Below are 516,160 nucleotides of genomic sequence, written 5' to 3' on the forward strand. Positions count from 1 at the left end.
CTTCTTACGTATTTATGGAAGCCTTTCTTGTTGCTCTTGACATCCCTTGCCAGACTCAACTCAGGGTGGCTTTGGCTTTCCTAACCATTTCTGTATGCTCAGACAGTGTCTCTATATTTCTCACAGGTTACCTTACCTTGACATCACTTTCTGTATACTTCATTTTTATGTCTGAGTTTTGCCAAGAACGTCTTGTTAATCTACACAGATCTCCTGGTGTTTTTGCTTGACTTCCTGTTGTTTGAGATGGGCTGTTCTTGAGCACAGAGAAGGTGATAACTGAATATCAACCAGCTTTCTTGGATGACTCTTCCCTTTAGGGTCCTATCCCATGGGACTCTTTCAAGCAGAAGAGGCCAAAGTCTGCTGTCCTAAAGTCCAGGATTGTGATCTTCCTTTTTGCCATGCTCCCTTATCTCAGGATCCTGAACTCCACCATCTCCTGGTCACTGCATCTGAGGCAGCCTTTGACTTTCAAACCCAATGAGTCTTTCCTTCTTTTTAAGTGTGAGGTCCAGCAGAGCATCTCTCCTTGCTGGCTCCTTTATCACTTGGGTTGCGAAGTTGTCATCAGTGCTCTCCAGGAACCTCCAAGGCTGCCTATTCCCATCTGTGTTCTCCCTCCAGCAGGTACCAGTGTGGTTAAAGTTTGCCGTGAGGACCAGGGCCAGGGAATATGAGACTACTCCTATCTGTCTGTAGAAGGCTTCATCTACTTGTTCTTCCTGATCAGGCAGGTTAGAGCAGACATCCTCTACGTCAGGCACCTCCTTTTCCATGGAGATTCCTGGTGCCCTGGGCTGGGGCTGCCCCAGCTGTCCTTCCCCCCCACCTGCCCTGGTCCGTGCCTGGGAGAGGTGGGACGTGGCCTGGATGGGGAGCACCTGCAGTGCCAGTTCATTTGATGACAATGTAAGTCAAGGTTTGTGGATAGAGGCCCTGTGTTTTATTGGTCTAGCTAATAAAGTTAGAAGAAAAAAACTGACAGGCTTTCATCTGAAAGCTCTTTTTCACATCTGAAATTGATGCCATGAAGTTCAAAGCAATTGCTCCAAGTTCAATTAGGTATGTAGGAGCTGCAATACCTAGAGGAAGAAAGTGGCTACGTCCTTATGGGTTAAAGGAGAGAAATGGTAAGAACATTTCTTGCAGAGGACAGAGAGAGACAAGCAATTTATAGGCTGTGTGGAAAGTGGAGAGGTTAGTGGTGAAGCAGTTGCATGCACTGAAATTCAAAATTGAGCCAGGAAGGAAAAATTACCTGAAAGTCCATTTCAATCAAGCTGAACTTCAAAAGGGACCTTTCTCCAAATGTGGGCACCATTTTTTTTTTTTTAAGTAGAAGCTACGAGATTGAAAATGCTGGTAAGCCACGAAGAGAGGTTTTGAGTACCATATTAAACTGAGAACTTTCTACTATATTGCTGAAAAGCCTCTTAGAAAGAAAACAACCAAACAAACAAAAAAACAAGCAACCAAACAAACAAAACCCCAAAAACCAAAACAAAATCCCCAACAAATACACAAAAAAATCCAGCCCAATTGAAAAGGACAGTGAGCTACTAGAACTTCACAGAAATTATGTCCAAATGAGAAAACCAGAAAATTCTAGCAAGTGAAAAGTACATCTACAGTGAGATGGATCAAATACCAATTTGAAATTCAAGTTGCTAATGAAAAATCACTTTCAGTTGCTAATGAAAAATCACATCCAAACCACGATGTCTTTTGGAAATTCAGTGCAGCTTCAAGTGAGACAGTCAAAAGGCAGAAAGATTACTCAGCAAAGATAAAGCTCTAAGAAAAACCTTGCATGAATACAGCTCATTAAGAACAAGAACAATCTCAAACTGAAGAGGTTTCGAAACAAATCAATACATGGACAGGTGAGACAAAGGCAGGATGGCAATTGTCAAATGAGTCTGGAATAACTCAGCATGAAATTGCTAATTTGCTAGCTGCACTGCATCTGGTGTCAGCGGAGTAGTCAATGGCCAGAATAACTTCAGAATCTAAAAAAGGCTCCAAGGTGATGCTGAAATCTATAGAGCAATTAATCTAATATTTTTAGATGGCAAAATCAGGAGGAACTGTAAGAACAGCTGTGCTGGGTAGGATTCCACATGCATTTTTTCCTGAGGAAGTCATACTTCATGAATCTGGTACAAATGTCTATGGGATTCTGCAAGCTTTGTGGGTAAGGTGGTGCAAATGGAAGATTTTGTCAAAAGCTTTTGCAAAACTATCACTACCAATTCCTTAGAAATACAAAGGGCAGGTTGTCCCTATTTTAAGCTAGAAAGTAGGAAATGACAGAAATAATGGAGGGGCTTAACTGCAGAAAGAAGCTGCCACTGGGCTGCAACAAGTATTTGCACACTGGACTTCACTGTTCAAGATGCTCCTTGGTGAGCTAGCAAAGGATGAGTAGTAGGCTGACAAAAGTTTACAGTTAGTGAAAAACTATTAAGGGCAGTCAGTATTAACACTGAGCTCAAAGTTACAGAAGGATATCACAGTCCTGGATGACTGGGAGATCAACTTCAGATGAAAATTTATTGTCAATGACAGCAAAATAGGGAGAAAAAGTAACTCATAGCTATTAGTCTTTAGGAAACATATTTTTTAGTCACTGTGGATAACTTTCTGAAAACATCCCCCAGTACTGAGCAGTGATCAAAAAAGTAGATGTGATATTTTTACTTACTTCGAAGGTAGCTGAGCAGAAAAGCAGAGTTCCCATTATGTCACTCTGTGTTGGTCCTATGCCTGTGGCTTGAAGACTACATGTTGTCTTGGTTTTTTTAAATAGATTGTAGCAGAACTAAAATGAGGCAAAGAGTAATGACGATTATTAGGGTTACAGGATGGCTTCTGGACACTATAAATATGAGAAACATGCACAGGTGCTTGATAGGAGGTACTAGAGAAGTCTGTCAAATGAGGGGTGACATGGAGGGGTTGAACGCAGAATGGCTATTTACCATATTTCATAACACAAGAACTACTGGAAAGTCAACAAAATGATCAGACAGTGAGGATAAAATAACCAAAATAAATTGTTTTCCCTGGTTCTCTGTCAAAATATGAAACACAGGCTGCTAGAAGCAAAAAACATAGAAGGGTTCAAATCAGGTCAGACAAGTTCATCAATGATCTGGATAAAGCTACTGGACCAAAAAGCCCTTGAATTTCTGGGTGCCTGAAAACGAAGGCGATTCCAGGGACTGGAGCCCCATTTCTTACGCCCTTTTCCCCAGGACTTTAGGAGACTGAGTCGATCTCTGCTCTGACCCAGCATGACTCTTCATGTGTTGTTGTAAATCTTTGGCGTTACCCTCCCATCTGGCAGGTCACCACTTTCTATGAATTCTTTTCGTGACCAGTTGGTATAACTCGATATAATGAAGCTCAGCTTTCTTGGGGAGGTGATCCTTTCCCTCCTCTCAGCCTTGGTGAGACCCCTCTGCAGTGCTGTGCCCAGTTCTGGGATCTCCAGTACAACAAAGAGGTGGACATACTTGAACCAGTCCAGCCAAGGGCCACAAAGACAAGGCAGGGGCACTTGGAACATCTGACATATGAGAGAGCTGGAACTCTTCAGCTTGGAGTAGAGAAGTCTCAGTATATAAGCATCTGATATAGGGAATACAGAAGACAGAGCCAGGCCCTTCTCAGTGCTATCCAGTAAATGCACTAGGGGCAATGGACACAAACTGAAATACAAGAAAATCTGTTTAAATATAAGAAAAAACTCTTCCACTTTGAGAGTGACTGAACATCACCACGGATTTGGCCAGGTTAGAAGCATAACCTACCAACACAAGAATTCACCACTTCAGACCCCTCCTACTTTGCTGACCAATATTTTTAGCTTAAAGCAGCAGGGAAAGTGCTTTGTGCTGTGTTTGTCAGGGGTGGCACAGGGATGTGCTGCCCAGCCGCCCAGCTGCAGGGCACTGAGGTCTGATGGGGAAAGCTGGGGCCAGCAAACCCACTGTGCACTCCAGCAAGCATCACCAAAGGACTGTGGGAGAAGAAAGTGTGTTTGCGATTCCTACCGTCAATTTGCAAAATAAGCTTTAAGAATATGACTGTATTAATTTAAAGTAGGTGAGATCCAAGGTATTTTTACAGTATTTAGGTACTAGCTAGGCTGGAAACCTGGTCTGAATGTGGAGCACACAGCCAGCAAAACCACCCTGTATTATTCACCTTGCCATGCATAGTAAAGCTGGTTATGTAAAATGGCAGAGCTTTTCTACAATGTGCATTTCTTGGACATCCATGAAGGCTGTAGAGTGTTTATGCAATGAGATCAGGGCTTAAAATCCTGCTCCAAATTTGGTAGAGGATGGGTTTTGATCCTAGGTCCTTCTCAGCCTTCATACACAGCCTCCACCCAGCTGCCAGGTACAGAGTCACACACCCTCCCGAACCTCTGCTAACTTCTTGTGCTGGGTCTAGCTGGGATGGAGGTAACTTTCTTCATAGCAGCCCCTGTGGTGCTGTGTTTTGAATTTGTGGCTAAAGCAGTGTTGGTGACACATGGATGTTTTGGCTGTTCCTGAACAGTGTCAAGGCTTTTGGTTTTGGTTTTGTTTTCTTTTGTTTTGTTGTTTTGTTACGTTTTTTCTGCTTTGCCACCTCAGTGAGTAGGCTGGGATGGGAAAGATCTTGGGAGGGGGCATGGGACAGCTGATGAATTGGCCAAAGGAATGTTCCATACCATACAACATCATACCAAATCAGCTCAATCATCACCAATAAAGACTGAGGTAAAGGAAGAAGAAAGGGTTTTGGCTTCCAAGGTGGCCTTTTTTTTGGAGACCAGCTGAGCATCTGTTTGCCTGTTGGGGGGTGTGTGTGATTGCCTTTGTTTTTCTTGGGGTTTCCCCCCCGCTCTTTTCTTCAGCTATTAAGCTGTCTTTATCTCCACCCACAAATTTTGTCACTTTTGTTTTTCCTGTTTTCTCCCCCCATCCCGCTGGGGATGATGAGGGTGAGCAAGCAGCTGTGTGGGTCCTTGGCTGCTGGCTGGGTTCAACCCACTACCTTTCTCCATCCTAAACATGTTTTATTTGCTGCCTGCCAAGTCTGATGCATCTTCCTGGACTTCAGAATCACAGCCAATAGCAGAAAATAAACGCAGAGCGATTATTGGAGAAAGCTGCAGTTCGTGTAACCCACCACAGGGAGACAGCTGATATACGTCTCTGAAAAATAAACGGGCGGAAAAAGTCAGGCTGAGGAGTTTGTACGGAAACTATCACACACCACTGTGCAGAGGTTTGGCTGCTGTGGACTTGCCCGTTTCTGAAGCAATGAGTTTGGTCGCTGCAGACTGAAGCCCATAAGCAGCTTTTACCTCTGGGTAGTTCCTGGGCCTGGGAAATGACCTTGGACTGAGTTGTGAGGGAGCCTGTTAGCAAGAGCATCACTGCCCTGATTGCACAAGAAGGGAACTGTGGGATGAAGGATGCAATATGCTGTAGAGAGGGAAGGCTCCTACAGTTGAGGTCGCTCTACACCATGTTGAAGATGTGGATTTTTTTCAAGCTTGTGCTGTAGCTTTCCTGGCCAAGGCTGGGAATTTCAATTGAATCATGCTTTGCATTGGTACCCCTGAATATGTGAGCTTCATTTTGTGGGAACTTGATCCAAGATCCGCACTGGGAAAGTACCTGGGCCCAAAATCAGTAAGTGCCTTAAAAGCACACGGTGCTAACCGACCTCACAGCAGAGCCCTGAGCTTCGCTTCCACTTCTGAGCTGCTTGCTGTGCTCCCTGGCCCCACGTGTAAAACAGGGCTGGTAACACCCCACTTCTTGCAAGGATATTGTGAATAACCTTGAAGAAGTGCAGATAGCATTCTAGAGGAAATTAAAAAAAAAAATCACAAAATTTAAAACAGACAAATAAGGTGAGGGAACACACACACGGGAGATCTGAAAATGCTCCAGCAGTGAGTGGTAGTTCCTGAAGTGCTGTCAGGTAGATTCACTGAATAAGACAAGGTCCACGAACTGGCAGCTGACATCTGTAGTACTATGCATGAGCACAAAGGGATTAAATGAACAGTGAAGATGTAATTTTCTTTTTGGCACTTCCTAATTGTGCATGCAGGACTGCACTCAAGCAAATGCCTGTTTGAGCAGTTTATTGTATTCAAATAACTTAAAATTTTTCCACAATATCCAGGCTTCCCTCCCCCTGTGGAAGGATTTGCAATTAAAATCACCAATCTTTACCTGTCATTAAAGCACCAGTGAGATTCTCCGTCCAGACACTCAGCTACTCAACCTCTCCAAGTGTGAGAATTTACAATCCCCAGGCACGTCCCCTTCCACCAGCCAGCACAGGCAAGGCCTGTCTGGGAGCAGGACCCTGCCAGCATCAGCTCTGCCCCAGCAGGATGAGATCTCCACACAGCACGCACCCTTGGTGACTGCCACCAAGAGGTGGCACTGAGCACCCTGCCTGGCCTGGTGAGATCTGGCCAAGAGCCCATTTTGGAGGTTTCACACAGGGCTAGGATGAGCAGTTTCCTCTAAGGCTTCTGAAGGTCTCGGTTCCTTGGATGCTTTTGTGGCTTTGCATGAGCTGCCCAGACACCTGAGTTCTTTAAACCTCACATTTCAGCCAAGCTTTCAGGACCCCAGAGCAGTCCTGCAGCTCTTTCCCTTAGCTTTTTCTTCCATGCATTTAAAAAAAATACAGGTGTTCCCACTGAGTACAGTGAAACCAGCAAGGTCATTTACAGACATAACAGCTGCAAAGAGCTGTCACAGGGAGGGGAAGTGAGAAGGCAAGGGCCTTTGGTTAGGCCAGGACTGTAAGCACTCTTTGTGAGGCAAAAAGTATGCTCGTTACTGAAATATTAGATACATAGATAGATGAAGAACGAAATGAAAAAGATAAGGAGAAAGGAAAGGAGGAAAAAGAGAAAAAAGAGGGAGAGGAGAGGAGAGGAGAGGAGAGGAGAGGAGAGGAGAGGAGAGGAGAGGAGAGGAGAGGAGAGGAGAGGAGAGGAGAGGAGAGGAGAGGAGAGGAGAGGAGAGGAGAGGAGAGGAGAGGAGAGGAGAGGAGAGGAGAGGAGAGGAGAGGAGAGGAGAGGAGAGGAGAGGAGAGGAGAGGAGAGGAGAGGAGAGGAGAGGAGAGGAGAGGAGGAGAGGAGAGGAGAGAGAGGAGAGGAGAGGAGAGGAGAGGAGAGGAGAGGAGAGGAGAGGAGAGGAGAGGAGAGGAGAGGAGAGGAGAGGAGAGGAGAGGAGAGGAGAGGAGAGGAGAGGAGAGGAGAGGAGAGGAGAGGAGAGGAGAGGAGAGGAGAGGAGAGGAGAGGAGAGGGGAGGGGAGGGGAGGGGAGGGGAGGGGAGGGGAGGGGAGGGGAGGGGAGGGGAGGGGAGGGGAGGGGAGGGGAGGGGAGGGGAGGGGAGGGGAGGGGAGGGGAGGGGAGGGGAGGGGAGGGGAGGGGAGGGGAGGGGAGGGGAGGGGAGGGGAGGGGAGGGGAGGGGAGGGGAGGGGAGGGGAGGGGAGGATGAAGATGAGGGAGTGAAGAAAGATAGTGAAGGGATGGGAAGGTAAATTTTCTGTATGCTAAAGCAGACAGACTAAATGGTAGATGAAATGCGTTAATTACATGTTCCCAGAGTCTTGGAATATGAAGTGTCTGTTAAGAGTTTCCATATTTTTCAGGATTATTAAAAATATATAAATATATATATAAAAAGGAAAGCAAGCTGGCTACATAAAAGAAAATCAACTAAACATGAGGGCTTTTAATTATCTAGAAGATTAATATTATTTACTGTGAGTACAGCCCACACATTTGGAGGTAATAACTGCGTAAGAGATTTCATGATGCGACAGATGTGAGTTAGGCAAAACCAGTTCTGCCTGGGTTACCTGGAACAGACCCAGTGTCAGAAGGTCTTCTTAGCAATCAACATTTATTTAAAAAAAAAAATAGAAGTGTTTACTGTATCAGTAACCTCTGTTACTCACCATACAAGGACCTGGTGACTGCCATGGGCACCAGTCACTCAGCAAGTGAGGGAATCCATGGTGCTGGTTGGAGGGCAGGACAAGTGCCTGGGTGCCGGTGGGGGCTGCCCGCTCACTGCAGCTGCTGCCTGCTGTTCTTAGGATGTGAAATATAGTTCTGAGGTCAGCTGCTGGCTCAGCACTAAGCAGCTTTCAGTGATTAAATATGAGTGTAAGTCTGGTGCACCGAGACCAAACACTGAGAAATTTATGCAGTCACCATTGCTCTCCTCCCCACCAGGAGGGTCTTGTGCACTCACACAGCACCAGCTTCGGAGGTTTCCTGCAATCTTCCTGTCCCCTTGGCAACTAGGGTTTATTTTTATTTTTATTTATTTATTTTTCTGTTCATTCCCAGGATTGAAAGCTCTGCCACATGCTTCTCTGTGCTTTGAGTAACCCTGAACACAAAAGAGCCAGGAATAGCTCCTTTGCTGCACTGTCAGTGCTTGATACAGTCACTCTTTTCATCTGCTGGGTGCAGCAATCAGAGGTGACAGAAAGCAATGAGCCAGGTGGCTGGTGGCAGAGGGAGAGGTGACATCTGAAAGACTATCACAGTGCAGGTAACCTCCAGCAGTCAACGTGCATTTCAGACCCCCTGTGCTGGGGGTCTCTGCCCAGAGCCATCCATGGTCCCCACCATACCCCCGTGGAACTGGCTCTCCCTGTCCACACGCTGCCAGATGCCACTGCCCAGGGCTCAGACACTGCTTCAGCTGCGAGAAATGACATTAAGCATTGGCCCAGCACTTTCAGTGCCCAGAACCAGAAAAAATACTTCAGTATTCTGCCAGAGGCAGGACATCAGGACCTTATCCCCACTCTTATCGTGAAAGGTTGCAGACACCTGCACCTATTAAGTGTTCAAAATTAGCTATTGCATACACCCAGAGCTGTCACTGTCATGGAAAGCATCTCTCATGCAAGATTATTTGTGCCTTTTTTATCTTTCTGGATGTTGATAGGTAGTAGAAAACCTGGTGTCTATAACTTCTGCAGCATGGAAGAGGCTGGGTTAACTCTCTCACTTTTTAATCAGGCTATCCTACTCACCAGACCATGGATCAGGTTGAATCTGTCCTGCTCTGCAGCAAGCAGTGCCTGAGGCATGGGACCAGGCAATCTCCTCTGGGTCACTTCTGGCTCTTTTGCATGGAAGAGTCACCAGAGGAAACATAGGACCAGCTGCAGGACTTTTTTCACAAGTGAGCACCTAAGGCACCAGGCTGGAGAGGCACATACCTCAGCCTAATGGACGTGTACGTTCTGCTGAACATGAGCCCAAGTGCAGCCTTATGGGGAATACAAAACTCCCCTCTGGCCTGTCAGGAAGTGGAAGTGAGAGGCTGAAGTCCTCAGTGAACACTTACTATAGAAAAGCAGGGTAGAACAGCATTGCCATGGCTTGTTTGAAAAATTAGGTGCTTTTCTGCTGCGAAGAGCAGCTGCAGCACTTCCCCCTGGGAGGTTCAAAGTAAACTGCCATCACGCTTTGGCCCTTACCTCCAGGTTGGGGGGGAACTGTGTGTCCAAGCTGCAAAGGGTATCAGCACACCTCAGGCACTGCCCACCTCCCACTTCAGCATCCCGGCTGCAGATCTAACCTGGTGCTGCAGGCAATCGAATGACAAAGGCAGGCTCCTGCTGCCCCCTGGCTCCAGAGCCTGCACTGCATCTGGTTAGTCACACACTGGAGCCAAGGGGAGAACTGATGGGAATTAAAAATGTAGGTTGTTTCTCATCCCTATCAGATGGGGATAACAGCAAGTTAACTATAAGGAAAAAAAAAAACACACTTTTCTAACAGATCAGTTCTCAAGTGCTTCCGAGAGTGCACATGGAACTACCACCATTACTTCAAATCTGCTCTGAATGCAATTCTACTTGTTGAACCACTCCGGTTTGCATTTACTCATCTGAATAAAAGCTTACAGGAATCATGCTTTATGGAAGGAGTGATGCAGAGGAGCTGCTTTTGCAGGACAAGAGCTGTGCTGAGGTTGTGGCTGGGTTTTAATTCGATAAGCATCTTGCTCTTGCCAAAGAAAATTCCTGTTGTAAGTGTTTGCAGAAGACTTCAACCTCTCACTTCTGCCTCCCAGAAGACCATGGTGGGCCAGAACCCAAGCATTTTCTCTTCCCCCTTCTGCTGCACTTTGGCTGATGTTCAGCTGAGAATACTGAATATTGTGGGTCCCTTTTTTTTAAAGGGGTTCAAATGCTGGAACCAAGTTACCAGCTGGGCAAGTTTTTTTTTTATGCATTCCCTTTAGACACCACTCCTAACCCCCACTCCAGATGAAGCTTTCATTTAGCTTCTGCATTATAGACAAGCCCTTGGGAACCAGTCTTTCCTGGAAAATGAAGTCAATGCATCATGTCAGCTGTTAACTTTGCAAAGGTGCTGCCTCAGATAAGGGCTTGCATGAACTAGTTCACAGTACTTAACTGTTTCATAGAGTCAAGTTTTAAGGTATTTTGGGCATTCTTAGCAACAGAGTTAACTAGTATATGGAAGCAAGATTAATTTTTATTAGCTTGAAGTATCTTTTATTTGAGTGATAAGAAATATCATAATACATTATGCATCTGCCAGTTATAGTCCATTTTAGTTGGTTCCAAAACCTAAGCAGTAAATAAGACAGTTTATCTAGTTAAACTGAAAAAAAAACAACATTCTACACACCAGTACTGGAGATGTCAACCGTATAGAAATTCCAGCATTATGTTGTTATGGCTTTCCAGAAAGTCATGAAGTTAAGAAATTAGAACACATCAAGAGCCATTTTCCAAAGATTTATTGAAGTAGCGACAGGTTGCTCATACTGTGCTGGAAAAAGCAGTTTTATTGAATTCAGATACTTAAAAACAGTATTGCAGCACAAGATATTGCTATTTGTAAACTAGACTCCATTGTAAACTCTAATCCTTCAGGGAGAGTCAGTTTGCAAGATCTAAGACCTATTTCCTAGCATAATAATCTTGCGCTCATGGAAAAACTGCAGAAAGGCACTTGAAAGCTGTTTCTTCCTTTAAGACATGGACTTTTTAAATCTTGCTGGTAAGAATTTCTCCTGCATTAATAAGTATGCATCTTCACTTCAGCTTTACTCCAAGTCATCATGATGCTGGGAAGTTTCATTAATAACCTGTTGAAAAACAGAGACACTTGCATTAAGTTTTAGTATAAGATTGGTGTTATTTTTCTTTTCTTTTTAGAGTTAGAATTGGAACATCCAGTACTACAGAAATGTGAACAAATAGGTATCAACTCTCACAAATGAGAAGTTCTAGTTGGTAAATAGCAACTGGAAACCATTTAATCTTTAGTTATTTTAACATTTAAGCTGAAAACAGTACCTTGTCCCAAACAAGACCCTCTGTTTACTGCCACATGTTTTTCTCAGGTGATGTGAGAAATCTTTCGAGAACTTGCTAATTCAGCTGAACTTAAATACTCAGGACACAGGTAACTGTCAGCCACTTAGGGTTTTGCTATCAGATGGATTTTGTGATAATTTCCACAGAAGCCTGTTTGTTACATCTGTATGTTCAGCCATGCAGCTTGGACTGCCAAATGCTGTTCTACTCAATACTTACTATCATATACAGGCTGCACTGACCAGTAGACAAACTTAAGAGTATTTTAAGGTAACCAGCTGTGACAGAAATAAAATCAAATTTATCACCAACCTGTCCATCTCTAGTTTCGACGGTCTTAATTAGAAGTGTCCTCTTTGAGTGAGTGTCAACCATTGGCTGAGACTCAATGTTGGTTTCTGCAGGAGAAAATGTATTATTACCGATAGTAGAGATGAAGTGCCTCCTCAGAGAAATGAAGTCCAAGATTTTAGTGTCTACTTTCAAAATCCAAATTTAGTATCTGAAGAAGTTTCCTGCTCTGAATGCTAAGTTAATCTCTGTTTTCTCTCTGTTCCCCTTAAAGCACCTTCAGTAGAGACCTAAACCACTCACTATGTACTGATATTTAAGAACATCTCTGCCCAGGAACAAAGTAGCTCCTCCCATCCAAGGTTAAATAATTGAAAATATTGTATCTATATCTAAGAAAAACATCCACACGCAAGATCATTTATACAAGCTCAAATACTAGAGTAAAAGGAACTACCCAGGACCCTTTTGCTAATGACAGAACAGCTGTCTAAACTGCAGTAGCAGAAACAGCTTACCTCTCAGGTTCAAAGAAGCAAAGGTTGGAATAGGCATGTTAATCCTGAAGGAAAAAAAAAGAAATTAAGTCAAACACAGGTTTAGAGTATCTTCTAGTAATTGCTGTTTAGACAAGTGTCTGCATGTGATTTTTACCTGCTCTCTTCACCCTCCAGCAGTTTTCTGTAGGTGGCAATCTCAATATCAAGAGCCATCTTTACATTCAGCAGGTCCTGGTACTCGCGGAGATGGCGAGCCATTTCTTCCTTCATGTTCTGGATCTCATCCTGCAGACGGCCGATAGTGTCTTGGTAGTTAGCAGCTTCAACAGCAAAATTCTCCTCCATTTCATGCATCTGGCGCTCCAGGGATTCATTCTGGAAGAGAATAATGAAGTCAAGCAGTGCTGCAGTTCAGCCACTCTTCCCCACCCTCAAGAGCCTTCAATTTTTAAAAAAAGAGAAGCTGAGTTACAATATTATCCTCTCTGAAAATATGCACACATGCCACAAATTTGTCATCTCCATATTTTCCCCTTGCAAAGTCAGGATGAGTCACTCCGCTACCTGATCTGAGGTGTACCATGTCCTACCAGGTGGCAAAGCAATCTCTTACAGTAAAGCCACCACAAGCAGTACAAGTCAGCATGCAGGAATCCCCAGTGAGGGGATTTGCAGGTGTGCTGTACACTGCTAAATCCATTTGAAGCCAGCCTTTCAGGCAGTCACGTAATAGCAAGACTTCCACCTCCTTTCCAACTGCTTCTCCAGCTTCTTTGTAACTTCAACTGTACCTGACAGACAAGCCACAAACAATTCCAGAAAGCGTTACGTAAACAGTGAATATTATAGCAGGACAATGAACTTATTGTTTATACCTTAAGACAGACTAGATGTATCAAGTCAGTATATCAATCAGTGCACTGTAGCACAGGCAGGCAAACCCACAGCTTCCTTTTAAAAAAATACTAATATGCTGCTGTATTGCAAGGGAGAGCATCTGCATTTACATCTATATCAACAATTAAACTGCAGTGCAGAGCTAAAATCTGCAAAGGGAGGAATGCCCCAACAGCTGCTGTCTTCTACTTACGCTTCCCTTAAGAGCATCAACTTCGCAGGTGAGAGACTGAATCTGCCTGCGGTATTCATTGGCTTCTTGTTTGGCCTGGCGCAGGGCGTCGTTGTTCCTATTAGCAGCTTCGGAGAGATCTGCAAACTGTGGAAATCCCCAGTTTGGTTAGCATAACACTTCAACAGAAATGGTGTATGAGACTTTTTTTAAACACAGCGTTTGAGGGCAACTGAAGCCATAACAAGCCCCAACACCTGAAACATTTAATGTTAGCATTACTCTTAAAATGTCTTTCTATTTCTAATTGTTAAATTGGAATCCACAGTCAAACCTTTCATATTTGCCTCCCCACCCTCTATGTTTCCACCTTTTCACCCATTCATTCACTCCATTCTTCAGTATTTCATCCAACATCTGTTTCCAGCTACAAGCATAGGGACAATTCCCAAGTATGAGCCCATTACTTTGATGCGGCACTTACAGCACAAAGTAATGTTTTCAGCTGTACTCTCCCCAGACAAGGAGTTTAAAGGAGACCCTGTGCCATGGTTTTGTTCATGTCCCGTAGAGAGACAGAGACTAATTGCTACAGCAAAGCTGTTATGTACAGTTAGTTTGAGTACCTGATGCATCTGGACAGATTTTACTCACTTTGGACTTGTACCACTCTTCAGCTTCCTGAAGGTTCTTAGCAGCAACGCTTTCGTACTGTTGGCGAACGTCACGCAGGGCAGCAGTAAGATCAGGCTTGGAAACATCCATATCAATTTGGATGTGCTGTTCCTGGAGTTGGGCCTGGAGTTCTCGGATTTCCTTAGAGAAGCAGACACTTGGTGTTATTACACAACAACATATAAAACACAGACAGGTGGGGACTCTGGGCCACAACCAGTGAAGAGCTTACTCAGTGAACAGACTGTCAGCATCTAATCACAGACCTCACGATTCAGCTTACCTCATCATGAAGCTTCTTCAAGAAGACAATCTCCTCTTGCAGAGACTCAACTTTGCGCTCCAGATCAAGACGTGCCAGAGAGGCATTGTCAACATCCTGATCAGAGAGAAGAATGATTAGCAATCTTACAAAATAGTGATGTAGAGAAGCCTTTTGAAGTCTTTTACAGCAAGTCCAGTAGTGTACAGAGAGATGCCACACCTGATCTTCTTAGCAAGAAAACACAAAATCAAGACCTAGGAAAAACATCTATCTTTTTGCCACCTCCTACTCTAGCCTCAGACCACTATGTGCACCTTTATACGCACTATATGCGCCTTTATTGTGATTTGGGGAACTATACAGCATACATAGATTACTTCACCTTTGCCAATGAATTGCTAAGCATGATCAAGAGCACCCAGATCATAGTGGGTGTAAATCCGGCTTGTAGATGAAGCAGATACTTGGGTCACAAGCCAGCAATAAGCTCTTTTAGCTTGGCTACGCTGAAAAAGAGTCTTGCTATTTGCAAACTTCTATTTTGTTTTCTAGTGGAGCTTAGCAGTACCTACATTCCTATCACTGGGCTTAATTTCTTATTTATTTTTTACGGGCTCTTTGGTGACCAACCACAGAGCCTGTTGGGTCCACAGACCACAGCTTGCACAAATACTTGTAAAGGTAGTGAGGTATGCATAGGAACTGCAAGCATTTACTTCTCCAAGTTGTTTGACAGAAATGCCTTGAAAAAAAGGTATGAGCATAAAAGCAAATTTAGTTAGTCACCGTTGCCTACACCCTCACATTAGCTGGCAAAGACTCCACCTTTTGCTGGATGGAGATAGTCTTAATCAACAGCAAAAATTCATTTAAGGGACAAGAGAAGATACGCCATGAATGTTACATAGGAGCAACCTGAATTAGTTCAAAAACACAACTTAGAAATAAACATTGATTGGTAACTTCTTACATTTTAAATGTGCAACCAAGACAATTCATTTGCAAAGGGAACGATTGCTCCTGTCATACTGGCTACAGACAGCTGGATGCTTATGTTCACATGGTATTCACTTACCTGTTTTTCACAGCTTACTCTACAGCTATTTTGGATTTGCCCAAAGTATAAGCATTCCCAATTAATCAGCAGTTCTCACTACTATGGCACCTTTGAAACAGGGAGTGTTTTGTTTAGACTCTTAGAAAGCCATTCCTCTGATCACTCCTACTGTGGGGTAAGGTTCTCGCTCCAGATTAATTTTGTTTTCTTTACCCAGCAAAAGTTATTCCATGACTTCCCTATCAACTTCAGTTTTACGCCCACAGTTCATAACAGCTCTGTTTTTCAATTCAGAGAAAGAATTCCTTAATTCATTTTTTCTCATCTCAAAAAAAATATATATTCTGGAAGGAAATTACAAGGCTATGACCTAACATGTTTACACAATTAGACAGACATCCACAGAGTTCCCAGTGGATTTTACAGAAATCTGCATCCTGAAGACCATTATATTTTTCAGGACAACTGAACAGCTAGAAAATTTTTAGCAGCTTATAATAAACTAAAAGCATCTTAAACTGAAGAAAACTTGCATGTATGGTATGTATTTTACTGTATACATTATCATTACTTTAGGGAGTAAAGAATCGGTGCATCTGTATTTCCTAAACGTATGGAGAGCCACACAAATGAATAAGCTACTTGCAGCCTGAGCAAACGAAGCGCAAGGCATACATGCATGCAATTGGATTGCACATTGATTTTCTCCTAGGAGACTGCTTAATGCCAGTCACACAATATGCAGGGTTGAGCATCCATGTTTCCTTCAGACAAACCTCACATCAGCCAGTAGCTGACCTGTTAGTCTTGTCATAGGTTCAGAATCTACTCCTTGATGCCACAGTAGTTGGCAAAAGCTGCAGCAAATAACTTTCTCATTAATTGTGATGCCTGTTTTGTCCCAAAGGAAAGAACTCACTGAACCCTTAGGTTTATGTAGTGTTATGTAGTTATGTTATGTGAGTAAAATCACATGTCTTTGTTCAGGAGAAAAATTAAGCTAACATTCAGCACATCTGAGTTAAACAGTTTCTAAAGCAGGCAGTTTTTGGAAATACAGTTCAAATATTTGCTCATTTTATTTTAAAATACTTAAGTATACAAGTGCTCCATCAAGTAAAAAATAAATTTGATGCTACCTCAGAACAGTAAAGTATTTGCTAAGTGTTCCAAATCTATGTATACATCTTTCCAGCGCAAGAATAATGGTTTGTTAAAAAGCTGTGCCTTTTTACAATGGAAAGCACAACAGGATGTTTCAACTTCAGTGTTCTATGAATTTAATTTAACTTGCAGGAGAACAATACTTATAATGAAACATTTCGATTTCAAAATCTGCATGTTAAGCCTACACTTCCACAGTAAGGAAAAAGTAGCTGTCACTCTTGTTCAAATAAAACACACTAACATGCACCGGTTAAGTCTTAAGTGGATTTAGTGTATTGTTTCCACAGACAATGATTTACAGTTCTTATGCAGAAACTACACCTTAAGAGGTTAAATGGACACAGTTCTGCCTGTACTGCACACACAGACCTGCTAAGAGCCCGAGCTCCTGAAAAACCCCTTTCCACAGTGCAGGGAACAGCTGGACAATGAATGTGGGATGTCCACAAAACCAAGTTCACTTAAAAGCCTAGAGCCTTTGGAAAGTTTAATTGGTTTGAAATCAAGGCAGACATGCCTCAAAGTACACCAATTCAGCATGAAAGATCATTTAAACCAGCCTTAAGTCAAAGGATCCTTCACCTGAATTCAGCAATGAATCGTTAGGTTCTCTAAAACTTAAGTTTAAATGCTTCTGCATGGAACTTCACAGTGCATTAAACTGGTTTAACATGCAAAATAAGAAGCTGAAGTGAAGGCAGTGTCTTGAGCTGTTCTGTTACAAACTTCTGTCTCCAGAACACCAGCAGACTCTGAATTCCCAGACTCCAAAGGGAGTTGATACCTCTGTTTCCACACGTTATCTCATGAAGACACCTGCTTTCCTTTAGAGACTATAAATATACTGTAGTCAAAAGCCTTGCCCAGGGAAACACTGACAATGAAGTGATGATTTCCTGAATGGTGACATCTACTAACATCTACGAAGAGGTTTGGAGTGAAGTCAGCCAATGCCCAGCTGTCTGGAGATAAGGGCAGTCGCTTCCAGCTGGGAGGAACACAGGCAATGCCGTTTCCCACCAGCCATTTTAGAGAGAGACCTTGTTTTGAGAAGGCACATTCCTAAATATCTCCTAGTCCAAACAAGGCTTAATCCAAGTTGAAAGCTGGTTTTACACAAGTGAATACCTGAGCTTAACACTTTTTGAACACTGTTTGCACAGTTGGTTCTGGCTGTCATGTAAGTTTAGGTTATCTGCATAACATTGTAGCATCCTACAGAGACTAAACTCTAACACAACTCATTTCCTATGTTAACATCTTAGTTTACAGAGGATTAAATTGTATGTTCTTAAGGGACATCCAGAGGAAGCAGACTTGACTGCTGTGACCTCACCCCAAGAAACAAATTGTCTACTTCTTGGCAGCAGACAACACCCATATGAAAATTTTTAAATTTGAAACTATTGTCCAGTAATGCACTGACCAAAAGTGGTTCGAAAAAAGGAGCTCTGTTTTGTGCAAAAACTGGACCATATACAAGATTGACACTTTTTGCGAGAAATATACCAGCACCATTACACATTTAGTAAGAATGCAGCCCACTGCGCCCCCCCCTCTGACACAAAGGGATCTATTATTTCAATCTGCTGCCACCACACTTGCCATAATGCCTGTATCTGCATTCCACAGTGAATCCCATAGAAACCATTAATACCCTTCAGCCGAGCGAGCAGATGGCCCTCTTTCACTTTTATTGGATCGGAAAGTGATTCCACGTCCGACTGCTTTTTGTAAAACAGGCTAGACTTGGATAAAGCAAGACAATAGTCTCCCCCTCTCCCTTCAGACCGCAGCATCCCCCTAAAGAAAACAAGGAGGGTTTGCGTGAGAACTGCCAGAATTCCTTTGTGCGAGGAAAGCAAACTCCTGCAACCCCATCCTCCCGGCCCCGGCCCCACCACCGCCTCCCGCTCCCCTCTCCCGCAGCTCCCTCCCTCCAGCCCCCCGCAAACCTGTCGGAAGGACTGCAGGGTGTTCTCGGCCTCCTCCCGCTGCAGCATCTCCTCTTGCAGCCTGGAAGGGGTGAGGCAGTGGTGAGGAGGGAGCAGGGGGGGCCCTCCCAAATCGCCCACCCCAGCCCCCGCCGGCCTCAGCCCAGCCCGGGATGCTCCGAGCCCGCCCTCCCCTCGCACACTCACTTCTCCCTCAGCCGCATGATGTCCTCGGCGAGGTTGTCCCGCTCCACTTCCACGCGTGCCTTGTCGTTGGTGAGCTGGTCCACTTGCCGGCGCAGCTCCCGCATCTCCTCCTCGTAGAGGTCGCCCAGGCGAGACGTGCCCTTGCCCTTGAGCTGTTCCAGCTCGGCCACCAGGATCTTGTTCTGCTGTTCCAGAAACCGCACCTTGTCGATGTAGTTGGCGAAGCGGTCGTTGAGCTCCTGCAGCTCCACCTTCTCGTTGGTACGGTTTGCCTTGAACTCCGTGTTGATGGCATCGGCCAGGGAGAAGTCCACGGAGTCGTGGAGCCGCATGGGCGGCATGCTGCTCCGCAGCCGCACCGACGTCGTCTTGGTGGCGTACATGCCGCCGGGCGAGGCGGACACGTACCGGGCGGTGCTGGGCCGCAGGGAGCTGCCCAGCGAGTAGCGGCTGCTGGAGGTGATGTAGCGGGTGCCGGTGCTAGGGCGGCTGCCCCCGCCGAACATGCGGCGGTACGAGGAGTTCTTGGTGCTGAAGCTCATGGCGGCGGCGGTGCGGGCTTTGTAATCCGGGAGCGGAGCGGGGCTGCTCAAGTGCGCGGCGGACGAAGAAGGGCGGTGGCCCTGACCCGGGCTCCTTCTTATGGGGCGCCGCCGCCCGCCGCGGGGCCCGCCCCGCCAACCGCCGCCAGCCGCCAATCGCCGCCCCGCCCGCTGCCCGCCGCCAATCGCCGCGCCGCCCGCCGCCGCGCCTCGCCCCGCGGGGAGGGGGCGGTGGCCGCGGGGGTGCGCAGGGTGCGGGGCTGGCGGCCGTGGCTGCGGACACAAAGGCGGGCGTGGGGGGCGGCTTGGAGTGGGTGGGGGGGCAGTGCCTCCGACCTTCCCGGCGCTGCCCGGAGTGAGGGGCGGCGCGGCCGAGCCCCGACGGCGGGCAGCTTTCTCCGCGGGGCTGCGGGAGAGCAGCCGCCCGGGCAGGGGAGGTGGCAGGGAGGGTGCGGCGGGGCGGTGGCTGCAGATGGGGACGTGGGGGGAACCCCGGCGCGGCCGAGGACCACGGGGATGACAGCAGCGGCATCTTTGGCTTCGCGGAAGCGGGCGCTGGGCTTTCCCTGGACTTTTGTACCCCCCTCTGAGAGCTGGCGCCGTGACTGCGAGGGAGGGTGGCAGGTTTAATGCTGTGCCACAGACAGGCACGATACCCCAAATAACCCAGGATGGGTACATTAAAAAACCTTCTGTAGGCTATGATGTATATATATATACATACATATCTTTTTGAGAACCTGTTTCTTTACTTTTTTAGTTTTCTGTAAGAGAGTAAGATCAGGAAGAGTGGCGCTAACTAGTCACAAAGGGCTGCCGAATGTCCAAAATAAACAGGCAGAAAAATGATACATCTGTGTCTTCTTTAGCTGTCTCCCATGACAGCAATATCTCACCTCCTGGTTCTGTGCTGAAGACACATTATTTACAGGCTAAATGTGTTTTTCCTGTAGCTGGGTGAGTATTTACACAGTTAAGGCTTAATTCTGTCACTGTAACAACGATCTCAGTAGTAACTTTTTTTAATGCGGACAGTACATTATTGAAATAGCTGCAGTCAGGATCTTGCTCCTGGATGCAATCCTTCTAATAACTAGCACAGTGGTAGGCAAGATTTTAACAAAGGTTTGTTTCTGTGCTGTTCTACTCAACAGACTTTTGCTATTTATTTCAACAGGCCCACAATCAGAGTCTAAGGAAAGTACCTGGCAAAATTATAATGATTCATTAGACACCATCTGCAAATATCCTATGTGTGTAGCATCAAAGGCCAGCCAAAATCCCAGTGTTTCAAGAGCATTTTTACTGTCAAAATGGGGCTACCAGCAGTAGAGATGAATGACGTGAGTAGGTAGTACAGGGCAATAGCCATGGCATAAAATTTAACAGAAAACCTTTGAATAGCAGCAGACTGTTGTCAGTGTGGATGCAGAAGTTATTCAAGGCGGATGACAGAATCTGTGTTATTTAGATAATTTAAAACTTGAGTGGCCAAAGCACAGCTCATTCTCTGGGGAACAATCCTGCACTGACACATCAGGTAAGCAACATCTTATTCCTCTTTGCTGTGGGAGGTGAGTGATACAATGTAGAGGTCTAATCTGTAATGTATTACTTCAGCACTGGTTGGATGCAAAACGGCCACTTATTTTTAATTCTTTTTAACTTGCAGTCCTGCAGAAGCAAGTATCTTCACTGGCAATTCTGATAAACCTGAACGCAAACAACAGGCAGAGAGGAAAGTAATCTTCCCGCCCCAATTCACAGTGAAGTCAGCTGTTATGCTTCAGATATTGTACTTCAGGAGCAAGAATCACAGCCCATAAATTTTATTAAGGATTTTTTAATTTTCTTTTTTTGTAAATGAAGCTGTGCTTTAGTTTCATTCTGATGTCAACCAGAAGTGCAGGAATGCAGTTTGTATCTAAATGTAGGTCCTTGAGGTTTTAATTTCCTTTATTCACAGAAGCTTAGCCAAGCAAGCAAAGCTGGCAATGTTGAGCTGCTGAAGTGCTTGCAGCGTGAGTCCTGGGCTGCAGCTCATTCCATTCACCCACTGAATGGGAGGCAGAGGTCGTCCAGCATTCCTGGGGCCGAGGGACCCACAGCCCAGCCTGGGCGCTGCTGCTGTCCCACCTCTTTAGTTAGGCCATCAAGTTTGAGCTGTAAAGCCTTTGTGAGCCCTGGCACAAAAGTACACACTCTGTCTACGAGCAGGCAAAAAAGTAAACCAGCACATAACCGACAGACTCGCAGATTAAAGATGCTTTACTCAGAAGTACTGATAGTTTTAGCAGATTTGGGGGTTTTTTAAAGGTGCACTGTGCCCAATCTGGTTTTCCTAACAGAGCACAACTTCGGAAAACCTTCAACGGCGCGCACACACACGCAACAGTCATCCTTCGTTCAGAAACTGCTTTGCCCCTAAAATCCAAGGAGGTGTTTGTTTTAGTAAATAAATATGACACCCCACCCCCCCATGTTTCAAGTGTAATTTCCATATGTTTATGTCACTGCTGCCATATGTACTCTTGGCCACCTGCCTCATTGCTGTTTTTCACTATGAAATTTTCCTAAAAGTGTTCAGATATTGTCAGTTGTTGGGACTACAATAAAAGCTGAAGTGCCTTTTGCTGGTTGGCATGTACACAGATGGATAAATGGAAGAACCTATAACTTTCTTCTAAGGCGGTGATAGGTTTCATGCACGTCTGCATCCCAAACTCCAAAGGGGAACACAAACTGGTCTCTTGAAATGCAAGAAGCTCTCCACAATACTTGTCAGGAAAGACGATATCTCAGCGTTGATATAAAAGTAATGGAGAATGTATTTCTTTGAATTGAAATGAAACCACAATAATCAGCCTAATTCTAAGGAAGTTGTTACGGGACTCTCAGAGACCATGGTTGGTCAGGGCCTTGGCCACGTCTGACATGAAGGACAGACAGCTAATAGCATCACTAAACACCATGTTGGGGATTATTCATAAACTGTTAGTTGTCATCTGTGCTGTTTCTTGTGATGCCTTCATTTGCAACTCCAGTACGCAGTTAGGCAGCTGCCTGGCCAGTGTGCACTTACCCCTGCAGAGGCAGATCAGGCAGATCACAGGTAAGCCAAAGGCACTCTTAAAAAGAAAAAAAAAAAAAGGAATAGGTATTTTTATCATGAGCCTTTCAGTTCACAATGCACAATTTATTTTGGCTTTTTTTTTGGCTTTTTGCCAGAGAATTGATGTGTTGGTTCACTGCCAAGAATGAAATACAGAATCAAGCCCTAGAAGTGTAGCAAAAAAGATTGGGTTGTGGTGTAACTTTCATTAACAGGGAAAATGGGTGTGCAAAGGGAGAGGGTACAGATGCCTGAACGAATTTATACTGGAAGTCTGTTATGCTAAAAATGAAAAAGTCCTCATAACAGTCAGAATTCCTCTGATTTTCTTGCACAAATATCTGTTGGTCTGAAAACATCACTGAAAAGAATGGCAATCACATTTTTTGCCATTTCATTTAAAAAATAACAAAGTAGAGAAATTTAGTTCAAGCACTGAATGTGTTTTCCAGTCATGACAGACCTTGACTAAACAGATGTGAGTGCTTTCATTAATCAGATATATACACTTTTAGTAAAGTTTCTGCTTCCAGGAGGTATAAAATATTAAATACCCAGGAAAAAGATACTGCTATACAAATGCAATCAGTTTTGTTGTCAGTACCATATAGCAACCTGAAGCCCTGGCATGCATGGGGCAGTAGAGTCACCTTCACAGTTGCCCTGCTCCATGAATACTGAAGAAGCTCAAGTGAAAAAGGGATATGAAAGACTCTTAACGTCCCACAGCAAACCGAACAGGGACACTCCGAAACGCTTAGCTGCAGCAAGTGCCTATTGCTTGAGTGAGTGCTGTAACTTTTAGTCTGAAAGACCATTTCCTCCTTCAGCTGTGGTCTGAAAAGAGTAAGACTTCTATGGTTTTGAAAACTGAGAGGTTCCTGTTTCCAAAAAATGGATTCTGCCTGTAAATCTTCAGCTGGGGCAGGTCCCTCCCTCTGGCTGGGAGCTGAATGTGAGGAGGAGCCCCCAGGAGAGGCCGGTGCAGCCAGGGAAGGGCAGATTTTCCTGAACCCAGAGAATCCGTCTCCCTGCACGCTGCCTGGGAGAAGCTGGTTTGGGTTTTTGAACACCACTGGGCTGCAGAACACCTAAAGATCCAAGCATTGAAATCTCCCCTTGTGAGTAACTTCCTTGACTAATTATGGTCTTAAGAAAGAAATTGGCAAATTCTTTTATGAAATTTATTTTTAAAATGTTGTTGCCTACTGTTGCTGCCAGTGTTGCGAAGCACATCACCCTGGTGTGACTAGCTGCTGATTTTTTCAAGGAAATGACTGGGCTCTTTACTCAAAACTAACCCAGTCTCTCTGCAATATTATATTTTAATGTAAAATGAACTATGTGAAACTGGCAGGGGTTTCATCACTAGGGAAGTGTTTTGAACATGACTCATGCCACCCAGTTGCATGATTAATATTTCCAAAAACTATTACTGTCGTGCACAAAGTTCCCCTCTACTATGGTTTCTAGTGGCCAGAATAGGACATTTTCTATATCAAGATAGGACATTTCTATACCAAATCAAGTACTCATTTTCAAAGGCAGTACAGCTTTCTGCCCCGAGTCCCATGGTTGTCTCAAATGCCATGCACAGTTCTAGCAACACAGAGAAGAGAAAGAGAAGTTTTTCAGCTCTGGCATAGGTATAGCAATTTATCTAATTCATCCTTAAACAACAACAAAGATGACAACCTGTACACTCCATCTGTCTCACTTCACTTAATAGCAATAGCACTGACTGCTGAATGTCAGCAATACGTTTAGCAACGCCCGGGACATAAATGGCAAGGTTTTCCAAACTGACAAGAAGCGTGGCATGGTTTGAGGCTTGATACTCAACCTGAAACACCATGTCCCTTGGTCCTGATTTGGGTGCCCAAAAAGAGATAGTCCAAAATTTTAGGCATCTGCTGTCCTTGTTTCATTAAGTTTGTATTTTGCCAAAGACAAATCTGGCAAAAGTCTCAATCAGAGGGCAAAAGAACAGGAGAGATGCATGAGGATTTAAACAGTAAATGAGCGGTGATACTGTTAATTTGACCCAATTAAATTTTTTAGGCTTAAAAAATCACTGTTATTTAGAGAAACCATTTCTTTTTTAGAAGAGATGTATTGGGGTAGAAATAAGAAGATGAGTATTTGGGTGGCCTTGTAGATGCATGCACAGAAGAAAACATAGCACAGAATGGAGAAATGATGGCAACAAAAAGGGGTGACAGAAACGGTAGACTTGAGGAAGACATCAGAGTAAATGAGCAGGGGTCATGTCTTTGGATTTTTGAGAGGGAAAAAGAGATACCAAATTCAGTAGCAGAAAGATGTAAATACTGGAATCACATTGAGTGGAAAAATAAGGAATGTAATGATGAGCTTGAGGAAACATTATGCCATCCAGGAGAAAATACAGAAAAGACTGAGATTATTGTTATTCTTACTCCACAGTTCAGTCTTGAGTAAAACTAGAGGAGCTACAGATTGCTTACAAGAAAAGCAATATTTTGATGGTGGTCCACTCTGTCAGCTTCACCCTGTGCTTACTGTCTTCTAGCCTCAAATTCTTTGTTTTGGTGGTACTAACAGACACTAACTACTCTCCTGTGGTGCAAAGCTTGCCTAGCTTATCAGAAATGACCTAAGGAAGGAATGGAGAGAAATTCTTTCAGCACTGTTGACTTCTCCCAACAATACTTAATGTTGGAACTTGATTTTAACTGTCCATTTTATGTTGAATAGGTCTCACACACTGGATAGATGACCATTGCAAATATTTTCATGAAGACTATTTTTCTGGAAAACCTTATTTTTCTTTCCGTATCAAAGCAAGCAATTTTAAAGTGCATTTTGATGATAACATAGGTATTCCTTTCCATGGAACTATTCAAGGATTGTGATAGGCACTTCATAAAGACCTTTCAACTTAAAAATCAGAAAAAGGATTTTAATTGAAAGTCAGTTTAAGATATCAGTGGGATCTTTGCAAAATGTTGTATAATGTGTGGGGCTTCTTTCTGTCCTTTGCCACATTGCTGACTTTGCTATCTTGACCTCACTGTCCCTGCAGTAAGCTGTTGGCACAGGTAGAAGTCAACAGCATGGATGAACATTCATTTGTCAAATTATAAGGGGAAGCCATAAATATTAATCTGTCTGGGATCACTCCTTTAAGTTTTGAGATTGCAAACCTTTTCAAGGATGAGTCATCCATCCTTTCTCTCTTTTAGAAAAAGCTAAAAGAAGTGATTCTAGTATGCCATTAATGAAGCCCGTCAGTTAGACATTTACTACTTCTTTTTGGCCAAGCTCTTTCAAAGCAAACTGCTTAAAGAGCTCCTCTAGCCAAAAAACAATTGAATCTGAGGAGTGATTTTATTCTTCTCTCTCCCCCAGTTCCATCACCTACACAAAGCATAAATAGCATAATGTTTTCTTGCCATGATATACCAGGAAATGATGTTCTTTCTGAGGAATAGGCAGGACACAGCAATGGAACCGTTAATTGCAAGAAACAATTGTTCCATTCTTCCTTTGAGATGCCCAGGACAAGCAGAACAGTACTAGCTCCTCGAGGGCCAAGTTTTTAGAGGATTCCCCAGTCCAAGTTCTTGTGCCAAATCCTTGGTTCCAATGAGACTCATAAACTGAATGTACATTGTGTTAGCCATTCTGGGATTAGTTGGCTCCTTACAAGGGGAAGAGGCGGTGGTGCACACACCCCAGAGCTGAGGAGACTGAGCTCCTAAGAAGACAAAGAGTTATTACATGTCTGTTCTATGTCTAATTTTAAAGCATAAATATACTCTGTCCAGTTGGGATTTAGGTGGGAAGGTGATCCAGATTTAAGTTGATAGTATGCATAAAATATAGTGGGCTACAGGGAATGGAATGGAAAATTTATTAAGTACGTGTAGAGTAGATGGTGCATATGGCTGGAAAAGGAAGAGAGCAAATATTTGGAAGAGTGGAGGAGTCCAGATTTTTTCAGGTGGAAAGGTATCCTGCTTCTTATTACAAAGACAAATTCACTAGCTACCCAAAATTTTTCTTGAGAATTTGCTCTTGCATACGGTCATTGAGTGGTAGAGAGCCTGTGTAAGACGACAGGAGGAAGGACCTAACAATTATTTGATAGCTTTGTAGATGCTTTAGTTTTGCTGACTCTTACACTTTTGCCAACGTTTGTGGCTGTTTGTTTGACATGGATTGGGCATTCACCATAAACTCCATGAGATGGAAGTTACCAAGTGTACTGTGGAAGTCCAAAGCACGCCAGCCTGAAACCACATGCAGGTTAGGAATGGCTTGCCCTGAATATGGTATAATAATAATGCCACTGTCCTGCAGTTGTATTCAGAATATAATCAACTTCTGGGGTAACAAGACGAATCTTGAGATAAATCAAGATGAAAGACATCATACTATTGTACTACAATATACATGGTGGCTGGACTGGTAAGGATAATGGGAATTAGGGATAGTGTAAGTTAATTAGTTACTTGAGTTTAATTCTGTTAGTTTTTGAACAACTGTGTCCTATACCATAGGAAATGAGCGCTACATTTGACTTGGCACTGTTACTGCAATGAAGTCATCCTCAGGGACTTCATCTGACATGCAGGGCTCCTGATAGACAATTCCAACAATTTCCCATTGTATTTCTCTTATGAATTATGTGAAACATATTTGCTGGAGTCTTAAATCAGCTGACAGCTGAATATTGACACTGCTAGTCCATACTGGCATATGTATTGTGCAAGATTTCTCTCTTCAGAAAGAACTATTTTAGGCTTTCTTGACCCATTTAGGTTGGGCTTATTTGGGCTTCTCTCTCCAGACCTTCTCAGCAATAATAACATTTTAAATTCATAGCACTTTTTCTAAAAAAGGTTTGTTTCAACTTCAGGAAAACCTAAAACTTTTTGTTCTTAATTGAGGTGCTACTTAATTGGGGAAGTGATTCCAGAAGACCAAGCAGCCAAAAATGGCACTTTTATATTTTAGCTGGAATATTTTAGCAGAATAACTTTTCAATTTATGCTTAATTTGAGTTTATCCTTACAAAATCTCATGACTTCTTTAAATCTGTGCTTTTCTAGAGACTATTTTCCAATAGACTTTCTGGTAGAAAAGAGCTGTGTCCCAGCCACTAAGCTTTAGTATATTGGTATGCTTGACAGACGTTTGTAGACACATCCGAAGTGAGAAGGTGAATATTTACAGTGCAATCACTTCTGTAATTGCCATTCCTAAGTGATATAAACTAGTTTTAAATTAGCTTTAAAGTAACTCACTTGCAAAGTACCAGCAATATAGGCAGGGTGGAAGACATCTCCGTGCTGCCTAGGCACCAAGTACTCAGCTTCTTGGGCAGATTTCGCAGTATTCACTGTGTGCAATTGAGGTTTATCTAATTCCGAGATAGCTCAGCAAGTCCACAGTTACAGCTCTGCTGCAGCTGCATTAAAGATTTTCTCTCTCTCTGGAGGAAACACCCTGCTACCGAAATCTTACCACCATGGTGACCAGCAGAAGAGATCTCATTTCCTGTGCTAACTACACTCTTGCTGGTCTTTTTTTATACCTTTTTTTTTTTTTTTCCAAGCACTGGAATGTGTAAGTACAACAAAAAAGTCAATAACATTATGTAAACATATGGTCTCATCCAGCCAGGGTGACCACTGCAGGCCAAACATAACAAACAGGCCTGATTTATTTAGATTTAAATTTATTTAAAGCAGAAAAGTAAAGATTTAGAAAAGCAATGTCTTTTTATTCAGTATTCCCTACAGAGTATATGGATAGCTTCAGAACCTGAAGATAAAATCCTAAAATTGAGAGATTAATACATTTGAAAAGAAAAATGTTAAAAAAGTTTGTGTCTGATCACTCTTCCAAATAATTTCATCTACATAAATTTCCCCTGTATAGAGTTCTTAGAAACGCATTGGGAGAGGCTAACAAACCTGGTTTGATGTAGGTTTCATTTCTAGTCTTGCCGATGCGTGGCATTTTAAATTAAAGTTGTAGGCTTCATTAGCCATACTGGCAGGGCCCAGCAGGCTTCCCAGAAATGCCACGTCTGTGGCTCAGAGTTACCTTTACTGAGCATCACTTCAGCAGAAACCACGTCTGATAAATTCCCTCCCGAAACATTACACCCAGTCCAGATCAGTTTTGGTAAGCTGCAAAAGGTTTTCAGTTTTATTAGAAACCTACTGGGCCAATGGTTATGGAAACAATAATTTATGCTAGACACTTTCAGTGATTTTTTTTTTCTAATTCAGTGATTGCATTGCAAGGGTATGACATGCCTCACATTCTTTCCTAGCCACAGTGATTTCTGACCCAGAACATGAGCTTCCCTTCTAGACAGCTGAAATGTCTGTATACCCTTCCCTATCCTCATGTAGGTATTTTGTAGGTTATACTGGACATTCGGACGAAAGCAGCATTAATATTTGCCTGTATCAAAGTGTTGTCTGATCATATGAATGCATTTTTAAACATCTGGTCTATCAGAAAGAGATTTTTCTTGCTGTCTTTCCATTTTTTGAATACAGAGGAAATGCTCAAAACCAGGTCACAGCTACAGGTCTGCTAGCTTCCATTACCCGGCCTTATGTTGAACGGTTACATTCAAAGCAAACTCGAAGCAATTTCCACTGCTGCAATGCTGTGGCGTCCCCGAAGCCCCGTGACACGCGCTGCAGAGGGGCAGCTGCCTGCTGACAGCTGGGAGCAGGCGGGGGCCTCGCCGGCCGGGTGGTCTCTGCTCAGCTGCAGGTGGGAGGCCAGGGCAGGGAGTCACCTCTAACTGCAGGTGGCTTGAGATGCCTATAAAATGTTTTGTGCATGCTTGTTGCGTGCACTTGTTGCTGGTGTGAAATACAGAAACACAACAGTGAAAATCTTTTCTTCTCACTTTGAGAGCAAGAGTACAGGGTCCGGTCGCAGTTTGTTATTTTACATTTCAGTTGCCATGTACAATGGAGAATCTTAAAGCAGTGGTTTTTGCATGTTTCTGTGATGTTTAGCAGCACTAATAATTGTAACATTTTTAACAGATCTAAAGCATTGTAAGAAGAGAAAAAATTGCAGTGGTTTGGTTTGCGTGTTCCTCTCACCACTTGTAGCTGTTTCACGAGATGTGTTTACTGGTTGCCAGGGCAGCAGCTTCAGATCTAGTGTGATTACCTGTATCACAGCCCTGATCAGAGATGTGGGCAAACTTTGGAAACTTCTGCATTGAGGAAATGCTGCTAGTTGCTTGGAGGCAGAAGTTTTCAAAAGCTGTCTCAATGAAAATGCTGATATCACATGCTTATGTCAACAGCTTTAAAAATATCATTAAGTGACCAGTTTGCTTAAAATGTATTTTACTATAAATACACTGGAGTCAAGAAAACAGCTGCCTCCACAAGGTACTAACATAGTTCTATAAATGTGCTCATTTAGAATAAACTAACATAATTTTAGAAAGGCCTAATTGTTATTTAAAGCCAGCTATATTGTAGAGCCGTAACTGATATATGTAACAGCCCATACCTGTGTCCTAAAAATGCAGAGTCCAGAGCTGGACACTGGATGTCAACTCTGTTATTAATCTCCTCTGTTAATCAAGATTTACAGAAATCATATTCATCCTATATGCATGGGGTGGAGAAAGGAGCTGTCACAATATCCAAATTTCAGTAAGTGAGAGAGATCCAGTTGGGAAACTTTGCAGACATGTGGCTGCTTCGGGGTCACAAGACCAAGAGTGAGCAATGGTTTAGCCTGCCTCATGGCAGTGGAACCATGTGTTAGAGAGATTTTCCAAGTGAAGCATGAACAATCGCTTTCACAGGGCTCATCCTCTCTGGGCAATCATTCAGCTTTTCTGTAACAAGAGATGAGTGGCTATGGATCTCAGCACTTGTCGGCCATTGACCCAGTCTCTGAAATGAGCAGCATACCTTAAATACTATTATGCAAGGCCTGATCCCAAAAGTACAGTTATTATTATGCTGAATTTACATCTGTAAAGGGAAGAGTACAAAAGGTAACTGTTTCCAGGTTCCCTGTTTTCATTTTGGTCGTCTTTGCAGCTGTCAGTTAATAATGGGAACCAGGTTAGAGCAAACACAGTTATACAGAATTATAAAACTGACTACTGGCAGTTTAAAAATGAGCACTAGGGAAAGTTTGCTTTGCAAGAAGCAGCCAATAAAATCCCAGCGTAGTTTATGAATTTCTTCATTGCCAGAGCGGAGGCGTGTTGATGAGATTCCACTGTTTACTACAGAGAAGATGCCTGATGGAGGAGGTAGGTGGAAGATTTCCCCTGAGCAGGGAATGTTCTACTGCCACCATTATAGCAGAGACAGCTCTGCTGCTTTCTCCACCAGACTCCACCTTTCCCATGTGTGAATGGCAAGAATGCCTTGGAGTTAGGGAAAGGAGAAGGAAAAACAAGGGTCAGTTATGTCTCCCTGATACAAGGAAATATTGCTCCTCTGTAGCTTTAATTGCTCCAAGTACTGGGCAGCTCCAAATAATGAACTGCTCCTGGCTGCCTAAAACTCTCAACTCATCACAGTATCTAGCACTGCTGTGATGTACATTTGCTGAAATTGTAACACAAACGAGCTCAAACTCATTTTCAGTAGTCTAAAAGCTGCCTTTTCTTTACCTTTACTTTGCATCTGTATTTTGAAGAGGTCCTACTGAAGCATATCTTCTTAGCTGATAAAAACCTTCCTCTTTGTAGCCACCTTCATCATCCTGACCACTCTTCTTTAGACTCTTCACCATCTTTGTCCCATGACTGTTTTCCAGCCGGCACATTCCTGGTTTTGTTATGCCAGGCGATTCAGACACCCTTCTCAGTTCTCAGTCAGCCATCCGTGCCATCAACCTGCCTCACTGCTGGTCGCAACGCGTGCTGCTCTCCCCTGGTGTCTCAGCTGCTGTGCTTCCTTTCAGAAGTTCTACAAGTTTACCGTGGACTTCTTGTGTTAGTCACCTGCTTGCTTTCCTGGCAGACAAATAAAGCAGTAGCCCCAGGCTCTGATATGAAGATCCACAGGTGAATGACAGAATTGGTTTGAAAAAGTTGTCAAGGACCAATATTCTTACTTTGAAATTTTGTTTCTAATTCCAATATTTTCTGCAGCTGATGATGCGTCTCATATTCTGGAGACGCGCACTGAAAGGCAGCAGATTTCTCTCTTTTTAGCCCTCCAGTTTAATTTAAAAATTCTTCCTCTGTTGAAAGACAAGAGCTACTGTAACGCTGTATGAGGCACCTTCTCAGGAAAAATAAACATTCCTCAAATCCACCTTGTTTTTGGCAGGTTTCTAAGAGGCTCCACAAACATATGATTAACTCAATAAATGATTAGAGAAACAAGTTCAGGGTTTTTTTGTTTCTTGATTAGGTTTTTATTTGTTTGGTTGGTTGGGGTTTTTTTTAAGGTTCCACCTTCACTTCAGAATGCAAATGTGCAAACTGAGGCACAGTTTAGTGTCTACTCATGTGGGGGCATAACCCACATAATAGTGTGCAGGGTATTTACTCTGGTTGTTTTATATATATGTAAATGCACATCTAATACTTGTTTCAAAAACAAACTACTTTTCATAGGCAACAGTGTCTTTGAGTTGCCTCTTCCTTTCCAATTTAGCAAAAGCAATTTCATAGTGTTAGGGCAAATTAGAACAGTTTCATCAGTTATTTCCTTCCTTCCTGTTCTACCAGCAGCGCAGGCTTTGAAATGACTTCTCAAAAACATCATCACCCGCTGAAATCACAAACGCTGAGGCCCCTAACTTCAGAGCGCCATTCACACCAGCTGCCCAGCCGAGCAGCATACTCACCCTGCATGGGGACAGGCCCTTTTCGCTGCCACACGTCCCCCTTCTCTGTGACCTGCCTGGGCACAAGCCACCGAAATTCATGTCAGTCTCCTGCCTGCCCTTCGCTGCGGCGTCGGGCCTCATGGCCGGGCTGGGCCTCCAGTCCCCGCTGGACACCCTGAAGCGGCCCAGGGCCTGAGGCGGGGCAACAGGGTTGGAGATTTCATTGCTGCCCCTGTGAGGAGCCCTCCCCAAAGGGATCCATGGTGGGGAGCAGGTCCTTCTCCTGATGCCTCACTCCCAGGAGGGTGCACAGGGCTGCTGGTCACCATCAGCCCCACGGCGCCTCGGGGGCAGCAGGACCAACTAGGCCAGCGAGTGGCTTCGTCCTCCGAGCTGAAGCCCCCTTTGGGGTTTAAGGAGCAATCAACAGCAATGCCAAATTCAGCCGCAGCTCCGGGACTGCGCAGCGGCCGGGGCCTGGCAGAGCCGCTGGCCCGGAGGAGGGAGGGCAGGTGGGAACGAAATAGCGGCGGAACGGGGCGGGCGGAGCTCGGGGAGGCCGGCGGGAGGGCAGGGCCGGGCGCCGGCTGCCGGGGAATGGCGCCGCTGCGGGTGCTGGAGCTGTACAGCGGCATCGGGGGGATGCACCAGGCCCTGAAAGGTACCGGCGAGCGGCCACCGCCAGCGCGACCCTCGGTGCTCGCTGCCGCCGCAGCCCCGCCGTGCGCCCCCACCGTCCGCCTGCTCGCCCGCCCCCTCCGCCGACCACGCCATCTCCTCGATGGCACCCCGACCCCTGAGGGGAGGCTGTGGAGGGCGCCATCTTTTCTGGATGGGGGGCAGGCTAAGATGGTCCCACTTCTCCTGTCGCCTTCCCCGCCGTCTTGCACAAGCACCGTGTGGCAGGAAGCTGTGGGACGGGGCGCGGCCTCGTCCCAAGGCCTGGGACGCAACCTCCCCTTGGCAGGGGCCGGCCAGCGGCCTCATGGCGGCGGCTGGTGCTGTCTCACACGTCTGCTGTCAGGGCTGCCTGGGGGCGGCCTGTGAGGGGGCTTGGTCACTGGGTTTTGCCTAATGATGTGTTTGTGTTAGAGGCCTATGGCTGTAACCTGAGCGGTGCTGGAAAGCATCTGTGACTGCTGGGTGGCACCAGGTACCCAGGGGCACGTTGGGGTGGACATTAGGGATCCATGTTGCTTCTTCAGCCCGGGCAGCTGCTACTGGGAATGCCGTGATTTTGTATTCATTAGTACAGGTTCTGTCTTCTACTGGTGCACCCTGCTGGGAATGGGATCAGAATCGTGGAGACACAGAGGATGATAATCAAATTAGCCAGGGTATCCCATAGGCATGCACATAGACTGGGTTTTTATGGTGCATACTTAGGTGAATAGCTGTTACATGATCCAGTATGAGTCTGACCATATGAGATTGGTATAACATGTTATAAATTTGAAAACTGAATGTGGAACTTGAACTGGTGTAGAGAGTTCATGCTAAACCCTGTGCTCAGGTGAGTTTTTCATCTGGTACAAGGAACCCTAGAGCTCAATTTGCTGAATTGCTAAAGCATGGCCTGGGTGACCTTCCTGTAGACTCTGTGACTTGGCTTCCTCAAGTGAAAAATTGAGCCAGGGCTATTGATTTCCTTTGTAAAACACCCTGGGCCTTGTCGCTTTGAAGTCCCGGTTTAAACACACATTTGTATAATTTACGAGTATTGCTATAATAATTTTAATTGTAACTACAATCCTTCAAATACTTCAGCCTTCAAAAGCATTAGGAGCCCCTGTGCTACACTTGACAACAGAGAGCATCGTCAAAAATGCATCTGGTGAAAATTCACCTTATCTTGTTAATTTTCCAGGGAGCTATGTAATATTAAAAGGTTATGCTTATAAAGTAGAATCTGTTTAGCATCATTTATGTCCTTAAAACATACTCAGAATTGGCAGTGTGGCATTTTTTCTACTATGTTTGCTTGAGTGTGTATATATATTTTGTATTTTTATAATATATAAAAATACACAATGTACCAAATAGGTACCTACATTTATAAGTAATCCTAACCACCTGTTGTGAAGATGCATTTTCCTTATTTCTAGAGCCATTCTTAGAGTATTAAGAGCAAAATAAATCTTTGTATGGAACTGCAGATTTTGGAGATTTTGTGGAATGCTATAAGGGTGTTATACATTGCGTATATTATATATAGCTGTAATGATAGCTGTAATGGTAATGCTTTGCTTTTCCAGTAGTCTTGTTTCTGAAGTGACGAAGAACGATATGTTTTATAGACATATTTCTGTAGAAAGTGGACTGGTTCCTGAAACTTAGCCTATGCCATGGTCCTTCACTCAGCTGTTTGTCATGTGTTGGTGTGTGTATGTACGTAACAGATCTTCACTGAATATCATCTAGCTACATTCTTAACATAGTAATAGATGTCTTGTGGAGGTCCAGTAATGTGCTGCAATAGTTAATTAGCTGTAATGCCAGATGTGATACCCTGTGGATGGCCACCTAAGAAAGCATCATTTACAACACAACTAATATTTAAAAGGATGGGAATATTGAGAAGATTATCAGAAACTGTAAACTTGTATCTGAAAGTTATACTGATGGAGTGATGCCCCAGTGGATGGATACTGTGCATATGAAGGCTTGAGATCATCTATCACTTTTATATATTGTGTAGTTTGGAGAGTGAAGGAATTAACTGGAGTGCTTGTATTATTTTGTGAAAGGGTAAAATTGTTTCTAAGCTTACTGTTTCTGAATCTGCTGAATGCAGCTGCATCAGTGTCAGTCCATCTTGTAATTTCTGTTCTTCTGTGCTTACATTTGACTGAAGAAATTACAATTAGTGTGAATAGTGAGACTGAGATGCTTTTGTAGCGGTACCAGCCAGAGCAGATGGACTGTGGTAAGAGGAGACTTAAGTTATTATTTGTGTAAGTGACCATAGACAGTTCTAAATGGTTAAATGTCAATTGAAATTTGCAAAACAGATAGATATGGTGACATTTACATTACAGTTGGTATAACTTTTTTTTAGATCTGGGTGCTTATTTTTCTGAGAAGCATATGAGAACTCAGCCCATAGGCGTTGTGTTGTCTTGGAAGAAGTCTGAACTGTACACTTCTAGATGAAGATCTTGTTTTGAGGGTTGTTAAAACTAATAATCAGGCAATTTGAATGAAAGAATTTCTATGCAATTTGCACTGAAGTATTTGATGACAGATCGTTACATAAAACTGGTTTTGATGAATTGCACTGCATTCAGTAATACTTACATAGGCATTTTGATCCTTTCTGCTGTTTTCTCTTTTTAAATCTCTTAGACATATGGATTTAGTTTTCTTATACAGTTTATAAAGGAACAAAGTAAAGTTAAGGGATTTAAGTGTTTGCTTTTATGTGGAAATCAAACAGAAAAAAGTGATAATAATAGGGTTTAATAATAGGGTTTCTTATATGTTTTAGATCTATATGTGTACATGAAACCATGCTATTTCAAAATGTCTCTGAGACAGTTTCTTGAAATCATTTAGCAAATGGCACGTTGTTTGGCATCTTCCATTTAAATCAAGTACAGAAATATTAGAAGTTTTATATTTTTTTCTGCATGAAAACTTGAAAAGAAAGCCCTCTGTTCTGCCAGTGCTTTCATAAACCTTATGCATGAGAGATGTAGATTGTGTATAATACTTTTTTTCTTTTTATGGTTTCTACTGAATGTATACAGCCAAGGAAAATAATAGGAATATGTGGAAAAGAGAGAGCATGGAATCCTTCAGTGGCAGCACCCCAGGAAAGCAACTTGTTCTGCAGAAGAGATTCTGCAGCTGTGGCGAGTTCTGCCTCAGTGGTGGTTCCTGGCTGTGTCACGTAGCCAGTTTTGTGGCCCGTTTTGTTTAGCAGAGCTGGTCCAACTTTCTATTTCTCTGTGAAATTGCCAGTGTTTTCATTTGGCAAATAGGTATTTCCCAGGAAATCTGACACTGCCTTTTATACCTTGAAGTGCTTTTTGGCTGTGATCTTTCATAAACTGAGTTTTAGAATAGCATATACTTGAGCTTGCAGGATGAGGATGTTCATTGTTTTGGCAGCTGTCATTAAATTAGAATACAGTTGGCACCAGGTAGTATGCAATTTGTTTTGAGATTGTCCTTGCCTACAGTAAAAAATAATTGAATTTTAATAAATTCACAGAAGTTTATACTCTCTTGTGAGTGTTTCTCTTAACAGTTCGTAGAAGATATTAGTGCATAGTTACATAGTTGACTCAGGTTCTTTTTCACAGTGAAAATAATTCTGTTCCTGAATTTAAATTTCAGTCCAAAATTGAAAAAGAAAATCTTGGGGACTGTCTAGCTCTGTGTTGATACTTTAGCTGTAGATAATTTAGCATATCAGAATTTCTAGTTTTAGGTTTCGCATGCTTTAAAATAGTGTTTTAAGTTTAACAGCAAAGGCAGGCAAAAAGATATAATTTGGAAAGCTGAGCTTGATTAAGGTCAGAAGTCAGCAAGTCTTCATATTTACACTCTTGAAAGACTGAGACAGCTAAGAAATGGGAGTGCACTTCTTCATGCCCTGTGCTACACACTTTGTAAGATTTATAAAGGTTGATGTTTAGATCATAAATGTCTAAACCTACAATATTTTACATATGTATGTGTGTGTGTGAATGTTTTCTTTATATATGAAGTGCAGATTTTCTGCAGTGAAAAATACGGTGGTTTATTTTTAGAAAATCCATAGCTACAAATTCATTTCCTTAGCAACTTTCCATCAAACAAAAAGCCTGCCCTTCCTCATTCCCAATCAAAACAAACTTAAACTGGCTTATTAGTTTAGGCAGTTTTCCCATGAAAAATGGGTTCCAGGTCTTTGCCACAAGCGATTGTAATCTGACAGGTCACTGAAAAAAGTCTCTATGCATAACACATGAAAGGACACCTTTAAAAAACAAAATGTTAATTTTTGCAGTGATAAAGTTGATGATGTCATTCCTCTTCAATTGTTATATTTCAGTTTTACTGAGTAAGAATTTGAGTCTCTTGTACTCTCTCATCTCTATTTATTCATTTTTATTATCTCTGTGAATTGCACAGCATGATAAACTGGTGTGTGTAATTACACTGAGCATATAGCTGTCTCAGGAGGAGAGGCAAAGGAGACAAAACCAGCAAGCAGCTTTAGGATTCAGCGCAATGCAAAACAAAAATATAGCCGCTTTGAGCAAGTTTTTACACTGAAATTCATTTTGATGTGATGCTTCTCTAAAATATAGCCCTTTGTAGCACAGGATAGTGTCAGTTGTGCTACAGTGTAAATTTACATAGTTTATGTGGCTGAGCGTGAACAAATCCTGCTGGCGTAGTGATAAAGTTGCTAAATATCCTACAGGAAGCAAGTATCAAGTTTACTGATAGTCATGTTGACTGTGCCCATGGGGAGTTCAGCCTAATCATCTCAGCCAAGAGCTGACAGAAATGAATCTTTGCTCTCTGTTTTAAAAGGAAACAGGACTGACAAAACATGTGACTAATCTTCCTTTTTCCATCTGTTTCCATATACCTGTTAGACTAGATAATTGTTCTGGCTCTGATTTTTCCAACACGCTGAGATCCGCCAGGCTCTGCCCTTGGTGTAACACCATGTATTTCATGTGCTTTGCTGACATTGATGATTCTATTACAAAAGTACAGTAGTGAATATAAACAGATCTATGTTAATTTTAGGGTCTGCTAGAAACACGTGACAAAGGAATTGATTCTGAAGTGGAAAAGGACATCTGTTGTAATGTCAGAAATTTTGTTTTCAGGGTTTGAGCATGACACCCTTTGTGTTTGTTTTTTTTTTTTCCAAATCAGAAGCTAATGCATGTATTTTGTCTTCCTTTGTTTCAAATGCTTCACCTTCCAGTCATTACAGCAGCGTCCCTCTCACAGTGACTATAACCAGTGCAATGGCTTATAAGCCATAACACAAGCAGACCCCAGGTTTGTTTGGTGCCTCTTTAGGCAATTTAAATAATAAGGAGTTTCTGCAATGTGGATCCTGGTGTTTTTAAGACTCAGGTGCAAAATCAGTACTTTCCTAGTAGGATGATATGAACGTGAGTTTACCTGCTTACAGCCAAGAGAGAGTGTTAGAATCTAGTCTGCCTAAGAATAAGCCATAACACCTCCCTCAGTAACTTCCCCACCATGTCTGTGGCTTCCTTTTGAGTGACAACATTTCTTTCAGAAAGGCAAAGTCTTGGTTCAAAAACTGTGGTGTTGAGGAATATTGCAAATCAAGTAGTCCAGCAGCTACTTAATTTCACTTAGAAAATGTGTATTATTTTTGCTTTAGTCTTTGTAAAATTAAATTGTTTTCTGCATAGTTTTAATTCTCTTAACTGGCTATATTTTGAAAATTGGATGTACTTGTTTGGAAAAAAATTCTCCAGAGCTGTGTCTGGTTTTGTGTTGAAGGCCTGCTAGATGATTTGGGGAGTTGATTTAACATCTTACTAAGTCAACAGTTCAGGGGCATTTTCATATTCCTGAGTTGCTTTTGTGCCTTTTGTCAGTGGCAATAGTTAAACACAGTCTTGCTTCTGCTTTTTTGTGTTTTTATTTTATTTTTTTTATTCTGCTTTCAGTCTTTTTTATGATACATTACTACAGTCATTTTCAAGCAATAAAGATAAATGCTATAGCAAAACAGAGTATTACAGTTTGACATCAAAGCTATTTAAATTTGAGGAGTTCTTTAAAAATGTTTCATTTTTGCATTGTTTGAAATTTACACAAGCTTTTCTTTGTTAGATTGGATGTGTGAGATCTGCTTCTCTGCTCGAGCTCCTTCATGCATTTCCAGGGTATTTCCACACAAATACGCTTAATCAGCTTTTAGAGGGAGTCTGTTCTGTAACAGGAACTCCCAAGTGAGCCACAGCTTGGGAGTGAAAGGAGGAGAAGCTTTGAAAAAAACAACAGGCCTTTGAACTGGGAAGAGAGGAAGAATAATTCAGGAGAAGTTCCTGTCCCTTTTCCATGTGGGTTAACATCTCTGGTGTAGACTGAACATTTTATTGCAAGGGGATTCAATAAATGACTGTGCTTTCTTTCAGTATTTCCAGGCATTTGGGTATGTGAAGTCCCTCGATGTGAATCCCCAGTACTTCTTTTTTCTTGTGTGTGTGCCGGGAGAGATTGGATTGATGTTAGTAAAAAGGATGAGTGTCTGAACCATCACTTGCCTGCTTTTCTAATTGTCATTTTTAAACACTATGTTAATTTAGATAGTAATTTGTAATAATTCGAGGTTCTTTTTTGTTTGTTTGTTTGTTTGTTTCTTCTGGAGTGCCTGGAACACACAGTAAGGAGCAGCTTGTCAGGACAAGTTGCTTTAAGAACTGAAAGAACAAAGGAGAAAATCAGTCTTTTAAACAGTACTTGAAGTTTTTTTGCACGACTTAGGTGGTACAGCTTTGTTGTAGGAAAATGAAAATCTTGGTTCTTGAATATGCTTGTAAATTGAGCCAGTCATCCTGCTATGGCGACATTCTTTTCACGCTAGATGTCAGTGTTAACGTACCTGTTCTGTAATCTCAGGTGTAGTCATGCTGTTGTCCTCGTGGGTACACCTGTATTTAATGCTTATGGTCAAAATGTCAAGACAGAAACTGCAAATAATGATTTGTATGTTAACCCTTAACAGGCATCCGTCTGCAAATCTTTTTCTCGTGAAACTCCTTTTTTGCCCTCTGTTGCACCAAATAAACCCAGGAGAACCAGGCTGGTCTTTGTTAAAATGTCTGCTACAATATTTCCAATATCTGGATTTCTCCTTTGTCTTAGTTTTAAACAGTGTGGCCTTAAAAACCTGGAAGATAGTAGATGGGTGATAACTGCATCACTCAAAATTAAATCCAATGGGGAGATCATAATTGTTTTTTCATCTTCTCAAACTGTAAATAATTAGCTGACTAGCAGTAATTCATAAGATGTCTCATAAAGTCATGTGTTAATGTGTTTGTAGGACATGTTGTGAGACTACTCAAAGACATGCGGCTATTTGCCTTGTTTGTTTTGGCTTACAAAAATGGTTTTTTTAGTCGTCTGTGTTTCATCTGAGGCTCTCTAGTGATGACCATAATGTAGATTTCCTGGTGATCAAAACTGGTCCTGTATATCAGGAAGTATGGTCACTGTTTTCTGCCTGTGGCTGTAGCCGTGACCACAGCCTGTCTTCCTGCATAAAAAGCCTCAGTGAAGGTATTGTGGTTAGTAATAATAGTGTGACATGATGAGCAGCGGGTTAAACACCCTTCTTTTAATGTCTTTAGCTTCCATAGAACCTATTATTCTGTTACCCTGTAAATCAACTGTTGCTTATTTACATTCTTTTTAGTGTGTTTTTTCTCAGGATTTTAGCTGTCCAGAGATTTGTTAAACTGTGCTCTCTTTTTTTCCGTAACACCTCTGAGTGTCCAGAAATACTTCCCTTGATACCGAGAGAAACTGCCAAATGTTGTCCTTCAAAGTGTTTGACGTTTTGGAGACCTTGAACCCAAAAGAGGCAGAAATTGGTTTATTGGAATATAAACACAAGTGTTTTTCAGGCAACTTCTTAAAGTTTTATTGCAGGAGTAGATGTACCTCAAACATAATTATTGGTGTCATTTTTTAACAAGAAGTAGTATACTTCTAGAATAACACGTGTAAATCCTGGAAGTTGTCAGTGGCTGGAAAGTCTCAGGCCCTGGCAGGGGGGCTTGGCCGGTTGACTCAGGCTGCGTTCCTATAGCAAAGGAATTCGGTGACCACAGAGACAGTCTGCAGGTGGGAATGCTGTAGAGATGAGCCCTGTTTGGAGTTTATGTGTGACGGTATCTACAAATTAAGAAGTGCACAGTTACCTTCTATTTTTGGATATGTAAGGAAGGGAAGTATTTGCCATACAAGTAGAAACATGGTACATTTTTCATATGAAGTTTGAATGGCAACACAGCGGAGTTTGCTCATGTAATTTCGCTTTTATTTTTGAGCATAGCTGTAGCACAACTTAACAAAAACATTTTTCCAAGAGTAGCAAAGAGAAGCTATAGTTTTAAAATTATTTTTTTAATTTTAGAAAGCTGCCCATCTGCAGAAGTTGTTGCTGCTGTTGATGTGAACACTCTTGCCAATGAAGTTTATAAGCACAACTTTCCCAGCACACCGTTATGGGCAAAGACAATTGAGGTGAGTAATGACTGTCTTTTTTTGCTCTAGTCTGGCACTTGTAGGTGTAAGTTGTGTTCACTATCCTTGTTACTAATAAGAGAAATGAAAATATTTATGTTATGATAGATACAGCAGTTTTTTTTACAATAACTTCAGTTTCTTGTGGTTGCTTGTTGAAGTTAGAGGGATACTCGCACTGCAGTCTTTTCCTGGGAGTCTTGACTGTTGCATCAAGAAGGGTTACCTGAATGTCAAGAGGAATGCTTACCAGCAGGAAAGGAATGACAAAAATCATATTTCTAGATTAAAAAAAAATATTTTCATGTATTTTAAAAGAATTTGATTAAGTTACTTAGAGGCATGCCTTTGTTTTGTAGTTATAGTTGAGCTTAGTAAAGCACAAGAAAATATACTAGAACAGTCTTGTGTTTTTTTGTGGGCTAAATAGATCAAATGTTTTAGGAATTCTGTCACTTTTACAAATTATTTGAAGAACTGGGTAACATTGGCTTCTGTTTTCATAATTGGGGAGCAAACTAGGCATGTGTTTTTTCCTGGATTTAGTTAGAAATTACTGTATACTTTTTAATCTTCTTTTACAGTTTTATATGACAGTAAAATATACTGAATTTCTTTTAAGACACCAGCTTAGTAATACTTAAATAGGTGACTAAAGGTCAGCTGCTTATTCAGCACTCAATCATAACAGGGCAAATGATAGTTTTAAGTTTTATATGGGAAAATATAAATACGCAGATTACAGTCAGTAAGACCTTCTTTAAATTTATTGGAAAAATAGCAGCTTTTGTCTAGTTTCTGTGGGCTGTTATGTTACATTTACTATACAGATATCTCTCAAAATATGTGAGGTGGCGATTTTTTTGTCTAGCCTGTAGTTACTTGATCATTATCCTTGTCCTCTGGTCTTGGCCCCTTAGTATGTTGTCCTTCTCATGCTGCTTAAAGTTAGTATAGAGGAACTTCTACCTGTGTAATTACTTTATGCCATAGACCTAATTCTTTCTTCTCTGAACAGAAATATTTTTGCAGAGTAGAACTTTCAGCCATATAATGTCTTTGAGGGAATTTTTACTTGGCAAAAGCTAAAATGAACTAAACTTAACAGCGTGCAGTGGCAGTGGGCTCCTGAGAGTTAAAACTCATAGTTTGGATCTGTAAAAATTACCATGTTACCACTTGAGCTACTTTTTTTCTGTTCAGATATTTTGTCTTTGGAGAAGTTCTAATATTTTTGCACCTGTTTTGGATATGTTAATATTTTTTTTGATGTACAAAGACTTCATATCTGAATAATGATACTGTGTTTTGAGAAAATAACCAGTTGGCATTTTAATGTGATCTACTGAAAGAACAACTACACCTCTTTTGAAAGAATGATTTGACTAAAACCTCAAGATTATATGTAGATGCTGACATCATTAGCGCTTTTGATTTGTATTCAAAGCAACCAAGTGTATACTTGCATTGTATGATTTGCTAAGGTAAAAAAGAATGAAGTTATAGGTCAAATGGGAGATTAGGTAGTTTTTTGCTAGATGAAGCATATAATGAAAGTAAGAGGAATAGTTTGGTCTGAAAGATGACTTGAGAGTTTCATACAGTTACGCAGTTTACGACACTCAAAATTCTTCTATTTTTTTTTTTTTTTTTCCTTATTCAGGGCATAACACTGAAAGAATTTGACAGATTATCTTTTGATATGATTTTGATGAGCCCTCCCTGTCAGCCATTTACAAGGTAGATATAGCACACTTCAGAGAAAAGTGCCGTTGTTACAGAATGTGCTGTTAAAGGAGAAATGTTCTCGGGAGTGACACGATGTGTGGTTTACCTGTGCATCTTTCTTGTTCTAAGCAGCAGCATGGCAGCCCTACTCACCATGAGATTTACTGAAGTGGAAGCAGGTTGAATATTAATTCTTGGTCATGTTTCTTGTATATTTTAATTCAGCTGAAATTAAGTATGCTTCTTACAATACTTATTTTACATGCTATATTGTTCCTCCAACAATGAAATTCAAAGATTTTGCTGTTTGGCAGTGCTTCCTTTCCCTTTAGATATCAATCTAATCTTTCCCTGAGGCAACTCCAAGAAGGAGGATTGAAATTTCTCACTTCTGCCTGAGACTAAGAGTGTGATCTGTTTTTATTTGTACTTTGCAAATTGCAGGTGCATACAAGTAGTTTATTCTGAGGAATATTTTTATTTTAGCCAAGACTAGGAGGATAATGACTTTGAAATTATTTTGTGGATGGTATAGAGAAATATCTTGCTAATCAAGAACTGAGCTTACTGAGATGTTATTTGTCAGATTAGTTTCAAATTCATATTGTTTGACAGCAGTGACCAGTAGAGGTAAGATTCTAGTAACCGTACTCATGCAAAGGAGTACCTTACTGAAAAATCATGTTGATGGTGATAAAACTACTTGTGTAAGAAAATGTATCTCAATGAATGCTCTAAGGTGAAAAAGAAATCCCTCCAACATGTTGCTGATCTATAAAAATGTATTTGTGCTAATCTGTGATGTATACGGGAATCATTTCTGCAATTTTTTTCTTTTATAATACTCTGAATAAAAATCTTTTAATGACGAATTAATTTAGAGACATGCTAAAGCTCTTGTACTAAGGTTTTTTTCTTTTTAAGAGCTAATGCAATTAGGAGTTAAAGTAACACAGGCCTGGGATCCTAATGCAGGAACTGTCCAGTTTAATATTACAAAATTGGTTACAAAGTTATTCATATGGGGCTCAACTCTGTGAAATGGTGAGCACTAAGGCTTTAATTCATAGAAATAATGTGATATATTTGATGTAAATGTATTCCCAGGAACTTCAGTGGGTTTTTTTTTTGTTCTTTCAGCGCCAAGCATGTTCCAGGGGTTTGCTGGACAAGACCGGAATGCTAAACACTTTGCAGACTGGGGAGTGGGTTTCATTACTGAATGCTTTGATTTTAACCTCCCTGTGAGCTGATGAATTCCAGGGCAGACTTTCATTCCTTAGAGCATTTCTTAGGACACTGCCTCTGTGAGCAGGTCCTCGTGTCTGTACAAAATGCTTTTGCAGAATCCCTTTTTGAAACTTAAACCAAAACATGTCAGCTTTCTGTAGAAAAAATTGTAAGTAAAAAGCAGTTTGCTGTGAGTGATATACAAGTGTTTCTTTATTCTTTCTTAGAATTGGCCTGCAAGGTGATGTATCCGATCCACGGACAAAGAGCTTTCTCTACATCCTTGACATTCTCCCAAGGTATAAATGAACTTCTACCTCAGTTCTTAAGCCTTTGGTGTAACTAAGTAGGTGTTTTATATTGCAGTGAGACAAGCCAACTATAATGTTTTACAGGGATACTACTAGTATGGTGTTGTATTACTTGTTTGTTTTAATGTGTTCATATGTAACTTAAACACTTGTATTTTACTGATGCCATTATAATCTCATAGTTACTGTGTATGCTTTCATTGTTTGGTTTTCTTTTTATTGTGTGTCTATTTAAAGCATGGCTGTATCATAAATGAAACAAATGGACTTATTTAGTTTCTGTTCAACATCAAACTTGCATTGACTTTATTTAGTAGCAGGTGTTGGCAGTATAATAGTTTGCTAATAGGCATCATGGAAATGTTTGAAATACCAGGTTGGAAAAGCTTTGATTCTGATGCAACATTTAGTCACGTTTTAATAGGTAATATTTTAATGAGTTTATTTAAATATGTTATTGACGGCACAATACAATACATCCTCTGTCCCCTTCCATTTTTTCTTAAAGTATCTTTTCTGTCTTTTTGGTCCTGCCTCTAGATATCTTGGGGCAGCTCATATAGTTTTGTTTGTAGTATGGTCTCTTGTTTCAAGTAGTAATACTAAAATTTTGAATATCACTACTGTCTGAACAGTGCCCTTGTCTTTGTGTTCATCTGTCATTTTTGCCTGGGCCAGACCCCAGTTCCTAATAAAATAGCTGTAATTGTTTGTGTTATTTATATATTAACTTTTGAAACAGTAAATCCAAACAGAGATGGCTTAAATTGTTCTTATTGAGAGTGTTAAAATCAGTTCCAAGTAATGCTGGTAGTTGTTTTTGGGAAGAGGTGCACAGCACTGTAAGAGCCACTCCTGGGGAAGTGAAGCAAGCAGTTCTCAGGGAGATTATCCAGCAGAAATCTCGGCTTCCGGACTGAGATGTCCATTGGGCGCCACTTGGCATGAGCTTGAGAATTTGCATCAGTTGCAGCCCAGCAGACACTTGCCTGGCAGTCCTGCTTCTACTGGGGGCTGGGACAGCTGCGTTCCCTGTGTTCCTCCGCTGGTTAATCTTGCTCTCAGGATTGGAGGAAGACAAAGGTCTGGCTGGCTTTTGGTTTTTTTTTTGCTTTTTCTTTTTTTTAATGAATGCTGCCTGTGCAGGAAGGAAACGGGTACCAGAAACAGGTTTTCTTTCAAGCTACCATTACCACTGGGAGAAGAGGGTCTTCATCCTTCTTCCATTAACAACTTTTTTTGCAGCCAGCAACATTAAGTGGGACCACATATTTGCCTTTGTCATCAGCAGATAGAGAACACGGATACAGAAGGGTTGAGTGGCTTGGCTGGGACCACCTAAGAAGTCTGTGACAGAGAACACGAAACAGAACATGATGCAGATTCTGTAGCCTAGAAAGTTATACAATGAATAGGTAAAAAGGAAGGTTATTATTACTCCCCTACCTCTAGTAGAGGCACAAAAATAGGGAGATAATGTGGGTTTCCGAAGTTGCAAATGATCTTTTTTTTTGGAACAAGGAATGTAACTCAGTTCTCTCGACTGACCTTTCAAAATGATAAATTAAAACCAACAGATAATATGTAAGCTAATAAATAGTCAGAATGATAGTACCTTCCTGAAGGGAATCCTGACCTCAGTATTCCTTTTCGTTAAGCTGGGACACAGAGAAAAAGCTGGCTGCCTTTGGGACACTGTTGTGCATGAATATGGAAATGGTGCTTCCTGGTTGCTGTGGGCTTAGCTGGCTAAAGGGCAGAAGTTTTTCCTTCTTGAAACCAAAGCTTTAGACATTGCAGGACATACATTTTTCGTCATGACGATGCAAACGAGCTGGGCTTGGCCGTGGTGCTTTATCTCCACACCCCACAAGATGACGTCCCTTATCTCCCTTGGGCAGGTTGTTTCTCCAGGCAGTCCTCACTGTAAGCAGTCTGTAATATGTTGAAGGTGATGGCTCTAGCAGAATTTCTGAGTTCCAATACATTTATGTTTTACAAAGATAGTGTTTATGTATTTTCTGGATATGGCATGTTTGCCAGACATTGAGCATGGAGTATTTCAGCCCAAAAAAGGGAAATTCTTAATATAGGAATTATCACTTTGCATTCTAAATTGGTACAGCATGCATGCTGTTTATGGAAACTATAAAATAATTTCTCATCCCTTGGCTGTTCCTACCTGACGTTCAGCCTTTCGTAATTAAATGTTGGTGAAATAAGGCTCAAAGATAGCCTGGAAAGACAAATTCAGTATCTGGAAAGACCTGAGAAATCCTTGGAGCACCCAGGGGGCAAACAACGTCTGACCTAAATGGTCCAGACACTGTCTGTTTATCGTTTCCAAGTCATAACTCAGGGAAATCTAATGCTAAGATGTCAAAGTTCTACTTTCACAGACACATTCGTAATGTTAATACCTGCCAAGTACTTAACACATACTCTTTGTATAGTGATTACTTGTCTTGTGATCTGTTGATCCTGTATGAGCTCTTGCATTTCAGGCTGTGCTCTGGATTCATTACTTTAAAAATAAGTTTCATAGTAGGTGATGATGATGATGTTGAGTGTGGGTAAACATACCAACAGATATATTATCCATTCCTCTGGAGGGAATTTGGCTGCTGCCTTTTTCAGTGCAGTGTTATTTTTTTCAGTATTATTTTTAGTATTATAAAATTTGACATAGTATCTTGTACATTTTCCAGTTTATTGTGAAATGTTTTAGTTCTTTAGTTCTTCATGTGTGTGTCTTTAATTGATGGTAGTTAAGAATGTGCTAAAAAAATTGTGTTGTGATTTGTACCAGTGGAAGTCCAAGGTCACTTACTGACTTAAATAAGTATGGAGCTGCTGTCTGGTGGCATTAGTATTCTGTTTCTATATGCTGTTCTGAGATCTCAGTGTGTGGCAAGCATACTATATCTACATTAGCTTTACTAGAGAATTAATCAGTGCCAAGAAACGTTCCCAGAGACTTGAATCTGAATCATCTATGCTTCTAAATTGTTAGCATGGTCCCTGGCACAGTTTGGGCTTGTTCCTTTCTCCAGAGATTTAACAGGCTGTTTTTGGAATAAGCCTATTCCAGATCTCTGCACTGATCTTGCTAAACCTCAGGCTCCTCCTTCCCTTCCCCCGCAATCAAAATGAAAGAAAAAAGTATAGAAAACTGAGAATATCTGCAGTTTGAGCTCTAAACATGCCGTGTTTCTTAAAGCAGTTAGATGATGTAGGTTCTGGTGTGTTATCACTAAAGTTGATGTGAGATTTTGACATTGATTTTGGGTTTAAGCACTTTAAAACGAAAGTTTTCTGTTCCATGGCTAAATAGTGATATTCTTTTCCCTGAACAATTATCTTCCCCATTACCAATTCAGTCTGTTTAATAATAATATTATGCTTTAAGAAATGAACAGTGGCATGCAATTCTGAAAATGTTTCCCCCCACTGTTCATTTCTTAAAGCATAATATTATTACGTGTTTTTTGTTGTTTTTTGTAATTGCCAGCAGTCTGCTTTTTTAATTCAGTTGCCAATGATTTGATCTAGGCAACCATGAAAGTTCAGGTACATTTTTTTAAGAATGGTAAACTTTAACAGCTAGCATGGTGTGGCAAGTATTTTGAGCTAAACAAATCTGTCGATGAATATAATGTAGTTTACATCTTGTTACTCTGATTGTTGATCTTTTTTTTTCCCTTTGTAGGCTCCAGAAGCTTCCAAAATACCTACTTTTAGAAAATGTTAAAGGATTTGAATGCTCTTCTGCGAGGTAAAGTCTAATTTATGCAGGTTTTAGTTTTTAATAAAGGACATTGTCTCCAGAAGGGGAAGGCAGGATTTTTATTTCCCAGAATTTAAGTTAACAAAATAGAGTGAGATGGGACAGCTAGCAGCTGTGGGGTGAACATACTATTTTAATTTGAAAGTATTAGGTTGTGAAAGGAACTTGCTAAATAACTGTTTCTTTCTCTGAGCAGATAAAATATGTTGTAACAAGTTGTTTCCATTGATTTGATTTGATTATGTTGTGTCCTTTTAGAAAGGCTCAGTGTTCATTTTTGAAGAACAATAACAGCAGGTGTAGCACTCAGATATTTTGGGGTTTTATCTGTTGCAGGAGCTCATGGTATCTCCTGATAAGATCACAGTACAGTATAGGGCCTTTCTTCAGTACTTTTGTTGATAGTAGATTCACACTGGTTCAGGGTTGCCATCAAATGGTCCAGAGATATAGTATGAAAACTGTATATAATCTTTCTCTGTAATGTGGAAGAGGAAAGTTGTTACCTAATGACAGCAGGAACATTCTGCTCTCCTGTGGGTCAAGTAGGAGACAGGGGTTTATAGTCTTCCTTCTCATTTCTTGCTGAAGTAAAGTAGGATCTTTCCATCACGTTCCTTAAAGCACCAGGAGAGCAGCCACCCTGCGTGTCACGCTCCCTGATGAACACAGCTGGCAGCTGGGACATGTGTTCGGCTCTCTGAGTGGTTCAGAGCGCAGCCATCCTCTGTGGGTGCTGGAACGCTTTGTTGGAGGTGCCGGCTGCTGCTGTATGGCCTGTGATTCCCTAGGCTGTGCCCTGCTGGCCAGCACTGGAACAAGTTGCAGTTCAGAAAACACCCCAGAGGGAATGGTTGTTGTCTTTTATGACACTTGGGATGCAGTGTCACATACAGTGGCAGGTAGAGGTCACAGCTCCTGCTTTTTCTATAGTTCCAGACTAGGGCAGTCTGCATGGAATAGAATAGAAAAGACAAGTCTTTTTAAGAAGAATTCAATTTCAGTGATTTTTCCATCATACATAAAGTACAGTCCTACCTCACTGTTATTATCAAAGCCACCAATTTTCATCATCCTTTGAGTTAACCCTTCTGTTAGGCTTAGTTGATGGTATGTCTGTGAACAGAGGGAAGTAGTGAGCTATTTGTAGTGGTTTTATTCTCCTGTTTTATAATTCACCAGAAAGGGAATGTCTTGTCTTCTGATTATTTTCCTTGTTGACACACTAGAAGTACTCTCCTAGAGATGGGATATTTTTTGAACGGGTGGTTGCACCGAAGTAGGTGTGAGATACCTGTGAAGTTGTAGCAGTAAGTTTTTGCTACAGTAACACTGGACTTTGTATATTGTCTCCTCAAGTTCAGAAGTGGATGACTTCATATCTGGAATTATTTGTCCTGTTCTTTCACTGAATGTGCTGAATGTCTTGGTACTTAAGGTGTTGCATTTAATGTATTTTTATTTATTTAGGATAAAAAAGGACCTAAAGGTTGTATGAAGGGAGTAATTGCTTTTTGATTATTTCCACTGCCAGAAATGAATTTTTGCGGACACTAGAAACATGTGGATTTAAATATCAAGAATTTCTCTTGTCTCCAACCTGTGTGAGTACTAAAATTATTCTAATATTATTTAACTGTTCAAACTGCACTGAGCCAAAGAATATTAAAGAATGATCTATTGTTTTAGAAAAGAGAGTCATGTCCAGAGCTGAAGATAATCTTCTGAATGAGAAAGCCGTCTGGCATGACTTCTGATTTCTTATCAGTATACTGGCATAATTGTGCTGCTGTTATTGTTCAGATCCTAATCCCATATTGCTTTGCTAACATTTGATGTGTTTTAATAGCACCATGGCCAGGAAGGTGGTTTTCCCTGCAGGAGCCTCATTGCTTCAGAAGTGCTGATGCCTGTGGATTTCCCAGCGCAGAAGATGTGACCCTGTCATTGTGGGAGAAGGGGCTTTGTTTGCATGTTTCCCCGGCAACTGAAAAAAAAGAGTTGAGAGAAATTTCAGCTTGTGCAAGGCTAAATAGAATCAGTGAAGTACTGTATATATCTGAGAGAAGCTGATAGAGGGTAGCTTGAAGACCAGTTGTAGTGCATTTGCTTCATTGATAGATGTCTTATAATTCCTTGTTCAAAAATACAAGGAGGTACCTTTTTTGCTTTTTTATAGAAAAGAGATACTGTCTGTCCCAAGAAATCATGATGCATGTAATTTTTCTTCTCACCTCACATAAAAGTTTGTTTATATTCCTGTTCATTTACAAAGAAAGTCAAAACCATGAGGTACAAAGAGTAATTTCCTGATTCTTTGAAAGTACTTAGGTATGGAAGTTGGAAGTGTTTAGGTATTATGAATTAATACTAAAGTCACAAAATATATTAATGTGTCATAGTTCTATTACTGTATATAATGGCAGATAACTTGTATGATGCTATACACCATTTTTTCCTGTTTATCACATGGACTAAGGGCTTGTGGATTTTTGCTTACAGCTTGGCATTCCCAATTCTAGGCTGCGATATTTTCTAATAGCAAAGCTTCACCAAGAACCATTTCCCTTTCAAGCTCCTGGTCAGGTGAGTGCATGAGTGTTACCTGTATTTGCTTTGTTTCATGAAGATTGACGGTTAATTTTCGGTTTAGTGGTATGTGTTGATGAATGGAGAGAGGGGTAAGTGATATGAACAGAAAAGTTACGTTCTTTTTCTCTTTTATTCAGCCTGGATACTGACTTTTCTAAGGACTGAAATGCTTGCCGGTGGCTTAGCTGGCTTTAAAGAGTTGGGGGATGGTGGCTGATAGTGGACTAGAAAATAATGCATTCTGCTGCCTTTTTCACCCCCTTGAAAAGGTATTTTTGCAAAGGCAATTATTTGCAGTTGCTCCTGACATCATTGCTGATAGGTCAGCAAATCTTGATGCTAACATTTTTTTGAAATCTTCATGAAAATAACATCAAACAGTTACTTGCTTTATTCAGAGCATCTCTGAAGGAATTCTTACTGCAGAGCTGGCTGTCATGTTGTTTATCAAATGCAGTTCTTTATTTTTTTTCTCACAATTTGTTCTTAGATATTGCCAAGATTTCCAGATCAGGATCTAGAAGACTTATTTGAGAACAAAGCTGCTGGCAAAGATAGTTCTTCCTTGTCTTCTGAAGAGAAGAATCTCGATCCAAACATTGGTCCTGATTGCAGCAGCAAGAAGAGTTTACCAAAAGGGACCTTCCTTTTTAAGCTTGAAACAGTAGAAGAAATGGAAAGAAAACACACTCAGGACAATGATTCCTTTATTCAAATGCTTAAAGATTTCTTGGAAGAGGAAAATGAAGAAATGAGTCAGTATTTCTTACCACCAAAGTCCTTATTGCGCTATGCTTTCTTGTTAGACATCGTTAAGCCCACCTGCCGCAGATCCACATGCTTTACAAAAGGGTAAGTGGCAAAGAAGGTGTCTTGCTGAATCACTTCTTGAAATTTCAGTATGTTTTTGCCTGTGTACTGTAAAAACAAGGAGAGTCATTTTGTCAAAAAACTCAGGCTTCTCAAAAATAATCTCCTTATGTAGTGTGCTTTGTGGTCCAGTGGCATGCCAGCATGAGAATCTGGCAGAACATCATGTGCCCACTCGAAAAGGCATTCACAAAAGACAGTGCCATTTGCTGTTGACCTTCACAGACACTTAATTACCCCTGCGGAAATATGGTTCCAGTAGACTGGTATAGTACTGATTCATTAGTGAATTTCTTTATATTGCTCAATGAAGTTACAAAGTGTCATGCATGACAGATCCATTCCTCATTAAAACTGTCTCCACTGTACATTCTATTGATTTCTTGGATTTTTCAGCTGTGTAGGTCAGAATAGCTGTGGATTGGCCATATGTCATAAAACCAGTTAGGCTGCTGCATTACAAATCCTGTTTGATGGAGCAGAACATCAGAGCTTTTCTGTCTAGTAGTTTTCTGATTTGTAACTTGCAATTTCGAGTTTGACTGATGGATGTTCGTGAGTGTTCTGAAACGCCACAGACAATCGGTCAGGGGCTTTTCCACTGAATGCCTTTGTATTGGAAAATGCCAGATGGAGCCTGGAGGTTTGTGGGAAATGTTAATATTGGTGAATATTTCAAGTTAGAATATTTTTTTTTGAATGCTCAGAATGTTTCAGCAAAATGACTGGGTTGATGAGTTAAAGCTAATAATAACGTTTTCTTAATTACTAGAAATTAGACTGTCAGATTGACAGAGTTCCTGCAGATTTTGTGGTTTTAACTTTTTGACAATAAAAAAAGCTGAGAAGAGAACGAATTTCAAATGTTCAAAATTTGTGCAACAGGAAAGCCCTTCCCCCAGCTCTCACAGACATACACCTGTTCTGTCCTCACTCTTCAAATTGGGGGCGGGAATCAACATCTCGTGGGATCTGTTTCTTAATTAGAATAGTCAAACAAAAGCTTTTGGCCAGAATGATCTCTTACATATCTCATGTATGCCTTAAGTGTCATCAAAAATAAATTGGCCACTTGTGGTTTTGCTAGAATACGTCATGGTACTTTGTGGTCAAGTTTATCAAAATCACACTGAAGGAGACTCCTGAGTAGTTAGTATGAAGTCTTTATACATAGTGGTGGGAAATCTGACACAGAATGTGTCTGTTGTCCTTCTGCTGATGTGGAAGGAGCCAGGCCAGATAGTTGTGGCAGTTTTTCTTGGCTCAAAACATAGGAATCTGATTTACTGTCTTTGTTGCCTTTTTCTATCAGCCGCTGGGAAGGAAGGTTTCCAGCATGGTTCTTAATGTGGTCTTATCATTTACAGCTCTGCAGTAAGAGAAGGATTATAATTGCATCTCAGGCTTCATCTGGGTGACTTTCTGAGGCCAAGAATAAATTGTTTCTATATGTGTTCTTAGAGTTCTGGGTGTGCGTTTCTCCGATGCATCAGATTTAGGAAAGAGGACCCTGGATGGAGCAGAGCAACACTCTAAGTAGTACAGAGAATCCCACTGCTGAGATGCCACTCTGGTGTCTTTCATATAAGTCATGCTGATCATCAGCTTTGAGACTGGGAGAAAAATTTCTCTCAGTTCTGGTTGGTCTTCAGGTATTTCCAGCATGGTTCATGTGATGAGGATAATCTGGGTATGCCTTCTCCAGGTCTTGCTAGTTCAGGGACCTCGAAGATGGATACTTCGTCATATAGTGGCCTGTGATGTGTGAGAGATTGAGCAGATGATCCTGTTTTCTCTTCCAACCTTGGACTCCTAGGCAATTGGAAGATCATTGCTGAGTTCCTCGAGACTACAAACACCATGGTTTCTCTTCTGAGTATGTTTGTGGTGACTGAATTTGTGAGATGAAGTTGTCTGTTTCAAAGGATAAAGCAAATGAAAACAACTTCTTTAGATATAATCATTCTGATTCTTGATATGCTATTAACAGAGAAGCAATACTTTCTAAAATAGTGTAATATTAGTTACAGAAACTCTCTGTAGCATTGTGGAAATTACCTTTTTGTTACTCATAATGTGGGGCACAATATACTCAGAAATAATATATGTATGAAACTAAGAGCTTTTTTGAAAGCTTATAGAAATAAAGAGGGGGGGAATTTCAACTCAGATGAAAATTGAAGACTGTAATTTTGTAAGCCAACTTCTTTCATTATAACTGGTAATGAAATGTCAGAAAATCAATGCATCATTTTTTACTGTGGCAAAAATTCCCATCTTTAATTATGTTCTGAGTCTGAGGTAGGAATGTTAATTTTTCCGTAGTCAGCAGCTGGAATAATAATTAATAATAATCCCTAACATTGGTCATCTGCCCACATTTGTGTTAAAAAACCAACGTACCCCCTTGGCCCCAAATAACTTTTACTACCAACTGGATTATTTTATTTTTTTTGGTGAGGAGTTCTGTACTCTAATGCCAATTATTTAGACTGGGGTATTTTATATAACATGTAGCCTATTGAAAGATTCTTTACTCTCAGTAAAACTCTAAAATACTACTTTGAAATTTATTCTTACTTATTTAGGCTCAGATATGTTCATCTGAAATAAACTCAGATGCTGCATAAGATGATCAGAACTCCTCAGCGCTATGTGTGTTATATTATTATACTTGATATTAGTGTACTTTCAGAATGCAACTAACCAATTAAAGGTGGTGTATTTACAACACAGTTTGGCTCCATGAGTTTTTAATCTGTGTCAGTGTTTAGGGCCTTTGTTCTAATTCTAAGGAAGATTTGCAAGCATTTTATTTTGGAACAAGTGTTGCTCTCAGTGACATTAGCAGAACTACTCATGAGCTTTTCTAACTAAAGAAGAAATTCTCAAAATGGAGTTATACTGGGTCATTGTGTCTTTACTGAAGGGACAGTATTCCTTTATTCATCATGGAATTAGAAAGGCTTGAAACAAAAATTGTTCCAGTGCCTTGATTTAGATTGGACCCAAAATGGAGCAAAAGACCTTTTTACTGATGCACAGATAGAACTACAGAATTCTGTCTCTTAATGGCTGATGCAGACCACATTGCTCTAAGGTGGGGGATCTCTTGAAGTTCTTCCACTGTGCAAAAGTCATCTGTTGACTTGACTCAGTCTCTTTCTCTTCAGGACATTCAAACACTATCATAGTTAGACCAGCAGAGCATGTTTCTGAAAGCCCATAATTATATTTAAATGATAGCCTGGAAGAGACTACAGTGTAAACATGTTGTTTGGCAGTCAACCACGAAACATCCAAGAAATCCATCCTTCCTGCCTTCCTCCCTTCCCCCCTTCTTCCCTCCCTCCCAAGATGCCTGGCTGTCCCCCATCCCTTCCCTCTGTGGAAAATCCACAAGCAACCAAAAGTTACACCTGACTGAACCACTTTGTGGATTGATAGAGAAGCTGGAGGCTCACACTGATGATCCTGCTTTGAAAGCAGAGAACTTATTTGAACCTCTGGGACCATTTGGCCTTCACCACATTTTGCCTTAATGTAAAATTGGTTTGTGCAGTGTAGCTGGCCTTTTCTGATGTTATGCTCATATTCCTTGGCCTTGTTCAGTTGCCTGGTTGCTTATATAAGGCATTAGTGTGGATAAACCCTTGTGCACTGACTGCAGACTCATCCCCAGAGGGCATCTTCAGAGGCTGTTGCACTCCAGGGCTTAACTTTGTTAATAACAAGGCCTTTTGCTGTATCTGTGCAGGAGGCGATTTGTTAATCAAAGCGAAGGAACCTGAGTAACCTCCCTATACCTTTGCAGTTGTCAGTACTATGAGGTCCAATGAAAATACTAATTTAAGGTTGTTGTTGTTGTTGTTAAGGTATGGACACTATGTAGAAGGAACAGGCTCAGTTCTGCAGACAGCAGTAGATGTTCAGGTAAGAATGTGTAGACTAATGTGAAGATGACTTGTTTCAAAACTTTTTTTCTGTCTTCTGCTTTATAATTCTGAATATTATAACAAAAAAGCTTTTAAAACTACATTTTATGGCAACAGAATTTCCAATTGATCAAGATTATACGTGTGCCTCTCCCTGTGGAGAATACGAGTAGCTATTATTTTATTATCTGTAGCGCCATACAGAGGTTTCACGGGGGTGTGTGAAAATGTTAAAAATTACTAATTATATGGGTAAACTACAGTACAGTGTTGTGAATCTAAGGCCATTTTCTGTACACAGATGATCCAGTAAATATTGTCTAATGTTTCACATGTTTGAATTTCAAAAGAATTATTTATCTGGGAAGACATAGTATTTTGAAGAGTGCTACTGTTGATACTAAGTTCACCACAAAGTGGTATTTTGGCATTGGGGAAGGTAAAAATAAATGTATTGGTGAATCATCATTCAAAGATACTTTTCACAAAGCCTGTTTTGTACCCAAGCACGTCCTCCTGCACTTCTGTGCTGTTCACTAATATTATATGGCATTTCTAAGCATAAGAAAAATGCAGCTTTGGAACTCAGGATCATCTCAAAGCAAATGTATTAAAACAGCTGCATCCATACAGCTTAATTTGTGTGTATGGTCTGCTCTTGGGTTATACTGAGCCACTGTCCTGTCGCTTGCAAATAGTTATAGTCCTTGGATTATGTTGCTCAGTATTGGAACTGAAGGAAGACACGATGAATGTCCGTGTGGCAACATCGATTTCTTTCTTGCAAGTCCATGTGTAGAGATACTGGCTGCAAAAATACACCACCAATCATATTTCCAAGCAAAACATGCTATTGTCGTTGACGCTGTGATAAAGAAATATTCTTTTAAGATACAAGTGTTTAATTTTACATATTTGGCCTGCATTGGTGATGTTGGTTGTTTTGGATATTCTTCATAGCTTGAATCAGTATTTAAATGCATCGAGGAGTTACCAGAAGAAGAGAAGCTTATGAAATTGTCAACACTAAAACTGAGGTACTTTACCCCAAGAGAAATAGCAAATCTTCATGGATTCCCTCTGGAATTTGGTATGTGCTGCAAAGTACCCATTTTTACATAATTCTTCAGAAATACCAATGTAGTTTTTTTACTGGGGACTAATCTAGGCTTTTTATTTTGCATTTTTTTTGACCGCTCAATTCTTATGATTGATTCTTGTTATTTGGCTAACTCTGTATTTCTCTGAATTTCCACTAGTTTTTTATATGTTATAAGAGCCAGCCTCTGTGATTAGGTTTGTCTTCGTAAACTAAGAAAAAGGTTTTGGCACGAGAAACGCTCTATTACTGAATGGCAATGAAGGAATACCTTTGTTTAAAGTTGAAACTATTTACTCAGCAGCCAACATTACTCACAACTGTGGCAAGTCAACATATGCTGCCAGTTTAGAGGACTGTTAGTGGTTCTCTGTGTTTGAGGCGCTTGCTTTTTCCCTTGCACGCATTTACAGCTGCTGACAGAAAGGGAATTTCAGAAGATACAAATACTTCTTTCTTCTGGAGTAACCAAACTCTTCAGCTAATGATCTTTTAAGTCATCTCTATTTTCTAGAAGAGGCAGTCCTAGCCCTTGGTATTTTCTAAATGTTTTTGTGGAGAAGTGGGAGTCAAGGAACAAGACTCAGCAATACCAGTATGTTGGACACAGGTCAACCAGAATTAAGCCTGAAATAAACTCACCAGAATTCCCCTTGTAAAGAAAGGCAAACAAGAAAGTTATTATTGGCGAAGGAGCTTGGCCTGCTGCTGTCACATCAGATCAATTCATTGTCTCTCAGCAACATAAGCATCCATAGAATAAGACACCACTGACCTTGAGTAATTTTTTATATTTTATTTTGACTTCCTCAGTGACTAAAAGTTTCGAGGAGTGCTAATACTTTTTACATATTTATTTCTTTTTTAGTTTTAGTTTGTTTTCTCGTTTATTACTTACAGTTATATTCAAAACTACTGCATTCAAACAAAAAATATCAGGATTTGCAAGTTAAACATTAGAGTTGCCAGCACTAAGCTTACTTATTTAAAAATATTTGCAGGAGCGTGCTGTGTTATGCGCCAACATGCAGGATTTTTTCATAGCCTCTCTTCTTTAACAGATTTGTTCTTTTTGCAGGCAGCATTTTACTTACATAGCTCTGTTCCATATTGATATTGGCTGTTGGAAAGAAACTTGAGCTAAACACAGCTGGATTTGGCTTATATAGGTTTATCATGCTGTTGAGTATCTCTTTGGAGCACAGAATTGCCCACTTTCTCTTTGTTTTTAAATACAGCTTGTGTTTTCCAAGAGCTGAATCAATCTTTGCAACATGACTGAGAGGTGTAGTAGGGTTAATACTGCTTGTATTTGACAGAGGGAGAACCGTGACAATGGAGAAACTTATATTTGGAAGACTCCATTAATGTGGAGTGAACTGTTCGCAAAACCTGACATTTACTGTTTCAGAATGCTGGAATGATACCATGCTTGTCTGGTCAGAGCTCATCTTCAGGGACAGCTGTGACCTTCAATATTTTTGCAAGCCAGAACTGAACTGTCAAGACAAGTCAAGCTTCTAAATTAGATGAACATCCAGATCACCACCATCTAAGAAGTGCTCATTTAGCAAACTTGCCTTTTGTCATCTGGGAACTGCAGAGAGAGGGACAGATTCTACCTCTCAGAGGGCTGTACCCTTCTGCCTTAGTCATGGGACCTTCTTCACAGTTCTTGCAGTTCCCTGCCTCGCTATACTACTTTTCCGATTTCCGCAGCGCATAAAACAAGCCTCTCATCCAGTGGTTTCCTCTCACATATACTCCTGATTCAGAGGCAGAACAACCTTTTCCCAGTGTGCTGAGTCACAAGCCTGACATTTCTTTCCTTTGTGTGTCATCTAAGGCATTCCCCACTTTGTACTTAAAACAAGTGTTACTCAACTCTAGGCTGATTGAAATTTTTGGTGGATTTAGGTACTAAAATCTAAGTTTCTCTTGAAGATTTGCAAGCTGTGTTTTTTTTTGAAAGTTGTTATATTTATGGCTACAGCAAAGGTGTTTCCCTGACAGCATTTCTCCCATGTTAAGTTTCAAGTAATTATTGTGAAGTGTGGGGTTTTCAGAGAGAAATGTGCTATAATTTCTCTGCTCCTGTGTTCTGTAGTGACAGCAACATTTTCAACAACAGAAAGCTTGGAAGTGTACCCACTGTGAAGATGTTGTTGGTCCAAGAAGCTAAAGAATGAGAAAACTATAAGCTAAAAATGAAGAGAATGTTAGGAAGCTTTGTAACAGATGCTGTTACTGGCTGCAGCTACAGCATTATCAGAAGAAACATGAGTATGTCGAAATGGTTCTGTGTTTTAACAAATGGACGGCCTTTTTCAATAGGTGATGTCCAGAGTTAAAATAATTGTTCATTCTTAACGTAACAGATTTATTTGTGCTTTTAACATCTAAAAGTATAAATAGTAATTGCACTATAGGCCAATGAAATACTGCAGTCGTTTGTCTTAGCTGCTACTGTGGGTCCCACAGGAATATCATTAAAAGTGATCAGAGCATTCTTGCACCTGCGACCTGCTTTCATGAGGGTGATGTCAGGATGCCTTTTCCATTTTCCTGCTAGTGATATATGTAAGCTGTTAGAAAATAAATGGCAGCCCAGTGGAAAGCCAGCACAGTGTGGTAGCGCCTGTTGCCAAGACTGCAACATCTGCAAGTAGCGTGCATGATCCAAGTGATACAGTGAGAGCTGTGCAGCAAGTGCCAGTGTACTGTGAGTTCTTGAATCTGCCCTTCTGATATAGCCCACTCTTGAGCCAAGAAGATAGAAGGTGCAAGAAAATGTCAACAGGCAGATGGAGGAGGCTTGGGATAAAGGAAACACTGAGCCCTGAAAATTAATTCAGGCTTTGAGTTGCCAAGAGGTGGAAGGAGAAACTCGGCAATTTTCAGAGTTCAGATAAGCTTCTGAGGCTATAAGTGCACGTGCTTCTGTGTGTGTGTGCATAAATACACATGTATTTTTATATACTCTTCTAAAATGTGTAGATTCTGTACCCTATTCAGTGATTTAATATGAAAACTCCATCTAAGGAAGTGTGTGTGGGAGTGCAAGTGGTTGTTCCAAAGACAGAAAACGGTTGCCCAAATGTGAGTGCCAGAAGCCGGGCAGAGAGGATGAAGCTGGCAGAAGATGTGTTTACCAAAGCAGTGCATGTTCAAGGCATTAATAACTGGCAGAGGGGGATGGAACAACTCCTCCCAGACACCTACTCCTCAGCTTTCCACCCTTGGCTCAGCAACTGTCCAGCCATGTTCTCTCCTGAACAGTCCCTGCAACAGGATTTTTCTGAAGTGCTATGAAAACTTCAGAACATATATATTATATGTATATATATGTCTCACTACTTGCACACACAGTGTCTTTATACATCAAAGCTAATCTGGCTGGCGATGACCTTGTGCTCAAAGTTAGGGTTTTTTCTTAGGGAATGATCAAATAATTGAATGTGACCAAATATTGGCAGCGTAGCAAATGACCCTCGCAGCTGAATTACCACTGCTGTTCACTCAGGTTGAAGCTAATGCGCTTTAGCTCGGAGCTGGAGTGAGCTAAGGGTGCAAGCAAGGTAGGTAGAGCAGATCAGCTGGCTGTTGGTGACTTCTTCATTCTCAGAAGCTTGGTCACTTTTGTGTGCTCAATACACAGCACAGCCCTTTCACAGTACCTGGACCAGTTCAGTTTTTTCTGGGCCTCCCTTCTTTCTGCCAGTCCACACACTTACCATGTGAAGGACATTTCAGACGCCGTCTGTATTTCTGAGTGCATTTTACAGCATTGAATTACATGGGGAATTGTTTAGCTGCTTGATCACTCACTGCATAAGCCCTGCTGATAGCTTAGTCTGTACTGCTGCTGTATTGCACCGCAAACTCATTTGATTCTCCTCACCTGGTTAGAGGAGCTCAGATTGGAAGCACAATATAAAGCTTATTGAGAAATGCAGTTTAGTCCATTTGCAGAATTACCGCCTTTTCTTTCTGCTGTGTCCATGTTCCTCTCTGGATGTTCTCTAGAGTAGTGGTTGTGCAGTGATTTAGGTGCTGCTCCCACTCCCTGAGGGTGCTGGATGCTGTGTGAAGAGAAGGCGGGTGGGCATTAGTTACACAATAGAGCAATGTTTTGAGTCTTCTCGTTAAACCTTGAGGATGGCAGTACTGCTGATTGAAGAGCTGATCCAAATCCAGTGAACTGGTTAGGAATTAATTTTGTAATTTTGTGAATTTTAGGGGGGGTGAGGTGAGCCGTGCTGCAGTCTATGATAACTGCATGAACTATTTCCTGAAAAGTAGTCTAAAAGCTAGAAACAAAACCAGACTAATGATGTTGTACTGTATGTTTCTGTTTTAGGTTTTCCTGACAAAGTAACAATAAAGCAATGCTACCGTCTTCTGGGAAACAGCCTCAATGTACATGTGGTGGCAAAACTGATCTCCATTCTACTTGGATAACGTAGAACCTGAACCTCATGAGTATGGACTGGAGAAGAGAAAGCTGATGGCAGCTGAACAAAAGTCAGCTTACCAAAATATCTGTCCAGACACTTCGCTGCACAATTCTGATATATTTTTAATACCTTGCTGTTATGATGGATTTGCACTTTAGAGGTGTTTTGTTTAAATGGAAGTTTCCAGGACTTGATGTCTGTATGTAAATGTCCTTTTTAGTTTGAAAAATGAAAAAGAGCAGCATTTACATATACATCAATGGAAATGGATAAGGCTATTTTATCTTCAAACCGTCTTCTCAGTACAGTATAAAAAGGCTGTAAATGTCAAAGCTGTTTTAATTAAGTGCAGAGACCAAGTTCTGCATGTAAAATGTCTTCATCTGTAAATATCAGTGATCCATTCTTAAAAGATTTATTGTATATATGATCTGAAATTTTGATGTGTTTTTTTGTAGCTGGTGAAACTGTTAGATTCAGTATTTTGTGTACAATTTTTAAGAAGACACAGTGTCATCTGTAGTTTATGGGTGTCTCATCTTCTCTAAACACTTGCAGGTTTCTGGAACCCAACTCTGTCTGTCTGGTATGATTTGTTTTAAGTGCAGCTAAATAAAAATATTTCAAGATTGTCACAACCTGGATAATAACTTGCCTGTTCCTGTTCTCACTTGTATTATTTAGGATAAGATCATTGCTCTTTACCAAAGACCTACACATAAGATATAAAATGTAAAAGCTCCATGTCTAGGTTCTTATGGCACAGGAACTAGAGAAAAGCTATATGGCCTTCTCAGGAAGATTTATTCACAAAACTTGACAGTAGTGCTAGGGTTAGGAGTGTATGTTGGGATGAAACCACTGAATGTGGCCATCCAGAGTGCCACAGGTGTACATCATCTCATAGAGCTGGGCTGAAGCATTTTTTTAATCCTCAAGTTATGTGAGTTTAATCTCTCTGAAACAACAGAGAAAATTATGGGTAATCTGAAAGCTGCCTAAAGAAACACATGTTCTGCTTGTTACTTTTCCTTACACGTAATAGTATGTTAGTATTATATTTGGAGAAAAAAAAGCTTGAGGGACATGAGAACAGTCATGCTGTATTGCTTTTAGGCTTGGTAATGCAGGAGAAGCTAAAGACTGTAGTGAACAGAACTGATGAAGAGATACTGCAGCTGTTCTCGTCTGCTGTAGTCCTCCTGAAAAAGAAAACGGACTCGGTATTGTTATTTTGTGCCAGACTTTGTCTTATGCTGAGTCCTTGTGCATTTCTTCTTCAGTCTGGATTTGCATGCTGCTTCTGGATTGTTAAACCAGGAAAAGCTTGGGTTGATCTACTTTAGCCTGTCTTATTCCCTAAGAGCATTTGGGCCCCTTGGGCGGTTCCATCCATAAAAGAGAAATGGAAATGGATTCTCCTAAAAGAGCTCTGGACTGGGCTGTGGAGAAGGATGCGGTTGGCCTCTGTCTTGTCTTGGTCCCTTGTAGTACTGTAATGGCAAAAGTGTACTAGACTAATATTAGGCTGTGCCTGCTACCAAACTGCAAAGAGCAAGTGTGTTTTTGACAGTGTTATGAACTGTAATTATCTGTTTATATGGTGGTTATTATATAGAATTATCAGCCAGATCAATAACTAGTAGCTACACGATCTTGTTCTTGGGAGAAAAGTGGTAATATGAAGATCTGTTGCTATCTAACATGGTCCAGCCATTGAAATGAAAACAGAGGACATCAATTCCGTGTACAGATTGGGATTTCTTTTTCCTAAATCATGTAAATAGTTGTTCATTTTGCTTCACTATAATAATATTTGGCAAAATACTACTATTAACAATTAATATTTGATTTCTTAATATGCAAAATATGTTTGATTTATATGCCACGCATAAGCAAGTAATATTTAAGTGTAAGTTTAAAGTTATCTATCTGCATCTAAAACTGATATAGCAATACAGCCTGTTACATGTTGACAGTGAATTTTAGTTCAGTGTGATTGTGAAGACTGAAATCTGTTTGCTACTCAGCTGTTTCTGAAGGAGATATTTTAAAAGAACAGACTTCAGAGTTGTAAGTATATATTTATACATTTATATATTTTACCCCTGCTCACTCTGTAATACCAGGGCAACTAAATTGAGTGGCTGCTTCTTATCCTGTCTGTTCATCATTAATAGACTCGTTTACTGAGCTCTGCTGGGTTGCACCTGCTGGACCTCACTTGATGATGACGTGGCTTCCTTTTCTGGGCAGTCTTCTCATCACAAGTGCCTTGCAGCCTACATCAGCGCTGTGCAACTGCAGCCTAAGCATTTTCACAGCAATGAAATGTGATTACAAAAGCAGATGAAAGGTAAATAAGTGGAACCTGGAAGACCGCTCTGGAAACAGAGATTCCCAGAATCTGATTTTTGGTTTTGTAGCTCACGTACTCTGCACATCTGAAATACGTTTAATTATCTGTGCAAGATGATGTGGTTGCATTCTCTCAAACTTGAGAAGCTCCACTGAGGAAAAGAATGTCATATTTGGTAATGTCATGTTTATGCAGTCATTTTTGAGGTCTGCTGGTTGCCTTACAGAATGTCTTACCTACCTAAGTCTGTTTTTATCTGAGACAATCTGGGAATACCATTTGTTTAACACAGTGGGTTTGGATATTTTTTGATACATGAACTCAAAATTTTCCAGTGGAGGCGCATCCTTTCATGCAGTGAATGGGAGGCTCCTGCCCACAGGCTTTTTAGTCTCACCTTTTGCTGACTGTCTTACCAGGCCTGTAAGGATCATCAGGAATCTGTGTATTACAGGCTGGAAAAACATTGATCTGTGATAACACTGTCGTATGTCTCAAACTTAGTCATGGGTAAGCCCATTTTGTTTTCTAAAGAGACATCTCATAGAAATCTGAGCAGCTCCAATGCTTTGATAACTGTACAAATCTGTTTTAGCAGTTGTCACACCTTTCTAAAATAAACAGAAAATTTAGCAAATATTTGTTGTATCTCAAGGGTAAACTATTAATTCTCAGCTCACCCTTTGATTTCTTGGTTATATTTGCTTGGTATTCATACTGCAGTTTAACACTCTGGCTTATTTCATAAATACTAAATTGTATTTCTTTTCCTTAGCAGTTTAATATGTTTTGCCTCTTAGATATTTCAAACCACTTATCTGTTCTGTGTATTTTTTTTTCTGCATGGTATTTAAAGAATATGGTATATTAGTAAGGATTTGGAAGAGACAAATAATTGGCTAAGAACACTGGGCAATTCTTGGTATTCTTATATAAATAGTGTGTGAAGTAGAAAAGGTTGAAGAAATATCTGTGGAAAAATAATGTGAAAGTGTAAGAAACTAGGCGTAGAGTCCAATATGAATTCCAGTAACCATTTTCCTTTTGCCTGTGCAAACATGCATATTCTAGTGTTATAACCTCATTAGGGGAAGTTTATTCTTGTTTAGTAACAACTTGTTTGAGCAGATAACTGATACCCAAGACATCAGGGAAAATGAAGTATTGAATAGCGACAGTATGTCAATTTAAATGTTATTGTGACAAGCATGTAGAGATTTGTGTTCTTTTAATCTTTAGTTGATTACAAAGGTTTGGGGAATTTTTATAGCTGTTGAAGGGTAGAAATATGTGGCCTTAGGTGACCCGGCAGCCATCTGTGAAGGCAAGACAACTGCGTTGTTCTCTTTGACTTTACTCCATCTGGTCCTTTTGGGAGTGGAAGCATAAACATGGGATCTTTTGGTGAGATCTCTTATGAAGCAAGAAGCAGAGTTGGAGGGGCTAAAATGGAGTGGGGTACGCCACTTGTAGTGTAAGTGGATTGTTGGAGAGAGTTTCACATAGAATGCCACCAAGAAGTCCCTAAAATTTCCTCTAGTGGGAAGCCTGTCTGATTTTGAACACAGGAATACATTCTGAAATCCCAGCTTTGTTGAAAGTGTGTTTGTCTTGTGCTTTTGTGTATGCACTGGGCTGTTGTAACTCGAACATGTTAAAATTACAACCTTGCATGTGGAAGGAAAGCACATTGATGATACTAATATATTTTCTCATACCTAGACAGCAATAGTTTTGATTAGTTCAAATGTTTGCCCTGTATGCATTTTAAAAAAGAAATTAATACCATTCTGTTCATAAATATTACACTTAAAAATGGGATTCTACTCAGAATTAATATTTCTGAATGGCATTTTGACTGGGTATTGATGTTGCTTACCATGTGGCATTACTCATTCATTGTACATGTGTTGTAAGGTGAAGCATGGGGAAGAGTTCAGGAGAAGGCTAGACAAGTTCATGGACGAAAAGTCCTTTGAGAGTACTGAGTAGGTGGACTTCTGGCTGAGGAAGTTCCCAAGCTGCAAACAGATGGAGGCCAGGGAGTACCTAGCAGAGATGTATGTGCTCGCCCTTTTGCGTACCCTTCATTTCCTACCTGTCTGCTCTTCCCCACTGTTGGAGACAGGGTGCTCACCTAGATGGATCTGTTTCTAACCCAATATGACCACTCTCGCTTCCTTATGTTTGTAGGGTGACAGACTGTCAATATTTGTGATCACAGCATCAATACACAGCAAATGATTGATGGATTTAGCTCAGATCTAAGCCGCTTGATAAAGCCAACAGTACAGAATAGGATGAGTCTAAGGGAGGTTGTGCAGCCAGATCCATTCATGGCTTTAGGGTTATTAGTGGAGAAGGGTGACTATGCAAATGGAAGTCCCTAAAAATAACTCCAGTGTATGTTAAAGCAATTGGAATGTGCTAAAAGGGCTGGAATAATCAATAGAAAAGAACAAAGTCAATGTAACTGGCTGGAAACTCTTCATGAACCCAGTTTAAAAAAGAATGAAACAAAATAGGAAGCATCAAAGTGGTTGGTGGTTTGTAGAAGCAACGTGTAGGAAGAAAAATCAGAAAGACAGAGGAACCAAAATATGAATCTTTTAATGAAACAAAAAAGCTGACTTTTTTAAATGCCTTTGTTGTGATAAAGGAACCCAGAGAGAAAAAGGAAAGTAGATCAGATCCAGCTGATATCACTAACTAAAGCAAATTTCATCTCTTTGTTAATTGCTATTAAAAACTGAAAACCTAGGTTTCCTGGCCATTTAAACTTCATCAGCAGGTAACTTATTAACTTCATCTACTGTGTTGGGGAGCAAAATCTTGAGCAGGTGTCAGAGGGCAATATGCTGAGAAGTAAAGGAATTCCATGAGGAGTGGTGTGGGAAACGGAGCTTTGCAGCTGCTGCAGCCCCCGGGGTGGTGCTGCGGCCGTGAAACTCTGCAGAAACACGTAAAGAGAAGGAAGGAAGCAGTGACGGGTGGTTTTAGGTGTGGGACGGAAAGGGGAATGTTGTTTTTCAGTCACTCAAGTTTGAAGTAAACCTATGATTGTTGATTCTCCACATAGGTAGGGACTCATACCAGCTTAGTGCTTGGTTGTCTCAGAGCTGTAGGGACACCTCAAAAGTGCTGAGTTCCATATGATGCACTGTTTATACCAGCACTTTGCATGTTTGTACCAGGTAGGCAACTGTGTGGTTTCATGTGTTGCATGTCACGTTTGAACACTGGAATATTATTAGAAAGATGGAAGAGAATCCAGGGAAGTGAAGATGGAAGTGCTGGGAGACATGACCACAGTTGAGGAGAAACTCAGGTAAGTGTTCAATACTTGAGATTAAGACAGCAATGCAGCTGGATTTATAATTATTTGCAATATTGGAATCCTAACACTGAATAACAGATCTTTTTTGCATCTATAGAACAAAATCACAGAATCACAGAATGGCTGGGGTTGGAAGGGACCTCTCGAGATCATCTAGTCCAACCCATCTGCTAAAGCAGGTTCACCAGAGCAGATCGCACAGGAGTGTGTCCAGGCGGATTTTGAATGTCTGTAGTGAAGGAGGCTGCACAACCTCTCTGGGCAGCCTGTTCCAGTGCTCTGGCACCCTTGAAGTAACAAAGTAATAAAAATAAAGCATTATTTGTTAGTCTTCCACTAAAAAATTAGCCAGGTTCGATTCATACCAGTAGTTGTGTTTCCCCCATACAAAAAGGAGCATTGTCACGGACTCATGTCATGTCTCTGCATCTGAGTTGACTTCACAGGTGCAATTAGAAGCATATTAAATTTTTGTCCACAATCTGAGTCAACTCTTGGCTTCTACAGCAGTGTCTTTGCGTTGCAGGCACATGCTCCTGGAGAAGTAGCAGGATACCACCATTTCATTTCACACAGCTACACAAGATGGTCATAAATAGTATTCCAGAATTAGAGACAAATACTGAATTACTTCCTGCCAAATCCATGCACAACCAATACTCTTCAGAGGTGTTTCCTCAGCCATAATGTCAGTGAGGTAATGAACGATCTGTCCCAGGAGAAGGGGTTTGTGCCAGTTCTCCTTGTTAGGAAGAACCACCCCTATTCTTATGTCATATATTTGCAGGGTTTCCATTATGTTCCTCCAAAAATGATGTCTCAATCCAATGTATTTCAGTAAAATTAAAAGGTGTGGACCTATTTTTCTCCATAAATGGTTTGTAGATTTCCCAACTTGGCTAGCCTAAGGTGCATCCATTAGGAATACAGGGTAAACTAACTAAAATCTGGAAGGTCTAATGAAATGGAAAATAGTGTGTCATGCATGGTTTAGATAGATGTCCAGAGCTCTCCTTCCATCCTATAACTGGTGCACAGTCAAAGTCATCTGGTTTTCAGGCCAGCCATTTTCTAAGCTATAAAGCCTTCATGAAGAGAAGGTGAAAAGAGTTATTTCTTCTTCTTCCTTGCATTAGTAGCTTTCTCTGCATCCTCTATGGTTTATTACTCATTGGTCATTTGGTATATTGGAGTTAATTAGTTGGAAAGGGCAGCTTGAATCGATTATTGACAGGCAGCAGAGAGGGGCAATGCATACTCAGTATGCAAAAGGAATGAATAGAGAAAAGGAAGGATTTTGTCGGTCACAGCTGAAGTCCAGGCTGAAAACTGTCGGCTTACAACGGGCTTTGTGAAAGAAAGTCCTTGAAGTACGTATATGTTTAACTAGCCTGCTAGGAAGTACAGGTTCATTTGGCTTATAGTCTCTTCAAGTTGACACCCAACTGACAGTTATAAAAACTCAGTAAACTATTAAAACACACACACACAAAGGGAAAAATAAAGCCTCAGACAGACATCAGGACTGACATGAAGACTATTAGAGAGCACTAGTTTAATGGACAGCAGCAGGATACCCAGAGGCAGGAGGTGTCCTGGTGACTAGACAGAGATATTGACAATTCATCTCTGCTCTCCTGTTCCAGAACAGAGGTTTCAGAGCAAAGAGCAGAATAGGAAATTAAAAAAATGTGTGGGGACAGATCCTCATTTGGTGTAAATATCATTGCTTGTTTGACTTGAATGGAGCAGCGATAGCCTCCAATGACTGAGGACACAATTCTGTATTTTTGTGTGAACGCCATCTGCTACGATGGTGAAGGACAACACATGGGGATTCCTCCTCATGTCCCTCTGTTCTGTCAGCAGCAGCTGGTGACTCGGTCTCCTGGAGGCCCCGGGCTGCTGCGGGGCAGGTGAACACCCAGCGCCGAGCAGGCCTGCGGGGTGGGCTGCTCCCCCGCTCAGGAGGAGCTTCGCCTCTGCCCGTCCAGACCTCCAGGCAGCAGTAACTGCTGGGTTACCTGCGCCACAGCCTGTGAAAGATGGTCAGCAGGCTCACGCTGTTCTGAGTTCTGAGGTAAGTTTCTAAAAATACAGATCAGAAAATGAAGAAAAATTTGATTTTTATGCAAACAAAATAGTGGAGCCGGTCGGATGCAGCTGATACAACCTCAGACATTATAGTTATTCACGGTAAGGGTTGAGTTATCTAAGACAGCACCACAAACATTAGCTCTCCTGGATTCACACTCATTTTCACAGTCCACCTCTATACCTTTTTGAGGTGACAATATTTTTCATCTCCACATCCAGTCTTTTCCCAGCGTGCTTTGGCCTCGTAACATTTCTGTCCGTGAAAGCTGTAGAGTTCATTCAATCCCTCAGCGCCAGGGCATGTCCCACATGTCTGTGGGACATCTGTAGGTGACAAGTACCAACTGGAGCAGAAAGGAAGGCTGTGCAGCATTAGGAAGTACAGGACCTCCGTGGCCTCCATGAAAGTCTGGGGCCTAAAGGCTCAGTGAAAAGTGGCTACCACTATCTTTGAGCGAGAGTGGCTACAGCTCTTGCTGCTCTTCTTGATAGAGTTTGAAATGTGAGCAACCTGAATGAGTTGAGTGTCTACGAAGCAAAAACGAAAATCAAAAAGAATGGTGGTGGGCCTGGAGGTTCAGTTAACTCCTAGGATGAGGAAGGAAAATATACACAAAGCTCCCCTAAGCAGATAGAGGAAAGCACAGCAAGGTGCTGGGAAAGGGGAAAATGGAGACTTTGGCAAAAGCAAAAGGGAGGTGGCACATGGACTCTGTCATGGCTTCCAGCAGCAACAGCCTGGGCCTCAGGGACAAGCACCCGTGGGTGTCTGAGTGGGACACTTCTTTTGAGAAGTCTGTGAGGTGCTGCTGAAGGGTAGTGGGAATTTTGGCTCTCAAACATATTAATTTGCATTTTTTTATTACTTTTGAGCCTCCTTTGAATTCTTCCTTGGTCTTCTGCATTGTCTATGGCTGGCCCTGAATTTGGGAGCCCTAGTGTGCACAATGAAGACAGGCTACACAAGCCAAACACAATACAGTCCACTTGGTATGTGATCGCCTCCCTGGCATCTGGGGACTGCGTCATTCTTGAGTCAGAACAACCATATTTGGTTAAAATTGTATTTTTCTGTTGTGGCCCATGGGATGCTATTTGGTACTTCTAACTTGTTTGTGTCATCTGCCCCATAAATTACTGTCTGGAAGCTTCTCTTTCAATACAAACATTTCTTGCCAGTCACTGTGGGTTTTACATGTGGTGTTTGTTTTATATTTTGGTAACAATCTAGGTCTTTTAGTGCTGTCAAATAATCTTTCCCTCACCCGTGTGGTGCAGCATGTGGAGAGAGTGAGACATTGCTGCAGTGGCCAGCTGCAGATTACAGGGTGCTCTGAGACACAGGGGTCCTCAGCTGTGCGAAAGTCAAAGACATGATTACGAAATACAGGCAGATTTCAATTAATGATCTTTTAAAGCTCCTGAATCAAAAAGACAAAGACAGCAATATGCATGTAATGTCTAGAGAGTTTGCACCCTGTCAATCTTTAATTAAGATACCTGAGATAAAGTTTACCCTTGCAAGACAAGAAAGCAGCATGGGCACGCCGTGAATCAAGAGCTGTGTGAGAACAAAGGGCACCTGGGCTTGCAGAAGTGCAATTCAGCACTGGAGATTTTGCTTCAGATGCAGGACAGCTGGAGGAGAGCAATGCTTTGGGCTGCTCCTGCTCCTGGGCTTTTACTTGCGTTATTGCTATTTACTGGATTGAGCTGTGATTCAAACCACTATGAAACAAAGAGGCAGAAAAGAGCCATTTATGATGACCAGTAAGTACCATTGCTTGCATTTGTTCTTATGATGGCTTTCAAGTGCCAGTAATGGGAACAGAATGGCTTTATTGCAGCTCTTTTTTACATAGTCTTTGGTGGACATGTGTAACTAAATGATCTCTTTGTAATTTTTTCTGCAATACAACAGGCCTCGTTTGTTCTCAGACCAGGGTAATTTAGTGTTCCACGCTGGCTCCAGCAAAAATATTGAATTTAGAACTGGACCACTGGGGAAAGTAAAAATTAATGAAGAGGACCTCGCAGAACTTTTTAGTCAGGTGATATAGTTACTTTTCCTGAATATGCTTTTGTTTTTGGTTTTGCACATTAATAGTTTGTCTTCAGAATTTGTCTTAGCAAATGTTTGATGTGTTTTGTATGATTGTTATTTTATACTGTGTCAGCACTCTAATATGAATGTGAGCTATTGCAGAGTCATAAAGTAATTATGCCATTACAGAAAATAATTAAAAGATTATATCGTGTATACAACAGAGCTTTCCGCATTTAAGTGTGCTTTATAATAGTGAAGTTAAGCAAGAATAAAACTCTCCTAAGCTTTTGAAAAAGCAAAGCTTTTTTACATTTGTAAGCTTTTGAAAAAGCCAGGCTTGGTTCACATTATCTCTGTTTTTTAAATTTAGGTGAGAGAAAGTAATGCAGAGATTCAAGAACTTAAAAAAGCCCAGGGTGCCTCTCAGAACGTGTCCCAGCAGGTCACTCTGCTGACCTCCAAGGTGAGCTGTATCCTTGTGGTGTCCTCTTCCAGCGTTCCCCATTTCCCATTCCTCAGATTAACTTGGTTGTCTTCTTCATTTTAGTATTGCTGGACTCCAATTTAGGGAACTGGAGCAGAACCCGTATTTAACATCAGCTCAGACTCTATGTTTAATGCTGAGATATTTATTCAGTAACTCTGGAGACAATGGAAATATTCCTTTAAATCCCATAATTTCAAGTTACCAGGATTCTTCTTTTGTTCCCTGCCAACATCTCTATGGACTATATCATGTAATATTTATGGAAGTGAAATCCCACTTAATTCAGGAAATGGACCATATTCTTATAGGTGTTAGACATTCAGTTCCATAGGTGAAATGGGCTATAGGGGTGTGCAATGGAAAGAAAATACCTATGCAGTAATTTAATCCCTTCCCTGCTAGTAAGGTTTTTCTTCAACAGAAGATTTTGAAACCTTTGTCTTTACAAATGCCTTGGTTTAAGCATCTTCTGTTAGAGTGTTGCCACAAGTTCCTTGTATGAAAATGTTTTATAGCCTGAGAGACCTAACTTCAGGGAAATTGTGCTAATACGTACCTATCATATTCCCTGATTCAGTTTCAGCTTGTTGCTTATGGTTATAACCCACTGAGACATGGTGAACCTTTCCTTGGCTTTCAGTGTACTCTCTTAGATCTCTGTCCTTTGCATGTACACGAGCACCTAAACAGTCCCACTGGAAAATTCACATTCTCAGTGTTGAGCACCTGGATTCATCTTCACAAGACTGAGTCTTGCTTTTTTTTGAGCCGAGCTGGGACATATTTAAGCTGCCATTTCTGAACAGCCTAAAACATGGAAATCACAGTGAATGGGGCCTGATTTGTACTTGATTGTTGCCTGGTTTCACGTACCACCTATTCTCTCTTCTCAAAAGTATTTTGTTAGCCTACTAGCATTGAGCATGTACCTCTGTGGTCACTCTCATACCAAGCACAATGTAATCTGAATTTCTCTTGCAGGTCATGAGTCTCGACAACAAACTTCAAAGCTTAGAGCAGGTGAGTAAATGAAAGCAAACTAGAGATCTAAAAAGAAAAGCCCAGACCCAAGTAAATGAAGTGAGGTTACAACGAGGTTACTATTTAAGCTAAATGATTTCTTTCCTCTCATGCATTACTTGGGAAAACTTTTTTGCTAACAGGCGGCAAAAAAAAGCACCAAGATTTGTTGAGGAGGTGAAATGCCTTCTTACAAAATATAAACAGTGTATCCTTAAAGGAAGAACAGTTATAGAGTCAAGAACAACAACCAGATACCAAGGAGAAGTAAACTCTTCCTTCACTAATCAGTCAAGATGAAGACTGGAGAATTCAAAGTGGATTTTATAATGTACTAGAAATAGCTAATTTTCAACTGTCATCTGCTTTTTCGCTGACCCTGTGACAAGCCACAGCTACAACTGCCAGTAGAAGCAGTTGTCACACAACTCAGCAAAGGAATGGAGAAGACAAGGTAACTCCTCATCTAGACTCACAGTCTGCTGATGAAGAACAGCGTCTATTAAAATTTACTTCATACAGAGCTTTCCTCATCCTAGTGCTAGCAGCTGGCCACCCAGTGTAAGACCAACAGTATTAGTCTTTCTGTTGTACAGATATGAGTAAAACAGCTCAAAACCTTTACAAAACAACCTTGATGAAAAAATGGGGGGGGCGGAAGGGGAGGAGGATAGGGGCACAAGAAAGAATGAAAAAAGAATTATAAAAATTTTGTCTTGAAAGTAAATGCTAATGAAACACTGAATAAGATGGAAGTCAATTTTCTGCACTTTTCCTGGGTTTCAGGCTATCCAGATGAGAGCCTGCAGCAGTAACCCCTGTGAAAACTCAGGGACCTGTGTGAACTCACTGGATGGTTTCTTCTGCCTCTGTCCCAGCAACTGGCAGGTGAGTTTGTATCCTCCTTGAATGCAGAATGTGTATCTTAACTGTAAGGACACACCTGGCTTAGTGTAATTGTGACAAAGTATAACATTTTTAAGGTTGATCAGAACAGTGTGAGAAATACTGAACAGCTAAGCAGCAGTAACACACTCATCGTTTGGTTGAAGGGCAACACATTTTCATCTCAACAACATTAATACATACCAAAAAAGTGAAGCCCAAACCACTGGGTCATACCCTGCACTGTTATACAGGGGCGATGGCCCATGAAGTCAGGGATGCTTGGCAGTTCCCACAGCAGAGAATTAGGCTTTGGTTTTTGCTGAGCAATGAACTGAACTGCATGCCTTGCTGTTTATCTTATGCAAGGATAAAGAGAGAATGGGGGAAGGGGATGATGTTTATTCAAGCTCGAGGAAATAAAAAAAAATGGGGGTGTAAGTAATCAGTCCAGGCTGAGTTTTTGAAATCCAAAGACTTTACTGGCAAATGCTTTAATGGTGCTGTTACCTGCACTGGAAATGGAAAAGTTACATCTTCTTCTCAAAGGCTTTCAACTTGAAATTTGTGCCAGAAAGATTTGGGACAAAATTGCTGTGCTTTCAGTCTTAATAAAACAGCATCCCCTGACAGAAACAGTTTGAAAGAAAGTTTTCTGAGTCTTTTGCTATGAAGTTGGAAGGTAGGGGGTATGACAGCACTATGCTGTCCATATGCTTTGTACAAACATCTGAAATATTTTATCCCCCATCTGGCTGATAACCAGGGTCACAGAAATGTGACTGAAAAATAGAGTTTTGTTATAACGTTTCATAAGAGAAGCTGTGTTGATAGCAGCCCATGGTTTGTATATCTTTGGAAACTATATTAAACATTGGCTCCATGGTTTCCTTAATTTCTAAGTTATTTGGAAAATAAACTGGTTTCCCATTTCATCTTAGGGCCTCCTGTGTTCCGTGGATGTTAATGAATGCCAGATTTATGCTGGAACAGCATTAGGTTGCCAGAATGGAGCCACTTGTGTGAACACACCAGGCAGCTACAGGTAACTTTTCAAAACTACACACAAAAATCCTACCTAAAATACTCAGCTATTTTTGTACCCCCATATCACAGCTGCAGCACATGTTTTAGGAATAATCTGTTCAGAATCTATGCACTATAATCCCTTGCAGTCTGAGAGAATATAAAGTCCTCAATATACTGTACACCTGAGCCCACTGCAGACCCAGAAGGCCCTCCGAAGCCTTTGCCTGCTTTAACACAGGAAGAGCAGCAAGAATCAGATTTATCACACAGCCACGCTGGGGAAGAAGGCTGCAAATTGGAGCCTGCCTCCAGTGCCCAGACTTTCTGTTGTAGGTGCAGATGCTTTAATAGAAATTTACTGCAGCATGGTGTGCAGACGGGACTGTGAGATGCAACATGCTGGTCTGTAACCAGCACTTGCCAACATGCCTGTCATCCCTCCTTTATCACCTGCCCCTTCAGACTGAAGGGAGTGCGGAAATGCAGGAGGTGAACAGAGCTTTGGCCCAGCAAAGGTTTTGAGTTGTTGGAAACCTCCTGAACATAAGGGCACCCCTGATCACTGGCATTCTCAGTACACCGCCCAACTCTGAGCAATGCCTTCACCCTCCCCAGAAACACAGGTGCTGCTGAGGCTGCAGCAGAGCAGGCAAAGCACGGTGCCGTGGGCAGAAAGGGAGGAGGAATGCTCTTATAGCTGGCTGGCCTGAACGGACCATGGGCTGCCTGTTTGTGGGCCCCTGCAGACATGAGGTCCCTGGAGCACATCCCTGGGATGCATCCTTCTCTGGCTGTGCCCAGCTCCTTAGGAAACACTCTTTTGTTTACAGGCCAAGCCAGCCTGAACATTCTGCATCTTATTTTCCAAAATGTCAAATAATCTGGTAAATAAATAACTACTCAGATATAACACAAAGCTCTCCCTGTGCAATGGGAACAAGCAGGCTGGAGAGCATGCCACAGCATTCTGCAAAGCATTTTGCCTCCTGCTTCATCATGAACATGTTAGCCCCCACAAATATTTGCTTGGCATAACGCTTGTTCTTAGTGCTTGGTCAGTTCTTGGAAGACCCTCACATAAGGGAAGCTCTCCTGCAGTGCTCCTTACACTTCAGCATTAACCCAGAGCCTGCTGAGGTGTCTCTGGTGCATGGTGCTTCCTGTCAGCTTTTCTGTGATTTTAAAGGATGTTTCTAGCTTGCTTGCAGCTGTCCCCAACACAGACATTTGTCGAGGAAATTACAAACAAAGCAGCCTGCCTTTACTTGTTTCCTGCTGTGCTCAGTGATGTGGGATGCAGGTGTGTGACTAAATCAAGGTTTGAGGGGACAAACCCTCTGCTTTTCTTGCAAGTGTTGTCATTGTGTCAGTACAGTCGTGATTCCTGTAAGTTTTTTCCCCAATGTAATTCTCGTCCTCCTTGGTACCTGCTGAATCAGTGCTTCCTGAAATGAACTAAGACTTCCTCATAAGTCATGCGAATCTTAATGTTACTGTTTTTGCATGTGCCCTCAGGATTATTGAGGGATTATTGAATCCTTTCCCCAGACCCATTGTACTGCCTTTAGTCTCCCATCACAGACTGTCTGTCTTCTGAGTACTCCCCAGGTGCTAAATCCATCCCCAGGTAGAGCATGACACTGCTCTTTTTTAACAGCCGTGGGAACACTGCTGCTATTTTTTCCAAGACCCAGCAATCTAGGTTACCCCCCTCCTGCTCTGGTGTAGTTATATGCACCAGCGTGGGCTGTGGGTAAAGAAAATGGTGATATTTAACTTTCCACAGCCCCCAGTGATAACACCATGTGAAGGGCAGTACTGGATGAGGTACTGTGAAATGGAGCGTGACACAGTCTTCACTTCCTGTTCAGTTTCTTCACCTGCAGGCTTCAAGCTGTAGTTCAGGAAAGCGCTAAACAATGAGTAAAAAGAGCAGATATTCAGGAAATGCCTTTCTGAATTGCAATGTTAATAAGACATTGCATTAGTTGGATGAAAGGCTGTGCCAAAACCAAAATAACAAGGGCCTCATCGCAAAGTGCTGTCAGCAATGGGAGAGAACCAGGGCTGTGCCAAGCAGTGGAGCATTGCAATTTGGCTGAAGCTCCTTGCAACATGATCTCCTTCTTGAAGCTATTCTCTGAGCAACTTCAGATGGGTAGCAGATTAATCTTTGCCAGACCAGGCAGTAGACAGTGCCATTGTCATCCTTGGAAGCCAGTCAGATTGCCTTGCTGTGTCCTTTGGAGTTGAACATGAAGCTCTGAATGTACTTTGAACATACAAAGGTGATCGCGTTCCCTGATCTGTTGCCTCTATGCTTGCCCGGGTTGAGCTACTGCACTAGCAAGACAGTGTTGCTCTGTTTGCCCTCTCTTACAATAATGAACATGCTGTATTGCAGTATTGCAGACTGCAGTTAAGCATTAAGCTCTCGTGGGTTTTTGAAGCCCAAGTTCACCTAGGCTGCTTGTCCTGGGTGCAGGGTTTAGTTACCTGCAATTGGCTTATCAAACTGCTGTTTCAGCTGAATGTATGTCACTGTGACAGGTATAGTAGCAGCTGCTTATAAATTGCTCCAAGGTCCAGCTGCACTGGTATACACTGATTCAAATTCTGCAGATAAATGCTTTTACAGACTACTTTTCATTAGCCATCTTAAAAGTAATTCAACAGGGGTATGTACCTGCCATATGTCTCTGTGAAGAGCGGATATCAGCAGACATTGCAGTACATAACTTGAGTCCAAATATGTGGTTCACTGTCGTTTTCATAAAAAGCTAGTAAACTGATTGGAGGTTTTCTGCAGGTTTTGGTTCCTTTCAGTTGTATTTCAGAGCCTCAGATTTGGTCCATGTGGAAACAAATGGCCAGAGAAAAGGTAAACATTAGCTGATGGCTTAGAAGATCCCAATTTCAGTTCCCCCAAATCTGTACAGTGCTGTGACCAAGGTGTGCCCTATAAATGACAATATGATGCAGCTGGCAGGCTGCAAACCTGTTTCCCCCTGCAGGATGCATCCCTGCAGCCCACTACTTTGTTCTTCCCACCCCATCAGCCCCAATTGCCTCCTCCTGCCCATCACTGTTACCTGAGAGCTGGGCTGCTGCCAGGAGAACAGCCACCAGGTGTTCAGGTGTGTGCGTGAGTCCTGCTCCCTGTGACGGGCCAGACACGGCATTTCTGCGTATTACTGGAGGTAGGGTTTTAAGCATTTGGCATCATATGAGGCTCATGAATGGAATCACAAGGTCTGGGTGTGCTCTGACCGAAGTGGGGATTTCCAAGCTCATACTCGGCTGAAGTCTAATGTTAGACATTTCTTTTTTCTGGATTTGCACTTATGAATGTAACAGAAAGCTGTGGATTCTCCCGTAGGCTCAGACAGCCATGGATATACACAAGTCCCACTTGAATTTTGAGTCTCTGGTGAGCAGGATCCTTGCCTCTCTTCATGATTATTAATAGAACTGACAGTATAGCTGAACAGTTAAGGAACACCATATAATTAAAAGAGTGAGAAACAGTCTCTCACTATGGCAATATATGAGCTTTAAGTCCTATATTAAGACAACTTTTTAATTTTTCTGTCTGCCTTCACCATTAGCTGCACCTGTACTCCGGAAACCTATGGGCCTCACTGTGCCTTGAAGTTTGATGACTGCCAGGGAGGATCTGAGACACTCTGTGGACATGGCATCTGCGTAGATGGTGACAGGGATCAGCCCAACAGGGTAAGGAACAATGTCTAAGTCTCATTATATAGCACAGCATGAATGAGGAACAAATAATGCTGAGCAGCACAAAACTGTTTAGCACAAACTTCTGCTGAAATACAGCAAGAAACACCACTCTGTCTTCTCTGTTGTCCAAATGACAGCAGAAAGAATTGAAAATGCCTTGTGTCTTATTAAAGGTACTTATCACAGTATCAGATCTACTACTACATTCTTAGGGAGCTTGAGAATATTCTTTAAATAAGTCTTATTTGAAGAATAACATTCATACTGTTCATTATCTGGGGAGTTCTAAGTTGCTAGAAAATTTTATTACTTAAATGATTAAGGAGGACAACCATCACAAATCTTATTTTTCCTGAGAAAAGTCATACCTGTGTACCATTATTGTTGGTGGCCTGGGAGCCATCAGGGCTGCACACTGGTTGGGTGGCTGCTGCTTATCGTTGGTGCTCCTCACTGTCAGCTGGACTCAGGCTCTGGCTCCAGGCACAAGGTATCCAACTGTTTGCCCTGGGTGGATGCTAATAAACACTTGAATGGTCTTCTGGAGCAAGCCAGCTCATTCTTTTGGGGATAGAATCTGGGTACAGTGTGTTCACTCCAAAGGGACATATGGTATATGCCAGCTTTGGCTCTTTCTGCTCAGAGCAGCTCTCCAAAACTACCCTGCCAAGCCTGCGCTCCTTAACGCTCCCATACATCTGTGCACCATTCCACACACACCACAAATTCTTGGTGCTATGCTATAAAATAATTTATTTTCTCAATTTGTAAAAGCTTTCACAATTCATCACTTGTTTTCTGCCCATTTTTTGTGGAGAAAGCTTTTCAAAATGGTTCAGTGTTGGCTTAACAGTGTCTGCTCCTGTGACAGTCAACAATAAAGCTCCCATTAGCTTTAATTGGACCAAAGCAAGATAAATGCTGAATTCGGGCCATTAGTTAAATTTACAAGAGATAAAACTGTTTTCCTCAAAGAAGATATATATTTGCAATTTAATGCCAGTGCTACACATTGCAGATTACTGACTAGTTTGCTTAAAAGAAAACAGCCAAGCTGATTTCAGGTTTCTTATGCGATCTGTTTACCCTGGTTACAAAGCAAGTTGATGACTTTTAATTATGTTTATGTACAGCTTGTAATTTCTGTTCATGTTCTCTGGCAGCTTTGGAGTAAATTACAGGTTTCTTTTATGAACATAATGAATGAGCCTGTTGTTGCTTCCATAATCTAAATAGGTAAATACACAGGAAGAAATAGACTGAGAAAACTACCATCACACCTTATATAATAAAACAGAATGTGCAAATCATGTAATGCTCTGAAAACTTTCTCGCTGTAGTTTAAAAGACACTTTATAAAATGAACTCCTCCTGCCCTTTTCTTTGACTGTTTTAACTGTCTTAAATATGTGATGTGATGATTGCTGTTGCAGCCCAAGTACCGCTGTATCTGTGATGCTGGCTGGATGTCCCCTCCGGGCAGCCCTGCCTGCAGTGCTGATGTAGATGAATGCAGCCTCCCTGACCGTCCGTGTTCACAGAATCCACCCGTGCAGTGCTACAACACTCCAGGATCCTACTCGTGTGGTCCCTGTCCCACAGGTATCGTGTCCTTTCCCGTTCGCTGGTGGGAGCGGGTGGCAGTGGGTAGTACTGCCTGTATGTCATAAGCACAGACACAGGATCCCGATGACAGTTACTTCATGAAATGTTTTCATCTGTATTCTAGAGAACAAATGCCTGTAGGTTATGACACATCTAGGTAACGTAGGCAGTGGAGTCTTAACACATGATTTATCCACCCTGAACTGAGCATCTCTATAGATTTGAGGTACCCTCGTGTCCATAGGTACTTTCATGTTCTTCATGTCGTATTACCTTCATGTAACAGGTCCAAGGTCCTTTCATGTCCATGTGCCCACTGTCCTAAGGCAATATAAAAATCTAATTGTCCCCTCAAGCCATATAACCTGTGATTCCTCTTCCTGAGTTGCATAGGTGGCGTATATAGGAGGAGTATTTGGAGTATTTAACCAGATTTATGATAAAGCTTTGCTGCAAATTGTACACATGGGCACTAGACCAGAACTGCCTCCTCTTCAGGTTAAAGTCTGTTTGATTCTGGAATATCCAGAATACAGTTTAAATAAAACATTATTGCACACATGTCTCTACCCTGTCATATTTGTAACTTATTTTGCAGACCAGTATTAATTTTTATCAGTTATGAGTGGGACAGGTCTTCTCTTGTGTTAATCAAATTCAAAAGGAATATTTTTCTTCTCTATGAAAAGAGCTGGTCAAGGCACCAAATGAAAAAGCAAGGCATTTTCTGTTTTAATGTCTCTCCTGTGCTGCTTCTTAGGCTGGCAAGGAAATGGCTACAGTTGCCAAGACATTGATGAATGTGCAAGTAATAATGGAGGCTGCTCAACAGCACCGATGGTTCAATGTATCAACACAATGGGATCCTTCCACTGTGGGCTCTGTCCACCAGGTAAAACAGATTTTTTTGTTGTTTATAAAACTATGGAAAGGCTTAAAAGATGAAGATTCAACTCTTTTGAGCGTGTTTCATCATAGATATGAAAAGCGGAAGTTTGTTCTTATATAGAGAAATTTCACATGCACAAAGCAATATCGTAACATAGAATGCAGAGTCCAAGTATATTAAAACTGTTAAAGGACGTTTCGTAGATTACCTCTCTGGTGGTCATCCTCTGAAATATGTTTCTTTTGTACTAGGTAGCCCTTTTCAGTGTTAGGGCCTTGATTTGATAAAGTACTTCCTTCATAAGATCATGAATGGGAAACAAGGCTTGCATAATTATGACATAACTTCATTGTCTGTATTAATTGAAAGAGTATCCTGTGTGCCATAAATCAGCTGTATTGTCTGTCTTGAAAAAAAGCCTTGATAATTGTCATGTTCTGTATGTTCTCTAAGAAGGCAGAGTTTCCATTGCAGTACAGGTCAAGCAGTGGAAGTCATAACTTACATCTTTATCCCTTGTGTTTTATGATTTAAAAGGCTTTATGTAATGCATGCTATCAATACTAGAAATAATACCAGGAAAAAGTGTTTCTAATTGACCTTTCTATTGCTTGGCAATAGACTGCCAGTAACGAAGGCCCTCAGTTACTGAGCACTGAGGAGCTATCACCATGCTGGAAATGTGGCCTCAGACAAGTTTTGATGTGGTGCAGTGGACCTCAGCTCTGGCCACGCAGTCACGGTGCAGCGCTTTGGTCCTGCTGAGCCCCCTGAGAGGAGCCGGGTGTTGTGTTTGAGACCCAAGGACAGCTCTGGCCGCGGAGGGAAGCCCAGAGGTGGTCGGGGCCAGCTGGGTGCAGAAGCATAGGGAGGGCAGCACATAGTGGCTGAGAAAGCTGAGTTCTTATGGCCTCACCTATATTTGGATAATACCGATCTACTTTTTTTCTAAAATCATGGGAGGATTTATTTAAAATCTCAATCCATCCCTGTGGTGTAGAAACCAGAGTAAGTATGCCAGGATATACTCCAGTGGCAACCTCAACTTTTCCATTTTAACTGTAGAAGACTATTATTTTACACATTTTTTTTTTCTCACCAAATTATTATTTTGCTGTCAATACTCAGACAACATAGTTTGTTGTAGACTAACTGAGATTTATGTCTGAACAGGTTATGAGGGAGATGGACAAACATGTACTCAGGTTGATATCTGCTCAATAAATAATGGAGGGTGCCATCCTTCGGCTACTTGTACCTCATCTCTAGGTATGGTGCTCTTTTAAGGGTTGTAAGTAAGTAATACTAGTGTGAATCTTGAAGAAGGTTTGGTTAGGCTGAATCCACTTTGTAGCAACATATTTACATTTCAGCCCCTTTTCCACGGTCAGTTTTCCCTCACCCAAAGGAGTTTACAAGCAGGCTAGCTAAAACCAGAAGGCTTTTCCACAAACATTGACAGAAATAGATCTAGGCTCCAGCAAAGAGCAGATTTCACCATAAAAACGGGAAGATAATCACCATTTATCTTTGATGTCATTATCCGATTTTAGCTTCTTTTACTGTTCTACTCCCACCACTTCCCATGAAGGTGACCTTGGACTCTCAGATACCCATAGCATCGCAACACCAGGGATCTTTCCATGGTCAATCTGGGCACTGACCAGGGAAGCTATCAAATATATTAGAATTATATAAAAGCTCTGCTTCAAAATGTCAAGGACCTTTACTGTCATTGGTATTGTCATCGTAACAAGGACCGAATGACTTTCTGTACCTTGTCTCACCTCCCAAGGGCTGATGCCATTTTGTTCCTGCCCATCTGGGTACACTGGAAGTGGATATGGGCCCAGTGGGTGCTCTGCTCTCAGTGATACCTGCCAGCTGCAAAACCCTTGTGCAAATGGACAGTGCTTGGTAAGTGCTGGACTCCTTGCAGTTAGTGATAATGCTTTGTGTCATTACAACACGGACACTGGTGAGACTGTGCGCTGAGTACACACAGACTAAAGATAATGAGGCAAGGTCAGTGGGGCTTGGAACGTCAACAGATATATCTGGGGAAAACAAAGTGAATTTTAGGACACACAAGCCATTTTTTTGTGTGTTTGATGTAGAGGTGGATTTTTTCCTTTTCTCATTTCCTTTTCTCATTTTCTGTGACAGGACATGATCTCCTCACCTCCACTCCACCCCTTACCAGCATTCCTTGCTCTTCTGTAGATACCTATTGTCTTTTCACTCAGATATTTAAAGGTCCTTTTGTGCCCTATTTAGAAACTATTTATTTTAGTCAGTCTATTAAAAGATATGACATCTTCCCCTAAATCCTAACATACAACTGCAGGCAATCATGGCTACAAACTACTACTTAAAGATAATAACACAGTCAGATCACTTCAGTGATGTGACTACAGAAGTATCTAATAAAATACAGAAATAACAGAGCTATATTTGGCCAGCATAATGACAGATGAAATGCAATGTTAATTAAATGCAGATCAGAAAACATCTTTTTGTCTTCTAAAGCAGCATTCTGAGCCCTAAATACACATCAAAATCCTCTTTCACCATACTGAAAATCTCTGTTTAGGACACAGAGGACATGAACAGAGAATGAAAAAGGAAATAGAGAATATAGCACATTGATTGTATGGCATCAAAGATGGGATTGTAAGAATGTACCTTGGAACACCATATTCTGCTTTACCTGTAAAAGGTGTGCCTATAAAGCAAGAAATATAAGGAAAAAGGACATAAGAAATTAAAGCAGTTTAAGATATGGAAAGACTTGATTATAAGGAGAAATAGTAGAGGTTTGGACAAAACAAATGTAAAAGAGATACAGAATAAGGAACAATGCAGAGAATGCAATGCAACTACTCCCATTTGACATCCCTCAGGGTGAAAACGCAAGTTGACAGCCCATGTAACTCCAGTGCAGGCTTCCAGAGAATTAGCCTGAGAGAAATTATTTGTAAACCACTGTTATCTTGACTTGCTGTTTATAATAATATATAATATGATTGACTTGTTTCTAGGGTGATCATTTCAAAGCCAAGCAAACAGTTTTCTGAATGGCTAAATGAATACAGATTTTGACTTCTTAGAAAGTAATTGGAAAGAGACCTGCAAAGAAATAACTTAATAAAAAAACCAAAGAGCTAGATAATCTGATTAGGCTTTGAGTTTATTTTGGTATTCACCAGTCACCATCAATGTAATTGCATTCTAAATGTTTTATTTCTCTGCTCTGATATCTCCACATAAAATAAGTGTAAATATCAGTCTTTCTGCTGACTGCATTGATTCCTTTAGATGATCCATGCTCAGTAATTTTTTTTTGCATTTGTTTGTACCTGTAGGCAACAATCTCTGGATATTTCTGCCTGTGTAATGCGGGCTGGACAGGCCCTAATTGTACAGACAATATTGATGAATGCATTAGCAACCCCTGCCAGAATGGGGGAAGCTGCGTGGATGGGGTCAATGGCTACTCCTGCGAGTGCACCAGCTCGTGGACAGGACCTCAGTGCCAGACTGCCCAGCAAGGTATGGCCAGGACCTCCTGCTCTGGAGAAATGGGCCACCAGCCTACAGCAAGTAGATGCTTGCTGTATATTATTAATATGTGAATAAGAACCAACTTCTGATGGAAAAAAAACAACCACCTTCTTGAAGGATTACAGGTCCTGTCCCAAAGTCCCCTGGGGGCAGAGTTTTCCATGAGTTGTGTTTATAGCTGCTTAGTTTAGCAACAGCAGCATAACAGTGAAGTTGACCTGAAGGCCCAGTGGCCTTGACTAGATGCCAGGCATCCTAAAATCATGTATTTGTTCCTGAGAAAGTGGTCTGGTGAGCTGGTTGGGAAAGAAGATCTGATATAAAGACAACAGATTTGCAAGATAATACATTAATGTTTCTCTTATGTGCACAGTATTTCATTTGTTGTGAAGCTGAGAGGTCCTGATGTTTTTAGTCAAGATGAAAAGTCAGAAATGTTTTCAAACAGAAATTTAAAGAAAGAAATGTTATAAATGAAAATGGGGGACTTTGAGTTTTATAGACTGTAATGTCCTGCCTTTAACATTTCTTCTTAATATCACTTTTTCTGTTTGTCTAGGATTTTTTTTTCCATTAATTTTTAATTTTTAAAAGTCAGGATAGCATTCCAGTGAGCATCCCTGTGGCAACCATCTGTTAGATGGCTCATATTTATTACACTTTGCTGTGAAGAAAGCAGATTAACTTTTCACAATATACAGAGGGTAAAACTTTCACAGAGCCACTGTGAAATCTGGTCTGTTTTAGAGCTCCTTCAAGTTCTTTTCTGTCTTCCTTAAATATCTAACCAGTAATTTTTATTATTATGCACATACCTGTAGAAAAGTAGAAAAATTATATTTTAACCATTCATAGTAGAAGGGATAGAAAACCAGTTTTTGTCCAGTGAGAAATTATAATGTAGTAACTTCTGCTGTAGTTCCTAATCAAGGGAAACACCATACATTTTATGACATGATAATTCTGAATCTGGTTGAGAAATGGTGAGATGGTTTAGCTGGACACTTTAAACAAAATTATATTATTTTTACCATTCTCTGAGGCAAAATACTTCATTTCAGTTTGCTGAAAATTAAGTATTTCTTTGGCATCAGTTGAGTGTTGCACTACAGCTGCTTGTGGTATGCTGCAGTTTTATGTGTGTTGTATTTTGGGTGCTTTATTTTTTCGTATTTATTTGGGATTCCCATTTCACAGCTCCCATATATTGAATGGCTCATCGAGAGAAAAGACCATGGTATATCATGAGAGGTGTTATCTGGCCCAGAAATCTGACCAAAAAGAATAAATGGGACAATAAAACAGCTGAAGGATAACTTCTATGATGCACCACTACTGAGAAAGACAATTTTATATCACATTAGCTTCAAAATGGTGAATAATTTAAAAACTCTATCTGGAGGCAGCCCTCTTGAAACAAACTAGTTTATGGGCATTTTCCTGAGATGAAATCAATATATTTTGGCAGAAGCCACATATTCCAGCTGAAAATCTTTATTCTTTTTTTCCAGGAACTACTTTCCTCTCAGGGAGTAATTTTGCTTATTTTTTGTGATGTCATTCCAAATTAGAGGAACAGTTCTTTATAGAAGTATCTTTTATCATGGTTTTGAATGTTCAGGAAGCCAAAGCTATGCTAGAAAGTTAGGTTTTGTTTAAGTCTGTACAGCAATAGCACAAATTAATCAATTTATTCAATTTTCTCTCTCTTTCTGCAGTTTGTGGAGGATATCTCCCAGGCTCCAGGGGGACTTTCAGTTACCCTAACAACCCAAACAGCCAGCGGTACACCAGTGGGGTCAGCTGCGCTTGGGTTATACAAACTAATCCCAACAAGGTAAAATAGAGTTCAGGTTAAAGAACCCCTCACTCTGCAGGACCCCTTAGCTCATCAGACCAAACACAACCATCTTCATGCCACATATTCCAGCACTGTGATCCAACCCCCTCAGAAGCCTTTTTCAAAGCGAATAAGTTGTAGACCCTTCCAAGCCTTCAGTCTCCTTACCCTAAGCATTAGCCCTGCCTATGTTTGCAAGGTTTGCTATGAAGCTGAGGGTTAGAATTTACTCATTCCTATAATCATTGCATTTAAAAATGAAACCTTAATAAAACACACCAGGCAACTGGAGATTTGTAATAAGTTTGTGAGGGCTGACATCACCTACCACCATGTAGAGAAGTTGCCTATTTTATGTTTCTTTAGACTGAGATCTGTGAATAGCTGCATGAGAAAAGCTCTGCTCTGAGAGGATCCACAGGTGGTTCATGAGCTAAGTGGCCCCAGAACAATTTCATATTTCTGATTTCTGAGCCTCAGAAATGTGGAATGCTGAATTCATATTGTCAATGGCTTTGTGTAATAACAGCGTTTGGATTTCTAAGGATTAATTTTAAAATGTTGCACTCCAATATGTATTCTGATTCTACTCTGCAATTAGCAATTCCACTTGTGTTCTAAGTAACGACTACAAAAGACGTTACTTCACACTTCAGCATGAAACTTCTTACTTGGAATATAAATATTTGATCTTTTATGATATTTCATGGAATGATTTAAGCAGTTTTATAAACCAGTGGTTGCTAGTGGTTTATGCAGCACTATATGTATGAGACATATCCTCAGCTTTAGGCTTGAGAGTCACTGCTATCTTCAGCAGAGCTGCATTAAAGCACATCAGTGACGAATCTGGACATACATAAAGCTGTGTATGTCACTAAGTAGCTAGAGTGGGCTTATGAGACACCAATTTGATATGTACAAAAAAAGATAATTTCATTTTCTTAACTCCCATGACAATATTTTCAACCATAGCAAGGATAAGAAATGTTAATTACCTGATGAGAAAACTGCCATGGGAGATATGGAATAAAGTATTTTATGCTGTATTTCAAGTCTTTTGCATGGCTTGAAATATATACATATATATATATATATATATATAAATATAAATATATATATTTTACAGATACAACAAACACAGGCAAATGGTCTCAATTATTAGTTTACAGAAATAATGTTATTTCCAGACAACTTCCCTGTCCAAATTCTTTCCTATCTTCTCTTCTTTTCTTTTGACCCTTAAGATTCTGTAATGTCTTCTTTTGTCCTGAAAGTTTTTAGGAAGTGGCATAATGGCTCCAAAGCTCATAGATTCTTTCAGTTATATGAACACATATAAACACATATACACAGTCTGTTTACATAGTGTCTCAGCAGATGAAAAAAAAAAAAAAAGATATTTATTCTTTTGTTACTTTCTGTTAGATTCTGCGTATTACTTTCCCATTCTTCCAACTGGAGGCAAGTAATGAGTGTAACTCTGCCTTCCTTCAAATCCACGATGGACCTTCAGCATCAATGCACATGCTGGGGAAATACTGTGGCTCCTCAACTCCTGCAGAGCTTTTCAGTTCCCACAGCTCCCTGTATTTTTGGTTCTACTCATACTACCCCATTACAGCTGGAGGTTTTACTGTTCATTGGGAATCTCGGGATCCTGGTAAGTTTGATGAAATGTCCAATAATTTAGCATCTTCATGGCTTTGAAACAAAAAGAATGACCATTTCCTTTGATTAGCTATCATGAGGAGCAGTAGGACAATGTTTTACTAGGGAGTGAGGCTGAAATGTAGATGTATATATCACTTGAAAATATTTAGACTCCAACTCTCAGCCTCTGTGTGCATAACTTTCTCCTGTTTTCATGGCCGTTTTATATCTGCTGTGAAGAATCCCCCAAGAGCATGTGTTCCTGGAGATGCTGTTCTTCTGTTCAGTTCTCTTTTCTCTCAGAAGTATCTAGTGCTTTGAGCAAGCAAGTTGCCTTTTTTTGCCACTGACAATATGCAAGAGGCTAGAGGTTTTGAACCATGCTTTCCAAACATGAGAGATTTTAAATTATGTGTGAGCTTTATGGTATGATTTGCTGTATGTGATTCTTCCAGGAGGCCTGGCAGTACATTTCTAGAAATAAACTCCAAATCATCTTGTACAACATCAAACCCACTTCAATGTTCTGTGTATTGTCTAGAAACAGAACTGTGCATTGGGTTATGACTTGAAAGAACTATGGGGTAAAAAAAGTATAGAAAATTCAGGGTGTGCATGGTTTCTTTATTTCCAGAAACATTTATTGAAATGCTGTTAATGTTTTTTGGGGAGCTTTTTTTTTTTTGGGGGGGGGGGGGGGGGGGGCGTGTACGTGTGTATGCGCGTGTGGTTTGATTTAATTTGGTTTTTTTCCTTCCAATTGACATCATTAGGTAGATAATTACTAGTTGATAAATATGGATACTGAAAAGTGAAAATATGTTTTGGGTATTAAAAAAAAAAAACAAAAACAAAAAGGGAGAGAGGTATAGATATGACTAAATGAGCTATTTCTTAGATATAACACACAAGTTACCCATACCATTCCCAACTGTTACACTGAGATGGATATATTTTTTATTACAGGTATACGAAACAGCCTTCCCTGTAATTAACACTTTTAAAAAGTGAAAACAGCCTTGTGCTAGGATAAAATATGGAGACTATTTACGAAGTACAGAAATTCAGATTAATTTTGCAAATGAAATCCAAAACACACTGCTTTTGATCATTCTCCTAATAATAGTTCCATCATAACTGGGAAAGAATCTTTCTTTCACTGTGCAAATCAGGAAATATTTGAACTTCTGCTTTTACAATCAAATTGCAGAATCAATTGTCAAATTTAAAGAAAGAAGTAAATTGTTGGTTTGTTTGGCTTGGTCTTTTTTTTTTAAATTTATTCTGAATCCCAAAGTGGTATATAGTATTGGCACTGCAGGAGAACTACAGGAGAATTCATCTTCTGACATGTGGTGTTGAAGGATGTGTTATTTCTTGTTTCTTTTCTGTCAGAATGTGGTGGTGAGCTGACAGGTACTTATGGCTCGATAAGCTCTCCAGGATACCCTGGTAACTATCCTGTAAACAGAGACTGTTTCTGGACCATCTCAACCAGCCCTGGCCTGCTCATCACTTTTGCTTTTGGCACACTAAGCCTAGAACACCATGAAAACTGCAGTTATGACCATTTAGAGGTAAAGTTTAATTGTGGATTATGACAACATTTTATGGCTATGTTATTGCAAAACAAGATATTTCAAAACCTTTTCGACGTACAGAAGAGGACTGTTCAAAAATTAAATTCTGGGTTGAAATACTCATTTTTACTTATTCCACCCACCAACGCACACTCAGATATATAGGCAGCACAGCAGAATGAAGATGATATCACAGTCCACTGAAGTCAGTAGAAGTTTTGCAACTAAAGAGGAATAGGATTCAGGCCAAATACCTGGTGGGAATCTTTCACTTTCTTACAAAGTTCAATCTCCAAACTCCTTGTCGAATGTCAACCCACAGAGAATTAATCTGCTTAAGGAAACCTATTAGGGAACAGGATTAATAGATTCATATTGCAGTACAGTCTGTGACTTGATGTGTGAGTTTAGGCCTTTTTACTAAGGTGAAAAGTGATTGTTACAGAATTCGCCAATGCCGAATCGTGGAAATGAGAAGCTGTTTTGGAATAGCATGTTTGCCAAAATTGTGCAATGCTGAGCATGATTTCAAGAAAACAACTGAACAGTAGATCTCCTGATACTTTCATTCCCATTCGCAAAACCCTTGATGGCTCTCTGAGGACCTTCATCAGAGCTCTGCTGGTGTGTCCGTTTCTCAGTTCCTGTGTGTTTAGAGGAAACTTCCCATGAGCTTTCCCTCTACCCACCATCTGCAATATCTCATGTGGCCCCTGAGATAACTTTAAGATTCTTGGTATTGTTCACAGTTGGCACACATCTAATAATCCTAATCTCTGATTTATTTTTCTGTCTAGATTCGAGATGGTCTTCTTCCACAAGACCCTGTGCTTGGTAAATACTGTAGCACTGGATCTCCACCCCCACTCCAAACCACTGGTCCGTATGCATGGATCCACTTTCACTCTGATGACTTAGTAACAGATAAAGGCTTCCACATCATCTATACAACATCACCTGGTAAGTAAAATTCACCATTAAAATTTGGTCTGTAACATTCCCAGATATATATACATCCCACAGATAGAGCCAACAGCACATGAACGGGTGTAATAAACACTTGCTATTGAGTAACACGGAAATCCACTTTGATTTCCAGCCATCGTGCAGAAGCAGCCTAAACTGAGTTTCAATGCTTGTGACTATCTCAACTAACGGATTTTTTTTCTAATATATAATAGCAGATCCAAGTTGTGGAGGAAATTACACGGATAGCGAAGGGGTTATCACATCCCCTTTCTACCCTAACCCTTATATCAACAACCGACAATGTATCTACATTATCAGACAGCCAGAGGATGAAAAAATATACCTCAATTTCACCCATATGGAGCTGGAGAGTCACACCGGTTGTTCATCAAATTATATCGAGGTGACTTCTCTTAATCAGTTGATATGAACGGGTGATTACATGTATGTACAAAATTGTGCAGCAAAATTTCTGTCCCAAGGGCCACTGCAGAAATAAGTATTTATCAAAGGACTAAGTATACTGATTTATTAGGGTTCAAAACTCACAGAGTCTAAAAGAGCAGGACTGTAGATTTAGAATGAAAGAAACATAAGGGAATAAGAAAATCTCTTTAGCTTAACACTAATTTTTAATCGGCTGTACATGATTATGGTGGACTTTAGACCTTCGATAAGTATATGCCAAATGCAAGAAAAACAGAAGTAATGCCACAGCCACTCTGCAGCATTTTCTGGAGTCATGGTGTTATACTCAGAATCTTTTTCTGGGTCAAAAACGAAGCACACCATATAAATGTTTATATATACATACATATGTACATATATACATATATAAAATCAGGAATTTATTGTTACTATAGCTGAAATCTTACTAATCTAATTCAGTAATTGTATTAGTCTAAATCTAATTATTATAGAAAAATATGGAAAATATAATAATAATACGATACTAGCGTTGATGCTGTCTAGGATACACTTGAGGTTGATTATTACATTTACTTTTATGCCTAGCTCTTTCTTCATTGGTCTGCTTCTTCATGTTACATCCAAATTTACTACTATAGGGTGCCTTTTAAGTGCACTAGATATCATTTCTTAATTTTCGTTGTTATCCCTAAACCGAGTTCTGTCCAGCTCCAGGTCTGCATTTCTCTGACGAACTGCAGGTGAGGTTTCACCTGGTGCTGTGCAGCTCAGGACTCCTGGGGGCCATAGGGGGTCCCCAAGGGACATATTAAGGCTTGTTCCACCACCCTGGCCAGGGAGCAGTGCAGCCCTGGGCATTGGGCAACTCCCTGGGGACAGGGATGGACCAAGGCCAGGCTGGGATAAGGGTGTGTGGGTGGTCTTGGCTCAGCAAAGCCCATGGCCAGGCAGGGCAGGGCTATGTGGGGCTGGAGACCAGTTCTGCTGCGATGTCGCTGGGGCAGGGACTCATGGCCCTGGAGGCTGACACGGAGTCCTGGGCTGTGGGCAGGGTGTGGGGGACCTGAGGGACTCCTGGCTATATCGCATCCGGCCTGTATTTCTCCAGACAGCCATGAATACTTCATCCTGCATGGAATGGAATGACTTCTGGGTACTGTTCTTGGTATAAAACTGTGGCTGTACCGCACAGAGGTAAACAGATATAAACCAAACCGGGCACAGGCACCTGACTGATGAGCGCAGGTGCAGCGACAACTGCAGCACTGGGACCAGAGCTGGGACCCCGCTGCAGGCTGTGTGGGTAACTGGCACTGCAGGTTGGGTTTTGTGCTTAGTCTCTTGACCAAGAGAGGAATAGGCCTCTGTCAACTCCGTGTAGTTAATCTGTTTTTAAAATATGTTATTGTGCTGACACCATTCGCTTCCCTCCTCCTCTAATTCAGAGACTTTTGTTGGAATGAAGAGTAATTAATTTCTGAAATGAGAGGGGAAGTGTGTTTAATGAAAACAGACAGCTTTTGTTTGTTTGGCCTGGTACTCCTCTTGCCTAATTGCTGGCAGAACAGCAGCTAAATTCACAGCAGCCAGAGAAACAAAACCATTTCTGTTGAACACAATCAGTTTGTATTAGTTCATCAAGGCGTTTACCTCACTGCTCACTGAGCGGGCACAGCCCGTTCGTGTCCCTGTGCTGCTGCCTTCCCCTTGTCCTGCGTGCTCACTGGGGCTCAGCCCAGAGCAGATACAGCACCGATGTTTTCTGAGCAGGACAGCTGGTATAACCAAAGCACTGTGCTCTTTAGCAAGTCCTGATTTTGCACATTTTTCTAAAACATTGTCTCACTGGCTTTTATAATTAAGTTCAACTAGGGAGATAGCTTTTGGGTGTTCATGTTACTCTAAAAGTCAGTCTCTGACAATTGTTTTGTCAATTTGAAAATATGCAGATTATTCCCACCCCTGGTGACACCAGGAAACCTGCAGAGTTTCCACAGGGGCCATATACAGCTCACAGGCACCGGCTCAGGTAGGGTTTTTTAATCTTTTACTAAGGAAGGAACTGCCTGTGATAAGGGATCTACAATAAGAAACTAGACACAATAAAAGTTCTTATTTGAGAAAACCTGTGACACAGTGCTGCAGAGGTAAGATGTTAGCCAAGCCAACTCCTTCTCCATACCACCCTCCCAACTGGCAATGGGAGACATTGTTCATGTAGTTTAGAGAACCTGTTATTTGTATCACTATTCACAGGGCTACACCAAATATGTAGGAGAATCAGGTCAAGAAAAAATGTAAACTCATCCCATCCTTCCACTGAGCTCTTCTAAATCATGTGCTTGTGACAATTACTTTGATGGCTCTTTGTCCCTTTATAAATAAGTAAAACAGTTACTCTTTTTTTTTTTTTTTTTTTTTTTTTAATTTAGCAGTTTCTGTGAGATTATAATTTGCTCAGGATATCAGATCCCAACACTTTCATGATCTCACATATTTCTTTTTTTCTTTTTGATGACTAGGTTCGAGATGGTGACAGTGAGGTGTCTTCTCTTATTAGAAAGTTCTGTGATAGTACACTTATGTCTCCAATCATTTCTACCAGCAACAGCCTCTGGATCAAGTTCAAGTCCGATGCATCTGTGCAAAGGGCTAGCTTCAGAGCCATTTATCAAGTTGGTAAGAGGAACTGGTGACTTGCTCAGTCAACTGATCTATAATTTGGACACTTTCAGTCATTTCAGTGTCGTATTATCCGTATTATGGGCCTAAGACAAACATCAAAAGAAAGGAAATTAAAAGTAATAGAGCCAGCTTATCTATTTGTTGCTGCCTTTAGAAGTGCTAAGATGCTGTCTGCAGTAGGTCTGTTTTCTGACACTCCTACCATTCTTGGAAATGCACCCCCCATTGCTTCTATTAATGATAAATCACTTACCACTAACATAACAAAGATGCTATAGCTATAATTCTACCTAAATATTTTTATTTTCATTATCACTACCTTTTACTCTTTAATCATCAAGTCTGTCTGTTTGTGTGAAACAAATGAGTCAAATTCCTAAGTTTTCATGAGCACTGTTAGATTGGTCTTCTGTGTATACATTTACGCTATAATTGTAGCAATACGTTCTTTTAAATATGTTCTTAATGACACTTGGATGATCTGTAGTAGAGCTGTAAGAAGGTTTTTAGGGCTGATTTTCTTCTAATTCCATAGTGATGTTTGATAGACATCCCATTATACATTCCTTGAAACCATTTATCACAAGTGCTGATTCTTGGTGTCTCTTGGCAGCCTGTGGAGGCTCCTTGTCTGGAGCAGGCACTATCCGTTCACCTTACTACCCCAGGATGTCCCCTCACCCAAAGACCTGTGAGTGGATCATCACCCAGCTGCCTGGTAAAGTGGTGGTACTTAACTTTGTCGACTTTGATGTTCGAAATGCAACCACTTGTGACTCGGACTACATTGAGGTAAAGAATAGTACACATATACTATGAAAAGCAGATAGATCCTTATCTGTATGTTCCTTTTCATACTCATCTCCACCAAAGCAGAACTGTTTGACAGACAAGCACTTCTACAGTAGTTATAAAAACTTTTCCAGGTTCATAATGGGACCCCAAATCTTTTCTTTGTTCTCCAAAGTTGGCATGCCCATTTTGATAATCAGAGATGAGTATCAGATGTCTTTAATTATTAAAGACAGACCTGGGTTTGGATGTTTGTGTGCTACTTACTGTTGAGGGCATAAGATCTCAGCTTTTCTCCATCTGACACCTTTTGGGTGGTACAGTCCTTCTCTGGCAGTCATAAGGTTGCATTGTATGTGCCTGTAGTAGGGTAGGGTTGGACTTAGTAAAATCTCTTCTATATGGTTCTTATTAATTCATTTATGTTTGCAACTTCAATATAGTAGAAATTTGTATGGGATATTTTGAATACACTGTTCTTCAGGTCAAAGATGGCAACAACACAGACTCTCCTCTTTTGTATAAATACTGTGGTACAACTGGACCATCTAGAGTGCAGTCTACACAGAACAATCTCTATATCAAATTCAGAGCTTCCTCTCTTACCAGCCTTGGTTTCAGAGCTGAGTATTGGCCATTAGATACAGGTAAAGATTTTTTGTTGTTTTCTTTGTAGAGTGTTGGGACTTTCCATATTTTCCTGTACACTGAAAACATTTGTGTAGTATGCATTGAGGAATAAAAGACTATGAAATTTCAGAAAGAAGAATATCCAGTTTTATAAGTGCCTAAATTTTTAATAAGTATATTGTTTAACCTGATGTTTTAAATCTCTACAGTATGTGGAGAGACTTTCACTGGGCCAGAAGGAACCATTACAAGTCCAGGTCATCCAGATGTCTACCCACATGGTATTAACTGTACCTGGATTATCTCCATTCAACCTGGCTACCTTATCCGTCTGACATTCACTTCATTTAACTTGGAATTTGAAGACAGTTGCAGAAAGGATTATCTTGAAATATATGACAACAGCACTGTGCAAAAATTGGGAAGGTGAATATGTCTATTAGCCTACAGAGCTGAATTACTGAAGAGTGAGTACTGTCCTGTAGATCTCGACATCCAATTTGTTTCCTTAAATTTTGTGGAGAGATTAACTTCTCTGCATTACAGAAACAATACCAGTAATTTCTCTGCCTAAGGCAGTAGAGGCAGCTTGCTTTCTTTGACCATAGGATGAGAAGCATATTTCATAAATATCGTACTGGGAGAAACTAGATTGTGTCATGAGGACAGTTTTTTTAAGGACAGGTTTCAGTAGCTGGCATTGTCCAGCTCCATTAACATTTTGATTTGTGGGAAATAAATTCAAAAGCATCTGTGCAAGGAAAAGATGTGATTTGAAGCATTTTCAGAAGTGAAATATTACTTTAAAAATTGTGCATTTGGATCTCAGCAAAAACTAAACTGAAGTCTGCATTTTATAGGATTTTGTTTTCACTTTCTCCTGATATGTGATTTTATCTTAAGGAAGAATCTTTGCTTTTTTTCTCCCTTCACCAGCTGCAGTATACACAGGGTTTTCTTGCCACCCTAGAATTCAAAACATCTGAACTACTTGGGAACAGTATCCAGCTGCAGCTACAGTCTGTAAAGTAGTTGGCTGACATGGCAGTATTTTGGAAAATAAGAAGCAAATGACTCTCATATTATAATGGAGAGCGTTTTGCAATCTTAGCCTTTGGCCAGCCACTCTGACTCCTACAAAAGAACAGAATACATTGTAGGTATGGAATAGAATAATTTCAATAATAATTCGACAACTTGATGAACAGTTTCTCCATCAACTTTGCCATGCAAGATTGGACATGTAGTGTGCTATTTAGTCCCATGACACAGGGTCCATGGGGTCTGTATCATCCAAAGGAGACATTTGTGTACGTGTAGCTGCTCAAACTTCTCAGGAAAGCTGAATCCTCTTCCAGGAATATAGATGCCCCATAAAGTGCTGCCATTCAATTTGAGGCATCTTTTTGCTGCAGGTACTGTGGAAGATCGATTCCACCTTCTCTCACTAGTGGTGGCAACATGATGATGTTGTACTTCGTGGCCGATTTCAGCATTGTATCTGAGGGCTTCTCAGCTAATTATATCTCCCTGGATGCAACAAAAGGTAATATCTCAGTCTGTTCATTATGCAAATTAAATGTTTTCAGCTGTCACTATATAACCACTACTAGAAACAGAAACATTCTGTTAACAGAAGACTGCCTGGTGCCTCTTCAACCCCTTCTTATCTGTCCTGCTTTATTCACAAGCCTTTTCCTCCCTAGGAAAGCAGAAAGCAATTCCTGTAAGCAGCACTGCTGTTTTCTTTAAAAAGCCGGTAAGAGCTGACATGGCAGAACTGCATGAATTATTTAGGAAAATTATTTTCTGAATTTGCTTTATGCATTCTCAGCTAAGTATGTGTGATCTGAGAAGCTTAGCAAACATGGACAACTCATTTGAATCAGAGACTCCCGGGTGCCATGAAAATTAATTTAGTCCCAATTAAGATGCAATATTGATAGTAGGCAGAGAGAGGTCATATAGGATGAAATTTGATAAAGCAGCAAAATAACCTGAAAGCACAAGCTGTTTTTTTTCATCACAATGGAGTGCAACATTTCTGTCTCCAGAAGAGTACAAGGCTCCTGTTATGTCTTAAATCTGTGTCTCCTTTTAAGGGTCCCAAGACATACATCACTAGGGAAAAGACTACCGAAGAATGACTGTCCTTTCCCTTAGCCCTCTAAAGCAGAGAAAAACTAACAAATTGCTCAGAATTCTAATTGGTTTGAGGATTTTCCAGGGTGGGGACACGTCTGTGTTTTCAAACAATGCTGAGCCCACCATACCTGGTCCAACATCTCTCCAGCACTGAAACTGTTGTAGCAGTGATTGAGCTGTGCTCTCGAAAGAGCAGCCTCCTGGTGAAAGACTGTAACTGCTGCTTCCATAGACCCAACGGACTTGTGTCTGCTATTGATCTTGTCACTGCTAAACGCAGACTTATGTGGGTAGGAGGACAGGTTCTGCCTAGCAGAATTAAACCACAGAAGAGGTAGAGTGGGACAATGAAAACCAGTAAAAATGAGAATAGATTTGTAGCTGGGTTATTTGTGTATCCATCACTAACCAGTTTCTAGCTGGTTTATATGTGTGTGCACAGGATATAAGGGTTTTATTAGATGAATAGCAGACATTCATAGTACTCATCCAGGCAGACATAAACTACCAATGGCTTCTTACTGTTTGCTATTATTTGCTTTAATCCTTTTATTTTTTCCTACATTCTGGGTTTCTTCAACCTGCTTAAAACCAGAAAAATTTCCAATTTCTACCTTGTAAAAAATAACTCCTTTATTGGTGACAGCTTGGAAAATTTGGCTATTATTTCATCTCTCAAGCATGTGTGTAGGCGAGCCCATTACAGATTTTGCCACTGTTTTTGTTCACTACCAGATAACTTATAAATCCAAATAATCCATTTTCTCAGCTGCCTTCTTTCATACTTGATTTATTTGGCATGGTAACAAAAAAGCCAGTAAAAACTATTAAGATTTAATGAGAACTATTCCAAGAAAGAAATTTCTATTCTTTAGAAAATAATAGGCCAAAAAGCAAGTTCTACTTTTAAAAGTCTTTCCAAGAAAGAGTCTGTAGTTTGAAAACTGAATTCTTACTAGTGAGAAACTGTGAAATTATCAGCTTCATAAAGGAAGTGTTTTGTGAGCCTGTTTTTGCAGCTGTAACTGTAACTTCTGTGTATATGGTTTTTGCTTGTTAATGTGATTTTTACTTTACCTCCTATTAATATTTCATGGGCATATTTGATTCCTTCCTAACTCTTCTCATAGCATCTCTTCTCATAGTTCATCAAGATTAAAATATTCTGCACTCAACATTAATCCATATTTCTGTCTCACTCAGACCTACAACTATGATCTCTAGAATAAATGTTTTTTTCACTTCAACCACTATAGTTTGCAGAATTATGGCGAAGTAGCAGGTAACTACTGAAAGGGAGAGTAATAAACTTACAGTAACTACAATATTTTCTTTACAGAGATTCATTTCTTTTGATCCCAGTACAAGCATAGCAGTACTTTAAAATAGCCATAAATACTGGACAGCTAACATTCATTTTTGATTAAGAATAAAGGGTTTTGAAGTCACTGTGGCCTGAGAGAAGGCAAATGTGTGTATGTACACTTTGCTACAAGAAGCAGCTCCCCATTTCCCTGAAATCATGTCGTTTAGTTTTCCTACTGTGAGACATTTAGGGCTGATATTCATCTTATGTATATCCAGTTACACTAAGGTATCAAACTGCTGAACATAATTATATACGAAATATTTACCAAAGCTATGATTTTTTTTTTCTTTACATCTGCTGCCTAGTTTGACTTTTTCTGCTAAGGAAAATATGGTTCTAATAATGTTTCTTGTGCAATAGAAATCCCTCATGTTTCTGAGCTGTTTTCTTAGCCAGCTACAGTGTAACCAATATCAGAACTGGTCAAAGATGTTCTGGCTCATATTAGATGTTTCAATAGGCTTTTGCCTCAAGTTATTTTACAGAGAATGAGCTATTGAAAAGAGGGATAAGATTATCCAAAAAAAGGAGTAAAAAAAAGATAAATATAAGTGGGGAAAAAAAAAGGTCTTTTTGTAAAACAAAACTATTTTTCTTCTCTATGCATCTTAGAAAAAAAAAGTTTTTGTTAGCGTGATTTATATGTGATGTATTAATTAGTTGAAAAGTAGCCTGAAAATAATGACAAAGTTGTATTTCCTGCTCAAAAAATGTGAATGCCATGAGATACAGCCGTGGCTGTGGTCCATGAAGTGCAAACAATTGTTTTAGCAGTCTGCCAGCTGGTAGCTGTGAATAGCTCATATAGCAGGAATACAAATGGAAATCCATCAGTCAGATATACCCATATGACACACAGCTGTTTAAAATGTATATTGCCCACTTAATCTATCTGTACATTGGGTGCTCAGTTCTTGGCCATCTTTCTGTCTTCTAAAAGGAAAGTCACATGGAAAGCATGGTAATATTTAGATTTTTTCCTAGAGTACATGTCTCAAATACCAGATAGACAAATGTCACTACAACCATGTAAGTGTTATGACAGACTTTAAGGGTTTTCTTTTGCCCATCTTGGGCAAAATCTTTGAAAGGGCTCAGTCTTTCCTGGAAGTGTTGATCAGGGTCTTGAAAAATCCAGACCACAATTTTTCAATAGGAATAACACAGTGTATGTATTTTATTGTCCTCAACTTCTTCACAAGTGGTAATTTGTTTTACTTTGAAATGGGGTATTGTGCAGTATTTTAAAAAATTTTATTTCGAGCAAAGACAGGAATGGAAAGTAATGATTGAACGAGGCTGAGCAAAGACATCAAAAAAAGCTGAAGTTCTACATGCACCTTGGGCATCTGCTCAGCTTATACTGAGTGTCCAGAAAAAGGCTCAATCAGCTGGTGACTGGCAACTTGTTAGACCACTGTAACTTGGTTATGTTCGATCAGGGTATTAGTCTGCCTATATATGCCTATAGATGTGTACACACCTCTATAGTGTGTGTGAATTAGCAGAAGACAGCTGGAGATTCTTCTTGAACAGCTGTACCCCGTGCTCCTAAGGGATTTGGGTCTGAAACGGCACAAAGGGCCTTTTTGTGCCTTCTTGTTGAAAATTAAGCCTGTGAGCATCTGCCAGCACCAGTAACAGAAGGCCCTGAAGTGCAGATGAGCTTTTCCATTGCCTGTGGAGAGGAATATACTTCATGTGATAGTTTCTTCCTTTTTATTGTTTGTTTTTTGTTTTTTTTTTTCCTAAACATGCATAGTGTTACATAAAGGTCTAATTGTTAGGGATCCCAGTTTTCCTTTGGCAGACCAAGACAGAAAGAAAACTGCCATTTTACATATGACACTATAGTTTTATTTTTTATTAATTAGAATGGTGGCAAATGATATGTATCTCATTATGGGAGAAAACAGGAATATAATTTTCTGCAGTATGCATGATTGCATGAGTGAGTGGTACTGAAGCTGGCATTTTTCTCTACTGTTGGCTATTACAATGGGTTACTGCCATTTATGGCATTATTTTTCAGAAGAGCAAACACACGCAGTACCAAAATCAGAAAGCAGATTGAATAGTTTTCAAAACCTCACACGCTGGCAAGGCAAGATGCGCGATTGTCCTTGACAATTGCCACCGCCTTCTGTTTTTCATAAGCTGCAGTAAGTGTCTTCAAACTAAACTGAATTCATATTTTTTCCAGGCATATAACAATTACATTACAGAGTTAGACTGCATTCTGAACTTTGGCAAAGAAGTCAAAGTCCTGTTTTTCTGCTAACTTTGCTAATAGCTAATAGCTTTCCTGCCCAAGCACCCCCCCAAATGCCATGTTAGTGAGGTGAGTGCAGAAGGGGAGTGCCAGCACTCCTGCTGAAAACAGAACACAACGAATGAATCCAGCTACCAGAAGAGCATTGGCTGACACAAAATGTGGGTTCATTTATGCTTTTCCTAATCATCATAGCAGCATCTAACTTGGATTTATTTCACTGTAGCCAGAAGTCTGACGTTTCTAAGGCAATCACTGTTCCACCTTTTGTATTTATCCCCCTTAGCTCATAAGACAGAAATGTGAAGTGTAGAGCAGTATAGAGGATCCAGTTTAAAACAGCACACTTGGGATATGAGTTTCTGTATGGATTACTCCTAAAAAAAGAAATTTTGGTGAGGGAGGCAACCAGGACAACTCTGTGGGATTTCTTCTTAAAAGGGCTGATAAAAATATTTTGGCTTCTGTGTTGCTGTTTTTACCCTAAGGGCCCTTATCTAGTACCACCATCAATTTTAATATTCTCCAGGCTGAAAGCTAGCATTCATGCTCCCAGCCTCTGAGTGGATAAGGAATGGCAGCATTGCAACATCTCTAACCATTAAACATGCATAAGTCAGGCACCTACCAACCTGCCATTCCCAAATCAGAAGGAAATAATTAGTTTAAAATAAGTAACCTAATAAATATGTGTACATTTTCATTTTAATTTTTATTGCTTTTTGTGTAATGAGCCATTAGGAAAAACTTGGGTCACATTTCTTTTTGACTTGTCAATACCAAAGTACAGTCCAATGACAGAAAATGATTGGCCTGTTTCTGTGTCATGTTTCTTTGTTCTCGTAATGGTGAAGTAGGAACATGAGTCTGGTAGCTAGCTTTGGGGCTATTTATCTCACAGAAAACATTTTCAACAGAGGTCTTCCAAGTGACCAGGTATGTAAAAAAACCCACAACATTAAATATATACCATTAAAAGCAAAAACATTTTAGTAGTTAGAATGGATATGGAGCAGACATAGAAATGACAGAGCTTAGACATGGAGGACCCGAGCTGTAATTTCATAACTTGCCCTTAAATTATTATGCAGTATATCATCTCCTCATAGTTAGAAACTGTATTCAGTTTCCACCACCACTTCTTTTCAGAAATTCAGGAATTCTGCCTTTTGTGTTGATCAAGACATCCCTTTCAGTTTTCCTTCTCTGCTTACTTGGGTTTTAGGTCAAAGCCAACTTAGGCAGCTGGAACTACTCTTGCATAGCCTGTTTATTACAGACACAGTGTTATGGTAAAAGCTGAACAAATTAACTCAAAAATAAGATTTTCCATGAAAAAGCTGGGTCCTGGTTTTAGTTTATAGTGATGACATTTAGCACTAAGGTGTGTCGAGGAAGAGTTATAATGCACAGGAGCACAGGATGTTTGCTCCTTTACTGGAAGCAGAAATTTCCTGTTAATTTTGCTTACACATTTAATTGATTCATATATGTCTCTTTTCTTTTTAAAGTGTGCTCACATGACTACAGTACTGAAACTGGTGTGCTAACATCTCCAAACTATCCCAATAACTACCCTGTCCGGATGGAGTGTATATACACCATCACAGTGGGAATAAACAGACAGATTGTACTGAGCTTCACCAACTTCAGCTTGCACGGGAATAAACGCTGTACTGAGGATTATGTAGAAATCAGGCAAGTCTGATTATTTCTCTTGTTCTTATTACTGTTAACAATGGAAGTTGTCCAAATCCAGTTAGGTATGTTCAAAAGCCATAGTTTTAACTATACACCTGTGCTGCCAATGTGGGACTTTGAAGGCCACCGTTTCCTCCTCCCACCCTGCTCTGTTGTCGGCTTTCCCACCTGGTAAATTCCAGTTCTCAGAGACAGTGAAGTGTGTAGACTGGTTCCCATGCACTGCATTCTGGTTGTTTTCCTCAGTGCAGAAACAAGAATTTTATTACCTGTTTTATGGCATATTCTCCATGATATTTGAAAAGTCATGGCAGTCAGGTGAAGTCTCTAGTGACTTGAAAATGGGGAACATTGCACCCATTTTTTAAAAGGGTAGAAAGGAGGACCCCCGGACATGTGCCCGGGAAGATCATGGAGCAGATTCTCCTAGAAGCTATGCTAAGACACATGTAGGACAGGGAGGTGATTTGAGACAGCCAGCATGGCTTCACCAAGGACACATCCTGTTTGACCAAACTAGTGGACTTCTGTGATGGAGTAACTACATGATCTGGACTTCTGTAAGGCCTTTGACACACTTTCCCACAATATACTTCTCTCTTAATTAGAGAGATATGGATTTGATGGGTGGACTGTTCGGTAGATGAGAAACTGGCTGGATGGATGCATCCAGAGAGTAGTGGTCAATGGCTCAATGTCCAGATGGAGATCAGTGACAAGTTATGTTCCTCAAGGATCCATATTGGGACCAGTACTGTTTATAATATCTTGATCAGTGATGTAAATAGTGGGATCAAGTGCCCCTGCAGCAAGTTTGCACATAACACCAAGCTCAGGGGTCCAGCTGATAACCCTGAGAGGTGGGATGCCATCCAGAGGGACCTGGACAAGCTCAAAAAATGGACTCCTGTGAACCTCATGAGGTTCAACAAAGCCAAGTGCAAGGTCCTGCACCTGGATTGGAGCAACCAAGTACACGTCCTTTCTGCTGTGTTGCTGTACAGGATTTGAACTTTGCAGTATCAGTGCACCCATTTTTGTCCTCATGAGTCAGCTCCCTAGATGAACCATGTCCGCAGAACACTAGTGTATTTTTTCACTCTGAGCATGCCATGTATTTCCATAACCTCAAGGAGAACCATGATAAAACTTATTCTGAACATTATACCAGATATTCTATATGGGTTATTATGCTGTAAGTAGTGTCTTATTTTTTAGAACCAAACAAAAAGCTGCCTGCTGAACTTGCAGTATTGAGATTTTAAATTCCTGTTGAGTTAGCTGTTTTTTCAGCTGTACATACAAACTGGAGAAAGTTATGAAAAACTGAAAGGCTTTTTCAATATTTTCTAAGTGTTTCATTTTTTCATTTTAAAACAACAATCTGAGATTAAATTTAATCTAACTTTATTTTAATGGTTAACACCTCAATTTGGGGTAGACCTGAATGATAACAGTGTTTTTTTTTCACTTTTTCACCTTGGGAACTGAAAACAGTGATTTATTGCATAAATCTATCTCTGTTGTCACTATGAAGAGCTCAGCAGCATTAAACAGGTTTTAAGATATGACCAGAACATTACTAAATGCAACCCAGCACATTTCTGCTGCCATAACTGGATTTCCAGAATGCCTCATCAAACCTGATACCTACAGTTAAATGGGGTAGCTAGATAAGTCTTAGGTGAGATGCCACTCTGGTTTCTTGTCCTGAGGTGTCCTCTGACAAGCTGCATTCAGTCAACTAAGAAAACTGTTCATCTGACCACAGCTGCAGAGCCCAAGATGCAAGTGAGGGGAGGTTCTGGCACAGTTCTTGAACTGCCAGTAACCTGAGACAGCAGCAAGCAGCTTAAGCTGGGACAGTAAGAAGACAGAGTAGCAAGTAGGAATTTCTCCAAAAGCAGGTATAAACCTGTGAAAGCATAATTGAAAGTATTACTGTCCACTTAAAAAGCGTAATATCAAGATTATGCTGATATTTAGAAACAAATGTATTTATTATTGTCCTAATGACCTCTAGGGTATTTGTAACATTAAAGTGTTTAAAGATAAGGTTAGAAAGCAATTGATAAGCAGGTTGTTGCTGCCTTTTTTACTCCCATGAAACATGCGCAGGTAGCAAACCAGAATATTAGATGTGCATCCTGATTCCAGTATTAGAAAATATTACTAGAAATATTACTTCATTTAAAAATAAGAAGTGTTTGTAGGAACAATTCTGAAAGATAAGAAAATACTTCAAAACATGCACCCAGAAATGGGTTCCCATTTGTGTGATGGCAAATACACCTATTTTTTCTTCTTTTCTTTTTTTTTTTTTTTTTAAATAGGTCAGCTCATCTGGTTTTATGTCAGGCTAAACAGTGAGAAGTGACCAAACTGTTATTTGTTCAAATTAGATTACCTTTGGTTACATCAATGATTTGGCACATGTATGATACAGAGATGCTACCTCTGCAGCATCCAGTCTACTTGAGAAACTTCTTGAGTCTGTCATTGTATTGACAGACTCTGGACATGCTGCTGAGATGAGAGACCAGACATAACCAGCAAGCAGGTGCTTGTGGTAGGACTTCTTACTGTCAAGTAGCAGGACTCTTCCACTATTTGGCAGCTGTATTGCTGGGGAAGGTGAAGAGCTAGGATTAGTCTTTCCCAGGCCTGAAAGAATTCCAAGACTTTTCATTTGTCAACATTCCTCATGGTTTTCCTGTTTGACCCAAAATTCTTCTCTATCATTCCAGAGATGGAGGCTATGAAACTTCTCCTTCTCTTGGAAAATACTGTGGTACAGACCTGCCTCCTGTTATAATCTCTCATGGTAACAAGCTGTGGATAAAATTTGTAAGTGACCAATATGGCACAAGAGAGGGATTTTCAGCAGAGTGGGATGGTACATCAGCAGGTAAAGTGACTGCATCAAGTATAAAGCCATTTTACACACCTCATTTTTTAACCGTCATTTGTATTCAATGTGTCACCTTTTCCCCCACATCATTTCTGCTTCCCATGTTCCACAATCTCTCTACTAATTATATAGCAACATATAGTCATGGTGTGAAGATTAAGGATACAACTTTCTTGATCCTTGGGCTTTCTTTTACTCCACAGGGAGTGATTACTATTCCCTTGATATAATGTAGCATCAACTTTCTCATATGTTTAGGAAAGCAGTAACCAATAATTTAATGGGCAGTTTTCTATCTGAAGATCAGCTATCTATCAGGAACACTCTTCAGGTTAAATATTTTTAGGAGCTATGGGCTCTCTTTTGCTTACAACACTGTTGGCTAAATTCAGATTTTTGGGTCATCACTGAAGATATTCTTGGCATGTGAAGGAGGTCAGTAGCATGAATCTCACACATCATGTTTAATTCTCTGCTCTTCGAGGTGTTAAATGTTACTTTGGTTTCTTTGCCATTTTCAGGTTGCGGTGGGACTTTGACAACAGCTTCTGGTATCTTCATGTCTCCCAACTACCCTATGCCATATTACCACAATTCGGAGTGCTACTGGCTGCTCAGAGGAAACAGAGGAACCCCATTTGAAATCCAGTTTGAACAGTTCCATCTAGATTATCACCCAAAGTGCAACTTCGATTATGTTGCGGTATGTACCCTGTGACGCTTTGCTACGTAGGAGTCAGCTGAGTATGATGAGTACACAGGCAAGGAAAAACACATGGCCCCGGCCTTCAGATGTTTGTAAGTAAATAGATCCAGAATAGAAAAGCTCCATGCTGACACGCTACCTTCATATATACAGAGCTGTGAGAGGTAAAGCAGCAGTGCCTGTGCAGCTTCTGGTAAGAAAAGCATTTGTGTCTAGATAGAAAGGCCACTGAAAGGAGGGCCACTCTCTATAGCTTTTAAATTTGGTGTGTTTTGGACCAAGGCCTTAATATGCTCTCTGAGTAAATTACAAGGAAAAAGGCACAACAGTATCAATAACACTATCGTTAATCCCAAATTTCATATTTGAATTGTTGCAGAAATTATTTGAATATTTTTAATAGAGTCAAAATGGAGCGCAGATTTCTCCTCTGGGTGAGTAAGCCCCTCAAAACCCATCAGTATTTGGTTACTGGCTTCCTACTTTTCCACTGATTTGCTTGTTTCTGAAATACCTGTCAGGCTTCCTCTCAGCAGGAACAGAATTTAACCTCTTATATACCCAGGAACAATTTCCTAAGCAGACATTTGTGAGGGGGAAATTGCTTTGATTTGTAATGTCATCGGATTTATTCATTTTTTTTGTTGTTTGATTTTTGTTTGAAGGTATATGATGGCAACAGCAGTAATGCTAAACAGCTAGGTAAATTTTGTGGGGATCAGATACCACAAATCATCCATTCCAGTGGAGACACCGTGTATGTAAAACTAAGGACTGATAGCAGTCTGCAAGGTGGAGGCTTTTTAGCCAAATACAAACAGGGTAAGTAAGAAAAAGATGAGAAGAACACGTTTCTACAGTTCAGCTTGTTCGTGAAACTGCTTCTTGCAGTACTTGATCTTACCTATTCAGTAGCAGAGGACAATGTATATTATTGACGCAGATTCTCTAGTCTGCTACAGTCACAAAACACAGAGAGCTAAAATTATCAGCCCATCTATGCATGGTGGAGATTATCTCCTTCCTAGAAGAAAGCTGATGAGTTGGCTCTGCTTCTGTCACTTGCACCAGTGGCACTTGCCACTCCAGATTTACTCAGAATAACAAGAGCTGGAAGTTTATAACAGGGCATATTGAACTATTTTTGCTTTTCTGCTCAGCTGACTTTTTAACAGAGAAGGGAGATGATAGAAAAAGCTTCTCTGCTCTTCTAGCAGCTTGCAAGGCAGAATGGCAAAGGACAAGTGAGTTACTCTCAGTCATCCTGGATCACTGTGAGTGCTTAGGATCATTTAGCCTTCCTGGAACAGTTCAGAATGTTTCATTACTTTATATCGTATAGTAAGGGTCACATCTTTCTTGCAAACATTCTTTTTGTAAAATAGTTCTACCCCAGAAATATCAGAATAATATTTGGAGAAAAATCCAAGAAGATACATGACAAATTAGAGTTCTTTTGTTCTCAGTCATAACCTTGAATATTGTCCAGTGTTCACTTTTCTTTTTATACACTCTAGCACGTGTGGTTAAATACATATTGGAAGATGCAGGATTTCACTACATACAAAATGATTTGCAAGCATTTTTGTGTACTCTAAATATGACATGCCCAAGTAACAGAGATTGCTGTAAGTTTATAGACATTAAGTTGTCCAATGTTTGGTAAATGGATTTCGAAAACAACAAAGCTATTCACCCACATATGGCGCATGTAATAATTCGAAGAGTGAGGGAGCCTTGACTCCCTCATTCCTTAAAGACATCACAGATTCATCTACCATGCACTTTTCAGACTGCAAAGTCAAGACAATGTATTAGAAAAAAGGTTCCCCCCCTTTCATTAATTAAACAGAAAGAGCACTTTCAAAGCACTCAGATGTAGAACCTGAGCTATCAGATAATGTGATCTACACTTCACATTCATATTTAATTCCTGAAGATGCATCAGAGAAAGCTTTCAATGTCTTGCCCAAAAGCTAAAATTATGTTGGAAGTAGTGCTATAAAATAAGGAACCTTAGATGCCCGATGCATTTATGTGTACATGAAAGCAATGTAACGATGAACTGGAAAACATTGCAAAGGAAAACATGGTATCAAGTTAACATTCAAAGGCACCTTTGTGTCTGATATGTTTCTAATAAAATCCTGATGGTAGGGGGTAGCAGCTTTTACCCATCTTGCATTCTTCAAAATCCATTTTGTGCTCTTCATCCTGTCCTTTCAAACAGTTCTGTGCTTCAGCGTAGCTTTGCAGACAAGCTCCACTCCACCTGACCCTGACCTTCAGCTGTATTCTGAGCATTTTGAAGTCCTAAAACCACAGACCTTGCTGCTTTGCAAATCATTTTGAAAGAATAAAAAAATTTGCAGGAGGTAGGTGTATCATCCCTAGTTACAGACAACAGAACAGTTGTGCAAGTGAATCTCAGCTATTTCTGCTGTTCCAACACTGCAGATTTGCTGTACAAAGCCAAGAGCCTGCCCAGCTCCATGCCTCCTGCCCACTTTGCTGTGCATTACCCTGGTCTGCTCCCGATACACATCGTCTGCTGTCTCCAGACAAGGGATTGCACACATAGATATTTTCTGTCTTTAGCAAAAGTTCCATACAAGAAAATGAGATTTGCTGACCTAATGCCATAATTGTTATTTCATTCTTTATCTAGTTTAGTTTCTTTTCCATTTTCTCTGTACTTCAAGGAAAATTCTTATTATTCCAGGTGAGCATCCAGTTCTTACTCTAGGATGTTATTGGATGACTCACAAGGAAAATCATAGCTTCTTTTTAAATAATTTCATGATCACTTCAAGTTCGCGGAGCTTAGAAAATCAAATACAAGTAGTGTACTTTCCTTGTTGTTTCAGCCAGGGATTATTTTTTTTTCCAGTTTGCTGAAATAAACCACTTTGATCCATTTATCGAGCACCCTCTCTGAATTGTTTGAAATCACAGGGCAAATATCTAGTAGTTAAAAAACAATAAACAGAAGAAAACATGTTTCAGGAATAACCACGTATTTAAAACTAAAGAAAACTGCCAAAAATTATGTATATTACATACACTGATGACTATGCAAGTGTCAGAAAAGAAGGACATAGTAGAGCTGAAGGACTCAAGTTTGGAAAGTCTGGATTTTGTTTGCAACATATGCAATGTATTCTTCAATAGGTCACAATCATCTTTCTGTATGATTTCTCTTCTCTATTCTGTGAATAAAATATTTCTCACCTTGTAATGCTACCTGTAACTTCAATTAGTATTTTTTTTAGATATTGGGTTAATAAGCACTGCACAAGCATAAGTTTTTTTAACTTCTTTTTTTTTCAGTTTGTCATGATGTACTGACTGTTAACCGTAGCCATGGCATACTGGAAAGTTTAAATTATCCAAATAATTACCCATTACATGAGCATTGCAACTGGACTATCCAAGCTACAAAGGGGAACACACTCAACTACAGTTTCACAGCCTTTGATTTAGAAGATGGATCTGACTGTGACCTTGACTTCTTAAAGGTATGTACCCAGATTCTAGAAACAAGAGAAATCAGGTCTTCTCCAATACGGAAAAACAATAAGGATGCAGAAGATGAAGAGGAAATTTACCTTATCTACGCCTAGCCATTAAAAGTCAAGGGTTAAGTCCAAACAATTTGTCCCTATTTTGCCCATGATCAGTAAGGAGGGAAGTGGTGCCAGAGAGCATTTCATCCAGCCTGAACACCGGTGTCTGCAATAGGGAGGATGAATCACTTTGTGAGTGCTTAGATTTGCTACAAAGCCTCCAGCTACCACCTCAGATTAGATGCACTGGCTTTTGTGAGTGAAGTGAGATGTCATGATTCCAGGTTCACAGAAAGAAGAAATCCTGAGATTAGTAAATCGATTACAAAAGGGCAATGAGACCAATTATTTTCCTCTTGTCTTCATCTGAGAAGAAGTGAGCAATGTTCAAAAACCTTAAAATGTGTGATTTCTACATTTTTAAAGGGAGGGTTGCTTTGTCTCCTGTTTTATATCTTCCTTTTCATAATTAATCTGCTTCTTTAAAGGGACTGAAAGAAACTGAATTCACCCACAAACAAAATGAGAAATTTTTAGCCAAATAAAACCACCAGTTTAGCTAAAGCCAAGTGCTCTTTATTTTCATTTCCTCAAAAATTTTATTTATAGGACAACCAAAAAGATATTTTCTCTCAGTTTTTTACTTCATACAGTGGGAAATACTGTGTAGTGGGGATTATTGCTATACTGAGGATTATAATCTCCTGTCTACAATTTTGCTGTTTCGCTGAACTAATCCATCCTTCAGATAATTACCTTTATACAGGATGACAGCGTGTAGTCCCTGTGCTCTACTTACATTTTGCACAAGAGGAATTGAAATTTAGAGAAGTGTTAGAGAAGGCTACTTACAGCCAAGGACGGGCTAAGGAACAGTCCCCTCACTGGTGGGGATACTTACTTACACTGGGGTCTTGCAGAAAGTCCAGCCACAGGCCTGATGATGGGCTAATCTGTTCCCTCTAGATGTTCTCCCTTTCTCCCTCTACCTCCTCACTGTGCCAGCTTTCACAGCTCAAAATTGGTAATAGACTGGCAAAAGTGATGTTCTTCCAGCTTTCTTCTCTTGGTGGCCAGGAATGGAAAGAAAGAATAGACATGTGAAAAAAACAAGGGAGCACTGTATTGAGAACTAACTATTAATCCCTGGTTCATTTTTTGTGAGGAGACTGAAAAAGAAACATCGAAGCCAAGCGGCTAGGTCAGTGCTAGTCTCAAGATGCTGAAGCCCTTGATCCATGAAAAGCAGGAGCCCTGCACACAGTAACCAGCCAGTGGAGGCACAAGAGACTTCCCAGAGGACACTATTCTAGATGTAAGCCAAGGCCAGAGGAATAGTGCCAGATGCAAGGACCTGATCCAAAGCAGTTAAAAGAACAGAAATAAAACATATTAGAAGGAGTGAAGAGACAGGGAGAAGAAAAGTACTTGCCCTCTTTGTTTTAACAATTTTTCAGTGCTTCCAATCAAAGAAAATACAGACTGAAAGAAGTATAAAGAGGAAAATGCAAGGGAAAAACAGGATCATAGAAGTGTGTTAAGGAGGCTTATTTGTAATTCATGTGACAGTACTTACAAATCTTTATCCAAATGCCATTAAGAAATACCACTTGGAAAAGATGTTCTCACTTGGTTGTTGCATGCTGCACAAATATGTGCCATAGTGTAAAAAAAGAGAACAAGGTTGGACCAGCCAGGGAACTGAATAGTGTTTGCTCCCACCCTGTGTCTTGCGAAAGGGGAACATGTTGGCAAGGCCGTGAGTGCTCTGTGGTGTAGGGAAAAGGCAGAATAATCTGGAACAAGTGTGTAGTCAACTTTCTAAACTGATTGTAGCTATTTGGGACTTTTCTGTCTGAAATCTATGTGGAGTCTGATGCCACTGCAAATTTGGTAAAAGGTTAATAAAAAAAGTAAAAAGACTCATAGCTGTTCACCTAAGATAAGTTCTTTTCCGTCACGTGCTAGTTTTGAGATTGTTTTATTGCAAAGAGGCCTGAAAGGGGAGAGCTCTGATGCCCTGGCTAAGTATAACACTGGGAAAACAGAGGTATAATCCTGTTTGCTGTAGTCCAAGAGGGTGGTATGTGGACCACGTCCCAGAACCCTTCGCTGTTTTCTTGGAGGAAATGAGAGGCTGCTGCTCAGACAGTTTCCAGGTAGTTGCACACACAAGCTGGAGTGGCCACTGGTGCTGACCAGGTGCTCTTTTTCCTCAGGTGCTGTTAGGTGCCCTTTTTCCCACCTTATTTTGGGTTTGGTGGCAGCAGGTCTCCCACCTCAGCCCACTACAGCAGGCAGCAATACATCTTCTTAGCTCTGTGGCAGCCCAGACAGTAGCAGCCTGGTGCTCTGTGGCAGAGAGTTGGTGACAATATTTGCTGCTACTTGCTGGGAGGCTGGGAATGGGAAGGGCAAGAGTTAACTCTTATGTTGGATTAGGTGATGATCACAGTTCTGGTGGTAAAGGGAGTAAGGGAAAGGGATATGTGATGGAGAAGGAGAAGATTAAATGTCTCAGAGGTGTTACGGCAGAAAGCTGACCTGCCTGAGCAGAATAAAAAAAAAATTAGCAGAGCTGCTTATAGAAGTCAGTCGGAGAAATAGATTTAATGCATCTGGACATATTTTTATGACATTGCAAATGTCTCAAACTAGAACTCTGATTTTTTTGAAACTATTCTGAAGGAGAAAATCAAGGTGCTTGGTGGGTGGGGACAACTAGACTGGGCAAATTGCATTCATGAGTACTGCTGGACCTGGCCCACTGGACACTGTGGTTTTAGTCCCAGCCTCTATACTAGAAAAGGGCTTATTCTTCAGCTTTTACTTTAATTATGACTTACACTTCTGACACAAACCCACATGTAGTATACAAGAAAAGCATTTTGCCTTGTGACTAATTTAGTCTGATATACGCAGAATATATTAATTTGCTATTTGCTCCCTTACTCCACTTGTGAGTCAGAAATTAAATACGTAGAATAGTGACAAAAGCAGAAGTTTCTACACACAGGTATTCCTAGTGGTTGTCAATTACCAAAGATATTATCATCACTTAGAACAAATAACTGTTTCAAATACAGGGCAAGGAAAAAAATAGTCAGATGTCCAAAGAATACAAGTAAGTGCAAGTACAGTGCATGGTTGTCCCAGACTGAAATGCAGTCACAGCTGTACAATGAGAAGCCAGCCATGTATTGCATTACCTGTTTCCTCTTCTCCTTTGATGATGGGATGCTTCTTGTGAGCCAGGCCGTTATTTGCAGCAGCTGGCTGGTGTTACTCATGGTGAGCAGCATTCCCTCTCCGCAGGGAGCCCTGAGTGGCTCTGACTCAGTCTGGCCTTGCCAGGGCCCGCATCTCTGCCACTTCAGCACGTACAACTGTTTATACCTGTGTCAAGTAGGAAGGAAAAAGCCCTCTTCTCACTGTGTGGCAATTTTCTGCCCCTGTGTGTAGGTGCCAGACATTGGGAAGGGTCAGTGTGGGAGGAAAGCAAGCTGCAGCTTTTTTATAATGTCAGTCTTTAGCATGGATCTCATATGAGCACTTTCTCAACAAACGAGCAGTGTTCAGTATTTCATGGCCTGTCAGAAGATGTTGGCTCATTACTAAAAATGTTCACAGGGTGTGTGACATTTTGGAAGGAGTTTTACAGTGGTTTCAAGAATATGAGATGAATTGCTTGTGATAAAGACACGTACAGAAGTGGCAATGCCACGATACAAGGCACACCTTGTATGCTATTGCAGGCTGTTACTCAGTGATGCTGCACTAACTGTAATTAGATTGAATGCTCTTTAAATTATATTGTGTGCTGTGGCTTGGCTTAATAACCTAACATTAGTGTTTCTAGAGGAGTCACCAGGCTGTAGCCAGTGAGATATTGCAGACAATGACACAGAAATGTCATTTCTTCATCTACATTCATCAGGTTATTAGTTGAACAAGCATATATTTAACTTTCTGTCTTTAATGATGAATTACCTTCTTATTTAGTATGACAGAACAAAATCTCCACAGTGGCAAAGCTATTTTATAAGTTAGGAGAATGTCATGTTATTGCCCTGAAGATCAGTGTCTTGCAGTAGGACTGAAATATACTCCCTTCTTATCCAAGAAAAATATCGTTTGAAAACCATTAATCTTTCTGTCCTTCAGTGACAATCGCCCTCCGTGTTCTGCTCAGAAAGTACAACCTTCCCTTGAAGCCCGTCTGTGTAGCAGCTGCTTTTAAGGAGCATAAGGAAGACTTTGCCCAGCCTTTTGCAAGATAACACCAGCCTCATAAGCAGATAGCAAAACTGTGTCATGCAGCAAGACATTTCAGAGCTTTCTGTTTGAGTCTCAGCCCTTTGGTCTGTGCAGCACCTTAGTCTGGCAGCAAGGATGGAATTAGCATTGGGTTACTGTGAAAGACTGTCTCATGGGGGCAAACTGCCTGATAGCAACAGTAGCCTTCCTTCTGCTGCAGGGCAGGACAGAATTCCTCTCTTGAACAAGGTTCTTCCCTTCTTGCTTACTGGCAGTGTACCTCAGCAGTCCAGACTCTTCCAGCGATTAGGCTCAGAGTGGTTAAAATACCATTGCACCTTTATTTGTGGAATATTATCAAATGAGTACTGAGTGTGGTAATTAATATGGCATCTGCTCCTGAGATCTCTTTCGTTTCCTTCTGGTGGTAACAGGATATGTCCTTTTTTTATTATTATATTTTAAACCACAGTAGCATTCCAGGAATGTGCCATAATATCCTTTCTCTCTATTTGGGAATACTGCATTAGATAATTGTTGCTTATACTCAGCTGGTTATCCTCTTTTTTTATTAGCTTGTCATAGAAAAAAAGGAAAGTTTGACCCTGTTTCTAGTTTTACTCTGTTTTGTACTTGCAATTAGTAAATAAGCTTAAACCATATTAGAAGATTAACATTATTACATTTTATTTATGAGTATGTCTTTTTTAAGTGCTGCAGGAATTCTCCAAGCACAGAGAATGGGTTTGCTTATGGCCATGCATTGATTTACAAAATGTCACCGGTAGTACATCACCCCGGGGAAGCAGATGATACATTAAATATACCCATCCAGGTTCTGCACAGAGACATCAAATTACAGCCTGCTGGCCAGACTGCTGTGGTATCCATTAACGTATTACCATGCAAGCTGGCAGCACACCAGCCCATCCCTGAATTCCTTCAGGGGTTTATGGGCCTCCACAAGAAATCCTTCGTGTAAGACTGCGAGGATAAAAGTGATAATTCTCCTTGGGTTTCTGTGGCAGTCCTGGCCATTAGTACAGAAGGAAATCTTAGCCCTTGCACTGAATTTCAGAGATACAGATACTCTGAAGGAGAGTATGGGGTCAAAAACTACCCACGCTAGACAAAACTGTCCCAGGGCTCAGATTTTTGTTTTCCCAATGGCTTGCATTGCCAGAATTGAAGTGCACTTTTGCTTTGCTGTTTGAAAGGTTACTTATAAACAGAATTACAAATGCACACAAAATCTCCCACCCCTAAAGACAGCTAAATTTGCCAGTGATTAAAGGGTTTCATGGTGCCTACAGAAACCTCAGATGACAAGAAGCACGAGTGAAGCCAGCACAGACTCTGCTCTTGGACTCACAAAATGAGTCAGACGTTCATAGACCCAACGTTTTCCACACCCTGCCAGCTCAGAGCAATGTGACTTTGCCTGTACCTTCAGGACAAAGCTCTGTACAATGAAGTGACCGTGAAATACCACCATATGACGTTAGTGTGCATGCCCCTTGTTGAGAAAAGGGCTTTTGGACTCTTCTAGTTGCAGCTGTGCACAGTGTCTGTGCAATGAAGTGCTTTATCTCACTCAGCACAGGCATCATGATACGAAATGATATGGTGCTTGGAGAAACCCCATCTGAATTGGTGAAATCTTCCCTTCAACAAAGAAAAGCCGCCAGATGATTCAGAGAAACTCACATCAGCCTTTGAGGAAGATTTTGTCCTTCACCTCCCCATTGTTCCAATTAGCAGGCAGTTTTGATTTCCTGAAAACCTAATGGGCAGGAATATTTCCCTTTTTTCTTTTTTTTTTTTTCCCCATCCTTATTTGCCAGGACCAAGCTGCAGATCTCCTCAGTTGCCATAGTTATACATGATGCAAATTTTCTTGAATGAGGTGATTCCCAGAGAGGATCCTGCCCTCTCTGGCCTCTGATGGTGTCAGTGTGATGTTGCTCATAGTGGCAGTTCAATTCAGCTGGGCTGGCAAAGGACATGAGGAGCAGCACTGAGCCCTGCATGCCGGTCACCAGTGCTGCAAACTGCTCAGACCCACCCGGGCTTTTCAGTGTAGATGCACCTTCTCCATCCCACTGAATGCTGTGTCCCCAGGCACAGCCTCATCTCTTTGTCAAAAGCTTTTTCCCCAGCAGCAGCTTTCTGCTTAAGAATAACTTGGAAATTTTATTGTCCCAAGCTCAGAAGCAGTCCTTCTCCATCCACCATGGATGGATGGATACTCACTGCAGAGGAACCTCCCTGACACCCGAGGCATTGAGGAAAGGAGGCACTCCACCAAAATAGCTGCAGCCTTGTGACCAGGCATGTGCAATCCCGCTGACACAAAGGCGTGGGTCCCCCTTTGGTTGGCAAAGGCAGGAGAGATACTCATGGACCTGTTTGGGTGCTGGTCATGACAGCAAACCTCTGCCTCTACCTCGGGGGAGACACGGGGTCGGGACCAGGACTCCTGGGCAGCCTGCATTTGCCCCAGGCAATGGAGCAGTGGTTTGAGGTCAGAGCAGAATCGCAGAGTGCAGGGTTTTTGGAGGCAGCCCTGCACCAGGCTGCTGTGCTTTCAGCTCAGCCTGCTCCATCCAGTGTGAGTCCTGGGTGAGAGTCCAGGACTGCCCTGGTGCAGGAGGCTGGACACCTCCACCCAGACAGCACGGAGATTGGATGGAGGTGTTCTCCCAATACGGGCTTAGGGATATAAAAGATCATGTTGGACAAATACAGTTTTGAGTGCAGGTCTTGGAATTGACCAACTAGGTGGATGTCTCCTAGGCATTCCTTTCTTAAACAGCAGTTGTTTCCTACTCCTGTATCTAAAACAATTTTAAAATTTCATCCAAAGATAGAGCCTGCATTTCTTATGATCTTATAACAAATGCAGAGTCTCCCTAAATCAAATGATTGTTTTTATACAATTTTCAGAAAGAAACCTTTCCTAGAAAGACAGATCAGATTTGCCCATAGTTAGAACTTCTTGTTTTCTTTGAGAAGGTATTAAGTGGTAACATAAGAGATGAAAAAATATTTTTTAAAAAGATCACTGATGTCCAATGTGGAATTTAACTTTGCCTGAAAATTTCAAAGGGCTCTGAGTATTTCAGCCCCAGATTATGAGATACAGCTCTTACTTTTAAAAAGCTAGTTATTTATACATTTCCATATGTTAGATGAATCCCAGCAAGATTAACTAGTGTGCCTATATATCTAGAGATGCACAATGTCAAACTCCATTCTCCTATGAAATAAAATGATTAATTAATGAAAATGTGTAATTGCGTAGAAAGAGCAAGGAGTTTTATCAAAGGTCACATAGGGCATAAACTTATCTAAATAATCATACTAAAACATTAGTTAGAACATTTTTTAAGGTGAACCCTTTTGTGGTAACAATTGCAAACACTTCTCATCATGCAACCATAAACATAACCTTATTTTGTGCTCCTATTTGTGCAGAAATAGCAAAGCTCCACACAGTAAATCACTCAAAGTCTTAAGCTGCCTTTGTTTCTCTGAAAACTATGTCTCTGTGGTGCTGTGCTAGTGCAATGTGCTACATCCTGGGGCTGGAGTTTGTTTTTTTCTCTGGTTGACAGATCTGCAGGTTCTCAAGCTTGCACTCGAGCTCTTCTAGAAGGAAATGTGTTGCTTGGAAATGGAATATTTGTGTTAGTTCTTGCTTTAAGGATTAATCATGATCTCACTTTGGAATGCATTCTGTTACTTAGATGATTATTATATTGTCTGTTTATTGCTTCATTTTGTTTTCTGGTAACATATTTGTTGCAATGACATCAGAATTTCCTTTTCAAAAACCAACTCATTCAGGAAGAGCTGCTCAGATACCTGTAATCACTGCCTCTAGTGTTTCAGTCAGTCAAAACAATTCCAGATCAGGTTTCCCACTTCTGAGAGGAAAGGGATACTTGTGTGTGTCAGAAAAGCTCTTTCAGGATGTCCTGGAGGCTCTGGCGATGGGTGGGACGCTTGCAGCTATGCTGGTCTGATCCCAGGCACAACCTCCTTTCCTCAGTTCTGCAAATACAGCCCAGGGCTGATGCTGCTGGTCCCTGTAAAAGGGCATTCGGACTGCAAACAATTTGTTTAAAGGCTCAAATTGAGACAATTATTGATATAATTACTCATAATTATATAATGAATTAATGACATGTGACAATAGAATTATTTACAGTATCATAAAAATCAGAACTGCAGTATTCACAGGACGCATTTTCCTCTCAATGAAACTGAAAGTTTGTCTTTGAAGACTCCATCATCTCTGGATCAAGAGTTGTGCTTAATAAGCGTTGTGCTTAAATAACATATGTAAGCAGTTTTTTTCCAGAGCAATTTAGGCTGGGGGCTTTCCTTTCTAATGATCTTCCTGATTGAAAAAAAACAAGAAGAAAAAAAAAAGTGTCTTTTCGCAGAAATAAAGTTCTCCAAGAGAAAACTGAAATTTTGCCCTATAAAAAAAAAAAAAAATCAGTTTTCTGCCAGGAAAACTGAACAGATGGAGTCCCACTACCTGTCTGGAAGGCTCTTGTCGAGAAGGAATAAGCTTCACAAGGTGCTCGGCTAGGAAAATGTCCCTGCTTCAAGTATGCCCAAATAGAACATATTCAAAGTTTGCTTCCTCCCATTTGTTTGAGATTTTTATTTCTTTCCATGCAGCAGAAACTCCATTTTTCCAGTTAGCTCCGTACTTGAGCCCTTGCTCTAGTTGTGGCAATGAGCTTCTCTGTGGCACAGGTCATGCTGCTTTGCTTCGCTCCTCCAAAGACAGGAGAACAGCTGTGGCCTCCAGAGCATCATTCATGGTGTCAGCAACATACTTCCAGGCTGAAGAGTCAGAAAAGCCAAAATTTAATACCGGTGGCCATGGTGTCTCATCTGGGAGAGCTACCCAAGCCAAACCTTTCCTGCAGCCTAGGCTGGTCCTGCTGTCCCACTCCACTCCAATGTACAGCAGATGATTTTCAGCTGCCACTTTGCTTCAGGGCAGTCCCACAGTCTGATTCATCCCTTAGAGAGCTAGTACCTCCCCTTTTTACTCTTGTGTCAGCCTATACGCTTGCTCCTTGGCAGCCTGATAAGGAGTTTCTAGTAATGGTTATTGCGCCCATGCCTAATAATTTGCCTGAAGGTACCGTACCCTCACCTGGGCCCAGTGCCGGGGTGCAGGCTGATGAAACAGCACTTGGGGTGCTGCTAGGCAATTGCCTCAATTAAAGAGGGGGGGCTAAGAATATGAAATGTTCAAACTGTTTGTATGTTTTGCCGGTTGGTTTGTCTGCCAAAATCAGTACAAAGCCCTTGGATTTTCTGATAGAGGCTAAAAGGTCTGAAGAAATAAATAAATTATGGAACAAATATCTTCACAGAAAGGGAGCAACCACTTTCTTCCCAAGGAGTAGCTGAGAGGAAGCTCATTCCCCAGTTCCTAGAGTAAGTATGCTGCGGGAGTGGTTAATACACGGCCCCAAGATTCAATTGTCTTGCATAGACAAAGGGAGTACCTTGCCTCATATAGCCTGGGGAAGAGCCTTCCCTGGATTTGCAGCAGTTTAGGATAGCACAGCTGACAAAGCAGGCCCTCAAACGAAACACTATCTAAGAGATCAGAAGAGAAATTTTGGCTCATGAGATCTGCATTCAGCTTCAGTTTCACTTGCCCGTATTCATGTGAGAGCAAAATGTGGTTTGAGAAGTTCAAAATGCCCTGTGAAAACACACAGCTGTTCTCTTCATTTGAAAATGAAAGACAGCTCAAAAAGCCCCGCTGTAATTCTAGCGGCCGCGGTTCTGCCTCTCTCAATGAGTTACAGCTGGCCAGGCACTCGAATTTCCTGCGAAGCTGAAGCTCCGCTCTGAACCCAGACCCACGGGGCAGCGCGGCACGAAGGGATTGCCATAGTAACCATTCTTTGTGTCTTGAAAAACTGACGGACTGTTTTCAGGGGAAATTACACAGTAATGTGACATTTGCTGTCTTAGATAAAAATAACACTCCCTTGACGAATCAAAGTTGCAGGAAACCCATGAAGGTTGTTTTTTTTTGTTTGGATTTGGAAATTTGTGGGTATGATTTAGTCCACAGTTCTTTAGAATGTTTTTTCATTTGTAATCACTATGGCTAACAGTTGATCATTGAATATGTATCTTTATGCAGTTTTTGCTCCTATTCAGAGTATAGCTTAAGAATCTCCCTGTTGATTCATTCTTCATCATTCATATTTTTCTGGTGTGAGATTTCCATGGCTTGAAGCCACAGAAATGTGAGAAGCCTATACCACAAAGCTGTCGAAGGAAGTAGTGCTATTAAAAATCTAATTGGATCTGACTTCATTGCATTTTGCTGAACTTAAGCCATAAAAGAATGTGTGAAGCTCTCAGCACGGCTTGGAGGAAGGTCATACCTGTGGGCATGGGACAGCTCATCCATCTGTCAGGCAGTCCTTCCAGCTTTACATTTGGAAAGAATACATATGGATGTTCAGCTTCTTAACATCTGATCTGTATGACAATTTCATATCTATTATCAAACACATCTGATTAAGGCTTCGCAGGAACTACAAGCAATGGGTCTCCAATTAGAAACATTCAAACTTCTGATTTCACCTAGAGAAATCATACCAAATGGAGTGAGAGTTCTCAAGTTCCAATACACTTCTCATTCTATTAGAGGACTGAAACCCGAAAGGATCCATGGTTACAATTGATAAAATAGGCCATGTAATATTACCATAGAATTATTCCTGCAATTTGTGCCTAACTTCTGGCTGAACTACATTAAAAATCCAACTAGACTGTCTGCTGGAAGATTTGAAACCATTTGAGTAGATTTTTTGGCCTGGACTATGTATTAAATCAACTAGAAGATTTCTGAAGGTTCTGCAAGACCAACATCTTGAACAGAAAACCTGAGGGTTTAATTAATCATTTCCCTGTGTGAGTCTGCTAGAAAGTGTGTGCAAAAATTAGTAGCTAGCATGTTTAATCAATATTTGCTGTAATATCATATTTCCATTCTATGGGCATTGAGTGCAGGAGAATTCTTAGTGCAACCAGAGATACTTGGAAAAGAGATCTGAAGGGTGAGAAAATACAAATAAACTTTGGCTGCTTTTCTAGAGATCATGCATTTGATTATTTGTATAGAGACAACTTTATGGTGATGGTTTCAGAACAGAGAAAAGTTTTTGTTGAGATTCTGAAAGGAAACATGCCAAAAATCCACAATGAGAATTTTCAGACGTGGTTTGTGTGCCAGTAATTTGCTGGGTGGTGTAAGGAAGATGTGCTCTGTGAGACAGAAGATCACAGAAGATGGACTGTGGCAAAGCAATATAAAGCACAGGAGTTGCTGTCTTTCATAACTTTAAGAATCAGAGTAAGAAAAATAGAAATAATAAGACAACTTTTGACTTGACAACAACTGGCAATCTGATATCATAAGTCAAAGGCAATTTAGCTAAAATGTCTCGTTTTTACCAACTTTGCAAAAATTGTACTCCTCACCCCTGAAAGATTACACTGAGCCTTGGGATATTTGGTGAGGAACATAGATGCATATTGTGTGATTTACTGGATTGGAAAAAAAGTCACAAAATTAGAATTTGAAAGACCCTTTAAACCTGTTTGGAGACAACTAATGTAAAGCATGTAAGCATCTACCGTCACCCCATCAAAACACGTGTTAAGTATTTTTATTTAAATGTGAGTATATGAGTCACATACAGATTTACACACAGGAATATTTCTTCAGCCTTTTTTTTTTTTTTCTTTGAGTGGTGCTGTTTTAAGAGTAGGAGGGAGAATTTCATCAAGTGTTTCTAAGTACAAAAGTTCAGAAAGTGTGGCTCAGTCCACTATTCCTTCAAAGTAGGACACTGGTATAAGACCATGAAACAATAAATAAAGACATGTGAAGTTTGACTTGTGTTTCCTAGGATTTACTTTGCTTTTGGTTTCCAGCTTGTCCTCACTACTCTGGAGGCCCTGGTGATGCTGACTGGTTTTCTGCATCACAAGTTCAGTCAGTCCTGAAATCACCTGAGTGCAGTCTTAAAGAAATGAAGATGTGAACAGAGTCGTCATTGAGTGGGTTGGAAGCACTGAGCGTGTTAGACGCACACTCAGATCAGACCTGTGACATCCCCTTTTTCTTTCTACTTCAGTTCATTGCCATTTGCCCTTTATCTTCTTCCTCAGCAACACCCAATACACACCAAAACAGAAACAGCAAAACCTTCCCACTGTACACAGTGTCCAGCCAGGTTTAAAGACATATTGCAGTTATATTTGCTCATCATTTCATCCAAATCTTTCCACACTCTCCAGAGCTCATATTGCTGTGCAGAGGTGGCCAGTGCAAGAAGTCTCACTGCTTTTCCTTTGACATCCTGTACAAAACATTAAGAACTGGGGAGCTGCTTTTTACTCACTGGGATATTCTGTGTTTCATTTCAGCTTTATGATGGGCCTGATGTACAATCCAACCTGATAGGCACTTTCTGTGGACAGTCTCTTCCACTGGCAGGGTCCACTACAGGGACTAGCCTGCACGTGGAGTTTTATTCTGATGGCCTGTATGCTAGAAGTGGGTTCCAAATGCTGTGGCAAGTTAATGGTAAGTTAATGGGGTTTCCTCTGGGCAGGTGTGTTTTCTTTCTTGTATGTGTAATGGAGTCCCAGCTTATGCCACCCTATCTCAGATAAGTAGAAATAACCCATTACAAATCTAAAAACATTGCATTTCCTCATAATTCCTCAAATACTTTCCCAGTGGATGTTTCTGCACATACACACCTTCAAAAAGCATCTGATCAGAGACTGAGAGCTGTTGGTGAAATGTGCTTTCATTTGCAGGTGTAGGCACAGGGATGAGGGGCATCTGCAGGATTTCTGTACTGACCAGGAGAGATGTGCTACTACAGCAGAGCTGTGGGTGACTTGGGCTTTCTAATGGGAAGCCCTAAGCCCTCACTTTGCCCCACTCCTATAGACTTGTGTTTTCTGTGCAGGCTTCTCTCCAGTTTTCTTTAGTGGTGTTTGTTTTCTAGGGTAGCACGTTCACTTCCATTTACCCCCCTCTCTCCTCTGCATGAAATCACATTGGTCAGGATGTGCTTTGGGTGTTTTTCTCTTGTACTTGCATGTCACAAAGACTGTCACAGGCCTCATTAAATAGGCAGGCATGCACGCCAATTATAAACAAATCTGTTAATGACTGAACAACTGCAAACTGTTTGCAGTTTCTTCATAAGTGAGCCTACAAATGCAACTTTTCCACTCTGCTTATTTATCAGCAATATTGGACTGTAACAAGATTAAATCATGTGCCATTGTATATCCCATCAAAGAGGAGCCAACCTTGAAAATAATTAAATTGCCACAGTTGCCCCATCTGTCTAGTCAGTTCACACCATTCAGCTCTGACAGCAATGTAAAGCAGCTAAAATCGGCTGCCGAGGCCCCGCTGCGGGTTGCTGAGGTGTACGGTGTGCTACACACCGCTTCAATAGGAGCTTCTCTGCGCTACTGCAGACTGGTGGCATTTGCGGGCTCTCAGAGGGCTCTCCTAGACTAGACAGTGGTGTTTTGCATTCAGCAGAGGTTAAGGAGCATTTCTGGGCAAAGGAGGGCCGTGTGTGGGAGAAGCGAGATGTGTGGCAGGGGGAAGCAGGGGAAGTGCCGCAGCACAAAGGTACGCTCTTGTGTTTCGAGGTGATGTCATTCTGCGACTGCACAAAAGAAAAAGTGGAGGCTTTTATGCACAGCCAGATGACATCAGCTCCCTACAGTAGCCATGGTGCTGGGTTAACTTGCTTTTCTAAAGCCCTCAAAGCTTTCCAGAATCTGCCTGCGTGGTAAGCACTCTTGTGCTTTCCCTCCACGTTCTCCCCCCAGCATTTCCCGGACTGTCCACCCCTTTCCCATCCCCCCACACTTCTTTTTCGCACTGGCACATTCACTCTGTGTCAGCCAGCACCGCCCCTCTGATCCTGGTGACTAAACTGCAGCCTAATACTGCGTAGGGCCCAAACTGCTACTTTAGGGCTGTGTCTGAGCAGCAGAGCAGGAGCTGTGGGTTCAGATAGGGCTGGCTCCTCAGGAATGTCATTGCTGGCTTTGAACATCACAGCTGCAACTCCTGACAGCCTGTAATACGAGTAAAAGTTCCTCCAGAGCTCACCACAGTCATCTTCTTGCTCATTGCAGGCACTCCCACTTTTTTGGTGTCATGCACAAAGATGGGTATTCCTCTTACCCTTGTTGTCTATGTTCTCTGGGCATAAACGGTAGCCCTAGACTGGACAAAATTATATATGTTCCTGTGGTTAGGGTGCTATATTTACTTCTTCCTTCTGAAAATCTTTCAAATGTACAAAAGAAGTTCAGTGAAGAAAGTCCCTTAGTCCAGGGGAACTCATCAGGAGGTGCAGCTTTGAGTTGGGTATTTCAGAGTGAAGCATTCAGGTCCCTCCTTCCCTGAGAGTAGATCTGTAAGAGAATCTAAACCTGGATCTGGTAACATCTCACCTGGCAAGAAAATAACAAGGCTATATATATCGCTGAGACAGAGCTTTTACTTCTGCTCAAGTGACAAGTGTGTGCTCTGGAGTTCAAGCTGCTGCAAACTATTTCTCAGGCTGTCCATGTGCTCCTTAACTGGCAGCTGTGAAGCATCTATGAGATATGTATCAAGGACATTCACGTGCTTTGGTGATTAGAGAGAGCAGCACTTACATTTGCCCCCATGTTCCCCATACACTTCATTTCAGACACTCTTTACAGCAGCTTTGCTCATGGTTATGGGGTGATCACAAAAAGCCCAAAGCTTACCTTGTTGATAACTGGTGTGAGGAGCCTCTGCTGCCACACGACACAAATTTGCAGTGTTTTGATTTCAGACATTTGCATCTGATCTTTTCAATTGCTGAGCTGCTGCTGCTTTTCAGTTGCTGAGTTGCTGAGCTGGGTTGCTAGAGGAAACCCAGTCTTTAGGCTTTCCCAAAGACAGAATTAGTAACTGATCTTGGTACAATGTGATTATTTATGCTTAAGAGTGCCCTATATCATTTTAACTTGGATGGAAAGCTGTAGTGCAAAGAATTCAATTTAAAAGTGGCTTTAGTTCTGAAATAACACTGTTCATCTAAGGGGCTTCCATTGATGAGGCTGGATTTAGAACTGATTTGCTAAATCACTAATATTTTCTTCTGCAGCCAAGTCCTGAAGAGGCTTATTCACCAAAGGAAAGCTGGAATCTGCAAGGTGCTCATTCCATTCATGTTGTTTATTAGGAAGCTTAATACAGGCAAATACATTTTGGGGCATATATTTACCCTTTGAGAAAGAACAAACTCTTGGTAACAGCCTGGATGTTGCAAAGATGGCATGCCAATTGAATCGCTTTCCTTAAAAAAAATCATGAGGCCAGAAGGGCAAAGGTCTCTCAGTGCAAAATTACACCAGTGACAACTGTCACTATCTGAGAAGACACATACTTCCTAGACCCGTCACTTACCTTATTAAGCAATGTGCCTGTAGGAGGTGCCTGCTTTATATATATATATATATATATATCTTTATTTCATAGGAAGCTGACTCATTATGCCGCTTCATTATCAGTAGAGCTTATTAATTCAGTTGGCTCTTCTCAGCATAGTCAAAATTTGAGCCTGGTATTCTGTTTTCTGTGACACATTAATTCCACCTTTAAAAAAGAAGCAAAGTGTATTGTTGAGAAAATAATTATGTAGCCCTGAAGTATTGTGTTGTTTTTTTCCTTCACCATCATCTTCTTTCTGTTGGATTTCCTTAAGAAACCATGACTGATGGGCAGGATGTGGAGAAAGCCCACTTGGTTTGTGGGAAGAGAAATTTTCATTACTCTGGGTCTGTATTTTCAAAAGTTGAAAACTATTAAAAGGCATATAATAACTAAAGTCTGGGTTTCTCAGTGTATATACCAGGTAAAATGTGAAATAATCTGTCAGTTCTTCAGGAAAACATACCACAGAGGTGTCCAACCCATTTTTGCCAGGGGCCACATCAGCCTCGCAGTTGTCTTCAAAGGGCCGAGTGTCATTTTAGGATGTATAAATGTACATCCTAAAATGCACATCTTAAAATGACACTCGGCCCTTTGAAGGCAACCGTGAGGCTGACGTGGCCCCCAGTGAAAATGAGTGTGACACCCCTGGTATACCAGAAGCAGAGATTAGATTAAAATGCAGAAGCCATTCAGTGCAGACATTTGCCAGGCACCCGTTAGGATTGCTGGAGAGCTTCTTGTATTGCAGGTCAGTGAGCAAGCTGGGGCCCAGACTTCCTAAGCCTGACTCAGAGCTCTGTTCTTCAGTTCTCATGCAGTCTTTGACAAAGTGCCATTCCTTCGGTTTTCAAAAACGACTATTCCTTTTCAGTGTCTTTCTGTCACATTAAGTCTGAGGATGCACAGGGTCTGATCTTTTGAAGTCCCAAGCAGTTATTTTGAGTTGTGGGTGCTACCATGTTCAGAGCAGGCTTTTTTATTGCAGTCTGGTTATTAAAAACATAGGCATGTTCTCTGTGAGAGCTAAGGATTAATTCATTTCTGTTTCTTAAGCAATCTAGCCATCTCCCCACCCCTCAAACTAATACATAAGAATAAGGGCCGAAGTTTTCTTAAACTGCTTGTTGCTGAACAGTTCAATCAGTGTCTGAGAGATAGAAGATAGCACTTCTTTTTTTTTTAACGTCGAACACTGCCAGCTGATATGGCTGTTCAGTATCTTGGAGAATTCAGCTCCTGTTTATGTGCCTAAATTTGCCTTTAGGTCTTTGGGTGCCAGTAGTCTACCTTTAATATCCATCTTACTGATTTCAGATTGGAACATGTTGAAGCAAATACTAGAATTCAGGAGTCTGATAAACAATGATGATCAAAGCTACAGAAGTGATTAACAAATCAGAAAAACAAACAACCAAACCAAACAAAACAGATTCTAATTTGAATTTTTTACTTTCTTGCATAAACCCTCATAACAAACATTATCCCACTTGCTCCATTGGATAATATTCTATTAACTAAACCTGCTCAAGAGAGCAAAAGATTTCAGAATCAAACCCAAGTTGTACTTCATGCAAGTATTAGTATAGTACAGGTATATGTTCACACTACAGGCTGCTTGCAGCAAGAGTCAGTTAATGTTTACTGAAATATTTCACCATGAGCACAACAAACAGAACAACTCTGAATCCTTTGATTTCCCTAACTCTGATTTTACAGGAGCAGTGCCAGTTCACTTTAAACTTCATGGAAGGATTTTTTCGAGCATTTGGCTAAAACATATCCATGAATAAATCTGAAAACCTTGCAAATAATAGGGGTTTCCACAGATTACTACTTCTCTATTCAGCTATAATTATTTATGAGAATAGAGATTCTTCTTTGGTTAATGAATACCATCTGCTAACCAGACAGGCAGTAATATGGAAAGTCATCTCTAAATCATCCCTTGCACAATCTTCAATGAATACTTAGGTTTTAGCCAGAGGAAAGCAAAGACACCAAATCTATGTTTCCTGAGCTTTCTATTTGTTGTCTGATTTCCTAGCAACTAACACCAGGTTAGGCAGTTGTTTTAAGCATTTTCAAGGCAATTCCAAGACCTTTACAGTACTAAAATAGTACCTAGCCTCCGTGGTTTGGTGGTGGTGGTGGTGGTGTTGTGGTGTTTGTTTTTTTTTGTCAGTTTAGCTGCAGGTCTGAAGTTTCCAAAATGAGTGCAGGAAGCCCGCACAAACTGAACATATGCTGTGTGCAGTTCAGCTGTCTGTATAGCCATCCACTTACAGCAAGACCATGTATTTCTGTGCTGAGAGAAACTTTTAAAGATGCTCCACTAGGAACAGAATGGTTTCACATTATTCACTGTTCTTTCAGTGAGAAATGAAGTCATGAAGCAGTTTATGCTTTTTTCTTCCTCATTTTTATTCACCCCTAAAGACCAAGTCTTTTTTGATTTGTTGCCACAAACAGCACTAATTCAATTTATTTGAATAGAAGCAAACTCTCATCTGATGTTTGCAGACAAATGTAAACACCAGGAAAAGGTTTGTTTTCATTTAATGGTGATGCCCGAGATGGAAGAAGTTTAATTAGCTGAGATAATTACACCATCAGTTAATCTTTCCCTATTTCAATATTTTAATAAAGTAGGCAGGCTCCATTGTGTGGAAGTTACATTCCAGGCTAAATCAAAATGGATTTCTTAGCTTGCTCAAAAAATAGGAAAAGGATACAGTACATACAAATGCATGCTACAAAAAAATAGGACTGGCATTTCTCCTGAAGTTTTCTTTTAAATGCAAAATCCATTCAGATATTCACATATATTCATATAGGTATGTAAATAAATAGGCATCTGCATCCTCAGTCTGAACATTCATACAAACGTAGTTTATTTTATATATTTTCTGATTATTTTAGGTATCTGCCAAGGCAGATTTCAAAGCCTAGTGTAAGCATCTTAAGGCAGGGAACCTGTCTTCATAGGTGATGCACAAATAATATCAAAAATACTGGCAGTTTAGTTTTCCTCGATAGCTTGTATCTGTAATTCAATCAAGGAAAGGGATAACGCTGCAAGAATTTTGTGGCTAATGAAAACGGAGAAGACACTGAATAAACATGGATAGAATTATAAATTCAACTTTTAAAAACATCCAAGATAAAAGGTTTGTGAATAGTAAGGACCAAAAATGTTCCAGGAACTGAAATATAAGCTGCAAAGTTGGTGAATCAAAGTTTGCTTCTCATTATGAAATAGTATTCCTGGACAATTTTTTGTTGTTGTTTGTTTGTCTTGTTGTTGTGGTGGTGGGGTTTTTTCTTTGTTTTGTTGTAGCTGTTATTGTTGTGGGGGTTTGTTTGTTTTTGTTCACAGACTGGGCATGTGTTCCACATACCATGTTTGTAAGCATTTCAAAAAGTTTTCCTGTCATTTGAGTTTTTCTCATTTTAGTGTTCTACAGATGTAGTAAATGAGGTTAAGGGCAGCAACTTTTGTTTTCATCTCTTAAGTATTTCTGTAAATATTTTGTTAAAATCATCTAGTGTCTATATTTTCAAAAAAAAAGCACAACACAAATGATTCTCACCTCATCCATATAAGAGCAGAAACATAACTTATCGACATTCTGTCAGCGGGCCAGAGAGTTCAGAGATTGTGTTTCTGCTCTCATACAGAGGTTTCTGCTTCCATATGCAGGTCTGTCAAAATAGTTCAGGTGTGAAATTCACATATTTGCAAAGATCGAAGTTATTAGTCTGTGAATACTTAAGCATAAACTCAAGCGATTTCCCATCTGTTTGTAAACAGTTAACAAAAGATTGGCAAAATGAGTTCAGCACATTCACTGTAAGAAATGAATCACAGAGAAGTAAACTTTACCTCCATTTTACTGGAGGTAATAAAAATAATCACTTCTCTTTAAACAAAAAAGCCTTTTCTGGGAACATTTGTAGTTGGAAGAAAAGAAATGGCACATTAACAATAGTTCGACGTTCTTATTCATGTGCTTCACGTACCTCATCCAGAGAATATCGATAGAGCTCAGAGAACATATAAACCATTCTGGAGAGGGAGTGTGAGTAACCTGAGTGCGACTGCAAGGGCTGCGTAGAGAGAAAGGTCTGTGCCTCAAAGTGCAGCACACAAGCTTTCCACTCCTCTGAGCCACTGCGGGTTTAAATAAAAAACATGTCTTTGTGGCTATCAGGAAACTCTTAGTAGGAGAAGCTGAGTCATAACTGCCTGTTTAGTTTTAAAATGTTCCCAGCTTTCTTCAGGCTGAGATAAATAGCAATTTGCTTTGTTCTTGCCTGCTGAAACTCCCCTGCCTCCCCGTTCCCAACCCCTCAGGAGCCAAGCCATCGAGTCTGTTTGTTGAGAAATCTTTCTCTTTCCCAAGCTGGCAGGGCGGCTTTCCCCTCCCGAGTTCTGTGTCCTCAGCAGCAGTGTCACTCCTGCTGCTGGGGGACAAGAAAGAGAGTAACTCACCCTGCAAATTCAGCTGTAAGGCTTCCCCCCCGCTGACACCTTTTTTTCTCTAGTTGTGAAAACCCAAGGACCTGGTTTCATTGAGGAAAATCTATTGATGGCACTGGGAAAAAGTGGGGTGGTGGGTTACACTGAAGCTTACTTCCTCTCCATCCCCTGCTGAAATGTTCATGGGTATCAAAGGTTTGGGGGGTAACAGTTACCCAGCGGTGCTGACAGGCCCCAGGGAAGTAAGCGCACTGCCTTACTCTGTTTGTCTCTCCAGAGGGACTGAAGGCAGGATTGGCTTCAAATACACCTGAAAGCTCCTCTTACTCTTTGGTTGAGACATCGGGTAGCTTGACACTGTAGCTTTGTGGCTGCAAGGCAAACTACCTCAGGGTTATGGAGCATTGTGTGCCACAAGGTGTGGAAAAAGGGAGAACTAAGCCCATGCCAATTCACCTGTGAGGCCAACCTCAGCTATGTAAAGGCTTTCCTGGATTATAGCTGACTGTTGTTCAATGGTGGGAATTCTTGTGTTTAAAATGTGGTTTTCTGGAGAATACTGGGTGATGGACTGACAGAAATCTGTTTTACATTGCTGGCATGGCTGGAGTCTTCCTCACATCTGCATTTAGCTGGTTCTTTTTTAGTTTAAAATAGCTTCCTATTGCTTTGCTCCCTTCCAGACCTGCTACTCTTTCCTCTCATAGACTTGTGTTTTGCAGTCCTAGAAGTCCTAGAGCCAACTGTGGCAAAACAAAACTCAAGTTTCCAGTGAGGAGCTGAAAGACTCCATGGTAGGGACAATGGGAAATGCTTCTGGGCCTTAGGAGCTACCCTTCAGTAACCACAGGATTGTCACAGAAGGTGTTGAGGAAAGTATTTGCATTTAATTGAATATCTTGTTTTATAGCTTCCTGAAGGAAAAAAAAAAGTGTTAAGCAGAGCAATGGCCAAAGATACCTTGTTCAATTTGCAAATTATGCATACATTTACCAGCGATTAGGGAAGTTTTACACATCTGTGTAGATTAGATGAGCAGGTCAGAGGGGTAGTATTTTGTTTTATGTTACAAAATATCTCATGTAACTAAAAATTCTGATACGGATGCTATTTATCACTTCAGACATCCCACAATTTTTGCTTCTGGGAATATAGAGCTCATAATTTGTTAGAGGGTTTATTAAGTATTTTGGGGCTTTTTTGCTATGTGACAGAACCTTCCCTCTGGAGATAGATAAGCAAAGAAATTGAATGAAAGCTTGAATGACCCCATAAAAGCTGTGTAAGCAAAAGATTAGCTAGTACCTAAATGAAGCACTTGGGGGCTTGTAATGTAGAGATGAAAAAGGTGCTGCAAGGCAGAGCAACACACACAAATCCCTTGCTTTCTGCATGTGGCAGGTACGCAGCCACCCTACTGGCTTCTCTAAAGGTAAGGTCTCACCATGAATGTAGCTAATCTAAAGCTGCCCTGACCCTGGGAGGGGCTGTTGTGCCTTCCTCCCTTCTGACACCTGGACCCAGGGACTGGATCTTCCTGGGAGCTCAGCAAAAGGAGATGAGGGCAGCAGTTGCCACGTCCCCATAAAGCAATGATAAAACTGCAGTCTCAGGTGTTCAGCTACTTTGGCCTGCAGTTGATTCATTGTTTTACTTTTTTTTTTTTTTTAATCTAGCTCATAATATGCAAGAATTTAATCACCCAAGGGGTTGGGGAGTAAGATTAGGATAATAAATTATTATCTGAAAATAAGAGAGATAACTTTTCAAACATGGCATGTCTTACAATTGCATGATTACAATTTAAAAAAAAAAAAAAAAAAAGAACATTAAACCCACCGAATACCAGAAAGCCAGTTTATCCACCGTGACTTGGCAGCTTGTAATCGTGCTCAGTGGGCTGAGGGAAATGTCATTGTCTTTAATTTTATGATTTCTAAAGCAGTGGGAAATGTCATTTTTACAACAATAGGAAGCCCTCCCCATGATAACTTAGCTTGTGTATTAGCTGAGGTCAGTAAGCACTGAGGGTAGATCTGATTCAGCTTTCTAGAACTGCTCAAAATTAGAGGCTAATACAAAAAAATGTCACTTTTTTTGCTCCGTGTCTTAGTTTCTTCAGCTGTCAAAGAAGATTCTGAGATATGGTGAGGATCATGCCAAAACAGGAGGTGAAGTTCCTACTGCATGGGCAGCACCCAGAGGTCCAGCCTGCAGTTCCTGAGTTTATCATCTTCCCTGCTAGACCTCAGTTCTCTGTGACAGAGGGGACCCTCAAGTCCAGTATATACATTTGTTCATGAAAATTGTGCCAATGCCTGTCCTTGTTGCACAGCTGTCAGTGAGATTTTCTAAACTTTGCTGTGTTGTCAGGTTGTGGAGGAGAACTCTCTGGCCCTTCTGGCTCATTTCACAGCCCTGGCTACCCCAACAGATACCCAAGCAATAGGGAATGCATCTGGTACATTCACACAGCACCTGGCAGCAGCATTCAACTCACCATTTATGAACTGGACGTTGCATATCATCCAAACTGCAGCTACGACGTTTTGGAGGTAAGAGCAAAAATACACAAGTCACATGGTTTTCTGTCTGGAGTAGATAATCGCAAGAACTGTAGGAGCAGAACAAATAATTCTACTGCAATTTCCCATTTCTGCTGTAGTTACAGTTCTGTTCCACAGAGGTTGTCACAGAAACCATAGCACTCTTATTACTTCTTGCTTTCATACCTTTGGTGTCTGTATACCTTAATCAATGATGATGCTAGGCACTGTACACTTCCTAACAAGAGACAAAACTGTTTTGAAAAACTCAGTCTTCAAAAGTCCATCTTTTATGAAGAATTAAGTGTAGGGTGCTAATGTAGAGGAAAATAATGGATCATTTAGTGGAGGGGCAAAAAAATGTGGTTAACTATTTTTAGGAGCTGCTCTATCTTGTAATCTTCTTTCCTATAGTTGTCTATGTATGTCCAGGCTGAAAATCACACACAGAAAAGTTTTAAGTGTGTTAGAAAAAGGGAGGTTCCTGATGTGCCTTTGACACAGTGTATGTCAGTGATAACTAAGTTTCTGAACTTCTTTCACTTGCACATTATCTTCTCAAGAGTATCCTGTCTACCAATTCTTCCGGTTTTGAAGTCTGCTTTTTCTCATAATTATTCTCCTGATTTCACTTTTTCCTTATCTCTGAATAGTGAGTTCTACCGCTTCCTGTTTCTTTCAGGCCAAATAACTTTCCAGTTTTAATAGGAAGTCAAAATCAGTACTAGAGTGGCTCTGCACTCTGCGGGGCCTCCCTGTCCCATTAACTCTTTCTAATCTCCGAAATAAGAAGCTGCCTTGTAATAAAAATTCCTCAGTAATCAGTAAACTTGCTCACTTGGTTGCATCCAGCTTTTGCTTAGAAACACACTCACACCTTCTACCTGGCAGACAACTGAAAGAAAATTCTAAGATATGTTTCCCATTGCAGCACCTTTGCTGCGAGCTCCATTTTTATACTATAGTTTCTTGAATATTTATCTCTTGCACATTTTTCTGAAGCATATTTGTTCTTGTAAAATGCAGCAACCATCCGCCTTCCCTTTGACAATGCCTCCTAAACAAGCTATCCCTTCAACATCTGTACCCCAGCACTGCCATATGTTTCACCAAGACTGTGCAATAATACTTACATAAAAATTGTGTGTGTAAAACCCTCAAGTTCTCCATGTGGCTTCTGCATGCTCAAGTGTTTGACACATTCTCCTTTAATCCTCCTCGTTTCTTTTATGACATTGTTGCACTCTGTCTTTCTCTCTTCCGCATCAGATTCTATCCATTTTACAAACATACAGAAGTAAATTTTAACTTGTTCTTACAGATATTTTCTAGAAATGTTTCATGAAAATAGAAGCTGTCATTTTGGGTACAATGAAAGAGTTAAAAATATTTTTAAATGGCTTCTATTGAAAATATATACATAGAGAAAAATTATCGTGTCTGTTTCATTCAATTATGACATCTTCTCTTTAACATGGACCAGATTTTTGTAAATTATAAATAAATGTTGCCACAGGAAGATGTAGCTCTGAGCTGGAAAGGAAAGAACCCTGTCAATCTATTGAACTTCCAAGTCTTTATTAGATGCTCTGGTCTTCTCATTTAAATATAAAGAAACACCAAGCATTACTAGAATACTTAATTATCTGTCAAAGGCAGGGTCTCTCTTTGTTGGCAGTTATATCTGAACAGGGATCAGTTCTATTCCCAGAAAATCTGTGTCATGAGGGTGACCAACCACATGAAAACAGCTTTCTGTTGCTCATAACTCTGGAATGCTGACTGTTAACAATAAATGGAGCTAACAGGGTAGAAGCAAACGATAAGAACAGATTTAAACCATGGGCTTTATGCACCCCTGCTATGCCAACGAAAATAATTTTATCTCTGGATCAGGTGTTCTGGTCAGACTAAATGTTTTTATTTTTATCTGTTTGCAGCTCAGACATCCTGTGACTCTTTGTGAAACACACCCTGGAATTAATTCTTTCCATCCTTTCTCTTTTCCCTCTTCTTTTTTTTTCATGTGGTAACTATTGGTTTTCCTCTTTGTAGCCAAAAGTAACATTTTATTGTTTTTTTGTCATGGAAACCCTCTAACTTGTTTTTGTTCCAGCCCTTGTGAAAGCATGTGATTAATTGAACCGGTATAAAGGAGAAAAGAAAATACACCCCTAACTGTAAAGAGCATGCCTTTGACTGTGCTTTTTATCTTGAAACTGTGCAGAAGGCTGCTGCCGACCAGTTAACAATGTAAAGGAGACTCACAAACCTCAGATTTGCACCAATATTTCTTCTCCATCCTTAGTTCTTTTCCAACAGCTCAACTATAGCTTTTCAGCCCAAGCCAAGTTCATTTCTGAGGCAATGCTACAGAAATCAGCAGGGTTTATGTCAGAGCTGGGTTTGGTCTCCTTGCCCGTGGTGTGCAGATGGCCCCAGGGAGCACCAGGGATGATGTGAGAGGCTGGTCCATGATGCTTATTAGATGCATATTAGAAACTCCTGCTGCTTCCTCTGCCACATAGCTTCTCTGGGCTGGTTTACATGATTAAGAGCGTATGTTCCTGCTAGATCCCATGCTGAGGCTCTGACTCAGGGAGTACACCACAAACACATTTTAAAATTCACATTTTGAACAGACTTCTGATGAATGCAGCTGTCATTGGGCCTCACAAGCAGCCAAGCAGTAAGATTCTTCTACACTAAGCTTCCAGCAGGCAAACATGCTTCTTCCCCAGACTGTGACTGCTTCATTACAGATTCTTAATCTGAGCTGTGATTTTGGCATTCTGACTTCTCTTGAATGCCTTCGGATTATCGATCAGACAGGGGAACTGTTAGCCATTCAAGTCACGCAGACGCCCCTTAAAATGCAAAAAAGTGCTGTCTCAGTCAAAATTAAAACGTTTAAGCTATTGAGCCTGTGTAATCAGCCACTAAAACAAAATAGTCCTCTGACCATCTAACAGACTATGACATTTATTAAAAAATTAATTTCTTGTTTCTTCTGGGGTTGCAAGCTTCAGCTTCTGAGGTCTCACATTATCCTGGAGTCCCTGAATATTTTTTCCAGTTAAAAAAAAAAATTCTTTCCCTTATACCTCTAATGGCAGAGCAGTGTCAGGCATCGCGAGCAGTTAGTGAGTACACAATTAATCAAATTGTGCAGCAATGCACTACATTTAGCCCTGGAGGTGGTTGGACTAGCTCAGCTGTTCGTAAGACTTGCTCAGATATTTAGCTTGGACAGAACCCAAACTTCTTCTGAGGTTAAAAAGTATCTGGCAGAGCTTATTAAAATATTGAGTTTCCCCTCATCTAGAAGGGATCAGACGCAAAAGGGCCATCTAGAAGGCTGCTTCTTTTAGTACTGCCACTTTCTGAGAGTGATTGATAGATTGATCAAACAATTCATTTGGATGTCATCTCCAAGCATACAGAGGAAAAGAAGGTTATCAGGAGTAGTCAACATGGATTCACCAAGGGGAAATCATGTTTGACCAACCTGATAACCTTATTTGATGGCATGACTGGCTGGGTAGATGAGGGGAGAGCAGTGGATGTTGTCTACCTTGAATTCAGCAAGGCTTTTGATACTGTCCCCCACAACATCCTCATAGGTAAGCTCAGGAAGTGTGGGTTGGATGAGTGCACAGTGAAATGGATTGAGAACTGGCTGGATGGCAGAGATCAGAGGGTTGTGATCAATGATGCAAGTCTAGTTAATAGAATCATAGAATAGTTTGTGTTGGAAGGGAGGCCTGTAGCTGGTGGTGTTCCCTGTGGGTCAGTACTGAGGCCGCATCTGGAGTACTGTGTCCAGTTCTGGGCTCCCAAGTTTAAGAAGGACAAGGAATTACTGGAGAAAGTTCAGCAGAGGGCTACGAAGATGATTAGGGGTTTGGAGCACCTTTCTTATGAGGAAAGACTGAGAGAGCTGGGTCTGTTCAGCCTGGAGAAGAGAAGGTTGAGAGGGGATCTCATTTATAGTTATAAATATCTCAAGGGTGGGTGTCAAGAGGATGGGACCAAAGTCTTTCCAGTGGTGCCCAATGACAGGATGAGGGGAAGCAGGCACAGGCTGCTGGAACCATATGAGGTTCCATCTGAATATGAGGAGTAACATCTTCACCGTGAGGGTGACAGAGCACCGGAACAAGCTGCCCAGGGAGGTTGTGGAGTCTCCTTCTCTGGAGACATTCAAAACCTACCTGCACACATTCTTGTGCCATCTGCTCTGGTGAACCTGCTTTAGCAGGTGGGTTGGACAAGGGATCTCCAGAGGTCACTTCCAACTCCAACCATTCTGTGATTGCTTTTTTGACCTTTTTGATGTTTACCAGATTAATACAATATCAGAGCAGACTTGAGATGCTAGTGGTGTGAAAATCCTGATGGGATCTGTTGCCTTATCTTCCTGTTCCCTGTTTGTTTTTGTTTTTGTTTTTTTAGTTTTTTTTTTTTTTGTTAGAACTTGCCATTCTCTAGTTTAGCTTTAGGATTTATACATAATATATACTGATATGATAAGAATCTGTCTATTGCTAGTTCAGTTGCTGAAAGACAATAGCACACACTTTGTCTGTTGTATCTCTCTAACATTTTTCACATTTGAGGTTACTGTCAGGCTGACTTTTGCAGCTGCTGTCCTACCAGAGACATACCAGTGGAAGGCAAGAGACCTTTAATATCAGGTGGCATTTTATTAGCATGCAAGAAGTCAAGAAAATTCAGTCATTGAAGGCACCAGAATCATGTCTGGATTTGAAAATTGCACTGATCATGTGTTTTTTCTCCAGCTTTGAAAGGGAAGACTAAGGAAGGTGAGGCAGTTCTACCAGGTATAAATAAGCTCAAACTAAAATCCCACAACCCATTTGGAAAACAAGAAACAGAATGAACGAGGCTTCAGTACTGCCACCTAAATCACTTCAATTGGTTGCTTATGTAGGAGCAGTTGCATCTATACAGTCCTAAAATGACAGCTGGCCCTTTGAAGGCAACTGCAAGGCTGATGTGGCCCCCGGTGAAAATGAGTGTGACAGCCCTGGTTTAGAGCAACCTGATCTGATTGAAGATGTCCCTGCTCACTGCAGGGAGGTTGGACTAGGTGGCCTTTCAGGTCCTTTTCAACCCAAACTATTCTACAATTCTATGGTTATTAAATTCTATGGTTATAAACTACACAATACTGCTGATGATGTTTAAGAGAGTCATGGTTTTCTGGTTTATAACTGCCTGAGGCACACTCTTCTGACTAGGAAATGATTACTCTTTAAAAGTCAAAACCTGTCTTCTGTGGCAGATATGTATGATATATATCCTTGTGTCTGAGCAATATAATTAAAATGTAGATTACTTCACAAAAATCTCATAGTTTGGATGTTGATTCTGCCACTGAAATCAATAAAATTGAAATTTTTTTTGTTTTATCAGAAAGAGTGATGAAATTTTGCTCCAACTTAAAAATCAGTTTTAGCTGTGCCTTTAAAAATTAAGGGTGCAAAATATCAGCATAAGTTCCTGCAAATATATGCAGTTTGTTTGCACAAGAACACAAAAATCTCTGGGTTTATATCCCCACAGAAACAAAGTGCTAACCCTGGAGGGATGGGGGAAGAAGAATGTGACAGAGTCCCCAAAACAGAAAATTCTTATTTAATGCAAAGCAGTTTTGAAATCTTCTAAAATTTCATACTTGTGCCAGATGGTTCAGATACCAAGTAAACCTGCAGAGAAAATGACTTTATTAGCTACTTCACATTTCAAAATGTGCAATCACCTTCAATACACAGGTTTTTTTTTCTCTCTTAGCTAAACAGTTCTCATGCATTCTGTGTGGCAGACAGTCTTTTAAAAAAACTTTGACAGTGTTTTTTGTATTTCTAGGTCTACGGTGGCCCTGATTTCTTCTCTCCTAGACTAGCCCAGCTATGTGTTTCAAGATCAGCCCAGAACCCACTGCGAGTCTCTACTACTGGCAATTCAGCCGTTGTCCGTTTCGAGACAGGTGCAGCAGCGACAGGGAAAGGCTTTAATGCCTCCTGGCAAGAAAATCCAGGTGGTGAGTACCCTGATTCATACCAGCAGAAATTCAGGAAGTCTGAGATCATGAATCAACCCTACAAGCATTTAAAGCAGTCAAATAGCACAGCACTGAAAACTGAAGGAGAATTTGGGTGTTACTGGTTTTGTTAACACTAAGAGATGCTGAAAAACACACAGCGGAAAAAAGTGTCTAACTAGCTAGAATCTAGGCCTATTTATGTGTTTTTTGTTACAGTCAACCTTGTTGGAGTTTCTTCTCTACATAAGTAATCAAGACATCCCTGTAATCAAAAAATAACTTTTGCAGGCTAGCAGTTCTCCCCAGACACTCCGTTATTAGCTGAATATTGCTTTTGGTTTTAAACCGTAAACTGAAAAATATCTGAGAATGTGGGTTAATTTGGAGAACTCGGTGGACTCCAAAAATATTTTGAGTGATTACCAAGTACTTGAACTCTATAAGGTTCATCCATCCCCCATGTGTTTATTTGTTCAAAGCCTTGCTGGTAATCAGCAAAAGAAGATACATGCTTGAAAGACCCAGACATATATCTCTACATGGGAGTTCTTATGAAAAGGCCAGTTATTGGAAAATAATTGCAATGAAATGCAGATTTTAATTCTTGTAGATTTGCTTGGTTAAGCACACTAATTCATTAGTTTGTCAAGGTTTATATTTCTCTGTTCTTGCAAGTTTTGTGAGAAAGGTGGATGATTTTTTTTTTGTAAAAAAAAGTCTACCATAGTCCTTTGAATTAATTCCCTTCTGAGATCTTATTTTTTCTACCTAGGCCCCCTGAAGCTTTCTCATCCCTTTATGGGTTCTTGCCTGTTGTACTCCAACCCCCTTGAAGCCCCTAAAATACCCACTCACAAGAGTGGAATAACAGTATAGTTTTTATCCTTCCAGCAGGCTACCTCCATCTATAGCAGTCCCAATGTCTTTCTGTCACCCTCCTCCATCCCTTTACAACATACAAAGTCCATTTGTTTGTGTTATTCCTATTGAAAGCCATGACACTTCCCACACAGGATCCATCATTCCAGGCTGTTTAGATGTTCATGAGCACTGGAGCTGTTCTGGTGAGGGTGGAGTCCTCAGGAAGCCCTCGGCTGCCTGGGAAGGGAAGTAGTAACTTGAGGTTTGCAAATTTTGTACTGCACGTGGGGAAAGCAGAGATCCTGGCTGTTTGGATATTTCAGAAATAGTTCTCTCACCCCCATGCTCAGCTAGGCCTAGTCATTGCTCTCTCAGTATGCTAGCTCTGTGGCATTCACGTGAATGGTATTTTTGATTGTTTTTACAATACCTAGGATAGAGGAATACCAGCATTAATGCTTCAGCCTTTACAACATCTACTGCCAGCCTGGGGCAAAAAAGAAACATTACTCACTAACTTTGTTGTATATTCACCAACAATGATAATGTTATACTTTCCTGATAGTAATTTCATTGATTTTTGTTGTGGACAGGACACTTCACCAGTTTGAGCACACATACTACAAAAGTTTAATGTAGAAAATGTAAAGATGGAAGTGTTCTTCCCTTAGTTTAAAAATATAGGTGGAATCTTGCTAAGCATAGAAGGGCTTCTGATTAAAACTGATTATGTCTTTTTTTCAGGCTGTGGCGGGATTTTCCAAGCTACCAGTGGGGAAATCCATTCTCCAAACTACCCTCAACCTTATAATAACAACACAGATTGTTCTTGGATTATTCAAGCTGACTACGGCCACAGAATCCTACTGAACTTTACAGATTTTGACACTGAAAATCACCTTTCATGTAACTATGACAATGTTGCAGTAAGTAACAACAGAAATTTCAAAAGTTTCCTCAGTGAGCCTGGTGAAAAGCTTACAAAAGAGGAAGCTTACTGTGCAACCTCAGCTGCAGTTGGGTTCAGACTTGTAGTTGTTTGTTCATATTTATTCACTGATGAACTAAGCCTTAAATTTACAGAGGAGTAGTTATGGTCTAGTTCCCTTTGCTTTATCAATGAAACAGGCCTCACAAATGTATTTCTGCATTCTTCCAGGTTCCCACTTTTACCTGTAAGGATCTTTTCTTGGCAGCAGTGCATGCTGAATCCTGGCACCATGTTTTTCCTTTTGGTGGTGTGAGTTGTAGTTACTACTGAAGAATAACCACATACAGAGATGGCTGTTATGATAATGCCCTTTCCAATTTATAGTGCAGTTTACCACAGCCATAGAACAGACTGCTCACATATATGATAGATTGCCCATGCGCTCTCTCCCTCTCAGGGAGAGAGGGAGGTCTACATCCAGGGGGAACTGTGGCTGCCCGGTTTTCTTTATGTATGCACTGTGTATTCAGGTGCTCCTCAGCTGTCTGTTTAATTGCTTCATTAGAGCCACTGCTCTCTTAAAAGCTTCATAATGCTGTTCATTTGTGAGCTTTTGTTGATGTCACGGAAATTCAAGTTGCTGCTCTATCAGTGCATGACAACAAAGAAATCTCCACTTGGTCTTTTGGGAGCAGGGACATGAAATCCTGACCCTTGACGTCAGATTGCACTTCACTCAGTACAAAGGCAAATGTGATCAGGACCAATTGGATAAAGCACAGTGTCTGTGGCCCAAAATCCAGCTTGCCTCTCCTTGATAAGCTGTCATTCACAAACAACTCAATTTGGCATGGACTGAGATTCTTTTGAAAACAGCACCAGTTTTAACAGCGTTGCCTCGTAAAGCTTTTTTTGTACTGAACTAGAGAGAAGGAAATGCGTCCCTATTTTGCTGAGCAAGACTGAAGATTTCATTTGGCCACAGAATGTTCTTGGTTTTTTTTTTTTTTTTTTCTGAAGCATACAGAAATATGACTATGTCTTTTTATTTGAATTGTTTAACTACATCAGTGAGATCGCTGAAAAGGAAAATCTATTGGAAAAAAATCCAGTTCTTCTGTGATATCACACAGGAATGGAAGACACAGAAACACAGGCCATCTGAAATGACAGTACTGGTAAAAATGAAAAAAAAACTTCACAAGTTAAGGGCTAAATTATAAAAAGACCTGATATACAAGTTTCTCTTTTAAACCTGATGCCAGTAGATGTACGTATCTATCTAAACACTTTGCAGAATACTCAGCTCTATGAGCTCCTTGTAGTTACAAGCACCACTCCCATTACCTTCATGGGCCAGATATAGGCACTGGGGTTTTAATCACTGAGAGGCACTGGTCTGTCCATTGTCAGAGGAGATGGCTGTGGCAGAGCTTTTTGCATGAACAGAGTTTGCAGACTATTGCAGTACGGTAACATGCTTTTTCTTCTGTTGCTGTTCAAGTTTTTTGCTTCTGGTTTTGTTTTGTGGGGTTTTGGTTTTGGTTTTTCGAGGCGGGGGGTGGGGGAAGGGTGGAGGAGGAAGTTGCCCATCAGCCCCAGCTGTGCAAACACAACTGAAGCCACACTGTTAGCAGGGAGAGAGGTTTAAATGTATTGTAGGCAGCAGTCACTGCCCAACAGGTGGGGGCTGGTTTGAAAATGGATGGGAGAGAATGCTGGTTTGAAGTCAAGAGATAATGAAGGGCTCTGAGGCTCTGGTGTATGAGGGGGAAAAGAGCTCTTCAGTGCCAATTTAAGAGGACCAGCAGGACAAGAAAGAGTGGATGGGATTTTTTTTATCTATCTGGTATGTCAATAAGCAGAAAATCACTTATTAGGAACACATGGATGTAATTTGTGTTCATCTAATTCCAAGGCTTGTTACATGCCTCATACTGTAATAGAACGGAGTGAGGGAACAAAGGGTGCCTGGGAATATACAAGTAGATATCTGACCACGAATGGTCTAGGAATTGCATTCCAAAATCTGTGTAAATGGAAAATATGGGCAGTTAAGGAAGCTGGTGGGTTGTTTGTTCTCTCTCTAATATAGGAACTACTACTGTATGAGTAACACAGTGGTTACACCCTTTTCTTAAATTTTTACTTATCTTTATGGATTTTTATTTGCTCTGTGACATCTCTTGGGGCTTCCCTCCACCCTTCAATGTACTAATGGCCTTTTCCTTCATCCTTCCACTTCTAGACCCAGTCATTTTTCCATTTTTCCCTGTGTTATGGCTCGTGATGTTTTGTTTTGGTTTTTTTTTTTTTGTATTTCTACCATAATTTCCTTTCTATGGAGAACACATAAAAATGATTCCTCCTTTACCCCCTAATGTTTTCCATTGCACATTTGTTATGTGAGCAAAATGGAGGTAGGGAAAATGCCCATCTCTGTTGCTTCTTGGCTGTGCTGCAACTCCAAAAACTCAGTGCGTTTTTCGGTTCTGCTCAATGACTTCACATGTGAATCTAAGCACAGATCTCGGTTCAGACAAATTAATTCTAAGCGAGTAACAGTAACACACGGTGTAACTGCTCTGAGCTCCCTCTAGAGTCAATGGATGGAGAGTGCCTAGAGTGGTCCAGGCCACCAAAAAGTGCATTCGTAATTCACCTAGCTACCTAAATTTAGTTGATTCCTTGGTTTCTGTGCCTAGGTTCTGTGCCTTAGATTTTTTCAGAGCAGATGAATATCTGTTTATCTGCTAAATGAGGACGTGTAGCCTTTATTTTTGTTGATCTCAAATATAAGTTGGTTATATTCTGTACAAAGCATAAGATTTTTGAGAAGACTTTTTTGCTGTCACAATCACCATACACAAGGAATAATTTTTTAATTTCTCTTTATGTACCAGCCCACTTCTATATGGAGGATGTTTCTTTCAACAAACAAGTCTGATTTTTTGAAGGAAAATAGACTGAAAGAAATAGCAAATGCACTAATGCCTGTATTTTTTTCCTGTTTGTTTAACCAATATTGTATTTGACACTACACCAGCAGTGCAGGTCAGTAGGAGTTTCAAGTATTTGAAGACTCGAGGAGGACGTGCCTTGGAAAAGGCAGAGCTTGTAGCATGAAGCCCTGAAAAGGTTAGGGAGAAATAGTTTGTTCTTTTTGGTGGGTTTGATTAAGTAAATGTTATTTTTCTCTCCTGTTGCAGTATAACATGTAGTACATGAGAATACAGAAATGTAAGCCTCTGGGAGCTGGAGAGGAGGTATGACTTCATTTATTCCAGGTGCTGGCAGAGAGGATATTCCAAGAGAGGACAGCTAGAAATATGTGGAGGTTTTATGGCTCAGAAGAGAAAAATTATCTTATTTTTGTCATAAGCTTTTGCAAAATGCAGAACACATTTGAACAAGAATGCAATGAGTCACACAGTTACATTTGTTGTGGAAAGGGAAGAGCAAATTTCTGCTATGCACAGTGCAAATGAAAACTTGGCTTTTAAGTAAGCAGATGCATTGTTTTCCTTTACTCATGCAGCCACAGAAATGCATTTCTCACATGTTTTCAAAATAACTTTAAGAAGCTGTAGGGAGACACGACTCTTCCCTGAATTAGTGTGTGAATATTGTGGTTTCTGATCTAGATTCAAGATTGAAATCCTCCCTATAAAATAGTTTAAGCTAACAAATAGCAGGTGAGCAAAAATGATGCAGCCACACAAAATCCACATGTTACTGTTCCCGCTTAACTTGTAGCTGCCATAACTCCTAAGAGTTGCTGCTGTATCTCACTAATGCTTGTGCTGAACTGTTCCTTGAATCAGATTTTTAGCAAGTGTAAAGGAATGATTTCTGGGTTTCTGAAAGAGGTGGCAGTACTACCCTTCAAACAGGCTGCCCAGAAACAGCAAATACACTTCATTTAGAAAACATTCCTCTGACTTCATGCTCTTCTCTCAATATTACCACAGAAAGACTTCTTTATTCCAGAAAGCTCTTGGAATGAAATGACTACTTAGTCTCTTATGTTACTTATCCTTAATATCTTCCCAAGTGACAGAGCTCAACTACCAGACTCTCACAACAGCCCATGTGTCGATGGACATATCCTCAGCCATGCAGAGGGACACAGATTCATCAAAACCAGCAGTTTACATGAACTGCAGCCAAACCCTCTCTCTATGCTCTGTCAATGCGATGCTTATTCTCAGTTCTAGCATTCAGATAAAATCCTCTCACTACTGTCTAGGGAAAGACAGTACCTTAATTCCTAAGGGCTATTTTGTTAGTCGTTACTTTTTTCACATTCCATGGTTTGTGGTTTTTTACCTCCAGGCAGTCTGATTTATATACAGAACATATGTGCAGAGGAAGAATGAACACTGCATACTATGTATTAAAGGGCTGATTGTGGCAGGATGCCAAGCGGGGAGAAAAGATTGAATCAATGGATATTTTGGGTTTTTTACCAGGTACTAATTTTTAACAGAAACTGCAGTACACTTACTACTCTGTCACAAGGTCCCACAGAGCTGGATAGGCCCAAGGGAAAATGTTTAATTCATGAATACAGCATGGCTATGTTGGGTATGTCAGTGGATTAAGCAGGAGTTTTGTCCTCTGTTTCTCAGCTCTGAAGTTTAGTTGAGACCTTTCTCTCAACTACTGTTTAGTATATTTTTTCACTAATATGCTCAAAGACCTTTAAGTACTGAAAGCAGAAACATTGCACTGTGTTATACAGCCTAGTTAGAAATTTTTAGTGAATTGGCATTGCATTGCACAGACTTGCTGGAATTTGAGGCATTTTGGAGTAAAAGAAGATGTTAAGTAGGTTTCTTCTAACCCAATGTCGTTATTTTGCTCAAAGTGGGATTTTACATAGCTTCTAACATCCTAGCACCTAAATATTTTCCAGTCCTCCTATCCATATTTTTATCCATATTCTTCTCCATTTTGCTATAGGAAGTCAAGTCACAGGTTATATTAAATGACATGCCTATGGTAATGCAGGATGTTAACGCTGAAACAGGAACTGGATTCAAATTGGGTTGGTGCCCATTAGCCCAAGGGCTCTTCCTCTGTGGGTTGTGCAACTGTTGGTGGCTCCAGGGCTCCTCACTGCTGAAACCAGGCACAGGGGCTCTGAGACTGGCCCATGGCTCCAAACACAGCCGGAACAAATCACGTCTGCTGGGGTGCAAGGAAAGATTAGCAGGACACTGAGACTCCGGTTATTTTTCTTTCTCTGTAGTTCCTCTTGTTATAATTTTGTTGTCACTTAAACTAGTAACTTGTTGGTTTTAACTTCATTATCTTTTTTTTCCTGATTGTGAAACAGAGAGGAAGGAAAGAAAATTATCAGCTGTAGGGGACAAAAGAGAATGAAGGCATTTGTGGTAAAATTAAAAGTGAAGTTTTGTGAAACCATCTTTGCTTTCTTCCTCCTAACTTTTTTTTTACTTTACCCTCTGCTTACATAACACTTAATGTATATGTGTGTAATTAAGCACCCTAAAGCATACATATAGGTATAAAGCGTAGATATATGGACTCTGATCCTTGATGCTGAGTACGTGTATCTAAAACCCATAATCCTAGTGTCTTCTCTTTTTATATACAGTCATAGCTCCCAATCGTGCACTAGCTACATGTTAGGGCCAATTTAGAAGTCTTCACTGAGGCAAGATGTAGGGTTTAACTGAATGAAAGCTACATCTGAACTTCCATTGGCCATTAACAGAAAACAATAAACGTGTGGGGATATGTGGATTGTTAAAATAGAGTTGCTTCCATACCAGATACACACAGGAGAAGAGGGTTACTTGATTCATTTTTGTCATAAAGGTTACAGTAGCTTTGGCCTGAAATACATGCTTTGCTTTTTTGTTTGTTTGTTTGTTTTAAATGGTCATGGAATTAAGATAAGCAACACATAGTTTGTTTGCACTGCCCATACCAGGGCTGTATTAGGATCAAAATGTATGAAACATAACAAAGGGAATGAAATCAAAGTTCTCAATACTTCTTTTGAAGCCAGATACTTCATTTGATCTTTTTTATAACAGGTATTTGATGGTCCTAGCAGTGAAGCACCACTTCTTAGGAAACTCTGTGGAACACAACATCCTCCTCCTATCATATCCTCCAAGAATGTGATGTACATCCGACTGCACTCTGATAGACCCATCCAGCACAGGGGCTTCAGTGCTCGCTTTACTGAAGGTAATCTCATCATTTCCATTAATACATGTTTATCTAGTCACTGCTGTGTTTGTATGGAACACAATCTCTTAGCACTGCTGATAACAGGAAGTGTTGTTTCTTTATATGCAGCATACCAGTGTCTATCTTTAACAGGACTGAATTTTTCCATATTATAAATTAAATAATTTAAAATCTAAGAATCATCTTAGATCCTTTAATTGGAGAAAAAATGTACCTTTTCTAGCAAGGCATCTAGTACACATCAGTTGCCTCTTATTGAACCTCCCTAGAGGGTTAGCTACTCATAGCTGTCCTGAGAAAAATGTGTAACTGGCAGTTTCCACAGACCTAGTGACAACATAACATTTTATATGTTTATCCATGCGCATGAATCTGAAAAGCCGTAAAAGAATTCTGTGTCATGCTGTTGATGAAGTCCATGGATTCAGGCCTGCTAACTCTGCCAAACATCAACAATCCAATTTGTGGAAGACTAATTGGTATTTTACATTGTTTCCTTTTTAATGAAAAATGGCACCAACTGAGCAGAATTTTTCATGAGATTACTTTCTATTTGATGATTAGTGATTTTCTTTCATTTTTTCACAATAACTTTGGAAACATATTTCCCTAAGATATAGCCATTTAGTTTTTGCAAAGAAAATTCCTCTCATTTTCTTCTTAGGATGCTCTTCACTGTTAACTAGTATTTTTCCCAGATTTTTTTTTCTTTGAAAATATTGTGAAAAATACTGTGGTATCTAACTCCCCACCCTGCTGTTTAAAGCAGTTGTCTGTTAAACTTGTGTCTGGAGGTTTTATGATGAGTCTGTGTGAAGACAGGTCAGCACTCAGCACCGTTAGCCAAAGATACACTGTCAACCAAGCTCTTGCACACATTTCACACAATTGCAGTTTTGCTGATGCAGGTCACAAGAGGATCATGCCAATGCAATGTGATGCCATCCTTGGGCACTGGAAGGTTCTGGACAGTTTCTTATGACTTCTTCCTTCCTGGTTGACAACACAGGCAAATTATCAGAGAAAGGGGTGTATGATTACACTATCCTGAAAGCAAGTTATTTTAGCCCAAATATTGGTCTTCTGAGCTGATAAAAATTAGGTGTCTGTTCCCAAGTCACTCTGGCTTCTCTCAGGTCATCAGCCATGTGCAGCATGACCTGTGGATCCAGGTCTAGAAAGTGCACATGGTGCTGGCAGCTAGTCCTTAAGTCTCTTTTCTGAATAAATTACTGTCATGAATATTATCCTTATTTCACATTGATATAGCATGTTACATTTTGTGCATTCATTTTCACTACAGAATCTCAGATTTGCTACTACAGAATCTCAGTTTTGCCTACATAAATATCTGTGTGTGTATATGTGTGTGTTTCATTCTAAAGCATGCGGAAGTTTCATAGAGTCAGATGCAGTTGGGGCAGCAATTTCCTCTCCTCTGTATCCTGCCAAATACCCAAACAATCAGAACTGCAGCTGGATTATTCAGGCTCAGGAACCATGTAAGTAAAAACATCTTTTATAGTTAGCTGGGATGACTAACATCCTCATCTTCTTTTTTGTAGTAACAATACAAAATTCCTCCTTTATTTCTCTAGGAAGTTCTGCATCCTGGTAGTTGGAAAGTGTGACTTTCCTAATCTGCCCTACATCTCATTTTATTGTAGATTTAGTGCATAGTGAGGAAAACAGTTTACAGCTTTGTCATCTTAGCTGATTTACTGTGACCCAAGTATTGCAATTATAAATGAGGTATTGAATACTATGTGAATTTGCATTCATGTCTAAGGGCTTATATATAATTAAAGCACTTGTGTTTAGCTGACCTTACTGTGGTCTGGATTTTTCAAGCTAATGTATTAGGTCAAGTCTATGCTGTTAGCATAAGAAAATTAAATTTTAATAAAATAATTAGAAAAGGTACAGAGGAATTTAAAATACAAATAAAAAAGAATATAAATAAACTGGTCTTATCTACATACACCCTCAGATGTTCCCGTCTAATTTTAGCTTTATGATGGTCATAAAACACCAAATATTTTTCCATTGGATAGCAGTATTCCCTTTAATACCCAGTATTACCTTTACGTGGTTTAAGATTACTAAAAAATATTTGCAGTTGTGTAATAATATCCTAGTAACATCATTTAAAATAAATGTTTGTTTTTAATAGCAACTACTAAACTTCAGTTGTTTATCTGCTACTTAGCCATTGTTGTTAAAATCACAGAATGTTCCAACCACATTTATAAGTTTATTTTGCCAAGTTAAAAAAATGGAAGTCAATTTGCCAAAGAAAACACCAAAACAAAGATCAAGAGATAAGCAATACTTTTTTTAGCATAGGTTCTCATACAGATGTGTGAAAAGGGCATCATTAAAGCTGTTCCTCACTCACACAACATTTATTTTTTTAAAGACAGTCTTTTCATGGATCCAGGTTGAAAACTCAGACTTAACTGTTGTCTCCTGATTTACATCAGTGTAAGAGACTAGAAAAATGCTGAACAAGCAGCAGCCTGTGCACGCAGTGACTCCCTCCCCTGCCGCCAGGACCCCCGCACCCCACACGTTGCGGGTACACGTGGCTGCGATGTGCCACTCACACAGGGCACAGCCATGTACAATAGATGTCACCAGTGGCAAAACAATGCAGAGTTCCTACTCTGCTCTTACTGGGAAGGCCAACAAGTCTCCTGCTCTTGCCACCCACTGTGTTTTTCCTTTTTGCTTTGTATCCTGAGGACCTGCATTGATAGCTGTGATTGATTGACCGGCCAGGACACAAAAGATTGCGGAGCACACGGGCACTGCAGCTGAACACCAGCCGGTGGCACCCTGATGAATGCAGCGCCTGGGTCCATGTCTGTCATTTCGCATTATTCTACCTAATTAATTGTAGGCCAGTAAGAAGCAAAATATTTGTGCCAAATTCTGGCTTAGTCAATGTGGGAGGAAACTTAGTTATCATCTAAACTGTGAGATCCTTTCTGACCCGCTCAAACTGCGCAGGAGATATAAGTCCAGGAGTAACTACTGTCACAGACTGGTGTAGAGGACGGCCTCTCTTCTTCCATTTGAGACTTCACCTTTGTTCATATTAGACAAACAAGAGCAATACAAGAGACAAAAATACCCTGAGTCAGAAATCCTCTTTTTCAGGATGTAGTCTGCAGTCCAAGGGTGTGGAAAATCCAATTCTGCACAAATATAGCTGAGAGTACTTAATGATCCTTTAACCAGTCCAATTGATGTATGTGGAATGTTATAAAACTATGAAAGAATCAGCTCTTTCTATGCCTGGAGCAGGGCAGCATCAATTCACATTTTGTCTGGATCAATGGTATAGATTTCAAAGGGACAGAAGGTCACAGATGTGTAGAATAACTTTTGTTTCTGAATATGTGTACATTTTCCATGTTGTATTTGATGACACTTTCGGTATATAATGAAGCTCTTCAGATATTAGGAAATTTATATTCATGTGTATATATAATATTAAATCCTACACTTCTAATGTCAATTGTACTAGAAAGTACTGAAATACGAAGAGATTTATGAGGACCTTTGCATCAAGTTCGCACCACGTATCAGGGATTAAACTACTTCAGATTTTATTCTTTATGGGGACTAATTTACTTCAAGGGAGAAAAGATGGTACATTTGTTTACATATATTTATTTCTCTGTGAGACGCCCAACTTCTTTTTAAGTTTTTACTCTTTGCTGTTGCCAGTCAACCACATCACACTCTCATTCACTGACTTCGATATTGAAAACAATAGACGAAACTGTACAACGGATTTTGTGGAGATTTTGGACGGGAATAACTACGAGGCTCCTCTTCGAGGTATTGTACTTTTCCCATGTTTATTTCATATGTGGAACCACACCCAAGGTGAGCAGGAGAAGGTTTTCTGCGAGTGTCCTCCCGTTTCATGAATTTTCTCTGACAAAGGAAGCTCCTTGTCCAGCCTGGCCAGAGGAGTCTGGGGATGGAGGTTAAGTTTTCAATGTGAATGGCACAGTCCTCCCAGGCTCCAACTGTATTCCTACTGACCTGCAGTTTGGAGTTGACTCCAGCTGCCTTTTCCTTGCTCCCTAGCTGAACAATATCAGGAACCAAGCAATTCAGTTTAAACTGAATTCCTGGTTCACTGTACAAAAACCTAACATCACCCACACTCATAAGTAGAGTCCATAGGTGAAGAAAGTTTCAGATTTCTGGGAGGATAAAATGGATTTTTCCTCGAGCCCCAGAAAGCCTGATTTTCTGCTTGTTCCTGAATATTCTACAGCTTTGTCCCAACATCTCTGTCCACAGCCATCAACTTCGTGTGGCAGGAGCAGTCTGGAGCAGCTAAATTCAGTGTTTAAGTTGCCAGGAAGCCATGAGAGAGCTCTGGCCACAGGGTGGTCCTCACTCCCCTCACATCCCCAGAGTTGCCTCAAATTCCTTCCTGGGAAATTCAGAATATCTGTGCCTGATTATGTTCTCCCTTACTCTACTTTTGTATATTCTCTCTTGGCAGGAGTAGGCTGTACTCAGTTTAAATCATTTGTAACTAAGAGCAGAATTCATTTTTTTGTCTCCTACTTGGCATTCACTTGACAAGAGGACCAGGTTACTAGCTGCTATCTTTGTTTTTACTTTCAGATGCCTTTCTGCTAGATCATGATTCATATTCCAAATCCCCACAATACAACCCATTACATGAGAACTGGTCTGTTATTTGTCACTTGTTTATTTTTATTAGAAACCAATTGAGTGAAATGGAAACTACTGTCAGATATATTTGATGGGATTTATTTTTTTTTTTTTCAATTAGGCTGTAATTTATGGATTGAGTGAACACAAAGGAGCTCAATGACAGAATAGCCAGTGACTAGGGTGTCTGGAGTGCAGGAGGTTCTTCCTCTGTTAAAAAAGAAATTGCCACTAGACTTGAGTTCTTTGCTAGTGAAACTGAGTATTTCACTCTTATGTAGATGGAATTGACAACTGCAGTTTTTTCAAGAAATGTTACTCCTGGTTGCTGTTAGGCATTAACACCAAATCAGCAATAGCAATTACATGCTTAACGGCCCTTCTTTTCTCTCTGGTTTGCTCTCTTTCAGGCCGTTACTGTGGCACTACTATACCACATCCTATCACTTCTTTTGGTAATGCCTTGGTGGTGAACTTCATCTCCAACAACAACATTAATGCCAGGGGCTTCCATGCCACCTATGTTGCATCGTCATCATGTAAGTCCATGTGACAGGTTTTGCTACCTTATGCCTCCGACTTTTAAGAAAAAGAACAGATCCTGTATCTCTCTGTCTCTCTGACATTCCCTCTTTAAACTTCCCCTATTGCTGCCCTTCTTTTTTGGCCAAGGTCTCAGCAAGTATATCAGCAAGCTAAAGAACAAGTAGACAAGGAGAAATGCTTTCTTCATTAGCAAATGCTCTGGCTCTGCCAACGTTTTTTTTCATGTCACCTTTCTCAAGCCTCTGCCGTCTCCTTCTTGTTGCAGCCTGCGGGGGTGCTTTCCACGTGGACAGAGGAGCTTTCAACAGCCCTGGCTATCCTGAGCCTTATCCGCTCAACACCGAGTGTGTCTGGATGATTCTCAGCTCCCCTGGCAACCGGCTCCAGCTGTCCTTCATGTAAATGCATCACCAAGGGTTATTACTCATCCCTTAACAGACCTGAAGGAAGGATGGTCTGTGTTTATTAGGAAATGTAATTACCAGATGATAAAGCTGAAATATGTTTTTAGAACACCGCAGTGGTTAGTGGCGGCTTGCAGCCAGTGCTCTCCTGTCTTAGTCATTGCTTCTATTAAGGCATATACAGCATGACGTAAATAGGTGTTTTATTGTTTGAGCAACATGGAATGCTGAAAAAGCCAGTTCTCATTAACTTATAAACAAGAAAAGGAAATTTAGCATTGCTCTGCCTTTTTTTTATGAAGAAAATTTCTACTATTTCCTTACTAGCAGATTCATTGTAGTATTTATTACACAGCTGAGTAACATAAAGGGACCAGATACTCCACAGATTGTAGGGTTAGAATTGATGTTAAAGTCTCCAAAATTTCTCCAACAATTACAGCAGTGGAGGTACAACAGGGCCCAGGAGAGTATTTGAAGGAATTTTCTTTTCCCTTCAGCAAATTAACTTTCCTTTGAAGACTTCTGACAGGAAAGTCATGCGTGATCCACAGAACAATGTGGAGTCCTTTACCAGGCTCGTTTGGTTGTTCTTTAACAATGATGTGGATTTCTGATCCTCTCAGTTTCCCGGCACTGAACAGTGGCTGCTGCCAAGAAAGAGAACACGGACACTTTGCAAAGCTTATCAAGAATCGGCAGGAAAATAAAAGTAATTCTGAAACCTGCATTTACAGTTAATCAGGACACAAGGCAAATTTGCCCAGTAACATGCTGACTGCATAAGGTACAATTTGTTAGGCACATATTGATTCATTAACTCAGTAAAAAGGATATTCTATTCCTCCTTTACTCACTGAAGCAGAGAAAAAGAACTAGAGCCTGAAAACATTTTCCAAAATATTTGCTACAGCATAATGAATAACAACTTTCCAGGAGCAAAACAGAAACCTAGTGTGAAGCAGAAACTATCAGCAGAATAAATAATCCAGTTATATAAAGTGACACTGAGTAGATGTAAACTCTTATTCTTCAGTTACCCACAGCTGAATGGCAAGCTGAAAATATTGAAAATTATAGAGTAATTGTGTTAGAAAGCAGTATTTATTTTATTTAATTTAATATTGGGGGTTTATAAAGTTTTGTTGGCATGAGGTATTAATTTTCTTCAGCTCAGTCTGAACAGAAATGCTTGTCTTGCAATCTGAGGGATAGCTTTAAATTAGCCTGAGTATATCCAGATGAGTGAATGGAACAATTTCACATCATGTGTGCACTGAACACAAATGACTTTATTCAGGACTGAGGGGAGGAGTTGTTACCAGAAAACATAAACGTTTGTGACATTGCTTATAAGAGGCACTTTCTGGAATCTTTACTATATATTCATAGCCTGCTTTATGCAAATGCAAATATATTGCATTGAATCAAAGCACTTCACTTAGAACATAATGGGTTTTGGTGCAATAATTCAGAATTTATAATTACTAAATCTCATTCCTTTTCTAAGGTAAAATTTGGTTCAGAAGAGTTCATAGCAATCCTCATTACTATTTTGTGTGCACCTAGCTATTTAGAACTCGAAGAGGCCAGAGACACAGTTATGTTTTGTAATTCTGGAGAAAGTGCTAAGGGATTTCTGAGCTCTGAGATGTTAACTACAAATGAATCTACACCTCTGGAAATCATTTTCTTACCAGAGGAGTGTACTGAAGTAATACAGATATAAAGGGACTGCAAACTGATCTGTAAGACTAGAAGTATTCTCTGCACTCAATAGATGTGCACCTACTAAATAGTCTGACCTGGGCTTATAGTAAAAAATCTGGTTTATTAGGCACTTTCTGTCTTTCATGGTTGTTGTTGGAGAACCAAGAAATATTACAACTCTTTAAAAACTATAGCTTTGCAAACTGAAGCTCTGTCATGAAATAAGGGGATTGAAAGGAAAGAGCCCTGTATGAGCAGCACTGCCAGGTGATGAGTGGTGACTTCTAGGTTCTGGAGGGTTTTGTTGCTGCCTTCTTCTGAACTGTGGTGGTGGAAATCCAGCTACAGGGGGATTTGCAGCCTTGCAGGGCAAGCTCTGAAGTAGGTGCCAGTCATATGTCTGTTAATGCTCTTCTACTGCTATTGAAACAGAGCGTTTCAGCTGGAAGATAGTGCTGGCTGCACCAAAGATTACCTGGAGATTCGTGAAGGGAACAATACAGGTGTGCTGGCAGGACGATTCTGTGGGAACTCCTTGCCTTCGAATTATACGTCTACTGTTGGACACATCCTGTGGGTCAAATTCGTCTCAGACAGCTCAGGCACTGCTGTTGGCTTCAGGGCCACATTCTCTCACTGTAAGTAGAAGTTATTTAATTGGAAACTATTGTTCTCTCACCTCCAAAATGACTGAAAAAAAGTGAACATTTTGCCCTGTAAAATCTATTAAAAAATACTTGATGTCAGCAATGCTATGCATTCACTTAAAAATGTTTTGTAAAATATCTGCTGAATGTAAAAGGATGCTCTAAACCATGTCAGAACAGAACTCATGTATGTAAGTATATCAAGTCTAACTCAATCAGAATTAGACATTACATTCTATCTCTTTAAATTATTGTAACAGACAACTTTTTTTTTTTTTTTTAAATTGATCCCATTATCCTTCCAGAAGGAAATAATTCCATGGATTACAGAAAACAAAATGTCCTCTATTTCACTGACTGTTTACTAACAGTTTATCACCTGGTTTTCAGATTCTTCCTTTAGCAGTATTGGGCTGTGAAGATGTAAGACCTGTATACTAAAAACTTCTGTGGCAACCCAAGTTCACCAGTTGCCTGTTAGAGTTAAGAATATCTGACCATAAGTTTTTGCTACCTGCAAATGAGTATTTCATGTTCATGTTGTCATTTATTAGGCAATTGATAAATTAAGGAAAAAAAAAAGCATGTATTTCCTAGCTTTCCATTTTGCTTTTTGAGTACAACAGCATCCATCCTCTGGATTGGATCTAGATGGCATCAACCTGGGAGCAGAATTGGAAGAAAAGGAAATGATGCCAGTTTATAGATCAAAAGTTTCAAGGGACCATTGCAAACATCAGTCTGACTTGCTGCATGAACAGGCTGCTGAAGCTAAACATCCACACCCTTTCTGATTAGACAAGCTAAACTTCTAATAGTTTTCCTTACTTTGAGACTTTTACTACTCTTTTTCAAAAGGAATTATCAATAGTTTAGATCTCAATCAAATCAGAACCATTTTTCACCAGAACACACAAAGGCACTTAAAAAAATAATTTTATCATTTAATGGTTCTTGTGAAGACATGAACATGAAATAGGCAGAGTCAAGAGGGAATTTAGATGTGGCATCTTCCACCTCTCCTACATGTAGAAACACACATCTCAAGTTGGTTATTTTCTTTAGATAAAGGCACACTGCATCTCTCACAACAAGAAAATAATCAGATGTGCATCCTAGGAGTGTCTGAGACACAAGTCTGTGCCTCACAGCGCTGTCTAGTCCTAAGGACATTAAGTCAGATGGGCTGAAATAAAGCTGTATTCCTGGCTGGGCCCCAATGCTTCTTTTAATCTGTGTGAATTAGAGGCATTAGTTGTGTCTCTCATGTTTTTCAGTGTATGGAAATGACATTGTGGGAAATGGAGGACAAATAGCTTCACCACAGTGGCCCAGAAGTTACCCTCACAATTCCAATTACCAGTGGCGAATAAACGTTAATGCCTCACAAGTTATCCGTGGCCGTATCCTGCAGATGGATATCGAAAATCATTACAGATGCCGTTATGACAAGCTAAAGGTGATTTAATTTTGAGAAGTTATTTTATTTCTATTAACTTTGATAAAAATGATGAATACAGAAACCTACAAGAGGATTGGGAAGTGTTTCCAAGGATCTGGTGTGGCTTTTTTTTTTTTTGCTGTGTCGGCTTTTCAGTGATTATTAGCTATAGGAAGGGTTACATGCTTTTTGGCTCCATAACAGTTGTTTACAATCTATAAGTTTGAAACTTATTAAAAATAAGTACACAATGGTAAAATGCTGAATTTTCAAATCCAAGAATTTCAGGTCAGATACCAGGTAGAACTTTGCTCTGTGCTGGTTCAGTTGAGGATGGCAGCGATAATAACATCTCGGTACCTCTGAAAATAAGGTTATTTCAAAATCCTTTGCTCACTGGATCAATCGTTTGCTGTTGGCAGTAAGAAGATAACCCTTTCTTCTGGTTGGATTGTTTTTCTGTGCCCTCTCGTAATACAGCCTAGACTTTTTACCAGGCTTAAAAATACAGCGCACATGATGCTAAGGAAAATTGAGCAATAAAGGCAACAACTTCTTTCTGAATGTAGCTAGGCATAACTAAGTATTTAACTAAGGTGAATATATTTTTATCGTTTTTGTTTTTTAAGCAGCTGATTCACTAATTATCCTTTTCTTTCATCTTCGGGAAAGAGAAAGTTAATACTAATTCAATGTGTTCAGTATATTCAATTCATTATTAATTCATTGCTATTCAAATTTAGTATTAGTTCAAAACATAAATAGAAAATTTTCCTTCATTTCATGTCATATTTTCACAGCAACTTCTTCTTTCTAACTCAGCCTGCCTTTCTTTGTTTGTCCCTCTGGAACAGAAATGAGTTTCTTAAATCAGCTAGACATTCAGTGGATGCGGATCAGCCTGATCTTTAACCTGACTCAGATCTTCAATGTAATGTTAATGTTTATTTAATATTTCCTAGCATTCTCCACTGGACATTTTTACTGGAGGGAAATAGGTTTAAAAGGCAGCAAAAGAAAAGCATCTTTTAACCACCCAAGAAGGTGGCTCAGAAACACATAAAATGAAAAAAATATTATTGTGTATTTATTTGATAGAATTCAAAATATGTGTGTTCCTCAGAGGGCAAAAGGGGATAGAAGAAAAACAATGCCTTTTTTTCCTACAGATTATCGGGTTTTGTTCCTCATCATGCATTCCTGAATTTGACAGCTTCTATTCAGATCCTCCTTCTGTGAAAGCTTCACAATTAACAGTAAATAATGTAAATGGAGATTTTGTTCCATTTTATTGTAAGAGAGGTTTCTCTCTAACCGGGATTTGCTGAAAGATTCCTCACTCATTTAAAGAGGGTAATTTTCTCATTGGAAACTTGCTGAGTGTGGGGTGGATGAAAATCTGCATATGTGAGGATGTGCACCGTTCTCCTTCTCTGCAGGTTTATGATGGCCCCACCGTTCATTCTCGTCCTATTGCAACATACTGTGGTGCAGACCCTGCTTCTTTTGCATCCTCTGGCAGCTCAATGACGATCCAGTTCCAGTCAGATTCAACTGTGAGCGGACAAGGCTTTCTGCTGGAGTGGAACGCAGCGGATGCTTCTGCTGTTACACGCACCATTGCTCCAGGTGGGTTTTCAGTGGGCTGCACAATTACAAGTGATATAGCCAGTGATATATTGAGCTTTACTTAAGAACTCCAAACCAATTTCCCCACAAGAGGAAGCCCCAGCTATTAATGGGGGGAAAGGTTTCATTGACATTTTAATTAATCATTTTAATACCTTTTAAAAACAATGTATAGGGGCACTCAGATATACTTTTTTATAGTGTGCTAAAAATAATCATGTTGACATAAGGGCATTTTTCTTTACGCAGTTTTTTCAGGAAAACTAAAGACTTCATATGTTTTCATAAAAAGTATCTCTCTTGAAAGACAGTTCTTAAATCACTAGACATTGTGATATGAAACCTTTCACTATAATGCATCTCTTATACATAAATAAAGAGAATATGCTCTATATGACCAGGTACCTCTGACAAATCTCTCCTGGAAGGAGAGGGAATATTCTTCTTGTATCATTGATTTTCTCTGAGCAAGTCTGACAACAGAAAGTTAAGACTAAAAGGACATAGTGCAATGTCTTCTTTCTGAATCTGAAGGCAGATTTCTGGGAATGAAGGGACTAAGGATCCCTGGGGATCTGCAGGACAGTGGCAGTATGTAATGGGTTTATGTGCTGGGAGAGCACTGAGCCACTAGAGATCCCAGCAAAGACTCCACCTTGATCTAAACATAGCTGGGACATCAGGAGTGGAGAAAGATAAGTACTTCAGTTTCAAGAGGGTCTAAATTGTTTATGTATTATTCATCATGTATGCACCCGTCCTTTCTGATTTGCGACCCGTGTTAAACTGTAGGAGATGCTCTTAGATCTTTTGCTAGATATTTCTCGTGGTGAAATTGCTGCACATCATTGCTGCACCAGGTAGCACAGGAACATCCTTATAGGTCAGGATTTTCATTTTTTTTACTCCCAGTTCAAACTGAAACAATGCTTGAAGAAACACATTCCTGTGACTACACACATCATCACTGTGTCCCCATTGTGCTTAATTATAGGACTGTCATCTTAAATTATATGAGGGCAGTGTTCAGTTTAAAAAGAGGATGCTTTCATTTTTGTCTTCTTGTATGTGACAGGTGCATGCGGAGGGACTGCAACAACTGAAGAAACACCTTCACTCCTCTTCTCACCGGGCTGGCCCATGAATTACAGAAATTTTGCTGACTGTGTGTGGCTTATCAGAGCTCCTGGATCCACTGTGGAGTTCAGTGTCCTGGCCTTAGACATAGAATCTCACAGCTCATGCAACTATGACAAACTTATTATCCGAGATGGTGAGAAGCCAAACTTGCCCTGCTCTGACAGCATGCAATAGATACCCAAGGTCCCAGTACCTGGAATTCTCGTGTCCATTGAACTTAAGCAATCTAGAAAGCAATGGGAACATGTTCTAAATTGATATTCTTCCTCTATGCTGAGACATTCTGCTAGATAAAATAAAACTAGCAAAGTCTAGCAAAATATTTTGTGGTCTATAAAAATATTTCTCAATCTATAAGAGGTTAAAGATCTTCAAAAGCACATGCCTGAAAGTGTGAGCCACAGCAACCAACAAGCAGATGTGAATGGATTTGGTTTTAACACCAATATATCTTCTTTTGATCTCAGGAGACACCAGTCTTTCTCCAGTGCTGGCCACTCTGTGTGGACGAGAACCTCCTGGGCCAATAAGATCAACTGGAGAGGCAATGTTCATCCACTTCATGTCAGATGCAAGTTTCACTGGAGCTGGGTTTAATGCCTCTTATCACAAAAGTAAGATTTGTTTCTCTTCTCTCACAGATAAATGTCTCTCTTGATGCTAACAATAGGTTAAGGAAAGAAAAGGCTCTGGCATTTTTAACAGCTGTCAACTGTCTATCAATTTAATCACACAGACTAATTATTCACATCTCATGAATACACATTAAGAAATGTCTGACTCTGCAAAAGTAAAATTTGTTATTTTCCCAGCAATATAATACAACAAAGTGTGATTCAACCAGACCAGTCACTTTCCAGAAGTAAGAAAAGTGTACGCCTAAATTTATAACAGCTCAGCTGAAAAGTGAAAGAATGCCCAACTGAGAGAGGAGAATAAATGACTCAAAGCACAGTCACAAAACTGAGAGATGGATGCAGGAAGCTCTGTAAGTTCCAGCAGGAATGTCAGCAGCTTCCAGTGGCACTTCTCCCACATACACCCGAGCATGGCAGCAGATTCCTGAATGAGTTGAGGCACCAAGGAAGGTGTTATGATAACAACAGGCAGCCAGGGGAAGTTTTTCTGACTGTCAGCTTGAGTAGGTGACAGTGGTTTGGTCCATGGCCAGAAGCAATGTACTCAGACAGGGTGACAATAAGCTGGTGCCATAGGAGGTCCTTGGCACAGCTGACTGCTACTTGTCTGTTAAGTCTGAGAACTGAGTCTCACTGCCAAGCTGTTTGGTGTGCGTCATCTTGCAATCTGCTAGCCTCTCTTTGGGAGATCATTCACTGTGTGCATTGCTCTGTACCCCTCAACTCTTCATACACTTGCTTCAACATTTGCTTTTACCTGTCACATCTTCCGTTTAGGAGACAGGTTTTTTCTCTAGATAAATACATGAACAGTTGATGCTAATGTTTTTTTATTTGCTTCAACTCTTTTTCCTTAGGTTGCGGAGGCTATTTGCACACGAGCAGGGGTGTGATAACATCCCCCAACTATCCTCAAGACTATGCTCCTAATCTGAATTGTTCCTGGCGTGTAGTGGTAACCTCTGGATTTGTCATTGCTGTCCATTTTGAACCGCCTTTCCAGATTAAGAGTGAAGATACTTCCTGCAGCCTCGGAGATTATGTAGAGGTGAGGTTATTGGCTGGGTCAGCAAATCCTCAAAGCTATTAAAGCTACTGAATCTTATAGATTTCAGTGTCAGAAAGTCAGCCCGGGTTTTCAGGGGCTAGAAACACCAAAGAGAAATACCACAGAGATTATTTCTGTCACTCTCTCTTATTTATTGCTGTGCATGAATTAATCACCAGGTTATTATTTTCCTTCGTGGCTGGAAGCTTTAAGATGGTGTGTGCTCGAAGTTTACATTCCAGGGATGTTTGCTTGAGTGACATTAGCAATTTCTCTTCTAGCTGAAGAATGGGTTAGATAATGCTGCCCCACCCTTGGTGTCCAGAAGAGGGAATGGACGGTTTTGTGGAAGCAGCCCTGTCTCCACCATGTACACCACAGACAATCAGCTGTTTGTCCGCTTCATCTCTGACAGCAGAAATGAGGGTCAAGGGTTCAAGCTGCAATACGAGGCTAAGAGTCTAGGTAAGTCTAGGAGAGAAACCTAAATTATGCAACTCAATGGATATAATTTGGAGTTTGTCCCCTTAAAAGAGGTTCTTGTTTTAAATCCCAGCCCTGGTAAAGTCAGATGTCTGTAAAAATGTCCTGTTTCCTTCTTCAGTGCATGACTTCTGATCCTACTCTCAAATTTCTTCTTTTTAAAGAGAGCTGGCTCCAGGTCATGGAACCTGAAGATGTTCAAGTTAAAAAAACAAAACCCACAAACAATCAACAAAGAAAACAAAAGAAACTTGTGGGAAACCCTTTAGCAGGGAAGAGGCAAAGAAGTTAGGAAGAGATGTTCAAAATTCATACAGGAAAGGAAATAAAACCCGGAAACAATAACATTATTTTGAGCATGTACTACCCAGTGCAAGTGTTAAATGATGTCAGGAATGATTTAGGCTGGTGTGTCTAGAAAGGCAATAACATTTCTTAAAAATTTTAATCTCAGCCACAAAAATAACATTCCCTGCCAGAGAGAACATTCTTTGACAGAATGAAAAAAAATGGAGACCCAGGTCCCAGGGGTAAATCAGGGACTTGGCATTTGCAGTTATTCCACTGTAGTCATGACACATGCCACTTGGGACAACAGGAGACCTCTTAAACAGTGTGACTAAACACAACGAAGGCAATCTGTCACTCCACTCAAATTTTTAAGTGCTTATTTTCTGTCTATTTTTCCCTGCTGCCACAAAGAATTATTCTTAGTATTACTGTAGTGGATTCGTGAAGAGAATGGGTGAAGCTGTACCATAGTATTTCTATCACTTCAATTTATAAAACTTGACTAAAACTCCATGTTAAACCAGTATTGCTAGAATATAGTTGGGGTTTTTCACAGAAAGGTTCTGATCAAAATAAAGATATTTTTGTAGGATTATCCTACCTGGACCTGAACAAATCCTTATGTTTGCTCTGACTGGTATTCCTCACACATTCATTATCACCTCAAACAGACATTTCAATTTTTGGAAGGCAGAAGTCGTGAAGGATTCACAGAAGCATTGATGCATCTGACTTCTAGGCTTTGTAGCTCTTGGGAACTAAGGCAGGAACAAGGCAAGAAGTAAGTTTCCTGCATAGTTTAGAAGCAGTCCAAGGAAGAACTAGTAGCAGTTTAATCCATAGCCCTGAACATTTAGAAATGAGGAGGACTAAGTAAGCAGAAGCACAGGAACATAAGATCCTACTGCATTAGAATGTTTTCCCACAGTAAGCAGTAAGATGCATTTGGTTTTAATGTAATTAAATGACAATGAAAGGAAATTGTGTTGGAATATAGTGATAACTCATATTTTTGATGCCTCACCCATTTCCTTAACATGTTGGTGTTTTATTGGTGATCTTTTCTTTCCCAGCTTGTGGAGGGAATATTTACATTGATGCTTTCAACCCCAGTGGATATACATCTTCCCCCAACTATCCGAGCAATTATCCTCCGCATACTGACTGTGTCTGGACCATAACTGCTCCTAATGGACATGCAGTAGAGCTGCAATTTGAAGATCAGTTTTACATTGAACCTTCACCAAAGTATACATTCATGTTATTTTGCCTGTGTTTCTTCAGAGACTCCATTCTGATTCTTCCTTCCCTGTTATTTTCTCTAATTCCTCCCAGAGCACACTTCCAGATTTATAGTTAAAGTGGTCAGGAAACTTTTGAGAGAGATCACTGAAGCTATCAGGCCACAGTTACACATTCCTAGGACCTTGCAGTGTGTGACAGAAATTAGTATATAATAGCAGGCAGAGAGGAAGCATCCATGATGCTTCACCATGATGATCCACCAGAAAGGTGCTTTCTATGAAATCTGTGCCCTCTAGTCCTTTCCTATTCAGATTTTCAGTCCTTTTGATTCTCAGGTGCTTTTAAATCCAATGGCCTACTGCCACCACAATTTGTCTCCCTACTCCATTGCCTGTGTCCTGATTTGCAATGGGTCTACCTGTTTTGTACCCCCTGCCTGAATCATAAAACAAGATCTGTTTTCCAGCTGATATAATTTAATTGATTTGGGACTGGACCTCTGCACAGCAAAGGTGAGCCTTACCTGTGAGACCATGTCCAGAAAAAATGGTACAGAATGGAGAATCCCAGAAGTGTCTTTTCTGTCTGGCTTCCCAGGACAAAACCGTTAGTTAAGATTTTTGCTCACATAAGTAAACCCCCATATTTGAATTTTTATTCACTTAATCTGTCTTATATCTATTCCTTAATTCAACCGCCATCAATGGAACTTAGTAGGGAATATCTGCTGAATCTGAATACTGCCAAAAAAAAAAATGTTAAAGATGATCACAACTACTTATCAGTGCCATTCACAGCCCTCCCCAGGACTTGCTTCTGCCTGATCACAGTCCAGGCTTGGGGTGAATCTTCCTCAATGTTTCTTGATTCAAATATTGGATAGCTATCATTAATTATGAACTGCTTAATTCTATCCTGGTCATATCACATAGAAACTTATCTAATTCACTACAGCTTCATGGCTTTGTGCACAAACTGAATAGGTTCAAAAGATTACTGCCATACACTGAATAGAAAATTCTCTCCTCCCCAGCTGCACTTCCAGTTACCTAGAGCTACGCGACGGCGCCGACTCCACTGCCCCCATCATTGCCAAGCTGTGTGGAGGTGTGATGCCAGGCTCACAGAGATCCTCAGGAGTTGCCATGTACCTGAGGTTCAGGTCTGACAGCAGCGCCACACACGTAGGATTCAATGCTAAATACTCCATTGGTAATGTATGCATTTATCAATTGATCTGATTTTAGAGAATATTGTGGTCTCAAATGTCAGGCTTTTGTAATGGGGCTTAAATCATGTTTATGAGGTGGACTGACAGATATGTACCTCTTTCAACTAATGTTAGAGCTAAGGCATCAGAATCATCAGATAGGTTAACATCAGCATGTTCCGCACCTAGCAAGAGGTGAAAATTATTGAAATAGGAACAGGAAAGAGCTCACAGGTCTGTAGCAGTGAAACAGAGAGTGGATAACCTCTTGCCAAGTTATCAAAGGGCCAGTAGAAAAAAGGTCGACATGGATAAAGTCATGTAACATGATTTGATTTTCAGCATAAAAAATTAGTGTCACTTTCCTGAGCAGGAGCCTGAAGGGGAATGCAAAGGTCAGCAGAGAGTTGGCAGGAGAAGAACAAATTAGGAGCTTCTCTATGTAAATGTAAATCAATCTATGGTAACAATGCTGTTAGACAAATGGGCATCACAACAATGGGCTGAAAAAGGAATGAACAGTAAGTACTATTATTTGTCAGCTGGGAAAATAAATACTTTAAAATTATTTGCTCTCAAGCTGCAAAAACAGGATTAGAAAGCACTGGCAAAGTTTTAAAATGAAATGAAGAATAGTCTTTAATCAGATTTGGAAACATGCTTTTTTTTCTGTTTTTGATAATGTTAATAATCCTGAAAGAATAGCAGCTATTATGTTAGTATCACTCATATAGGAAATCTAGGACTCAAAGGCAATGTGGACTATATTGCTTTAAATGGAATCTTGCTGATTGTGTTGGATCTCAAACACTTAAGTCAATATAGTGTTCTATTCTGAATGGGAAAACTGAAACAACTTGCAAGAAAACATTGTTAGCATATGAAGCCACAATTATATCTATCCATAACAGATTTAGAGTATCTCAGCTCTATTCCAGTCACCCTGCAACAAAGCAGGGATCACTCAGAAGTGCAGACAGTATGAACAGAACTGTTATTGCCACAAAAAGATTGTAACTGGCAGATACACAGAATACACTGTAAAATCCAATAAATTCCACCTGGGAATATTTTTTGCTGTAGGCCTTAATGTTATGAACTAATGTTTGCAGGTACCACAGAGAAATGAGTTTTCAGAGAGAAAAAAATAAAAATAAATAGCTTTTTCCCAAACTGTGCAGTGATCCCTTACCAAGGCACCACAAGGAGTGGAATGTGAACAGGAAGGGACTGCAGGAAAGAGGAGTCTGAACCATAGCTGTAGGCCCAAACTAGCAGTCAACTTTGGTCAGCTGCAAAAAAATTACATCCACATTTAGCAAACTAAATTTACTTATAATTATTTGATATGGCTTTCCAAGATTTTCTGGTAAAATGGGCATGAGTAGAGGTTACATATAGGCCCTGAAATCTGTGAGTTTATCCAAATTAATAAGAGAGATGACAGAGAAGAAAGGATGCTTACAATGGCAGGGTGTGCATGGAGAAAAAAAAAGAAAGACACAAAAACAAAACAGAAAAACAAATCCATAACAAACTAGGACCAGTTGAATTAGGAGCAGACTGTGGAGTATTTTTAAGTGGAAGGCAACTCCTGTTTTATTACCATAGTTAGAGAACAAGTCAGTTGTGTTTTAGCTTTAAATCTTGTTTAGGAGAAAGGTCATTGCTCCAAGGGCCTTCAGTCAAGTAAGTAATGTTCTTCCTTTTGCAGCTCCCTGTGGTGGGACAGTGACAGGACAAACTGGCATCATTGAAAGCACGGGATATCCTGAGCTTCACTATCAAGACAACCTGCTGTGTGAATGGTTTCTGCAGGGTCCCAGGGGCCACTATCTTACCATCAGGCTAGAAGGCCTAGATATTCAAAACTCCTCTGAGTGCACAAATGACTTTGTGGAGATCCGAGAATACAACGCTTCTGGTCTGAGAATTATTTCAGTGTTTGTCTTCCCTTCCCCAGTACTACTATGAAATCTCTCCAGAGGCTCCTGAAAGCTTTTCCTTTGGGTACACAGTGAGCCTTTTCAATACACAGTATTTGCTTCTGTCTGCCTTGTTTGCTGAAGCAAAAGCAAACAAAACCCTTCAATTCCCCAGCAATAACTTTATTTTACTAGTTTACTCATGCCTGCCCAGTTGAAATGGAAAGTGATACTTCAACAAAAATGTAAATAATGCATGGATATAAAATTGTCTTTCTGTATTTGATTTTTTCAGGAAATTTGTTGGGCAGATACTGTGGTAACACCCTCCCTGATGCTGTGGACACCTCTGACAGTTTTGCTTACATCAAGTTTGTCACTGATGGATCAGTCAATGCCCAAGGATTCAGACTGCGCTTTGATTCCAGTACTGAAGGTTGGATTTGTAAGGCTGAAAGTTACTTCCAGGGAAGCAACATATACCACAGACTAAAACTGCACTAATACAGCACATATTTTTAAATCAATTATTCTAGGAGTGGTGTGAATTTGCTCTTAAATTTAAACTCAGGAAAGTATGAATAGAGCTCTCTGATCACTACTTAGCCAAACTGAAACTGTGAGAGGCAAAGAGTCTCTCGCTATAAAGGATGTTACTGACAGTGGTAGGTCTCACACAATGAAGCACACTCTTCTATACCTGTTTCCTCCAGCAATCAGTCCAGGGATGCCCTCCCCACATGCCTAAGCTGGAAGCTAAATAAAAGCTGTGATTTTCCGTTGTGTTAGTCTGTCCCTCTGAGGTGAGTGATATGCTTAAATCTCCCCAAACCAAATAGGTTTTATGCAATAGGTTCTAAGCAGAATCACAGAATTACAGAGCCACTGAGGTTGGAAGGCACCTCTGGAGATGAGGTAGTCAAACCCCTGCTCAAGCAGGGTCAGGTAGTGGAAGTTGCCCAGGACTGGGGCCAGTCAAGTTTTGAATGTCTCCAGGGATAGAGACTCCCAAACCTCTCGGGACAACATATTCCAGTGTTAATCAGCCCTCAGAGTGAAAGGTGTTTTCATATGTTCATGCATTTCAGACTGTGCCCATTGCCTCTTGTCCTGAGCACAATGACTTCAAAGGGCTGCTCTGATCAGGACTAAGGACAAAGACCTATTCCCATTTTACACTTCTCTTTCACATTCTTTAGTGCCCATGCAATGTTTGTCCTGTCAAAATATGGCTACTTTATCAGAAATTCTTTGTGGTCGTGGTCTTGAAAAATCTCGTGCCAACCCTTCTTAACTCCTGCCAGCTAATTTAAATGCTCATCTGAAAGGTTCTTTATTTTTTGTGTTTGCTTCTGCAATAAAATAACAGAGGGGAAAACAAACTCCGAAATAATGTTATTCCACTTCCAGGACCCTGTTATGCAACTATAGAAGAGAAACTGTATTAGCAAAAATTTAATGCAGGATGCAGGTGGAGACACATATCACACTATTCTGCAGGAGTCTGTGAGGGTGAGGAAAGGGAGTAAGTCTCCCACTGCACTCCATTAAATTATATATCTGTATTTTAAAAGGAAACCAAGTGTAACATGGCAAATTTATACCATCAGTCTCAGAAGAAAAAGGCACTCTCTACCCAAGACCTTTAGTGTTCTTTCCTCAGAACACAATTTGATTTTCATAACAAAGAGAAGAAAAACACAAAGTAACTTTACAAAAAAAGCATTGGTTAAAATTCCTGAAAGCTTTTTGTCTACTTCTGTTAACCAGCAGAGGAAAAGCACATGCTTCATCATTACCCACTCTAAGACCTGCTCATTCTGTGTAGGTCTGTCCAGTCATCTGAAAGGCAGAAAAGTCTCAGTTCTACCAGAGTGAGAGGCTTGTATCACTTGATATCAAAGTCTGTGGGTCACTCAGGCTTCTGAAGCCTGGCACAAGCCATTCAGAGAAGGAAATGTTAATAATTAGAATAAAAGGATCTGCTATGGTGAATTAATATTCAACTACATATATGGCTGAGTTATAAAGACTGACAGGAACTTAGCTGTTCAGACAAACGTATGAACAGGATAGGGGTATCAGACCAGCCTCTCAGGATCTCTTTTTATTCCGTTATTAATGTGTTTGGTCTTGTTTTGGTTTTGTTTGTTGTTTTGTTTTTTGTTTGTTGTTGTTTTCTATAACTCTATAAACAATGCTTTACTCTAAGAAGTGTCCCAATATTTGGATATTTCAGAATGTGGTGGGGATTTTACTGCTCCTGTTGGAACTTTTACTTCACCCAACTATCCCAACCTATACCCACATAATCGAGTGTGTGAATGGAGGATCACAGTGGAAGAAGGCCGACGTGTGACTCTAACCTTCAATGACATGAAAACTGAAGAACACTGGAGGTGCTCATCAGACTATGTGGCTGTGAGTATTGGGCATGAAGGCAGAAAATTATCTTCCTAATCCCTTTAAGGAGCATTAATTGATGTAATAGAGCTGAAATGTCATTTTATAGGTCTATATGTGGTTTTAAGACACATAATAATTTAATTGGCAAAAACAGATAAATGAGAGAAAATTAGCTCTGTAGGGTGTCTAAACTAACCTGCTTGTTTTGAAATTATGGTCCAAGAGAGAAGGACTTGAAGAAATCATTGGAATTGGCTCTTTATCAATTATGGATAAAAGCTCTGGGGTTTTTGAAACCCTTCAATGTCTCTTTTCTGTGGACACAATGTCCATCAGTCAGTCTCTTTAGACTTTGGAGGTTGTTACTTCTATTGCAACAAATGGCTATGACTGGGTTGGACCTTGGATATTCTGACAGAAAGATAGGGAAACCCCAGGAAATGTTACCTCTTTATCCCCCCTCATCCCCACAAATATAGATATTGGTTATTTTATCATGGCTATTTTAGATATTTTGTTATTTAGTGAAGGAAAAAAAAAAATAAACTGGCACACAGAACTGGACCTGATCAGATGTACAAATGCCTCAAAAATACGATTTCTCTATGAAACTGCAAGAATAGGAAATCTAATTTAGTTTTCCCTTTGTTCAGATTAGCAGTGCAAACACAGGAATTCAGTTCAGCATGATCAGAAGCCAGCCCGTGCACAAGTGAGGGGGTGAAGTAGCTCTCCATTGTGATTTGTAGATGATGTTTCTCCCATTTTCCTTCACAGATACTTTAGACAGACCCTGGGGAGCTGGCTTTTTATCGATTAATGAAGTAATGATCTCTTAAAGGAAGATCTGTCCTGCCAGCTTTTGTGCCTTCAACACTAACATATTCCAAATCTCAGTGGGAAACATCATTTCTGCCTCACTTGCACTGCTGACATAGTAATAAAAAGAAGGAAATTAGCTCCTAGACTAAAGGTTGAAGGAGATTTTGATAAAGCTGGTGTTGGCTTTAACAAGAAAACAAAGACAATAATTTCAAATAGAATTAATATGATCAGTAGCTGGCATTACTAAATGATTGAATACATAAATATTGAGCTAAAATACAGCATTTTTCCCAATAAAACTATTTCAGTTTCTCTTTTAAGAAACAAAAAAAAATTTAAAAAAAAAGAGAGGAGGGAATATGCTTATGTTTCTCTAAAATACATAAGGTATTTTTTGTTTTCCTTCAGAGCCCCATCCGCTCAAGGTAATGGAAGTTTGTTCCAAGGTTTTGAATAGATTTGGGAACTAACCTCCTTTGACGGACATCAATGAACCTTGTCTTGATATCAAAGATGTGAAGCACTGTTAAATGATACAGGAGATGCTCTTGAGACTGCATTTTGATCTCATAATAGCTTATTTTGACTCAACAGGTTTACAATGGCATCAGACAGAACTCTCCCCGACTGGCCAAGCTGTGTGGTGAGGTAAATCCAGGCACTGAGGTGAAATCCTCTGGCAACACAATGAAAGTCATTTTGGTGACAGATATGTCCCACGCAACCAGAGGCTTCAGTGTCTCATACACATCTAGTGAAGATGCAGGTAATGTGTGTTTTTAAATTAAGTGATTGATCTTCAGTGACTCATTTCATACTTAAAGTGCTGGCACATGTCAAAAATTACTTAAACAGATAACAAATCTTTGGTACCTTTTTTTTTTCTCTTTTACATCTTTGGATGGCAGTAGATGTATATCTTTGATTAATTGAAAGAGCTTGAAAAAATGGAGAAGGTCTGGTTGTAATGGACTTCATGTGACTGTCAAATTTGAAATGGAAAGAGCAACCTCTGTTACAGATCACAGTCCTTACTCTCACTACTGATTTATTGGTTTGTACTTAGTCTTGAGTAAGAGAAGGTCTGAAGTGGCCTTATTCCATGAAAAGATATAAAAAGCATAGTGCCATAGACAAATTGAATAATTCAAGTGCTTCCTTATTCCTCAGTGGGATAATTAATTTATTGTAGCTTGTGAAAGTGCAGCTAACCTAGTTTTGCAAGCTCAGCCTCCAGAGAGGAGGCAGCTGGCAGAGCCTTATTACTACAGCTTTGAGTCTTCTGACCTTAATTTTCCAGCTCCCCCTAAAGCACCCTACTGTAGCATGAGTGTACTGCTCTTGAGGGTGTGTTCCAGAAAAATCCTCTCCTGAGTCTAGAATTAGGCAATGGGTAGGGCTGAGCAACACTGAACTGGAGCTGCAGTGGGATTTTATCAAAAAGTTAAATAATATTTGTTGTATTGACAGTGCTACCTTTTTTTTTCTTTTTATTTGACACCATGCGAAATAGTTGTTTCTTTGCTTTACACGTTTTTAAAGTCTTACCAATAAATTCCAGGACATGAGGCAAGAATTATCTCGTATACAGCAGTAAATTATAAAATAGGAAGATGATGGAAAAAATTTGATCTAATCAACACATGTGCTTGCTGACATGAGCATATCTAAATAAACAGGGGCGAGATTTTTCTTCATACAAGAACAATTACTGTTTTAAAATAAATTATATTTTGTTTCTGCAGTTTGTGGTGGAACCCTGATGGGACATGCAGGTGGGAATTTCTCTTCTCCTGGTTATGATGGCATCAAAAATTACACAAGTAACCTGAACTGTGAATGGACCATTGAAAACCCCTCCCACTATAATTCATCCATATATGTGTCTTTCGAGGATTTCCACTTGGAACATCACCAGGACTGCAAATATGACTACCTAGAGTTACGAATAGGTTTGTATGGTCAGCAGGAGAATGGATAAAGCTCATCAAGATTCTGGTTGGGTAACTATGTTTGTACCAAATCTTGTTCATATGTATTTGCAGAGAGTGACTGTTGTAGTGTCTCCTAGACCAGGAGTGGGATTTCACTGCTAGAGCAATGGATGCATGGGTTTGGTCACTCTTTCTTTCAGGAGAGAAAATGGAAAACTGGATAGGTATCTTGGGGGAATTAATTGTTTTGGTGGTTGCAGTACACACTTGACTCTTCTTTTTACAAGTGACAATATGAATTTCACTTCATCTCCCTTGAAAGATAGCAGTCAGGAGAAACTGGACCCATCAAAACTATTTATTTGGTACACAGCCTATTCTCTCCCTGCTCCTGAAATATCTCCAGGGACAGCAGGAGTGAGGAATGCTTTAATTATTCATGCCCTCTGGCCTGCATACCCACTTTATACCCTACTTTTGTACTCTGTAAGATGATTCTCCAAAAACAAATCCATATTTTCTGCAAGACTGCATTACAAAATACAGACTAAAGCACTGAAAGTAAAAGCAGTCACAGGATTAATGCACCAGTAATATCTCTGCATACTTGAGCATCTTTAGCTATCTGCATGAACAAGCAACTGGAAATGTCATATGAAAGTCACTCAGCCAATGCCAAGTGTAGTATGAAAGTTCCAGCTGTCTTCTTCACTGAGAGGCTGTATCTGTGAGTCCTAGAGAGAGGAGGTTCTAATTTACCAGGTAATTGTTTCTGAAAGGTTGGGGGGATTGACAGCAGGAATCTGTTACATCCTCATTTGCTTTCATTTGAATGAGAGCTCTTGATTATATAGTATTGGTTTGCATGCATAGCTGCGTAGTGTAACAGTTGCCTCCCAACTGTGCACCTGAGCTGGGAAATAATAGAAAGAGAAGTCAGAGAAAGAAATAATTAAACATATCTGGTCCATTACTCATCAGTTCTCACTACTCTCACCTCATTGTGAACCTCAGGCCTCCAGGCAATGCAATCAAAGGAAAAAGCTAAAAATTCACTTTAGTGCATGTTAACAAGACAGGTTTTAGCATTTCTTTGTGTAATTTACATGAATAGAATTTTATTGTATGTACCTTTTATCGCTGTGCTTCAAGATACTTCAAATGGTGGCTGTGTCACTGTATAAGACAGTAAGTTGAAGTTACTCAGCCACATTCCTTGAAATAACTGTGAAAGAGCTCTGAAAAGTGCCCATAATTTCTCCCTCCTGCTCTGCTGCCTTCTTCACAAGAGCAGGCTGCCACTCTGTACGGAGCAAGGAGCTGTTTTTGAATGGAGACTTTTAAGACCATCAGTCTGGTGTTATTAGAGAAGCTAAATTAGGAACGGCATGGCCTGGATGTTGTGAGGAACACTATTACAGTTATTCTCTTTTAGCTGAGAATATATCAGTAATAAACAGAAACTGATACTTCTACCAATGCGATGTGTAAGAGCTTACACCAACGTGAGCAAACATTCAGTGTCACAGACGTGCAACTGCCTGCGTTGTGCTTTCTTTTAGGTTTCAATGATTCGAATAAATGCTGGCATTTTATTTGCCATACAGAGAATGGTATATTGTGCTCCCTAGGAAAGAAATGCTCACTATTAATACAGCAGTGACAGCTTGTTCATGGATGAAGCTCATCTCTATATGGTAGAAAACTCAGAACCCCTGTTGACTTTAATGAGGATGTCACAAACACATAGGCTTATTAGGGTCCCATGCAATCAGGTCCTTGGGCCACCTCTTCCCGCTGCTCTGCCCCAAAATGTCTGCAGTTTTGGGGCACTTCCTGTGTTCTCAGGTCTGATGGGTCATACAAAATGAAAGTGTGCAGGAGGGCAGAGAGGCGAGAGAAGGAGACCAAGATATTAAAAGAATCATTAATACAGCTTTGGAAAGAACTTTCTGCTTGTTGAGATTTATGATCCCAGCAATGAACTGCAGTACTCTACCTACACCCAAAACAAATAATCAGTAATTAACTGTGACATGTACTTCTCTCTGTTTTCCAGTCAAAACAAAATGACATGCATTTTTGTCCCATATATTCCTTTACATTATTGTAGCTCTTTTAAGATTCAAAAAGTATATTTTCTTTTTTTTTTTTTTTTTTTCTTTGCTCAGGGGATGCTGATGGAGAACTAATAGCCAGACTCTGTGGTCAGTCTGCACCATCTGTGCCACTAGTTATAGCTGCCTCCCAGATTTGGGTACATTTTGTAAGCGATGGAAACACAGAAGATAAAGGATTCTTGGCCCACTACATGTTTGAAGGTAAATGGCTTGATAGAGTATTGCCCATGCTAACTGAGGTACTTCTGGGGAATGTTGCCATTCATTTGGTGATACTGAGAATACACACTATGGGATCAACCCTCGAAGAGGTCCTCAAAAGTTACACAGTGCCTGCCACTATTAAATCCATCTAAAACAAACATATGCTAGCAATTGAACTTTCAGATTTATTTTCTGCCTCACTGTTCCCATTCCCCAAACCGCATTTCAGTTTCTGCAATGCAGTGCAACACTCAGAACAGCTGGCTGCTCTTGGGAAAAAGGGTGTAACAGGTAACAACAGCCAAGTTTGACTTACTTCAAATAGGCCTCCAGAGTGCTAGCATGGCTGAAATGAATTCTGCTGCTTGAACCTTCACACTCATTTTGAAATCCACTAAAAGCCATATCAGTGCAAATTACACCACTTTGCTATTTACATGCCAGCACAACTGTTCTTCCTGTCAGAGCTGAATTTAGCCTTGGTGCTTATCTAAACACATCAGCAAGTTTTTGACTTGATTGTGTTGCTCCAAGAAGGGCACCGGTTTGCTTAGGAGTCTGAGATAAGTAAACAGAAGATAAGGTGGAAGAGGCAGCTCTAAGTGTCAGCTGGCAAAGGCTTTGCAGAGCTATATTAAGTATCAGCATAAATGTGAAGTTTTAAGGTCATTGCATCTGTTTACTGGCTATTCAATGACAAAGATTTTAAAACTTGGATTTTCGCAGATAAATTGTTCATTCTTACCTATATCAGTCCAACTTGATTATGTTTTAGCACTATTACAAGCTGAATAATGTTCCAGTCATTTGATTATAATGTTCAGTTCCTAAACTGTATTCAAATGTCCCTCTTTTTCTTCAGCCTGTGGTGGTATACAGTCAGGTGAAAGTGGAGTCATCTCCAGTCCTAACTACCCAGAGCCTTACAGCAACATGAATCGTTGCTCCTGGTTGTTGGAAGCCCCTGAAGGTGACACCATCACTGTGAGTAACACAATGCCATGATTGTGTGTGCAGCTGGCAGTGTGAGAGGTACCCTCTGAGTCTTGAGGAACAGGTTTGAGACTATTTGGAACATCAGAAATACGGAGGAATGAAACATCTCCCCAACAGCCTTACCTAAGAAAAAGGGGGAAATAAAGATAACACAAGCAAACTAGATTCTGCTTTTTGACAACCAGAAGTATCCTAGTCTAGCTTGACTTCAAAACATAGCACTGACTTCTCCTTTAAATTTTCTGTGTTTAGGATAGTAAAATAACTCATGTTATTAGATATGCATGGGTATTCTCACTATGATGAGAATAAACATGAGGCTGAAGATTTTTCATCTCCATAAAAGTTAAAAGCCACTAGGAACTTACTTTTGCCTTTTAATGGTTAGTCTGGAAGATAATATGATTGCTGGTACAAATTACATCAATGAGATGCTGCTCTTGTTTCCCAATTACTAATGGGCTGCCTGAGGTGCTACTTTTTTGAACTGAACCACTGGGAGACTAGCATAAGCACCTTTATGATCAAGCAGTGCTAAACTTCGCTTGCTGAATTGTTTGACTAATCCTTTGAAAAATAGATGCAATCAGTAACATTTGTAGTTTAGGTCAGAAAAACATCTGAAAAGCAATTTTGTAAAAACACATTGCAGATTTTAATATGTAATGTCTTTCACTAATTTCCCTGTCCTGTTTTCTTTATTTAAAACTACAAAGTTATTTCTTAGAAATACAAATCCATAGTCCTAATTATTCTGCTGCATGATATTCTGATCACTGCCTAGGTACTAACTTCAGGGAATACAGGGTTGTTTTGGTAAAACACAAAATTTCTTCTTAATCCCCATTGTTTTTTAAAGCAGAACTAATCTTAATCAGATGGAAGTAAATTTCTGTTTTAAAAAGTGTGAGTAGCAGCATGCTCAGTGAAGGCAGACTAACCTTTTCCAGTATAAGCTGCCAGTTTCAGTTGCTGGGACAGTTTCAAACTTAAACCATTTGAACTAAATTTGTACTTAGTCTTTGACTAAGGCAGAGTTATTTTGGAAATTAATACACACAAAAGTTATAGGAAGAAGTACTATGTATTTGCTAAACTTTTCCACAAAGATCCCAATCCTGGAACTGGTAAAAAACAAACAAACAAATAAAAAAACCCAACAAACAAAAAAAAACAAACTAAACCACCACCACCACCACCACCACAACAACAACAACAACAAAAACCAAACAAAAAACACACACACACACAAAAACGTATTGGGAGAAGGCCAGGCAGTCATTAGTGTACATCAATATTTCAACATCAACAAATCCAGAATTCTACTGGATCAGCAACCTAAATCCTTGAGCTGGAAATCCCACCCATGTGCTTATCACTCCAAGGACAAATGGCATCAGTGTGGGAGAGAGACAGGGTCAGAAGCTGCCTGCACAGCCCAGTTCATGTCGTACATTCAGGCCTACAGGAGCCAACCATGCAACTGTTTCTCTCACATTTAATGGAAATGAGCATTATTTTTAGCAACTGTTAAGTATTCTGATTCAAAAATAATAGGAAGAAAAAAAAATCCAAGGCTTTCTGCTTAAATAGCTACTTGTATTTGAATGTGTAACTTCAGATTTCATGAGAACAGGAAACTGGTTCAACAGCTTTGCATACTGAAGACAGTTTTGAGGCACATACTGAGCTTCAAACATATGATAAGGTCCCAATAATGCCAGTTTTTAACCTCTGCATTCCTCTTCCATTTCTTTCTTCATGCTAAGTAGCTGCTTTTACTTAGAGTGGCAAGATTCCAGGCAATACTTGCAGGAAGGCATCCAGGTGAAGTGAGGGTTGGATTTCTGAGCACACCCAGAAATCATTGTGCTAGGATGGCCATGGGATCTGGTTGTAATTGCTCTAACCTCTCTGCTGGTGTGGCTGGTGGTAGCTCCTGAATGTTGTTTTTGTGTGTCGCAGCTTACTTTTACAGCCTTCCACGTTGAACATCATTCGCTTTGTAAGTGGGACTCTGTTACGATCCTGAACGGTGGCTCTCCTGGGTCTCCCGTCATAGGGAAGTATTGTGGAAACACATCTCCTGGGACTATTCGGTCTGGCTCCAGCAAGTTAGTAGTGATCTTTAACTCTGATCACTCAGTCCAAAGAGGTGGCTTTTATGCAACGTGGACAGCAGAATCTCTAGGTAAGAGAAAAAACACTTTTTTCCAAGTCTAACATAGCAGTGCGTCCTGCCCATGTAAGACTTTTCAGCCACGAAACAAATAGCATTCTTGTCTTTAGTTAAGTTTGCATTAAAGAATAAAAGAAATACATGCCAACATCTCCAGCATTCTTGAGATAAGCCAGCACTAAAAAAGTCAAGTATTAAACCAGGGTTGTCTGATCTTACAAAATGAAATCAAATTTGGACTGATTTTGTTCTTTTTAAGCCTCCTACTGGCAGTTTCTTGATGTCTGTAAATTGTCACCATGCCCATTTTCCTCCCAGCAGCGGTATCTATTGTCAGTGACTATGAGAAATTTCACTTCTTGAATAATAATTGTTTCACAGTTTGATTTGGTTTAAACACTTGAAACTAGAAAGAGGTCAGTTTCAAAATACAGAGACAGACAGAACTTCTCAAAGAACATGTGCGACCAAGGCCTAAAACTCTTCCACTTCAGTGGAAATGTTGGTACACTTTTGAAGGCGGTACACATGCAAGATCAAATTGGTACATTCCCTCCCTTGAAATTATAATCTCTCTGGATTAAAAACAAAACAAACAAACATAAGAAACCCACCCCACACAAAGGAAAGAAACAAACAAAACTCCCCCAAAACCCCAACCAACCAACCAAACAAACCCCACAAAACAAACAACAAAAAAGTCAGCTCATCGTCTGCATACTGTCCTTCAGGAGGAGACCAAAGGCAAGTGTGGATGTGCTGGCTAGTGACAGGGCAGAATTCATTGCGCCTCCCTACCTCAGTACAGAGCTGAAAATGTGTTCCCTCGTGTCACCAGCTGCAGACCTTCTGGCAGATGCTGATGCCCTGACAGTATTCACACTGTCGGTTGAAGGAGTGTCTTCTTAAACATATCAATAGTCTGTGCTTGCATGAATATACATGGTCACTTCAGCAGGTTTTTGACATTTTTCCCTGTTGTCACTGGGACTTCATGTCCAAGGATGGCTGTTCTTCAATAATATAATGTACATGGAATGTTCACAGTCATTGTTCTCTCTGTAAAAGGAGACGTCTTTTTTTTTCTACGCCTGGATTCCTTTCCTCAGGTTTCTTCTCATTTGTTCATGGAGAATCTCTGTGTTTACATTCCGTATGTGTCAGCAAAATTTGGCCTCATACCCTTCTACCCATTTCTAACACAGAAGAACAAAAATTAAAATCTTCTTTTTAAAACTAATAGTTACATTTTTAATTAAGAGGAAAGAAAGTAGAATGTTATAAACCTTTTTTTGCTCTTTAGTCATCCTTTTACTACATTGTCTCTGAAATAATAATGGGTTGCTAGTAGCGTATGAATAGCCCTAGTAAATTATTCTTGGCCTGGTATTTGCAAGTATGTTTCAAATTAACTAAGTTTATTATGTATAAGAACATGAACTGCCACAGAGCCATGACCAGATCTTCCCGCTTATAAATGAGTCTGTTAGCAATTTTTAAAGGCATGTTTTTCAGCCCATTTCATGATCCCGCTGAGATCCACAGGGCTGCCTGTGCTGGAGAAGTCACCATTTTGCCCTGGGTAAGCGGATGTAGCTCAAGCAGAATCACATGTGGAACTGCAATAGTCGCATGTTGCAGAGCGAGGAAAAAAAAAAGCAAGAAAGGATTCAGCAGTAGATTAAGGTTTTTTCCCCTATGGTGCTTTTCTGAATGGCTGCCAGTCATGATGTGCATGCTGTGGGGTGTCGGAAGGAACCTGCACAGCCTTGGGAGAAGCTCTTCATTAATGTATTTCTGACCCTTACTTATGCAATTCCCGCTTCTAATTGTTAGGAGTATATAGATGGACCAGATCAAAAGGTATGAACTGGTAGGGAGAAGGAGCTTGTGAAGCAGAGGCAGTACAAATGGAGACCTTCTCTAGAGTGCAACCACCTCTCTGCTGCAAGGGTGGGAGAAGGAAAATTACTTAAAAGAGGGATAAATGAAGTTTGAATGGGTGTCAGGGCTTTCCTCTCTCACTCCTGCAGCCACAGAAGCAAGCAGCCATTCCAAGCTGACACCAACAGGAAATATTTTATCATTTCTCCCACCTGTTGCTATTTTTTTCCAGGATGTGGTGGAATCATTCATTCAGATAACGGTATGATCAAGTCTCCTCATTGGCCTCAAAACTTTCCCATGAACACCAGATGCTCCTGGACCGTCATTACACACGAAAGCAAACACCTGGAGTTGAACTTCCACAGTAACTTCCAGATTCCAGACAGCAATGGAAGCTGCCAGAGCAGTTATGTGAAGGTAAAGTAATTGTGGGCATTAGATCAACAGAGCAGTGCTTTAATAAGTCAGGATTCCAGAATCCTGTTTTGCAATCATCATGGTTAAGATTGTCAATGCACAAAATTCAGAATATAAACTGAAGTCCTTGTACCAATACAGTCAATTTTCTGTATGCCTTGAGAACTGGCTTGTATATATTTTTAATTTTTAGCAGTTCTTGAGGTTCCACCTCCAGCAGGATCCCATCACCCTACACGCTGCCCCAAAAATCAAAAATATGAAAAAAATGTACATATGACTAGGAAATAATGAGAAAATATAGTGTAATGAAAAGACCTTTTCAATTACTCCAGTGATTTAGAAAACAGGAATGTGACACTATAATTCTACAAAACTTCTTTACAAGTGCATAAACTGTCCAAGTTGCACTAATCTTTCTTTTTTTAATCTCAAAAAACAAAGATAGCATTCTTATCTTTTATAGGTTATCAAGAGCCTCTTGTTTTCAAAGCAATAGAATGGAGTGGACATGCTTTGAATTTTTCAGTGTAATTTTCTTCTCAGGCATCTGGCATATATTCAGTGGTTTTGTGCTCATTTTCTCCACAGCAGTACAACTCCCACTTGAAATAAAGGGCAAACATAATTTGACAATGTGTAGGAAGGCTTGAGCAGCTGTACATCTGATCTGTACCTACTAACTTACAAATCACAGTTGCACTCATTTTTAAGGTTGTGGAAAAAAAAAATACTATTAGATTTTCCTTTTCATAGCCTCCACTGATTAGTTGATGTAATAGGTTACAATTAATTTCACTAATATGAAAGCTTAATACCGCCATTAAAGGTGCTTTAATTTCTAAACATTCCTGTATGACACGGTCAAAACTATGTCAACTGGAGATTTTCTCCATAGGAAACAATCTGAAAACTTTTGTGATGTCTGCCTCCATTTCTAAATGCCCAATTTGAGATGTATAAAGGTGTTTTGATATGAAAAAGTGTGGAAGAGGTATAAGTTTCTTCCATTCATTCTAATCTGAGCACTAAAGAAAGAGGAATCCAAAATCAATAGTGACTTTGCAAAATCTTGGCCAGGCCATAGACTATTTATATTAATCCTTTGAGCACCCATTGCCTCAAGCACCTGGCCAGATGAATGAGGTGATTCATAGGCCTACACTTGCAGACTAACCCTTGGCTAACCCTTTCTAGGATGGCTGCTTGAAGCAATCTCAATTTCATGTGGTTGTTCTAGTTCCTCTAAACTTCTTTCAAACACATTATTTTAAAAATAAAATATTATTTGTTTTTAATACATTTTTTTTGTTTAAAATACCAGTAAAAAAAAAAAAAACACCAAAACCTGTTCAAACACATCAATGAAAAACAGATTTATTATTAGAGTAAATTTTTTATCTTTTTTTTTCTTAATGCAGATGTTTTAAATTCTTGGCAATAAACATCCTGATTCAGGAAATTATTTAAGCACTCAGAAACATTAAACATTTATGCCTATGTTTAATTTTATATGTGTGTTGAAATTCAGTGCTTAAGCTGTGAGCCTCAAGTACATGTTTAAATAATTATGTGAAGTGGGTTTCACTTAAAAAGCCTACCTAAACCTGCATGTGCCTCTTGAATGAATGGTTTGATTTAACTTAAATTGGCTAACAGTACAGCTGAAGGAAAAAAAAAAGTATATTTTTCTTTATTATGTTTTTTGTGAGACATTATTTTGTTAATTTTCTACATGATTTGATACTTGTCATTGAACAAGTGAATGCAGCATAGCAAAAATGAGAATAATTTTTGATTAGTGAGACTAGATATTAAGTATCCAGATCTTCAAGTTTGATGCCTCTACATTATCCTAGCATGGCACCTTGTTTTTTACTGACTTACGAATAATAGAAGGATTATGTTTATTACTTCATCATATACACATGCATTTATATTCATAGGGTGTATGGAGATAAATTAGCAGAGACAAAATATAAGTAGGTAATGATGTGCATAAAATATTTTTCTCTGTTTCCATGGATCTGATCTGTGTTGGCTCTGCTATCAGCAGGGGTTGAGGCAAATGACCTCCAGATGCCCTTCAGGGGACTCTGGCAACCCAAGTTATTCTCTCTGATTGACTCCTTGAAGTCTTTTTGTCTCCACTGACTGTAGATTGAAGAGAGAATGATTAGCTCCAGTTTAGATCTCTAAGACTGAGCATGAGACAAATCTTACCCTAAGTCTATGGAAAGAACAATTGCATATACAATTCCTGGTGAGTTCCCACAAACTACATGGGCTGTGAAAGCACTAAACCATTTCCACTCTGGGTTTGTCAGGTGTGGAGAGGAAATGATGAAGAAGCAGCAGCTTTGTTAACCACAGGATGTGGAAGTTCAGCTCCTGATCCTGTTGTTGCTCCAAACAATGTGATAACTACAGTATTTCAGTCTCAGGATGCTCCCGGGATAGGTTTCTCTGCATCTTTCATAAGCAGTAAGTAACATTAAAGCCAGATGGCTGCTCTATTAGTCCATTTTAGATTAGTTTGATCTGTGTGTAGCAATTCAGACCTGAGTCTAACAAAGGTTTGAAGCCTCTGCCCAGCTTTTGAAACCAAGAAACAAGTAAACTTCATACAGAATGCAATGGAGCTACTGTGTTCTCCAGTGCTGGAGTTGCCAAAGATGCTTCATGCAGCTACAACTTTGTAGTTATTCTTAGCCACCTTTGCCTTTTCAGTGTGCCAAAAAGAAATGAATAGTCTTTACATTTAAAGAATTTGTTTCTCTGTAGTTAAATTGCTTGGAAGCTAAAGTTATAATCTTCTTAAAAAGGAGAAAGTATATGCTTTTCCTTTAGAATTTTTCTCTGTTCTTCTTTTCAAGGCACATGCTGAAACTGTGGTAATTTCTCACATGTATGATATAGCCTATGCCCTTCACATACACTGCTCTCAGGAGAAGAAATGACTCCTCACCGTGTGCTCTTTCTTTTGCTTTGCTTTGTTGTATTTGTATTTCATGTAGTTCAAGCGGCATTTCTTGGGTAGTCTCTCCATTTCTTTAACCATGGCAGGTGCTTTGTGATGGTCAAACCCACCAGCAGTGTAGGAGGTAGTGTTAAATTGTTGTTGGTTATTTGTTACTTTTTTGTAGGATTCTGCCAAAGGAAACCACTTTCACTGTATTCAGATTAAAACAGTGAGAAATTAAGTGCTTAAAGGATGGCACTATTGAAGTATGCAGAACTCTGAACTGAAACTGCTTTTGTTTTTATAATGTCTGCATTAATGTTGTAAATAACAACTAACAACCTCTTAGTGGAGACAATTGCAGGCTTCACATGCCTGTTTCTATACTTATACCAGCATTTCTCTGTGCACTGCATTCATTTAAGCCTGAACCTTAAAATAAAGAGACACCTCAAGGCCATGCAAGTCATTAGGTTCAGAAGGAGCTCAATGAAAATGTTCTGCGTGCTTGAGAAGTTCTGGGCAGCAAACCTTTCCTGCCTCTGCATATATATAGCAAAGCAACCCAGAGATGCCCCACAGCCGACTGCAACCACCTGGCTCTCAGGCATGGAGCAAAAATGGTACCGCTTGGGCTGCCATGGGTATCTTCAAATGAGGGTAAACTGCTGATATACCCCAATAACTCTCCATCACATTCAGCTACATTTGTATGTCCGTAGGGATTTTGAAATGTGCAGACTCCAAACCCATAAGTGCTGTGTCCTTCTGGTCAGTGGGCTGAGGGGCTGTGGCGTGATCTCACCCAAGACGCTTCGAGATACTGTGTGAGGCTGTAGGCGGGAAGATATTGCTACTGCCCGAAACCACTGCTCTGTGTGTGTCAAAGACCTACTGTTGACATCATGATATACGCTACTTTCCCTGTTTTTTTGACCAACCTCTTAAGGAGAGATGAGACCCTTGTGTACATTATTTGTTTTCTCACTGAAAAACCAGAATGATGTTATCACCTGGTTTATAACTGTATCTTATTTATTTCTCTTTGCAGGATGCGGAGCGAATTTCACCAGCCCAAGAGGTCGTATTGTCTCCCCTAACTACCCTAGTCAGTATGATAACAATTTGAACTGCAGTTATATTATAGATCAGGGACCACAGTCACTGGTGATGCTAGAGTTTGAGACGTTCCACTTGGAAGGTATCCAGTTCTTCACCATTTCAGTATATACTATGAAGTGTAACTCTTTATTTGAAAACATACAAGTGTTCTATAATGGAAAATGGTTGATGGTTTAATTTGCTGATCCATTCTGAAAATCATTTACAGAGATAGTTTCTATGGTTCAGTTTTGTGTCACTAAAGGCTTCCAGAAGGGTGTAGATAGATGTCATCTGTTTAATATCTTACAGCATGGAGCTGGGAATTGGCCAGGTGGTTGGAGTATAAGAGTGACTGTGGCCAATTTGGCTTTCTGTTCCTGCCTTGTATTTGCCATCGAGTCTTAGAATCTTTTTTGATCTAAAGCCAGCTGTTTTGCTCTTCAGTGCTTCTGTTTCCTTAGCTGATAAAATGGTTATAAATATACTTGGGTGTTATACAAGGATGTGCGAACATATAAGTGTGAAACTACGTGAAAGACTACAGTGACTGAAAATCTGTAAAAGCTGTTACCCTAGTGTGAATCGTAAAACTTTTCCATCTTTAATAGGAACAAATTTTTATGGGTGGACAAGTCATGATAACACAGAGGGAATCAGTATGACCGAACTACTTGGGTGGCATCACATATTTCAAGGCCATCTTCATTTGCTTCCCTTGTAGTCACCTAGACGAAGGGATTTTTTAGTAGCTTGTTACTAAGCTGGTGTGTGTAGTTTGAATTTTTCTTCAGATCAAATAATAAAGTCAGAATATAGGCTTATTTTATTTTGGTTTTAAGATTTCAAAAGGTAATTCAAAAGTATTCTGGTACAAACTTAATTTAAATCTGAGACAAATATTTGATTTGATTATGATTTTATCTAAGACATTTTTTTCATCCTCTAATACAAACTGTTACTTCAAGAATTTTTTAAATTAAATGTAAACCACATAAATTCCTTCATGTAGAAGGCATTATTATTCAGCAGACACACTAAGCATTAGGCTGAACCAGATGATACTGATCTGTATTCTGTCTGTGCATTCAGTTAATTTATAAATGGATTCAAGCTTTTATTATCAAGAGGGTTAAAGCAAAGAGGTAAGTGATACAGATGTAATAATAAACATAGACTCAAATAATTACTAGAAGTATTCTACTTGTTGCAGGATAATTTGTTCCTTTACTGTAATAATCTTCCTTAGACTATACAAACTCAAAGTCCTTAATCACATAAAACAAAAGAACTTTGGATATGAGCTAAAGAACATCTGGTTATAAAAGAAGAAGTATAAAACTCTCCAGTAGTTGCTTATTAATATTTTTTTAAAAAAATCCTAACATACAACCCTGTAGCAAAGAGTAATGGCCTGGGTTTAAATTGGAAAGACGACCAAAACCACCATTTTGCAAACTACCATGCAGAAGTGAAAACTTATTCAGTAGTCCCACTGAATATGTTTAGGACATGTGCCTACGGTTTTCCAGCGTGAACTCCCTTAGTTCATCTGCAAAGGCAGGACAATGTTTGGCAACATCTGTTAAAAACATTTCTAGCTATTCCATATGCAAGCAAGCATTGCACCTGCTTAGCTTGTTGCTGAGTGTGACCTTTAAAAGCTTAACCACGCTGGTACAGATGTTCCAGATGGGGTTTTTAAAACTTAGCTACATGTACTATTAACATAATTTACTACCTATTTGACCTCTCAAATCCTTTTTTTTTTTTTTTTTCATGGTTGTTTAGTAATGAAATGAAGTATCTAAAATAATGCCTGCAAGGCATGCATATCTCATTGACTTTAACTGGTCGAGATATCTTTTCCAGAAGACTAGAAGGCAGAGGGTAATTGGCTACAGTGCAGTGACACATTGGTACAAAATTGAATGACTTCATGGGTTAGTCACAGATCTCTGCCATAGAGTTGATATGTTTTAAATTATGATGAGGCGCCTGTTCTGATATAAAGGATGACTCCAAATGAGTCGGTTAATGCAGAGCAGTGATACAATATCAGTACTTGGAACTAAATGAACATGTCATGCACGTACTACAGATTAAGTATGTATTAAACCATAAATACAGCAAGTAATAGAGCAAGAGAGAACTGGAGGAAACTGCAATTGTTGATTTTGTGATCAAAATTTAATCTAAATTTGCTGAAGATAAAAAACAAAATTCTTTTTATCTGACTTCATGGCCCTGAAAATAAACATCTAATTTAGATTATTATCTAGATGTATGTCCTCCTATAGTGAAGGGAAAAAGATAGTACTTTAAACTGAAAACTAAATGTGCCTTGTAGGTGGAATGAATTGCCTTCTGAAAACCTCCCTCACTCTCTTTACACATTGAGTATCACAGGGAGCCATAGACAATAGCTTACACAAAATACTTAAGATGTAGGCAAAACACAGGCAAGATAAACCCCACAAAAGGAGTTGGGCTTTCCTTTATAAATTTCCTTTATATATTTCCTTTAATTTCCTTATAGTCTGAAGAATGTCTCTTTCTTTCCCAAACTGAATACGGATACAGAACCTCTTTTGATTTGCCCTTTTCATGAAATTGCAGAGGTTGCCACTTTTGTCTTGTAGTACCACCTGCATTGTTGTGCTTGGTTATGGTTATGTTTTCTCAGCCCTACTTCTATGACAGTGATAAATGTTGTCTTCCATCTGTACTCACTCCTTGGATCAAAGGTCTACACAAATCTAACATTAGAATTAGTAAAAAATCCCTTCTTTATCTTAGCAGACTTACTGAGAAAGAATTAATCACATCCATTTTTTATTCATAAGCTTTATTAAGATGAACATCTCTACAAATACACCTCTAGGACAGCTATGGTAGTGTATTATTAAATGGATGTAATACTCTTCAAGTGAGTATAACATCCAATAAAGTCTGAATTCTAAATCATGGAAAATTAGGGGAAGTGGATGGAGGCCTCCTGCAATACCTGCTTTTAGAATTCTGTAGTATTTATACTCTATCCATAGAAAACAAGTCCATTGTGTTGATATGATGTCAACCTGAAAAATGTTTTAATAACATTAAAAAAAACCCAAACATTCAACTGTAATTTTGCAATCTAGGATAGGGTCACAGCTTTGTTTTGGAGTCTTCTCTATCTGCTTTCTCAGTTGTTACTAGGTGATTCAGAAAGTAGGCAAGTGTTGCAACAGATTATTTTGAAAGAGGAGATAGATAGATAGATAGATAGATAGATATGAAAGACTTGTAATTCCTTGCTTTCAAAATAGTATCTTGTGTTATGGAGCTGGTTACTATGCCACACAGGAGTATATATCTATGTAATACTTCTCCTACCTTAGTAATTACTAATTGTGTTCCCATTTATACCAGAAGCTACAGTTGTGAATCAAAACCTCATTATTTTAAGTTTTACAAACATCAAACAAAAAGACAGGTTCTGCCTAATAAAAAATGAAACAGAATCTATAACTATAGACAGAGTGATGGAATGAAGACATTATTATTAGTGATCAAATAGTTAGGGGCCCAAATTCGGTCAAGGATTTTGTGCAAGCATTATATCAAATAAACGATTTTGTGGAAAATAATGAGACTGGACAGAAATTTCTGCTAAATGAAAAGAAGGCAACACAAAAGCATATTTCAAAATGAAATGTAAGGACAACTGAAGCTCTTATCATGTGAACCTTGGAGGCAGGAGTCAATGTATCAATGCTGAGCAGTACCAAGAGATGATAATAGAGTGCAGACAGATAACAAAAGGCCTTGAAAGCAAATACACACAGCAATTCAAAGAATGAGAGATGTGTTCATAATGTCAGGCCAAATAACTGATCTCTCCAGCAGCATCTGGAAGAAATATTGTCAAGGCTAGGTGAAAGAATGGTACAATATCCATGTTGGAAAAATAACTGTTTCTTGGATGACAGTCATAGCTATGCAGAAGGATAGGAAAGAGTTTATCTTAAAGATAATAACTGGAGACGCTTGATCATATTTACATCTAGCTTGGATGTGAAGACCTAGAGAGATCCAAATCATAGACATGGACCTAATTAAGGCAAGCAAAATTATAAGACTGTAAAGAAAGATGATACAAGGGAAGACTTGAGAGGGCAAAAAAGTCTCTCCTATTGAATGGTTTTGCTGAGAGACAGAAATAAAATTTCAGTCAGAACAGAAAGAAGCCCGGAGGAGGGATGTAGACTTATGAGGTCATCAGCATAGAGATAGTGGTTGCATTTGTTCTTGTAAATGAGATTATACAGAGCTAATGTGGAGATCACAAAATCATAGAACAGTTTGGGTTAGAAGAGACCTTCAAAGACCATCTAGTCCAACCTCCCTGCCATGAGCAGGGATATCTTCAGCTAGATCAGGTCGCCCAGAGGCACGTCCAGCCTGGCCTTGAATGGGGCATCTACCACCTCTCTGGGCAACGTGTTCCAGTGTTTCACCACCCTCATTGTAAAACCATTTGTTCCTCATGTCTGGCCTGAATCTCCTCTTTTTTAGTTTGAAACCATTACCCCTTGTCCTGTCATAACAGGCCCTGCTAAAAAGTCTGTCCTCATCTTTCAGCCCCTTTTAAGCACTGAAAGGCCACAATAAGGTCTCCCCAGAGCCTCCTCTTCTCCAGGCTGAACAACTCCAACTCTCTCTGCCTGTCCACACAGGAGAGCTGTTCCAGCCCTCTGATCATCTTGGAGGTCTTCTCTGGACTGTCTCCAACAGGTCCGTGTCTTTCCTGTATTGAGGGCTCCAGGGCTTGGATGCAGGACTCTGAGTCAGAGTAGAGTGGAGCAGATGGGCAGAGTCACCTTCCTGGACCTGCTGGCCACGCTCCTTTTGATGCAGCCCAAGATAAGATTAAAAAGAGGTAAAGAGAGAAAGACACTAGAGGAGATGTCTCACTGAATCCTCATGGATGAACTGGAAGAGAGAATACAGTAATACCAGAAGGATAAGCAAAAGCTCTTAATAGATAAGGCTTTATGAAGGAAAACAGTGCTAGCTATGCGGAAAGTGCCTGGCTGCTCAAAGAGGATGTGAGTCTGACATCTGACTAAGGAAGATCTCTGGATACTTGTGAAAGCTGTTCCATGGTAGCACAAGGGACAGAAATCATTCTAGAAAATATCTAAGATGATAGAATTAGAGGAAATAAACCACAGAGAAGAATCACTGATGATGTGCTCAGTATGTGTAGACGCTGGAAGTATGACATAAAGAGGTAGAACAGACGAATCTGAGGCTGAGGATTATTTACAGAATGCTTTGGTATGGTGGGAAATAAAGCAAAAGTGTAAACAAGAGAATGAGTTACAAGATAGAGATCAAAGAATCATCAGTCCTGCCAGGATTCAGGGGTCATAAATTATATTGGCCCAAAAAATGAGGATTCAAAGCTAGAAATTAAGCCTTTTGCTCATAATGCTATTTCCACCATCTTATTCTTTCCAGTGCAGCAGTTTGAAACAGTTTGTGACAGGTAATGCGGGCATTTGCTTTGCTGAGAAATCTGTTTCACTGCACGCCTTTCTCTAAAGTCTTTTCAGAAAAGGACCTTAGTTGCTTTCTCAAATATTTTTGCTTCTGAATTGTCACTTGTCTCCATTTATTTTTTTTCATTTCTTTGTATTTTAAAATTCATTATGTTTTTTAATTTTATCACATTATCAAGTATTCTCATAATAGAGTAGGACATTAAGAACTTTATTAATTAGCTATATTCTTAACAGTGTAATTGGCTATCTGTTGTGGCTGGTTGTTTTCAGCTTAGTTACTCTTATCAGAGTCAGACAGCAACATATTTCCCTATTGGCGCAATGTAAAGCATGTTAGAAGACACTGTCTTATTGAGAGAGAAGGAATTTTTAAATTAAAACTCTAGAGAGGATCTAAAATATATCTGACTGCTTGGATCACACTGCTGTTCTTGTGACACAGAATTATCACTCCATTCCTATTGTCATCTTGTTCAATACGAGTCATCCTGTTTCCTATAACACTAGGAAGCAGCTTGTTTCGCCCGAATGATTTTCGGGAATCACTCCACTGTAAGCAGTAGGCTCAGTGTCTCTCCTGTTAAATTTAGATAACTCCCTACTAATCCTTGGCAGGTTAAGTAACTGCCCCATTGTTGCTAACAGATTGCTAGACATGATAACTTAACCTCAGTAAACATGTGACAGCGCAGCTTCCACTATGCTTGACAAAGAGAAGATGAATTATGCCATTATGAAGAAAGAGAGAAAGAAAACCTCAAGTTGTTCTATAAGCATAACAACTAATGAAACTCATTTTTCAGTAAATGTGTGCTGCGTTTTTTGTTAATGGCCTTAATCCAGCTTTCTTGCATAATCCATGTGGCTCCCTTCTTTCTCCCACATGATACTAAACCTCTCTAGCTCCCATCATACAACCCTTGATGGTACCACCCTGGGTACCAGCAGCTTCTCCCCATCCTTATCGCTCCCGTCTGGGCAGGGAGTTGGTGACATGGCTTTGAGCTCCCAGCGTTGGCTGGTGCTCACAGGTCTCTGCCCCAACTCATAGCCTTGACACTGAAAGCACAGCTTGTCCTTCTTTGAGGACATTCCTCTGGCACTCTACCTCAGCTACTGACCTTCATGAAATTTATATGAACTCAGTACATTTGAGACCTCTCAGTTGAATTTGGTTGCAAATGGTGAGGTGGCTAGGAAGTCAGAAAGGTAGAGCATGGAGTCAGAGAGGATGCCTCATTGCTCCAGGAACCTGACTGCAAATGAGAAACTAAAAAGCAATGGGGGAAAAAATAGTAGAATGCTACATTCTCCATTTCTGTGTTTCTTAGTGCTTCTGAATGGGCAGCTTCTCACCCTTATATCTGCACCAATTTGCCCCCTAATGCAGATTGCACTTGAAATTCATTGTTTTTTTTTCCTATTGCTCAGTCATCTCCAAATCTCCACTGACTGCCACAGTTATAGCATCTCACTTGCAAACTATGAGTTTAAATTTACCTTTTTTGGCCTTCTGAGTCAAGCTGAAGAATCTGAGTTTAGTATTCCAAAGTTAGAGGGAATCCAGAGAGAAATGTCAGCTCTGAAACGTTAGTGTATGGAATATTTTTATATTTTCTCAAATTCTCACTTCTAATGATGTAAAATTCCCTGCACTAAGTGCTGACTTCCACATTAGGGGAAAGAAATATGAGGTAGTTGGTTGCCTGTAACAAAAGGTGCATTGCTTCAATCTGCCGAGGAGAATAAAAGTGCATTGCTTCAATCTGCCGAGGAAATTCACACTTTCGTTTGTTCCTCTCATCTCCTCATAGATGGTGTTCACTCAACTATGAACTCCCAAGAACTCAAGAGGCCTGGAGCATCTTCCAGGTGATAGGATGTGTTGAATGAGACTAGTCTCATGTCTTACATACAAAGTCTCCTTGCCTTTTGCTGCATGTTAGAAATTGAAAGTCCTGGAATGGAAAATAATATAAAATGTAATTCTTATCCTCTGTGAGGTTTATGTACTTGCAGCTCAGCAAATCACATAGAAAATACGCTGCTTACAATTCTGCATTATGTGTCCATGCAGCCCCAGCACTCTCAAGCAGAATTTGTGTTTATGATGGAGTGAGCATCTTCAGTGGGACCAGGGTTACCCCACATCCTCTCATCACGCTCTGCGGTAATGAGCTCCCTGCCCCAGTCAGCGTCTTTGGACCTATGCTGCTCAACTTCTACACTGACTCTCACATTGCCGGCTTCGGATTCCAAGCAAGATTCAGAGCATTTGGTGAGTAGCCACTGTCCTGTGCTTTAGGTGGTGGAAATGTTTCCGCTGGATAATGGTTCAGTGTAGGAAATGTTGTATGTCACATTGGGAATACTGCAGATGGATTCAGATGGTTCATATTCCCTCTGCACTTGCCCAAAAAAGCCCTCAGGACCAGGACATGGGACTGCTTGGTGCGCTTTGTCACTGACTGATGTATTATCTCACAGCTGTCATTTCAAGATGCTACATGAGATGAAACTGGAAACTGAAAAACTTTTCCTTTGCTGTAGAAAAGAAATGCAACCCATTTTGGCAGGGTTTTTGTTGGGTTTTTTTTTGGTTAGTTTTGTTTGTTTGGTTTTTAATAATATTTAAGGAGACACATATGACTGGTTTATTTAACTGAGTTCATTTAGAAGATTTGATCACTTACAAGAGAATGATTCTCAGTTACATTAGAACTATATTATGCAACATGGGAACTAGAACAGGATCCTTAAATGGATCCAGCTATATGACTCCATTTGGTTACCCTCTTGCAGTGCTAGGTATTAAGGTAAATAAAAATGGGGATCCAGATATACTTTTATTTTTTAATAAATATTTTCACCAAAACTTTTTGTCATTCACATGACAACTCTTTTGAAGAGGAAATATGTATCAGAAAAAGAAGTTTCCAACTGAGTTTAGAATTTACATCTGCACAAATATAAATATAAAAAAAGATTAATTTTATTTTCAAAACCAATTTTAATATTTTCTGGGTTTTACTGATAAAGACAGTACATTGACTTCTGAAAGCTATTTCATTTTCTAACTTCAGAGAAAATGTGAGTTCTTAACTTTGGTATTTGTCTTAATACATTCCTCATGTTCAAAGCCACAGCAAAAAGCATAAGGCCAAATTCTTCATATGAAATGAATGGCCTGATACAGATAAGACAGAGGGAACGGCACTGAGAAATGACAATGTGCAATTACTCATGGAAAAGACCTTCATAACTCCCTGAAGTCAGTTGCTGCTATCTGACTTCTGACATTTGAGACAGATGACTGCAGCCTTATTAGCTTGTTGCTGTATACAAAGCAGATTCTGGTAATTAACATTCCTCTTCCCTTTAGTTGTGCTGTTTGCAGAAAAAATAAAATAAAAAAAAAAAAGGCTTCCTCCTCCTATTGTAGAACAATGCTCATTCTTTATCCTCCTGGCTCCTGTCCTTTATCTGCCAGTGCTCCAGGCCACCAGCTGAAGAGCCAGGGGCTCTGTGTCCAGCAGCAGCAGGCTGTATGGCACTGCCTTTGTTAAGGTGGTGGCCTGGGCAATAGCATGTCTTTTAAAACATGAAACGCTGCATGTGGCTTTGAGCCATTTATCAACAGGATGCAGGGAAACGTTTGGGGTTTTCTTGGTTTTTTATTTGTTTGGTTTTGGTTTTTTCCCAAGTTAAGATCATAAAATAAAGGCGGAAGCTAACAATGGAGATTAGAGTTGCTTTTATAATAGCTTTTGTTCCTTCAAGCACTGAAGCTGGAACAAACATTAGCCACACACTGGCCTCATCAGCACCCACGGTGTGAAACCCTGAGAAGCCAAGCAGTGCCTTTAGTTCTCAGCTGTAGAATTTGGCTGTCCCCTCAGCGAGAAAGCAAGGACACAGCTCTCCAACTCAGCCACCCCCACTGCTGGCACATCCCAGCACAAGTTGAAGTGGGGAACAGTCCCCAGGGTTAGTGATACCTGAGGACTCCTCTCTGAATTTCTGCACAGAACAAGTGCTACAGTAATGCCCCAGCCCTGCCGGGGTGGAGAGATGATGTGGCTCTGTGTACAGTTATTCCTGAAAAGTCAGGGGCAGGGCTATGTGTGCAATTGTGGCTGCTTTTGTGTCACTGCCAAACTTTCAGAGGCTTCCATGGGGCCAGGGGTTGGATGAGGAAATGTCTTTGCACACACATCAACCAGGTTTCCCTAGGCAAGCTAGAATGGGTGCAGAGCTCCTCCAGACACACCGCACTCACACTGCTGCATGGGGCACCCACCCCATCCCGCTGCTCCCTGCTCCTGCTGCAGCACACTTGAAATCAGGCTTGATCTTTGAACAGATGCAGAGCCATTCACATTTGGTATGGACTAGAAACAACCTATTGCTTCAATACTGACTAATCTTCCACTGCAGACCACAACATGATGGGCATCTCTACATTTAACAGTTCTAGGCATGACAGTGAAGACTGCTCCTATTTATCAAGGGCTTTTCTTTCCTTATGGCTAAACTCCTGCAAGAAATAGGAGAATTAGGACCAAGCTAGTATTCAGACACTAATCACTCTTTTTTCTGTTTCCGCTGCAGCTTGTGGTGGCATTTTCAGCGGCCCTGACGGTGTTATAAGCAGTCCAGCCCATTCGGTCCTTGATTACCACAACAACATGAACTGCTCATATTACATCACAGTCGGAAATGGCAAAGTAGTGGCCCTCAAGTATGTAATCCAAGTTCAACTTGTCATCAAGGGGACGGGTTGTTCTCTGAACCCAGTTAAAGACAGCATTTATTGACAATGTTCTCCCTGTCTTTCCTTTTCCAAGGGGAAAGCTGAACTAAAATGAGAAATGGCTACTGAAGCCACCTTTATCAACCTCAAGCTCCCTTATATCTTTCTCTGTAACTTGTTGTTTGCAAAACATCACCACAATTTTGACTTCCTGCTTTGGTCACCAAAGGGACTAAGAAACTGTAAAAACAGAGCTGATGCTTTTAGTTAAATGCTGTCAGCCTTGGAGGGATTCTGAAACTTCTGTGAGTTGATATAAGAAAAAAGTAATTATTTTAGAACGCTGGTACTCACTTTACACCCCAAGTAATAATACCTGCCCAGAAAGAGTGGACTTCTGAGTGTGTGCTGTCTTGCCTTGAAGAGGGGTATGGCTGCCACAAGATCTTGGCACTGAGAAATGAAAAGATGGATATATTCTTCTGTCACATATATTCTGATTGTGAATTAAGAGAACATTTCGCAACGAAGCTGAAGACCCAGCTGGTCTGCAATCTGAGCCTGCATTTTGTATGCCCCTCACGTGCCCAAGGAAATAGCAGGCTGAGCAATTTGCACAAGAGAGAGTGGGTGTGTTTGCACAGGGGGATCTGCTGCTTCCCAGAAAGCCGAGGTGTGCTGACAGCTTGCCTTGCTGGAGGCCCAGGTGGTGAGGTTCACTATTTGCTGGAGGGTTTTGCCATGCAATTAATAGTGCTGCTCGCTTGTTCCTTAAGAGAAATGTTTTGTGGTATCTGTCTGTGTATGGCTGTGGCTATTGCTATTGTTTGGACCTGTCCTCAAGCACTAAAAGCATGCATAACACTGGAATAGAAATGAAAATATAATACCTAAAGCTCCAACTGTATTTTACAGATTCAACAGCTTCGAGCTTGAAATATCTCCCTCCTGCTACAAGGATTATGTGGCTGTATATGACGGCTCAGACACCCACGCTCCTCTCCTTGGGAAATTCTGTGGTGCAGAACTACCTCTGAATATTAAGAGCTCCAGTAATAACTTGTTCCTGGTGTTTACTACTGACTTCTTTGGAGGAGACAGGGGATGGAAAGCATCTTTCAGGGAGACATTAGGTAAGACTATGACTAGACTCGTAACCCCAAGAATCTGCTAGTAAGTAATTTCCTCTGAGGAGAAGCAGTTATGGTCTCACTCACTAGGGGTGCTGGAAGCAGAAAAGAGTTTCTGATTTTGTCAAAATTGATTGAACTGAGGTTATTTACCTTACACTTACGGGCAACTCTTTTGGACGAAATCTGGCAATCCTTGAGAACTCTTGTAGTCGAAGGCTGGTGGTGCCCTAAAGTTGCCCCCTTTCCACCCATTCTCCATTTCTAATTCTTCGCAGTTCACTGCTCACCTTTTTAAAAACTAAAGTGTTAAGATAAGATGGGCGTTTCCCTCAGGGACCACTGTGCTGAGCTCTGCTGATTTTGTGGATCAGTCTGGTTAGCTGGCCACAACATAAATGGCATTGTAGTGAGAAGCCACTGGATGTTTAATGCTTTGATGGACACAAGAGTCCGGGGCACAGCTTGATTACTGCCTTAAAAAAGCTTTAAACTCAGTAGTCTGTTTTTAAGATCAAGCTGTAAAAGGAAATTTTACCATTTCTGTAACACCTGAATTGATGATAACAAGTGATTATTACATGTAAATTGCTTTCATGTCATCCCTACTAGTTCCCTGTGTAATTAATTCAATGTTTTTGTGACCTAAAAAGAAGTAATTGTCCATTTACAAAGCTGGCCCTCAGACAGTTCAGAATGAAAGGCCTTTGTGGCAGAACAAACATAGTCTTCTGCTGAGTCATTGAATCCCCTCCCAACCCCTAGCCAGTGACTTTCTCATTTGATACAGTCTGAGAAAGTATTTACAGATTAGGAAAATAACCGGTTCTGTGGGCTTTGCCAATACAAATATTCCCACAGAACCTCATGGTCATTACTGTTATTAACTCTTCATTTGCTTCACTCTAAGTAATTGCTACAAGAATCTTTAAGACCATTCTTGTTGACTGTTATTTCGAGTAACATATTGTTGCTTCACGTGTTGCTGTCCTTAAACCGTTAGGTACCAGCTGTCAGAGATCCCCCGCAGCCTGGCTTCCTGTTTCCAGGCTGAGATCATCAGGAACTCTCCAAGCTCTTGCTCTTCCTGTTGGCATACAGCCAATTTCTTTAGCCACTGACTTTAGATTTATTTCTGCAACTTGCCAGGATTCTGCTTAAGCACATAACAGAACACAAGCCAAGTTCTTCAAGTCAGTATCGTGCCTGATAATTTCCTAGATTGAGGCAAAGCCTTTTATAAATAAACTGTGACATCTCTTAGGCTAAGTTTTGGAGGGACATTCCTGCAGGGTCCCCAGGAAAGGGAGGTTGCATGAGTTATTCAGGAGCAACGGCGTTGCAAGTTGGAAAAGATGGGCATGCGGAGATCTGGGTTGTGTGATGAAGGGCCCGTGGTGGTGAAATGCTAAATGGCAGGTCTGCTTTCTCTGCCGTGGGAAGGAAGCCACAGGGACTAAACCACACAGCCATTAGGAAGGATCCTGACAGTCCCATGCTAGTACAGAATGCCCAAAAAGTAGAAAAGGGTATTATAAAAGGAAAACATGAGTCACAGTCTTATAACTGTTTCCAGCTCGACTTGTCTAAAAACTAGAGCCAGGAAAATCTGTGACACATCTTTGTACTATGAGGTCTGAGATTCTGCTTCAAATGATAGAAAATAAAACCATGAAGATCTAAAAGCCTGTTATTTTGAGTGGTGCTTTAAAGAAGTTCCCTCATGTCTGTCAATAGATAAAATCCATGTGGTTTTGTAAGAGTGCAAATGCAATCAGATGACAATTAATAATGATAAATCTCTTGGATAAGGAAGATAGTATCTGTAGAGAAACAAGAAGCCTCATTCTCTGTTGGATGGCAATGAGCTCATTATTCTGTAGTTACCCTAGGGAAGCACAACTGGATAATGTAATTATTGCTCTCTTTTTAATGTTGTGAGTGACCCTGATTATGTATTGGAAAGAAGCAAGCAGAAACAGTACACCCATTTGTAGCAAACTAAACTATTTCCTTTCCTCACAAGCTCTTCCAATTTCTTTCCTAATTAGGCTTCCCTCAGTGGTACTGTCAAAATTCAGGGTTATCTGTTCTTTCTCTCTTGGGAATTTTATTAGCAGGGAGTCCATCTGATAACCATTGCAGTGGGAGGGAAGAGAGAAAATGAAGTAGGAAACTCATAAGACCTTAGCAAGACTGACAGTATCCAGGCATTCAAAGAGTCAAACCCTGAAATTTCTGTAGAAAAAAAATGCTCTAATTAAAACAACTTGCTTGCATCACTGATCCTGCTCCCACTAGAATATGAAAGGTCCCCCCTAGTTAGAAAAGGGATACTAACAGAAAGTATGAAATAGTATTAATTTGACAGTACGGCGACATTTCACCTCTTTTGTCAAATGTCTTATTTCACTGTGCTACTCCATGCACTGTGCAATTTGTTGTTAAGTGCACATTTCATAAGCTGCGTTCTTTGTCATAACTGACTCTGAGATATGGTGCATTTGAGACGGGATCATATGGCCCTCGGTGCAGTTCAGAGGGTTTGTAATTTCACTATCTCTGCTGCTAAGTTTGGATACTTATCAGCCTTATTTTTGGAATCACTGGATGTGCTCTCAGGCCAAGCTGGTGAACTGGGCTGACTGAAAGATCCCAGCCTGCTCCAAATGTTAGATTTGTGGAAAGACAGACTCACCTTAGTTACCACTGACCTTTTTCCTGCCTTTGTTTTCAGTCTGTAAAATGAGAATTATACCTCCTTTTCACAGCAAGCGTGTGCTCCTCTACACAATCAATAAAAGGATGAGACAAGATAAATCAATACCACCTTAAGGCATTTGGTTACATGAGATGTCTCTGTGAAGGAAGGAAAGCTAAGATCTCTCCCCAAAGAATGAGTTCTGTGTGTACCGAGCTTCTGACTTGCCCAAGGATCTCCTGATTATCCCTCTAGCTCTAAGGGGAGACCGAAGCTTTCCAGCTGACCCTGGCTGGCAGGGACAGAGCCTGCACATACCTCTGCCACCCCTGCTGCGATAGCAGGGACTTTGTACTTTGGCGATAAGTGGAGCTTCTGCCTATTCCCATCCAGCAGTGGGGTGACCCTCTCACCCCAATTTGCGATCCCTCTGAGGCTTAGGATACAAAGGCTGAGAAGACATATAAGGGTTTGGATTTTTTTCCTGTTTTTAAAGATTCAGCAACCCCTGTTGGGAGATGTAGCAGTGACCTTACAGAACATCATTTCTGCTTGGCAGCTCTCCTTGCTCGTGTATGTAGCTTCATTGTCTCAGTAATGAAAAACATACCACATTCTAAACCATCAGAGAAGGATCCAGGGGTTTTCTGAAAGGCGGGGCTGTCTGAGGAAGCCACATGAATTTACAAGCAGCAAAGTGCTACGCATGGTTAGATAAGTGGGTTGAGTCAGAAAGCTCTTACTGGGCTTTTTTTGACATAATCCAGGCAAAACTGAAATGGAGTTGGGACATTGAGGAAGGTGGGATGGAGGAGGGCAGGAAGATTGCTTGCTTTTTCTCTACAGCCCTAAATCCTGTTTGACTTCAAGCTGTAGCCAGCTTTTTCCCCTCTCCTTTTTTTATACTATCTCTTGTGAGTGTGCAGTAGAAATTTACATTTATATGTTGTGAAAGAGCATTATGGTGCACTGCATTAGCACCAATGCTACCCCTTGTTTGCACTACAAGTTCAGGGGCCACAATTCCACTTGCCCAGGCAGAATAAGGCAACGATCTGCTGTCACAAAGAGATTACGATTTAAACACAAGATGAGGAAAACCAGATGGATATCAACACGCAAGAAGAATAGGGCTGCAACAATGAGGAAACGTGTTGTAGACTCTAAGGGAGAAGAAATGCCTCCAAAACCTTTGGCAACCATTAGGCTGCTGGAATGTGAAGTCCTTAAACAGCCTGTCCTCTGCATTGTCCTCAGTTTGCCCAGTTTTTCCCTCAAGGGTCCCTCCATCCTTTTTATTCAAATGAACATTTGTATTGAAAGAAAATTAATCATTTTACATAGGAAAAAAAAGAATGTGAGCGAGCACAGTGTAAAAGAAAAATATCTGGAAAAAGGAATCTTCTCTGATATTGCAGAAAAATGCACTAATAGGTAATTTACATAAATAACCTAGTATGTATATAACAGTTTATAATCTATATGCTTTTCTTCCTGACAAAATGATCTGTAACTTACTGATAAATCACACGGAGTTATCTGTCTCCCTTTATTCTATTAGCTGTGTATTGAATTACTCGTTTCCTGTTTGGAGTACAATTCACTAAGTGCCCATCACTAATGGATTTATTGTTATGCTTTCCCTTAATGAAATTAAAGTGTACTTTTAAAAATGGATCCAGTAGAATTTTCACAGCATTTTTATCCTGTTTTATTTTATCATCACAAAAAATGCTTAATATAGTTCTAAATCCAGTTCTGCCCTGCAAACCGAGACCTCAGCTCGCTCTGTCTTCTGTTTCTAGATGCAAATTTTTAGCAGTGTGTGTTTCAGTTTGGTTTGGTTTTTTTATTGTTCAGAATTACTGAAAAAAAAACCCAACCAAACAAACAACCAGTTCTGAATGGGCAATATAAGGTGTAAAATATTGGTTTGGTTATTTTATTGCACAGGTCAGGGTTAGATGTTCTTTTGTGAGTCATTTCTAAATTCTTAAACCACCAGCAGTAATTAATTGCACTGATTTATGTAAATAATGTAGCACCTGCACTGACAACAGCAGTTACAGCCTGTTAGCTGGGAAAGGACCTGGCACAGCTGAATCTCAGGTTTCCTGCAATTTTTTCTCCGTCCAACAAAAAAATTCTTAGAAGAATGTATCTGTGACTGTGGCATGAAAATGCTGTTGTATCTTCTCATGCCTTTGGAAAAGCAGCAGTACCTGGCAGAGATTTCACAGCCCATTAGGACCAATTTCCAGGCGAGAACCTCAGAATATCCAACCTGAACTTAGAACTGGTGCTGCAGGGGGTCTAGCTGAGAAACACATTGCCTGAAATTCTCAAGTCTTCCTGTAAAAATTTCTTTGGGTTTTTGGTTCACACAATTTTTCAACAAATGTATTACACATTAATATTACACATTTTGGATTCATTACATTGTCATGGCTTACTATGATTAGCTCAGTCAATGTAATGAATGAATTGTGGCTAATAATATCTTTTCTTGATCTTATTATAGACTATGAAAACAAGAACATCCATAAGAAGCATAGAATACATGTTCTTAAGTCTGTTTCTAAATGGATTTTGGGGCTTAAATATAAAAATATGCATCAGCTTGAAATCTGATTAAATTTAGAAAGCACTTGCAGTGTCGAAATACATCTCTTAAATATCTCTGAAAAGAATACAACTGTTGAGCTAAGGGATAGTCTACAAATGCCTTTCAGAAATGTCAGTTATTTAATGTCTGTGACATTTCTTCTGCCAAAGCAAAATAAATAGAAGTGGTTTGCATACTAAAACTGGACAGACAAGAAGAGAGGTAGATATTTAAATAAGACATTTCTGACTGATCTGAAAAAATGAGGTAAAAAATTATTTTCAGACACAGTAATTAAAATATAAGTTTGTCATGACTAAATGACTAAAAGCCAATTCAGATTAAAGGCACCTCACACAGCTGTGGATGAACTCTCTGCTGGCATGAATTGTGTTAGCTTGTCTGAAGTTAATGACTTCTTCAGTTGAAAATCTGTACTCTGGTGCATATAAACAAAGGTGAGGAGACATTTCTGATTCACGTTGCAAGAGAGACCTGCAGGGACCTGGGTGGCTGTGATGCCAACAAGTACTTTAATGCAGTATTGGAAAGTCTTAGAATGAGTCTGGGCTGCGTGTCTGCCTCTAGTCTCCCAGACAAGTATCAAGGAGATGGACAGGATGGACACACATCACAGTTCTGCAGAACTAGGGCAGGCTTGGCACAGCACATGTCTGGACTGTCACATTTGGGATCAGCCAATAGTCTTAAAACTTAAGAATATGAACTTTGCCTGACTGCACTTGTGAAATCCTGCTAAAGCAGGAGACTGAGGCTTTACAGTACTAAATGTCACTGCTGGTACCATCGCCAGGCCATCAGACCAGCCAAAGAAAAACCTTCTGCCTAACAGCTGGGCTAAGGACTAAAAAGAGTCCTGGCCTTCGGAAGTTTCCTTCTGAAATGTTTCAGGCCCTGTGGTCGGGGCTGGCACTGAAATCACAATGTCTGTGCGGCGATTGCCAAACACGGGAGCAGCTCAGCTCAGCTTGTGAAGGTTTCCCAACCTATGGTATCAGCCATGAAACAAAGCACAACGGCACAATTCCTCCCTCCAACCCTGTGTCCTTCTGAGCCTTACTGTGTGAAGCCATGATCCAAGCAAGCTATGAGCTAATTATTACAGCCACAATTAGCCTCCCCTGCACTGGAAAAAAAGATCCATCGGGAAAGAACATTAGTCTTGGCAGAGTAAATTTTTGCTTACTCTGATTTTTAGTTCAGATCAGTGAGAAGCCTGGAGTTTCCAGGGATGCTTCTAGGTGAGACCAAATACAATTCGGAAATATGGGAGAGGACTTTCATTACTGTTCAAGCAGAACTGGAACAGTTCTTTGAACTTTGCTGCCTTCTAGTAGACATTTGTGGTGCTCATTTAGTAAGAAGGGAAGGGCAGAAAGATTAGTTTGTTATGGTTTGAAATGTCATTGGTTTCATCGTTTCTGATAGATTTAAAATTACTCAGTAGGCTCTCTTTTATTGCACCCATACCAGTATAAATGAACCTTACCCCTGGCTGTGCTTCAAAGGCAAGCAGCTTCAAAGACTCATCTTCATCTTCATTCCATATCTAGAGGATATAAATCTTAACTGTGAAACATTTGCTTGTTCTCTGCTGTAATTATTTTTATTTGCCACAGGGAACCTTCAATTCCTTCTTTTCTGAATGGTCCTTCAGCCTTTTAGTTTCGTTAATGCTTCCCATCAAAAGCAATTAGTGATGACAGTGTGTGCCCTAGTTCTTCTGATAATTTGTGTTCTCTGGCAAGCTGTTTATGAGGAGGACAAGTCTGCAATCCGATTTATGATGACCTTACGATTTTTATTTTAAATAAGAAACCAGAAACGAGTCAGCCATGCAGTTGGTCTATCTGCCCACAAATTGTTTTATGTTACATTTCTTATTATTTTTATCAAGTTTAGATCTCAATAGCTAAGAGTCTACTCTATAAATTAGCAGACTTCTCAGTACCAGATTTTGCCTAAATTTTAGCTACATTTTTTTTTTTTCTGGCTGTGTTTGACAGCGCTGAATATCATTCCATCAATGACCACCAGCAGGCTGGATGGCTACTATTTGGTTTATTTAGAAGTGGTGATGATTTTTTTTTAAATTATGAGCTGTGTCCTGGCTAAAATGCCATCAATTAGTGTTCCTATAAGTGTGAGTTCCCTCCTGTTAAGCAGTTGGTTTTTCATTTACTTGTGGGTGTTCGCTCACTCTACACAGCTTCATTAGTCTGTAACTTTTAGTGGCTGCAGTCAGATGTAATGTTGATCAGAACTGAAAAACACCAGGATAGATGGATTTTTCAACAAGGGCTGCTCTTTATTTGGCTTGATGCAGGTCTACTCGATATCTGGTTGGCTTCCAGTCTCACCGTTATTTATAACACGCTGTCCTGCAAGCGTTTGACTCAACCCCAGCTGAGCAGGCTAAGCATTGTGAAAGCCTATGATGAAACCTCATCTTTATTAACTGTAAATCATACTTTTAGTTATTTATCTCCCGTTAGATGCTATTACTGGCTATACTAGCTAGAATTAATTTTCTGATAATGAGAATTTGGCCTGTTTCTCCCTCTGTCAGGTCCATTTCATGTGCTGTACATACACAGGTTACCCACATCTGTATTTTGTATCATATGAGCTGTCTTTATAGCTGCAGAGCTAGCAGTAAAGTGCACCATTGCAAGGGCCCAGACGTTTGATATCCAACTGCACTTAAAGCTTTCCTGTTGCATGGCTCTGTGGCAATTCTCCGATTCCTGTTGCAATGCTCTCACTGGCATCTCTGCAACTCTAAGCCTGAGAGGGGTGAAGGAGCTTCACGAGGTGTCTGACCCATATGTCACTCCAGATTCAGTATTGCAGGGCTGGATGGTTGCACTATGATCTATGCCAATGTATTATCTGCTTAATGTTACATTTAGTAGACGGTGTCCAAAATGCTGAGAAGGGAATGGCTCCAATGTGATTGTTTCAGTGGGACTGAGTAAATCATGCAGAATGGTGAACCCAGAGAAAAATATAGCGAAACAGCACTCTGAGGGGCCAGGCAGCCTCCTGTCTGACATCTTCCTCCTCCCTAGGCTATTTGTAAGAACGTGATTTATTTCTCACATTTCCCCCACTGTTGTTCTCGGCTTCTGCAGTAGCAATGGAATGAACGCTAACACTTCTCCAAATTTCTGACTTCATTAACAGCCCACAAAACTGGACTAGAGTCGATTAAATCCTGACTTTTTCACTTTGCAATAAGTTTCTTCTGTTCATTTTTAGTTACAGCAAAAGCTTAAATCTCATGTTATTAAGATTTTGGTTTCAAGCAAACTTCTTTAGGGTGGGGTTTTTCCGGCTTGGGTTACTGGAGCAGGACGACATTTAGTCTTAGTCACTCTGGTTTAACCATTACAGTCTTGCAAAACGGGGCTGTCTCCAATCCCGGGTTACTGACGCAATTCTGATACTTGGATGCTGATTTTTCACCAGAGTGATCTTTTGTAATACTGCAGCTCAAGGGGGGTGCAGTTTTATATCACTGGAAATCTATCAGTGTGTCAAAGTTAAGTCACCGTATGTCAGCCAGACAGGAATATTTTATACACACACAATACATTCTGAAACTCAGTTCATGTTGCTTCGCCACAGCTGTAGCTTCTTTTATTATTCAGTTCTCCTAAAAGGATTCACTGTGGGGGACAAGAGGCTGCTTGCAGTTACCGCCTTGCTCGGTGCAGTTTACAAATCTCTTTCTCAGACTCAAAAGCAAGAGTATGGACCATACTTTATTTGAATTCCTGAGTTAAATAAGAGGCCAGGAAGCCCCATAAAGATCAGGGAAGGAAGCATAAAGTCAGCAAATTGATCAGATTTCAGTCCTATCTCTGGAAATCAAACCATTAAAAAAAAAAAAAAAGAGAGAGAGAAGTAAAAAAAATTCCCTTCAGATAGTCTGTTTTTTTTACTTGTTTGTAATTAGATGCAATAAGATAGTTCTGGTCTTCTAATACTGCATTTCTCCAAAACTAGTTTCTTTCAATGTGACCAAAAACATCATAGGGTTCAAATTATCACAGTGAGGGACTCAGCTCTGTAAGTGGGATCCAAATGAAAAGCAGCCAGCTTTTCAGAGGGGTTCCCACCACACAAAATGGTTCCAGAAGTGAGTCCCTTTTAGCCAGATTCCTGAATATGAGTCTGTGTCCCAGCGTCAGGCTGCCAAATTCAGTTCCTCCAGAGCGAGGCCATATTGCCAAAATGACTTCATTTTTAACTAGATTTTTAAAGTCAACAACGCAGTGCCCTCTACTGTCCAAGTAGTCTTACTAGCAGATAAGAATTACACTAAAAGGCCTTCTAACCATTATTCCTCTGTTTCATTTCTGCCCCTTTTAGAAAATCTGTTGCTTCATTTTGGAAGTGGATGCTGATTTTATATTCAACAGAAGACATGAATCTTTCTTAATTCACTGTACCAAACCTAATAGTGATTTGTATCTGTTTAATGCTGTTTGTGTTGAAAGCCTTTTAATCATTCAGACAGTCCTTGTGAGACAGGACAGTAAAATCCTGTAGCACAGAAAAAAGCTGCTGACTTGACATTAAAGAGCTGAAGAGCAAATAAATGCCAGGAATTGCTTTTTAAAAGCTTGTGCTTTTTCAACAGGACCTCAGAATGGCTGTGGTGGCTACCTGACAAATTCAGCATATAGCTTTGGTTCTCCAGTCTCCAACGTGACCAGAAGATATGAGAAAAATCTGGACTGTGTGTGGATCATAACTGCACCTGTGAACAAACTGATCAACCTCACCTTCACTTCATTCGGGCTTGAAGCACAGGCTGCTCGCACTTGCCAATACGATTATGTCAAAGTAAGACAGACGCGTATTTTAACAGGAAAATATCAGCGAGATACAATCCATTATCCTCTCCATGAGGCTAAAACTTAATTAATAGAAAATGGTCTTATGAAGAAATTAAATTACTTAATATAATTACAGGGGTTTTTCAGTGGGTTAAATTGCTACTCCAGATGACATCCCGCCTTTTTGGAAACCAATAAGAGTTTTAACATTGCTATGGGGACACACTTCTGTTCTTAAGATTGTCTATATAAATGAGTACTTATTTCGCACCATAGAAACAAAACAAAATCCAAGCACTTTGAAAGTAAACATGCCGATTCATTACCTGTCACGGTTAGGATGGACAAATGACATTGACCAAGTTCTTCCAGGATGAAAGTAGTAGATGCCATTTATTGCCACAAGTGCATTTTTATACAGTTTTACCAATTCATGTGTGGCTTCACTATTGGCTACAAGTTACAGCAGTAACATCTCATTGGCTATTTTTGCTATCATCAATGTTACTCTTTTACTCCCTTCTCTCTCACGGGTACATCCTTAACATCTCTGGATACTCCTTTACTCCCACCTTTCACACGGGTAGGCATTAATATCTTCAAGGCTAATTTCTGTTCCTATGCCCTCCGTCAGGGAATCCAAGGACCCATCATAGTTCCACAATTACCATACAAAACTGCTTGAAAATACTTTAATTTATAAAATTTTGAATAAATCAATCTTGATGCTAAATCCTCGCCTGTGAAATCTGTTTTCTTGGAGATGAGCATACAAAACATAGAACAGCAGAATGCTGCTAAACAAGATCCACCAAGAAGTGTTTTAAATTCTGTTGGGCATTAGAGATGCTCAATGAAACTAGGAAAGAATTCTACATTTTGGTGAATCAAATCAACCTTTCTCATTGCAAAACACTTTGAGATTATGTATTAAACCAAAACCAGAATGCTAAATTCAAACAGAATAAATTTTGATAGATTTGCTGGGACAGGACCAGAATGTTCAGTAATGAGATTTACACTGTCCAGGAGAATTAGTTAATATGGCAGTGAATAATTATAGTCATCAAGAAAATCCTATTAAAGCACAAGGGCACCTACTGTGCTTTCAAGTAAGAGAAATTGTATGTCAGGAGGGGTCAGAGAACTTTATTTCTATATATTTGTTGTGCCTAAACTATTAGTGGTTTATATGCTTTTCTTCTTTCAGCTTTATGACGGAGATAATGAAAACGCCAGTTTAGCTGGCACGTTCTGTGGATCTACAGTGCCAGCTCCTTTTCTTTCTACCCGTAACTCATTGACTGTGAAATTTGTCACAGATAATTCTGTGGAAAGGGAGGGTTTCAATGTGACCTACACCACAGTGGATCGTAAGTATACATATACATGTATGCATATATATTATTGTGAGTATTTTGTGGCAATACATATTTAAATAATAAATCACAAAAATTTGTTCTAGATATAGAGCCTGGAAAGATGCAAATACAGTCCCTAGTACAGCTCTATGGAGCATCTACAAGTGAGCTAAAAGCAACCCTGCTACACCCCTGTGCAGTTTGTATCGGTCCTGGCTGGTTGCGGGGCAGCTGTCAGTCTGGAGGGCAAAACAGGGAACACTCTACATACACTGTTAACAAATACTCTGATATTATAGGCAACAAACATTTCCTTGAGTTTTACAACATACATTGACACAGCATTAGCATGTATTTTACTTATTCTTTTTTCCTCTAGAGAGTCACAAGTAAATACAAAAGTATATTGTCCAGTGGAGGTTCTCTCAAGAAATATTTTTCTCCAGTTGGAAAGGTTTTCACTCCGTGATGCATTTATTACTATTTTACACAGGACTGTGTGGAGGAATATATAATGCAACTTCCACATCCCTGACTGCAACGTCTCCTAACTTCCCGAATGAATATCCACCATTTACTCTCTGCACGTGGGTCATTGATGCCCCCCCGCAGCAGCAAGTCAGGGTGGTAGTAGAGACCTTCCACCTCCATGCCAGCCAGGACTGCTCTCAAAACTACCTAGAGATCCAGGACTCGCCAACAGTAAGAAATTCACAGTTGATTGCATTCCCCATTCACACTCAGCTCCCTTCACCCCTTTTAAAGAGAGGAGAAGCCCAACATTTGGTAGTAGATTAGTTGATGACTCTGTGTGAGGGCCACATTCAAAGCATTATGCACTGTGCCCCCCTCAAGGTGTGTTACCTGGCACACAGATTTCATGGAAGCACATTATAAACACATTGAATTAGACCTGGTAACTCTTACACAATTTTTCACACTTGCACCAAGTAACAGAGCTGCCAAGCTTAACACACTGAAAATACTGCCCAACAGCAAGTTTTCATAAACTAATTGTACTTCCTCCCACCCGAGAACCATAATAAATGTTCGTGCCAAGAAGAGTTTTTGTAGAAAGCACCAGGAAAAAAACAATCAACCAAACAAACGCAAAAACAACTGAAAACACAACAACCAAAAAAAGCCCAACAACAACCAAATGAACAAAAGAACAAAACAACCCCACCCCCCCCAATACAACCCCCCAAAAAACCAAAACAAAACCAAAATCCACAAAAGCAAACCAAATCAAACAAGCAGAAAACAACCACAACTGTTTATGTCCCTTGTGTTATGTTACTCTAAACCTTCTTTCATTGTTTCTTATTTTGGCATAAAAAATACCTTTTACATTTTATTTGTTTCTCATAATAATTGAACAGAAAAATTTGGCACATTATTAAGTGATTCCCAAGAGAACTTTAAAAAGTGATTGCATAACTGGTATAGAAAGTGTTGAGAGCTCTATTCACCTCAAGTTCTGTAAGTAGAAAACTGAATTATGTCATTAAGCAGAAGTAACTTTTGTCATGTATTGAATTTCAGCACAGCCGAGGATCAGTCCACAGATTCTGTGGCACTGACACTTTTCCAGTCCCTGAATTTTATTCTTATGATCGCACTGCCATTGTGACTTTCAAATCAGATGAATATATGATTAATAACGGAGTCAGATTTACCTATCAAGCTACAGGTAAGCTTGAAGAAATATCTAAACAATCTACCTGCTATTCCCTTTGTTGATTCCTTACAGTGAAAAGCAATACACAGATCTGCAATGCTTACGTGTTTCTGGTTTTCTGTCGCAAGGTTGCAGCAGAGAGTATAACCAGCCATTTGGTTACCTGAAGAGCCCTCGCTGGCCTGGTCGTCACCCCAATAATATGGACTGTTCTATCATTCTACGAGCTCCACGGAATCACACAATTTCTCTCTTTTTCCATGCTTTCAGTTTGGAGGACAGCATCCAGTGTTCTCGTGATTTCCTAGAGGTATCAAGCAAGTATACATATTTTGGGGGCCTGTGTCAAAATCTGCTGAATTCAAAAGATATCAATAAGGCTGGGTCAAGTCCAAGTTGAACTGACCTTGAGGACTAATTTATTGCTATAGTTTTATGATGAAAGGTACTTGGATGTTATAGTAAGAGGTTAAACACACACTACAGTAAGTCCAAAACCAATGAATACATAGTTTCATTATCAGCTAACTCATCTTTACCTTGCTCTCAAAACCAGGATAGTTTTCATCTGATATTAACATCTGTGCATGAACAGAAAGCCATAAATCCGAGTGCTTTCATTCTGGGAGTAGGTAGATACCATCTGCTCGACATTTTTCTTAAAAATATTTTTTAAGAAAAAACCAATTTTTTTCTTAAAAACAAAACAAACAAACAAACAAACAAAAAACACCCTCAACAAACCAACCAAACAAAAAAACACCCAAAAACCACCAAACCTCCAAGCCAAAAAAGGCAGCTCTACTAACAAGTATAGGATACTTGCACAGGTACTTTGTGTCAATAAAAGCTCCTACACAGTCTTCACTCTGTCCTTTCACGATTGTTGAAGGCCTCCGTATTCACTGGTCAGATGACAAAAATCAGATGTCTGTAGCAGAATCATTATTTAGTTCTCCTTTCATATCTTCTTTACTGTCTCAAGAAATGGATTTGAGCACCAGCATTACTGGAGCTCAGACAAAAAGAAAAAACAAACACGCCCCCTTCTCTCCCCAAATTAATCAATCAAACAAAACCATCAAAACAAACAAAACCCCCAAACAGATTAAATCTGAGCTATGTAAGATGACCTGTGTTTTCATGTGACCAGGGAGAAGAGTTGTCTGCAGGGTAAAGAAATAATATTTTCATTGGGAATATTAACAATTCTTCTGAAAAGCAAAACATGGGCTTGAATTGCAAAAGCACATCTTAGCTACTAGTCAACTAATCTTTTCAGTCAGTACATGTACCACACGATAAAATTTAGCTACCTGTTTCTGATGCTTGTTCTATGCAATTATTTACAAAACTCAGACAGACTGGTTAAAGGTCTCTTTTTCCTTCTATCGATAATATATAGTAGGAAAAATAACAGTATTAAAATGACAATTATGGCATGCATGCAAGTCACTCCATATTTTGTGCTGTGCTTCTGTCACTGCATAACTGTACTGGGTTATAACTGGCATAGGGACGTAATGTTGACAATGCTTTTTGTTTCCCTTGAAGGTCAGAAACGGGAGTGATGTGCAATCACCACTACTTGGCAGGTTCTGTGGAAACACTGTGCCTAGTCCCATCTTCCCCCAAAATCATGTTGTCTACCTTCGTTTCAAGAGTGATTTTTCAGGGGCTCATGATGGATATGAAATTACTTGGACTTCATCATTAAGTGGTAAGGCTGTAATTACAAAGGATTTCCCCTCAGCGATTGTACACAGAAGGAAAATACAGAAATGTGGAATTCAGTCTGCTCAGATTGGGCCCTGCCTCATCAACACTTAAGACCTTCCCAAGCACCCACAGTCCACCCTGTTCAGTCACTGGAGAGAGGCAGTTGTTCCTGAAGACTAGTGAGGCAAGACCCATTTTATGTGATAGAAGCAATTCCCTCTCTCTAATGTTGACTTCAGCAACCTCAGAGGATGTAGTCCACTTAAGATGAAGATTTACGTCTTTCACTGAGAGGTCAGAAAATATAAGGAACATCTACGTTGGGATCCACAGAGCAGTGGTGGTGCTGGTGGTGACTCAGACTACTCCAATAATAGTCCAGTTGTGATGTGCTCTAGGATCTAGGCACTACTGAGCCTCAAGAGGACTGAAATTTGCCACAAGAAAATAACGTGACTATAATGCTGTATAGTGACTATATCATAGACACATTCATAAATGGCTTATGAAATGGCAGTGAATAGCCAGGTAATGGTTTGTTCAAGACACTAACTTACTGGAGGTAGGAAAGCTCATGGTCAGCTGAGAAGCAGAATAACCTTACAGCATTGAGTGAATTGGTGATGAAAAGGCAGATAAAGTTCAGTGTAGGAAAGTATTCCTGAAGAACATGGGCAAACAAAAAGACAATCCCAATTTCACTTACAAAAATATGGGCTCTGAGTTGACTTTTAGTACCCAGCAACAAGATCTTACAGTAAAATAGTCCTAGCACAGTCCTAAGAGTTGTTGGGAAATGAAGAGAGAACAAATTGACAGCCACTGTACAAAGCCATAGTTAACACACACATTGAACAATGTGGACAGTTCTGGTCTCCTCCTGTTATAAATAATCCAGTATAACTAAGGGCTCAGTATAAAAAATGGCTTCTATATGAGGTATGCTGAGACTTTTTAATCCACTTAAGAAACTACTGAGGTCTGTAAAATTGAGTGATATTGGATGATAAATAGTGATCAACTGTTCATTGACCTGTCCCATAGAAGAACCAGAGGCCATTAGATAAAGCCAGGAGGTGGTAGGTTCAAAACAAACCAAACTAACCAGTCCTTCACATATCGTGCAGCTAAGCTGCACAGCTCCTTCCCATAGGATGCTGTTACTAATACTGTAGTAATGTACTACATCGTGTAGTATCTTGTGAAACAAAGCCTTGTAAGCTAATTAAGTGTCTGTCTCCAGGATGTGGAGGAACATTATACGGCAGCACCGGTTCATTTGCTAGTCCCAGCTACCCAGCAACTTACCCCAACAGCACAGACTGTGAGTGGGTCATTACTGCGCCCAAGGGACGGATCGTCACAGTGAACTTCGATTTCATCAGCATTGATGACCCAGGGGACTGCAATAGCAACTACCTGATCCTGTACAACGGGCCAGATGCCAGCTACCCCCCAGCCAGGCTGTTCTGCGGGATGGTATGTATTCCCTAATGTCTGCCACCCCATAAGTGGTTAAAATGTACCTTTACTGTTTGGTATTTAGGATTGTTTCCCCAGTCCTGGCATGAATTCATGACAGATGAGTGGAAGCAAATGCATAAGGCTCCTGTGGCGCCTTAGAAGCCTTCCAATGCAGACCTTACAGTGACATCTAGTGGGAGGCATCATCAAGATATTTTGCTTTGTATTTAGTTGTGTTTGCGATTTAAATACTCGTAATACCCTGAAGGAGAAGTGCAACAGCAGTATCTAGCATAGACCTGAGGTCACTTCGAGTCTGTGATCCAATTTGTGCCTCAGTTTTAACTCTCTGACAGGCTTTTCCCAAGAATCTTGATGTTCTATAAAGCTTTTCATTTTTCTTGTTTTTAATTTCAGGATACAAACATTGCTCCATTTACTGCTACATCTCATCAAGTCTATATAAAATTTCATGCTGAATATGTGACTTTACCATCAGGATTCCAGTTAAGCTGGACAAGCTAGGACACTTTATGAGAACTATATTACCGTTCCTTGCTATACTGAAGAGACTTTAGATCATAAAGTAAGTCTGAAATCTGGTTCTGATAATTGCAGCTGAGGTAAGGTCTTTTAAAAATTACCCTAAGTGTAGCTGTTATGAATTTAGAGTTCTGTCAAAATATGTGATCTCCCATTGTACTGAAAATAAACTATTATCTACCCAACTGTGAAAATGAGTTTTTGCTAGATTTTGAAACATTTTTAATAGTCACACCATTTCAAAGTTTCACATTCAATGCTACAAAAAGTGAATTAGCCAGGATAAAACTTAAACACAGAACACTCAACAACAAGTTGATAAGAGGCCCTAATATGCCAAGTTGTCTTTATTTCTATAGAGTTACGTGGTTTTATACCACGCATCCTTGAAAATGCTAGGTAAAGTTTCAAATTAGAATCAAATCAGAAATTACTACAAAATGGCCCGCGTCCTACAATCACTGATACAGACACTTTGCTGAAGAACTTTCTATAAAAACTGTGCATTGGGTGCAAGAACCCGGCTAAACTCAAGCATTCACTGAAGTTTAACAGAGTAAGGACATACCATGGTACTATTAATAAATCTTAACCACATTTGGAAGTAATGTCAGGATCAGAGCTCTGTGTTCAATATACGCACATATCTGTGATTATATTTATTGAGTTATATCCTCAAGCTTCAAAACATATTTTACAACTGAATATAAAACCTTGTGAGACTTTCAGTAACCATGTTGCCTTCCTAGTCAACTTGTAGGCAATTTCTTAGACATTTATAAAACAGATATCACTTCAGAACTGGGCAGACATAAAAATATCAATTGACCTTTGACTAGAATTAGTTTTTCCCTTCCCCAGGCTAACACACCATACATAAAAAAATGTTGTTGGCAGGGTATACAGAGGACACTGATCCCCACCATGAAACATCTTTTGTCGCTACCCAGAATGAATGATCAATTGATTTCCTGAATGTCAACTGTGATGGACAGGCAAGAGGAATTTACGCTGCAGCAGAGGAGCACAAACTTCATCAGAACTTTCACTTCATAACTATTACAAAAAGTCACAGTGAAAGTAATTCCTTAACATGATTGTTGCAATAATTATTTATGAAATTACATCAAAGTCTTAGCGGTAGTTCTAAACAAATTTAGGAACTCTGTGAAGTTTCCCAGTGACTGCTGAAAAAGCCATCATTCCACAAACATACAAAACTTTATAGTGGCTGAGAAGTCATCCCAGTTAAAAGAAAATATAGAAAACATGGAAAAGAGAAAAAGAAAAAGGGAAAAAAGGTAGATGGCAAGCTATAAAATACAACTCAAAATCATCCAGTACTAAGTTAGAAAGAGAGCAATGTGTGAACTCCCACTGGCCAACAGAATTAAATGTAAGCCAGCATTTTAAAATTGTCCAAGGACCAAGAAAAACCTGGCCTATGTACAGGTGATATTCCTGCTAACACGCTAAAGTATAACATGGAAAAACAAGAAATATCTGTATTTGGATCAAACTAGGAGACAACTATGTCCTACTGAGCTGCTAGCAGAACAGAAAGATCCTGTAATAAGGGAAGACATAAAAGACCATATCATCAAATTAAACATTTTCAGATCACTGGCCCAGAAAGCTCTTGCTGAGATTCCACACCAAACTGATTTCATATTTGCAATCAAGGGCCGATACTATTTTTGTCCATAAAGTTTATTAAAAACTCCATAAAGGGGATAGCAAGCAGTAAAGAAAACAAACATCTGAGCTGTCTGGAGATAAAGCCACAAAACAAGTTCTGAAGAGAGCAGTGTGTAAGACACCGTGAATAAAATGACGTGTGCCTTGGCCATTTGCCTGCGGAGATCAGGACTTGGTTTCTTCCTTGGACAGCTGCATCTCCAGCCTTTGTGAATGTCTGTTCTGGCTTTGACCTTCCTGCGAATCACCGTGGATTTGGTGCAGTTGGTGCAGGGCAGAGAAGCCCCTCGGGGATCTGGCTGCTGTCTCTTGCTGCTAGGTGGCTGGTCATGGAAGCGTCAGACTACAGGTGAAAATCAGCTTGGCGAGAACACTGTCATTTTCTGCATTTTGGCTCCACTGGAAGCCACAGGTGAAAGGGAAGGGCACGTCTCCCACCAAACAGGTCCCTGCCGCCACAGGCAGTGCTCTGCAGGACATCCATCTCTTTCGTCAGAAGTGCCCTGATGGACAAAGAGGTCTTGAGGTCTCAGGTCAAACCTTGGCCGTGTCAGGAGTATAACAACAGATAAATTGACAAACAATAGAAACCTGTACAGGGTTTTAATGAATAAATTTAATTACTGTTTGAGACCTGTATCAGCCACACATCATACAGTTAATGGACAAAAGTTGAGCTCCCGAAAGACACCCCTGGCCCTTTGCTGGGGATGGCCCACTGTTGATGCAGGCAATAGCATATAGATGCCATCTGGTGACCTGGGGTGAGCATGAAACCATCCTGGTAATACAACCTTTGGCCTCAAGCTCGAGAGGGGAACTGCAGTTAAACTGATGAATTTGCTGAAATCTGTACTTCAGAAATATGCATTTCACTAAGAGAAAAGCATATTTCACTTGAAAACAGATTAAAAGGTTTTGGATATTTTTGATATGATAAATACTTGCTCCTGGTATGACTTTCTGTCACAATGTCAAATTTTATGGAATCACTGAACTTCTGCAGCAAAAAGAAGAGTAAAGAACACTGCGAATACTATGAAGAGAAATTTGCAAGTGTTTCATTTTTTTTAAAATTTAACAATAACTAATGCTTGGTGCATCTTTGAAAGTTACAAATACTCCATATCTGTGCATGATTTTACTTAAAAATGAGTAAAACCTATGAGGTTCTTTAGAAAAACATGAAAGTCCTGCAGAGAATTTGTGTTCATGAAGGCTGTTGAATGAAGCTGCTGGTACAAGGTTCAATTGATCTAGCCCCACTGACTATCACCAAAAATAGTCAAAGTCTAAAATTAGAGTAAATTATCAAACCCATTCTTTAAAAAAACAGGAACAAAGTAACCTACTGCTGTCCTCTAACATTTTATATGTGGAACCACAACAGAAATAACACTGCAGAAGAATTAAAGTGGAGATCCTTAGAGGAGAGAGCTGGTGCTAAGCCATGTTTCTGTCTTGCAAGGTAAGAATTAATTTAAAACATTTGCTTTAAAATGAACGCACAGCAAAAGCAAACAGGGACTACTTAACTGATGTTTTAATATTAAGTATTCCATGAAACTTCTATGTGTTTTTTGCAGTGTACAATTCAAAAGACAAAATCTGTGTTTAGTAAGATTTATGGCTTTGCCTCAAAATACTGCCAGAAATATCTTTGATTTCATGTCTGTGCACCTTGCTGTCTATTTTATAGATAATGTAGTTGTGAATGCTGCATGTCCGTGTTACAACACCTGCATGACTACAAACAACCTCCCCCACCAGTGACAAAGCACCCACAATGAACGTGCGTTTTCACTTCCCAAAGCCTGCATGTTTTTAACTTATGTGTAAATCTTCTACAAGTTACTACACATATTTATTCTTATATAAAGGTATATTTTATAAGACAGTTGTATATGAATGGTAAGCACTTGAAGACTAGAATTTGAAGAATGAGCACTAGAAGGTCTGCAACAGTATTTTTTAATTGCCCTTCCCATGTGGCAGGGCTGTTCTTTATAAACAATACATGAGAAGTAATAACAGAATGAGATTGTTGGGGCTATAGTTACTTGAAGTAAAGGAGAGAGAAGATATACAGCTAAAATGCTAGAAATTGTGGTGCAGGCGATTTAAAACATTAGCTAATTTTAGTTAAATTTACAAAGCAATTTTGGCAGAAGAGCAGTTTTCACTCGGCTTGTAAACAAACGGGGAGGTGTTTCAGTTTCCCTCAGTAAGTGCAGAGGAGTGTCCTAGGCACCAGAATTAACATATTTTGGGCGATTATTTTTTGTCAGCTGCCAAACTAAAACCACAGAATTATTCTGCAGTCCTGTTTAAAATGAAATGTAACAAAAAATTCCTAGCATCAACTACTGTTCATAATAACAACAGCAGCAATAATACAGGATTACTAACAAATAAATGTTTAAAATGTTTGCTAGCTGATAATAAAAATAAAGGCAAAATTCTAGAAGCTTGCTTTTATAAGGCAAAGATCAGCAAAACAAATATTGTGTTCAAGTTACCACACATAATCACTGTTGGATAAATTTTTAGTAGCAGTGCCCAGCAATATACAACTGTTTTTGCAGGTGCATGTTGCTGTTTTATTGTTTTGATGACACGCTAACCCTGCGTTAATGTTGACCCTTATGATAGCTTTTCTTGGAGGGAAAGAAAAAGGATAAAAATAGAATAATAATGTAAAACCTCATTTCCTTGGTTAGAACTCCCTAGCATAGCAGAGCAAGGGCAATGCCAGAGCCACGCGTCGCCTCGCTGCTCCCCAGCACAGGAGGCACATCCAGCGCCCGCTGCCCGGCCGGGGGAACCTTGGCGATGGAGCGACTTCTCCCTCTTCTCGCCAGCACACGGCAGCTGCAGCTCTGCCATACGGTCCTGGCCATGCATCTGCCACCTCCTTTAGCCTGCTCTCCTAAGGACAGAAGGCACATGCCAGCCTCACCAAAGAATTCAGGCATTTGCTCTATAAACATTTAAGCCAAGTGACAAATTCAGAACCTGGTGGATATCAAAGATGTTTTATAGTTGTTTCATAAGCAAGAAATCAGTAGCTGAATAGTGGAGTGAGGCTGCAATTGGAAAAGCCTGTGGTGTGTGCTCCACCACAGCCATGGGGAGGGCTGCGCTGGCCAGTCCCCAGACACAGCCTGACCTGCCCCTCGCTGGGGATGCTTGTAGACAAAGGGGTTATGGAAGAACTGCATGTACTGGGAAGAGGTGCTAGGGGATAAGAGAGGGGAGAGGGGCTACTCCAGTGATCTAGGCCATCTGCTGAAACTTCTGAGTATGACTGCTGGTGGAACAACCTGAACATTAAGTTTTCAAGGAAAAGGAATGAGCTGGCCCTTGGACAGTGCCGTGGCTACTTACTTTCCCACCCCTTCTCACCCAACTGCGACTGGGCGCTTCACGAGGAACGCCTCAGCGCTGCTGCGAGTGGTTTGGCAGCCGGGTCACCTGGGGGCCTGTACCCCCGGGCGGCTGTGAGCTGCACCTCTGTGTGCCGAGCTCCAGCTCACCGGGAGCCCCCGCTGCGCAGAGCGCTCCGCGGGACAGCGCACCCGAGCGCACCGCTCCTCTGCAGAGCGGTGCCGCGGCCTCCACCACCCGCTCTCCCGGGTTTGCGCGCCCCGAGCACGGCACGGCTGGGCGGTGTCGGGCGGTGCTCCGCAGACAGCGCTGGCAGCGGGCTCAGCTCGCACTCGCCCCGGCGTACTGGGCCCCGGGTGACCCCGCTGCCAAACGGCCCCGCAGCGGCACTGAGGAAGCCGAGCCTCCGCTCCCAAGGTGCCGGCTGGGAGCAGGGCTGGCTGACCCACTGGCGGCGGGTCCTTCGAGACGGCACCCCGCCCGAACCCGGCAGCGCGGCGGAGCCCGCTCAGCGGCCCCTCTCTCGGGGCTGCGGCTGCTGCTCCCAGCCTGGCGCTGGCATGTGCTGCCCAGACCGGCACTCGCCAGCAGCCGCAGGGCGCTCCCGGCACACCGGCCCGAGCACCCGCGGGGGCCGCCCCGCTGCCGCCAAGCATGCGCCAAAGCCGCACTCGCGCAAGCGGATCCGGAGCGGCTTGAGGCCTAAAACCCGTTATCACCTACGGGGCGCGCTTATTGGCCAGTGAACCTTCCTCCGGCGCCTCCAGCCAATGGTTAGCGGCGGCTCAGAGCGGAAGAGGCGTGCTGATTGGTCCGACATCTTCCCAGCCGTGGGTGGAACGGCGCGGGCGGTGCCTCTGCTTCCCGGGGAAGGGCCGCAGCGCGCCTGCGCGCGAGGGCGGGGAGGCGGGGGGATGGGGCGTGCCTGGGCGGGGCGGGCCGGGCGCGTGCAGCCGCGGGGAGCCGCCCTCAGCCGCCCTCCGGACCGCCGGTCCCGTCCCGTCCCGTCCCGTCCCGTCCCGTCTCGTCACAGCGCCGCGCGGTGAGTCGCCCCGGGGGCCCCTCTCTACTCACCGTGGCAAGAGGGCGCCCGGCATCCCGGTCAGGGCTCCGCTGGGCTGGGGCGGGCGTGGGGGGACGGGACGGGACCTCCCGGCGGCGCGGGGCGCAGTGGGCGGGCTCGCTGTCCTCGGTCCCGTCAGGGTGAGACCCGGCCCCGCGCTGTGCCCGCTGCCGTCCCCGGCCGCCTTCCCCCGCACCGCTCTGCCCGCCTCACGGTGCCCGTTTCTGCCCCGCCCAGACCATGTCCAAGTCGCTGAAGAAGATCGTGGAGGAGAGCCGTGAGAAGAACCAACCCGAGGTGGACATGTGTGACCGCGGCATCTCCAACATGCTGGACGTGCCCGGCCTCTGTAGGTACCGGCGGCGGCGGGCGGGGAGAGCGCGGAAACTTCCTTATTTGTCCCGGACGAGCCGGGGCCGCAGCCGGGCCTGGGCACGGAGGGGCCGGGCCGACCCACTGCCGGTTGCTGCCTCGGTGGTGCTGGAGCTGCCCGAGCCTTTTCTGTCCGGTGCTGTCCTGGGGCTTTGGGCATCGGGGGCTCGGGCAGAGATTCGTGGGCAGGGGAATCGCTCTGCTCGCTGCTGCCACCAGCCCCGGAGCCAGCCGTGAGCGCGCTCGGGAGAGCCCCTGCGCCGCCGCACCGGGGAGACCGCGCTGGGGAGCTGCGACTGCCGTCCGCGGCCCCCATCACCTGTGCCCCTGCCCCCTCTGCAACCCCGGGTGCTCCCCGCCGCTCGCTGCTGTCATTCTGGCACCGGAGTGATGAGGAGACATTGCCTCCTGTCCGTCCTTGCCCCTCCCAGCTCCCAAACCTAAACGTCAGCCACAGAGCATCTCTGCTGGTTTTTGGAAGGATTAGGATGGCATTAGCCTGGAGCAAGGCATGGCTGGTCTCTGAAGCAGAGCGAGGTAATACCGTGTTACAGATACAGCAATGTCAGACTCTGGGTATTACAAATGCTTTCAGATTGTGAGAGTGTGTTGTTATTCGTGGGTTGCATTTGTTGTAAATTAACTACAGCAAATGCAACATACTGATAACAACATTCTGTCACAACTCTGGAGGACCCAGAAATGAAGAGCAAGACAAGCTTTATTAACTTAATTCACACAGAATTAATGCAGATGGAAGGATTTGGAGCAGTACACTGTACTTGTCTTGCTTTTGTTTTGGCTAAGAGTGTAGATGATGTTACGCTACAGCTAATATGCAGAGAGTTAAAATTGTGACTGGCTGTAGTGAGCTACAGGCATGATGTAATGAGAAAAAAAAACAAAATCTTAAACAGCCCATGTACTTGAAACTCTAACCGTACCCTGGTCTAGCTCTTTGCCATGTGTGTTAAACTTAATAGCAATCAGGAGCAAGCGTATGTAACTCTTCTTACATGATGGAAACAAGTTCAGGGAAATCTGTGGCTCACTACCAGCTAACTATTGTCTGCAGAGTCAGGAGCAGACCAAAGTATCTTCAGTCCCATCAGTAAAGGATGAATACTAAAGTGCAGTTTTGCAGAACTAGGTTCTGTATTTAAGTCTACATCCTTTACCGATTCCTTTCCCACTTCTGAATTGTGCATGGAATTCCGGGAGGGTTACATTCTAGAGCCCATATGTATGAACTCAAGTTAAACAGAAAGCTTCACAGTTTTTCTGCTGGATGAACAGTTGTTTGAGGCAAAGTAGTGTTTAGTTCACATTAACTGCAGACCCATTCTCTGAACTATACTTATCCCTTGCAGATAAACAAGCACATTAAGAGTGTGGAGTAGCAACAGAATACTGTCCTTTTTGTTAAGTAGACTTGGTGCATATTATCAACGCTAAGACATGTAATTAATTAGCCAGCTTTGATCTTTCAGGCGGGGGAGAAGAGGTAATGAAGCTTTTCTTGTACAAGGATTGTTTGGGGTTTTTTGTGCAGGCATGGTCAGGGACCACAGTATGGGACACTGGTCCACACGTGGTCCCTGATACCAAGTTGCTAATTAAGCATCTCAAGCTTGTTTGGCTGGGAGCTCCCTACATGAAGTATAGACTTGTGGTACACTAGTTACACTGCATCAGGGAAGTCTGAGCACCTTCAGTGCACATCGTGTGACTTGATTTAGTGTGGGGTTTTGGGGCCTTCTCCAATTTGAGATGAAAGTTAAGGGAGAGGCAAATGATGACTGGTTTCTGCTCAGTTAATTGAGACCTTCTTGCTTTTTCAGTTACTCTGCACTTTGGCAGAGAAGGCATTGTAAGTTGGGGTTTTTTTTGTCCTTTTTTTTTTTTAATCTTCAAGATATTTGCCGCTTCCCATCCTGAGAAGGAATAACTTCCTCTAAATATACCTTTAAAAAAGAAATGAATAGGTATTACCTCTGAATTTTAGATAATGCTTTATGAATATATTGAACTTGTTTAAGCGTTTCCTAAACCTGTCATCTGACTCTTGACAGATGATATTTTCTAGAATGGATGGGTGTTTTAGGTGTTTGTGTCTCTCAGAGCTGGCAGGGAAGCTGGGATGTCTGTGACCTTGGTGCTTTCCCTTTCTAGGTGGGCTGGTTATCTCTCCAGTGCAGTGCAGTGTTAAAGCTTGCCTTTTCAGAAACTTAGTTGTTTCCATGAAATAAAAACGTTTCCTAAAAAACAACCATCATGTTTTGTGCCTGGTGACTGTTCTTTTTTAGTATCTTATCTTTAATTAGGGCCACTAGTAGATGTTCAGAGATAAGCAACAGATTAGGTTATGACTGGAGGGAACATTTGGTGCTCCCTATAGTCTTGGTTATCCTTCAAGGAAAGGACCAAACTTTGTCCCACTGCATATTTGAGTACTTGCTACAGAGTAGCTAGTGGACTCATATTTAAGCTTTATTAACTTAATTCACACAGAATTAATGCAGATGGAAGGATTTGGAGCAGTACACTGTGTAGCATCTGCCCAGTGTGCCAATCCTCTTCCTTCAGGGCAGACCTATTCTTGTCATGTGTTTAAAAAAAAATCATAGAATCATAGAATAGTTTGGTTTGGAAGGGACCTTCAAAGCTTATCTACTCCAACCACACTGCCATGAGCAGGGACATCTTCAACTAGATCAGGTTGCTCAGACCCCAATCCAGCCTGGCCTTGAGTGTCTCCAGGGATGAAGCATCTACCACCTTTCTGGGCAACCTGGGCCACCCTTATTGCAAAAAAATTTGTTTTCCATGGTTTTAAGTGATCATAGAAAACTGGTGTTATATGGGGGAAGGGAAAAGGGAAAGAGGAATATATGCCCTGGCTTGGGTAGGATTGTCTTCTGGCCACTCTTTCCCTAGTCTGGTGAACAACTTGCTGCAATACAGGGCAGCCACTTGAGTTTTCTTTTGCCTTGTCTTCCACCCTCTGCAGCAGTTGTGGGAGAGACAACACAGACCAGACTTGCCTCTGACAAATACCAATGTCTATTTCCAAATCAAGATGAAATACTTTTCCTATCTGGATGGAGATACACACTTGGTATGCAAAACTGTCTTTAACTGGCTTAGTCCTGGAAGCTTGGCCACCTCCGCATCTCTTCCTGCTTTTGTTGTTTAGTAGAGTGGAGGTATCAGCTTGTATATAACGTGGTGTTCAGATTCACAAAGAAAAGTTCAGTAGCCCTGAGCCACTGCTCACTCAGGAGTTCATTAATGTCATTAAAAGTTGAGCTCTATTTTTGGAATATTCCTCGAATCCAAGCACATCTATGTTTTCTACTAATGACTTAAAGTATAAACTAGAATTGTGCCACACGCCTTCAGAGCATCTGAATTTTTGAGGTTTTTGGAAACATGAGAACTCTTTTCAAAGATATTCTGCTAAAAAAAAAAAAAAAGAGACTAAAAATGTTCCCTGTTTTAGGTTTTCTGTGCTTTAGCTCATCATACTAATGCAAAGATCACGTTAAAGAATTTTAAACTTCAAAGGCGTTTCTTATTATTATGGCATGTGTTCAAACAAATGTTATACCATTTGTGAGCACATCTATGTTATATTTGTGCGTCCATACATGAATAATTTTAAGAAATGCCTTGCCCTGTGGAAGTGTTCCAATGTGGTTTTTTGTTTCATACTATGAAATAAATAATTACAAAGCACCTGATATGGGCAGGTGATGGTAGAGAGCATTAACATTCATCCTGTAAAGTGAACAGTTGGATTCAGCAAGGAGGGCAAGAAGTGCCTTTTCCCTAGCCTGATGGTTAGGACATTTATTGATAGGACAACAATTATGGAATTGTTCTTGGAGTAGGGATGAGTCTCTAATCTCTGATTTCTGTGTTTTTAAGTGATTGATATGGGGAAGCTATGAATTAAGGAGTTGTTTTGCCCAAATAACTTTAGACATCTGCTGCTCTCTAGTCTTGTTGTCAGGGAAGGAATATTGGATGAAATCCTATTTACTTTGTAAGTGTTAATTTGTTCTTGTTATCTTTCCATCTGTAAGCTATTCATATTTTACATAAAGTACATGCTTGTGTGGTAGGAATTAACATGCCTAGAATTTTTTATCAGAAAGTTAGTGTTGATATAATTGTCCACTCTTAAAATAACCAAAGCACAGAAGATGTAGGGGCAGGCTACATATAAGTCATTTTGTACGACACTGAAATACTCATTCTGCATTAACTTCCTCCAATGGGACAGGCAACGTCTTATCTTGGTTCAGCAAGGTCTCTGGAGTCTTCCTGTTTAGTGTGCGTGGTGTGGTTTTTTGTGTGTGTGTTTTTGTGTGTATCTGTGTTTTTTTAGTTTATTGGTTTTGTGTTTGGTGTTTTTTTTTCCCTTAAAAAAAAAAAATAAGACAAATCCTGTTGTCTAAGTATTTTATATAAAGCTAACTTGCAGTGCATAGCAGCAGTATATCAAAAGGCTCGATATTACAGCCAAAAGGGAAGAGCTTAAATATTCTTCCCTTGATCCACTCTGTTGTGAAACAATAGTGGGACTGTGACCATAATGAAAACTTGTAGTTACTCTACAAGTAAATTGTCCTGGCTGACAGCAGTAGCCTGACCCTAAAACTTCTGTGTGGATATTTGGTGCATTCTTGAAATCAAGATAACTTGTTGGTTGTATGCTAATTATTTTTTGTCACAGCTATTACATCTAAACCAAGAGAAAAAAACGTGCAAGGGGTACTTAGGCATTTGTTCACAAGCTTGTACCTATCTCCAGCATCTTCTCTTTTTTTTTTTTTTTTCATTTAAATTGCATTCCTGTACTTAGGTATATGTGTAAGTAATCAATAGTGTTAAATGGTTGCTTATGGTTCAGATGCTGATGTGCCTTTTATGTTTTAAAGCTTAGAGCTCTTTGTGGAGGCTGCTGCTTTTATCTGCCCTTGGGTACAAACTCTTACAGACTTTCTCTTGGCTTCTTTCTCTGAGCTTTTTCTCTTTCTGCTTTGTGAGGCGGTGCAGGCAGCACTAAATAGTGCTCATCTCTTAGGAGAAATTTAGGGTGGGTGCACTGTTTCTTCCTTTCTCCTCCCAGCCTTTCCTTGTTCCACAACCTTGAGCTGCAGAGGGAACTGTGGTGATGCTTTGTTTTTATTTTTACACTCTGAATTGTCCGTTCCTGCCTCTGAGTGACTGCTTTCACTCTGCTAACAGGTTTCATTGCCTGTGCTAAGCCATGAGCTTTCAGGGGTCTCCATGCTCTTTCCCCCAACATGCAGTTTAGTCAGCATTGATGAGCATGGCCAGTTTTCACACATGCTCACCAGCACAGCTTCATTCCCCCGGGGCAGCAAGGCCCCGGTGGGCCACTTCTGGGCTAATGTTGGTGCTGTTTCCCAAGGACAGCGCTGAGGGTTGGGAGCGGTGCCCTGCAGCTGTCCTGCAGACAGGGTGAGCTCCCAGCTGCCTGGGGCGGACAGCCAGGTGGGTTCTGGGGCTGTTTTGAAGAGGCTTCAATGGAAGGAAGGAAAAGGTGTAGGGGAAGAAAATATCTTTTTTTTTTTTTTTTTCTAGTTCCAATAAAATACAACAATCTTTTTACAAGGAGGGGGTAGATGTTTAAGATCTCCTTCAAGATTGTGAGTTTCTTCTCTGACCATTTAGCATATTTTTCTGATCAGATACTGTTGTCAGTTGTGGGTTATGGAGCTTCTAGGGAAAGCGACAGCAGTGCTGAAGGTGGAAGGTGGCGAAAACAAAGTAAAGGATGAATTGTTGGGGTGGTGTCAGTCTCTGTAGCTGTCTTGTGCCCCACACTTGTTTGTGTGATAAGGTAGAATCTGAGGGGCTTTGATCAATCAGATCATTCAATTAATTAGAGTCAGTATTTGATATTGTCACCTGGCCATTTGCCATGCAGCAGTGATGGTGCTCAGCTACTGCGCTTTGTGGATGTGAGGTTGTAAATGCAGTTCTTGGTACCTAGGACTTAATTCTAGCAGTGACTTGATAGTGGATTGGGAACATGTGGAGATATAATTGCTTGTGTGGCACGTGTCCTGTTGGGATGAATATCGGGGTACCTATCGGTTTTTCCTCAGGAAGGATTCACAGGACAGAAATGAGAAGGGTGTTTGTGTGCCCAGAACAGATCTCTGCGGGGAGGCACCGGCACTGACTGCGCCATCGTGTTCGCTGCAGCCACAGAAACGTGAGGTGAAGGGGCAGAGAAGTGGCTGGATACAGCCTGAAGTCTCAGGCTTCTCTCCTTTGTTGTGGCAGTGCAGGTGGATCTGGAGTTACTGGAGTGGAGAGAATAACTTGTCTCTTTTTTTTAGCTGAAATAGACAGAAGCTTTCAGTTGCCGTGTCCATAAACTAACTTCTTTTTCTCTCAATTTGCAGTTACGTTGTCTCATATCACACAGCTGGTTCTGAGTCACAACAAGCTTACAAGTAAGTATACTGCTAGTTTTGGACTTGGTTACAGCCAGTTGAGCAGTACCGAAAAGCTGATACTGCTAGTTTGATTTATGATTTTTTTTAACAGAATGCAGTGTTGCTGCTAAGAGTACTTGCTGATGAAACACTTTATTAAAAACAGCAGCCATGTTCAGCATGCCTTTCCAACTTCAGTACAGGTCTGCCATGTACTGTCCTTCTTGTTACCAGTTCAGCCAAAAATCCATTCCCTGCCGTGACTCCGAAGTCCTTATGTTTGAGTAAGGACTTTTGAATGTTGGTTTTTTTTTTTACCTGTATTGGAAATGACACAGTCTGTATTTTAGTAGATGGATAATTAATTTGACTGAAGCAAGTGAAAATAAATTCAAACTCAACTGCATTATATCTATTACCAAACATGTGAGCAAGGCCAACTGACTGTGAGCTTCAGGCATGGAAGTCAAGCAGTCTACTTCTGTCGAAAAAACCCTTCAGGAAAAATTCAGACTACACCGTTTGTTGAAAGCAGCTTTAGTTTTCAAAATACCAGGTTAAGGATTGCCGCTGCGCTAAAATTGTGTTATATTAAATCTCAACTTTTATTCACCGCTCTCTTCTAAAGTAGCCCTTAGATCAGCAGGCTGCAAGTAGATCTGTTCTTTGAGTCCAGGGATTGTCAGCCTCTCTAATTGCTATGTTTGGGTTTATTTTATGGGAAAGTAAAACTACTGCTTCTTTTGAGAAGTAACTCATAAAGTCTCAAACTTACTATTCTTTCACAAATTGATGTAGACATTTAAATAGACAGCATACATTTTTAAAAGGCTAAATTTCAAGTTCATAGTGTGATATTTGACACTGTTGACCTAATCTTTTAAGCTGTGTAATTAATTGTCTTAGCAGATTCTTCTTAAAATGACTAGGAAGCTGGTGGCAGTGACACTTGACATGCTACACTAAGGTCATATTAGCATCTTCTGCTAGTTTTCTGCCATTTAAATGAGTGTTCTGCTTTTTGTTTTTTTCCTGCTGTTTAGAATAAATATGTCTGTCTGGAAGAATAAATACATGTAAAAGCTAGATATGTATATTTTTGTGTAACCATAGTTCATATTTTTGACAGAAAACTATTAAAAGTAAAATTCTGTTAGCAGGTATGAGGACCCCTCTATTAAATCCATCATACTGCTTAGAGTATTTTTATTTTGTTAATATTTTTAATATGCCATTCATACTGCTGGTGCTTGTGCATTTTCATGTCTGTAAATAATTCATTATCAGAAGTACCCAAATCCACATTGATTTTCGTTTTTTCTGGAGATTATTAGGCTGAATTTTTTTCAGCTGTCTCGTGCTATGCTAGTGGAGGCGTCTTGAATTGGCTGTGTCCGCTCCAGGTAACTTCTGAAACAGTTGAGTTTGTCCTTTGCTACTTGACGAGAACTTTTTTTGCTTTAAAATTGGAAGCAAAACTCTAGGGGAAGCTAAATAAGCGTGATTATGCAGTCTTGTTGAACCAGTTGCTGCATAAGTGACAAACCTGGGATGATTCCATTTTGATGTCCCCTGTGACAGTCTAGTTGAAAGCAGAGGGAGAAAGTAGGTATTTTTATTTTCTCTTAACTTAACATAGACGTATGGGCCAGTCTCTCCATATATTATGCTGTGAGATTTTTTCCCAGTTTTTTAATGATTTAAAGCCACCTGTCCAGTGAGATGCAAAATTAAAGACTGTTGTGCTTATGCTGTTACCCCTGGATAAGCTGTCTGATCTGACCCAGGTGTCAGAACCTATTGGCTAACATTAAAATAAGTGGAATAAAAGTCCTGACAAATGTTCCTCAAATCTCTGGAAATCAGTGGCCGAATGACAGATATCTGCACTTCAGTGTCATGGAATATTTTGGGTAGATGTGATTAAGTTGTCTGTGTTCCATGTGATTTGATGGGAGCTGGGGGACCTATGGGTGGCAATCACCCCCTGCTCAGTGGGGTTGTTACAGGACATGAATAGTGGTAGGGCATTGGGGTAGCTGTGCTGGAGGGGTTGTTGACGCCACAGGACATACTTCTGTAGAAACCATGCTTGATCATTTTGGTCAGTCATAAATATCGTTTCTGCATCTTCTGTGCAACAGTAATTTTTATGGGTATCCATTCCATTGTTTTCTGCCCTTCTGCTTAGGACTGTCCACCCAAGTTCAAGTGGTACCTAACTTTTCTCAAAGTCCGAAGCAATTTTAGCCACTTCTTCTTTCAAATGTCGCTGTGCAGGATGAAAGTGAACTTTGGTGTTGGTGCAGATCTGCATGTTTTGCAGGGCCAGCCAATGTGCCTCCTCTTGTGTTGCTGCTCCACAGTTGGTGCTGGGTGGCTGTGCCAGTCATGTGTTACAGTGTGCTTAATTTCCAGCAGTTTGGACTGTCATCGGGCTTTTGAATTTTTGTGTTAATGAATTTGTCGTATTGAAATCGAACTTTGTCCTATTTTGTTCAAACCTCTTTAGCTAGAGTTTGTGGTTTCATAATCGTTCCGGAGGACAGTTGTTGGAAACTGCAGAATACTGGGATGTCCAGGGAGCCCAGGTCAGGGAGACAAAAGGCACATGGCCAAGCTTGGCTGTCTTTTCTACTCTGTGACTTGCCCTGTGTCATTTCAAGTAGAATGGTTTGGAGCTCTGGGAAAGAGTGAGTATGACGAGGATTTTTTTCCAGCTGGTAATAAGGTTTGTGTATCACACTGTCTTCAGGGCTTAGATTTTTTAAAAAATTGGTTGCACTAGAAGACCAAATGGCTGGAAATAAGTACCTTTGCATGCTCAAATTGAAGTCAACAGGGTAGATGGGCTTCATCTTTTGGTCCTCTTATGCCACTAGATTTGTAAGTGAGCAATAATTGGAGCAGAATTAGCAATAAAGAAATGCCCTTTTTTAGAGGAAGCATCTCACAGTGTTTGAGGATATATATTGCAGCTTGTACCTTATCTGACTTTTTTTTCTTGCAGAGCAGCTTTTGTGAACTATTTGGCATGATCTATGAAGTGGTACTGAAACTTGTAGGCTTTAGATAGATGGGCTAACTCAAGGTATTCTCCAGCTACTTAGCATATACAAAATTTCACAGCCTAGTATAGTCACGCTTAATATCCTTACTTGGTATGCTGATGAAGTTAGTGAAAGTCCCTGTACTACATCATGAACAGGAGGTGTGCTTGAAGAGCTTTCAGAAGCTCAGGTTAACTGTAGTCCAGCCCAGGAGTGCACGGAGGAGACAAGAAGACAGGGAAGTGGGCTTAGGATGTCAAAGGGATGTCAGCACTGGCACAGGCACAAGTGCTGGTCATCAGCGTGTGTTTTGATTGTTTGTAACTACTGTAACAATTATTTGACTTACCTACCTGATAGATTATTTGATGCTGTAATCATCTGAATAATCTATTCGGAGATGTTAGCTTTTGTGTCATTATCCAGTCACTCCATGAGTGTTTCTGCCATCAGTGGAAATGCCCGAACTATATGATTTGTCCGTTAGAGGTCACTGTTTAGGTATCTCTGGCAGTTTCTTTCCTGGGAAGATACACTCCTGGTAACAATTCAGCCTGCCTTGTAGGTAGCAGTGAACAGCAGCTTAGTTTTGCTCTTTTTGCTCAGTCTCGTTAACCTCGGGTGATCCTGTGCTCGCCAGCTTCACCATATTCTTGTGCTGCCTTTAAATGTCCTCAAAAGTTGTCTGCTATTCATAGCTCACTCCTGATGATTTTTCTGTCCTGCTCTCGTGCCCAATATTATTAAATATCTGAACGACAAGAGATTGGGAACAACTTTTTTTCTTTCTCCTCTTTTTTTCTTTCTCCTCTTTTTTTCTTTCTCCTCTTTTTTTCTTTCTCCTCTTTTTTTCTTTCTCCTCTTTTTTTCTTTCTCCTCTTTTTTTCTTTCTCCTCTTTTTTTCTTTCTCCTCTTTTTTTCTTTCTCCTCTTTTTTTCTTTCTCCTCTTTTTTTCTTTCTCCTCTTTTTTTCTTTCTCCTCTTTTTTTCTTTCTCCTCTTTCTTTCTCCTCTTTCTCATTTATTTTTTGGGAAACCTCCCCTGTATTACCTGATATCGCGTTCTCTGCCCTCCTCTCTCTTTCTTCTGAGCTGCTGTCCCCTGCTGTCCTCTGTTCTTTCCACTACTTCTTCCTTGATCCTCAAGTGTAATCCTTTCCTTGTCTTTAGTCCTTTCCTTTTTGTGAGGTGAGCCATTAGCTTTTTGCTGTTGGTTCCCATTTCCACACCTGAATTTTGTTTCAGAGTTAACTTTCTGATCCTGTCAGAATAGCTGTCTCATTCATTCTGCTCACCCTATATCATCCTTGTGCCTTTTGCCATTTTCCAGCAGAGCAGTTACCCAGTTCAAAACTTTTCTCCTTTTTTACCTGCTGACACGGCTTTATGCTTCTTTGCTCTACCATCTCCTTCCAAATTGTTTTGCTCTCTGTGTGTGACCAGCACAGATGCTTGTTCCTTTATCCCCACTAACCCTCTTGAGGGTGTCCTTGATCTTATTTAATAATGCTGCTAAGTTCCCTTGATGTCACTGTTACATCAGGCCATCTCCTTTAGAAGTCATCTTTCTGGCTGTAGTCCATGCCTGGTTGCATTGGAGGTGGTCCAAAGACAGAAACACCGTGTCTGTCTGTCCTGAATTTCTTCCCAGTCTAGCTGCGTTGTCTTGTCCCGACTGCTGAGATGTGTTATGGTGTCTCCCACTGGTATTACCTGACGCTTTGCCTGGTATCGGGTTATTTATATAGCAAACTTGCTGACTTCTGGAAGGAACTAGATGCCCATATACTCTTTACTGTTTGCTGCATCTTGTAGTCTCCTCTGCTTTGCCTCTGCTTCCTTCTGGTGTATTGGCTTGATATACACCCAAAGGGTACAAGTAAGTTATCTGTGTAGTCAAACCAGGGTTGTGTCCAAAGCATAAGGCTTTTGCTTGACACAGTGGCCTCTCATCTGTGCTTGGCAGTAATGGTTTAAATTAACTGTAAGCTTTTCATTTTTGTTATCTATTTTTTGTTTGTGTGTACTTCCTGTTTCTGCAGGGATCTCTGAAGGGAAATATCTTTATGAATGGAGTGCATGGGGGACATGAGAAGGAGGGAAAAGGAGATCCCTGTATATATGCCTTACTAAATCTGTGACATCTGAGTTCTGTGCACATGTTTAGATTAAATACCTTGTTAGATTTTTTTTTCTTTCCTCCCTAAAAAAAAACACCAGACCTTTGGTTCTGAGAAAGTACAGATGGTAGAGCATTTTAGCTTTAAATAATATAAATTTTGGTTTTAAGAAGCTTTGGGAGAATGAAGCAGAATAATTTAGGAAAGAGTTTTATGCTGTAATGGTATAAAGAGTGCCTGCTGAATCCACCCCAATTTATGCATAAATTAAATTGCCAAAGTTTGTGCTGTATGGCAACAAAGTCAGTTTTGCATCCTAAGTAAGTGTACATACAAAGTATAGAACTAGACACAAATCACTTGTCTTTAACATAGTTCTTCGGAAGCTGTTTTCTTCTCATATTAAAAGGTATCTTCAAGCATATCTCCCTTTTTGTGCGTCTCAGTATTTTCTGACATGTTTTAGTGCAAAATTTTGTGTCTTCACTTATCTCCTAGTGGCTTAAAATAGCGATAATATTTTTTTGTGGAAGCCCCATAAAAATGATCTTTCTCCATGTGCATGTACAGGTTGTAATATAAAATTGCTCGAAATCCTCTTGCCAGATAGAGACTATTTTGAAATTGGCATTTTCAAAGCTAATGAATGTTGCGCAAGTGAACTCACTTCATTAGAGCTTAATTTTGTGTCATCTTAAAGAATTTCCTGTCTAACAAACAGAGTGTAATTTTTCCCTTGCTAATATTGAAGGACAGAGGTAAGAAGGTGGATTTGGTTTAGATTGAGGGGAGAATGGGTTAGTTTTGTTTACTCGGTTTTGGTTGTGTACTTAATTTTCTGTATATTCTTCTGGTTCCTCTAGTAATCAGGAGTGGTGGTTTGCAGTGGAGTATGATACAGCATTTCCCTTCAGCCCACTCCTCCATCTGGCCTCTAACTCTTTCCACTGGCCTCTGTGTCAAGAATCCTGTAGAGGCAAATCACCCTTAGGGTGAGTTTCCTGATCTTTATCGAGCATGGGCAATTAGAGGTAACATGTTTTCCCTTGTGTAGGAGGAACATGTGCTGTAGCTGGAAGTGAAATGTACAGCCAGCTGAAGCCTGGACTGCCTGATGTAGTGGTGCGGGTAGGACTCAGTACCGTGCAGACCCAGATAAGCACTACTGCTTTGTGGTACAGGGAGCCCAAACCAGGAGAGAGTTTAACTCATTTCCAGCTCTGGGGGCTGGAACAAGTACATGGTTTATAAATACTTGTGCTGACTTGGCTTTTGAGCAGTGAGCTGTTGTCCTGCTGCCTCTTGCTGTGTGTGTTCAGAGAGGCTTGTCTCTGGTAAACAGCATCAGCCTGAGGGTCGGTGGTGCTGGAGGGGGCAGGCAGCTGGTCCAAGGAGCAGTGAAAAACAGTCCCACAGGAATTCTTAGAAACACTTCAGTGGTACAAAAAGCGTAAACTACGACTACTGTCCAATGAAGCAGACTGAAATTATACACTATTTGTTAGATACTCTCGCAGTGAAAGCGGGATTTGTACACATGCACTGCTAGGCACACGAGTTGATGGATGTTCCCAAGTAAGAGGCTGAAGTGACCGTGACCTGTGATGGGTAACCTTTAGTATCTCTTCAAGAGCTGGTGCTCAGTACATCTTTGGTTAGACCCTCTAATAAACTGCAGAAAGCATGTTAAGTAGACTGAAGAAAATATTGAGGGAGGGGGAGGTGTTGCTGCATTTCAGCTGTTTTGCTTTCACTAAAGCCAACTACTGTACAGTAATGTGAAAGTCTGAAAATACCATGCTTAAACACCTGAAAGAGACTCACCGAGATTTAGCGAGACCATTTGGAATTGCATTTGATGGAAACCTAATAATAAATCTCAATTTAACACTATCAGCTAAAGTCCTTTAGTCCTGCAGAAGCACCTTGGCTCAACTGTGCGCTCCTCACAAAAGAGTTATTGAAGCCGAAGATGCTGTGGTCCACTACAGTACTTCCATGTCACAGTAATTCAAAAAGCTTGGCTAATACTGTGTTTTTTTCAAAATTTTATATAGAAATGAAGGAGTATGTTTATATTCACATTTTTTACCTATCCTCACTTGAACAGTACTGTTCCTTGCTGCTGTAAAAAAGCTAACAAACGTTGGATTGTTGTGAGCTATGTTGGTGCGGTTTCAGTTCTTTGCTGTTTGGTAGTTTATTTTCAACATAGTAATCCCTTCCTGACCTCAGCCCCTGGTTTCTAGTGTTGCCTTGCAAACTCTGAAGTGCATCTTAAGGTTTCTTCGCAGAGAGTAACAAATTTGTCCTTTGCCTTCACTAGATGTCACTTGATTCCCAGTCTCCTCAGCCTTTCTTGTGTTCACAGCACCTCTCCTTAGACTCTGGTTTCTAAATTGAAACTGTTTATTGATAAATTGCTTTGTTAGCACAGCAGCGTATCAGTGAGCTATAGTATAATTTAAACATGATCATAAGAACATTTCCATAACTGCAATGCTTCTGTGGCTAATTGCAAAAGAGAACTCTGCTGGTTTCTGGAAAGAGCTGAAGATTAAGGAGACAAGTTTGTTTTTAATGTTTTCAGTGTAAGGAAGGTTAGTATCCATCTTTGGAAGAGGGTGGAGGGAGAGCAGAAGGGGAAACTTGAACTACATAATGTGTAAATTAAGTTCTGTATGCTTTACTTGGGATCAGGATTCTCTTCAGTTAACTGCCAAGTATGATATCAGCATGCCTATGAATATTTAAAACAAAAACTGTTGTGTTCTCCCTCTGCTAATTCCTCTTCCATTTTGGTGAAGCTGATTGCTTCCCTCTCAGTATAACGGAACTCTTGTCAAATTAATCTAAACATGACTCCAGCTCTACGAGTACAGTTATATTGGATGCACAGAATGCATTATATATTTAGTATTCTCAATTCTTCCACCTCCATAAAATGTGAGTAACATTTCATGTCTTTGTGACCTTTACTCTAAGGAATCCTTACTCATGGAAAGTTCCTGTTGACGCTAACTGGATTAGCAATAGTCTGGGTTTGTGATGTTATATAGCCCACAGCTTTTACTTTAGGCTTAAGAAGTAGGTTCTTGCTCTTGGCAAGAAAACCTTACTTGGGCTCGACAGTGGGCTGATAGCACTCTGCAAGGCCTGTGTTTGGTTCTTTTTATTCTGTATGGCATTTGACCAGCTTTTGAGTGGAACAGTTTGATGAGAAACTGGCGTGGTCTTACAAATCTCTTTTCTGACAAGTAGTGCTATTTTAATAGCTCTTCTGGATAAATATTCCCTTTGAACCTGTAAATGTTTGTAGTACTACCGAATGTCGTGTTCCTAGGTACTGCAAAATTACTTCCTTGGCTAAAGAAACATTCTGGAAAAACAAGGCTTTTGCAGCTTAAAGTTTTTAAAGAAGTAAATGCCAAAAAAACGAATTGTTTTAAATAATTAAAATACTTATTTAACTTGGTGTCTGATTCAAAACCCATTGAATTCAACGTCAGGTTTTCTGTAGCCTTTGGATCATATTTATTGAGGAGGGCATAAGCTTAATTTCAGACAGTTTTATGAATAGGCAGGTGTTATAGATACTGTTTTCTGTGCAGCAGTGAGACTATATTTGTTTTGAACATTCAGTGTTAAGGTATACTTGAATTTAAATGTTTAACTCTTTTTACATATCATGTGTTCCTCTCATGGAGACTTATATTTTTACTCAATCATCTCACTTGTACAGTTGGGTGGTTTATTGACTCTTGTTGTGCTTTTCATCTGAGCTTCCTTGTCTAAAATGTTTTAATTTTAACTTGTAAAGGAAATTTTCATATGGGTCTCTTTTATTAAGAGTATCTTCAGAAATGTTTGATACAATGTGAGTGACTACTAAATACAAAAAACAGACTAGATTTCATCTTTTAATTGAAAAGCAAATCGAGGCTTAATCTTGCAGTGCCTGAGTTTGTTTACTTCTAACAATGTGAGGATTCCTGTTGTTTTCCAGTGCTTCAGAGAAAGTTTAATTGAAATAATTGTGAAGGCGATTTGCAGAAATAGACTTATCAGACAGCTTGTGTATTTTCAGCTGTATGAAGGTTCCTGCCACCACAAGCAGAATTCTTTTGAGACCTATGTCAGTGATGGAAGAGTGGAACTGGAGGAAAAAAATGCACCTCCTTTTCTCCTTTTCCATTTTCTGTGTTCCTTCTCCTTTGTCAGAGGCTGTGTGTACAAGAGGAGCTGGATCGAGGTGTCAGTGCTAAGCAGTGGTCTGACAAACACTTGCTTTCATGCTTTATCTATCAGAAAGGGTTGCACCTGACACACGTGTAACTCCAAGCTGCTTTAATTGATGCCAATGTTCTTAGCACGTTTCTCTGCACAATAGTTGTCTCAGCTAAAAGGTCTATCTAACCCAGTATTTTTCTTCCAACAGAGGGCAACATCAGACCTCTACTAAAGACAAATGTCTAGTGTTGGATTCTGGTTCTTGATGTGGAGAGAGAACGAAGTTCCACATCCAAGATACTTAGGTGTGGAGTTATATATAGACATTGAATAGTAGTGTTTAATCCTTTTAGGTATGTTTGGGAAAGCATATCAGAACTTCTGAACAGCTGCTGCTTATGTAGGAATAAAATGTATTAACTTGCCTTGAGTAAAAGGCTGCTCTGATGAGGATATATTTTAGTTCCTAAGGAATTTCCACTAACTTCAGGGGGAAAAAAGAGCCTATTTGTTTTTAAAAGCTTTGAAGTATAACAAGTTGCTAGTCCCTCCTTCCAGAAGCATAACCAAAGGCTTCTTACTCTTGGTGTGCAGCCTGTAGGTCCTCTCTTTCATGCTCAGCCAAGCTCTTGAAATCAAGGTGAAGTCTGCAGCTGTCATAGTGAGTCACTGTGTGCGATTCCCAATATTGAACAAGGGAAAGGAAGCTGTTCCTGGCCTTGTGAAGTGAGGCTTAATATGAATGGGGCTTCATGATGTGACTGAAGCTTCACAGGAGAACGCAAAGGCACTGGGCTGCCAAATTTTACTAGCATTTGCTGAGGGGGAGTTTAGTTGTTAATGACACTGGGCAGCAGATGGTCCTAGAAGAGTTGTTAAGACACTGTGGATCGTACTGTAAATATGTGGGTGAATGGAACCAGGATGCTGACAGTTCACTCTCACAGCTCATCATGAGAAGGTGACTCGAGTGGAATTTGGTATTGCCAGAACATGAATTTCTTGGTACTTGGCAGTCTGCTATATATCTGGGAAGAATTTTGCAACATAGCAGTGGGATGGTAGTTGGGATGCTCTTTGTTATGTAAAGTTCAGAACAAATAACATTACATGCCTGTTCACCCTTGCTTGGCCACTGCTGATCTTCAGACCTGAAGGTACTGGACCTGTGCAGTTTAGCCACGAGATCAGTACAGCAGTTAATTTGAGGTTTCTGCTTTTCTTTTAATCCAAGAGATCATTCATTCGTTTGTATTAAAATGAATCTGAATTGTTGAGCCAAAAAATAAGCTATTACAGGAAAAAGTCCTCTCTTCCCTACCACAGGCCTGGTCTCAAGCTGCTCTTCTGTTTATCCTTCTCATGAAATACCTTCAACCTCTCCATCCAAACCAAAAAGTACTATTTTGTATTGAGGCTTTTTATGTCGATTTAACAGGCTGACTCACAAAGTAATTTCATCCAAATCCTCTGCTAAATTTTTAGCCTTTTTCTCATCTAAACCTGCTTTCCCATGCAGCTTTTAGTATATCTTGAAGGAAATAGTTATATAAAGTATCCTAAGTGTGACTCCCAACATGAAATACAATATGTGGGAGTTATACAGATATATCAGAAGCCTAGTGGACAGTGTGCAAGGACTCAGCTCTTGTTGTTCACTGGGGACACTTACACCCATACTCTGCCTAAAGAAAACCAAATTAAAAACCTGAGAAACTAGTCAGTGGAAGTTGAGTTTTCCCCATGTTTGCAAGTGGGATGAGCAGGTAGAATTTCTGACTGCTCAGCTGTGTAGTACCTCACTAAAACATCTTTTTGATGCTGTGATCATCAGTGCAAGTGTAGTCTTTATGAACTAATCTCTGGAAGCCATTTTCCTATCTTGATGTGCCTGGGTGTCATCTTTTTAAGGGTTGTTTCATAGAGGTGTGATATTGGATATTTTGTTTTTTTAATGAAGACTTAAAGATTGTTTACCTGCTTCATTACAATGCCTCTTCCTCTCTCCACAGTCTCTTAGCTTAAGTCAGAAGTGAGGTACAAGCTTAAGAATTCATTTGTTCTTAAGGGAAGAACAAGCTGGCTTGGACAGGTATTTGAAAGGACATGTCCACTAAATTAGTGTCACTACCTCAAGATAGCTCGGTAACTGGGTCTGGCTTTTTGCTTTGTCACTTATTGTTTGGACTCTCTCAACTGGGGTACTTGTTCCCATCTGACGGTCTGTTCACAGAAGCAGAACAGCTTTGTCCCTACTCCATGATGCAGGAGATCATTAGGTAACTCAATCCACTGTGACTAAGACTGACTGAATGTGAGGTGCCCATTAACCAACACCAATTCAGCTGAAACGTGTAAGGTGTTGCTGGTTTTCCTGTGAGGGTGACACTAACCAGTTGACTCTGTTTCTGTGGCCTGGGCCCACAGCGGAGTCAAGAAAGGTTCACATGGCTTCCTGTCCTTGTAGTGGTGGGATTGTCCTTGGTCTAAGCTGCACTTTGTCAGTTGGCTTTTAGAATTTTCAGTATCTTGGATAACAGCTCCTTGGTTTCTCTATCATCTCATGGTGGCAGTCACCTTGAAATGCAGAACCGGCACATACGCAGCCAAGGTGACTGTAGGTTTAGTAATTCTGAACATCAGGCTCCTGTTTCTGTGTTCTCACAACAGAGCTCTGTGTTACATTTAGCATAACTTGTGGTGTTAAGTTGCACTGTTATTTTTACTAGGAGAGTGTAATCTCTTACACTGTCAAAAAGGCCAAAACCTTCATACCAAATTTTTATTAATTGCATCAACAGTGTAACTTCAAGAGAATTGGTTTTGGTCTCTGTTTAGGCATTGACTAAACAAAAACTTGTCTTTGCTAGTACTTCTGATTCCTAGTCTTGCATAAACATAGTACCTGTTTGAGAAGAGCAGAAACATGGTTTGCCAATCCATTGCATCTCATCAAAGCCAGATTATAAAGTCTAAGTTCTGAAAGGAAAACATTTAAATACTGGTAATTACTGTTCTGGTGAAATATTGAGTCTGGAAACAGCTGAATTATGTCAATTAAAACCCTCAGTTAGCTTCTGTTAGGGAATAATTTAAAACAACAGTAGTAGTACATTGCCCCTTATTTTCCAAAGGCACATAATTCTTGCTATTATTGAGTGACAGATACGCATGGACCAGTTGGAAAACAGTGCAAAGGGAGGGCTTTAAAATGTTCAGATTCGCCTTAACGACGTTATAAAAAAAAGTCTGCTAAAAATCTCCTGCAATGAATATGACCCTCAACAGTAATATTTATGTAGTGTAATTAGAGTCTTTGTTAGGGATCCTATTATTGTTCACAATGTAATTAGACTTATTATAGTATTGTCACATTTACTAGATTATGTTCTGCTTTGTAAACATTATTGACGCCATTTTAAGACTGAGAGTGCCTCATGCCAACAAATAAAAGAAAATCATGGCCTCATAAAAACTTCTAATTATTTAGATATGCACTCCGTGAGTTCCTGATGCAGGCAAAGTTGAGACTGAACCAAGGTGAATATTGAACACAGGTGCAAGCTTTAGTGCAGGTGATTTGCCAACCTCCTTTTTTGTAAACCTCAGCTGTCTGCTTAAATCTCACTAAATATAAGGGGGAAAGATTGCAAATCTGAATAGTTTTTTAACTTTATTTACACAGGGGTGCTCATATTGTGCTTCTGCCCTATTTTTAATGTTTCTAGGTAATAACCAGATATCGATTTGTTGGTAATACATTGTAGCTATGTATGTGTATTGATCAGTTAGTGATTCACTCACGGGAGGTAACTGAAAATGGTCTTGTCTAAACAGTTCATCTTTTAGGGCTGAACTTAATTTTTTGTAAATTTCTTTTCTTGTATCTGAAATGGACAAGAACTAAATTATTTAAGCAGTGTGTAGAATGAGCCATTGCTAAAAATGAATTTTTATCTCAAGTTTACTGTTAAAGACCTTTAATAAAACTGTTGTCTTGGTGTACCTACTTGGTATCGTTTGTTTCTTCAACTCAAATAATGAAATGATCTGAGTCCCTTAGGCTCTGCTCTTTTGAGACCTGTGTGTGCTACATGAACTAGAAGGATGATCTGCTTCTCTTTGTTATTCTAAGAGCACTTGTTGTCCTTGTCTCTCTCCTGCAATGGTATTTGCTATTCAGAACACCTTACAATACTGGTATTAATTTTTTGGAGAGCACAATGTGCCTGCTCTCAGCCATGAGAGCCGATTCCAGATAAGAGTCTTTTTTGATATAAACTTCTCTTTTATTGCAGTTGCTATTAGATGCTGTTCCTGCTGTCAGCCGCTGTACAAACAGAGCAAAAGGCAGGTGCTAGTGGAGCATCTGTAGTCTCAGTAGCTTGTTCTAATTCTCACTGTGAAAACTTTCCCGCAGCTGTGCCAGCAAACATCGCAGACCTGAGAAACATTGAAGTGCTCAACTTTTTCAACAACCAGATTGAGGAGCTGCCTACACAGATTAGCAGCCTTCAGAAGCTCAAACACCTGAATCTTGGGTACGTATCTTAATGCAAAAATTCACTGTACTAGAGGTCCTGTCAAACGTTGTCACAACTGAACCTGAAACAACTTATTTTTTGCTATTAAAATTTCTAAAAGAAAGTGTTTGTGAGGATAATTTGGCAATTATGGCTTCAGAGTGTTTAGATAGTGTCCTGTATAGTCAGATACTTGAAAGTGATCAAGCACTTACTCTGGTATACTGATAACCATTTAAGGGCAACAGCAACTCACATTCATCTAATACTGAAGTTAAAGTTAACAATTATTGAATTTTACTTCCCTGGCAAACGTCTCTTAATGCTGTGGTTGCTGTGTAAGAGCCAGGCTCTTATTTTCTGTTCTGTTTTTAAAATATAATTAAAAATAAATTTAAAACCCACAAACAAACAAAACCACAAAAATCCCACCACCAAACAAGAAACCACTCCCCTGCCCTGAAACCAAATGCTAATCTTTCCATGTTAATGTAGGGCCTTAATTACAAAGTCCTAAATTTGGGATGAAAGAAATTTTAGTTTCTATTAAACATGTAGAAGAAGCAGCAAATCTTAAAATGTAGTGTGCATTTAATTTAAAGAGCTATTGTTGACTAAATTTGAGCCAGAGGCATTCCTGTTAAGTGTTCAGATATATTTCAGTAGAGGTGCTGATACTTTATAATCACTACAGTTACAAAAGGCTTTTGTGAATTATTAAGAAAATAAATGTGAGCCACAGAACCTTCTCAAAACTAACCGGACACATTAAAGTGTAACTACTTAAGAAAGCACTAGTAGGGGCAAGCTTTAGCTTTATAGGCTTCTCATGGAAAGCATACTTATATTTTATAAATTCAAACTTCTGAACGCTTTAATCAGAGATTTTTTTTATTATTATTTTAAATATCAAATTATTTTGGCTAGGCTCTGTGTATCCTGCTTTAGAGACATTTGTAAAGTGCTGATAATTGAATTGCATCCTGAACTGTTGGAATGACAATAGATGTTTTCATTATGATCTGTCTATCCAGTCTTGGTCACTTCAGATCTTTAGCACACCCTAATACCTGTTTGAACCTGGGGGTCAATATTTGCTCTGAAAAGCAGCATTCTATATGCCTCAGGAGTTAAAATCCATGTTTTGAAATGGCACATGGAAATGCTGCACTGGATAAAGGAAGTAAGAAGTTGGTATCTTTCGGTGGATTGAAGCAGTGACAAGTGTTTGTGTAGATCAAGTACTGGTCTTCACTACATTTTTTTATTAATGTAGTATGAAGGGTCCCTTGGGGTTAACACCAACAGACAGGTCTGGAACCACCGTTGCCACCTTCATGTGTTATGTGGTCCAAGATCTTTCAGATTATATGCCCTTACTTCTTAATCCCCTCCTTACCCATATCCTTCCAGACACAGGTTTAGTTCTGCAAAAAGGAGTTCTGGATCAGTGAAGGTGAAACTGCTCTGCTCTGGTAGTTTGGGGCTTTGGGGTAGTGGCCAGAAACCCTCCCCTCATCTGCGGGCCATGTGTACACACTGGGCATCAAAACAACCCTCCGGGCGACAGGGAGAGCTTGAATAAGAGCACAGGTGATTTGGGGGAGTATTTTGGTGCAGAAGGATCAAGGAGTGGGGTGGGAGCACTGAAAGCTTTAAAAAAAAAAATAAAATTGGAAGGCAGGTGTGGCACAGTTTCTGTGGCACAAGCTCAGTGTTTGAACTTGCGCTGGTCAGGGACTTTCACCTGGATTTCTTTCCATGCCAAAGAATAGATACGTTCTGTCTGTTGTCAGCAGGGAGAACATTTTCTCTCCCTGTTCCTTGCTTACAAAAGGGAAGGCCATGGGAGCATTTACTCTTCTTACCAGTGAAAAAGGAGCTGCTTTCTTTAGACCTCTTTGATGCAAAGAACAGTTCTAAAAGCGGTGACAAGTCTGCAGTAGCAATAGTAGAGAATGTCTTTCTGTATTTTAATAGCTACTGCTGTAGCAGTAGTACTATAGATGTAGGGCTTTTCATTGGGGATGAGGAGGAACAAGATTTAATTCAGAATTCAGCTACAGAGAGCTGACCTCTAACACTTCACGTTCTGGTGAGGCTGGTTTATGCAAAAGTGGAAGAGAAAAAGGACTATTAGTATCTGAGAGTCTGTAAAAGAAATGTAGGTCCAGTCATCATGCTTAGTCCGGAGGTGCAGCTGCTCTTGTGTTTAATTCCATGTGCCAAGGGCTTTTAGAAGGTAGGCTTAGTGAGTGCCCTGGAGATGTCTTGCACAGTGTTTGGCAAACATTGTGTGAGGTGGGAAGGGAAGGCCCTAGAGACTAGAGTGAAAAGTCATTATTTTTGAGTACCAAACTTTGTTAATACTATACTTTGAGTTTTCATAGTTTTTAGCATTACATCACACTCTATACATTCACATTCTGTCTTCTCTTGACTTCAATCATGGCTATATCTATTTATCACTTTTGTGTCAGAAGAAGAGTCAAATTAAGAATATATTTAGAGATAAAGTGAAAGGTCATGATTGTTTCCCATCAAAAGAATAAAATCCAGTTCTTCATATTAGCTATCTGTTCATCTTCCTGAGGATGCCTGTTTTCTCTGTTCCACTTTCAAACCCAAGTGACAAATGAAGTGATATCTATACAGGCGACCTATATGTTTGGTGTACATACACTAGGGACAGGAGAAATTATGGGCTGGTAGTTCTTTTCCATTCCTGTGATAAAGCAGGCAGAGCTCTAGTTTGTACACCAACAGTGAGGTGCTATGAATATCATCTCCAGCTCCGTGCCTTTCTTTGTCATTTCAGCAGCTCTAGCATTTATCTGCATCACCTTGTTCAAGACCTTTGAGGTCAGAAAAAAGTTTCTGTAGCTTGTCTACTCCAGGTTATCAGAGGACCCTTTTTCTCCTGTTAGCTTTTGCCATCTTCTGGCTTTTGCCACTAGGAATGGGTGTTCTAAACCCTCTGAGGCTGGCTGAAAGAACTATATTTAGACTAAGCCTCATCAATCAGAGGGCTGACACCTTATTTAAGTCATGCTTAATTTGCATCAACAGTTATCTAGTGACACAGATTTGCTGTTCTTGAGAAGGGGTTTGGGCAACAGTCATCAGTGAACACGAATACTGTGCAGTCAAGGTGCTCCTTGTCGTATTTGGTACCATGGTGAAGAACTATGTGGTATGGGGGAGTGGCAGGTGGCAAAGATGCTTTGCAAAAGGGTAGTTTGTAGTTTAGCTAACAGGTAGGTCACCTACCAAGGACCAGCTTGCTCAGTGGCACACTTTAGGCTGACCATAGCTTTAGGCTGAGCATAGCACTGTGGCATGGCTCTCCCTTTTGCTTCATGTTTCAGGTGTGGCTGTTGACTGACATAACAGATGGGATCCCTGTTGAGTACATAAGCATTTATGGGACTAAGAGGTGAGGAAGGTCTCTGTTGCAAAAGGCTTACTCAGTATCTTGTAGTATCAAGACCTTTTCAAAACAAAAGGCATTTTTGGTGTAGATTACATTTTTTAGAAATAAAACTCTTGTTGCCTGTATTATTCCTACCAGACAAAGTGACCACTAATGTCATGTTCTGTTTTTTCCTCTTCACCTACAGCATGAACAGGTTAAACACCTTGCCAAGAGGATTTGGCTCTTTACCAGCGCTGGAGGTTCTTGACTTGACTTACAACAACTTAAATGAAAATTCTCTACCAGGAAACTTCTTCTATCTGAGTAAGAAACTTTTCTGAAAACTCTACAAATCTTCATGATATGGTGCTTTGCTTTCTGCAGTTGAAATTTATTTGATGGAGACCAAACTCAGACAGAATTTTTTCTGATATTTATGTTTTCCTTTGAATGTCTCTTGAATATTTCTACATAGCTCAGCAGTATTTATCACTGATATATAGTCATCTGACACCATTGAACATGAGGAGACTTGGTTAGTAATGGTATATTAGTTTTCTTCTGAGTAATATTTCCTTGAATCCCACACTCAGCTAAACTTAAAACCTCATGGAAGCTTGCAAACCTCAAGGGAAAGTAAATTCTTTTGTAAGGCAACTGTTGTGTGTTGACTCTGGAAATAATTGTGTTCCTTACGCTTCATTACCGGGATGGTTTTAACAATCTGTTGATGTTGAAGTGTCTGGTATGTTAAAACGTATGCAAAGGTTACAAAGCTTGGCACAGGAAGGGTAGAGCTAAGCTGACCTTTGCACATGTTAAAAATACATACTCAGGGTTAAAATAAAGGCATTGTACTACATATGTGCAAAAGGGCTGCATTATGGTTGCCTAAGCAACTTGAATTTTTGCAGTTTCTGGATTTCAGTGATTCTGCTACCTTACTGGTCTTTTCAGTGAATTATGCTGAAGTGGCTGCAGAATCAGTGCATTTGGCACCCCAAGTGACAGGCCAGGGGAGAGGAAGGACGGCGGCAGTGTGAGAGAGGTTCCATGATTGTAACCTGACAGAGGGAAATTTTTAAGTCAGCGTTATTCAAAACAGTCACATATAACAAAAAGAGGATGAGGAGTAAACTGCATAAAAGAAATAGGATCTCCTCTGTGGTAGGAAGGAGAAGTTTTGCTGACCTGACCACCTTCCCGCTACACCCAACAGGCTTTGTGAGTCTCTGTTTTAATTTTTCTTTTTTTTTTTTTTTAATTTTCTTCTTAAACTGTCATGCATGCTCATTCCATAACAGCCAGCTACATGGTTGTGCTGCATCATCTTTTTTTTTTGTGAATTTTTTAGAGACTAAATGTGGAAATTACAGATTTTACAATTTATGTCTTCTGGATTACTCTCTTTTAAGATCTCGTTCCCAGTGTTAGGCTGTGCTTTCTCTAGAGCTTAACATAGATGTGTATTTGTCCAGAAAACTCAGATGATTTTTTTATGTTTGTTTAGGATGCAAATTTATGTAATAAATAAGACTCAGGGTAATAAGGAGTAGTGACTGTATTCTGACAGCTGAGCGTTGAGACTATGTGCCAGAACCTGCTAGAGTCTACTATTGTAGAAATTGTTAACTGTGCCAGTCCTTTTGAATATAGATGTTTTCCTGAACTCACCAACAATACAATACGCCAGTAAATCTAAGTTTGACCTGCTTGTTGTTATTGTGAGCCCTGGGTATGTCAAAGGCTTTTCACCAAGTCAGGGTTATTAATCAAACCTGACTCCCTTTTATTGATTAGACCTCAAATGGTTGGGTTATATGCCACCCTGTTTATATATTGCTATTTAATTTGCAGCCACCCTGCGTGCACTCTATCTAAGTGACAACGATTTTGAAATCCTGCCGCCAGATATTGGGAAGCTCACAAAGTTGCAGATAGTAAGTAATTTATCTAAATTCTTGGAAAATCAATTCACTTTTGCAACGCTCGTAGGAATAGAATCTAGTCAATTTGAGGAGTCATAGGGTATGTTTGCAGGAATAGACCACTACACCTGGAACTGCTTCTTGTTTATCAGCAGACACTTGTAAATAAATTGGAAGAATCGAGTCCTTAGGAGAAAGGTGGGGGCAGAGGAAGTAGAGTTCTGTTTTAAGCTGCTTTATAGTAACGGAAAATTGTTCTGACTACTTTATATTCACTCTTAGCTGAGTCTTAGAGACAATGACCTGATATCACTGCCTAAAGAAATTGGTGAGCTCACTCAGCTCAAGGAACTTCATATCCAGGGAAATCGTCTTACTGTGCTGCCCCCAGAACTAGGTAAGGTTATGGATGATCACTTATTTATTTGAATAATAATGATAATGATGCACTGTGTTTCCTCTGAAACAAAAGCAGTTGTTAAACTCTAGGAAATTATTATGCTTAAGTTGTCATTGCTGCTAATATTTAGTTTCCCTTGAGAAACACTCATTTTTCACTCCTGCTGGATATGAAAGAGGGGCCAGATGATGATATGTGTTTGGTTTTATTAGCTTTTTACATGTTACATTATCCTGTGTATTAGTACACCTGATTGCCAATTTGTATATAGCATCTAGCTTTATACATCGTATCATAAATATTTGGTCTGCAAAGATATTTTTGTCTCAGGCTAGGTTGTGAGAACATTATTTGGATATCCCAAAACTATATTAAGCAAAACTGATAGCAGTATAAGTGGCTTTTTGTGACTGTTCCAGTAAAAATGGAAGTTTGTTCAATTAGAGAAAAATATATAGCTAAATTAGAGGAATTTTTCATTTTTGTATTTCAGGAGCCTAAATTCCTTTAGTGGGTTGACAGCTCTTTCACTTAAAGCAGTGAAGCTTATTAACATACTTTGAATTTGTGATATTGGACATTTAAATATGATTACAAGTGGCTTATTTCAACCTATAGTTTTTATTTGAAACTTAAGTGTCTATTTTGCTGAATTTGCGTTGCAGTATTCCACTTTATGGGAGGGGCATTAACTTCAATAGAAGTTGTCCCTGTTTGCCCCAAGCCAGAATTTGGTTTCTGATCTTTCATGACAAACTGCATAAATATTTTGTTGGGAATAATGTAGCTGCAGCAATTATCTGCTATACAAACACCTGTTAAACAGGGTTTACACCTTGTGTCTTGTTATTGTGAACTGTTACGTAGGGAAACTTCTTTGTTTCTATTAGTACCTTCCAAATAATAGTTCCAATAACTCAGAAGGTTAGTGACTGAAGTCAGCATGGTAAAGCAGAATTATTTGTTGTCATAAAAACTTGCTTTGACCCATTAGAGAGTGTGGCAGCTGTGAGCATAAATGTGACCATCTGCAATGTATGCTTTTTGTTTTATACAGCAAAGGAAAGCGTCTACTATTCTTTTCTGTGAGGTGGGGGAGGATGTTTGTTTTGTCCCTTCTTTGTTTACCCATCATGGGTTTTTTGCCTTTATCAGTCTAGCTGATACGATGCTGAGTGTTTTGGGGCTTTTGTTTGTGTTTGTTTGATTTTGTTGTGTGGTTGTTGTTTGTTTTGATTTTTCCCCACCTGTTTTTCCTCACTACTGGTAGATGAAAGTTGCTCTAATTTCCTTAATTTCAGGTGTTTATTCCTTGACACAAGTATACTTTATTTAGCTTTTTGTGAAAGTTATATTTATTTATAAAGCCTCTTTCGGCAGCAATAACATTTCAGAAGCCTCTACTATCTGTAAATGTACTTTTCTGTAGCTTCCTAAATTATAGCCTTGTTTTTATCCAGAAAGTGGAAGTTAAATGCTGCACTGAGTCTAACCACCTTCTGTGGCTTATTAAATGTTCTAAACATGCTGTTGCCTTACAAGTATAACAGCAATTCACTTTAAGTGGTTTTACCATCATTGTCCAAAACAAATGAAAATGTTTGAAACAAAATTCTTGATGTTTGTTTTGCGGTGACCTGCAAAACTCGAGATGGCCAAGGGAAGCATTTCTCGTCTTAGTTAACATTTGTTTGCGTTATAGAACAGTATCACAGTCTGGCAGAAAAAGGACTTGTAATTTTTCCTCACGTGATCAGGATGAGGTGGATTGACACAGCTTGAGTGCTTGTCATCTGCATTCTTTGTTATTCAACTGCTATTCTATAAATTATTCTTTCCTCTTCATGTATTAATTTACCAATGTTTCATTTTATGGTCTTACCCAAGGGCCTCATTCACGATTGGCTGGTGTAATTTCTATTGCAGTCTATGCCACATGTAGCACTAGAACTATTTCAGATATTTAAAATGGCTTAGATTTTTGGCATACATTTCCAGAGGACGTTACACTGAAGTCTTGATTTGTAAGTTGTGCAAGTTGCAAGCATGTTTACTGTGCAAAGGAATGTTCTTGCTTGATTCTTAAACATCTAGGTAAACATTTAGGGAATGGATGTTAGTAGGTGGAGCACCGAGCTGGGCTTTGGAGGGTGTGTTTCAGGCTGGGTAGGGACAAGCCGCAGACAAGCATGAATCTACTGAACGGTTAAGAAAAGTCTCTTCACCTCTGCAGCCTTGTTTTCCTTTCTGCAAACCAGGACAAGTTAGAGAAGCACAGCTTTGCAGGCAGCTTTACAGTCGGCCAGGGAAAGGTGGTATGTGAGCGTTACACCCTAACGAATGGACTCCTAATGCCATAGTCACCATCTGAGAGAAAAGCAATTTTATCTGCTGCCTGAGTTCTGCCTCCTAAATTTTTAAAACTGATTTATAATGTAAGGAAAACTATCCAAATAGTTTGTGCTGAGCATGTTCGATAAATAGCTTTTCAATGAGCAGGTCCTGTTTGCATTAATTGGAGGTACTGCTGTTCCATTTAAAGTAAACAGTCTTTCCTCTCTCATTATCACTTTCATAATTAAAGGTGCTGAAGGCTTTTGATTGGCTTAGTTTGGACAATGGTGGACAGCAGAGTCATTAGATATTCATTTATCAGGGAGATGGCCATGATAAAAACACCAGAATAAAACAGTATAATTGACTGTGGGGTAAGGAGGGGTGGTATATTAAACTGGTTTTTAAAGGTAGTGGAAATAAGTGCAGAAGAAGGCACGGGGAGTAGGGCATGAAAAAAAGGCCGCAGCCAGCCCCTGGGATCACGCTTTTGGAGTGGAGATACCAATAAATAAAATCCTACAGTCTGCTCTTAATTTCACCCAGTGTGATTAAGCATGGCACGTGTCAGCACGAGGGCTGGGGAAGTTCAGTATCATCCTCCTCTGTGTTTAGCAGAGAATACCTGTTGCTAATTAAAAAAATATATCTATTCCTGCCCATGAGGAAAGGAGGGGACTAGAAGAGGCCACGGGCGCTCTGGGTGAGAGTGCTTGTCTGTAAATACAGTACATGTGAGTGATGAACGCAGGAAATGGCTGGGAGTAGGTGGGTGGAATTTGCAGCTTGTTTTTATCGTTTGTCTCTCGAAACCCCGTTCATGAGGAATGGTGGTGGGCAGTCATATATAAACTTTAAAGAAGCGCTGGCATTTTTTTCCCTAGCATTTAAAAGGTTATGTGCTGCATTGCGAGACAAATAAATCATGATTCACTGCAACAGCGGAGTTGCAGTCAGTTATATAAATTGCCAGGGAAGCACTAAATCTGTCACTTTGTGTATTCTGACCATTTAACAATTGGGATGGTGTTTGGAAAAAAAAAAACTAGTAGAAACAAAAATCACGTAAAGTGGCACATGGAATTAATAAGATCAGCAATGGTGTTTTAAGTTCATTGTATGGTTATCTGTGTGGACCCGTATGTGCCACGTAAAAGACTTAGTGGAGTCAGGAGCATGAGAGTAGTATATGGTACAGAATATTCACAAAATTGCAGCTAAATGTAAACAGACACCCAGAGACTGTAACTAGCTTATTTGTAGGTTTGTGATTTTGATGTGAACACAAATGGCATGGTTTTTAAACCCCAGATTTTATGTTGACTCTGTTTGTTACTCTGCCGGCAGCACACCTGTGCGCACACACGTGCACGGAGTTCGCTCCTATTTATGCATGTGGGAAGAACAGCATTTTCTAAGGATACGTTTTTAATTACCATCCTCTTTTGCCGAAACTGATTGTTGGCATCAGTGGCTTTTCGGTATACTATTCAATACTGCTCTAGTTCATCAAACAATTTCCTCAGGTAAAGGGAGACACTGTCAAAACTGTCAAGTTAGGTACATACTTGAAAAGTGAAAAAGTCACATTTTAAAACAAACAAACAAATAAACAAACAAAACCAACTTGGTGGGATAAGTAGCCATGTTCTTCTTTAAGGAGGGTGAAACATTTTGTAAATTAAACCTCTATGTCAGAATGGCTAAGTAATGCTTTAATCATTCTTTAGTTTTGAACAGCTAAGTTATCTTCTGTGGATAAAGGATTGGCTTTAAATAGAAAGTTCAAGGAATCCTGCCAGAAGTCTCAATATTTCCATCACAGGAACCTGAGCAACCTGATCTGGTTGAAGATGTCACTGCTCGTTGCAGGGGGGTTGGACTAGGTGACCTTTGAAGGTCCCTTCCAGCCCAAACTATTCTATGATTCTATGACATTTTAAAATCTTGGCTTTTGAGATGATACTGTAATTTGTTAATTGATGGTATATTATGCAAAATAGTTTCTGCCAAGTTAATGTTTCTGTTCAAGTTAATGTTCACCAAAACAGCAGTTTATTTAGGTTATTATAATGTGTGTGTGCAAAACCAGGAATCACTTATTTCTCAAAAGGTATTTATTTTCTAAACATGCTTGGTATAAATGCCAAAATTCTCTGATTTCAGTATAAACTGTCACAGCACTCTACACAATGCAACACTACTCACAGCTGTAAATACAGGTCTGTGGTGCTTGTTGGAAGCCTGAACATCGTGGGGCTCTCCAGACACCAGCTCTGAGCACTGGAACAACTAATTGATACCATACTATTTTTAAAAGAATTACCTGTTTCTACTTTTGGAACTAAGGCAAAAGTGGTATTAGAAAGTAAGGACCTTTACTAAACTTCCCAGTAGAAAAGCTAAATAATTTGTTTTCTAGGACTACTGGCTGTTACTAGTTGAGGAATAACAGAAAAATGTACATACCAAGACAGGTCATGAACAGATTATGTAAGAAAAGCCTATCTGAAATCTGTGAATATTCCTATTGTCTTTCTCATTTTAGGCTTATTTTAAGTTAAAAACAAACAAAACCAACACCAAACCACACCGTTTTTTCTGTAGTTAGAAACCAGGCTGATTCACAGAGAACTTGATTGGAATTTAGGTGTATGGGAAGAGGGGACAGCTCTGTAGTTTCATTATGCACAGAAAGATGTTGTCTATAGCCCATCATCTAGATTTACACCACAGGCATTTATTTCCTTACACTGCTGTAATTCTTGCCAAACTTTCCAAGATTCAGATTTGTCCTGACGTTAGTTTTAAAAATATGCAAGTCCTACTGCTGCTTCTCAGATGGCTACAGTGTGTGTGTAGGCTTTCCTGATGTTGACTGTACTCTGATGGTAAGTACCATCAGCATAATAATGATGTTTCTGTCAGCAAATATTTCATCTGTTCTTTCAGAGCTGTGGTAGGTAAGAGTACCATAATTAGAGCCAATCTGAGCAAATGTTGTTGTTAAATTTGGTTCATTTTACATGCTTCATAGTACTTAAAAGCGGTTTTGCTCTTCTAAGTGCTTGGCAACCTGTGTTTGAATGGAAGTTTCAAAGGTGCAGGGCAAACACAATACAGTGAATCCTTTTTGTGCTCATATTTTTAAATTAACTAGATTTTGGTCTGATAGGGACCCTTCAGAGAGAGAATGCTCTGAATTCCCGTGTAATTGGGAATCCCAGGGGACTTTCTGAGGTTGGAAAATATGTGCAATATGTTTCAAAATGAATTGGGATGCTGATCCTCTAAGCTTGTAATACTGCCTGTGCCATTAAAACATCTTTGTAGTTAAACTACCTTGACATCATGTTAATTCCTTTTGTTCCAAAACCCTTTCGTCGCATAGTGTGTCTCTTGGGTTTCTTCACTGGGCAGACTTAGCAGTGACTGTCTCTCAAAACTGGGAGGAGTGGCTGACACGCCAGAAGGCTGTGCTGCCATCCAGCGAGACCTGGACAGGCTGGAGAGTTGAGTGGACAAACATTTAATGAAATATAACAAGGGCAAGTGTAGAGTCTTGCATCTGGGGAGGAGCAACCCCAGGTTCCAGTATAAGTTGGGGAACAACGTGTTATAGAGCAGTGTAGGGGAAAGGGACCTGGGGGTCCTGGTGGACAGCAGGATGACCATGAGCCAGCACTGTGCCCTTGTGGCCAGGAAGGCCAATGGCATCCTGGGGTGTATTAGAAGAGGGTTGGTTAGTAGGTCAAGAGAGGTTCTCCTTTCCCTCTACTCTGCCCTGGTGAGACCACATCTGGAATATTGTGTCCAATTCTGGGCCCCTCAGTTCAAGAAGGACAGGGAACTGCTGGAGAGGGTCCAGCACAGGGCAGTGGAGATGATTAAGGGAGTGGAGCACCTCCCTTATGAGGAAAGGCTGAGGGAGCTGGGTCTCTTTAGCTTGGAGGAGACTGAAGGGTGACCTCATTAATGTTTATAAATATGTAAAGGGTGAATGTCACGAGGTTGGAGCCAGGCTCTTCTTGGTGACAACTAATGACAGGACAAGGGGCAATGGGTACAAACTGGAACACAAGAGGTTCCACTTAAATATAAGAAGAAACTTCTTCTCAGTGAGGTTAACAGAACACTGGAACAGGCTGCCCAGGGAGGTTGTGGAGTCTCCTTCTCTGGAGACATTCAAACCCCCCTGGACACCTTCCATTGTAACCTCACCTAGGTGTTCCTGCTCCAGCAGGGGGATTGGACTAGATGATCCTTTGAGGTCCCTTCCAGTCCCTGACATTCTGTGATTCTGTGATTGTCACTTTGCTCCCGAGATTCTGCTCAGCACCAGACATGTGTTACACAGGGCCGTGAAGGAAATGGTATTTCCAGCACAGCATGGCACCTTTCGAAGGCAGAAATTGGTGAAACTTAGCAATACTTGTTGGACTTACAGGGAATTGTCTCTGTCTTAAATTAGGAACGTAAGAGAAATGAATTAGAGTCGTAAGTAATTTGAAATAACTTCAGAAAGACTATAGGAAACATTTTGAAGGAATTTCTTGAATTTTTGACAAAATGCTGTTTCTTCTCCTGTTCCCCTTAGCTACCCACACGGCTGCATCAGCCGGGTTCGTTGCCTTGGTACCTGGATGCTGAGTGTGGTGGAGTTTGGCTGTTGAAGGGGTGTGATTTCTCATGTGGAAACACAAGCCATTAGTACTGTTGTTAGGTAGGAGTGCCTGCTGTGCTGCATTGAATAAGTTTCTGTTTATGGCTTTCATCTATGAATTTTAATATTATTTACTGTTTCTACTACTTGTCCTGAGAAGGTTTGTTGTGTGGAGTGATGGTAGAAATTGCCAGGGCTCTCTTCTTGTTCTTGAAGAGTTAACCACTCCTCCTGTCACCTGAATATGGAAATGTGAGTTTGCCCAGCCAGGTTAGGTCTGTATTCTGCCTGTACTTAGTACCTGAAATGCAGTTTAAGGGAGAAGTTCACCATTTCATGCATTTTGTTGTCTGTCCCAGGTTTCATCTGCAGTCCTGACACATTCTGGAGTGAAAGTCTCGTTGTGCTGGACTCCCCATACCTTTCACTTCCATATAATGATTCTGGCTGGCCTTTGGTATGATGCTGGAATTTTGTATACATATCTCAGGACTAAATTCACTTTGTTTTGAACTCTCTTCTGTGAAAGGTTGAGCTGGGCATCTTCCCATAGGATTGATTGTAATAGTGGTAGCTGCAGCAATACCAGTTTGCCCTGTATCTATTCACCTTTACATCAAGGGTAGAGAACTAGAGATTTAGTTGGTCTGCTCTTACTTTGTGTTTCAGCTGTGGGCATTTTGCTAAGAGTGGAGGCAAATGTAGTAGATATTCTGGGATCACACAGAATAATCAGCCTCTATTTAACCTATCAAAGGAAAGAGTGGGAGGAGACTGAGCTGCCGATCCTCCCGGGCTCCATGAAAAGCGAGCACAGGTTCTCCTTCTCCGTTGTGGCTGGGCAGAAGCAGCAGTGTTTGAGAACTAAGGCAGCTCAGTTCAGCACTGAAATAAAGAATGAATTTAAAGTGAGCCATTTGAACAAGACACCACTGGCACATCTCCATTTCTTGATGTTTTCAGGTTTTTTTCTGTTTGAAGTGCCTTTGTTAAACTTTTCAGTTACCGAACTGACACAGAGATCATGTATCCAAGTGAACTTTCAAGTTGGGTTCTAATCTCTGAATTTATTGTTGGAAATTATTGGTTACATCTAAGAAGTTGTTGGAATAATGTGTGATGTTACAGTACCTGAACTCCTGTTTTCTGTCCCTGAAAATAATCGTAAAACTAAGGATGGGCTTAGGCTTTGGTGCCTGGTTTTCGGATTGCTCCTTCAGCCTTCTTCTGCCCTGGGGCTTCCCATCTGACGCTCACAGGTGAGGCTGCAGATGTTCCCATCTGTGTGGTCAGAAAAGCAGTCAGAGGAAGACTTGCAGCCTGCTTCTGTTTGATGGATGCTGTGGTGCTTTTGTTTGGTTTATTTGTGTGTACTGAATCTGGTTTCTTCTTATTTGAGACTTGAACCTGTTCCCCTGTTACATAAAACCACCACAAATGCGGTTTGGGGGTTCTCTGAAGTGCTGGTGGCTCCAAATGATACTGTCAGACCTTCTTCGGTACAAGGATGCAGGGTGATGGGGCAGATCTTTTGGAGGCGCTTCAGTCTAGGTTTGGATTTACTAGTTGTTTTCTTTTAGTGCATAGAAACTCATAAATAAGCAAATGTATGTTTTTGACATATGCTATGGAGCTGTAGATTTGTTTATCATACTGAATATTTCTGTGAACGTTTCTGCTGGTTCCAAAAAGAACGAGTCACACTTATATACAAGAAGTCTTTGCTCTCTGTTGTCTTACTGCTCCATTATAACTGCAGTTTAAATCTGCGTTCTTCTGTTAATAATCATTCAAAAGTGATAGAGGTCTTCAAAGCAGAGATGATCTTACTTGTTTATAGGAACGATCTGAGTTACCAATCCACAGCTTACATGTGCTTAAGACTGGTGTAAAAGTCATTTGCTTTTGATAACATTTTGTGACATAGAAATCAGTATATATTTTCATTTTTTTACATAGATTTTAAGACATCATTCACAATAAATTGCTTTGGTATCACTTTTGTGACATAATAGTGATGATATTTCTTCCACCCCCACACTTAAACCAATCTCTTTCTCTATGGAGACAAAGCACATGCCACAAAAGTAATAAAAATTGTAAGCCCTGTGGTGTAAAGCAAGTCTAAAACAAGCCAGGACAGACATATTTTTACATATAACCTAAGTTTAAATTTAGTGTGGTGGATTGGTCCCTTACTTAGCCTTTAATAAAATAGGATTCAAGGGTCTTTATATCTAAATAAAGAAATAAAAGTAATTTAATTCCTCCTGTCCTTATGTATGACGGTGATAGAATAAGAGCTTTGTGTTGTAAAGGAACAGAACATTTAAGTTGCAGTCTTCAGAGAAATTGCTAAAAGGGATGTGTTACAGCCTGAGGCCTCTCCTTGAGGTCAGTGCAGTAGAGTGTTCACTGGAAGGTGACTCAGAGCATCAATGGGACACAGATGTGAAATTCCACAGTATACAGGCTAAAAATTATTTCCATTGATTTTAATGAAGCTCCACTAGGGATGAATTTAAACCATTACAAAGAAGCGTTGATCTGGCATTTTAGAGCTAGGATCATGTTTCTTGTGCTGAATGCCAATGTTCACTTCTCAAATGTCAAAGTTGTTTAATTACCTTATTTCACCTTTTAATTTTTGAAAGTATTTAAGGTGTTTCCAAGGGGCATTCAAGTGGAAAGGACAAGTCAGGTTTGTGTTTGTTCTGTTTTCTTATGTTTCTATTGAAGTAATGCCCATGTACCTAGTCATACCTTACTATACATTCATACATTGGGTAAATATTATACACTCTGAGTATCATACATCACAAGAGGATGAGGAGCTTACAGTTGCAGATAAGAGGTGCTTGCAGGCTACATCTAATGGACAGGGAGAGCCTGGGAAGTCTGGAGTCACCCTTGGTGAAAGTGATAGGCAGCGTTATCATTGGCTCTGATGCTTATTTTCTGCAAACAAGACTGCGGGAGGCAGCATTTTATTTAGTTTTATGAGCTCTTTTCTAACCTTTGCAGGCTGTTGAGTAAAATATGAATGTTCACACAAACCTCTTTTTACTTCAACAGCACTGAAGGCAAATTACAAGAATCATTAACTAACATGTTTTAGATCAAATGCAGGAAAGATTTATTGAGAGAGGTGCAGAACTGTAGCTACCTTTTCCCTTTAACATCAGTCACGATGAGATGTGCCCAGTGTCACAGGAGATGTCCCTTCTGTCCACCCGTGGCTGTGGGAGCTTTGAATTTAAGCAGTGATATACAGTATTTTTAGTCAATGGATGGCATAAGCTACAATACATGAATATTGAAAATATGCATGCTTTGATTTTGTCCTCAAATTTTCCAGTGTTTGTTTTGGTGTCGATCTATTTACTGTAGCTTCCACGTGGCAGCTAACAAGACATTAGGGCAGCAGGCAGTTTTGAGGTCTGTGCAGTTTACTAGGTTGGCACAGGAACAATTTTGTTTTAAGGTGGGTTAAACACAGTCACACTGATCCAATCAAACTTAATGGTTCAGGATCATTTTTAGATACAATGAGTGCTGAGACAGAAAAAAAAGTTGCCGAAATCAGATATTTTTAGGACCACACAGCTGGCTTCTTTTAGAAGGCTTTTTGGTCATTCTGTGCAGGTCATCCACAGCAGTGAGCTGTTAAACATTTATCTTTGCTCTTCACTTTTCCAGACTCTGTTCTCTTTTTAGTGTCTGCTCACTGGTCGCAGCACGTGTCCACTTTGCCTTCTTCCTACTTGGAAATCTATGTCTGTTCAAGGTAGAAAGCTTAAAAAAGTATCCTTCAGGCTTGGAAATCAGAAGGTTCCTTAAACATGTTAGGGATATATAGTTTTGATTATTTATTTATAAGAATAATTTTAGAAGTGCTCAAAAATAATTTGAAAAACATTTCTGTGATCTAGAAAAAGGGCTGTGCTGACTAATCTTAAGGACAACCTTTTCCTCTCTTACCAGAGTCCTGTGACTGTAATGCATTTCAGTGGAGCTGGCCTCTTTCAGTATGGCAAAATAGCAAGAACCTTAAGTCCATCATGAAGAAATACAATTTTAGTTTACTAGTTTACTAGGCCAAATTGTAAAGATGATAAATATTTTTAATAGGTTAATGTGCATGGAAAGAACAGACCCAATGCAATCTCCAATCCTAATATATTTTGTGATTCAATCTACAGTACTAGATTTTTACTAGAGGCAATTTTGTATTTTGCTTACTAGAAATATCCAAGGGATTTAATGTGATCTGTGTAGCAGAAGAGTATATAAATTTCCTAAAGGCCTGGGGACAGTGTTCTGCTGATACTGCTATTAGACAATACGCATGAAGGCTCATCTGCCATGGCTCTTTCCTTGGCCCATGGCTCTGGTGCTGCAGCGATGGAATTACAGCATTTCTGCGCACAGTGCTGCCATAAAATGCCTTCTAGGCAAGGAGACTGTTCGTAGGGGTACAGGGACACATCTGTGAGGTGTCCAGTCACACAGCAGTCCTGCAGTGAGTCTGGCTCCAGAGCTGTCGCTTCAGGTGGGTTTGATGATCTCTTCCACACTGCTGGCCGCCTCTTGGTGTGCTGGCGCAGAAGGGTTCATGCAGGGCTCCTGTATTTGGTTGCCCCCGCACACCCTGTTCCTCGGATGTGGCTGAGACTTTGGCGTCGTGCTTGGGACTCCTGGACATCCTGTGACCAGAGCAGAATTAAGTAAGCCCTTGATTCACACGTGGTTTAGCTGTAAGCACAGAAAGGACACCAAGGTATGGCCACAAGCAATGTGTGGTGACACAGCAGTGACACGTTTCCATCCTGTCTCTGTTTTGATGATATGGCTTCTTAGTTCTCAAGTGGTTTGCTATGTGGCAGGAGTGTCAGACTCCATTTCCTCCCTAGTGGGGCAAGACTCTATGTGACTTCTTATCCTGCTTAATTTTCTGCCCATTTCTGTCCTTCATTTCCAGATGGATATGTCAGTTTTGAACAGGGAGGAGTTTAAGGTGTCTTGTGCCCCATCCTTCCCCCTCTATGTGCAGCAGCACTCCTTTACTCCTCTGCGGAGGAGCATCTGCTCTCTTCCTGGTGCTTGCCACAAGGATAGATGAGTTGTTCCTTTTCACACTACAACACTTGCTGGTGGCAGCTCACCTCCAGCTCCAGCTGTAGGGGCTGGTGGGATGGGCTGCTGGGCCAGCCAAGCCCTGGGCAGAGAGGGGCTGGATCTCAGTGCAGATGCTCGACTTTCAGGAGCCCCAGTTTCCCCTGTAATTAGATTAATTTTACCCTTAGGGCCTCTGCCTGTCCCTTGCCTCTGAAGGTAAAAAATATCTGCACCTGCCCCCAGTGAGTTTTGGGGAAAAACAGAAGTTGGAGGAAAATGAAGTGATTACTTTGGCATGGGGACCTACAGCTCATTTTGCTTGAGCAGTCCTCTTTTTGCTGTAAGATTTCTTGGCTTTAGTAGCATAGTATTTATTGCAATTAATTACATTTAAATGGACCATGTGGTGTTTGGAAAGGAAGTGGACAGACTGCACTGTGGGGATGGAAACAGACAGCAACATCTCCTGGGTGGTAAATTCGTGATGCAGCCCCAGAGGAAAGGATTCAGCTGAGACCCTGGCTATTGAGATTTTGAGAATGTGTGACTTATTTCTGTAAGCAACATTGAATTTGACCCATGATGGGGCCAAGCTTGCATCCCCAATAACTATTTTTATTAGCTGTACACAGATCGATCATTTTACCTTGATGCAGTACTTGCAGAGCTGTAATTACAAGTGAGTACTTACAGCATTGGTAGTTTTGGAGAGCAATGTATGTGGTTTTTTGCAGGTAATAAAATGGAAAATCCAATTTGCAATTGCAAAGCAAGCCCCCGAGTGATACGTGATCTTCATAGCAGCACCGGTCAGAGGGTTACAGCTAATCACAGTGCTGGCTCGTTCCCCGGTGGCCTTTGCCTGAAAGCTGAATAGCAGAGCAGCATGAGCCCCCGCCTTGAGCCAGCGTAGATTTAGACACACCAGTTTCTAGCTTATTAGGTCCTCTTTGTCACAGCACTTAATCCTGCTTCCTGATCCTTGTTAGAACAGGGCTGCCGAGTCCCTTAATAAAGGAAACGGGTGCAAGGCTCCTAACGAGGCGCACTGAAGCGTGAGGCAGCAAGGGCAATTGCCGCTGACTGACAGGGGGGTGAAATGCGCCCTCCCCGCTGTTATGCCAAAGAACCAGCTGCAGACAGCTGACAGATGAGCTTGCCGAGGTAATGGTAACTTGCGGATAGGCCAATATGAGATGCATGACATCTTTTCACAGGGTATAATGGTCTGTCTTTAATTGTGTTAACCCTTTTTATGGAGAGAAACAAGTCAAGGATTGGCTCTAATGCAGAACATGCACCGTGCTGGTCAGCAAGCACAGTGCTTGCAGCAGGTCCCATAGCATGTGGGTTCATGGTACTTACATAAATGCCTTAATTTTGAAAAGCTAGCATGTCAGGTTGACTTAAGATTTCTCTGGCAGCTTGGCTTGGTCCGTCTTCAAAACCTTCTAATTTTTTTGTTTGTTTTCTGTGGTCAAAGATTTATTATTATTATTATTATTGTTATTGCTATTATGATTAGTTAGTTTAGGTTTCTGGGAGGAGGGTAGGCACCTCTTCATCGTAAGATTCAGAAAAATAAATTTTAAAAGATAGCACAGATTTAAAGAACAGAAGAAAATATTTCAACGGCTAGGTCTTCCTGGAATTCAGCTTGTTGTATCCATAGTCATGAGGAATTTCAATAAAGCATGTACTGTTTGGCTTTTGGGTGGTAAACACAAAATGAACAAATGAACAAAAAAATCCCGAGCAAACCCCTAATAAGTCACTTTAAGTCTTCATGTCAACAGAATAGGTAAAACTGGCATGTTGCAAGAATGACCTTTTTTTGTTTTCTCAGTATCGAGAACTATAACTACAGATCAGTGGTAGGATCTGGGTACAGACAACATGTTGGTCACTGGGAAGGCCAAAATTCTTGTTGGCCGTCGCTTGTGGACATGATGCTTGGAGCAGTGATGGAGAAATGCTGTGCAATGCTAAGTTTCAGCAGAGCAAACTCCTACCACAGCATCGTTCTCCTCTTATTCCTGCAAGCCATGGTGAAGAGGGATACTTTGCTGAATTGTCTCCTGAAGATATGTTTAGTGGTTATGTGAGATTTTAATGCCATAGCAGAGCTGGGAGGTTCGGAGTTGGGAATCAGGAAGCCCCAACTTCTACTGCAGTTGTCCTGCCCATGCTGGCTGAATTTACCTGCAGAAGGACAACCCAACACCTATGCACTATTAAGCACTGCTTAGAACTAATTTGATGAATAAATATTATAATGCCATGGATTGAGTTCAATCCTGTTGGGGATCGTAGTAGCACTGTGAAGTGAATAGGGTGGAACTGCATCCAGTATGGTGGGAACTACTATGACCTCCTTTCCTTCTTGGCTAAGACTGAAATATTTGCTTTTATTATGGTTATATTCTCTGAAATGAATGAAAAGTTTTATATTCACAGCACAGTATTTCTTTCAAATTTTTTGTATTTAATTTTTTTTTCATATATTGTTTTGTTTAATCCCTTTCAGGTAATCTGGATTTGACTGGTCAAAAGCAAGTCTTCAAAGCAGAGAACAATCCTTGGGTTACCCCTATTGCTGACCAGTTCCAGCTGGGAGTGTCTCATGTTTTTGAATACATTCGTTCAGAAACATACAAATAGTAAGTATTACATTTTGTAGCTGTGTTGGGTTGTGTTGTATTTTCCTGTAGCATGTTTGGCTAAGTGTTGTTAACTACATCCTTCTTTCATAATCCATGCAGTAGCTTGGTATTCAGGGCAAATATGCAAACCTGTACATTTATATTAAGGAATTTTGCTAAAAAGAAGGTAAATAAACATTATTTAGACATGTTAGGGAAGCACAAAGACTGCTTGATATTGGCCTGCATTTGTTCCTCATTTCTAAGAGCTATTAAGTAACATAAGAGATGTAAAAGAGCAAGCATGACAAGCCTTTGGGCAGTACTAATTTTAAATATGTACAGTAAGGTTTTATAGATTGAAATAGATATTTTTAAAAGTTTTTGAATGCAAGTTCTTATGTTTTGAAAGAGTTGTCCAGAATTTAAACCTGTTTTCATCTGAACTGGTTTACAAAAGTCTACAGTCCTGGTAATTCAAGTACAGATACTAATGTTTTCTTCAACAGTGTAAGTGGAAAAAAATAAAACTTATGCTGGGACTTCTCTATTTTAATTCAAAATTTTGTGTACAAATGCAAAGCATTTGTTAAGAAAATACTCTCTTTAATCATTTTACTGAAAATAAATCGTTCAATTTCCATGAAATTTCCATGTTCCCAGGCTACAGTAAAACATTACAAGTTATTTTTACATGTCTGAAAACAACCTTGGTACTGTCTGCCTAGAAGCAGTAGGTGTTACAGCAGATAGTACAAGTTCTAGGTTGGAAATTTAGTTTTTGCATTTCCCTTTAATTTAAAAAAATATTTTAATCATTTGTAAGCATTTCTGTCATTTTTTTTTGATGTGGTAGCTGTCTGAGCTTAATTACCAAGAGAGAGTATTCACAAGTGAAGGTCTTGGGATTCCGGTTAAGTAATTGAGATGTACATTTCTATATGAAACTAAGTGATCCAGCAATGGCTTTTGTAGGCTGTTCTTCATTTACAGAATTTAAGTGAAAAGGATCACAGATGGGAGAGTGGTTACAAAAATTGTGTGTCTCAGAAATGTCCTGATATTTATGCTGTAATTTGTGTTCTCAAGATAGACTTAAGTGGGCTGCAACACCCTTCTCCCAGTAGTACTCTGTACTACAGACATGGTGTAGGGAAATAGCTGTCTAGCTCCTTAGACTGTCCCTTCCCCACAATCCTCTGTGTAGCTGCATATGGGTTTCTTCATAATTTTTTTTATTTTGAATTTTGGATCTGTTTTTTTGAGAAATGTACATTAGGGGCCCTTTTGCAGTTCTCACAGCTCTGGGCATCATGAGGACAGCAGTGTTTCAAGGGCTGAAGTGCAGTTTTGAGAATTTGACCTATATTCAGTTTGGGTGGGGGCTGTTGTTGTATCTATAAGAAAAAAAATGTGTAACTATGCATATATTAAACTGCTCTGTCAACTTTTCTTGTGCAATCAAAATTGACACCAAAGGTTCTGTAATTCATCACTTGCCTCAACTATTGCTCTTTAAATTATCCACGTTATGTTTAATGTCTTGTTCTTTGCTGAGGTGTAACAGTGTCTTGTTGGCTAATTGGCTGATTTTGATTTTGTTCACAGCCATATATAAAGCCTGTATAGTTAACAGTGTGAGCAAAATCCGACTACCCATTATTGGGGGTGGGGGAATAGAATCATAGAATCTTTCTATGGCTCATGCATTTTGATCTTAGCAGCTTATTCAGTTAAAATGTCATTACTTTCAAAGATTAGTGATGAAAACCAAAAGCATGCAGATGTTAATAAGTAGATTTCATTTTTTTATTTTCAGCATATAGCCAGTTCATATTTAAACCATAAATTTAAAATATCTGTGTAATTTTCTTAGAATCCCGCAGCAACTTCTTTTGTTCCCTGATTGTATTTGTTTTACATGCTATAAAGAGAGTTTGTGGATTTTCCTGCTGAAAAAAGATTGTCCTTTTTATTTCCAGTTTCCTTTAAATATGTGATCTGAGAATTATTTGGATGCCACCTGCTACAGACATTTTTCTGTTTGCATTTGATTTTAGGTGCTATAACTCATGAGCAATGGCATCATCTAGGTAACGGGTCTAGTAGCATTATTGTGCACAAAAGCAAATAAGCTGTGAACACAGAAGAAATGAAAACTCTGTTTTGTGATGAAACTTTGATCTTTCTCTGCTAACAGCTATAGACTTTCAACCTCTGTTTTCTTTCAGAGCTTATGCCTGGGTAGTGTATCGTTTTTCTCATTAAGCAAATCACAAGGTTGAGATGTGAACATAATAGTTTTCTCTGTAGATATCTAACTGAGCAAAATTGAGCTTGATTTTTTTGGATCATTGAGCTAAAAGAAAAATATAAAAATTAGCTTGCAACATTTGAAGAACCCAGACAGCTTAACTTTTACTCTGAGGTAAAGCTGACAAAGGTGGTTGGATAGAATGGTGTTTAGATAACCTCACTTGCAACACAGAAAAAAGAACAGCTCACATACGTTCACAGCTGACAATCAGATCAGTAAGTTTACTTTCAGGTACTTTCATAAACCAGGAACTATGTATCTATATCGCAGATGGATTTTGAGCTCCAGCGATGGTAATTGTCTCCCTATGCCCATTGCTTTTGCTGGCTGATTGCAAATATTGATTTTACATTGTTTACAAGCCTAACATTGTCTATACTGGCTAAGACAGAGAGGGTGTGCTCATACAATCACAAGTGTCAAGTTTCAGGGGTTTAGCAAGTTACATTTCACTAAGTGGGTTTATGCTAATACAATTTATTTTGTGTTTGCAGTGACTAGAGCATCCTATTTAAGTTGCTGTTATCTCAGCCAGAAAGTGGTAACTCGGTGGGTCTTGGCAATGGACTCTCTCGCAGTCACGTTACTAAACCTTGAGGTTTCTACTGATGGCTGTCACAAGCCATAGCTGTAGGCTACAGTCAATATCGGAGCTTTCAATTCAGATTCTGTGTGGCTGCACTTGTGAAGCAACTACCGAATAGATCACAAACGTCTTCTTTCTGTTGTGAAATGTACTGACTGTTTCAAGCATATTTAGTGAAAAATTACACCCCATTTTTAGCTTTGTCTTAGGATATTCATGCTGTAGTGATTAATTGGTAAGAAGAGATGACACCCGTGAGGGATGATTGTGTCTAAAGATAAAATGTCATTTGTCTCACATACTCGTACATTTTCACACTCCTGTTTTATATGGTACCGAAGTACCAAGTATAAAAGTGGAATTGCACTTCAGAAGCGTGTTAGTCAGCTGGACCCTCAGATCAGCTCTTCTTACTCTGTAGCTTCTTTCATTTCCTTTAATTTCCTTACCTTTCATGAGAAATTATGCCAGGTGATTTTTTTCAACCCTCATTTTTCAAGGAAGACTTGTGCTGACAGAAAGACAGGCCATATATTGTGGCAGAAAATGTGTGTGGAGGGGCTCCTAATTCTTAACAGGAAATTCAGCAGCTCTTGGCACTTTGCTAGCTTTTGTTGGCTAAAATACGCCCACTGCACGTATCATCCTGTGACAGCATCATTTGGAAATAGGTCAATTTGCCAAGTAGATAAGGATTTTTAACCTCTGACTGCTTTCTGAAAGTTTAGTAAGCTGAATTTTGGCTTTGATTCTATAGATACTCAGAAGGTGCCATTAAACTCCCCGTGTGGTGTCATGATAGTGTTGAAAAGCAGTTAAAGAACTTGCTCAAACAATAAAGGGTAGTGGCAACCTCATGTTCTCAAAGGGCTTAACTAAGTGTTTTATTTTGCCTTTAGTCTACTTTCAAAGTGACCTTTATGTTGTAAGCATATTCTCAGAGGATTTTCTCTGTCTAGGGCACTGACAAAGAGATGATGGGTTGTATGATTTAGTGGTTACAATGTACTGAAACAAGTGCAGACAGACAGGAATGTTTGAACGAAAGCGGTGAATTAAGTTCCTATGAAGATCAGAAATCCTGTGATGCTCATCAGGATCAGTGTAAGACAATTAGTGATTTGATTAAGACGAGGTAAAGCTGAGATGTACAATTGGTACCAGTGGGTGGGTTTGGTTGCTGACATGTACGGAGAAATTAAACCAGAAAGCTGCTCTTTGGGTACATTTCTGTCATTAATCACGTGCTGTTGATCAATCTTCATATGAAACCTGTTCTTTGCCTGTTTGTTCTTGCAAGAGAAAGGGTAGTGCTTTTGCTTGTATCACAGCAGAGTCTATTGCAGTCGTCGTCACCTGATAGTATAATCTCAGCTAAAACAAAATAATTTGCTAGGTCCTGAGTGCTTAGAGTAGCACTCAGACTTCTAGCATTTTTAAGCTGCTGTTGAACCCAGCAATCACCTTTTAACACTTTATTTAATGATTGCTGTCTCCCCATTTGACCTCCTTATTCCAGTGGGGCAGAATTATGATAGAACAGTCACCATTTGTCAGGTTTCTAGAACGCAGGTTTTCCCCACAAGGCAGTCAATTTGGAGTCGAGAGTCTCGACAAGATGTGTTGTGAAAGGAGGTAAGTTGCACTTTTCACATTTCCATGAGGAAAGGTGGTAGAAGAGCAAACCATTTTAAAGACTGCCACATCAACTCTTAGCAGAGGAAATGGTTTGATAAATGCTATGCTGAGCATATATTGCTTGGCAGCATTGTAACACAGGCTTCCCTGGACAGGCTGCTCTGTGCTAAGCATTGTTACTGAAAACCTCATTTTATTGGCAGTGACAGCCTGGAAGAATCCACTCTTGGTTCAGTCTTCTATTTAGAGACAATAGTCCTGCTTGCTTCTTGAGAATGAATTCTTGCATTGGACCCCCACTGTTATGTAGCAGCTGCTTCCAGGGCAGCAGACACAGGTCATGAAGTAAGAAGTTCTCCTTCTACATTGTATTCATGAAGAGTATTTCAGCATTTATTTTTAACAACTAGAGGAGACTGGCAAGATACAGAGAGTAATGCACTAGAATACAAATAGTATCCTGAAATAATTCCTGTTCTCATTCCAGTTGTTAAGCTTATTTAGTTTCAGCTGCATGGTTGGTGCTGTCCAAGATGTAAAGATGATGTTCAGTAAAACCCCACCTATCACGGAATGGAAAAGGGGCCAGACAAGTTAAAAATCCATGTGTTGGAGGTTGGGAAGCACGCCGGGGAAGTGGGAGTTAACAGCAGATGAGATGTAGGCACCCGCAGGTTGAACTGTTAATTGCAGAGATTGTCCTGGAATGGTGTTATTTGTGCAGCAGTCATGGACCTGCAAGAATTTCTTTTTTTAGCACAAAAAGCAGGAGTATTTAAGTGACGTTTGCTGATGACACAAAGCTGGCAGTGCAGAAGAGAATCTGCACACCGCACAGGAAGAATTGGCAAATGAGGGGGAAGGCTTAGGTGTATTAGCTACAGGTTTTCTGTGAGCCACCGGTGTGATATGCAGGAGTGAGAGGAAGAGAAGCACAATCTCCAGAGCTGGGTTTAGAGAGTGGGAATTTTCCAGTACAGAAAAGGAAATATTACATGGTTCTGGTTGTCATTTTCATGAAAGATTAATTCAGGCAGGAACAGGCAAAATGAGGAGGAATAATAGGATGATAAAAGGAATGAAGAGCAAGAGGAGATTTAAAAGGTATTTGGTCTATTTAGCAAAGCAAAGTCTGATAACAGAGATCTGTGCTGTCATTGGGAGGGAAACAAGGAGGAACAGGTTTCATTTAAGGTATTAAAAAGAGAAAGGCTGGGCATAAGAACAAATAGAAATAAGCTGCTTGGGTATATATTTGAAGGAAGGTGTCTAATTATTCAGGGAGCAAGGTAATAACCTGATAGAAATTGCCTTCTGACGGAAGAAACGAAGGCCAAAATCTCACTTGTTTCAAAACGAGCTCTGATCAGTTTGACCAGGAATAGATGAGATGATTTCTCATGGCAGAGGATGGCATGTCTGTCATGCAGGCAGATCTTTGTGCTCCTGTATTCAAGTGTACTGATTTTTGAGTGAAAAATCTGGGTGAAACCCCCTATATTAAGATAGATCAATGGTAGTTGAACTGCACAGTTAAGGGAGACAAAGCTCCATTGTTTGCTAAATAAGGCAAAATATTATTTTGCATATTCTTGCATTTAGTAACTTGTTTAAATAAACATGTATGGCAGTTTTGTGCAATAGTTTAATATGACTATTTTTTTAGTAACCTAATAATTACTTGTTATTTTGTATATTATATATTCCTTAGGAAAAATTCATTTGGGGTTATGAAAATCTTCATTATATTTCTTTCTTTGCTTATGTTGAAGAAATACATAGAAAGAATGCTTCTCTTTGGCAGTCTCTGAGTAAAATTAAATAACTTCTTGTATTATCTAGTCATTATCTAATCTTGTAATGTTACCAAAAAGAACCAAATTGAGCAAACCAAATTGTTCTTGGGAATAATTTCTAATGGTGACAGTAGAATGTGAGTATTCTGAAGACTCTGGGGGAAACAGAGACCATAGAGAGGAACACAAATGAGCTGATGTAAACATCTGACATAAATTTGATTGAAAGGAGTGGGGTTAGATGCCTCAACCATTTGTGTGACTCACAGAGGTCAGTGGAGATTTAAAGAACTCAGGATGATTCTACCCTGCCTCGCTAAGAAAAATAGGCCCTGATAAATGCTATTTTCCGTCTTTATTTTTCTTTTGTCACTAGTATTCTTTGGTCATTGTGGAATAGAAGGTTTGTGCATTAGTTTTCTCTTAGGCTTGGCTCTGCAAATACTTTTGCTTCTAAACAGGTATTCTGCTTGTTTCTAGGGGTCTTGTGCATGTGCTCATAGGGTTAACCTTTAGTAGTTCTTTTTCCTTCTCATTTGCACAGTGTGGTTGCCCTGGGCCCCATATGAGAAATAAGATGGTGTTATGTGTTAACAGTCCATTGCTGGACCTCACTTCTGTATTTCAGTGACTTTGTAGCTTGGCATCTTTTACCATTTGGCCCCTGGCATGGGTGCACAATCTGTGCCTGTGGTAGCTGTGGCCTCCTGTATTTTAGGGTGGTTTCAAAGACTAGGTAAAGATAGCAGAAAAGATACGACCTCAGTGATCTACCTTGGCTGAGATTTTCTGAGATGCTGCATCTTGTGTGAAGATGAACTCATGGAAGATTGAACCTCCATCAAAGGAAGGCAGGAATCAAGATCCATCATAACTAAGAAATAAACAACTGTTAACAATCCTGGTTCACACATTTTGATCACGTACCAGTAAAAAAAAATTAATTAACCGATAAAAATCGTTTATCAGCCTGATGTGGGGAAATATAAAAATGTAATTTACATTTTGTTCTTTTGTATCAAAGGCGTGGTACTGTATATTTTATAAAAAAATACTGATTTGTATTCCAACCAAACGTTGTATTTATTGGCTGTATTTTAAAAATTGATAAATATATTAGTACATTATTTCCAACAGAGACAATAGATGACTCAGAGTCCTGACATCTTTAGACAACATTTACATGCAAATCTGTAACTCTTCCCTAAAGAAGAACAAACGGGAACCCATGTTGAAAGATAAAAAAGAAAAACAGTATCTCCGTATATTTGTGTTTATATATTACTAAGATGGATAAGTAATAAAAACAAAGCTATCACTGATGTATCTGACAGATATAGATACCGCACATATAAATACTAGTCTAACTACTGGTATTACCATTCCCTTTGATGTGAACTTTCATATAAAGTTTAGAATATTATGCAGTAATCCATTTACCATGTCAAGAATGATAGCCCAGGGCTTAAGTCACGGGGCCAGATGTCTAAGGCTCTGTTAGAAGCAGAATTGGAAAGAAGTGAGGAAAGTGTAGAAGCTGAGGACTTGATGAAACCAAGGCGGGGAAAACAGTGACAATAGGATACAGGATTTGAATAGGGAAACAAGATAAAGTTGCATCTAACTATAGGGCAAGGCAAGATCAGTAGCTGAGTTAAAAATCAGTGGTAGTTATGGTAAAATCCAAATTGAGAAACAGGTAGGGATGTAACAAAGAACCTGGTAAGAAGCAGAACTGAGGACCTGGTGTAGGGAGCAGGTTGGGGTCTAAGCAAGCAAGCAAAGTGTGAGATGTGCAGCTGCGGGCAACTGGCACACTGAGCAGGAAAAAAAAATAGGCGAGATTGAATAAAGTATGTGCAGTGGGAAAAAAGGCTTATCCAGAGCGGGATGTACCTTGTTGGGCTCTTAGCCTTTGGCTATCTGATTTGATAAATCTTGGAAATTAAGTGGGTCCTTTTCTGAACTATGATGGTCAGATGACTTTCCTTCCTTCATTATTATTAATCATGTTCTGTTACGGTTCGTTTTATGTTCAGTGCAGGCAGGATGATCTTTTAAGGAAGATTAGTTATTTCTCAGTCCACTCAGTAGAAGCCTGACCAACATTTTGTTGTGAGAAATGGTTTTAAACCTCCAGATCTGCAGACGTGAAGTCAAAAAGTTTAGGAGACTTGACTGAGTCTGGACTAACCAAAGTTTGTTTTAATTAAATTGTGTTTTTAGGGAAATGCCAGAAAGTGACAGAAGTGCTGGTATCCTTTCAACATCAAGGAAGACAAATAGACTAAACTGGATTGTTATGACCTAGTTTATTCTGACATCAGTTTCAGATTAAATAGTGAAGAAGAGACATGGGATTCTACTAGTGAAGATTCAAAGAATATGACTGTAGTATGAATATAATTCATACAATTAAGGCATGAATATGATTTTGAGAACTATTTCCTAAAGAAACATTCTAAATGAAGTTCGTCAAGGCAGCTCTTTAATGACATAGAATTTTGTGAAGCATTTAGATTGCACAGTGTCAAACATTCTGATCAGAAAATGAGCACTGCATGATTTCAATAAAATGCGCAGAAGAATTAACAACTGCCCTATAGGTCTTGGGAGATAATTACCAACAACGACATTTCTGGTGATCTCCACAGAGAGCTGACCTGTAACCATTAGATGTTCTCCTCAAGTATTTGGGAGCAAATATACAGTCATTTCTGACTAAAAATTGTAGATGACCTGGAATCTGGTGGAAGACAACGGTGAAAATATGGGCCGTCCTGGATCACATGATGAACTGTGCGAATGCATAGTGTATTTTAAAGCAGCTTAAAGAAAAGTTGCATATCTCTGAAAAAGAGGTATATAGTATATACCATGCATTGTGGTTACAGGAGGAGATAAAAAGGACTCAATATTGCTTTCCAAAAAGCAGTTGTTTTAAGAGACATAAAACTGAAGTGCACTGTCATCTCACAGTTCAGTGCTATAGCCAAAAGGCCTAAAAGAAGCCTTGTGTTAGTGAATACAGGAATAGGAACCACTTTCAACATCAGCTGAGGCTGATACTGAATTCAGTTCTGGTGTCAGTAGTTTTAAAGGGATGTTAAAAATGTGTTTAGATACAGACACCTCAAAATTGTTTGAGAGCAGAAGTCAGGCAGATCAAGAAAGCAAGGTACAAGCTTGTAAAAGGATGCTTATTAGGGCAAGCTGACAGAGAAAGCAGCAGATTCATTTGCTCTTATTGTCATCTCATTGCTTCGGGATACTTTCTGGGAAAATATGTTTTTAGAGCAACATCTCAGTATGGAGGTACTATATGAACTATGATGGCTTTTGATACATTATACCAAATATACAAAGATGATGATCATAGAATAGTTTGGGTTGGAAGGGAACTTCAAAGCTCATCTAGTCCAATCCTTCTGCCACGAGCAGGGACATCTTCAACTAGGTCAGGTTGCTCAGAGCCCCATCCAGCCCGGCCTTGAATGTCTCCAGGGATGGGGCATCTACCACCTCTCTGGGCAACCTCGGCCAGTGTTTCACCACCCTCATTGCAAAAATTTCTTCTTCATGTCTACCCCGAATCTCCCCTACTTTAGTTTAAAACCATCACCCCTTGTCCTATTGGAACAGGCCCTGCTAAAAAGTCTGTTCCCATCCTTCTTATCAGCCCCTTTTAAGTACTGAAAGGACACAATAAGGTCTCCCTGGAGTCTTTTCTTCACCAGTCTGAACAACCCAAACTCTCTCAACTTGTCCTCACAGGAGAGCTGTTCCAGCCCTCTGATCATCTTGGTGGCCTCTTCTGGCCCCTTTCCAACATGTCCATGTCTTTCCTGTACTGAGGGCTCCAGAGCTGGACACAGGACTCCAGGTGGGGTCTCACCAGAGTGGAGCAGGGTAGCAGAACCACCTCCCTGGGCCTGCTGACCGTGCTCCTTTTGATGCAGCCCAAGATGATCTATTGACTGATTTTAAATTTTACCACAACTGCTGCAGTTTCACGGCCTCATATCCAATAGTGTGCTCCACTGCTCTGGGCGTGGTGGGCCAAACTTCTCATCTCCAATGGATTCAAGGGGTTTTCTCAACATTTCCAGGTAGTGTTGTTGCTAACCAAAGGCAGTGTGTCCAAAACACACACGGTTAAGAAACTTGACTGATGTTCCCCGAAGGTGCCTCACTTAATTGTTTTTGTGGTTTGTTTTTTTCTGATGGGGTGAAGGGGGGTGGTGTCTGTGTGTGCTCTATTGGGTTTTTGTATGTGTGGTGGTTTTGGGGGCTTTTTTTGGTTGGTTTGTTTGTTTTTGTGACAATACTGTAGAGAAAAGAATTTGGATTTTACAGCAAGTAACAAAAACGATAGCACATTTTAAAGAAAATCTTCTAGACTGCAACAAGGAGAAAAATAAATAGGAAACGACAGACAAAACAATACTATTTGAGAACTGACATGGAAAATGTGTAGGTAGAAATAAACATTTTCTGGTAAACTTGGGTAACTAACAGCAAGTAGTGGTAAGCCTGTTAACCCTTTGTAATTTTCCAAATTCACTTGTTTTGCTTTTTTTGTTTTCTTTTTGGTTCTTTACAACCAAACAAGAAGAGTTACTGCACACATTTGCTGGTTTTATTTGAGAGATAAATTAAAAAGTGGCGCTTTTATAATCAAGCAGAACTGTCTGCAGTTGCTATTCTCTATGCAGTCATATCTGGTTTATTACATGCTGGCATTTATTGAACTCTGGTTTCTTATTTCAGTCTCGCATTATTTGAGGGTTTTGTGTGATCTTTAGCAATTTTTTTACCTTCCTGGTGAGGGCTGTCAGGTAGGGAAGTGTCCCTAATTTTATGATTGACTTTATCAACTATTTCTCCGGTGGGGAGGGCTGAGGTGGGAATGATTCTGGTGCCATTTGTTGGAACTACTTGTAGTTCAAGCTCTGATAAACTTTTTAAAAGCCATTATTTTATTTTAGCAGGTATTACTGCCATCTGGTTTATATGTACTTTTACAGCCCCTTATACCTAAGGAACAGTGTTGAAAGTGGTTATGATCAGATTTAATTTTAAATTATTGCTATTAAAATTAACTGTTTCTTTAGAAGTATAACCTCAGGAACTTCTACCGTGTATGACACAGGATTTCTCAGTCCTTTATTTCAACTCATTTTCTTCTGTCCAAATAAGAAGTGTCCTACTGTTAAAGCTGAGGATAGTCAGATGTAGGTCCTGTTTAGCCAAGTCCTTTTGACTACAGCTCTGCAATGGCTATTTTCTCTTCTGTACCCAACCACATTAATAATTTAACCCTAAAAATCTGATATATTGAAAAACAGTATCAAATATCGCAGGAAAAACTATGCTGTAGTTTTTCTTCTTTATTACACTTCTTTTGGAAACTGGGGAAAGAAATTATAATCTAAAGTGAAATATGGAGGACCATAAAGAGCAAATAGAATTACTTAGGATACTGACTATTTCAATTGCTCCAGCTTCACTAAAGCAATAATAATAATAATAATAATAATAATAATAAATGCAAGAATATTAGCACTCTTCATAGTTTTGGCAGATGTTTTAAGAAGCTGGCTCCAGTGGTAGATGTGAACAGCAGCATTTATGTCACTGAATGGGGAACAGTGATTCCCTGAATCCTTTTTGTTATTCATAAAGCCCAGTTATAAATTTATAATCAGATTTTCAATCCTGCAATCATGTACCTTGCAACAAAATGCTGTCATGTGATGATAAATCTATGCAGAAGTAAAAGGAGCAAATCATAAACCCAGTGCTGTAAGTATGGAATATGGTTTCTCTTGACAGGAAAAGGCAAAGTTTGATTCCTGTTCATATATATACCCTAATCCATTCCTCTGGCCTGCTCCAGTGTCTGCTTTTGTGGGACTTGCTGCTTGCTAAATGCTTTTGGGAGTTATCCAAGGAAAGAGAGTGGGACTACGTTGTCCAGGACTCTTCAAAGACATTATCAACTTGGAGAAGATGGCTTTTAGTCACCTTTCAACTGGATATCATTTCCAAGCTATATTCTGAATCTTAGTTTTTATTATTGTGTTTGATATTCTGTCTTCCGTTCATTTCTTGGCTGTCCCAAATCTAGATTTACTCTAATGTTGACTTTAAAAAAGGAAAGGTATGCAAGGACTGACAGTGATGATCCTGAATATAAATTACATCAAGCAAATTGATGCAAGATAAAATTACCAAATCAACCTTTTTTATTCTATATTTTATGGAATATCTAATGTATGTTGGGCAGTAATTTACTCTTGCACATGAATTTCTGACAGTTTCGATTCTTTTGGCTTATTAATCAATGTAGTCAGCACCAGAGCAATTTTTATGAGACTCACTAGTCATCAAAAATTTATTATCAGATAAATCAAAGAAACAACTAGCATCTTAATAGGGTGAACAAAGTGACATGTAAAAAGATCATTCAAGACGACATGTTTTTGACACTTGTGTTTGCGTTTGCTGCTGGGGTCAGAGGTTTTGTTTGCACTTTCATTAAAATAGTCATGACTGTGACACAATTGCTTTCTTTTGTGCTAGAGCTTTCTTCCTTCAATTTTTTATATATATGTCTGTATATTTCATGTTAGCGCCATTCTGGTAAAGCATGATACTTCTGTGTAAAATGTAATGTAGAACTTTAATTAAAATCTGAAACTTTTATAGTTAGTTGCAGTGGATCATGTGTGCTTCAGGAGTAGGTGGGATGGGAGAACTTTGCCAGTAGTACCAGCATGCCCCAAATACGCTTCAGTCTCCGATCCAGTTGCATATGCAGCTCTGATATTTGTTCCAATTAAACCTCTAGTCTCTTATTTGATACAGTAATCTTTCTACTTTCTAAAAAGGTTATGTGTTTCTTGTTTGGTATTTAAAGATGAATTTTCTGGTCACACTTTTTGTGGCTGTCATTGTAACCAAGTAAAGCCAGAGCTGAGTGATGCCCAGATGTACCTTTTTGTTAAAGCAAAACACTTGTGTTGCTAAAACGGTCTTTCATTTAATATTCGCATTGCTTGAGTCTCCTCCCCAACCTGTGCACAAGCAATGGGCTTCCCTGGCCTGGCCAGCCTGTTCGACTGCAAGGGACATGGCCATGGCTGTAAGAACATACTAGTGACAGCACCGGGAGTGTGGCAGGTGACTTCACCTCCCCCAATAACTGCTCTTGGCTCCCTGGCGTTAATGTGTTTGTGGGAAAATCCACATGCAGGCTGGTGGCCCTGTCCTCGGGAGAGCGAGTATTTGGGGAATGATAAAAACAAAACATTTCGTTGTTCTGTGGAGCCTGGCTTCATCTCAGTGCTGAAACATGGGCACGTCCGGCAATCACAGGAAGGACAGAAGAGTGACCTTAGATTGTCCCTGTAGTCAAGGGGGCGCCTCGGGCCAAGACAGTGCATGAAAAAAACAAGTCGTGCTCTTGAGGTCCTGGGCCACCACTCCATGGGAATGGGGTGACACCAGCCCTGTGTGTCCACCCTGGCTGTGCATTCCCACCCGTGTACCCAGTCCATCCCTGGCTCTGGTGTGGCTGTGTGGCAAGGGGGTTCAGGACCTGATAGAGCTGGGAACTAATCACTTATTTTGGCAATTTTAGTGTGAGTTACCTCTTGAACTGGGCACCAGATGTGGCCCAGCTGGGGGAAGCTGAACTTGCAGGGGCTGGTTACATCAGCCCCTTGGCTGCACGTCCAAAGGCATGAGGAGAACCTGGGTCCTTATGTGCATGTTCACTTCAGGCACCAAACAAAGCAAACCTCCTATGAAGAGAACACAGGTACTTTTAAGAACTTTAAAAGTCCCCAACATCGGTGAACTAATGGAAAGTCTGGATTTGTCTATGTGCATAAAATAGGGGGAGGGAAAAAAATCCTGACAGGCTGTGTGTTTCACATGAATCTGGTGATGCTGAAAATACACAAGCCTCATTAGCGAGTTCTTGTAGCTAGCTTTCATATGTTTTGCCTAATAAAAAAATAACTGAAGGGAGATTGAATTTATTCTGTGTTAATAACCAGGAAGGATATTTCTGGATGGCTGCCAGGCGATGCAGAACTGTGAATGATACACAAAAGAAACCCTGCTGTTCCCTCTTCAACCCAATGCGTGCTTTTACAGGAGAAAAGTATTCAACATTGTCTTTTTCCGTGTTTGTAGTCCTATGTATGACTGAAAATAGGGCTGTCTATGGAATGAAAGGCTAACAGAAACACAATTGTCTTGTAGCTCTTAAAGTTTATCTGTTTGCTCTGACTCTAATTCATGTGAGTTATGGCTGAAAATGGTTGGCGTGGGTTGTTTACTTAGCACTGTAAGATATAAGAGAACTAGGTGTAGTTCTCTTATTTCTCTTATAGCTCTAAAGGTGTGGTGGTTTTAAAATTAATGATAACATTCAGTAGTCAATGCTAACATCTGACTGCAGCTGCACGTTTTCTTTAACTGTCTTTACCAGCCCTCCCTGTAGTTTTATCTATGTGAATCTTCAGGAATAAATTTTTATATTTTTATTTTTGAGGCAAATCTGTAATGAGAGATGAAAGTTCTAAGTTGGTGTGTTTGTCATTAACATGTCATAATAACTAACCATCTTTCTGTGTGCCTCTTGCATTTGCATTCAGAATAGAAAGGACTAGTCTTCTCTGGGCTTGATTTTAAGGCATACTGGAGTTTGGACTGGACCAGGCTTAGGACAGCTTTTTGGTGGAATATATAAAACAGTATTTAACAGAGCTGTTAAATACTGTGAATTAAAGACTCTGATTTGGACAGTGGCTCAGGAGGCTTGCTTGAAATACGTACGTATTTCAGAGTACTCCCAGAGTAAGTTCGGAAGTATTCATTGAGATCCGTCTCTTTCCATAAACTGCAGAGGTGATGGGAAGCTGACATGGTACAAGTTAGAATCCCAGTCATAGATTTCATGTGCAGCTTTAGTGACCTCTATCCAGTGACTTCTTCTCAAGGATCTCAATAAAGCCTAACTTTAGCTTAGGGGCCGTAAGCTCCTAAAGGTCCTACCAGGCTACTGAATGCATATACATTGAACAAAAGCATATATATCCATTTGAACATGGAGAATCTGCAGTTCAGATGGCTGGTAATAAGCCAGTCAATAGCAAACTGGCATTAGGGCACAGAGTTTCTGTTTGCTTCATTCACTGGAAACTCCTTTCACTTCATTCCCAGTGTAAAATCCAGCAGGCCAGGCCTTCGCATTCCATAACATGGCTAGAAGTTTCCTGAGTGCCGTAGGTAGAACAAAAGCATAGAGATCTACTCGTTCTTTAGCACACGGAGTTCAGGCTGGGACTGGGTTCCTGCTCTTCAGGTCCAAGATCCCACAGCCTCTTCCATAGGAGCTACCACTGATGGAAAGGGTCAAGAGCTGCTCTAATCAGTAGTCTGGAGAACCTGAGGGACAGATGATGTTTTCTTTTTTATGAGGTTGTCTCTTGTACCCTGCATTTTTGCTAGAAGCTTGTGAGAATGAATTCTGTTCAGTGTATTTGGATACTTACTGTATCTGACCTGGTGCATCTGAGGTGTCTCTGGTGTGATACTTTTGATACAACTGAGAGAGATGGTTCAAAAACAGTTTTACACACAGGTTCATCAAATCATGCTGTATTGTCTATAGATGTATGCACCAAGCCATTTTGCTTTTTTTATTCACTTAGTAATATTGACTCCTTTTTCTTTGTTTGTTGATTGGCTTTAATCTGCAATTTTACTCTGACAATTGAAATAAAATAGTTTAATTCTGAAGTCAGGTGAAATTCTTGGAGATTCAGTCTGGCATTTCACAACTTATATTTTGATTATTTTATTTATTCTTTGCCTCAGTTTTGAGACTATTCTTGTAGACACTTGCCGAAATGAGATTTTAATCTCTCCTGGAAAAGTTGGTTTGTCCTGCTTTCCCCTTAAGTACAGTCCTGTTCATATGGTGACATAGTATCAATTAGATTGCCCTAGAGATTCGGCAGTGCCTATGATCAAAATGCCGCTGATAGTCGTGTATCAGTTCCAAGTGATTCTCTGCACGCATTCATATCTTTGGAGGTGGCAAATACGTTTCTGAGAGTTGCAATACTCTACACATCCCACCTTGGTTTTGGAGGAGAGTTTGCAGGTGAAGGTTCTTATGCACCAACTTGAAACCCTCAGACGCATTTTATTACACTAGTGACAGTAACCTGAGTATTCACAAATATTTGACACTTCAGTTTGTGAAGATAGACATCTTCCTTTTACATAGTGGTGTTGCGTTTGGATTCCTGTTGGATTCTGATACTTGCTCCTTTTATTGAAGATTTAATTTTATAAGTATTGTGTTGCTTGATAATTTTTTTTCAGCAATATTTATCTATGGACATATAGATGCCTGGTATTCTGTGGCTTACGGTGTTGTGAATGGTAATTAAAATTTCATACTCCCTCTGCTTGGCAACTCATGTGTCCGCTAATCTAGATAATTAGTCATAAACTTAACTGCATTGCTTCATTATGTTTAATGTTTAGTTTTAATCCTCTGAAAGCTGGTTTACTAGAGCCAGGTTTACCTATGTTCATGAAGTAGCGTGAGTTGCTTTCATTACTTCCTTAATGAAAAAAGTATTAACATTTATCTGTAAGAAAATGAGACCCTCCTAACAAGGGTGAAGGTTAGTCATTTCTCTTTCCCTGTAAAGGATGGATATGTGATATTAGATAATACTAGGACATATTTCACATGAAATCTTGCTTTCCACACATGAATTTCACAGACGGTGGAGTTGGGAATTGGAAAGGCCACTTTCACTCAAACACTCATGCACTGGCATGGGAATATATGCATGAGTACTAATGGCTGTACATATCGGAGGAGTAGGGAGTCTGGATTAAAATAAGCTAAAACACCCTGTGTTTCTGCCAAAAGGAGAGGGTGGACTTAAAACAACTTGTGAGTTTGTACATTCGTGGTGTTTGTGTCTCTGCACACACATCTATCCATAAATATTTTCCCACATTCCTGCATATATTTAGTTTAGTGCTGAAATTATGTGTTGTTCAGTAGATGCATCCATTAACTCAGTTCCATTTTATTCTTTTCTAAGAAGAATGATAGAATTAGAAAACAACGAGCATTACAGTGTAGAGTTTTGTTGGCATGAAATAAAAATCTGTTAAAAATTAATTTGTAAAAATAATATAACTAAAATACTGAGATTATAAAAATGAATCATGGGAGGAACTGATGCAAAATGCAGATATTGCAGAATCCAAATTATTATATTCATGGGCATCACAATTATTTAATTCTAGAGATACATATGCTATAGCATAAAAATGTATTGCAGGTTTACAACTGACTGGCTGTTTTATGTGGCAGAATGTCGTCTTTGCATATTTATTAAAATTATTCATAACTGGTTACTGCCTACATGAACTTCTCTATTCTTATGTCCTGCTTCAATACATTCTCTGAACAATTTTATCATGACATTATAATGGAAATTTGTCTAAATTTTAGAATGATCCATGAGGCATTTTCCAAACTCCCTATCAGAATCACTTAAAAAAAAGTATTTGCAGTTTACACTTAAGAATACTTTCAAATGGTTTAGTAGCAATACACTTTTTATACATAAAATTGTTACTTTTTTAAAAAAAGGTTTTATTTAGGTGAAAAAGGGATATATAGTGAAAAATTTAGAATTTGCATTTAATTAAATTTTATGTGCTTATCCATTCTCCAGCTTACAAATATAAATTGCTTCTTCTAAAGATATCATAGGATGGCAAACATGTTGGTAATGCAGCTTTATAACCTTCCACACAGATGTCCCAACAAAGTTATAAAAATCAATTTTATACTTACTGAGTGTGTGGAGCCTCACAGCTGTTCTTGCGGATTTTTCAGGGCAACAAGACTATTGCTGAAAAAAAAAATACAGGATGGGAAGGCTTTTCACCAACCTGATATGCAGTTAGAGTGACTATAAGATACTCACAGTTACCTTATCTGGTGGCTGTTCTACAAGCCATTGGATAATTTGTGTACCCAGGTAAGACATCTTTATTTCCAATAGAATTCAATCAGAAATGTCTGCCTGTAGCAATATGCAGAAAGAACTCAAGGTGATACTTCCTGTGTATCTTGTCAACCATGTATTATTTTTTTAAGTAATTTGGAAAAGCACAAGAAGGAAAAGCCTCATTTTCAGAAAGAAACTGTTAACTTAAAACATTTCTGTATTAGTCGTGTGGAACAGTTGTAAGTTGTTTGGGGCGTGTTGTGTAAAGCTGAAGGAGTCTGATACTGTAGCTGGAATGTTTTGCTTTATGGTGAATTCCTACGGAATTGGTTACTGTACTGCCATTTGCATGATGATGCAGCATTATTTCCACTGGCTGTCAAAAGCAATTAGAGGCTAATGAAATTCTATGCAAACCATCAGACGGACACTTTCCATTTGATTAAATATGTCTTGGTGGAGAATAAAGGAACAATCCCGTTTTTTACATTGTCATTTCATGTCTTGCTGCAATACACTTGGGTTCCCATTTACAATTAAATAGAAAACAGTGTAAATTAATAATAATAATAATAATAATAATAATAATAATAATAATAATAAGAAGAAGAAGAAGAAGAAGAAGAAGAAGAAGAAGAAGTTCAGAAACTAACCATGACAAAATCTGCATGACAAATAGCTTTGTGACCACTGTTGCCCTGACCATGGTTTGCCTATAGAACCTGCGGTGCAGCAGTTGCTTTACATTCAAACAAAAGACACAGTTCCAACTGTGCTCCCCAAGAAGTGCAGCATCTCTCTGTTTATCAGAGGATTTTACAAAGAATCAAAATTGTGTGGACTCCAAGTGGTACAAGAAAGCCTGTTGCAAGAATAAACTCATTTACGTAAGCATAATGCTGCAAATAAAGGGGGAAGAAGAATGAGAACTAAGGAAAGCTAAAAGAAAGAAAATGCAGCTGCATTTTACCATATCTCTCTGGGGAGGTTTGTAGCTGGATTTGCTGGCCAAATGTAAGCATCCATAAGGACAAATCAGATGAATTTTTTGTTTTATTTTTTTTTAGCCAGTCTATTTATCCAGTCTCTGTCTGAGCTCACCCTTCCATAAACTAAGTAAAATATCTTTCCATAGTGATATCTCATGTGATTCCTGAGCTCAAATGTTTGGAACTGTTGTAGCAGGTTTTGGGGACTGCCTTCTCGGTGTTAACCTTTCAGCAGAATAATAGGTGAAAAGTCTTTTTCCACTGCAGATAGTGTGGTACTTTGGTTCAAGCCAGCAGGATCACATTGAAAATGTGCACTATTCAACTGCACTGTGTCTTGGGCAGAACAAAAAATCCTCTCTCAAATTACCCCTGTGCCTCTTCCCAGCCCAAGGGTATTGTGTTGCAATGGTCTGTATATCCAGGTGTGCTTCTCTAAAGTGATGTGGCAGCAGAAACCAATGCACAGGTGGTGTCTACTAGAAGTTTTTGCTACAGTAAGTGATCAAGCCAAATACCAGGAGTGACTGAATGCCAAACTTAGAGCCTGGTAGCAGCAAACATTGAACTATGGGCTGATTTGAGAGGGGTGACCCAGGCAGGCAGCTGAGCAGTACATGAAGAAATGCCTCAAACCCCCTGTGAAAACATGTTTGCACTACAGTTGGCAAAGGGATTTTCTCTTATCTCTGTGCAGTCCAACCTTTTAGACCTCTAGTTGGGCGGCGGTTTAAGAGAAGTGCACAGCTTTAGAACTGCCTCACCCTCCATTCTGCCAGCATGAGCCATGTAGATAAAAGGTGTTTGATGGACTTCCTGGGAGTTTTGTAATTGAAAGGAGGTTCTCTCTGGGTATTGAGCACAAAAAGAGGCAGACTGGCTGGAAGCTATGGAGAGACTGTGATGGGTATGTGCTTACAGGCTAATAGTGAGCCATTGGTATTAACTTTGCTAAGTCTCTGCAAGCGGTGGCACTTCCCACTACCTGTGGGGTTCAGGGCGGCAGGCTCAAGGTTTACTGTCAGGACAATTGTTTTGGGGATGAAAGATGGACCATTTGGAAAGCTTAACCTTTCCTTCAGAGAGCAGGCAGCCCTTTTTCCTCTCAGAACAACATGACATCCATTTTATCAGGGAAGGCTGAAAGTTTTTCAGCCTTTTTTCTAACCAACATAATAGAGAATTTGGGCCAATAACTACCCTTGGTCAGTCCTTCTGTAACAGCAGCCTATGAGATACTGTCATCAATTTTATTGTACCCTTTGCCTTCCTGTGAACCTGCTCCATTGAGGGGAAATGCTTAATGCTGTTGCTATTACAGTGTCAGAAACTTTTCAAGTCAGTAAAGAGTAACACTAGCTCGAACTTCAGGCCTTGTTCCTGAAGTCTAATTTAACGTAATTGTTATTTATGGCATTACAGAGTGGTAAACAGCTTCTTGTGCCTGCTGAGGGTTTTGTTGTGGTTGGTTTGTCGGGTGTTGTGGGGTTTTTTCCCACCTAATGATGCCAACAAAAGTGACCTGGTGTTTTTCCTTTAATTAAAATGGGCCTTTGTGAATTAGCGTGTGAAAATCGTGGGATACGGCACTAATTGGAGTTTAGGCAACTGTTTCCCTAACCTCTCACAATGAAACTACTAAATGAAATGTTTCAGTTTTCATTTAGTAGCTTGAGAGTTTTTCATAGCTAGATATAAAATAATGATTCTTGACCTTTTGGGACAAATATATATATATTTTTTTCAGAATAAAACCTTTGCAGCATCATTCATTTTTAGCTAGTCTTACCTGTGGTTTGACTGCTTCAACTCCCAGGTTCTACAATGAGCGTCCCAAGGACGTAAGACTTTCTGTGTTAGACCCATGGCCCATGGAGCCCAGCAGCCTCTCCTGATGCTGTTCCAGGAGAACACACAGGACTGGCTGGTACCTGCGGTTGCTTTGATACAGGTGAGCCACAATGTACCAAGTAGTCCACTGTATCAACAGCAGCTTTGGGAGCATTGGTTTGGTGAGGCAGTTTGTGAGCTGGTGGGGGGATCTGCGGGAAGGGGAACGATGAGTTACTGGGAATGAGTTGAGGATCTTGCAGGGTGGTGGCAGGTGCATGGTATTTGGAAGGGGACAGGGTGGGGTGGGGTGGGGTGGCACTCTTGAGCTGCTCTGGGGACATACGAGGGGTAATATTGTCACCGCAATACTACATTCAAGCAGATGAGCATGACAATAGTGCACTAAAGAAAGAATTTGCTTCTATATGATGAATAATTGCTTCACTGAGAAAATCCAGATCAAGAGTAAAGTCACTGATAACATTCTTATGTTTTTAGTCTGTGATTATGTACATACTGGAAGTTCACATTAGGTATTTGCCAAGGATGTATAGAAATACCAGAGGATTTTGACAGTGTTAATGAGGTCTAAATATAAAATTTTAGGTGGCCTAATCGAACTAAGAAAAGTGCTGAAGGTTGCCGTTTTGGAAGAGAGCACTCCTGCATAGATTTTGAACACAGATTATCAATCTATGCTGCAGTAGACTTGATCAAAATCAATATTTCTGCCTGGAATTCACACAGCCTCTTTGAGAGATGAGATTAATATGGTTACTGTTTGACTCTGTTCTCAATCAGCTACGTATGTGCACTTGTCATTCATATTTTGGTTTTAGCTTGTTAATCTGACAGAAGAGTCTCTGAGGAATGAAAGAAGAGCGCGTTTGAAGAGTAAAGCGATGTAACATTTACATATTTTCACACTGTTAGGGAAGCCGGCTGTTAGACTTCGAATATTATTTATTCATTTGATGCTGCTATTTGTTACAGATCTCTGAAATATGTTACTGACAGTAACTACACCATTCGTCTCGCTTTAGGATTTCTACTGATTGCTAATTTTGTTAACTAAGTGGTGGAAGAAGTTTGAAATGTGTTACAGCTAAAAAGGCAGGGTTCGATTAGGGTTTCTTCCCTAATATCCTACTCCCATAATGAGTTGTAAGAGAGGGTTTTTTAAATGTTGGCATATGCACTGGAAAAACATCATGTTCAAGGCCTTGCAAATCATGCAGCTCACTTCAGTTTGTCCTGGTGTGTTCTAAAAATCATGCAAATGGGCTTGCTATCATGGTTGTTTACCCGGTGGGTGGAAATATAACCATCGTATTCAAAGGGGTTGAACCAACCAACTCTAAAAGCAATTACTGGCAACATGGATTTTTCCATTCATTGGCTGAACCCTTTGGAACATGAAATCTCAAAGGACAACATCTGAGGTGTGTTACTGCTTTTATTGCTGTTATGATTATTAGATTTTGAATGCTACCAAAATGTCCTGGACAATACTCAAATACAAGACAATTCCTGATCTTGAGAACTGAGGAATCTGAAAGACAAAACAATGTTAAAGGGAATAAATGTTTCCCAAGTGATTTGTAATTTCATGGTTATTTTTGAGAACTGTTTAGATGCTACACAATATAAATGAAATTGAAAATATTTAGTTATAAGGGGGTAATTCCTTGCTATAGTATGTCAGAAGAGATTTGTCCATTCATGGGGCTGGTGGAAGAACATCAAGAGTTTGCTATGTGGAAAATGGGTAAATGGGACAATAAAGCCGGCATTGATAGGGCAGAGGAAATGGGATTGATATGGGGGGGAGGGGAGAGAAGGATGGTCCTTTTGTATCAGGTTGTAGTTGGGCAAAACCAACTAAAGAGAAACAGAAAATGGAGCACAATGTAGGGTAGACTAATTTTAGTAACCTCTGATACAGACTGGAGAGGAGGGACACATGCAGAGGGAAATGGTTCTCTTCACTATCTGGACAGTGGAGAATGGCCAGATCTTCAGTGTTGTGAAGGGAACAGCATCAGGATTCAAATTCTGATTGCTCCAAAGTTTGTTTTATTTCTGGTGGAATAATTTTCAAGGCTTACTAACACAGGTTTTCAAGCACAAGGAGGCCTTTTTTCAGTTAGAGTTGAATATGTGAAAAAATATACTTGTTGAAAAAGGTTTTAGAAGGAAGAAATGAGGAGAGATCTCTTAAAAAGCTGCATGTGCCATCAGACTTGTTTGACTGCTCGCTAGCCAGGTTAGGGGCGTAGGATGCTGCAATCACACAGTAGTTACACAGCACGTTCACTGAGTATCTAGGCTTGGGTAAGATGATTTAGTCTTCCATATTTCACTTCTGCCACTCAGTAAATAGCCTTCTTTTGTGCCAGTACTCTTCACTAGAGAGGAGGTCAAACACCTGAAGCTCCATCACAGCAGGGATGCCGCCCACCCAGAGACCTGCCGTAGGTCCCTTGTGAGAGGAGCTCTGGCACATTCCAGCTGCCTTGGCCTCCATGCAGATGTGGAGGTCGGGCAGATGTGGCGGTTGGGCAGAGCACGTGCATGGGAAAGTACAGTAATGCATCCCAAGTACAAAGTGTCACAGATCTCCCCAACTTAGGGGAGTTCTGCCAGTCTTTACCATGAAGTGGTGGCAAGCGTTCCTTCCTTCCTTATCCTTCATACTCTTCCTTAATATTATTAATTTACAGGATATACAGCCAGCAATTCAGTATTTAATATCAGGGATGTTTTATATATCTGACTAGCAATCTCAAAGCAGAGAGAGTGGCATGCTCCCAGGGATCCTCATCATCTCAGACAACTACCACCATGTTGCACAAAAGGGCTTAAAATTCATCTGTTTCAGAGACCTCTGTGCTGAAATAAAGTATTTGATATGGTTATTGAAAGATAAATATAAAATTTTGAGTGTTGAAAAACTTTAGTAGTGATTGCTACTCAGATTTTGTGGCGGAGGAAGAGACAGGAGTGAGGAAGGAGAAACAGCCATTTTAGGGAGAGGTGGGAGACACCACTTCATCAAACATAAGCACCACCTTGGTAAAGAAGAGCAGTAGCATTTCACAGCAAAGCCCAGCAGTTCAAAGAGGTGTGCTTTAATATAATGTACACTTTATCTATTTGATTTTTTATGTTCACTTAGGTGTATGGTACCTGGGAGTTTTTTGTATAACCCACATTTAAAAGGGCTGCTTGAAGATCCATAAACCTGATGATGTTTGGTGCACACAGTGAAAGCAAGTGTGTTACTCTATGACTGTTACTTGTACAACTATTTCAAGAACTATCTAAATGTTTTGTTGCCACCTTCCCTCTATTTACACCTCTTAGATTTTTGGTTTATGAGCAGCAAAAGCAAATTGTCAGTATTTGCTGTAAATTGAAGCCTTTGATAACTATTAATATGTCTGTTCTACAACATTTGTCAGCTTTGCATATTCTGTCACTAGAAAATAAAAATAGCAGAAAATTTCGGCAACAATGACATTGAAGATTTGTCTGCTTATGCTCAAAAAGGTGTAACATACGGGCTTCAAAACTAAGCAATTGTAGTTTTCCTTTAAAAGAAATAGCATTTGCTGTGGCTAACAGTAAACTCTATATACATCACTGCCAACATAAATGACAAAGTGTTTGTATGGACCGTAGTTATCTACACAAAATAATATTAAGCCTCTTAAACAGTAAGATGGCCAAACAGGCATTGTTTGTCAGACTTCAGTGAAAGGTGTGTTGTTGGACACAAAGGTGAAGTTGTAGAAATGCTCTGAAGAGTAGTTCTGCTCAAAAAGGGGTGTTCTGTCATCTTGTAAAACTCGACTGTTGTGTCAGGGTGTTTTAAAGTTAAAAAAAAAAAAAAAAAGACATTTGAAACGTAAAATGTTTCAAACAGCATTATTTTATTTACCCTGGAAACGTGCTTGGTAAAATTAGTATATATTTAAAAATAAAATTAAAATTTTACATCTGCCGTCCATAGGAAAACTCTGCATTTCTGTTGCTCTTATTTTTCAGTATTGCTGAGGGAGATGATCTTTTGTTAATTACCTCGTTGGGGGTTTATCTATGTATTTATTTATTTCAGGATTTCCTTATTGCTCAGTTGTATTTCTCCTTCCTTACCTTAAAAAAAAAAAAAAAAAAAAGAAAAAAGCTACTAATTCAATAATTTATCAACTTTTCTTCAGTGTTTTTATTGTTAGTGAGGCATATTCAGAGTAACAGTACAAGCTGTGAAGTACAAATGTTTTATATAGTGGTGGATCTCTTGTTACAGGACAGGAATATTTGGGGGCAGCCGTGCCAGGGTTTCTGCTTGTCCTAAAGTGCAGCGTTTCACGTGCAACAGGACTAGTTCAGTTCTACAATCAGAAGTGTGTTATATCAAGCCTAAGACACTGTTTTCCACCTAATGCAATTTCCCGTTCAGACTCTCTTTTCTCTCATTTTATTTGTAAAACTTCTAACGAGGTAGAGTTATGGTTTTAATCTTAGCAGATACTCTGTCAAATACTTGTCTCCTGTAGCCTTTCTGTTCACTAGGGAATGGCTAATGTTCTAATTGTGTTGCTTTTTTCCTGGCCGTCAGAAAGCCAGTAGCTACCATTTTCCTCTCTGATAAACCATCTCATTCACAATCCTTCTTTGAAACTGTGAGGCTTGTTTTACCAAAAGATTAAACTGATCAGAAAGAGAAAAACTCTTTTCCTTTGAGGAGAGGGTCTGCAAAAATTGTATCCGATCAGAAGGAAGTGTTACAAGATTGAATGCCCGTCCTCTGCAGATGTAATTTTTGTGTGACAGAGCCTTCAGTCTGCTGTCAGTGTCTTTCAAGAGTAATACGGGAATGTAAAGATGGGGGGAAGACTTACCTAGAGAGGGATAAAATTATTCCTCTGGGAAATACTTTTTGTTTGTTTATTTCACAGCAAAGGCTTGAGACTGTTCCTGAGTGAAAGGGCAGCACGGCCCAGAAGCGCCCAGCAGGGAGATCATGACACATAAGGATTTGTTTAATTTAGAAAAAGGAAAAAAAGACGAAAAACCAGGAACTCTTAACTCTCTCTTTTTTTCTGTTGGATTTTGTAGGGCAGAAATTGTATTCTAGGTGAGCATAGTGAAAATAACATTTTTTGTCTTAAAAGTCATTGTGCCAGTTGAAGCCTGTAAAAACAATGTCTCTTATTCTGTAACTTTCAAAATATTTATTAGGTTAAGATTATGCATACCTGTATCTAAAAGTGATTTCTGTAATATACAGCTGTAAAACTGTAACAAAATCTCTTCTACCTGGAATCATACAGAAAAGAACAGTGAAAAATCAGTCCATTGGGTGACAAAACAAAATTTACAATTTTGGATCAGATTTATAGCAGAAATAGTTGAAGGGTTGCAGATTCAGAGCTTATAGGCTTTCAGCAGCTTTACCTAATTAGGAAGGAAGGCATTTAAGTTAATTAAGATAAGTCATATTGGAAAACTCTGTATGCAATGGAGAAGTATAAGATAAGAAATACAAATGTGCAGAAATAGACTTGGACTGTCCATCCTGGAAAGGAAATGATCAACCAGGATATGTTATAGAGTTATAAAATAATAAGTGGTATGGTACAGATGAATAAGGAACTTCACTCAGTATTTCTCATAATCCAAGAATTATGAGAAATAATCTGGGACAGACGTAAAACAAACAAAAGGAAGTAGGGAGGTGGTTTGGCTTTATCATGTCTTTCGGTTGCAGAGATGGTGAGCATAAACTTGTTCCAAAAGCAGTTAGGCAAACTGGTGGAAGACAGTGTGACTCCAGGTCAGGACTTCTCTGAAACTGATTACTGGAAGAGAAGAGGATCTGCCACAGGATTGAATGGTTGTGCTGGGCCAAAAAAGGCTCATCCAGTCCTACAGTCCATAGCACACAATGCTGCCAAAAGGATGCAACAAAAGAATATGTACAAAGAAATTTTTCATGTGACAGCCTGTTCCTGTTACTTCTAGGGCCATTAAGAAATATATATATTAAGGGTTCGGGTAGTAGGAACACACTGCTTGTGAAAATCTCTGCTGCTTAATTCCTGTGGCAGCAGCATCAACACGTGCAGACCAGCATGTCAGAGAAGTGCTACCTCAGCTTCCAGGTTCCCCGTCCAGCTGCGTGTCCCAGCTCATTCGGCTGCTGTCGCAAGGCAGGACCACTTCTCTCCATATCGTCTTCATCGTTATTCCCATGGAAACTGGGGTGCATGGACCGGACAGAAGAGGAACGTTGGCTTGGATGATGGTGGGATGTTGCAATATGTATCTGCAGAGCATCTTATAAGCAGCCTCTGTACTGACACAGAAATCTGTTGTGTATGTAGAAACAGTGGTTCATAACACGCACCATCACCTGAGCCAGGCACCTGTCTCAGGCGTAATTTTTGCCTGTGGAAAGGAGATGCATTTCAGTTTCCTGGAGATACCTTGCGTGTATGCAGAGTGCTCATTTTCTGGGTAAATGCGTAATATTCAGGTTATTGGAGATGGATCCACCTAAAGCTCTGTGGGCAGAAAAACTGTTATTCAGTAGTATAGATAAGATGTGAGTTAGAGGAAAGTTGTGCAGAAGTCACCTGTGGGTGACAGGAGGAGAGAGTGACACATACCAAAGATGAGATGCATTGAGACTTGGGGCTTAGAGTACCCTTGGTATGGGTTCTTCTTCCTCTTGTCCATGCACATTCTTGTTATGTTGGCCATCTGTTTGAAGAAGGCTGTGTCAGAGTAAGTTGCAAAAGAGGGCCACGTACTTCGAGGAGCATTTAGCAGAAGAGGAGCTAGTGGTTGTAATGTGCCGAGAGATGTCCCAGGGAAGTAGTGTCTCAACAGCTTGCTGGGAAGCAAGTGCCAGTCTCTGAAAAGTTGGTTCCTCCGCAAAGAATAGACGCTGCTGGTACAAGGCGAGCCCTGTTTACCTCTGAGATGACATGTCTTCTGGTACCTGTTGGTTTTCTGCTGATGTTGGCTGGGTATTGCAGTCTGACATGCCACTTGTGCAAGGTTGCTGACCCATGGTCTACACAGAGTTGCTCTGTAACTTCTACTTTGCCTGAAAGGCTATGATTAATTTGGGTCCAGTTCAGCTTTTGGGGCTGGAAGCTATTTTTAAGACCTCAGCTGCTACAGGTTTGCTTCCCTGCCCTTTTTTCCATGCTGAGGCTCAGAGCAAGGGTGAGATGCATGGTCACGTCAACTTCCAGCTCACCAGCTGCTCCCCAAGACCTGCTGAAATGTGCCCTTGTGTCCTGGGGCAAACGTGCTTTACCGCTTCAGCGAAAGCCGCCTGGTCCTTGCTGTGTGGCTGGAGGATGCATGTGGGCACCTCCATCAGGAGCAGCTCATGAGCTGTAAATCCACAGCCCAGCGTGCCCGTGACTCGTTCATCAAATCTCAGACTGGTTGGAGCAGTCATCTGCACCTTAGGGAGTATAGGGGGCGTCCATCTGTCTTATTTTCACACATGTTCACCATGCATATGTTTTTTTAGGCAAGTTTTGAAACACCTAGAACTTAAGAAATATTTTTCTTCTACCCATAAAATCTCTCTCCTCTGTTTTGACTGAGTTATAGAAGCTTCAAAGCAACCGTATAACGACATGAAATAGTTTTCTTTTAACAACACCTAGTGGCCCCACTTCTTATTTACATTTCCTGGATTTGTAACTCCAACAACAGTATTTTTAAAGTCAGATAAAGTGCTTTTATCTATTGGTTATATTTTTTGTTGCTTTGGGAGATAAGTTTAGTTGTTATGTTGGAAGAAGCCGCCAGGCTATTTTAGAACCTGCTGAAAAACGTCTGAGAAGCAATCATAAAGCAAGGCTTTGGGAAATCACATGTTTTTCAAGCAGAGTTTCTAGTAAATATATTAGATCTGTAGTTAGATTTAAAGATGGCGTTTTTAAAGAGGATGATGTTCTTGCAGAAATAACATTTGTCATTAAGTCTTCCCTCCCGAATAAGCACCCCTAGTTCAGTGTGCTGCAAGTATTTCTTGGCATGTGAATAACAGCACACAGAAATGTCACAGGGAACAGGGCTTAATGTGGGACAGATATTTCACTGGCACTTCTGCTCTCAGAGACCAATCCCCTGTGCTTGATATAGCAGTCCTAGCTCATTGCTGTAATATTTTTAAGAAAGTTTTTTTTTTGTCTTCTGCCCCCATGTCTTATACACTTCAAACTTGGAGCAAATAGTTTCTTCCTTTCAGGCCAATTACAGTCCAGTATTGTAGGTGCTGCCAGTTCAAACCATTTTCCTGTGTGAATTGGTTCAGTAACTCTGGTGAATCGGTTTGGTGACAAACACCTTTCAGAGATCTGCAGAATAGTGTTCTGGTGTGACAGGTAATTCAGGTGCCTTTAAAACGGGAATTCTCAATAGGCTTCCATTATTTTTTTTCCACCCTTGCGTGATTATCTTTTTTTTTTTACTTTCGTGACAGTCTGTATGTAAAAGAATATGTATGTATGTGCAGTTTAATGAATGGGTGTGTTGTACTTTTCACCTCGCTAATCTGTTCCAACCCTAAAAAAGGAAAGGAAAAAGAAAAACCCCACTTCTTGGAAACAGCTTTGATTAATGCATTGGTTCAAAACTCTAGCATCATGAAATAGAAGAAACATATTCTGGATAACTGGATTTTTCTGGAAGACCTGCTTTTAAAAGATGACACATTAAAGTGTTTTTATATCTTTGCCTAGGTTAAATGATATAGCAAATGCTTTTGATATAATATTTGTGTTTCATCTGAAGGCTGTAAATATTTTTTTCAGATATGCCTCTGATATCCCAATGTCTAGCAGAAAGTCTCCCTCTAACTGAAGCATATCCATCATTCTTTAGGGTATCCGTCATTGAACATCCCGATTCAATAAGAGATGATATCTTATTATCCTTTCAGTGAGTCACCGTATTTATGGATTTAACTGGTATTGTCCAGATGTATCATCTTCGATTCAGCGTGTTGGGTGCTGTGGGAGTTACTCGCTGTGCTCCGTGCACCGCAGGTTGCTGTTGTGTGATGCTGGGCCATCCCAGGGACCGTTTTTATCTGTGAGTGCTATCGACAGATAACAACTGAGCTTTTGTCAGTGCAGAGTTTATATATTCCGTCGTGGATTTTGGTTTTTTTTTAATGGGGAAGGCTTCAGTTTATCTTATAATACTGAAAAGTCTAATCTGATTTGGTAGTTAAGGGTTTTCACAGTTTATTTTTCACAGCTATCACAGAGGATTGCACATACATATTTACCCTTGTTTAATTATTCAGTGTTATGCTGACTCTCAATAAATATTCACCAATTCTACATGGACATTTCAACTCTGTTGAGATTTAAAAGGCATAAGTCATGTTCTGACTTAAAGAAGTCTTAATTGTGATGGAGTATGTGACACTTGACGAGTTTTGCACTTACAGAAATATGCTTTTGCAAAGATGACCCTTCTCATAGCTTTGCATGTTGTTCAAACATGTCCACTTTAACTGACTATTAATGATTAGTTGAAAGTTTGGTTTTCTGCTTGTTGTAATTACAGTGGGATACCTTGTAACTTGGTTCCATCCTCCTACCCAAAACAAAACACAGAAAGAATGCAGAACCAAGTGTGCTTTTTTAACGATGAGAAATACAGTACAGCTTTCATAAGGTTAAAGGTCAGTAAAGACATCTTTTCTTATTCACGCATTTTCATTAAGTAATTTCAGAAAATAATTGAGTAGATAGGCTTGCAAATAAAGCAGAAGACACATGAGGAGCTGTGTTTCTGTGGCAGTGGTAGCTGCTGGTAATGCAGTAATGGGAGGAAGTTAATTACAGGATCATAACAGTGTATGGATGTTTAAAAGATGAATACACTAGGCAGAGTAATTTTTTGGCTTATTACAAGTGGGGTATGGACAATTCTAGCCTGAATGCCAGGGAAGGTCTACTCATGGCAAGACACAAGTGAATTAACTCTTGAGATCATACTTTCCCCTGAAGTACTTAAAACATACTGTTAGCAATATTTAATAAGGGGGAAATCTTTCATTGCTCAGAGCATGGGCTGAGTTCTGTTTCAGCTGCACTAGTGCCTGAGGCACTTTTCTTGGGGCCATCCAATTACAGCAATCTGTTAACCTCTTTGGAGGAGAAAACTGAAACCCATGTCCAGAGAGATGAATGAGATGGACCTGAGGGCAGACAGCTCACAGAATAGGCTTTTGATTAAAAAATTACCTCATTCTTAAGTACTGATTGGGCAGTTTCAGAGAAACAGATGAGATCCTGATGTAGAGAATTTCTTGCATTTCTTGCTGGAGAAGAGTGTTCGTGCAGGCTGGAAGTGGCCTAAATAGCCAGCTTTTAGAAAATCCTCTTTGCAGCAGAGTGGTAATTTCACTGAATTTTTGAGAGGCGGTTGCTAGTTTCCCCAACAGGTGTTCCTGGCAGTTTTTACATGCTGTAGCAGCCAAGCAAGGGAGAAAAGTCATTCTCCAGGAAGAAAAGATGCTTATTTTCAAGCAGCAAAGGCATGATCCAGATAATTTAGAAGCTGCATTTTTAACCTTTGAGGTCCCTTCATGTAATGCCATAGACTTGCCAAATTAAAGGAGGTGAGAACCTCAGAAGTGATGGAAATCATCGCGCATAAATTCCCTGAGTCAAATCCAAGAGAACATGATGGGCACCCAGAGGAGGTAAAACCTGTTTCAGTGGAGTTACTGGGTGTTTTAGGGAGCAGGCTGAGCAGGTAGAGGAGAGATGCTGTTTTAAAGCCCCAGCAGTTTCAGCACGCAGATGCAGCACGGAGGAGAACCTCTCTTCGCGTTCCTCAGCACTCATGGGTTGCTTATATCTATTAGATATGTTGGTGCTCCAGCAGACTACTTCATACTACGTAGATCCAGTCTCAAAGGGGTCTTTCTAGTGACAAATCCTCTGACCCAGTATGACCTTCTGTATCCCACTTTTTTCCAGCTTACAGTTGCTGAGTTCCTGTATTCTGGGGATGCATGGCTGATTTAAAAAGTTGCCTAGGTGCATCACTGTGTATTAGTGATAGATCTAATACTCAAGGTCAGCTGTGTCCTCTGAGGTCAGAACTCATTTGACCATGGAGTCTTACAAGACAAAGTTGGTAATTCTTCCTAAATAGAGACTGGTACAACTGAGTTCTGCATTCATTTTTTACTGTATTATCCAGGGCCCCTTATGCTTTCCTTTCCTTAAAGCTGGAATGGCTTTTAAACCTTGCAAAACAAGTTTCTTCTGTTCTGGTGGGATTTCTTCAGATCCCATCAAGTTAAAAATGAGTCATTCCCAGAGGAGAGTGAGAGCAGATATGGGAAGGGTTGTTCCCTATGTGTTATTTCACTGGCAGATCCCCAGGGGTGGTCCTGGCTGTCCAGCTGCCGCTGTTTGCTGTGCTGCTCCGCATGACTTGTCTGCCGTGTCACTCCTCTGATTCTGAAATGTATTGTCTGCCGGGTTGACAGGTTTCTTTGTACTATCATCCTGGCTTTGTATTTCTGGATCGAATTTCTTGCAAACATAATGATTCCGTCATCTGGCTGATTGCCAGTAGGTGTGAGTCTGTGGTGTCTGTTGTCAAGGTTTTGATAGGGGATTTCAGGTTTGGCTCTACCTGAACTCTGTGGTACTCCCTGGTGTTTGAGCCTTCCTAAGAGGCAGTTTAAGTTGGTACCTTATGGAGGTGAAGAGTATTCTTGTCTGTCAAAGAAGTTGTCACAGGCAGGACAGAAACAAGTATTCCCTCACAGGGAAGTAAAAGGAATATAGAAACGGTTATTAATACTCATGTCTCTAAAATATCGGGGTTTTTTTTATTTCAGCTCTTTTCTGTGGTGTCCAAGGTTTCATTTCGTTTTGTCTTGTTTTGTTCCTGTCTGTCCATCTGAATCTCATATCCTGTTAATTAAATTTAAACCTCATTGCAGGAATTTCGGTGGATTTAATCTAATCTGCTGGTGTCTTTGCTCACTGTATGTGTTACCAGTGTGACTTGGTTCTGTGGGTAACATTTCTCGATTAACAGTGGACCTGTTTGTTTATCACTATAGCCTGTCCAATCCATTGAATTATTGAGTGTAGTCTTGACAGTTGATGTAAAAGGTTAGATCTTTTGCCTTGGAATGTAAGAAAAGGGTAAAATGTAAAAACATATACGCTGTAAATCTGTGGTCTCTTAAGCTCCTAAAGTTCTATGGAAAGATTGTCCACTGACACGAGAGGTCAAAGCTTCATCATGCCGTCCCAGCTTGCCCCTAGCAAGGATGAGCCCTGTGGTCGTAAACAGAGCATACTTCAAATGTTGCTTTTGTCTGTTCTTCAAAGCCTGATCCTCAACATGCCAGGATGTATTCGAGCTGGCTTTAGCAACTAAGAATAACAGTGAAGATACAACAACATAAGGCTCAGCAGTCTTGTGCAGATGAAACTCATAGCTCTGCTTCTTCAGTGCTTGCTGTTGTCTGTGCTGCCTTGGCTGGGAAATCTTTCTTCCCTTCCCTTCCCTTCCCTGTGGTCAAGGAATGACTTGTCCCTTGCCTGCCCTGACACTGACCTCAGCAGAATTCCTCCTTTTCTGTGTGTGAGCAAGCAAGAGGAGAATCAAACCTCTAATCCTGAAAAGAAGAATTGCTTAAATTTGTTCTCATGAATAAGTATTGAGTCCTAATTTCATACTATTTCTGGTGTTCAGATGGAGACAGCAATATGTTAGGGATTAAATAGCAGTTTTGAAGCAGGATTGAAAATACAGCATTTGCAGTTGCTCCATTATGACCGTAACTGTGTAAGTGGCTCTGGCGATGGGACCCAGCGAGTAGATGGCACCAGTATCGGTCTTTTCCTCTTGCTGTTGGCTGCTCTTGCCATCCAGCACTCCAGCTTTTGCTTTATTCTAAAACAGATCAGGATGGGAAATTATAATATTAAGAGAGCATGTGCACTGAATGGCAGCGTACATTCCTGTTGAATCATTTTAAAGCTGCCTTGTTTATGTCTAAACTGGTGCATTTTAGGTGAAACTAGCATTTGTGCCCTAAAGCTTGTTATTAGGTAATAAGTCCATTGCAGAAGTCTTCCGATATTTCTTTGAGAAGCTGGGGTTCAGCTTCCTGAGGTGAAGCAATGTTAGCATGGTTTGGTCAGGTATTCATGTCTTCCGTCTTAGAGAAGGCAGGTTTGAAAGAGGCAGTGTCACTTCGGCGAGGTGCATTCGGGCCTCAGACACCTGCGGTGCTATGCCTTGTGTTTGACATGTGGAAAGAACGTGTTTTCGCATTAGAAATTCTGAGTTGTGAAAAAGATATTCCTTGAGAAACAGCTTCCAAATTGTGGGATAGACTTTCCACTGTCAAAAAAAATAATTTCAAAATAAGAAATTATTTCTTATTTTTATGGCCTGCATCTGTGAGTAAGGTAGCTATGAATAATTTACCTTCTCAACTCCGTTTGGACTAAGAGCAATGCTGTTCACAGCTAATCCTCCTGAATGGAGCAAGATGATTAAAACTTAATGACTTAAATATAAAAGAAAAAGACCATATTGTTATTGAAACTTAGTTTCACCAGGTTAGATTACAACAGTGTCAAGTTTAAAGAAAAAATGAAAAAGAATTGAAACTCTTCTCATTTGTCCTCTCCATTCAAGCACCTTTTTGTCTCAGATGAAGAAGTTGCTGTACAGGCTCTGTAAGAAATGACTCGTTACCCAACAGTAATAGCTGAGCTGTAATTTCTTGGGTGTTGTGTTTTGTTTCTGTTTTTTAACAGGTCTTCGTGATCAAGCTACATGTAGCTACACTTGTGTTTAGGAGAAAGTAAAAAACAGCATGTTTTTATGGTAATGAGATGTCGCATCATTTCTTTCCATTTGCAGTTTGTCAAAGTATGTTCAGGACGATACCTTAACTGCCTCCCACCGTCTCCTGTTTGCCAGTGGCAAAGACCAGATGGGATGAGACATTTGCCAAAAATTACCACTCAGTGGCGGGAAGGGACTTGCCACAAATCTAGATCATTCGGTCAAAATCCTCAACAATTGCAGGTAACACGAGGAAATGCTGCGCTGCAGTGCGGTCTGCGGAGGGTCAGGGACGCGTCCTGGCAGCACACTGGATCGAAGAACTTTGCAAACAGTCCGGTGTCTTGCCCCACAGCAGCTCTGGTGGAGCCATCTGTTTTGGATGCTCTTCTGCATAGTTACATTCCCTCCTGACCATTGTTCCAGCCAGTGGGTCCTGAGGAAAGCCATGCATTGATCTGACAGTGATGCTGAAAGATCATTACTGCTGAGCAAGCCGAGGCATTGTAAACCTGTCACGTTAACGCAGCAGTGCCTGTAACAAGCTGTATTCATACGTTCTGGTAGAAAGGGAAAAAGCACTTCATCTTCCAGCTGTGAGACAAGGTGTCCAGTAAACCTGTCCTCATGTGCCCTGTCTTCTTGGGTGTAAGAATTATTACATTGCTGTCTGCATTATATTTGTGTGCCATTTGAACTTTCAAGCTGTAGTAACCAGCCAGACATCAACAAGCCAAAGATCACAAAGCAAAGCAGAAGTCCAGGAGAAAAAGTGTTCATAAGTGATCTGCTAGGAAAAGACCAGCAGTGTCACACCGAGGATGCCCAGCCCAGGGGAGTCATTTCTGCCTTTCACACCAAGGACAAGCGAACAGGGCGCTGGGTGCTCCCCTCACCAGCCATTGCAAAAGCAGATTAGTGCTTGGGACCTTTTCCTTTGTCAGAAGAGCACAGCTGTCATTTAGAAAGATGTGTAGATTGTCACAGACAAGAGTGTTAGGGCACGTGGCTCTACACACAGCATAATTTAGCCAGTAAAAGACCCACCCACTTGTTTTCACTAAGCTGTTTGTGGTGTAGGAAAGAATGTGTTGGGGTTGTTTTTGTTGAGCTTTTGTGGAAAAAGAGCAAATGAAACAGCAGGTATGAAGAGTTGCAGTTTTTAAATCTCACACCAAATCATTCACCCTTCATCCCTACTAAAATTTGGAAACAAAGGGGGTGATTTGTCTGAGGTGGGATTGATCTGAGGGTTTCATGTAAGAGTAGGTGACATAGAGAAATATGTTTCATAAGAGCTGACTATTAAAATGTGTTCATAGCTTCAAAAAGGTAATGAAGTTGGTGATAACCTGCGCAGAGCAGATTTCAGCATGTTATTTTTGTTTGGTATACGTGTGGCATGGTGTGGGGTTTTTTGAAGCGTGTTTCTGTGTGTTTCTGAAGGCCAGCATCAGGAAGATGGGCAGCAGTGGGGGTTTAAGTGGATCCTGTGGCGACAGGAATTGTGGAAATGGATGCTCAGTGCCGGATGAAAGCTTTTTCATTTGCAAGCTGACTGGCAGCTAGTATTAAACACTTGATCCCCCGTCCTTTAAATTAGTCGGTGGAACAATGCCACTGGCAGATTGCCCAGATAAAATGGCATTGCAGTACCTATGGAAACTTCTCTGGGAGAAATTATGATTATTCAGCTTAACCCCCCATTTACAGATGCAGACTTATCAATGAGGCTTAGAGGATTTACGCCTAAATCCCAAGGAGAAACCTGGTTGAATGGAAGGGTCTGGAGTTTTACCATCAGCTTGAACTGCAGCTGGAGTTTATCGCTGGTCTTCCTCTTCGTTGGAAGTACATCTGGATCTGCAGAGGAAATAGTAACGTTCCTCGCTTCCCCTGCTCCCTCATGTGCCAGGGAGTTTTAACCATCCTGTTTGGCCATTTGTTTGTTTTCTTACACTCCTCTATGGACAAAGACATCGTACATAAATTTTATATGGAAATTTTGATTGGGGGTACCTGTTTCCAGATTTGTTAGGTTTAGCCCCTTGTGGACAGTGTAGCCGAGCCATTGAGAGTGCCAGATGCCTGTTACTCAGCTGAGAAAATTTCATAGTAGGTCACTTTTGCTGCCACTGCAGTAAAAAATTGTGAAACGTGGGAATTTCATCCAACACAAAAAATAATTAGAAGCTTCAAGACAATCAGCAGGACTCCTGGATTCCTTAGCAATTTGGGAGCAGCAAGAGGATAAGTGTGCATAAATTAACCCATGGTGTCCTGCTGGAAGCTCAACATCTTGCCTAACCTGATGGTATAACAGTTCACAGCATTTTGTGAGATTCAGTACCACTGGCTGCAAAAGAAAACAAAAAAGGGGTGAAAGAGGTACTTGAGCTCTTGAAAACAAGTAAGAATTTGTAGCCCTGCAGATGCTCAATATAGGATCAGTTGTTATTATGAGAGTACAGGGGTCTGGTATTAAATTCTGCCAAAAATATATTGTATCATTTTTATATGGATAGATTTTTTTTTTTTTACATAGAGAAAAAATATAGCTTGTGAGCATCTATTTTTTTACATATTGTTGCAATGAAATGTGAACCACTTGTGCCCAGGTCTTAAGCTGGGCATCTGCATGAATTGCAGTGCTACTGTAAATATTTCTCAACATGGACAGGTAGATGCTATTGGAAAACCCAGAACAAATTCTTAAGTTGCCAATATTGTCACAAAGTCTCCCTGCAGAATGAAGTTGTTTGACAAAGTGTTTCCCTGGTGATTTGGCTGCAGATGAAAATGTCTTCAGCAATAAAATGCCGTGCTCAGGTCTCAGCTCTCGGTGCTCATCAATCAGCAAATGACAGACCAAGGATCTTCTTGCTGGATTAGTTAATATAGTGGATAAAATACGTGAGATATTGATATTCCTCTGAATTTCTATATATAGGGGTTTTTTGACTCTCAAATACACATTATTTTTTAAAATATATACATATATTGTTGCCTACAGCTTCCTTTAGTAATCAATAGAGCTGCAAAAGGACTAAGGTAAAACTATTTTTCATGTACACACAATTTCTTGCCTGGAGATAATGGCTACTGTCAGAAAATCGCTGTCAATCACAGAGGAGGGAGAGCTGGGGGAAGAAGAGAAATGCATGTGATGACAGCATTTCTACCCTAAGTGCACTGTCCTTTGTGGCTTAATATATTAATATTTTGCCAACAAATGGCATTTTATAGAATTTTTGTGGCTCTGTGTGTTGTAAATGCAGTTTTGCTGAGGATAATCATGTTCCGTATCTGCTGACACTTTCATAAGGTATCATTAATGGCTTTAGAAAGTTCAATTACATGGCTGCAAAGAAATAAATCACCTTATAGTTTAATTACCTCTAATATAATAGCAGCAAATATCTTCTGGGAAGCTGCCTCCTGTGTTACTAAATGACTGTCAATGATGAAGCTGCCTTCCTTAAAGGATGCTCTATTAGGGAGATCGTTTCACAGTGTTTTATGCCACATCTGTTGCTGTCGCTACTAAATTTTATAAAGGAATTTAAAATATGACAGATGTCAGTAATAACTTTTATTTCATGCCTACTTTTTTAGGAAAAAATGGAACTTACTGCAATTCCCCTGAAGATTTATATGAGATGTTTCATATTAAATACATTTAAAATACTTTAAAAATATTTTTTTAACGATCCAGGGAAATATCCAAAAACATGTTATAGCTGATCCCCTCTGTGTTCCAATGTGTCCATCTGCTGAGGAAAATACTAAGAGTAGTCATTCATTTTCCTACTTAAATGTCTTAAAGCAGAGTGACTCCTATTCAGATGCAACCACCTGAGAGGCAAAAAGGGAGCACAGATGGAAAGATGAGTATTCTGTATTTAAAAAAAAAAAAAAAAAAGGAAGGAAGGAGGGATGAATAAAAGTGGAAAAGTGGTACAGGAGGAAAACCAGCAAGAAGGCAAAGGCTGACGAGCTGGATAGGGAAGAGAAATGGGAAGAGCCAAGATTCTTGACAGGGAAGATAAATGAGGAGAATCAGCTGATTAGGCAAAGGGAAGAGATAGGGAGGAAGTGCAGCAATAGCAGAAAAACGGAGAATTTAGTAAAAGCAGAAATCAAGGACGCCGAATAATCAAAGGATAGGAAATAAAAGGATATTGGTTGTCTTTTCCTTCCCTTGCCAATCAGTAGGTGGGTAGAGGGGTGATGGACAAATGTGAAAGACACAGCCAAGTTGTATTTTCTTGCTTGTCCTTTTCTTAGGACTCTGGATTTCCTTGTGTGATTTTGGTTCTCACTGTTTACTTTGGGTAGACTGCGCTTCCTTTAATACCACTGTATTGCTAAATCCTGTGACTAGTTTGAATTATTTGAATGGTATGATTTTAGGATCATAGCTTGCATTAGCAGGCTTTAAAATGATTCTGAGCAATTTTGGATTGTCTCTTTTCCCTGTGCAAAGTGCAAGTTTCAGCACATCCCCTCCACTCTCTTAATAGAGTAAATGGCAAACACTTTGACTTGATTACTCAAGCATAGAAGGAGTGCAGAGCCTTCAGTGTGCTCAGTACAATGATGGGTCATCTCAAGCATCTCCTTGTCCATAGGGTGGTGGGGTGGCTCTAGAAGAGGGACAGAGCTCCTAGGATCATGAGCCAGCACTGTGTCCTTGTGGCCAGGAAGGCCAATGGCATCCTGGGGTGTATTAGAAGGGGGTTGGTTAGTAAGTCGAGAGAGGTTCTCCTTCCCCTCTACTCTGCCCTGGTGAGACCACACCTGGAATGGTGTGTCCAGTTCTGGGCCCCTCAGTTCAAGAAGGACAGGGAACTGCTGGAGAGGGTCCAGTGCAGGGCAACAAAGATGATTAAGGGAGCATGTCCCTTATGAGGAAAGGCTGAGGGAGCTGGGTCTCTTCAGCTTGGAGGAGACTGAGGGGTGACCTCATTAATGTTTATTTAAAAATGTTTATTAAAAAAAGGGTGAGGGTCACGAGGATGGAGCCAGGCTCTTCTCGGTGACAACCAATGATAGGACAAGGGGCAATGGATACAAACTGGAATACAGGAGGTTCCACTTAAATATGAGAAGAAACTTCTTCACAGAGCACTGGAACAGGCTGCCCAGGGAGGCTGTGGATCTCCTTCTCTGGAGACATTCAAACCCCCCTGGATACCTTCCTGTGTAACCTCATCTAGGTGTTCCTGCTCCAGCAGATTGGACTAGGTGATCCTTCGAGGTCCCTTCCAATGCCGAACATTCTGTGATTCTGTGATCTGGAGGCTGAACGATGTGAGCACGTGCAGGGATGCTGCACCCTGGCCGTGCTGTGGCCCACCCTTCCCTTTGCTGGCTAGCAAAGGTTGGCCAGCACGGAGGGATAAAAGACAAGGCTTTTTGAGGGGTAAAACCCCCCGGGACATTTTTGTTCTCTGGAAGAGAGGGGTCAGGGAGCTGCCCTGCCCTTTTCTTTGGGCAATTTCCTTACAGCAGTGATGTACATTGTTAACACTTCACAGGGTAATGGGTAGGTTGTTAAGTAATGGCTGTTTTCATCCTCTAACTTGTAGGCTATAACAATAAGAATACATTCTATTTCAAAGGGTGGATTTTTTAAAGGAAAAAATGATTTTTTTTTTTGCTGAATTCAGGAGGTGGGAGTTAGGCAGCACTTAATGTATTGAATGCAGTGAGAGAAAATTTGAGCATAAGGTACAGAGATGTAGGTTGGGTTTGGATGAACACATTTGTGTGTGGAAAATTATATACTGCCTCAACAAAAATTACTTTTTCCTTTTGAAAGAAAATGTTGTTTTCTGCCATGTATTGGGAGAAGTTACAGATCTCCCATTGTAGCGTGTGTAGTTTTTATCCCCATACACGTAAACAGCAGTACTGGTAAACTAATTTTTGCAACAATTATGGAACACTCCTTCAAAAAAGTGTCTTTCTTCCTTCAAACTGTTTTTATTTTATGTGCTGATTATTTTAGTTTGAAGCTCTGAACCCGTGGCCTGTTCTTCATTGTTCTGGCAAATTAAAAAATACACCACAAATATATTCCCCTCCTTACTAAAAATATATTTAAAAAAAAAAAAGTATTCAGAAAGGCTGTGAGAATGTGAGAATATCTGATCTAAAGTTACCAGTACTGAAAGAATATTTCAAGAATGTAGTAAAAAATCAGTAAGAACAGAGTCAAATTAAATGAAATCTTGTTGTTTCTCCCAGGCCAGAATTCACATAAATACAGAATGGGTGTAATGTGAGGAATAATAACAAATAGGAATCATTAACAAAAATAGCAAGTAAGGAAGATATATCCTGGAAAAAAATCTAGATCAAAGGAAAGCCCTGCTGTTTTCTACTTGCCTCACTCTGGTGTTTTTTGAGTCTCTACAGATGATCTTCAATGCCTTTACTGAGCAGGGACAGCTTTTAAAAGGAAAAGGTGCTCACAAGAACCAGGAGTGTTAAGAGAAGGTCCTCAGTTTGCCTCCAGTCTGCTTGGAGATACACAATGTGCTCTGTGTTTGGTCTTGGGACTGTATTTGGGGCAGCTATGGGTGTGCAGAACGGGGCAGTGGAGTTTTGCCAAAGGTCTGGAGACATCAGCAGGGAGAAAAACTCGGGTTTTAGAAAAGTTACACAGAGAAAAGAGGCGATAAAACAGCTCTGATGAATGAGTGAAGAGTGAGCGCCAAGGTGGATGGTGCTGTTTGCAGGATGCTGGGTATTGCCATAGGTACTGAGAAAGTGGGGAACAGAGCAGCTTTGAAAAGAATATCAGTTGGGGCCTCAGAAATGATAACTTAGCATGTGACATCTGCCTGAGAGTCCCATTGGGCAGTAATGTGGTCTGAAGGCACCAAGGTCACCCGTCATCTCCTAGTGAGCAACTGCAGTCCTGACTGGAACTGATGGGGACGTGCTGCCCTTGGTCTGGAAATAAACCCACACTTTGTTCACATATACAAGTTATTCCCATGTTATCGATTGGCACATTTCCTAGCAGGGCAGTTGCTTCTACTTCTTTTCCTGGTCTTGAAAAATATTTGGTTAAGTTCTAACAGAGACTGCGATGGAGAGAATTCCCAGGTGCTCCGTGCCAGGAGAACAGCACCCTCACACCCCGGAGGCTGCAGGGGCTGTCCCACACTGGCTGCCTGGCACTATTGGCAAATTAAAAAATACTATGAAGAATAGCCATGGGCTGACCTCTTCCTTTTGCTTCAGTGGTCGTTTTGTGCTCTCTGTAATTTTTTTTTTCTTGAATTGGGGAAAATGCAGAGTTGATATCTGTGATTGGTTTGTGTTGGGGAGCAGATTTGGAAGGTGAGGTGCCTGTATGAGTTTCTTCCCTAGAGTCTTGCAGCTGTGCAGTTAGGACATAACGTGGATATTCAAAGCCAGATGCTCTGTGGTACTTGTAGGCAGCTCACTGCACCTAGTGCTGATCCCTCGAGAGTGGGGACCCACCCACGCTGTCCATGGAGCTGTGAATTTGTCACAAAGCACAAGGCCAAGTGTTGCGTTTGGAGCCAGGTGACTTCTCTCTTCAAGGAGGTAGTTTGAGCTGTCTTGTGTCTGTACTTCACAGTAAGTCAGTATGCAGGATTTTCACTAAAACACTCATTTTTGCTTAAATAATAATTATTGTCTTACTAAATACATGAAGCCCATCAAGTGGGTGCAGTACTAAAGATGTCGAGTGAATGAATCATGGGCAGGAAGGAAAGTCAGGGCAGAGTTTGTCTCTATAGCATAGAATCAGAATCTAGACAAGGCTAAGAACTGCTCAAGATCAAGATATATGACCGCTCTGATACAAAGTAAATAGAGTTTTTAAAATTAATGTCCTTGGCATTGGGTATGTTAATACTTCCCTTTTGCAACTTTTATTTTTTAATTAACTGAGCCAATATGACCAAAAGATGGATGTGAAGAGGTGACAAGCACCATGTATGTTTAAACGGGAAAGGGTCTGCTGCAGTCTGTGCTCATGCTGAATGTGCTTGGTCTTGGTGAAAGACTAAGGAGAACTTGCACAGCATTTGAGGGATATGCTCCTTACATCAGTCAAGGATGCCCCATGTCCTTCTGTTCTTTGCCATAATGGCTCCCTAGATTCACGTGGTCTGAACATTCATCTATTCCTTTATTCACTCCATGCTCCCTTTCCTCACCAAAGTGAGAGTTGCCTGTGTGTTTCTTGCAATATACTGGTGTTGTCCTCTTTTTCCCATGCAGAAGTCAGCTGCTTTTCCATAAATGAAGCTTTCTGTGTCTCTTCATCCCTCTCCTGTCCTCATAGCTCTTTCTTCCTTTCTTACATCCGTTCCCTAGCTTGCTCTTTTTTCTTTCCCTGAGGCAATTTGTTCTGGGTGTCAGCATTTCTAAACTGTACTGGGAGCCAGTGCTGCAAGGATATGGAGGAAAGGGGGAGATCATTAGTGTTGGTGAAGATGGTCAACCATCCACTGGCTCTTTGATCTATAGGCAGTTCCCCACAAATTTGGGTGGCTGTAACAGCTCCACCTGCTAACCAATTGCAAGATGTCAATTACAAGGCCTGTGTTTATATGTACCTTTTGCCTTTCATTTTCTTGTTTTCACCAAAATCAATATGACATTGCCATTGACTAGAACATACCCTGAAATGTTGGAATTTGTCAAATAATCCGGTGTCCTGAAATTATCTTGTAATAGACAAACAAATGAAGAAATACCACTTGGCCAACAATCATAACATCCAGGGATGAAAACTACCCTACTATACTCGCAGGTCATCAGTCCCACAGTGCAGTTGTTTTTCCCAGGCTACACTGAATATCTGCCGGTTTTCTTACAAAGGAGTTCTACAGGCGGATCTAATGCCTTTGGGCAGGAGATCCCGGCTGGGCCCTGCTCTGCGGCTCTCCCTTCCACTCTGCTGGTTCCTCGCCACTCTATGCCAGCTTTGCGTGAGCTTCCGTGGGCTCTGAGTGACAAGGTTTTCTCCACAACGTGTGTCCATGACCCTCTGTGTAGTTACGCCTTCTGATTCATACCATCCAATTTGTGCGAGTTTTTTTTCATTACAAAATTTGATGGATTTGTTTTCTTTCTCTTTTTCCCCTGGCTAGAGTTTGCCATGCCTCCATCACATAAAATCTGGTGACCAAACAACTGCGAAGTCCTGTTGACTTGCTGACCTGACAGAAGGCATGTGCCCTGAAAGTAAACATTTTCTAGAGCAGTGTAACTCTAGTGCTGGCAGGTGTTCTGAGCAAAGGATGCCCTGAACACTACACCAGGTGAAGAAGTCTAGTCGGTGTACCTTTAGCTTTGATTGCTGGGTTTTGATTAAGTCTATTTTGAATTTGCAGTGTGATTTTGTTAGGGCTTAGGGCTTAGTTTGTTTGTTTTTATGAAGGGATATATTTGTTTTTCATTAGGCAGGAAACTAATAGAAAAGGGAAGGTTTCTCAAATAGAAAGAAATATGAGTGATTCTGGGGTTTGTTTCTTTTGATTTTCAGTGTAGAGTATCTCAAACAGTTTAGTTGCGAAGCTGACTTAGAGGATAAGAAAACATGTGAGTATAGTAGTGTTTAACTTTTTAATTAAGTATTTTTCATTAATAAAAAATATGTGGCATACATTTCAGTTTGGAGTCCAATCTTGATCCAGTTTATTTGCTGTGATAAAAACTGCAGTGGACTGAAGCCCCAGAGAGATTCATAGAGGGCAGTTGTTTGCCGTGGTGTCATTTCTCAAAGATAAATTATGCAGCAGTACAGACAAGTTCATAAACTTTATTGTGGTGCTTTAGTAGCTCTGCTTTAGGTACTACTGGGAAGGTAAATTCAACACTAAGGCCTTCCCCAAGCTTTATTAAACTGTCTTAGAAGCTGCTATTGTAATTTTTTTTTCTTTTTAGGATATTTTTCTAAGCTCAGTAGCAGGAGGGGGAAATAAGAGGGTGGTCTTTTTTCTTCATCTTTGGTTAATCTTTATGACTTTCTACTTACGCTAGCATGTAAAGGAAACATACTATGATAAAAAAATATTCTCTTTATACTTATTGACTCAAACACATAGCTTTTTATAGGCTTGCCATTTTTCGTCAATAGCACACATCTTTGTCATAGTTTAAAATTATCTAGAAATAGTACAGTTACAGTTCTTGAAATTATGTGCAGCTATGAGCAATATGTACTATCCACATTTTCCATATGTTGAGACAATGTTCTACTTTTATGTGTATAGTAAAAAATTATCAGTGATAAACAGTCAGGCAAGTGGAACTGTATCTTGATTGAATACTGAAAAAATCAGAATCAAAATACTTTACATTTGTATTCAAAAGAATTTTAGGACAAAATGTCCTTCTGGCCCTTATGTGGTAACACAAAAATAAAAGTCTTTCTGGCCTTTGCAGACTATGATAGTATGCAGTATTGGCACCAGAGGATTTATGGCTGTTTGCCCTTAATTGATACTTTTTCTTTTTCTTAAGAATTTCAGAAGATCTTTAAGAAGCTATCGTTTTCACGATTTATCTCTGTGTTTCATTTTAGGAAGAATGTAGGAATGTTGAATTGTTGCTATTTTAGCTGGTGTTGCAGTCTCTTCCGAGACGTAGTTCAAACTGCAAGTTACAAGACTAAAGGACTTAAAGAAATAGAAGATAAAGAGTTTGTCTTTGCTGTCCATGCAGGTATATCTTTTACAGCATAACAGCTATTCTTTAAAATCCAAGGTACAGATTTTTATTTTGTTTTTTAGCCACAGTATCTCTTGGTGAGTTGAATCCTAGGGAACTGCCTAGCTACATCATGGTAAATACAGCTTTGTCGCTGTGAAAGTGTTATGGAGAAGGAACAAACAGAAGCTACTTCTCTTGCAGTAAAAATCTCATGTTGACAGTAAAGCAGAGCCAGGCAGAGAGCTGACACCTAGCCTTTGAGTCATATTTTAACTCCTGCTGCCTTTAGCTAAGACCTAACCGTGAGCATCAAGAATTCAAGCATGATCTCAAGAATGCAAGCACGGTCATTGCAAAAGGGACCAGATGTTCCCCCTGTATGGGAGCAGCCATAACCTCAAGAAGCCCCTTTCTTCTGAATCCTGTTTTCTAGAGCATGTGCTAAGTAAGTAGTAAACTGTCTGGAAACACAGTTTGAAAGCAACTTGTCCACAGTGCAGTTGCTCATCTGGGGATGGGTCTGTTCTGTGTCTGAACACGTGCTCTGCAAACACCAGTTGGTTGGCTTAGGGCACTGAGCAGTGCACTGGTGGTAGCTGGCTGCTCCGGTCAAAATATAATGCTGGAAAATATATTACCTGCAATGAGACTGAGGGAAGCAAGCCATCTTCTCTGTATGCCCTCAGTTTGGCACCAAGCAGCTTTCTGACTTTTGGGGACTCAAGTGTTTGATCTCCGTGAGCCCCTCTGTACTGCTCATTTTGTTTGTCAGTGAATAGGAGAAAGCAACCAAAACTGCTGTGCCAAATTCTCCAGGGCCTGAGTGTCTGCATACAACTGTTGTGTCTAGGCAAAGCTGGTATTTATAAGGGCTCTGGGTGGTGAAGAAATGAGACCTCCTATGTGAGGGAGAAGATGTTTTAGGCCTTAAAGAGGGATTGATTTGTGGTTATTATTGCTGCCTTTGATCTGCCAACAGGGATCTGAAACTGATCCACCAGAGCAGCACAAGTCTGATATATAGTGCCAGATGGAGATGCCAGAATAGGTTACTCCTGCTGTCTTTGACGCTGCCTTATCATGAAGTGATAAAGCAGGTAGTACAAAGCAAAGCAAGCAAGGGTTAGGAGCATGTGCGCTGCGGGAGTGCTGCTGGCTCTGTGAAGTGACTGCCAGCTGCTAAAGTCACTGCAGGATCAATCAGCCACTCGCAGCATTATCCTAACACGATGAGAGGCTGAGGGACCGGAGCACATGGAGTAGTTGGCTGGCATACACAATGGAACATCCCTGGGTACTTACATGCTAAAATGAGGGAGTAGAAAATGCGGACTCCCTGTATTTCAAAAGTAATCCCATATGATTATGGGGTGGCCATAGAACTGAAAAATGGTGTTTTGTTATAAGGGCTTTTATTCACCTGAGTTCATACCCTACCTATGAAGTATATAAAAAATTAATCTCATTTTTAAAAGTTGTACTGTAAGCAGTGAATATGGTCTAGTTGCTGAGAAGTTGGTGGGATTTTACCACTTCTGGTTTCATTTCATTTAGAAATTAGAGCAATTTGCGGCTTAGTACAGCTATTAGTTCTCTATAGATCTCGTGATCATGTCAGCAAGCTCATTGCATAAGAAGAGCTTTATATAGATGTTGGATCAATTGGCAGTGAGCTGTCAATAAATGTATCTCCTTGACACCATGCAATTGACAGGCTGATGAAGTGCTTTCTCTATGACAGAGCTGTTGACAAATCTTTAGCCCCTTTGCTTTTCCCACTCCTGCACTGGCATTCCTCAAAAAAACACTCCGTGCCACAAGCTTGGGGAATCCTAGGACAGATTCACAGGAGAGGGGGTGCCTATTTGCTGCCTTGCGTGCACAGGCTGGGATTTGGCACACATGTTAGTAACCTGTGTGTTAGAGGAACCAGAAAGTAAGGACAGTAGTCCAAGGACCACATTTGCCCTCCCTGCAATGTGCTTTCCAACATGTTTTGAAGAAGATGCAGAGTAGATGTGCCATAGTTTATCCTCCAAGACTGCAGCTTGGGGTTTGGCTCCCCGTTGTTGCACCCCTCTGCCTTTGTTGCTACCACATCACTTAGACTGATTCAGTGCAATTGGATTTGACTCCACGAGCTTTTTCCTCTTGCACAGGAGGAGGTCAAACCACTGGTTTATTTTGCATCACTCTTGAAGGCTCCCGTGGGTGCCTTATGCAAATGTCTGATGATCGAGTAAACTATTTCATGTCCTTTTAAATCAAAGTTCCATATTTGTTCTTCTAACTCATGAGCGTACGTAAGCACCAACAATATAGGATGAGTGCTGCCTACCTACGGCAAAAAGATGTTCAGCAAAACCACATCATGTCGGTATGCATAATCCCACTGTCCTTGTAAAACTATTTTGGTTAATGCTTGCATTAAGAAGTTTACAGAGTGACTCATTGGCCCTTAGCTATTACTAGCACTTGATGAGAAGACATAATTTTCACTCCAGTGTTCATAGCCAGCCTGGATGTTGTTCAGGTGTTGCTGTATAGTTTGGGGCTTGTGAGCTCTGTTACAGGTACAGTTTCCCTGCTTGCTTGCATGGATAATAATGGGCGTCTGTAGATGATTTAAATAACAAAGAATGTGCTGTTTGATTGATATTCTAAAGCTGTGTTTATTTATGCACAGTTTCCAAGATATGCCTCAGTTGCTAACGCTAATTACAAAACAAATTATTTTGAAACCTCTATTGTAATTCTTAAGTAATCTAGGGGTCTTTGCACATCCCAAGTCACTCTATTCAGGAGGGTGCTAAAATAAGAAATGTAGGTGATTTCAAAGAAGACTATGATGAGACTGTCTCGTGGGATAGCCCGTGCTGCATGGTGTGCACTAGTGGATTTTCAGTTGTCAGGAATAGATTGCGTGACATTAAAGGCCAACCCTTGGACCCACTGAAATCAGACGCAAAACTGGTATTGATTTTGTTGAAATCAAAATCAGGCTGACACTATGCTGGCATTTCATCATAATGAACATCAGGGGAGAAGAAAGGCTTTCAAAAGGCTCTGTGTAGTTCACACCGTGGGCCTTGAATGACACTGAAAGCAACTTGGGAAGTCGTGTGGACTGGGTGACATCTGAAGTTACTGATGTGACTATAACTGCTCATTTCCAAAGGGGTGGTCAGCTTCTGCCTTTGCAAGAGGGAAAGAAGCCAATATAAAAATCTGCAATGGATCGGGGACAAGGATTCACAAAGCAAGTGAGACTTTTTGTCTACCCAACTCATCGTGCCCTATGGAACACCAGTCTAGGAAAAATACTGCTGCCAAGGAAACAGGAGCATATCACAGTTTGTTTCCAAACCCTTCGCTCAAAGTTTTAATGACATGAAAAAATGTTATGTGATTTTCCTGTTGTTACGGAACCTTCTCCAACTGTAGGCAAGTTTGGTTTATAGAACAGAGCTTTAAGAAAGAGGACAGGCTAAAATATTCAAACAAATGTTAGTGTCTTGTGATATCTCAGGAGCTGGTTCAGTTTGCTGATTGCACAGTTTCAGTGTGGTCTGAGTAATGAAGAGCTGACCAGTAAGCCTAGTTCGGTGTAATTCCCTGAGTACTCTTGAAGCATAACAAACCCAGAAAGACTGTAATGAAAAATAATAGAAAGGTAGCTGGGGGCTTAACTTATGATCTCTGCTCATTACAGTACGCGACATTTTCATTGCAGTGTTACCATAAAGATTATTGGCTGCCACATAACACAGGTCCCTCCTGAAAAGATTCTGGAAAAGCTTTGTTGGCACAGTAAAAGCCATGGAAAAATGCCAAAGATCTGCTTAAAACCCAGTAATTGTTTGACAGATATTAATGGTGTGATGCTGTGTTCAAAACTATCTGGAAAATGGGGTGAATAGTCTGAGTAATTTTATTACACGGTGTTTGTGTGACCATCTTTGGTCTTCTTCAGTAGATGGATATAACTGGAAAAACATTGTATTGGTATTTTTTGCTTCCATAATGAAGTACTTGATCTCTGACTTTCAAAATTTCAGCATTTTATCAAGAATGGTGACAATGATTTTGAAATTGGCTTTGAATCTCCTTGCTCCTTTGCACATAAGTGGACCTGTCTGAGCACAATTCATCAGAGTGTCTGGAAGATTGACATTGGCATGTTTATGCCAACAGTGGCCAGGGGACTGTTGAAAGGGCTGTATTTGGGAACTGGAAAGAGATTTCATGAGGAGGATGGCAAAATTTAATATTTACATTGACCTGTTATGCATGTTCAAAAATTCAACCCAAGAAGGTTCCCCTGGAACAGCCTTTCTGGAAAGTATGACCAACACGTGTCAAACAAAGCCAACTCAGGGACTGCATGAAATTGGATTGTCTGTGATGTGTAGTGCTTCTAATGTGGTTCTGTGTGTCAAAAAGGTGATGTGAGTTTCCTCATCTCTTACTTTTTCCCAGTAATGCTTTTGAGCAGCTAAATCCATTGGGCTAGAGGAGCCAGGAGGTTCCTCCACTGGTGGCAGTGCTCCATATCCCTGTTCCCTTGTCCTGCAGCAGCAAGGCTAACCACAGATTCCGAACCTGTATATGCACATGGCCAGCCATGAACAGCTTAGCATGATGGGAGGACAGATGGCCACATAAACGCAGAGAGGACAGCATTTCTAGGGATCAGTGATCAGGGAAAACCCTATGTCAAGGATCCCTCTGGTACCTGGCTCCCAAATCTTGATGTCTCAGGTATCAGGAACCCAGATCTAGTCTCGCCAGCCTCCAGCCCCTCAGCCGTCCTGGGAGCTGGCCCCACACTCTCAGTATCTCCAGCACTTGTTCCATCCTACTGACCACCTGTTCTGGCTTGAACTTTGCTGATGGGTCATGCAGGCATGAGGCATGCTGTCAGAACAGAGAGCACACACCAAAAACGGTGAGAAACAGGGTTTAGGGAGGACAAAGTGGACGTGGTTTGGCGCAGGGCTTTGCCAGACAAATGTGCTCACCGGCCGCATGCCTGCGCACTATTGGCCTAATTTATTCCCCACCTGATCCTCTTTCTATTTTCCTATACTTGTCTCCACCATCTACCTTGATTCCTTCCTTTCCTTCTCTTGGTCCTGCCAGATGTAGAATAACTTAAAGAATGTTCCTTGGCTTGCACTTAGCTATTTTTACTCTCTGTTTCCTTTTTTTTTTTTTTATGTTAATTAGGTGCACAGCAAAATGCATGTAGTAAATCAGTGATAAAGATGATCTAAGGAGATTTATCTGAGCAACAATCCCTTTAGTGTAGCCCTCAAAAAAGGAAAATGGGCACTGGTTTACTTAAGCCCAAAGGACTCCATGTGGACAACAAGACTCAAATAGCATAAGAATGAAGAAGGCTGTGTTTGGCTGGCTCCAGGAAGGTGACTGTGCTGCATGCCAGGATGTTTCTGAATTGTGTTCTCTGCGTGTCGGAAATGAGTTTGAGAGCAGGCGGGTGGCCCTGAATATGGTCCCAACAACAGGGTTCAGTGAAATGGAGCAAACTGTTGACTTATCTGCTGCATGCTCATGGAAGTACAAATGCATAAAGACAAGGGTGGTGCTGATACAGGTGACTTCAGTAAACAGGACACACTTCTTTCTCATTTCACTAGTCCTTTTACTTCTCACTGGGGCATTTTTCTCTGCACCCACATGTGCTGGCTTCTGCCAGAGAAGCTAATCCTGCTCATGCAGATTCTGGGGCTCTTAGTTCCTTTTCATTTATTATATGGAGGATGTAATTTGTTCTGGTGGATACCTCAGCTCTCAGGGTTTGCAGCTGATGTCCATATCTGGCACTAAATTATTTTTCCTGGTCATATGTATGTGGGAGAGCACCACTTGATCTGTGAAAAGAAAACCAAAAAAGTATTCCACTGCAGTCTGGGAATTCTGAGTTGTGAGGGCTTCAGGTTCTGACCTACAAAGTTTATCCATGCATGGGGTGGATCCAGGGACTAGTCTGCTATGTAGCCTGAGACAACAGTCCATTTGAAATGGAGTGTGAGGAGGGAGATCAGCCCTCATGGACATGCTTGAAGATGTGAGTCCCAGGTGGGAAATTCTTCATAACTGAGATAGTATGGTACGGCTGTCCAGGTGCAGAAACAAATTATTCTCTCCCTGCTCCTCTCCAGCTGCTGACTCATTATGTTGGTCTGGCTGAGGGTTGTTTAATCAGCATGACAGATTCTGTAGATGAAATCTTAATTCGTGTTTGTCTCTGTTTTTAAAGAAATAAGCATAAGCACATCCTCTCCTTTCCACCCTCATGACAGTTCCATGGAGGTCCTTCTGTGTCTCTCTGGCTTGGTGTCACAGCTGAGATTTTCAGTGCTGGGCTCCCTGGGGTTAGACAGGTCTGACTTTCAGAAAGCACATGCTGGTGTTCCATGTGCTTTCAAAACCCTCCCTACCAAAAGCCACATTTCTTGTAAGGTCTTTCCAGTTGGGTATGCAATGTCATTAGCCAGTTTTGGCCTGTACATTTTCCTTTAAAAAAGACCTTTCTTTTTTGCTAGGTTTCTATGAGCTTCCAGCTGTGCTCCCCTAACAAGCCTCTCATTTAAAGTACTTGCTTCAAAAGGCTGCTAGCCTCAGAGAATGTAAGGAAAAGGTTTTTGTTACTGTCTATTAATTAAAGAAATACCTAACACCTACTTGGAATTCCTTTTTGAAAAACATAAATTAGTTCTCCTTAACACATAAGATGGTGAGTTCAAAGAAACAGTGATTATATTAACCAGTTTAAGAGTGGACATGTCTGGCAGAATTAAAATTACCCAGGAATTGCCAACCCTGTAGGAGATCAGGTGTTTGTAAATCGTAATTAATCTCAGCTCAGATCTCCCCTGAGGTGTCCCCTTTTACGTCTGACTGGACTGTGTTCCCTTTACAGCTGCTGCATTTGGGCTGCTGAGTTGTCACAGCAGGACTGGTGATGCTATTGTGAGGAGCACCACAGGGAGCTCCTGAGATCGGACCAGAGGTCCATCTGGTCAGTGTCCACCTCTGACAGCAACCTGTAAAGAAAGAGGGTGGGAAAGACGGTGCGTAGAGGTTGAGCCTTTCTCTTCTTCAGGTGTATGGTACTGCAAATGTAAAGGGGAGGGAATAAGGTTGAGGGATCTGACAGAAGGGACCCGTATGGCGAATGGAGTGAAGTGACCAGTGGGAGATATGCAGGATGAATGGGCTTAGTTTGAAGGATGTGCGTTCTACACAGTTGCTGAGACAGTGAGCTCCAGGACAGTTGTTTTTTTTTTTCTTATTGATAGTTGGAGTGGTTTTTAGGCAGGAATTCACAGTAAGTTAATGCAAGGCTGTTTGTGACTCTAGTGTAGCCTATAATGTTAGGTAGCTAACAGCTTGTGAGAACATGCAAAGTGGAACAGAGAGGGAATGGTTGCTCTGGGTGGACTTCATCTAGCATTTTAAATTATCTAAATGTGAGTGTCTGTGTGTCAGCTAGCTGCACACTGTCCCCTGTAGTCAGTGGAAATCAGTAACAGTGTATAGCAATGAGGCATCTCACAGCAGATGCTTATATTTGGTCACCTAAAAAACTCTCTGCTCCACTGGCTTCATTAGCCAGATCTTCACTGACCACAGCATGAGCTTGGATACCTAACTGTCCACCTGTACTGAATCCTCTCCTGCTTATCAGATGTGGGGTCCGGAAAACGAAAGTAGCTACAAAAAAAGAGATAGACCCAGCAGGGAGAAGGTGATGAGTTCCCCTGTGGAGTGCCTCTGGGGCCAAAGACCCCAGAAAACGCTTGAGAAGGTAAGAGATTTCTGGTGATGCAGAAAGTCCCTCTGAAAGGCCAAGTGCAGGACTTGGAAGAATTAGGGAGGATGATGCAAGCGCAAACTGCAGGAACTTTGGGTAATAAAGGTGATTGGAGCAGGTATAGGCAATGGAAAATATCACAGGTTGTTTGTTACGCTTTGGAGCGTCTTGAGGATGGGCTGTGGAGGGTGATGATTTGGGGCAGCCTGAAGTATTAAACATAGTGTGAGTGGGCAATAGAGGCAGACAAACTGTTACAGACCTGAAAATACCAGAACAGCTTTACACCACATTAAGCACTGCAGGTTTAGTAGCCCTGAGGCTCTATCAGCCCCTGCCCCCTTCATCCAGCCAGTGCTGCCTCCACTCCAGAGCCCGAGGAGTGAGCTGGTACGCAGAGGTGACAGCCCAAAACTGAGGTTTTTGAAGATGCTTGCAGAGAGCTTCAGATGATGAACATCTCTGACACTGCTGCCATCTGCTCTCAGAGCGCTCTCAAACAAGGGGCAAAAAATTAGCTGAATAAAATGAGTCACTCTTGTCTGTTCTTCCTTATAAAGAATCCTAGAACTGCAGCTTGCCATCTGAGTGTGCAAGGAAACCAGATATTCATTTCACATGCAATGTTCCTCTTAATTTAAATAATCTGATTTATGCTACAGAGAATAAAACCAAATTATTTGTAAACTACCAAAATAATATGATACTTGCAAGTAATTTTGACCTCTCCCTATTTTATCTCACTGGTACATTGCTGGCAAATTAAACCCCAGTACTTGTCCCCTTCCTGGGAGAAGATGTGGTTTGAGGAGGTGATGTTTTAGCAGCTCCCAAGGGAGGAAAGCCCAGTCTCAGTTGCTCAGAGGGAATACCAGGAACAGTGATAAGCTACACAAAAGCTGCCAGGGCAAAAGCGTCTTGCAGTAGGTGCTTGAGAACTGTAACTAGAACAGGCCAGTCAGCACGTGTCAGTCCTGCAAACGCTTCTTTCAGCTTTGGGTCTCCAGTGAGATCCCCACTGATTCAGCCTCTCCCCTCTCCTGCTTCAGCAGCTGAGGTGGGGGAATGTCACGTTTAGGTCACTGTAAATATCCACATTTGAAGCTGCGTCTGAGCATTAAATACCTGCCTGAGCGTGGGCTCGAGCTTTTGGAAAAGTGAGCAGCACTGGAATGTTTCACTGTCATTTCTCAGGTTACAGTACATACCTGAAGATGGTATCTCTCCAGGATTGTATTCAGCTGTGCATATTCTGCACACTCACCTTGCACATCTATTACAGACGTAAAGTGAGAGCAATGTATTTCTAAAGGCTAATTTTGGAAATCCTCTTTCAAAATGCTTAAACTCAATAAAACTAATGGGTGTATCAGACGCTGTATTTCACTAGTTTACACAAGTTCACTCTTTTCTTCTCTGGGACTGTGTAGCCTTCGGCTGGTGAGTGTTGTGTTGTACAAGAGAGACAAATTGGAGGCAATTGTGCTGAAAGTGATTTTTGAAAATGGCTCTTTTGAACTTTATGAATTTTAACTAAAGTTCTTTCTTGAATTCAGAGATTTTGGTAGCAAAACTGTATGCTTTCAAGTTACAAGGTTCCATGCCTGAGCTTATGTTGTAAATTGCAACATTTAGCAATTTGTAGTTTAATTTAGAAGGATCACCTACTTTCTTAAATGCTTAACTAATGTGGATGGCTGTGGTTATTGATTCTCTCTGAATTTATTACAAGAAAGCTGTATTCACTCTTTCCTCTTGGGAATGCCGCTCCTGAACTGCATGCTTGCTAGTGACAGCTTAGACCCCTGATACATAACCAAAGACCTTGCCTAATATCCTTGCAACTACTTGGGGAATTTTTATTAAGTAAAAGCATCATTAAAGTAGACAGAATGATGAAGTTTAATGAGCGTCTTTCTCACTTGATATTGTTAGTTTGCTGCAGCAGCCATAGTGCACTCATTTGTTACTTCCAGTGGGGCAGACAGAGAATGCAGGGAGGTTTTGTTTATGTTTATATTTGCATACAAAGAAACATTTATGTTCATGAGAGATACTTGCTTTTCAAAATATATAGAAAGAAAGCAAACAACTGGAAGTCTCTATCTGAGGGCTTTCTGCATTTTCAGTCTTGCATTTAATCTCCCATTTCACTTAACATAATGAGAAGGCTGCACGCAATACTGTAGCTGCTAAGTCTACAAAGGTTCAGCCGTTTGTGAACTGTGTTTATAATAACGAGTTTGCTGCAGACCGCAAACATCTGAAATATTTATTTGCGCTCCGTATTTTATTCTTCAGCTGAGGCTGTGGGCTGTGTGTGGTGTCCTGCTCAAAGCCCTACCAGCCCCACGAGCAGGTGACATTCCAAAATGTCAGCTGTGAAGGTCCTGCCAAGAATGTTTTACCAGCATTTATTGCACAAATCTGCCTTGAAACAGGGGCCACGGTCTGCCTTAGTATTCCTATATCTGTTTGTGGGGACCATCTGCCTTCACTGAGGGCCTGGTCGTGCAAGCAGGTATGACAAGGTGCTGCCTCCGAGTGTGTCACCGTCCATCAGCTGAGCCCCATAACCAGCTGGCTGTGTGGCCGAAGCTGCCCTCGGCCTGCGGGGACGGTGTGTCGGTGTCTCTGCCGAAGACATTGGACTTTACAGCGATGCCAGAGGAAGAGCACGTACACAGTGAGTTGCTGCAGCTTGGCTGACAGACGGTGATGTGCAAGCTATGGTTTCTGTGACTGGATCTATCTAGTAGCTATCGAAATCATTAAGGACTCCACATCTACTACAGCCAAAGGCTTATAGGGTTTTTTTAGTAGGTTTTTGTGTCATTCAGATAGTTGCTTGCTCATTGAATATTGTGAATTCTCTTTTCCCTAGTGTAACAGAAGGCAAATTCTGTCCCACAGGCATTATCACAGTCATTATTGTATTTAAATGTTGTTGTGACACCATATGTCTCCTCATATTTGATGTGTACAAACACAAGAGAGAGTCCCTGTCTGTGAAGGCATCTATAATCTAAATATGTCTGATCCTTGCTCTTTGCATAGCAGACTAGTATGGTAGATTGTAAAGCATTTCTCTTCAGCTGAGATAGTAACATGAAGCTGAAACTTCTTTGGAATTTTGCCAGAGAAACTTAAGTAGATATATTTGATTTGCTTATTTCAAACCCCAAAATTAATTTCCAGGATGAAGTTTTGATGCACATGCCGGTAGAAGTGGTTGGACATGAGAAAAAGTAAAAGGAATGTAGAAGTGCTGCAGATCTCTGCAACTTAGGCACATCTGCTACTACTGACATGGTACTTGCATGGGGCAGGGGGAGTTGCTAGAATACCAACAACACTGAATATCATAAAGAGCAAATATCAAAGGAAAACTGATACCAGAAATACTTACAGGTCACTTGGGATTTTTACTGCGTAATGCATGCAGTGGCCACTGGACCTCATTTTGCAGTCAAAAGGCATTGCCCAAGTAGACTTTACCAGAACTCTGAAGTTCATTCTAAATTGTCAATATTCAGTTTCTGCACTTCAAAAGCATCTATGTAGTCAGTAGAATTCCCACCACACCCTTTTACTTCAGAAAAAGCTCACTAATCTGAGCTCTGCCAGTCCACAGACTTGAACATTTGCACTTAGAAACCAGGAAAGGAGAAGCAGAATGAATGCCAAAAGTGTCATCCAAGAGGGAAATTCATATAAAGTTTCCAAAGCAAAAAAGCAGAGTTTAAACCAGCCTGTGGGTTGGCACTAACAGGGCAAAGAAGCTGTGGGGCAGCAGGGGGTGACAGACAGGACAGTGACAGGGGACTTCAGTTCCCATACACAAAGTGTTTTTGTGGTCAGATACAGTGGATCAGTGGATTCTCTTTTAATTCAGTGCTTAAAGTCCCAATTGGGGACTTTCTTATTATATGAGAAACCTCCCATTCTACTCCAACATAGCATCATTTCTCTAGAGTCAAAAAACATCTTGGATGTTAATTTAGTATTTAACTAACTCTTGGTGTTTGCAGATTTGAGCATGTGTTTCCACTTCTCTGTTGCGAACTTCTCAGAGTTATGAAATTGTTGCTGGTGGCAGTTCAAATGCTACACTGCATGTCATTGGGAATAAGATGCTGCTTGTCCCCTGACTTCTTCTACCCTGGATAGGTCTCTGATGGGACAGCCTCCTTGAATGACAGCTGAAATACTTCTGTGCTCTTCCACTGTGATAGTATTTCCTGATACCAAAACATTTCCTTCCCTACTTCCCTCCCTCAACTCACTTAAAGCCTTCTAAAACAGGACAGTTTTTAAGGTGGATGTTTGATTAGTATGCATACTGTGTACTTGGATAAAATACAGACTTGTGCTGTTGGGGCTGTATCTCTTATGAAAAGAAAAATACATGTTGTGTAGCTAATAGTCAGCAGGCAGTTATCACAGAGGGTCAGGGCTCTCTGCGTACGTCAGGAAATGGCATCTGATCCCTTGTTGATAGCAGGTGATGGCACACATAAAATTTCAGTAAGGTGAAGTAATGTCATCATTTACAATTGTATTTTCCTTGAGTAAGGCTGTTTTGGGTACAGCACACCTTGACAGCAGCCTGTTTAGTGGGGTGATGTAAAACTAGAGCTGCTGAGGAGGTAGAAGCGAGAGCTGCCTCTCCAGCCCACCCTAGGAGAAACTCTAGTCCTGTTCTGCAGTCCGGGAACCCCAGCCTTGAAGTATCCTCAACATGCAGCGAAATAAATCTCAGACCAGGTCGTAGGTTTTAATCTCCTGACTTGTATATGTCTTAGCTAAAACCTCTCTGTATCTGACATAAACAGCCCCCCCATAGCCATGCCTTACAGCACGGTAATTCAAGAGTTTGGATCCTCGTTCAGTGTCTCTTGCATATGGTTGACTGCATAGTCCACCAGGCCCTGTAGAAGGAGGGCCAGTCTTCTGCTGAAATCTGGCTTAGCCTGCGAACTAAGAGGTCGCTGTAAGTGAAGAGTCGCTTTATCTGCAAGGTACTCACTCAGGCTGATGTCCACCACAGAACTGTATAGCAGGTCATGCTTTCTGAGCGAGCAACAGCGTCTCATGAGTAACTGAGTCTGTCCCAGCATGACCAAGCAAATGATTGGTACCTGCTCCTGGTTTGCAGCGAGGGCTGGACAGACACACAGGCTGCACACACAGACTGCAGTGGGGGGGAGCATGTGAGGGGCCGGGGCAGCTTTCTGCCTGCACCAGACACTGGAAAACGCAGGACCTGGGTTCTGTGGCACCAGCGATGACAGCTGCCCATCCCAATTTTGACACATCAAAAGGCAATTCTAGAAAAACACGGAGTTTCTCAGTCCCAAGCCCCTGGATCCGTCCTGTTTCGTGACAAAGTCCACCAAAAGGTGGAGGCGCGGTGACACAAGGAAGGCTGTTGTGGGAACTGGTGCTGTGATCTTCTTTGCTAGCAGAATCCCTATCAGGTGGTAGAAGGTTGTGTTCAGCGTGACTGACAACAGCCTCATATGGGACTGGGATGGACACTTACCAGCGTGGGGCTAAAGCGTCAGCGGGAGGACCTGTCAGCAGGTTTTCAGTGTTGGTGTCGACATTGCCGTGTTTATACAGCCGAATGGGCAGAAACATACCTTGTCTCTGTTCCCTTCTAGATACACTGACATGTCCGCAAAGTATGTCTTCAAAAAGCACTTTATGTTAATAAGACAAGTTTGAGCTGTGTTTATTTTGGGTAGGTTTTTAATTTAGTTTAATCAGGAATACTCATAAATTATCTATTAATTACTATGTGATATTTAGCAAGATCCTCTCAGCCATATAGTCTATTTAGCTTTGCTGTGAACGCTAGCCGTCTTAATTGTAGGATACTTTGTCAACATTTAATCAGTGGCACTTACTAATGTGGCATTGATGTGTTGGTGGCTGTCCCAGTGCTATCAATCATGTGTGAGCAGCAAAGGCGGCGGTGACACCATTGCTCTCTGTCACATTATCAAGCCCTTGGGTTTTCTGGTTAGGGATGATGCTCACTTCGCTCTAAGTGGGCACTCTATCTCTCCAGTTCAACCCAATTTTTGTCATTGTCAACTTGAATACACTTCCTTGCAGCCTTCCGAGCCTTAATCCCATAACTGCAGAATTAAAGGTTGCTAGTTTCTGAAGGCAAAACTGATTGCTCATTCACTGCTCCAAAGGCCTGCTCTTCCCCATGTTACTCTCTGATTAGTCATGAAAAACCTAATATTATGGACTGCACCGTGAGCTCTAATAGAAAAGTCAGTGTTGAGTTTGAGACAAAATAAATATAATGACCTTCCTTTTTTTATTTCTAGAACTAGATGCATTGTTTAACATGCTGCAGAGTAAAAGCTTGTGTTAAATGGTTGTATCACAAATATTCTTTATCTTATTTCCTTGCAGTCTTTATGGCAGACACATGCAGGCGAATCCTGAACCTCCAAAGAAGAACAATGACAAGTCAAAGAAGATCAGCCGTAAGCCTCTGGCAGCCAAGAATAAATAAGGCCCTGGCTCCTGCCTCTGTTTTTATATCTTTTACATTGCTTTTGCATGTGCCTATAATATTCCTACACGTCTCCTCTTATTCATAAAAGGCAGACACTAGAGGTAAAAGCATTTTACTATGTATACTGCTTTAGAAGACACTGTTTGAGGAATACAGAATTACATATTCTCCTGATTATGGTCACATTTGTGTAGCCATTTAATATATCACTGTCAAACACATTTTAGCTTTTATATTTATATGTATATTAATGTCCTCTTATTCACATGTATCACATCCTGTTAATATCAGGGGGTTTGCACCTATATTATACGATATTAAATTTCATATAATATTCCAAGTGATTTTAATAAAGGTCTTTATTTGTATTGTGTTTCAGTTTCTTCAGTAGGATTTCTGGAGAGCTAATTCCTTGAGGAATGTATATGTCCAGTGTCCTGCAATGTGTTAATTTCTTGTGTAGGAATGTGATAGCATTTTCTCTGATACAAATTTGTTAAAATGTTAAACATTCTGTTCAAGGAGTGAAAAATTTTCATCAGTTTCTATTTCTTTTTTACATTGCTATGTCCTGCTTTTTTGCCTTGAAGGTTATTTTGAAATCAAGGAGTAGGGGAAGGGAGAGAGGAAAGAAAAAAATTTGTCTTTGTGAAAAGCTGCCAATTGCCAACCTCCGTTTGGGGAAAGAGAACTTTCTCATTTGAAGAAAATGGTATTTCTGCCAATTTTTAAGTGACTTTTTTTTTTTTTTTTTTGAGGCAGAAAACCCAAATAGTGTATTTAATCTCTGTTGAAAGTGCTTGTATTGAAGAGCTGTTCCAAATGGGTTTTGAAAATGCCACAGGTTCTATATTTATCTGTACAAAGCCAGCACCACAGCCAAGCTCAGAAGCCACAAATTGTTTAACATCTCAAATAGCTTCAGGTCTTAGCAGTGGGGAAGAAAAACCTAAAATCTACAGACAGTGATTTCCTAACCGTTTTATTGTTACCAGAGCAAAAGCTAACCAGGAAACTCAAGGAACAAGAACAGGTATTCATACCCAGATCGCTCGTGTCAGGACCCTCCTGCTCTTGGTTGCATATTTCATGGATTTTGTACCTGGGCAACCCATTGCCGAGTTTTGGCTGCCGTCCGGACTGCGCGCCAGGAAACGTGCCCAGGCTGGCAAAACAGACCTGTTGTGTTCAGTGAGAGAGGAAAGGTTTTAAATATCTCATGCTAGAAATTATACTCTCTACAAAAGCCATTTTGTGTCTGAAGACTGTTATCAGCACCAGCCTCTTGATCACATTTAGGATTACCCTTACCCAGCATTTAAATAATACATGGTTGCCTTAGTCTGAGAATAAATGTATTGACATATATTTTGCAACAGAATTGGCAAGCAGGGCTTGGAAGTTGGCATCAAGTTTAGGACACATTTTAAGTGGTCTTTGGTACTTCAGAAGAATGAGGCAGTCTTGGTAAGCAGATGGAAAAGAGTAAAAATGGTAGACTTGTCAGGAACAGTCAATTCTTGCCATTGCAAGCTCTGCAGAGGATTTTCCAGACCTCGTAAGTGATCTGTTGTGGGGAACAGGTCCAACTGAAACAGGCCCATGGAGGCACTAGGTTGGGTGCATGCTAAGAATTCACAGGAAAAACTGGCCCCTGGCTGGGATGCCCACAATTAAATCAAGCGTGGGCATTAACACGTGAGGGCACCTAATGCAGTAATAATCGTGCTACAAAAAGCCCTGAAGAAATGTCAGTGAAATGTCAGAAGATCCCCAAACTTCTATTGCAAATTCCTTTTGGAATAAAATAAATAGCATGGGCACGTCTATCGGGAAGATGTGAAGAGGCCCTAGATCCTTTCCCCGGTTCCTCTCGTGGCACTGTCACCACCCAGCCCTCGGGGGGGCAGCAGCCACGGGGATGAGCCACTGCTCTCCTGACCGATGCCCCCAGCCATGGCCAGACCCTGCGTTCAGGCTGCAAGATGTCTGCTGTACACTCACTTCCAGATAAACTGGCTTTGCAGCTCTTCGGCAATCTCCCTGGTGCACCTGGACACGGGTTTCTAGGGGCAGGGGAGCAATGTGGCTCCTTTGAGTTGAACAGAAGTCCAGCCAGAGCTGAAGGCGTCTGGGTGGCGTCTGAGGCTGCGTCCATCACCTGCTCTGTGTCTTGGGGTTTAGAAAGACAGAAGGTGCTACAGGGCTACAAGGGTTTCAAAGCATGGAGTCTCTCGTGGAGAAATAAAAGCTTGTTGGGGAAGGCCCGATAATGTTGTTGGTGGGAAGGTGCAGCACCACTTTAAAATAAGCTGCTGATTTTCAAGCATTAGTCAGACTTCCATTAACTGCTGTTGCAGATTTTGAAAGTGTTGAAAGACTCGTGCAAGCTCTCCTCTGCAGGGTTTCGAAGTATGGATTGGAGCATTCGTGGGTCTCCATAGCAAAAAAATCCACCCAACCTTCCCACTTCTTCCCCCATGAAGGAGGAAGAAACACAGTTTTGACAAGCAAAAGCAAAAATGAAGGGTCTGGGGAAGAGTAAGTGAAAGGCGTAAAGATGAGAAGGATAAAAGAAATCCTAAAGGGAAAAGTATTATACTGAAGATGGTGGCAGATGAGGAAAAAAAAGAAGTTTATTGAAAAGAAAAATGAAAAAAATAAGATAATGATCTGAGCAGACAATGAAAAACCGAAATGTATAAAGCTTTACAAACAGAAAACAAAATGGGGGGGAAAGGAGTGCTCTTCAGAGGCTCATGGCAGAATAAAAGACATGGGGAAGCAGAGCAAACCATCTGGGATGTAACATGCTAATGTTTCGGTGTTTTTAAAAAGGTACCGGCTTTTTAGAGCAAACTATACAACAATTTTAATGTGAGTTTGCTGAATTCCTGTATCTGTTCTCTAGAGTCATTGCTTTTTTAATATTTAAAAGCAACTTGTTTCATTTTATTGGGTCACATTTATTTCCCCACTGTACTTGAAGGAAAGGAATTGCTGTGTCCTACTGCAAGGAACCAAATAATGAGCATCACAGCTCGTCATGGTGCCTCTGATGTTTCCCCTGGTCATTTCTCCAGAGGATCCATAAAACTGAAGTCCCTTCCAGTGTGCCCTTGGGTTCTGGCCTGAGGAATTTTATTGTGCCACCTGGAGCATGGAGCTCTGTATAGGCAGCTCCTCTGGTCAATATTGTTTCACTGCCCTGGTTGACAACGAGATCCCTGATGTCAGGGTGCATTGGAAATGACTTTTTTTGCCATCCACTCATTCACGGTCACTCGTTCAGGGTGCCTCCTCAGGCCAGCCTCTCATACAGCCAACAACTTGCCACTTGAAGGGGAGAAAATTATTCCTGTGAGAAGGAAATTTGCTTTTTAGAGCTTTCCAGCACCTGGGAGCTCTTTGAAAACAACAATGCAGGCAATTCTCTGTTTTGATTTTGCATACAGTGAACTGGAAAGAGTTTGGCAGTTTTTTTGCATACAGTGCACCTTGATGAAGAAAACTTTTAAAAACTACTGTAAGGCCAATATGCTGTGCCTGTGCAAAGAGTGGCCTGGGGAATTAATGCTCCTTGCTAAAGATAGGGCAAAATAAAGCCAGCAATCCCACATGTGCAGGCACCATCCACAGTTTTCTTGTACTTACAGTGTCTGTTAACCCTGTGTTGTGTCCTGTAGTCCTCCTGATGGACAGATAACAGTTAAAAAAAAAAGTGGGCAACAATGCTGTGATTCTAAAGTTTCACCCTTTTGTGATTGTTAGTCTGGCAATATATTTCCCATGGACTCACTAGTATTCAAGCATCTTTATTTTGGTTTTAGCCAGGTCTTTCCTATTAAGGAAATGACACTGTGGCATCTGTTCATCAATTAGCTGCCAGCCCTACAGCTGGCAATCACGCCAGCACCTTGGGCTTTCCATTGGGCAGCTCGTTCAGAGGTACGATCTGAGCCAGCGCAGCGCTCGCCTCTCCTCCCTCCGCACCCCGTATCCTCCCCATCCTCCTCCTCCGGGGAGGTGCGTGGGGCTGGGTGCTGGGCTCCTGGAGGAGCCGGGGAGAGGGAGAGGCCATGGTCCTGCTCTGCCAGAGCCCCGGCTCCCTCGCGGAGAGCAGAGTGCGGTCAGGAGGCGTTTCCATCCCAGCAATGTGTGGGTGCCCCGCGCTGGCTCCCGGCTCGGTGCCGGTGTGGAAGCCGGGCGGCGAGCCTGTGCCGTCCCCATGTGTACTGAGCAGAAGGAGCTCTGGAGACGGGCAACATTTCCAGTTTGGAGCAGGTGGTAACTGTTAATATCCTCATGACAACCAGGAGGAGTGAGATTGTCATCGGTTATATTAGTTGTTAATTTTGTAAATATTAACGATTTCTAGGATTATGGCACAGGATGTGAGCTGTCAACTTGCTTTATTTTCCTCCTACTCCTCCTTGCAATGACACATCTTTTATACTCCCGGATTCGTGCCATGTGTTTGTTGCCTTGCGCTGACACTGGGGCTGGCAGATGTTTTGGGATGAAACCATGATAACCTCCCAAAAGTCAGATTGTCTTCTGCTCCTGGGTACTTTGTTTTCTCTGCTCTAGGGATAAGTAATTTGCCTGTAAAACACAGTGATTTATAAATATCTGTGGTTGGTTTCCATCCAGTGCTGCTGCCGAAGCCGCTGCCTTTGGCACAGCTGAGCTCCCTCCTCCCCTTCCAGCTCACCTGTGAGTGCCTCGGGCACCGCTCCCCGTCCCCCTTGCAGCGGGAACTGAATTACAGCTCGCCAGGAACTGTTTCCCTGTTGTGAAAAGCCCTTAAAATTGACATTTTTTTGCAATGTATCTCAAGAGCAAAAAAAAAATATTTTTAGATCAAGGAGCACAGTAATCGCATGAGTGCCAGCCACAGTATTCACCCCTGCAGCTTAACAGACATGTTTGGAGGCAGCTTTGGAGACAAGGTGCGACCAGGGCAGAGCACAGGGACAGACCACTTTGTCGGGGCACTTGCTCCTCATCCTTGCTCCTGGCAAGAGCCTCTGCCCGCCCGGCCCCGCTCCAGTGCCACCAGCAGCCCTGAGCGCACAGCTGGGGCCCAGCCGAGTGGTGCTGAGCCCCAGGCCAAGTGGGACTTCATGATTTTCCTGACAACCCAGTTATTCAGGACATTTCAAGTGGCTGGGCACCAGGGCAGCCACCAGTGCGAGAAGAACTGGGGAGCATGGCCATGGCTGGCAGGGTGCTGGCAGGGGACAAAGCCTGGCGCTGAGCTGCACCCTCCAGCCTGGCATGGTTCATGTGAGAGGCAAACACTGCACATGATACCCACACTGTTTCAATAATAATTTAAATGGAGCCCTCTGCAAGGGCTGGCGTCCCTCAGGCCCTGGGGGAAGGCTCACCCTGTGCCTGCGCCTGGACAGTGCTGTGCTGCTCCTGGTTCTGCTCATCTTTGCTTGGCTGGCGTGGCAGTTGCAGGCTGGCAGCAGTGGCTTTCCCAGCAGCACAGAGCTATTACCAGGCAGAGCAAGCAAAGCAGGGACACCTCTCACTTGGCGATTGCCACCATCATCCTCATACGCCAACCCCACACCCACCAGGGCCACCCTGAGCTTGGCCAACAGTGCTCCAGGACCAAAGGGCCAGGGCAAAAGTCGCTCCTGGGAGCCACCCATGGGGCTGGGCAGGACAGCACCTTGCCAAGGGGCAGCCAGCGGGGAGCCAAGGGGCTCAGGTGAGCCTCAACACCCCAAGCCGGGGCACCGCTGGAGCAGGGACAATGCCACGGCGGTTGTGACGTGTGCTGGGACATGGTGCTCAGGCTTGCATTGGGAGAGTGGATTTTAGCTTAATCCTGGGTGTTGTTTTCCTCCCAGCCCTGTGATTTAGGATGTAACATCACAGCAGTGACATGGAGAACTGGTGATCCTGTCAGCTGTCCCCTCAGACACTTGATTTTAGTTAGTTTTAGTTTGGTGGCCTCGTTTGAGCACCCTCGGCGAGCTCTTATTTGTTCCAGTATCCATCCGGATGTTTTATTTTAGGTAGCTACTCAAACACGCCTGGCACACATGATTCCCTGAGATCACACAGAAGTGAGCATCTGTGTTTGCAGGAGAAGAGAGTGCTGAGTCAGAGGAATGAGGTACACAGGTACTTATTGGGATATGATTTTAGCAGTTACCATCCAGATCATATAAAGCAACTTTCCTGTCTTAATTTCTGGTCAGCTTAAGCTACTCGAAGATTTCTGCTCTGGCAGTTAAACACCTTGTAGGCTGGGAATTCAATACTGATCCATTCTGAGGGCAAACATAAAAATCAAAACTTTGATTTAAATTCAAGTACCTTGCAGATAACCTGTAGGCTTGGAGCTTAATTGTCAGAAGCTCTCAGCTCCTTGTGCAAATGGAAAGAATGATCGACAGGATCAAGAAATGCAGTTTTCCACCTTTGCCAGCAGTGGGTGCAAGAATACAATTAGAACAGCAAGGAAGGAAAATACCAGACCTAAACAAAAATTACGGCCTGAAATCCTTTTAATTCCTCGTGTTGCTGGTACAAAAACGTGCCAAGACAGTTCACAGCGAGCACGACTGTCACCCCAGGCTGGGTGGATTGTCCCCAGGGAGGCTGCTGGTATTTCCTTTTCCCTCACTCTGATTTTACATCAACTCCTCCAATTAAGAAACCAAATAATTCAGAGGCAGCCATGTGCACCAAGTGCTGTAGCAAGGGCTAAAAATAGCCCCGAAACCTTGGGAAAACCAGCTCCTGGGCTCTGCACTGAGCAGACCCCTGTTGTGGTGTGTGGGGAGGATGACATCCCTGGCTTGTCCCCGTCTGGGGGACAGCCAGACCCCCAGCAGCCAACCTGGCCATCCCCCTGGGTCTGGATTTGGGGATGTGGGGCAGCCCTGGCAGTGATGCTCCTCTGCGCCTCCCTCTGGGAGAGACCCCGCTGCCATGGGGACGGGGGTGTTGAGGCAGAGCTGGGGGGCGTGCAGGGCCCCTGAGGACACCCAGGGCTCTGCATTGGGGACCTGGAGCCAACTTCTCCATCCCCAAGTACAAGTACACAGCAAGTACTAGAAGTGGCTCCACAAGCTGGGCTTGGGTTTCAGACCTGAGGCTGACAGCTTTGCAAACACACACATAGAAAACAACGACCATTCCCTTTTTTTCAGCAAGAAACACCCACCCCACCCAAAAATAAAGATTAAAAATTAGTGTCTCCAAAGCCCTTGGAATGAAAGAGAGGAAAAAAACCCGTGGGTTTGGGAAGAAAATGGAATTTTTTCTGAGTAAATAAGAAACAGGACAGGGAACTGCTGGAGAGGGTCCAGCACAGGGCAACGAAGATGATTAAGGGAGTGGAGCACCTCCCTTATGAAGAAAGGCTGAGGGAGCTGGGGCTCTTTAGTTTGGAGAAGAGGAGACTGAGGGGTGACCTTATTAATGTTTATAAATATATAAAGGGTGAGTGCCATGAGGATGGAGCCAGGCTCTTCTCGGTGGCCAACAATGATAGGACAAGGGGTAATGGGATCAAGCTGGAACACAAGAGGTTCCGCTTAAATTTGAGAAAAAACTTCTTCTCAGTGAGGGTAACAGAGCACTGGAACAGGCTGCCCAGGGAGGTTGTGGAGTCTCCTTCCCTGGAGACATTCAAAACCCACCTGGACATGTTCCTGTGCGACCTCACCTAGGCGTTCCTGCTCCAGCAGGGGGATTGGACTAGATGATCCTTTGAGGTCCCTTCCAATCCCAAACATACTGTGATACTGTGATACTGTGAAACCAGGGAAGACCAGGCCACCTGGCATAGCTTCACGGTTAGACCCACGCTCCTGCCGAGGGACGGGCGGTTATAAAAAATAAAACAGCGTGTCCAGTTCTGCATAGGAGTTTTCTGTTCTTGTAAACCAAATGAAATTAATCATTACATTTATCTACAGGCTGTTCTATAAAATCAATAAGCACTAGCACTGCATAGCGATCAAAATATGACAAGGCACTTAAACTTTGCCAACTCAATCCAATTAATGATATCTTCGTTAGAAAACAGTCATTTTTATAGAGTCAGTTGACTCTTCAAGGACTATAACATAAGATTGATATAAGGCCATTGATTTTTACTTTATGATTTCCAGTTGAAAGCAAACAGAGATCACTCGCTTTATAAAACTGTGAAAATATGTGTGTATTTAACATACCAATATTATTTATAAGCAGCAGCTAATATTTAAGTGCCTCTTGTATGCCTTGATAGAAGTGGTCCATGAATTCAGCCCTCTCAGATGTTCAGAGGATGTTCTTCCACATTATTGCTATCGTCATTTGTCTTTCCTCTCTGACATGTGCAGTTTTTTATGCAGGAAAACTCTGTAGACGAGGCTCGTCAGCAAGGAAGCAGCAGCCTGAATACCTATGAGGTGTTGCTGGAAACCAAGCACCTCCAAAAATCTCAGCCTGCCTCTGCCACCTCTTCGCACAACAGCCTGGGAGTTTGCAAGGCAGAAGGGTGACCAGGGGACCCTGAGGGCAGCAGGAACGGGATAACACTGCAGGTGTAGGGGGTTAGGGGTAGGGAAATATTCTATGAAAAGTTTATGGAGTGGTAAGGACTTTTGGGGATCACAGGTAGAGGGAGAAAGGTTTGGTTCGGAGTAGATGTTGGAGGGAGGAGAAGGATCCCAAGACTCATTGGGTGCTCATGAAGCTCACAAGCCCTCTTGGGAAATGGAAGGTAAAGGCAAAGCCTGGGAAACTGAGCACAGAGCACAGCTGGAGGCAAGAGCTCTTCCCTGACACACAGTGATGGTTGGCACTGCGTACATGTGGGTTTTGGAGGGGTGTCCCCATACTGCGATGCCCTTCAGCCACCCCCCGCATCGAGCCAACCATGACAGACAGGCTGGAGACAGGGCCAGAGCCTTGGTGTGTTCCTTCAGGACTTCAACGGTGCAAATCAGAGCTGAAAACCTCAGGTGACAGGTGAGTGTCCCAGTAAATGGCGCTGGTGAGAGCTGGTGCCTGTCCCCGGGCAGGAGGACCGCACACCATGTGTGCAGGGCCTGAGGGTGGTCAGACTCAGCTCCCTCACAGGGCTTATGGGAGGTTCAGTTTCAGTCACCAGGAACATCCAGGCACCGAGAGGCAGAAAATGCCTTAAACTAATGGGATTCCACATTTTTTGATCTCATGTTCATGAGGTTAACATGAGACCACAGGATCTGAGCAGTGGTTTCACTGTTTGGAGACAGTATGTCCTGTCTTCAGTCAATGCATAGAAGAAAATGTAACCAGGGGGAAGATGCTGCTCCTGAGTCCTCAGGACCAGGCAGTGGGTCTCCACCGAGTCAAGCTGTTGGCTCCACATCAGTCTGTGTGTCCACCTTTCCTTGTGCTTTTCCTCCCTCCACCCCAGGCAGCCGAACAGCCATTCCTGGTGCCTCCTCTCAGGGGGAAGAGTTGCTGGGTCCGGTGGCAGCGCAGAGTGGGCTGCGTTTGCCAGGTGTGCTGCAGAACAAACGTTGCCCAGAGGGCTTCCTTCTGCCCTCTGTCCCCGGACAAACCTCAAAAAACAGGCTCCAGCATCTGAGTGTAGAAAAGCGGATCTATCAGCAGCAGAAGGAACATCCAGATAAATCACATCAGTGCCACATTTTTATTAGTAACAGTCCTTACCAGGGCAGCCACATTAGTAAGTGAAAATACATGCCCCAATAATTACAACTGCTTGGGTTTTTGTGGGTTATTGTCATTAATAAGAAGCTCTTGTTAAAAGTCTGAATCTAGGAGGGAAGGATGAGCTAAGCTACTTCTGTCCCATCAGTGCCCAGATCTCAAAACCAAAGGAGGGTGTCAAGGGAATGAGGATCCAGGTTTTGAAGAAAAAGACAAAAATGAAGAGAGGAGTGAGTTTCGTTTCCTTTCCGAAAGCGCAAGTGTGTTTTCAGACATCATACAGCAGATACAGATGAAAACAAAACAAAAAAAAACTGTACTTCTGCAGTAATTTGCAGTTGCACAGTGAATTACTCCTGCTTTCTGAGATGCCTTGCCTAGCCAAGGTGGTGCAAGCGCTGGCACACACCGGAGGTCACCACACAGCACCAGCAGATGGGAAAGGGACACAGGCACCCCAGCACCAGGCACGGGGCCACGTCTGCAAGCAGGTGACCTCTGCTGCGGCAGAGGAGCTGTAAAGGCTGGTGAGCAGCCAGGGCCACTGCTATCGCCGGGGCACGGACACCTGGGCTTGGCCCAGCAGGCAGGAGGACTTGGTAGCAGGAGCCATTTGTGACATATTGCAGGATATAAAGAGCTTCATACCCCTACAAGCTCGAGTCTTTGAGAAGGCAAGGTATGATGATCACAGGGTAAAGCTGGTCTCAGTCCTCCAGCTGCTCCTTCCCCCTTTCCCATGGCTTTTGGATGCTGGAAGAGACATAACAGGGGGAATATTTGGATGAGTCTCAAGACAATTTTTTGATGGTCTTGAAATCAGACAGGTTAATAGAAGTTCCTCAAGCCAGCAACAGGGGCAGGGACAGAAAGAGCTGTGACAGGATGGTATCAGACTGTGCCAGGGGAGCCCAGCCTGGGCCATGGGAGCTGCTGCAGAGCCAGCACCTTCTCACAAACACTGAGGCTCTCCTGAGGTGGACCAGTCATTTCTGGCCAGGATTAAGCATGAGCACACAGGGCTGAGGGGTGACACAGGGGCTGCTTCCCCATGCTCCACTGGGCCTCCTGGTGTGGGTCAACCCTGCAAAAGGACAGAGCTTTTATTAGGCTGAGGGCACAAAAGAAGCAGATGCTGGATGCAGTGGGTGATAGCAGGAAAAGTAGACGGGGTTGACCTTTCTTCATGCATCCCCCCCTGTGCAAAGCCTGTCCAGTGGCCCACTAAGCTCTGCTCCAAAAACCAGCAAGCCCAGGGCAGCAGCAGCGAGGTGGGGGGCCGGCGGCATGGGGGAGCGCTGCCCAGCTGGTGCGGCCGCCGGGGCTGTGGTGCTGTCCCCGCAGAGGGCGGCTGCTGGAGCACACAGCAGCAAGAAATCCCTTACAAGAGTCAGTGACAGCAACTGGGAGTAATCGCAGCAATGCAGACATGAAGAAGGCTTTTTAGTAATTCACTGCTCCCTTTAATATAATATGAATAATCCCCCTCTAAAGTGTTGGTTATGACTGCAGCCTCCGAATTTTTTTGAGTTTCACCTTAAACTAGTTGTAAACTGAGGTAATCAGTTTCTGTGGGATTATTAAGAAGATTGCACATCTATTATGCTTCTCAAATCAGCCATTTTTTCACCTTGTCTTTACTTATGTCTTTTTTTTCCTTTTATTCACCCCTTAAAAGAAGGAAACTAATGTCTTTTGTCATTCAGGCCTCCTCCCCTAGTTACAGGTGCCATGGCAAACATTTTCTACCAGGAAGGCAAATATAATTTGGCCCGAATTCTGAAACACTTTCACGGGGATCACAATTCCTGTCTCTAAGGTCTTGAAGTACCTCAGTTTGCTTGAGTGTGGTGTGACCCTAAAAGAGACCCTAAAATCAGTGGCCAGTGCAAGAGCTCACTCTGGTAATAAGAGTTACCCAGAATTTAGGCTGAAGAGTGACTGATAGCACCCTGCAAGACCATTGCTCAGATATCAGCCTTTAGGCCCGTTTTGGGTGCAGAACTGCTGATGAAGCCCAAAGTACATTTGCTCTGTCTCATGCCTCAGTTTTTTTATCTGACAGGGCTTCCTACCTTCCTCCTTCCTGCCTCCCAGCTTGTCTGGGGGCTGTTCTGGGGGAATGGAAGGTGCCTTTGTAATCTGTAGCACCAATGCTCAGAAACCTCAAGTGTGATTGAATAGGAAATGCTCATGTTGTGTTCGGAATAACCCTCGTTCAGTCAATATTTTCTGTTTCAGCATTATCAGCCAGCAGAGGAGGCTCAGCTGCCTTTGAGGCACCACATTGCTGAGAGCCCTGGAGCTCAGCCTGGCAGCTGGGAGCCAAGCGGTAGCACTCCAAAAATAAAGGGTCTAGGAAACAGAGGATGAAGCATCAAACTTCAAGGGAGTGGATAAAGGCAGATGCACCTGGGTGGGAGTTACTTGACATTATGAAGAGGAATAAAACCTCAGGGCTAGGACAGGGAGTGTGATGCCCTCCGCAGGGTGGCTGTGCTGCCTGCACTGGTGGGTGCCCTGCCCACCTCCACCTCTCACCCTACTGCAAGGACTGGGGGCTTCTCAAAATAAATCTCCTCTATACCCAGGATCTGTGGCAAAAAGCTATATTTCCACGTTTCTGAAAGCCAGAGCTCCTACGTGAGTGTCTGAAAAGGGCTAACGGCACCACAGTGGGAATCCTCCGCCCTTATTTCACAGAGCGTGTCCCTCACGATTTCAATAAGATGGATTCACCAAAAAGCTGGTGGAGTTCTTGTGAACTTTTCTTCTGACCAAAGTATGCTGAACTGCTTCTGAGCAGCTTGAAATGCTTTAATCTGACATTTGGTATTCTGGTATGTGCCTGTATTCTTGTTTCCATCAGTCACAATTCCCCTTTCAGGCAGCCTGTGAAGTCACTTCCCCTTCTGCACGTGCAGGTGGGCTATAGAAAATGCAAACCTTCTGTACGAGAACTCGGATATGACCCACCATTGCGTTTTAGGGTTGCCATTTGGGCGCACACAATAAACATATGGGTAGCTCTGCAGAGTCGATCTGGTGCAGAGATTAGCACATAAACCAAGGAGCAGAGGTCATAGCAGAACAATTAGAGCATTTAAGACAAGGAAGGTTTGTATCTGGATTTCTTTAGTTCTCTGCAGCTTGACCATTCTATAAAATTTCAGAAAAAAAAAAAAAATGAACGAAAGCATGATTATTTACCACATATGGAGAATCTTTGTGCTCTCATGGCTGCTGAGCACTGGAGCATCAGCACTCAGCTCCAGAAGAAGTTCCTAATAACTTTTTAATACTGGTAGCAAGCAGGCTTTTTCCTTCTGCAGCCAAGCCCTAGCAGGGAGCAGAGAGCCTTCTGAGGGACAGGTCTCAGGGTCTCTTCTTTGCCCTCTTCCCACAAGACTTGGATGACTGTGAATTTTGACCAGGGTTCAGCGCAGAGCAGTGGTCTGTGTCAGGGTCACCCCTCCTAAACAGAAAGCCAGCATCCACCCTGAGCTTGCAGGGTGAATCTGCACCTCTGTAAAGCCCAGAAACTTGGCTCTAAGCAGAAATTTAGGCACCATCTCTAGAAATAATCTACCCTGTTCATAGTATCAAGACACAAATTTGCCCATGATGGATTAAAACAGGGATTTTCTGCTTAGCATGCTCAAATAACTTTGTATCTGTCATGCTGGAAATAGCTCCCAGATAGCACAGCTCACTCATCATACAGACTCTTTCTGGACTAATATCTAATCCTTTTAATTACCCGCTGCAGAATGACTTGTCTGTCATCACACAAACCTGCTCAACTCAGCTGGTATAGATGTAATAGCACTTTCTTGGGCACCTTTCAGAAATCCCACCAGCACCTAGCTGAATTTCTGCATTCACAGGACCTATGAGCGCAGGCTGGGGGCTCTCATCTATATTTGCTGGAGCAGGGGGCTTGCTCACGCCCAGTCAGCCCTAAAATGCAGTTTGTGCAATCGTCCCACCACCTGCATGGTTTTGTCATCTTCACGGTGATTCAAATAAAGCTGCTAATTTCTGGGAGGAAAATGACAAATCCCGTTTCAAGCTATCAAAAGCAACTTCTTTGATTACTAAGGCAAGAAACTGAATCAGCTCAGTTTCCTTGCAGCATTTTTGGTATTTTGTTGGTGTTTCTAAGATTTCTCATCTCCTGACACACTGAGACATTCATCTTCAGTTACAGTGCAAACCCACAGGTTTGCAGGAAAGTCAAAAATTTGTCCTCATCTGCTGCCTGTGATGCACTCAAATGTTTCAACACAGCAGCTCCAGAATGTCTCATCCCTTCTGCAATGTTTGCTCAAGTGTGTCCACTTCTCCCTAATTCTTTGCTCCTCTTGCGGTGTTTCTTGGCTAACAGCTTTGTTTGGAGAGGGCTTCACTGTGCGCTTGAAGCAACACAAACATCAAGAGCCTTCGAGGTGCTCTCTGAAGAGGCTGTTACACCACAGTGCAGCTGCAGGAAAAAAGTGAGAGCAAAAGTAAAACCAGTTTGGCAGACCGAGCCAGTACAGCACATGGGAACACAGCAATGAAAACACAAGGGGTCCAGGAATATCAGGTTAAACACGGAGTTACAGTGCCACTGCAAAAAACACAGAGACAAATGAGGTTTTCAGAGGAGAAAAAAGAAAAAAAAAAAAAAAAAGACAAAAGAGGCATTGTAATTCTGTGCAAAAATCTGAAGTGGATTACACCTTCTAGCTGTTCATTGTTTTTTGCTGAGCTGCTGAACAGAATAATTCTTATGGAAAAACATGAAGATGTGAAGAAAACAGATTAGGAAATCAGAATACATTTGTCAATCTAAATCACTGAGCTTTGAAAAATTAACGAATACAAACAGCATCAGTAGCATGATCTGCACGTGCACACTCAGCACTTCGGGGTGCCGGGGAGAGCACAGGAAGGAGATGTCCAGGAGCGCCCAGGCTCTGGCTCCGGGTGCCAGCCCCGCTCTGAGCAGGGACTGGCTGGTGGCAGCTGCCTCCTCCCTGGGACGGAGCATCCCAGCCCTGCTGAGCTTCAGTTCTGGCCTGGGGAGAGAAAAACCAAACCACATCATGCTTGAGGGAGCAGATCTCATACAGGGAAGAGTTTGCTCACTACCGCAATCCCTGTGGCTGGAGAAGATGTGAATTAGAAGGACCTTCCTTCGAGCCGTTTGCCCGAGCCATTCAAGCACTCAGCATTTAGTGCATCCAAATCACACTTGCAAACCAACCAGCAATGTTAACTCAGGTGTCCTTTGGTGGCATTAGCTGTGTGCAGAAACATTTAAATTTCTATATTTCTACATGCGCCGCCCAAGCTGTTGTTTCATGGCACAAATCGTGTCTCTTCACCTAATGGTGGCCCTGGCAGGAAGAAGAAAAAAAATCAGCCCCACTCAATTGCAGTCACACAGCACTCTTTTGGGGACAAAACTGCAGTTCCAGTGAGTCTCCATAATCTAACAGGGACAAAAAACACTCCTAGGCACTAGAATCTTGCTCACCTGACTCTGACAGGTTTGTGACTGTATCCTGGAGTGACTCTGATCTGGACTGACAGGCACATTTTTTAGCTGTAAAAGAGAATGTCTTTCATTCATGTCCAAAATGTGTAGCACTGGGAGTAGGAAGAGCATTGTGTATTCCCGAGAACTGGAAAGAAATGCAGGCGTTGCTGGCTCTCCAAAATCCCCCAGGTAATCAAACATAATTTTAGATCCAGTTGAACACCAGATGCCGTGAATTAACTGCATCAATTAGAAACCAATTCTGTGTCACTGGCACAGCCCCCTTGCTTGGACACTGCCAGCAGCCAGAGATAATATGTTTTGATTTAGCTGTAGTTGGGCAGAAAACTAAACCAATTTTGTTAGACAATGAAATGGCTGGCGTAAATGAGGTGCTGGCTGACACTGCAACCAGCACCATTGCTGGGTAGTTTGCTTTGCTATGAGGATTTCTTTCCAAGTCAAGCATCCCTGATTCCTGACCCGAGGGTGTTGTAAGAAGTGGTAGTAACTGCACAGCGTGTTTTACCAGCTATGGAGCCCTTCAGCCCAGCTCAGCTGTGCTTTTCCCCTTGTCCCTTTTCACACAGCAAAGTGACAGTCATACCTGGCACCACAGTGGGCAAAAATCCCCTTTGCAGTGGGCAAAGGAGCTACCTCTTCCCTTTCCCTACAGCAGCTAAGAAACTGTATGTCTGCTGCTGCTGAAAAAGAAAAGAGGAAAGGGAGCGGGAGCGGGAGAGGGAGGGGAGGGAGGAAAGGAAAGGAAAGGAAAGGAAAGGAAAGGAAAGGAAAGGAAAGGAAAGGAAAGGAAAGGAAAGGAAAGGAAAGGAAAGGAAAGGAAAGGAAAGGAAAGGAAAGGAAAGGAAAGGAAAGGAAAGGAAAGGAAAGGAAAGGAAAGGAAAGGAAAGGAAAGGAAAGGAAAGGAAAGGAAAGGAAGATGAGACAAAAGACAAGAAAAAAGAAAAAAATGAAAAAGAAAAAAGAAAAAAGAAAAAAGAAAAAGGAAAAGGAAAAAAGAAAATGAAGTCTTAAAATATGCCTTTACTTTTGGAAAAAGGTTCTTGATTATTTTTTTTTTTTTTAAGACTTTGGATCTGCTTGCCTTCAGAGTGTGACTCTGCAAGATCCTTTGGCCAGGCAGCAATTTGATGTTGCCAGGCTTTAGGGAAGCATCCCCCTTGCAGATCAAACTCAGCACTGCTTTAGTGGCCTCAAGCTACTTGATACGTCAGCAGCTAAGCTGTTTTCTCTGTGGGTCCCATGTACAGCCAAGTACTCTGCTTTCCTGGCACAAGTGGGCAGCCTCATCCTTCTCAATTTTGTGAGCCTTAAGAGCCTGATAACAGCAGTCTCTTTAAAGGGGAGCAGTCAAGGAGAGCTATGCTATTTATCTTGGGTAGAGGATCCTCTAGGTCTTTGCCAGTTTTTATCAAAGCATAAAAAGCAATTATTAAAATTAATGCAATTTACCATGTGTTTTACTTCTAGCAAAGCTATTTTTGGCCAGAGTTGCCATCTGGCCCATTCAGCAAGATCAGCCACAGACTTTTGCTCTCTATTCCGCTTCCCACAGTCCTCATGTGGAGCTGGGCAAACACATGTCTTTTGCAGAATCAAGTACCTCAACTGCACCAGCTACCTTACCTGAAAATTGCCATCACCTGGTGGTAAGTGTCCTCTGCATGCCAAACACTTTCTCTTCTTTCCCATTTGCTTTCTGATGGCACTGGGGATGCTCCTGTGCAACACCTGGGTGGGCAAGTGCTGCACTGCTCTGCCCTGAGCTGGTGTCTACTGGGGGAGGATCTGGGGGCAACCAGCAGACCTGTCTGCACAGTGACATCCTCCAGCAGACCTTGCAGATGAGCAAGGGTGACAACCTCTGCCAGACATGGCAGCTGCGCGAGGAGGAAACCCTGTGGAGCTGCACACATGGGGAGAGCGGCTTGGAAACGGTGGCCTGAGCAACTTGTAGCCGAGGTGAGAGCTGGGCCAGGTCTCAGTCCCTGTGCTACATGGGTTGCTCTCTAGAGGAGTAAATAGAACCATAGAATCATTTTGGTTGGAATAGACCCTTAAGATCGTCAAGTCCAACCATAACCTAATTCTAACTCTAGCACTAAACCACTTCCCTAAGAGCCTCATCTCTACAACTTTTAAACACCTCCAGGGATGGTGACTCTACCACTTCTCTGGGCAGCCTGTTCCAGTGCTTTACAACCCTTTCTGTGAAGAAATGTTTCCTAATATCCAGTCTGAACCTCTTGTCCTATCATTCACTACTTGAGAAAAGAGACCAACACCCTCCATGCTACAACCTCCTTTCAGGTAGTTGTAGACAGCAACGAGGTCTCCCCTCAGCCTCCTTTTCTCCAGGTTGAACAGCCCAGTTCCCTCAGCTGCTCCTCATCAGACTTGTGCTCCAGGCCCCTCATCAGCTTCATCCCCCTCCTCTCACTCTCTCCAGCACCTCCACGTCCTTCTTATGATGAGGGAGCCAAAACTGAACACAGGATTCAAGGTGCGGCCTCACCAGCACCGAATACAGTAGCACAATCACTTCTCTAGTCCCGCTGGCTGCACTATTCCTGATACAAGCCAGGATGCTGTTGGCCTTTTTCACCACCTGGGCACACTGCTGGCTCATGTTCAATTGTCTGTCAATCAACACCCCCAAATAAGATGGGCCAGGTCTCTCAGTTGGCACTGGGGCTGAGTAGGCTTTGTCAGTTCTGTCACACACCCTACAGAGCCAGGGCCTTGCAGACTGCCGGGGCAGGAGGGTTCCTGCCCCCAGCTGCCACCCAGGCTGTGTGGAGTGTGCTGATCGCCACGGGACTGAGGCGTGATGAGGACTGACCTGGCCATGTAATGGGATAAACCGTGGCGATCCTCTGCGCAGGGACATGTCCCGGCACTGTTTAACAGACTGGTGTAGACACAGCGTGTGAGCCCAGCAGCGTGGCTCAGACCTATCCCCCTGTTCCTGGCTTTATCCATTTCTTCTTCCTCATTTCAGGATTTGAGAGTTGATTCTATAAAAGCATCAGCTCTGCTTTTTTTCTCAGTTCCATGCTGGAAAGTCTGTTCCTGGCCTTTTGTAACCCTCTACATCTAGTAACCCCTTCCATTCTTTGTGAAATCATCAGCAGAGCTAAGCAATAGGAAAACTTGTCCACAAGTTTTTACAATATACGTCATCAGAGCTCCAAAAGGAGCCTAAATGTGTTAAATACTAATTGAAAATCAGGTTTTGTTTGTATTTTTTACTCTCCTACAGCCTGTCGGACCTGAAAGAAGTGGAAATTAGTTCATTTATGTTTTTATATAAGTGAAGATAAATCAGCCCAAAGAGAATAAATGTGTAGGGAATAAAGACCTGATTCCAGGATAGTGTCTGTGGGCCCATGGAAATTCCAAGTGTTCACACAGAGACTCTGGAACCTGGTATAAACACTGTATAAATGTGAACACAGCACACATGATCATCTGGAGTGGAGGCAAGCAAATCCTCCAAGTGACTGGACTGCTGTTGGTGGTTTCGCCTTTGTCATTCCCTCACAGTCCTAGGACAGCAGCATCCTCTGCACTGAGACGTCTCCTCTGCACATACTTAAGGAGAACGCTGCAAAGGAAACAGCAAGGGCAGCTCAGTTTATCCTTCATGCCACTTGTCTGAATTTGGGCGGTTAAAAGGGATAAAGGAAGTTGGGCAGATGGAAACTCTTCTAATGTAACATACTGAAGTCATAGCAGTAAGCCAGTGAAAGCCTCTGGTTATTGGAAAACAAAAAAAACCCCACAACTGTATTTTTAATTGTCCAATGAGTATAGTAAGAAGGAGAGAAGCCCCGATGTGATGCTGTCACTGATATACCTATTTAATGGCTTCAGACTATCTACTTATTAGCACTTTAACATGCAGAAAGGTATAATAGATTGAGTGATAAGGTATGATAATGGGATAATTAAGAACAGAAACCTCTTAGAAGATGCATGTTAAATTCCGAATAGATGTCTACTCAGCGTAAGAAAAAATAAAAAATCAACTGGCATATAATTCATAAGGAGATTATTAAATACATCAAGAGGGAGCTCTGACTCAAAGTCTTTAGACTCAGGCTGTTTGATGGCTGGATCCTATGGTGTCCATCTTGACGATACAAGGGCATGTTGCTTTCTGCTCATCATACTTCCTGAACAAAGGAACCTGAGTGACCAATTTAGCAGCAAATTAGTTTGTGTTTAAAACTGTTAATATCCCTACCTGGTGGGAGTCAAATGCTGGAGGAGCAGTTACTAAAGAAGTTGTCCGGGGAAAGAATGTGGTCGAAGCTGCCTGGAGGTTGCTGCCGTTCACTTCCACTGCAGCGCTGCTCCATGTGCTGATGTACAACGATTCCTGCAGGCACACCCCCTGCTCTGCCTTCTGCCTGCTTCAAAATGGATTTTCAACATAAGGCCTGAATATGTTTATTTCAACACATTATCACTGCAACGTATCTAGAAATGCTGCTCTCTGGAAATGGCAGTGCCTTTGTAATCCACATCCACAACGGTCTCGCGATCAGAGGGTCTTATTCCCCTCAAAGGCACTGCCCTCTCCTCAGATACCCTTTTCTGATTCCCAGCATCACAGGGACAAATGGCATTTATCAGGATATACTCACTTCAAATTCTTCTCATTTCATTCTCTCTCCCAGGCATTAAGCTCGATAAAAGATTCTTGCCTCTTTTAGAGATTTAAAGACTGATATTAGCAATTCAATATTAATTAAACAGAAGATTCCAGGCTAAATTTCTTTCTCACAAGTAGCAGCAAAACTCTAGTATAATTCCATGAGCTTCACTGCACAGTAACAGTGGAGTGAGGACTCCTTTCAGGCCAACAGAGTTCCTCACGTGTTAAATGCAAACAGCGTTTGGCACTCCATCAGTTTCCTCAGAACGGTAACTCCGTGTGCTCGCCAGTGGTTGAGAATAACTTCATGGAATATTGTGTATGTTATCCTGCATTTTGGGTTTACATTTAAACAACAAAATGCAAAATAGCAGGTTGCTGAATTGTGATAACCACAGGTTTTCATGTTCTGTTCTTATTCTGGAAAAATATACATTTTTCTATTTTATTTTTGCATGCATACATGTGCACAGGCTCGTGTGTGTCTCTGCATATTATAAACATATGTATAATGTCTCAGTACATGAAGGGAAAATTCCAGCTGAGATTTTATCTCCCTGGAGAGTAGAAAATCTCAGTCCCCAGATGGTAGACACGCTCTCTAACCAGTCACATTCCTGTTCTCACCTGATGCTTTTTGGATTTGTGCAGTAATTGTGCATACTAGAGTTTAATTGCTGTATAGAAAGCCTATCAACAGTTTCACTGAAAATGCATGCATTGCATAAGAACACATGCTCACCTCAGAAGGTGATAAATACTTTGATTTTTCTTTCCAATCTGCGTGCTTTTTGTTATTGCTAAATGCACAAATGTAAGTTAAATTCACTGATGCCAAACCCAAAGTTACATATAGTACAGGATAGGCTATTAATAATGGCATTGGCAATACATTATGCTGGGAAACACATGCAATGGTTCTTCTGCATAGATCCTATCTCTACAATGCAGTGAGAAAGTGTCCTCATTCTTTCCTTATTGTGCAGGCATAATCAGTCCCTTTTGGGGACAAGAGTGCTCATCACATCTCCTTGTGCTTTGCAGCTCACTGAATACGATGCTAATCATGAACCCAGTCTCAGATCCCAGAGTTCTGAGTTTACAACTTACTTCAGTGGAACTATTCCTGATTTGTGATGGATCAGGCCTACAGATCAGTATTGCAACATGCTTTTGTTTAATGATACAAGGCCAAATTTCACCAAGTACTGAGGCCAGTTGCCCACCATAGTAACCAAAGGCTCAGCATCTTGCAGGATGACACCGGAGTCCACTGTATGCCATTTTGTTGCAAAGAAGGTTGTTTGGGATCAAAGTGTCTCCTGCTTTAACTAATGAAACAGATAGGAAGAAGAATGAATGATCAGAAGTAATTGCAATTTGCAAAGTAAATTACACCATTAACTACTCCAGAAATCAATAATCGGGCACAAAAAGAAAATCAGTTGGGGGGATGACAGAAGAAAAAATAAATCTCTTGGGCATCTTGCCACCCTGGGGATTTTAATTTTGAGTTTTCTACTCCCAGCTATCCATTCTTATTGCCCATCCATCAACCTTCTGATGAATATAAAGGACTCTGGTATGAAACGCCAGAAGATTGCTGGGTTGGTAGAACAATGGAAAGGGAGTCTTTCAGGTCTGGAAGAGGAAGGGTAAATCGCAGATGACTGTTTAGAAAAGCTTGTCTCTGCTCTTACTTTTTTCCCCTAACATCTCTTTTTAATAGCATTGGCAGCCTAATAACCATTTCAAAGGTAACCAAAATCATACCTATGGGGAAATCACCTGGAAATTTCCTGATTGACTCTAACAACTGACATAATTTTTAATAGAAGTGCAACATGATTTATGCCTTTGCTTATTGGTATAGTTTTAAGCAGGGACAAAGTGGTTGTTTAATCTTACTCTCATGTTAGAGGCATTCATCTTCCACCCCTTTGTATTTACTATTTACATCTTCATAAGAATGCCGACACTCTAGCCTTCATTATTAGCAATACTACTTGATCTAATAGCACTTATGAATATCTCTGAATTTGGGGTTTTATTAATGAACATTGTGAGTTCTTCCATGTGCTTGCTTATGACAGGTTATCTGCTATGGCTTTTGATGAGAAGGGAGCTAAGAGGGGGTCAAGCAGAAAGCCTACATGAAAAACATCACAGCCACTGATGTGGTTACATAGGCGGTTGCAAAAGCTAAGACTTCTATATCAAAAAAAGTTAAAATCAAGTTAAAGGAAGGGAGAGGTGGGGTATGTTGAGAAAAAGGGTGTTTTCAGCAAGAGCCAGACTGCAAGCAGACACTAGCCTGGTCTCTGGATTGCTGGGTGTCCAGGCTCTGGTGAAGAAAGCTGGAGGAAGTGCTGTGCAAAAACTTCCTTGTTTGAAACCCAGTTCCTGAAAAACAGTGCAATTGTTGGCAGATTAAGGCTATTTATGGAGCAGGTTTTTACTGGCTGGCGCAAGCATTGCTCAATGACACCTCCACAGCACCATGGCTCTTAGTGACCTCACCAGAAACTGCCCAAAACACAGCTCCTCCTGCAAAGGAAAGCATGAGCCTGACAATTGGAAGGGGTGACAGACCAGAAAAAGGGGTGCAGCTTTATCCAGAGACTGTGAAGCTGACACTAGGTACAGCTGTTGCCATTCTATACCGTCACCAGTGCAAGAGCAGTCAACTGGTCTGGCACCACTGGGGCTGGGGAAGTACAAGCATCACTCTCAAAGAATACTGTCAAGGCTGAGTGTACACGTTCCCGTGCATCACTACAGCTTTGCATTCACCACCTTAGATCATGGGCAGGGCAGGAGGAGACAGAAGACAAATAGAAGCAGGCTTGCAGGGACAAGGAGACACCTGCAAGAACAATATTTTATGCTTGCAACTAGTGGTTTAATCTTTGGAATAAACGATGGCACGTGCAATTATGACTATTTTTTATGGTTAATTGTTGCTATTTATGTTGGCAGTTATCAAGTGTCGTATATGATTATTTTATATCCTTAAACTTGGTCAGTTGAATGTGTAATCTTTATCTCCCTATGTGTTCAAGACTTGTTTTTACAGACACAGTTATGTTTTTATATCTGCAGTAATTCACCAGTCAAAACACGATATACATGACTGGGTACCGATCTTTCCATTTTAATTTCTCCCCTCCCAAGTAACAAGTCATGTTTGACTGATCTTTTCTGATTAAAAACTAAAAAGGAACAGATACGTGGAAAATTTTTTGCAAATTCCCCTTGTTGAGCCCTGTCACTTTAGTGACAACCCTCCTTGAACTCCCCCCTCATCTGGATTTGAAAAGTGGTTGTAACCCTTTTATGGCTGAACACATTTCCTTTGGATCATTTTCCCGTTTGCCATCATGTTCAGAGGCTGATCTTCAAAAGGCATTATTAAATGTGATCAAACTTAATCTAGAATATTTCCAGTTGCACATACACACAAAGATAGCTTTAAATCCTTGAATAGCAGAAAATACCCTGCAGAAGGACTTCCTACATTCCAAAGGACAGCTAAAAGCTTCCAAAAAATCAGCAAAACGACTCTTTTCTATCATACGTCGAAGCCAATTTTCCTTCCATGAGCACAAAAACCTTAATTTTATGAAATAATCTAGTGGGCAACTTGCATCACTATAAACACGGATGGTCTTCAGTCATGCTGACCAAAACAAGTTGCTGGGAGAGCTTAATTAGTGGTGCCTGTACAAGCTTCTACCAAAATTGGTGCAGACTGTGGTCCTTTCCATGACCCACTACATGACACGTGTGCCAGCCTTGAGATTTCAGCAAACTGGGTGAACAGAACTGAAACAGGATACCAGGAATGGTTTAGGATAGCAGCAAAGGTGTCATCACTGTGTCACCATGAGCCATTTTTTCCCCTTTTTATGATATATTTTATTTTGTAGCGTTGAACCCACTTACCTGCTGGAGTGAGTGCATGTTGTTCCTTAACTGTACCACTGGGATCAGGTTGAGTTGCTAGCCTTTATGTACTTAAGTTGAACCACTGTTTATAAAGGCACAGCATAGCAAAGCCTTAATTTTTTAGTAGAATGAAATTCAAAATGCTTCTCTAAAATAATTTTTAAAAGAGTTAAAATACAAGCAAGAGCAAAACAGATGCAGATAGGAGTGAGCAGAAGCAGTATGGGACTTGGCACAGTGTTTGAACTCTCCTTTGTTCGGCATACACCTTTTTCCACATTACTCCTGCTCACTGTAACCGGGAAAGCATTGCCCCTTTCAGAGTGCTTTTTGTTTGTTTGTTTGTTTTGAGGTTTTTGTTGTTGTTGTTGTTTTGTTTTCTGGGCTAACCCTTTGAATTTAGCACTGCAGGCATAAAGAGACATTTTGTGCCTGAAGATGGTGTTGCCCTGTGTGCCAGTGGATACATTCTTACCTGGTTTTCTTCAGTTTTTCCCTATCTTAGTGCTGAGGCAATGGCACACAGGTAAAATGAACATGCATGTTATGCTGTGTGTCTTTAAGGCTCTGTAAGAACATTAACTAATTAGCTGGTGAGGAAAAGAGCTGTGGGCCCGCTGTTTCAAATGGCAGGAGCTGCAGGGGATTCAGCTCGAACACCAACTGTGGGTCTGAATGTGTAAAGGCCCAAAGAGAATCGAGAGGGAAGCAAACCAGCTGAAAGGCTGGAACGAGTGTGTACAAGGGCTTCAAAAATACAAAGACATTTAACACGTCAAGACTGGCAACAGCTCATATAGGTACAATGGTTGTATTAAGAGCAGACTGTCAATCTTGACTGTTAGCCTCTAGCATGGAGAGGAGATTATAACATAAATGCTACCCAAACCTTAATTACAGTAAATCAATGCTTTAAGATGCCACTTCAGGAAAACAAAGGTCCCATGGTAAAAAGAGGTTTCTACATTTCCTTTAACTTTGCTCCAGACTACTGAGACCTTCAGTGCATAAGTTCTGAGCCCTTCCATTTCCCATTCTTAGTTTCCTTGGAAAATATTTTTGTCCTTGGGAACTAAATATAATCTGGTAACTAAAGCATTAGGTTGGCATTCCAGGTCCCAGGTGACGTTCCCAGCTAACATCCAAGCTCCACTGACTACCCAGCATCAGTACTTGCCCTGTTCACTCTGTTCTGCTTACTCAGGCTGTGACTTTTGTGCCTATCTTCTTTGGGAGAAAGTCTGCAGAGTCTAGAGTGAATGAGCATTCTTGGCGATCTGTGTGAGGATAAAACTGTCTATTAAGAAGGTAAATGTGTTCAGTATGGTAGGACCTCACATTAAGAATCAAGCTTATCATAGCTGGAGTAAGGAACTGAGAATGTGCTGCTGACAATAAGTCAGCCAGCATCACTCTGGCTTGACAGACCATGATAGGTTTGTGTCTATTTGAAGGTTAAGATATTTGCTATTTTCCCAATGTGTTATACAGTCATCACAATGGAGGTTTACGCACATGCCGATGTCATGAATACTGCCACGGTTACGGATGACTAAATACAACACCTCGACACCTTGAGGGCCCAGCTACAGGCTGAGACAGACCCATCACTCTTGGCACAACTTTTCTCTTTTCTTTTTTTCTGCCCAGATGGAAGAGCAGTGCAGAAAGCCCTTTCCTATGGGGTAAAGAGAGCGATGAGATACAAACAGAATCCTCCAAGTGTGTTCAGCTGCCTTCCTGGGCCTTGAGGGGAAGCCCTTAGCTGAGGGAACTGGCTGGATTGTGTCAGTGCCAGATAAAGATTTATTTTTTAAGGCAGAGCATTAAAGGAAAGAAAGAAGAAGAAAGAAAAAAAAAAAAAAAAAAGGAGGGAGGGATATTTGCAAATGTGGGAAATGGAAGCTTTATCAGGAGTTTTCTCGGGAGATAAGGAGCTGGGCTGGCCCATCTCTACACAGTGTGGACACACTCGCTGCTTTTCAGTCTCTCCGGAAAGAGCAAAAGGAGCTGCTGACATTTCTGCTTAAAAGGAAGAATCAATGAATCTTTTTTTCGCACTGCCTGCTTGTTTGACCTTATTGTGTTGTGGAATAGAAAAGAAAGAAAAGAGAGCGAGTGGGGGGAGAGGGGATTCATGCTAATAAAATCCAAGTCAAGATCACAGCCTTCTGATCATCGCTGGAGATGCTGTTATTCGGTTGTTGTCCTATTTGCCACTGTTGCTCATTTCTGATTCTTGCCTTGCTGTAATAAGTCACACTCTTTCCAGACATCATCCCTGTATTGACAGGCAAATGTCACCCACGTTTGATTGACGTCCATTGCTCCTGAATACAGAAGTATGATTTAGGAATCAATTCTGTTTGTTTATTTAAACAGCTCTTTGTGTACCTTGTATATCTGCAAGCAGGACAAGTTCCTTAATATTTTCTCGGGAGAAATTACACTAATATTGCACATTCACCTTCTCACTCAGTCACAGAGGTGTCCACCAGCCCTTGAGGAAGGAGAAACCTTTCACACACAAGAAAAAACAGCAACAAACAAACATCCCCAAACAAACAAACCCCACCACCACCACCACCACCAACAAACCTAAAGACTTTTAACAAAATGCTTTGCTGTCCCTGAGCTAAGCCACAGAGACCTTTTCCTCAGGTCCAGACATCTGCTGGTTTGTATATGCCGCACACTTTCCTTTGGCTTCTAAACAAAAGTGAACTCTTTCCCTCGGTGTCAGTTTGCTAGCGATGCGGCGGCTGGCTTTAACACCGGGAAACCCTGCAGCCAGTGATGAGTATGTCAATTTTAATTCACAGGAAGAACTGTCTCCTTCTCTGCTTTTATGGTTGTAATCGGGGAGGGGGGAAGAGGGAGATTCGAAATTGGGAGAGATGCTACTCTCTATTACTGTGCGAGGTGGGAGGTATATTTTCGAATAACTTCCACTTGGACAATCGGTAACAGTAAAGCATCCCTACATTTAAAGCAGTATTCCCCAGAAAATACTAATATGGCAGGACGGTCTCAGAGAAGCGCTAAGCAAGAGGTGGATTGACCTTTTAATTCTCGATCGGTGACCTGAAGGGTACCCAGAGGCTGCTAAGATCATCTCTTCCTTTTGGTCTGCTCCAGAAAGAGCTGTCATCGCAAGATGCAGCTTCTGAGTGAGGCTCACGATTTCACTGCTCATCCGTTTGCGGGAGGGGTGGGGGAGGGAGAGAGGAAAAAAATATATATTTCCCACACTGCCAGAGTAATGCCAAACTCCCTGTGAGTGGGAAGATCAGAGCAGATGCTGGAATGAGATGCCAAAGCAGCTCCCCTTTCCCCTGCGCTTTTGGGTGCCTATAAATTGCTCCAGCGCGCTCGTCAGCCTCCTCCTCTCCTGGCAGGTGGCACCCGGGCAGGATCCCGCTCTCCCTCCGGCTCCGGCTCCGGCTCCAGCGCGGCGCGGCGGCGCGGCTCTCGGCGGCGGGCAGCGGGGCGGCCGGGAGGCGCGTCCGCGCTAAGGACTGTCGTCTCTGGGAGAAAAAAAAAGAAGAGTGAGCGAGCGAGAAGGCGAGCGGGGCGATCGCGAGAGGAAAGGCAAGTTCCAAGGAAAGTTGACTAGGACTGGCACAGCCTGCAAAAAAAAAAGTCGATCGCCAGCGGGAGCATAAAAGTGCGGGCGGCCGGGGCGCGGCGGCAGCGCTCCTTCCCTCCCTCCCGCCCGCCCGGCGGCTGCAGCGGCCGCAGCCGAGCGCCGCGACCCGCGGGAGCCCCCGCCGCCACCGGCAGCGGGAGGGCGGCCAAGCCCCAGGGGAGCCGAGCTCGAGCGGGCTCGGCGTTTTTTCGGCTCTGAGGAGGTCCCCGACCAACCATCAAGATTTTGTCCAAAAGCAGACAAGAGGATCGCCCTGCGCTGAGCCGGCTGGTGGGCAGCAGGCGGCGGCTGATCGCGGCCGGCGCGCTGGGGGTGGTGATGGTGCTGCTGCTGGTCATCCTCATCCCGGTGCTGGTCAGCTCGGCCGGCACCTCGGCGCACTACGAGATGCTGGGCACCTGCCGCATGGTCTGCGACCCCTACGGCGGCACCAAGGCGCCCAGCACGGCGGCCACGCCCGACCGCGGCCTCATGCAGTCCCTGCCCACCTTCATCCAGGGACCCAAGGGGGAGGCCGGCCGGCCGGGCAAAGCGGGGCCCCGCGGCCCCCCGGGGGAGCCGGGGCCGCCCGGCCCGGTGGGGCCGCCGGGTGAGAAGGGCGAGCCGGGGCGGCAGGGCCTGCCGGGCCCCCCCGGGGCGCCGGGGCTGAATGCGGCGGGGGCCATCAGCGCCGCCACCTACAGCACGGTCCCCAAGATCGCCTTCTACGCCGGCCTCAAGCGGCAGCACGAGGGCTACGAGGTGCTCAAGTTCGACGACGTGGTCACCAACCTGGGCAACCACTACGACCCCACCACCGGCAAGTTCACCTGCTCCATCCCCGGCATCTACTTCTTCACCTACCATGTGCTCATGCGGGGCGGCGACGGCACCAGCATGTGGGCCGATCTCTGCAAGAACAACCAGGTGGGCGCCGCGCCGGGCGCCTTGGGGAGCCGGGGACATGAGGGCAGTGGGCGCTGTCAGGCCAGGGGGCGCCCGGGGGGAGCTGGGCTTGCTGAGGAGACCGGGGACTGTATGGGGAGCGGGAGTCCGGGGGAAGTCCCTGCGGGCAGCAGGCGCCTGTGGGGAGCCGGGAGTGTTGAGGGGAACAGGCACCGTGAGGGGAACGGGCGCCCGGGGAGTGTTGAGGGGAACAGGCACCGTGAGGGGAACGGGCGCCCGGGGGGAAAACAGAGTCTCTGAGAGGAACAAGCACCTTGAGGGGAGCGGGCGCCCGAGAGGAAAGTCATACTCCCCGAGGGAGCGGGTGCTGTGAGGACAGTGGGCGCCCGGGCGGGGCCGGATTCCTTGAGGGGAGCGGGTGCCTTGAGCGGAGCGGGCGGAGCGGCGCGGGCAGGGCGGGAAGCAGGCGGCGGGCGGGGAGGGGGAGCCGGGCGGCCGCTGGAGGCAGCGCGGGTGCGAGGCGGGGGAGTGTGGCCCGAGCGCAGGCAGGGCGAGCCGCCGAGGGAGGTGAGGGGAGCCGGCGCCCGCCGCTCCGCAGCCGGTGGGGACCCTGCGGACAGCGCCACCGCCGAGGCGCGGAGTGCCGCCCCGCTCCCCCTCGGATGCCCGAGAACCCCTGGGAGACCGGGGGATACGGGCGAAGCAGAGGCCGGCCCGGGCCGCCGGGTAAACACGGACTCAACGCGCCCTTTTCCCCGACACTCACGCCGCCGACGCCCGCTCCCAGCTCGCTGTCCCGGGCGGCCCGCGAGCTGAGCGGCACCTGGCCGGCACCCGGCCCGCCCCTCTGGCACCGGCTGCCGGCCCGGCGGGTACGGGCCGGCCTGCGGCCGCGGAGAGCTGCCCACAGCTCGGCTGGGACCTGAGCGGGTGGGCGATCGCGCAGGCAGCGCTGCCTCCGCGGGGGTGAGCGGAGCTCGGGCCGGGGATTCCCCGGGAAGGAAGGAGAGCCAGGGGCGACGGGTGAGCTCAGGAGAGGGTGGTCCCACGTAGGGAAGGAGCGGGGTGCGGCGGGGGGAAAGCGGCCATGGGACGGGGCTCCCAAGCAGCGGGGCGCTCATTCTGACACGCTCAGCCCCCGGCAAGGAACGAGGTTTCCCAGGTTTCCCTCTAGGAGGGAAAGCCGGTAACCGTGTGAGCGCGGCGCCTGCCGACCTCGCCCCTTGGCGGCTGGTGCCGGGGAAAGCGCCGGCTGAGGGCGGGCGCCCGGCAAGCCGTGCGGGGGCGGCCGGTAAACCCGGGCACGGCACCCCGCAGCAGGATGGAAATGTTCGAAATAATTAAGGATCTTGCGAGGCTACCGTCTGAAAGTCAGAGGAATCATCCATTTTAATTAGGATAAACGTTGCCACCGCTCTCGCAGAGGGTGTTCCTACAACATTTCCCCCGAGGAGCCGTTCTTAGCGATTTTGCGCTTCTTCCATACGTAGCTAACGGACACAGGTTGGCTCTAATTATCACAGCGCTTAGCGAGACCGCCAGGGTACCTGCCATCCCTCCTGCTCTGGGTGCCCGGGGGGGAGTGCGGTGTCTCCGGCAGCTCCGCGCTGCTCCCCCCGGTGCGGCGGGAGGGCGAGGGCCCGGCCCCGCAGCAGCCGCTCAACAGGTCGCTCACCGACGGAGCTGTCCCGGCTGGCAGCGGCTACGGGGGCTTTCCCAGGCGCGGAGAGCCGGGAGCCCCGCGCTGCCGCTCTCCCCGGGCTTTTCGCCCTCCGGCAGAGCGCACTGCGGGTCTTGATCCGCTCTACGCCGCCTGCGTAGGAGCGACAATCGGGGTCCGTGCCCCCGCCGTGTCCCACCGGTCGCGGAGAGGCTCGTTCGTTGCGTGTCTCCTCCCGCGAAGCGCGGCCAGCCCCGCGGCCCTTCGAGCTCCGCGCAGGCGGCGGCATCGGCGGCCGCTAAATTAATCTTGATGTGCCACTTAACCTTTTGTTTATGGGTCCTCGGAAGTACTGTGAAAACAGAATAATGAGGACATCAACAGCAATTAATTAAATTAGAAACTGTCTACTCTCAATACTATCTCAGCAGATAAACCAGGACTACTAAAAGAAAGTACGTTGTAATAAATTAACTTTGATTTCAAAGGCAATATTGTCCACCGCGAGAATACCATTTTACTTGCAATTAAATATTAATCAATTTTTGATCCCTCTTTATAATGTTTTAAAGTGTTTGTTTCCTCAAACCCTGAAAATAAATATATACCAGTAGTTTTTTAAAAATTAACCGATTATAAATATTAAATTGAGCCTGAAGTTTAACCTTTCCCAAATGTAGCAACTTCCAGTGCCAGACATGAGACAAATTGAACTCACAGTGATTCAAAGGAAAAAAAAAAAAAAGGCAGGGGTTTTATGTATGTATTTGTATATATCTATGCAAAGAGAAGTATTTAGGTAAATACCTGCATACAAACTAGTTTAAATTGATGCACAGTGTTAATACAACAGTATCTCCTTTTGATATGATTTATACTGGAAACACTGAAGGCTGATGTGATGTGACAGCCATTAACTTCGTGTATTATTTGTAAGAAAGCTCAGAAAGTTTTCAAGTAAGTCGTTAAATGGGGTCTGACAAAAGTAACATTATAAATCTGGTATTTTCTAGCAATGACAATACCGAAACTGTTGGACAATGTATGACTGACAGAAAAAAAAAATACCATTCCTAAGCAATGCATAGGTGGAACCTCAAGGTCTCCTTTAATGGTGATAAAGCTGGTACAGGGGAGTGCTGAGATCACACAGCTTAGCTTGTACACGTGTGCAGCCTGGGAGTGTAGCTTCGGGAAAGAACTTGCATGCAACTTATGAAATGTATAGTCCATTAATGGTTTAATTTTGACATACAGTTACCCTCTTGCAGCAGTACACTGAGAATTCCTTTGAGACTGTTGTAGTCTTTAAAAAGAAATTGCTCTGGCTAAACAAACGAGGAGGTAAAACCTCTAAGAAATAGCATGCTTAATTTGCTTGCCAGTATGCAAGGTACTAGTGCTCTATGAATGTTTTTCCACCTCCTCTATAGCCTTTTCACTCCTTGCCATTTGCCATTTCCATTTACACTACCAACAACAGTCTCAGCCTGTTATTTTCTTTGGAGGGTACTTCCAGGGTTAATGGTACAGAGCCTTCAACTCCACCTTGCCAGTCATTAATACAGAGGAAATACCCAGTGCTTAGAATAATTATTGCTTAAACACTAGCAAAATAGATCGACTCTGTAAACACCACCAGGCAATTCAGGATCAAGAAGTCCTGAAATAGTTGGGGTTTATCATCGTGCCATGTATCAGTTTAAATTTGCAGACTGTCACACCACTGCCAGCCTTTTGAGCCTTTCTCACTCTTCTTACAGGACATATAAAAGAATTTCCACCTAGTGTGATTTTTAAGCTTCACAATGCCATAAGATCCTGCATGGTAAAAGAACTCCCTGCTTTTTCAATACTAATGTGAAATCCTATCACAGGAGAATTTAATTTGGAAATTTATCATTTAAACTTTGAAAGGAATTCGTGGAAAATTGTGACTTATAGCCTATTTTTTCAATTCTGAACAGATAAAATCCCACATACAGTACACCAAGTCATGCATTATTACTTAGTTCAGGTTTGCAATACCACTAAATCACTTACTGCTCTGTAACTATGCTAGAACAAAGACAAGCAACAAGCAGATGATATGTTACACTGAAATAAATCACACACAACTCAGTTTAAATATTTTACCAAACAGGGTCAAATTATATACAAATGATTTTGAGACTTGCAATGGCACAGGCTATTCTTGAAATTACAGATTACTTCCAGTTTGCTAGTAATGTCAAATTTAATCAGCAGTGGAATAGTAAGGGAAAAATGGGAAAAAAAGGCACGTTTAAGTGAAAGTTGCAAATGAAAAGTCCTCAATGACTTGTAAATTCCAAAACCTCTTAAAGCAAATATCTACTTGCCCGTGATTTTTCAAATGTGCATCTCTTGAAACACACAGAAATCAAATGTTTGCTTACTGAGATGTGGTCACAACAGCTTTTCTAAATGCCTACGAGAATCTGTACCTGCTTGTGTGCGTTGACGTGTGCCTGTGTGTGTGTGGGTGTGTGTGTGCTCTTTGTATTCTTTTTGCAGCACAATCCTATTAGTAGTATGACAATAAATCACCCCTGGAGAAAGTCCAGACTGGTATCAATAGGGCCTCACCGTGGATCCTCACCCACATCAATCACTTGTCCCACTGATATAGAAGTTAAACCAATCTAAAACTGGCACATCATCAGATTCAGTTCTCCCAACTCCAGCTATTATTACGCATATATTTAAAAAGGCTCCAACACCTACAGGAGTTCGAGCAGCTGTGTACTAACCAGCTGACTGAGAAAGGAGCATGTTACTGCTTTAGTTTCAGGTGTTGCATTGTAAGAGAAAACAAGTGATAATAATAAGAAAAAGCTACAATGTACGTTGCCAAACATTTAATGTGGCAACTCATGCATGCTGAGTAAGATGTTGAGGATATGCTTTTATTTCACCATGCAGAAAAAATGACCTGAGTTTTCTTAACCACTCATTATGTATTTTATGTAGGTTCGAGCTAGTGCGATTGCTCAGGATGCTGATCAGAACTACGACTATGCCAGTAACAGCGTGGTTCTTCATTTGGAGCCAGGAGATGAAGTTTACATTAAATTAGATGGAGGAAAAGCACATGGAGGAAACAACAACAAATACAGCACATTTTCTGGATTTATTATTTACGCCGACTGATAATGTGTAAAAAGACCCACCAAACCAGTCCAACAATGAAGCTTGCTCTTCTAAGCAATGGATTTGTGTCGCAGAAGTCAATGAAATAAGCACCCCAGCAGAGAGCGACCACCAACCACCTCAGTAGCAGGGGAAAAATGTCGAATGCTACCTGATTCACATCTGTACAACACAGAGAAACCTTATGTCAAAAAAATACAAAACAAGTTAAACAGATGTGCGATCCACTACCGCCAAAGCAAATACTTCCTCATTGTTAGTGTCCATGTGAATGAAGTCCTACATAGATCAAGTTTTTATAGAAAAAAAAACCACCTGAGGACGCTGAGTTATTTCTTCAGTGTATATGATACCTTGATGTGTTATGATCTTGCTGCTTTATCCATACTTCAGCTTTGGTTCTTGTGACTTACTTGCTAAAAATGATGCTTCGAGTCCACTCATAGTGTGGTGAGGAATGATTTTACAATAAAAGGAAAAGGTAATCAAAATATATTTTCTCTCTCCAAAGGAATTGTTTGCCTTGTACTTTTCTTATCCTTCCACTTCAAACTAGAAATTAATCAGCTTCAAGCCTTAACTCAATGTTCCTGCTTTGTAGGTTTACATTAGACTTTTAACATAAAATCAATCCAGTGGAGTTGTTTAATTTTTGTCTTCCCCTTAGCTGTGTTCTAAAAGAAAATGAAGGATAGAAGAAACACTTTTTCTTTTATTTTTTTTTCCTGAAAAATGTAACAGTTGACAAACTATTCTATTGGACGAAATCCTTGATTCCACCAAAGCCAATGGCAAAGCCCTCGTTGATATTAGTGGAAAAAAGATTTGGCTTTTTTAATTTGTAAACGTGTAAATATATATTTAGGCAATTGCTACAGGCCCGCTCTTGATGGTTAGTTGTGTAAATATTTAGCAAGCCTGGCATCCACATCCTCAGACTAAGGCAGAGCATTTTCTTTGCAGCAACTAGTCTTCATTAGTCTTTTAGAACTTAGTCTGTACTTAGGCACTATTTTTATTAAAATAGATATGGATTAACATAGTGCAGATGTTCAGCTAGAATTTCGTAGGAATATAATGGGTCAAAACCTTATTTGACTTAGGTGTCTTGTCGCACTGAAGTTAGTGGGATTCTTCCCACAAAGGAAGAGTGGGAGATCAGCCACGTGAGAAAATGTTGTCACACAGACCTTTTCCATGGTAGCGAGTTACTAGTTTGTAGTAAGGTGTGCCTATGACATGGACACAGATAAGCATATTACCAAAAACTGTAACACATATGCAAAGAAAGAAGCAGATATTTACATGCAAAAAAAAAAGTGTGTATTAAAACCTATTTTTCGCACTCTCATATATATATATATATATATATATAAAGTCTCGAAGAAGTTTAATCCATATAAAGGATTAATGGCTTGGAGAATTAAACTAAACACAGGTACTATGAGTTACATAGTTATAAAAATGCTTTAAAATCAGTCATTCCAGTAATGTCCACAGAATATTTTTATTCATAAGGTTGACTTATTATTTGCTTTGGTTTTGGGAGGGAAGGCTGTCTTATTTCTCTCAGGTTAAAACTTGCAGATTTCATTCGAAACCTAAATTTCAGCAAGATACTTAGCGAGCTCCTTAGCATAGCTGGTTACGTTATTTATTTTTACCATTTGGGCAAAATCAGGGTAACATTTCTATAAATTGTTAAAGAGTAACAGAGGCCACCCCTAGCATTTCTGTTTCATGTACTTTGCCACAAGCAACCTTGTCTACTGTGCTAAGGGTACAAACTCGGATTTATCTGCACTAAAATGTCGAAAGCGTCTGCAAACGTGACAAAAAAGCTCTTCAGTGCTGGCTGCTCAGGAAAAGTCTGATGAAGATTTTACAAATATCTCTAAAAACTTCTTGTTTGAATGAGTGAAGCTTTCTTAGAAAGAATGTGTTACTCTTTCTGTTTGGAGTTGTCCGATTTAAAATGAATGCTGAGTTAGTCTAGGCTGACTGAGAGGATTGCCGGTCTAACTCATCTAGGATTTACAAAGGGACATTGTGCTGCCAGCTGCTTGTGTATTATCTCACCAGAATGGTTAATGCTTTTACTTTATGACCAAGTGCCAACCTATATCCAAACATTGTAGTGACTACTCCTGTTTATTTTTTTTTCTACGAGGTAATGTATTTTAATAACAGATGTATAACTGACTTCATGTCTGTTTGTTCCACTGTTGCTTTTAATGGTTAGAGCACTCACAGCAGCAGTGTAGCTAGAGATTTTCCATGTAGTAACGAACAGTCACGTACCAAGCTAGAGATTATTTACAGCTAGCAGTGCATATTTACTGTGGTATTTATTGGAAAAACTCAATACTACAAGACATATATGATCAAATTTGAAGAAGCTTTTGAAATCAGGTTATCACTGCTACTGGATAAGACCATTTTTTGGATAAATCACCTGCCCTGGTTAAAGTTAGACAAGAGCAAAGAATACACTTTATGTGAAAAACACATTTAAGGCAAACATTTCTTCCTTTTTCATCATATCTTGATATACTAATTTGTAAAGACTTATATCACAACCTTTGTTATAACTATTGCAACTCATTAAAACCGTATTATGTAATATATGTTGACTTTTGGTGTTGCATCCTTACAAAAAGAAACTGGTTTGCATGAAGTTTCACATGATCGCTGTGAGATTCCAAAACTTCCGGATAAAAAATTAATGCGATTAAAAAAACATCCATAATAATACTGCACGTAGTTCAAGAGCTCATCAAATTGCTTTATTCAAAAATAGATTTTTCCAAGTATTTTTTACATTTTCAGTTAAAAAATAAGTGAATTGTTTAACTAGAAACAAACAATATCTTTGTAGAATTATTTGAGATTCCTTTTGCCTTCTATTGCCTATGGAAGCTATTTAAAAGTCCCAGACTTTTAATCATGCATTATTTAAAGAATATAGGGAAAAATAGAAGATTATCAAATTACAAGGATTAAAATTATCCCTGGAGGGGAATTTAATTGAAAACCATAATTTCCTTCAAAGCACAGATGATGCATCTTCACAAATATTTTCGAGTAACATTTCATAATTGTATTAGATTACTCCCTAGAAACAATTATTTTAAAATGTCAATTGAAAAGACTTTGCAGGTAGGCTCCTATCCAGTAAATCATTCATGAACAGACTTGTAGAAGGGAGAAAATGCAGAAAGAATACAAAATTTTGTCGCTCTAATTAAAAAAAGTAAAAATCAGTTTGTTCACATCTAATTAATGATTTCCAGTTTCTCTGAAAAGAACCAAGTTTTAAAATGACTTCTCTCCTGAAACAAATCTGAATTATAGCAAGCTTCCCTATAAAAAAGGAATACTAATTAATTTTTCCTACTTAAAAGTCAACCACTGCTTTGGATTTGCTAGGAGTATTTTATCAATTTTATCTTGGGATATGTCTCTAATAAGCATTTTAGGAACTATATTTTTAAGGATATGTGAATATCCATGGCCTCCATATTTCATCAACCTGTTCTTAGTGTGCACATCATGAGCGATCAGAATTCTGTCTTCATAGCCCTCATCGACCAGCAGACGAACCCTGCAAAGGTAAAATGCACACCTGTCAGTGAAACGTCCTCACGCTGCAGCAGCACAGAACTGGGCAGCACTTACATTTTTTACATTACTGCTGGGCTGTTTGATAATTGAAATACTTATTTTCAGGTACTCAGAAGACATATTCCTTATGCTTAATTGAAATTAAAACACTTATTTTATTGAATTAAAAAAAAACAAACCACCTCTGAAAACATACCATCACACATCTCAAAGTGGAGAACAAAAACCCTTTCCAGTTGGCACATGACTTGGCATTCCCAGTCCCGTTAAGCCCACAGAGGAATTCGAGAGCTTCAGCATCACCGAGCATGGGACACATGGGTAACTCACCATTTCCTACATAAGCTCCTTCTCAGCAGGTTAGTTCTTCCTGCTGTCACAAAGCTGGTCCCCGTTACATTTGTTAGTGACCAGACTGTGTGTAACAGGTCCTCTGAGATGCCTGGCTCTATTACACAAATACTTCCACATCTTTAGTTAATTCCCATTTAGCAAACTAGGTTAATAAAAATTTGAAGCTGTCAGCATCATAGTCCATATAGACAGTTATCATGCAAACGTGTTTCAAAGATGTTCATTAGAGAAGATAAATAAGGCAGGCGCTGCACAGTGCCAGCGTGTGCCAGGAAATAAGGAGTTGATACGGCAGCCCAGCTGAAGAGACTTGGCAAAACAACAAGAAGTCAGTTTGGAAAAAGAAATAATCCTGGTCACTCCCTTGTAGCCAGTCTGCTACAACAACTCCTTCTGTTCCACATTTCACTCTGGGAACCTTAATCCCCTGCTTAGTTCATGTTTTAGAATTTATTTGGTGGGTGTCTAAACTTCTGTACCGCATGCCTGTGAAGTTTCCTATTAAACTTCAGCTTGGTTTGGCAGGGGATTGCAGAATTGAAGCGGCAGAGATAGACCAGCCCTGGGAAGCGCTCACTCCTCCTGAAGGCACCCAATTCCAGCATTTGCCAGTGCTGTGAAATTCTAATTTTTACCTTGATTGTGCTTTGATTCATAGGAAAGCAAACACTAGCTTTATAAGTGACTACGGTATATCTGAAAGCCCTTACTGTCAGTTTTTATTACAATTAGTTATGAGGAGATACACATAGCAGGATCAAATCAATATGGGCAGCAGAAAGAAGGCAAGTAAGATAGAACTTAGTAAAATATTAGCATCTTTCAAAAAAACACCATAAATAGTGCCATATAGTGCACCACACTACATATACCACAGTATGACCACATCACAAGTATCTTTTCCAGACTGAAATACAGAGAGAACACAAGCCAACCAGAGAATAAGAGCAGTAACGCTGGAGAGACTAAATTCCTAGCTGACCAAACATCATCTTTGAATCATCTCCTTTCATATTTGGACTAATTTAATGGGTTGGGGAGGCATATGGTCCTCTATACTCCATATTAATTGCTGTTGCTTGCTCTTTCCTGTAAGTTTAGTTAGCACTTGTTTCCGACTCAAAAATGATCCCTGAAAAAAGCTCCATTTTTAAATTTAATTGGCAGTAGATTGCAGCAAAAATGCATTAAGTACACACATGGCTAAACGGTGTTTGAGTAGTTATGGCAGGACTACAGAAATTTACATTTTGAATAGACAAGACCTGAACGTGTATTTTCCAGTTAGTATTTTCATCAACACATTTAAAGGTCAATTTGATTTCTACCTCTCTGGTGCTGTTTGACAAAACAAAAAGAAAAAAACAACAAACAAGCAACTGCCATCCCACATCCAATGTGGATGTATCAAAAGCCAAAAAAAATCCATTTAATGGCACTTCTAGCTCAAATAGACATACTCACACCATACAGTGGGGAAAAAAACAAAGCAACCCTTTGTATTTCCTTCCCATAGACAGCCTGCTGCAAGAAATACTCAAATGCCAGAGAGTTTCAGGAGAGACATCGGTGGCTGAGCAAGTATCATGGATGGAATAAAAAGTCTGCCACGGTTGAACAAGCACTTGTTAACCAAGGCACAGTCCATTCCTCCACACATATTCCTCACGGTACTTCTGCACATGCTGACCTCCCGTGGCACAAGAGAGGGGAGCAACTTTACCCGTTCTAAATATGAAAACTGCAGATTCATTAGAACAGTTTTAAATACTGAGTGCAAGACTAAGAGCCCTGTTAAGAGGGAAATGATTCCTAGAGGGAAAAGGAGCAGCAAACATTTGGCAGTAAGTGGAACGTAACCACGGCACCTTCTTAAGAAGAGAACAGTCTGAAAACAGAGATTAGTTTTGAGGCTAATCTGACAAAGAGAGGGAGGGAAGCTACCTCTGAAATGTAAGTGAAAGCTAGAAACTTACTTCATTAGTGATCAGGGATTATAAAATCTTTCTCATCAAGGAGAATGAAAGAACTGTTTGTGACTCTGGAAGGAAAAAAAGACAGAGGCAGGATGGCACCCCACCCCTCAGAAACCTGCCACTGCACTGCACAGAACAGTGCAGACACTCGGCACAGGAGGATCACACCTCTGGACAGCGTGGAAGGAGTGAGATGCCCATTCCCAGCTGATCCTACCTGTCTCAGTTTCTGCAAGGAACGCACCTCCCCGGCAATATCTTGTGTTAGCACAGCACAACAGACTTGCTGTGCAGCTGGGCTGAGGAGCAGCAGGGAAGAGCTGTCCTGTCAGGGGGGCCAATATTTTCACATTGTGAGTGCGAGGAGCATGGGAGTTCTGGGGAGACAGGAATCTCATCCTTCAGAAGAGAGAAAGGGCAAAAGGAGAGGGGGAGGAGAGGTGATAAAGTGCTTGGAAGAGCAAAAGTCTGGTTTTCAGGACAGAAGCACAAGATGAAACCCACCCAAGACAATCAGCGAGTTCTGCTGGGTTAGCACATTCATGAGGAGATGTAACAGGCTCAGATGATGCTTAGTAGCAGCACTAGGTTTCCAATACAACGTTTCAAACAAAAGCCAAACCCTAACAAAAATCCAGTATCTCCAGCCTTTTCTTTTTTACAGTCTATATAAATGCAGTAATATTCTACATCTTCCTTTGCAGACAGGAGAAATCACACATGCTGCTCTAAAGACATGACAGCAGCGGAAAGAAAAAAGGTTGTTCTTTTAGTATGAAGAAAAGACAATTTTGAACAGCAAGCAGAATCATTCTGTAATGCCCTTAAAACAAGTACCAATAACATTCATTTGCCAATGGGAATCCTATAGCTTAAATTTTATGTAAGCAGATACCTCGCAATTCTTTCATTGTCGCTTGGCATGTCAATCTCAGGATGGAACTGATAGTGAATAAATTCTGTACCAAATAGGTCATACTCTAAGTAGCATCCAAGTTCAGCAAATTCCAGAAGTTTCTTTGTATCAAATATAGTCCTGCAGAACATATATAACACAAAGTCAGTATTGTAAAAGGAGGAAAAAAGTCTCTTGTTATGAGAAAAGGTATTTTGCAACTTTCTAGTTGCAAGGAACAAAATCAATAACCTAAGATTTAATTCACTCTTTTGAAAAAAAGAACTCCTCTCTGACACATGCAACTTCAGCTGATACACAGTGTGGTCTTTCTCACATTCATCTGGGACTTCATGCATTTAAAAAACCCAAAACAAAACCAACTCCTCCCCCATGAAATAATGAAAACATTTATGACAATATTTAAATGGAAACAGGAAAGTTACTTACTTGTGATATCACTAACCCTCTCAACAGACAACCTAACAAGGAAGGACATTTAAGGAGGAGGTTAATTCATAGTGACACTTAAAAATAAAGACAATGGATTACTTACACAAGAAAGATTTACTTTCCTGAAAGAGTTACAGGGGACAGCTACATCCAGGGCTTGTTTCATCCATCACACACTGGTAATACACAACTTTGTTTTTAGTTTCAATTCTGTGATGTTTCTAGATTGTCATTAGAACAGCAATGTATCATTGTTTGCACTGGGATCGGGCCAGAACGCCTTAAGGAAACGCTCTTACCAAAATACATAATGGCACTGTGAGTCCCTGGGACACCAGCTTTGCAGCAGATTTGAAAACTGAAGGAACAAAGCTACTAAAACCCATGGCTCGTTTGCAAAAGAATGCCAACTGAAATAACAGCTCTCCGGAATATTTTTTTTGAAACATTTTTATCAAGAGTACAAGCTACCCAAAGGAAAACAAAACCACTCAAAGGATACATGATAATTTTGTCTTTATAACCACAACACAGTTAACCAAAAGGGCAGCAGTTAATTTTTTTATTATTGCAGATTTTGATGTCACAAAGTAATTTTACCCTATACAATTACATCACTGTCTGTTACTATGGAAATGACTGATGTCACTATTTCAATATTATGACTTAACAACAGGACCAAGTAGGAGGAACAGATGGGTTGAGAGAGAGAAAACCCTTGTTCAAACAAGCCTGCCACCAGCAGGAGTCTAAGACTTGCCAACTGTAATTAATACAAAAAATGTTATTTTAAAATAAATGTTACAGTTTACAGAGATTGAACATTTATCACCAAATGAGTTTTTAAAGTGCAGAGCAAAAGAACGGGTTATCTTAGATCCAGCTCTGCTCAGTTCACAGGGAGATGGGAGCCAAGAGTATTCAGTCCTGGGCAGGTGGCAAAAACCACCCAGTGACATATGTCAAATTCACAGCCAGAACAACTTATTTTTAAAACTATTGTTATTGTTGGGCTTTTGGGTGCTCTGCCGCAACAAAGAGCAGGAGAGCTTAATTTCATCAGCCATTGGGTCCCCTTGGGATGTGGCAGCAGCAGCAGTTCCCGACTGGAATTGCCAGTCTCTGTGCTGGAATTAGGTGTGTGCGCAACATGTGTCCCTGAGCAGCCTCGAACGCAAGGAAGAGGTGATGGAGCACAAGGAAACATCCTGTAGTTTGGGCCTCATCTATAAATCATGGCAGGGACACCCACCAAACCATTACCAAGCAGGCATTCTTAACAGTTGCTGTGAGTCCCCCAACAAAAGCTCCTCAAATGAAAGACTGCTGATCTCTACCAAGATAACTTTATAGCCTTGGTCCCTAATAAATGGCCAAAGCCAAGACTCAATGGCTTTTGCTTCCCAGCCTTTATCTACAACATAGTTTCACTGCAGACACTTGCCACCTTTTGCTCTAAGGTGCTATATTGCACAACATGGTAGCCAGCATTTTAGTTTTATCATTTGATTGTAAATCCACCTGAAAACTACCATTCTGTCTATGTCAAAAGCAGACATGAAATATGGAGCTATGTACAAATTTATCTCACATTTAAGGGACTGGGATGCTCCCACGTGGATTTTTCTCACTGGAGGAGACTTAAAATGTTAAATGCACATTGCAAAGCCAAACTTCACAGTAGTTTAAAGACTATGTTACAGCAAGTGCCAACCTGAATGTGTGAAAGTAATGATAGGGGGAGTATAAGGAAATGTCATATTGTGCATCAGCGGCTGTTAGTAAAACTGCACCTCTGTCTTGACTGTTTCTCTACTTATATTGCTTATTTTCCACCGATAAATCACTGAATCCAACAATTTACAGCAGCATATAAAGGTAAAAAAGTCCCTGGATGTTTATGTTGTATCAAAATGGCTACATAAGTACTGACACCTGCATCTTGCTCAGTCCTCTATCACAAAAAGATTTAAGTAATCAGTTTTTCCTTAAAAAAAGGAGAAAAACATAGCTATAGATACAACAGAATGCAGGTAAATACATAAAGAAAGCCCGTATCATTCATATATAATCAGATATAAATAATATTTAATGGCACTGAATTTTATGTTCCTAAAATCCCCAAATAACACATAGAGATCTGTGTGAATACAAACCACCTGTAGCTCAATTTGCAAGCTCCTAGAGCCTATAATAGTTAGAAATTTGGAGCACAGCGCTTTTGCCTGTATTATGCTCACATTGAGGGCAAACAATCCAATTGCTGAGAATCATATGACCACAAACAGCCTTCATTATTCAGCAACTGGCCAAACTAATCAATGCTTGGACAGTTTCCAGCTCACCATGAACAACACAAGGTCACACAAAACCAATTCGGTAATAGAGGCTGTGTTCATAAACTGGAGAGGGAAAAGCACCCCACTTCCTCTCCATGTCTGACGTGGGGCTCCTGGTTTTTCCTTTCAAGGAAACTAAAAGTTAGCTCTCTGGTCTGTGCTAAGAACTATCCAGACCCCAACTATTTTCTTTTTAATCAATATTTCTTCTGTCTGGTAGCAGGACATTAAAATCTACCTTCTGCTTTGATTCAGAATGCAGTCAAATCAAGGAGTTCTCCATCAGCTTCTGTGAGATTTTGGTAAGGCCCTTAAGAGTGGCCCAGTTTTCAAAAAAGCTGGAAGCCCAGCAGCTTCCCATCCAATTTGGTGAGAACTGCTCAACATCCAATGCCTTGTAACTACAGGGATTTGTGCAGGGTTACAAATTAATGGAATTCCCATTTTTTAAAAATGTGGCTACAGTTATCCCTAATCTCACTCCCAGGCCTTCAGAGATCATTTAACATGCAAAAATCTCTTTATCAATGTGAATCTAGATGCTGATCCCAACTGACATGCTGGAAGCTGATCAAGCTCTATATAAACAGCTATTTTTAAGTCAGTAAGCTTAAAGATAATTCTTCATGTTGTGATCCCAGTGTACAACAGAAGCCTAAGCTACTTGTAGTGTAATGCCCCAAACCCCAGTGAGTTGTGGCAGCACTGCCGGAGGGACAGCAGAATACTCTGCTCACCTGTCCAGGTGGGACATGACCGTCTTTGAAACATCAGCCCCAGCTTCCTGCAGAATGCGGATGATCTGGAAAGGTGCGTCGCTGTTCCTGCCAGGGTGGATGATAACGGGGCAGCCAAGCTGCGACTGGGCCTGCGCGGTTGCCTGAAGCACTCGGCGTTCGCTCTCAGTCAAAGGCCAGGAGCAACCTATTTCTCCCACCACACCACACTTGATGTCAGTCCCATCCGCTCCACTGAGTATCTCATCAACGATAATGCCTGTAAGCTAGAGAACAGCAAAATGAGATTTTTGGTTATTAATACTATTTGTGTTAAACAGCATCAAATTTGGCCTATGGACACTGTGTTATACACTCCTGAGGTCTTTCTGAACTTATTTAATTAACAGTTGGGTGTATGAAAACACTGCAGATAAAATCTGGTTTCTGTCAACTAATATTATGCTAGCCATTCACTAAGACTAAAATAAACACATAAGCAAATCAATTTAACAGTACCTACTCACACAATTGACCAGGTTTGCCAGAAAGGCTGGTCTATATATAATTTGAACACTGAATTAGGCTGAGACTGATTTTTCTTAAAAATAAAAGAAAAAAAGTTAGTTTATCATGAAATCTGTGCCTCACACTCCTGAATTGGGTCCAGAAACAATTAACTGTAATTTATTGCAAAACAAGGGCTCAGAGAATAACAAAACCTTGTCATTCAGATAGGGAAGGGAGAAACTCTGGCAAAGATCCTGAAGAGACAAATTTATGGCAAATCCTGCTTGTGGGAATGCCGACATAAAATGAAAGGAGCTCTGCTGACTCAGAACTATGAGAACAAAGCTCAGTTGACAAACTTACAGGCTCAAAAGTAGCTTGCTTTTAAAATATTCATAGGCAGAAAAGACATCAGAATTTGCTAATAAAAGCTGTTTGTTATACCAGCTTCAGTTTTTCTTTTCCAGAATAGACCATATATTTTAAAGAAGACATTCAGAATTGAGAACACAAAACGGCACTGATGATGACCTCCTAACTCTTTGGCCCTTAATGTTAAGGAAATAAGAGTTTTATGGAAAAATAAAGTGAACAAAGTAAGAAAAGAAATTTGCCAGCAAATGCAGGAAACCCAAAAAAACCTAAACCAATTCTCAAATATACCTGTAACTTATCTCCACATTCTATATCCTCAACAGCCTCATACAACATATTGGTAAATACACAATCTACACACGGAAGTCAGTCTAAGCTATTACAATTTACAGCAGGCTTCTGCCAAACACTTTATCCTGTGATCACACACCTTCTGCTTCAGGTACAACCAATCTACCAACCATTTCTGTAGACAAACAGATAAGAATTCATTCCTCTCCTGAAGAACGTGTCTCAAAATATTAAAATTGTCTTTGTCTAATCAGAAAACATATCATCACGTCAAATTCACTGAAAAATGAAGAACCACTGGTTGGTTATCACAGATTGGTCACTCCACAACCCTTCCTAAGTACCCACCTGTCTTCTGGACTGGATTAAGTATTGATTAGCTGCTGAGTACAGGACATCTGTAGGTCTCCAGCAGTCCAACAAATACAGAAGGGAAACCTTTGCCCCAAGAAATCTATTTGCATCAAATTTCAAGCAATGGAAGAGTATTTAGGAGAAGTACTACTGTTCGTACAGCTTGGGCCAGCTTGGGTCCAGTGCGGCTGGCAGTACTGCTCAAGTTTTGACCATTGTCTTTTAGAATGAATATGACTCATTTGTAAACTGTGATAGACTTTCAGAAAATTTTCTCAGTTCTGTTCATCTGCATTCACAGCCTCCTGCCTTGGAGAGTTGCCTTCCCTCTTCTCCCTATCATCACATTTTCTTAATAAGAGATGAATGAATATTTATTATTATAGGAATATCTGGGGACCTCAGTCATTATTAACACATTGTCTCAGACACCGTACAAACAGCCTGATGCAGGCTCTGCCCTGAAAAGTCTGGACAAACAGAAGAGAGATATAGCACACAGCTTGAGAAGAGCAATGACTTACAACTGTCCTATAAATATTGCAATTATTTATGCTTTTTACATGAATTCTGGGTGATTTCATTGGGAAGCAATTAGCCAGAAAATAAGAGACAAAAGAGGCAGAAGGGATATACTCTTTCCTTAAAAATTGTAAAAAGAACAGGATAATTGGTGTTGTACCAGATGCTCACACACAAAGTACTTTATTTTCCTTTTACTGTTGCATTATAACAACTCCCTGAGAGAAAACAGAGCTTAAGAACTGGAAATGCTGACAGATAATCCCAGCACTCGCAAGTAGCGCTGGTCCAGCTATAACACACAGGCAGTAATGCTGTTCCCAAGTTCTTCTCTTTGAGAACCATTTCACTGGAACATCTCTCCAACTTCGACTCACCCAGGGATAATTCATAGGAAAGAGACACTGAAGCAATGGTTAAGACTAACCTGCTCCACTGTCATGGCCTGTGTTTGAGAAGAATGAGTGGAATCCACATAAAACCCAGCTCCAGCAATAATATGGATTCCAGTTTCTTCAGCAAGTTTCTTCAAAGTATTCACATCTCGACCAATTCCTGTGGTTGTGTTTTCCACAATTGTCCCACCACCTGCTGCTTTATAATACAGCAGCTCCTCCTTCACAGCATCTGTTTCCTGATACAAAAGAAGGTTTTCTTTATGGCTGTAGGGATTTTGCTTAATCCAAAACAAGTTCTTCATTTCAATGGGCCCATCAGACAGAGGCTCTTGTCCTGGAGAAGGTGGACAAAAACAGCTGCTGTAGTTCATAGTCAAGTGTTCATGAGTCAACGTATAGCCAAGGTGGTCTGGCTCCACAGGGCCCAAGACAGTCTGTGCTTTCCCTCTCAAGGAAGGCATTTTTCTTCAACAAAAGGGAAAAAATAATCAGATTCTAAGAGCCTGGGAAGGAAGAAGAAAGGAAACAAAAACATTTCAGAAAGACCAAACCTTTCCAAAACAATTTCTGAATTCCCTCCTCTCACACATGTACCTACATGCTGTGTGTATTCACTGGAATGTCTGCAAATGCTGTTTCCAGTAGAGCAGTCAGTATGGAAAACAAACCATTTATTTTACCCAACTGCACTTGTATCAGTACTCTAGTAATGTAAAAATACCACATTCCAGTACAGGGAAATCATCATCATTTATTGTGTTATAGTCAATTTCACATTAAGATAAATGTTTCCTATTTAATAACCACTGTATGTTCATTTAGGATTCTCTGCTCTTCAGCAGCTGTCAAATTTTGTAAGCTTGAGCCACCAGATGAAGATAATTGGCACCAAGGCTGAAAATTCCTTACTGGTATGTTCAGTTTATCTGTGTCCTCCAAGACTCACTATCCCCTTCGCACACCAAGGAAGTTTTCCCCATGTTTGGGCATCTTGTCTGCCCCTCTGTAGAAGGAACGCCAGGATGGGGGAGTCATCTGCTCCTTCAGCCTCACCAGGGGCTCAGGTGCTCCTGTACACTGTGCTGTGGGGGTCTGGGACAGCCCAGAACAACTCCTCCAAAGCCAACAACTGTCACTAAAGATACAGTGTGGTCCCCAGCCAGCAGGACAGAAGCCAAAGAGCTCTTCCCCTCAGCTTCATTGGCCAAATATTTTACCAGTTAAGAACATACCTTAGCCTAACAGTTGAATTTATACAGCTCAGCCTCTAAGAGACATTTTTCATCAACATGAATTAAACAATGTTATTGCCAAAACTCCAAATGATAAGGTGACAAAGATACACATTTAGGCAGTTGGTTCATGTCAAAGATATCTGCCCTGTGCAAGTTTGGCTTGGCTCTCTACAGGTTAGAATTAGCTGCAGCTCTCCCCATTGGGATTTTGGGGTATTTTTTCCTTTAGAGGGTGGGGGTAGTCTTTTTCATTTATGTGCCTAATTAACATTGAACATAGCTGACTACCCAATTCATGTTAGATCTGCCTGATGCTAGTTGCAAAGGCTTGAGGATATAGTTATAATCCCTAGTCAACCAAAATCATCAGTTATGAAACAAAATACATGTTTAATCATGTCCAGAGGACAGGACTAACTAGAGCATGCATTATTGATTAAAGAGAGAGGTCCTTCCCATTTCTGTCTCCCTTTTAGTGAATAATATCATAAACACGGTTTTGTTACTGGTGAAGCCCTCAGAGGACACTTTCCTTTTAACTGCTAAAGCTAATCTACCAGCATGACAGAAGAACTGAAATCCAAAGGGCACTGAACTCTGCATATCAAAGGGCACGAGAACGTCGAGGTCTCTTTGGGGATACTTTCATCTCCCGAGCAGCCGTCATGGTCAGAGCACCCGCACCCACGGACGAGAGTGACCCAGCCCCTGCAAAAGGCAGATACCACCTGCCCAGTGACGTCTGCAGAGCTGGCTGTTATTTTACAATGAAAACTCGGTCGTCCATACGAGAGAGAAAGGAATGACTATGCTTGCTTGCTTTGTGTAAAAGCAGAGTTAGGAGCAACTGCTCTTTTATGAATTTCATTTCCAGACCGGTGTGTTGACTTGTTTGAGAAGGCAGAAGAATAATTACCCTCATAGAACAGACTGCTGGCTGATTAATATAATGATTTATTTTTTGCCAAATAAATTAAGAAGTGTATGATTCCAGAAAATATTATTCTTGAGCAAATAATTAAAAGCAAAATACCTGTCTTAGTCAGAAACTGCTGCTAGCTGCAATTCAATTAAGTTGTCTGACCCAGTCATTAATTCCACCCTTGAACAAAGCTGGTGCTCTATAGAGCAACTCACTATTTTGGAGAAAGTTCAATGATTGGAGTCATTCTTATATGCACAGTAAAGAGACTAAGATCATTCTAAGATAATTGCATTACCTTTTCTTTTTCTTTTTTAATGTTAAATATCTGGACTCCAGTATTCAGTAAAACGCTGACAGCATAAAGAGTGATAACTACTCTCTTCATTGGAGACACACTGTGTTCATTGACAATTTTCAAATCCATTTATTAAGTTAGGAAAACAAACCTATATAAATATTTCATTATATAACTAATATATAAGCATTGAAGTTAGTTTAATAAAACTTGATATAATGTCTTACAGTCTGTTTCCTTAACGAGTTTCTGCTTTAGTTTTTAGTTATTTAATAGTGCTGTTCCTCAAAAAAGCCACTCAAATTGAACGTGAATTTTTGCTCACTTTCAGATTACTACTCTGATAAAAAGTTGATTTTCAACATTTGATCCCACTAATTCTTTTCGACCCAGTTAATGCAGATTACCCTCAATTAATCTGGCCTGAACACTGTGAAGAACTACACCTGCATGTATGAGAACTTCTTACAGCCTGAGGCTGCCATTTTCTGATTTATAACGCAGGGAACATTCAAAATCATCCATTCCAGTGCCAGGTTTCTCTTGTAGCAGATATGAGCCTGTTGATTTTAGACACTGGATTTCAGATTATAGCACATGTACAGAGTTTACAGAACCAATGCCTACTATGGAACCCTTTGACTGAGGCCAAGGATTTTTATAAATATAAGAAGCATCACAAAAACAGAAACTGACACAAACAGCATTTAAAGTAGGCCTAATTTTATCTGCATGAGAAAGATGATTAATATTAATGTCTGTGCCTGCTTACTAACAGAGTTTTAGAAACCCACTGCTTTTAATAAAAAAATGATGAAAAATAAAGACAGACAACAACATGTGACTGGAATTATTTTTAAAACCACTGTCCTGGTATCTTCCCTACTGTCATTTACACAGAACAGCATGCCTTGATTATAACAACACATTATTCCTAATAAGATTCATCTGGTGAAACCATAATTTAATTTGTGTCTTTAAAACAGAATTTAGGTGCAAACAGCTTTTAAACTGAACAAGGACTGTTGCTTATACTGTTGCACATACACATTACTACAGAAATCAACACTGGTGTGCTTTACTACGGACTTGTATGCCATGTTTTATACAGAACTTTCTTCTGAGAAAGTCTCTTCTTTCATACATTAGAGACTGAATTCATATCACCTCATTTAGCCATTTAAAATGACTTATGTCTTCTACAGAATAATTGTTTAGACCATGTTCACAGTGGAGCTGGAAAGATGTATCCATCGGCAATTCAGCCAGTCCATTGTGAATATTTGTAATAGGACAGAAGTTACCTTCTGTATTATCTGCACCTTTCCATGGACTACAAAGTGAGCCAAGAATTAACTCTGGTCAGGCAAGTCTATTTTAGATGGTTCTACATAAGATATGTGAATTGTATGTCCTGAAACCTAACCCTGTTTGAGGGGAAGGGGAGAGGGAAGCGGGGGAAAGTGCCAATTCCCATGACAAAAGATAAACTGGTAGGCTCTATCTGGCAATAACAGGTATTTTGGGTTTGGAAATCATTAATTCATACTGTGGTATCGCCAAGGCGCTCCCCTACATACTAAGGCTTCTCTGCTCCAGGTGCTGTATAAACAGAGAAATAAATGGTATTTCCTCATAATTACATATTTAGATAAAAATAAAATGAGAATTGCTTTAAGATACAATCCAAACTTGTACTATTTTACAACAGCCTTGAAACAATACCTTAATGTTTCTGTAATAAACTCTGGACAAATATTTACAACCATCAATTATATGGTGCACAAAATACAACTTTCACTGTTAGCCAACTACTAAATACTGGTGAAGTAAATATTTTTCCTAGAGGTATTGTTAAGAGAAAAGAGACTCACTGCTAAAAAGGTCATGGTACTGCGTTACCGACTCTGGTAAAAACTCTACTGAGTTCTATAGATGTAGTGCCTGAATACTGATGACAAGATTCGTGTTTCTGCTTTTCCCATCTGAAACTCGCACTTCAGTCATAGTGTCATTTTAATGGCCCTGTAATGGGAAGTCTCCCTAGGTTCAGATTAGTTGCTCCTACAGTAATCTCATATTGCTGAAACATTATAATCACATAAACACAGTTTCCACATGCTAACACTGCATTTGTTTTGATTCAGTAAGCACATTGTAATGGTATTAGCACAGATTCTCTCTAGACTTGTGTGGGAATAATTTTATTGCCATTACATTACATGAGATTACAGTGACACTAAACCAGATTGCTGTGACACATACTTAGAAAAAAGCAAAAATAATAGCTCAATAGGTATTTATTATATTCAGAAAAAGTTAAACACAGCTGCCAACTAGAAACAAGGGCTGCCCTGGCTGCATCAAGAGCACTTTAAGTGGGTCTTTCCTTTACAATCAGCCAGTCCTAGGAAATGTGACACAGTGCAGGTTCACTGTGTATTTACAGATGGAGGAAGCACTTTGAGTGTTCATTTCTACTGTGAGCAACCTCTACAGAGCATGGAAATGCCCCAAATTCAAAATATATGACACATCTGTAGTAAATTACCATTAGCTAGTCTATGCTGTGTTATCACACCACTCCCCACACGCAACCATTTTGAAACGGGGGAAAAAGAGCGAGATCAAGGAAGACAAGAGGCGGAGGGTAAGAGAACACATGTAGACTACTTCAGGAAGAATTTAAAAACAGAACTTCTTTCCCTCATCCCCCATGCTTCTGCCAGCTCCATAGAGGTTTACAGCATGGAAGGAACTCAATACTGTCAGCACGGTTCTTCCTCTTCCACAACAGACAAGCAAGTTTTCCAACTTGTCTGACAGACAGATGCCAGATCTGTAGGGTGTTTCAATAAGATGGACCCAGTTTCAAAGCACTGTATTTCATAATGGCAACAAGTTACACAAAAATTTACAAACAGTTTAATGAGTTTTAGTAACCTTTCTATAAACGCTTTATGTTCCCTCCATCTGCTATATGGACAGCACAGTATGGATTTGCTGCAGTGATTCTGGTTTTGAGGTCCGCCAGATTAGTTGCTAATGGTGGGACAAAAACACAGAAAAAATTGCAGGGTATAATGTCTGGTGGTCTTGGGGGCCAATAGTGTAGCAGCAAGTCTTGGGGTCCCATGCAACCTATCCAATGCTGAGGCAGGATCCATCTTTTTGAAACGCTCTGTACTTTACCTTCTTAAAAAATGTATTCTTAAGTGCTAATTACCGGACAAACACAACTGAGAGCAGCTCTCTCTTATACACTTCAGTAACTATGGCTTTTTTTGCTCAGTCAGTGTCAGGGAACTGCTGCTACAAGGGTGGCGGAGCAGAGTTCACCACAACGGGCTGGGTGACAGCACCAGGACCTGTCCTTTAACCCAGCAATCCCCTTTGCACCCATGTCTGCAAAGGTATCCACCAGTCTGCGACACCGTACTCCTACACCACACCACTCATTGTCTCTGAGTTATGCAAGACAACAGCACATCTCACATTGACTTTGGATTATTTTGCTCAAGAAACAGAATTTGGGAATGGAGTAAAAGCGCAGGGTGTTTCAAAAACATGGACCCAATTTGAAATCATTACCCTTTGAAACTGGGTCCATCTTTTTGAAACACCCCTTTCTATGAACAAATGCAAGTTTCTGGGCAAGTTCATGTCTCTTCTGCAGAAATGGCAGATGTGCTTCTCTGAAGGTGACACATTATTCCCACTGAAGTCATAATTACTCTTCCCTGTCTTTAGAAATGACATTGATCAGAAGTGACATTGGTCTTTTTCCTCTCCCAAACTGGAGCTATGAGATTATCATGATTTGTAAGACTTCAGGCTAACTCAGAAGAATGAATCGAGGAAAACAATCCTATCTATTCAGAGGCAGTGTCTTCTTTTTTCACTACCTTCTTACTCGAATAATTTTTTTAAAAAAATCAACAAGTATTGTGACAGCTTTTCACAGTACAGCCCCTTGCCTGGTACAGAAGTGTACTAAGGGGATGAGAACACTGGCTGTATGGCGCTGGTCTTCCTCCTTCTCAGTCAAACTGCGTGAGGACGGCACACTAGTACTTCATAGGCATCGACACCGATGCAAGGCTTTGTGTCCTAGGGATCAAAGTCTCACAGGAGATTTTTCATGCCTTAACTAAAGCTCTTCTCAGAGAGAAGGGGAACACTTACAGTGCCTCTCTCCTACAACAACTCCTGTCTAACCCTATATGAGCATATTTTGCTGCTCTTTCCTCAGCGGGCAACCTGTAGTTTCCCATCCTTAGGTGGCTATACTTGGACGGAGCAAGTAAGAACCTCACCATTTCAGGTAAGTGTAATTGTTCGACTGGGTAGAAATTGGCCAACAGATTCAAAACCCAGAGAACTCCTGGGGGAAATATTTAAAAAGTGTCATCTATCCCTACTTTGCCACATTTTTTCCTGAAATGCACTGAATACTCAGAATAGTGGGTTAATGCAGTGGCCTTCAACAATCTACCTCTGGTCCCCAAACTATTCAGAAACATATATTTCCTTAAGAAGCCAAGCTAAAAGAAATACTAAATATTGGTTTCCATTAGATTTTCCAGATATGCTTTGAGCAATCAAAAAGCTTTTTACACTACAGAAGTGAGAAGGGATACTGAAAGCAAGACTTTATGAAAGTTACAATATATACTATGAAAAAAATTAGGAGAGCTTTAGCCAAGCTTTACATAATCCCCCAAGAATAAGCAGAAGTCCCACCAAAACATGCATGTACACACACCACAGCAGTTACATTGCTTGAGTGGCACTGGCAATGTCCTATGACCTAAAAGCAAAGTCACTTAAATTTCAAGAGAAATTTAATTACTATTACACATACATGAAAGGCCAGTATACTGATTCACTGCCCTCAGAACCTCTGACAAGCACACTTTGGGGAAAGGAACTGGGCAAGGGAGAAGCAAAGCTTTTTTTTCAATTTGGTTAAAGTTCAGCTATTGTAAGCACAATAGAGTAAGACTTTCACCTTGTTTCTGTGCAGATAAGTCTAAAAAACTAGGCTTCTTTGAGCAAAGTCACATGGAAGTTTCTCTTCCTCAGAAAAATCCAAGACCAACATACCCATAAGTGTTTTTTCATAAACATCTCCTTTAGAAGAACTTCAGGGGATTTTACATTTTGGGCAGTTTCCAAAATTACTCCTAATAAAAGGTCAGATAAAAATTCTCCCCTAGGGTCCAACATTACATTAATTACATTTTACATGCACACATAGTATTTTTAGGCCAAAAATTAGGACTGAAGTCACATTATGCCATATGCAAATATGGGCTGAGTCCTGCATGCTGATGCATGCATTTGTATTCTTAAGCCTAAACAGAATCTTATTTGCCTCTCATGGTGCTAGGCTACAAGCACACATCCTCTTTCCTTCTAGGACAACATGATATAGGAAAAAAGTTTGTGCTTTTCAGAAATGCGTGTCCAATCAACATTCCCTCTAAATTCCAAATTTTGAACTCAAGCATATATATAACTCTAATCTTACTGTTATTCTCACCACCTTTAATTGATTTTATCTCCATTTAAGGTCACATACACTTAAATAATTTCATATGAGCTTAAACATTTCAGTAAGCATATAGGATGGAGCATTACTACTCCCTTCTGCAGCACCATCACCAAGAGCCACACCAAATCAGTGTATTGATCTTTACATGCAGAACTAAAGAGAAAAGGGATGGAGGTCAAAGACACCAAAGAACAGACATCATCCTTCTCATCACACATGTCTATGCAATGTTCATTGCTAGCTCCTGGTCAAGACCGGACATTACTAGCTTGGAAATTCAGATGAATGAACCCCAAGCTCAGCTCTGTGGCAGAACGTACCAGTCACTGACCCACCACGGCCTGTGAAGCCACGCACAGTGGAGAACAGTGTGGAGATGGGGTTTAGTACCTCATTCAAGATTTCACACTGCAGCAACTGGGATAAGCAGGGACTTCCAGAAAACCACTTTCTTTAGTAGCGAGCAATGGGTTTAGATGTACGGAAGTAAATTCAGTTGCCCAGTACTGCAAACAACCATATCCCAAAACTTGAAATCAATCCAAAGACCCACTGGAAAAACAATACCCCAAGAAAAAGCTTTCACAGTTTCAACTGTGACTGTTCTGCTATGGTTGCGGCAGGAAACAGACGCCCTGTGCTCCCCTCAAAGTCCACTTCTGCTCTTACGGGAAACTAGCCCATACAAGAAAAGTTAACGGGAGCACAGGGAAAGCTCAAGGCCTATGGACATAACTTAAAGAGTATCTTTTAACTTAGACACTGTCTATATAAAGTCTGCATACTTTGTCAGTGATCAAAAGCAACGATCTCTTGCTTGTACAACTCCTGGCACTAAGTTTTACCCACAGCTGGGTGCAACAGTGCAGCAGCAGGAACGACCAACACACACAAGCTGATGAGACTGTCAGGTGTCCTGCATATCCTTTTGCTTTCTTTCCAGTTACTGCCGAATCTTCAGTCTTAACAAGAAGTGGACACAAAACCTGCCACTGTTTTGTCTTTTTGTACCATGGAACGCAATATCGCAGCACCTCTGAAAGAAGATAGAAACTCAGTATCTTTGTCCTGGAAACTATTAATTATCTGGGTTTTTAAAAAATCTTTGCTACCCAGCCTGAAGTGAGTAACACAGAGACGAGTCCTGCAACAAAGTTTAAAACCCCCAAGAGCTCCAGCAGTAAGACCAGTTGAATATTTCCAGACCTGCCTGAAAGTTGAACATTTCCAGATCCATCTGCCAGAAGGCAGGCAAATCACAGCAAAGGAAGAGTTCAATGCCTTTCATTTAGTTGTCACCTCAGTGACTCAGGACAGGGCAAAGACAACTCTAGGGTAAAACAATTCTTTCACACTTTGAGGTAAGAGGTGAGATCCTGAAAGAGCAGAAGAAGACAGAGTACCTCAGCAGGTAACATACAATTCTTCCTTGGTCTTCCCTCCTCCACAGAAATCACTTCAGGAAAAAAACAGGTTTCAGAATATTTTTGAGAAGAGTGATTCAACATGTTTCTGAGATCTGAATGAAAAAATTGTGATTTACTTAAAACTGTCAGATAAGAGATGATGCTGCGGGTGCTGGTGTTTCTTCTTACTTTCTTCTTCGTATCCAAGCAGTTAAATACTTCTGAAACACATCCCAGCTATTGCCATATGCTTCACTATATACTGATTTTTACATGTGAAGAGCAAGGTGACGGCTCCCTAACCACAGAGGGAAGCAGTGACACTTGCTCCTGCTCCACCATGCCTTAATTTAATAAGTTAGCGCTGGTCACCTAAATAAAATGTAATTAAGCATCTGAATGCCACTGTTGCCACCTTTGATTATAACTACAAAAATGAATGTGATGATGGTGACATGATGGCAAATATTATGTCTGTGAAATTCCAAAACATGAGAGGCATTCATAATAATAAATGACACTTATGTAGTCTTTCATGTAACAATCCCAAAGTACCTGACAAAATGATACAAAACTACCTATTAGAAGCATCGCTTCACCCATCACTGAAACACAGCCCCCAGCAGAAAGCAGGCAACAACCTTCAAACACTGCAGAACATATTATGACAGAGGATGTCGAATAATGTATCCAGTATAAAGCACAGGGGAATTCCATACAAGCAAATGACAATTTTTCAAAAGCAAGTGACCTCTGGCTAAAAACTTGTTTAATTCAAGAATTTTCACAAGTCTCTAGCATACAGAAGACACCATCCTTAAGAACAGACATGCACATGCCTAAAGAAAATAATTGTATCTACAAGTTTCTTAGAGATCATATCTATTCATGTATTTGACCAAAACATCCTGTCTGAGTTCCTCCTCACCGATAGAACTTGTATCCTCCAACTCAGGACCAAGTTCACCATGACACAAGACCTGCTGCAGGGGGGTGGCCAAACACCCAATGCCACTGTTTGGCAGCGACTCAGCTTCCATGCTGAACCCCACTTGGCAGCGGGGACCCAGACCTGCCTCACCGTGAGCCAGCACTCCCTGCAGCTCACCAGACTGGTGCAGGGGGAGGAGAAAGCAGGGCATGTGCTGCAACTCTGTTCTCTAAAGGGCAGCAGCATACCTCAGGCCATGAGACAACTATGGTGTCCAGATCCCAGCAAGGCTCACAGGCAAGTCTGGAACTTTGCTGATGAGCCTTGTCACAGTTAGGCAGCTCTGGAAGCACCTTGCAGAAGGCTGTGGGTGCTTCCAGATGGAGAGGCTGCTGAAGGCAGGCTTTGAAAGGCCCAGTTTTGGATCAAGGCATTTCTTCCTCACAGAGACACCCTCAGGGACTGATGGGAGAAGTGTACTAGAGAGAATGTGGTTTCAATGTTTAACTTGGTAAGACTGTACAAATATTAAATACCAGCACTAAAAATAGTCTTACAGCTGCACTCACAGGGTGAAGTCCGCCTGAGCCGGAGGGTTACTGATACCTGCTGATAGCTGCCATTCGGTCCTGTGACACGCTCCTCCAGAAAGGTGTTCACCACCTCCCGCCCCAGTCCCTGCAGGACCCTGCCTGCCCCAGGCCGCTGTCCCGACCGCACTCTCCTCCCGGTCCACGCCGCTGCCCCATTCAGCCCGCTGCCCCTTTGCCGGGGCCGCACCCGGGCGGCCGGGCCGGGCCTCAGCGCCCTTCCCCGCGCCGAGCGGCGGCGCCGCCGCCCCGGAGCCCAGACCTGCACTCACCGCCACGGAGCTACCGCCCGCCCGCCCCCGGCCACCGCGTCCCGGCGCGGCCCCGGCACCGCAGGACCCCGACTCGCGACCACCAGCCGCGGGCGCCGCTTCCCGCCCTCCCCGCCCCAGGCCCGGCCGGGCCGGGCAAAGCGCGTCGGGACCGCAGCGGAGGCGGCGAGAACAGCTCCCGCCCCTCAACTCCGGGGTAGTTTCTGGGTCCGGGCGCCTCTCGGGCCCGGGGCTTCATTAAGGCTTTGGGCAGCGGGTGGATGCGGCGCGGCTCGGTGGCCGGGATGGGGCCCTCCGCGCCCGGCCGCTCGCTCACCCGCACCCCGCGGGCAGGACCCTCCACCGGCAGCAAGTCCACCCCGTCGCCGCGGCACGACCCCGGCTGGCAGCCCGCGGCTCCCGCCCTGCTCGGGGCGGGACTTCCCCGGCGCGGCCCGGCCCCGAGGCCTCAGCGGGCGGGGGAAGCGGTGGATCGGGCTGAGTGCGCGGGCGGCGGGGACTCTGGAGCCCGGGGCGCCCCGGGCGGGCCGCGAGGGAGGAGCGCGCTGCCCTGCTGGCTCCCTGCGGGGACGCGCCCGTCGCGGTGCCCGGGGCGGGCCTTGGCGCTGGGCCCTCTCCCGCCACCGGGGGTGCGCGGTCCCCAGAAGCCCGTTCCCCTGGGAGGGGGTGCAGCATGTGCTGTGCCGCCTTGTCTCCAAGTGCAGACGAGAGTCGGTGGATGTGAGTGAGCATCCTGCCCGCCTTTGCTCGTACTCCCTGTTTACACAGCACGGAGGGAGCTTGGAGCCACTGAGTCATTTCGGGGGGCTGGGAGATGGCGGTGAATGCTTGGGTTTGCAGGAGGCAGGATTTTCTAATTTGCCCTTCCAATGTAAATTACAGGGAAGGTTGAAGAGGTGCTTCCCAGTATCCACAAATAGGGTGACAATGACAGTGATTCTGGATAAAAGCGCAAGTGCAAAGTATGAAATGAAAACAGAGCTGCCATCAAGTTTTTACACTTTCCACCCAGGATCTCAAAAGTGTTTCATTTCCCTAAGGCTCACAGCATCCTGTGTGGTACTATTCCATTTTATAGAAGGGTAAAGAGATGCTGGGAACATGACTAACAAAGGCATGAAGGGCGAGGAACTCCTCCAGCCCTTGCAACACAGCCAAAGCGGCAGCAAAGCCACCATGTGCACTTTGCAGACATGTTGCCTGAACCAGGGAAGGACACCTCAAGCTTGTCTGGGAGAAGTATTTGCTGTCATTGCTATACATCTTACTTTGACTACCTCCCAGTCCCCATTTGTACCAGAACGGGGCCAGCCACGACCTTGCATCCCACTGTGCAGAGCCTCAACCTGCTCTCAGTGCTGCAGCACAGTGCCTGCAAATGGATTCTGGTGTCTCTTCCTTTCATATGGCTGTTCATTGCCTGGGAGAGCTGGATCTTAGCTTTTATTCACATCCCAGATAATCCTGTGATGCAGAAAGTGAGTGGGCAAAACTGGGAATGAAAGCCAATGCGTACTGATGCTCAGGTCTTTTATCATCTTTCTTGTGGTGTAGGACAAAAGTGGAGGTAGTGGATGAAAAATGAGGAGGGTGCAGGAGTAAACAACTTTAGAGAAGTAGGAGGGAAGAGAAAGCTGTGCTTTTATAAAAGTGATGGAATTTGGGCTTAAAAAAAAAAAAAAAAGGAAAAATGCATTATGGGAATACTAAACCTGAGGGGTAGAGTCCACAGTGCCTGGTGGTAGTTGATGTGGGGAGGGCTTGACCTGTGTGAACTCAGCGGAAAGGCGAATTACTGCCCAGTAAGGGGAATGGGGAATGTAAGTGTGAGGAAGGTGAACCAGGTGAAATGTTTGGGATTTTTCCCATTAGCAGCCAGTTACCATATATATGCAGCAGTGATTAATACAGAGATGGATAGAGCTAAGCTTCTGGGATGATTCCAGCTGTCAGTGTCACTTGTTTGTATTTGCTTCTTATATGAAGTCACATTGAGTATGGGTCCTGCAAAGATTAGGTGGAGATATGAAAGCCTGTCATTTATAATGCCTTGTATTTCAACATGTTCATATTGCTGGGCAATCAATGCAGGAGAAATTATGTATGAGAGCTATGTTAAAAATAGTCATGCAATGCTTTATGGGACATCATTTGTCACTGGCCATATCAAACCTGTTTTGAAGATTTGCAATGAATTTTACATAAGGCCTGCACTTGCACATCTCTTTTGTGTTTTAAAATATAAAAGTAGTATTAAAACTTGGGTAAGTACAAAGTAAAATCATATTCAATCTGCATTTTTACACACACAGAATGAGCTTCTCTTTAAAGCAATCTCCAGTTTGTCTAAATCAAAGTAAGGTACTAAATTTTTGGTTTTTATGTCCTTGACTTCAACCTGCTACAAAAGACAGACTTGTAAACACAAAGTAATGAGACTGTCTCCTTCAGACCAAATGTGTAGTGAACAGTGAAAACAAGTCAGCAGCTGGCAGAGTCTATACCTATGACACTGTATTCACAATTTAGGTGATATACAACTTTATGTAATGTATCTGGCATTTGTATCCCTTTCCCAAGTCTAAAAAACAGGTTGTGGGCTTCTTAGAAATGTTGAATTGGTTACCATATTAAATGGCTCATGAAACTATGAAATTGGGGGAAACAAAACCCCCCAAAATCCCTTAGTTATGTTGCCATACAAATAGCAGTGGCAACTGTCAGTTACATCACAAAGTAAAATATCCATATTGCGTGGTTCAAAACTAAGGATAAGCGGTTTATTATTATTGAAAAAAAAATAGCTGGGTGTCAGTATCTTTGGTAGAATTTACAGTCTGATTAGGGCTAAATAACGCCTGTGCTTTTGTCCACCTCCATCATGCAGTTATCAAAAGGGACACTGAGGTCAATGCCTAATCCTTTTCCCATTTGGGACACTGTTGTAAATTGGATCTACTATGTAACAGTAGACACAAAATAAGGACCAGATACTCACAGTGCATGAGCTTCAGTAGCGTCTCTTTCCAAGGCTGCAGGAAGAAGAGAGCAGAGCAGTAGATGTGATGCCAGACCTGATGTAAGAGAGAGCTCCTCAGGGTGACCTAGAGGGAGGTGCTATAAAGGGGTTGTACCCAGAGGGTGCAGAGGTACCAAACCCAGGGGGGTGCCCCTGGAGGCTGTGACAGCCACTGCCCCCAGGTAGTGATGGAAACAGCTGAGCTGCTGCACCGGGACCAGGGACTCAGCAGTCTCCTCCAGCCTGAAATCTGCTCAGGGCTCAGTTACTCAGGTGTTATGGAAGATGTTAAAACCATGCTGTGTTCTGGTTTACTCAGAGGGCAATTGTTAATGTTTATGCTAGCTTAAATGCAATGGTTTTCTTCTTCGAAACAAGCAGGGCTCTGGTAAGAGTGAAACATCACTAGGCCAACTAACATAACTAGAAAAACAGACAAACTTCTAGGCACAAACAAGTGCTTCTCTAACATGATGCTGTGTGAGTTTTTCTTCTGATGCGAGTTGAAGACAAAAGAATTCCAGTTTGCTTTAATACAAATTAGTGACTGAAGACCACAGATTACTATTGTTTTTTCTTCAGAAAGATAATAAGCAAGCAAAGGAAAAAGAGGCAAAATGTAATTTCAAGGAGTATTTGTGCAATGTCCATTGTAAACACAAGTATTTGCATGTACTATTGAGAAATGTGAGGTAAGAGTATCACTCACACATGTATACAATATAATCCACAATTTACAAGTTGGTAGCATGAATAAATAGGAACCCCACAACATAAAAAAACACCACAGAGAAAATTCATCCAGCAAGGGTAAAGTATGCAAAATATAGTCCTTCAGGGAAACCCTTTATTGATCATGATAAAAAGGCTCCTCCCTCCCTCTTTCCCCCCCTCTTTCAAAGTGATTCCATAAATTGAGAGGGTTAGAAAGAATAATTTGCTTGGCAATCTGGCATATGCCTGTTGCTCTTAGATGACAGAACAACAGTCAGGAATCCTTCAGGTCATGCAGTAGATGAATTATAGGGTAAGTAGGGTTTTAAAACCAACCATGACTGTTTGGAAGGGGTTTGGTGGGTCATTTTTAGTTTGGAAGGGCTTTTTTGGGTTAGCAGTGTTATTCAAAGATGACAAGGGCAGTTCTTGAAAAATTCTGATGTGCTGCAGATGGAGGTACCAGTTTGAATGGTAAATCATGGGTGCTCCAAGGAGCAAATAAGAACTGGGAAAAGTAAGCAATACATAATACTTAACTGGAAATAACACATAGCTATTCATTAACAACAGAAGTGGATATGTCTCTGAAGAATGTTAAGTTATGGTTTTCTGGGGGCAAAAGGCAGAACAATGTCGACTTTGACTAAAGAATGACTTAATCTTACATTCTTAGTTACTATTTGAGTTAGTGGAAAGTATTTAGAAATAGCCAAGCGAGGCTGATCATTAAGAAAGTTTGCAAAACTCAGCTGTAATATTATTTTAGAATGCTTTTTCTCTCCTTATGTTTGGAATTGATGTCTGCTTAAAATACATGGAAATAACACAGCAGAAAATAAATTATTTGTTATAAGTAAGAGAGATTGGAGGACGAAGTGTCCCTAGAATAACCCATAGCTTTCCAGCCATTGAATACAATTCTAACGGCACCTTCGTCTGTTTTTTCTTTGTCTGACTAGAGTAGAAACTCTAAGTGGGTTATATGATCGTAGCTCTCCTTTTATCTTGTTGATTAATATTTCAGGAGGGTAAGTATTTTCAGGCTTTTGTTTGATCTGAAAAAATGTGTATATATGTATTATCTATATATCTTTCTTTTTTTATTTTCTTTTTTTTTTTTTTTTCTTTTTCTTTCCCAGAGAGGAGTATGCAGGCAAGTATTCCTGGGAGTCTGTAAGCTTCTTAGGTATTTTCAGCAAAAAGCTCATGTTCACTTTCTGAGTTAAGAGGATTTTTTTCAAAGACATGCACGTAAATCTACTCGATCTAGATGACAAGAGGCTACACAGACATGTTTTTAGAAAATGACAGGTTTACTAGTCACATATAATCTTAAACTGTGGGTGTCTTACTGTTGAAGATTATACAGTAGAGGAACAGAAGGAGAGGAATGAAATCCCTGGTTGCACTGCTGGAGTGGAAGATGGAATGACGGGGCAATTTGCATAATTTATAATGGGTTTCTGATTGAGAGCAAAAGTTTCTCAAATAAACATTTCCATCTCTTTTTGAAAAAGAAATATTTTTTTTTTACAGCTACAAAAAAAAAAAAAAATCAAGTGATTTTTACTGTTTCACTCAGTATTATTGACTTCAACATCATTTTATAGTACTATGTGGAAGAATTTTGGAAACTTCTCCTGCTTTGTTGCTAGCTCAGTGCTAGGATGACTTCATTCAGTAGCACAAAATTCAAGCTTATTTCTGCCGGTGATCAGGGATAACACACACGTGTAAGCCAAGAGTGGTCACTTCAGCCTGCCACTATGCCTTCGTTCTTTTGATAAATCCCAAGAGCTGCAGATAAATTACTTTGATACCATCTATACTTGCAATTAGTACTGAAGTTACAAAACTGGAGGCTGTTAGATTTCAATTCACTGTACAAACACAATTTCTTCCAGTTAGCTTCCACCTTTTAAACTTTATGTCTTTAATGGTAGATACTGAGAATGAGAAAACTCCTTAATGAGGGGAATTGAAATGGAGATGGCTCTACAGGCTCAAACTAAACCATAAAGGGAGGCTAGACTGTTTTATTTTCCCACTAACTCACTGGATCAAATCTCCTTAAATCAATTCCCTACCTCCCATTTCTTTCTTGCAAACAAGATTTGTCCTTTATAGCCACAAATTTCCCTTGCTTAGGAAAAGGCCTTTGAAGGTCATGAGGTGATTACTTATGTTTACGCAAAGATAAAATTTGGCATACAAGACTTTGATTTGTTTTGTTAAAGCACATTTCAATTTTGTTTAAATGTGTTTCTCTGCTAATCTGGGCACAGAAAGATGCTGTTAAGTATTGTTCTTTAAACCTAGGAGCAAATTTAGGGGCATGGCATGAAGCCTTCCATGCCCCATCCTCTGAGTAGTCTTTGTGAAATTAGTGAGGAGAACATAGCCCTTGTTCTGTCCAGTTGATTGTTGACTTACGAACATTATTTAATAGAAGATACCACTGATGGCAATTTAGAAGCATATGAAGTTAGCATGAAACATCCAGGCTGCTATCCAAAATGGAACAGATGGATCTGAAGTTGGTTACTGCTAGACCAAGGAAAGCTTAAGTATTTGTACTTATTAATGCTATCTAGGTTACTTCTCGTGACCACGGTGCACCCATGCATGGCTTAGCTTGCCTGTCCTTTGCACTGAGCCAGGCTCATCCACAGAACTACACAGCAGAGGAGTTATCACGCTATGCCTTTAACCATTTCACTGTTGAGTAAAACTTTGATAGATCTGTCTCTAGCCATCCATATCCTAAAAGTTTTGTCTGTGATGGCTTCTTTTTTTTTTTTTAAACTTATATTATTGGTCTATATTTTTTCACAGTGGAGTTTCTTTATTTTCCCTTCTTGCAGTATGGCCATCTGCTACCACTTCAGCTCTGACTATATCTTTTTGATCGTTTATTCTCACTTGTTCACTTACCCGTTGTTTTCACCCGTCTCTCTAAGTAATACGAAGCATACATCTTTCCATGCTTCAGTGTCCAGCTTCTTGCTCTCAGTTTTTGCTCCCTGTCATGGCTGATGAGACACATGGTTCAAAACTTTTCCTTTAGAGGAATGAAAGATACTGCATTTTCTCCAGTCTTCCTCTAGCTCTTCATTTTAACCTTGATCTTTTCTCTTTTTTTTTTTTTTTAATTTTGATACAAACTGATGCATAACACTAGATCAAATAGATGCCCCCCCATACAATGTAATGTATTACTATTTCCTCTAATTAAAAAAAATAATATGAGCTTGCAAAACATAATTCAACTTTAGGCCTTGCAGAATTGTGTTTGGGAGATTGCAACGATTGTTCTGATCCGTGAAATTAACTACCAAACACTAATATTGATCAGATTTAGCACACTAGAAGGAGATTCAATTAAATATTTAAATGCCTGAGAGTTTTACTTCTGATTTGTGAAGGTGAAGCCCACTCTTACCAACCCTGACTATATTGCATTCCCTCAACATTTGCACTGAGAACAGTGATTTCCATGTGGAATCCTCTCTTCACTGCCTCTCTTTCTGGACAACATCAGACAATTTGGAGGGACAGTGTCTCCTGCTCCTCCTCCACTGTCATATTTTCAGTCAGTAACACTGCTGTGATTGGAGGTCTGGAAGTGACCAGGAAGCTCCCCGGGGATCAGATTGCTGTTTAAGAATTGAGCCCTGTCAGTTTGCCTGCCCTGCCAGGGACTTGCTTTTATCTATGGTAATTGCTTTTAGTGCTGGATAGCAAGGAGGCTCTTCTCTGAGAGTCCTGTGCTTCGTCCTTGCTTGTGGCAAACTAGTTTCACAGCTGCTCCAGCCCATTTAGGGGCCATTTTTCTTACACCTAGTGAATATAAATCTGCTGCATTCCACCTACAACTGTCTGTCCCTCTGCTTCACTTTAGGACTCATCCAATCAGCACTGCTTAATGATCCCCATCCTGCAGTCTCTTGGCGTTGACCATAAGTTGGGTGGGAGAGGGGTCAGGTTTGATGCTGACCGATAGAAGCAGAAAGGACTGCCCCTTTCAAGTCAAACTAGGGTGAGCAATTTCTGCCGGCTTGCTCGGTCTAGAATGCTGCTGCAGTGCGTGCTATTTTAAAGCAAATGTTTACAGGAGAGAACCAGTTTTCACAAGGCAAACAATTTTCCCTGGTTCTAACAGATTTTCTAGTTATTGATCAGCACAACTACTTTTCTGAACGGGAAAGAAGGAGCTACTGGGGTGAGCAGCATAGTAGCAGAATTTACACTGTATGAATTTGTATGATACCAACTGTGTACTAGATGGTATTGCTTCCAGCCATGTTACATAGCTGTAGAAATTTCAAGGCTGACTACTGTTGCTTCCAGGGGCTATTGCAGCAGCTGGGGATTGCTGGAGAGAAAGTGACCTGGATTTACCTTTTTCCCGCATAATTCCTCAGTTGCAAAATTTCTAATAGGGACAAGAATCCAGCTCTGAAAGTAGAAATGTTTCCCTCCTGCCTTGTGCACACTGTGCAGGAATTGATGTAGCTATGAGGAAAGGGGGAAACTGACAGCTTGAGAACAACCAACTAGAGATCAGGGAAACAAATAAAAGGAATTTTCTCATATTGAATGTTCCTGGGAGAAGGACAGGACAAATAAAAAAAAAATATGTTTTCCATTTTGCATTACAAGGAGCTTCTTGTGTTTTCATATCTATATTTTTTTGCTCTTTAGTCAAGTGTCTGATTTAGGCGACGTTTTGCATCATTAATTCCCCTGATCCTGCAGGCTGTTGCATGTGGGAAGCCCTGTGCTCCCACGTGGAGCCTCACCGTTTCTAATGGTGTGCTGTGTGGGCAAAGGCATTTCCCCCTGGAGAGAAACTATCAGCGTGAGGTGTTTTAGTCAGTCTTCCCTTGTTTGTGTTGATCTTCCAGGCAAAAAAAAGGAAGATAAAATGTAGCGAAGAACTGAAAACTGAATATGCATCCTCATACATATGGACGCAGAACTACACATTCACAAAGGCAGAAGCAGGCATCAAAAGGAGCTATTCTGCTTAATTTTTGTGTTGTCTAAATTGTGAGCTGACAGTATCCCTTTGTATCCTGAAACTGCATTCATCAATTGCAAAATCTCACAGGGAGAGATTTCTCATTTTTCCCATGTTTTGATTTCTGAGGATAGAGCTACTGTTATTTTATATGTACATTTTTATTTCTATTCATATTTGCTGCTGAATCTTAGTTTTACATCCAAATGAAGAAAGTCAAGGACAGTTCTCTTTTAGCTGAGAACAATTTTTTTCTTTAAAAATTTGGCTGCTGTGTTCTTTGATTTTTTGCCTTGCTTATGTTGGACAACACACCAAGTATCATGTCATAATATTCCTATTATGAAAAGGAGTGGTTATTTTTTCCTCTCTCAGTGATAGATAAATCAGAAGAGTTTGCATTTTAGGAGACAAAGTTACATTTTGCTCTTCTGAATATTAGATAAATCATCTCAGACACTGCACTTGGGACACTGTACCTGTCTACTTAATTGCCTTGCAGAAGCTGTAAGTGTGAGCGCCTATATTGTCATGCAGATTGTATAATCAGTTACTCCTGTGCAAAGGAGTGTGAAAATTGTACTTGCTGATATTCCTCCTTTTGTTTGTAGCAGTGACAAGAATCACACATGGAAGTCCATGTTTATTGGGAGATCATTTTCTGAGCAAAACAGATGGGACAAATTAATCAGAAAGAAAAGGCACATTTTACAAATGTGGGTTTTATTTTTGTTTCCCATTTGAAAATGTATCAGTTCAGAAATGTTAACTTGGTATGAATATTTAATATAATTGTCTATAACATGGATGCCAGTTTGCTAGAAATATGCAGAGCCATATCCAGCTACTTGTGTTTCTATCAAATTGTGGCTTCTTCTATCAAATTAGGGGGAATACTACCACTCAGAAAACAACACTACATGCCAAGATTTTGGACCCAGCCAGACTCAACACTCAGTGCTTGATGCATAGCAATTTTCCAGCCAGTGGTCCTCAAAACGTTCATTAAATTATCGGAGAACAGCATGTTCTGTAAAACAACAGGGCATTTGTTGCTAGTTTGTCTAAGTTGCCTTAAATACCTACTTCGTCTAGCAAAGAAGGTGCTCTGAGACTGACAGCTGCACGGCCAGTAGAGCTCTGTCAGTCTGTCTGTTGGGAGTGCAGCAAAAGCAATACACAGGAGGTCAGCTACAAAATATGTCTGCGCATAAAATAGAGTGGAAAGAAAACAGCCATGAAAAACCTGGAAAAAACATTGTCATTGTCTGTAATTAAACCTGATGAACATTCAAAAAAAAAAACACCACCAACTAATATTTAATAGAATGAAGACTGGGATATTATATTCAAAAGAGACTAAGCGAGTGTTCTGAGCAAGCTAAATATCTCTATGATCAATACAATGAAAATAACCAGTATTAGGAAGCACCAAAGCAAGGTGTGAAAATATCTGTAGGAATGTTTATACCTCTACCCATCCTCCCACAGAAAGACCCTATTAAGTCAAGGTAAATTGTACCAACTGCCTTAAAGTGGTGCCTGTCTGTTTCAATTTTTTTGATACAGCAACCTGCAGCTTAGTGTGATAGTGATTGTACTGACCTATTAAGGCTGAAACTGATAGGAAAATGCAATTGTCACCTACAGCTTTGTTATTGTGCTGCAATAGAAATATTCTTTTCTTGCACCATTCTTTGAAAAGGAGACAGTGGTCTGCTTTTTTGTTGTCCATTTAGACAACACTGGTACATTTTGCTATAAGGATGCATTATAAATGGGGTTCTTTTTAAAATGCATTTGGCAGCCTGAAGACACTACCAGAATAAATTAATTATGCTTAGTTCTTCATTTGAACAGTACCTTTTCAACTGCTTTGAAAATAGAAACACTTCCACTCTTTTAGTGGCTTATCACAGTCCAATACAACTCATGCCATTCTGCTAAACCAGGTTGGTGACTTTTCCCCTCTTAATTCTTTTGTGTCAATTTAGTGTTCATGAAAGATGCCACATTAACAGCCCTAGAGACTTTCCTCTATTTGTCCAGAGGACATTCAAAGTATCAGCAGTGAGAGTTCAGTATTTTCTACCCTGCCCCAGCAATGTGACATTCAGTTGACCACCCCAACCAAAGGAGAAGGTAGTTCAGACTCCTGCAGGCCTGTCCCACTCCCTCTGCCTCAAAGGAGGGATGGCAGTGCTGCGTGGCATCCAGAGCTGAAATCGGAGATTTTCCAGTCTGCCATGTCTTCCTTCATAACATGTCAGTTTTTCCAAGCCTGTTGCTTGCAGTGGGAAAGTGTTTCACAAGGTTTGGGGAAAAATGCCGTACAGTGATTAATATATAGACATGAGTTCAAAAATGTAGTTAAACATGGTGCACAGAAGACGATGGGCTACCTGCTTTATTTTAAGATCTATTGAGCTCATTTTCAAAGTCCATTATACTTCTTTTACTAAAAGCTCTCTGCTGATAATCACTTTTGCTTAATACTGAAAGTTGTTGGGTGATTATCAAGTCCTCCTGTAACACTTTATAAAGTAATGGAAGCCCAAGACACAGCTTCTGTTTTATGTAACAAAACACACATAAATCTGAGGATACAGGATATTTTCACATGTATCTGAGTGACTTAGGAGCTTCCTGACTGACAAGAAAATGTCCCTAGTGCAGGCAGGACTTCAGATTCAAAGAGATATATTTTCAAAACCATGATATAGCAGATGTCAAGCTTTGCTTGCTTCTTCCACTTAGAATTCAATTGTGTAAACTTTACACCTGAGTACTTGGACCATGAACAATTTATTTGAAGATGTCAGTCAAACAGCCAGCAGTACAAATACTCCCAAATGCACCTGTGTTTGATTTTGCAGATACAGAAGGAAAACTGGTTTTCAGTGCAGTTGAAAGCCCTCAAATTTTGTTTCTTAATTAAAACTTTGTTTGTTTTCTTGGTTTGGGTTTGTTTGTTTATTTTTTACATATGCAGTAGGGATTGGAAGAAGGGTAGCAGGAGGATTTTTTCTGGCCTTTCTTTAAAGGTCTGCAGAGGCATTTTTAAAACTACAGTTTCAGTGACATACCCAGGAAGGAATTATGACATTATAAAATTATCATTAGACTCACAATATGTTTTTCTGAAGATCTGAGTGTTAGATTCCCAGTCTAGTGATACAAATTGCCTCTGTACTTAGTTGACCTAATAAGAGCCAGATGAGGCTTACAGAGATTTTTTTGGTACAGAAGTGTTAGTGGAGGCACTGGTAACTCCTCTACCAGCTTACTTGTGAGTTAGTGAACACACGGATGAAGGAGAGGGAGGAAGGAAGACAAAGCAGAGCTTTGCCTTTTTGTTGTTCAGTATCTAAGTTTTGCATCAGGAAAGAAACCATATTTCTCAGGCCATCAGCCTGTTAGCATTGAGTCTTGGTGTACTGGAGCACCAGGGACTGTGTCATCTCTCACTAGGAAACCGGACTGATGTAAACCTACACAATATATCGGATCTGCGTTAAAGCAGCATAAAGTAATTGGTGCAGTTCAATATGTTAATGAGAGCTTGCTTTGGTGTAACTAACTTAAAGACAAGGTCTTAGGTCTAGGCTGCTTGTAGTCCTACAGATTTCAAGGGTGTAAGTATGTGTTTATAAAATGCAGTAGGTATGTGTTACACTGTCCCAAAATTCCTGGTAATGTGTTTGGATAAAACATTCTCATCTTCAAGACTTGGAGTACAGTTTGACATCAACATGCTCTGTTAAATAGCTCTTGGGTTTCAGATTAGAGCTGTCTGTATTTTGTCATCAGGCATGTGATGCAAGAGCATGTAAGTCAACTTGACATCACACTGTAGGAAAGGTGTCTCATTGAGGTTAAACCTGTGCCTCTGGTGTCTTTCCATGGCAGACTATTACAGTAGGGGTGTTTTCTATAATAGGGGGAGCAAATGCAAGCAAATGATCTCATTTATGACATAAGAAAGTGGTCACACTCAACTAATAGAGGCTAAAATACAAAATATCTCAAGAAACCTTTTCTCCTAAAAACAAATTGGCACTTTGGGTCTGATCCAGCTCATTCACAGAATCACAGAATCGACTGGGTTGGAAAAGACCTCAGAGATCATCGAGTCTAACCCTTGGTCCAACTCTAGTCCGTTTACTAGATCATGGCACTAAGTGCCATGTCCAATCTCAGTTTAAAAACCTCTAGGGACGGCGAGTCCACTACCTCCCTGGGCAGGCCATTCCAATGCCTGACCACTCTCTCTGTAAAGAATTTCTTTCTAATATCCAGCCTAAATTTCCCCTGGTAGAGTTTAAGCCCATGCCCCCTTGTCCTATTGCTAACTGCCTGGGAGAAGAGACCAATCCCCACCTGGCTATAACTTCCCTTCAGGTAGTTATAGAGAGTGGTGAGGTCACCTCTAAGCCTCCTCTTCTCCAGACTAAACAACCCCAGCTCCCTCAGCCTCTCCTCATAGGTCTTATGTTCAAGTCCCTTCACCAGTCGTGTTGCTCTTCTCTGGACCCGCTCCAGCACTTCAATGTCTTTCCTGAACTGAGGGGCCCAGAACTGAACACAATACTCCAGGTGTGGCCTCACCAATGCAGAGTACAGGGGAAGGATCACTTCCCTTGTCCTGCTGACCACGCTGTTTTGATACAGGACAGGATACCATTGGCCTTCTTGGCCACCTGGGCACACTGTTGGCTCATGTTGAGCTTCCTGTCAATTAGTACCCCCAGGTCATTTTCATATGGTTTTTCATTACAAGTCTGTTTCTTCATCCTCTCAGAAGATTCTCATTTAAAATTGCTTTGTATAAAACATCTGCATTTCAGATGTCTGAGAATCAGTGAATGCTGACAAAGAGGGTTTCTTACATACCTTAGACCAAAGGTTTAATTCCTGCCCTCATAATAGACTGAACATGAATGGTGTTTACCTCTTCTAAATCTCTTGTGCTTGAGTATGTTTGTAACTTTTCCTTCATGTAATCTCTCCTCTTAAAGGTACATTAGCAGAAAAAAACCCAAAAAACAACACAATAAAAAACACTTTTATCACATAAAACTTTTTTAAGCAAAAAAGCTCCAGAAAAACATTTTATATGCAATATGCATTACACAAAATTAGTTTATATTTCTGAAGCCTTAGTCATCATGCTTCCAAGTTCAGCTTGTAATGAGGACATATTAAATAATTAGTGGTAACTGCATGGTGAAATAATGCTATGTACACATTAACATGAGTCTGTTTAGGCCATAGACACACAGACTTTATAACTGTTGTCTGAACAAAGTTATAGTCAAAGTTATGGATGATATTGGTTTGCAGATATTGATATATTATTGTTCAGTAGCCACAGTCCTTGAATAGGCTGAACAGTTTCAAAATATTATGAATATTCTATAGTCACATTTTTTTAAAAAGGGAATTTGCTAGATTAATCACACAAAATGGCTGTTAGAGACCCATAATATATATGTACATAATATAGCCTTATAAGGACTAATTTTAAAATTAGGAAACCTGATAAGGATTTGGGGAATTTTTCTACCTGCTCTACTTACTGTGTTTATTATGATGGTACACATCACGGCTCTTTTCTCTGTGCAATAAATGCTGACTGTTGAGCAGACACACAATTTAATATCCCTTACTTTCTATGCCTAAGTCATCCAACTTGTATCTCCGTCTTTAACACCTAGAAATCTCTTTCTCAGTGTCACTTGTAACTGCACTAAAAGGCTTCAGACACGTTTGTTCATTTACAATTGCATTTTTGATGGTTCCCTCAGTAATAGTTGTTCATATTGCTAATGTCTGTGAAGACCATATGACTGCTGGTATTACCACTGTAGAAAGCTCCAGTTGTAAACAAGAATTAAGTTTCGTTGGTGACTTGAAAAAATTGCATAAAATACCTTAAAATGCCTTGTTTTCATTATGCATCTGGATCGATGTGCCAGAAGGTACGCAGTTAGATAGCAAGCTGTTGGCTATTAAAGACAGATTCATATAGTTTGCAGTTTAACATTTGATAGAACTGAATTTGAAACACTTTTATCTCCAGTTTTTAATTGTGAAGGCAGCCATCTTGCTGTCAAGCCTTTTTTCACTTAGCTATGAAAAGACTTTTTTAAACACCTTTTAAAGACTCTGAAAGTTCTCGTAAGCCAGTGGTAATATTAAATAAGTCCAAATAGAAAATGTTTTTCAGCCTCCTTGCAAAAGTTTTCTTGATTGACTGTTCCACATAGGTATAAACCCAAGTATGTTCACCTGTTTTCAAACTGGAAAAATGAGAAAATCAGACTGGTCTTCATTCAGGACAGACATAAATGTTATGTGAATGGGGCATGAGAGGGCAAGCTTATTCCCTCTGTCAGGTTTAAAAGCACAAGTCACAGTATGTAAAATAAAGGGACAAAGCACATCTCTCCCTTGCAATTCTGTTTCTGGTCTTGCTGACCTTAGAATGACTGAAAACAGTATTTTGGCCACTCATCTGAGACAAAAAAAGCTAATATGCAAATATTAGCTCTGAATGGTGACTGTGGTTTGGGGGGTTTTTGGTTTTGTTTGGTTTGGTTTTCCCCAGCATGGTCATCTTTACTGAAGCACATCTATTTTTTTGGTTTTGAGCAGCTGACATATTTGTGACAGAAAGCTATTTTACCAGAAAAACTCCTACCAACTCCAATATTGATCTTTTGGAGGGTAGTAGCAGGACTCCAATTCTATCAGAAATTCCATCAGCAAATGTAAAAGTAAGGAGTTCAAGGCATATATTTTCAAATGTTTTCTCTAATTTGAGAAAGAAAATTCACATCTTCCACTGCCCTTTGCCTTGCTTCTACAAATAAGCCAGATTTCTTCTTACTTGAAAATGTCATTATGCTTGTTCCTTCAGCTGCTCTAAGCCAGCAGAGCGAAACATTTCTATATTTTGTAAAAGAATACATAAACTTTGCTATTTGAATCTTTCTGCCGAGTTCGAAATAATATTTTTATGTCTCATAACTATTCTTCTTTCATTAAGATAAAATAATGACTTCTATATGTAAAAGGCCAGATGACTCCTTCTGTTTAAGCTTTCCCAACTGTGAATGTAGACTATGAGAGCTAAAGTACAACTATTCATATGATAGAGAAATGCACTATTGCAATATGGTATTGGGTGTGCAGGAGGGGTGACAGGACGTGTAGCACAGTTACAAAGCCGGGATGGATGTCCAAATGTTCACCACCGCCTGTCTTTGGCTGTGTGCTCCCCTTCTGAAATAGGAATAGACATTGTCATATAAATATTTATTATCTTTCAGAAACATTTCTTTTTAACTCATGATTTGTTAGCATTCATTGCACTAGATTTCTGTAGCTATATTCATACAGTTTATAGAACCCTGCTCTACTCAGACATGTAGCTTTAAAAAGTAAAGTAGTTGCTCTTCCCAGTCATCAAGTTAGGTTATTCCAGTAAAACAAGTGTTTTCCCTCCCTTTGCTCAGACTCTGTTCCCCTTTTCTGTTTGGTGCCCTTTATCAGACCATGCCATTCTCAGCAATGAAAACTGAATAAAATTGCAATGTCATTGACTGTCTCAATAGCAAACTTTGGTGTCTAATACTGAAAATTTTGACCCTGCTCAGCTAAGGGATTCATTGTTGAAACGTGGAAAATGGTGCAAACAATGAGTCGGAAATTGGAAGAAATGTTTAGTTACGAGAGAAGAGGAAGACATAACATTTTTAACTTTTCTTCTGACACTAAGTTGTATGGCATCTGTGTGTGTGTACTTGTAAACAAATGCCTGTGTATTGCCCTGTGTGGCTAAAACTGCTCTCTTTACTAGATCTGCCAGTTCTTGTCACCGTACTTCTGATATTGTGAAGTGGTTGAGAGTCTTAACAGGGTTTTTCTGAGAAAAGTGGAGGAATTTGCACCAGACCTCTGTATTAAGAGGTGTGAGAGAGTCCTGACTTGTTGCAGTGAAATATCTCAATAGAGAAAGGGTCACAACTGAAAATTGTGCTCTTAGTACACCCTGGAGTCTCTTTGCCCCTAAGCTGGCAGGATTGCTCACAGTTTTTTCTGGACTCTCAAGAGAGAGGCTTGTAGTGGCCTTTTTGTCAACATGACTTGGTGCCTGTCTACCGGGGCTAGAGGTGAATACTTTCCTCTTTTTTGGTTGACTTTTTAAGCAAAATACACAACATAGTTTTATCACAAAACTTGCTAGGAATGCTTTATTTAAAAAATAAAAATGGATTTTTAAGGGGAATTATTTTAATAATTTTGCTTTGAAAATTTTTTAGTCATTGGATTTTCAATGAAACTTTTTATAGGGTAAAATAGTGGGGGTTATTTCTTAATATACGTACACCTCCATGGATTAAATAACATTCCTAAAAGTCTTCACTATGCTTTTTTTCTCTGATCTGATGTATCTATTCATTTGGAGTATTCTCAGAAATGATGCTGTACATTCAAATGAACCTATCATAATTTCAATGAATACCAAAGCAATTAATAATGATTAAACACATTAAATGTCATTCTCTGTATTTCAGTTAGAAAAAAAAATCTGGCATCTATTTTTATTTGAAGAGATTCACATTGCCCACAGAAAATTTCAAGTGAATACTCGAAGTTTAGCAATTAGCATAGATCAGAAGGCCAGGAACAGAACAGACAGCGAGAAGCGGTTTGGAATTTTGTTTTTTTCAGGGAAGGCATGTGCCTTCTCAAGCTGTTTTTTTCCTGTAATCAAGATGAGAATCAACATGCAAAAATAATAATAATTTCCAGCTTTTTTTAAGAAGATAAGAGATGGGAGAGGTTTCTTTGTTGCTGTTATCACGTTTGGTTATGAAAACCTGGAGTGGAAGTTTGAATGCATCCACTTTCTCCAGGTCTTCTGGCAGTCCTGAGTTGTTTGAAGAGGGTTTTTCTGTTTAGTCTGTCACCGTGGGCCTTTCAGTTGCAACTTTTGAGTCAGTCCGCAGGGCTAATGGAGGGCCCCTCACCTGCTTTCCTATGCGACCACACGTATTTTTATACACACAGGCACTAATAGTGGGGAGGGAAACAGGAGACAATCAGAGCAGTTTCATATATCTCTGGTCATATAAAATACAATAAGTCTTGTAGTAGGGTTGAAAAGAAGGTGAGAATATAAACATTCTCCAGGGACAGTTTGTCATTGATTTATGATGAAATCTACCACAAAAATCAAATTGAAATGGTTTCCAATTTGTGGGCCCCACCATAATAGCAGCCTCATCACCTTTCAAGGGACGAAAGGTAAAAGAGTGCTAAGTTCAATGCTGTACAGCAGTTCAATATATCTAACCACATGACTATTGAAATGATTCCCTTTTTCTGGCATGGTTGTGGACTAGAAGGACATGCGGTTGCTGGATTTGTGATAAGATTCAGTAGTTTTAATAAAACTACATTATTTATTAGTCACAGCCCCTTTTATAGGCTAGATGGTGTTTATAACTGTATTACCCAGCGTCTTTCACTATGCAGGATGAAGTCTCCCTTGCTAAAGAGGAATAAAACACAGCACTTGCCTAACAGGGTACAGAGCAGATGGGCAAATGGATAGTGCAGCTTCATCTTGGTCACTTCTTGCCTGGTGGCCTTTATGATAGAAGAAACATGTTTTTTTTCCCCTTTTCTCAGAGTGTAGCAAAGTGACATTAATCTGCCATGATTGAGATATCAGTTTGGTTAGCAGGCACAAGGCAACCTTAAGCAAAAGGGCAGAGCATCTTGAGAAAGGTTGGTTGTTAGTCTTTGGTAACAACCCGATCGAGAAGCCCTGAAGTGGTTCAGATCACAGACTGCCTGCTAAGCGGTCTTGGGGGAGGCTGTTCTGCATCTAATCCCACCAAGAGAAATACGAACTGGAGGAGACTGGAGATCAATGTAGGTGCCTTGCTCAGGATATTAACTACCCCACCTTCACTTCTGACTCCTGCAGCATGACAACTCTATCCCCAGAGGAGCAGAGGATGCTGCTGAGATCTGTAGCAAAGTCTGTTGAAAACAGGAGAATTGACATTTTGCTGATTATCTTGACTACTTTGACATCTCACAGGCAGTACAAATGATCACTTATGTAAAGGTTATTTGAATAAAGGTAACATCCCTTGGTGTGACTTAGCTGTGGAAGTGTTCCAGTTCCCTTTAGGTGTGCCTCTGAGATTTCTAGTCTCCTGAAATGTGCATGTATTGCTAATTTGCCTGTAGGCTAAGAAAAAGCTGGAACCTAAAGTCTGCAGAGTTTGTGTGAACTGGCAGAAGACACTGGAAGTGGGCTTATTCGAAAAGGCTCTTCAAGGGCTACAAACAAGACATGAAAATAAAATTTGAGCCACTTCTGTCTCAGGGAGCTCCTTTTATTAAAAGCATCAAAGCAGGGGTGGGAACAGCTGAGGAGCTCTGGGATGGATTCTCCTGTCCATGGATTTACTGGGTAAGCTCTGCAGGGAGTAGGCTTTCTCAACAACCCGAGGGGTGCCTACTCCCAGTGGTGTGGGGAAATGGATCGTCCCTTCCCAGGAGTGTGTGTTTTGAGAGAAGTCATACAGCTTGAGCTCTCATTTAGCTTCCCAGCTTTTGTGAGCACTTGAATCATGTTCACAGGGTTTTCTCAGCAGCTTCACTTACGTCTAGAGAAGTTGGGGAGGGAGACGTGCTCGTTTGCTTTGCTTTTTAAACCAATGTCAACCATTTTTAGATGAAACTGTTTAACTCGAGGAGATGAAGCTTTAAGAAGCACCATCAAATATTGCAAAGGGTGAATGATATTTCAATAGCAAAGCTGTGTATTACATGTCCTGGACACTCTTATTCTCCATGGCTCAAGTTGTGAGGGAGCCTGGAGTGGTGGCATGGCAGAGACACCTGTGAAAAATTCCTCTAGAAAGGGGAAAGCCAATGTCTTGATGCCCTAAACCAACCCTGGTGTGTGCTCCCAGAGCTCTTCTGGAGACTTATGCAATTAGACTCTGCGTCTGCATGCCCATATAGGCATTTTCTTCATTAACTGTGTAGTTAACTATATCTAATTAGTGTACACAGATGTATCTGAAACATGCAAAAATCTGTCATGGAAAATTACAAACATAATTTCAGATATTGCTTTCCTTCATGTCTGAAAGACTGTCAGATACTTTACTGCACTGATAGATACTGTTAGATCATAAGCCAAAATGAAGCTACCCTAGGTTAGTGAAAAAGGTATGCACCTGTGCATGAATAAGATGTTCTGTTTCTTGGACGACTTGTCCTGAGCTCTGAATCAATCTGATGCAAGATCATTTTGAAAAGATCAAACCTGGGATTCATCCCAGTACTACTGCGTTGTGCCATAATGTGGGAACTGTGATCAGGAGTATTAATATTTGAAACTCCCCCATGTCTCAGAAACTTTTAGTTACATCCTGTGATAAACCGGAGCTAAGGGAAAGAGGCCCTGGCCACTTTATTCGCAGAGATGTGCTGACTACTTTTGCAATTATGCTCTGGTCCTACTTTCAGGCTCAAAAGGGGTCTTGTGCACAGTGCAAATGTGGGTTCATGTGTTGATTTACAAAACAGCATATGAAGGGCAGAGAAGGTGAAGAGATATGAAGATGAGATACATGAAGGTGAAGAGATTTCTACTGCTCCTTTCAAAAAGTTTCTGCTCTCACACCAGAGTGTCACTAAATATGCTGAAAAAAATCCCATGTGTACATTCTGTGCAATGTAGCTTCGTACCTGAGTAATAATATTCCATAGGAGGCTTTTCTTATTAGGCCATGGACCAGGAATCCTGATTTACCTTAAAGACAGTAAGACTTGAGCCTACTGCTGTTGTACAGAGAAATTTTTGTGGCTTGGGAACTGGTGGCAAGGTTTCCATCAGAAAGGCACAAAACTTCAATCACCTTTCACAAGAGAAGATCTGCACTCTCTACTGACACAAAGGAAACGTAATACATTTGAGTGTGAGCATGAGAACTGGTGATTTTTTGGTCTATTTTGATTATAAAGTTTTACTAGAGCTCTTTTTTAAAATGAAAATGCTGTACCATAAGTACATTAAGAACATGAGCTGATGCCAAGCTATAGCAGACATCTGGAATTGCCTGTTGGATTCATAACTGCAGTAAATTAGTGTATGATGATTTTTATAACAAATTATGAAATGCCAAGTTAATAATTAATTATTGGACACTTGTTATACAGTATTGCCTGTCAATGAATTACTCCATCTGGTCTGAAACTCTTGCAAATACTCTACAGCAAGACTGTTTAAAAAAGCAGGAAGGATTTCATGACACGAAAAGTAAAAGGATGACAAAAAAGAAATGAACAACTGCTTTCAACTTTTGATTTCACTTCCTTGGTGCTTAGCTTCTGTGAAATATTCTCATTAGACTTTTCAGAGTCCCATAAGGGACCTTCCCTTCATGCAGAGCTGATTGCATGAAGTTCCCATGTGATGCAGTCTGTCTGCTAACCCGTGTTCTCCCTGACATGTAGGTCCGTCTGCTATTCAACAGCAGTGGGCTACCAGTGAGAGAAGAAGCTATTTCTCTCTTGTAACTGTCATTATCAGACTTTTGTTAGATATTCTGTATTAGGGAAAAGTAATCATTGCTAGCACTGTGAGGAACACCATCTGAGCAATACAAGGTGAAATTAATTTGATGGTGCTGTGCTCTGGAAATGCAAACTGGAGTAGCCATCTTCACTAGGGTCATTCTGGGCAGCAAAGAATGGTGCTGAAGTCACATTTAATGAATCTACATTTGGCAGGTTCTTTATAGGAGCTCACTACAGTGGACAGATTTGTTTCTAAGTGTCCCCAAAATCACTGCACTTGATGATCCCTCACCTTGCTTTCTTGCAAGCTTTCTTGCCTTTTGTTATGTTTCACCTTTTGCTCTCCAACAAGAGCAGGAGGTTTCTTTTGCTGGATGTGTTGGCTGACTACCCACATGCTATCTTCGTTTCCTTCTAACAAGGCATTTCAAATGTAAAGTTGCAATTTAATTGCTGAAAGGCATTTGAGCATGCTTAGTGATAGCAGTGTGACAACAGAAACAAGGGACTTCGCTGATCTGAGTATTTGTCACTGTAATCCCACCATTCAAGTGGGATGTGATCAGCTGGCCCATCTTCATGCAAGTGCTGCTAACACCCAAAGCTATGAGGCTTCCTGGGTTCTGTGTCTAAATGTTTTCCTTCCCAATTTGAAAAACAGGACTGAGTTGGATCTCTCAAACATCACCGAGTCAATGTGGATGATTCCTCTGCCTTTTGGGTTTCATTGTGATTCAGTTTTGATGATACACTCACAGCTTCCCTTTAGAAAGGATTTTACTTCAGTTTCACACCTGCTATCGGCAACCAGCTAATCACAACTATTTGAAATCTTTGGGCCAGAAACTGCACTGGTGTCATTTCATTTGACATGTAGTGATTTCCTGAAGGCAGCTGAGGATGTGGCAAGATAAACAGACCTGTCTTGCAATGGTTTTTACCTATGGGTGGTTTGAGTGATCAGTTGCTACTGAAAGGCCAGTTGTTTTCTCCTCTTGGACCACAGGAAATTTTTAGGTCCTTTTCCCTTCTTGTTTGTTTTTCCCCTCTTCCTTCCTAAGTGTCTGTGGCTTTTGAGTTTTTCCTGTTTGTTTGTGTGTGATCCATTTTCTGAATCTTCCTCTTTATTTCCTTTTTGACTCATTTCTCTTCATTTTTATTTCTAGGCAACATTTGACCATCTCTTATATCCTTGCTCCTTGTCACTGTACTCCCTGCCAGAGTCAGCACAATAAGTCAGAGAGAAACAAATGCCTCTTGTCCCAATGCATTTTCTACTTTCTGCTGTCCACACTGCAAGGGTTAATTCACATTCAAACTTCAGCCACAGGAAACCCTAAGGAGGGTTTTTTTCCCATTCACCACTGCATCCTTTCTCTGTTAAAATTATTTTCCAAATAAAATGATGGGGTTTAGGGCCTGACCTTGCCCAGGTGACTACTCAAAAGATTTTTCTGGATTACACCCCAGAAGTGCTTTTATTTTCCACTGAACAAAACAAATTGCTTTCTTGCTGGCCTCCAGCTGTCTCAGAACCAAATCACAGCAATTAACAAGTAAGACTGATATCCTGCAACTTGGTTGCCACTTGACTGTAGGATGCTTTCAGCACATGGCTGCTTTTTCCCCTCCTTGTGGTAGTGCTGCTGGTGGAATCACCTCATTTATCAATTACAGTGGGAGTCTTCTCAACCAGGGTTGAGACTCTACAGACTCCTATCACAGTGAATACTCACACTCACACCAAGGGAAGGTATTTCTGGTGTTTTATGAGAGTAACAGGTGCAGAAATTTGGTATGTAGCATTTCCACCAGCAAATGAATGACAGACAGAGGAAGAATTGAATGGGAAAACATGTGTAGGGTTCAGGGAAACAGCAAGTTTCTTCAATGTCTTTTGAGGCAACTTCCAACTACCCTGGTCCTTGCTCAGGACAAGACGCCCACTTGCAGTTTTCTGTATGTAGTTCCTCATGCTGCAAACTGATCAGGAAGCCAATGTGGCCAAGTGCAGTACATTTGGATGTGTACAGCCAATTTAAATCAACTTGGTGAAGCAGGCCATCCATATACTAGAAGCATGAATTATTCTATTGCTGGCAGTTTTCTGGTAATGGGGCTAATTTTTTTTAGTGTTTAGTTGCACGCAGCTGTCTCAGCTGTCCTGAGAACCTGTGATCACCTTTACCCTCACAGCAGATAGGAGCTCGTGGTCTCTAAGAAACGCCTTGGTTCAGCTTGTGGCTTGAAGGTAAGATGACAGATTCCAGGGAAAGATCCAGACTTTCAGCAGATGCAGCTACTGAGTAATATCTATTCTAGAGTCTATCATGCACGAATCCTGGCGTTCTGCTAGAAGTAACTGTCTGTTTTTATGTACATATTTTTTATTTGAATCCTTGGCACACAGGGACTGACTGGATTCTGTCATATTCCAGAATGCAAGCAGCAAAGGCAGAATTTAGCAGTTTTCTCTCAACTAACAAACTATGCTTTTGTTGATTTATTGTTTATTTTACTTCTTCGTTTAAATGTGGTGCTTAAGAACAGTATTTTAATTGCAAATGAAAGAAACACAGTCTTCTTGCCTCTGTGGGACGAGCGCCTGCCTTCAAAGAATGACTGAGAGGAGAAGGCTCTTTTGCCTTTCTCCTCAGAAACCCCGGGGAAGATCAGGAGCATGGAGGAGCTCCGTGGTGGCCAGGGCTAATGGGCCCCTTGGCTGAGTGGCGAGCGTGCTGGCTGAACCAGCATGGGGGCTGCCTGGGTGGGTGGAGGGGAGGCTTTGGGAGGACCACACCACAGGGGATCCCACAACAGCTCCTCTGAGCTGAGGAGTCTCGAGGAGTCTTAAACGTGGGCTCAGGGTCACTGTCCTGAGAACATGATTTCTCCATAACTTGTTTTCCCTTCCAGGTGCTCCAGCTCTCTAAACTCTGCATTTGTTGCCATAGTGAGAGGACTCATCTCAGACAGCAAATGCTTGCTTTGACGGAGGTCCAAATGAAAATAAGGGCAGAACAGTCCTGCATAGTCCTACAGAGAATCCTTCTCTGCTTTCAGTGTTTATCTCTCGTCTAGTAAAAATCCACACTCTTGGAAAGCAATGTGCTCAGGATGGTGCACTGCAACCTGCCCTGGGGAACTGCACTCAGGACTGGAGCTACTGGGACATGACAAAACAGGGGGGCATACAAAAAGAAGTTGCAGAAATGCAGAAAGGGTAGTTCATTTGTTCCCTGGCCTAGAAGAGTAAACTGTGTGACAATAAAGCGAAATATACCTGTACTGCCCACAATAGCATGTTATGACTTCTCCAAGCCAGAGGAGAGCAATCCCATAGCCAGAAAGGAAGGACAGACTTCCAGTACTTGAGCTAGCAGTGGTGTGTATGTGGACCTCTGGAGCCCTCTAACATGCAGGACCTGTGTGGTGCATGTGTCTCTGAGGGGCTAAGAAGAGGCTTTTCTTTGACACATGTGCCCTTCAAGTCAGCGTAGGCTTTCCTCCCTACCAAGATCTTTCTACATAATTTTTTATCTAAATGCCAGTTGATATGCACACCATCACCTGTCTAGCTATCTTTTTCTCTAGACTTACCACCTAGAAAGACTCAAAGGCAAGGTTTTGCTCACATCTGTTAAATGGTGATCCTCATTTGGGACAGTGCCATGAGAGGAAGACCTTCAAGTAGGCAGAACAAGTGTGCTAGTAAGAAGAAATTCAGCCAAATATCTCCTAAAAAGAAAGACAAACATCCAGGTACAGGAGGCATTGATCATGCTGTCTGTGTGATCAGTGGGAGTTTTGCCAATGACACCAATGGGAATGAATTGGCAAGAAAGAGAATGGGAAATATTTCTAAAGAAGTGCATTAGCTTTGCAATCATAGAAGAAAAAAACATCTACATTAGCAACTGTCCCATTAGAAGGCGCTCAGGGAAACAGAGAGTCATTGCTTCCATCTTCCAGGCATTAACTGCACATTTTTACTCTAGCTTCTGATTAGAACATTTGGTTGCACTAAGCCCCACTTTCGCCTCTATATGCAGTGTAATAGACTCAAGCAAGTAGTTAAGTTTAAAATAAATGAGAGAAATTGCATACAGTAGGGTGAACGAGGATACTCTTTCTACAGAGTCTGACTGAGACACCAGTCCCTCCCTCACCAGTGCTGACCTGTGTCACAGGCAGACCAAGAAGTGACACTGTTGTCAGAGTCTCCAGCAAGACATACAGGGAGGTCACATTTGATCATGACCTTCACTACTGCCCATACAGTAGGTGAGGGGTATCAACCCTCAGCCATCTCATTCAGCCACATCTTTGCCATTACCCAGTTTGTGAAAGCAGAAGACCTACCGAAATCAATGGGTGGGACATTAAACTCAATCTGCAAATTTGGAGGTGCCTTCTGAAAATGTGATCCCTGGTGCTAAAAATTTGTGTTGAAAGATACAGTAGTGTGAGAATAGTTCATGATTTATTGGGTTGGCAAAAGAGCAGCGAGTGCTCTGGAGGTTACCCCGGGGAATTGATTCTCTACATGACCTGAAACTGGTCCTTTGAAAGAGTGGCTTGGCAATTGCAGCTGAAAGCAAAACTGAAAGCAGAACACCAGATACTATGTCAGATTTGAGCTTTCTGGACCAACATAACCCCATAACTGACAGTTTTCCTGATGAAATAGAAGCATATTTCCTTACTCTACTAATCAGCTAAGTTTCCATACGTGATGTGATTCTCTTCATTAACCAAATTAGTTTCTTCATCTCAGTTCTCTAAAAGAAAAAGCTTTTAAGTCTCTGCCAAACTACTAATTCTTACTTTCCGACACACAGTTATGAAAAAACTGTCATTTTGAAAATATTGCCTTTCTGTGAGCGATCTCAGCCTTTTGCAGTAATGATATCCCAAAATACTTCTGGAGACAAATATTTACCCTTTATTACAGAAGCAAATGCTCCTTTTAATAGTAGATGGACAGTTACTTACATGGCACCCTTCTTCACCAGCAACATGGAAAAATAAAGCAATGCTAAAATACAGTTGCAGCAAAGATGTTGTCTGGTACGTAATTTCCCCTTCTTTCAGGTAAATGGCATGTTTGTGCATTTCACATTAAATACTTTCTGAATATAGAAAAAGCAATCCCCTGGTAGAATTTGCTTTTTATACTATCAAACATCTTAATGTTAGTAAGTAGGCAATATTACCAGCTTGCAGCTTTTCTTATTATGTATGACATCATCCTAGAAAGGGAGGCCATTGTTGCACCAGAAAATAGTGTAGAGCAACAAATCAGAATATCATGAAGAAATGGGTGACAAGAGGACTAAAATAGATTATGTAATAGAAAATTGGGTAAAATGTAATTGCAGTTAAGGGAGAGAGTAGCACGATCTTCTCAGGTAAACTGGGAATTCATTGGTTTGAAATTAAAAAGGAAAAGAAAAGTGGGGTGTGTTACTCAGTGACAGAGTGGCTGTAACCAATAGTTGTCATGCAATGATGAAAAACTCAAATTTGACACTAATGTAGAATATGAAGAATTTTCAGAAAAAAAAAAAAAAGAGGAAAGTATAAAAGTCATTGTACAATGTAGATTATTGGCAATACCTCTGGCTATCTGTGTGCTAGAAAGATGAATTAAAATTAGCATCACTGCAGGGAGCGAGAATGACCAGAGGAATGGAGATTAAAACATTTGGTTAGTACAGCTTAGCAGACTGGCTGGATGGAAACTGGGAGAGCATGTGGTTGTGCTCTATAAATGCATAAAGGACATATGTAGTCAGAATATAGAAGAGCTATTTAAGCAAAAGAGTCAAAGAAGCACAGAACAAATAAATATATATTTTAAAATTGAAATTAGCAGAAAAACATTTCTAATTGCTGGTGAGATTCTAGAACAGCCTCACATAAGAGGTAGTTTCAGCAGTCTGAGCTGGATGAGTTTATGAGAAGTGGACAGTATGACTGTGGAGTTGCAGAATCAAGGACCCAGGGCTTTCCTCCTTATTCCAGTCCATACACCATGTTTCCTCACTTTCCCAGACAAGCCAGCAGAGACAAAAAAGACTTACAAATGGCCAAGAACCTTGAACCAACAGTCCTGTTCTACTCAATCTATGTTTTGGCAAGATGAATGGCCATGGCCAAATGACCGCGTTCATGGCCATTTCAACAGCTTTTCTTCAGAAAGCATGTTAAGAGTCACCGTCTGACACCAGGGAGTAAACAATGTGAATCACTGTCTTCCAGTTAAATGTCACCATTGCTGCAGTCTCTCCAACAGCCACTTCAAGTGGATATCCTTGGTTGGGGACCAGCAGCAGAAGCTTGTGCAGCAAAAATAGACACAGTGTCCTCCCTCCGCTATGCACACCAAACGGCTACAAATGCAACATTCGGTTGCTAATGTGACAAACGGCAAATTCAAACTGTGCTTAACTAATTTGAGCCTGTTCTGGAAAGTTTCTCATTAAGGCAGCCTGTTTCTTCTCTGCAACAATTTCTATCTCAGAAGAGTCTAAGCAGTAGAATCTGGGACAGAAGTAATAGTAATAGAAAATTATTGTTTTCTAGTACAATATTCAAAATATTTGTGTTTTTGTTCCTCCTGCTGCCTGTCTGAATAATCATTCCCTGTCTCAAAGCAGGTAGTTGTTTTCTTCCCATGTCACATGAAAAACACTCTTCTTTGTCTTGCATCACAGATTTTCAATTCTGATTAAACTTCAACCACAATTTTGTGTCAGGAATTGTACTTTCTCAGAAAAAAGCAGTTTTCTACTGTACACTGCAACTGTATTCTCCATGACTTGAGTAGCAAAATGCTGAAATTCACCCTCAGCATTCAGTTATGAGTAACATGTAGGGGAAAAGCACTGAATTAAAATGACAGAATACTCCTCAAACTCTGAATATTATACTAAGCATACTTTGGCATCTTATATTTAGAGTGAGCTATTTTATACTCATTTCCTCTTGATGCAATTTAGTTAATAGCTGAATTCAGTCACAAATCCACTTGTAAATAAACACCTTGTTACAGAATGTTACAGCATTCTCAATCTGCATGGCTCTTTGGCTCAGTCTATCAACCAATAAAATCTGCCAATATTGTATATTAACTTCTGTCATGTTCAAGTGTTTTTATACATTAATGGAACAGCTTGTAATTTCATGATATAGGCTACCTACTCCTGGATATACAGCACATATCAGATAAATAAGCTGTCCAAAGAAGACATTTGTATTGGATGTTCACTGTTGGTTTCATCCCAAGCTGCCCTCAGATGCAAAAGCTGCCCTGGGAGATGAATGTGCCAGGATAAGTTATCTGGGGCTCATAAAATCTTTTTTAGAAGATTGAAATAAAGTCAGTGCTTGCAGAAGACAAATCAATTGTGACATTTCTGAATAGAGTGCGATGCATTTAATTAGCACAAGACATACTGGCAAATGCTGAATTACCCAATAAATCACTGAATGCTAGAACCCATACAGAGCTGGGAATCAGCTGTCTTTTGAGATGTACAGCAAGTGACAATAGGAAGATCTGGCCATTTTTCCTCCATTTTCTGCTAAATTTCTTCCATTTTGACATTTGCATGCCAGATCATTTTAATTATTTGAAAGTATCAAAGAATTTCTTGAGCCAAATCTGAGAAATCTGTGCCATTATCTGCATATGCTGAAGACTTAAACATATCTTATGATATGCTACAGTTTTGATTTTCAGTCCAAAGAAAATGATGGAGCTTTTAGGCTGTAAGAATAAAAGAATTCTTATTTATAAGAGAATGTTCAAGGCTGCTCCCAAGGGCAAGCATGGTAGGACTGGGCCCTATAGCAACCACTAACATGGGGGCCTCCCTGCGTAATGATCAAAGGGGACTTCAGGCTTATTGCAGCCAGGAGAAAGGGGAGCAGATGAGAGGCTAAGCCCCAAGGTATAAATCATAAAATCATAGAATCATTTTTGTTGGAAGAGACCCTCAAGATCATTGAGTCCAACCATTAACTTAACACTGTCACTAAACAATGTCCCTAAGAACCTCATCTATGTGTCTTTTAAACATCTCCAGGGATGGTGACTTAGCTGCTTTCCTGGGCAGCCTGTTCCAGTGCTTTACAATCCTTTCCATGAAGAAATGTTTCCTAATATCCAATCTAAACCTCTTCTGGCACAGCTTGAGGCCATTTCTTCTCATCCTATCACTTGCTACTTGGAAGAACAGACCAACACCCTCCATGCTACAACCTCCTTTCAGGTAGTTGTAGAGAGCGATAAGGTCTCCCCTCAGCCTCTTTTTCTCCAGGATAAACAGACCCAGTTCCCTCAGCCACTTCTCAGCAGACTTGTGCTCCCTTACTTGACGTTCCCGGTCACCAGATCTTGTACCGTGAAGAGGACAGGGCTGAAAGCAGCAGCAGGGTTACGGCCATGTCTGGGTGCATGTAGGCACAAGTCCCAACCTTCATGTGCAGTCCCCATACACTCGCTACACCCTCACGGCATGGATGATAGTCCTGGTGTGTGGCAGGAGTAATTTGGTAGCTGTTCAGCAAAACTTTTGTTAATAGATAAGAAATTTGGCCGCATGTTTACAGTGCTCTCATCACTCCAGTATCCAAACACTTCCTCTTTGTCTCATTTCCCTGTGCTTCTCTTCTAAACATGACAGAGAATTTGGTGGCTAGGTGCCATTTTCCAAAGAGAATCAGGCATCCAAGTTATTTAAAAAACAAACAAAACCCAAATAATTTTGCAAGATCCTAGGGTATATATGTCCTTTTTGAATATTTTGCACTTAATATGTTTGTATTTACAATGGATTCTTGTTTGCTTCTTGCTATACAGATTAATCACAGCTTAAAAATACATTTGTTTAATGGGAAGTGGTTTTACTGCTTTGAAAAACTTAGCTTCCGGCTAGACTGAGCTATCTTTAGGAATAAGATACAAAAGACGTATACAATTATACTGCTACAGTGATAGAAAACTGCATATGCAACTACAGCCATGGAATAAAGAATTTGCATTCACTAGCAGGTCTGTAAGCTTTAGAATTTGCCATTTAATGATATTCTACCATGCAGGGGTGGCCTACAGACTGCCCAGCATCCTCTATTAGACAAAAGACCAGAACATGGCCTCTTCTCAAGAAAAAATCCAGTTGCTTTGGGTGTTGCCAGTATTTGACATATATTTAAACCTGTGTTTATCATCAGTATAAAAATATGTATAAAATTAGCTTTAGTCCATAGGCCTAATTTCTCTGTTTCTTCTGGCTTAATTTGTTCAGCACAACATTGATGTAAAATATTTCATAACCCATCCTTCTTTTGTAGAAAGCTTATTCTCTTCTCAGTTTTACATCGTCAGGTGTTTGTTTTCAACCTAGTAGTTATCACTCCCCTGTGACAGATGGTCCAAGCCACTCTACCACTCTTACAAATAAGACACACAGCTCAGATGACACTTTTGTCTTCTTGTTACTGACATCTCCATTTCACTGGTGTCTGTTGGTTCTGGTTGAGAATGCCCACAAGTAAAATTGGAAAAAATAGAAGGAGAGGCTTCTAGTTTTTGTTTCTGTCCTGTTCATTTAACATGAGCAGCTTCCAGCTTTTGAAACTTAATTTAGTTGTGGTTGCATAAGAGTAATTAGTCTTTGAAATTATTGTTGTAGACATTGTCAATTAATAACCATATACAGTTATTCATATTTGCAGAAAATTGCAGCATAGGAAATTAGGAACCTTTAAAATCCTATTCTAGTAATTTAAAAATAAGAAAACCAAGATTAAAACAGCACTCTGTAGATGGGTAAAGGATGAGAGAGGTAAAAACCTCCTGTACCCTCTATACCCTCTTGTGCTTAATCCTGTGGAGGGCTGAGTTCCTTCCACCTCCAGGTGCTGCAAGGCTTCCTTTTGCCCTAAATTTCACTAGTTCTCCTAAGTGTTATAGTCTTTTAAGACAATGAAGCACATTGATTACTCAATTAGCCATTAAGCAATACACTGTCTTCCCTTTTCTGTGATGAGTGGGTGACATCTCTGCTTTGCCAGTTTATAAAGTGTAGTGAGGCTGTAGAGTTGGAAACAGATGTAATTTGTATTCCTCTGGTTCTCTGTGTCTTTCTCTAAGTTCAGAGCAGGAGAACAGTGAAATAAAGAGATTAGTCCTTTTCATTATCTATGAAGACTATTATATCATCGTTTCCAGAGATACTGAGCAGGACTGTTTTTATTACAACATGTTCCCACAAAGGCCAAGGACCTAGAAACCCATTACTAAAAGCTTGCTCTTAGTGTGTTTACAAAACATTATTTTCCACAAATAAATGGTTAGAAATTCTCAAGCTCCTTAATGTGGAAGGAGACATGAATTAACGTAAGCTAAGTTGATACACATAAAATATTCACAGAGGGAATTCCAGCTTGAGGTTTTGCTAAGGTTGCAGTTGTCCAAATAAATGATGCTATTTTTCAAGCACATCCTCATGTAACTGTCTTCCAAATAGTGACTGTTATATCCATTCCCATGGGCCTCTGTGCCAGGGTGGCAAAATGTAGCCACACAGCCTCTGATGCCTTGGTCACCACCATGGACAAAATCAGAGTTCCTTTGCCAACTCCCCAGTCTTCCACTTCCAGTGTAAAGCTACTTGATTTCATTGGTAGACATGACTACAATTATACTTTAGAACTGATGGCAAACCAGCACCTGACTAAAATCCTTTGTGAGCCTTTGTGTCCAAAAGCACCCATGGAGAATTACGCAGACTACTGTCGAAATGAGTGTGACCTCCAGCAGTTCCACATTCCTCTTCATCCCCTTTATTCCCCTTTGCATATTGGCAAGGCAACCCAGGAAATCCCATTCAGGACTGGTGCTGAAGGTGCTCAGAGGAGGTGGATTTTGATGTTAGTGCTGCCCGAATCCTTCCAGCACTCCCAGCTCTCGGGCCCTGGGGCTGTCAGATCAAAGCTGCGGCATTACTGCAGAGAGCAGAATGATTTGCCAAAAAGAAATAGGAAAGTCTGCCAAAAAGAAAGCTCACTGAACATTTGGGATGTGTATTAGCAGCATCACCTTGGGTTCTTGCTGGAAGCGACTCAGTAGCCCACGCAGACCTGCTTGCCATGAGAGTGCTTGCCACCCTCTCACTTGCCCAGGGCTCCTGCAGCCCAGCCTTGAAACAGGGATGTCATCCCCAGCCCAGAAAGTGACTTGTCTTCTGACCCTGATGGAACACAGGTGCAGAACAACAGAGATCCCTGCTGAGCCCTTTGTCTCACTTTGATTTCAAAATAAATAACACTGAGATAAACTGTGGGTGATAGTTGCTAAAACTTCTGTGCAGAACGATGCACTACAGAATTCAGACTGTTGGCTTGGAGTAGCCAAAAGAGAAGATGTTTTGACATCCTTCTTACTAAATCCTAATAACCCTTTTATGCCACTTGTGTCAGTATTCTGTTCCTCTCCTTCGGGTCTTTGAGTGCTTTGGTTTTTCTTTTGGGCTGCTTTGGATCCCCATCATGATGCCGGTAATTCCCAGTGGGTGTCAGAAGCACCCAGATCACTTTGTGCATCCATATGTTTGTGGCAGCGTTATCAGCAAAAATTTTAAGCACTCTCCATCATAAGACTTGTGTTTTGGGAGTTTCACCAGCAACTTTTCTATTTCTTTTTCCATTAGCATCCCAGTCATTTTCTGAGCAAATTTATAATTCTTACACTAATGCTGGTCTTTTCTAGCTCAACAGTTTCTCATATGGCACCATATGTAGATTATCTTAAATTTAGTTAAATGAAACGTAGGACATTTCATCAGCAATTGCCATACAAAACCCCAAAATACCAGGACAGTTTAGCATTATCTGTTCTGGCAAAATGATGTATTTCTATCTTATTTCCTATATGTTTCTATACCTTTAACTTTTCTTTCCTTAAGGATTCTTTCTTAGGTCTTGCATACTGCTGAGGGGCCTGGGTGATTTTATCACTTCCTCATAATTACAGATATTCAATTAATTGGTCTTTGATGTGTGGCATACATCTCACTTGTTCACTAAAAACCCTTCATGGGGAAATTCCAGTGTCACCTTTTGCGTATGTGGAGCTGTAGAGATTTGGCTTCCACTTCAAATGTACTAATTTCTATCTCCCTTCCTTCACTGGTGTCAACGAGACCCCAATCTGGCCTTTTGTTGGAAGCAGCAAGCGACAGCGTGTACACAAAGCTGGGAATGCAGAGAGGGGCAGATGGGATTTCAGAGGCTGTTTTTGATAATTTGTCCTTACACATTTGTCCTAGTACACATGAGACACAACAGTAAGTAAAAGAAGGGAAAATTAATCAGATTGCTAATGGACAATTTGTCTCCTGGATGCACCCCAATGAGGGGGGTCCCACATAGGCTGTTGTCTTTGTAAAAGTCAGGCCTCGATGTGGCACCGTATTTGTTTTGCTCTGTAATGTGGAATTTACCTGCTGCATTCTGAGCTTCACTGAGTATTTTCTGGATCATACACATCTTCATAGTCAACAGCATTCCTTATCAATTCTCCTTCTGCAAGACCTTGCACTAACAAAGAAAAGTGAAGCTTTAATTTGTTATATTAAGATTAATTTATTTTATGTATTATATTTATTGCAGCTATCATATCTTCAAAATACCTTTTTCCTTACCACCCCAAAGATGAATTGACATTTGACAGTATATGTATTTTGGCAGAGATGAGAGCAAGTTAACAGGCTGATGGCATTTTAATTATTTTATTGAGATGGCATTGGCCCAGGATGCTTGTTGGAATTTACAAATGTGCGTTGATTTATATTTTATTTTGTAAATCAGGCCCAAGAGGCTGACTAATTAGAAACATGACTCAAAGCTATAAGGGGTACTTATTGATTCAGATCATGGAAAGACCAGAATGATCAAAAGCAAACATCTGTGTCTCTCTTCATCTGGGGTTCAGGAGGTTAAGTGCTATTTGTCTCAAATCCCTGGCATTAGCTCTGTCTTTGTAATGGAGAAGACAATTAACATCTATATCTATTCAGCTTTAACATGTACTGTATTGTTTAGAAGAATGTGCTTTTCATAATTAAACCATGCACAATAAACTATTATCAACTTGTTTCATTTGATACTTGGCTTTTTCTCCCCTTACCTTTATTTTTCATTCCATTTATTTAAAGTTTGAAATCTATGGTTTCGTTCATTAGAAGAAATAATACGATTGGCAAAATTATACGGGTTTTCTGCTGCAAATGTGATTTGCATACCATGGCAACATATAATAACTTCATTAGCTTCTTGGGATCAGTTTTAAATGGCATCAACATTTCTGTGTTGCCATAATGCAGCAAAAATGCTAAAATGTTAATGCATTCACGGGGTAGTCAGAAAAGCCAAAGCAGAAGTGTTTTATACTCTCTGTGCTGCTCCAGGTCTCCACTGGAGCCTGGTTTCAGGACTGAAGAGGAAGGCAATGTTTATATCGAAAACAGACAGGGAATTTGAACTCCTCCTGAATGCAGCTGAGAGAGGTTTTGTGGTGAGGAGGAGACCAGGCAGCACCCACACGTGCCTCCTTCTGCCCCATGGCCTGCTGCGGGGACCAGTTTTGAGCTGATCTGGGTACATTCCTCCGTGCCACCAAGGCACCACAGAGTGATGTTGTGTTGTCATGGGTGTCTCAGACTTTTAGGCACTGCCTTTTTCAGACTGAAGAGGCTAATGTAAGGAATGTGATTAATTTCTAGTGTGTAACAAAGCAAAGATAAATGCCAGGGTCTTTTGAGTACTGTTCTGTCACTCTGCCTGGGTCATCTCACCATGCCACACATGCAAAGCAGAGTTAATTGCATTAGCACTGAGGTGCAGTGAGATGTTGGAGCCGGGCTTTGGAAGTGGTGCTTGCAGTCCTATGCCTGCTGCAACTGCCTGTGCCAAGGCGTTCGTTACTATGAGCTGGAAACATTCACACCCTCCCACACACAAGGGCTGGATTGAGAAATTTTCATATTGCAGAGTTATTGAAATTATTAAATAGAAAACCAAAGGATGTCTCATATAAGACACTAACTGATTCAGGTTTAGCAGTGCTAATGGGGAGGCAGGACTTTCCATTCCAGATCAATGGGCTCCAGTTGATAATCGTTGCACTCTCATAGCTGCTCAGTGCCAGAGCAAAAGTGGCTTAATACTCCCAGCACAGTCCCTGCAGGAGAAAATAAAAGGTATTTTCACTAGTGACAACATACACAGCCTTCAGTGTGAGACCAAGTGTTGAACATCCTCAGCTTGCTTTGGTGGCACAAGGACCTGGAGTTGCTCAGCATCTGGTGGACTTGCCCATTCTGTGCTGTGTTTCACTCTCCTCCTCAAATGTGAGAGTTTCAGGTTGGGGCTGACGGCAGTCACGGGGTGTCAGGCAAACCCTTGCTGGGTGTTTGTCCACGTTTTTCTGTGAACAGTGGGTGACCATGTTAAACTGGAGCGGGAGCAATGGAGGCTGAGGACATGGTGCCATGGAGTAGTCCATGGGTTACAAACACAGTAAAAAGCTTTCTGCCTCCCCCTAGCTATCCTGTCCCAACTCACGATCAGTCATGTAAAAGGCTAAGTCAGGGCAGCCCCGGTCTGCTCTGACTCAGCCGTTTCTATGGCGGGGCTGTAAACCGCACATACACAGGAATCTATTTACAACAACAAAAAATATCTGGAGACAGCTTTTAAAAAACAGGCGTCTATAACCAAATCTGATTTGAGTGCAGCCTACGAGACAGCTGATTCAGTTGAGCTAATCTAGCAATTATCTCCAGGAAAAAATGTTTGTGAATGGGGGATTTTAAAAGAGCTTTCCCCCAGCAGAAAAGAATGGGGAACCACTCCTTGAAGCTTTGTCAAGTAGAAATTTCATTTACAAAGGACTTAGAAGAGACATTGTCATGTGGCTACAACAGCAGGCTGGAATCATCTTACTAAATGTAGATATCCACATCTAAGCTGGTCAGTTTGGCTGTGTTAAAGTCAATTGAGAGAACAGTTGATAAGTAGAGCATAATACATGATTCCTGTCTTCCCAAAGGTGTCCAAATTAGATGAATATCAGCACTAAAAACACTTGTTTCTCACCAGAAAGGATGCTTCTGGTGACTAGCTCAGACATGGGTCGTTGCATTATAGATGTGTGAAATAAAGTGAACAAAACCTACCCAGTGACAAATATTTTTTTCTTTTTTAAACATTCTTACCATTGCTTTTGTTCCATTAAATATTTGAACTGCATTGACCTTGTCTCCTTACTCTTACTGTTTTGTTCATTGCTTTGGGCTGCAAAGGTTGTCGAGAGGACATCGTTCTTTGTCTGACATACCTACCTACTGGAAAGCACTGTGTACACTACTGTATAAATAACATCTCAGAAAAAAAATGAATAATTGAAAAGGATGGAAAACTTTGTTCAGTTGACTGAAATAATTTAGTAGAATCTGTATGAGAACAGAGTCTATTGGGACAAAATTTCCTAAGCACATCTCTTAAGAATTATTTTTGGCAGTTCTGAACAGAATTCTGTAAAGGTAGAAACAAGTCAACATACAGCTTTAGAGAAGACGAGTGTTTAACAACAAACCAGGGAGCCCTGCTCCAGCTGGAGTTAAGCTTGTGGATGTCTGCTTCTAAAAATCTCCCATAGCTGGAATTTCCATTATGAGAACTGGCTTGTAGCCTGATATGAGGAAGAAGCCCCTGTTCCCTATTGGACCAAAAAGTTTTATTTTCCATCTAGGTTCTGAAGCGCTTGGCAGCCACACTTGTAAACTGCGTTGTTTTCACTTTTCTTGAATGGTGCTGCTGAACCTGCAACTATTTCTGTGGGGCAGCACTTGCTGTCCCCCGCCTGCTTTGATACCAAGACTGAACCATGAGGATTTTCCCAGAAGATACTTCAAGCCTGGGTGAAGGGCTTGTCAGGTTCAATTTACTTTGCTCTAGATGAAGGATTAGTGGTGGAACAAATGAGCCTAATGATGGCTGTGTAATGTTACTGTACATTTCTTCACCAGTCATGGTGCAGTCAAGGGGCAGCTCCAAGAGCTTTACAAAGAGATTAATATTAATTATCAATTAATGATTACAGAAACCTCAAGGACTGATCAAAGGAAGTGTCAATTCGACAAACACAGGTGGGTCTACTTAGTAAGTGGGAGATGGTGTGTCTGCAAGCAGCAGAAGACCCCTGAGGCCTGGGTTGGATACAACTGGGCAGGGGCTTGGCAGAGAAGGCAAGAAGGGCACGAGAAGAGGAGCAGCAACTGTCCATTTAGAGAGATCAAGTAGTAGCGTGCTGGGTAACTGGCAAATGCAGGCTTTCTGCCTCTCCGTCTTGTGATTGTGCTTACCCCTGTGGATAACCCCATTTTATCATCTTCATATGTTTGTGTAATTTTTGTCTCACAGATAGACAGGGTGTTAGCGAGGCAAATGCTTCCCTGAAAAGTAGCATCTTCTGTATGCCCATATCAGCACTGTCTTTTTTTAGGTCTAGAGCTGAGCATTTTATTTTGTTTGAAATAAACACTTGTCTTTTAAAAAAAAAAAAAAAAAAGAAAAAATTTTCGGTCTTGCATTGAACATAGTGTTTGTGGGGGTGGGACTAAAAGAGAATTTTCTTTTGTTCTAGTGACCAGTATCTTCTGTAACTATTTTCTGCCCATGGCAGTCTTGTTGCTAACAGTCATACTCAGCCCTTCTGTGTTTACTACAAGCTGGACCATGAGATCACACTGCTGATAAAGCCCTTAAACCTTTGCAGACTGTGCTAGTTGCTACTCTATATTAGATCCTAAAGTGTAGCTTCTCACTGATTGTATACCCTTAAGAAATATATATGTTTATTTAACTTGCATCTTTTATATACTTTTGAGCCATTCATAAGAAACTAAGAGAGCCAGTATGAATTTATAGATTATCTATAACTGTAAGAATTGTTTAGGATGCTCCCTGCTCATAACAACACATTAATTCCCTCTCAAATAAAAACCCCCACACATTCACATACAAAAGTCAACCAGAAATAAAATTATGTTTGGCAAAAATATCTATCCAGGATCAGACTACCACAGCCCCCTGCCCTCCCTCTCCCCTGCTTCAGGTTCCCGCCCTGTTCCCAGTTAAAAACACAGAGCCCAGGAGGACAGCTGGTCTCTGTAGCTGGATGGGTGTCTTTGGCAGCACAGCTCTTGGAGCAATGTGCTGAGCCCTGAGGGCTGCTGCCCCCACTCCCCAAAGCATCCCTGGAGATGGACAGGCAGTACTCGGCCTCGGTGGCCATCTGCTCCTCTGTGCTTCCTGGCCATGGAGTAAAAGCACCACATCAGGTGTAAGTGCAAGGCAGCATCTCCTGAAGGCCAGTTACTCCAAAAAGGCACATGCACCACCATCCGGCATTTATTTAGGTAGGTATCAAAATTAAATATGCAATAAAGACAGGCCAGTCATACTTCCAGTTTTGTGTAATTTGGTTGTAATAAATATAATGGTAAAATATCAGGAAAATATGAAATCCAGTACTTTTTAAAAGCTTATGGCTATTCACTGGTGTTCATCTTAATTCTTAATTCTGGGTCTGCAGAGAGCTGGTCACTCCTGAGCTAGAGTTACACTGGAGTTCTTATGAGAAAATAAACTCAAAATCTTGCAGCTATGAAAAGTTATGTGCTTATTGGGAATATTACTACTGCTACATTTCATATATCTGCTTCATCATGGTCCTTATACTGGCCAGTGATCCTCCTAAGACTTCTCTCATGCCAAGGCACTCCAAGTGTGTTTGAGGTCAGTCTGACCTGGCTGAATGGCCTGCTAGCAATTTTTCTTGACAAGATCAAGCTAATTAGCATCTGGAGGTACCTCTCTCGTGGTTGCAAGAAGATACTGTAGTATCTATATAGCTTACTATTAAAGGTGAGAAATAGATAAATCATCCTGATGGATTACTGAAATAGTGTATCAGTATTTCATCTGATTTGAGTACCTTTATGTGACACTGTGTTTTACTGTATAGGCATATGTTCGCTGCAATGATTATGTACCACAGCATGACCATGGTAAGACCATAGTCTTATGATGTCTCCTGTGCACACAGGTCTCTTGAATTCAGCAGCAGTTTCAATATATACAAAGGGTAGTGCATGGCTCCTATTTTTTAAATGACAAAGAGCTCCTCAGTCCTAGACTGGACAGCGGCGGTGCTACAGTTCATGAATCAGAGAATGCTGTTTAGTGAAATTTGGACCTCCACAGGCTGTAAATTATTCTGGATACTGCCCTCTGCAACACATGGCATTATACGTATATGGAAGAAGTAGTTAAAAAATTGTACAGATGCACTGGGAATGCTAAATTATGACAAATTGAAAGTTAAGTGCTAGTGGGAATACTGGAGGACATTACTAACTAGCTTAAATGGCAAAAATCTTAAGTATGATACAATGCCAAAGTGAGTGGGTGACAAGGGAGGTCCAAATGCCAGCAGGAATTATTAATGTTAATATTGCCTTGAAAAGTACTTACCAAACATTTAAAATCATGTTTTCGCATTTCCTACTTAACTACAATCCCTCCCAGCTGATTTCCATTCCAGATACATTGTCAGATAAAATAGATGGGTTTCTGCAGTGTTGGATGTCATTATGTGTTACCCATAGACGTTTTCCTTTCCTATATGATGGCCTCCATGGCTATGGAGTACGTATCCTTCAAATGCCATCAATCTGTCTCAGTATATGTATCCTTATTTTTCAGTTGGGAAAGATAATGGAGTGATCCTAGGCTAGGCCTAATGTGTTGCTCTTGTCAGGGGACAATTGCTCGCATAGCACAAGCATTTCTGTTGTCTCTAGGTTCACCAGGAGTCAATGATGCCTAAGCTGCCTCAGATTGGCTGGTCACACGGGATGTTTGGGGCACATTCAGAAGTAGTATCTAGACCTTATGAGTCCCTTCGGCCTCCCAGAGACCAGCACCACCTCAAAACATCTGTTTCTTCCATTACCATGCCATACAGCATCACAGAATGGTTCAGGTTGGTGGACACCCTGGAGGTCACATGATCCAGTTTCTGCCTCAAAGGAAGACTAACTTCAAAGCTCGACTAGATTGCTGGATTGCCTAGTTGTGTTTTGAGTATCTCCAAGGAAGGAAATGGCATAATTAGCTTGTTCCAGAATTTGTTTGCTCTCACTGTGAATATACTTTTCATTACACCTTGTCAAATTTCTCTTGATGCAAGTTGTGTCCATTGTCTCTTGTCATTTCATTGCTCACCTCTGGGAAGAGGCTGGCTCCATCTTCTCTATATTATCCAACGAGGTAGTTGAAGAAGACAATAAGATCTTCCCTTAGCCTTCTCACCTTCCAAGTGAACAAATCCAATTCTTCCCATCTCTTTACATATTTACACTCCTGATTTGTGCTCACACTCTCTAATCTTCTCAATGCCCCTTCTGTGTAATCTCCAGTTTGTTAATGTCACCACTGTACTGGGGAACCCAAATCTAGACACAGCGCACCAGATGTGGTCTCACAAGTGCCAGACAGAGGCAAATAAGCAATGTCCCTTGATCTGTTGGCTGCACTTTTCACATGCAGCCCAGCACGTGCTGCCCTTCCCTGGCAGAAGAGCCCAGGGCAGGCTTGGGTTCTGCTGCCTCTCCACCACCACCCATGGCTGGCCCCAGCTTGTGCTGTTGCAGGGAGTTATTTCATCCAAGATATATGGCAATATAGCGATTTGTGAGCTATCTCAGGTACCAGAAATGGGATGGTCTGCCTTTTGAATATATTTGGTGTGATTAAATTTGTTTGCATAAATGGCATGATAAGGTGGTTGTAGTACCTATCCCATCATACAATGTAACTCACAACTTTCTGTTTAACAATGTAGGATGAAATTAAACCCTCTTTTACTAAGACAGATAAGGACTAACTACAACATAGAGAGTGTTTATACTTATCTGTTAAGCCAGGTTCACAGTGTTTTACTGGTGGAATTAACATACGGGGGAAAAAGCAAACAAAAAAGGAGGATCACATAGACTACAAAGCCCCTTTAAATTTTCATGGGAACATCCAGACAGGAGGTAACATTGCCTCTGTTTAGTCTCCATCGTGGATCAGGACAGGGTGTGAGGCAGTATCACCACCACAGCAGTCGGACAGCATCTCCATAACATGACAAGCCCACCATGCCACGCTGGTGAGGCTCTGTGCTGGTGGCACTGAGTTCAGTGGGCGGCAGAAGGCAAGCCTGTGGCTCTTCACCTCCTCTTCCCAGAGCAAACAGATCAAAGGCAGTGATACGCTGTCAGGCAGGAGACATCTGCTCTTGAGAAATTAAAATAAGAAGAAACTTCATGGTCTGAAGAGAGCTAAGAGCAGCCCTGGTCCAGAACTGAATGGAATAGGACCTGTGTGTGTGGATTGATGTTGCATGACAAGATTCATGAATTGCCATTTAAGGAATAATTCTCGTCTTGTCAGCTTGGTAGACAATGTTTTTACAATTAGTTGAAAGCAGATCAAATATTAGACCAGCCTATAATTTCTCTGCCAGTTGCTGTGTTTTTATAGTCTTTTATTTCTGCACTGGGTTTTTTTCAGTTTTCGTTTGGGAGCCTGTATGCATGTTTCTGTAATTGAAGTGAATGGCAGATGACTGACTAAATTCCTTTAAGAGAGTGCTCCCAGAACACAATGTCAATAAACTGAAACATGCAGGATTATAATTATCTGCAATCTGTCTAATATAATAATAATTTAATGTGGGTAGGCACAGAGGGTCAGCTCTTCGGTTCAAATTAGCACGTCTCCATTGAATTAAATGGATCTCTGCCAGTCTTCAGCAGCTGAAGAACTAGCTCAGTATTTTCAAGCAAATTGTGATTTCAAATAGGTAGTTCACCTTAAAAAGTGTGTTCACAAGTGGTAGCCTCAGACTTCATTACAGAAGAAGATATCACCCTCTACAGAGAGTGATTTGCTCCTTCTTTCTGCACAGTAGTATGCAAGCATGTGTGAACTGACTGTGGTATTGAGACAGGCATTTTCAACACCAGAAAGTGAATGCTGATCTTTACCTTCAGCAAGATGCTAAGTGAGGTACAATTCAGCAGAAGGAATTAATAGAACAAGACAAAATATGTTTTCTCCCATGAATGCAGAAGTGTTTTCTGATTCCCTGAACACAACGTGCGTTGATTGGATGACATGACATTAAAACTGCTGACACGATTGGAGATGGGCTGCTTGTTTACAGTGAATTGAAATTCAGATCTATATTGTCTGAGCAGGACTGACTGCAGACAATTTCGTATTGTTTTCCTTTCTCTGCACCATTTCTCCAACAGTGTTTTCCCCTGAGAAGTACTGGCTTCTGCTAACCACACAAAATATGTCTGTGCAGCAAATTCAGAAGCATATGGTCTTTATGATCTATTAAAAACTTAATGTTTTTACATTTTTTATTTTCAGAAGATACATGTCTAATAGACTGATCATCTGAAGAGGCTGGTGGGCTATGAGTTAGGCTGGGCCATGCTGAAGCCTCACAACTCCACCTCCTGGCTACTGGAAGCTGAACAGAAAATCTGTCTCTGATGTTGCTGTGGTCAGGAAAGGAGCAAAGATTTGTAGGTGAAGGCACTGCAGCTAGTTTGGAAAGGAACTCCTGAGATAAGGCACTCATTGTTTCACTGATTTGTTCTCAAGGTGTATTTTAGTATCTTACATCACAATCCTGTGCTAGTCAAACGAGACAGTCTTGGAAAGACAGCAATCAGTTTTGAAAGGGACCCAAGATAATTAAGCACCCTTGGAAACTTGATAATCTTCCATTTCTTGTAAATTATGGAAATGGAAGATTATGCCAAGTCATAACGTCTTGAAGATTTGTATGATTTAAGCCTTTTTTCTAAAATGTTGGAGCTTCCCATACTGCTTGTTTCGCAGTGAAATGAGGTAGTTATTAAAATACAGCTTATTTATGCAAGCACAACCTCAGAAGAGCCCTTAGAGAACTGCGTCAATGTGAAAAGCATGCTTATTACGGTAACATACCCCAGTCAATGGAGACCAGTCACATTTTAGAATTTGTTTAGGGGACACTGAAGATAGGAAGAAGCTCTCTGATGACTAACCTGTTTGTGCTCAGCTGCAGAACACAATTTGGAAGAAGAACAATGTTGCACCACCCAGGATATGATAGTTTGGAATGAAAGTTTTTTCTTGGAGTGAGACAGGAAAATTGCTGAAGTGTTTTATGGCCAATGTGCATTTTGTTATGTTGTCTGAAGATAGCGATGTTGTCTTCCTATCCTGCTAGGAGGCTAAAGCTTACGTTGCTTTCTACTTGCAAGCTAAATTTATTTCAAAAAAACATCTATGTGCCTTAAAAAAAACAATAGTTTCAGGGCATATGAGATCTATAAGATAAGAAGCAGCTCAGAAAGGGTTAATGGGGAATGAATGATTGTTCTGCCACCTCCAGTTACAAGATCTAAGAGACCTATAGTTACACCAGCAGGCAGAAGGTTCAAAACAAAGGGGGTGGGGTTTACATACTATGCAGGTAATCTGTGTAACCCCTTGAGTTTGGATACTGTGAACATTAAGAATTTACACAGCATCAAAACCACATCCAGACAAATTCATTGAAAAGAACCCATCAGCAGCCATTAAATGCAAAGGCAATACCTCTTCTTCAGAAAGTCTCTGAGCTATATTTTTTTTGAGTCAGGGAGAGAACTTTGGGGAATATAACTGCCTGCTTCCCTTGCTTTAGTGTTCATCTGTTGTTGCCCACAGTCAGGAAGACGATACAAAGCTCAACGAACATGTGGTCTGCCTCAACAACAACAGTCTGGCATTCTTATGTTATGCTGCATTATTGAACAGGATCTCTAGATTACTGTAAAGATTAATTATAATTGAGAAAGACAAAGGGCTGGAAAACCTCTTCTGAGACCTATCTCTTCCTATTAACTTGGTTGTTTGCTGGAGTGGCATTTTTTGCCATAAAAAGTTACAGGTCTGGACAACAATGTCTTTATTCAATCTTTGTTGAAATCTTAAAGCATTTTCAAAGGCTTGGTAACAGTTGAATAGAAAGCTCACAGTTTCCCCAGGATTCATCCAAAAAGATCTGTGGCATGTACAGAATTTCTAAAAGGGGGCATGCATTTGTATGATCATTCTTCCCTGCGCCCCAGACCAACAAGGCAGAGCTGCACTGTGAACATCAGATCAAGCTAAACCAACTTGCATTGTCTGCAGTTTGCATATATGTAATCTTGTCAAATGAAAGCCACAACAAGTTTGGTACGATAAAGGACAGAGCGAGCTCCTTATGCTGTTTGTAGTGGAAACAGCTAAAGCCTCCTCCCTCCTACAAAGGCCGTATGTTTAAAGAGACTAGGAAAGATGCCCATGTTCTAGCAAGTTTTTTAACTTGCTTGTGTTAAATAGTGTGCTGGTTTTGCTGACATGCACTTAATTTTCTTCATAGTAGTAAGAATCTTTTCTTTTTTAGTAGCAGCATGGTCTTTTGGTTTGGATTTAGTATGAGAATAATGTGACAACAAACTGAACTTCCCACTAGAAAGAGTTAATCTTCTCTGGAACAGAGTTAATTTTTCCTTTCCAGTAGTTAGGCTGTGTTTTATAGTTGGTATGAAAAGAACATGAGAGCTCACTGGAGTTTTGGCTGTTGCTAAGGAGACCAAGGACTTTTTCAATGTTCCAGCTGTGGTTGCATATAAATGCTGGGAGGGAGGATAACAGGACAGCACCTAGATTGATATCCAGGCTGGCCAATGATATATTCCCTACCATTAGCATCATGCTTCATGTATAGATGGAACCAGCTTTTCTGGTTCTCTATTTTTCCTTTTTGCTTTCTTTCTGGGATCAGCCGTTTGGGACTGTGGTGTTTTCTTTTCTGGGACTGGTTCCTCAGCATGATAGTATTCAAGTGCAAGCTGCTGTCTAGGTTGCCGCTCTTCCAGAATGGGCTGTACGAGACTGGTATTCGTGAGCAGTGGCATTGTGCATCATGTATTTTTAATATATATATCATTCTTAATATATCTTATTTTGCTGTCTTATTAAACCATTCTTATCTCAACCCATGAGTTTCTCCCTTCCTTTTTTGATTCTTTCCTCCACCCCACTTAGGGGGAGTTGAGCGAGAAGCCTCGTGGTCCTAGTTGCCATCTGGGGCTAAACCACAATAAAGAGTTATTGCCACAGTAAAAGCTAGTCTTTAAAAATGGTAGAAGCATGCATCTTGAACTTGTTTAATACATATATATTTATCAGCCCCTATAGGAGAAGAAAGTATATTATGATTACCCACAGTGAGGAACTGCTGGATAGCTAATAGGTCTCTGTCTTCCTGAGCTTGCAGAGCTCTCCACTACAGTGTGGAGACTCTTCTTACTCTATGCTCTTCTCCTTCCTGAATTCAAACCTATTGTCTCAAACAGAAGTTATGTTGCAAAGCATGCAAAGCACAAAAATGTATTTTAATAAAATGGTTCGTACCTAACTGCTGACTGCAGGACAATTCTGCAGCTTCACAATAGGAATCATAGGGTTCCTGCTGCCTTTTTTACTGCATGATAAATTGCAAACCACTTGCTCCTGTGCCACAGGCTCAAAGAGCATTGTGTAATCACCATTGTTTTTCTGATTTATTTTTCATGCCTACTGCTGCCCATGTAAAATCTCTATTTAGGTTCAGGGTCCCTCCATTTTTTTCATGGATTATATAGTGCAACAATTGTTTTGACAATTAATGTAAGTATGTATCATGGATGTGATGTGAATTATATTTTAATTCTCTGTGTCCATCTCATCTGTCATCTCAGCTTGTGCAGTTGCTGTAGCTATGAGGCTATTAACCCCATCAGCTGGGCTCCAGAGAGCAGTTTGCTCGGGTTCGCACAAGGCATGGGTCTAAATGCCAAAATCTTCTGTTTTCACCCAAAGCTTTCAGGCTACACTGCTGTACAGGGCAAGGTGTATGCATCTATTGCTTTACTGTTTTACTGGTTTTCTACCAATTGTTTATTATGGCTGAAAACTACCCTCAAGCACTAGCAACACACAGGAGCTTGTTTTCTTCCAAATCTCTGTGCCCAGTATTTCTATTAGCTCTTTGAAGAGGTCCTCAGGGTCATTGGAGAGTCCAGCTTTCACCACTGTTTAGGCAGAAGAAACTGGTGGAATTTTGATTATTTCAATGTTAAACTGGGGATCTTAGCCAAAGTCCACTGAACTTAACAGAAAACCTGATACTACCTAATACAAGATTTGGTTCCAAGTAAAGAGTGAAGACCTTTGTCCTGAACACTCTAAAATCTGAATCAGTCATATTTAAAAGTGCCAGAGTAAGAAAAATGAGAGTAGATACAAGTATGTGGCTACAAAGGTGGGGCATATATGAGGTCTTTTCTGTGTTAATGTGAAACTGAGCTAGCTAGTATTCTCCCTGGTCTTGCTGAGCTGTAGAAGTAATCTGATGGCTTCTGCTCCTCACTAAAGAGACTGAACACATTTGGACCTAGAAAAGAGACTCCATCAATGATTTCTTTCTGAGATCCATCAGTTAGCCAGTTTTTAATCTTTTTTAGTATGTGCTTCAGTGGTTCAGTTAAATGTTTTTAATCAGAATGTCATATCGTATCAAGTAAAAGAACCTGCAGAAATCTAAGTGTATCATGTCAGCTGTCGCTTTTTATTAACTAAGCTTATAAAAAATGCTAGCAATATTTCGGTGTTAAATGCTAACATTTAGAAGTCTAAATTTAACAGGGATGTTATTGTTTTCATAAAGGCATGTTTTTAGCCTTCCTTATGCTTGCATCTTACATCATACTTAAACCAGTCTTTAACAATAATATATATCACACTTAGTCTTTCCCATGACTTTGCTTAGGATCAATGCTAAGCTAATAAGCCTTCAGTCAGCCATGTAACAGCTTTTAGTGTTTGGAGCCTTTGCCCACCATTAGCACTTTACCTGTTCATATGCATTCATCTGTCATTTTGCAGCATCAAACACAAAATACTATCATGAAAAAATACATCTTGGTGAAGATTATTTCTGCACGCAAAAATTACAGCTGTACCAAAAGCACCTACAAGTGCTTTTACAGATATAGCAAAGATAAACACAGCATAACCTCTAAATTTTGATGCAGCCTCTGGCTCTTAACTCCCACAGTTAACACAAGCATAATTCGGTGAAGTTAAGGTGTGTATACATTGCTTAATATTTACACAGTGTTTTGAGGATGCAAACTATTGAAGTCCTAAATGGTATTCAAACTGACATAAAGTTCCTGGTTTCATACAAGCGCTAGAAACATAGGCTACCTGAGGCAACATAAACCTCAGTGAGCAAGAGTGTAACTCTAGTTCAAAGCTGATGTTCTAGTGTGACAGACAGGGTCCTCATTTATTGAAAAGTCCAAAAATACCTTATAATTAGCTGGCCATTTATGAAACACTGTAATGTCTAAGTTGTGGCATGGTTACAAAGAAAGGACATACAATGACACTGAGCAATTGAATCAAATATGCTATAAAATAACAGTCCTAAAATAGTAAATGTTGCAATGAATTATTAAAGTTGCTTATTTTAACATTTTATTTACTGAATTCTGCATTATTAAAATTACAAATCATCAGCTCACATTGTGTTGTCATTGAATCTGGTCTCCCTGAGATTTGCTTTGTTCCTATTCAGTCTACCCAGTTGGTTAACATGATCTCGGCTGCTGACCTTTTTCTCATTACACCCTTATGATTCATGTCACCGACTCCCTTTTGCCCATTCTTTCTCATTTGAATCTTCTTGGCTGTGCCTGCAAAGCTTTGCAAAGCTCCAGCACACCACGAATCTCTCATCATGTGTTCTCCCATATGCAACACCTCTTGTCCTCCATGTCACAGAGTGCTAAGTTACTGCTTTCTTTCATTTTAATTTTATCCCTGGCACTCATCTTTCTTGTGATACTCAAATGAAAAAAAAAAATTAAATTGCTTGGTAAAATAAAATCCCTCATGAGATGCCCAGCATATGCCATCTTTCCTGCGATTGTTTTCGTACTGTGTAAATTTTCATATACTTTTGCTGAAATATCTAGCACAGTTGCATATAGAGGTTGATCAACAGATTCTTTAGCATGGTAACAAGTAGAGACTACTCCTGTTACATGTCCCAAATGGAACAACACGTTGAGATTAAATTCCTTCAAGTGAGCATCAGAAAAGGGAGGAACCTGTAATGCTAAAAATGGAACATTTCAAACAGAAAACTTTTTAGATAGAGTGAGAGTACAAAAGTATAGAAACAGCTCTTCCTATAGCCTTTTGAGTTCCTGGGAAAAGCCTGCGTCTTTCTGAGTAAATAACACTGGCCCAGCTGCAGGGTGGTGTCCCGGTCTGTTCCTGCTTGTCTCCCACCCTCCATGTCTTATCCAATGGCCACCTACAGCCTTTCATGTAAAACATGATGTAATAAACACACAAAACACACATTACAAAACACACATTACAATTTCTAAGAGCACCTGAGAGGGCAGGTCCCATGGACAATCCCTGTATCATCTGCAACATTGTTTCTGTCCTTCATTGAGGTTAGAGAACCTTGATAAGACTAATTCCTTGTGGGGCAATGCTACCCCACAGATAATCCAGGCAGCAACACCATAAGCAGGGTCTATCTTTTCTTGTGGCTTTCATGCTTTATATTCAAAGCTACCTATTTATAATGTTTCTCATATGAATGCTAAAATAGTATCTGCCATTTTTAAAACAACACTTATCTGTTCTGGTGAAATGTTTTTATTTTTGAAACTACCTACCTTGTGAACATAGTCATACTGCTGGCAACGATAGCTGCGTCTTGACTCAAGTCACATTAGCAAGTGTTTTGCCATTACCCCTCACGTGGCTTTTTCTCTCTGAAATTTCTCCTGATAGATGAACTTTTGAATATTTTCCAAATATAATTTCAGTGACTAGATAGTTTTGATACCATCAGTTATACCTGCCTAAAGTCTGAATAGGGATGATAAGCTGACTATACCTAACCTTAGCACAATGCTCACTGCTGTTATGTGTCCTTAGGGCAACCCACATGGGAAGAGAGGCTGCACTGCTCATCAGCCAGGGTTAGGCATGTGTTTAGCTTTAGATATATATGTATGGTTTGCAAGAGACATTGTTAAACCTGCTACCTGTCACTACCTGTGTCTGAGCTTCTCGCCCTGCTCTGGGGAGATGCAGGTGGTGCCTGTTGGGGAGCAGAGTGGGAGCTGCAGCCCCCCTGACATGGGTGTCTGAGAGCTGGGATTGTTCAGCTGGACCAAAGACCTGAGGTGGAGGCAATTGCTGCCTTCAGCTACCTGGTGGGGTCAGAGGGAGGGTGGTCAGACTCCTGCCAGAGGGTCAACTGTGAAAGAAAACCTTCATTCACTGCAGCGAGAGAAATTCTGGTTACATGTAAAGGGATTTTTTTTTTTCTTTAGGAGCATGCCAGATATTTAAACTGTAAAAGAGATTGGGTGAGTCATGCCATAAAGGTGCTTTGGAGGTTTTGCCTTCCTCTCCATTGACGCTATGTGGGAGCTGGGGTGAGCAGTTCAGCAGGAGGTGGTTGCACTGCAAACAGCAGCTGTACTGCCACAGCATCTTGGCTGCCCTGTTTGGAATCACCCAGCTGCTTGCCCTTGTGCCTTGAAGGTATTTTAAGAATAATAATAGCTTCCTTAATAGTCACTGAACTCTTTTTAAGGACACATAAAGCAGAATCCATGCATTTTGGCTGATTGTCATAAATGGGCATGGGTTTGACATGCAGCAAATGCTACTATATATATTTTTTCCTATTCCTAAAAATGGTATTGCTTTTCTGTTGGGCTCAAGCTCTCTTTGTCATGAAAAGAAAATCCAGGGGACTGGGTAATGATTCTCAGGCTGTTTCTGTTTCAGACTAATGATCGGGAAGAGAGACTACTAAGGTAGGATGCAATTTAATAGTGCTGCCAAATTCTTCAGGTTTCCCTTATAGAATTGTTTACGGTGTCTTGCAAATGATCCCTGGAAGGTTAATCAAAATAATGTCAGTGTGTATTTTCTTCTTTGATCCAGCTATCTGTGCCAAAGCAGTATGTTTCGTGTGGAAAAGCCAAAATACTTTTCCAAATGTAATACCTAGCACCCAGGCTTTCTGTGTCTGGCAGTAATAGGAAGAGGACTTGCAGATGCTGGCCTCTGCAATGTACTCAGTTAACTTGGCACAGTCATATTGTGGTAGGATTCCACTCTTGGAGGGATGTTTGTGAAATCTGTCAACCTAGACGGATGTTCAATGCTGAATAAGCTTTGTTTACTGTTTGTCTGTTCATTAGAAATGAGTCGAAGGCTCTTTGATCACTTTCTGTCCAACAGGCAGTGTTAGAGTTTTCTATGCAAAGATCATTTAGAATCTTATTTAATGTTTTCTGAACCATGCAGAAACAAAAATAAATGTTGCAATCTCACAGATATTTAAGAGCACATGAAAAGTGGTTTGTGTGAGTGTCTCAAAGACTTCTGTCCAAGCTAGAACAAGGGGATGCCTTCTGCTTCTTTTGTTTCCAAGACCATTTTTTTGCACATCCTCAAACTGTTCTCTGGTCAGAATGTAAATCCAAGAAAGTTCTCTTTATAGTATTTGGAATTGAGTATTGCACAGATATTTTGTTAACATCTGTCTGTTTAGGGAACAGAAACCGATTCATCTGAGGAAGCTGCTGGCAACTGAGGTACAGAAAAGCTGAATTACAGCCAGCATCAGAGTCATAAAAATGCACTGTTTTGTTCAGAGGGAAGAATTTTGTCGTTAGCTGTGCCAAAATCTGCCTTCATTGATAGAAATGGATGGGAGCACATTATCTTATCACAACATCCAGTTTACCAGGTCACACACTGGCAAAGTCCTAATCACATCCCTGATCCTGCAGAGATGACAAAGCCAAGCTTGTTCCTGGCTTAGGAGAAACTTCTCTATGTGTACATCTTTGAAAATGGGGTATGTGGCCACCCTCTCCCATGGCAACAGGCAGCCCTTGCAGGGAACCCCTGCTATGATACAACTTTGTTCTCCTCTTCATCCCACTTCAGAAGGGTGTCAAGGAGAGGATATCCAATGACAGCAGCAACCACAGCTACTGTGGCTGCTCACCAGCCCTACACTGGACCCTTCAGTGAAGGCTTCCCTGGATAAAGGAATTGCCACCCCAAAAAGCCCATCAGGTGATGTACTGTCAGGAGAGGCCAGAACTGCCCAAACTCTCTATTGCTGAGGATGGGAAATTTTAGGGAATTTTTTTCCTGAAGGACACTGAGGGAAAGTGTTGCTCTCCTCTCCAGTAGAGCAGTCATTAGAGGAATCTCTGGAGATAGCACTGCCTGGAATTTTGTAAAACATTAATTTCTTCTCAGCGTTTCTGGATAATTTTAGGAGCTGTTTTCTGACTCACTGGTGCTGAGGCCTGACTAAGTAACACCGCAAACACTGAAATGAGAAAAAGAGGAGGATAAGTCATGTCCCTCCTAACTTTTTATGCTTTGTCATCTTCGAAAGTGCCTTGAGTGCTTTTTTTTTCTTCTCTGCAAGTTGTTTATACCTCCTGGGAGAAACTTTTAACAAGGAAAAAACAATTAGATGGCTCTGGGAATGTCATCAGGAAAATACTGCCTTCTCTTGACTCTGTGAGAGCAAATGTGCAGCTGAGCCTGCAAATGTGGACAGATGCTTGAACAGCATCTTCAGCACACGTGATTAAAAAATAAAGATTGCAGTGATTCAATAGCTCACACTTCTATTCAAACAAAGGTATTTGTTAATTATTATACCACAGTTAAAAGACATTTGGATGTGATAGGCAAATAGCTGCAGTAGAGAAATAATAAAGCAATAATAATAATAATACAAGTAATACCAGGCTATATTGATCTTAGGAGAACTTATCCTGGTTTCAGTTAGTTACCTCTGCATTTGTTACTGTATTACATGACTTGTATATAATTTACCCTTATATCCAAAACTTATATAAATATAAAAGATCTTTCTGAATCTTTTCACAAAGATTTGAAGGCAACAGGGACTGTAGGAAACCTTTCAGCCTATGTAGTAAGGATGTGTTTGCAATGATCCATTGTTTACTTCAGCAATAAAGGTTCAGGCAACAGGATTTGCTCATACACTTAACGGTTCATTAGACTGTACAGCAAACAGATCTCAAGCTGTTTGCATACTCATCTTCAGGTGTTCTCAGATAAATCATTAAGGATTTGAGGAAGAGCTGCAGTGATTCATCGAGCTTTAAACTTTTGAAAAAAGTTTGGCATCATTGTAGAAGGAGGCTGTTTTTTACCGCTGTCACCCATATCAATGAAGTTCGGTGTTCTAATGAATGACCATGTACTTCTGGAAACATTTTTAGGAGACATCTTAGGTGCCTAGACCTTTTAGAGGACGTCCTGCATCAACTGATTTTCCTAATGTGTGTTATACATCCATTATTATATTGCCTTTTAAGTTCATATTGTGCTAGAGATGCAACTGCTCAAATCAAACACCTTCTGAGCTGATGTCCTTGTAAGTGTCCCAAAGACATAATAGTGGAATAAAATAAACATTATTTGTTAAATTATACAGCTACTCCCCCATAGTCTGTAGGTGCAGGTGTGAAGAGACCAGAAAGAAAATACTTGTAGCAATACCTCATTCACCCACATCCTTAAAAAAAAATATTGAAGCAAATCTTTATTCCTCTTTTCCCAAGCATCTCAGTGAAGCTATAGTAATAGAAGTGATGCTGAGATGTTCCATAATGTTAGCATAGCAATGTTGTCCAAATATGATACCAAATACTTGCTGTCCAATACTACAAACAGGATACAATACAATCTTAAAACATTGAACCTGAATCACTGAGCCAGAGCTGGGGGGAGGCAATGTGATCTTGCTGTATCTTCTTGCAAGATGGTGCATAGAGCCATAAGCACCATGCAGGTCGTGCTCAGCGGCTTGCAGAATGAATCCTCTTTGAAATGAACTGACCATCTCTAGATGGTTTCATTAATTTTATCAAAAACTTTCCAAATAAACCAGTTCCCAATGGAACCTCATCTTATTACAGAATTCAGAAATGTAAGTTTCTGCTCTAATTAGGAAAATATTAATAAATAGAAAGGACGGAGTGTAAAGTGAAGGGTCAAATTCATGCTGTTCAAAAGTCTCTTATCAGAAAGCAGGGCCAGGTGCACAGTTGTAAATCACTGAGTTATTTGTTAATGATCTCAAACTCGTTTGTTGCAAAGCACCCTTCCTTCTAAAGGATGCTGTGTGACAGTACTGTGCAGTAACTAAAGGTTTTGTTGCAATCAGGGATAAATCTGCAGCATTGTGTTCCTGCAAAAGAGTAGTCTTTGAATTACAGTTTCATAAATGAACCATTATGACCATGAATTAAAAGGTTTGGAAAACCAGATAGAGAGGAATTGCGATCTGCTGGCAATGGATGCAATTGTCCTGAGGACAACATGATCACTAGTGACTTTACAAAAATCAAAGTAAGCACACAAAAATTTGGCAGCTTTAATCCAAAACTGCATTTTGCCCTCTGTCTTCCATGGTTTTACATCAGGATCATTTCAGAAAACAGTAACCTATAGGTGGCATTCAAGGATAGCAAATTACTCCAATTTTGCACATATGTATAGTGCTACCACAGTTGGTCACACAGGAATGTTATGAATTTGCTAATTTTTCTGTAAGCTGTGAGTGTTATAGTGTTATTCTCAGTAGGACAGGCTTGCCAGAATGGGAAATGTGCTTGCACACCGTGGTTCCTAGGAGCTGTCAGCTGCCTTTCTCTACGCACTTCTGTGCCATGCTGCGGACTCTCCTTTTCTAACTGGAGATGCTGAAATGTAAAACAGGCTGATCAACTCTGGGTCCCGGGCTATGGCAGGAGCTGAGCTCCATCCATGCCTGCTGGTCCCTTAGAGTTCCTCTTGCAGAGAGGCTGGTGTGGTGCAGTGCAATCTGGTGCAGCATGAGCCACATCAGCCTGCAGCCTCCCTCTCAGAGGGGAAGGTCTGCAGACCACGAGCTCCCGCTGCCAAAACTGGATGTCACCAGCAGTGCTGTGCTTAGCTGGCACTGGGGAGACCACTCATGGGTGCCTCCACAAAGTGCCCAAAGCCAAACCTTGTTGTGCTGTTGCAGATTGACTCATACTGTAAATAAAATCCCAAGCAACTTAATTTCCTGGCAGAGACCAAATTCTGATGACCCAGTGCCTGGAGTTCTGTGATTGTCCATTGGACATCTTCTCTTTTGATCATATGTAGTCCCTTACCCCAGGGAGGACAATGAGCCTGCCGGAAGCACATAAAAATAAAAAAGTGCTCAAAGAACACAAAGAAAGTAATAGCAGTTATCACCAGTTTCTCTCTTGCAAATATTAGGGCAGCAGGACTTGAGACTAGATGTGAATGAGGAAGAAACAAAAGCACCTGGAAGGGCTGAGGGGCAGTCTGGGACATCGAGCAAGTGCTGAGACAGGGTGCTGTCTTGCAGGTGAAAAGAGTCACGTATGATATGTATTCCCCAGACACCCCAGACACTGTCCGAGCAATCCCCACTGTACTGGTGTGAAACCCCACTGCCATGGGGTTTCCCTCCTGCCTGGTGGTCAGGTTTGGCACAAATCACACTGCAGCTGTGTCCTCATGCACAGGCTGCTCTCAGAAATGAGAGGTTTGGTCTCCTTCATCCTGCAGTAGCATTTTGAACCAACATGGCAAGCCATCACCTTTGCAGTCACCCCAGAATATGCAGGAAGCTGGGCCTCCAGTCAGGATAAAACGGATAGCACCATCTCTTTGCTTGACTCACCCTGGCATTTCATCCCAACAGAGTCCTTTAACTCTCCCAGATGCTGTCCTTGTACCATACCTCATCCCAGACGGCATCAGGGGATGCCGATGTGCACCGACTGCCATTCATCTCATTGCAGCTGGAGATCCAATTCAGAGTAAAAATCAATCACAGCCTTTTTATCTCCTAAGCACGACTGTTAAATTTGACAAACTGTGGAGGAGTGTCCCCTCACTCTGACCACGTGTGGTTGCTGCGTCTCAGGGCACAAAGCAGCCAGCCCATGTGCACAGCTGGGTGCTGCCCTCCCCACCAGGCAGAGTGATGCCATGCTACCCATACCACCTGCCTTTGCTAAATTCAGAGGCCTTTCAAAGCATGCAATACTCTAAACACATGCTTAAAAGGTGTTGTTAATGAATCTATGGTTAGGATACTGTTCAGTTATAATGCCCAAGGTCAAACCTTGTTTTGCCATAGTTGTGACATTCTCCTTTGCATCAGCAACCTGTCCACACAGGACTTTTCCTCTGCAAATTTTGCAACGCATTGTACAGGGGGTAATTAAAGCAGTCTGTTTCTACAGCACGTTCTGTCTGTTTCTTCTTTTCATTATTAGATGTGATGACACATTTGCCTGTGTGGCTTCCCACAGATGGCACTGAAATTTTGTGATCAAATGGTAAGAGTAAACCAACTGTCAGCTCCGATCACAGCTTCCCATATTGCTCTGCTGGTGTAAGAATACTGTTTTAATAAAGGGCTTCTTCTTTTAAAGTGGTACAGTTTGCAGCAAGGATGGAGTTTGAAAGTAAGATGTCTAATTCGATATTAACAAACTCAAGCCTCTGTGAAGAAATCTAGTGTTCTAACCACAGATTTTATTTGCAAACATTTTTAAAAAGTCAATATACAAAGAACTCTCATTCCACCTTCTTTTAGCACAGTTGTTCTTTCAAAGCTCAGAAATTTCACTTAAACATTTTAAAAATACACATAAAGGTCACTGAAACATCTTACAGAAATGTACTTTTTGAACATCTAGAAATATATTTTTAGAAGGCTTTAAAAATATTTGATAAAGACAAAAGGGCTTAATTTTCTTTATGCTGTTTTTGAAACATACCTATAAGCCAGCTTTACTAAAATTATCATATTTGTACAATAATAATAGTGAATATTATTAGAGAGTGTGTTTAAATCCACAGGCAATATTCATGGCAATCTGAATAAAATACAAAATAATGTAGGTGGTGAATAATTCAACTGCTTTGAAAATTCCTACTTCATAACAATCTACTGTAATATAATACATGCACACACAAAAAGGAAGAAAAATTGGATAAATTGCATGATTTTGTTTGGCTTAAAACAGAAAACTGGTTTATAGGGAAGAAAGATTTAGGTTAGAGGTGCCCAGCATAGTGCTGATGCAAGGCATGTACATGCCTGGCACTGACCAGCTCACCTTGGCCTCCTCTGAACAGATCAGACTTGCCTTGGGGGCAAGTAAATTTGGATCTGACATTTAGGAATCTAAGTAGGATTTCTGCTTGATAAACAGCATAAACGATGCAGATCAAACGTTTTCCATTTTAGCTTTTTCTGCTATTCACAAATTATCTATGAACAGAATTTGATTTTGACAGATTTGTTCAATATTCAAAATAGTCAGAACATATTCCAGGGTATGTCTTGTTTGCAAATTATTTGTTTTCAGTACGGATGTGTATTCAACTGTTTGCTGAACATCATCCTGTGCTGCTGGTTGGAGGAGCTAAAGATTTTACAACAGCCAATAGAGAAATCAAACTTCCTCTCACTAATGAGCACATGTCTGAGCAGTGAGCAGGCTCTGCCTGCAAGGTCAAGATGTGATTTTCTTGCAGAGAGACAATAGAGGCAGACAGTACTAGTGAGCCTCTTCCCTGGCTGACTTGGGTACACAAGTCACCTGAATCCCTTCATTTCCCCACCTTGGTCCTTCTCCTCAATGTCCCATAGGAAATTTTGCATTCAATCCCCTTAAAAAGTCCCATGAATTTTCCACAGTTCTGCACCTGTACACACTTTGGTGTGTCCCATACCCCTACAGGCAATGAGACCTTGGTTTGCCTGGGCTGGCCGGGAAGGGGACGCCTCTCCTTGACCCACCTCAGTGGACTTCATCCTAGGGCAGTGGTCTGCTTGGCCTCCTCAGATGATCACAGAATCACAGAATGGTTGAGGTTGGAAGGGACCTCTGGAGATCATCTAGTCCAACCCACCTGCTAAAGCAGGTTTACCTGTGTCCAGGTGGGCTTTGAGTGTCTTCAAAGGAGATTCCACAGTCTCTCTGGGCAGCCTGTTCCAGTGTTCTGGCACCCTCAAAGTAAAGAAGTTTCTCCTCATATTCAGATGGAACCTCCTATGCTTTTGTCTGTGCCCGTTGCCCCTTGTACTGTTGTTGGGCACCACAGGAGAGAGTCTGGTCCCATCCTCTTGACATCCACCCTTGGGATATTTATAAACACAAATAAGACCCCCCCTCAGCCTTCTCTTCTCCAAGCTGAACAGGCACATCTCTCTCAGTCTTTTCTCATAAGAAAGATGCTGCAGACCCCTAATCATCTCTGTAGCCCTTCCCTACTCTTGGAGTAGCCAATTTGGGGATTCTGTTTTCACTTTCTTCACTGGGACTTGGTATTTAATTTACTGATCCTTTGATCAGGAAACCTATGCAAAGAAGTCTGGGAATGCTCTGGTCTTTCCATCAGGATTACACAGGGAGGGGAAACCTGCTTCAGTGGGGCAAGTGGTGAAAACAGCCAGTGGTCCAGGTTTGGGAGTGGAGATGGGAAATCCCTCAATACGAAACCCTGGTGTCCAAATGTAATCCCAGGCTGACACTTCCACAGTAATCAGATATTCTTCTATCTCCCTGGTGCTCTCAAGAGACTGATTAAATGGAGGGATCAATGCCTAGTTTTGCAGTAATTTCACACTCAGAGAGGATTCCTTTTGCTTCTCATTATAATTAAAATAACTGTCATTTTTCTATGTTAATAAGCTACTTCATTTCTTGGCAGCGCTTGTTGGGGCATAACAAAATCCAGCATGGACTGGTTTGTTAATGTATATTGTCCTTTTTAATTCTATAGATACATATGGTTTCTCAATACCACATGAAAGATCAATTTGACTAAGATACGGTATTTAGTATTACAATTTCTCATGCGCATATTAAATAGTATTTTTAAAGGTCATAGCAATTTAAATTGTGATCTGATGAACCTTGCAGTTTAGTGCATTATGTATTAGATGTAAGTATTTTCAGATTTTTCCATCAAAGACATTAAAAAACCACTATTTTATAATTTTATTCTGGAACTGTTGTTTTCTTTAATGGTGACCTTTAGTGCTTTTACCTTGGGCAGAAGCTGTGTAATTTACTTTTACACCAGCTCCTGTAATCCCCCCAGCTTTGGGGACTACTGTTTCCTCACAGCCAAGCACAGGAAGGAGTGATATCACAAAAAATGTTTGTGAAAGAATCTCGACCTGAAAATATGGCTCTCTGGTCTTGTTTCGTCAACACAGCAATGAAATGTCTGGTTTTTAGAAAAATCAGATCAATTTCCTAAGGGTCTTTTTAAATTGCTGAGTGTAAATTGCGATTGGAATTGACTGTTAAAGATCTTGGTTGAGCAGGTTAAACATCTGCTGGATTTATTACAGTTTTATTTGTACTTCATCTGTAACTGGTACAATTAAGCGAATCAGAGTGAGCGAATCAAATCTAATTTACTCTCTAATGGACCAAAAACGAACGAATAAACAGAGCACTACTAGATCCAAATGATTAAACATGTCTCTCAGGTATTTTTTTTCTATTTCAGCACAGAAGAATCGTGGTGTTTATGCTATAATTAATCAGTAAGGAGTGATGTAAACTAGTTTGAGCATTCATTCATTTTTCATATAGATTCATAAAAATGCTAAACAAAACATGTGAATGCAATGAAACAAATTCCATTGGAATTGGGTACCTTTATTTATATAACCATTTACCTTATGTCTAAGGTCATTATAGGATTGCTACAGAGAGATATACTTATCAAATTGGATGAAAATATGTTGTACCAATCTTTTTCATATTCATATTTTTCATATTATTCATATTCATTTAAAGACAAAATTCAGCACATGTGTAAATAGCTGTCTAAGATGCATATATCATGTTCGGGTTCATTAGGTGACTATAAAAGTTAAAGTAACATAACTAGGATTAATTTGATATTTGACATTTTAAAAGTATGCAAAATGGAGCTGGGGGCCCCATCTACTCTACAGTAGATAGAAGCTGCGCACTGTTAAATGTGGAATACTTCCTTCTTCCCAATACCAGGAAGAAAACTTCAGCTTAAAGCTGTTTGCTCACACTGCCAGCTGGAAAGAGGATTTAATCTAAAATAAGTAAGATAACTAAGAAAACAATTTAAAGCCTTAATGAACAGAATACATAACACTATTTAACTATATCATATGGAAACAACCCTTTCTTTTGGGATGATCTGCTTGCAACCATATTGTCATGGAGGAATAGGTTAGGCATAAAAAATACATAGTAAATTGGAATGTATTTTATTCTATGGTGAGATATCTTTGCAATTGTCAATCTTCTGCAAGGATTGAGAGTTTCTGCAACTTCCTAAAATTCTTTTTTGTCAGAACTTTGTTAGGGCAGCTCTAGGGCAGAGACACAACAAAAGTCAGAAATTATTCAAAATCTTTAGTGAGAAAGCTTATGTCTCTGGAACTTCTAAGTTTACTTGGATATTTAACAAATGACTGAAGATAAGAATAGCAGGATTTATACTCCAAGAACAATACTTTTCACAACTGAGGCTATCATCATTCATCAAATCACTTACTTAAATAGAAAACTCCCAGTGACAATTTTCAGTCTGGGCTTGTACAACATTTAGTGTGAAGGAGTCCTGGCCCACAGCTGAGGCTTCAGAATAACATAAACATCAGACATGCTATCTTCCTATATCAAGTTTACCATTGTCTTGGCATAGATTATAGCAGCATATTTTTATCAGTTGTTACCGTTCCCAAAAATATTTTTGCAAGCAGGGCCTCAGATGAGGGAATAATTTCCACAGCCCATGTCAGCGTGTAATTCCTGATACAACTGCGAGGTGAGCTGCAGCGACGGTGTGAGGAGTTCTTGCTGCCTTGGTGAGATGTGCAGCCCTGCAGAAGCATCACACTGGTGTCCAGCTGGGAAGACGGCTGTGGTAAAGCACACCAGTGCTAAGCCTCGATGCTCACCCTGGCCTTTGGGATGCTGAGAGATGCCAGCCCAGGTGTGTGGCTGTGAGACAATGTCTGCAGATCCTCTGTGCTGCATCTGAAGAGCTGGTTGGGTAATCACATTCCTTGCATGGGTCCCAAGCCTCCTGAGCCAAACCCAAACTGGGTTCCAACACCATGTGGCCTGTGAGTCCAGTTCAGCTGGGAGGTGGTAGGTTCTTAAATCACCTTGCAGTCATCCTTAATTGTATGAGCAGTCCTTTCAGCACAGAATTAGCTTTAAATCTTGACTCAACTGTTTGATTTTGCTCTGAAATGATATGGGAGAGCCTAGATAGTCAGTGAGAGCTGAGATGGCTGAAAACATTAAATTAATGTAAATATATGAAAAGATTCAACCTGTGCTAAATGTCAAGTATAGACAAAAATTTAGCTTTTTAGCAGGCATAAAGTGAATGAACTCAGCATTAATGCTCAGTCAAATATCCGTGTAAACAGGCTGTTCACATACATCTTTCCATTTGCTTGGGTTGCTGCTGTCGTGTCACACAATCCTGACAACAAGAACCAGACTCCCAGGGTGTTTGTATCATGCATATTTTATACCAGGAGTGAGATGTATGCCACAAGCCTGCTGGATAATCTGCAGATCTTTTGCGACAGTCTTTTCTTCACAATGTTTTATTTAAGGGATTGAATCAATAAACCTATTCCTGTAGTACTGTCCAACCACCTGTTGCATTCAGTGAGTGACTTTTGGGATCAATGGTCCATGGAGTCAGTTCAAAGGACACACATACTCTGCCTCACTGCCCCAGAGTAATTGTGGATGCTGAGTCATTGGTTATGAACTGAATCATCTCAGGGAAGGTGGATTCTGCACACAAGATTTTCAGAGCTGAGTGTGGGAATAGATGTTGAAATGCAACATCTGCCTACAGATTCCTGTTTCTTTGATTTCACTTAGGCTTACAGCTGGGTGTTAAGTAATGCAGTTATAAAACATATGTAAAGGGCAAAACAAGCTGTTTGTTTTCAAAGTGGCAGACCAATTCAAAATTGCAATGAATAATTTAACTACCATGATTAATAATTACTTTCTCTTAAAAATATAATCAGCATGGTTTTGATGAGTGGATTTAATGCACCATACCTAGCAAACATTGCCTTTGAAAACCACTTAAAAATACCCTAACTAATCACCTGGAAAAGAACTGTGTACCAAATAAAAGGGACAGGAGCCACCTGGGACTGTGGATCAAAGCCTTCAGTGAGCTGGCTTTAATTAGCAGCAAGACAATGAGAAAACATCTTCCCAGAGTTATGATGCCAAAGCTAATATTCAAAGTATATAACACTGGAAACATGTAGGTGCATAAACTCCATAAAGGAGTTTAAGGACCTAAAAATGGATGAAAGTAGGGTTGAAAGACAGGTAAAGCCTAGAGTTTCAGCTGGAGGGAGGCTAGAAAAGGAATGCCAAAGGGAAAGCTGGAAAGATGGCTTTGATGTGAGGCATGGTCAGAGGCATGAGATGGAAACAGGAGCTAGAAGAGTAGAAAAGGCTTCAGCAAGAGATCTTCTGCTCAGAAACAGGGATGTGGAGGTGCTAGATGTTTATAGCATTTGCTTTTCATGCAGATTCCTGGAGTTTAGTTCTTGATCACTGCATCATTTCTTTTATGCAGTGCGACTGCATGACAACAGTTAATACTGTTAAATGCGTGTGTGTTTGCTCATGTGTGATTAAGTGTTTGTCTGTGAATCTCGCATTTGTTTTTCAAGTCTGGGGCCAAAGAAGAAACAGATGTCTAATTCTGGAAGACTTCTTCCCTTTTTAGCACTTTCTGTTGCCTATTATAAGGTGTCCCCTCACTCAGTTGTGATTCCCGTTCCTCCGTATCTAGTTCTCTTTGTGCGTTATGTAGACACCTAGCCTGGCACTGGGAATTCACCAGAGGAGCTACGCTCATCATGTAGTGCTCTCTGGTGAGCACCTCCATATGTGGGGGCTGCAAACCCACAATCGTCCTGAGCACAGGGTGCAGCTGCTGTCAGGTTCAACCTCAGCCTTTTCGTCTCAGCTCTTTGTAAGTGCTCTTAGGTAAGCAAGGTTGGTATGGAAACTGCCACTCACAAAGGAAAGGTACTTTATACTGCAAGGTCCCACAGGAAGGAGAGGTGTTAGGAGAGTGAAAAAGAGGGAATGCTGTGAATGATTTTTTGTTTGCGGGTATTATCTTGTCAGAGTTGTGCATAGACTCTTGGTAGATATTGCTATACAAATTAGTCTTTGTGTGGAATAAAGGCCTATTTGAATCACTCAGCTAAGTCAAGAATATATAGATATTGAGGTGCCAACTTGGTATGATACATGTGTTTTACCTTCATGAAAGTTTTGCATTTTTGAATCTGTTCTTCTTTACAAGCAGCTGTATGTATTGCTAGCTCCTTTGGCAGAAACAGTGCATTCAGGAGGAGGATAATGTGTCAGGCACATGAAAAAGGAGTCGATGATGGCTGAATGATAATATTTGCAACATTAAAGCTCAAATCCCTTTGCTCATTAGAGGATCACAGTATCTTGTATTTCCAAAGCAACAAGAATTTCAAAACTGGGAAGAAGATGTATTCCTTTAGGTTACATAGGATTTACTGTTATTTTGAAGTTGCCATGACTTCTGTTTCTGTTTTTTTTTTTTTAAACAGGAAATATTAGTCATCTGTTCTCAATCTACAGCATCTAAAATACTCATCCCAAATCCGCTTCAGGTTTAAGCACATGCTACCATATTTGCCATGCAACCTGTGGGCTGGCTTCCCAGCTGGCTGCAGAGCGGTATCTTGAGGGGTTTTTGATTCCCCTGCAAAAACAAAGTGTACAGGTGGGACTGTGCTCTTCCTCCCAACTCCACCTTTGCAACCTGCGCGAAGAGTTGAGGTCACACACAGCATGAATACAGGTGGTCACCTGAACACTGAAGCTGGTTTTCCTCAGAGGTGCTGTCACTTGTGCCCGCTGCCTGCACAGGGCCTGTGGAGCTGCACGCTGTGCCAGCCCCTCCTGCCCTCTTGCTCAGAGCCCCTCGCACCTCCCAGGCATCACAACTAGCCCAGGGCTCATACGTGCACCGTACATTTCCCAGCCCCCACAGCCAGTGGCCTGAATGCCTGTCCCCAGAGCAGAGCCCTCTGTGGGACCCTCTGCTCCCACACCATCCCTGCTGCCAGGCGCTGACCCCACATCCTCCTTCAACTCTGCCTCCTGCTCAGGCACGTTGCAAAGGTGGGCATTCATAATTAGTTTTGATTTTAATAAAATCTGTTCTTCCATCCTGTGACACGGTTCATTTGTGAATTTATTAAAAAAAAAAAAAAAAAGACACCACAAAATTTTATTTTAAACAGAAATAATTTTATGAGTGAAATGCAGAGTGCTGCCAGTTTTTTCCCCTGTGGCTCATTTACAAAAGAGTTTGGGTGGAGATAAGAGAGGGCAGATCAGAAACTTCTTCACACTGTGCCAGAGAATATAAAACTGAAGCAGCTGACAAAAGGTGGCAATGAGAACCATGTTGTTGCAGAGATATGAAATCTTAATGTCATAAAAATAGCATTACAGAAAAACAATTTTAAGTTATGAGCACATATACAAAGCTTGAAGTAGGCAGGAAAAGGTATTTATATAAAGGGAGAAAGTCCTGTGGTTGCGGAGTTTTGAGAAGCTTCCAAAGGACAGGACCATTTATTGGATTCAACATGTGACCAGGCTGGGTTAGCGCATCACTTATCACAGCAACCTCCTGGCTATCCTTCCTCTATCTTTTTCTAGACGTCTAAGATTCAAGATGCCCCTTAATGTGATATCTGAAAGGACTGATTGTACATACCTTATGGAGCAATTGCAGTCTGAATATTAATATTATAGGTGGCATGATTTAAAATACCCATTTTGATGATACAGTGTGGATAAATTTGGATTACATATGCCTCTTTATGTAAAAGAGATCTTCTTCTTTTAGTAACATATTGTCTGCTGCATTTGCCTAGCACCCCCTACCATATGCTCTTTAAAACAAGCTGTTGCATTTCAAGAACTGTCCCTAGTAATTAACAGGAAAAATATTGTATTTTTTTTTCTGAATAAACTAGAAGACCTTGCATCAATTAAGACTTATTTTTCCCTTTGGCTACTTGTTCCTGTAAGCCATAAAATAATTTCCTTCTGCTCATTTCCTTACCCCCTGCCTGTCAGCTCAGCTTTTAGCACCAGTGCACCCAGTAAATATAAAGCAAGCTTTTCCCAGCCATTGTTTCATCTCCCTTTTCCACATTTTTGCTAAGCTTCTTGAAATCCTTAAAATTAATTTGCTGTGATGTCCTTTTCATCTCTGTTTGCTCTCTTCATTCTTCTTGGACCTCTTTCTTTTTTTCTGGAACAAGAATTAGCTTTCTTCTTTAACTCCAGAAAGATTTTCTCTTTCTGTTCTTCCAGTTGATCTCCCTAGTGCTCGATCAACCAATACTCTGGGCTATATGGGCTCCCTGTTCCCTCTTTCCCTTTTGGACACTGTAAAACTACAAATCATCAAATCCTTTTTCCTTTCCCTCCAGCACCTCAATTTTGGCCCATATCATTCGTTTATTGATACCTGTAGGTATAACTATACACATACATATCAGTAACTGTGAGTCTCAGGATCCCTCAACTCTGACTTTCTTCCTTCTTCCAGTTCCTCTCCATGGTTTGTTCAATATCCCTGAGATATTTCTTAAATCCAGAGTGGTGGCAGTTGAGAGAGTTGTCTATCATTGTCTAGTTCTCTCCTTTTGTGGTGGTTGCAGGTTCATTTGACATCTAGCCATTCAAAACTCAGAAAACTAGACAACTGTCCTAAGCGAAGAATGTTTGTCATCTCCTGATGCCTGGACTCCCCTTTGAAGTTCCCGACAAACTTTGGATTCTATTAGTTTCAAATTAGTTTACATCACCACTGTATAGGAACACCTTTCATATACACCTATAGCAAAGTTCCCAATAAAATGAGGAACTCTTCAATCAGAATTTTGCCTAGGTTTTGTTTAATTTGTGGGATTTTTTTGGAAAGTGAAAGGGTTGTTTTAATGGCAAGCTTCCTCTTTGGCAAAGAACACTTTTTCAGGAATACTAAGAGAGTCTATAGCTCCATAATTAGACACTCTTGATTGAGCATGCAAAAGCACTCCTGAGTTTATTGCTGTCTTAAGAAACAAAGCTGTTATGGTGTCTTGTAGACTGATCTTAATTTCAGGTACTTTAATTCCATATACAGGTGTATCCATCACTTTGGCCTGGTCTTCAGTTTGGAGATAGGACAAGGTTTCCTAGAAAGTAAACAGAAAAAAAAAAAGGTGTTCTGAAAACTGGTTCCACATTGCTTGTTTATCTGGGTTTCACAGGTACAAACCAAAGTCTGAAGATGTACACTGTACACTGAAGGCTGAATGTCATGGACGACAAAAATTGTATCTGAGGAACACTTTGAAGAGATGGCTCTTTTGTTGACCAGCACAGCTTTGGTTTTGCATGGCTTAAGCAAAACTAACCCAGAGATAATCTTCTGTAGGCATTTTTGACATTCTAGAAATAGTGACAGTTTTTGTACTCTTATTTCAATAAAGCTTTCTTTCATCCTTGACAACTAGATTGCATGCCTCACCTACCCAGACAATTATGGGGTATCCCCTCTTGAAAGATTTCTGTCTTTCACAGTGTTTCCTTCAAGAAAGCTGGAAAATCCCTATTTCCTTTAGATTGAATCACCATTTAATTTTGGCATCCAGGGACTCTGTTCAATTTACAAAGACAGTCAGGTGTCTGGATCAAATACAGCAGCAGTTATATTCTGCCTCATGGGGAGAAGTCAATCCAACACTTTGATGTATCAAGTGATGATTTGACTCCTCTTGGGAATCCTAAGTGATGGATTTGCTTCTTCTAAAACAGCAGCTGTTTCAGATGTGTTATAAATTAGGAAATCATTTTCCCATACATTGAGCCTGTAGAACATGTGGTATGTTGAGGTCCCCATAATCACATTCATAGGCACCCTCACCACTGATTACCTCCCAGGGAACGTAAAACTGCTAAATACAGTGTGTAGTCCCTGAAATAGACCCACACACTGTCAACTCATCAGTGTTGCAGGAGTAAATCCCCACTGGAACTGTCTCCAGTCATCTCTCCAAAATTGTCCTTCTCTTGTGAGATGGCTATAAACATACAAAGGTTTAAAAAAATCAATTGCATTTAATTTCATCATGAAGGTTTATTTCACAGACTATTCATGGCTTTTTGCTCCCTATATTTTCAAGTTCTAAACTCCAAATACCAAGATTTTTCCCGCACTTTGTTGCTAGGGAATATCACCGCTGTACATTACCACCTGCACTGCGGTGTGTGGTAAAGGAGGCGTTTACATCTTTCCAGTCAGCCTACAGGCCTGACATGGAAATGTGTAACGGTTACAATGGTATCTTGTGCATGTACTGTGTGGCTTAGAGGGCCAGGTAAACTGTCAGACAACAGTAACGTTGCACAACATGGTAAAAACAGATTAAGGCAAAGATCATAGCTATACACTATGGAGAAGTGTGAGAGTCTAGGAGAGACTTCTTTTTTCTAAGCCAGGAAAATAAGAGGTTTCTTCTATTCCATACTGAGAAGCAGTAGGTACACTCTTCCTATTCATTCCTCTGTAAAACTGAAAGCTGCTAGAAGCTGGTTGAAGAGGAGGAGCTGCTCTCCTCCACCGGCTTGGGAGAGCCTCCAGACCAGCTGGTGGAGAATCTGCAACCTGCCACCACCTGAGCCAGGTCTGCCCACAGCCTCGTCAAAAGCCTGCCTCCTTCGCAGGCAGATATTGTGCCGCCTGACTCAAAACAAATCTGTGCTCAGAGCATGCTTTTTAACAGCCAGCTTTCCTCACTGCTTCCAGACACCATCTTCCTCCTTTGCAGACTGGGGAAGGATGGCGGACTGGGTGGTTTCCAGAGGAGTAAATGTTAGCGGTGCCGGGAGCAGCTTCTCCGCATTTGGATGTGATGGTAATGAAACAAAAATGGTGTTGCCAAGTATCACATCTTTTTCATGTATCCTGTAACACATAGTGTTCTCTAAAGCTTCAGTTCAGAATTTCATCACAAGTAAAATCTGCCTTATCTTTAATTCTATTGCATATAACTCTATGGAAATACTGGGGAAAAGTAAGTTTCCAATGAAATCTTAAAAGGTCTGAAAAGCTCAGTGTATTTTGGTGTTCATTTTGTTTGAGTACTTCAGTCCAGTAATGAAATTTTTGGCCTTTATAGGTAATCACAGCTACTATCAAGGGAAAGAAGTTAATCAGAAACAAAGATTAATGAAATTTTCGTGAGTTCTTATGTTGCTGTGTATGGCCATTCATCTGATATTTTATTTCTAGCTAAATCAATTTTTAAGCTTTAAAGTTATTTTAAAATTTACATAAAGTCATTTAGCTTAGGTTTAAATAAATTATTTTGGTTAGTTTAAATCATGTTCAAGCTCTGACATTTTTTAAAAAGCACTGATACATGGAGATACACTGCAGAACTTGGGACAGCAAAGAGGGCCGGTAATAATAACAAGGAATACCACACCCTTGGAGGGGAACTGTAACAAAAACCAGATATTGGCAGTCTCATGTACCATCAGTATGGAAGTGAGAAATTTCTTATCTCTACACTCAACTAGTTATGTGGAAATTACTTCTTCCAAGTTCAACGACAAAATACATAATGATAATTTTTTCTTTGAACACATGGTTGCAAGAAGTGTATACCTGTGGCAGATGCATCAGTCACTCAAATTTGTAAAGACCAGCAGGAAAGACACAGTAAGGATAGCTTCTTATTGTGGAGTTAATGTAAAGAACTTTCAAAGAGTCAGTGGTATTATAAATACATGGGTGAAGCAGGGAGACCTTACTTTTTGGGGATTTTTTCCCTCCTCATCCTTGGAGGAAAAAGTTCAAAAAAGTGTGAACTATGCACCGAAAGCAACCACGGGCACTATCAGTTCACTGCACTGGGAACCACTGGGCTGTACCAGATGGAGAGGAAACTTCTTTCTCTGTGTGTCTGTTGAATGAGAACTTGATTAATCTTTTTCCTGTTCTACATTATCTAAACATTTATAAATTACTTTTAAACCTGGGATGGAACATGAACATCTGGGAGTTTATGTCTGTTTAAAAGACTACCGGCTATATTCTGGTGTTTAAGTCTCACGTGTACAAACTTTGATGATGCTCCTGTCACAAATCATTTGTTTCTTGAACACACTGTATTTTAAAAGGTGCAACTAAAAATATGTGTTTACAATATTATGGCTCTATCTCCCACAACTGCTCCCTTTCATTAACGTTAGAATAAAAGCTCTGAAACCTAGCAATATCCTTGGTATATGTGTAGTTCATCAGGGCACCAGCCCAGATTGCTGCCTTACAAATTACTGTTTATAAATCATTGCAAAAACTCAAAGAGTTTAATTGCATTGGAATAATGGATCTGCTATAGAGAGAATGCACAAGGGGTCAAATTGCACTGCAGGATTGGCAACTGTTTGCCTTTAATATTAATAGATTAATTAGACAGTGCATTTGAGACATGATTGCCTAGAAGAATTTTCTTTCCTAGCTGATGCAGTGAACTTAACAGGATGAAACTTTGGTTGTCAATGGTTACTTTGTAGATCTCAGAAGAAATTTATTTTTGTAATAACTTACAAAATATTGGCATCATTATTACACGTTCAAATGTAATTAAGAGTTCAGTGAGTGTGATATTTTAAAACATGTTCAAGACGTATAATGTTAATGCTCTTGAAACAAATATTATAACATGCCTTCTTAATGTAAAGATTTCCTTTGGCATTTCAACACCCATATTACCCCACTGGAGATGTATGAACCGTAGGGATTTTTTGCTTTTTAAAAAAGTTTTTTTTTTTTGTTGGGGTTAGAATTGCTGCAATCTGAGTGAAAGTTTCTAAGGCAGCAAATGGTTTAAGGACAATTGCCTGGATGAAAAAAGGACACAGAACAAAGAAAACGGCAAAATACATGGTTCTGAAATGTGCAGTTGTACAGTATTGAGTCAGTGCAGCTGGGAGTGTGAGATGCCATTCAGACTAATTGGTGATGCACTCTCAATGTTGGAGTGATGTGTTTGAAAATAACTACATGTGACTGCAAAACACAGCACTGGCAGCATCTACCAAGTACCAACACTGCTACAGGAGCCGTTGCAAACCTAGGAAAAGCAACATCCCTGGCTAATCTGTGGTAGAACATGTAATCACACATTAGAGCTATAGGGAGAGCTCTGTGCCTCTGGACTGATCAGTTATAAACCTGTAATCTTTGATTTCTGAGATTTTCTTCCTGCAGCAACTGAAGTGTCACACGGGAGTAGATTACTGTCCAAACAAGCAAAGAAAAATGAGTTTAACTTGCAGCATAAAAAGCTCAGGTGAGACAGGAGGTTAAATTTCACAATGGCGATGACCCAGTGGGGCAGCAGGAAGCAGTGGATGCCGGCCAGGGCATTGCTGGAGCTGGGGAGCTCCAAGCCCCGCTGCTGCGAACACCAAAGGCAGAGTTGATCCTGCCACGGGGGAGAAGGAAGGGAGCAGATCATATCTCAAGTCTGGTCCTAGTCTTATTTTTCCATAACTGTAAGCTATTTCCCTGTTCTGTGTTCTATGTTTTGTTTCTGGTTTGTATGTACATCTCAACTATACACAGCATTTAAGCCTAACCAGTGTCCTGTGGCAATCTGTAGAGTTATTCGGTGCAGTTAATATGAACTGAATTACAGAATTGAGATGCAGAGTCTGATATTGCAAAATGAAATAAGAAATACAAGAAGTGCAGCACTAAACTGACATGAATTTCTTTGCAGAACGAAGTCCTTAGCCTCTAGCCCTCAGGAGATCGTTCTCTTGCATTTTAGAAGCTATCAGAGCTCTTGTACCTTATAGTTAATTGATAATATGCTGTTACATACAGTGAGATAAAACTGGCAGGATTTGATTTAATCCAATGTGATGCAAGCTTGTCTTAGAAATATTCCTAAAAGGCATAATATGAAGGCATGATACTTGACTAGCAAAACAGCCAGAGACAGACTCTATAGCAACAGGGCAGCTGATGGTCTTTCTTCCCCAGCTGTTAAGCTGCTGTTTTGCTAACAAAGTGTCTGTTAACCTCACTCTCCAGACAAGATTTTATTAAAAATGAAACCAGCTTAAGCGAACGTGGAAAAGCCTATGCAGATGTTCCAAACAGCAATGAAAAGACTACTGAATTTTGGCTCTGAACTTCAAATCATTGGTTTTAATTAGCCTAAGGGTAACTAGATGAGACGGAATAAAGTAACAAGACAAACCAAGCTGCTGCTGTGTTTTCAGAAAGAAGAATCACATTGCCTTCATGATTTCAGAAACTACTTGCAGAAGTCTTTGCAAATGGAGATAAAGTATAGGTCATGTATATTCAGCAATGGCATGTCCAGTTCAAGTGCTCCGGCCAGAGCTACTGAGGTATTTAGTTCATTTAGAAACAGTGGATCTAGAGTTGCTATAGAGTTGCTATAGATGTATATAGCAACTATATATATATCTATATATATATATAGTTGCTATATACATCTCTGCCTAAGATTTATGGCTTACAATCGCCTCATTGCTAGGCAAAATATAAAATATTACCATAGTTCCAGACTTCCTTAGTGACCTTGGACAGACATTAGTACCAGTGCTTTGCACCATCTCCACCTTAAAAAAAAAAAAAAAAAAAGAAACAATAATATATTTCCTAACTCCTACAGAATAAAATCTAGTGGCACAGTTTTGATGGTCTCGGTAAGTCTGGGCAGCCAATAGATGTTCTGGCAGGAAACAAAACAACCAAACCAAACCAAAACAAATGCAAACAAACAAACAGAAAACAAAACAACAACAACAACAACAAAAAGCACCAAAAAAAAACCCACCACTTTCATAGCAGGACGAAACAAGAAACACCCTGAACACTAAAGAAAATAAATCAGTCCAGCCTGAAATAACTAATTACTGACACCTGGGTTGCTAAACAAGGCAGTGGTAAATGCAGGCTGAAATCTCACATGTACTTTAGGTAGAGCAGGGAAGGGAACCATGTTTATTATGCCTTGGATGACCAATTCTGGGAAGAAAAGCTTCCTTTCCAGTTAAAAATTCTATCTAAAACCTGAAAGACCTTCCTCAGTGACACTACATGCTTTCCCTCTAAGTGCTATTTTTGACAAGTGAGATTTTTTCAGGCCAAATTTTGTGGCTGAAACATTCCAGTCAGCTCTAGCACTCAGCTGGTGTGTGACAGAGCCCACCTATGCAGATCCTTGGAGAGGAGCCCAGATGGGTTGTCCCACCACCGGCAGAGTTCACCCCAGTGACACTGGAGTTCTGGAACTCCTTTGCTTTTTCACTTGTGTTATTTCATTGGAAGTAATGCCAAAACTGAAGTGCAAAGATCTAGTGCAGCAAAACAGAAGGAAACTCAGGGTCAGAGTAGCTGTGTCCAGTGTATGCCTTGTCCTGACACGATGAAGGAGATAGTCCTACTGTCAAAGGCACCAAATACCTAGTTTCTTTTATGTGTTTTACTGGATTTTTGCTAGTTAACCAGGAAAGGAGGATTAACCAGTAATCCTCCACCTGTTTCTGAGGGATGCTGAGTATGAGTACCTTATGCCCTCTCTAATGTCACACTGGAGTGAGAGTCCATCCCCACTCAAGTTATATTAATAGGATGTTGAGAATGAAATCTCTGCTTTTTGATTGTGCAGTGCTCCTCTATGTCCATATTCAAAGGTTGACTACTGAGGCTGTGATGAGCCTGCAACCCACTTGGACATCACTATGGTGAGCACATAGCATAAATGTCTGGACTGATAAAATCAAATGTTAGCAAACTGCTTAGGTGAGATCAAACATGAAGTCACAGTGTGGTGGCTGTGGCAATGGGCAATTCTAATATACACTATAAGGAAAATTGTATGTTTTCTTTACCTTGACACCTTGTAACTTTTTTCTCAGATTAAGGTTGTAATTTCTGTTTGCCATGGGTCCAGCTTTTCTGTCTGTTTGCACAGTGCCTAGGACAGGGGCATCTAGATTGCAATAGGTCCTCCTAGTTATGCAAGATTGCTACTACAAGACTGATAACAATTACATAGTCAGTCTTTCCAAGAAGGAGGCTTATATTTGTTATCAGGCTGCATGAGGAGAATAATGAAATTGTGTCTGCCATTTCTGTATTATGTAAAAAGTCTAAAATGGCCATTATTGTCTCATTTAATATACATGTAGTTATACATGTAATAACATTCCAAATAATTCCAAAAGCAGTGACAACATACATTAATTTCTCTTTGATCATAACACTAGAAGCAGTGCTTCTTAATCATTCGAATATGCAATTAAGAAAATGGCATGTAACTTCAAACTGGCAATGTGCAGGATAAACATGTCTTCACCCTGAAGGGACTGAGTTAAGCCTCCTTAAAGCAGCATCATTTAAGGCTGCCCAAGATTTTCCTTTTCCATTTCTCTCTCTGTTCTTGCTAATATAACTGCCTACCTTGCCATATGGGTAGCATAAGGATTTTCAAATATCTGGTGTGCTCTTCCTGCTCAGCTGAGAAAGAGAATTTAGAAAACGTCAAATTATTATATTAGTCCTTTCCAAGGAACCAAGCCCAGGCTTTCACTCAGCAGTGAATTTCTTAGAAAGAACAGGGTAGAGCATAGGGTTGGAGTTCATGTTTAGATTACTGTTTCCCTACAGTCTCAACTCCACTAGCACACTTCTATGAGCACCAAATTTATACAAAAATTTAAAAAAAAAAAAAGGAAAAAAAGAAAAAAAAAAAAGAAAATTAGGTCCCTGCCAATCAATAGTAATGAATGTCAGTATTTTGATACATGAAGCAGCTGGTATCTCCTACTAATATTTCAATTAGCAATATGAATGCTAGTTATAAATATTTCTGTGCACTTTAACAATTTACAGTTGGAAGGCTTGGCTGGAGAAGAATTGGAAGTGCTAGCATTTTCTGACATAGCCTGGATACCTCTTGAAACAGCAGATGGACAGGATGCTGTATAGATGCTCCTCAGGTATGTGTTCATATTATAAGATTCCGGCATTGGCTGTAACTAAGATTTGGTATTGGTTCCCATTTTTGGCCCCTCTTTTTGGCTGTTTATAACTTTGAAAAGCTCTCAGTGCTCATAAGTGCTCTGTCTATGACTTTTTATTTGGAGAATAAATTTGGTTTTGGAGAATTCAACTAAAAACTGTTAGCAGAAAAGCTGGATCTCTCACACAAGTTAATGTAAGTGAGGTGCTGAAAACTTCTAGTGCCCCGAGCACGAAGATGGGGAAGCCAGAAAGCTGCATTCATATGTGTCAAACTTTCACCCAAACTGCAATTTGAAAATTCACTTGGCATAGGATCAGTAGAGGTTTATTAAAATTTAGTTTCTAAATCGCCTGACAATTTCAATCATAATATGCATATTCTGGCATGTTCGAGCAAACTGAGAGCCTGCAGGTAGGTGAAAACTGAAACGAAGAGAAGAGGTAAAGGGACAAAAATGGGACTCAGTGGGAAAGGGTGCAATTTAATGATGAGAATTGAACCAGACTGAGAAAAGATGCAGAGCCAACAGGGGTGTCAGACACCAGACTCAAGGGATGACACCAGCCTAGGAGAGAACCTGAAACCAGAGACTGGGCTTGATGGGAGAAGACATCAAAGTGGTCACACTTCCTGAGGAAGCTTCACCTTTGACTTTGCCATCCCCATGACATGAGTTAAACATATAGCATAACGACAGCATGTTGATCTTTGGCCAACCCAGGACAGTAATGTTCTGGTAGTACTTACATAGTTTCCTTGTTTGGATGTTCTTTTTATTTTTACCAAGACAGTTGTGTAGCTATTTCACTTGATCTTAAAATAAAACTAGAAGAAAAGATCAACTCTGCCATTGCCTTGCTCTTCACAGGCCATGCCCGTCTCTAATGCGGAGAGCTGTTCCCTGCTCCTGTGCTCCCTTCCCCCTCCTCTGGACTTGCAGTCCGGCCATGGAAAGGAGCATGTGACATTTTACATCCTGAAAATGAATGCAGAGGTGTTAGAAATACTGTCATAATTGTTTGAAGAAAACTGCTAGCCTTTCCAGAAGGAGAGGGGAACAGCAGGAGGGTTTTTTTAATGTAAGTTTAATTATAATAGCCAAGTAGCTCAGCACTGTCAGAGCATAAGTTGCAGCTCCTTGTTTATGATACACCTGCCAGGAGGAATTTCAGATTCCTTAAGATATGTGTCTAATAACTAGTGTCAGTCCCTAAAGGCACAAGCCTTCTGCTCCATATCCTTTTCCACTTCAACTTGTTCATTTTTTATTGGACTATGAAAACACATAGCAACAAATCCTTTAAAATTAATAACTTATACAACGAAGTAAGATTAATGAAATGCTTTATAAAACAGCTTAATCAGTGACAAGGCTAAATGCTGCAGTTCACAAGTTCTGAACTTGGAAATTCACAAAATAAATCATTTCTGTTTACTCATGCTGGGTTTATGGGTTTATGCAACTCAGACAGCAACAGTAACCTTCAATGGATGTGCAAAGATTCAATGGAATAAGAACAAAGGAGCCAACAGATGGCACTGCATGTAATTTTTTAACAGTGTTCACAAATTTTTTTTTTGAGGGGTTGCATTAAATTATGTAATTTTTCAGGGCTATTTGTGAATGCAACAACAATACTCCATTTAGTATGTGACATGATGTTTTTTCATACCCATGAGTAGCATGTCTATAATTTTCAAGGCCAGTTTTAGCACAACTATAATAGTTTGAATAGAGTCTCAAAGTATTTTATATCTGGAAGCTGCTTTTTTTTTCTCTCTCTTTTTTGTTTTTCACGGACTATCAAGACTATTGCAGGAACACCTCCCAGGCATGTTGTTGTAGAACGTCTGGTGGGTGCACGATAGTCTTCAGCTGTGGCTGTTATTGTAGGAGTGCTGGGCAGCAGCTTTGGACTGTGTTATTGACTGTCTGCCAGTCTTCAAATCTGGTGCTAAACTTAGATGCCTGCTGTCAGTGGTACTATTCCCTTGAGTATCACTTGCAGGATTAGGTATTATGTGCACAAATTGTACGGTTGCTGCAAAGTTGAGAGTAAGTGCTCTGGACTACGCTCTGAGATCCCGTGGTGGGCTTTGCTGAGTTTTACTGCTACTCTAAATCGCAAGGAACATCTGGCAAGATAGCAGTGGTGTAAGTCACAGCTTAAAAGACAACCAGAAGCAAGATCAGAAAAAAAAAACCTCTCCAAAACAAACGGCAATTTTATAGTAGTCTAACTATAGCTCTGGGGAAAAAAAAATAGGAAGGTTGGAAATGTATGATTCCTCCCACAGACCTGTTCTGGCACATCTACATCTCCTGGAGACTATAATACAGAAAGAAAGCTTTTCCCCTCTTTTCTTTTCATCAGCACTTGATAGGATCCCCTGTTCCATGACCTCAGGTTGTCACCCACTTGTGTTCAAATGTAAAATGTCCTCTTCATATATAGAAATCAAATTCCAAGAAGTATCTTTCTTCAGAGGTCACTGATGGATCTGTAATATCTCCTGGAAAGTAATAAAATATATGCAAAACTTGACTTCTTTTGTTTCTAGTTTTACTCTGCCGAATAGTTCAGCTGTGCATTTCTACCTATGCTTTCCTGAAATCTGCTTTTCTTGTCCAGATAGTGCACCCCACTGGTACATCCCTGAATGCCTTCTCCACTTTGAATAAAATACTCTGGGGGTTTTATTCTGTTGCTATTCTTTAGAAATTGCAATAGTAGTGTATCTAATATCTAAGCCAGACATTCTTGGGACAACATATTTCAACACAAACTATTATTAAACAACAAAATTGATTTTTAGACATCTAAATGAGATACCTAATTTCCAGGAGTGCAGAGGTAAAATTAAGTGGTTTTGAGCCTTCCTGGAAATCAGGCCAATACCTTTACTTAGCTGTCTAAAAATTTTATAACAAGCCTAACTCTGGATGCATCCAGTTGATAGTACTGGTCCCAGTTTTTCCCCCTGAAGTGAGCAGTGTGGAAGATGAAATGGAGCCACTCAGAGGATGGGAAAGAGAAGTATGTGTTATTCTGTCATTCTGACGATACTGCTGTTGTCTTTTCTTGCCCGTTGATACTGTCACTATAGCACAAACATGATTGTGTCTGTTGCCCAGAAAAAGAGACCCCTAACATCAGCAGGAAGCCCTTGTGCCACGAGGCCAGACAACTCGTTGCCATGGGCCTGTGGGAGGGGAAGAAGAACCCCAAGGAAAACTGCAGCCATTTTGTGCAAGTCAGCAGACCTACAGTTGCAAACCTGAAGAGCACTCTGTTACCCTTCAAAACTGAATAGTATTTAGGAATGCAATATCTGAACTGACTGACGAGAGGAGTCATTTGGGAAAAGAAACAGACCATTGTATGGTAAATGTCACAAAAATCCAAAAGTCGTTCTCTGATCTACTTTGACAATCAAAGTCTGAACTTCCACCACTGAAATACAGACTATCGTTTACCAGAGCCAGTGCTAAGCTTTTGCTGAACAGATGCTATTGCAGAACACCTGTGCCAGAGACAGCACATGGCAGGGGCCTGCTGGACCCTTCCAGGGGTGACGCAGCCTGTGACAGTACAAGGGTGAAGGGACCACTGGGGAGAAGCTGCCTTCCACAGACCCAGACCCACACCACCTCTTCAGGACCTGCTGGCCCACCCAACGCAAAGCCTCTGGAGATGCTTGAACCTGATCTGAGTGGGATCAGGTATATTCCTCTAATTAGTCCTGCTGGACCCATTCTGTGCCACGGGTGAAAGGTGAGAAACCAGGCAGTGGGTTGCAGATGGGATGACAACTGCAGACTCAAAAGGACTGAGTGCCCAGTGCTCCCACGGGGCTTGGCAGGGGCTGTTACAGCCTCCCAAGACATGCCCTGACTTTTCTGCAAGGTTTGCAGGATGGGGAGTGAAAATCTAGGGAGTGGTTGGAAGGAGCAGGGGAAGAAGTGAGAGGTGGACAGAAAGAAATGACTGCAGGTGGTGGGCGAGCATCAACAGGAGCAGAACTCAGAGCAAAGCCCATACAGAGGTGGAGACGGAGGGGGTGATGCATCACAGTGGAGAGATGGAGGAGAAACAAGAAGCAGCAGTCCGAATGCCTGCACGTCTCTCATGGTGAACAACTGCAAATCTTAATGAGGCATTTTAGTTACTACAGGAGTATGAGCTTAAAGATCAAGAGTAAAAACCTGCCGTTTGACACGGTTAATAAGTTAACCCTGACAGCTGACACTGCTGCATGGTGTTTGAAGATGGAGAGGGCAGGAAAACATCAGAGGCAGCAACACGGGGGCTTTGCAGGAGACACTGGAACTGCTGAGTTGTGCCTTCACTCCCAGTACCTTACTCATTTGGAAAGTGGTAACGAGAAGGCATTTACTTAAAGGCTGATATTTAAAATAACAACCACCAGTTTTGCAAGCATCAACTTGTGCCATTAATAACTGTGCCAGGAAAATAGGAGGTATTTTTAACAGCCAGCTCCTCAATCTGAAAGCCTTGACATGTGAACAAGCTATGCCTGGAATAACATGTTACCAGAAGGCGATGGCTAGATTCAAAATTGCACCAGTGTGGCTTTAGATCAGCTTAAAATATATTTCATTAAATCAAGCAAAGTCTCTATTTCTTCCAATTTCTGCAAAGGTTCAATAGACTTAATCTGAACAGATTCAAATTCACGTGAACCCTCTTTAGATACAAGTAAGAAATGCTTGCGGGTCAGCTGGGTCTTGCATCTGCCAGTGGCAGAAGAACATGAATGAACCTATGAGATGCTTCTGACGGAAGCTAAGTTGGGTAAATGGAAATGTTTTTCCTAATTGAGTAAGGTGGCCATTGGTGTGCTTATTTGGACTGGGAAGATGGCCCTCAAGCCCTGAAAATAAAGTGAAGTGGTAGCCATGCAGAGATCTGCACGTGCCTGATGCTTCCTTTCACATGCTGATGGCTTTGAGCTGGTAGCCATATTAAAAATAGAAAGACTTTTTGCATTGTAAAAAAGCAGCAACCGAGAGTTGGAGAAAATTGTCTTTTTTTCCATTTTGTTTACTTTTTCACACATAGCATCTTCCGTGACCATTTAAGTCTGTGAGAAAAACCAAACTTGCTTATTAATAATATGCGTGTTTCTGAAGGGATACACATATCCAATATAACCTTCATTCCATGCTTCTAATTAACCAATCTGCTTCACAATAAAGTATCTAGCTGTCACCAAAATCAACACTTTTCAGTTATTAATAGATTAAGGAAAGAATGTTAATTTCTTCAAGCTCCATTTCATTTGGTCTCATTACTTTGCAAGCCAGATGGTAGCAGGGCCAGACCTGTCAGCAGGCACCGTGAGGAAGAATATGCTCACCAAGTGCCAAGCTGCAGCACACACAGCATCTGAGAACCTGCACTCTGGAGAGGCTGCTTGCGATTCCTGGGAATTATTCTGCAGAGAGGAGAAGAAATCATGAATCAATCTAATTTTGTTTGTTTTTTCTCACCTCTCCCTCTATGGTACCTGAGACTGTCTTCAAAATTGCTGTGGTGTGTGTCTCCAGCTGTGAAGGAGGTAGCTCTCCATTCGTTTTATTTAGCCAACTAATTGCTTTTTTCCTTGTGCTGGTGGATTTTACCATCTCTTCTGAATTGGCTGAAGTGAAGCCAAGTTCGAAGAGATGCTGCCATCTACATCCAATTTTCTAGCGCCTTTCTTCCTGCAGTGTAAGTCTTAGGACTAAGAAAAAAGTACTTTGTCACGCTGACCAGTCAATATGTGTGATATATTCCCAGGCTCACATGGCAGGAACACCAGTCCACCTCCACTTACAGCCTGGGCAAAATGGCCCTCACGCTGAAATTTTCAGAGGTTTTTAAGAGTTTTTTTTTTCTTCTTCTTGAAAATAAAGAATTAGAGGTTTTGAAAGAGAATCACTGTTGAAACTTCTAAAATTTGAGAACAATCTTCTCAGGTTCCATTTTCTCTCCTTGAAACTGTACAGGGAAGGTAGTTCAGAGTAACACAGGCTGGGTCAGGGTATCTTTCCATAAACAGGCAGAACTAAACACATTGAGGCCATTCTGGAAATATATTCTTGAAACTTTCCAGTGAGAATTCTGCCACATCTCTGAGTAGCCTCTAACGGTAGCTTTCTAAGTTTTCTATTGTTATAATTAGCAAGGTTTTCCTAAAGTCAAACCTAAATCTTCTTTGCTGCAAATTAAGCCAATGTCATCTTATTCTTCCCCATGCTGAACAATTGATTACTTATCCCCTTTAGTATCCGTTTTGCATATTTTAAGATTGTTAATGTTTTCCTACCCTAAATCTTGTCTTCTGTGTATTAAAAGCATGTCTTATTTACAACAAGCTAAATTTTTCCTTCCAAGCTTCCTTCTTGTCCTTCTAGCCTTGATTTTCTTCAATGATTTTTTTGGGCCTCTTCCCAGATTATCAGTGCATCCATGGCTGATTTTTTCAACTTGTTCACAGTTGAGAAACAAAACTAATTTAAAGTAAACTGGAATTGTTGTTGTTGTTTTTTTGTTGTGTTTTTTAAAGAATATTGAGAATATCTTCCACAAAAAAGAAGTCATTTTCCATTCTGTAATAGAAAATGCCCTTAGATTAAAACATTTTACTATGCCAAAACTCACTAAATGTCTAACATAAATGTAGAAGTTGTAGCATTTTTGTGAAAGATCACAGTGAAAAGGGAGGCAGCAGGGCACAAATATGCCATAGTGTGGGGAAACCTGTGAAGAAAAAGCGCTTGTCTTGGTCATCCTTTATTTGCCCTTTGTTTTGCTGTTACAATTTCCTTGTCTGCCTGAAGGACAGGACAAGCAGAGCTGCTGGAGCGGGGTGATGCTGGAGGGGCCTCCCGAGTCCCATCCCAATGCAGACCGGAGAGGGAGCAGCTGCAGCCACTGCTGCAAGTTGGTGAACTGGTAACTAAAAGTAGTGACAGACAGATAAAAAATGAACTGCTGGTTCTAATTATAGACACAAGTTATAGAGTTTAAATATAAAAGGCTTTCACACAAACTCATGTGTATGATAGCCTTCTGTAATTAGATATTGTAGAAGACATAGATTAATAGTAATGAAGGCCATTTTAGAAAGGCCAGCTAAAATTATCCAGAAAACAAATGGAGAGAGAAAGAATAGAGTCAATGATGGGGAATTTATCAGAAGAAAGTCCTGTCCTTCATCTGAGTAATATTAAGGAAGGGGAAGAAAGTAGCAATATCAAAATGGTTATCTGCCAATATAAAGATAATAAATCCTAGAGTTCTTAGGAAACAAAATGAGCTTCAGCTGGTAGCACATGTAGTAAAAAAGAAGTATTTATGCCACTGTGTACAAAAAGGTATTGCTCTGCAACTTTGTTCTGGCCTTCACCAAACTATGTTTTCTCATAAAAGCAGGACATGTCAAGTTTAAGAATAGACTGCTACATTTGTTAAAGATAAATTTATTTCAGTAACTTACATACTTTCTTGGTGGAGAGTCTGTAAATAGAAAAAGGATGGATGAGCAAATGCAAGAGAGGCCAGACCTTTCCTAGACCTCTCAGTGTTTGCCATGGGATCATAGATTTACAAGGTTCCCCAGGGCTCATATGGTCTGTTCATTGTCTCCAAGGCAAAATCAGTGATAACCAAGCCCTCTCTGAGAAAGGCTACTTTAATCTGTTTAACGTCTTCTTAGAGACCGCCAATAGTGGATGTGTTGTAGATTTCCTTGTCAATCTATTCTTAACCATTTTTATGTACACACATATGAGATATATATTTTAATATGTGATAAAACTTTATTGTAGCAATTCAAGTCCATTATTTCTTTTCCTATTTACTCCTGCATAGAATTCTCCCTTCCTCACTGTGGTTGTGTTGAGGACTGTTATCATTTATTCTCTTATTGTCTGGGTTAGACAATCCTTGTTCATTTGTTCTTGTCTCATACATCACATTTTCTAGGGCTTGATCATCCTGGACATTCAGCTTGTGATCCATGTCTAACATTAGCTTGAACTTGCTCTTCTCAGGGATGAGTTTATTTGGAGTACAAGGGATGGTGGTGAGGCTAGTTCAGTCAGGGCTTTTGCCTTAGGAGATCTGGGCAATGTCTAGCATCGGGGTAGACTGACTTTCTTCCCTGAAGCAAGTTGTTTGTCCTCTAAATGCCTCATTTCCTTTAAAAAATGGTACCATGATTTGCCTTTGGGGTAAACTGAGAAGAAAACCATTAACAAATGCAGAGCATCTGCTACAAAAACATCCCCTGTTGCCCAATCAGTTTGCTGCCTCTTGTTGTGTGGGGGGACAGGGGAATTCAGGGGTGGACAGTGACAGGGGCGAGTCAGGGAGCTGCATTAGCCTTACTTTTTCTCTTTCATGGCGAGTTTGCAGCCAACTAATATTAACTCCCAAACAAACAGCATTTGGTGGGATATCTCATGTCCAGCATCCCAGTTTAAAGGCATTAATAATGAAAAATGTCTTTATTTAAGATTCTCCTTTTCAAAAGTGATTATTTTGACTGAGGGAACTAGTTAAATGTGTGGAAGTAGCTGAAAAGCATCAGAACCAGCATGTAAGAGGGGTTCAGATTTCTCTGCATCTCAGAGACACAAACGTCTGAAACATGTAAACAAGCCTAGAGATAAAAACCTTGAAAAGAATGGCTGCAGAACTGAAGAGAAATACTAGGGCTAAGCAATAAGATTATAAGCAAAGGAAGAGAGAAGTTATTAATAAAGAAAATGAAGGTGTTTGAAAGTATTGAAATAGAGTGAGACTCTCCAAAAAAATGAAACTTAGAGCTGCCAAAGAAAAGCGGGGGGAGGGTATGGGGGAGAAGTAAAGGATTCATATAGTTAAAAAATACAAGGAGTTGGCTGCAATGCTTTGAGACTAACAAAGAATGATTAAAGATAGACTGAGTATGGCCTGAAAATTGATGAACAGAAGTCCTCGGTTTCAATAAAGATAAACTAAAAGCCTTTCCAACAACAACAACAACAAAAAAAAAAAAAAAAAAAAGTAGAAAAAATACTTTTGACAAGCTCATAAAATCAAGGATTATATCAGAGGGCTGTAGACATGTAAATAGGATATCTATTTTTAGGAAAAGGAGGACAGAAGAAAAGCAATCCCAGCAACTACCGATCCCAGCAACTACCGTGCAGTTCATGATCCCAGAACGCTGGACATCTGGAAGTTTTGAGAACGAAGTGTGAGAATGGTATTGTCAAAGACTCAGAGTAAACAGATGAGTGTTTATCAGACCAAGACAGAAAAATTACGGGCCCCAGTGTCCTCCCTCCCAGCAGCACTGTCTGGTGTTGCCCGGGTGGTGCAGGTGCTTGGACAGGTGGTGGGCAGTGGTGGAAGGGCTCTCACTTGGCTGTTCAAATGCAGCATCCAGAGCACTGCTGTTGCCAGTGCTGTAGAAAGAAGATAGGATAAAACTCACCATAAGACTCTCACTATTTTTCTGCTGTCCTAAAAGCAGATACTGTCAGAATGACCCAGTATGCTCCCTCAACAACTTTTTTTTTTTCCATGTAAATGACATGCAGAAAATCTAATCTGTCTGATCTTCAGTAAAGCACCACAGAAACAATTGTACAGAGCCATGCTGGTCACAGTAGGCCTTTGAGGAACATAGGAAATGAACCAAATAGGAGGGGGCAGAAGTTAATATTGAAGGAAGAAATATGATACTTGAGACATCTTTAGGATCATCTTCAGCACAGATCTTGCTTAATATTTTCTTAATGACCCTGATATGAAAAACAAGACTATGCTGATGACATTTTCTGATTACATAAAATTAAAAAGAATTGTTAGGGCAGGAAGAGCCATGGTGACCTTGAAGACTAGAGTTTAAGAGCTACGATTAAATTAATCACATAAGTGGAAAAATCATGCACTTACAACCTAGAATTAGTTTGTTGTTTGTTTTTTTTTGTTTTTTTTTTTTTTCCTAGAAATTATGTACTGAAAAATGTAGAAAGGGGAATGGATTTAGAAATCATTGATGAAGAAATAGGTGTGAGTATTGCAGATGATCACAGAAGTGTCTGTGGCGAGGGACATATGGGCAAAAGGAATGAATGGCTTAGAATGTATTCAGGAGAATCAGGGAGTCATCAGTGTCCACCCAGACACTGGAAAGACACTATCTGTAATGCTATAGCAGGTGCTGGTGACTTCTCTGCAGGAGCAATGATTGAATATATGACAGATTAGAGAAAGGCTACTGGGGAGACAAGAAGGGAGGAAAAGCCCAAGACCTGAAGCATTAAATTTGCAAACTTTGCAACATGCAGATGGAATGCAATCACTGTCTGTGGGTGCAATGTGAAACGAAAAAATCATTTTTTTAAAAAAAATAAGAGCAGTTTAAGTTAATATACTTTATTAGTGTATGAACAATATTGAGCTGAGCATAAACTTAGGCTGGACACTAGTGGAGTCTCCTGCCAGAAAAATTATGTTCTTGAATTGCCTTCCTGCAGAAACAGCAGGAACAAAAAACCCTTAAGAAGTTACTCTAAGATGAAATTAGATAATTTCAAGAAAAGGATTACATGATATGACTGACTGAGACAGCAGCAAGAAGGATGTTATAATTAAGGAGGACAGTTCCAATCGTTCTCTCCTGTTTCTATGTGGATCAACACTCACTTTGTGGATTAATCAAACATTTTCATTTCTAATAGCAAACAAGATGTGAACAATATAACGCCTAAAGAATTCTGAATTCTTATAAACAACCCAAGGGATTTGCACATAAAACTATGAAGAAAAATTAATCTAGTCACCATTCCCTTCTTTTAGGCTACTAGATAGCCACAGAATTTGAACCTTGAACACTTAATGTACTTACTTCAAATGTTGCTTATCTGTGACTTGCAAATTAGCAGTTAACGGTAACAGCTGGACATCTCTAAGATGCAGTGCTGTCTCCACAGCTGTGCAAGTGGATTCCATACTGGGGCCTTCAGACTCAATCCTCTGGCATCCAGGCCAGAGAGGCTGTTGGAGCTCCGTGTGATTCTCCACTTTCCTACTTGTCTGAGTTTTCTACTAAATGTGCTGCCTGAGTGTGGGCAGAGGGTGTGTGCAGATACACAGGTCAGGGAGCACCTGTGTCTCCCAGTTTAGATTCATATGACAATGGAAAGAAAGAACAACCTGAGCAGTAAGGTGGCTCTAGAGGGATTTTATGCAATTGCTGCATTGCATGTCATTTCTCTAACCTTGGCCAAGTTGCCTCAGCTGACTCCCTGTAAAATGAGTATGAAAATTGTCTCAGCTTATAGGACGAGGGACAGAGAAAGAGCTCATCAATGATCACAGTAAGGGGGGCTTTTTTTAATACAAGAGGGTAAGTACTACATATCTGCGTTTCATGTACACAGGTGTCTCAGTGGCAGGCAGAAAGATTTGATGTGTCAATAAATGTCCATTAATTTAATTCTCTATTGAAATATAATGAGAATGCAATGAAGAATAAAATCTTAGCTCCAGAAAAGGTAGCAGGAGTTTAGCTTTCTCATGAATAGGCTAGAGGATTTAACTCTAAATTTAAAGAAGTTTCTAGAAAACCCAGACTGTCATAAAGTCTAGATTACCTGTGTAAGATCACCAAAGTTTAAACTACTTTGGCTTTGCCCAGGATAATCACAAGTCTGTATTATCCTTCAGTTCTACAAGGAGCACTGGACCAAAATGTTCTCAGAAAAGGAGTATTACTCCAGCTTTTCATGGGGAAGGTCAAAGCAGGGTGCAAACCTTTAGAAATTCAGTGTTAAGTCCTTGGAAGTTCCTTGTCCTTTCATGTTGGTTTCACACATTTATGAGCAGCTGCTGCAGTCTGAGCCCTGGTGGACTGGGAGCCTTGGAAAGCTGAGGGGCATCACAGAAAATAAGTTTAGGCAGCTCTATAGAGAACCCTGGAGTTGGAGAGTGAGGGTTGATTGCTTTATTCTGGCATGGCCTCCCTAAATAAACAGTTTTTTTCTTTCCATCTTCTGGTCCTGAATTTGTTCCCCAGGAGTCCCTCAGGATGCTGACTAGTGACAGACAAGCACGTCTGCCCCGAACGTGCTGCCCCCAGGCCACCACCACAGCCCAGAGTCCTTGGGCAAACTCAGCTCTGCTGTTCACAGTTGTTTTCCTTTCCTGCAAAGATTGATTCTGAATCTTAATAGCTTGCCTGAGACAGAGAAGAATTCTCAGTCATTCTTCCCAAGTTAACGCCAGCATACCTGTTCATATGGGATAAGCTCAACTGCAAATGAGCTCTTTTTCCAAGCTCAAGCAAACCAACAGATTGCAAAGGCATTGCATACAGGTTTATAGGAAAAAATCCTTTCTGTACTTACCTCTCAACATTTACATCCTTTATCCTTCACCGTGACCCACACTCTCATTTTGTGATCTGAGAGAAACAGAAGGCGTTGGAAAAGTTGCTTCCTTATCTAACATTTCACCTCCTTTTTTCTTCAGGCCACAGCAAAACAATAAGATGAAGAAGTACTCTTCATCTGTTTTGTAATTTTGCTTCAAACGCATGATGCAGAAGACATCATCTCTGACGTGAATGGGTTAAGATGAGGGAAAGAAGGTAGAAAATGTAACCCAAAGGAAATAGCTGACAAGGGCGTGTGACTCAGCAACTAACAAGTTTGGTAAAGATTTGGGTTTATGGTAGTTGCAAAAATCAGATCAGGATCAGCGTTCTTTAATCTGTCTCAGTAACACAGTCACCACCAGCTCCATACGATACTGGCAGAATCTTCATTAAGCGATACAGACTTATTCCAAGACACTATGTTTCCTTGTGCTCTTTCAGTAAGCAGGTATTTCAGATAGGACCACAGAATCAAAAATGCAGGGACAAAAAGAAATATTCGCATGTAAAAGGTTAAAATAGCACCTAGTAGTAGGGCACATATTAACTACATTCAAGGATTTATCTCTTTAAGTGCTTGTGCATGGCTTATGAGCAGGGGTTGCGTTTCTAGAAGAACTTCCTCACGGATCATTGCTTACTTACTGCTTAATGATTTTGTCCATGATTACACACAAAATCACTGTTAAAAACACTGGCATCGACACAAGTGCCAGTGGAATGGTAAATAGCAATGAGATGGGACAGCCAGCTATTTTAATTAATGAAAAACACAGATGCATGTGAAACAAAGACAGCTGTTGAGGGAGAGATGGGAATAAAAGACGTCCTGGTAAGGGTGTACCTTGCAAGGTACACTATTGTCCAAACACTCTTCTGCACCTTCCAGGCTCTATTTCTTGCAATGCAGCAGCACAGCTTCAGAGGACCACCATTTCAGACTATACTATGATCGGACAGGCAGTGTCTCAAAAAATTGAAAAATTTGATTTGAAATCCTCGTATTGCCCAGAAGTTACTACTTTTCTTTCAGTGGAAGTGTCTGAGCACCAGGCTGCTGTGGAATAGGAAGGTCTTCCAGCTTTAACTTGTAGGCTGTTGTTTGGGTTTTTTTTGTCCAAAGTCAGAAAGGTTCTGACTCAGAAAGGGAAATATCTCCTCTTGAAGAGGTGACACTAAGAGAAGAGTGTTGATTTTGGTTTTGAACATAGTATCAGTAAGGATAATCATTAAAGCCTGCATTCAGTTCTGATATCCACATACTTGTAAATTGTCTTGAAAGAGAACACGGAGAGGAATGATACCGTAAACTGGAAGCTAGAGAAAACACTTGCATGTTGTCTTTACATCCATCTACCAGCAAGAAAACAAAGATACTCTGACTATAATGTTTAAAAATATATTTACAAACAGAGAATACTGCATATTACAAGATTGCTTAAGAGCTATGTGCTCTGTCGATTTATAAAAGAAGGTGTAATGCTCTAAACCACAAGGTACAATATAATTTGTTCAGGACACTAGCACTAGTATTGCTATGAAATTACCATTCCTGTTCTAGCTCTACAACCCTCTTCTGCCATGTTATCCATTTCTTGTTGGCAATCTGGGTGGGTCTGAATTTGATAGTTGCCAGTTTTTCCATACCCATATTTTTCAGGAAGGACCTTTACTTGCTTGAAGTGTCTGATGGTGCCCCATACCTTACCCTCAATGATGGTATGTGAGCTGACATATATAATACTTTCAGAGTTTTTCCTGATGTGTGCCACAGAAGCACAGAGAAGCTTTTTTGAGATAGCAAAGCGTGGCCACTTGGCCCAAGACCAGCACTCTCCTAGCCCTAAATACCTTTCATGAAGCCTTTTGTCTTTTCTTCTGACACCAGCATGCTCTTGTTCTTATCCGCATTTTCTGCCAAAATGCTTGCAGGAAATATGAGTGCTTGTATCTTGTGACCCCCTTCAGTTTAGCACAAACTGAATCATGCTGTATAGTTCAGCTGAGTAATAAAATATAATCTGATTGGCAGGAGGTATTAGAGCAGGCCACATCATTACAGATCCTCTTCTAACCCAGTTTAACAAGTTGCTCCTGAGAAGTTATTTATTCTAGCTGTCGACATCTTGTTGTTGAGATGACAGTGATCAAATCTCTGTTAGATCCTAATCTTATTCTTCTTACTCCACCTTCAAGTATCTGAGAGCTCATATAAGCAATATCACTTTTTGTCAGCAAAATGTTTTGTTTGACATTGATCATTTACTGAAAGATACAAAAATGCATTTTTTTAATATCTACAACAATTATTAGCATGAGATATGGATGGAATAAATAGCAGTCAACAGCGAATCATGGAGCGTTGGAAGTCTGAATTGTTACTATGTTGAGCACGCTGATCCATATACAAAACAATGAAGTATTTCACAATTATGAAAACTCAGCCAGACGTTCCCAGGTGCACAGATGTCACAGCAGCAAATTATTAGTCAGACTGATGTTCTTGTAGTGTCCTGGGGAGACCTCACTAGCTAGCAGAGTGCCAGACCCATCTCTGTTATGAAGTTATAAGAGTTCTTTTATTATGCCTCTTGATGCTGGGAACTGGGGAGGGAAAAGCTATATATTATCTGTCAGGCAGACTCCTCCTCAACTTGAGCAGTCCTCTGACTTGAGAATTTCTTGTCCCTAAGGGATGCGTTCTATTCTGATTTCATCTTCTCCATCCCCCCCAAGCTCTAGACACCTGTGCAATTCTATCAGGGTGTGCCATTTGCATCATACTGGACATTGAAATTACTCGTATGTATCTGCACACTACCTTACAAGAATGTTATAAAGTACAATTAAAGCTTGAAAAATGTCTGGAATTTTGTTGAAAGTAAAGTTTAGATTGTTATTTGGAATATGTGAATCACTTTTTAATTGTGAGAAGCTTGGTATTTTAGGCTTAAGACACATTTGAATTAAAACATACCACCTACTGAGTTCAAAATTATTCATTTAATATGTTATCTGTCTCTTGGGCCATTTGTGATTGCTAGCACATCACATTCCTGCAAGGGAATCTAAAAGTAAGTTCAATTTTAAATGTGGATGCTTAAAGGTAATAGTCTTGATTCTCAGCTCAGATCACTGAGGTATATTCTTCTAGTGACAAACATTTTAAACTCAATACACAATATATTTGTGTCAGGATGGAGCCAGATGGTATATTTAAAGGTATTCACAAAAGTGTGAAAATATTGCCCCTGATGTGGAGAGAGCCAACATAATGAGCTCTGCAGCTAATTGACAGTTTCGGACAATCAGCATTTTCCAGCAGTCAAAGCAACTGCTTGTGCCTATGGGCAAATAGGTGCTACCTATGCTGAGCCATTCGGAATGCTGGGGCCGAGCTCATCAGCCTCGCTGACCAGAACCAGAACCAGAACCTGTGTTGATAACACCTTTCTTAGCAAAAGAAAATAGAACTCTTCTCTGTTGACTGACGGATTTCCTGCTGTACCTCTACAACAACGTCCCACACTCTCCCCATCACGTCATCTGAAGCATATTCAGCTGTTTATAGAAATGAGGGAAACTCATGTTTTTCTATTCATGCAGCTTCCTTGCTAATTCTGCAAAGTCTGGATCTCCCACATCTGTTCAGTGCAATTTCTGTCTTACTGAAAGATGATGTTGTAAATAAAAGAGAAAAAAAAGCAATTATGTTTTCTCTCTCCTTCTTTTCATGAACAACCCACAACTTAAACAAATTAGTATTATTTTTAAGATTTTCTTTACCAAAATCGAGTGTGACAGATACATCTCTTCTGGAAATCCCAATTTGTTGGAGCATCTCTTCACCACAGTTGTTTTTTTTGACATGTTGATGGTACCCTGACATTTACCTCTTCATTTCTTATTATGCTGATTCATTGCTTTTATTTTGGGATCTCATATTTTAGAGACTAGCATTTTGGTGAATAAAAGGAAAATGCATTACATTCTGATTCCCTTTGCAGGGGCTGGCTTTCTACAGTGATCTTAATAAAGCCTATATTTCAGATATATGTGAAAAAAAAAACACATCTATAACACCCCTCTTATCTCCTCCTCATGACAACAGAGAGTTTTGTGGTTTTACATGATTTTTTCCCTCTCATTAACGAAACAATTTTGCTTCATATTTTGAAATAATTATTTATGAAAGTGAGAATCCTTGAAATTCTTACTAAAAGAGTAATTTCTACATTTTTGCTGGCTCGTTTTGCAATTTCTTTGCAGCTTTTTTGTAATTAAAAACATGATACTTCTACATCGGTTTGTACACAAAATGGAAATGAACCCTGCCTTTTTTGCCATAGGAATATTTTTGAGAAATATATTGCTTTTTCTCATTATTGGAACTATAGATGTAAGCTGTGTGGAGCTTTTCATGGCATGTATCTATTTCCGGCATTTCTGCAGAAATTCCTGTATTTCGGAGCAACACACTTCTGTCTAAATGGGTGAGGGAGACATTAAGGGGGAAAGCTGGCTGTGATATGTAGAATCTAAAAGAACCAAAAAAAACCAAAACAAAACAAAACCAAAAAACCAAACAATCTCTTAAAACAATTGGACTAATAAAGGCTATTTCTCATGGATTTCTGTCTTATATTTGGATTCTGTAGTATTCAGTAATGCTCAAAACTAGATATACTATTTGCAGAAAACTGCCCTAGAAGCAAGCTGTGAAACAGGCACAGTGGGAACAGCCTTGTTGCTCCTACTGGGGTTAATCACTGTGCTCCAGAAAACGCATGCCCTAGGGAGGAACCAGAACGACACAAGCTTGGGAAGAGAAATTCTGGGCCATGGCCCTTGCTCTGAGGATGGTTAGTGCATTCAGTGTGGACAAGTCATGGGACAGTCGTTTCATTGGTGGGCAACGTGGCAAAAGCTGTGGAACATAATGTATAAGTGAGTTACCTGTAAGAAAATCTAGTATGCCATGGAGTTACAATGGCGGTGTAGCTGGTACCAGGGTTGTGCCTCTGTGCACACTTCAGACATGAATTCCCTGGGTATTCAAGGACCCTGCAGCCAATCATTCACCTCAGTGAGAAAATATGCTGGTTTGAGATAGTGGACTGGTTTGCAATGGGTGCTCGATGTAGCTCCTCCACAGCAAAGTGTTTGACTGTGCCAGGAATTCTCCAGATGGGAATTTTAGGCAGTTCTGGAGATTCTCCCCAGGCAACTGTGTATGCTCAAATGCACTGATTAGCATCCTGGCTGGAGTGTCCTAGAGATGATTAGGCCATTTAAGCTGTAGAACTGATCAACATATACATAGATAAGACACTTGGAAACAGTCAGTAGAAATCATTCCTGCAGCTACAGAAATGGTCCCATAACCCTTTTTTTTTTTGTATGTAGTTATTTAAGAGTCTTTTTGTATGCAGTTAAGACAATCATGTGCTGGAGTGGTTGTGTAGGATCATGAGCCAACTAGATGAGAACTAAGCAGAGCAGCAGCTCTGGGAGTCTCAGTCCACCCAAAGACACTCTTGCAGCAGAGATTCCCGTCACCACCAGACAGCAGCTGAGAGGTCTGGTTCCCTCTGTAAGTGTTGTTTAATGACAAGATGCCAATAAATTATTTTTCTTTTTTTTTTTTTTTTTACAAACTTTCTGTCCGTGCCTACACAAAGCTATAAAGTTGAGATTTAACTGACTTTGCAAATCTTGCATCTCTTTTCTGTACTGTCATTTGGCTTTACCACATTGGAAAATACTCTGCTCCAACTAGGTTATGTGGTAGTCATTCAAAAATTTTCCTGGATGGTAGGGATAGAGGTTTGACCTTCTCCAGGCTGAGGAGGGCCTGTCTTTCACCTCTTCCAGCGTCTGGGTGAATGCCTTGGTGAACAGGTTCTTCTATAAAAGACGGGTACTTCTCTGATCGTGTTTCCAAACAAAAGTATTCCTTAGTGAATCAACATTTCAGGACATTTATTTTAACTCCCAAATAGAGTTAGGTGGAAATAGGTGCCAAGCGTTTAGGCAGAGAAGACCTTCTTCTTGGATTTGGCTTCGTAAATCCTAAACTGTGCTTTAGGGGTGGAGTGTCTCTTATTTAGTACTTGACTTCTAATCTCAGTCATTTAGATTTCCTCTACTATCAATAGAAAGAATGATGCAATTCTAGGATGCAATTCATCCTGCTTCTGTTAGATGTGCTCATTTCTCTCCATTGATTACAAAGACATCTTTGGGCATCTAGATTAGATGCTAACATTTGCTTTGCAGATGTGCTAGTTTAGCTGAAATTGAGTTAATTTTCTTCTTAGTAGTTGGAATCTTTTTAGTAGCCACCACAGTCTTCTGGTTTGGATTGAGTGTGAGAATAATGTGATAGTAAACTGAATTTCCCATGCTTTTCTTTCTAGTAGCTAGTCCGTGTTTTGGAGTTGGTGTGAAAGGAATGCAAGAACTTACTGATATTTGACTGTTGCCAAGGAGACCAGACTTTTTCAACTTTCCAGCTGCAGATGTTTATAGAAGCTGGGAGGGAGAATAGTGGGACAGCACCTAGATTGACATCTAGGTTGGTCAAATATTCCCTACTGTTAGCACCATGCTGTGTATAGTCAGAGTCAGATTTTCCAGCTGAACTTAGGGTTAAGGTTCCATTTGAGGGTTCTGTTAATTCTGTTACTTCCATGTCAGTTCTGTGTTGGTTTGCTTGTTGACCATTTGCAGCTTTGTCCTTTTGCTTTTCAGGAGGCAGTCAAACAGAGATGCGGGTTGCCCAGAGATGTTGTGGCATTTCCAACCTTGGAGAAACTCAAAACCTGTCTGAACATGGTCCTGAGCAACCTGCTGTGGTTGACCCTGCTCTGATCAGGAGTTACAATCTCCAGAGCTGACTTCCCACCATCCTGTGATTCTGTGAAACTCATGGCATCTACATTTAGTCTAGTAAACTTTCTTGTATCTTCTTTTGCTTCTTTTTATAGCTTTTCCTAAAAGTTAAGCAGCGTGCCACATCTCTAGTATAACATTTCAAAAAATCGTTCTCATTTCAAGAATTTTTATTATTATCTTAAACTGGCCTTCCCATATAAATTCTCATAAATAACAAACTTGAAAAAGTTGCCTGCTGTTTAAGAAATTTGCCTCATGTGAGAAAAAATATGTAAAATGAGTTTAGACTTTTGTTTGCAAATCTGAATATACCTAAATGTGAGAGCCTTGTATCTGAATAATTGCACTATACAAGTTAATCCTCTAAAATCTTTGTACAGGGCTTTATCTTTAAACCCTTGCTCAGGTGACAGAAATTTTCTCTAACTTAAGACTGAGAAGAAGAAACTTTGAAGATACATCACTATATTGTGTAAGTGTGAAATACTTACTGTTCATTTGGAGCATGCACAGTATTCTTGCCTACAAGCATACCACAAACCTACTGAAAAATAGGAAGTTTATCTTTTGATCTCCCACTCTGCCTAATTAGGACATAAGGCTTGCTTTCAGTATTAAAAATAAAATATTCCATAGTTTTTTGGTTTGTTTTCACGTGTGAACTTAAACCTGTAGATATCCCTGCCAAAAGGTTAGAAGCTGAATTAAAATTACATTTGCCATATCAAAAAACTCTCAAAACAGCATCTTTTTAATATCGTACTAAATGGAAGATGAATAATCAATTTCTAGTACTAGGAAAATATGGCTTAGAGTTTCTGTCTTTGAACCACAGCAAAGTATTTGGCTAAAATTCCAGTGAAGTAAATAATGCATCAATAATGTTTGCAATGCTTCCTTAGGTTACTTACGCAAAACAAACAAGAGATTTACTTAACGTAGGCATAACTATTCACCCTATTAGTTTTGATCAATTGCTTTGTGGTCATGTTCATTAGACAGCCTAATCTGAACCACAATTAGATTTTATCCTTTTAAAAGACAAAGCAGAATCCCAAGCCATTAATTAAAGGGTCTGACTACAGTTGGTTACAAGATGGATGTTGCATACCCTTTACCAATGACTCAACTCAGCAAAACAGAGCACTTTAGTTTTAAGTGGTAAATACTCTAGAAATAATTGAATGCAAACTTTTGCTCTGGTGCAGCTTGAGTAAAGAAAATCATTTCACATGTGGATTCCTGAAGACATAACATCTTAATGAAAACCACATGAATAAGTTAGATTTACACAGGGCAAACTTCAAGTACTACGAAAATGTTTGAAATAGAAGGGGCTGATTTTAATAAACATTCCTGGACCACTTATCTGCTGCATTATTTCTCTCAGACACTGAAAAATATTTAATACCTAGTCTTCATACCCACTGTATCTGATGTTGCACTATCCCAATGGCAAAAAACTATTTATGGTACCTAGGAAATCAAAACGCTCGTTCCTTTCTTACTATAGGTCAGATAGAACATTAATGTGTGTTTCCAGACAGAAGCTTTACCTCTGCAAATGTAAGGAAACTGTCTCCAGGTAAGTAAATCCAATCTATTACTTACAAATGATTCATTACCTCTGCAAATGCTCCCTGATAGCACTCCACAGATGGTCCCGAGCCCTTGCTTTGTAGTAGGCTGCACCCTCATGCTGTCCAAAGTGCACGATGCACCCTTCCAGATATTTATAAGTCCATATTCTTGAGTTCCTTTCCCCATAAAACTACAAGAAGTCTTAAAACAGTTGCCAATTTCTAAGAAGATCTGATATCATCTGGCCAGACAATGAACTGCACTCAACCATGCACGAGACCGTGTAATACCAAGTGCTCCAGGTTTAGGTCTCTGCTTCACCAAAGATTTCCTCTAAGACCAATATCAATGGGAACTTAAGTAGCTGGTTTTGAAGGCAGGCAAAATGTATCAGACTCAGGCTTCTGTGGATGAAGTGGCAGTATTTCTCAAACTTCCAGGGCTCCTGCAAGGCTCTCAGCTCCAGTGGTAACTGGGAAGAAGCACAAAATGTGAGCTGGAAGATGAGGGTGAAATTTGGATGTTGTAACTAAAGCTTTAAAAAGAACGACCATGTGGATAAAGGATATATTTTTTTAATAAAAAGAACAAATTCAGGATTTTTTAAAATGCAGGACTCACTGAGGTTTTCATTGGATATCTATTTGGGTGTCTTTCTCTTTCCATGAGTTTGGAATAATAAGGCTTACCAGAAGTTTTAAAAGAAGAAAAAGCTGCCTGTTACCAGTGAGGGAAAATATATTGCAGACCCTGGCAATAAGGGCCTGCAGCTCTACCAGTCATCTCAGCATGCAGCCAGAGTTGCTAACTCAGCTATAAAAGAGCCAAAGCACACAGAGAAACTTTTTTTTTAATTAGCTTATTGTTCATTATTAATAGGAAACTCACAGAAAATAAAAAATACGAATCGTAGATAAACACAAAAGCCTATTTTTAGTATACAAGATATATGAGAAGAAGGTGCACCACAGCCATAGGAGGTTATCTTGCATTTCTCTGAAGTTTTTGTCATAAGTTTACCTACACAGCTGTCTGCTAGGGTGTTGTCTTCCAGAAACACTCTTTGGCACTACCACATTGTGCCAGACTAAGGGCATGGCAAAGAAAAGCCTTGCAGGTTTGTCTGCCATACACATCCTCTACAATGAAATTGAAAATAAAAAAGATCTGGGTTCTCCCATGATAACCAGAGCAGAAAAGTCAGGAAAATATGGGACCATCAAGAAAAGCAAAAAAAAAAAAATACAAAATTGATGGTAGCAAGGACAGGCTTCGCTTCAGAACAACATTACTAGCATGGGGAGATAGAGCTTAATAAGCAATAATTCTTTCTCCTTGTAATAATTTTCATATAGATACTAATATACCATTAAAAAAAACTAGATATCAAACCTCTGGACCAGGTCTTTCTGATAGTGAATGAAACGCTGAGAGGAAAGCACTGAGGCAAACCATCACTGTCATCAGGTTGTCTTTGCTGGGTGTTTTCAGCAGACAACTATCAGAGAAAATTATGCCCAGATTTGTATGCACAACATCATTAAAGATTAGAAACACTTTAAGGAAATTCACCCATGAATAGGAGGGAAAAAACCAAAAATACTCCTAGTTTTGCTGTTTGTGGGGACTCTGTGGAATTGGCAACAGAATAAGTAGTAATTTTTTTCTTTTATAAATGGTTTTCTTGCTGAAAAGAAAGTTTAAACCAAAATATGAGAAAAGATCCTCATTTTAGGTTACAAAAAGAAAAGAATATTTACATAAGCAACACAAAATTTACTATCTAGAGAAACAACATGCTGGATTTTTGGTTCAAAATGACTTCTATACCGATGTTTAAGTTATTTAAGACACAGAAGTCAAAAGCTAAATGAAATATTTGAAACCCTAGAAATGCCAATTTCACCCACACTATTGCTTCACAAAAATTCTCAATATTTTGATTTCTGATATTTGCATGGTTTAAATTGTCAACATTTCTGAAACTTTGTAGGACAAAAAATGAGTCTTGCCTCTTTATTCATGAAGACTTTTTGAACGGAATAGTGAATATTATTATGGGGTATTTTTCCTCTGACTAAATATACTCCCTAGAGGAACTGCATCTTACCTTAAAAGTAAGAAAATTAAGTGTTTGATTAAATATTCATTAAGTGCAATAAGCATTTCCCTATTTTAGTGGGTTATATATCATGCACAACATGAATGGCTTCACTTTAAGAAATGCAGATGTACAGTTGCATGTTTAAGCACATACACGCAAGTAACTGCAAACTTTTCCACTGATTATGTGTGCAGATTTTTCTTCCAGTCTTTCAGCCTTTTTCACATATTTGAAGATCATATACATGTATGTATGCTTATCCTGCATATATACAGAAAGGGCCATAAAATATTTTTGTATTTTGGACTGCATCTTCAGACCAAGAATGCTTTTCTACCCTCAAAGAAACACCAAAAAACCCCCCAGATTGGTAACAGCCTAGATTTGTTTGGGTTTTTTGATATATTGCTGGCTACCTGCTCATTAGACAACCTTCCTCTTCCTAATTTATCACTTCAACATCAGATTTAGCATAAAGATCCAGCCTGCAAAAGGTAAAGAAAAAATTATTATAAATTATAGTGACCAGTTCACATTAGTGTGAGTGTTAGCAACATCAAGGTGTTTCTATTTATCACCATTTGCTTTGATGGGGTACCATCCATTTCATTTATCATTTGATTCCTTTCAATTATTTATTCTTGGGAAGAAGTACAATCAGCATTATTTAGTTTGGATTGTGTTTGCCCAACAGGTTTTGTAAAGTCCATTAAAAGCAAATAGTTGCTAGATATTTGAGCATTGGGTCTAGAGTTTTACTCCAATATCTGTCTACTTTGTGATTTTAAAACATTTTTTTTAATTGTTACAGGAAGCCAACATAGATTTATACACTTAAGCTCACAATGAGTGTACCAAAATCATGTGAATATTTTATTTCCAATATGAGAGTAACAGAATTCTGTCTGGAATAACAGCCATTTTTAAAATCTTCTGCCAAGGAATATTGCTGCATACCTTCCTGTTTGTGTTGGGGCTTTGAGAGGTCGGGAATTGTGGTTTTTGTTTGTTTGTTTTATCAATTTTGGAAGCATTTGGAACCCTCAGCAATGATGTTAAGCATGAAATAAAAGTGACAAAATTAGCTCAGGTGTTGCACAGCCTGCTTAAGTGCATTGCATCATTGCAGGTAATAAGACAGCCAACCTTTCACACCTCTCCTTCCCTTGCTGCCACCTTTCTAAAGAAAAGACTGAGATAGATGCAAATATCCAAGGGACAACTTAGTTGCATGTACCTAAGATGAGGGAGGGCGCTTGGACTGTAAACCCCAAAGCAGTTTTCTCATTGTTGCTGCATCACTCCCTGCTGACCAGCCACATATATTGGGCATCAGGAACTTAATCCTAGAGTGCTTAACATCCAGTTTGCTCAGGGAATCTCTTTGCTGAACCCTGACTTCTTAGACAATAGCAACCGTTTATTGTACCAGCACCTCTACCTCAGCCCCTTTGTGAATTTGAGCCTTACTCTTCTGCCTTCTCATGTGAATCGGTTTCTCATGCGACTCGGTTTCTCATGCCTCAGTCCTGAACACCTTAAGAACATTGAAAGGGAGGAGATCTCACCCTGACAGTTGGTGCAGACACCAAGGAAACAGTAAGTTTGAGGGTCCAGAACAATTTTCAGTAAAGCAACAGAGATGTTACTCATCTCCCATTATTCAACTCGTTACACTTGGAGGAAGAAGACTCTGACTTCCATGAGACTTTTAACAGTTCTTCTCTAAAGATTTTCATTTGGCCCTCCTTTGTAGGAGAAAGACAGGGTCTTTCCAGGTGCCATTTGCAGGCTGTCAGTTGATCACTTGGTAATCTCTGCAGTTAAAGACCTCTCTGCTTTGGTTGGCCCCAGCTAAAAATGATGACAGGAACGCTGATAGGTTTAGCAGGGGTTTTGAGAACTGCTAAGCAAAGAGCACACTACCCTGTGAGACACATACCACCCCTTCAGCTTCACAAACCTCTGACTTTCTCTGGATAACAAAAAGAGACAGGGAAAAAATAATATCCAATTATAAGAAATAAAAGCAAATTTTGACAGCTTTTTAAAGAAGGAATTGCACAAAGGTGCCCTTAAAGTAAGAAGTCCGTAACTATTCCTGCCCCCACCACAGCAGTCATAGACCCACTGACCATTTCTGTGCTGCAAAACCTTCCAGCAGCTAGTCTTTATTTTTACTTGACTCCAGGACTCCTGTCTGTGACAAAATAGCAACCAAACTCACGGAAAATAGTATTACTTGCATCCTATTAGCCTCTCTAAATGTAGGAAGGTGTCCTGAATAGAGGTCAGGCATGTATCTGTTTCTGTGTTTTGTTCATTTATAAAACAGGGACTCAGAGGAGCACAGCAGGATGGGTAGGCCTCCATCTGCTGTGCAAAGCTATGTTTTTTTTCTGCAAGGTATACAAGAAATAACCAACAATTAATTAGGAAAGAATAATTAGACCTTCACTTTAAAATATGCTTTAGTCTGCCTAAGAAGCTATAGCTTGATGTCCTCAGCCTTACCAACCAGTAGCACTGGGGAGAGAAAATAGTCAAAGGACGATCCAGAGCCTGACACAATGTCCCTGCACTGCCACAAACATCTTGAAGGATCATGCGGAAGCCAGAGGCTCTGTGTTCTATTCCCATCTCTTAAATGGTGCTTTCCTAAGCTATGGAAGTATTGTGAGACAAAGGCCACTGCAATACTCTGTGCCATGGAATGCATGGAGAATAGGGGTGATTTATACAAAAATCAGGATACAGAGACAGATTATTCAGCAACAAGTTGCCCTTTGAATATTAATTTGAAGGTTTAGGAATGCAGATTTGGGTGCTTTAACTAGTATCTAGATATTCAATGATTTTTACAAAAGTGTCTAATAATTTTATAGTCAAAGGAAGAAGCAGAAGGATATGCAGAAAATGTATAGTTATTTTTGTTGATTATATCTGTTAGACTTTCCGAGGTACCTGGCTAGGATGGAGGTACAAAACATGATTGTGTTAGACAAACAGAACCCACGCGTTGAGACCCGGGTTTGTGAAAGGGCACAGTCTGCCAGACATTCCCCATCACAAGTAGTGAACATGCTTTTGACTAAAGTTTTCTTCATAAATACTTTCCTTCTCTGAAGGGCAGCATCTGGGTTTTAGACTTCTATCATAAAGGCTTTCTTTTGGGGTACAAGATGTGCAGCATAGGAGTAGTTTAGACAGTAAACCTGGAAAGCTATTAGACATCAGGAAAAATACCAAAGGAAAGAACAAGTGCAATTAATAAAACATAAAACATTTGCTCCATAAAATTCTAAAATATCATCATTACTGCTTCAAATTAGTTGAAGAGTAATTATCCCCAAGATGTTTCTGCACTTTCTACATCTTGCTTTCAAAAGTTTGACAAAACAGGAAAGACCTGGTAAAGATAAGGATATCAGAATTGTGTTGGACTAATAAAAGGAAAATAATAAAAATAAACTATTATAAGTGAAATGACAACACATTCATAATTGGTCAGCACTAGTTATCTATGTACGGAGTGTGCACATGTGAGTATCTGAACCTCAGTGAAAGTGACCTTGCATAGTCTCATCTGATAGAAAAGCAGATTAAAATTCCAATCTACCTCAAATATTGTCATTACCTGCTTTTAATAAAGAATACAAACCTAGTGCAAGAGTCCAGGTGATTGTTTATGTAAGTGCTTGATTTGCTGAAATTCTGCTGCCTTTTGCTCTCAGGGGATTTAGATAGAGAATTCATTAGCCAGTTTTAGGAGTATAGGAATGCTTTGAACACAGGGTGGAAAAAGTCCTTATGAAACTTTACTTTGAAGAAGGTCTCCTTATCAGATTTGTAACAGGAGATTCAATATTGTAAATATTTCCACCCTTCATTTGTGATGAGGAAAGAAGAACGCCTCTGTGTAGCCATGGTGTAAAGGTAGCAGAAAAGTCATGGTTAAGATTGTCTTTGAGGCATATTCCTCCTCTGGCCAGATCGGGTGAGATTTACCAGAGATAGCAAGTCGTGTCCCGGGGAGGGGTGAAGCTGGTGATCTCTGCAGCAGTGGGGTGTGCTGAGCAAGTGTCAGGTTCAGCAGAGAAACAGATATCTCTTCCTTGCCCAAGACGGAAAGGAGCGGGGGAGGAGGATGTGCTGACAGGGTGTGGAGAGAGTGAGAGGAAAGAAAGATGGGCTGCTGGATGCCCTTCCCTCCCACCAGATCCTGAGAAAAAGAATACTGTGCTCTATACTGTGCTAAAACATGACATTTAGACTTAGGCAGTTTAAACAGTCCCCTGAGCTATGTTGAGGGTGCAGAACAGCTGTATGTATAATTAAGTAAAGCTAATTACAATAAATTAAGTTAACTAGAAAATCAGTCAGAGTTTTTATTCCTAAAAGTTCTGTTGTTGCCAGAGTTGAAACTGCTGCAGGGCAAAATGCTGGGCCACTGCAGATTGTCAGAGATCTAGGCACTTGGTTTTATTTTTAAATCAAAATTGGTAACCGGAAAACGTTGGAGTAATGGGGAGGGTGTAAATGTGTCTGAATTTTAGCTCCAAATTTAGAAACTAGATGGGGGAATCTGATCTCTCTAGGATAATTGCAGAGCCAAGGTACATGCCTTCTTTTTCTCTTGGCTGCAGAAGACTTGAGTGCTCAAGTTGGCACCAGAATGTAGTGCAAACCTTTCCTTTACCCATCTACCCAGCCATGCCTACACAGCTCTACTCTAAAACTGTAACAGATGCAAAAACTTCTGTTCTAGATTAGCTTTTAAACATGACAGAGTCCAGTGAAAATGCAGTCCATCTCCATGAAAGTCAGCAAAGTTATATAAACATTCTGTTAGTGAGTCCTGTCAGAGAGGGGGATTTGCCTCTGAAATTCACATTTCAACCTGTGCCAGTAAAAAAGAGGCAATCTGCCAGATGAAAGCCTGATTCTGTTGTAACTTGTGGAGAATGTAATGCAAACTGATGAACAGTAAGATACTTTGGATTTACGGTGGCATTGCTACCTTGAGTATCAACTCTAGGGAGAACAACATACAGTACGGGTTGCAAACATTTTGTGGAGAAAAGGGACAAGCAGATTTTGGCTCTAGCTGAGGAAATGTGTGAGACACAAATCTCTGGAGTCAGGGTGAACATGCTGGGAGATTGTCGTTGTAGTTTGCCTTTTTCTTACACTCTTGCCAGAACATTTGCTGCTGTCCACTCTCAGAAAGAGGATACTGGGCTGGAAGGATCTTGGATCTCACCTTATACAAGTACGCTAATAGCTCAGCCTGCTCCTTCAAGCTGCAGCATGTATTCAGGAAAGAACAAACTGTGGTTCAGCTGGCACACAGCAAAGAGATGCCAAAGGCTGTGAGAATTCCTCCTGCATCTCTTGCTGGATGCTGGAGTTAAAGACCAGATTGTGAGAGGGAGAGAGATCTTTCTTTGCAGAGTAATGACTTTACTTTGTGTGAGGAGAAAGGAATTAGATTGGCAGGAGCTTTGATCTTGCCTCCTCCCCACAACAAGGCAGTTCCCTGTGCTGGAGGATGTAGACTGCTCGATGCATTGCTGCCTCAAAGCACTTGCTTTTCTCCAAGCCTCTCGTGAAATTCTGCAAAAAGATGCCCTTCCATCACCCAAAATTGAGGGAAAACCTGGAGTAAGCCTCCTACCAGCAAAAATACCATTGAAAACTACATTTAATCCATCTATATTTGCCTTGTTTGATGAGAAGGGATGTCACCACAGTAAAGATTTTTTTTAAATAAAAATAAGTCAGTAACTATCTTTAAAGGACTAGATTTAAGGGTGGGCATAATGCAATCCACACAGGCTATGAAATTATTTTTATCAAAGTCTTTAAGGAATGTTTCTGGGAACCAAGGTGAATTAGAGTTTGACCTTCTTTTTAACATTGTCTTTCTTGACACTTTCTCTTATATATACACTTGTTTTCATTTTCAGGAATGAGTTGCATTGATCCTGTTTTTGAAGATCAGTCATAGTGGTAAACAGCAAGTCTCTGTGATTTATGACTGGGCTTGCTTATAGTACCTTAGAGATGTCTGAGCACCCGCAACAGGAGATCCAGCTTTAGGAACCAGGAATTCAAGCTTTTCAGGTATAGCTTTCCCAGCTGTTCTCATTTGTGAGATGAAAACAAATGGGATGAGATGGTGATTATTTCCAGTGATACTAATCACCACTCAGCCCATGAGAAACATATTTTTCTGGTTTTATGATATTCTTCAACATTTCCTTCCCCTATTCCATCCTTGATCAACCCTTTAATAAAAGCTAAACATGCAGAATTTCTAATAACAACAATAACAATGAAAGGACAGTGTCAGGAACTACTATGCATGTCATAGATTTGACAAAATTAGTAGAAAACTTTGTAGCTGGTGGAGTATTCAGACCAGTCAAAAGCATTTTTGTTGTTGCATTGACTCACAATGCGATTTCATACCAGCTACTCCAAGAACACAGCTACTGTGTGCAAGTCCTGGTTAGTCATTCTAAATGGCAGCAATACAAAGTAAAACTGTATTTGTGACCACTAAGTTTCATTAATGTGCTTCCTTGCCATTATACTTAATGAAAACATGGGTACCATACAATACACTCATGGAACAGCCATGCACACACCATTATCTATTCTTTATATATGACAATGATGGATACAAAGGCATCCTATACTACAGATAAACCTGTCAGTGACAGGAAAGACTGAATCAGGAAAGACTCTCCTTAAACTCCAAGCTTTAAATTCAGCCATTTTCACAGCAAAGTAAGTGATGCAAAGATAAATTTGGCTGCACAGGGCTGGATGTTGCCATGATATTAATAGAAAAGGCTGTGCTACACTGCAGCTTCACTTCTGGCTGCACAGCATGGATCAGAGTGCTAAGAGGGAAGTCTACCACCTTCTGAGCCACTGTTAAATCTGCCCTTTGGTACTGATGGAAAACTTCAGCATGTCTCTGATTCATAAACTGATTTGTAACATTACATCCTTTGAAAAGAACACAGCAGCAGCAGCTGACAATTGTGGGGAAAACCCTGCAGGTAAATGACACATCTGTATTGATCGAAAGCCACTTAATAAGGCATTGAAAACATGCCACTATTCATCAGCAGTGATTGAAGGAACAGGTTTTTAAGGCCAGGAAGGATCATTATGATTCAAATAGTCTGACCGCCTGTGCAACGTGAGCCAGAGGAGTCACCTGGCACAAGGCCAACAGATGTGTTTCAACTAGGGCTTATTTTCTAGGAAAGAAAGTGTAACCTTAATTTTCAAAATGCCTTTGAAAGAAGAGCCATCTCAATCCTCCATAATTTGTTCCAGTCACTAATCACACTGAGCAGTAGTCTGTACTCTACTATTGTTACTAATCTCTACTGATCATTTTGCAGACATTAGGAATAAGATTCAGCAAACTTTGGGCACCTTCAGTAGAGATCTGCAACTGTGTTAGTCACACTAGGTGCCTTTCACAGACAATGGAGCAAATACAAACTTTAAGGGATTGATTCATCTAACCCATTTTAGACAGCTACTGTAGAATGAGATTAATTGTGCTTTCCAATCCACTGGAAGGATTGCTTTGATCTGCATTGACACACAAAGTTTCTAGATGGACCAGCTCAGCTACAGACATTTATATTTATCCAGATGAATCCTACCATCACGCATACCTTTTTTCTGCTGAAGGCTGGCCTTTCCCAGTTAGATACCTTTGAACTATGAGCAATCTGTCCCTTAGCCCTGCCCTTATTAAGGGAAATAGAACAGGATCCTTTAGTATTTGACTTGTTTCCTAATACTTTAAAACACTCTCACAGTCTTCAAATTTTTAGTTTCTTTCTTGTATCGTGAACATCAGAACTGGACACAGTATTAGAGAGCTGATCATATATCAGGATGGTAAATATAGCCATACTAGGAACAACAACATATGACTAGCTGTACTAGGTCAGACCCAAGGTTTAGCTAGATAAATGTCTTGTCTTTCACAGTGATGTGTAGTAGATGATTCAGGGAAAGTTTAAAAAAGGAAAGAAGTGAGTGATATTTTCTGAACCCCTCTACCAGTCTGCAGCTTTGTGACAAATACAGACATGTCTGTGCTCAAGAGTGCTCTGTGGAAGGTAAATGAACTTGTCTCATTACTGCAAGCTTTTGGTACCCATAATATTGTATGCAGTTTAAATATGGAGCATTTGAAAAAAAAAGAATCCCTTTAGTTTGTTTTGAATCTGCCATGCTCTGTTTTCCTATCTGTCATTTAGGTTTCATATCACAAGAGACAATGAAAAAATATTCCCCAGTATAACTTCCTTACTTGAGATCATCTTGTTTATCTACATTAGCTCTTCTTGCCACAGGACTGAGCAGCAGATCATCTGCTCCAAACCCCAAAAGGTTTTTCAGAATTTTGGTATCTAGAGGTGCATTTTTTAATGTAGTAGTCTTTGTCCCTGATATCTGAGCCTGAATTGAACAGATCTGTTTGAATGCCAGCAAATTTGTTTGTTGTTTTCTCTCATGGTTTTGGGGATATTTGAAAACTTTGCTGGGATTTTTTTTTTCCCAGATAATTGTTAATAATGAAAGTGCTAGACAGCACTGGGTCAAGAATCCTGTTTTGTAGAGCCACTACTAGAACTAGAAGAGCTTTACCATTATTTTGTATTTATAACTACAATTCATGACGCTTAAACATTTAACTGATACTTAATGCATTACATGCGTGCTGCATTCATATACATGTATCTGTTGCACTGTTATATTTTACCGATCAAAACCTTGTCCTGTATCAAATCAGACAGTAACATTACTTAGCATTATCTTCCAAACCCTCAGTCTCAACAGAAAGCTCCAAAACAGAAGGCCTGTTCTCTTTGCATCCCCCTTGGTGGAGGAGGGAAACTCCTTAGTGCTGCTTACTGCCTTGTAAACAGAAAGATAGGGAAACACTCCCTTAAAAATGGTTATGAATTAATAAAAGCTTTCTAAGATCTTCTTGCCCTTTATTGTCTGCCATATTCTTCATTCTCATGTATGACCCTGGGAGCACAAGGAGCAATTCAGACGCTGTATTTAGACTATGAATTTGGTCTGGTTTGTGTGCCCAGGTTTTCTTTTACAGGGGCAGAGGCAGGGGTGTGGTGCTAACCCAGACATTGGTGCAGCATTGCTACCTGGCAGGCTAGATGTAACTGGAGAGAACATATAGGAACAACTGGAGCCTGTGAATGGGGAAATTGACAGCAGAGATACATTTATTTAAAAAAAAAAAAAAAAGAAAAAAAAAGTATTCAGATTTGAGAATGTGCAGAGATGAGAACTGTGAATAGCCATGGTCCAAAATGCTTTGAATGAGAAGAACATGGGACCAGTGGTAGAGCCTATCTACAACTCATCAGTGTCTTTTCAAAGAGACACTAGGTTGTAGGAGACTTGTACATGGTACATGGTACAGCCATCTTTCCTCAGCACAGTTGTTCACAGAGCAGAACAGAAATATCTGTTTTAGGTCAAGGTAAAAATGGTGCTGTCTTTCTCAGAGGACATTGTTGCATCTCACTTTGGCATGGTGCTCAGTGGAGCAGTGGTGTTTGTGCTGTAGGACAGGTTTCTTCAGTGTCACAGAAGCTGCAGCACCTGCGGGAGTCCTGCCATCACAACTGCGTCCGTAACTCTGCTCTTTCCGATTTCCCATTTTTCCTTATATTTGAATCTCACTTGTGCTGCTGACCTCTGGTCAGTGCCACTTGTAATTGTACAAATGTCTTCTGTGTTCTCTCCCTGACTTGCCTCAGTCAGATCACAGAAAACAAATTTCTGAAGGAGAAAATGTGCAACATAGCCAAAAATAGTTAACTCTTAAATGTTATTTACACTTTTATCTCCTTCCTCCTGGAGGTAGAAATGCTTCTGGCATCCTCTGCGGGGAAGATGCTTGCCAGAGGGTGGAATGCATGAAAAGGGATAATTTCCTGAATCATTCTATGAAGGCAGCCACGCTATGGAGGAGGAAAGGAGCGACCTCTCTGCTTCTTCCCCATTTCACTCCATCTGGAGATGGATGTTGAACACAAGGAGTAGGAGGCAGAGGGGAGGCACATGGGGAGCTTCATACCTCCCACCCACCACATTTGAAGACATCAACCCATTGGCAAAGGCCTGCCCTCTCTGATTTAGGTTGTCCTTTCATGTATGAAGAAAGACCAGGGAGCTATACCAAAGCAGGACTACATTCAAGTTAAAAGATATTTTACAGTTTTAAAATTAAAAAAAAAATAAAAGTTTTATAATTTCAAACACACTGTGTCTCGGTCTGTGTGCAAAACAAGCACAAACCCTGGATTCTGCTCAAGGCCTCAGAAGTGAGAGATCAATCTTCATACAGATTCCCTATAAAAGATGATTGTCATTGCCTCTGAAAATGAAAAGAAGGAAAGGTAAAGGTTTCAGGATGTTTGAAATAGAAAGAGGACATGCCTGGCTCTGTGGAAGCAGAATGAGACAGAAAGACATATCAGTCTCACTACATTCAGCTATTCCATAAAAAAATAATTCGGCTCACCCACGATCGAGCACCAACCAGTATCTCTTTCACTACCAGAGATATGAAGGGCTTATATGATGGAGAAGTTATCACACAGTTAAAGAACAGAACCTGCCACCACCTGGTTTTCATTTTTGCACTATGAATAAAACGACTTTCTCAGGGTAATCAGACAACCATAAACCCTTATTGTAATATGGCCTTTCATGCATTTGAAGATTACATTAAAGTGCTCTCTGATTATATAAACTTCATATTTCAATTAATAGAGAGTACCCGGGTTTGCATATAATTATAGGAATAAAAATTTTTTTTTTAAAGGATAGAGTGAAAATGGTTTATAATTAGAGAATTAGTTTGGCTGTCATTAGAACAGCTAAATAAAGTTACATGTAAGCTATGTCATTTAAGGCTTAGTAAGGATTCTGTAATCTGATTGTGTCAGTGACCTGAGATATCAGTTTCTACTGACACCACTGTCCCCTGAAAATGCTTTGTACTGTGGTCCAGGGTGACATTTTCCCTGGCTTTAGCTGCTCACCAGCACAAATACAACTTAATCCACTGCCTTTGAATTGCCACAGATATGTACGGAGGGATCTATATTTTTCTTAAATTTAGCAGCTCTATGTCTCAGGAAAATTTGGTATTGGAACTGCTGTATTGAAAACCAAGAAAAAAATCCTATGGAGCTGTAGGTCCATGGTGTAATTACTGCCCTCAAATTGGCTGTCTCCAGGGCAGCACAGAGTGAAATGCCTCACGACAAAGAGCACCTGAGCTGACCAATAACTTGAGATCCCATTTGTTTGGTCTTTGTATCATCACTGAGAAAGGATAAAGCTTCTTGTCTGCCTATGCAGTGTGAATATAAATTATCGTAGCATTTACTGTCGATATAGTAGCACTGTATACACACCTCAAGACAAAGCTGAATAGATCTGCATCTGTACGGACTATGAAGTTATACAGATGGCTGACACAACTGCTTCTGCAGAATTTTCAATAGTATATATATGAAAACTGACTTTGAATCAAAATGATCTTATTAAATAAGCATTCGTGTCAATGGCGTGGACAACACATTGTTTATTTTATCAGACATATCCACTTGCTCCACTAGTTCAACAAAACATTGTGTATCGATTTGACAAAGATACTGTCAAATCATGTTGAGTGACTGTTGGTGGTACCAGTACAGACCTTAATTTATATTCTGGAACCGTGCCCTCTCTGCTGTCTTGGATCTTCCTATAAAATCTTATAAGATGCACGAAAAAAATCTATTCGGCATTTTTCAGATTTATGACTCTCAAATGAAAGAAGGAACAGAAATAATCTTTCCATTTGTCAGCCTGTCATCTACATGGAACAGACACAGCTGCCGCTGCTGGAAGAAAATTTTATTACAGGTGCAAAAAGAACATTTTCTTCACAAATATTTTTGTTGTTAATTTAGCATAAAAATCTATGAAATCTTAGGGCAGTAGAATACCCGTTTCATCTTATGAACAAAAAGACAAATCGTAATTCACTTCAGCTTTTGACTTTATTATCTTGTGGTGCTGAAAAGATGGCAAATTCTGTGTAATGCTCATAAGTGTATGTGAATGGTTTCGAGAAAGGTAACATGCAAAGATGTTTCTCCGCTTCAGTCTTCCACCAAGGAGCTAATTATGGGAGTCCCTACAAGGTCAAAAGGAAGTAACAGGAAATAAAGGCCATCCACTCCAGCAACCTTGTTCACTTACCTCCTCAGTCAGTTATAGCTAAGCACTGTCTCCAGACTAGAGACAACTAAGAACAAGTTTGGGGTTTGTTTGGGTTTGTTTGGTTTTGTTTTTACAGAAGAACATGTTGCTTGGGAAATAGAATACTAATTTCATCAGTAATCATAAGTTTGATGATAATATGAAAAACTCTTGAAATATGAAATAGGAAACATAAAATAAATAAGAATAAAACAAATACAAATTTAAAACCTTCAAGAAAAACGGTAAAATTCCTCACCTGACCCACTATAGTAATATACAATATCCCTATACCCCATCCCAAGCACTTTCACAAGAGACAGATGGGAACCTGGAGAGTGCAACTCGACTGGGAGTGTGCAAGGTGCAAAGAGCGCTGTGCTATGTGCTTCCCTTTCAACCGTCCGCTCCCTGGGAAGAAGCAACCATCTTACCCTTATGCAGTAGGTCATAATGAACCCCTTTTAACAAAGGACTTGATGACTGCTCCCTGCCCTGACCTAGTATAGACGGACTCTATCCTGCTTTCTCTTTTTCTCCTGACTCCCCTGAAACTATCGCCCTTCTTCAAGTTTGCATGGGTTCCTTTCTCCCTCTCCTGTCGCTCTTCCCTCCCATGTCTGATGTGTAGCCTGAAGCCTTCCAAGACAGGGAGCTCATTGGCACTTTGCAAAGGGACACCTTACTCTCCACCACCTTTCTGCCTTCTCCCTCTCTTCTCCCTCTCCAAAGGATCCCATGGGCTCGTTGGAGCGGGTAGAGAATTGGAAACTACTAAATACCAGTTTGAAAGAAAATCAAAGTGTGAAATGTAACAAGGCTGGGAAAACAAGCTGTTTCCTATCCTAGAAGTCTTTTAAAAAAATATTAATATCTGACGTAAATGCCAAGCAATTGTACCGATCTGTCAATACAGGTGCAGCAACATATGACTGAAAAAATAATAAAACTAATACTTGTGAGCATCTTACATTTAAGAAAATAAGCAAGGCTTCAAATTACAAAATCAACTATATACCTGTGAATCTGATCTAGCCATGTGCACAACCTCAGCAAGAATTTCAAATTAAAGAAAAATCAGATTTAACTATAAATGGGTAGTGGGTTAAAATGCAAATTGAGATTATGGAACTAGATTAACCACATATCTTGAGAAGATAACTGTTTCTTAAAGTGCAGGAGAACTAGTCTCTCTGGACTCCAGCAAGGAATTTAGCATGACGATCTCAGGAAAACGAAGTTGCCGTTTTACAACTACTTCTCAGAGTGGATTGCATTTCAAAATCAGATATTCTATAGAACAAACAGAGTCCAGCATGGAAACCGAATGCTTGCCTTATTTTGAAAACTTGTAGGCTTCATGCAATTACTTGCAACAAAGTAATACTTAACATTGCTAGGCTAATATACAAATCCACTGTGTTCAGAATTTAGAGATGTTCTGCAACTCATGTATTTAATGACGTATTATAGACTGAATGGACAATTCTTTCATATTCTCCTTTCTTTCAAATAGAATATATCTAGTTATTTCTTAGATTCATTAGGATACAAGGAACAGAAGGAAAAAAAAAAAAGAAGAAGAAACAGAATGTGTATTCTTTTACTTCTGCCATGATGACATGAGTAAAGCTCTAATTTTCTGAGAAAAGTTATTTTAAAGTTTTAAGAATAGAGCACTAGATAATTCACCATTTTTATTCTAGGACTATTATGTTTATCCTTTGGTTTTAGTGGAGTTGGCATGCTCATAAATCCCACCTTCCTCTGGCTGTTATTTCTGTCTGGTAAATTATTTTTTTATTCACAAGGCAATAAAAGGTCACTGGAAAGAGGAATATAATATTCTCTCTCATAAAATAAAGTTAAAGAGTATTTAGCATTTATATCTTTCCAGGGCGGTAAACAAAATATGGTTTATTTGACTCAATGAAGACCTATGATACTGAAAGAGATAAATCTAATGACTTGTTTTAACAGAGTAAGATAAATCTTTCAAGGCAAATCTTCAATAATATCATGATGTTCCTGTGGAAGTCCACTACACAATTATACATAGGTGCTCATAGAATAGTAGCACTTTGGCTCTCACCTGCCAGAATTATTTATGAGGTGCACAGGTAGATTTCTTAACTACTTCTGGAAGTACAGCACACTTCTAAGTTGCTAGTCTATTAAATTATAAAAGTGAAACATTGCTTAATAAAGTTTAGTACTAAATTTGATCATAACATTGCAGGAATAACAAAGATTTTCTATTTTTCATCAAGCTTTATTTTGACTGAGGGCTGGTTCCTGGGGTGTATTTTTGAGAACTGAAGCAAATTAATTCATTTTGAAAGGAAAATTTAATTTTGTTTAGTAGGAAAATTTAATTCTGCTTGGGATACTTGGTTTAAAAAAAAATAAAACCAAAGCAGCTAACCAATTTAATGTACCTAACTTTATACCACACCACAGTCAGAATAAGCCATATTTTTTAAGAACAAAATTGTATGTGAAAACACAGTAAAAAAATGCATAATGAAGTATGCTTTGTGTTTTACAACCACAATTTCACTTTATTATTTTTTTTTAATGTGATTTCTTCATATTCACATTCTTTTAATGCAACCTGGAAGAATGGGAGTTCTGCCAGGGAAACATACTGGCCCCAGATAGTTCCTTTGCAAGGAAGAGAATTTTATATTCACAGCCCAGATTTTTCCTGTTTGAGCTCGTGTATTAATTGTTACCTCTTATGTGGACATCTGACAGGAAAAAAAATATTCTGCCAACGGAGTATTGAAACAAAGTTTTCTCCTAAATGTGGACTGAGCTTCAGAGTCTAGGAAGGAGAGTGAAGTTAAACATCCTTCTGCCTCTACCCTACGACTTCTATCTGCTTTCCCCATCTTACCTCTGACCAGCCTCAGCCAGTTCAGCCCATGCCCTTTGCAAACCTCAGCTCACTTCATTAATCTACATTTTGTAGGAGTAACAGTAGTGGAAGCATTCATCTCTCAAGGACTTTATTCTTATATTTGCTATCAAGCTGATGCCACATCATAGCGGGGAACCATTGCAGGGAAAGTCCTTCTCAGTGGCCACAGCACCGGACAGTGTAAGGCCAGTCATTCAGTTGGAGGTGGGTGGTGTAGCAGTATGTGTGTCCCTGCATAAATGCATATGTGTGTGTGTGTGTCATTTGCCCAATGCACAGTTCTGCAGCCACTCAGTGTGCTCCATCAAGGTAAAATTTTCACAGAAAATTTTCTTTGAGAAACTTTACTCAAAATAACTGGCCCATGTTGACATGTGGTAGACTTTTACATTTCAAGTTTTTACTGAAGGACCACAGTGAAAGAACATAGCTTTTTCAGTTTTGGGCAACAATTTCCTTATTCCCATTATTATGTTTTTATTGAAAAGGAAGGAAAGCAGAGAGATATAAATAGGAGAGGGGGGTGGCAAGATGGAAGGAGAAAGAAAGGAAGAAGAAAAGAAGGAAAGAAGGAAAGAAGGAAAGAAGGAAAGAAGGAAAGAAGGAAAGAAGGAAAGAAGGAAAGAAGGAAAGAAGGAAAGAAGGAAAGAAGGAAAGAAGGAAAGAAGGAAAGAAAGGAAGAAGGAAGGAAGGAAGATTTGGGCGAAATTATGGTATCTGTAATTTATGTCTGCCAAAGAACTGGAGTTTCAGAGGCAATTGAAGCCGGAAGTTCATTCTGACGAGAAGGAACCTGAAGTACAGGTATTATCATTAGCTTTGCCTGAATGACTCATATTTTCAATCAAAGGCTCTTAAACAATTTCAGCTCTTGGAGGTGGGAAAATGGAAGAAGGAAAAGAATAAATAATGTTATCTAAAGGTAGGAATCTAAACAAAACTGATAGGGTTTTCCCTAAATACTTAGTTTCCAGAATTCCCACTAGAGTTAGGGAAAGCTTGAGGCCCTCGGCACCTCTTACAACCCAGATTTTTGTTTAAGAGTTCAAGCAGAAGACTATCCTGTTGGGTTTTTTCCAGTAAATAAGCCTTAATCTTTACATAGTTCTTCTCTCAATTAGTGTGATTCATCAGGCATATCTGCTTTGTGAAGAAACAGATTCAACAGAACCAAGCTGTACTTCCAATGCTCAAGTAACTACTGAATACAAGAACTCCAGCAGCCCTCTACTCCATTCCTTGCCCCAAGGCAGCAGCACCTACACCTAAACCATCTCCAACAGATGAACTTGCTGCTTTATGCTAATGGTATCTTAAAGAAATTGGGGAAATGGTCCCAATAAACAAACAGGAAATAAGAAAAGTGCTTACTGTTTGCACAGTAGTTTTGATAATCGAGTTACTTGCATTGACTACTATTTCCTTGCTATTCCATTAATTAGATACCAGAACTATTTTCAAGAGTAATATAGGCAGGATTTGGCCAAATCAGAAAAAGTCTTTTACCAATCATATGCACACACATTTGAAATCTAAAAATTAATTCTTCGTTAGTTCAGCTGCCCAATCATGGGTTTGAATAACTCTCACTTACACCAGGATCTAAACACCCCAGTCTTGCAGAAGAAAAAACTTCCCCTAATTTGCTTGCTTGAAAATACACATCTCCTCTAAGTATTTGGTTCTTGGCTATTATAGTACTTTTTCAGTAAAGGACCACCCTGATGTGGTACTGGAAACTGCCCAAATGCCATTGTATCTGGCAGAAAGATATTTTCAGAACAGGGTCTCAAAGAGTGATTGAGGCTTCTTCCTTTCTATCTCAATATTGAAAATCAAATATAATCACTATTTATCCTTCAACTGCACAGCTCCCTGCCTTGGGCCTCTCAAGTGGCACCATGTAACTTCATAACTCCCATAAATCAGGTAATCCTGTGTATTCAGTCCTAGAGGTGCCACAAACTCATTTTTTAGCCCAACAAGATTTATTGGGTGGTGATTTTTCATGCCTTCTGGCACCCCAAGACAGTGGATATTTATATTTTTCCTCCCAACTTATTCTCTAACATTTCAAAGTAATGACTGTATATCACAGTTTGTGTTCCAAAAGTATCACCTCATGACGAACTCCCTACGCATTGATACGCACAGGATCTAAGAGTTCTGCCATTTTTTTCCATGGCTGACTGTGCTGCAGGTTTTTACAGTGAGAGAACGGATGTGTCTGGAACAGTGTGTTTTGCACTGTTGTTTTGAAAGACCTTGTGATGTGCCAGTATAACAGATCTCCCCACCTTGGTCTTTGTAGAAACCAGCAAGATACAGGTGATATATTATGCCCTGAATGACAACCTATTACCAAACCTTGTCACCAAATTTTCAAGACACTGTTAAGAAGATAAAGAAATTATCTGTAAATAGGCTACTACAGGAAGTTTCTTAATACTAAAGTGTCCGGATAATCCAATAATTGAATGTGTAGAATGATTGTCACCTTTGTCAGAAAAACAATAGACCTGCTGTAGGAATTAGTAATACTACAGTTTTACAGAAGTAATATTGTTCAGATGAAATTTCCTATTCTCATACTGAAACAGTGAGAGTTGAAGGTTCCCTGGAAAGCTAAACATCCAAGGGAAAAGAAACAGTAGGAAAACTGCACATTGGAGCCAGGCTTAAATGGCTTACCCTGGAACAAAACCCTTGCTGCAAAGCCTGGTAAAGAAAGCAAATACACTGGAGCAATGAAACACAAAATGGTCTAGCCCTAACTTTTCTGTATTACTATGAGTAATGTGATTTTTATATTAGCTTCACGTATCTAATAATTGATTGTCTGTTCTGGCTTCTGCTGTGTTTCATTTCCAGATCTCTGTGCAGTTTTGGTTAGACCAGTAAGGAGCTGGTGAGTGCAGAGCAGCCATGCACACCCCACTGGACTCGCATATCCACTAATTGCCAGCTCAGTGGTCCGCAAAGATAGCTTTCCTCGTTATAAACATTAGACTGCAGTACAAATATTATTAGGTGTCATCATTATGAAGTTGATAATACTAGAATGTTATTAATATTTGGAGTGTATTATTTTATGCTTCACTCTGCCAGTCTTTTTGTTTCCCGAAGTTTCTAACTATGAGGCATTTTACGGTTTAAACACTGCTTGATTACATTTATCTGTAATCCTACTGCTGCCTCTAGGAGGGCTATTGTAGTACTATAGGTAGCATCACCTAAGATCACATAAGTATGCATTGGTTATAAAAACTTATATGTTCAGAGCTCTGGAATAGTGTGAAATAAAACCCCATCTGAGCCTCTCACTATACAATATTTAAGAAGTAGTGCATAGGATTGAAAACAGAAAAAAACCCTGTATTTCAAAAGGAGTCCAACTAAAGCATGACAGTGCCTGAGAGTTCATGAAAGGTGCTGAGACTACTTTGATCTGCATTGTATTTTATCAGTAAAGGTTGAATTGCTACAATTAGTGTTGGTGTTGAGGCTGTGATTATAAAAGAAGAAGCTGAAGTGCTCCGAGACCCGCAGAACTAGAATGAAGGCTGATACTCTGAGTAAAACAAACGTTTTATGTTTTGTGCTTGTGTCGGAGAGGTCTCCCAGACTGTTTTTAATTTCAGCATTAGGACTGAGATACGGTCAGGGTTACACAAACAAGCTAATTTTATGGCTTGATGTTCAAATCAACTACGGTAGAGCAAGAAGCATATGATTTGTTAATATTTCTCTTCCCATTAACTGTGCCTGGATAATGATTAGTAATAGTAAGAGCTCTGATTAGATTTACAAAATGAAGATGACAAAATATTACTTCTGCTACATGATCGTGAAAGAACAGCGACTCAGGAAAAGGACTTGGGCCATAAGAGAAATTTTTTTACCCTTTGCTGCTATTCGCTCTAAAGCTAGAGTTCAATTTTTTTACCCTTTGCTGCTATTAGCTCTAAAGCTAGAGTTCAGTTAATGCTGCAGACACCACAAACTGACCTTTTTTTGTTACTATTGCTGTATGAAACTTAACACCTGAAGAAATAGGATGAAAATAAATGTGAAATGGAAGAGCAGCTATTTTGGCTGGGGGAGATGTGTCTACACTATGACTAAGGATTATCATTAACATTAGGCTGGCAAAAAGGATTACAGAGAGCAGTGGATGAAGCACTCAGTTCATTTACATGTCTCACCAAATCCACAGGTTAGCCAGTGAAGTCATCCCAGCTTACATCCAGCAGTCATTTCCATAGCTGGAAAAGAGTGTGTCTGGCAGATACAAGGACCTCCAGGTACTGAGTAATAAAATCAGCACGTGCTGAACCTCTGCCCTCATGTGAACTAACTCTACTTGGTTGCTGTTACCTATCTCAGAATAGAACAGGAATCATTTCACAATTTTCTCATCAGTTCTCAACTAGATCTGTGTGCAGTATCAATACCAGTATCAAGCAACTTATCTAATAGTTCACACAAATTCGAAGTCCTCTTTCGTGTAAATACAAAAACCATACCCAGCCTAAATCAGATTGGGCCTTCACATGGCCCAACATGGCTGTGAACCACCCACTGTCTTTTCAGCCTTGTGCTTAATCGTAAGCTTGAGGAGGGATCCATGGCTGAGGATCCTTTGCAAACCTTCCTGGAAGGGCCTCTTCAAGGCCTCTGGTGGCATGGTCTCTAAGTTGGCCTGGAGCACAAGGAGCCTCAACTGCAGCCTGCTGACCCTTGGTACAGCATGTAATGGTGATAAACCGTAAAAAATCTATGGGAATGAGGAAGCATGCCAGACTTGCACACTCCACACACCCAAATAAAGTAAGCTCCATCTCTTCTCCATTACCAACCTACATCCAACCCTATTTTTAATAGTTATGACGAAAAATCTTATCCAACAAGCACATAAAGTGTAAGACCCTGTGGGTACCAGATGTCATCCCCACTGTAGGACATAAGCAGAATCCAAACATTAAGCAAATATAACAGACCTTAACACTATCCACAACCCTATAGATACTGCTATACCACCAGCACTCACCTAGCTCTTAAACTAACAGGAACAAGATCTCAGAGGATCAAGGAGTAAAGCTGCCAGATCAGGCCTTAGTCCCAATCTCAACCCTAATCCAAACTATAACTTTGAATCTAATCCTTCTTGTCCCTTTCTCATCCCAGTTTTGCCATAGGCTTGCACTACATAGAAATTTGAACAGTAAGTCTATCACTTCAGCCTTTCCCATCCACAACAATACATCAAGAAGAAATTATTTATTAATCTTATGTCATAAATCAACTCCAGTTGTAACAGAAAGCCCCAATACTTGAGCAAGTTCTTGGCTTGGTTAAACTAATATCAATAAATCAATGTATTTCACATACTAAAATCTGAAGAGTAAAAGTAACAGCAAACTTTTGTTTCCTGGAATTTTAATGAATGGTAAACTAAGTCGGTAACATACATTAAAAAAAGTGATCTGTTTCAAAATTTCAAGGCATTCTGAAAACAACATTTACTATTCTGAATGTTCAGTTGTTTTTGGAACCTTCTAGGAAGAATGCTTTTGAAAAATACTAGAAAAAAAAGGTAACTATATTGGCTCTCAGAAACATGATCATACTAAAGTCAGCACCCTGGAAAGCAACAAAACTGAAGCAACCTGTGAACTGGAAAGATACTGGAGAGAAGACATGGAACACCTGGCAGGATTGCCTGAAATGAAGGACCGACTGCAGTGAGAATTTATGAATTAAAACTTTACAGCAGTTCAGTTTGAACGAAGTTTAACTATGTAGAGTGCTTCCTCTTGAAGCCACAGCAACTGTCAATATCTGTCAAGAGAGGGATGTTCTATATTTTATTCTCATCAGTTCAAAATTTTCTTCGTAATAATGTTTTTTAAGTATACATATATGAAATGGGAAGAAAGATTCTTGGGAAATGCCTGTAAAAAAAATCAGGTAAGATTTGTATGGTGCATACTAATTTCACATGTCCTTATGGATGTATAGTTTAATAGACGATACTGGAGAATGTAATACAGATTAGGTTAATAGGTTATGGATTATGCTAATAGAGTGAGTGCTTGAGAACCCTATCGAACAGGATTTTAAATACCTTCTTTAAAAAAAAAAATTGTCTGTAGCAAACACAGAATTGTTTACTCAATTAGTGGATTGAAAAGAATTTGAAACAGCTTGCCTTACAGTTTCTAGTATGACTAATAATGACAAAAATCTCAAAAGCCAACAAAGCATGTTTGGGATCAGCCCTGCCACCTATCTTGATGAAGAACTATGTGGTAGCACCCTAACGCCCTCTCAAAAATAACATTATAGGCTTAATCTAAATAGGTTTTTTTTAAAAAAAAAAAAAAAAAAAAGATTATATGATCATTCAAAATGAAATGCGTGAGTGCATGCAGGCATCATCCTTGCAGCCTCACCACCAAAAGCTCAGGTGACATTTCAGCAGCGGTGATGTGCTTCAGCTCAATCGGCAGCTCCTGGCAGGCTGAGGGAAAGGACTCGGCTTTGTTCAGCCAGAGGTGCTGAAGCTGTTGCCCACCATGCTAACGAGGTTGCCAGGGTTACCATGGGGATCCCAAGTGTTGGGATTCAGGACTATAATAGAAAAGCTTTGCTTCACTAAACAAAATATATAGAGAAAGAGAAAGAGAGATTATTAAATACTAGAAGATTGCTGCAGAAGTAAATAAAACTGAATAAAAACATTAACAACTACATACAGGCAAAATGCCAGAGCTGGCAAAATTACCACTAAATCCTGATTTACCTGCTGGTTTTAAAAAGTGTTTTATAAAACCAGGGGGAATTGCTAGCACAACACAATTACATTAATATTCCTGTCTCTATTATACCCTTCACCATGCTCATGGTATGCTCACATTGATCCCAGCTGTACCACCTGGACACAGAGGTGTCTTGTTCCTAATGCAGGATAAGATGAAGCCCCAGCTTCAGCCACCTATGCTGGTTCAGCAGAACTGCTCCTGCATTTGACTATAACAGCTCTCCTCCAGGAGTGTTTGGGTATAAGACGGCATTTGAATCAGGAGAGCTGCTGTTCATGGTCCCGTTCTGGCACAGTAGATCTGTGTGAGACAGGGTGAGCAGGGTCGAACACCCAAGCACAGGCTCAAAGCTGTGCTGCTGGGTTTGCCACGGGCACATGAGCAGCCCTGTGTGAGCACAGCAAGAGCTTGACTAATTTTATGACCTATGCTTGTATCTGAGTTCAGAATTGAGCCCCTGGTATAAATACAGCCTTAAAATATGAGTTCAGAAACTACCAGTGGTTGCTGTGAAATGCACTAACACTTTGAAAGCCTCCTAAAATTTTGAGAAAATTCCATCAATCGGAGTCTTAAAACTGTTTGTGCTTTTCATCATTTTGTGGAGGTTTTTTCATAATTTTCTGCTTTATTTTATAGTCTCTAGTTGAGGAAATCCTCTTGCTCTTGCCTTTTTTTATGTATTTTTGACATGGAAGCGCATACATTTTTATGATACCCTTGAAAATTCTTATGTGATCATCATAGGGTCAGGAAAAGGTTACTCGTGTAATAAAAGAGAGAACTTGTTTTAAAAGTAACATCCCATCACTATATGAGTATTTGTAATAGGATATTATACTCACGTATTATTTTTAACAACCATATTTACACTTTTTTTTTTTGAGGAATTCTTTTTTATATCTAAAGTCCAAATATCTCAGGCCTAATAATTCCTGCAAAATATTGTTCTCCGCTGCAGACTTTTTCTTTGCCTGTGAAACTTAGGTTGAATATTTCTGCATTAGTGTTCTTAACCATTGCAGTTATTCAAGATCACATAGAAATCTGTTTCCATTCTAAATAATTTCTTTTTGAAGCTACTAGTTTTGAAGATTACTGTCGTGTAAATCCTGAACAAGAAAAGGGTGTCTGGATGTATTTAGTCTATAAATACCTAATAGAAAATAAAAGTTAATAAGGCAAATATAAGAATGAAAAATAATAATTAGTAGCTCTAAAAGGTCAGTTTACCTAGTGGAAAAATAATTTTCTGAACTCAACTATTTATGCATGCGTCTTTATTTATTGTGAAGGTTTCCAAGGATCATAATTAAACTAGACAATGTTGGTTCATGATCTTCAAGTTCAGCCCACATTGTGAAGAGTCTCACGAAGAAGCAAGAATGCTCATTGTGTCTAATTCTGCTTTTGCCAATTTATATTTGTGAATCTGCAATGATTTTAGGAGATGAGGAATAGTAACACTGGCAGGAGGCCCAGGACATTTCTGTTTGTGGGGGCCAAATCCAGGTAAATGAGTAATCTGTTTATTGTGCTCATTAGTGACTGGTTTGAACACAGGGATGCCTTCATCCAGAGGGATGAGGCTTGTTTTCCCTGGGCACTTGCAAAGGGTTTGGCCTTTAATGGTTATTTGGGAACCTAATTGTCCACTTCTGTGTTTCTTAATGCTTGGTTTTCTTATAGCAGGAACTGTGGACATCCTAGGCTTCTGGAGGTTGTAGTCATATCAGTAAACTCTGAATTTCTGGGTCTGTCCCTCTCCTCCTTTGGACACTCTCTTCAAGCCCTTGTGTGAAATGGGGATCACAGGAGCTGATTCTCGCTTGTCCTGGGGAACGTGTGATGCCTCCACAGCCTCTGCTTGGTGGTAATCAAGCGGACCAAAACATGAGAGAAAAGGTAGAGCATCTCTTCTAGGTGTTGACAGTACCCTAAATTTTTTAAACTGTATGTTTAACGCCTATGTAAAAAGCATGACACGAGTTTTGGTTCCACCTCATTCCTACTTGGTCTTGCTCCTGGGTAATCATTGTCAGACGTACAGGAGAGAGGTAGAAAAGCCTGATGTACAACATGAACAGAGGAAAGCAGACTGCAACAGTACCTTCTCCTGCTTCCCTTCTCAGGAGATTTTAAGCCTCTTTTTCTTCTTTGCTCTTTCCATACCTTCCACTGGAAGAGGCTCAGACTGGAAAAGAGTGCAGACGGGAAACAAAATACTGCATTTGCTGCATCAAAATCCCATGGTAGCAGACTTTTTAGGTCACAGACAGGTTTGGGATATCATTGAGGTATAAAGGTGAAGAAGAAACTGACAAAGATGAGAAAAATCTCTCAGCAAATGTAGGAGGAAATATATTTCTAAAATATATTAAAAATATATAAAATATGTATAGCCAGATAAATTGCTGTTTGCACAAATGGTGTGAAAGTCTATCTTCAAAATGTTCAACATATACATGGATTTCTTCCGAATTTCTCCATCTTTCTATCCATCAAAAGGTCCCTGCAACTTTGAATTGCTGCACTGGATAACTGACTTTAAAAAAAATGTGTTAAGCGTTCAGCAGTAACGAATGGATATAATAATGCTCAGAATTTCAGTAATACGATTATAACATGATTCTGAGGTTCTCACAAAATTGAAGGGATTAAATGTCTTTCTAAAGGTTTGTAGCGTGATGCAAATCTATAAATCAAAAAAGCTGCCTGCAATTCATCTGCCTAAAAATATATATATTTAAAATGCACGCAAAGCTTTTGATCTAAATGAAAAACATTAAGTAAAAAGGTGTGATGTTAAAAATTTGAGGGTACATTGAGGCTGACTTTTTGGATTTTTTATTTAAAACAGAAGTTTAGAGGCAACTAAAAGGATTTTTGCACCTTATCTAAACTAACTAAGAGGACAAAAGGAGGACTGTCCAGAGTACAAACGATGACCTATGAGATTAAAAAGAAGTCTCTTTGTTGCAATTTTATCATCACTTGTAAGTGACAAAGTGCCAAAAGACAGGTTTGTGGCAGCAGCAATATATTTTCTTCAGGGCAGGAAAATCATCAACAAGGTGTCTGTATATGTGTAGCACTGCTTGAATATGAAAGCAATTTTCTGAAGCCCTGTGGCTTAATTCTATTGTTTTCGTCAAGAGCGAATGTTCTGGATCACAATCTTCAGCGACTGATAGTAATGGACACACTGTGAAAAATGGATGAGCAAGTTCCTCAGATGACTGCTGGACAAAGCTCCAGTACCATCAAAAGCAATATTTGCATTTATCTAAAAAGAGATTAAATGCTAACAGGGTTTCAGTTCATTTATCCGCCTGGCTTCTGTGTATGGTTCCCATTAAGTGAAACGGGGGAAGGAAATATGTAAAGGGAATAACATGAAGAGAAAGAAAACAAAAAAGGCATACTGCACATAGAGAGTGATTAAAATCTTCCATTTTCTAAAACAGATTTGTTCTAGGGAAAAATCTAGTAAAAAAAAATCTAGAAAAATATCCTCTAGAGATGCAGAAATATAAGCAGTGCTTAATCAAAGTATGGGTAATGTGAGATAATAGATATTATTGTGTGATCTACCTCCAATCTACTAACATGCCTTCAAGAAAATCTAATTATGCGTCCAATATTCATCCTTAATATCTTCTGCAAAATGCCTCACATACATGACAGCCAGTTCTTTTCCTGCAACAGGGCTATATCCTCCAGCATTTGATGGAAACATAAATTACAAGCTTCTTTAATTATTCAGTTCCATCCAGTCTGACCGGCACCTTCATTATCTGCCATCCTTTGACTCGGAGCAACAACTGCATGTAGGGAAGCAGGTACTGCACACAAGCTCAAAGGATTCTCTTTTCATTGGCAAGTAGAGATAGTTGTTGACTTCTCCATCCACTCAAATTCTGCCCAAGAATCACTGGTTTTGTCCCAGTTATGGACTTGAATTAATGTCTTTCGTATAAATTATTTCAAGGCAGTTAAGAACACTTGCATTTGATTCTATTCCTTCTGAAATCAAAGGAAAAAACATATCTTATGTAGGAACAAGATGGGGCACTGAAATCATTTAACTTTAAGTAAAAACTGAAGATTCTAATCCTGATTCAAGCAAGAATATAATCTAGGTACAGGCTTTACTTTATGCACATAAGCAGTTTCATTTCAGACATGGTGAGACTGAAGAAGATGGAGGTAAACGTGGGAAAAATTAAGTCTGTTCAGTTCCTTGCACATTTGAATTAAAGCATTCATTCCCAAAACATCAAAGTTATTTAGACACCTTAATCTGCGAAGCTGCATGTTACTCCGTAACTGTTGAACTGAGCATCTCCAATAAAGAGAGGTGAAACAAAATTATATTTGATTGCATTTATGTGATTAATCTGATCATATTAATCCAATTCTATATTCAAATACATAGTCTTGATTTTGACACTTCACTTTTTTTCACTAAAAAACCTACCTTTATATCAATTTTAAACTAGATTCTCTATGTAGTGCAAAAATTAATCCAGTAAAATCACATTACAAAAATAGTCTTTGGAAGCATTAATTATTCCTTATTTACAAATTGGAACTTTCCAAGTCTAAACATACAGGAAGGTTCATCAGCTCACTGCTGCAGGAGTAACACAGCCCTGCTGAAGACATGTGCTACTAATTTGTTACAAAGTTCATCAAGATGGTGCCTTGGGGCCAAAGCACTGCCCATTCACAAAGTTCAATGGAAGCCAGCAGTGCTTAGTCAAGGATAGGCTCTGCTCACATCTTTCCCTATTCCTGCTTTTCTGGGGCAACAAACTTTTACAGTCATCAGTGGAGATGATTTCCAAGATGATAAACATTGTGTGGGTATGTGTTTGCTGTTGTCTCTTCAGCTGACGGAGAATTTCCCAAGCTGCAAAGAAGGAAAAGGGCTGCCTGTTTACAGCACCCACAGTTCCCACAATTAACAAGGTGATGGCATCTCTCGTAGTGGGACTCTGTGTTGGTTACACTAGGAAATATTTTTGCCTAACCTCCATGAAAAATGGAAAACTAGAGCAATCTGTCTTTAACTCCCACTCTAATAAGCTGTGAATAATAAACGGCTGAATGCAACCATGGCAAGTGAGGCTGCTATTCAGGTTAAGTATAATAGCAGGTACTGTCTACACAAAGGGCCACAGGCACAAAGGGGAACTGTTGGTGTTGTTAAACACTGGTTAAAAGCCTAACTGACTGCCTAACTAGGGAAAAGAGTATTCAAAGAGCCTTATGGATACTTTTCTATCTAATCCTTCTCAATGGAGGTAATATTTGATGCTGTTTTCAATAACAATAAATTTTAAAACACATTTAAATACACATTTTGCATGTGTATTATTCCTATAAATATAAAACTTATATGAAACCAGCATTGTGAATGTCTTTAGTGACTGCTATAGTCCATTTGAAGACTCAGAATATTTCTTGAATTGGATTCACTATTGAATGAGTTTACCTGATAGCCATAAAGCTAACTCTTTGTTTTTAGAGGAAAATTGTAAGTGTATATAGTATTGTAGTGTAAGATAATGTTAAAAGTGTTTTGCAGTGAATTCCAGTGTGATATAACCAGCCTCAGATCCTCCACTTTGGTTTCTTAAATTTCCTCAAAACTGACTCCTTCCATGAGAAAATACAGCAATGCAAGCCCATTACTAGGTCATGGAAGGCAGTCTCATTAGTGCCGCAGATTCTAGGAGAGAGCTCCAGAAAGACCAGACTATCAGCAAGAAAAATAAGTCCATTATTTACCAAGATATTGACATTCTGTCTCTTCATTCAACTACTTCTAACGCTGCACATGAGAACTACAGTACTGAAAATATACTGTATCAGGAATGGCACACAAGATCTATGAACAATTTGTCCCTCCTGTCATTGCCAGAACAAGCCTCACTGCAGATCAGAAATGAAGCAAAACAGAAGAAAAATGTTAAAAAATCTCAGGCAGCAGATACTCCATTTAAACAAACCCCATATCAAGGGCTAGATTCTCAAAATTTTCCAAGTTCAAATTGCGTGACACTATCCTTATGTGAAAATACTCAAGGAATACATATGTCAGTGAGGCATTTCTGAATGTATACATCCAGTTTCTCATTTAAGGTACAGGTATCTATATTTTACACTGTACTTGATACAACTAGGCATTGAAATCACATAGATATTGTTTTCAATGTAAAAATAAACTGTTTCAAGAATGAAAATTATCCTAATTCTTACAGGTTAAAAGACCAGCTAACAAACTATAACACTGGAACGCATCATATAAGCAAGATTTCTACAAATATTGGGACAGATGAAATAGATAGTCATGCAGAGATCTCCGGACCATGAGCCCTGTGGTATCCTAAACAACCAAGTCATATAACTCCTTTCATCAAGCTCCATCTGAAAAACTAGGTGTCTTGTCTCCACAGCCCACGCTTGCCTAAAACTTTCAATTTTTCTTTAGATTTTAGCCTAAATGTATTTATTCATGTTTACTCATCTATACCCATTTGTTTAGAGTCAACAACGCACTTGAGTTTAGACAATTTTTTTCAGTCCCTTAGGTCCACCTTCTTGATGTCATTCAAGCAATTGCATCCTCTTCCAGCTTACTTCTTGCAAGGCTAATGAAACCCTGTTGTGAACCCCAGTTCCTTCATCATCCAAAGAACTTCTTTTTGCAACTGTTTCTGCTTGATTTCAGCTCTATTGAAAATAAGTGAGCAGAATTTTATCAGTACTCCAGATGAGATCTCACCAGGGCCTTATAAAATGTCATTCACATCTCCTTCTCTCTCAGAAACATTCCACCTAATATATCCTATGACTGCTTGCTGTTACAGTTTCATAGTTATACTTTGACCAAGGCTGCATCCGCATTGTTTGAGGCACCTACTAGAGGTAACAGCAGAGGACACAGCAACAAATAGGGCAGAATTACTCATGCCCACACTACTTAGGACACGCAGTCCCTTTTCTAGTGAGCACCAACTGTGTCTAAACTACATAGCACAAGATCTGGGTCCCCTGTGGTGCCTGCACGATATACCCGTGACCCTAAGAATTAATATTGATTCTCTTGTCACTTTCCAGTTAAGGTGCCCAACATGAAAGGGAAATCGAATAGCAGTATGCCAGGGTAACATCAGACTGAGGACACTGTTTGTACGTGTGGGATGTATGAGGTACTGGGTTTGCTGAAACAGGGTTGGATGGTTACACAGGGCAAAGGGAATTAAACAGGTGTTTAAGCTCTCCCTATCTGTATATGAGAAGCAATGCCTGGAGTGAACTGCATCTTCTAGCTAATAACACACCTGGATTTCCCCTGGAAAGGAATTAATGGTGAGGTCCAAGAGAAAGCTTCAGGATCCAACATACATGCAGTTTAGCTGGCCAGAAGACCCAGAAGTGAGCTCAGGATTCCCATCATTTCACCAGCTCACACTATACACTCTTTTTTTCCTCTGTTATTTCCAACAGATGGTGGCCCCTTGTTTGACAGAAAATGTTGCTATTGCTCTCCCTTGATCAGATCAGTCCAAATTACTTTTACACTTTCTTTAATTTAAATTGAATAATCTCACAGTCACCTCTTTGATTATTTTCTGTGGCCATTTCATCCTTGAAATCTCCACTGTCTCTCTACATTGAATATAAAACAACATCAACTTCTATTGATTTGATGACTGTTTACTAAAGAAATTAGTCTGTTACCAGCCTGCTACCTACAGATGTGCTGTTAAACAAAAGAGCACCAGTGAACAATGGAACTCCTCTATCATGCAATTATTAGAAATGTTACTGATACAATTTTGCCCTGTTTCATTCAACTGGCTGTCTCAAACAACTCCTAAGCAGAGTTTATGAATTACCTCAAGCTGGCAAATAGTCTCAGCATGCATGCATGGAGGAAACACATTTGAAGATTAAAAACATTTCATAATATGGACATGGGTTATGCTATGCTGTTGATTTCTGCATCCAAAAATAGTCCTAGGCCCTCTTAATTTGCTGGTGTAGACTTGGCCCACATCATCATTAGCCTTGCCTAAAGATAAACGAAGTATTTCAAACTAATTTGGAATTATTACAACCACTTAAATACATTTAAATCTGTATTTAAATGCATTTCTTCAATGCGTGCAATGGTTTGCCATTTTGTAAGAGGCAAGACACTTAGTGAGAGTCTTCTCACTTGTTTGAAGCTACTGAAATCTTATTATGAACATCGCAGCTCACTTTATCTCTGTGATGAACAGAACCAGACTCTGCATTCAAACACCTCTAAACTTCGGGCATTCTGCCCAGCTTTGCTACTGGCATGGAGAAAATGATATTTTAGTATTATAGGGCTTTTTCCTATAACACTAAAACCATCAGATTCCTGGAAGACATTTTCTGTGCATAGAAAAGCGGGACTATAAAAGGAACAGAAATTTGCAAAGGTGGTCAGAGAGTGTGAGCACACAGGGTTCGTGCAGGTCGTACAGAGTTTCAGAGAGCAAAACCTTATCAAGAGAGACACAGCTGCCCCAGCCACCATCCTGCAGGGACACAAACATACATGTACATTGCCCTTTGTGTGCTCCACTGACTCCAGGGGTACCACACACCTGCACAAAGCCCAGCAGGATCCGGAACTGCCTGTTTCAGACTCTTCTGTGATCCCAACTGGCTCCTCTACATTCTCAGTAATTAATAACTGATCACCATAATGCACTATGCATTCAAAAATCTTCACCCAAGTAACATACACGTTGAATTCTTACTAAAGGCACCACACTAGGTAACTGCTTTATACTTATTTGGGCTACATCTTTCTGCCCTTGTTTTCCCGGCTACTCTCACTAATACTCGGGAAATGCACAAGTTGATTTTGTTAGCATTTTTATAGTACTGGGAGCAAAGACAGAGGGGGTAATGAGAAGGAAGGGGATCATTTATCAAGACAGAGAATTAAAAGCAAAACTTGAACAAAAATACATTTGGGTTAAGATTTTAAATGGCATTTGCCTGAATTGTCTGGGAACCAATTTCCATCTGCTCTATCCTCCTGTGGCCAGAAGGCTTATACAATGCATTTTACACTGTGATTTTCCCCGTATTATGAGGGGGGAGTTACTTCAGATTCTACTGTGCTTCCAGAGTTTCAAAGCTGAGTCTTAACCTTTCTATCTGCTTATTAATACTCACGTCATGGCTTCTGTTGAGAAAGAGGTTTAGTGTCACTGTCCTCAATCAGTGTCCTTTCATTCACTTTCATTAAAGGACCATGTTTTCCTGACAAAGGATAACAAATGGACGCTGTAGGTCCCTAATGTGCTTTTTTGACTACAGAGCCTGTACCATTTCTCTGAAGCAATGGCAATTATTTGTCATTTTAATATGACTTGGCAAGGAGATCCAAAAACATATGACCATTATTCATCAATATGTATATCTTGTGCTTGCATTAATATTAGAATATCATTATTATTACCCTGACATTGTATGAGTTGGATAAAATTACATCATGTAAAAAATGTATTAAGCTATGTTCAGCTATATCCATATAGCAAGGCAAAAGCAATTTAAAGACCTGTAGCAGCTCTGTGTTCAATGCTGCTATTTATTCTGATTAGCAGAGAAGCCCCTTTACCTGTGCATTAATGAAATATGTTTCAGTATTGCTCTGCTGTTAATTGGGAACAGCAGAGTTCTGTGTTCCTATTGTTACCAAACATATACAATGATTTCATCCATTTTCTTTCTTCCTAAAATCTCATTATATTCAATACTCCTGGCATTCCTGGTACGTGGTCAAAATAAATAAATAAATAAATAAATAAATAAATAAATAAATAAATAAAATATAAATTTCTGTTCATTTGGGGGAATGGCATAGCTGTGTTTTTCCCATTTCTTCCAGGTGTTTTTGTTGTTACTGTTTGTGTTCAAGCTATGCAAATTTCTATAAATTGAGCTTGCATACAATAATTTAGACCATTATTATTTTTTCCTACAGAAGAATAAAGATTTGTGCTTATGTCAATGACAGTTGGATTTAGATCCAAAATCACTGGTTAAAGCCATAGTGATACTCCTATTGTTTCCTGGTAGTGTTAAGAATGGAATTAAAAGTGGATGAAGAAAACATCCTAAAAATATTTACTATTTTTCTTCTCATTCCCCTTCACTTGAAAAATAACATTACACTGTGAAAAAAGTGAGATGGAAAAGCCTAGGAGTAAAAGCTCTGTAATAAAATTCAAAGGCCACAGTTTCTATTCAAGTAGGCTGTTAGCCTTCATTGCTGAGTTAATTCAGGGTATTTCTGTCAAGAGAGCATGACTTGGGGAGAGAGACCCCATCATGAAATAATATTTACAGTATCAGAGTATCACAGTATGTTTGGGATTGGAAGGGACCTCAAAAGATCATCTAGTCCAATCCCCCTGCTGGAGCAGGAACACCTAGGTGAGGTCGCACAGGAACATGTCCAGGCGGGTTTTGAATGTCTCTAGAGAAGGAGACTCCACAACCACCCTGGGCAGCCTGTTCCAGTGCTCTGTCACCCTTACTGAGAAGAAGTTTCTTCTCAAATTTAAGTGGAACCTCTTGTGTTCCAGCTTGATCCCATTACCCCTTGTCCTATCATTGTTTTCCACCAAGAGCCTGGCTCCATCCTCATGGCACTCACCCTTTATATATTTATAAACATTAATAAGGTCACCCCTCAGTCTCCTCTTCTCCAAACTAAAGAGACCCAGCTCCCTCAGCCTTTCTTCATAAGGGAGGTGCTCCACTCCCTCAATCATCTTCGTTGCCCTGCGCTGGACCCTCTCCAGCAGTTCCCTGTCCTTCTTGAACTGAGGGGCCCAGAACTGGACACAATATTCCAGATGTGGTCTCACCAGGGCAGAGTAGAGGGGAAGGAGGACCTCTCTTGATCTACTAACCACCCCCCTTGTAATACACCCGAGGATGCCATTGGCCTTCCTGGCCACAAGGGCACAGTGCTGGCTCATGGTCATCCTGTTGTGCAACAGGACCCCCAGGTCCCTTTCCCCTACACTGCTCTCTAATATGTAATTTCCCAACCTATACTGGAACCTGGAGTTGTTCCTGCCCAGATGCAGGACTCTACACTTTCCCTTGTTAAATTTCATTAGGTTATTCCCCGCCCAACCTTCCAGCCTGTCCAGGTCTCGCTGGATGGCAGCACAGCCTTCTGGTGTGTCAGCCACTCCTCCCAGCTTAGTGTCATCAGCAAAATTGCTGATAGTACACTCAGTTCCCTTGTCTAAATCGTTAATGAATATATTGAATAAGGCTTATAGTTCCCGTCATTTTGTGCATTCTTTGTAAATACAAAGGATGATATTGAGACACCTGACTCCCTCAACAACTTATTCTAAGAGAAATAGCTCATTGACCAATTACTCAAGTCAAAAAACAGATAGGGGTATTCTTTCCACTACTGTTAATATGTCGTCTTCACCCACATGCCAAGCAGGTAGTCTGGTCAGAGGTAGGCCTGGCCAGTGCAAAGACAAATGCAGTCTCAGGATGGAGAGTAGCGGGATCAGTGAGGGTGTCAGCACCATAACAATCACATAAAGCAGTGAAGATGAGGCGAAACATGATCTGGACAGCTCTTAAACAGGTTTTGGTAAAGAGAATAGAAGAGGGATTCCACAAACAGGTGAAGCTTCATGTAGCATGAAGCCAGTATTGTAGTTTTCCATTCCTTACTAAGCATAGGAATGTTTTAGATATTTCAGGTTGGAAACATGTTTCTTCAGAAGTCAAACCCACAAAAGGACTGAGCTGCTCTAAAACTGCTGGGGATTTGACATGCGCAGAAAGAGATGAAACAGAAGATGGCAGCAAGCCACACTGTTCCCGTTCCAGAACCTGGGGGTACCAAGTCCTGCTCTGTAAACCATCAGAATCACGTGAATAACAAAATAATGAAGCAGTTGGAGAGCTTGATCAAAGGGAACGGATCCAAGACATAGCTATTTGAGACGGTTCTCTGAGCAACGAGATCTGAAGACAGTGAGCTATGGTTAGACAGTTTATATCTGCCCAGAGTGGATTCACTGGGGTGTACTTTTAAGACCACTTTGGGAATGACTTTCTGTTTCCTACCTTTTGATGCAAAATCTGTAAGCATGTGGCCAAAGCAGCCACATCAATGCTCAGTTATTGCTTGGAGTGCTTAACAAACATGCCTTTTCAGTGTTTTCTCAAGTGTATATATTACAGTAAGAGCAGTAATATTTCTTCAGTCTTCTGAGAGCAAGAGTGGGAACAATGTAAAATGGAAAACACAGCACAATTAAGACCATAACCTTGAAATAAGAACAGCTACACTACAAAGCACTGAAGGAAATCACACTGATTAAACATCTTTAATATGTACATATATTGGGCACTTTATTTGTGAGTCTTAAAGATTCAAGTTGTTTATCTTTCCAGTTTTTAGTAAACAAAATACAGCTGGAGTGAGCTGCAAGAAAGTGCTTTGTGCAAAATGGTTCGTGGAAGACCAGAATAGCATCTGAAATAGCAAATCACCTCCTGGTGCTATAGAGACAGATGATATCCTAAAAATAACCTTAATTTTTTTTATTTTTGAAACTGCAGCCTTTATTAGTTTCCTGACCTGGCTTACCAGCGGGAACCCCACTACTGGACCTGTTGGCACAGTGGCTGGGGAGGCTCGTGACAGAGCAAGTAGTTTGAGGTGTGCACTGGCAACAGAAACGCTAGGACTACTACTGAAAGAAATGTACATTAAATATAGCCCAGTAAAATACATCTCATGTAAGCTTTATGTCTTTTTAGGACTGCACATTTGTCTAATTGCTCAGAAAACAGCAACATTTTTTCCTTATGCTTAATGGGAGAGGAACCAGAGCAAAACACGTGTTTGGTGGCCACTAGTAATGACCTCAAAAATCAAACCTTGCATGAAGCTATAAAGGGTTGCCACAAGCATTTGAAGGCTATAAAGAACAGTTTCTTAGGATCATCTAGAACAAAGAATATTGATCTGATGTTTAAAGTCTGGAAAAATATGGAACCAATATAAGATATCCCTTAATGGTCTTAAGAATTTGGTATAGACACAGGAAGACAGTAATGGCTTTGCTGTCATGGAGTTCCTTTAAAATGAGACCAAACAAAGCACTGGGGAATAAGAATGATCAAACAAGACCTTTATTTTCTGTAATTTGGGGGTCCTCTTTATTCACTTCATAAATTTCTACTCTGTCAGTAGAGAAAACAGAGATGTAAAAAGAAAAAGGATGAACAGAAGGCACCAAGACTTATGCTAAAATACAGATATCATGTAACAAATTCAAAAGTCTTTTTTCTTCATGCAGAAATTTTCTCTACTGTTTCTTGTATCTATCACACTTTCTGTCATTAGCCACATTTTGCATGATGCAGCAATTTTCTGGTAAACTCTTTGGGACAATGATTGCCTTGTACATTTGTTAATACAGTGCACAGAAAACTGAAACTTTCATCCCTTTTTCAGGTCCCCAAGCAGTGGTACTGAAAAAACAACAAAAAAAGGGTGTATGGGGGATATTATCTTGCACTTTTTAAAGCTGCAAATGATGTGTATTATATTTTTGTTGCTGCTCTTTCCTTCCAGTGAAGGCAAATATTTATCTTGAGAGGCCAACTAATGCATAATAGAAGCACAGTATTCTACATAGTACAGCGCTGCACCAGAATACCTTCAAATTCCCTTCTTGAAGGATATTTACTGTCCTTGACTTTGAATGTCCTTTGGGAAAGAGAGGAAATTCGGTCTTAGATTTCCTAAGCAGTAGCAAAAGCTAATCAAACTCACTTTCACTTCCATTTCCAGCATGTGCATTGCCTTCTGATGAGGACTGCAGCCCATGAGAGCTTAACCCAAATCTAAGACATTTCCCACAGGATCTCTGGGCACACTGACACAGTAAGCAGCTCCATGTCAACTTCAACTGATTTTTAACCAATCTGTGGTCCTTCAGAATTTACCTTCAGAATCCTAGTTATATTTTGACCTGGAGAACCTGGCATTATGTGGTAAATTTCCAACAGTAATGGCAAATTCATTTGGCCTAAAGGGAAATTTTCCAACAGGAAAGGGGTTTTTTATCCCATTCTTACTTATTCTTAAATAGAAACACTGTTTATAGCACTGTTTATAGCTTGACAGTGACATTATTATGAACGGACACATATGGACAATACTTGGGCCAGATTAAATCTCAATATAATCTGACTTCAAAACACTGTCTTGGAGAGCTCTGGAGGATATCCTCGGACGTGGCAGGAAAGAGCATTCTAAAGAGCAACCTGTGATGACACGTAGCTTTTTTTCTACTTGGTAGACAGTCACTTATGTCCGCTGTTACTAAATTCTGCCAAAAAATACACTTTGTGTGAGCTTTTCTCATCTATTCCACTTTTAATTTCTCAAGGAAAAGGATACCAAGACCACCAGCACGAAGACCTTCTGTTCTAACAGAGTTATAAAGTTAGCATCTGGAAAAGAAATATCCAAACCATGTGTTTCCAAAAATCTATATTTTGGCAATTCAGCTAAAGAATAAAATAAAAGCAGTATGAATACATCAAAATAAAATAAATTAGCATTACATGATCACATTGTTTGAATCCACAAGCTGATTAAATAATATTAAATAACTCAAGAATTCTTATTAAGGTCTACAAAATAAAGTTAGTTGTGATGCTATCTAGTTTTCTATCACAAAGCAACAGTCCTTTATCCACCTCAACCAATACAGATTCCAGAAATTCACAGATAAAACTTAACATTTCAGCTGATTACATCTCCAATGCTAAGTGAGGCAGGCTGTTCAAACTATCAGCTGTCAGTTTGCAGTGCATCTTTTATTTCCTAATACAAGAATGTAATCAAATGCTCAGGTATAATTCAAGATAACATGTTAGATTTCATATTCATAGGAATGTGATCTCTCAGGACCAAACACTGAATTTCTGATGATGCAATGACCTATGCAATATATCTTTACATATAAGGATTGTCTAGTCTGTTGGCTGCTCCAACATATGGGAAATTAATTATTTTAGACTGGCCAAATACAAATACCTCTTTGTTAAGCATGATGTCACTGCATAGCTAGAAGCTCGTACCTAATGAATAATAGTAATTTTATACAAACACAATAGCAAGACTTTTTCCTGTTACTCAGTTTTGATCATGGGGACTTTGATTACCTTCTTGGTACCTGTAACGCAACTCAAAAATTTATTTGGGAAAGGAGAAAAAATGTAGCTTGTAAGAAGCTGGAAGTAAAACCATACAATATTCCAATAATTCATTAACTCTTATATGGCCAGAGAATTACAGTTTTTACAGAAAAATGCTTGTCAAGTTTCCTGTACATTTTAGAATTTTATAGTTGTAAAAATGACTTACTGAGACAACAAATCTAGAAGAGAATGTCAGCTTTGTCTTATCACAGTAAAATCTATTATCCACCCCTAAAAAAAAACCCCAATATGTGGGGAACAGATACAATGGTAGAAATTCCAGAAGTAGTTACAAGTAAGCAAAGCACAACTTTAGTCATTAGGCAAGCAACTGAAGTAAGTAAAAGATTTGTTTGCTTAAAACAGGAGAGTTCTTTTTCATTGCAGAGACTGGGGTAAAACCGGGCTCTGTAAAGGCTTGTGCTTATGGTCAAGTATTTCAGCATGCTTGTGTTCAAATAAGGAAATTCTGACAATTCAAAGGAAAGCAATGCAAGTTCATTTTCTTAAATGAGTATACCTCACTCGTAGATGCAAATATTTGTCAAAAATAGATGAGTTCTTATTGAAAATGCACAATAATTAACCCAAATTAGGACATAATCTAGTTAAAGGAATTTATAAGAATGGTTCAAAGCTGCACCAGGGGAGGTTTAGACCACACATTAGGAAGTGTTTTTTTACCAAGAGGATGGTGAAACACTGGAACAGGCTTCCTAGAGAGGTGGTCGAGGCCCCAAGCCTGTTGTTGCTTAGGAGGTATTTGGACATGCCCTTAACAACACACTTTCAGTCAGTCCTGAAGTGGTCATGCAGTTGGACTAGATCATTGTTGGCCTCTTCCGAATGAAATTGTCTAGTCTCTTCTCTATTCTCCTCAAAATGAAAAATATAAAGTTTGGTTTCAAGAAGGTCAGAACACAAAAGTTATACTGTAAATTTTACTTTGCCTCACTGCTTAGTTCCAATTCTAAACATATTCTATTTGTTTTTCAGCACACTTTCCATTCTTTTTGCTAACCATTATGTTCCATGGACTTGGGTGAATGAACTGCATCAAACTGACCCTTCACATAGGATTCTACTGAAAAAATGGAAAGAACAGTCTGTTTGAATTCCTACTGATCCTTCTGGGTGAACTATCGACTTTGCTGGAATCGCCAGGAATATGGTCATGGATTTAGTAATTTTTTTCATAATACATATGATTTTTCTTTTAGTTAATTAGTTGAGTAAAGGAAAACATGGTACAGCAACAACACAAGGTGAACTCTGTCATTGGCTTGCATGAGATAAGCATAAGGGGGTTGACTACATCTCACATTTAAAAGATCAAGTTAATTACTGTATAAAAATCAAGGTATTGCTCTTAAAACTGAAACATTAAAATTGCATAATGTTTCCAAGACAAAGCTTTCCGTAAAACATATTTACATCTAACTGAACCATACTCAGAACTATTGTCATAAATATTTTGCAGTTGAGCATGCTAAAGCTACTTTAAAAAGGAACTGTCAATAATTTCTAAAATAGAACATAAAAATAACTAAGGTGTCCTTTTGATCCTTGTAAGTATACTTTATTTGTCCTTGAAAAAAATATATCCAATGTACCTTTCAAAATGATTTATTATGTGTTATTGTTACAGTGTTCAATATTGTTCAATACTGAACTACTGTACTGATTACCACTCTCCCAGTCTGCTTTAGTTCTATCATGTGCTTTTATTTACCACCTGAGGCAAAAACATTTTAATTGGTTTAGGGAAGCTTGAACTCTCTTTTATCAATGACACATTTCATCAAAATAGAATGAAGCCAGGCGCAGCACATACTCTCCCAGTGTTGAAAAACAATGGTTTTGTTTGAGGGCTTAGGTTTGGAAATGGAGCTCTGCAGTGTAAATTACTTAATCACTTCAACAGCAACAGCAGAACATCTTGGATTTGTTCTTCTTCTTCATTCTGGTTTGGTGTTTTGGGTTTTGTTTTTTGGGTTTTTTTAATAGTAAGAAAACTTATAAACAGATTGCACTAAATTTTTCATAGTTAACTTTATTCTAGACAAATACATTCTGCAAACTGACCCTTAAGTCTGTATTGTACATTCACCAAAGTTCTAGCATATAACATGGTTTATAGTACAGCAGGTGACAGAACTACTAATAAATCGTGTACTTTTTCCTCATTTAAGAAGTTTCTGTTCAAATTATATTGACAAATAACAGAGAGATAATTGTAATAACATTTGAAATAGGTTTCATTGTTTGCAGTGCTTAGAAACCTACAAAAGATTATTTTTTTCCAAACCAAAAATGCACTTTTAAAAAATCATGAGACTTTCTTGTGGAAGACATCATATGACTTGTGAACAACAACAACAACAACAAAACCCCAGTTGTCTTTTTGTTTTACTAGAAGCGCATAGTTGACTAGGCCAGGACCCCACTTGGAATATAATATTTTTTAAAAGTTATTTAAAACAAAAATATATGTGTAACCATATAGTAGTTAAACTTAATCAAAAACAAGGAATAAATCCACTAGTATGTTTCAATATTTTCAGCTGTGATCACAAATATTTTACAACAAACTATAACAAGAATTATATGACATAAATATTTTTCCATGAACAACAGAATCAATGAGCCCTTTTCCCCTCGAAGGTTATGCATTATAACCCTCACAGCACCTGCCGCAGCTCCTGCTTTTATCCCAGCTGTTTATCTGGGCAAATCGTGTACTGACCAGCTGGTGGTGGCACACACAGGGTGACTGACCAGCCAGTTTCTGTATCAGCACAGGTTGCGGTTCCATGTGTTCTTATGCATGTAAGTTCTCTATGTCTTTTCTGCAGTGAAGGAATCTTCTCAATCCAAATATCAGTTTTCACAAAACTTCTCAAAATTCATTACCTTTAAGATCTCAGATACCTCGCCCACGTTATTTGAAATTAGTTTCTAAGGTTCAAAAGTTTTTAGAGGCAGTTGAAAGGAAAGATGTACAGACAGACCAAAAAAATAGTTGCATATGTTCTGTTTCTTTAGGAATTCAGGTTAAACAAAAGCAATAAAAAGAGACACCTATGATCTTTATCTTTTGGCTTGCACAGCAGTACCTGATGGCATGTCAGAGACCCGTCAATGTCACCAGCAGTCACTGGAAAAGTCTGCTCCTTCCCCTGACATTTGTGGTGTTTGCTCTCCGCCTGTTTACTGCAGAGGGTACAAAGGGAACAAGTCCACAAACCTGAGATGCTGCAGAGGATGTGCTGGGCATCTAGGGCACTTGTTAAGAGGTCAAATGGCCCCACTTCACAGTCACAGGCTTGGGGAAGGAATGCCTTGTTAACCTTAAATCACACTTGTGACAGGTTGAGAAAAAATGCAAAAAAGCATGATCACCAGAACAAAAAGTACAGTTGAAACCATTTACAGAATACATTGACATAACTATTATTACTTTCTACAATTAGTTTACCTTTACATTAGTAACCTATTTTTCTCCTAACAAGATGCTAATAAGGTTTTCAGGTTTTGTGCATTTATTTTTCCTCACTTTTGTTGATATCTTAAGTCTTACAGCTGTTTTCTTCTTTGATTAAATTTATCTCCTTCAACCAACTTAATTCTTTTCTCTCCTTTAATATGAAACAACCTCACAAGCTTATAGTTAGAATAAAGTTTTTTTTTTCCCTTTCACAGTTATGTAATTCTTTCTCTTACACCTAGAAAGGAACTTAGTAAAATAATATAATTATTATATATATATGTATATTATATATATATAATATAATATAATGAGGAATGTATTTTTCAGTGGACCTTATATTCTTTATCAGTTTTTGCATTAGAAACATGCATGATGCAAATATCTAAAGAAGTTATTGCTGCGTAGCTTATTGCTTTCTCCATCTTGAAAACAGATATTGGCAGTTATTAAACACTTCAAGGTGATCATGTGTCTTGGATGACCAGTCTTCAAGCTTTTCATTTTAGGCATACCATAACAGTATAGCTTTGAGAAGATTTTGAACACTCTAGTTGGAGCTGAATATATCATGCAGATGATTATTTTGGTAAAGCTTCTCAAGTAACTTTAGATGCGAAATAACACAGATCTCTCTCCCATTGTTCAACTCTTGATAATTCTGAAGAAGCATTTGTATCCAAAACTTCCATAGATGAAGACAGTATTTGATACTAGGAATCCGTACTGCAATACTGCTAAGGGGATTTACATTTCAAAAGACCAAGCAGAGTTTCTATTGCCATCAGTGTTCCAGGTGAGCTGTTGGAAAAGCATTTGGCAAATCTCTGCCAGATCCTTAAGCTGACACAAGGTTGAAGGTCTGGCACTGGCATTCATGCCAAGTTCCATACTAACAGATATTTGGACAGGCATTGGAAACGACTTTCATGACATACTTTGCATCCAACATCAAAACTTTCCCAACAGCATCCTAACCAAGCTTATTGTTTCATTTATTCTGAAACAGGAAAGAGACTGTCTTCTGTCTGGGGAAATACTATTGGTATTTGGCTGAGTGTTACAAAAAGTGAATATATAGAACCTAATTATAAAAACTTGCCCCTGTGAAAGTTGTTTCGCTTTGGTTCTTGAAAAATGCTGTATTAACACAGTTTGTTGACAAGTCATAGGTAAGTACAGAAAAATGGCAGCCCTTCAAAATCGTTTGTTGAAAATCTATCTAACTTTGGGCTTCTTTGGACTTAAGGTTCTGATTACATAAGTCAGCACTACAGTATTTCTTTATCATGCCCAATGGATATAAGAGGATAATATTTTTTAATGCTTACGAAAAGTGTACTGACAAAAGAGTTAGATGTTTATTGAAAATACTTTAAAAATTTATTTTAAATTTTACTTGAAAAATACTCCAAAAACATACTGCAGGAGACGATGCTTCCAAACCTGACCTAATTTCCAACAAGTCAATAACAAATTCTTGTGCTGAATCCTAATTCTGTTCAGTAATCTAAAATATTCATTTTGACATATCAAAACTTAGAGTGAAGTAAGGAAATGAAGTACTGCAGACCATGCCTATTAAGAAGCCCAAAGACAGCAAAAGACCCAGCTATAGCAAGATCCACAGGCAAACAGCAAAGTAGCTATAACATTTGGTAACAGGGGAAACATTTGGCACATTATTACTTCATTGTCTCCACCTACATAAACGCAGTTCAGCAGAATACATTGTAACAAAATTCTCTGTAGTTTCGTATAAGGCCCGGTTGATCTTACATAAAACAACAATGCATGGAAACAAAACTAGATCTTATTATTTACAATGTTTTTTTCCATGTTATTTATTACACTGAATGGCTTTAGATATATAGCGTGTATATTTAGTATTCATCTCTGGATTGTTTTGAGTTACCACGTTATTTCTTAAATTCTATTCCCTTTCTTTCCTTTTGTTTATCGGGTGTAATAAATTCTTATTGTTTCTCTTTCTTCATTTTACAAGATAAAACTGTACTTAATGCCTCATCTTATGTGTATAAAAATGGAAGTTGATGGAATACACTGTTATGATTTATACATCGTCACCCAGAACTGTCTGTGTATTTAATCCCATAGTGAGACTATAATGTCTCTATAACTACCATTTATTCCTGAATAAAATTATTTGATACAAAAAATATATAACTTTGGGGGAAAAAACCCACAACATTACAAGAGAGAAAACCAAGAATGGCTAGAAACAGATCAGCTATCAATGTGCAACAGTCAACCTATCTGAAATCAGACTTTGGACTTCAGTATATATTGCACATTTGTTTTGTGTTGGTGCTTTTCTTCTCTGGAGCATTAGTC

At 40.7% G+C, this 516,160-nt stretch overlaps 6 protein-coding genes and 2 long non-coding RNA genes across 25 annotated transcripts; 4 read left to right on the forward strand and 4 right to left on the reverse strand.

Annotated features, from left to right (window-relative positions):
• Positions 1–10,570: 10,570 nt before the first annotated feature.
• On the reverse strand, positions 10,571–19,267 carry VIM (vimentin). Its single transcript, XM_005507944.3, has 9 exons — positions 18,590–19,267; positions 18,404–18,464; positions 14,243–14,338; positions 13,939–14,100; positions 13,306–13,431; positions 12,370–12,590; positions 12,234–12,277; positions 11,737–11,822; positions 10,571–11,192 (listed from the first exon to the last, which is right to left on the reverse strand). Exons 1-9 carry the CDS (start codon positions 19,129–19,131, stop codon positions 11,151–11,153), a joined length of 1,380 nt encoding a protein of 459 aa, XP_005508001.2. The 5' UTR covers positions 19,132–19,267; the 3' UTR covers positions 10,571–11,150.
• A 2,114-nt stretch (positions 19,268–21,381) lies between these two features.
• LOC110362956 (uncharacterized) lies at positions 21,382–32,014 on the reverse strand. 2 transcript variants are annotated; one of them, XR_010469990.1, is made up of 2 exons: positions 30,915–32,014; positions 21,382–22,259 (listed from the first exon to the last, which is right to left on the reverse strand). It is a non-coding gene; the product is annotated as an uncharacterized LOC110362956 (long non-coding RNA). The 2 variants fall into 2 exon arrangements; XR_010469991.1 differs by having other exon boundaries at positions 28,207–32,014.
• A 441-nt stretch (positions 32,015–32,455) lies between these two features.
• TRDMT1 (tRNA aspartic acid methyltransferase 1) lies at positions 32,456–61,976 on the forward strand. 8 transcript variants are annotated; one of them, XR_010469988.1, is made up of 12 exons: positions 32,612–32,744; positions 41,220–41,329; positions 42,993–43,069; positions 44,515–44,586; positions 48,308–48,373; positions 49,920–49,989; positions 50,888–50,971; positions 51,468–51,829; positions 55,723–55,780; positions 56,743–56,872; positions 58,989–59,215; positions 61,242–61,976. XR_010469988.1 is itself a non-coding variant. In XM_065050904.1 (11 exons), the coding sequence occupies exons 3-11, from the start codon at positions 43,032–43,034 to the stop codon at positions 61,340–61,342; spliced, it is 981 nt and encodes a 326-aa protein (XP_064906976.1). In that variant the 5' UTR covers positions 32,456–32,595; positions 41,220–41,329; positions 42,993–43,031; the 3' UTR covers positions 61,343–61,976. The 8 variants fall into 8 exon arrangements, 7 of the variants coding, with proteins under 7 accessions (XP_064906976.1, XP_021150856.2, XP_064906975.1 ...); XM_065050904.1 differs by lacking the exons at positions 32,612–32,744; positions 58,989–59,215 and adding an exon at positions 32,456–32,595; XM_065050902.1 differs by lacking the exon at positions 58,989–59,215.
• Positions 61,977–70,694: 8,718 nt separating this feature from the next.
• CUBN (cubilin) lies at positions 70,695–211,272 on the forward strand. The gene is made up of 67 exons (XM_065050909.1): positions 70,695–70,901; positions 71,053–71,182; positions 71,549–71,641; positions 72,647–72,685; positions 73,472–73,573; positions 74,512–74,615; positions 78,208–78,334; positions 79,777–79,945; positions 80,709–80,840; positions 82,011–82,106; positions 82,633–82,754; positions 84,203–84,389; positions 86,120–86,238; positions 87,670–87,904; positions 89,290–89,471; positions 90,272–90,434; positions 90,656–90,846; positions 93,395–93,551; positions 94,171–94,349; positions 94,834–94,996; positions 95,189–95,405; positions 96,395–96,525; positions 102,277–102,463; positions 105,214–105,374; positions 105,899–106,080; positions 106,749–106,905; positions 109,414–109,601; positions 122,400–122,559; positions 132,344–132,525; positions 138,409–138,583; positions 140,192–140,373; positions 146,447–146,603; positions 147,992–148,108; positions 150,342–150,455; positions 151,724–151,852; positions 152,125–152,257; positions 154,406–154,611; positions 155,898–156,079; positions 157,501–157,690; positions 158,766–158,963; positions 159,298–159,444; positions 160,326–160,516; positions 160,798–160,981; positions 162,364–162,538; positions 163,569–163,747; positions 165,460–165,669; positions 165,966–166,106; positions 167,910–168,091; positions 169,496–169,667; positions 170,647–170,853; positions 173,007–173,156; positions 174,022–174,143; positions 176,121–176,346; positions 178,451–178,638; positions 180,966–181,122; positions 182,652–182,801; positions 190,331–190,531; positions 192,865–192,994; positions 193,922–194,139; positions 204,112–204,317; positions 205,521–205,683; positions 206,165–206,373; positions 207,217–207,364; positions 207,481–207,662; positions 208,907–209,072; positions 210,315–210,550; positions 210,953–211,272. The coding sequence occupies exons 1-67, from the start codon at positions 70,759–70,761 to the stop codon at positions 211,058–211,060; spliced, it is 10,929 nt and encodes a 3,642-aa protein (XP_064906981.1). The 5' UTR covers positions 70,695–70,758; the 3' UTR covers positions 211,061–211,272.
• Positions 211,273–211,393: 121 nt separating this feature from the next.
• LOC135578428 (uncharacterized) lies at positions 211,394–217,469 on the reverse strand. Of its 2 annotated transcripts, none has more exons than XR_010469995.1 (2): positions 217,238–217,469; positions 211,394–215,705 (listed from the first exon to the last, which is right to left on the reverse strand). It is a non-coding gene; the product is annotated as an uncharacterized LOC135578428 (long non-coding RNA). The 2 variants fall into 2 exon arrangements; XR_010469994.1 differs by lacking the exon at positions 217,238–217,469 and adding an exon at positions 216,887–216,988.
• RSU1 (Ras suppressor protein 1) lies at positions 214,132–319,076 on the forward strand. Of its 5 annotated transcripts, none has more exons than XR_010469992.1 (10): positions 214,215–214,244; positions 217,464–217,575; positions 224,045–224,095; positions 237,896–238,016; positions 241,619–241,737; positions 243,271–243,353; positions 243,624–243,738; positions 258,384–258,516; positions 276,789–276,933; positions 318,598–319,076. XR_010469992.1 is itself a non-coding variant. In XM_065050910.1 (10 exons), exons 2-10 carry the CDS (start codon positions 217,467–217,469, stop codon positions 318,628–318,630), a joined length of 882 nt encoding a protein of 293 aa, XP_064906982.1. In that variant the 5' UTR covers positions 217,069–217,205; positions 217,464–217,466; the 3' UTR covers positions 318,631–319,076. The 5 variants fall into 5 exon arrangements, 3 of the variants coding, with proteins under 3 accessions (XP_064906983.1, XP_064906982.1, XP_064906984.1); XM_065050910.1 differs by lacking the exons at positions 214,215–214,244; positions 276,789–276,933 and adding exons at positions 217,069–217,205; positions 289,338–289,455; XR_010469993.1 differs by lacking the exon at positions 214,215–214,244 and adding an exon at positions 217,071–217,205.
• A 26,675-nt stretch (positions 319,077–345,751) lies between these two features.
• C1QL3 (complement C1q like 3) lies at positions 345,752–354,541 on the forward strand. The gene is made up of 2 exons (XM_013367808.3): positions 345,752–347,098; positions 351,729–354,541. Exons 1-2 carry the CDS (start codon positions 346,511–346,513, stop codon positions 351,906–351,908), a joined length of 768 nt encoding a protein of 255 aa, XP_013223262.2. The 5' UTR covers positions 345,752–346,510; the 3' UTR covers positions 351,909–354,541.
• A 131-nt stretch (positions 354,542–354,672) lies between these two features.
• Positions 354,673–376,408, reverse strand: PTER (phosphotriesterase related). 5 transcript variants are annotated; one of them, XM_065050914.1, is made up of 5 exons: positions 376,249–376,408; positions 364,745–365,218; positions 362,287–362,552; positions 358,758–358,898; positions 354,673–355,512 (listed from the first exon to the last, which is right to left on the reverse strand). In XM_065050914.1, the coding sequence occupies exons 2-5, from the start codon at positions 365,174–365,176 to the stop codon at positions 355,302–355,304; spliced, it is 1,050 nt and encodes a 349-aa protein (XP_064906986.1). In that variant the 5' UTR covers positions 365,177–365,218; positions 376,249–376,408; the 3' UTR covers positions 354,673–355,301. The 5 variants fall into 5 exon arrangements, with proteins under 5 accessions (XP_064906986.1, XP_064906985.1, XP_064906988.1 ...); XM_065050913.1 differs by having other exon boundaries at positions 376,243–376,407; XM_065050916.1 differs by lacking the exon at positions 376,249–376,408 and adding an exon at positions 375,927–375,946.
• Between the last annotated feature and the right edge of the window lie 139,752 nt (positions 376,409–516,160).

This window comes from Columba livia, chromosome 2, assembly GCF_036013475.1.
Source record: "Columba livia isolate bColLiv1 breed racing homer chromosome 2, bColLiv1.pat.W.v2, whole genome shotgun sequence".
Taxonomy (NCBI): domain Eukaryota; kingdom Metazoa; phylum Chordata; class Aves; order Columbiformes; family Columbidae; genus Columba; species Columba livia.

Bases quoted from the DNA above. Each gene is read 5' to 3' on its own strand.
- CUBN (XM_065050909.1), top strand. From the start codon at position 70,759: ATGCAGGACAGCTGGAGGAGAGCAATGCTTTGGGCTGCTCCTGCTCCT. The intron at 146,604-147,991 runs GTAATCTCATCA...TTCATTCTAAAG, and splicing joins CAGTGCTCGCTTTACTGAAG to CATGCGGAAGTTTCATAGAG. The intron at 192,995-193,921 runs GTATGTAATCCA...TGTATTTTACAG, and splicing joins GGCAAAGTAGTGGCCCTCAA to ATTCAACAGCTTCGAGCTTG.
- VIM (XM_005507944.3), bottom strand. From the start codon at position 19,131: ATGAGCTTCAGCACCAAGAACTCCTCGTACCGCCGCATGTTCGGCGGG. The intron at 14,101-14,242 runs GTAAGCTGAATC...TGCTTCTCTAAG, and splicing joins TGAAGAAGCTTCATGATGAG to GAAATCCGAGAACTCCAGGC. The intron at 11,823-12,233 runs GTAAGCTGTTTC...TTTCTCCTGCAG, and splicing joins TGCTTCTTTGAACCTGAGAG to AAACCAACATTGAGTCTCAG.
- PTER (XM_065050914.1), bottom strand. From the start codon at position 365,176: ATGCCTTCCTTGAGAGGGAAAGCACAGACTGTCTTGGGCCCTGTGGAG. The intron at 358,899-362,286 runs GTGAGCAGAGTA...TATGTTCTGCAG, and splicing joins GTCATGTCCCACCTGGACAG to GACTATATTTGATACAAAGA. The intron at 355,513-358,757 runs GTATCTGCTTAC...TTACCTTTGCAG, and splicing joins GACAATGAAAGAATTGCGAG to GGTTCGTCTGCTGGTCGATG.
- C1QL3 (XM_013367808.3), top strand. From the start codon at position 346,511: ATGGTGCTGCTGCTGGTCATCCTCATCCCGGTGCTGGTCAGCTCGGCC. The intron at 347,099-351,728 runs GTGGGCGCCGCG...TATTTTATGTAG, and splicing joins ATCTCTGCAAGAACAACCAG to GTTCGAGCTAGTGCGATTGC.
- TRDMT1 (XM_065050902.1), top strand. From the start codon at position 32,681: ATGGCGCCGCTGCGGGTGCTGGAGCTGTACAGCGGCATCGGGGGGATG. The intron at 49,990-50,887 runs GTGAGTACTAAA...TTTTGCTTACAG, and splicing joins TTCTCTTGTCTCCAACCTGT to CTTGGCATTCCCAATTCTAG. The intron at 56,873-61,241 runs GTATGTGCTGCA...TTTCTGTTTTAG, and splicing joins TGGATTCCCTCTGGAATTTG to GTTTTCCTGACAAAGTAACA.
- RSU1 (XM_065050910.1), top strand. From the start codon at position 217,467: ATGTCCAAGTCGCTGAAGAAGATCGTGGAGGAGAGCCGTGAGAAGAAC. The intron at 258,517-289,337 runs GTAAGTATTACA...TTGTAATTACAG, and splicing joins CGTTCAGAAACATACAAATA to TGGGATACCTTGTAACTTGG. The intron at 289,456-318,597 runs GTCAGTAAAGAC...ATTTCCTTGCAG, and splicing joins CAGCTTTCATAAGGTTAAAG to TCTTTATGGCAGACACATGC.